The 527,355-nt window shown below is 45.1% G+C and overlaps 3 protein-coding genes and 1 long non-coding RNA gene across 11 annotated transcripts; 3 read left to right on the plus strand and 1 right to left on the minus strand.

The window, feature by feature from the left end:
• The first annotated feature begins 95,782 nt into the window (after window positions 1–95,782).
• On the plus strand, window positions 95,783–243,183 carry si:ch211-80h18.1 (uncharacterized protein LOC555593 homolog). Its single transcript, XM_056298087.1, has 20 exons — window positions 95,783–95,792; window positions 98,401–98,465; window positions 99,421–99,486; window positions 100,573–100,614; window positions 136,449–136,520; window positions 142,101–142,145; window positions 155,905–155,988; window positions 156,221–156,265; window positions 158,819–158,848; window positions 159,019–159,066; window positions 163,580–163,627; window positions 166,629–166,673; window positions 166,761–166,805; window positions 170,153–170,188; window positions 170,294–170,392; window positions 170,637–170,783; window positions 218,892–218,936; window positions 225,286–225,318; window positions 233,719–233,802; window positions 243,026–243,183. The coding sequence occupies exons 2-20, from the start codon at window positions 98,426–98,428 to the stop codon at window positions 243,181–243,183; spliced, it is 1,212 nt and encodes a 403-aa protein (XP_056154062.1). The 5' UTR covers window positions 95,783–95,792; window positions 98,401–98,425.
• A 3,342-nt stretch (window positions 243,184–246,525) lies between these two features.
• Window positions 246,526–271,990, plus strand: LOC130129174 (uncharacterized). The gene is made up of 4 exons (XR_008811963.1): window positions 246,526–246,559; window positions 246,849–246,884; window positions 252,003–252,047; window positions 271,588–271,990. It is a non-coding gene; the product is annotated as an uncharacterized LOC130129174 (long non-coding RNA).
• Window positions 271,991–284,972: 12,982 nt separating this feature from the next.
• hsf1 (heat shock transcription factor 1) lies at window positions 284,973–363,166 on the minus strand. Of its 5 annotated transcripts, none has more exons than XR_008811894.1 (15): window positions 362,320–362,782; window positions 360,713–360,821; window positions 343,322–343,458; window positions 326,906–327,030; window positions 314,461–314,536; window positions 312,999–313,060; window positions 307,418–307,514; window positions 306,554–306,687; window positions 297,820–298,007; window positions 296,869–297,019; window positions 296,362–296,467; window positions 288,491–288,544; window positions 288,328–288,385; window positions 287,234–288,190; window positions 284,973–286,814 (listed from the first exon to the last, which is right to left on the minus strand). XR_008811894.1 is itself a non-coding variant. In XM_056297816.1 (14 exons), the coding sequence occupies exons 2-14, from the start codon at window positions 360,741–360,743 to the stop codon at window positions 287,979–287,981; spliced, it is 1,431 nt and encodes a 476-aa protein (XP_056153791.1). In that variant the 5' UTR covers window positions 360,744–360,821; window positions 363,071–363,166; the 3' UTR covers window positions 284,973–287,978. The 5 variants fall into 5 exon arrangements, 3 of the variants coding, with proteins under 3 accessions (XP_056153791.1, XP_056153789.1, XP_056153790.1); XR_008811895.1 differs by having other exon boundaries at window positions 284,973–285,877; window positions 285,909–288,190; XM_056297816.1 differs by lacking the exon at window positions 362,320–362,782 and adding an exon at window positions 363,071–363,166 and having other exon boundaries at window positions 284,973–288,190.
• Window positions 361,849–457,872, plus strand: bop1 (BOP1 ribosomal biogenesis factor). Of its 4 annotated transcripts, none has more exons than XM_056297813.1 (17): window positions 361,849–362,190; window positions 363,148–363,259; window positions 363,619–363,819; window positions 372,157–372,300; window positions 394,693–394,847; window positions 400,952–401,069; window positions 404,011–404,112; window positions 410,955–411,170; window positions 415,999–416,160; window positions 418,945–419,025; window positions 419,423–419,492; window positions 433,190–433,322; window positions 435,620–435,800; window positions 441,635–441,926; window positions 448,090–448,174; window positions 450,428–450,535; window positions 457,427–457,872. In XM_056297813.1, the coding sequence occupies exons 2-17, from the start codon at window positions 363,161–363,163 to the stop codon at window positions 457,578–457,580; spliced, it is 2,301 nt and encodes a 766-aa protein (XP_056153788.1). In that variant the 5' UTR covers window positions 361,849–362,190; window positions 363,148–363,160; the 3' UTR covers window positions 457,581–457,872. The 4 variants fall into 4 exon arrangements, with proteins under 4 accessions (XP_056153788.1, XP_056153785.1, XP_056153786.1 ...); XM_056297810.1 differs by lacking the exon at window positions 361,849–362,190 and adding an exon at window positions 362,880–362,961; XM_056297811.1 differs by lacking the exon at window positions 361,849–362,190 and adding an exon at window positions 362,880–362,961 and having other exon boundaries at window positions 372,160–372,300.
• The last annotated feature ends 69,483 nt before the right edge of the window (window positions 457,873–527,355 follow it).

Raw genomic sequence — 527,355 nt, forward strand, 5'->3', positions numbered from 1 at the left:
TGTCCCCAGCTAAAGTTGTCCCCGGAAATGTCCCCGATTTCAGCATTTTATGTATGGTATTGTAGTGGTTATGGGGATACATAATTCCCCTTATTGAGCTAGTAGGAACATTGGTTTACAGCTGGTGTTTTCTCGGTTCGGGTTTACAGTGGTACACTTCCGCTGCGGGGGCTTTTGTTGTTGTTGCAATGGTGGAAGGAATAAATGGTGCACGTTGTGTAGCCGAAAGAGAAAGTTGTCACGACTCCTGCTTGAGCCCCTCTACACTGGTGACCCCGACGTTTGTCTCTTGTAGTTATCAGAGACAATCTTTCGAACGAACATGGCTGACGAAATCAACGCGGTTTCTCTCAAATTGCCAAATAACAGATGATGCTACTAAATACTACTACGTGGTATCGGCGCTCGGGTGTTGGACTGCAACTAGAGTGGTGAGTCTCCTTACAAATCCTCCGGCGGCAGACAAATACAAGGGGCTCAAAGACCACCTCTTGAAGATTTTTCAACTTTCCGACGCCGAGAGGGCCCACCGCCTCTTTTCTCTGCAAGGCTTGGGTGACAGCAAGCCATCCGAGCTCATGGACAAGATGCTGAATCTGCTGGGACCGGCGCACACACCTGATTTCGTCTTTGTCCAACTGTTTCTGCGACAACTGCCTGCTCAGGTGCGGGCCGCTTTGGCTAACACCAGCATTACCGATTGCTGCAAGCTAGCTGAAGAAGCTGACAAGTTCTTCCTGGCCAGCCAACAGCAGCACTGTGCGTCCGTGCTCACCCCTGCCCACCCCCACTCGCCACCACCTGGTGACTCCATGGTGGTCGCCGCGGCAACCCCCGGTCGGCGACAGGAACCCGGCCTGTGCTTTTACCCTGCAAAGTTCGGGGCCAGGGCGAAAAAGTGCACCTTCCCGTGCAATCTCAGCTCGTCGGTAAACGCCGAGGCCGGCGCTCACTAGTGGCCATGGGCGTCGGCGTGGAGGACAACAGGCTACTTTTCCTGCGAGACTCCATCTCGAGGCGGCGTTTCCTATGCGACACTGGGGCGCAGAGGAGTGCCGTACCTGCATCGAGTGTGGACGCCCTGTCGGGCGCTCACGGCCCTCCCATGGAAGCTGCTAACGGCAGCTCTATCTGTACGTACGGCACGAGGCACATTGACATGTGTGTTAACGGACAGCGGTTCAGCTGGGATTTTGTCACCGCCGACGTGGCATTTCCCCTCCTCGGTGCAGATTTCCTTTGTGCTCATGGGCTGCTGGTGGACGTCAGGAATCGACGCCTGATTGACGCCGTCACCTTCGCTTCACACGCGTGTGCACTCAGCGATACAGGCTCCGTCAGGCTGTCCAGCATGCTCTCCAACGAGGACGTGTTTCTCCATCTTCTCTCCGAGTTCCCTGACCTCACTCAGCCCACATTCTCGTCATCTACAACCAAACATGGGGTTGAGCACCACATCGTCACCACTGGGCCGCCGGTGCACGCCCGAGCTCGGCGCCTCGACCCGACCAAGCTCTCTGTCGCCAAGGCGGAGTTTGAGAACATGGTGCGCCTCGGCATCATCTGCCGCTCCAGCAGCCCATGGGCTTCACCCCTCCACATAGTGCCTAAGCCTGGCGGTGGGTGGCGTCCATGTGGTGAGTACCGTCGGCTCAATGACGCAACAACACCGGACCGCTACCCGGTCCCTCACATCCAAGATTTCTCCGCCCACCTGGCTGGGAAAGTGATCTTTTCCAAGGTGGACCTCGTCCGTGGATACCACCAGGTGCCCGTCCGTCCCGCTGATGTCCCCAAAACGGCTGTGACAACTCCGTTCGGACTGTTCGAGTTCCTGCGCATGCCGTTTGGGCTCAAGAATGCCGCGTAGTCCTTCCAACGCCTCATGGACTCAGTGTTGCGGGACCTGCCTTTCCTCTTTGTGTACCTGGATGACATCCTGGTCGCTAGCACCTCCGTGTCCGAGCACTTGTCCCACCTCAGAGCCCTTTTCGAGAGGCTCAGCCTGCACGGGTTGATAGTTAACCTGGCCAAATGCCAGTTTGGTCTGAGCACCATCGACTTCCTGGGCCACCGGGTCACCAAGGACGGGGCGGCCCCCCTTACATCCCCGGGGGTAGGCCGTCGCAGGCTTTCCACGCCCACACACGGCCCAGTCCCTCCGGGAGTTCATTGGCATGGTGTCCTTCTACCACCGGTTCATCCCCCGGGCTGCCGATCTCCTCCGCCCCCTATATGAGGCTCTGAAGGGCACGCCCCCAAACACGCCGTGGACTGGTCTGCAGAGAGGGACAAGGCTTTTAAGGATGTGAAGGCCGTCCTGGCTGACGCAGCGATGCTGGCACACCCTGTGTCTGGAGCGCCCATCGCCATCACGACGGATGCTTCGGACTACGCTGTCGGCGCGGTTTATGAGCAGTGGGTGAGCGGCGCGTGGTAGCCGCGTGCCTTCTTCAGCCGGCAGTTGAACCTGAGAGAGCGCAAATACAGCACCTTTGATCGTGAGCTGCTTGGCCTTTTCCTTGCTGTTACTTCGTTTCCTACTGGAGGGCCGTCAGTTCAGGGCTTTCGTCAATCACAAACCGCTGGTGTTCGCGATGGCCAAGGTGGCAGAGCCGTGGTCAGCCCGCCAGCAGCGACTGTTGGCCTACATCTCAGAGTTTACCACCGACGTGAGGCATGTCGCTGGGAAGTCCAACCCGGTCGCCGACTGTCTCTCCCGGGCCATCGCTGGTGCCGCCCATTTGGGACTCGACTACAGCCAGATGGCGGCTGACCAGGCCGCCGACCCAGGAGTGCAGGCATGCAGGACCGCCGTCACAGGGCTGCAGTTGAAGGATGTGGCTTTCGACGACACCGGCGCCACGCTCCTGTGCGACGTCTCTACGGGTCAGCCCCGCCCCGTCGTTCTGACTGCTTGGAGGCGGCGGGTCTTCGACGCAGGCCATGGGCTGTCTCACCCTGGCAGAAAGCCTTCACAGAGGTTGGTGGCGGCAAAGTTTGTCTGGCATGGACTCAAAAAGGATGTGAGGGACTGGGCTGACACCTGTGTGGAGTGCCAACGCTCCAAAGTGCTCCGGCACGTCAAAGCACCCCTGATACCTTTCACGGTACCTGAGAGGAGGTTCGACCACGTGAATGTGGACCTGGTAGGCCCCCTACCCCCCTCCCGTGGTTTCACATACCTGCTCACCATGGTCGACAGGACCACGCGATGGCCAGAGGCCGTCCCGCTTTCGTCCACGACAGCGCCTGAGGTTGCCCGAGTGTTCATCGGAACCTGGGTCGCCCGCTTTGGCACCCCATCTGACCTCTCCTCGGACAGAGGGCCGCAATTCACGTCAGCGTTCTGGGAGGAGCTCGCCGCGGGTTTAGGGGTGAGGCTCCATCGCACCACAGCGTATCACCCTCAAGTGAATGGATTGGTCGAGAGATTCCGCTGTCGACCGCTGGGTCGACAGACTGCCTTGGGTCATGCTTGGGCTCAGGACGGCCCCCAAGGAGGACCTCCAGTCCTCATCCGCCGAACTGATCTACAGCCACTTCGGGTCCCGGGGGATTTCCTTCCCACCGCCACAGCTCCCTGGTCCGCCAGCTGCCAACGGACTGCGCTGCAGGAAGAAGCCAGGGCTTTTGCACCGGTCCCCACTTCTCAGCATGGCGGCTCTCAGTCCTATGTCCCCACGGAGCTGCGGTCAGCGGGGTATGTTTTCATTCGTCACGACGCGCACCGCGGTCCCCTGCAGCCACCCTACGACGGCCCATTTCGGGTACGGGACACTGGAGATGAGCACTTTGTGGTGGAGGTTGGCAGCAGGCTGGAGCGGGTTTCTGTGGACCGCCTCAAGCCTGCTCACCTGGACTTAGACCGCCCTGTTGGTCTGGCCCTGCCCCCACGGCGGGGGCGCCCCCCGGCCCTGCCCCCCTCCCCCAGCGAACTGCCCCCTGCTTCCCCGGCCCCTCCCTTTCCCCGGTCCAGCTGTGAGGACTCTGCTGCTTTGCCTGCGGTTAACCAGCCCCCAGCTCCTGTTCAGCGGAGCCGTTGGGGCAGAGAGATCCGCCCCCCTCGCCACGCTGACTTTTCCTATTAAGGCGAATTCTGGGGGGACGTGTGTAGGGGTTATGGGGGTACATAACTCCCCTTATTGAGCTAGTAGGAACATTGGTTTACAGCTGGTGTTTTCTCGGTTCGGGTTTGCAGTGATACACTTCCGCTGCGGGGGCTTAGGTTGTTGTTGTAATGGTGGAAGGAATAAATGGTGCACGTTGTGTAGCCGAAGGAGAAAGTTGTCACGACTCCTGCTTGAGCCCCTCTACAGTATACGTCTTGATGCGCGCAGACTAGAACACAGAACAACGGTGTGTTAATGTTTCGATATTAATAATAACAAAGAAACAATGTAGCCGCTCGCCCTTCGCCTACTGTTTGGAGGCGGAGCAAGCTACGCGAGACCAGATAGATAGACGTCGTCTCTACTAATCTCTATGCGCGAGACCGGTAGCTGGTGGTCGCACTGCTGCCGATGCACTGCTGTTGCCAGGCTACTATGAAGCCCGAGCGAGCAGAGAGCGCGCGGAAATCAAAAGAGCTCTCATCATTCGTGCCATGGCTTCTATATTGTCACTGGTCCAAGGCTTGAGGATTTTCGGGGACCTGGTCCTGGCTGGAATTACTGCGTTATACGGTAAGTACGTGTGTGAAGCACTTTATGTTGTGTGGGACTGTGAGTTGGGCTAACCGTTAGCATACATGAACCATGACATCCCTCAGCTAACAGTTAACGTTAGTGCCAACATCCCTCATCCCCTCACCCTCGACACCCCTCAGCTAGTCAGTGTAGCACAAACAGTGTAACGTAAGCTAGGAGTGGCCACACACTGGCACACAGTAGGAAAAGTTACATTGGAAATAGCGACTCAGAAGTAGGCTAACGTTACCGTAACGTTACCATTCGAGTAGAAAGACTGAAGAGCTTTTGTGAGTTTGTTGGCCAGGAGTACCACAACATATTAGGGCACAGCAATGTTCGCTGGCTGTCTATGCTCCCTGCACTAGAAAGAGTGCTGAAAATGTAGGCACCACTGAAATCCCCTTTTTCTCTCTGAAGAGAAATGCCCTGTTGTCCTGCGAAGGATGTTTGAAGATCCACTGACTGAGCTGTGGCTGGCCTGCCCACGGAAACCTGACCATGTTCAGTGACACAATCAAGATGCTTGAAGGCCAGGACCGCTGTGCTGTGGAGTCTGCTGCAATTCTGAGAAACCTAGAGGCAAAATTGACTGCACGACACGACGACAACTTCATCCCAGTTCTGACCAGAGGACTCCTAAGGGAGCTTGAAGAAAATGGAGCAGTGACAAGAGACACCTTTCTAACCACATCCCGGTCATTCTTCACCACCACTGTCAACTACATATAGGCTTGGGGAAAGCACGCAGACTCTCTCTCAGACTTAAACTGTCTACTTTTAAAAAAGACACCTCAGCGTGAGGAGATTGAGAAGGCAGCCACAAGACTGAAAGAAAAGTGCCCCAGTGTCCACATCGATGAGGATACACTATTTGACGAGGTCTCTGCTCTGCATGAATTCTTGAAACGGGGGGCACTTGAAGACTGGAGAAAAGATGAGACACCTCTCTTTCAGAGATGGAGCAGTGTTCTCTCACTTTAAAGCAAACAAAATCCCACACACTAACCTGGCCAGATGTGTATCTGTTGTCCTGTGCCTACCTGGGAGTAATGCCCCAGTAGAGAGGGTGTTCTCCCTCATGAATGACATTTGGACAGACAGCAGAAATAGATTCACCATTGAGACCATCAAGGCCATGCTAATAGTGAAGAACATCAACCTCCCTTGTCAGGAGATCATGGAGATGCTAGCCAGCAACAAAGCCATCCTGAAGAAGATACATTCTTCAGAAATATGCACATTAGGTAAGGGAGAGAGAGAGAGAGAGAGAGAGAGAGAGAGAGAGAGAGAGAGAGAGAGAGAGAGAGAGAGAGAGAGAGAGAGAGAGAGAGAGACAGAAGGAGAAACATGACCTGATCCTTAATGCATTTCTATACAAAAGCTGTGAATATGTTCCTCTGATGAGTGGATTTTATCAGTGCTAGTTATAGCATGTGGGCTATTTTTATTTTAATACAGTTGCATTATGTTATTGTTGTTGTTGTTTAGTCTTTCTGATGCTGTTGCATGGTTAAATTAGTTAATGGTACATTTCAAATCCCTATTCTCTCAGTTTTGTGCTCATGTTCTCTTCTACTCTTATCCATTCCAGACTACCAGGACCACTGACTGGCTCTCCTGACAAGATAAGTGGAAGAGCAAACAGAAAAGAATATTGTGTATTCTATGTATGTGTATAATACATAACCATATTGTGTGTGTTTTTTTTAAAGGGGCACTGTCATGCTATACTATCTTAAGGCTATTTGGATTGAATGTTTAAATTATATGAGTAGGCTTGGTAAACATTGTCAGTGTAACCCTGTCCTAGAAAATTTCCATTTTCCCACGCCAAAACCAGTCCAGATGATGTAATCTGGACTGCTTTTCTCAATGACTACAATGATGAGTAGAGATTCCATTGAGGGTCCATAACTCAAAAACCTCAAATCCGATTTTCATGATTCTTTTTTTAAATATGAAACACAACATTGTAACGTTAGATTAAAATGCAGAAAACATACATACATGACTGAGTATTCTTGTTTAAATGTGAATACATTGGTCAAAATTAATGAAACTGTAATTGTCCCAGTTTTTTTTATTTCATCATGATAACATTTGATTTTTTAACCTCAAAACTGGAAATGTCCCCGGGTTTGATTTGAGAAATCTGGTAGCATATCTATTCAATATGTTGTTTTTAAAGCGTTGTTTAAACTTACTTATTGATGTACATGTAAGGTAGTAATGTAAATCCGCCACAGGGTGGCACTGTTACGCTGTATGTTCCCCTGGGAATGCCGCAAATGGCGATGTTTGTCCCTCTTGCAACACCGTACCCCTAAGTCTTGTCCCGGGCAAAAGGCTACGTTGATCACATGGTTTTTTGTTTGTCTGCCGGAAGGTGAGCAGTGTTACTGGCGGTCTGCATTATCATAAAAATATTGATTTATATCGCACATATTGTCTAACTGTTTATTCTGTGGTGTTAATAGACAAGTTTGCTTATAACCTAGTTAAAGTTTGATGTCGAACATTGTATTTGGCAAGAGAAATGTGACAAAAAGTGTTGGCTAGCCTGTTGAGCATTAGCATAGCATATAACGCAGGATGCAGTATTATTTGAGCAGATTATACATGGTTTTTTGTTTGTCTGCCGGAAGCTGTGAGTATGATGAGGCCAGCGGCCAGCTGATTGATGAGAGGTGAAGTGTAAGCGAGTGCCAGTAAAGTGTCCAGGTCTCAGCCACGATCCCACGCCTCCGCCTCCTTCCTTTTCCACGCAAACATCATACTACAACAAACACAACGCAGAGTCCCAGGGCGTGTAGGGAGAGGACGGCCGAACGCAAAGTGCGGGTTACATCATGGTGCCGTGACCCGGATCGTGGTGCTTCGAGATCCAAGGAGATACAGAGACTCGCGTCCTCGCCTTTGCTGCTGCATTGAACTGCGTTACCTTCGGTGACTGGACAGTGTGGTGGACTGAACTACTGTCATCGGCGTTGCAGCATTGGCAAGATACTCACCTCTTCAAATATCCTTTAAAGACTGTTGAAAGCTTGCTATATCCATTTGAGGACTTTTTATGATATTTTCGATAAACTTAACTGTTATTTGAGTTGTGTAAAAGTGTGCTATGTGAGATCCTGCTATAGGAACACTGTGTTTAACATTAAGCTGATATATATCATTCATAATTTTTTGGTTTTGGTTAAGGGTTGTGTATTGACCATCTGATTTTGACTCAAGTTTAATGTGAGTTTTGAGTTGATAGTGATTATTGTTTTTTGATATATTTACTGGAAAAAAGGGGAGATTTTGCATATACAGCTAAACTTATTCTGTGAACACAGTGAATCATTAATAGTCATCTGTTTTGACACCAACAGTTACACCAGTCATAGTGATTTAGAAAAAAATATATCAAAATGTTCAGTGACTATGCAGATTATCAGTCAAAGCAAGAAGGTGCCTCTGCTGCCACACTGGGTTCCCAACTGCCCCCGATACCCACAGCCAGCCACAACTGTGACACTCCAGCCCAGACACAACCCCACCTTTCAAGCAAGGGCGTAACAACCACCAGTGCTGCAAATCAACAGCAATCAGTGAGGCCAAAGCTTAACAACTACTTCACTAGCCCCACCACCACCCAACAGCTGATCCTCCCTCAAGACCACCACAGCAGTCAGCAGCCCCCATACCCAGGACTAAGTGCACCACTCACTCCACCACCCCCAATACTGTCACCTTACCCTATTCACTACTCCACTCCAGCTCATGCACCCACCTTGCCAGCCTCTAGAGCTCCAATGCAAGCACCCTCACTATGTTTTGACAGCAGCCCAGCTGCCAAACCAATCCACCAAAACAGCAGGCCAGACTACAGCCTGCCCAGTGCATCCCTTCCAGCTGTACAGATATTAGTGGAACCTAATCCCCCGGCCCAAGCCAGTGTGAACCAGCACACACACCCTTTGCCCATTCACAGCCTCTCGTGCCCCACCTCCACGGAAATGCAAACTGTACAGCGGCCGACCATGACTCACCCAGACACCCCTCCTTACCAAAGCCCTGCTGCCGAGCCTAAACCCCAGGTCTACACTGGTCCTGCATATAATCCCCCTGTGCCCCAGGCCCTCATGCCAAGCTTTCAAATGCCACCAATGATGAACATTATGAGCTACCTCTCTTCTACTGGCCAGACCCTTCAAAGTTTGCAGCATGGATCAATCCCCCAGCTGCATATGTCACAGCCTGCTGCCCTCTGCCCCCAAGAGGTGACCACCCCACTAGCAGTGCAACATGTAGACCCTAACCACACAGCCCCTGCCTCAGACCCTCGAGCTGTCATGTACCACAACACACTCCCACAACACCCATCCACCACCCCGCACATGCACCCACGTCCGTATGAGCCCCCAATGAATGCTGCCGCCAGAGCCGCAGCAAACACAACCCTTCCACCAGCTGCATATGGTGGGTTCATGCAAACTCATCAGGTAAAAAATGTCCAAATCTTCACTGGCAATCCAGACAGCAAAATACTTGTAGAAGACTGGGTTCGTGATATGCAGTACCTTCTGGAGGCAATCGAGCTCCCCACACACCTCCGCTTTTCGACTGTTGTGCGACACCTGAGCGGTGAGGCCAGGAAGCTAGTCCTGAACCTACCCCCCCACGACCAGACTCCAGAGAAGGTGTATGAGGAGCTCAGGGCTGAATACAGCGACACACAAGGCTCACTTGATCCACTAGCCGACTTCTATGAGCGCAGCCAGAGGTCCGGAGAGTCTGCCTGCTCTTATGCTATTGCTCTGGAGGTAACACTGAGAGCGGTAGAGGAAAGTCAGAGAGGGGGCAGGCAATTTCCTGATCGTGATAGTAAACTCACTCGACAGTTTCTAAGAGGGCTTATGGATGAGATGGTGTATGCAAGGATCGCACCAATGAAGCCCAGGCTTTGGAGTTTCCGGGAGCTGCAAGCAGAGCTTAGAAACCTTGCAAAAGAGACTCAGAAGTTCCAGTCACAACACAAGACAAAGAAAGCGCTCACCCAGGTGCAGGTCACATCAGAATGTGATACCAATATGAGGTCAGAGAGGTCAAAACACACTTCAGAGTGGACAGAGCTTTAAGATATGGTCAAGAAATTAGCTCTTAGCCAAGAAGAACAGGTGACCAAGTTGGCTCACCTTGAGTTGAGAATTGCTGCACCTACCCCTGCACCAGCCCCTGCACCCCCACTAAGGCCCCAACCATCTCCCAGAACAGTTACTCAGGGCTCCAGTGTTGTTTGCTACCGGTGTGGGAAGCAAGGGCATATAGCCCGAGTATGTCGAGCGGTGCTCCCAGATCCCAGTCTGCCCTGGACTCACCGACCCCAGCCTGCGACCTCCGCAGAGAGCACCACGCCCCACTCAACGCAGCATTTAAACGCCTAGAGCCTGTGGTAACTGGGGCAACCATGGGCAAGCAGCAAGACCCCCCACTGCAGGTGAGCGATACTGATGATGGAGTAGAGGACATTCCTATTGTGGGTCCCAGGAATGAGGGTGAGGTGGAAGTCAATGGATTAAAGTGCAGGGCTCTTATCGATTCCGGCTCTCAGGTAACCAGTATTACTCACGGATACTGGTGCAACCACCCTGACCTCCATGGACAGAAACTACGGCCCTCTAAAATACCCATAGCAGGTGCAGCAGGTCAGGATGTGCCTTACTCTGGTGTCCTGCGTATTAAGTTGAAAGTGCTGGGGAAAGAGTTCCAGAGAGTGCCGGCTTTTGTTGTCCCTGACTCCGAGTATCGCTCCTCCGTCCCACTGCTTGTGGGAACTAATGTCGTCCGTGCCGCCAGGAGGCACCTCCAAGCAACCTATGGGGAGCAATATCTTCAGCGGGTGAAGGAAAGCCATCCAGAGTGGTACACAGCTTTACTGGAAACTGGCGACACTGAATATACAGGAGCAGACGACATGGTGGGCCCTGCTGTGTACACTGGCCGTAAAATACGCATCCCGGGAGGGAAAGAGATGGACTTAATGTGCAAAATCAAAACTGGCCCACAAAGAAAGACATACACAGCGCTAATTGAAGGCCACGCCTCCATTCGGCTTCCTCAGGACCTTATGGTCGCCAAAGTTCTTGCAGATGTGAAGAAAGGCTGTGCTCCTGTCAGAGTGATGAACCTGTCCCAACAAACTGTCACAATCAAACCACACACACAGCTGGCCAGCGCCTTCCTGGTGGACAGTGTTGTGGATTTTTCAGCCACGGAACAGGGTTGTCATCAAAATGAGGAGAACAAAGAGACATACCGGTGTCTGCACCAAGTTGTGAGCTGTGGTGGGGTGGACATAAGTGAGGCAGCAGTGGAGAATGAGCGCCAGCGCGCCCTCCTAAAAGAGCTTGTGGAGAGGAATATGGGGGTGTTCTCACAGCACTCAATGGACTACGGCCACACAAAAACAGTGCAGCACGAAATCCCCCTGGTCGACTCAAAGCCCTTTCGACTCCCGTACCGCAAGATTCCCCCTTCACAGTGGCAGGATGTGAGGAAGTTGCTGACAGAAATGGAAACAGCAGGGGTTATCAGGCCTAGTAAGAGTCCATATGCTTCGCCAGTAGTGATTGTTACCAAGAAAGATGGATCACTAAGATTATGCATCGATTACCGAAGGCTTAACGCCTGCAGCACAAGAGATGCATTTCCACTGCCCAGAATAGAGGAGGCCCTGGAGGCTCTGGGTCAAGCAAAGTATTTCCCAACACTTGATCTCACATCTGGATACTGGCAGGTAGAGGTGGCGGAGCAGGACAAACACAAAACAGCATTCAGTACTCCCATGGGGCTGTTTGAAGCCAACAGAATGCCTTTCGGCCTTCAAAACGCTCCGTCCACCTTCCAGAGACTCATGACCTGCTGCTTTGGCGATCTGAACTTCACCCATCTCCTGATCTACCTTGATGATCTGATCATATTCTCTAAGACCTTTGATGAGCATCTGGAGAGGCTGCAGCTGGTGTTCGATCGACTGAAGGAGCATGGCTTGAAGTTGAAGCCTTCCAAATGTCAGCTTGTGAGAAAGGAGGTGCACTACTTGGGTCACCTGGTGTCTGCGGAGGGCATCAGGACAGACCCAGAGAAGATCAGCAGAGTCAAGGACTGGGCGAGGCCCACGAATCGTAAAGAGGTGCTTCAGTTCCTGGGATTCACCGGATATTACAGGCGGTTTGTGTGCAGTTACTCTACCTTGGCCGCGCCCCTGTACCGCCTTACCGCTGGTGACCCTAGAAAGAAACGGAGAGGGGGGAAGAAGAGGTTAGTGCCTGACCCGCCCTTTGTCTGGACTGATGAGTGTGAGGAGGCTTTTCAGTCACTGAGAGAAAGATTGACAACTGCTCCAGTGTTAGGCTATCCAGACTACAGCCTACCCTTTCTGCTCCAGACTGACGCCTCGGGGGAGGGGCTTGGTGCTGTATTAGCCCAAGTTCAGGACGGAGTCGAGAGAGTCATAGCTTATGGCAGCAGAGGCTTGAGCCCAGCAGAGACGAGGTATCCTGCACACAAACTAGAGTTCCTCGCTCTGAAATGGGCAGTGACCGACAAGTTCTATGACCATCTATATGGGCGCAAGTTCTCAGTCCAGACAGACAATAACCCCCTCAAGTATGTCATGTCGTCTGCAAAATTGGATGCTACAGGTCAGCGGTGGGTGTCTCGGCTGTCAGCATTTGATTTTGATGTGCAGTATCGAAGGGGACAGAATAATGCGAACGCTGATGCCCTCTCCCGGCTGTCTAACCAGGAGGTCACCCAAGTCCTGCAAACCTGCCCTCAGCTTGTATCAGCCAAAGTACAAAGGTGTGTAGAGGAACAATCTCCCCAACAACTGGAAAGCTCCGCTTCAGAGGGACCTGAGCATCAAGAACCTCTGTCACACACGCTCGGTGAATCCTATCAAGATGTGGGGATGGACTCTCTACCTGCATTGACAAAACAGGAGATTCGTGCAGGGCAAAAAGAGGATGCTGTAATCGGTCCCGTTTTGCACTTTAAAAGTGTGAACCAAAAACCGAGCCGCAGCGAGAGGATTGGTGGTGGCAGGCAGGTTTGCCTTCTCTTAAAAGAGTGGCGGAGGTTATTAGTAAGGGATGGAATAATGTATCGTCAGGTCCAAGACTGTCAAAGGGGAGTAGTAGAGCAGCTGGTACTACCAGAGAGATTTCACACATCCGTCAAGACTGCACTTCATGATGACTCAGGGCATTTAGGGTTTGAGAGAACGCTGCAGATGATAAGGGAGAGATTTTACTGGCCTAAGATGTTCCAGGAAATCAAGGCTGGGTGTGAGCAGTGTGAAAGGTGCTGCCTCAGAAAGACTCCGACTGCAGGCCTCAGGGCTCCCCTGGTCAGTATTCACAGCAGCGTTCCTATGGAACTTGTGTGTGTAGACTTTCTGACTCTGGAGAAATCAAAGGGAGGCATAGAAAATGCGCTTATTGTCACTGACCACTTCTCCCGGTACGCCCAGGCCTATCCCACTAAAGACCAAAAAGCCTGTACAGTGGCGAAGGTACTGTGGAAGAACTTTTTCTGTCGGTTTGGATTCCCAGCAAAACTACATGCAGACCAGGGGCGTAATTTTGAAAGTGCTGTGGTGAAAGATCTGTGTAAGTGTACTGGTGTCACTAAGACACACACAACCCCCTATCACCCCCAGGGTAACGGCACCACCGAAAGGTTCAACCGGACTCTCATGGACATGCTGGGGACACTAGAGCCTCACCTGAAACCCCACTGGCATGAGTATGTGGATGCAATGACACATGCGTATAACTGCACCAAACATGACTCTACTGGGTACACACCGTATTACCTAATGTTTGGTAGACATCCACGACTCCCAGTCGACCTGATTTTTGGGCTTTCTACCACCAAAGAGCCATGTGAGTATAGTGAATATGTCCAGACACTGCATGACTGTCTGTCGGAAGCTTATACTCAGGCTAACCAGGCCTCACGACATGCAAGAGGAGCAGCAGAAAAGGTACTATGATCAAAAGGCAAAGAGTCAAGGTTTCAGCCCAGGGGACAGAGTCTTGGTCAAAATATGTCATGTGGAGGGACGGCAGAAACTGGGAGACAGATGGGAGTCACGCCCATACATTGTGGTGAAGAAACAACCCAGTATACCTGTGTATGTGGTCCGAACAGAGGAGGGTGAAAAAGAGAGAGTGGTTCACCGCAACCTTCTTACACAGTGTATGTTTCTTCCGGTGGAGCGGGCTGGTGCAGCAACAAGTGCAGGAGTTGAGTCTGACATGGGGGACTGGAAGGTGGATGGCATGGAGGTAATGGGGGAGGAAGCCGAAAAAGTGAGTCAAGGGGGGGAAGAGGACTTAAATGTCAGTGACACCAACGCACTTGATGGCCCCAGCCTGAGGAGGAACCCACAGAGAACTCGACGTCCCCCAAAGAAACTGTCTTACGAGTCACAGGTGGTGAGATCAAAAGAGGAACAGCAGAAGATAGAGAGGGGCTGGACATTGTGGCAGAGGGCCATAGCAGAGAGGGTAGCAAGGCACGTATAATCCACGAAAAAACAAAAACAAACAAGTTTTATTAATGGTTTATTTACTTTGATTGCATTTACACATCTACATTTCATATGCAACTCATGGTATTAATACGTCACTTTCAGTGTGATCTGTTTTAATGTTTATGCTCATAAGTGTTATTTGTTTTGTTTTGTTTGGTCTGATGGCTGGGACGCCATCAATTAAAGAAGGGGTAGATGTAAGGTAATGTAAATCCGCCACAGGGTGGCACTGTTACGCTGTATGTTTCCCTGGGAATGCCGCAAATGGCGATGTTTGTCCCTCTTGCAACACCGTACCCCTAAGTCTTGTCCCGGGCAAAAGGCTGCGTTGATCACATGGTTTTTTGTTTGTCTGCCGGAAGGTGAGCAGTGTTACTGGCGGTCTGCATTATCATAAAAATATTGATTTATATCGCACATATTGTCTAACTGTTTATTCTGTGGTGTTAATAGACAAGTTTGCTTATAACCTAGTTAAAGTTTGATGTCGAACATTGTATTTGGCAAGAGAAATGTGACAAAAAGTGTTGGCTAGCCTGTTGAGCATTAGCATAGCATATAACGCAGGATGCAGTATTATTTGAGCAGATTATACATGGTTTTTTGTTTGTCTGCCGGAAGCTGTGAGTATGATGAGGCCAGCGGCCAGCTGATTGATGAGAGGTGAAGTGTAAGCGAGTGCCAGTAAAGTGTCCAGGTCTCAGCCACGATCCCACGCCTCCGCCTCCTTCCTTTTCCACGCAAACATCATACTACAACAAACACAACGCAGAGTCCCAGGGCGTGTAGGGAGACGACGGCCGAACGCAAAGTGCGGGTTACATACACATCTTCATTTCTTCTTTACAGTTGTTCCATAGATTGACTCCTTTGATGGATATACAATGAAGTTTTGCATTTGTCCTTGTAAGGTGGGCACTTGATAGGTATACAGTAACTTGCAAGTGTTCGGTTAAGGTACTTTTCAAAGAGGAGCAGAGGAATGAAAACACCAAAACACCTATTACGTTTTACTCAAACGGCCGGCATTTACTCTACTGTAACCTTAAACACAAAATAGAAAATGAAAAAAAAAACACAACTTTCAGAGCTCTGACGAAATAGCCCCCCCCCCCAAACTAAAAGTAAACAATGTGGATCTCCCCGGGTAGTATGTTTTTGTATTAAGTGTGGTGAGATCTCGGTGCTTATCTGCCCGACTAAACGAAGACATGTGGAGCAGAATACTTCCGGTCGCTGGCCGGATGTTCCTCTTCACGCCCTCTGCTCGTCTGCCGCGGGTCCGGTGGCGATTTGTTCAATGGAATGTCCCAAATCATCTCAAGAAAAACACCAACCAGAGAAAAGAATACATTTCTGGGAAACCCCCGCCAGAATGCACCCCCCTTCTGTGTGTTACCTGCTTAGAGGCGGGTTCTGTGGAGAACCCCTCGAACTATTTCTTTCAGTCCGTTTTGTCGTTGAGCTCGCCTTTCAACTTCAACTTACTACTCCCCGCTGTTTTCCGACTTCGCTCTTCCTCTCCCCGAGAAACGTTGCAGTAGGTTTCACTATCTGCAGCACCACTACTGCCCTCTGCTGGACTAAAATAATATGCAGGTGAAACATATAATTAAAATATACTTAGAAATGGGAAATTAGACTGTAAATAACCTAACCCTGCTTGTAGGTTATTTTTGAGTGGGTTACACCCCCCCTTAATCTGCATGCATCCTTGCATGTTGCACCCTACACTACCTCAGATGTTAAAGGTGTTAAATGACATATGTAAGGTACAGAATCAAAGGTAAGGGTTTGGGAGAAAGCTTGGTCTAACCCAGTTAAAATTGAGTGCATAACAGTGACTAATGGGTTCCCTAAAGTTGGGTAGGTCAGCTTTTGGGGAGCCGTTTTATCCCTGGATGATCTTCTTAATGGCACCTCAACCTCAGGAGCAACCTCAGTCTTCTCTGACTCTATTTGTTCTTTTACATTTCCCCTCTCCTTGGTCATCTCCATGACTCCATTTTTGGGGCTACAAAGCTCACTTAGGTCTGTGGCAGGAACTTTAGGAAGGCTTTCCTCAGCTCTTAGAATGTCAGGTACCAATGAGTGTTGGACTTGACTTGCCTTGCTGTTTCCATCATGTCCAATATTCTCAGGTTGGAACACTGGAGATTCAGGGTTTAGTGTAGACACGTCAAAGCTCGTGTTGGCTTCCTGACTCTCAGGGCCAAACTCGTTTTCCATCTGAGCATCTTTGTCATCTAAACCTTCAGTGTGAGACTTTTCCTCAAGTCTGGTTCCCTCTCGTAAAATCCCACTGTCCTGTTCAGCATCAGCTTGGGTGACTTCTGTTTCAGTCAAAGGCTGGTCATAAAGGGAATAATACTAGACGTCATCCTCCATTTCAAATGCATCCCCTTCATCTTCAACTCCATCCGCACCAGTAAGTGGTGAGTTATTAGGTTCCTGTCTGGACTTAAAGTTTTGGGGATATGCTTCTGTGATGGTGGATGGGAGAAAGCCACACGGCAAAAGCAGGTCTCTGTGTAAGACTCTTTCAGGTCCACGTGTGTGTTCTGGCACAACGACATAGACAGGGGAGTCTTGGATCTGTTTAACAACTTTGAATATGGTTTCACTCCATCGATCAGCGATTTTATGCTTCCCTCTGATGCCGACATTCCACACAAGGACTCTGTCTCCAGCTACCAGTGTGGACTCTCTTACTTTGCCATCAAACCTCCGCTTGTTCTGTAAAGCATTCTTCAGACTGTGTTCAGTCAACCAGTTCAGTAGCTAGCCGATAGCTTTCCATTAGACTCTGTCAATTTCTTGACATATTCAGAGTGGGACAGTTTACTACTTCCCTCTGGGTTCAGTCCAAAAGCTATGTCGACTGGAAGTCTCGGTTGCCGACCAAACATCAGCTGATAGGGGGAATGGCCTGTAGTATCATTTCTAGTGCAATTATATGCATGGACAAGGGGCTGCACAAAATCTGTCCACCTCACTTTGTCTCCCTCTGCAAGTGTTCCCAGCATTTCAAGGAGTGTTCTGTTGAATCGCTCAACGGGATTTCCACGTGGGTGGTAAGGCGTTGTCCTCGTCTTTTTTTATGCCAAGTAGCATACACAGGTCTTTGATCAGGGCTGATTCAAAGTCGCGACCTTGGTCGCTGTGCAACCACCCAGGGAACCAATAATGAATGGAAAAAATATTCCATAAAGCTTTTGCCACTGTTCTTGCCTTTGATCGGCTGTTGGTACCGCCACTGCATATTTAGTAAAGTGGTCCGTTATGCTCAAGATGTTCTTTGTTCCTTTTCCATCTGGCTCCAGTGAAACATAGTCCATACAGACCAACTCCATGCCTTTCTCCGTATACACCTCTCACAAGTCCTGATTTTTTCACCCACATCCATGGCCATTCAGGGCCAATAAAACCGGGCACGAACCAAATCCAGTGTTCTATCAGTACCCATGTGTCCAACAGCATCATGGAGGTTCTCTAGTGCTGTTTTCCTGTATCTTGTGGGAAGGACAAGTTGATGGAAAGGCTCACCTTGGCTTATGCGCTTTCAATATAGGACCTCATTTGAGAAGAACAACTGCTCCATTACTCTCAACATCAGCTGGACCTCTCTGTCTTCCTGACACTTTTCTCTATATGAGAGTCGCTTTCCTGCTTTGACAATATCTATTACTCGACTGATGACCGGATCTTGTCTTTGCTCACGTGTCCAGTCTTCAAGTGACATTTGTGGCAGTGTACATGACCCGAGTACATCAGCTTGGTAGAACCTTACAGGGATGGCAGAGGCCTCAATTGCTAAGCACTCAATTGGTACAGGCAGCTGGAAGTCTGGCTCTGTACCTGCTGCTGAAATGTGCTGGTGTCTCTGACACACTGCCTTCACCAACTCGGATGGGAAAACTGCTCCTCTGTCATCCTGTTGGAACTGAGCAATGAACCGCTGAATATGATTATTCTCTTCTTGGGAAGTGAAATCAGGTTGGTATTGGTCATGAGGATGTGGACACCTTGAGAGACAGTCTACATCTTGGTTCTTCTTCCCAGCTCTACACTGGATATTAAAGTCAAAGCTGGAAAGGGCAGCCAGCCAGCGGTGGCCTGCTGCATCCAGCTTGGCAGATGTCAGTACATATGTCAATGGGTTGTTGTCGGTAACAACTGTGAATTTCGCTCCATAGAGATAGTCAAAAAACTTCTCTGTGACTGCCCACTTCAGAGACAGAAATTCAAGCTTATGTGCAGGTTATCTTCGTTCACATCGGTTGAGTCCCCTGCTCGCATAGGCTATTATTCTCAATTTGCCTTCCTGCTCTTGATATAGAGCCGCACCAAGGCCATGGGTGCTCGCGTCTGTATGTACAACATAGGGTTTCTTCGGGTCTGCAAACCCAAGAATCGGAGCTGCTGTGAGCTTTTGGATGAGAGTCTTGCATGCATCTTCGCAGGCTGATGTCCATTTGTCATTGAAGGGCTTTTTGAAATCTACACTTTAGGGACATTTTGAGCTGCTGTGTGAAGAGGCCGACTTCCTCTTCTGTGGCAGGTACCCAGCTGTTAAATCATTCAGAGGCCTTGCGATTTTGGAGTAGTCCTTTATGAACCTCCTGTAATATCCGGCAAGTCCCAGAAAAGACTTAAGCTCCTTGATATTATTAGGCCTGAGCCACGTTGTAAGGGCAGCTTACTCACTAGTTGTTTTTTGTTTTTTGAATATACATATTCCTCTGAGATCGTGTTTACTTTCCCTCCTTTGGAACAACTTTTGGACACTGTTTGGTAAATGCTGATTTTTTATTCTGTACATGATTTGAATTGTTTTGAAGTCAACCAAATCCTTAAATTTTAGTGCTTTCAGTTTGATAGAGTGGGTTTGTAGGCTGTCTGTAATTGGTTTTGTTTACAATTCTTATGGCTCTTTTTTGAAGGATGAAAACTGGATCTGTGTTTGTTTTGTATGTGTTCCCCCACATTTCCATACAGTAGGCAATGTATGGAAGTATGAAGGAGCAGTACAAGGTGTATAGTGCTGGTTGATGCAGGAGGTCTTTGGCAAGTTGTCCCCACTGCAAAGTAGGTTTGTGTCTTTTGCAAATAAAATTATTTTTAGCGCTTTTGAAACCTCACATGTATTATTGATGTACAAAATAAACAACAATGGCCCCAACACTGAGCCTTGACGAACCCCACACTTAACCATCATTAATTGTGATTTATAATTATTAATTTGCACATATTGGTTCCTATTATTTAGGTAACTGGATAGCCAAGAAAGCGCTACTCCTCTGACTCCATATTTTGTAATTTTATTAATAATACGTCGTGGTCAACCATATCAAATTTTTTTTTAGAGCTAAGAATACTCCTACTGCATATTCTTTTTTTTCATAGCAGTTGTTATCTCTTCCACATAATCAATGAGTGCAGATGATGTAGTCCTATTGGTTCTAAATCCATATTGTTGTTCACACAGTACGTTATGTTTTGTGATAAAGTCATCCAACCTTGAGTAGAATATATTTTCCAGTATTTTAGAGAATTGTGGAAGCAGAGAAACAGGTCTGTAATTTGAGAGTGTGTGTCTATCGCCAGCCTTGTATATGGGTATGACTTTAGCCGTTTTCATTTTACATGGAAAAACACCAGTTTTCAGAGATTGATTGCATATACTATATGTAAGAGGTTTCACCACACACTCAATAATATTTTTAATAGTGACATTTCAATACCATTGCAGTCTGTTGACCTCTTAGTCTTAAAACTTTTGACAATGTCAGTAATTTCTTTTTCATCTGTTCCCTTTAAAAACAAAGATTCTTTTAGCTGTACATCTTTACTTGCCACGTCATTTCTACAGCCAGTGCTTGCAATCTCCCCAGCCAAACCAGGACCAACACCAACAAATAATCACTGAATTCATTAACAATTAAGGCCACATCGTTGATAGTTTTATTATTTTTGGTTAGGAAGCAATTTGGGTATTCAGTTTCCCCCTTTTTATTTTTAATAATATCATTCAATACCACCCATGTATTGTTTATGTTGTTTTTATTGTCCTCTAGTAATTTGCTGTAGTAATCCCTTCGGCTGTTTCTCATAATTTTTGTCAGTTTATCTTTATACGTCTTGTATTTGTGTTCCGATTCTTTTGTTCCCTTCTCTAAAAATTCTTCATATAATAAATCTTTCTTCTTACATGAGTTTAATAACCCCTTAGTTAACCATGGCTTTTAAGTAATTTTTTGTTTTACTACTTTCTTAACAAGAGGGCAGTTTTTTTTCATAAAGAACCGTTGTTATTGACAAAAATGTGTCATAGGCTTCGTCTACATCTTCCACATAGACTTTACTCCAGTCTTGTACCACCAGATCGTTTTTAAAAGAATTCATTGTCCCTTCTGTTTTTTGTCTAATTATTTTGTGTGTTATAACGTCCTTATTTGCCCCTGTACAGCTCTGAATGACTGCAAACACTGGCAGATGGTCACTTGTGTCATTTATTTAACCCACTTATTACTTTCCTATCAATGACATTAGTGAATATATTGTCAGTTGGTGCAGCACTGTGAGTTGTTATTCTGGTCGGGCGTGTGATTGAGGGATACAGGCTCATACTGTGCATTGAATTAATGAATTCTGCAGTGGTATTGTGTTCAAGTGGGTTTAACAAATCAATATTGAAGTCCCCACAAACAAAAAACATTTTCTTATTATTTATGTTCCCATACATCTCCAATAACGTTTCCCTAAATGCATCCATACATGATCCTGCAGTTCTGTGTACACAGCTTAGTAGTATGTTTTTTTATTTCTCTAGTTCTATTTCTACGGTAATACATTACATGATATTGTCTACTATTTGTGACATACTATTGATAGATTTACAGTTATAGTTTTTGTCAATGTATAAAGCAACCCCTCCACCTTTTTTTAAATTCCTATTCATAGAATACATCTCGTATCCCTCAATATTGACCATGGCAGTTTGCTCCTCATTAAGCCAAGTCTCAGAGATGCTGTTGCAGTGAATTGGTTCTTCAGCTGTCTTAAATAGTGTGGGATCTTTGAAAGGTTTGAATCCAGGCTCCTACTATTGAAATGTATGATTGATATTACTCCATTCATTTTTGAATTTCTGTTAAACTGTTCCTCAGTATAGTATTCACAATGGCTGCGTGTGTTGATGTAGAAATTGTTCTCAGGATCAGTATCATTCTCCATATCATGTCCTTTATGTTCAGTGAATTCAAAGGTTTTCAGTCCAACAGATTCATATTCTGAGAGCAGTACTTGTTCATTAATATCTCCAGTTGGAGATGAATGACATGTGTCAATGAGGCTTGTCATGGGTTGTAATTGTCATGGGTTTCAGAATTATGACCTTTGCTGTTCTCCCAGTGTTGTCATCTCTGATACTTGTCCAGCTCTGCAATGTCCTTGATGGCCAGCACTTTAGCTTCCTCTGGAGATCCATTCAGTTTTATGAACACTTGACAGTTTGTTGTCCATGTTGATTGAATCCTGTTTTGCTTCTTCAAGATGCGTGCTTGTCTGGTGATGTCTACGTTTTTCTTCGTCAAGTGCTCGTTGAGATACACGTTGGTGCCTTTCAGCTTCCTTCCCTGCCTTAGCAGTGCTGTTTTTTGTTTCCTGCTCACAAAGCGAATTATACTATTACGGCTGGTTTCACGTTTTTATCTTTTTGGGGAAGAGGATGACACGCCTCGATATCGCTGCTGTCCACTTTTATCTCCTTACTGTTGAAGAAGGTGATCACTTGCTGCTCGAGGGAGACCAGGTCAGGCTCGGTGGGCTCTGGATCCTTCGCTGCAGCCCTGGCGTAGGACGGAGGCCAGATTTGCAAGCCGCTAATAATCAGGTCATTCATCCTGGACTGTTGTTCCAGGTCTGCCACACGGCCCTCGACTATGGTTTTTTAAAAAAATCTTTGACGTCATTTTGTCTTGCTATATTCTAGTTCAACCACTAGGTGGAGCACAGTGTTACTTAGTAAGGAAGTCAGAACACTAGGCCAGCGAAGAGGAAGATCGTGCCCTGTATGTGTCTTTACCAAAGTAAAGATATTCCTAGTTTACCCATTACCTTGGTCTCCCTATTTCATTCTTTGAGGTTACTACATCTGGCGACGAGGTAAACGGAATCCTGGAAACACAAGCATATCCGGTGTTCCTGGACGTTTCAGCACCGGGTGCAGGTGGCTAGCTAGCTAGCGCGGGGCTGCCGCTACCCGAGACGGGACATGGCGGCGGTGGGAACGGTCGCTGCTTCTGAGAGTGAGTCGCAGTCATGGGAGGAATATGTGGAAGTCTTGGGACATTTTTTTATTGCTGATAAGATTACCGATGGAGCCATCAAAAAGTCAATTTTGCTCAGTTCCATGGGTGCCCAAACTTACAGTCTGGCGAGAAATGTCCTCAGTCCGGTGTTGCCAGGGGAGAAGTCGGTCCAGGACATTGTGGACTTGCTGAAAGCGCATTTCAACCCCAGGCCGTCCGGGATCGTGCAGCGGTTTAAATGTAATTCCAGGAACAGCCACCAGGGTGAGTCACTGACTGATGCACGATGTTGCGGCGTTGCGCAAGTTAGCTCAGGACTGCAATTACGGGGACAATCTGACGCAAATGCTAAGGGATACGCTGGTCTGTGGAGTGAATGATGACCGCATCCAGCGTAGATTATTATCTGAGACCGAGCCTACGTTTGAGAAAGCATTGACCCTTGTGTAACCCAGGTCAAGATAGCCCAGGTTAAAATAACCTACATATAATTACAGTTGAATCATAATAATTAAATAAATACTCATAATTATTCATTTTGCAAATAAATAATAAACAGTAGATAAGTAATTCATGGTATCAATAAATTCATATTCATATTGTTGGTTCAGATTGCTATTTCTTAAAACGCCGCGAGTGCAGTGCTGATTAGGCAATCAGCTGCCTTGCTCGAGAGGGAGAAAGTTCCAGAACCAGCTAGGTTTCAGAACGCCAGGAAAACGCTTGAGAGAAGCCACTAGAACGAGAGATAAAAGATTCTACCTTGAAATAGCAGTGAGCTACAATTGTTTCTTTCTTTATCCAAATTGAGTATTTTGTTTGGTTTAATCATCCTCCGGACCCTGGGTTTTGTATTGTGTCCGAGTGTCATCCAGGACTTGGCCTTTTTTTTTTTTTGGATTGGGAAGATCGCGCTTGGTGTTTCATGCCCCACGCTGGAAACAAGATGGCGAGCCACCCATAGGAGACCTGCTGGATCCATGTGGTCTGTCTGCGGCTGCAGACAGCTCATTCTCAGGACAGTACCCTACAGATTCGAGCATCTGGATTGTGGTAGGACTGAAATTTCCAGTTTGTTACTGAAAAACGCAGTTGGACTCAGTGGAGCAACAACGGACTTTCCAAAAAGGATTGATTATAGCCTGCATTGATTATTGATTTTGATTGTTGGTCTGATATTGTATTGTTAATTGCTGTATCGGCTGAGTTTATTACTCATTCATACTGTTCATGGGGTAATGCAATTGTGTGTTACTTTTGGCATTCTGATTTACTGGTTAAGTAACTTAGCTTAATGGAAATTAGAACTGAAACTTAAAGGCCTAATAGAACAAAATCGAACATAAAACAAATTAACATAATTTGTCAATTCAAACAAGCGATAACTTCAAATTAGAATTAAAAGGATCCTAAATTAGAACTAAAATATCTACCTAAAATATCTGAAACTCAAAATAGTGGTTTAATAAGGGTTAAATCATAAAACAAGAGGTTTCAAGGAATTTATCCATTCTTATTGTGTTATTGTGTAATTGTGTATGTTTCTCTGTCTATGTTTACAATTCTTTATATAAAAACAAACCGGCAGTTCACACTTTATTCCCTGGTCTGTGGTCTGCAATCATTTGATGCTAGTTATAAACTGCTCCTACGAACCTAGAACTGGTCTTAGTCAGATGTCAACATCTACAGTTCTACATAAATGGCGAGCCAGCCAGGAGTGGTTGATAGCTAAATTAAGACAATTAGACAGTAATTTGAATATTAGTCTACTTGTTCAGACCACCCAGACCTAAAATAGTAAAGTCCGGCCAAGACAAAATGGAAGTAGTAGATAGAGAGAGCATTCAAGTGCCTAACGCAGTTATTGTTAGTGGACTCACTGACACAGAGAAAGATGATGATCTAAATGATTTCTTGAGCAGATATGGGCGCATTGAAAGAACAGTTAGGGTAGATGACCCCCAATCTCCATACCACAAAAATGTAATTGTAGAGTATGCGAGTGGAACTGCAGTAAGCGCTCTTGAGCCTTCACTTCCATATGAATATGAGAGCCCAAATCAAGTCACATGCCACATTAGATCCCTATTGAGTGAGTGTTTACCGGTTGTGACCAGTTACGCCACCCAGTGCTATTTCAGTGAACTGTAAAAAGTGGCGAAACTGAGTGGCAGATCCTTTGAAGAGATCCTGCAGGAGCAGCTGTCGAGATGCAGGCAAGCCGCAGCTGCTGAAACAGAGTCAACCTTGAGTGAGCCTGCAAACGAGCCTTCCACCTCAGAGATACCAATCGAACCAGCCCAGCCCCTGAGCCACAGCAAGTAACCTACCAGGCTGGTCCAGCTAGGACAATGGAGCGGGGTGAATCCTCTGTGAGTGCCACACAGTCCAAGCCATTCATTCAGACTAGAAGAGCTGAAACCACTAGGATTTCCACAAGCGATGTTATTAATCCTCCAGAGGTGCAGCGAATGGTTGTGGAACACATAGTGAGAAGTGAAGCATCTACTTCACAGACGAATGTGTCATTCAGACTCAGAGGGTTCTCAGGCAGAAATCCATGTCCTTCTCACGAGGTAGATTATGAGACATGGTGGAACAGTGTTGAGCTCCTTCTTCAGGACCCAACTCTGTCAGATTTGCAGCGCTCAAGGAAAATCCTTGATAGTCTTGTATCACCAGCAACTGATATTGTGAAATCATTAGGGTCACAAGCCTTACCCACAGCTTACCTCGACCTATTAGATTCAGCTTTCGGCATTGTAGAAGATGGTGATGGGCTTTTTCCCAAGTTCCTCAATATACTCCAGGATGTCGGAGAGAAGCCATCCCACTACTTGCACCATCTGCAGACAGCCTTTGCCAAAGCACAGAAAAGAGGCAGTGTATCTGCTAGTGAAGCTGATAAGCATCTTTTGCGTCAGTTCTGTCGAGGATGCTGGGAAGATGTGCTGATAGCTGACCTCCAGCTTGAACGTAAGAGAGACAACCCACCTCCGTTCGCTGAGTTGCTGTTACAGATACGCATAGATGAGGATAGGCACACTGCGAAAGAAAGCCGCATGAAAAAACACCTTGGTGCATCAAAGCAAAAGGTCGGTGCACATCTCCTAACTGCAAGCTCCTTTGAAAGTGATGAGTCATCAGAGAGTGACATCACTGAACTGAAGAAACAAGTCACTGAGCTGCAAAGTAAACTCGCCCGACTAAACACAGGGAAACCGGAGTCAAAAGTCCCTTCTGGAGACAGCGCTGTCGCTGAATTGAAGAAACAGATCACTGAGCTTCACAGCCAGCCCACAAGCATGAAACCACAGAAAGAGAAAAAGGCCAAAGTGGCTAAGAGTGCAAAACATTCAACTATGCACAATGTATCTCCTCCCACTGCTGACCAGAAGCCCAGAAACAGGCCCTAGCCATGGTACTGTTTCCAGTGTGGTGAAGATGGCCACATTGCATCTGAGTGTCCCAATGATCCAAATCCATCGTTGGTAGCTGCTAAAAGGAAGCAACTAAAGGAGAAACAGTCTTAGTAGGACAGTCAAAATGGTTCAGTCCCTCCCCAGTCTTTAAACTAGGTTCAGCTCTCGTTGTGGGACAAATGAGAGCTAAACAGAGTAACAGTCCCAAAGCCAACAAAAGGTTTTCACACAAGAGATTCACCCCTGTAGAAATACCAGATGGTCTGATTGGAGCCAAGTGCACTGCTCAGGTGTTCATTGATGGACAGGCTTACAACTGCCTCCTTGATACAGGATCGCAGGTAACCACTGTATCGCAATCGTTTTATGAGAACCACCTCTCCAACTTAGACATCCATCCTTTAAATGAACTGTTAGAGGTAGAGGCTGCGAACGGTCAAACTGTACCTTATTCAGGCTTTATTGAGGTAGATATCACCTTCCCTAAAGACTGTTTCGGTTCTGAAAGCACTGTGACCACTTTCGCATGAGTTGTCCCAGACACACGGTCTAATGCCCAGTCCACACTCTTGATAGGCACCAACACCTTAGATTTAGTGTACGAAGACTGTCCCATGACAAACACAGATCTCCAAGCCCTCCCATATGGTTATAGGGTTGTCCTAAAATAACGCAGACTAGAGACGAGCAAAAAGAGAACAGCAGCATAGGGCTAGTGAGACTATCAGGAAAAGACCCTGAAGTTGTCCCTGCGGGTCAAAGCTGTGTGTTGGAAGGGTCAGTTCATGTCAACAGCCAAACTTCAGATAGGTGGATTGTAGTCGAACCCCCCTTCATCATTTCACTTACCAGGTGGCCTGTTGGTCACAAACTGTCTACTCAGTCTCCCTGATAAGTCATCAAAAAGGTTACCAGTAGTGCTGCGAAATGAAAGTAAGCATGGCATCGTCATGCCAGCAAAGAGTGTCATAGCTGAAATCCATGCTTTGCAGGAAGTAGTGTTGAGTGATCTAAACCCTACCGATACCGCACCCTCAGATAGCCTCCCAAAGTCCTCGGAGAACCTAGAGTTAAACTTTGATGGTTCTCCACTGTCAGCCGAATGGAGGAGAGAGTAGAGCAAAAGCTTAGAGCTATGCCAGAGGTGTTCGCCCAACATGATTCTGACTTTGGTCGAATAGACAAAGTGAAGCACCAGATCAAGTTAAATGATGAGACACCCTTTAAGCACAGACCTCGACCCCTGTGTCCACAAGATCTTGATGCTGTGCGGAGACACCTGCAGGAGCTGAGTGAGGCAGGAGTAATCCGGGAGTCTGAGTCGTCCTTCTTTTCACCTATAGTGGTGGTTAGGAAGAAGACCGGAGATGTGAGACTCTGTATCGATTACCGGAACCTAAACCTGCAGACCATCAAAGATGCCTACGCTCTCCCTAATCTAGAGGAGACGTTCTCAGCACTTACAGGTTCAAAGTGGTTCTCCGTATTAGACCTCAAGTCGGGGTACTATCAAATCGAGGTCGATGAGGCTGACAAAAACAAGACCGCTTTTGTATGTCCATTGGGGTTCTGGGAATTCAATAGAATGCCCCAAGGCATCACAAATGCTCCCAGCACATTTCAAAGGCTGATGGAGAAGTGCATGGGTGACATCAACCTGAAAGAAGTCCTAGTGTTTTTTGATGACCTGATAGTGTTCTCGGAAAGACTAGAAGAGCATGAAACCCGCCTTCTCCATGTACTCAACCGTCTCAAGGAATACGGACTGAAGCTGTCCGTGGAGAAATGTAAATTCTTCCAAACTTCGGCGAGGTACCTAGGACACATCGTGTCACAGAATGGCGTTGAGACCGACCCCCAGAAAGTTGAGGCCCTAAAAACCTGGCCAAGTCCAAGAAACCTCAAAGAGCTGCGCTCATTCTTAGGGTTTGTCGGTTACTACCGGCGCTTCATTGAAGGGTACTCCAAGATAGTGAAGCCACTGACCGACCTCACTGCTGGATACCCGCCCCTCAGGAAGAGCGCCAGTGGACCGAAAGAGAACAGTGGGCAGTACTTTCAGCCCAAACAGCCTTTTGGAGGAAGGTGGACAGACAGCTGTCAACAGGCTTTTGAAGCGATCATCGACAAGCTCACCACAGCTCCGGTGTTAGGGTTTGCCAACCCAAAGTTGCCATATGTATTACATACAGATGCCAGTACGACTGGGTTAAGAGCAGCCCTCTATCAAGAACAGGAAGGGGAGATGCGTGTCATCGCATTCGCCAGCCGTGGATTGTTGAAGAGCGAATCTCGCTATTCAGCTCACAAACCTGAGTTTCTGGCGCTCAAGTGGGCTGTGACAGAGAAGTTTTGTGACTATTTGTATGGAGGCTCTTTTACAGTAGTCACAGACAGCAACCCCCTAACTTATCTTCTGACCACAGTTAAGTTAGATGCAACAAGCTACTGCTGGTTGTCTGACCTGTCTACCTTCCAGTTTCAGCTTCAGTATCGAGCAGGAAGACGTAACCTCGATGCTGATGGACTTTCATGACGTCCCCATGCTGAACCTGTCAACGATCTTGTTTCCCAGAAAGAGGAGGAGAGAATTCATCAATTCATTCATCATCACCTTCCTGAGTCTGACGATTTCACTTACATCTCTCGTAACGCTGGTCTTACTAAGGTCTGTCACTGGTCTGCCCTATGCCAGGAGTCTCATTATCTGCTCACCGACTAAGGTCTGTCACTGGTCTGCCCTATGTCAGGAGTCTCATTATCTGCACACCGACTAAGGTCTGTCACTGGTCTGCCCTATGTCAGGAGTCTCATTATCTGCTCACCGACTAAGGTCTGTCACTGGTCTGCCCTATGTCAGGAGTCTCATTATCTGCTCACCGACTAAGGTCCGTCACTGGTCTGCCCTATGTCAGGAGTCCCATATCTGCTCACCGACTAAGGTCTGTCACTGGTGTGCCCTATGTCAGGAGTCTCAAACGGCCCATGTCGCATCTTTTTGCAATATACGTGTGAATAAGTTAATCGTTGTGAATCACATTTCGGTGGCCTTACACGCAGGAAATAGGGAGTGACTGGACAGGAAACGGCTTGTGTTTGTTGTAACAGGTGGCTGACGTTCAGCTCTGACTAGAAATGTAAAGCGCTTTGAGTGGCTGTTGCAGCGAGAAAAGCGCTGTATAAAAAACAGCTTGATTGATTGATTGATTGATTGATTGATTGATTGATTGATTGATAGCAGTACAAGCATGTTTTGTGAGTCGCGCACTCAGCTGGACTCAGCATGCCATAAGCAATCATCAGCTGTCAGTTGACAGCTGATGATTGCTTGCGGCATGACACATGCTTGTACTGTCTCATAAAGAATTTAATAGACTCACTGGATTATTTTGCTCCTTATTTGTTGAGCACGTGCCCTACCATTGAGTGTTTCTTGTGTGTGTATGTGTATGTACTTAGCAGTATAGTACATATCATGTTATATGTTATACATGTACTTAGTAATAGGTGTCTGACAATTGAGTGGTCCCAACTGTAACAAACGAAGCCCCTTTGTTTTCATACATGTTTAATGGATGAGTTTGGTTGTCTTGTGGTTTTCTTTTTTCTCTCTGATTTGCTTGTTTTTTGTTTTGTTTTTTGTTTGTTTTTTTGTTTTTTTTGGGTGTTTTAATGTATGGGTGTATATTTTTAAGAAAAAAAATCTATAAATAAAGTTTAAAAAATATTGAGCAGCTGAGGACCAAAAACAAAGACCAGTTGTCGGCTTTGCTCCACAAGCGCAGAATACACACAAAATACACATATGACATTAGTTTATATGTGGACAGGTAGACTGGACCAAAGTCAGCTGACTTCTTAGTTTGCTTTGGAGAACACAGAGTACCTCTGCTGAGATGTAAGTACTACATTCACCTGTACTGAGATGTAAGTACTAGATTCACCTCTACTGAGATGTAAGTACTAGATTCACCTCTGCTGAGATGTAAGTACTAGATTCACCTCTACTGAGATGTAAGTACTATATTCACCTCTACTGAGATGTAAGAACTAGATTCACCTCTACTGAGATGTAAGAACTAGATTCACCTCTACTGAGATGTAAGAACTAGATTCACCTCTACTGAGATGTAAGAACTAGATTCACCTCTACTGAGATGTAAGTACTAGATTCAACTCTACTGAAATGTAAGAACTAGATTCACCTCTACTGAGATGTAAGAACTAGATTCACCTCTACTGAGATGTAAGAACTAGATTCACCTCTACTGAGATGTAAGAACTAGATTCAACTCTACTGAGATGTAAGTACTAGATTCACCTCTACTGAAATGTAAGAACTAGATTCACATCTACTGAGATGTAAGTACTAGATTCACCTCTACTGAGATGTAAGAACTAGATTCACCTCTACTGAGATGTAAGTACTAGATTCACCTCTACTGAGATGTAAGAACTAGATTCACCTCTACTGAGATGTAAGAACTAGATTCACCTCTACTGAGATGTAAGAACTAGATTTACCTCTACTGAGATGTAAGTACTAGATTCACATCTACTGAGATGTAAGTACTAGATTCACCTCTACTGAGATGTAAGTACTAGATTCACCTCTACTGAGATGTAAGAACTAGAATCACCTCTATTGAGATGTAAGTACTAGATTCACCTCTACTGAGATGTAAGAACTAGATTCACCTCTACTGAGATTTAAGTACTAGATTCACCTCTACGGAGATGAACCTTCCATCCTACTGTCATCGTCAGACTGGAGATTCATGATTTTAATGAAGAGAAGACTGAAAGTCTCCAACAGGAGCTACCATTGTTAAACTCAGTCGATAGCAGTGGAGCGAAGGCGGCCAGTGAAGCAGGATCTCGTGTAGCAGCAGAGACTGGATGGGCTCAGCTGGGCAGAGATGGACAAAATAAAGAAGAAAGCTGAAAGATGAGAAAAGAGCGGAGAGGAAGCAGAGCTGAACAGTGGAGTGACTGGCTGGGTCTTCACAGACTATTGCTTGGCTGGCTAGGGACAGAGTGCTGGTTGTTAGGCCAGCAGGGAAAAAGAAAAAACACAGAAGTACAAGTTCTCTAGTTGCAGCACACTCACAATACGGCTCTGTCTTAATCCAGCACAGTTAATTAGTGCTGCTGAACCAGGACTGCAATATCCCCTGCTCTGGAAAGAGGAGAAGAAAGGAGAGGAGAGGAGAGGAGAGACAAGGAGAGGAGAGGAGAGGAAAGGAGAGGAAAGGAGAGAAGAGAGGAGAAAAGCGGGAAGGAGAGGAAAGAAGAGGAGAGGAAAGGAGAGAAGAGGAGAGGAGGGAAGAGAAGAGAAGAGGAGAGGAGAGGGGACAAGTGGAAAGGAGAGGAGAGAAGAGAAGAGAAGAGGAAAGGAGAGGAGAGGAGAGAAGAGAAGAGAAGAGAAGAGAAGAGAAGAGAAGAGAAGAGAAGAGAAGAGAAGAGAAGAGAAGAGAAGAGAGAAGAGAAGAGGAGAGGAGGGAAGAGAAGAGGAGAGGAGAGAAGAAGAGGAGAGAAGAAGAGGAGAGGAGAGAAGAGGAGAGGAGGGAAGAGAAGAGGAGAGGAGAGAAGAAGAGAAGAGGAGAGGAGAGGAGAGGAGGGAAGAGGAGAGGAGAGAAGAGAAGAGATGAGGAGAGGAGAGGAGAGGAGAGACTTCATACAGACAAACACAGGCAGACCATAGTGGATCGACAAATGTACTAGGACAGTGTATGTGTGTGTGCGTGCGTGTGCGTGTGTGTGTGTTTGTATGTGTGTGTGTGTGTGCGTGTGTGTGTAAGATGAAGTGATTAGCAGGCTAACTGTGCCCTCCACTGGCAGACAACACACTGTTCATCTCTCGCTCTCTCTCTCTTTCCCCCCCCTCTCTTTCCCTCTCAGTTCAGTTCAATGATGCTTTATTAGCATGACTGCCTGCATTCATTAAAATGTGGCCAAAGCAGGTGACAGTGAAATAGGTCAACAGAGAACCAAATAAATAAAAAAGAGATAAATAAACAAAATTAAATTAAATGGAAAAAGGAACAGACAGATCTGGCAGAAACATAGAACAGCACTGGAACAGCAACTGACAGTAACTGGCAGTGTTTTGGTCACTCACTGACCCTTAGGCTGTGGCATTCTGACACATATTGTGCTGCAAGGTGTGACCTTTGACGCTCCCCTAAAATAAGTGGCCGTAGAACATCTGGAATCTGGCTTTCAAATGTCTCCTGGTATTTTTCCCTTACGTTCTGGAATTTCTCACAATTTAGCAGGAAGTGCATCTCTGTCTCCTCCTCACCTGCCGTACAGTGGCCACATAATTCTTTGCTCTTTTGGTAGCCAAGATGTTGTGTGTCTGTCCTTTTCAGTGGCTGGACTGTGGTCAGTGAGCCTGTACGTGGTCAGGATGTGTCTGTGCTGACTGTCTCTGATGGTGGACAGACAGTCAGCCAGTTTGTCTTCTCTGTTTAGGGCCCCATAACATCCTCATTTGTGTTGTCATTTGGTTTGTGTGTCCCAGTGCTCCACATATGAGTTGTTGCATTGTGTGATGATGTGGTTTACTGTAGTCTGTGATTGGTTAGCGGTGCTAGTCTGAAACCCATCGATGTTAGCGGTTACGGGGTCAGTTACTTTCATAACCAGCTGGCTGAGGGGATTCTTTCTTAGCTCTTGGATTTGGAATGCTTTAAACTGCAGTGTGTGGTGGGGACTTGGTTTAAGGTGCATCCAGAAGTTAAGTGATCTGGTCTGATATTTATTATCAATGGGAAATGGCCTGATTCTTCCCTGCATGCATCTGTTGGTGTTTTTCTTTGTACGTTTAGCAATTTTTGACAGAATTCTGCATGCACGGCTTCTATTGGATGTTTGTCCCATCTAGTGTAGTCTGCTGACTGAGTGGACCCCATACTTCACTTCCATATACTGCAATGGGCAGGATGACACTTTCAAAGATTTTGGACCAGATTTTAATTGGCATGTCTGTTTTATAGAGTTTTCTTTTTATTGCATAGAAAGCTCTTGGGGCTTTCTTTTTAAGTGCATTCACTGCCAGACCAAGGCTTCCCGAGGCACTAACCCTCAGTCCCAGGTCATCATAATTTAACGTGTGCTCTAGGGCAGTGTTACCTAGAGTAAATAGTTGTCTACTTTCCTGACACCTGGGCTTCTTCTGGAAGATCATAATTTTTGAGGGAAGCCGTCCGGCTGAAGAAGGAGGCCTTTCGGACTTGGTTGGCCCAGGGATCTGCTGAAGCAGCACACAGGTACCGGGAGTGCAGAAGGGAAGCCACTGGGGCAGCTTGCAGCTGAGTGAGAAATGGCTAGGATGAGAGTCAGAACCTCCACGTCTGAGGCCATGGTTCTCTACCGTAAAATGGTGGAATGCTCCCTGTGGATGAGTTGTTGCCTCAAGTGAAGGAGTTCAAGTATCTCGGGGTCTTGTTCACGAGAGAGGGTAGGATGGATCGGGAGATTAACAGGCGGATTGGTGTAGCATCAGCAGTAATTGTACCGGATCATTGTGGTGAAGAGGGAGCTGAGCCGGAAGGCAAAGCTCTCAATTTACCAGTCAGTCTTCGTTCCAACCCTCACCTATGGTCATGAGCTTTGGATAGTGACCGAAAGGGTGAGATCGCGGATACAAGCGGCTGAAAAGAGTTTCCTCCGTAGGGTGTCTGGGCTCAGCCTTAGAGATAGGATGAGGAGCTCGGACATGCGGAGGGAGCTTGGAGTAGAGCCGCTGCTCCTTCGTGTCAAAAAGAGCCAGTTTAGGTGGTTCGGGCATCTGATTAGGATGCCTCCTGTGCGCCTTCCTTTGAAGATTTACCGGGCACAGCCAACTGAGAGGAGACCCCGGGGTAGATCCAGACCTCGCTGGAGGAACTACATGTCCAATCTGGCCTGGGAACACCTTGGGATCCCCCAGGAGGAGCTGGAGGGCATTGCTGGGCAAAGGGACGTCTGGAGTGCCCTACTTAGCTTGCTTCCACCGACCCCGGAGAAGTGGTTGATGATGAATGAATGAATGAACTACAGAGCCACCGCAGCCAATGTGTTTCCTCTGTGGCGACGTGCTTTCGAATAACAGCATGAAACAGTCCCATTTACATCGCCACCTCAGTACTAAGCATCTCTGCTGTGTGGGTAAACCCGCCGAGTTTATCCATCATAAGCTGGCTGAATTTAAGAGAAGCCAAGAAAAACTAAAGAAGGCGACATCGGTTTCACCCAAGGCTTTGGAGGCATCATATGCTGTGTCGCTACTCGTGGCTAAATCAAAAAAGCCATTTACCACAGCCGAACAGCTAATCTTGCTGGCTGCTGTCATGCTCGCAGAAACAATGATCGATAAGAAAGCAGCTGATGTCCTGAAGAAAGTGCCGTTGTCAAAGAATGCTGTGTGCCCACAGATCGGCGACATGGGAACTGACATTATTGACCAAGTGGTGGAGGAATTGAAAGAGTCGGGTACGTTCGCTTTGCAGTTGGATGAATCAACAGATGTCAGTGGGGAAGTGCAGCTGATTGCGTTTGTGCGTTACAAAACACATTGGAGACGAACGAGCACGTTCTGTTTTGCAAGAAACTCACAGGGAGAACAGCACGTTTTTAACGTCACTGGCCATTTGTTCTCCAAACACAAGCTGGACTGGAAGCCCTGCTCTCATGTGGGCACGGACGGCGCTGCGGCGATGAGCGGCAGAGTGAATGGTTTTTTAATGGCCCACATCAAAAAGGTCAACCCTAATGTTACATGGATGCACCGCATGATTCACCGAGAAGCATCAGCTAGCAAGAGAATGATCCAGAGTTACATCATGTTTTGAATGACGCCGTAAAAGTGATAAACGTCATACAGTCCAGGCCTATAAATCATAGACTGGTCCAGTCACTTGGTCAAGACGGTGGGTCAGAACATGAACAGCTACTGCTTCACACCCATGTCCGGTGGTTATCCCGAGGGAAGTCGTGACAGCGGCTGTTCGAGCTACGCAATGAAGTGAGGGAATTTCTGTTGGAGCACACGCACCCCCTGGTGGCTATGTTCGACGACGCTGACTGGGTAGCTCGGCTGGGACACCTCTCCGATATTTTCAGCAAACTCAACCAGCTGAAGCTCTCTTCAAGGGAAAGACACACATGTTCTTAGCTTGTATAACAAAGTCTGTGGATTCATGGAGAAGCTCAAGCTCTGGCAGAGCAAATGTGAAGATGGGGACAAAAGTTGTTTGCTGCAGCTGGATACATACATTGCCACTGGTGAATGTGACAGAGCTACAATTGTGAAAATAGTACACACACATTTATCCAAGCTCAAGAATGAGTTCAACTCCTACTTCCCTGATATTGTCAACAAGTCTTCCAAACTGGACTGGGTGCGTAATCCATTTGTGACGGACATGAACAGCAGCATTCTCGACAGACTGCAAGAAAACCTCATAGATATGTCCTCAGATAGGAGCCTGAAGATGAGGTATTCAAGCACACCACTGATACAGTTCTGGTGTGTTGTGCAGAAGGAGTATGCTGAATTGGGGAAACATGCCCTGAATGAACTGCTGCTCTTTGGATCCACAAACCCGTGTGAGGTGACATTCTCCGCCATGACCCACATCAAAACTAAACACAGGAACAGGCTCAACATGGAGAATAATCTGGTCACAGCTGCTGCAACAATCTCCCCCAGACTCACAAAACTGATGAGTGACAAAAAGGCTCAAGTGTCCCGTTGAGTGTCACGTTAACCAGTGAGTTTGAGCTTTGCATTTTTTTAAGTCTATAAACAATGGCTATTATAAGTAATATGATTAGTTATAATTGAATATGATTAAATTGTCATATTAATTGGGGAGATTGAGTCTTATTTTTTTATAAAGGTATAATTGAACTAATGATATTCAATTCAATTCAATTCAATTTTATTGTCATTAAAAACAATGTGCAGGCACATGTTAAAAATGAAATGAGGGGACACTACACTGAACAAGGAGCCGCAGTAGCCGCTGCGTCCAGCGCACCGCCATCTTGGATTAGACTACATAAAATACTGTATATGTTTATATAAATTATATACATTAATGATATATCCTGGTGATCACCACAATTGATTGTGTAGTAGGGGGTACTTTAGGTTGGCTTGAAATGCTTTGGGGGTACAGTACTAAAAAAAGGTTGGGAACCACTGATGTAGATATTGAACAGGGTTGGACTCAAACTGCAGCCTTATCTCACTCCTCGCTCTTGAGTGAAGTATTCTGTTTTGTTTTTATTTTTTGTTTTTTGGTCGCCAAGTTTTACTACGCACTTATTTTTCAGAAAAATAGATTTGATTATGTCAAACACTTCACCCCCTATGCCACTTTGGATGATTTTATAGTGTAAGCCATCGTGTCAGACAGAATCAAATGCTTTCTTAAAATCTATGACGCATGCATATTATTCATTTATGTATTTATTAATTTATTGTGAACATGTTGATTAATTAGGGTGTGTAGGGTGTAGATGTGATCTGTAGTGTGGTGATTTGGTAGTAAGCCAATCTGACTCTTGCTCAAGACGCTGTGTTTGGTAAGGAAGGCCTGTATTGGGACATTAAGAATACAGCAGAAGACCTTCCCCAGGTTACTGCTCACACAGATGCCTCGGTAGTTATTCGGGTCACATTTATCTCCACTCTTGTATATTGGGGATATAAGCCCCCTATCCAGGTGTCAGGAGGGCAGCCAGCTTGTAGAACCAGGTTGAACAGCTTAAGCAGGGCCTTCTGCAGCTCAAGAGAACAGTGTTTGAGCATTTCAGTCCTGATGCTGTCAGGGTCACCAGCTTCTTTTGGTTTAAGACTTTGGAGTTTGTCTGTTAGTTTTTCTAGTGAAATTTGGTAGTCAGTTGGGTTCTGGTTGTTTTTGTAGTTGATTCCAGTATTTCCAGCTTTTCATTTATGTGTGTTTGTTCAGATGAAAGGTCTTCTGACAGTATTTCTTTGGATAGGTTTTCAAAATATTTTTTCCAGATGTCTCCATTTTGAATGGCTAGTTGCTGGGATTGTTTAGAATTCAAATTGTTCCATTTTTCCCAGAACTGATTTTCATTTAAATAATCTTCAATGTCTCAGAGAGTTTTGTTGTATTGATCTTGCTTATTTTTCGTTTTAAAGTTTGTTTATATTCTTTGAGTATCTTACAGTATTTTTGTCTTAATTCAGTTTTCTATGGTTGATGGTGTTTTAGATTAGATATTTGTAGTTTCTTTCTTATGTTTCTCTCTCTCTCTCTCTCTCCCTCTCTGTCTTTCTCTCCCTCTACGTCTCTCTCTTTCTCCCTCTGTCTCTCTTCCTCCCTCTCTCCGTCTCTCTCCCCCTCTCTCTGTCTCTCCCTTCACTCTCTCTCCCTCCCTCCCTCCCCCCTCCTCTCTCTCTCTTCCTCCCTCTCTCTGTCCCCCCCCCCCCCAAATGTATTCATTGGATCAAGTTGTTGTATTCTGGAGCCAGTGTTCTGTTAAAGGTAGGAGGTGGACTCAGCCGACCTGTCTCTGTTCAGAGAGGTATAAGAGAGGGTTGTATCTTATCTGGAATGCTGTGCTCCCTGGTTATCGAACTGATTTTAATTTGGTTCAGGCAAGGTCTCTCAGGGCTAACCTTTTCAGGGAACATCACTAATACAGTTAGCTTATCAGCATATGCTGACAATATCACGGTTTTCATAACAAGTCAAAATGATCTAAAAATTCTCAAGCAGAAATTGGCCATATATGAACAAGTTTCTTCTGCAATAGACAACTGGTCAAAATCGGAGGGTTTATAACTGGGGGAGTGGAACAATAAAGAGAAGCCAACATTGCCAGCTGGGCTGCAGTGGAACACAGAAGGGATGAAATGCTTAGGTGTCTTTCTGGGCAGTGACCGCTTTCTGAGCAAAGACTGGGAGGGTTTAATTGAAAAGATCAGTGCCCGATTGTCTAGATGGACTTGGATCCAGCCTCAGTTGTCCTATTGGGGGAGAGTCTTGATTGTTAACAAGTTGATTGCCTCGATGTTCTGCCACCGGTTTACGGTTGTAGAACCTCCGGACACGCTCATAAGAGAAGTACAGAAGACGCTGGTGCGCTGGTGAACTTCATCTGGAAAGGCTTTCACAGGACCAAATCTGCTGTGTTGTCCCTACCAGTGTTAGAAAGAAGCCAGGGCCTAATTGACCTTCGCAGTTGTATCACAACTTTTCGCCTTCAAACTGTGCAGCGACTTTTATACCATTACTAACGACTTTTGGGGTGAAACAGCATCAGTGTTGCTTTGTAGGGTTATCAGTCTGAACTATGACAAGCACTTGTTCCTTTTGGATCTAGCTGGCATGATGTTCACTATGACACCCATCTATCAGTTTGTCCTTTGAACTTGGGGAACAGTCTTAAGCACCAAAAGAGACTACTCCCAGATCTATGGCAGTGTAGAGGAGGAACCACTCTTCTACACCCTGCTTATACACGGCAGGATGTTCAGCTCCGTAAGTGTACAGAGATCCCTCACAAGAGCTGGACTTACTAAGCTAGCATGTCTCAGATCAGGAAGACAGTGGAAGACGGCTGATATTTTGAGCCAAGGAACTGGTTTTAAATCTCTTTGTTTACTAGAGAGGTTGTGGGAGGAAGTGATCAGTGCACTTCCTGGCTTCTTCAGAGAGGCACTAGGAGGAGCGTGTGGAGAGGATCAGCCAGTTATGCACCCTGTTTTTCCATCTTTGTCGATCCATGCAGCAGTGGAGGAGCAGGAGGAAGTGAAGGAGGCCATTTTGTCTTTCAAAACACAAGAACTACATGATTTCTCAAATACATAAAAAAGGCCTTGTATGCAATCACTGTAAAGGTTCTCAACAGAACATCACTAGCCGCTGTACAGGAGTCGAGGTGATTGGGTGTGTTGGCAACAAGTTCATCTCCCAAAGGCAGCTGGAGGTCCCTGTCAAAACGCCCATAGAGAAACGCACTGCAGATCTACAGGGGAGGGTGGTACATGGGGCTGTGGCTACGAACAGACATATGGCACATATTGATCCTAGAGCAGGGAGTCACTGCTCTTTCTGTACTGATGAAGAAACTCTATAGCACTTACAGCTCAGATGTCCCAGGTTGAGCCCTCTTTTCTCTGTACTGCAGCAGTGGCTCAGAGGTTTAGGAGAGGTTCTCGGAGACAGTCTCTTTGTCTTTGGTCCGAGGTACATGGCAGCACAGTGCAGACGTGTCACCTTGGATGTCTGTGAATGCTCTCATTCATCCAGGTCATGGTTATCCAAAGGAATTGAATCAAGTGCAACTGGACTTGGTATATATCCGTGAAGACATTTTGCCTCTCATCCAAGAGGCTTCATCAGTTCGTGCCTTTCTGACTAGACCAAGCTAGTCTGACTGGCTGGTGATGAAACTCAGATATTTATCCTCTTTGGAGTCGTTATCAAAGCTATTGATGTCCATGGCTGTTTGTGTTCCGATGTTTAGCAACACCCATCATTATCAGAGGTATTGATATGCATGACTCTTTGTGATCCGATGTTAAGCAGTGACGGTTGTTGGGGGTGTTAGTTTCGACTTCAAGAAACTAACACCCCCAAAGACCGTCACTGCGTCGTCCAGTTGCACTCGATTCAATTCCTTTGGGTCACCTTGGATAATTTTCTGATAGGTCAGGCAAAAATGAGAATTTGGCTTAGCAGAAGAAACAAAATGAAAGGCACAGGGTCCACGGATGTTACACTCATGTTCAGGGGTCTAGTGGCTGCTCAGCTGAAAACTGAGTTCATGTTTTTCAAAATAATTTCAAACCTGGAAGAATTTGTTTCTGTTTGGGGGCATAGTATCAGTAGTAGTAGTAGTAGCAGCAGTATTAGATAGTGGGGGAGGTTTGTGTGGTCATAGTATCAGTAGTAGTAGTAGTAGTAGTAGTAATAGTAGTAGTAGCATCAGTATTAGGTAGTGGGAGAGGGTTGTCTGGTCACAGTATCCGTAGTAGTAGTAGTAGTAGTAGTAGTACTAGTAGTAGTAGTAGTAGGGGCAGGATTATACAGTGGGGGAGGTTTTTGTGGTCATAGCATCAGTGGTAGTAGTAGTAGTAGTAGTAGTAGCAGTATCAGGTAGTGAGGGAGGCTTGTGTTGTCATAGTATCAGTAGCAGTAGTAGTAGTAGTAGTAGCATCAGTATTAGGTAGTTGGGGAGGGTTGTTTGGTCACAGTATCTGGAGTAGTAGTAGTAGTAGGAGTAGTAGTGCCAGTATTATGTAGTGAGGGAGGGCTCTGTGGTCATAGTGTCAGTAGTAGTACTAGTATCAGCAGCAGTATTAGGTAGTGGGGGATGTTGGTGTGGTCATAGTATCAGTAATAGTAGTCGCAGAAGTATTGGGTAATGAGGGAGGACTGTGTGGTCATAGTATCAGTAGTAGTAGTAGTAGTAGTAGCAGTATTAGATAGTGGGGGAGGTTTGTGTGGTCATAGTATCAGTAATAGCAGCAGTATAAGGTAGTGGGGGAGGTTTGTGTGGTCATAGTATCAGTAATAGCAGCAGTATAAGGTAGTGGGGGAGGTTTGTGTGGTCATCGTATCAGTAGTAGTAGTAGTAGTAGAAGTATCAGGTAGTGGGGGAGGTTTCTGTGGTCATAGTATCAGTAGTAGTAGTAGTAGAAGTATCAGGTAGTGGGGGAGGTTTGTGTGGTCATAGTATCAGTAGTAGTAGTAGTAGCAGTATCGGGTAGTGGGTGAGGTTTGTGTGGTCATAGTATCAGTAATAGTAGCAGTATCAGGTAGTGGGGGAGGTTTGTGTGGTCATAGTATCAGTAGTAGTAGTAGTAGCAGTATCGGGTAGTGGGGGAGGTTTGTGTGGTCATAGTATCAGTAGTAGTAGTAGTAGCAGTATCAGGTAGTGGGGGAGGTTTGTGTGGTCATTATATCAGTAGTAGTAGTAGTAGTAGTAGTAGTAGTAGTAGTAGCAGCAGCAGTATTAGATAGTGGGGGAGGTTTGTGTGGTCACAGTATCAGTAGTAGTAGTAGTAGTAGCAGCAGTATAAGGTAGTGGGGGAGGGTTGTGTGGTCATTCTATCAGTAGTAGTAGTAGTAGCAGCAGTATCAGGTAGTTGGGGAGGTTTGTGTGGTCATTGTATCAGTAGTAGTAGTAGTAGTAGTAGTAGTAGTAGTAGTAGTAGCAGCAGTATTAGATAGTGGGGGAGGTTTGTGTGGTCACAGTATCAGTAGTAGTAGTAGTAGTAGTAGTAGTAGTAGTAGCAGCAGCAGTATAAGGTAGTGGGGGAGGGTTGTGTGGTTATAGTATCAATATCAGTAGTAGTAGCAGTAGTAGTAGTATGGTATTACGTAAGGGTAAATGTGGGTATCTGTCATTTCATGTGATAAGAGTGACAAGCAGTTGTGGCAAGTAGCACAAGGCCATATAACCAGGACACAACGATAGTAAAAGATAAACTTGTTCATGCCCAAAAGTAGGATAAGTGACATTCCATTATGAAAGCGTAACCATTATTATGCAGACAACAGTAGCAGCAGTAGTAACAGCATATCAAGGCAACCAATAGACTGTCAAAGGGGGACGACTGAAGACACCCTAACGTCATCCTTGTATCAATAGAGAGGCTCCTGCTCCGCCAACATGTCCTGATCAACAAGGTCCCTGATTAAAAGCAGGACAGACTGAGGCAAGTAGATTGTTCACGAGATTTGTAAATGGTATAAAGACAGGGAGGCTTTTGTCTGTTTCCAGTCACTCTGCAGACCTGACTCAGACTTTGTTGATACGTCAATAAAAGTTTTCTTTTGAAGGATCCTCGTCTCATTGAGTTTTTTGCAATGTCTCTGTATCACTGGCCACCACAGAGAAAACTTGGCGTCACGAACAGGATTGGATAAAGCAAGCTGCTTCGATGCAGGGTGGGTGGGCCCGGCCCTGGACTCCTCACAGAAAAGTGGCCACTAAGAGGTAAGCAATATTTTGCTTTATTATAAATATTTCTGTGAGGAGATTGGTGCTGAGACGGCCATTATCTGTGCCGGTAAGAGTTTCTTCTAAAAGCTTACCACATTTAACAAACAAATTAAAAAGACAAGGGTCCTTCTGCATGGGGGTTAACACGGGTAGAGAGTGAGGCCTCTATCTTCTGCATAGGGGTTAACACGGTAATCCGAGCCAGTCCGACAAGCCAGTGTGACCCACAGAAATTCCGGGACGGAGCCGGAGCCGGACCTCTGGAAAAACCAAACTTCTCTCCACGAGACAGTAGGACCTTTGAGTCAGGCTCCTTATAGATAAAACACTACTATACATGATAACACTCTAGTACACATGATAACACACTAGTACACATGATAACATACTGGTACACATGATAACACACTACTATACATGATAACACACTAGTACACATGATAACACACTACTATACATGATAACACACTAGTACACATGATAACACACTACTATACATGATAACACACTAGTACACATGATAACACACTAGTACACATGATAACACACTACTATACATGATAACACACGAGTACACATGATGACACATTACTATACATGATAAGACACTATAACACATGATAACACACTAGTACACATCATAATACACTAGTACACATGATAACACACTACTATAAATGACTACACACTAGTACACATGATAGCACACTACTACACATGAGAACACACTAGTATACATGATAATACATTAGTACACGTGATAACACACTAGTATACATAATAACACACTAGTATACATGATGACACGTTACTACACATGATAATACACTAGTACATATGATAACACACTACTATACATGATAATACACTAGTACACATGATAAAACACTAGTATACATGACTACACAGTAGTACACATGGTAACACATTACTATACATGATAAGACACTATAACACATGATAACACACTAGTACACATATTAACAAACTAGTACACATCATAATACACTAGTACACATGATAACACACTACTATACATGACTACACACTAGTACACATCATAATACACTAGTGCACATAATAACACACTAGTACACATAATAACACTAGTACACATGATAACACACTAGTACACATGATAACACACTAGTACACATGATATCACATTACTATACATGACTACACACTAGTACACATAACACAAAAGTACACAAGATAACACACGAGAACACATGATAACACACTAGTACACATTATAACACACTACTATACATGATAACACACTAGTGCACATGAGAACACACTACTATACATGATAACACACGAGTACACATGATGACACATTACTATACATGATAAGACACTATAACACATGATAACACACTAGTATACATGACTGCACACTAATACACATAATGAAACACTAGTATACATGACTACACACTAGTACACATGATAACACAGTAGTACACATGATAAAACATTAGTACACATGGCTACACACTAGTACACATGATAACACAATAGTACACATGACAACAACTATAATACATGACTACACGCTAGTACACATGATAACACATTAGTATACATGACTACACACTAGAACACATGATAACAAACTACACATGAGACGACATTACTATCCATGATAAGACACTATAACACATGATAACACACTAGTACACATATTAACACACTAGTACACATCATAATACACTAGTACACATGATAACACACTACTATACATGACTAAACACTAGTACACATGATAACACACTAGTGCACATCATAATACACTAGTACACATAATAACACACCAGTACACATAATAACACACTAGTACACATGATATCACATTACTATACATGACTACACACTAGTACACATGACTACAGACTAGTACACATGATAACACACTAGTACACATGATAACAACTAGAATACATGATAACACACTAGTACACATGATAACACACTAGTACACATGTTAACACACTAGTGCACATCATAATACACTAGTGCACATGATAACCCACTAGTCCGCATGATAACACACCAGTACACATAACACAAAAGTACACAAGATAACACACGAGAACACATGATAACACACTAGTACACATTATAACACACTACTATACATGATAACACACTACTACACATGAGAACACACTAGTATATATGATGACACATTAGTACATAGTATAACACAGTAGTACAAATGATAACACACTACTATAAATGACTACACACTAGTACACATGATAACACACTACTACACATGAGAACACACTAGTATACATGATAACACGCTAGTATATATAATAACACACTAGTACACATGATAACACACTAGTGCACATCATAATACACTAGTACACATCATAATACACTAGTACACAAGATAACACACTAGTACACATGATAACACACTAGTACACATGACTACACACTAGTACACATGATAAAACATTAGTATACATGACTACACACTAGAACACATGATAACAAACTAGTACACATGATCACAACTAGAATACACGATAATACACTAATACACATGATAACACACTAGTGCACATCATAATACACTAGTACACATCATAATACACTAGTACACATAACACAAAAGTACACAAGATAACACACGAGAAACCTGATAACACACTAGTACACATTATAACACACTACTATACATGATAACACACTAGTACACATGAGAACACACTAGTATATATGATAATACACTAGTACATATTATAACACAGTAGTACAAATGAGTACACACTAGTACACATGATAACACACTAGTATACATGACTGCACACTAATACACATAATGAAACACTAGTATACATGACTACACACTAGTACACATGATAACACAGTAGTACACATGATAAAACCCTAGTATACATGGCTACACACTAGTACACATGATAACACAATAGTACACATGACAACAACTATAATACACGACTACACGCTAGTACACATGATAAAACACTAGTACACATGAGACGACATTACTATCCATGATAAGATACTATACCACATGATAACACACTAGTACAAATATTAACACACTAGTACACATCATAATACACTAGTACACATGATAACACACTAGTATACATGATAACACACTACTATACATGATAACACACCAGTACACATATTAACACACTAGTACACATCATAATACACTAGTACACATGATAACACACTACTATAAATGACTACACACTAGTACACATGATAACATACTACTACACATGAGAACACACTAGTATACATGATCACACGCTAGTATATATAATAACACACTCGTACACATGATAACACACTAGTGCACATCATAATACAGTAGTACACATCATAATACACTAGTACACAAGATAACACACTAGTACACATGATAACACACTAGTATACATGACTGCACACTAATACACATAATGAAACACTAGTATACATGACTACACACTAGTACACATGATAACACAGTAGTACACATGATAAAACACTAGTATACATGGCTACACACTAGTACACATGATAACACACTAGTACACATGAGACGACATTACTATCCATGATAAGACACTATACCACATGATAACACACTAGTACAAATATTAACACACTAGTACACATCATAATACACTAGTACACATGATAACACACTACTACACACGAGAACACACTAGTATACATGATAACACGCTAGTATATATAATAACACACTAGTACACATGATAACACACTAGTGCACATCATAATACACTAGTACACATCATAATACACTAGTACACAAGATAACACACTAGTACACATGATAACACACTAGTACACATGACTACACACTAGTACACATGATAAAACATTAGTATACATGACTACACACTAGAACACATGATAACAAACTAGTACACATGATAACACACTAGTACACATGATAACACACTAGAACACATGATAATACACTAGTACACAAGATAACAAACTAGTACACATGATAACACACTAGTACACATGACTACACACTAGAACACATGATAACAAACTAGTACACATGATCACAACTAGAATACACGATAATACACTAATACACATGATAACACACTAGTGCACATCATAATACACTAGTACACATCATAATACACTAGTACACATAACACAAAAGTACACAAGATAACACACGAGAAACCTGATAACACACTAGTACACATTATAACACACTACTATACATGATAACACACTAGTACACATGAGAACACACTAGTATATATGATAATACACTAGTACATATTATAACACAGTAGTACAAATGAGTACACACTAGTACACATGATAACACACTAGTATACATGACTGCACACTAATACACATAATGAAACTCTAGTATACATGACTACACACTAGTACACATGATAACACAGTAGTACACATGATAAAACCCTAGTATACATGGCTACACACTAGTACACATGATCACACAATAGTACACATGACAACAACTATAATACACGACTACACGCTAGTACACATGATAACACACTAGTACACATGAGACGACATTACTATCCATGATAAGATACTATACCACATGATAACACACTAGTACAAATATTAACACACTAGTACACATCATAATACACTAGTACACATGATAACACACTACTACACATGAGAACACACTAGTATACATGATAACACACTACTATACATGATAACACACTAGTACACATATTAACACACTAGTACACATCATAATACACTAGTACACATGATAACACACTACTATAAATGACTACACACTAGTACACATGATAACACACTACTACACATGAGAACACACTAGTATACATGATAACACGCTAGTATATATAATAACACACTCGTACACATGATAACACACTAGTGCACATCATAATACACTAGTACACATCATAATACACTAGTACACAAGATAACACACTAGTACACATGATAACACACTAGTACACATGACTACACACTAGAACACATGATAACAAACTAGTACACATGATCACAACTAGAATACACGATGACACACTAATACACATAATAACACACTAGTACACATGATAACACACTAGTACACATGATAACACACTAGTACACATGATATCACATTACTATACATGACTACACACTAGTACACATAACACAAAAGTACACAAGATAACACACGAGAACACATGATAACACACTAGTACACATTATAACACACTACTATACATGATAACACACTAGTGCACATGAGAACACACTACTATACATGATAACACACGAGTACACATGATGACACATTACTATACATGATAAGACACTATAACACATGATAACACACTAGTATACATGACTGCACACTAATACACATAATGAAACACTAGTATACATGACTACACACTAGTACTCATGATAACACAGTAGTACACATGATAAAACATTAGTATACATGGCTACACACTAGTACACATGATAACACAATAGTACACATGACAACAACTATAATACATGACTACACGCTAGTACACATGATAACAAACTACACATGAGACGACATTACTATCCATGATAAGACACTATAACACATGATAACACACTAGTACACATATTAACACACTAGTACACATCATAATACACTAGTACACATGATAACACACTACTATACATGACTACACACTAGTACACATGATAACACACTAGTGCACATCATAATACACTAGTACACATAATAACACACCAGTACACATAATAACACACTAGTACACAAGATAACACACTAGTACACATGATAACACACTAGTACACATGATATCACATTACTATACATGACTACACACTAGTACACATGACTACAGACTAGTACACATGATAACACACTAGTACACATGATAACAACTAGAATACATGATAACACACTAGTACACATGATAACACACTAGTACACATGTTAACACACTAGTGCACATCATAATACACTAGTACACATGATAACCCACTAGTCCGCATGATAACACACCAGTACACATAACACAAAAGTACACAAGATAACACACGAGAACACATGATAACACACTAGTACACATTATAACACACTACTATACATGATAACACACTACTACACATGAGAACACACTAGTATATATGATGACACATTAGTACATAGTATAACACAGTAGTACAAATGATAACACACTACTATAAATGACTACACACTAGTACACATGATAACACACTACTACACATAAGAACACACTAGTATACATGATAACACGCTAGTATATATAATAACACACTAGTACACATGATAACACACTAGTGCACATCATAATACACTAGTACACATCATAATACACTAGTACACAAGATAACACACTAGTACACATGATAATACACTAGTACACATGACTACACACTAGTACACATGATAAAACATTAGTATACATGACTACACACTAGAACACATGATAACAAACTAGTACACATGGTCACAACTAGAATACACGATAATACACTAATACACATGATAACACACTAGTGCACATCATAATACACTAGTACACATCATAATACACTAGTACACATAACACAAAAGTACACAAGATAACACACGAGAAACCTGATAACACACTAGTACACATTATAACACACTACTATACATGATAACACACTAGTACATATGAGAACACACTAGTATATATGATAATACACTAGTACATATTATAACACAGTAGTACAAATGAGTACACACTAGTACACATGATAACACACTAGTATACATGACTGCACACTAATACACATAATGAAACACTAGTATACATGACTACACACTAGTACACATGATAACACAGTAGTACACATGATAAAACCCTAGTATACATGGCTACACACTAGTACACATGATAACACAATAGTACACATGACAACAACTATAATACACGACTACACGCTAGTACACATGATAACACACTAGTACACATGAGACGACATTACTATCCATGATAAGATACTATACCACGTGATAACACACTAGTACAAATATTAACACACTAGTACACATCATAATACACTAGTACACATGATAACACACTACTACACATGAGAACACACTAGTATACATGATAACACACTACTATACATGATAACACACCAGTACACATATTAACACACTAGTACACATCATAATACACTAGTACACATGATAACACACTACTATAAATGACTACACACTAGTACACATGATAACATACTACTACACATGAGAACACACTAGTATACATGATAACACGCTACTACACATGAGAACACACTAGTATACATGATAACACGCTAGTATATATAATAACACACTCGTACACATGATAACACACTAGTGCACATCATAATACACTAGTACACATCATAATACACTAGTACACAAGATAACACACTAGTACACATGATAACACACTAGTATACATGACTGCACACTAATACACATAATGAAACACTAGTATACATGACTACACACTAGTACACATGATAACACAGTAGTACACATGATAAAACACTAGTATACATGGCTACACACTAGTACACATGATAACACACTAGTACACATGAGACGACATTACTATCCATGATAAGACACTATACCACATGATAACACACTAGTACAAATATTAACACACTAGTACACATCATAATACACTAGTACACATGATAACACACTACTACACACGAGAACACACTAGTATACATGATAACACGCTAGTATATATAATAACACACTAGTACACATGATAACACACTAGTGCACATCATAATACACTAGTACACATCATAATACACTAGTACACAAGATAACACACTAGTACACATGATAACACACTAGTACACATGACTACACACTAGTACACATGATAAAACATTAGTATACATGACTACACACTAGAACACATGATAACAAACTAGTACACATGATCACAACTAGAATACACGATAATACACTAATACACATGATAACACACTAGTGCACATCATAATACACTAGTACACATCATAATACACTAGTACACATAACACAAAAGTACACAAGATAACACACGAGAAACCTGATAACACACTAGTACACATTATAACACACTACTATACATGATAACACACTAGTACACATGAGAACACACTAGTATATATGATAATACACTAGTACATATTATAACACAGTAGTACAAATGAGTACACACTAGTACACATGATAACACACTAGTATACATGACTGCACACTAATACACATAATGAAACTCTAGTATACATGACTACACACTAGTACACATGATAACACAGTAGTACACATGATAAAACCCTAGTATACATGGCTACACACTAGTACACATGATAACACAATAGTACACATGACAACAACTATAATACACGACTACACGCTAGTACACATGATAACACACTAGTACACATGAGACGACATTACTATCCATGATAAGATACTATACCACATGATAACACACTAGTACAAATATTAACACACTAGTACACATCATAATACACTAGTACACATGATAACACACTACTACACATGAGAACACACTAGTATACATGATAACACACTACTATACATGATAACACACTAGTACACATATTAACACACTAGTACACATCATAATACACTAGTACACATGATAACACACTACTATAAATGACTACACACTAGTACACATGATAACACACTACTACACATGAGAACACACTAGTATACATGATAACACGCTAGTATATATAATAACACACTCGTACACATGATAACACACTAGTGCACATCATAATACACTAGTACACATCATAATACACTAGTACACAAGATAACACACTAGTACACATGATAACACACTAGTACACATGACTACACACTAGAACACATGATAACAAACTAGTACACATGATCACAACTAGAATACACGATAAAACACTAATACACATGATAACACACTAGTGCACATCATAATACACTAGTACACATCATAATACACTAGTGCACATAACGCAAAAGTACACAAGATAACACACGAGAAACCTGATAACACACTAGTACACATTATAACACACTACTATACATGATAACACACTACTACACATGAGAACACACTAGTATATATGATGACACATTAGTACATAGTATAACACAGTAGTACAAATGATAACACACTACTATAAATGACTACACACTAGTACACATGATAACACACTACTACACATGAGAACACACTAGTATACATGATAACACGCTAGTATATATAATAACACACTAGTACACATGATAACACACTAGTGCACATCATAATACACTAGTACACATCATAATACACTAGTACACAAGATAACACACTAGTACACATGATAATACACTAGTACACATGACTACACACTAGTACACATGATAAAACATTAGTATACATGACTACACACTAGAACACATGATAACAAACTAGTACACATGATCACAACTAGAATACACGATAATACACTAATACACATGATAACACACTAGTGCACATCATAATACACTAGTACACATCATAATACACTAGTACACATAACACAAAAGTACACAAGATAACACACGAGAAACCTGATAACACACTAGTACACATTATAACACACTACTATACATGATAACACACTAGTACACATGAGAACACACTAGTATATATGATAATACACTAGTACATATTATAACACAGTAGTACAAATGAGTACACACTAGTACACATGATAACACACAAGTATACATGACTGCACACTAATACACATAATGAAACACTAGTATACATGACTACACACTAGTACACATGATAACACAGTAGTACACATGATAAAACCCTAGTATACATGGCTACACACTAGTACACATGATAACACAATAGTACACATGACAACAACTATAATACACGACTACACGCTAGTACACATGATAACACACTAGTACACATGAGACGACATTACTATCCATGATAAGATACTATACCACATGATAACACACTAGTACAAATATTAACACACTAGTACACATCATAATACACTAGTACACATGATAACACACTACTACACATGAGAACACACTAGTATACATGATAACACACTACTATACATGATAACACACCAGTACACATATTAACACACTAGTACACATCATAATACACTAGTACACATGATAACACACTACTATAAATGACTACACACTAGTACACATGATAACATACTACTACACATGAGAACACACTAGTATACATGATAACACGCTAGTATATATAATAACACACTCGTACACATGATAACACACTAGTGCACATCATAATACACTAGTACACATCATAATACACTAGTACACAAGATAACACACTAGTACACATTATAACACACTAGTATACATGACTGCACACTAATACACATAATGAAACACTAGTATACATGACTACACACTAGTACACATGATAACACAGTAGTACACATGATAAAACACTAGTATACATGGCTACACACTAGTACACATGATAACACACTAGTACACATGAGACGACATTACTATCCATGATAAGACACTATACCACATGATAACACACTAGTACAAATATTAACACACTAGTACACATCATAATACACTAGTACACATGATAACACACTACTACACACGAGAACACACTAGTATACATGATAACACGCTAGTATATATAATAACACACTAGTACACATGATAACACACTGGTGCACATCATAATACACTAGTACACATCATAATACACTAGTACACAAGATAACACACTAGTACACATGATAACACACTAGTACACATGACTACACACTAGTACACATGATAAAACATTAGTATACATGACTACACACTAGAACACATGATAACAAACTAGTACACATGATCACAACTAGAATACACGACAATACACTAATACACATGATAACACACTAGTGCACATCATAATACACTAGTACACATCATAATACACTAGTACACATAACACAAAAGTACACAAGATAACACACGAGATACCTGATAACACACTAGTACACATTATAACACACTACTATACATGATAACACACTAGTACACATGAGAACACACTAGTATATATGATAATACACTAGTACATATTATAACACAGTAGTACAAATGAGTACACACTAGTACACATGATAACACACTAGTATACATGACTGCACACTAATACACATAATGAAACTCTAGTATACATGACTACACACTAGTACACATGATAACACAGTAGTACACATGATAAAACCCTAGTATACATGGCTACACACTAGTACACATGATAACACAATAGTACACATGACAACAACTATAATACACGACTACACGCTAGTACACATGATAACACACTAGTACACATGAGACGACATTACTATCCATGATAAGATACTATACCACATGATAACACACTAGTACAAATATTAACACACTAGTACACATCATAATACACTAGTACACATGATAACACACTACTACACATGAGAACACACTAGTATACATGATAACACACTACTATACATGATAACACACTAGTACACATATTAACACACTAGTACACATCATAATACACTAGTACACATGATAACACACTACTATAAATGACTACACACTAGTACACATGATAACACACTACTACACATGAGAACACACTAGTATACATGATAACACGCTAGTATATATAATAACACACTCGTACACATGATAACACACTAGTGCACATCATAATACACTAGTACACATCATAATACACTAGTACACAAGATAACACACTAGTACACATGATAACACACTAGTACACATGACTACACACTAGAACACATGATAACAAACTAGTACACATGATCACAACTAGAATACACGATAACACACTAATACACATGATAACACACTAGTGCACATCATAATACACTAGTACACATCATAATACACTAGTGCACATAACGCAAAAGTACACAAGATAACACACGAGAAACCTGATAACACACTAGTACACATTATAACACACTACTATACATGATAACACACTAGTACACATGAGAACACACTAGTATATATGATAACACACTAGTACATATTATAACACAGTAGTGCAAATGAGTACACACTAGTACACATGATAACACACTAGTGTACATGACTGCACACTAATACACATAATGAAACACTAGTATACATGACTACACACTAGTACACATGATAACACAGTAGTACACATGATAAAACACTAGTATACATGGCTACACACTAGTACACATGATAACACAGTAGTACACATGAGACGACATTACTATCCATGATAAGACACTATACCACATGATAACACACTAGTACAAATATTAACACACTAGTACACATCATAATACACTAGTACACATGATAACACACTACTACACACGAGAACACACTAGTATACATGATAACACGCTAGTATATATAACACACTAGTACACATGATAACACACTAGTGCACATCATAATACACTAGTACACATCATAATACACTAGTACACAAGATAACACACTAGTACACATGATAACACACTAGTACACATGACTATACACTAGTACACATGATAAAACATTACAATACATGACTACACACTAGAAAACATGATAACAAACTAGTACACATGATCACAACTAGAATACACGATAATACACTAATACACATGATAACACACTAGTGCACATCATAATACACTAGTATACATCATAATACACTAGTACACATAACACAAAAGTACACAAGATAACACACGAGAAACCTGATAACACACTAGTACACATTATAACACACTACTATACATGATAACACACTAGTACACATGAGAACACACTAGTATATATGATAATACACTAGTACATATTATAACACAGTAGTACAAATGAGTACACACTAGTACACATGATAACACACTAGTATACATGACTGCACACTAATACACATAATGAAACACTAGTATACATGACTACACACTAGTACACATGATAACACAGTAGTACACATGATAAAACCCTAGTATACATGGCTACACACTAGTACACATGATAACACAATAGTACACATGACAACAACTATAATACACGACTACACGCTAGTACACATGATAACACACTAGTACACATGAGACGACATTACTATCCATGATAAGACACTATACCACATGATAACACACTAGTACAAATATTAACACACTAGTACACATCATAATACACTAGTACACATGATAACACACTACTACACATGAGAACACACTAGTATACATGATAACACACTACTATACATGATAACACACTAGTACACATATTAACACACTAGTACACATCATAATACACTAGTACACATGATAACACACTACTATAAATGACTACACACTAGTACACATGATAACACACTACTACACATGAGAACACACTAGTATACATGATAACACGCTAGTATATATAACAACACACTAGTACACATGATAACACACTAGTGCACGTCATAATACACTAGTACAAATCATAATACACTAGTACAGAAGATAACACACTAGTACACATGATAACACACTAGTACAAATGACTACACACTAGTACACATGATAAAATATTAGTATACATGACTACACACTAGAACACATGATAACAAACTAGTACACATGATCACAACTAGAATACACGATAACACACTAATACACATGATAACACACTAGTGCACATCATAATACACTAGTACACATCATAATACACTAGTACACATGATAACACAGTAGTACACGTGATAACATACTGGTACACATGATAACACACTAGTACACATGATAACATACTACTATACATGATAACACACTAGTACACATGATAACACACTACTATACATGATAACACACTGGTACACATGATAACTCACCAGTACACATGATAACACAAAAGTACACAAGATAACACACGAGAACATATGATAACACACCAGTACACATGATAACACACTAATACACATGATAGCACACTATTATACATGATAATACACTAGTATACATGATAAAACACTAGTACACATATTAACACACTAGTACACATCATAATACACTAGTACACATGATAACGCACTACTATAAATGACTACACACTAGTACACATGATAACACACTAGTGCACATCATAATACACTAGTACACATCATAATACACTAGTACACAAGATAACACACTAGTACACATGATAACACACTAGTACACATGACTACACACTAGTACACATGATAAAACATTAGTATACATGACAACACACTAGAACACATGATAACAAACTAGTACACATGATAACACACTAATACACATGATAACACACTAGTGCACAGCATAATACACTAGTACACATCATAATACACTAGTACACATGATAACACACTAGTACACATGATAACACACTAGTACAGATGATAACACACTGGTGCACATGATAACACACTACTATACATGATAACACACTAGTACACATGATAACAACTAGAATACACGATAACACACTAATACACATGATAACACACTACTATACATGATAACACACTGGTACACATGATAACACACTAGTACATATGATAACACTCCAGTACACATGATAACACACGAGAACACATGATAAAACATTAGTACACATGATAACACACCAGTACACATCATAATACACTAGTACACATGATAACACACTACTATACATGATAACACACTAGTACACATGATAACACACTAGTACACATGATAACACACTAGTATATATGATAACACACTGGTACACATGATAACACAATAGTGCACATCATAATACACAAGTACACATGATAACACAGTAGTACACATGATAACACACTACTATACATGATAACACACTAGTACACATGATAACACACTAGTATATATGATAACACACTAGTACACATCATAATACACTAGTACACATAATAACACACTAGCACAAACGATGAAACATTAGTACACATGATAACTCACCAGTACACATGATAACACAAAAGTACACAAGATAACACAGGAGAACATATGATAACACACCAGTACACATGATATCACACTAATACACATGATAGCACACTACTATACATGATAATACACTAGTATACATGATAAAACACTAGTACACATATTAACACACTAGTACACATCATAATACACTAGTACACATGATAACACCCTACTATAAATGACTACACACTAGTATACATGATAACACGCTAGTATATATAATAACACACTAGTACACATGATAACACACTAGTGCACATCATAATACACTAGTACACATGATAACTCACCAGTACACATGATAACACACTAGTGCACATCATAATACACTAGTACAGAAGATAACACACTAGTACACATGATAACACACTAGTACACATGACTACACACTAGTACACATCATAAAACATTAGTATACATGACTACATACTAAAAGACATGATAACAAACTAGTACACATGATCACAACTAGAATACACGATAACACACTAATACACATGATAACACACTAGTGCACATCATAATACACTAGTACACATCATAATACACTAGTACACATGATAACACACTAGTACACATGATAACACACTAGTACAGATGATAACACACTGGTGCAAATGATAACACACTACTATACATGATAACACACTGGTACACATGATAACACACTAGTACACATGATAAAACATTAGTACACATGATAACACACCAGTACACATCACAATACACTAGTACACATGATAACACACTGCTATACATGATAACACACTAGTATATATGATAACACACTGGTACACTTGATAACACGCTAGTGCACATCATAATACACTAGTACACATGATAACACAGTAGTACACATGATAACACACTACTATACATGATAACACACTAGTACACATGATAACACACTAGTATATATGATAACACACTAGTACACATCATAATACACTAGTACACATGATAACACACTAGTATATATGATAACACACTAGTACACATCATAATACACTGGTACACATGATAACACACTAGCACAAACGATGAAACATTAGTACACATGATAACTCACCAGTACACATGATAACACAAAAGTACACAAGATAACACACGAGAACATATGATAACACACCAGTACACATGATAACACACTAATACACATGATAGCACACTACTATAAATGATAATACACTAGTATACATGACTGCACACTAGTACACATGATAACACACTACTAAACATGATAACACACTAGTACACATGATAGAACATTAGTATACATGACTACACACTAGTACACATGATAACACATTACTATACAGGAATACACACTAGCACAAATGATAACACACTAGTACACATGATTACACACTACTATACATGATAATACACTAGTAAACATGATAACACACCAGTACACATGATAACACACTAGCACAAATGATGAAACACTAGTACACATGATAACACACTAGTACTATACAGGAATACACACTAGCACAAATGATAACACACTAGTACACATGATTACACACTAGTACACATGATAATACACTAGTATATATGATAACACACTAGTACACATCATAATACACTTGTACACATCATAATACACTAGTACACATGATAACACACTAGTACACATGATAACACACTAGCGCACATCATAATACACGAGCACACACGATAACACACGACTAAACATGATAACACACTAGTACACATGATAGAACATTAGTATACATGACTACACACTAGTACACATGATAACACATTACTATTCAGGAATACACACTAGCACAAATGATAACACACTAGTACACATGATTACACACTACTTTACATGATAATACACTAGTACACATGATAACACACTACTATACATGATAATACACTAGTACACATGATAACACACAAGATCACATGATAACACACTAGCACAAATGATGAAACACTAGTACACATGATAACACACTACTTTTATACAGGAATACACACTAGCACAAATGATAACACACTAGTACACATGATTACACACTAGTACACATGATAATACACTAGTATATATGATAACACACAAGTACACATCATAATACACTTGTACACATCATAATACAATAGTATACATGATAACACACTAGTATATATGATAACACACTAGTACACATGATAACACACTAGTACACATGATAACACACTAGTACACATGACTACACACTAGTACACATCATAAAACATTAGTATACATGACTACATACTAAAACACATGATAACAAACTAGTACACATGATCACAACTAGAATACACGATAACACACTAATACACATGATAACACACTAGTGCACATCATAATACACTAGTACACATCATAATACACTAGTACACATGATAACACACTAGTACACATGATAACACACTAGTACAGATGATAACACACTGGTGCAAACGATAACACACTACTATACATGATAACACACTAGTACACATGATAACAACTAGAATACACGATAACACGCTAATACACATGATAACACACTAGTGCACATCATAATACACTAGTACACATGATAACACACTAGTACACATGATAACACACGAGTACACATGATAACAAACTAGTACACATGATAAAATACTACTATACATGATAACACACTAGTACACATGATAACACACCACTATACATGATAACACACTGGTACACATGATAACACACTAGTACACATGATAAAACATTAGTACACATGATAACACACCAGTACACATCATAATACACTAGTACACATGATAACACACTAGTATACATGATAACACACTAGTACACATGATAACAACTAGAATACACGATAACACGCTAATACACATGATAACACACTAGTGCACATCATAATACACTAGTACACATGATAACACACTAGTACACATGATAGCACACTAGTACACATGATAACATACTACTATACATGATAACACACTAGTACACATGATAAAAAACCACTATACATGATAACACACTGGTACACATGATAACACACTAGTACACATGATAAAACATTAGTACACATGATAACACACTGGTACACATGATAACACACTAGTACACATGATAAAACATTAGTACACATGATAACACACCAGTACACATCATAATACACTAGTACACATGATAACACACTACTATACATGATAACACACTAGTACACATGATAACAACTAGAATACACGATAACCCGCTAATACACATGATAACACACTAGTGCACATCATAATACACTAGTACACATGATAACACACTAGTACACATGATAACACACTAGTACACATGATAACATACTACTATACATGATAACACACTAGTACACATGATAACACACTAGTACACATGATAAAACATTAGTACACATGATAACACACCAGTACACATCATAATACACTAGTACACATGATAACACACTACTATACATGATAACACACTAGTACACATGATAACACAATAGTATATATGATAACACACTAGTACACATCATAATACACTAGTACACATGATAACACACTAGTATATATGATAACACACTGGTACACTTGATAACACACTAGTGCACATCATAGTACACTAGTACACATGATAACACAGTAGTACACATGATAACACACTACTATACATGATAACACACTAGTACACATGATAACACACTAGTATATATGATAACACACTAGTACACATCATAATACACTAGTACACATGATAACACACTAGTATATATGATAACACACTAGTACACATCATAATACACTAGTACACATGATAACACACTAGCACAAACGATGAAACATTAGTACACATGATAACTCACCAGTACACATGATAACACAAAAGTACACAAGATAACACACGAGAACATATGATAACACACCAGTACACATGATAACACACTAATACACATGATAGCACACTACTATAAATGATAATACACTAGTATACATGACTGCACACTAGTACACATGATAACACACTACCAAACATGATAACACACTAGTACACATGATAACACACTAGTATATATGATAACACACTAGTACACATCATAATACACTGGTACACATGATAACACACTAGCACAAACGATGAAACATTAGTACACATGATAACTCACCAGTACACATGATAACACAAAAGTACACAAGATAACACACGAGAACATATGATAACACACCAGTACACATGATAACACACTAATACACATGATAGCACATTACTATAAATGATAATACACTAGTATACATGACTGCACACTAGTACACATGATAACACACTACTAAACATGATAACACACTAGTACACATGATAGAACATTAGTAGACATGACTACACACTAGTACACAAGATAACACATTACTATACAGGAATACACACTAGCACAAATGATAACACACTAGTACACGTGATTACACACTACTATACATGATAATACACTAGTAGACATGATAACACACCAGTACACATGATAACACACTAGCACAAATGATGAAACACTAGTACACATGATAACACACTAGTACACATGATAACACACTAGTACTATACAGGAATACACACTAGCACAAATGATAACACACTAGTACACATGATTACACACTAGTACACATGATAATACACTAGTATATATGATAACACACTAGTACACATCATAATACACTTGTACACATCATAATACACTAGTACACGTGGTAACACACTAGTATATATGATAACACACTAGTGATCATCATAATACACGAGTACACACGATAACACACGACTAAACATGATAACACACTAGTACACATGATAGAACATTAGTATACATGACTACACACTAGTACACATGATAACACATTACTATACAGGAATACACACTAGCACAAATGATAACACACTAGTACACATGATTACACACTACTTTACATGATAATACACTAGTACACATGATAACACACTAGTACACATGATAACACACTAGTACACATCATAATACACTAGTACACATGATAACAAACTAGTGCACATCATAACACACTAGTACACATGATAATACACTAGTACACATGATAACACACTAGTACACATGATAACAAACTAGTGCACATCATAACACACTAGTACACATGATAACTCACCAGTACACATGATAACACAAAAGTACACAAGATAACACACGAGAACACATGATAACACACCAGTACACATGATAACACACTAATACACATGATAGCACACTACTATAAATGGTAATACACTAGTGTACATGACTACACACTAGTACACATGATAACACTACTATACATGATAACACACTAGTACATATGATAACACTACAGTACACATGATAACACACGAGAACACATGATAACACACTACTATACATGATAACACACTAGTTCACATGATAACACACTAGTACACGTGACAACACACTAGCACAAATGATGAAAAACTAGTACACATGATAACACACCAGTACACATGATAACACACCAGTTCACATGATAGCACACTACTATACATGATAATACACTAGTGTACATGATTACACACTAGTACACATGATAACACACTACTATACATGATAACACACCAGTACACATGATAAAAATGTACACAAGATAACACATGAGAACAAATGATAACACATTGCTACACAAGATAACACACCAGTACACATGATAACACACTATTATACATGATAACACACTAGTTCACACGATAACACACTAGTACACGTGACAACACACTAGCACAAATGATGAAAAACTAGTACACATGATAACACACCAGTACACATGATAACACACCAGTTCACATGATAGCACACTACTATACATGATAATACACTAGTGTACATGATTACACACTAGTACACATGATAACACACTACTATACATGATAACACACCAGTACACATGATAAAAATGTACACAAGATAACACATGAGAACAAATGATAACACATTGCTACACAAGATAACACACCAGTACACATGATAACACACTATTATACATGATAACACACTAGTTCACACGATAACACACTAGTACACGTGACAACACACTAGCACAAACGATGAAAAACTAGTACACATGATAACACACCAGTACACGTGATAAAAAAGTACACAAGATAACACATGAGAACAAATGATAACACATTACTACACATGATAACACACCAGTACACATGATAACACACTAGTACACACGATAACACACTACTAAACATGATAACACACTAGTATACATGATAACACACTAGTACACATGATAAAACATTCGTATACATGACTACACACTAGTACACATGATTACACACTACTATACATGATAACAGTGTGTGTGTGTGTACATACACACAGAGTGTTGTGATGCGTCTAGTGCAGCAGTGTGTAGTTGGAGGGAAGGTGCATGTGTTCTTCCAACCCGCTTGTGTCCTTCCTGCCCTTAGCTTGCTGCCGCTGGCTAGCCTCTGTGGCGAATAGGGAAGCATGCTAGCGTGTAAGCCTTCCCTTGCCAGTACATAGCCTCTCCTTCACCAAGACTCCTGCCCTTAGCTTGCTGCCGCTGGCTAGCCTCTGTGGCCAATAGGGCAGCATCCTAGTGTGTAACCCTTCCCTTGCCAGTACATAGCCTCTCCTTCACCAAGACTCCTGCCCTTAGCTTGCTGCCGCTGGCTAGCCTCTGTGGCTAATAGGGCAGCATCCTAGTGTGTAAGCCTTCCCTTGCCAGTACATAGCCTCTCCTTCACCAAGACTCCTGCCCTTAGCTTGCTGCCGCTGGCTAGCCTCTGTGGCGAATAGGGAAGCATCCTAGTGTGTAACCCTTCCCTTGCCAGTACATAGCCTCTCCTTCACCAAGACTCCTGCCCTTAGCTTGCTGCCGCTGGCTAGCCTTTGTGGCGAATAGGGAGGCATCCTAGCGTGTAACCCTTCCCTTGCCAGTACATAGCCTCTCCTTCACCAAGACTCCTGCCAGGCCTCCCCGTGGCCACACGTGGTAACTGGGGTCTTGCGGCCCCAGGCTAACTTGGCAGGGGATCTCGGAGCAGCAGGGGGCCCCAGAGATATGGTGTGCAGGCCCACCCTGGTGGACACGCCCTGGCACCTATCAACCACTGCCCCGCCGCCTTGTGGGTGAGTCTGGAAGACATAAGGCTAAGTGAGCTCACCCCAACAGAAAAGCAAGCTGTGGCGGCACGCTTCGAGGCGGTTTCCGAAAAACTGGATTTCCGGCAGCCTCCTGCAGTTGTGTGGAGGTGCCGGTCGTCTAGGGATCCCCCTTGCCATCAGAACCATCTCCTCTACAATCAAGTCATGTGGCGTTGGGAGAAGCGCCCCACCCCCCATGCCACTTTAAAAACCATCTCTGCTGCGCAGGTATCTTCTGCTATCTGAGTCCTCAAAGGACCCACAAATAGAAGAAGATGGTCGTCATCGGGCACCATGGACAACCAGCAAGCAAGTAAGCAAACATGATAACAAACTAGTATACATGACTACACACTAGTACCCATGATAAAACCCTAGTTTACATGACTACACACTAGTACCCATGATAAAACCCTAGTATACATGACTACACACTAGTACCCATGATAAAACCCTAGTATACATGACTACACACTAGTACCCACGATAAAACCCTAGTTTACATGACTACACACTAGTACCCATGATAAACCCCTAGTATACATGACTACACACTAGTACCCGTGATAAAACCCTAGTATACATGACTACACACTAGTACACATGATAAAACCCTAGTATGAATGACCACACACTAGTACCCATGATAACACACTAGTGTATATATGACAACACACAAGTACACATGATAACACACTAGTAAAAATCAAAATACGCTAGTACACATCATAATACACTAGTACACATGATAACACACTAGCTCATATTATAACACACTAGTACACATCATAATACACTAGTACACATGATAACACTAGTATACATGACTACACACTAGTACAAATGATAAAACGCTAGTACACATGATAACACACTAGTACACATGATAACAGACTACTATACATGATAACACACTAGTACACATGACTACACACTAGTACACATGATAACACTAGTATACATGACTACACACTAGTACAAATGATAAAACGCTAGTACACATGATAACACACTAGTACACATGATAACAGACTAATATACATGATAACACACTAGTACACATGACTACACACTAGTACACATGATAAAACGCTAGTACACATGATAACACACTAGTTTACATGACTACACACTAGTACCCATGATAACAGACTACTATACATGATAACACACTAGTACACATGACTACACACTAGTACACATGATAAAACGCTAGTACACATGATAACACACTAGTATACATGACTACACACTAGTACCCATGATAAAACCCTAGTTTACATGACTACACACTAGTACCCATGATAACAGACTACTATACATGATAAAACACTAGTACACATGACTACACACTAGTACACATGATAAAACGCTAGTACACATGATAACACACTAGTACACACGATAAAACACAAGTACACATGATGACACTCTAGTACACATCATAAGACACTTACACATGACAACAAACTAGTGCACATCGTAATACACTAGTACACATGAGAACACTAGTACACATGAGAACATACTAGCACAAACGATGAAACACTAGTACACATGATAACTCACCAGCACACATGATAACACACTAATACACATGATAGCACACTACTATACATGGTAATACACTAGTGTAAATGACTACACACTAGTACACATGTGTACACTACTATACATGATAACACACTAGTACACATGATAACACACTACTATACATGATAACATACTAGTACACATGATAACACACTAGTACACATGACTACACACTAGCACACATGATAACACACTACTATACATGATAATACACTAGTACACATGATATCACACTAGTGCACGTCATAATACACTAGTACACATGATAACACACTGGTATACATAACTACACACTAGTAAACATATAACAGACTACTATACATGATAACACACTCGTACACATGATGACACACTAGTACACACGATAAAACACAAGTACACATGATGACAATCTAGTGCACATCATAATACTCTAGTACACACCATAATACACTAGTACACATGATAACACACTAGCATACATGACTGCACACTATTACACATAATAAAACACTTGTATACATGACTACACACTAGTACACATGATAACACACTAGTAGACATGGTAACACACTAGTGTACATCATAATATACTAGTACACATCATAATAGACGAATACACACGACAACACACTACTAAACATGATAACACACTAGTACACATGATAACACATTACTATACAGGAATACACACTAGTACAAATGATAACACACTAGTACACATAATTACACACTACTATACATGATAACACACTAGTATACATAACTACACACTAGTACCCATGATAAAACCCTAGTATACATGACTACACACTAGTACACATGATAACACACTAGTATATATGACAACACACTAGTAGACATGATAACACACTAGTAAACATCAAAATACGCTAGTACACATCATAATACACTAGTACACATGACAACACACTGGTACACATGATAACACACTAGTACACATGACAACACACTAGTACACATGATAAAATACTAGTATACATGATTACACACTAGTACACATGAGAACACACTAGTACACATGAGAACATACTGGTATACATGACTACACACTACTACACAGGATTAAACTCTTGTATACATGACTACACACTAGTACACATGATAACACACGAGTATATATGACAACACACTACTAGACATCATAATACACTAGTACACATGATAACACACTAGAATACATGTGTAAAAACTAGTACACATGATAAAACGCTAGTACACATTATAACACACGTGTACACATGATAACACACTCGTGTATATGATAACACACTAGTGCACATCATAATACACTAGTACACATGATAACACAATAGTATACATGAATACACACCAGTACACATGATAAAACACAAACACACATGATAACACACTAGTACACATGATAAAACACTAGTACCCATGATAACACACTAGAATACATGAAAACACACAAGTACAAATGATAACACACTAGTACAAATGATAACATACTGGTATACATGACTACACACTACTTAGTACACAAGATAAAACTCTTGTATACATGACTACCCACTAGTACACACGATAACACACTAGTATATATGACAACACACTAGTACACATCATAATACACTAGTACACATGATAACACACTAGTATACATGATAACACACTAGTACACATGATAACACACTAGTATACATGAGTACAAACTAGTACACATGATAACACACTTGTACACATGATAACACACTAGAATATATGATAACACACTAGTACAGATGATAACACACTAGTACACATGATAACATCCTGGTTTACATGACTATACAGTACAACACAAGATAAAACTCTTGTATACATGACTACACACTAGTACACATGATAACACACTAGTGCAGATGATAACACACTAGTATACATGAGTACAAACTAGTACACATGATAAAACGCCAGTACACATGATAAAACGCCAGTACACATGATAACACAATAGTACACATGATAACACACTAGTACACATGATAACACAATAGTATACATGACTACACACTAGTACAAATGACAAAACACTAGTACACATGATAACACACTAGTACACATGATAACACACTAGTGCACATGATAACACAATAGTACACATGATAACACACTAGTACACATGATAACACAATAGTATACATGATAACACACTAGAATACATGAAAACACACTAGTACACATGATAACATACTGGTATACATGACTACACACTACTACACAAGATAAAACTCTTGTATACATGACTACCCACTAGTACACATGATAACACACTAGTACACGTGATAACACACTAGTATATATGATAACACACTACTACACATCATAATACACTAGTACACATGATAACACACTAGTATACATGAGTACAAACTAGTACACATGATAAAACGCCAGTACACATGACAAAACGCCAGTACACATGATAACACACTAGTAAACTTGATAACACAATAGTACACATGATAACACACTAGTACACATGATAACACAATAGTATACATGATAACACACTAGAATACATGAAAACACACTAGTACACATGATAACACACTGGTATACATGAGTACAAAGTAGTACACATGATAAAACGCCAGTACACATGATAAAACGCCAGTACACATGATAACACAATAGTACACATGATAACACACTAGTACACATGATAACACAATAGTATACATGACTACACACTAGTACAAATGACAAAACACTAGTACACATGATAACACACTAGTACACATGATAACACACTAGTGCACATAATAACACACTAGTATACATCATAATACAGTAGTACACACGATAAAACACTAGTATACATGACTACACACTAATGTACATGATAACACTATGATAACACAGTAGTATATATGATAACACACTAGTGTAAATGATAACACACTAGTACACATGATAACACACTAGTGTAAATGATGACACACTAGTACACATGATAACACAAGAGTACACATGATAACACACTAGTACACTTGACAAAATACTAGTACACGTGTACTAGTACACGTGACAACACACTAGTACACATGACAACACTAGTATACATGATAACGCACTAGTGTACAATACAACACATTAGTATACATGATAACACACTAGTACATATTACAACACACTAGTGCACATCATAATACACTAGTACACATCAGAATACACATGACTACACACTACTACACAAGATAAAACTCTTGTATACTTGACTACACACTAGTACACATGATAACACACTAGTATACATGAGTACAAACTAGTACACATGATAAAACGCCAGTACACATGATAACACACTTGTACACATGATAACACACTAGAATATATGATAACACACTAGTACACATGACAATACGCTAGTACACATGATAACAAACTACTGCACACGATAATACACTAGTACACACTTTAATACACTAATACACATGATAACACACTAGTATACATGACTAGACACTAGTACACATGATAAAACACTTGTATACATGACTACACACTAGTACACATGATAACACACTAGTGCACATCATAATACACTAGTACACATGATAACACACTAGTGCACATCATGATACACTAGTACACACCATAATACACTAGTACCCATGACAACACACTAGTACACATGATAACAAAGTAGTATACATGACTACACACTAGTACACAGGATAAAATACTAGTACACATGATAACACACTAGTACACATGATAAAACACTTGTACCCATGATAACACACTAGAATACATGAAAACACACTAGTACACATGATAACACACTAGTACACATGATAACACACTAGTGCACATCATAATACACTAGTACACATGATAACACACTAGTACACATGATAAAACACTTGTACCCATGATAACACACTAGAATACATGAAAACACACTAGTACACATGATAACACACTAGTACACATGATAACACACTTGTACACATGATAACACACTAGAATATATGATAACACACTAGTACACATGACAATACGCTAGTACACATGATAACAAACTACTGCACACGATAATACACTAGTACACACTTTAATAAACTAATACACATGATAACACACTAGTATACATGACTAGACACTAGTACACATGATAAAACACTTGTATACATGACTACACACTAGTACACATGATAACACACTAGTACACATCATAATACACTAGTACACATGATAACAAACTAGTGCACATCATAACACACTAGTACACATGATAATACACTAGTACACATGATAACACACTAGTACACATGATAACAAACTAGTGCACATCATAACACACTAGTACACATGATAACTCACCAGTACACATGATAACACAAAAGTACACAAGATAACACACGCGAACACATGATAACACACCAGTACACATGATAACACACTAATACACATGATAGCACACTACTATAAATGGTAATACACTAGTGTACATGACTACACACTAGTACACATGATAACACTACTATACATGATAACACACTAGTACATATGATAACACTACAGTACACATGATAACACACGAGAACACATGATAACACACTACTATACATGATAACACACTAGTTCACATGATAACACACTAGTACACGTGACAACACACTAGCACAAATGATGAAAAACTAGTACACATGATAACACACCAGTACACATGATAACACACCAGTTCACATGATAGCACACTACTATACATGATAATACACTAGTGTACATGATTACACACTAGTACACATGATAACACACTACTATACATGATAACACACCAGTACACATGATAAAAATGTACACAAGATAACACATGAGAACAAATGATAACACATTACTACACAAGATAACACACCAGTACACATGATAACACACTATTATACATGATAACACACTAGTTCACACGATAACACACTAGTACACGTGACAACACACTAGCACAAACGATGAAAAACTAGTACACATGATAACACACCAGTACACGTGATAAAAAAGTACACAAGATAACACATGAGAACAAATGATAACACATTACTACACATGATAACACACCAGTACACATGATAACACACTAGTACACACGATAACACACTACTAAACATGATAACACACTAGTATACATGATAACACACTAGTACACATGATAAAACATTCGTATACATGACTACACACTAGTACACATGATTACACACTACTATACATGATAACAGTGTGTGTGTGTGTACATACACACAGAGTGTTGTGATGCGTCTAGTGCAGCAGTGTGTAGTTGGAGGGAAGGTGCATGTGTTCTTCCAACCCGCGTGTGTCCTTCCTGCCCTTAGCTTGCTGCCGCTAGCTAGCCTCTGTGGCGAATAGGGAAGCATGCTAGCGTGTAAGCCTTCCCTTGCCAGTACATAGCCTCTCCTTCACCAAGACTCCTGCCCTTAGCTTGCTGCCGCTGGCTAGCCTCTGTGGCGAATAGGGCAGCATCCTAGTGTGTAACCCTTCCCTTGCCAGTACATAGCCTCTCCTTCACCAAGACTCCTGCCCTTAGCTTGCTGCCGCTAGCTAGCCTCTGTGGCTAATAGGGAGGCATCCTAGTGTGTAAGCCTTCCCTTGCCAGTACATAGCCTCTCCTTCACCAAGACTCCTGCCCTTAGCTTGCTGCCGCTGGCTAGCCTCTGTGGCGAATAGGGAGGCATCCTAGCGTGTAAGCCTTCCCTTGCCAGTACATAGCCTCTCCTTCACCAAGACTCCTGCCCTTAGCTTGCTGCCGCTGGCTAGCCTTTGTGGCGAATAGGGAGGCATCCTAGCGTGTAACCCTTCCCTTGCCAGTACATAGCCTCTCCTTCACCAAGACTCCTGCCAGGCCTCCCCGTGGCCACACGTGGTAACTGGGGTCTTGCGGCCCCAGGCTAACTTGGCAGGGGATCTCGGAGCAGCAGGGGGCCCCAGAGATATGGTGTGCAGGCCCACCCTGGTGGACACGCCCTGGCACCTATCAACCACTGCCCCGCCGCCTTGTGGGTGAGTCTGGAAGACATAAGGCTAAGTGAGCTCACCCCAACAGAAAAGCAAGCTGTGGCGGCACGCTTCGAGGCGGTTTCCGAAAAACTGGATTTCCGGCAGCCTCCTGCAGTTGTGTGGAGGTGCCGGTCGTCTAGGGATCCCCCTTGCCATCAGAACCATCTCCTCTACAATCAAGTCATGTGGCGTTGGGAGAAGCGCCCCACCCCCCATGCCACTTTAAAAACCATCTCTGCTGCGCAGGTATCTTCTGCTATCTGAGTCCTCAAAGGACCCACAAATAGAAGAAGATGGTCGTCATCGGGCACCATGGACAACCAGCAAGCAAGTAAGCAAACATGATAACAAACTAGTATACATGACTACACACTAGTACCCATGATAAAACCCTAGTTTACATGACTACACACTAGTACCCATGATAAAACCCTAGTTTACATGACTACACACTAGTACCCATGATAAAACCCTAGTATACATGACTACACACTAGTACCCATGATAAAACCCTAGTTTACATGACTACACACTAGTACCCATGATAAAACCCTAGTATACATGACTACACACTAGTACCCATGATAAAATCCTAGTATACATGACTACACACTAGTACCCACGATAAAACCCTAGTTTACATGACTACACACTAGTACCCATGATAAACCCCTAGTATACATGACTACACACTAGTACCCGTGATAAAACCCTAGTATACATGACTACACACTAGTACACATGATAAAACCCTAGTATGCATGACCACACACTAGTACCCATGATAACACACTAGTGTATATATGACAACACACAAGTACACATGATAACACACTAGTAAAAATCAAAATACGCTAGTACACATCATAATACACTAGTACACATGATAACACACTAGCTCATATTATAACACACTAGTACACATCATAATACACTAGTACACATGATAACACTAGTATACATGACTACACACTAGTACAAATGATAAAACGCTAGTACACATGATAACACACTAGTACACATGATAACAGACTACTATACATGATAACACACTAGTACACATGACTACACACTAGTACACATGATAACACTAGTATACATGACTACACACTAGTACAAATGATAAAACGCTAGTACACATGATAACACACTAGTACACATGATAACAGACTAATATACATGATAACACACTAGTACACATGACTACACACTAGTACACATGATAAAACGCTAGTACACATGATAACACACTAGTTTACATGACTACACACTAGTACCCATGATAACAGACTACTATACATGATAACACACTAGTACACATGACTACACACTAGTACACATGATAAAACGCTAGTACACATGATAACACACTAGTATACATGACTACACACTAGTACCCATGATAAAACCCTAGTTTACATGACTACACACTAGTACCCATGATAACAGACTACTATACATGATAACACACTAGTACACATGACTACACACTAGTACACATGATAAAACGCTAGTACACATGATAACACACTAGTACACACGATAAAACACAAGTACACATGATGACACTCTAGTACACATCATAAGACACTTACACATGACAACAAACTAGTGCACATCGTAATACACTAGTACACATGAGAACACTAGTACACATGAGAACATACTAGCACAAACGATGAAACACTAGTACACATGATAACTCACCAGCACACATGATAACACACTAATACACATGATAGCACACTACTATACATGGTAATACACTAGTGTAAATGACTACACACTAGTACACATGTGTACACTACTATACATGATAACACACTAGTACACATGATAACACACTACTATACTTGATAACATACTAGTACACATGATAACACACTAGTACACATGACTACACACTAGCACACATGATAACACACTACTATACATGATAATACACTAGTACACATGATATCACACTAGTGCACGTCATAATACACTAGTACACATGATAACACACTGGTATACATAACTACACACTAGTAAACATATAACAGACTACTATACATGATAACACACTCGTACACATGATGACACACTAGTACACACGATAAAACACAAGTACACATGATGACAATCTAGTGCACATCATAATACTCTAGTACACACCATAATACACTAGTACACATGATAACACACTAGCATACATGACTGCACACTATTACACATAATAAAACACTTGTATACATGACTACACACTAGTACACATGATAACACACTAGTAGACATGGTAACACACTAGTGTACATCATAATATACTAGTACACATCATAATAGACGAATACACACGACAACACACTACTAAACATGATAACACACTAGTACACATGATAACACATTACTATACAGGAATACACACTAGTACAAATGATAACACACTAGTACACATAATTACACACTACTATACATGATAACACACTAGTATACATAACTACACACTAGTACCCATGATAAAACCCTAGTATACATGACTACACACTAGTACACATGATAACACACTAGTATATATGACAACACACTAGTAGACATGATAACACACTAGTAAACATCAAAATACGCTAGTACACATCATAATACACTAGTACACATGACAACACACTGGTACACATGATAACACACTAGTACACATGACAACACACTAGTACACATGATAAAATACTAGTATACATGATTACACACTAGTACACATGAGAACACACTAGTACACATGAGAACATACTGGTATACATGACTACACACTACTACACAGGATTAAACTCTTGTATACATGACTACACACTAGTACACATGATAACACACGAGTATATATGACAACACACTACTAGACATCATAATACACTAGTACACATGATAACACACTAGAATACATGTGTAAAAACTAGTACACATGATAAAACGCTAGTACACATTATAACACACGTGTACACATGATAACACACTCGTGTATATGATAACACACTAGTGCACATCATAATACACTAGTACACATGATAACACAATAGTATACATGAATACACACCAGTACACATGATAAAACACAAACACACATGATAACACACTAGTACACATGATAAAACACTAGTACCCATGATAACACACTAGAATACATGAAAACACACAAGTACAAATGATAACACACTAGTACAAATGATAACATACTGGTATACATGACTACACACTACTTAGTACACAAGATAAAACTCTTGTATACATGACTACCCACTAGTACACACGATAACACACTAGTATATATGACAACACACTAGTACACATCATAATACACTAGTACACATGATAACACACTAGTATACATGATAACACACTAGTACACATGATAACACACTAGTATACATGAGTACAAACTAGTACACATGATAACACACTTGTACACATGATAACACACTAGAATATATGATAACACACTAGTACAGATGATAACACACTAGTACACATGACAACATCCTGGTATACATGACTACACAGTACAACACAAGATAAAACTCTTGTATACATGACTACACACTAGTACACATGATAACACACTAGTGCAGATGATAACACACTAGTATACATGAGTACAAACTAGTACACATGATAAAACGCCAGTACACATGATAAAACGCCAGTACACATGATAACACAATAGTACACATGATAACACACTAGTACACATGATAACACAATAGTATACATGACTACACACTAGTACAAATGACAAAACACTAGTACACATGATAACACACTAGTACACATGATAACACACTAGTGCACATGATAACACAATAGTACACATGATAACACACTAGTACACATGATAACACAATAGTATACATGATAACACACTAGAATACATGAAAACACACTAGTACACATGATAACATACTGGTATACATGACTACACACTACTACACAAGATAAAACTCTTGTATACATGACTACCCACTAGTACACATGATAACACACTAGTACACGTGATAACACACTAGTATATATGATAACACACTACTACACATCATAATACACTAGTACACATGATAACACACTAGTATACATGAGTACAAACTAGTACACATGATAAAACGCCAGTACACATGACAAAACGCCAGTACACATGATAACACACTAGTAAACTTGATAACACAATAGTACACATGATAACACACTAGTACACATGATAACACAATAGTATACATGATAACACACTAGAATACATGAAAACACACTAGTACACATGATAACACACTGGTATACATGAGTACAAAGTAGTACACATGATAAAACGCCAGTACACATGATAAAACGCCAGTACACATGATAACACAATAGTACACATGATAACACACTAGTACACATTATAACACAATAGTATACATGACTACACACTAGTACAAATGACAAAACACTAGTACACATGATAACACACTAGTACACATGATAACACACTAGTGCACATAATAACACACTAGTATACATCATAATACAGTAGTACACACGATAAAACACTAGTATACATGACTACACACTAATGTACATGATAACACTATGATAACACAGTAGTATATATGATAACACACTAGTGTAAATGATAACACACTAGTACACATGATAACACACTAGTGTAAATGATGACACACTAGTACACATGATAACACAAGAGTACACATGATAACACACTAGTACACTTGACAAAATACTAGTACACGTGTACTAGTACACGTGACAACACACTAGTACACATGACAACACTAGTATACATGATAACGCACTAGTGTACAATACAACACATTAGTATACATGATAACACACTAGTACATATTACAACACACTAGTGCACATCATAATACACTAGTACACATCAGAATACACATGACTACACACTACTACACAAGATAAAACTCTTGTATACTTGACTACACACTAGTACACATGATAACACACTAGTATACATGAGTACAAACTAGTACACATGATAAAACGCCAGTACACATGATAACACACTTGTACACATGATAACACACTAGAATATATGATAACACACTAGTACACATGACAATACGCTAGTACACATGATAACAAACTACTGCACACGATAATACACTAGTACACACTTTAATACACTAATACACATGATAACACACTAGTATACATGACTAGACACTAGTACACATGATAAAACACTTGTATACATGACTACACACTAGTACACATGATAACACACTAGTGCACATCATGATACACTAGTACACACCATAATACACTAGTACCCATGACAACACACTAGTACACATGATAACAAAGTAGTATACATGACTACACACTAGTACACAGGATAAAATACTAGTACACATGATAACACACTAGTACACATGATAAAACACTAGTACCCATGATAACACACTAGAATACATGAAAACACACTAGTACACATGATAACACACTAGTACACATGATAACACACTAGTGCACATCATAATACACTAGTACACATGATAACACACTAGTATGCATGACTACATACTAGTACACATGATAACACACTACTATACATGATAATACACTAGTATACATGATAACACACTATGATAACACAGTAGTATACATGATAACACACTAGTGTAAATGATAACACACTAGTACACATGATAACACACTAGTATACATGACTACACACTAGTACACATGATAAACCACTAGTACACATGATAACACACTAGTACCCATGATAACACACTAGAATACATGAAAACACACTAGTACACATGATAACACACTGGTGTAAATGATAACACAATAGTGTACATGATAATACACTAGTACACATGACAACACACTGGTGTAAATGATAACACAGTAGTGTACATGATAATACACTAGTGTAAATTATAACACACTGGTGTAAATGATAACACAGTAGTATACATGATAACACACTGGTGTAAACGGTAACACACTAGGATACATGATAACACACTAGTGTAAACGGTAACACACTAGTATACACGATAACACACTGGTGTAAACGGTAACACACTAGTGTACATGATAACACACTGGTGTAAATGATATCACAGTAGTGTACATGATAACACACCGGTGTAAACGGTAACACACTAGCATACATGATAACACACTGGTGTAAATGATAACACAGTAGTATACATGATAACACACTGGTGTAAACGGTAACACACTAGTATACATGATAACACACCGGTGTAAACGGTAACACACTAGCATACATGATAACACAATGGTGTAAATGATAACACAGTAGTATACATGATAACACACTGGTGTAAACGGTAACACACCAGTATACATGATAACACACTGGTGTAAATGATATCACAGTAGTGTACATGATAACACACCGGTGTAAACGGTAACACACTAGTATACATGATAACACACTAGTATACATGATAACACACTGGTGTAAACGGTAACACACTAGTGTAAATGATAACACACTGGTGTAAACGGTAACACACTAGTATACATGATAACACACTGGTATAAATGATATCACAGTAGTGTACATGATAACACACTGGTGTAAATGATAACACAGTAGTGTACATGATAACACACCGGTGTAAACGGTAACACACTAGTATACATGATAACACACTGGTGTAAATGATATCACAGTAGTGTACATGATAACACACTGGTGTAAATGATAACACAGTAGTGTACATGATAACACACCGGTGTAAACGGTAACACACTAGTATACATGATAACACACTGGTGTAAATGATATCACAGTAGTGTACATCATAACACACTAGTGTGCATTTTAACTTCTTGAGTGATTCTGAATTGCTGGTTCATCTAGAATAGAGTGAGTATCATCTTTCTTGCTTAACGAGCTGCTACTAGTCTTACTGCAGCTACTTGAGTATTAGTCCTTTCTCTATACATCTGCTGTTGGGTCCTAGGGGGAACTAGTGGGATCTTATTCTAGCTGTAGCTGTGTTTCACCTAGTGTGTCCTTAAATATTTCTTGTTGCCTAGCTGTTTTGACTTAGTTATCCTTTTAGCTTATAAATATATTCCTTGGAAACTTGCTGTTTGCAGTTTTAATATTATTGTGTGAGGTTTGATAGAGTTTTACATAAGTGACCAGTTTCTGGGAAATAGGCCTATTTTCAGTGTACCTCTTTGGCCAATTGGTTGTTAAGTGGCCAGGGTGTGGCCTGCACTCCTGGCAGACAATTAGCAATCAGTTTTATTTAAATCACTGCTGCTAAGCCAAGAGCAAACAAGCTTAGGTTGAACAAAGGCAAGAGTGAACAAAGGCAAACGCGACTGTTTCAAGCCAAGACTTCGTCTAGCAAGGACTGCTGTGTTTCCTTCGCATTCCTGTCCTTTCGTCTTCCCGGGGCTGGCATAGACGTTGGGTCATTCCTAGGCGCTGTGATCCTACCAATCTCATCTATCCCACTCTCTCCACTCACGTTGAGCAAGTGGTGACGGGAGGGCTCTGGAATTGCCAGTCTGCTGTGCTGAAAGCTGAGTTTATCTCAGGCTACGCATCCTTGCTCTCCCTCAACTTTCTTGCTCTATCTGAGACCTGGATCATGCCAGAAAACACTACCACACCCGCAGCTCTGTCTGATGTGTACTCTTTCTCACACTCCCAGAGCTGGGAGGCGAGGTGATGGAACTGGCCTGCTAATCTCCCTGAAATGGAAATGCTCTCGTTTCCATTCCACAATTTTCTCCACCCTCTTTTGAATTTCATGCTGTTACTGTCTCTTATCCAGTCAAAGTCACACTCGTGGTTGTGTACCGCCCACCAGGCCCCCTTGGTGAGTTTCTGGAGGAGCTTGACACACTTGTCTCAAACTTCCCTGTTGATGACTTTGCACTTATCCTTCTCGGTGAACTCAACATCCACACTAACAAGCTAGATCCTCTTCTCTCTTTCCCCTCCTCCTTTGACCTTCACCTCTCACCCTCTCCTCCTACCCACAAGGCTGGCAACCAGCTGGACCTTATCTTTACTAGACACTGTCCTATTTCCAATTTCTCTGTTACTCCCCTCCAGCTCTGTGACCACTATTGGGGTCAACTCCCTCGGCCCCTCCCCCTACCCACATAGTTTCCACCTGTAGACACCTCCGCGCTCTCTCCACCACTGATCTTTCTTCCTCTGTTACCTCTATCCTCCCTACACCTGAACCTTTCTCTCTCCTAGCCCCTGACACTGCTACTGATCTTCTTCTCTCTACCCTCTCCTCTTTTCTGGGCAACCTCTCTCCCCTCACCTCCAGGCCTGCAAGCCCAACTCCACCTGCCCCTTGGCTGTCCGACTCAGTACGTACTGACAGGTGGAGCCTGAGAGTGGCAGAGCGCAAATGGAGAAAAGTCAAACTCCCAGAGGACCTTCTCAACTTCCAATCTCTTCTTTCCACTTTCTCCTCCTCCCTTTCTGCTGCTAAAGCTTCCTTCTATCGCTCTAAAATCCTATCCTCTGCCTCTGATCCTAAGAAACTCTCTGAAACCTTCTCTACACTTCCTCAACCCCATACCTCCTCCTCCTACTTCCTCCCTGCTCCCTGATGACTTCGCTAACTTCTTTGACAAGAACGTAAATGACATCAGATTCTCCTTTTCTCACCATCCGGTTAGCGATCCTTGCACTATCCCACCCTCTGCATCCTCCCTCAGCTCTCCACTTCCCACCCTATCCCACCTCGCTCCCCTCTCCCCCGATGAGGTTCTAAATCTCATCACATCCAGTCGCCCCACCACATGCTCCCTTGACCCGGTCCCCTCACCTCTTCTTCAGTCTATAGCACCTAAACTCCTTCCCTATCTAACCGACTTCATCAACTCCTCCCTCCAGGCAGGATGCTTTCCATCTGCCTTCAAGAATGCTCCGTGCTTGACTGGCATCTCGGAGTGGATGGCGACACACCACCTGAAGCTCAATCTGGATAAGACAGAGCTGATGTTCATCTCGGGGAAAGGTTGCCCGCACCGAGACCTGGCCATTACCTTTGACAGCACCGTGGTGATGCCAACTCGGACTGTGAGGAATCTGGGTGTGATCCTGGACGACCAACTGTCATTTGCAGCAAACGTTGCATCGGTTGCTCGCTCCTGCAGATTTCTCCTCTATAACATCAGGAGGATTCACCCATTCCTCACCGACGAGACGGCACAGGTGCTCATCCAGGCTCTGGTCATCTCCCGGCTGGACTACAGCAACTCCCTCCTTGCTGGTGCCTCGGCGTCGGCCATCAGACCTCCGGAGCTTGTTCAGAAAGCTGCAGCTCGTCTGGTGTTCAACCGCCCTAAGTTCTGCCACACACCTCCCCTTCTCATGTCCCTACACTGGCTCTCGGTAGCTGCTCGCATCCAGTTTAAATGCACTTGTAACCTCTGATGACTAGTAATTCTCCTGATTTCCTATGTTAAATGCACTTATTGTAAGTCGCTTTGGATAAAAGCGTCGGCTAAATGACTGTAATGTAATGTGGGGGAGGGTTGTGTGGTCATGGTAGTAGCAGTAGCAGCAGTATCAGGTAGTTGGGGAGGGTTTTACAGCATGGTATCAGTAGTAGTAGCAGTATGAGGTAGTGGGGAAGGGTTGTGCGGTCATGGTATCAGTAGTAGTAGTAGTAGCAGTAGTATCAGGTAGTGGGGGAGGGTTGTGTGGGCAGGGTTGGGGCAGATTACTTTGAAATGTAGTCAATTACTGAATACAAATTACATGGCAATTTTTATAATCAGTAACGTAATCCATTGTATTACAAAAATAATGCAATCTAATCTGAATACTTTTGGATTACTTTAAAATCAAACTGAAAATATTGCACCGTATACTTAAAAAATTGATGCAACATTTTGAGTTCCACAAATTTACTCTTTAAATCTCTAAACTTCAAAAACATTTTCAATGCAAATAAAATGCATTTATCATATTCTGCATTTACAAAACAAACAAAAAAAAGCATTTCTTGTTACGAGACTTGTGCAAGAGGCGTTCTTACTCAAAAATCTTTCTTCCATTTTAAATGTAAATAAAAAGGAATGAATACTCCATTATCATTATCTATAAATCTTAAAAAAATAAATTAAAACATTATCAAAACTGGCAACCTGAGAGGGGTAGTATAAACAGTAATATATTGTTTTTATACAGTAGAACATACAGCATTTAGAAATCAACTTAGCCTTACAAACAGATGCCAGTATTAACAGGTGCACTGTTATATATTTTCTTTTGTTTAAGCATAATCAAAGGCTGAAGGGATAAGTTTGCCATTGTAGCGCAAGAGGAGCACTTGTTCTAATGTTCATCTGTCAAGCAGTTCTTCTGGGGGGTAAAGATGTTGCCACCCTGGCTGAAGAGCCGTTCGACAGGTGCACTCGAGGGCAAGATGGTGTTGGATTTAAGGAAGCTCATTAAGGCAGTCCAGAGACTTTAAATACTTCCGGACTTCATCAGCAACACCGCCTTTGACATAAGAGTTTCCAGGTCCATAACTGAAGAAACCCTCATCTGACCATGTTGAAGTCGGACTGCTGTCAGACTGAGCATCATCACCTGGATCCAGGCAGGTTGCCTCTGATACCAACAATGCACGCATTTCCTCTCATTCAGCTTCTTCCAGCCACCACAAACGGAACTGTGGCATAGTTGCTGTTGCCAATTTTGCATCCTGATTGTTAAACAACTGGGCAAAGCATATGTCTATTGCTGCCAGGATGGTGCCTATGACATCAGAGAAAAAGCATGTTGCTGCTCTCTTCTCACATAACTTCTTCTTCAGAGTAAGTAGTGTGGGTATGAGCAGTCAATAGAAGCATTTATTTTCTCCTTGCAGAAGGTCCAGAGCGAAGGCGAGTGGCTTCAAGACTTCAGCATATTCTTTCAAGAAGGCAGTCTCATGGGAGTGCCTCCTGGCAATATTCAGGCGGTCACAAACCTCCCCCAGTTGTGCCTCACTTAAAGACACAATTTTTTGCACTGCATTATACTCTGAGTTCCAGCGGGTAACACATGGAACAATGAGTTTAATTTTTCCTATGTCTTCCACAGCTTCAGCAGCCAATGGTGATCGGTGGGCCTTGTTCCATAATGCTGAGCATTTGGCCATTGCACTGCAGTACACTTTGCGCGTTGGACCCTGTGTCAAAGCTTTCACAAGATCCTTGGAGGCTATCAGGTTCATTGTGTGCGATGCACATCTCTGGTGGGGTGGTAGAAATAGATGCAAGTGTTCATCTGTCTCTTCAGCAAGAACAGCATCCATATCCTGAAAATCAACTTGGTCGTCCACCTCATCGTGGTCATCACTTGCTGTTGAAAACTCTTTGAATGCTTTAACAAAATTGCTGCCATTATCTGTGACAGTAGCTTTGATTTTATTTTCAATATTGTAAGCCACGTGAATCTCATGTATCTTAGCATCAACAATGTCATATGTGTGTCTGCCTTTAATCCTTGCACAGGCAAGTGCTGCTGATTTCCTCTCCAGCTCATCGCCCTCGATCCGATGGCAAGTCATCCCAAAAAAGCTCCAATTGGAAGCTGTCCACATATCAGCTGTTGTGCACACTGCATGCACTTTTCCTAGCTTTGTTTTAAGCTCCTCTTTCATGAGTGTTTATGCCTTTTCAAGCCTAGCCATCAGTGTGTTTTGGGTCATTACAGTCTTTCCCCCACTTATGCCCTCAATTAGTTTCCTAAACGCAGGCTGTTCCAATAGAGAGAATGCCTGGACACCATCCACAATGAAACTGAAGACAAGGGAATTTACTTTGGTTTGGGAAATATTATTCACAAATTGTTCAATCCTTGCTTGTTTCGCTTCTGGCTCTCCGTGAGTTGATCTGCTCGGTCCTGAAGTCTCTGTGTGCTCTTCACAAATTCCCCAGCATGTTTTCTCTGAAAATGCATGGAAGGGAAAAACTGAAACAAAAATACAATCTTCACTCGAAAGTTATTTTCATTGTTTGATCAGAAATCATTAGAAAAAATATGCTTTATCTTATTACTTTTGAACTAATTGAAAAATTGTTCATAAGTTAGGCTACTTCTGACAGGTAGGCAATTGCCCTTATATTAAAACTCATAGCGCTTAGATAAGACAATTCATTGGCATCAGTTAGGGTTGGGGACACTTTTTACCATTCAGTAACTGAGTTGCTGTGACTGACATTCGAACTATTGTTGAGTCAAATCATCGGATGATATTACTGTTACAGCTGAGTAGGCTGTTTAGCAGGCGCTTTTGTCCCAAGCAGCTTACAAAACATTAACATCATTAACAAAACAAACAAACAAAAAAAACAAAAAAGCAGTGAAAACGCGTTTCTTCCCCCCGAAGAGTTGCACGGACAGTGTGGGCGAGCTTCACAGCGCGCTCTATAGGCTAAAGTTTCATCATTTTCCAGAGGTGGAAAGTAACGAATTACATTTACTCACGTTACTGTAATTGAGTGGTTTTTTGAGTACTTTGTAATTTTTTTAGTTTTGGAAATAGGTAATTTTACTTTTACTCAAGTACATTTTGACCCAAGTATTTTACTTCACTACCATGGAAATCCCTCCAGTTACTGAGTAAAAAAGGAAATGGGGAGGGGGGGGGGGCTAGGCCAATGGATCCCGAAAGGAAATTGCGCGGCCGCGCGCGCGCGCGGAATTCCCCCTGGAATGTTGTATCGTTGGATGATGGCTGGTGCCGAGCAAGAGATAGAGATCATGGAGGAGGTCGATGTCAACGACTGTGGTGATTGTCAAGCCGAGGCATCGGATTCCCGTGGGAGATATGCGTCGGAAAGCCAAGGAAATCCTTGGCCACATCTCGGCCAGCTCTTGGCGTTCAAACGCAAACGAGGCAATAGCTTCATAATGCAATGCAAAAGGTGCCTGCGCCGCCGGACAGAGCTATCAGCTTTTAAAACTCCCACATCAAGTCTGCGAAAGCATGTGGCGGTAAGTAGAGTATTTGTGCTTTTGCCCGTGTATCCCAAACGTTATTTACAATAAATTATTGTTTAGTTAAAACCTTCCTCTACTACTACTTTCGGCTGCTCCCGTTAGGTGGCGCCACAGCGGATCATCCGTTTCCATTTCTTCCTGTCTTCTGCGTCTTCCTCTGTCAAACCAGCCACCTGCATGTCCTCCCTCACCACGTCCATAAACCTCCTCTTTGGCCTTCCTCTTCTCCTCTTCCCTGGCAGCTCCATATTCAGCATCCTTCTCCCAATATACCCAACATCTCTCCTCCGCACATGTCAAGACCATGTCAATTTTGCCTCTCTTGCTTTGTCTCCAAAAAGTCCAACCTAAGCTGTCCCTCTCATATACTCCTTCCTAATCCTGTCCTTCTTCATCACTCACATTGACAATCTTAGCAACTTCAATGCTGCTACCTGCAGTGCCACCTCCTGTCTTTTCATCAGTGCCACTGTCTCCAAACCATATAACATAGCTGGTCTCACAGCCATCTTGTAAACCTTCCCTTTAACTCTTCCTGGTACGACTCTGTCACAAATCACTCCTGACCCTCTTCTCCACCCTGCCTGCACTCTCTTCTTCACTCCCCATTACTTTGGACAGTTGACCCCAAGTATTTAAACTCATACACCTTTGTCACCTCTACTCCTTGCATCCTCACCATTCCACTGTCCTCCCTCTCATTCATGCATAGGTATCCTACTGACTTTCATTCCTCTTCTCTCCAGTACATACCTCCGCCTCTCCAGGCTCTCCTTGACCTGCACCCTACACACCCTACAGATCACAATGTCATGCGTAAACATCACAGTCCACGCAGACTCCTGCCTGATGTTGTCCGTCAACCTGTCCATCACCATTGCAAACAAGACAGGACTCAGAGCCGATCCTTGATGTAATCCCACCTCCACCTTGAAACCATCTGTCATTCCAACCACAATCATTCCAATTACAGCATACAAGACTTTTTTTTCTTTTTGCCTCCCAATTGCATCCGGCCAATCACCCCACTCTTCCGAGCCATCCCGGTCACTGCACTCTCTTCTTCACCTCTCTTCTGCACTCCCCGTTACTTTGGACAGTTGACCCCAAGTATTTAAACTCACACGCCTTTGTCACCTCCACTCCTTGCATCCTGACCATTCCACTGTCCTCTCTCTCATTCACGCATAGGTATTCCGTCTTGCTCCTACTGACTTTCATTCCTCTTCTCTCCAGTGCATACCTCCACCTCTCCAGGCTCTCCTCAACCTGCACCCTACTCTCACTACAGATCACAATGTCAGTTAAAACCTTCCTCCATTAAGCAAAATGTGCCTTCATGATATCAGTTACTTTGGCCTAGCCTAGCATCCACTCTGATTGCTAACGTCTTAAGCGAAGTAGATGGCACTAATCACCCAACATATACCAATTGGTTTTTATGAGAGGACAATCAGAAATAATATAACAAGTGCATGATTGTAGTTGCAATCGGTCTCTTTACGAATCAGCTTAATTCCTGTATTATTGACTAGCCCCTGGGTTAGGGTTAGCTGTAGCTTAGACCACGGTAATGTGCTTTGGGTGAACAGCGATAGCCATTCAACATTACCGCTGGATTGGGAATGCAAGCTTTGCAGGCCTATGAAAATGTTCACTAAATGTGACGTTTAAAAGACAAAGGGACGGTATGATGGTTTAAAATATGGAGAGGGAGGCACTTTATATTGTAGCCTAGTAGCTAAACAGCACCCAACATTCTCAGGTTGCTGTCACAGAGTGGAGTGCATTAAGTAGGCTATAGAAACAAGTAGCCTACACTGTTATGCATCAACAAAAGTCATTTCATTTAAGAGAATACACTGCATAGATAGAATAGACTGCATTTATGGTGTAGTAATAAACTGGCTTTAGAATGTCATAGGCCTACATCCCCATGGGAAATGTATCTCTTAATTGTTATTTCTTAAATATGAGTGTGCCTAGCCTATGTTAACTATTGTGCACCTTTATTCTTCACAGAGTAAGCATCCATCAAAACTTGCTGATTTTAGTGCATGTGCACGGAAGCCAGCGCAGGAGCAAGGAGGAACAAGCAAGCAGAGCAAGCAACCAGGCAAACAGGCCAAATTAAGTGCCAGATTTGTGGTGGGTGGTGCAATCCGCGTGTCTCAAGGGACAGTTGACAGGATCCTTATCAGACTTATTTGCGAAGATCACCACCCCTTCTCCTTGGTTGAACAACCAGCATTTAAAGACTTGGTTGCAGCACTGAATCCTCAATGCAAAGTGCTCTCCAGACCCACACTTAAGAACAGAATCTCAGACGCTGCCGGTGAAATGAAGACAAAATTGATATCGCACCTTATTAATGTCAACTACGTTGCCACTACCACAGATTGTTGGTCTGCACACCAACAAAGCTATATAGGTGTCACGTGTCACTGGGTTGACGAGGAGACCTTGGAGAGGAGATCTGCTGTGCTGGCATGCAAGAGGTTAAGAGGGTCACACACCTTTGATGTACTTGCAGATGCCCTGGATGATATACACTGCGACTATAGAATACGGGGGAAAGTGGTTAGAACTACCACGGATAGTGGCTCAAACTTCGTTAAAGCATTCAGTGTTTTTGGTGAGCAGAGCCAATCTGAGGATGCAGAGTCAGATACAGACCAAGATTGTCCAGATGAATTTGATAGCAAATACCAAGACACATTCAGCATCCTAGAGCAAGATAACAGCCTTGAGTTCCAGCTTCCCACAAATCAAAGATGTGCGTACCACTTATTGAACTTGGTTGCCACAACAGATGCTGACATTGCAGAACAGAAGAACGACACCTACAAGAGGCTGTCACGTGCCGCATTTGGGAAATGCCAAGCCATGTGGAATAAGTCAGGTCGCTCACACATGGCAGCAGAAGTTGTGGAAGATAAATGTTGTCTTCAGCTCATCCGACCCAATAATACGCGATGGAGCTCAACATACATGGCTGTGGACAGAATCATACAGATTATACAAGAAAAAGGGAAGGATGCCATTAGGATTGTCTGTGAAAAATTCAAACTGAAAATGTGAGTTTTTCTTTGCATTTGAAAAGTACTGATATTTAATTAATTAGCATTTGTAACATAACATTTGTTATAATTCATGATCAATAGAAAACAGTGCTGATACCACAGTATATTTTGTTGTACTTGGCTGCAAAATCCAAATCCTTCCTGTAAGAAATTTGTTAACAGTTTTATGTGTTTTATTTATCTTGCACAGGTTGAGTTAGGCAGAAATTGCTTTCCTGACCGAGTTCTGCTCTGTGATGAGACCAGTGGTAAAGGCCTTAAACATTCTTCAGTCAGAGACCAACACACACTTGGGGTGGCTTCTCCCACTGATCTTTGAATTACGGTCAAAACTGATAAGGCAGGAAGCGTCCACCAAGATGTCTGCCACTCATCAGAGCAGTTCCGCATGGTGTCCAAAAGCTCTTTGGAGTGATGATGATGGAGGACCCTGAACTGATCTCTGCAGCAATCCTTTTACCAAAATTTAAGACTGGCTGGACTGAGAAAGCTGATATCATAGAAGCAGGTATGATTTAATTTTTTAATATCATACTGATCAATAGTTTATTTTAGTCCTGTTCATTTGTTTTCTACCAACAAATAAATGGTAATAACATTATAATACAGAAGACTATATTGTAGGTCTGTCATCTGAAGTTGTAGCTGTTTGTAGCACTATAATGGCAGATATATCATTGCTTAATTGCCAGAGATGTTGTTTGTCATTCAACAGGTCTACTCTATGTCAGACATCACCTCGACCAGATGGCTGAGACAGAGGTGGAGCACGTTGGACAAGGACGACATTCATCAGATGAAGAGGATTTCTTCTCCACGATGAAGTCCAGAAGGTCAGAGGGTACAGGGGAGTTAGAAGGCTACCTAGCCTGTGTCTCAGAATGTATGGATCTGCTGAACACTTTTCCAAATTTAAAAAAATTGTCCCTGAAACTCAACACTAGCCTGCTGGCCTCAGCCGCCTGTGAACGTCTTTTCAGCTCTGCTGGTTTGTTGTTCACAGCAACGCGAGCACGGATTAGCTCTACAAACTTTGAAAATCAACTCCTGCTCAAACTGAACAAGAGCTTTACAGTCTAATGCTGTAGTATTCGGTGGTGCAGGGTATTCTGTGGGGCAGGGCACTTTATTTCATTTCTTATATCAGCAATCAATGTGCTCATTTGTCAGTTAAGACAATTGATATGTTTTATGTTTTCTATAGAAAGGAAAAAGAGCACAGTTTATTATTAAGGAAATGCTCAACATTTTGAGTGCCCCCTATACTTGATATTGGTTTTCTTTTCTTTCCAGTGGCCTTGATTTGCAGTGTAGTGTTTGAGGTGAAGAAAAGCAGATCGTAGAATTCAGAATTTGTGCCACTTATTGTGCTTGAAAATGTTTTATGGGGTGGTCTGAACAAAGTTTGCACATTATACCTCTCGAGTTGTAAACATTATGCAGTTCATTTGTCAATTATATTTTCTATAAAAGGAAGGAAGAGCATTGTGTTACTAAGGAATTGCTCAGTTTTCTTTAAAACATTGTGAGTATCCCGGACACTTTGAGTTTGGTTTATTTAAGTTTCATGTGTCATTTAGAAAGTCTGCTTTAGTGGCTTTAATTTGCAGTATAACTGTAGCATTTGTCAGTGAAGAAAAAAGATGGCTCATAGAATTCACAACTTATGCCACTTGTACTTGAAAATGTTTTATGGGGTAGTCTGAACAAAGTTTGCACATTATACCCCCTGAAAGATCCTAATTATTATGCAGACTAAAAGTTGATTAAAACAACTATATTGGACTGGATTTGTGACTCGTTGTCCTTTTTTACACAAGGAGGAGTGACCTCCATCAAGTTGTTGAAAGTAACTAAGTAACTTTTACTCAAAGTAAATTTTAAATTAACTACTTTTTACTTTAACTCGAGTAGATTTTTAGATGGGTACATTTACTTTTACTTAAGTATAATTTCAGTAAAGTAAAGATACTTTTACTTAATTACAATATTTCAGTACTTTTTCCACCTCTGTCATTTTCTAACCTCAACTTGTCATGTGTTCAGTTTAGCTAGCCAGCTAGTTAGCTAACTACAGTGGAAATGAGTGATCAAAGGCATCCACATTCTATTTCGACAGGAAAACAATGGAAAATTGCACACAGTACAGCAGACTACAGCTAGCAACAGGAGTGCTCAGACTCCATACAATAGTACTGGGTAACACTATGCATGGCAAGGTCAATATTTTCAAAATCCAATATCTGTATTTTTTTCGGATTTACTTGGTATTGTAACATACATGGATAAGTAGACACGTTGGCCCTTGACTTAGGGTCGGACCCTTTAGTCGACTGGTTAACGTTGTCGCTTGCAGAGTGGGGGACACGGGTTCACGTCCCGGCTGTGGTGACGATCTCCCAGACTGCCCCCCGAATTCGCTACAGTATTATATGTTACCTAGTGAGCTAAGGCATAACTACGATTATTAATACTGATGCTGCAGACGCAAATGTGCTTATGAGCACTGAAATGGTTTTAAACAACATTCTTTATCAAAACACTAAACCCATCCCTTTACTAACGTTAGCTAAATGAGAGGGAAACGTACCTCCAGGTGTTTCTTCGGGTTGACGTTGATGTCTTTGCTGATGACAGCACCTGTATTTGAACTCGACATAAATATTGTTGTTGTGCACATTTTTTAACTGCAAGTGATGGTGATATTGCCAGGAATATAATGCTAGTTTTGGTGCTGATGGACCGCTGCTGCATGCACCTTCCATCTTGACTCAACGTATGAACGTAATGGTTCTGCCTGTTGCATACAAGAAACAAGCCAGGCCACTGGTTGAGTAGTGACCTTTAATGGGTATACAGACAGAGCTGCTTGGGTTCCCTCCATATTATGTCGCACCATTTAATAAGTCAATAGCATTGGTTATTATACAGTGCATCCGGAAAGTATTCACACCCCTTCACTTTCCCCACATGTTGTTATGTTACAGACTTATTCCAAAATGGATTAAATTCTTTTTTTCTCATCAATCTACACACAATACCCCATAATGACAAAGCGTAAAACGTTTTGTAGAAATGTTTGCAAATTTATTAAAAATAAAAAACTGAAATATTGCATGTACATAAGTATTCACACCCTTTGCTATGACACTCAAAATTGAACTCGGGTTCATCCTGTTTCCACAGATCATCCTTGAGATGTTTCTACATCTTGATTGGAGTCCACCTGTAGTAAATTCAATTGATCGGGCATGATTTGGAAAGGCACACACCTGTCTATATAAGGTCCCACTGTTGACAGTGCATGTCAGAGCAGAAACCAAGCCATGAAGTCAAAGGAATTGTCTGTGGACCTCCGAGACAGAATTGTATCGAGGCACAGATCTGACGAAGGGTTAAAAAAATGTCTACAGTTTTGAAGGTCTCGAAGAGCACAGTGGTCTCCATCATTCGTAAATGGAAGAAGTTTGGATCCACCAGGACTCTTCCTAGAGCTGGCCGCCCAGCCAAACTGAGCAATCGGGGGAGAAGGGCCTTGGTCAGGGAGGTGACCAAGAACCCGATGGTCACTCTGACAGAGCTCCAGCGTTCCTCTGTGGAGATGGGAGAACCTTCCAGAAGGACAACCATCTCTGCAGCACTCCACCAATCAGGCCTTTATGGTAGAGTGGCCAGACGGAAGCCTCTGCTCAGTAAAAGGCACATGACAGCCCGCTTGGAGTTTGCCAGAAAGCACCTAAAGGACTCTCAGACCATGAGAAACAAGATTCTCTGGTCTGATGAAACCAAGATTGAACTCCTTGGCCTGAATGCCAAACGTCACGTCTGGAGGAAACCAGGCACCTCTCATCCCCTTGCTAATACCATCCCTACAGTGAAGCATGGTGGTGGCAGCATCATGCTCTGGGGATGTTCTTCAGCGGCAGGAACTGGGAGACTAGTCAGGATCGAGGGAAAGATGGATGGAGCAAAGTACAGAGAGATTCTTGATGAAAACCTGCTCCAGAGCGCTCAGGACCTCAGACTGGGGCGAAGGTTTACCTTTCAACACGACAACGACCCTAAGCACACAGCCAAGACAACGAAGGAGTGGCTTCGGGACAAGTCTGTAAATGTTCTTGAGTGGCCCAGCCAGAGCCCAGACTTGAACCCCATTGGACATCTCGGGAAAGGGCTGGAAATAGCTGTGCAGCAACGCTCCCCATCTAACCTTACAGAGCTGGAGAGGATCTGCAGAGAAGAATGGGAGAAATATCCCAAATATAGGTGTGCCAAGCTTGTAGCTTCATACCCAAGAAGACTTGAGGCTGTAATCGCTGCCAAGGGTGCCTCAACCAAGTACTGAGTAAAGGGTGTGAATACTTATGGACATGCAATATTTCAGTTTTTTATTTTTAATAAATTTGCAAAAATTTCTACAAAACCCTTTTTGCTTTGTCATTATGGGGTATTGTGTGTAGATTGAGGAGAAAAAAAAGGAATTTAATCCATTTTGGAATAAGGCTGTAACATAACAACATGTGGGGAAAGTGAAGGGGTGTGAATACTTTCCGGATGCACTGTATATATATGTTTTTTTTTTTTTAAATCATGATTTTAAAATTGCCACACTTTAAAGACATAATCAAAATGTAATCAAGTAATCCTTGACAATGTAACTATAATCCAATTACACATTTTTCAATTGTGATCTGGTCTGATTATAGTTATTTTTGTAAACTGATTACATAATCCAGATTACATGTAATCCGTTACTACCCAACCCTGCCTGTGGGCATGGTATTAGTAGTAGTAGTAGTAGTAAAAGTAGTAGTAGTAGCAGCAGTATCAGGTAGTGGGGGAGGGTTGTGTGGTCATGGTATCAGTAGTAGTAGTAGTAGTAGTAGTAGCAGCAGTATCAGGTAGTTGGGGAGGGTTGTGTGGGCATGGTATATCAGTAGTAGTAGTAGTAGGAGTAGTACTAGTAGCAGCAGTATCAGGTAGTGGGGGAGGGTTGTGTGGGCATGGTATCAGTAGTAGTAGTAGTCGAAGTAGCAGCAGTATCAGGTAGTGGGGGAGGGTTGTGTGGTCATGGTATATCAGTAGTAGTAGTAGTAGTAGGAGTAGTATTAGTAGCAGCTGTATCAGGTAGTGGGGGGGGGGTTGTGTGGTCATAGTATCAGTAGTAGTAGTAGCAGCAGCAGTATCAGGTAGTGGGGAAGGGCTGTGTGGTCAAGGTAGTAGTAGCAGCGGTATCAGGTTGTGTGGGAGGGCTGTGTGGTCAAGGTATCAGTAGTAGTAGTAGCAGCAGTATCAGGTAGTGGGGGAGGGTTGTGTGGTCAAGGTAGTAGTAGCAGCAGTATCAGGTAGTGTGGGAGGGTTGTGTGGGCATGGTATCAGTAGTAGTAGTAGTAGTAGCAGCAGCAGTATCAGGTAGTGGGGGAGGTTGTGTGGTCATGGTATATCAGTAGTAGGAACAGTAGGAGTAGTACTAGTAGCAGCAGTATCAGGTAGTGGGGGAAGGTTGTGTGGTCATAGTGTCAGTAGTAGTAGTAGCAGCAGCAGTATCAGGTATTCGGGTTTCTTTAGCCAGGCTTGAGGAGCAGAACTACAGCGCCTTGTGAACATGAAGCCTCTGGTAGTTTTTGGTCTGGTTGTGTTGAAGATGACGTAGCAAGAGGATATTTTAATTTTCTTTTGGGACTTGTGTTGAGCGTTTTGTACTATGTATCCATTAGTCGAAGTAGCAGCAGTATCAGGTAGTGGGGGAGGGTTGTGTGGTCATGGTATATCAGTAGTAGTAGTAGTAGTAGGAGGAGTATTAGTAGCAGCTGTATCAGGTAGTGGGGGAGGGTTGTGTGGTCATAGTATCAGTAGTAGTAGTAGCAGCAGCAGTATCAGGTAGTGGGGAAGGGCTGTGTGGTCAAGGTAGTAGTAGCAGCGGTATCAGGTTGTGTGGGAGGGCTGTGTGGTCAAGATATCAGTAGTAGTAGTAGCAGCAGTATCAGGTAGTGGGGGAGGGTTGTGTGGTCAAGGTAGTAGTAGCAGCAGTATCAGGTAGTGTGGGAGGGTTGTGTGGGCATGGTATCAGTAGTAGTAGTAGTAGTAGCAGCAGCAGTATCAGGTAGTGGGGGAGGTTGTGTGGTCATGGTATATCAGTAGTAGGAACAGTAGGAGTAGTACTAGTAGCAGCAGTATCAGGTAGTGGGGGAAGGTTGTGTGGTCATAGTGTCAGTAGTAGTAGTAGCAGCAGCAGTATCAGGTAGTGGGGATGGGCTGTGTGGTCAAGGTAGTAGTAGCAGCAGTATCAGGTAGTGTGGGAGGGTTGTGTGGGCACGGTATCAGTAGTAGTAGTAGCAGCAGCAGTATCAGGTAGTGGGGGAGGTTGTGTGGTCATGGTATATCAGTAGTAGGAGTAGTACTAGTAGCAGCAGTATCAGGTAGTGGGGGAAGGTTGTGTGGTCATAGTGTCAGTAGTAGTAGTAGCAGCAGCAGTATCAGGTAGTGGAGATGGGCTGTGTGGTCAAGGTAGTAGTAGCAGCAGTATCAGGTAGTGGGGAAGGGTTGTGTGGGCATGGTATCCGTAGTAGTAGTAGTAGTAGTAGTAGTAGCAGCAGTATCAGGTAGTGGGGGAGGGTTGTGTGGTCATGGTATATCAGCAGTAGTAGTAGTAGTAGTACTAGTAGCAGCAGTATCAGATAGTGGGGGGGGTTGTGTGGTCATGGTATCAGTAGTAGTAGTAGTAGTAGTACTAGTAGCAGCAGTATCAGGTAGTGGGGGAGGGTTGTGTGGTCATGGTATCAGTAGTGGTTGTAGCAGTATCAGGTAGTGGGGGAGGGTTGTGTGGTCATGGTATCACTAGTAGTAGCAGCAGTATCAGGTAGTGGGGGAAGGTTGTGTGGTCATGGTATCACTAGTAGTAGTAGCAGTGTCAGGTAGTGGGGGAGGGTTGTGTGGTCATGGTATCACTAGTAGTAGTAGCAGTGTCAGGTAGTGGGGGAGGGTTGTGTGGTCATGGTATCAGTAGTAGTAGCAGCAGTATCAGGGGAGGGTTGTGTGGTCATGATATCAGTAGTAGTAGTAGTAGCAGCAGTATCAGGTAGTGGGGGAAGGTTGTGTGGTCATGGTATCAGTAGTGGTAGTAGCAGTATCAGGTAGTGGGGGAGGGTTGTGTGGTCATGGTATCAGTAGTGGTAGTAGCAGTATCAGGTAGTGGGGGAGGGTTGTGTGGTCATGGTATCAGTAGTAGTAGCAGCAGTATCAGGTAGTGGGGGAGGGTTGTGTGGTCATGGTATCAGTAGTAGTAGTAGCAGTATCAGGTAGTGGAGGAGGGTTGTGTGGTCATGCTATCACTAGTAGTAGCAGCAGTATCAGGTAGTGGGGGAGGGTTGTGTGGTCATGGTATCAGTAGTAGTAGCAGCAGTATCAGGTAGTGGGGGAAGGTTGTGTGGTCATGATATCACTAGTAGTAGTAGCAGTGTCAGGTAGTGGGGGAGGGTTGTGTGGTCATGGTATCAGTAGTAGTAGTAGCAGTATCAGGTAGTGGGGGAAGGTTGTGTGGTCATGATATCACTAGTAGTAGTAGCAGTGTCAAGTAGTGGGGGAGGGTTGTGTGGTCATGATATCAGTAGTAGTAGTAGTAGTAGCAGCAGTATCAGGTAGTGGGGGAAGGTTGTGTGGCAGGTCCAGCCCCCTCCCACTTCAGACTATAAAGTAGTTGCTGTGTGAGTTCTGGGCTTTCAGTCTCGTTCTGTCCTGTATTATTTGCTGCCTGCTGCTGGATGTGTGTTCATCAGCCACAGCCAACCAAAGATGCTACCGCGGTAAGACTTGGAGCCTACGGCTCTGCTCACCTTTACTTTGCACTCTACTCTCTAACAGAGCGTGCTAGAAAAATAACCGAGCATCGCTCAGAAACAAAACCCACACACTACTTTTATTGTTGTGTGATGTTTAAAGAAAGTGTTTTAGCATGCCTCTGTGTATTAAAGAAAGTGTTTTAGCATGCCTCTGTGTATTAAAGAAAGTGTATTAGCATGTCCCTGTGTATTAAAGAAAGTGTTTTGGCATGCCTCTGTCTATAAAAGAAAGTGTTTTAGCATGCCTCTGTGTATTAAAGAAAGTGTATTAGCATGCCTCTGTGTATTAAAGGTGTTGTAGCATGCCTCTGTATATTAGAGAGTGTATTAGCATGCCTCTGTATATTAAAGAAAATGTATTAGCATGTCCCTGTGTATTAAAGAAGATTTTGTAGCATGCCTCTGTGTATTAAAGAAAGTTTTTTAACATGTCCCTGTGTATTAAAGAGTGTATTAGCATGCCTCTGTGTATTAAAGAAGGTGTTTTAGCATGTCCCTGTGTATTAAAGAGAGTGTATTAGCATGTCCCTGTGTATTAAAGAGAGTGTAGTAGCATGTCCCTGTGTATTAGAGTGTAGTAGCATGCCTCTGTGTATTAAAGAGAGTGTATTAGCATGTCCCTGTGTATTAAAGAGAGTGTATTAGCATGTCCCTGTGTATTAAAGAGAGTGTATTAGCATGTCCCTGTGTATTAAAGAGTGTAGTAGCATGTCCCTGTGTATTAAAGAGAGTGTATTAGCATGTCCTTGTGTATTAAACAGAGTGTATTAGCATGTCCCTGTGTATTAAAGAGAGTGTAGTAGTATGTCCCTGTGTATTAAAGAGCGTATTAGCAAGTCCCTGTGTATTAAAGAGAGTGTATTAGCATGCCTCTCTGTATTAAAGAAAGTGTTTTAGCATGTTCCTGTGTATTAAAGAGAGTGTATTAGCATGCCTCTGTGTATTAAAGAAGGTGTTTTAGCATGCCTCTGTGTATTAGAGTGTATTAGCATGTCCCTGTGTATTAAAGAGTGTATTAGCATGTCCCTGTGTATTAAAGAGAGTGTAGTAGCATGTCCCTGTGTATTAAAGAGAGTGTAGTAGCATGTCCCTGTGTATTAAAGAGAGTGTATTAGCAAGTCCCTGTGTATTAAAGAAAGTGTTTTAGCATGTCCCTGTGTATTAAAGAGAGTGTATTAGCATGTCCCTGTGTATTAAAGAGAGTGCATTAGCATGTCCCTGTGTATTAAAGAGAGTGTATTAGCATGTCCCTGTGTATTAAAGAAAGTGTTTTAGCATGTCCCTTTGTATTAAAGAGAGTGTATTAGCATGCCTCTGTGTATTAAAGAATGTGTTTTAGCATGTCCCTGTGTATTAAAGAGAGTATAGTAGCATGTCCCTGTGTATTAAAGAGTATAGTAGCATGTCCCTGTGTATTAAAGAGCGTGTATTAGCATGTCCCTGTGTATTAAAGAGCGTGTATTAGCATGTCCCTGTGTATTAAAGAGAGTGTAGTAGCATGTCCCTGTGTATTAAAGAGAGTGTAGTAGCATGTCCCTGTGTATTAAAGAGTATAGTAGCATGTCCCTGTGTGTTAAAGAGAGTGTATTAGCATGTCCCTGTGTATTAAAGAGCGTGTATTAGCATGTCCCTGTGTATTAAAGAGAGTGTATTAGCATGTCCCTGTGTATTAAAGAGAGTGTAGTAGCATGTCCCTGTGTATTAAAGAGTATAGTAGCATGTCCCTGTGTATTAAAGAGAGTGTAGTAGCATGTCCCTGTGTATTAAAGAGAGTGTAGTAGCATGTCCCTGTGTAATAAAGAGAGTGTATTAGCATGTCCCTGTGTATTAAAGAGAGTATAGTAGCATGTCCCTGTGTATTAAAGACAGTGTATTAGCATGTCCCTGTGTATTAAAGAGAGTGTAGTAGCATGTCCCTGTGTATTAAAGAGAGTGTAGTAGCATGTCCCTGTGTAGTAAAGAGCGTGTAGTAGCATGTCCCTGTGTATTAAAGAGAGTGTAGTAGCATGTCCCTGTGTAGTAAAGAGCGTGTATTCGGGTTTCTTTAGCCAGGCTTGAGGAGCAGAACTACAGCGCCTTGTGAACATGAAGCCTCTGGTAGTTTTTGGTCTGGTTGTGTTGAAGATGACGTAGCAAGAGGATATTTTAATTTTCTTTTGGGACTTGTGTTGAGCCTTTTGTACTATGTATCCATTAGTCGAAGTATTTCGTTTACATGGATGCTGAAAGCAGCGTACTACATCCTGGTCCAAAGCATTCTGTGTGAAATCCTGCCCCCTAGAGACCTTTTCACATACGTGCAGCTTAGCTGCTTGGTGTTAGGATGTGGCAGACTTGCAGAACTTTTAGGGACTAGAGCTGAACGTAGACGTTTTATTTCAGTTTAAAATGTCAAATTGTACCAATTTTCTTAACAGTATAATCAAAACACATTTCTTGATCTAATGTATTGTTAATGCCTTTTGTACTGTTTTGAAACCTTTAAAATAATGGACTATTTGGTGAGAACTAAAATTCTTAGTACCCTGTTGGATATTGACTTGTGTATTATCATTTCCTCTTCCTCACACAGAAATCTTCTAATCGCTTCACTGGCTATGTTGTTGACAGCTACTGGTTCAGCTGCGCCTATGGAAGGTATGGACATCATAACTAAATACTTTGTGACATAAACAACTTTACTGCAGTTGCCATGACATGTGCTCTTCGTTATGATATGATGAAATTATGATATGATATAATGAAGTGATGAGACGGTATGATGAAGTGATGATATGATGAAGTGATGAGACAATTTGATGAAGTGATGATATGATATGATGAAGTGATGAGACGATATGATGAAGTGATGATATGAAGTGATGAGATGATATGATGAAGAGATGATATGGTGAAATGATGATATGATGAAGTGATGATATGAGGTGATGAGACGGTATGGTGAAGTGATGATATGATGAAGTGATTAGACGATTTGATGAAGTGATGATATGATATGATGAAGTGATGAGACGATATGATGAAGTGATGAAGTGATATGATATGATGAAGTGATATATGATGAAGTGATGACATGATATGAGGAAGTGATGAGACAATATGAAGTGATATATGATGAAGTGAGGATATGAAGTGATGAGATACGATGAAGTGATATGATGATGTGATGATATGATGAAATGATATGATGAAGTGATGATATGATGAAATTATATGATGAAGTGATGATATGATGAAATGATATGATGAAGTGATGAGATGATATGATGAAGTGATATGACGAAATGATATGATGAAGTGATGATATGATGAAGTGATGAGATGAGATGATGAAATGATGATATGATGGAGTGATGAGATGATATGATGAAGTGATATGATGATATGATGGAGTGATATGATATGATGAAGTGACGATATGATGATGTCATGAGATGAAGTGATGATATGATGATATTATGAAGTGATGAGATGATATGATGAATTGATGATGTGATTAGTATTAAGTGGCTGTTGGCACATGAATCTATCTGCCATGCTGAATCTTTTGTCTTTGAACAAAAGCACCTGTTAAATAGTTTTCCCTCCACAGAGAAAGAGAGAGAAGAGATTGAGGCAGTGGAGGAAGGAGAAGAAGAGCTCTCCGAGGAGGAGGAGGGTATGAAGGAAAAATGGGGGGTAGACTATAACAACAGGTGGAAAGAGAAAGATTATACAAGGAAAGCAGAGAAGAGATGAAAATGGTGAAGACAGACAGACAGGTAGACGGTAATACATGATGGATGGATGGATGGATGGATGGATGAAGAATGAGTGGAAGAGAGATGGCTGGATGATTGATAGAGGAATGGCGAGATGATATATGAAGGGTGGATGGATGGACCAAAAAATGAACAGGTGACAGTTGCATAGACAGTTAGATAATAGATGCTGAGTGTAATGGAGGGCTCAGCTGATGGGTGGAAGAGAAGAGCCCTGCTGCTGTGGTCCATGCTGGAGAGCAGAGGCTTCAGGTGAAAGCCGGCTCTGACTTTCCTTCCATTCGAAAAAGAACCACCAAATCTAAAAGCATCACATAAAATCTGCTCAGGGCAGGGCTGAAGACACGATAAGACACAATAAAACTTATTGAATTGTTCAGATAAAACAACCTTAATATCAGTTCAGGAATTATTGAGATCGAATAAATTGCTGAAGATATTTCATGACGGAGCAGCAGTAAAGAAAAAAAAGGTTAAGAAGCTTATCATTTTCCTTTTCTTTCCAGATGATGATGATTCCAAGAGTCAGGATAAGATTCTGGGTGAGAGGTTAATGACTTTCCACCTCCAGCTTCCAACCTTAACCCTACATAACCAATTATAAAATCAAAATGAAGACGGCCTTTCATTACACAAATATGTCAGCAATTAAAATGACCATTTTTAGTATTCTTGACTGAATATCCCTCTTAATACTTCTCTTAAATTGGAAATATAATTCAACATAAGAGCTGATTTTCTGTCATCTGACTTTAACTATGTGACTGAAAGTACTACTGCTTTTGTTGGAAAAATATGTTAATATTTTATGTTTCTCAAATGCCCCTATTAGTAAGATGAGCGAGTCAGTGACATGAAATCTGTGTTCATACTGGTGAAGGAAAAGATTTATATATTATATATTTTCAATTGATGGAGATCATTTTGTCCTCTTCTCTCCTCCACCCTGTCACTAACCCCCTACCTACCTTCCTCCCCTGCAGGAGGCACCATCCTCCACACCAGCACGCTGCCCAAAGGTCTGGGTAAGGAAACCAAAGTTGCTTTCAGCACTTTACTTTACTTTACGCTACGTTACTTTATTTTACGTTACTTTCAGTTACTTTACTTTACTGTACTTTGCTAGAGAACAGAGTGGCTGTGACCCTCCAGTTAGCAACACAGCTCTTTAAAGCAGGTTAACACAAACACCAGTTATGGATTACGCAGCCAGCTTCCTTTATAATGAAGCTTTGTCACAAGGCGCTTTCTCGGGCTGTCTACAGACACACAACACTTTCTCAGGCTGTCTACACAGACACACACACACACACACACGAATATATATACATCAGTCAATCCCCCAATCAATGTATTGTACATGATTAAAAAAACATATATACGCAATAAAAACAAATAAACAAAATCATTGGGAACATATAAGCGACAAATACATAAGCAACTCAAAAACACTAATCATGTTCAAATAATACTGATCATGTTAAGCTAATACTGATCATGCTCAAATAATACTGGTCATCTTCAAATAATACTGATCGTGTTCAGATAATACTGGTCATCTTCAAATAATACTGATCGTGTTCAAATAACACTGATCATGTTCAAATAATACTGATCATGCTCAAATATTACTGGTCGTGTTCAAATAATACTGATCATGTTCAGATAATACTGATCATGTTCAAATAATACTGATCATGTTCACATAATACTGATTGTGTTCACATAATACTGATTGTGTTCAAATAATACTGATCGTGTTCAAATAATACTGATCGTGTTCAAAAGGGATCAGGAGAAGTTGAGAACTTTTCTAGTCCTACCCCCTTATTCTATTCATTCATTGATAATAGAACATGAAAGTTCAATTTACAGCCATTAGTGTCCATGATGTCTATCTCAATCGACTCGAGCAAATCAAAAACAAAAACAGAAACACTGGCCACTGGTCGATCTCATAACTGTTCAATATTTTGTTTCTGAAGAGTATTTTTAGTTCATAAAGTACCACGTGTTTTCAGCTCATCACTGCAGTTATTCCACAAACCAACTCCCTCGGTTGTAACACAGTGATGTTTTGCATCTGTCCTTACTTGTAGTTTTTTGAAAATACAGGTTCCTCTCAAACTGTGTTTACTTTCTCTCAGTTGGAAAAATCCTTGGATACTAACAGGTCATTGTTGATTTATTATTCTGTACACAATTTGAACAGTTTTAAAATCAACTACATCTTTAAATTTTAGTGCTTTTAGTTTAATAAAAAGGGGATGTGTTGGTTCTCTGTGAGTGGTTTTACTTACAATTCATATAGCTCTTTTTGGAGGTTGAAGATTGGATCTGTGTTTGTTTTGTATGTCTTCTCCCAAACTTCTACACAGGAGGTGATGTATGGGAGATGAAGAAACAGTATAATGTACACTCACCGGCCACTTTATTAGGCACACCTGTCCAACTGCTCGTTAACGCAAATTTCTAATCAGCCAATCACATGGCAGCAACTCAATGCATTTAGGCATGTAGACATGGTCAAGACGATCTGCTGCAGTTCAAACCGAGCATCAGAATGGGGAAGAAAGGTGATTTAAGTGACTTTGAACGTGGCATGGTTGTTGGTGCCAGACGGGCTGGTCTGAGTATTTCAGAAACTGCTGATCTACTGGGATTTTCACGCACAACCATCTCTAGGGTTTACAGAGAATGGTCCGAAAAAGAGAAAATATCCAGTGAGCGGCAGTTCTGTGGGCGAAAATGCCTTGTTGATGCCAGAGGTCAGAGGAGAATGGCCAGACTGGTTCGAGCTGATAGAAAGGCAACAGTAACTCAAATAACCACTCATTACAACCGAGGTATGAAGAAGAGCATCTCTGAACGCACAACACGTCGAACCTTGAGGCAGATGGGCTACAGCAGCAGAAGACCACACCGGGTGCCACTCCTGTCAGCTAAGAACAGGAAACTGAGGCTACAATTCGCACAGGCTCACCAAAATTGGACAATAGAAGATTGGAAAAACGTTGCCTGGTCTGATGAGTCTCGATTCCTGCTGCGACATTCGGATGGTAGGGTCAGAATTTGGCGTCAACAACATGAAAGCATGGATCCATCCTGCCTTGTATCAACGATTCAGGCTGGTGGTGGTGGTGTAATGGTGTGGGGGATATTTTCTTGGCACACTTTGGGCCCCTTAGTACCAATTGAGCATCGTGTCAACGCCACAGCCTACCTGAGTATTGTTGCTGACCATGTCCATCCCTTTATGACCACAGTGTTCCAATCTTCTGATGGCTACTTCCAGCAGGATGACGCGCCATGTCATAAAGCTCGAATCATCTCAGACTGGTTTCTTGAACATGACAATGAGTTCACTGTACTCAAATGGCCTCCACAGTCACCAGATCTCAATCCAATAGAGCACCTTTGGGATGTGGTGGACCGGGAGATTCGCATCATGGATGTGCAGCCGACAAATCTGCAGCAACTGCGTGATGCTATCATGTCAATATGGACCAAACTCTCTGAGGAATGTTTCCAGTACCTTGTTGAATCTATGCCACGAAGGATTAAGGCAGTTCTGAAGGCAAAAGGGGATCCAACCCGGTACTAGCAAGGTGTACCTAATAAAGTGGCCAGTGAGTGTATATAGGGACGCTTGATTTAGTAGATCTTTGACTTTGTTCAGGATTACAATTGATTTGGATATTTTAGCCTTAATATAATTTACATGCAGCTTCCAACTTAATTTATTGTCTATTAATACTCTGAGAAATTTAATTAAAGAAGCTTTTTTGATTTCTACATAATGTATCATGAGTTTTTTTTTGTCTGAATTGGTAGATCGATTCCCAAAGATTATACATTTTGTTTTCCTTAAATGTATTGTTAGTTTGTTAGCCTCAAACCAACTCTTCATCCTGCTCAATTCCTTTTCCGCTGTATCCAAGAGTTGTCTCCACAGCAGAGTATGTTTGTATCTTCTGCAAATAGAATGGTTTTCATGGTTTTTGGCACTTCACATATATTGTTTATGCACAAGATGAACAACAATGGCCCTGGGGCACCCCACAACTAAACACTCGTTTTGTATTTTGACATATTAGTACCTATTCTGTAAGTCAGTGTTTCCCAACCCAGTCCTCCAGGACCCCTTATCCTGCAGATTTTCATTGTAACCCTGCATAGGTAGCCCTGCTTGTACTTACTCAACCAATCATCTCATAGCAGTTAATTATACAAGGTGTGCAAACTCTGACATAATTCATTGCTGATTGGTTGAATAACAAACAGTTGCACACAGGTTGCAAAGAAAATCTGCAGGATAGGGGGTCCTTGAGGACTTGTTTGGGAAACACTGGTGTAAGTAACCAGATAACCAGGATAGTGCTTTCCCTCTGATACCATATCTGATACCATTGCCACTGACGCTTCGGACTACGCAGTCGGTGCGGTGCATGAGCAGTGGGTAAACTGTGCTTGGCAGCTGCTTGCTTTCTTCAACCGATAGTTATTCCCCAGCGAATGGAAGTAGAACACTTACGATCGGGAGCTCCTCACCCTCTACCTTGCCAATCAACACTTCTGTTCCCTGCTGTATGTCCGCCAGACCACAAACCACTGACATTTGCCATGGCCAAGGTAGCTGAGCTGTGGTCCGCCCGCCAGCAGCAACAGGTCTCCTATATCTTGGAGTTCACCATGGACTTACAGCATGTTGCTGGCAAAATCAACCTTGTTGCCAACTGCCTCTCCAAGGCCATCGTGGGGGCCATCCACTTGAGACTTGAATACACCTGCATGGCAGCTGACCAGGCCGCCGACCCAGACGTGAGGGCTTTCAGGATGGCTGTCACAGGACTGCAGTTAGAGGATGTGGCTTTTGACGACACTGGTACCATGCTCCTGTGTGACGTCTCCACGGGTCAGCCCTGGCCTCTCATTCCCACTGGATAGAGGTGGCGTGTTTTCAACGCTGTCCATGGCCCCTCCCACCTGGGCAAAAAGCCATCTCAAAGACTTGTGGTGGCTAGGTTCATCTGACACAGGTACAAAAAAGACGTGAGAGACTGGGCTGACATCTGCATGAAGTGCCAGCGCTCTAAAGTGCACCACCAAACCAAAGCCCAGCTGGTGCAGTTTGTGGTACCTAAAAAGAGGTTCAACCATGTAAACGTGGACCTGGTGGGGCCCCTGCCCCCCTCCCATGGTTTTACTTATCTCCTCACAATGATCGACAGGACCACTCAATGGCCGGAAAGCATCCCATTGTTGTCAACGGCATCCACAGAGGTAGCCCAGGCATTCCTCCGGACCTGGGTCGCCCGGTTCAGCACCCCGTCTGACCTCTCCTCTGACCGGGGTGAAGCTGAACTGTACCACCATATGCCAACTGCAGGCGAGTGGTTTCGTCGCTCTATGAAGGATGCTCTTTAGGCCAGCCACAAGGACAGCAGCTGGGTCGACAAGCTCCCATGGGTCATGCTGGGCCTCAGGACTGCCCCTAAGCAGGACCTCCTGCCCTCACCCACTGAACTGGTTTACAGCAAGCTGCTGCGGGTCCCATGGGATTTCGTCCCCATCACTACAGCTCCCTGGTCTGCAGCCCACCAATGCACCACACTTTTGGATAATGCCAGAGTTTTCACACCGGTCCCCACTTTGCAACATAGCCTCCCACATTCTTATGTACCTGCAAGTCTCCAGTCAGCAGAATACGTTTTCATCCACCATGATGCGCACCATGGACCCCTGCAGCCTCCCTACGATGGCCCATTCCATGTCCTGGAGACTGGGAACAAGCACTTTGTTGTGGATGCCGGTTGCAAGCTGGAGCGCATTCCATGGATTGCCTCAAACTGGCTCACCTGGACTTGGACCGACCTATTGGACTAGCCCAGCCCCCGCAGTGGGGGCGCCCTTCTGCCCATCCCCCAACAATGCCCCCAAGGCTATTCCACCCTCCACCCTATCCCTACGCAGCCGCAGGGTTCCTAAAGCCCCTCCAGTGGGAGCCCCGGCCGGCCAAGCCATCCGGCCCCTGCCACGTTAACTCTTCCTGTTATGGTGAATTCTGGGGGGACGTGTGTAGTGTACACTTAATTAACTTATGGACACAATTCACCATAGCCTGTTGTTCGTATTAAATTGATTTGCTCACTTTAAGGGCTCATTGTGTAACCATGGTAATGCAGCGCCATGTTTATCTAATAACATCTAAGTGTAGCTCTGGTCAGTCTCTCTCTTTTTTTTTTAAATTTCTGATTTTTCCCTTTTTCTCCCAATTTAGTGGCCAATCACTCCCTATTTCAATTCAAACACCCACCCTCGTACTGTATGCGTTCATCTCTCCGGCCGGCAGTCTCAAAGCAGACGCCTCGCCACTTCCGTGATACGGCGAATCCAGGCCGAACCACTGCTTTTTCAGAGACGCATTCATGTAACGAACACAAGCCGACTCCGCCCCCCTCCCGAAGACAGCGTTGCCAATTATTGCTGCGTCATTGAATCCGGCCATAGCCGGATCTGACGAGACCGGGGCGCGAACCCCGGTCCCCAGTGGACAATTGCGTCGATACAAAGCCGATGCTTGGACCGCTACACCACCGCGGACAAACTCTGGTCAGTTTCGATGCGGAAAAGGCATTCAACAGAGTTGGCTGGCCTTTTCTATATAGAATGCTAGACAGGATGGGTTTTAATAACCAATTCATTAGGTACATACAATCACTATATATAGAGACCCAACCGCCAGATCAGTGGGTGGCACGGTGGCCCAGAGGTTAGCGCTGTTGCCTCACAGCAAGAGGGTCCTGGGTTCAAACCCCGGAGTTGTCCAACCTGGGTCATCCCAGGTCATCCTCTGTGTGTGGAGTTTGCATGTTCACCCCGTGTCTGCGGTTGGTTTTCTCCAGGTGTTCCGGTTTCCCCCACCATCAAAAAGACATTCATGATAGGGTTCTACTCTTGTCTGTGCCTCTGACCGAGGCATGGCAAAATTAACTGGAGTTAGTTCCCGGGCTCTGCATGGTGTCTTCCCGCTGCTCCGGTTAAATGCAGAGAAAGAATTGCCCCATGGGGGTTAATAAAAGTAGTTAAAGAAAAATAGCCACCTGACAGGCAGTTTTAACCTGTATAGAGGCTCTCATCAAGGTTACTGATTAGCCCCGCCCTCTTTGCAATATTCATAGTCTTTGGCTCAAGGAATATTGGTTGAGGCCAGAATAGAGGGAGTTACAGTAAGCTAGATGGGAGAAAATGAAACTGTGAATTAATTTTTCGATATCCTGATTTTTGCAATATTTCATAGATGACGAAAACACAATTGGATAAGTTTATTAACATGGTGATTGAAAGACATATTCTGGTCAAAGATTATACCAAGATTTTTAGCGGTACGTTTGATTCTTGAATGAAGTGGAGCAATAAACTGATCAACTGCAGTGGCAAAATTCTCAGGACCAATTAAGAGAACTTCAGTTTTGTCGGGGTTTAGATGGAGGAAATTAAGGGACATCCAGTCTTTGGTGGCAGCTAAGCAATCATGGAGGGAGGACAGTTGATTCGGGTTATTGGGTTTGGCAGAGAAATAGATCTGAGTATCATCGGCATAACAGTGGTATGACATGTCGTGAAAGTGACTAAACAAATGACCCAGAGGAAGCATGTGTAAAGAGAAGAGATTGGCCCAAGGACAGACCCCTGAGGGACTCCACACAGTAGGGGAGCTGACGAGGATACAAGTTTGTTAATAAAAACATTAAAATATCTATTAGTCAGATAAGAGCGAAACCAATTTAACACTGTACCAGAAATGCCAACCCAGTTCCCCAACCTATCAAGTAAGATGGCATGATTGATGGTATCAAAGGCAGCAGTTAAATCTAGGAGAATGAGAATAGTGTTCACTTTTCTCAGCATGCATAACAATGTCATTGGACACTCTTCGTAATGCAGTCTCAGTACTATACTTGTGACGAAAGCCGGATTGAAATTTATCAAAAATGTTATGACCCTCAGTCAGCTGCAGGATTTGATCTGCATTTTTTTTCAAGGACTTTGGGTAAGACAAAGTTTGGAAATTGGTCTATAATGCTCTACCCTAGCCAGATCAAGAGAGGGTTTTTGAGGAGGGGCTGAACACAGGCAATTTTAAAATAGCCGGGTACAGAACTGGATGTGAGTGAGCAGTTGATGATAGAGAGCAGGCTGGGACCTAAGCCATGGAGGATGGATTTCAGAATAATTATTGGAATTATATCACATGGACTAGAGGAGGGATGCATAAGGTCTACAGTATTAACAAGGAACTGTAGCGATACGGGAGCAAATTCCGACATTAAAATCGAACGGCTGAAAGAGGCGGACCGGGGGGTGGGGTGGGGGGAACAGTGGGGGTAAAATTGGACCTTAGACCAAGGGTGCCCAACTCCAGGCCTCGAGGGCCGCACTACACCTGATTTAACTAATTAGCTCACCTCTTGGACCAAGGAGGGAAAGGAATTAGTTAGATCAGGCGGTATAGTGCATGGTTGCAACAAATATCTGCAGACACTGCGGCCCTCGAGGCCTGGATTTGGGCACCCCTGCCTTAGACCATCGATCTTGTCAACAAAGAAAGACAGGAAATTTTCACAGTCATTAGCAGAACAGGTGGAAATGGTAGGAAGTGTAACCCTTCTGTAAAGTAAGTACACCTCATAACTAGGTTCGTAAGAGCAGTGGGGAGCTGAACTGTGAAATAATAGGAGCCAGACACTGAGTTAGAAAAAGATATAGAATATTGAATTTTGGTTCAATAGAAAAGATGAATGAAACATTAGTTTCAGGACAACATACAAATAACAGTTGTCTTAACAACAATGTTCTAAATCCTCAATGGCCCAGGTCCTAAACAATAAGGCCTTTTCAAATTCAAGAAAATAAAAATAAAAGTGTGTGTATTCATGTCCTCCTCCGACAATCATCACCTTAACGTGGTGGAGGGGTTTGTGTGTCCCAGTGATCCTGGGAGGTGTGTTGTTGGGGGCAATAGCCCCTGGTATGGTCTCCCAAGGCAAATTGGTCCCAGGGGAGGGGCCAGATTAAGACCAATTCCCAAAAAACCCAATGAATCTACACCAGCAAAGTTACAGCACTTCACCCGGAAAAGGGAAACCAGGGCCCCCTCCTGGAGCCAGACCTGGGAGGGGAGCTCGCCGGTGAGCGCGTGGTAGCCGGGCCTTGGCTCATGGGGCCCGGTCGGGCCCAGCCCGAAAAAACAACACGGAGCCACCACCCCGTGGACCCACCACACAAGGGGATGAGCATTTGGGTAGGGTGCAATGCAGGCCGGGCGGCAGGCAAAGGCGGGGACCGGGGCGTGCTGACCTCCGGCATCGCAGATTGGTCCTCAGGATGTGGAATGTCACCTCTCTGGCAGGGAAGGAGCCTGAGCTGGTGTGGAAGGTGGAGCGGTACCAACTAGATATAGTTGGACTCACCTCCACACATAGCATGGCCTCTGGTACCAAACACCTGGAGAGGGGCTGGACTTCTTACTTTTCCAGAGTTGGCCAAGGTGACAGGTGCTGGCCAGGTGTAGGGATACTCACAAGTCCCCGGTTGAGGGCCGCCATGTTGGAGATCTCCCTTGGGAATGAGAGGGTTGCCTCTATACGACTGCGAGCCGCTGGGATAAAGGTTGTGACTGTTGTGTGTGCTTATGCACCGAATAGCAGTTTTGGAGTATCCGGCCTTCTTGGAGTCTCTGGGTGGTGTCCTGGATAGAGCGCCGCCTCAGGACTCTATAGTTCTGCTGGGGGACTTCAACACTCACATGGGCAATGATGGAGAAACCGGGAGGGGCGTGATTGGGAGGAATGACCTCCCCGATCTGAACCTGAGCGGTGCCTTGTTATTGGACTTCTGTGTGAGTCATGGATTGGCAATACCAAACACCATGTTCAAACATAAGGTAGTTCATAAGTGTACTTGGTGCCAGAACACCTTAGGCCGAAGATCAATGATAGACTTGGTGGTCGTATCATCAGATCTGCAGCCGTATGTTTTAGACACTCGGGTGAAGAGAGGAGCACAGCTGTCAACTTATCACCACCTGGTGGTGAGTTGGATCAGATGGCGGGGAAGGCTGCCAGAAAGACCTGGCAAACCCAAACGTGTAGTAGGAGTGAACTGAGTAGGTCTGACAGAGGCCCCTGTCCGTGAGGTCTTCAACTCCCACCTCCGGAAGAAGTTCTCGTGAGGCTGGGGACATGGAGTCTGCTGAGTGGGCCATGTTCAAAACCTCTATTGTAGATGCCGCAGGCAGGAGCTGTAGTCAAAAGTTCACCTGTGCCTGTCGAGGCGGCACCCCAAGAACTCACTGGTGGACACTGATGATGAGGGACGCCGTCAGGCTGAAGAAGGAGGCCTTTCGGACTTGGTTGACCCAAGGGTCTCCTGAAGCAGCAGACAGGGGTCGGGAGGCCGGAAGGGCTGCCGCTTCGGCGGTCGCGAAAGCAAAAACTCGGGTGTGGGAGGAGTTCGGTGAGGTTATGGAGGAGGACTTTCGGTTGGCTTCGAGGAAGTTCTGGCAAACCATCGGGTGACTCAGGAAGGGGAAGCAGGGCTTGACTCAGGCTGTGTTCAGCCAGGGAGGGGAATTGTTGACCTGGACTAGGGATGTTGTCGAGCGGTGGAAAGAACACTTTGAGGAGCTCCTGAACCCGACTACCACGTCCTCAGTGGAGGAGGTAGAGTCTGAAGACTCATGGAAAGCCCCACCCATATTCCTGGCAGAGGTCTCTGAGGTAGTTAAAAAGCTCCTCGGTGGCAAGGCGCCGGGTGTGGATGAGAGTCGCCCTGAGATGCTGAAGGCTCTGGACATTGTCTGTGAATGTTCTCATTCATCCAGGTCATGGTTATCCAAAGGAAACTCAGATCTGAGTTTCATCACCAGCCAGTGAGACTAGCTTGGTCTAGTCAGAAAAGCACGAACTGATGAAGCCTCTTGGATGAGAGGTGAAACGTCTTCACGGATATATACTAAGTCCAGCGCTCGATTCAAGTCCTTTGGATAGCTCTGGACATTGTTGGGCTGTCTTGGTTAACACGCCTCTTCAGTGTCGCGTGGAGGTCGGGGACAGTACCTGTGGAGTGGCAGACTGGGGTGGTGGTTCCCATATTCAAAAAGGGGGACCGGAGGGTGTGCTCCAATTATCGGGGCATCACATTGCTCAGCCTCCCTAGGAAAGTCTACTCTAGGGTGCTCGAAAGGAGGCTCTGACCGATTGTCGAACCTCAGATCCAAGAGGAACAATGTGGATTCCGTCCTGGCGATGGGACAATGGACCAACTCTTTACCCTTGCGGAAGTGCTGAGGGGGGCATGGGAGTTTGACCAGCCAGTCTACATGTGTTTTGTGGACTTGGAGAAGGCTTACAACCGTGTACCCCGAGGCACCCTGTGGGGGGTACTGCGGGAGTATGGGGTACCGGGGCAGTTGCTGCTAGCCATCCAGTTCTCGTATAACCAAAGTGAGAGCTGTGTCCACATTCTAGGCACAAAGGCAAACACGTCTTCAGCAGGTGTCGGACTCCGCCAAGGTTGTCCCTTGTCTCCGATTCTGTTTGTGATATTCATGGACAGGATCTCAAGGCGCAGCCAAGGTGAGGAGTGTGTCCATTTTGAGAACCTCAGAATTGCATCTCTGCTCTTCGATGATGATGTGGTTTTGTTGGCTTCATCAGAACGCGACCTCCAGCGCGCACTGGGGCGGTTTGCAGCTGAGTGTGAAATGGCTGGGATGAGAGTCAGCACCTCCAAGTCTGAGGCCATGGTTCTCTACCGGAAAATGGTGGATTGCTCCCTCCGGGTTGGGAATGAGTTGTTGCCGCAAGTGAAGGAGTTCAAGTATCTCAGTCTTGTTCATGAGTGAGGGTAGGATGGAGCGGGAGATTGACAGGCGGATTGGTGCAGCATCAGCAGTAATGCGGACGTTGTACCGGACCATTGTGGCGAAGAAGGAGCTGAGCCGGTAGGCAAAGCTCTCAATTTACTAGTCATTCTTCGTTCCAATCCTCACCTATGGTCATGAGCTTTGGGTAGAGACCGAAAGGGTGAGATTGCGGATACAAGCGGCTGAAATTAGTTTCCTCCGTGAGGTGTCTGGGCTCAGCCTTAGAGATAAAAAAGTAAAACACAACTTCTTTCAAGAAAAAACGTTATCATCCCCTTTCACATCTCTGCTAAAAACCACCATCCTCCATTCACGAGAGCTAACTAGCTAGACTAGAGCTAGCAGTAACGTTCACTCACCAAGACAAATCTGAACGTGCATCAGACGATTCACAGGACATTTCGCAGAGAATACTGATCATATCTAGCAAATGATGTAGTTTTTTTCTATTATTTTAAGAGAGACACTTTTCGAAGTGAAATGTGACTCTAGCGTGGGGATGCTTCTGGATTATTTTCCCAGAAAAGAACTCTCCTCTCACAGCTCAGGAAGCAGACGTGCATTCTCAGTTGGGGCGGGGCTTCCCCAATAAACACATCTCTCACTAGTCCTAAGACATGCTCTCCTATTTAATACTCAAACAAACATTATTAACCCTTTCTTTGACTGGGTTACACCCTCCCCTCCTTAATCAACATGAGTCCCTTCATGTTCTTACATAGCTATAAATGGCTCGGGGTAAGGGTTTGCATTAAGATTTTGGTTGTCAAAGACATAAACAAGTGCTTTGTCGAACCCCTCTAATGGGGTTTGAGCAATGGAAATAAGTGGATTTCCCAGCTTTGGATACGTAAAGCTCCCAGATGCTGTTCTTGAACGCTCACATCTCCGAGGATTTTCATCAGCTTCATCACTAGGTTGAAGATTGGTTACCTCAGGTTCTGCTGAAGTGATGTCACTGGTAGTGATTCCTTCCATTGTACCATTGTCCTCTGCACTAGACAAATCGGGCATTGGAACATCATCATCTTCAACGTTGTCTGTTTCCACTTCTGTAGGAACCTCGTGAATGTTTCCACCCTCTTCAGTAGGAGATTCCTCAGGTGGGGATTTGTCAGAAGGTTCACTGACTAGTTGCTCTTCTTTTCCAGCATCTTCAGAGGATACCTCAGGTAGGTCTTTTGTAGGCTGGACAACCTCAGCAGTGGGACTTGCAGGTGAAACCTCCATCTGCGGAATGGAATTCGCTACCTCAGTTGTCTTTTCCATCATCTTGGGGATATGAAAGACTGTGGTGAATCTTCTCTCCGCAACAGGATTGGTAGCATAGAACTGAGAGTTGTCGGCTTCATCCTCTGAATCATATGATTCCTCCTCCAACAGGATAGGATTCTGCCTTGTCCAAGGCCTACGAACTGGTGTTGGCCTAACAGGTTCCTCTTTCTCTGTCTCAGACAAGAAACCACAAGGGAGTAAGAGGTCGCGATGCAGCGTCCGTGTGGGACCTTCTTGACCCTCAGGACAGACTGTGTAGATGGGTAGATCTCCTGCTCTCTTTCTCACAATATAGACTGTAGACTTCCAACGATCAGCAAGTTTATGCTTGCCACAGTGACGAATATTTCGCACTAGAACTCTGTCACCTACTTCTAAAGTGGACTCCCTCACTTGCTTGTCAAACCTCTCTTTGTTTGCTATCTTTTTGGCATTATCAATAGCAAGTTGATAGCTCTCCTCTAAGTGAGACTTCAAGTTTTTCACATACTGTGAGTACGATTTTGACGACTGGTTCCTGACTGGTAAACCAAAGGAAATATCAATAGGCAGCCTGGGCTGTCTACCAAACATAAGCTCGTATGGCGAGAAACCAGTAACTTCATTCTTTTTACAGTTATAAGCATGTGTGAGGGGTTTTACATGGTCGCGCCATTTTGACTTCTCTTTGTCATTTAGCGTGCCCAACATACCTAACAGTGTATGGTTAAAGCGCTCTACCGGATTTCCCCTGGGATGGTATGGACTTGTTCACGCCTTACGTATACCAGCTAATGCACAAAGCTCCTTGATTGTCTGAGATTCAAAGTCACGACACTGGTCACTATGGGGACGCTCTAGGAAACCGTAGTGGACTAGAAACTACTCCCAAAGGCATTTGGCAACAGTGTTGGCCTTTTGGTCCTTTGTTGGTATAGCAACAGCATACTTTGTAAAGTGGTCTGTGATCACCAGAATATGCTTGGTGTTGTGATTTTCTGGCTCCAGAGATTGGAAGTCCTGCTGGTTTGGATGTTGACCAAAGGAGCTGCCTTATCTGGTTGCCTCTTTCTTCGTACACACCTTCTACAGGTTTTGACCTTGTTTTCCACTTCAAGTGCCATCTTTGGCCAATAAAACCTCGATCTCACCAACTCAAGGGTGCATCCCACTCCCATATGACCCATGTCATTATGGAGACTTTGCAGGACTGACGGCCTTAATGCTTGGGGAAGGACAAGTTGACATACTGGCCGATTGCCGCATCAGCGTCTCCTATATAACAGGTTATCTGTTAACTCCAGACGACTCCATTCCTTCAGCATTAAGCGTAACTCATTTGATTCAGCCTTGAGACTGGCAGGAGACTGTTCTCCTGACTCCATCAGATTTATGACTTTACTGATGCTTGGATCAGCTCTTTGAAGCTTGACTAAATCTTCATCACTGTATCTAATGACTGTGATGAGACCATCTTGAAACTTCTCCTCCTCAGACATGGCTGGAATAGCCTCAGGGTGTATTGCTAGAGATTCAACTAAGCAGAGAGAAGGTGGGTTTCCACACACTGGGCTAACAATATGCTTCTGACAGGTGGCTTTAACTATTTCTGCAGAAAAAGGACTGTCTTCAGCTGGTATCAGGTGTTGAGAAACAAAATGATGAATCCTGGCACTATCCTCCTGGGAGATGCTGTCATTTGCTAGTGCATCATGGAGTCGTGGTGAAAGACCATCTACATCATGATTTTGCTTATGAGCTCGATACTTGATGTCAAAACTGAATGTAGAAAGGGCAGCTAACCAACGATAGCTTGCAGCATCCAGTTTTGCTGTTGTGAGTACATATCTCAACGGATTGTTGTCTGTTACAGCAGTGAAGGTGTTTCCATACAAGTAGTCATGGAACTTCTCTGTTTTAGCCCATTTTAAAGCTAGAAATTCCAGTTTGTGAGCTGGGTATCGAGCTTCACTGCGTGACAATCCTCTACTTGTGTAGGCAATAACACGGCTCTTTCCATCTTGTTCTTGATACAATGCCGCTCCCAATCCTGTAGTACTGGCATCCGTATGGAGGATGTATGGTAACTTTGGGTTGGCAAATCTCAGAACAGGGGATGATATCAGCCTATCTATGATAAGGTCAAATGCTTGCTGACAGGCAGATGTCCAGCATTCAGCGAAAGGCTCCTTGGAGTTGAAGTACTTGCCATAATTCTTTGTTACCCTACTTCCTTTCGGAGAGGGTGGATAACCAGCGGTGAGATTGGTAAGGGGCTTAATAATCCTCAAGTAGTTCTGCACAAACCTTCGGTAATAACTGGAGAAACCAAGAAAGGACTTGAGCTCCTTTAAGGTTTGGGACCTTGGCTATGTCTTTAGTGCTTGAACCTTCTCTGGATTGGTTTTCACTCCTTCTCTTGACACAATATGCCCCAGATAACACACTGAAGTTTGGTGGAATCGGCATTTCTCTGGGGACAACTTGAGACCATACTCTCTGAGACGGTTGAGAACATGTGTAAGCCTTTCTTCATGTTCTTCCAAGGTGTTGGAAAACACAATGATGTCATCAAGGAAAACCAGCACTTCTTTCAGGTTCATGTCTCCCATGCACTTCTCCATTAAGCGCTGGAATGTGCTTGGTGCATTTATAATACCCTGTAGCATTCGATTAAAATCCCAGAACCCTAGGGGACATACACAAGCTGTTTTCGCCTTGTCGCTCTCCTCCATTTCTATCTGGTAATAACCAGATTTCAGATCCATCACTGAAAACCACTGGGATCCAGTGAGTGCAGAAAATGATTCCTTCAGATTGGGAAGAACATAAGCATCCTTGATGGTCTGGGTGTTCAGTTTTCTGTAGTCAACACATAACTTTATGTCACCAATTTTCTTCTTGACCACCACTATTGGTGATGAGAATGGAGACTCAGATCCTCTGATTACTCCTGCATCGACAAGCGTTTGAAGATGTTTTCTGACTGCTTCATAGTCTTGTGGATGGATGGGACGTGCACGCTGTTTGAATGGCGTTTCATCTTTCAGCTTGATGTGATGCCTTACCTTTGTTGCATGAGCAAAGTCCAGGTCATGGTGAGCAAAGACATCAGAGAACGTGTTCAGCTTCTGGGTTACTCTAGTCTTCCACTCTTCAGACAGTGGAGAATCAGCAAAGTCAAACAATACATTTGAACTGTTTCCAGTTGACTGCTGACTGAAACACTTGGCTGTAGCATCTTGATTATCAGTGTTCTTTTGGATGAGCTGCTCTGGTACATTTAGCTCTGTGACAACACAGTTAGTTGGCAGACTAATATCATGGTAAGTTTCATTCCTAAGCACTACAGGGAGTTTGGTAGAGATCGGTATCTCATTTCTACCCTCCTGGTACAGATGAGATAGACTGTTGCTCCAGTAAAGCCCAGTTCTCATTATTTACAGCTTTGGTACAGACAAAACCCTCCAGGAGAACCTTTTGACTAGCTGGAAGGACTTTTGGTGTACAGCCTCTAAGCTTGACTAACCCAAGTCTACCGCTAGAGCTCTGCTTTTGCCTCAAGTGCAGCGTTTTAAGTACTTGACTGTAACCACATAATGGGGTAGTAAGCCTTTTGTCTTGACAATACTGCTCATAAAGAGTGTCAAGAGTATTTGTTCCTATGAGTAATGGTACATTACTGCTGTTAGAACGGACATCAGGTACAACCAAAGCTAAGGTTTGTATTTCGGGTTCTGTGTCGATAAACACTTTAGGAAACTTAACACTGATCTCTACATCGCCCATATATGGGACAGACTGGACATTTGCTCCCTCAGCTTCAAGAATATGGCTCACAGGATTAATAGGCTGTTCTGAGAGATGCTTGTCATAGAATGACTGGGATACAGTAATAACCTGTATCTAGCAAACAGTTGCAGTCTACAACAGACACATTGATACTTGCTATGCATTTGTCACCGATTAGATTTTTGGGGAGTTTAGCTTCATGGTCGAGACCTATTGAGTTGAGTGACACTTTGCTCTTTGCATTCGATTTGGGACAGGTTGTTTGGCTTTGAGTTTCTGTTTTTCCCTCAACAGAACCCAATTCTAGTTTAAAGTAGGGGCATTTGCTAACCCATACTTCGTTTCCCAAGCCTGTTGCTTTTCTTTGAGCTCTTTTCTCTTTGCTGCAACCAGAGTTGGATTCAGGAGACTGCTACAGGCATTAGCAATGTGACCATCTTCTCCACATTGGAAACGGTATCAAGGTCTGGACGTTTTGGCAACTGCATCCATGGTGGTTGGCAACTGCTCCTCTGACTCTTCTTGTTTTGGCTTAGATTTCTTGTTCCCTTTCTTCTTTTTGTTTTTCCCATGCTTCCCTTCTTTGGGAGTTGTTAGCGTTGCAATCTGGGCTTGAAGAGTGGCTAACTGCTGCTTGATTTCAACCACAGCTGATGAGCTTGCGTCAACTGGGGTAGATTCATCATATTCATCATCACCAGGGAAACGTGCAGCCTGTTCGTTAGACTGAGCTTTGGCCTTTGTAAGCCCCAGATGCTTCTTCATACGGCTGGATTTAGCCACTTGCTTGTCCTCCTCAGTGCGCAAGAGCAACAACAGCTCTGCAAAGGTGGGTGGTTTCTGTTTTTTCTGCTCTAGCTGAAGTGTTGAGATCAGGGTGTTGTTCCAGCATCCTCTGCAGAATTGTTTGAGGAGCTGTGTGTCTGGCGTCACTTGGAGGGATTCCTTTTTTGTTTACAACCATGTTCAAGGATGTTTGTAGCCTATGCAGGTAGTTGGAGGGTTTCTCTCCAGTATTCTGGTGGGTGTTGAGAAACTTGGCAAAAAGCTCATCTCTGTCTTTGACAGTCGCATAAGCTGAGTCAAGTACTTCCAGGTATGCACTTGGAGAAGCCTGTGGACCTAATGGTTTAACCACAGTGGCAGCTGGCGGTCAACCTCGTGGTTAGGAAGAGGTGATTTCCCTGAGAAGGGTCTCAGTTTGGACTTGTGAAACTGGGAACCTATTTCTCCGCTCTTCACAATGTGCTCTACTACTACACACTGTACTTTAGGAATGCTTAACTGATCAGGGGGTAACTGAAAAGTGTGTGTTTGTTCTCTTACCCTAGGGGAAGCTGCGGCTACAGGATCCCAGGTTTACCGCTACAGAAGCTGGGGTGAAGCTTTGCTGAATATCACAAGCAGGTGTCACTGACCGTTTATTCGGTAGTGGGTTTGGAGCTGGTTCTTCACTTGGCTCAACTTCATTACTGGAATTCTCTATACCAATAGGCTTAGTAATCCTAGCCAACTCTCCTTGCACAACCTCTTCAAACGGTTTACCACTCAGTTTGGCTACACCTTTTAGCTCTGACAGGAACGTACCAGTCACTACAGTACCTACTTGGCTACTGTAAACGTTAGATAGGGTCTGGATACGATGCACAACCTGCAGAGCACTGTCTATCATATGGTAAGCTCCTCTCAAGTTCTTCTATAGCAGTGCCGTATTGAAACACAACTATTACCTGGTTGTGATATTTGGATTCGGGATCTTTGATCTTGACTATCCTAGAAATTGACCTATAGAACTTCAGGTAGTCAAAAACTTCCTCATCTACAATAGTGTTAGACAACCCACTAACAATGAGAAAGTTGGGCACTTTGATATTCTCAGCTGCAATGATGTCCATTTTACAAGGCCGTTCACTCTAAACATATACCCAGTAGAAATAAAACCTTCAATACAAAATTTCAAAAACCGAATACAAAAATGTGTAAATCTGTCTGCTGCTCATATACTATATTCACAGTACAGTCACACACCACACCTGGCTGGCTCACCAAATTGTACCGTGTAACCCTTCTGTAGAATAGGTACACCTCATAACTGGGTTCATAAGGTATAGAATATTGAATTTTGGTTCAATGGAAAGATGAATGAAACATTAGTTTCAGGACAACATACAAATAACAGTTGTCATAACAACAATGCTCTAAATCCTCAATGACCCAGGTGCTAAACAATAAGGCCTTTTCAAATTAAAGAAAATAAAAGTGTGTGTGTATTCATGTCCTACCACACCAGAGTTTGGCAGACTAAAGATCAGTGTGTGTCTCTTCTTTCTTTCTATTTGTTTCTCCTGGTCCTTGGATGGCTCGCCAGCTCCTCGTCAGGAACACTCGATCAATCAATCAAGACAGTCAAAAGACCCAACCTGTATTTGTTAAACAGGGCTTAGTTATTTGCTACAACAAAACTAGTTATAGCTCACTCAACTCCAATATCAACATACTGTACAGTAATTCTTTCTATTCAATATGACTGTAATATAATTATTACAATTGGATATAAACATCTCTGTATACATATACTGCAATGCTGCTGTATACTACCAAATAACATTACATTAAAGATGAACCTGCTTTAAATACAGTGCTATGACTAAATTTGCATAGAACACATATTTTCATGCAACACACAGATGTTGGATAAAACACCCAAACATAACTACAGTCAGCTAGACTTGCAGTAGCCTAAACCTGCCACGCCTAGCCTGTTTTCCAGACAATGGCTCCACTAACACTGGTGCAGTGCCAGCTATATTCTAACTACATAGTAACTTAAACAAAGATTGAATATGGCTTCATCTGAATACACCATACATCAGCTATATCAGGTCGACATGCAAATGAACAATGTAAAACACAAATTCTTTCAAGAAAAAACGTTATCATCCGCCTTTCACATCTCCGCTAAAAACCACCATTCCCCATTCACGAGAGCTAGCTAGCTAGCCAGACTGGAGCTAGCAATAACGTTCACTCACCAAGACTCATCTGAACGTGCATCAGACGATTCACAGGACATTTCGCGGAGAATACTGATCATATCTAGCAGATGATGATGTTTTTTCTGTTATTTTAAGAGATAGATACACTTTTTGAAGTGAAATGTGACTCTAGTGTGGGGATCTTCTGGATTATTTTCCCGGAAAAGAACGAACTCTCACAGCACAGGAAGCAAATACATGCGTTCTCAGTTGGGGCGGGGCTTCCCCAATAAACACACCTCTCATTGGTCGCAAGATCTGCTCTCCTATTTAATACTCAAACAAACATTATTAACCCTTTCTTTGACTGGGTTACAGAAGACAGAGATTCACAAGCTGATTGATAGTACTAAACAGAAACCTCGGGTTATGTTTATTACTCTCAATCAAGTCAGAGAAGTAAGCAGCTCTCAAATCTTTAATAGTTTGATTCAATTTGGATAATAACTCCTTCATATGGAGTTGATGAACTTCAAGAGCAGTTTTTTTCCCCTCTGCGTTTGGTCTTTCGATATTCCCTTCTTTTTTGACGGATGTTTTCATTGATCCAAGGGGTTGTGTTAATAACTGGGAAATCCCTGAAAGTATATGGAGCCAAAAAAAAAAAATCAGGGGCAGTTGTACACAAATCATGTTACCAACTAACCTGGTTATTAATGTTGGCAAAGAGAGGAGGGCAGCTAGCCAGACTGGAAAAATAACTAGAAAAGATGGCTGCTGACTGCTTATTAAAGACGCGAGAGTTAATTCAATTCAATTCAATTCAATTTATTGTCATTAAAAACAATGCGCAGGCACATGTTAAAAATGAAATGAGGGCTGTGGCTTCACCAAACAGTGCAAGACAGACACAGACAAACACAGCAAATACAATATAAGATATACACACATGAAGACCAAAAGCTAAAAATAAGTTAAAAAAGAGCTGGAGTACAAAATATTTAAAAATATCTACAGACATTCAGTGGGTAGCCAGGTTCAGGTGGGCAACAGCTTGTGGGAAGAAGCTGTTTTTGAGCCTGGTAGTGTGGGCTCTGAGGCTCCTGTAGCGCCTCCCAGAGCACGGGGGGGGGGGGGAGAACAGTCCATCGTTGGGGTGGGTGGGATCTCTACTGATGCTCAGACCCCTTCGAAGACAGCGTTTGTGATAAATGTCTTTTATGGCTGGGAGCTGGGTACCGGTGATATGCTGGGCCGCCTTGACGATCCGCTGCAGAGCTTTCTGGTCTACTGAGGTGCAGTTGCCGTACCACACTGAGATGCAGATGGTCAGGATGCTCTCTATGGTGCAGTGGTAGAAGTTGGTGAGAATTTTGGGGGGTAGACGGGCGCTCCTCGGCCTCCTCAGGAAATGTGGGCGTTGTTGGGCCTTTTTCACAAGGGCCTGGGTGTTTAATGTCCACGAAAGGTCCTCGCTGATGTGGACTCCAAGGAATTTAAAGCTGGAAACACGCTCCACTTCCACCCCATTGATGTGTATGGGGGAGTGGCTGCAGCTTCTAGACCCCCTGAAGTCCACAATCAGCTCCTTCGTCTTCTGCATATTAAGGACAATATTGTTGGTAGTATACCATGATGTGAGGTGCTCAATCTCGTCTCTGTAGGCCATCTCGTCATTGTTGGTGATACAGCCAATGACTGTGGTGTCATCTGCAAATATAACTATAACATTTGAAAGGTGAGTTTGCAGGCAGTCATGGGTAAAGAGGGAGAAAAGGAGGGGGATCAGAACACAGCCTTGAGGGGCACCTGTGCTGAGGGTCAGGGTGGAGGAGGAGTGGTCACCTAACCTAACAGACTGAGGTCTGTTGGTCAGGAAGTCCAGGATCCAGTTACAGAGAGAGGGGTTGAGGCCAAGGGAGAGGAGTTTGGTTGTTAGTCTGGCGGGGATGATAGTGTTGAAGGCAGAGCTGTAATCTATAAACAGCATCCGGATGTATGTGTTGTTAAGTTCAAGGTGGGTCAGAGCAACGTGCAGGGCAGTGGCAATGGCATTCTCAGTAGACCTTTTGGGATGGTAGGCGAACTGATGTGGGTCGAATGTGGGGGGATAATGTTTTTGATGTGAGCCAGAACCAGTCTTTCAAAGCACTTCATGGCAATGGGGGTAAGTGCTATGGGTCAGTAGTCATTCAGACATGTGGATGTTGGTTTCTTGGAGACAGGAATGATAGAGGTGGTCTTAAAGCATGCTGGGACTTTAGATTGGGACAGTGAGAGGTTAAATACAGGTGTGAAGACCTCAGCCAGCTGGTCGGCACATTCCCGGTAGACCCAACCCGGTATGCCATCTGGTCCGGCAGCCTTCCGTGTGTTCACTCTGCGCAGTGATTCTCTGACCTCTGCGACTGATAGAGTGAGCACCTGGTTTTCTGGGTGGCTGGGGATTTTTGTGGCTGGGTCAGTATTGTCCTTGTCGAAGTGGGCATAGAAATGATTTAGCTTGTCTGGTAGGGAGGCATCATGGACAATGGGACCACGGTTAGAGCTTTTGTAGTCTGTGATAGACTGAATGCCTTGCCACATTCGCCGAGGATCAGAGTTATTGTGAAAGTGGTCCTCTATTCGTAGGGAATATTTATGTTTGGCTGTTCTGATGCCCTTTTTGAGGTTGGCTCTGGCTGCGCTGTAGGTCTCACAGTTACCTGACTTGAACGCTGCATCCCGGACTTTCAGCAGCTGCCGGACCTCACTGGTCATCCAGGGTTTCTGGTTTGGAAAGGTGCGGACTGATTTTTTTGTTGTGACACTCTCAGTACAGAAGTTGATGTTGGCTCGTATGGCAGATGTCTGTTCATTAATGTCTATATGGGAGCCATGGGTAGCTGAATGTGCAAAAATACTCCAGTCTGTGTTTTCAAAACAGTTCTGGAGTTCAGAGACTGCTCCTTCTGGCCGGACAGTGATTGTCTACTGCTGGCTTGACCCGTTTTATTAGGGTTTTGTAGGCTGGGACCAGGAACAGGCAGAGGTGGTCAGAATGCCCCAGATGAGGGCAGGGAGTAGCTTTGTATGAGTCCTTGATGTTTGTATAGAGATGGTCCAGGGTGTTTTGTCCCCTAGTGGGGCAGGAGACATGCTGGTGGAATTTGGGCAGTACAGCCCTGAGGTTAGCCTGATTAAAGTCACCATCTATGATAAAGGCATTGTCCGGGTGTTTGGTCTGTTGTCTGCTGATGACACATTGTAGCTGCTTAAGTGCTACCTTAGCATTAGCATGTGGGGGGGTGTATACAGCGGTGATGGTAATGGCCGTTAGCTCCCTGGGCAGGTAAAAAGGCCTGCACTGAATCATAAACAGCTGGAGATCAGCAGAGCAATGCCTTTCAACGATCTTTATATTGTTGCACCAAGAGGTATTGACATAAATACTCAAACCTCCTCCGCGGGTCTTGCCGGAGTCCGCTGTCCTGTCGGCACGGAAGGCTGTGCGGCCCGCTAGCTCGACTGCCGAGTCGCTATGTTGCTGTTGAGCCAAGTCTCCGTAAACATCAGCAGACAGCAGTTCTGCAGCCTTTTCTGAGAGGACAGCCTGAGTCTTATCTCCTCCATTTTGTTAGCTAACGACCAGACATTAGCCATGAAGATGCTGGGGAAGGAAACTTTGAAGGGAGCGCTACTTAGCTTAGCATGTAGCCCGCCACGTTTCCTCCTCTTCTGTTTACGTTGCCGACAGGGGGCAGCGTTTCCACTGCGAGGCCGGTGAGCGGATCATATCATGGGGAAATTGTCCGTGATGGTGGAGGGAAGTGAGTAATCCATTCTGAGGTTTAAAGATTCCTGACGGTTGTAGAAGAGTGCAGGACCTACACTTGTTAATAAACTTGAAACTAACGTATTGTGGCGGACACTAGGGGCTATGCCTCTCACCCAGCAGGGTTGTGGGCTGGGGGCGTGGTTTACGTTCCCGGGCTCGCCGGTGCAGGGTTGTTCCTGCTGCAGTTGGTTTTTGGAGTTGAGGAATAAACATCAAACTCGCCTTGGTCTCCTGTGTTTTTCCTCATTCCTGCCACATTGGTGACCCCGAATTGAACATGTTTGGAGCAGAAGAGGAGTGTGAATCCACTTCGGCCACGCCGCCCCAACTCTCACAGCCGGCCGTTCTCGCCGCGGCTGTGAAGCTCCCAGAGTTCTGGCAGAGTGACCCGGCCTCGTGGTTCCAGCATGTCGAGGCGCAGTTCCACCTGCGTGGAATCTCCGCGGACGACTCCAGATACTATTTGGTCGTCGCTGCGCTGGACCAGCAGTCCACACGCCGGGCCATGCAGCTGTTGCGCGCCCCTCCGCAACACGATAAATACGTCGCCCTTAAACATCTTCTGCTCCGGAGGTACAGCCTATCTACCGCAGAGAGGGCAGATAGAATCCTTTCCCTATCCGGTTTGGGCGACGGGACGGCTGTGGATCTCATGGACAATATGCTGTCGCTGCTAGGCTCGGACGAAGGCGGATTCCTTTTCCCGCACGTTTTCCTGCGCCAGCTCCCGTCTCCTGTGCGCGCGGCTTTGGCTAACTCCCCGTGTCTGGCCGCTGGTGACTGCCGAGGTTTGGCTGAGGAGGCCGATCGGGTCCTGCTGGCTACCAGACGGTTCTCTGTGCAGAGTGTGGCATCGGAGCCTCTGCAGCCGGCGTCGGAGGACGCGGACCCGGCAGTGGTGGCTGGAGTAACTGCCCGGAGACGCGCGGGAGCGGCCTCTGTTTCTTCCACCAGCGGTTCGGCGGCAAGGCGAGGCGCTGCGTCCCTCCGTGCACGTTTGAGGCGGCGGGAAACTCCAGGGCAGCGCTCAGTAGCAGCTGTGGGCGCTGGCGGACGTAGTGAGCTGTTCTTCATTAAGGACACGATGTCAGGAAGACGGTTTCTGGTGGACTCAGGCTCGCAAAAGAGCCTACTCCCTCCTGCTAAGACAGACAGGTCGGCCGAAGGCGGCGGCCCACAGTTGAGTGCAGCTAACGGTTCGTCCATTGCGACGTTTGGCACAAGGTTGGTGACTGTTTGTTTCCACGGGCGCCATTTTGAGTGGGACTTTGTAGCGGCCGCCATTACTGTTCCTATTATCGGCGCGGATGTTCTGTGTGCTAATCGTCTGCTGGTTGATGTTGCAAACCGCCGTTTAATTGATGCTGTGTCTTTCGCCACTGTTCCGTGCGAGACAGGGGGAGCCGGGCCGTTAACACACGCTAACTTTTTAGCATCAGGGGATATTTTTCAGCGTTTGCTGGCGGATTCTCCATCGGTGACTACACCTGCCTTTTCCACCGCGGTTACTAAACACGGGGTAGAACATTTCATTCCCACTCTGGGACCGCCAGTTTTGGCGCGCGCGCGGCGCCTCGACGCGGTAAAATGGGCTCCAGCTAAGGAGGAGTTCGCCATCATGGAGCGTCTGGGTATAGTGAGGCGTTCCAACAGCCCGTGGGCCTCGCCGCTTCACATGGTGCCCAAGGCGGATGGGTCGTGGCGGCCTTGCGGCGATTTTCGCCGCCTGAACAACGTCACCGCCAATGACCGCTATCCCATCCCACACATACGGGACTTTTCCATACGCCTGGCAGGTACCACTGTCTTCTCTAAGGTGGACCTGGTGCGCGGCTATCATCAGGTTCCCGTGCGCGCAGAGGACGTGCCCAAGACCGCAGTGATCACCCCGTTTGGGCTTTTTGAGTTCATGCGCATGCCTTTTGGCTTGAAGGGGGCAGCGCAAACCTTTCAGAGGCTGATGGACTCGGTGTTGCGTGACCTTGATTTCGTGTTCGTGTATCTCGACGACATATTAGTGGTCAGTCCGTCAGCTGAAGAGCACCTGGCGCACCTGAAACAGGTTTTCCGTCGTCTGGACGAACACGGCCTGATAGTCAACCCAGCCAAGTGTCAGTTTGGACTGCCGGTGATTGACTTCTTGGGTCACCGCATTTCGCCGCAAGGCGCGGTCCCGTTGCCTTCTAAGGTGCAAGCGGTGGCGGAATTTCCCCGCCCAGTCTCGGTTAAGGCATTGCAGGAATTCTTGGGCATGGTGAATTTCTATAACCGTTTCCTCCCTCGCGCTGCCCACCTCCTTCAGCTACTTTACGAAGCCCTGCGGCTTAAGAAGGCTAACGACCCTGTCGACTGGACTCCCGAACAGGTCCAGGCCTTTGACGGAGCTAAGTGCGCCCTGGCTAACGCTGCCCTCCTCGCCCATCCCACACCCACGGCGTCCATAGCCTTAACAACCGATGCGTCTGACATAGCCGTGGGGGCTGTGGTTGAACAGCGTGTGGCGAATGCGTGGCAGCCACTCGCATTTTTTAGCCGCAAACTGCGAGATAGCGAGCGCAAGTACAGCGTTTTTGACCGGGAGTTGCTGGCACTGCACCTTGCAACCCGGCATTTCCGCTTCCTGCTGGAGGCTCTCCCATTCACGGCTTATGTGGATCATAAGCCGCTGACTTCTGTCATGTCCAAGGTGACTGAGCCGTGGTCTGCTCGTCAACAGCGCCACCTAGCGGCGATCTCCGAGCTCACAACGGACATTCAGCATGTGGCCGGGAAGTCCAACCCTGTTGCTGATTGTCTGTCGCGTGTGCTTGTGTGTCCTGTGCACCTCGGTGTGGATTTCTCCGCTATGGTTGCCGACCAGCCCAGCGACCCGGACGTCCTTGCCCTTAGGTCAACGCGTACTGGTCTCAAGCTAGAGGACGCCATGATGCAGGAAGGCAGTCCTGCCCTCCTCTGCGATGTCTCCACCGGCCGTCCCCGCCCCGTTGTGCCAGTGGCCTGGCGCCGTCGAGTTTTCGATTCGATTCACTCCCTCTCGCACCCTGGAGTTCGGGCGTCGGTGAAGTTGGTCGGTTCCAAGTTCGTCTGGCCTGGCCTCCGCAAGGACGTCAAGGGGTGGGCAGCTGCATGTGTAGCGTGCCGGCGCGCTAAGGTCCACCAGCACACTAAATCGCCCCTCGAACCGTTTCCGATCCCGGCCAGACGTTTCGACCACGTGCATGTGGACCTGGTGGGCCCTCTACCTTCTTCACAGGGTTTTACTCACCTGCTCACAATGGTAGATCGGACCACCAGGTGGCCAGAGGCTGTCCCTCTATCCTCCACAACATCCTCGGATGTTGCACGCGCTTTTCTTTCCTCCTGGGTCGCCCGTTTCGGCACTCCGTCAGATATCACCTCAGACAGGGGCCCCCAGTTCGTGTCAGAGCTCTGGTCGGCACTTGCGCGATCCTTGGGTGTGCAGGTACACCGCACTACCGCGTACCACCCGCAGGCTAACGGCTTGTGTGAACGTTTTCACCGGTCGCTCAAGGCAGCGCTGCGCTCTCTGATGGTAACTGTGTGAATCGTTTACCTTGGGTTATGCTCGGGTTGCGTTCGGCTCCTAAGGAGGACCTCGACGCGTCACCCGCTGAGCTGGTGCTCGGTCAGCCGCTCCGCGTCCCTGGGGAATGTTTGCCTGGGAGTTCCGCTCCTCGACCCCGTCCGGCCGTTTATCCTTGTTTGTCCGACAGCACTCGGGTTCCAGGCCCCGTTCACCACTGTTTCCCGCGGTCGTTCGTGCCTGCGGAGCTCATGTCGGCTCGTTTTGTTTTTGTACGGCATGATGCTCACCGCTCGCCCCTCCAACCCCCATACGATGGCCCATTTCGGGTTCTTGAGACGGGTCCTAAGGGTTTTGAGCTAGATATGGGTGGACGTAGGGAGCGTGTCACGCTTGATAGGCTTAAACCGGCGCACAGGGTGGCGGGCGAAGTTGTGTTTCCGGCCCAGGTTCCCCGTCGGGGTCGTCCTCCTTCCAGGACCCCGGCAGTGTCTTCACGGGTTCAGCGTTCTGCTTCTCAGCCGGCATTGGACTGTGTTTCACCTACTGTTTCGGCTGAGGGACGGCGCAGCCGTTATGGCAGGCTGCTTAAGCCTCCAGTGAGACACTGATTTTCTGTCCAGGAGTCCCTTCTGGGTGTTCGGGGGGGGGGGGCTGTGTGGCGGACACTAGGGGCTATGCCTCTCACCCAGCAGGACTGGGAGCTGGGGGCGTAGTTTACGTTCCCGGGCTCGCCGGTGCAGGGTTGTTCCTGCTGCAGTTGGTTTTTGGAGTTGAGGAATAAACATCAAACTCGCCTTGGTCTCCTGTGTTTTTCCTCATTCCTGCCACAGTATAAATAACAAAGAAAACACGACACTGAACAGGGAACCACAGTAGCCGCTGCGTCCAGCGCGCCGCCATCTTGGAGAACAGTTAAGTATACATTTCTGGGGTAGTGTCGTAGGTGGTAAAGAAGCATCAAAGGTAATACATTTATGGACAGAGACAAAATCGATCTTATTCAGGGAATTAAGAGACATGTTCAGGGTGAAAACTAAATCAAGGCTGTGCCCACGGTTGTGTGGGACCAGTGGCATGCTGCACAAGATTAAAAGATTTAGAAATGTTTAAAAAATCGATGACAAATGTGTTAAAAGGATTATCAATATAGATGTTAAAATCACCAACTATAATGGCCCTATCAAATGTAAGAACAAGAGAGGACAATAGCTCAGAGAATTCATTAAGAAAACCTGTAGATGAATTGGGGGGTCGATAAATAATTATACAGCAAATTGGGTTGTCACACACAATTTTAAAAGTTAATACTTCGAAACAATAGAAAAATCAGAAGTAAAAGTAACACAAGTGTAATGGTTCTTAAAGGCAGCTAACTATACCCCACCACGACCTGTTAACCAGGGTGCATTCAGAACATTATAGCTGGGTGGGCAGAGCTCCACTAGAGGGCAGCACTCCCCAGATTTAAGCCATGTCTCAGTAAGAAATAGAAAGTCAAGGTTGAGGGAAGTAATTAAATCATTGAGAATAACAGACTTATTTGACATGGACTGGGCACTTATAAAGAGCAAAAACAATTGGAACAAGGGGCTTAGTTGGACTGGAATCACTACAGCAGACTTATCAAATGATCTGGCCTGACAGTTGGAGACACATAGTGCAAAGGGTAGTGGGTATTACATCGTGGCCTTATCCTAACAGGAATATTGTTAAGAGCCATGGGATGAGAGAGGACTCACCTTTAGAAGAGCTGGATTACACAGGGCAACAGGTGATAATGAACTGGAGACGACATGTTTTATGTAACAAAGGTATTTTTTATCTATATCTATGGAACTAACCTGGGGGATTGTGTGGCGTGTAAATAGTCATTCAAGATACAAGATAACAAGAAAATAGAAACAAGAAAAACAGAAACAAATAAATATAAAGGATAAAATAAGAAATAGAAATAAAAATAAAATATATAAATATATGGGCACCATGCTGGAGCATAGTGCACATAACACCCAATCTATACTGCACTACCACATCACAAAACAAACAGCACAAACAAAACCCGACATCGTAAAACAAGTTGAAGGGCCAGTCCAATGACCATTAACTCTGAGTGTCTGACACTCTGAGGGAGGAGTTGTAATGTGTGATGACCACAGGCAGGAATGACCTTCTGTGGTGCTCTGGTGCATTTCAGCAGAACGAGTCTATCACTAAAAGTACTCCTGTGCCTGACCAGCATGTCATGGAGTGGGTGGGAGACATTGTCCATGATGGCACATTACTTCAACAGCATCCTCCTCTCAGAAACCGCCACCGGAGAATCCAGTTCCACCCCCACAATGTCACCGGCCTTGCGGATCAGCTTGTTGAGCATGTTTGCATCCACTACCCTCAACCTGCTGCCCCAACACACAACAGCAAACAGGAGAGCACTGGCCACCACAAAAAGTAGAGACGGCTCTGTCCCTTCTTGTAGTGTTCTTAGCCCAGTCCAGTTTATTGTCTGTATACACCCCCAGGTACTTGTAGTATTCCACAGTGTTCACACTATCCCCCTGGATGGAAACATCAATCAAAAACCTGCTTGCGGATGTGAACACAGCCTCACACAATATCTCGACTGCCATCATAACAAAGATCAACAAATTTGTAAATGCCACTGCAACCGTAATCCTGGAGATTCTTGGGTGCAGGTTTAAGAACACAGGTCGCCAACGGTACCATCCATGGAAGAGAATGCTGGAAGCCAAGATCAAAGCAGCATGGAGAGATGTTAGCCAGTTAATATAGGTGCTGAAAGGTGTGATGAAAGACAGGCCCTGTTTGAAGAAGTACAGCAAGATGTCAATAAGTGAGGCCCTGGAAACTGCCAAACAAACACTATACAAAGCTCTGCCTGCCAGGCTGAAGAGATGCACTAGCGAAGCAGAAGCCAAAAGAGTAAATGGCCTGTTCCTCAAAGAACCATCCAACACATGTGCTTTATGCTGTGTTTATCGCAGCTACACAGCAACAAAGGAACAACATCAGAACCCACTCAGAGCAGAGACTGAGAGACATTGTAAGGCTATCCAGTGTTCTTTGCTGTTCTGATCCAGACTCTCTGGCCCAGTTCAAGTATCGGCAACTCCTTTGCTCTGTGTCTTGCTCCATAAGCTTTCTTTTGGTTCTCTTTCATCCTCTCATGTCTTTCCTTTTAAAAGCTTGGAGGTCTGGTCATTTTGGTCTGAGTGTTCGAGGAGGGACTGGAACTGTAGACCTCAATCTTCTCCCCATCAGCAGTTCTGCTGGTGAGACTCCGTGAGCTAACAGGGTTGTTCTGTAAGCCAAGAGAGCTTTCTGATGATCTTGATTCTTGCTCAGTATCTGTTTTACTGTTCTCACCGCTCTCTCTGCCTCACCATTGCTCTGTGGATATCTGGGGCTACTAGTGATATGCGCAAAGTCATATTCTTGAGTGAATGCTGTAAACTCGGAAGAGGCGAACTGTGGCCCATTGTCTGTCACTAGTACCTCAGGAATGCCAAATCTGGTAAAGATGACTTTCAACCTCTCCACCATGGTAGCAGTTGTGAGCGTCGGCTGGTTGGCTACTTCAATATATCTTGAGAAGTAATCAATTACAACTAAGTAGTGGCCCTTTCCCCACTGAAAGATGTCTGCAGCTACTCTCTGCCATGGTCTTGCAGGTAATTGTGTTGTCATCAGATGCTCTGTTCGATAACTGGAAAACTGACGGCACCTGTCACATCTTTCCACCAGCTCTCTGATATATTTTGTCAACCCAGGTCACCAAATGGACTGCTGTGCCCTGGCAATGCACTGCGTCATGCCCTGGTGTCCATGGTGGATTCTTTCAAGCATCTCTGCGCATGGGTGATGGAATAAGGATTCATTCCCCCTTTAGTAGGATACCATCTGCTATGTGCATGTCTGCTCTGTATGACCAGTATGGCAGGATATTCTCAGAGACTGTTTTCCTGAGCATTGGCCAACCCTTGTCTGTGTACACGCTGAGTTGTCTTATAGTTGCATCTCTGTTCTGCATTTCTCTGATCTGCTCTATTTTAGTTTTTGTTGCTGGAATGTGCCCCATGACATAATCAATGTAGACTTTACACTCCCTTTCTAGTGTGTCACACTCCTTCATGCTGTCTGGTCCAAGTGGAGCTTGTGACAATGCATCAGCTGCCATTAGCTGTTTCCCTGGAACATGAATGATTCGGTACATGAACCTCATCATCCTCAGCCTGAATCTGAGTATTCTTGGAGGTAAGTCATCAAATGATCGGCAGCTTAACAAGGAGATCAGAGGCTTGTGGTCTGTACGCACAGTGAAGTCCAACCCCAGGAGATAGGCGCTCAGTCGCTCGCATGCCCAGGTCACAGCGAGTGCCTCTTTCTCGATCTGTTCATATTGAGTTTCAGTGGTCGTCAGACTTCTGGAAATGTACACTATTGGTCTGTATTCTCCATCTGGCTTTCGCTGCATTAGCACTCCTCCAAGGCCATATGACGATGCACCTGCAGACACAAGAGTTTCTCTTTTTGAACTATACTGCGTTAAGACAGTTGGTGAGCTGAGCTCCTTCTTTACTTCCTCAAGGGCCATCTCTTGCTGCATGTCCTATGTCCACGTGCTGTCATTTTTCAAGAGGTCTCTCAAAGGCTTTGTGAGACTGGGCAGGTGAGGGGAAAACTTGCCGACGTTGTTCACCATCCCCATAAAGCGTCTCACTCCTTCAACATTGTGAGGTTCTGGCATGTTGATTAATGGCTTTAATTTTGTCTGGGTCGGCCTCAATTCCTTGAGCACTAATTTTATGTCCCAGAAACTTCACTTCATTCACCCCAAACTCACATTTCTCATTTAGAGTCAGACGTGTACTCTCAAACCTTCGGAGGACTTCACACAACCTTTCATCATGTTCTGTCTGGTCTTTGCCAAACACCAAGATGTCATCTGCATGGCACAGTGTTCCTGGTGTGCCTGCACCGATCTGTGAGATTCTCAGCTGAAAGTGTTCAGGCGCTGAGGAAATCCCAAAGGGTAGCCGCTTAAAACAATACCTGCTGAAAGGTGTAATGAATGTCGTCAAGGGCTCAGAGTCTTTATGTAAGGGTATTTGCCAAAATCCTGATGTAGCATCCAGTTTGTAAAACACTACTGCTCCATCTAGCTTTGCAAGTGTGTCATCCACAGCTGGGAGTATGTGTCTCTCTCGATGCACACTTTCATTCAGTCTTGTTAGGTCTACGCAGAACCTAATGTTTTCATTGGGTTTTGGCACGACCACCATTCCTGCACACCACTTGGTGGGCCCTTGAATTTGTCAGATGACTCGCATGTTTTCCATCCTATGACATTCTGAATTCACTTTGTCCAGAAGGGGTAGCGCTATATGTCGAGGAGCTGACAGTGCATATGGTGTTGCCCCCTCTGCTAACTCGAACTTATAGCTACCTTGCAACTTTCCTAAGCCTGAGAATACCTTTGGGAACATTGTTTTGAATTTGTTTCCCACAGCATGGACTGCTGCAACCACTAAATCCTTCATTACATATACTTCCTGCTCTGTTTTCTTTTTGCCCTTTTTCAGAATTGCTTTGAACGTGCCCAGTACAGTGAATGGGTGGTTGTTGGGACCGCTTATCATTCACTGTGCATTGTGGACATTACTGCCTCTGGCGTTTGAGTACATGGATTCTGGTATGGCTGTGAACGCCACTCCTGTATCTAACTTAAAATTAATCAATTCTACGTTCATCTGTATATCCTGTTTCCAGATACTGTCTTGTTTCCGACTTTGAATTGTTCCCATGAATGCACATTCTGCTGTTTCACCTCTTTCTTCAATTGCCTCCACTCTCTGTACTGTCCTACACACTGCTGCATAATGGCCTTTCTTTTTGCATTTTCTACACTCTGCCTCTCTAGCTGGACACTGCTTCCATGTATGCTGAGGGCTTCTCCCACATCTTTTGCTGCTTTCGGTTCTCTGTGCAATGTGGGTTTTCTGCGGTGTCGCCGCCATCTTAAATTTCCCTGGTTTTTTTTGCAGCTATCGCATCCACATTTACTTCTGTTGTTTCAGCATTTTCTCGTCTAATCAGTGGTTGCTGTTTCTTGACTTCTGCATTTTGTCTGACTTGTGTTATTGTTTTGGCCAAAGTGAGATTTGGATCTAACTGTCATTTTTCGGACAGTTTTGCATCTCTGATCATTTCTTCAAGCAGAACGCCATATTGACAATGCTCCGCCAGCTTGTAAACATCAGTGATCAAGTTTTCTGCTGATCCGCCTGGCTGTTGATATCTGCTATTAAATGTGGCCCTCTCACATATTACATTGTTTTTTCCAATAAAATGCTCACCCAAGGCTTTACACACATCTTCACACGTCTTCTTTTGATCGCCAGACAAAGTCAGTGTGTTCAAAATGTCGTCACTTTTCTCCCCCACGATATTCAGCAGCGAATTGATGTGGCATGCCTCACTCCTTTCTGCTGGCCCTGGAGCCATTCTAAATCGCCCGAAGCCTCGTCGCCATTGAGTCCAGCTGCTTGGCTCGTCAAAACTGAAGCTTCCCGGGGGTGGTATCGACAATATCTGGTCCATTGTCTCTTTTTATCTCTCCTCTCTCCCTATCGAAGGCGAGTCAATGAGCTAGCAGGCTCACTTAGCTTAGGTGCACTGGCTACTGTAGGCAAATCCGGTCTTTTTTTCGACCTTATAAGTAGTTTCTTTCTTCTACTTATGGATTCGTCTCGCCAAACTTCTGACACCATGTATAATGTTCTGTATTGAACCTTGGTTTTAATATCACGACGACACGGGCAATTCTGTAGAATCACACTTACGGTTTTTCTCTTCTTCCCCAGTTACTTTCGTATCACTTATTGTCTTGACCTAAAGTCTAGCGCCCCCTACAGGCTTGACGTTCCACTACAGTTGAAATACCAGATGACAGGATAACAGATATACAGGAGAGTTACAAGGACCTGGTATTCCACTGGCAAATGGAAACAATGAGGAGGCAGCAAGGAGGTCCGTTACAGCCAAATACCTCCAGAGATGGAGACAGATCCTGTGGATCCAGCTCAATAGGAAAAATAAGACCCCAGCATGACTGCAAAAGCAATGTAAAAAAAACAAAACAAACAGCAACAAAAAAACCTCTCAGGGTTGATGATTTAATTCCCACCAATAAAATTGTATTATTCCCACTTCTGGTGTTTGGATGTATCGATAAAATTAAAAAATGATTTCTTTTAACTTTTCAAACCAGGCAAGAAGTGTGGACCCATGCTATGAAAGATGTATCTGTAATTGAACCAAATCTACTCAGTTTAAATGTTTACATCGTACCCATGTAACGCCTGCTCTCAAAAACAAGATGGGTGCTAATGTGGCTTCGCTCTGCTGTAAGTGGAACTCAGATTGGCAATTACATTCACTGTTGTTGCTCATGTGTGAAGCGACAAAGGTACTGGTCTGGTGTTGCGGCTAGTATTGTGGATGAACTGCGTGTTATTTTTGGTGCTCCGGTAGCGTTAGATCCCCGGTGACTCCTTCTTGGTCTGCCGATAGTCCTATTATAAATATCAAACAAGCGGCTGTTCATTCTATTGACTTCTGCCGCTAGGAAGAATATTTTCTCTTTTGGATCAAGGACGTTGCCCCAACAAGAAAGTGGGGGCACAATCTTATAACGGAGTGTATTCCCAATGGGTACATCTCATGTGTGCTTCACCCCTCACTGGACGCCTTCTATAAAATTTTGGACACTTAATTAGAACATACTGGACCTTTGCTGTCATCGTCCGTATTACAAGGGTTTCCTCAACCGGCCTGGCTTGTTCCTGCACCTTTTCTATTGCAAAACCAGTTTTCCTGTGACCTTGGCATCTTGCTATGTGTTTTTTATTTATTTGACGTTGCCGTTCTCCGTTGTAGGGGGTGGTGAGGGTTGGGGTGGAGATAATGCCCACTATTTTTAATTTTTACTTCTACTCTTACTAATTTTGTCATGTCGTGTCTGAGCTGTGGTGTTCTGTAATGTATACGAACATGTAATAAAGATATTCTAAAAAATTTTTTTTTTCAAACCAAAGTCTGATTCCATAAAGCAAGTAACTATGAGTTGAATAACTTTACTTGTTAAAACATTTTTACTTCCTTTACAAAGTCTTTACAAAGTGTGATTTCATAAACCAAGTAACTATGAGCTGAACAATTTTACTTGTTAAAACATTTTTACTTCCTTTACAAAGTCTTTACAAAGTCTCATTCCATAAAGCAGGTAACTATGAGCTGAACAATTTTACTTGTTAAAACATTTTTACTTCCTTTTCAAAGTCTTTACAAAGTCTGATTCCATAAACCAAGTAACTATGAGCTGAACAATTTTACTTGTTAAAACATTTTTACTTCCTTTACAAAGTCTTTACAAAGTCTGGTTCCATAAAGCAAGTAACTATGAGCTGAACAACTTAACTTGTTAAAACAGTTTTACTTCCTTTTCAAAGTCTTTACAAAGTCTGATTCCATAAAGCAAGTAACTATGAGCTGAACAATTTTACTTGTTAAATTTTTTTTACTTCCTTTACAAAGTCTTCACAAAGTCTGATTCCATAAAGCAGGTAACTATGAGCTGAACAATTTTACCTCTTAAAACATTTTTACTTCCTTTTCCAAGTCTTTACAAAGTCTTTACAAAGTCTGATTTCATAAAGCAAGTAATTATGAGCTGAACAACTTTACTCATTAAAACATTTTTACTTCCTTTCCAAAGTCTTTACAAAGTCTGATTCCATAAAGCAAGTAACTATGAGCTGAACAATTTTACTTGTTAAAAATTTTTTACTTCCTTTTCCAAGTCTTTACAAAGTCTGATTCCATAAAGCAAGTAACTATGAGCTGAACAACTTTACTGGTTAAAACATTTTTACTTTCTTTACAAAGTCTTTACAAAGTCTGATTCCATAAACCAAGTAACTATGACCTGAACAATTGTACTTGTTAAAACATTTTTACTTCCTTTACAAAGTCTTTACAAAGTCTGATTCCATAAACCAAGTAACTATGAGCTGAACAACTTAACTTGTTAAAACATTTTTACTTTCTTTACAAAGTCTTTACAAAGTCTGATTCCATAAACCAAGTAACTATGACCTGAACAATTTTACTTGTTAAAACATTTTTACTTCCTTTACAAAGTCTTTACAAAGTCTGATTCCATAAACCAAGTAACTATGACCTGAACAACTTAACTTGTTAAAACAGTTTTACTTCCTTTTCAAAGTCTTTACAAAGTCTGATTCCATAAACCAAGTAACTATGAGCTGAACAACTTTACTCGTTAAAACATTTTTACTTCCTTTACAAAGTCTGATTTCATAAAGCAAGTAAGTATGAGCTGAACAACTTTACTTGTTGAAACAGTTTTACTTCCTTTACAAAGTCTTTACAAAGTCTGGTTCCATAAACCAAGTAACTATGAGCTTAGCAAATGTACTTGTTAAAACAGTTTTACTTCCTTTCAGCTTCCATTGGTCCTTTCTTCTCACATGGATCAAACGGTGGAGCTGAGCGGACCACAGCAGCTATCTCTTCAGGTAAAAAACCTAAACACAAACATAAAACTCTCTCTCCAGGTAAAAAAGACACCAGTGAAAACCTAAACACAGACACAAAACTATCTCTCCAGGTAAAAAGACACTAGTAAAAAGTTTAACATAAACACAAAACTATCTTTCCAGGTAAAAAGACAGCAGTAAAAAACTTTAACACAAACACAAAACTATCTCTCCAGGTACAAAGACACCAGTAAAAACTTTAACACAAACACAAAATTATCTGTCCAGGTAAAAAAGACAACAGTAAAAACCTAAATACAAACACAAAACTTAAATTCTCCTGAAGGTTTCTTTAACTTTGGCTATATGCCTAATTCTGATGTGATAAAAACCAAAAGTGTGTCTTCATAAGCTCCAAGTAAAATCAATAAACATATTACTGAACTATTATTAATACTCTGGGCAAAAAAGTTTGATACCTCATGTCTTTAAATAATTGTAATATTCCACACTCGAAAACCAACATTCTGAGTTCACATAATTACTACATACTGTACAGAAAAGACCCTGATCATAATCCTCATCATCTTCTTCTTCTTCTTCTTCTTCTTTTTCTTTCGGCTTGTTTCCTGTTTCTCAGTGGTCACTGCAGTGGATTTTTGCCCTCCATAGCTTTCTGTCTGATGCGTCCTTCTTCTGCTGTCCAACTCTCCTCATCCTCCTCTATCTGGTCTAGCCAACTTTTCCTTGGTCTTACTCTTTTTCTTTTGCCAGGTATTTCCAGGTCCAATACCTTCTTTCCTATATAGTCCATGCCTCCCCTCTGTACATGTCCAAACCATGTCAATCTTGTCTCTCTCAACTTCTCTTCCATTCCTCTGATCTTGAACGTAACTCTTACTTCTTCATTTCTCTTCCGGTCTTTTCTAGTCACTCCCAAGGAGCAACGCAGCATGTTCATCTATGCTACCTGTAATGTAGATTCTAGCCTCTCTGTTGTTGTCACTGCTTCCAAACCATAGAGCATGGCAGACCTTACCATTGATTTGTATACCTTGCCCTTTACCCTCAACGGCATTCTTTTGTCACAAAGCACTCCAGCTACCTTTCTCCATGACCCAGATGGTGTCCTTTTCTTGACTTCCTTCTTACCAATGCCTTCTGTCTGTATTGTCGATCCTAAGTACTTGAATTCATTAACTTCTGGTTCTGGGACATCATCTCCTCCTAAGGTCAATCCTGGACTTTCTACTTATTTATACACAGGTACTCAGTCTTTGTTTTGCTGATTTTTAGTCCTTTAATTTTAGCGCTTCTCTCCAATCTTCAAGATCTCTCTCCAAACTTTCCTTGTCCTTGTTTGCTGGCACAATGTCATCAGCAAACATCATGCTCCATGGTGGCTCTTTCTTAAGATGTTCTGTGAGGTTGTCCATCAGTATCACAAACAGGAAAGGGCTCAACGCCGATCCTTGATGCAGTCCTACCTTTACCTCAAACTAGCTTGTTGTTCCCACTGCACATCTAACTATGGTCTTACAGTCGCTGTAGATGTCCTGAATTATGCTGATGTAATTTTCTGCCACTCCCTTTGCTCTCAGGCAATACTACAACTCCTCTCTTGGTACTCTGTCATATGCCTTCTCCAAATTAATAAATACACAGTGCAATTCTTTCTGTCCTTCAATGTGTTTTTCAACTAAGGTCCTGAGTAAAAATATAGCATCTGTGGTACTTCTTCCAGGCATGAATCCAAATTATTCTTTCTCTATAGTCACTTCCTCCCTAAGTCTCACTTCAGTCGCTCTCTCCCATAACTTCATTGTATGTCCCATCAATTTTATCCCTCTGTGGTTGTTGCAACTTTGAGCATCACCCTTTTTTCGTAAATTGGTCCCACTATGCTCTTTCTCCATTCATCTGGCATTTTCCCAGTATGCATTGTGTTGTTGAAGGGTCTAGTCAGGAACTCTATGCCAGTATCACCTAAGTATTTCCAGACTTGTACTGGTATATTGTCTGGTCCAACAGCTTTTCCATTTTTCATTTGTTGCAATGCCTTTAACCCCTCATCCCTTCTAGTCTTTGCCATGTCCATTTCCCATGTCCCATTGCTTGGTGGTTCATCTGTCCTTCTTCTTCTGTTATTCTTTTCATTCATTTGGTGACTGAAATAATCCCTCCATCCCTGTAAAATGTCCTCATCTTCTGACATAACTCTTCCACCTGTGTCTTTGGTTAATTTTACTTGTTCAATATCCTTGCTTGCTCTGTCTATGTTTGGCTATTATATATATAGCTCATTAGCTCCTTCCTTTGTATCTAGTCTTTTGTACAGCTGCCCATATGCTCAAGCCCTTGCTATATCGACCCCTCTCTTAGTTTCTTTCTTAGCATTCTTGTATTCATTCTTGTTTTGCTCATTCTCGTTTTGCTCATTCTCATTCTCAACATTTTCTTCTTCATGAAGGAAGAACGAAGAAGAGACCCTGATGATTTTGAGAAAAAATATGTATTTTGGTTCCTTGTGTGTTTGACAGACAGAGCAGCAGTTCAGGAAGAGCAGAGGAGCTCCTCAGTTCATTTCTGTCAGGCTAGAAGTAATGGTATCGGCTTGTTTTCAGCAAAAGTAAAATGGGAAAATAAATGTGGAATAACAATCGTACTGTCATGTTTTGCTTTTCAAATCCCGCAAGACAACAAGCAGCTATAATGAACAATTGCACAAACAGGGTTTATGTTTTCTTACTGGTAAAAACACTAACTCAACAAATAATCTTCCCAGCCATGTTGCCTGGGAGTAGTTCCACGCTAAGAATAGAAGATTTCATGAAAATAAAAAAAACATCTATAAACTTTTTCATCAAAAATATAGATCTGCAGAAATAGGTAGGCCAGTAGGCATATTGGCTGATTAAACAAATGACTTTTTATTCTCATTTCATCATTTCGCTGCTGTAGTCTGCCACATGATGCACCACAGTCCACTCTTCATCAATATTTTCTATTTTCAATTTTCTGTGTTGGAGTAGCTGTAAGCACTGTTCCTTTATGTTCCATTTCTTTTAGGTTGATATTTGTGGAATTAGGCTACATTCTTTTTTTAAATATGCAGGCGAGTCAAACTGTGTCTTCATTTTGATTTTTTTTTTTTTTGAATGGTAAAGAATTTTTCATCAACATGTATAAAGTCACTGCGCATTAGCTATATTCCTTGCTGTATAGAGCATACTAGCTGCAGATAGCATGACAAGCATTTTTCCAACACTGGACACATTTGCCGACACCACATTTTCCCAGTGGAACATCTGGATGAACAAATGCTTTTATCAGCTTCACAAACCTTACCGAGTAAAAGACAGACTAATTCATTTGCTGACCCATGATCTATCTTCATGCTGAACCTGTCTAAACAACTGACTGACAAATTAAATTAACTGACCGTGACCGTGACCCTAACCATAACCATAACCTGTCTAAACAACTGACTGACAAATTAAATTAACTAACCCTAAATCTGTCTAAACAACTGACTGACAAAATAAATTAACTAACCCTAACCCTGGCCCCAACACTAAACCTAACCTGTCTTAACAACTGACTGACAAATTAAATGAACTAAACCTAACCCTAACACCTAACCCTGACCCTAAACCTGACCCTAACCTTAACCTTAACCCTAACCCTGACCCTAACCCTAAAGCTAAACCTAACTCTAAACAACTGACTGTCAAATTATATGAACTAAATCTAACCCTAACCCTGACCCTAACCTTAACCCTAACAGTGACCCTAACCCTAAGCAATGATCTATGTTCATGCTAAGCCTGTTTAACCAACTGACTGTCAAATTAAATTAATTAACCCTAACCCTGATCCTGACCCTGACCCTAACCCTAACCCTAACCCTGACCCTAACCTTAACCCTAACCGTGACCCTAACCCTAACCAATGATCTATCATCATGCTAAGCCTGTCTAATCAACTGACTGACAAATTAAATTAACTAACCCTAACCTTAACCCTAACCCTAACCTTAACCCTGAACCTGACCCTAACCCTGACCCTAACCAATGATTTACCTTCATGCTAAACCTGTCTAAACAACTGACTGACAAATTAAATTAACTTACCCTGACCCTTACCCTGAACCTAACCCTAACCCTTACCCAAAACCTGAACCTGTCTAAACAACTGACTGACAAATTAACTTAACTAACCCTAACCCTGACCCTAACCCTGACCATGAATCTGTCTAAACAACTGACTGTCAAATTAAATGAACTAACCCTAACCCTAACCTTAACCCTGAAACTGACCCTAACCCTGACCCTAACCAATGATTTACCTTCATGCTAAACCTGTCTAAACAACTGACTGACAAATTAAATTAACTTACCCTGACCCTTACCTTGAACCTAACCCTAACCCTTACCCAAAACCTGAACCTGTCTAAACAACTGACTGACAAATTAACTTAACTAACCCTAACCCTGACCCTAACCCTGACCATGAATCTGTCTAAACAACTGACTGTCAAATTAAATGAACTAACCCTAACCCTGACCCTAACCCTGAATCTGTCTAAACAACTGACTGACAAATTAACTTAACTAAACCTAACCCTGACACTAACCCTAACGCTAAACCTAACCTGTCTTACCAACTAACTGACAAATGAAATGAACTAGCCCGTACCCTAACCCCTAACCCTAACCCTAGCCCTAAACCTGTCTAAACAACTGCCTGACAAATTAAATTAACTAACTCTAACCTTGACCCTAACCCTAACCAAAAATCTAACTTCATTCTAAGCCTGTCTAACCAACTGACTGACAAATTAAATTAACTAACCCTAACTCTGACCCTGACCCTAACCTGTCTAAACAACTGACTGACAAATTAAATTAACTAACCCTAACCTTAACCCTAACCCTGACCCTAACCAATGATCTTTCTTCATGCTAAACCTGTCTAAAAAACGGACTGACAAATTAAATTAACTAACCCTAACCCTGACCCTGACCCTGACCATAACCCTAACCCTAACCCTGTCTAAACGACTGATTGACAAATTAAATTAATGAACCCTAACCCTGACCCTGACCCTAATCCTTACCCTAACCTGTCTAAACAACTGACTGACAAATTAAATGAACTAACCCTAACCCTGACCCTAACCAATGATCTATCTTCATGCTAAGCCTTTCTAAACAACTGACTGACAAATTAAATTGACTAACCCTAACCCTAACCCTGACCCTGACCCTGACCCTAACCCTGACCCTAACCAATGATTTATTTTCATGCTAAACCTGTCTAAACAACTGACTGACAAATTAACTTAACTATCCCCAACCCTAACCCTAACCCTAACCCTGTCTAAACAACTGACTGACAAATTACATTAACTTAGGCTAACCCTAACACTAAATCTGTCTAAACAACTGACTGACAAATTAAATTAAATTAACTAAGGCTAACCCTAACCCTAGCCCCAGCCCTAAACTTGTCTAAACAACTGACTGCCAAATTAAATTAACTAACCCTAACCCTAACCCAGAACCTGCTGAATGATGAGCTTTTCTTTCACTCATTCGAATTTCTCGTCTGCAACAGATGGAAGAGAAGGCAATCCTGATGTGTCAGTCATCAGTTCTCCAGGTATGTAGGCGTATTAATATCCGGATATTATATCGGTGATTTTATATCATTCAGAATATATCTAATACAGTATACTCTCTTACATAGTCTTACCATGTCATAGTATATGGGCACATAAAGTCATGCTAGCACCAGAGCAAGATACAGGTAACAAAGAAGTGTGTTAGGCATTGAATTTACTTTTGCAGCACTTTGAGATGTTAATCAAAAGTTTGGATAAATGAAATGTGTTATTGTTACAGATTGTTGATGAAAAGTTTGGATAAATGAAATGTGTTGTTACAGTTCAGAATGATCAGAGCAGGGCTCGCTTTTTACTGTTGTCTGCTGGTTTTGATTGCCGGATTGTAAATTGTGAACTGATTAAATAATTTCAGCCAATCCTTGAAAACTAGCTAAACTTACAACCCAAATTATTTCACTCAGCCTGTGTGGCAAGACTGTTGCCAGTGGAAGGCTCAGAAATGGAAGATAGACGTGGCTGAGCAAAACACATGGTTTTTATTTTCAAGTCTTTTTACAATGGTCAAGTGTCTGTCACTTCTCACGCTGCATGGGTCACTGGTCATGGGCTGGTGGCCAGCAGTGCTGAAGCCTCTGTTCCTTGGCTCCTTCTCATTTCCTCTGTATCGTGTTCACCTTTGTTTGCTTTGGTCCGTGAGTCCAGGACCCAGCCTCACCACAGAATATAAAGCATGGCCTGTCAACTGAGCACACCTGAGGCCGATCACTTAATCATCATCACATCTGCCCTCCCGTGACCCATGCCCCCCCTCTCTCTCCACTTGCCACAGAGGCAAAACCACATCCCAGTACCACATCCTGTAAAACATATCTGCCTGTCTGTATGCCATTCTCCTGGTAAACCAGTCCCTTCATCACCACTGTGCCTCAGTCTCTTTGTCCTTGCTATTGGGTCCAAATCTCAGCCTAAGTTCTGACAGTACAAACTGGCCACATAATGGACCCAGCAGACACAGATCAACACAGCCAAGTTGTAGGTGAAAAGGAAGCCACGGTTGGCCACCATGGGCAAGCTCAATCATCAAGGGATGTCATTATCTCTCTGAACATCCACTTGAATCTGTCAGTCATGGAAGAACTCCAAAACCTGGCTGTAAACATCCACGTCACCTATCACATCATCAGTTTCTAACACAGCCTTGCCTGTTGCCGTTTATTCCCAGCCCACCACCTCAGCAGCACAGTCAGCAAGAGAGCCCCTCTTCTCTCCATCTGAGCTCCTTCCTGGCTCAGTGCTGAAAACTGAAAGCTCCGCACCACCACACAACAACACTCCTTGCCAGAAAGGCTCATGCTTGGGCTATAGGCTCCTCTTGGCTTGTCCAATCATGTTTTTTATTCAGCTCTATTCAACAAATCTGTCCTGAAGAGAACAAAACCTGAACGATGTTTGGTTTCCGTGTGGTCAGAGGAGTCTATTCAGTGTCTCAAGGACTGTTACAGTTGCACAGACTGGGATTCATTTAAAGATGTTTGATCCAGTTTGGATAAGCTTACTGAGACTGTCTCTGCATATATACATTTTTGTGAAGATTTGTAGTTTCTGGTGACCATTCCACTGCTGTCGACAATCCATTATCTGCACACCGACTAAGGTCTGTCACCGGTCTGCCCTATGTCAGGAGTCTCAAACGGCCCATGTCACAGCTTTTTGTAATACAAGTGTGAATAAGTTAATCGCTGTAAATCACATTTCGGTGGCCTTACGCATATGAAATGGGGAGCGACTGGATAGGAAACGGCTTGTGTTTGCTGTAACAGGTGTCTGAAATTCAGATTTGACCAGAAATGTAAAGCTCTTTGAGTGGCTGTTGCAGCGAGAAAAGCGCTGTATAAAATGCAACTTGATTGACTGGTTGATTGAAGACTTCGTAATCTCCAAGAAATCAATTTCAGTGTCCAAATCTGTTAAAAACACACTTATCCAGAGGAATATTAGTTTTTACCGGGGGGGGGGGGTAACCAACACAGGGAATTACAGAAGCAAATTAAGAATGAACTTAAACTTGCTAAATTTAAATATGAGGACTGTTGTGGCAGTTATTTAATTCCACTCTGACATTAAATGAGGAGCGAGACAAAATCTCTTACAGCATTGTCACACTTTTAATATGTTCAGTGAACAGATTGACAAGCCCAGAGGCTTGACTGCATGCCCTGATCTCAGAGCACACTCCCTTCATGCCATGCAGCACCAACCCTTCATAGCATGCAGCACCAACCCTTCATAGCATGCAGCACCAACCCTTCATGCCATGCAGCACCAACCCTTCATAGCATGCAGCACCAACCCTTCATAGCATGCAGCACCAACCCTTCATAGCATGCAGCACCAACCCTTCATAGCATGCAGCACCAGCATGCCTATTCACAGAAGGTTGAATCAGTTCATGTGGACACACGTTTATTGACAGATACATGTCGTCATCATCTAACTGACCTCTTCAGTCTCAACTGACTGCAGGTCTCCCCACCCTTATACACCCTTATACTATCTTATACACCCTTATACTACCTTATACACCCTTATACACCCTTATACTAACCCATACACCCTTATACACCCTTATACACCCTTATACTACCTTAAACACCCATATACACCCTTATACTGTCTTATACACCTTAATACACCCTTATATTACCTTATACACCCTTATACTACCTTATAGACCCTTATACTACCTTATAGACCCGTATACTACCTTATACACCCTTATACTACGTTATACAGCCTTATACATCGTTATACTACCTTATACACCCTTATACACCCAAATACACCCTTATACTACCTTATACTACCTTATGCACTCTTATCCTACCTTATACACCCTTATACTACCTTATACTACCTTATGCACTCTTATTCTACCTTATACACCCTTATACTACCTTATACACCCGTATACTACCTTATACACCCTTATACTACCTTATACACCTTATACACCCTTATGCTACCTTATACACCCTAATACTACCTTATACGTCCTTATACTACCTTATACACCCTTGTAGTACCTTATACGCCCTTATACTACCTTATATACCCCTATACACCCTTATACATCCTTGTATTACCTTATACTACCTTATAATAATAATAAATTAAACTTGTATAGCGCTTTTCTAAAACTCAAAGTGGCTTTACAATAAACGGGGTGAAACAAGACGACAGATAAACACAACAGACGTACAGGGGTGGATGGGAAGGGGGGCTACGAGAGGGAGAAGCGGCAGCCACACACGACGCCAGCAGTACTCTCCCACTTGGACAGATACAAAAGGGCAAGAAAAACACACATCATAAATCACAGATGAAGCCTGAAGACGTGAGTCCCGACCAATGACCTGAATTTGGGCAGCCCGCAGCAGTGTCCGATGTGCTTGGGGAGGGAGTTGGGGAGGGAGTTGAGGGAGGGGGCAGGTTGAGCACTCAGTCCTCAGCCTACCCCAGACCAGGGGTGGATGAGCGGATGGGGGGGGGGGCAGGAGAAGGCAATGGAGAAAAGCTGTGTCTTGAGACGGGATCGGAAGAGTGGGAGGGATTCTGAGTCTCTAATGATTTGGGGGAGTGAGTTCCAGACCCTGGGAGCTGCTCTGGAGAAGGCTCGGTCACCAAAGCCGTGGAGGTTGGACCTGGGGTAGAGAGAAGGGAGGCTGAGGTGGATCTGAGGGACTGAGAGAGTTGGTAGGGGTAGAGGAGATCGGTGAGGTATGGGGGAGCAAGTTTGTGAAGGGCTTTATAAGTAAGATATACTAACTTATACTACCCTATACACCCTTATACACCTTTATACTACCTTATACACCCTTACACATCCGTATACACCCTTATACACCTTTATACTACCTTATACTACCTTATACTACCTTATTCCCCCTTATACACCCTTATACACCTTTATACTACCTTATACACCCTTATACACCTTTATACTACCTTATACTACCTTATACTACCTTATTCCCCCTTATACACCGTTATACACCTTTATACTACCTTATACACCCCTATACAGTGTCTAACAACCGAAAACAACCACCAGTTTTATATGCACATACCGGTGTGACCATTAACTAGAGTTACAATGGTCATGTGTACTATTCACAGAGGATTGGGGAATAGTTGCAATCACAGCATTGTAAGATGGTGACAGACGTACTCTTAGAACCCCCCCCCCCCCGGTTCAGGTGTAGACTGTGGAGTCGTTGCCTGACGTGTTAGCTCTCCTGTGTTGTGTCATCCTCTTGGCCAGTGTCTGTTTAGTTTCCCCAATGTACAAGTCACGGCAATCCTCCTGACACTTAACAGCTACACTATATGGCTCTGTTTGTGCCGGGGGACCTGATCCTTGAGGTGAACCAACTTCTGGCGCAATGTGTTTTGGGGTTCGAAAGGTCTCAGCTTTTCCGACACTCCCGCCACATACAGAATCACCACTGGTTTACACTTAGGCAGTTGTTGTCCTTCTCCCGTCTTCAATCAGCTGGTGCACTGTTTGGGATCTTCCTGGCTTTGACAAATGCCCAGTTAGGATAACCACACTTAACCAGTGCCTGTTTAATGTTGAATTTCTCCCCTTCCTTGACCTCTGTGTCGGTGGGGATGCTGTCAGCTCGGTGGTCCAGCGTCCTGATGACTCCTAGTTTGTGCTCCAGTGGATGATGAGAGTCAAACTTTAAGTACTGATCAGTATGTATTGGTTAACGGTAAACATCAGCAATCAAATGCCCATCACCAACTGCAGTTTCACAGTGTAAGAAGGCTACCCTGTCATGTTCCACATCCTCCCTGGTGAACTTGATGTGGTGTCGACAGAGTTAATGTGGTCGGTGAATTGTGGTACATCCTGAGTTTTAACTTTAATCCAGGTGTCTTCCATAAATCTGAACCAATGGCTAGTTGGTGTCCCTGGACAGGAAATTAGAGCCTCTTTTCCACTTCCGCCATATACAAGTTGGCCACTACAGGTGAGACTGGGCGACCCATAGCAAACCCATACCTCTGCCTATAGTACTGCCCCCTGTATGTGAAGTACGTGGACTGAGGACATAGTTTCAGGAGCAGACACACTTGGTCGGTGTTAAGGGTGGTCCTATTGCTAAGCATTTGTTTAACAGCACGGAGCTGATCATTGGACATAGCTCTGGTCGCACCTTCTAAAGTGTGGCCCAGATAGAACACCTTTTGCTGTACACATGGCAGCTGTTTGTTAAGATTATGGCCCTTCTCAGCCAATCAGTTAGGACGGTGAGGGAGTCAGCTTCGCACTGGTCTTAGTGGGGCTACAAATTAACGGATCATTGACATATTGGGTAATGGTGCCAGGAATGCTGGCGTCAGGCATATCTTGTTTGACTACACGATTGAAAATGGAGGGAGAGACGTTTGCAATGTTCTTGTGGTAATCTGGTGCATGTGTATTGCCGCCCTTCATAGGAGAAAGAAAAAAAGGTGTCTGGAATCTGGGTGTAGTGGTATGCTGAAAAATACTGAGCATAAATCTATGACTGTGTAGCACTTGGTGTCACCTGCAATATTGGACAAGGTAGTGTGTGGTTCAGTACTCTGTGTCTACATTAACTGCCCTGTGTCACGGTTGTAGCAGAGAGGAGGGCCCAAGTGCAGACGGTGGAGGCAAACAGTGGGTGAGTGTGAGACGACCCGACAAAGCGCCAGAGCAACTAAGGGGCATATATACCCAGGGGAGGCCAATCAGGGAGATTGGGCACAGGTGCGCGGGAACCGGTCAGCCAATCGCAGACAGGGGAGGCCGAGTGAAGCCGAGCAATCCGCGTCATTCAGGACCCCGGGCGCAGGTGGATTAACGCACCAATCGGGGGATGGGAGAGCCATGATCACAGACCATGACAGGACTCCCCTCTCAAGGGGCGGATTCCAGACGTCCCAAAAGTAAAGGGCCCAGAGTACCAGCAGGACAGACAGAAGGCCCAGGGGGAGGACGAATGGGGCCAGGGATCTCAGGCAGGCGGCCCAAGGGCTGGAACCGATCGAGAGGGCGACCAGGGCGCAGGGCATCTCCAGCGGACGACGCCAACAGTACCACCGTGCCTGGAGGGCTGCTGAGCAAACGGACTTCGGAGGCGGCGGGATGGCCGCTGGGCAAACTGAGCTCGGAGGCGGCGGGACGGCCGCGGGGGGAGACGGACCTCGGAGGCGGCGTGGCAGCCACTGTCAGAGCTACCAGGTGTAGGACCCAAAAGCAGAACGTGAGACAGAATGGGGGAAAAGCCAAAGGGGCACGTTTATTGTTTTGCAGGGACAGGGCTCTCCTACAGGCGGTGGGCTTAGCAGGGTTGTGGTTCTCCTACAGGTGGTGGGCTTAGCAGGGTCGTGGTCCAGGCAATATTAGGGAGGTCGAATAGTAGCGGTTCAACGATCTAGCATAGTCTGGAGAACAGACCAGCTTCTTATCCTGGCCGAGATGGGTTTATTGGCCTGATTGGAGATGCCGGTCAGGTGTGAGCTCTAGGTAAGATCGATGAACCAGATGAGCTAGGTAAGGCAGTGGGAGCGGCCTGACGAGGCAGGGATGTGATAGGGCCCCCAGGCGCTTCCTGGCGACCCACCAGGACAGGCACGATGGAAGTTCCAGATGGGTCAACGATGAGGCTCCAAGGTCGGCTAGGAACAGGTAGGGGGGTGTAGGAGATCAGAGGCGAGTAGACTTGCTTCGAGCACAACCCCTGCAGGCCTGGACGTAGTCGTGAGTGTCTGTAGACAAGGTGGGCCACCACAACTGGTGCTTAAGCAGTGTCAGGGTATGGTTGGTTCTGGGGTGACAGGCAAACTGGGAGATTTGAGCCCACTGGAGAACCTGGGTACAGACCTGGTCAGGCACAAAAAGACGGTTAGAAGGGCCGTTACCTGGGTCGGGTTGAGGCCTCTGGGCGTCCCTCAAGTCCTTCAACCTCCTAGGTGAGCGTGCCCACCACACATGCAGGAGGGAGTATGGGCGCTGGTTCGGCTGTGTCCTGCTCCAGCGGGGCGAACTGAACTTGCAGGCAGCGGGGCGGCCGCTGGGCAAACTGAACTCGCAGGCGGTGGGGCGGCCGCGGGGCAAACAGACTTCAGGGGCGCCTTGGTCAGATCAGGGGGTTCGGAGGGAGCAGCAACGCCCTCAGCAGAGCTGAAGTGAGGCAGGTTCTGTGACAGTAAGGGCTCCAGGCTGAGATGGGATTAGTCGACCAGTCTATGTGGGAGTTGTGACGTCTCAACCACGTCTTGCCTAGCACCAGGGGGCTCTGAGGAGAGGAAATTACTAGGAAGGACATGGTTTTTCCTCTGTGGTTACCGGACAGGATAACACTAAGGGGTTCAGTGACATGGGTGATGGTAGCAAATAAACCACCACTAAGGTCATGGATAGCTATGGGTGTGTCTCGGGGTAGAGTGGAGATGCCTGCTTGACTAACTACACTGGCATCCATAAAACAGTCATCAGCTCCGAAGACCACCAGGTCTCATAAAAGGAGAGATGGTTGGTTGTGGATGAGAACTGCTTCTAAATGCATATGCCTTTGGGAGAAGCTCTACTCACCAACATTCATGGGTGAGCTTGTTCCTTTTGGGCGAACGGGACATGCAATGTGGGTATGGCCTGCCTGGCCGCAGTAGAAACACAAGTGTTCATTAGTGCAACGGATGCGTTCATCAGCGGTTAGTCAAGCTCTAACCAGTTGCATGGGTTCATCCGCGAGAGGCGTGACAGGGGTAGCCAGCGAGCATGGTGGGGCTTAGTCATGAGCTGGTCAGGTTGGTGTTGGCTAGAGGGGCCTGGGGCACGCAACCTCCTCTCAACCCCCTCGCTTTCCCCTGCTCTCTGGAACGGTCATCGAGTCGAATAGCCAGAGAGACAGAATGGGGGGGAAAGCCAAAGGGGCATGTTTATTGTTTTGCAGGGACAGGGCTCTCGGACAGTCAAGGGAAGTGGTGTCGTCTCTGACTAGTTCATCCTTTAGTGGCTCAGATAACCCCGTGTGGAAAGCGGTTTGCAAGGATATGTCGAAAGAACACTTAACTGAATTCCGCACAGAACAGTTCGTAAGACCCAAAACAGGCTTCTATAGCTCTCCACACGGCTTCGAACCACTGAAGCGGAGGACCAGAGAGAAGACTGGAGATGAAGGCTATCCTTTCATTGTCGTCAGAATACATGCTTGGTAAGTGATTGAAAATGAAATCACATTGCATGAGAAAAGTTCCACAAGTAGCCGGGTCTCCATCATAGGGTTTGGGGATGCTAGGTTCTCGCCTGGGCTGTACAGGGGTGTGAATAGGTTCTGGGGCACGGACTGGGGCCTGTGCCGGGTTTTGGGGTAGTAGCGGGGTTAGTTGAGCCATAAAACTGCTGAATTGCTGGGTTAAAGCCTGTAGGCCTTGGTCTGTTAGGGCCACTTGAGTGGTGAGGGTTTACATGCTGGCAGAGAGGGCTTGCATAGAGGTGGAAGCATCCTGGAGGGCAGCGTCGTGTCTCTCGACCAGGGTTCCTTGGCCAGCTATGGCAGCATTTAATGCCTCAACATCCACTGGGTCCATGTTGGCCAGATCGTTCTGTCAGGGCTACCAGGTGTAGGACCCAAAAGCAGAATGGGGGGAAAGCCAAAGGGGCATATTTATTGTTTTGCAGGGACAGGGCTCTCGGACAGATGGTGGGCTTAGCAGGGGCGTGGTTCTTGTACAGGCGGTGGGCTTGGCAGGTTCGTGGTTCTCGTACAGGCGTGGTCCAGACAATGGCATGGAGGTCAAACTAGAGGCAGAGGGAACAGGGGTTAGGGCTCTCGGACAGGCGGTGGGCTTAGCAGGTTCGTGGTTCTCGTACAGAGGCTGGTCTTGGTCCAGGCTATGGCAGGGAGGTCAAATAGTAAATGTTCAACAATCTTGCATCATCTAAACAGACCAGCTTCTTATCCTGGCCGAGATAGGTTGATTGGCCTGACTGCTAGTCAAGTGAGAGCGGCCTGACGAGGGCGGGGCTGATGAGGCAGGGATGTGACAGCCGCGGGGGAAACGGACCTCGGAGGGGGAACAGGTTTCGGAGGTGGCAGGGCAGCCGCTCGTGGAGCAGGTTTCAGAGATGGCAGGGCAGAAGCTCATGTAGCAGGCTTCTGAGGCAGCCGCTGATGAAGCAGGCTTCGGAGGTGGTCCAGCAGCCGCTCATGGAGCAGGTCCCAGAGGCGCACCGGGGACACTGGGCAGTTGAAGCTCAGGGATGCTGGGCAGCCGAGGCTTGGGGACGCTGGGCTGGTAAGCCCAACTGGTCGGCGGAATTGGTCGGCCGAACAGGAACCCGCAGACCGAGTCGGCCGGCGACTTGTAATCAGACAGGACGTCGGCCGGCCGTCGAGGAATATAGAACTGGCGGAGAATCCGGGAACTTCCCCTGGCCAGGCAGATTCCCCGGAGTGGGTCCAGGGCTGTAGCTAGCTTGGCACCACCCATCAACCAGGGGTTTACCGGCCGGTAGCTAGCGGGTTCAGTTCCCGCAGACCGGGAGACAGGCAGCCTGTGGAAGGAGTCGGCCAGTGACTGGTAGTTGGTCAGGACGTCGGCCGACTGGATAACCCCCAGCTGGAGGCCATTCACACCAGACACCGCCTCGGCCTACGATGTCTCCGGTACCTTAAACCATCCGCTGGGTCCATACTTGGGTCGGGTCGTACTGTCACAGTTGTAGCAGAGGGGAGGACCCAAGTGCAGCCGGTGGAGGCAAACTGGTTCCGGCAATTCCTTTATTAAACGGAAACAAAAACAGCAGGTACCAATAGGGAGGAGGGCTAACAAACAGGACGAGGAAAAACCTACAAAACAGCAGGATAACAACACCAGGAATGGACACGGGGAAAGATCACAAAGACGAGGCACTCTGGCAACACGAAAGTCTCTGAGTCTCAGTGGGTGAGTGTGAGATGCCCCGACAAAGCGCTAGAGCAACCAAGGGGCATATATACCCAGGGGAGGCCAATCAGGGAGATTGGGCGCAGGTGGGCAGGTGAAGCCGAGCAATCCGGGTAATTCAGAACCCCGTGTGCAGGTGGATTAACGCACCAATCGGGATGGGAGAGCCATGATCACAGACCATGACACCCTGAGGTCATGGACTAATCACCGTTTGTTGGAACTTCGTTTTCTTACAGGAAAAACCAGTGTGTTGTATTGGCTAAATGTTGGGACTAGTATCCCTACTTTTAGTCGAGTTTCTAATCGGGCTTTATTCCCTCAACGGCTTCTGTGGAAAAAAGGGTACTGTCTCTGCCTAGGTTGTTAACGGTGGTGCCAACAGACAGGGGACTTGAATGCACGAATCAAGACAGGTAGAATAAACGTTTTGTTTCTCTCTGTTTAGGATTCCTGAGCTATTTGCCAGCCATCTTTCGAGGCTAACTTGAACACTTAATATTTAGATGCTATATGAGCATATTTATGACAAGTTACCTCACACTTAAATTATATAAATGTTTGATAAGAGGAGCGCATGTGGAGACGTCCTCACACTGCCATGACAACCGGAAGTAACCAGTCACTGAGAATCTTATAAGATTTATTGCAGCAGTATATAGTCATACAACAGCAACAAACCGAGCTGTCTTGAGAGCAGACTGACTTTTGTAAGGTTAGTCCCTTGCTTTTATATACTGGTAAATCCCCTCTTGCATACTTGATGTCCTCCCCGTGTGCATGCGTCACTTATTCCTTCCCATATCTTGGAATATGCTGATATTGTTAATATTTGATAACGCTCTGCCTTGGGAGCTCATGATAGCCTTGGTGTAAGGAGGTTCTGTGCACAAGTGGTTTGTAACAGTTGTTTTACAATGTCTTGGTGACAGCCTGTGCTGTCTCCATTTGGTAAAACTTCTTAGGAGCATGAGAAAAGGTGCTCTTGGAATGTGTTGCTGTTTCCAATATTAAAGAACGCTGTTTCGTGATAAACCTTGTGTTAAAAGTTTCTGCATACCAGTGTTTTCATATCAGATGTTTTTCAATGTCTTACTACCAGGCTGTCCCTTGTTCCATTTGGTGAACTCATTAATGCATAACTGAGAATATATTGATGCATGCTCAAATCACAGACAACTTCATTGCTTCCTCCAACAGCTGATTGTCTGTAAAAATGGCAGGTGGCTCAGGGACGGATTCTGAGAGACCGATAAGGGACTCCAGGAGGCAGGTCCCAGGGTCACTGGCCATAGGCAGGCTGGGATAGCTAGGCAACTGAAACTGAAAGAAGTTGTCCATGTGCTCGTAGTCCTTGAGGGAGTTGTAGAGTGAGCTGGGCCCCAGGCAAAGGAAGCCATCAAAGAATTCAAGGTCTGACTCTGAGGAGATGCTTGGGTCCATGTTGTAACTCGCTGAGCGCTCGATGGAAGGGAAAGGCGTGTGTGGCACACTGCCACTGTGAAACAGGGTGTTGCCTTGGTTGGCGTTCTCATCCAAAGTTCCGAGATGGCCCTGGCCCATTTTTCAGTGTAATGGTCTACAGAGTCCAGCAGGGCGGCGTCAATACTGTTGTTCTTATCTGGGAAATCCACCACACCGGAGCTTCTGAGCACTGCCCTTGGCGTGTAGACTTTGTATACCAGCATTGATAATCAGGGCTTGAATGACATCAGAGTCAAGAACCTTTACCTTCTGCCACTCTTCTCCTCAGCCTTTAAACGTCTCTAGGGAACCATCATCTTTACTAAGCTCAACCTGCAAAATGCCTATTACCTGGTTTGTATTCATAAGGGAGATGAATGGAAAACAGCTTTTAACACCTACGGTGGCCACAATGAGTACCCAGTGAATGCTCCAGTGGTGTTCCAGGCCATCGTCAGTAACACTCTCTGAGACATGCTGAACAGGTTTGTCTTTGTCTGGATGATTCTGCCACGTTCTCCAATTGCTGCTGGAGAATCAGTTGTTCATGAAAACCAAGAAGGGTGAATTCCATGCATTCACAAACTCCGTCCTGGGATTTATAGTCTCTGCCAGTAGTGAGCAGATGGATATAATCAAGGTGAAAAGGGTGGTAGACTGGCCTCAGCCCTCCACCTTGAAGCAAATGCCGTTTCCTGGGATTCAAGCAACCCTTCATCTATGCTGCAATCCTGATTCACTTTGATACATTTTGTCAGTTCATTGTTCATTCGAAGTTCCTATGAAGACCAGAGGCTTCAGCCTGTCTTCCATCGCAGGCTTTTGCTGGCATATAGGAACTAAGACATCAACAGCAGGGAACCACTCACCATCAAGCTGGCTTTGGAGAAGTGGAGTCATTGGCTGGATGTAGCCAAGCAGCTGTTTCTTGTGTGGACAAATAAAAGAACTTGCAATATATCTGAATAGCCAGGTACCTGCACTCCTGACAGGCCAGGTGGTCTGTTTTTCAACAGCTTTAACGTCACTCTGAATTACCACCCTGGTTCGAAGAACTGTAAAATAAATAGTGTCTCCCATCTGTTCAGCTCTGCTGATGAAGCCTACGACCCAGAGCCCATCCTGCCTGCTTCCTGTTCTGTTGCGGCTGTGACATGGGACACTGAGAACATTGTCCGCTATGCCAAACATCAACAGTCCCATCTTGGAAATGGCCCCACAAACTCTCCTCGACTTTGCCCAATCCCAAATACTACAATAGGTCTATTACGCCATCCTCACCTCATTCCGGTTTCTGCTGCACACTCTCTTTACTGCACTAATGCTTCTGGTAACAATTTGTGCTCCATTTGTGCCAATAACAAGATCCCCAGCAAGCCCATTCCAGTTTCCTGCAAACCTTGCCTGTTCCACACTGGTCCCTGGTCCCACATCTAATTGGCCATTGTCACCAGTTTCTCCCCTTCACATCACATTTTTGGAGAGCATTCTGTTCTCTCATCAATTCATCTACCAGTCTGCCTTCTGGTTTTCACCCCCTAAACCAACAGCAAGACAAAATGAGACAACCAGTACCTGGAGACCCCCTGCAATGCCTCACTTCCACCAGACCTACCACCTAGAGTGAGCTTTTGGTCTGGGTGGAGTATTCCAATAGCACCCTTCCCATCTTGCCAATGGTTTCTCACCTATCAATTGCACCCAGGGATTCCTGCCCCTGTTGTTCCCTAAACTGGAGGAAGAGGTCAATGTGCCTTTTGCCTGGGAGTTCATCCACCATTTTTATTGAACCTGGAGGAAGATGTGCTTAGTCCTCCCTCACACTGCCTCCAAGTACTGGCAGCAGGCAGACTATCATCAGACTCCAGCGCCATTTTACCGCCCTGGGCAGAGGGTGTGGCTCTTCACTCAGGACGTTCCCCTCAGAGTGGAGTCTTGCAGGCTGTCCTCTCGATTCATTGTTCCCTTCCGTATCACAACATTCAATTTCCCTGCTGTCTGCCTCCGGCTTCTCTGCACATTATGTATTCACACATTCCACATCTCCCGAATCAAGTCTGTTTTTTTTAGTTCTCGCCAGCCTATTTACCACTACTGCTCTGCTTCTGTCTATGTGTCCTTACTATTGGGTAAAACTCTAAGCCTTAATCTGACAATTCTCGCTGTAGCCACTAAAAATACTCTATGCTATACTACAGGAGATATCCTTTATTTACCTACTATATAATATGTGCTCTATATGCTATATGCTCTACATACAGTGTCCTACATGTGTCCATATCATTTGTGGACTATATCCTTTTTTTTCCCTTTTTTTTTAACTGTGTCTATTGTGTACACATCTAGCGGTTGCTGGTCTTCCAGTGGATTCTGCAGGATCATCAGGGGGTAGCCCAGGTGTCCAGAGTCAGCAGAAGTTGGAACCTTCAGGTAGCAGGGAATTGGATATATGATCACAATAAATATCATGCATATCTAAAAGTGTTAACTATGAAAAGGAAATACTTGAAGAAATCAAGTCAAATCATAGAGACGGAATTTTCCTTTGATTTAAACCAGACTAAAATACAAGTGTGTCTTAAACTGGTGGCAAAAGAAAACATTGGGATTTTAAAGTAGATTGTATAAATTTGCCCTGCTCTGATTTATGCTCATGCTTAAGGTGAACTGACCGCGGCTGGCTCCTCATCCCAGTCTGAACTGACAGGTAGAGTAAAAAATCAACTTTTTCTTTTCATTAACAGAAAAGACTGCAGCAATGAGCAACTAGGACCTGAACGAACAATCCTTATCCACTTAATATGTATAAACAGTGACTAAGCCAAACTAGTATCTTATCAAACCAATCTAACCACTACAACAATTGTACACGGATCAATACAACATTGATACAATAATGAATGACTGAAATCTGTAGATTTTTTGACTTTCAAATCTTATGATGTGCACCTAGAATGAGTGATGTAGACACATAGAGCAGCAAAGTAATGTTGCACTGACCTCTTCAGCAAAGATTTTTCCATTGGCACGTGTGGAAAATCCTTATTGTCATAATTGTGGTGTGGCTAGCAGTCCGAACTAGTAGCTATTTTAAACCTGAAGAGGCCAGTACAACTCTGCTTTTTTGGCAGTGTTTATATACTCTTTAAGCCAGGTCCCCAAGATCTACCCAAGCTGTACAAGGTGGAAGGAGTACTTGAGGGGCTGATGAATGAAGAAAATGAGAGAGGGAGAAGGTTGGATGATGTGGGGATAGTGAATCAGGAAGTGTGGTGGATTAGCAAGGAGGAAGTGAGGGCAGCCATGAAGAGGATGAAGAGTGGAAAGGCAGTTGGTCCTGATGACATACCTGTGGAGGCATGGAGGTGTTTAGGAGAGATGGCAGTGGAGTTTTTAACTAGATTGTTTAACACAATCTTGGAAAGTGAGAGGATGCCTGAGAAGCGGAGAAGAAGCATACTGGTACTGATTTTCAAGAACAAGGGTGATGTGCAGAACTGTAGCAACTACAGAGGTATAAAGTTGATCAGCCACAGCATGAAGATATGGGAAAGAGCAATAGAAGCTAGGTTAAGAGGAGAGGTGATGATCAGCAGCAGCAGTATGGTTTCATGCCAGGAAAGAGCACCACAGATGTGACGTTTGCTTTGAGAATGTTGATGGAGAAGTATAGAGGAGGCCAGAAGGAGTTGCATTGTGTCTTTGTGGATTTAGAGAAAGCATGGGACAGGGTGCCGAGAGAGGAGGTGTGGTATTGTATGAGGAAGTCAGGAGTGGCAGAGAAGTATGTAGGAGTGGTGCAGGATATGTATGAGGGAAGTGTGACAATGGTGAGGTGTGCGGTTGGAATGACAGATGGGTTCAAGGTGGAGGTGGGATTACATCAAGGATCAGCTCTGAGCCCTTTCTTGTTTGCAGTGGTGATGGACAGGTTGACGGACAAGATCAGGCAGGAGTCTCTGTGTACTATGATGTTTGCAGATGACATTGTGATCTGTAGCAAGAGTAGGGTGCAGGTTGAAGAGAGCCTGGAGAAGTGGGGGTATGCACTGGAGAGAAAAGGAATGAAAGTCAGTAGGAGCACGACGGACTATATAGTATGTGTGAATTAGAGGGAGGACAATGGAATGGTGAGGATGCAAGGAGTAGAGGTGATAAAGGTGGATGAGTTTAAATACTTGAGGTCAACTGTCCAAAGTAACGGGGAGTGCAGGAGAGAGGTGAAGAAGACAGTGCAGGCAGGGTGGAGTGGGTGGAGAAGAAAGTCAGGAGTGATTTGTGACAGAAGGGTACCAGCAAGAGTTAAAGGGAAGGTTTACGAGATGGTAGTGAGACCAGTTATGTTGTATGGTTTGGAGACAGTGGCACTGATGAGAAGACAGGAGACGGAGCTGGAGGTGGCAGAGTTGAAGATGCTAAGATTTTCATTGGGAGTGATGACGAAGGACAGGATTAGGGATGAGTATATTAGAGGGACAGCTCAGGGGTGACGGTTTGGAGACAAAGCAAGAGAGGCAAGATTGAGATGGTCTTGACATGTGTGGAGGAGAGATGCTGGGTATGTTGGGAGAAGGATGCTGAATATGAAGCTGCTAGGGAAGAGGAAAAGAGGAAGGCCAAAGAGGAGATTTATGGATGTGGTGAGGGAGGACATGCAGGTGGCTGGTGTGACAGAGGAAAATGCAGAAGACAGGAAGAGATGGAAATGGATGATCCGCTGTGGTTACCCCTGACGGGAGTAGCTCGAAGTAGTAGTAGCAGCAGCAGCTGTAGATTACCAGATTCTCACCCAGGGACATGGAACCAACTGTGTTCCCCGTTACCAAGCTGGAGACATTGCAGGGGTTCATACTGTGAAGTCAGCCGTTTGATACTGATGTATCAGTTTGTTGTACCAACCAAGCAACCTTGATAACCAGGATTAGAGGAGAATGTGATCCTACCCTACTGGCAAATCTGAGGTCGACTCCAGTAAAACAACTTCTTCCCAAAACATGGACAAACTGGAACTGCTGATGGAAGTTGTACTTAGCGAACATGGAGACCTCTTTCTGACTGATTATGTAAATTGCAGTTGATTGAATGAGTGATTGCATCTAAGTACGAACATCTTCCCCATCTTAGTCTACTATATACACTGATCAGACACTCAATCTTTTCCTATATTATCTGTAATACAACATAATAATCACACCACTAACCACATCTAGTGTTTCCTGTGAACTGTAAATGATTTTGTTCAATACGTATATTTTTGCAGGTTATGATGCACCTGAAACAGAGATCAATGGTAAATATTGTTTTGTTTTGTTTTTACTGACTTACACCGTTCTTCTCAAACTTCATCAATAGATCCACTATGTGTACTGACAGACAATGTTTTACAAGGTTTGACAAAGCTGTTTTCATGAGAAATTTGTTTTATTAAGGTGGTGAAATGATTTTCTTTGTCTCTCACAGGTAACGGACAGAAGCTGTTGAATGTGGGTGGAGCTCATGACCAGACAGGTGAGCTGCAATAAAGGTGGGCTATGGAAAAGAAATGATGCTATGCTGGATAAAGCAAACTGGGGCCTGGGGGTCTAAGAAACAGGTGACAGTGGATGTGGACAGACAGACAGTGTGTGATTCACCCTTCTTTGATTACAATACCTTCTTGTCTGATTGCTCACAAGTTCTTCTTAAGCTGTAAGTGAAGGTTTCACATCCTTACACATATTTCCACATCCCTGTAAACGCAAATCCAAATATCCATATAAATGCAATAATGTTTGACAATGCAACTTTTCTTGACATGAGCAATTTCTGTGGCTGTGGCTATCAGTCCCGCAAATTCTATCAGCACTTTTTGTACGAATCTTAGTGGTCTGCCAGGTAGTGTTAAGCAGGCTGCTAGGAATCTTGGGGTAATATTCGATGCTAACCTCGGTGTTGATAATCATATTACATTACATTACAGTCAATTAGCCGATGCTTTTATCCAAAGCGACTTACAATAAGTGCATTTAACATAGGAAATCAGGAGAACTACTAGTCATCAGAGGTCATAAGTGCATCTAAACAAGCATCTAAGAGCAAAACCAGTGCTAAAGTAAAAGCGCAAGAAAGAGATTTTTTTTAAATGAGTGAATACAATAAGTGCTAAGAACAAGTAACACCAAAAGATGGGCAGCGACTCCACTGTCCTGACATCAGTGGGGAGTTCATTCCACCACTGTGGGGACAGGACAGAAAAGAGCCGTGACCGGGTTGATCAGCAGCAAGGGCCTCTGAGCGACGGGGCAACCAGGCGTCCCGAGGCAGCAGAGCGAAGTGGTCAGGCGGGGGTGTAGGGCTTGACCATGGCCTACCCCCCCCCTCCCTGGGTTCCCGGACTAATGGCCCTCTCCATCTTGACGACCCCCCCCCCCACCTGTAACACAGTGTGCTTCATGGTTGACCATGTCAGAAGACAGTTGATGAGACTTCACACAAGCAAGGCAGCAGGCCCGGATGGTGTTAGCCCCAGAGTGCTCAAAGCCTGTGCCCCCCAGTTATGTGGAGTGCTTTACCATGTCTTCAACATGAGCCTTAGACTTCAAAGGGTCCCTGTGCTGTGGAAGACGTCCTGCCTGATTCCTGTGCCGAAAACATCACATCCCAGGGACTCCAAGGACTACAGACGGGTAGCATTGACTTCACACGTCATGAAGATTCTGGAAAGACTCATCCTGGAGCAGCTTTGGCCCACGGTCAACCCACACTTAGACCCCCTCCAGTTTACCTACCAACCCCGACTGGGAGTTGAGGATGCCACCATTTTCCTGCTTAACCTGCCTAAGCCCACCTTGATAAGCCAGCAAGCACTGTGAGGGTCATGTTCTTTGACTTTTCCAGTGCCTTCAACACCATCCGGCCGGCTCTACTGGGTGAGAAGCTGACAGCAATGCAGGTAGATGCCCCCCTTGTGTCATGGATTGTTGACCACAGTATGTGTGCTTGCAACACTGTGTGTCAGACAGAGTGGTCAGCAACACCGGGGCTCTGCAGGAGACAGTCCTGTCTGCCTTCCTTTTCACCCTCTACACCATGGACTTCAACTACCACACAGAGTCCTGCCATCTTCAGAAGTTCTCTGATGACTCTGCTATAGTCAGATGCATCAATAAGGGTAAGGAGGCTGAGTACAGGGGCTGTGGTGGGAAACTTTGTCACATGGTGTGAGCAGAACAATCTGAAGCTCAACGGGACTAACACAAAGGAACTGGTTGTTGATCTGAGGAGGGACATGACACCAGTGACCGCTGTCTCCATCCAGGGGGATCAGTGTGGACACTGTGGAATACTACAAGTACCTGGGGGTGTATATAGATAATAAACTGGACTGGGCTAAAAACACTGGTGCCCTCTACAAGAAGGGATAGAGCTGTGTCTACTTTTTGAGGAGGCTTAGGTCCTTCAAAATCTGTCAGACAATGCTCAGGATGTGGTATGAGTCTGTAGTGGCCAGTGCTCTCCTGTTTGCTGTTGTGTGTTGGGGCAGCAGGTTGAGGGTAGTGGATGCAAACAGGCTCAATAAACATCCGCAAGGCCGGTGATGTTGTGGGGGTGGAACTGGATTCTCTGGCAGCGCTTTCTGAGAGGAGGATGCTGTTGAAGTTATGTGCCATCATGGACAATGTCTCCCACCCACTCCATGACATGCTGGTCAGGCACAGGAGTACTTTTAGTGATAGACTCGTTCTGCCAAAAAGCACCACAGAGCACCACAGGAGGTCATTCCTGCCTGTGGCCATCAAACTTTACAACTCCTTCCTCAGACTCCGACTGTCAGACATTCTGAGTTAATGGTCACTGGACTGGCCCTGTCAGGTTTTGTTTGTGCGCTTGTTGTGTGCTGCGGTAGTGCAGTATAGATAGGGTGTTATGTGCACCATGCTTGCTGATATATTTTGTTCTTATTTCTATTTGTTATTTTATCTTTTATTTCTGTTTTTCTTGTTTCTATTTGTTTCTATTTTCTTATCTAATATCTCGTTAGTTAGGGGTCGCCACAGCGGATCATTCTTTTCCATTTCTTCCTGTCTTCTTTTCTTTCTGTCATTTCTTTCTGTCTTCTTTATTTTTATTATTATTCAATTTCTTTATTATTATTATTATTATTATAAAATGTGGTCAGACCACATTTTATAATAATAATAATAGTGATAAGTGCTATATTACATAGGTGCCTTTCATGACACTCAAGTCACCTCACTTCAAACACAACAAAAAAAAGCAGTAAACACATTAGTGCAATCGACAATAAAACACAAGGGGTCTGAGTGGCGTAGCGGTCGATTCCGTTGCCTACCAACACCGGGATCGCCGGTTCGAATCCCCATGTTACACCCGGGTTGGTCGGGCGTCCCTACAGACACAACTGGCCGTGTCCGCGGGTGGGAAGCCGGATGTGGGTATGTGTCCTGGTCGCTGCAGTAGCGCCTCCTCTGGTCGGTCAGGGCGCCTGTTCGGGGGGAGGGGGAACTGGGGAAGTAGCGTGATCCTCCCATGCGCTATGTCCCCCTGGTGAAACTCCCCACTGTCAGGTGAAAAGAAGCGGCTGGTGACTCCACATGTATGGGAGGAGGCATGTGGTAGTCTGCAGCCCTCCCCGGATCAGCAGAGGGGGTGGAGCAGAGACCGGGACGGCTCGGAAGAGTGGGGTAATTGGCCAAGTACAGTTGGGGAGAAAAAGGGTGAAAAAAACCCAAAAAGACAAAAACATGTCAAGCATTGAAACAAATCTCAAACCGGCGCGCAAACCTCGCCAGTCGGACGCCTGATGGCGTCATCACAAGATGGCGCCGTATGAGGACGTCTCGTTTCGTGCTTGCTTTTTTATTCTGTTCTGTTGGGTTGCTGTTGAGTCACTGTTGTTGCTGCAGTGTTGAGGAGCCGAAACTCTACAGTGGTACTCTCTTGTACTTATATCGAGACGCAACAAAAACAGAATCTTGAATCGTCGTAAGAACTGCAGTCTGGCGCGTATAAATTGCCTTGTGACGTCACCGCCTCTTTTTAAGTTCCTGGTGTAGGGGTTATGGGGCTACATAACTCCCCTTATTGAGCTGGTAGGAACGTTGGTTTACAGCTGCTGTTTTCTCGGTTCGGGTACACAGTGACGCACTTCCGCTGCGCGGGTTTTTTGTGTTGTTGTAATGGTGGAAGGAATAAATGGTGCACGTTGTGTAGCCGAAAGAGAAAGTTGTCACGACTCCTGCTTGAGCTCCTCTACACTGTCCTCAACTGTTTCCCGCCTCCTTGATTACCCTCACCTGTGTCTAATTACTCACCTGCCCCTGATTTTGTCATTAGTCTAGAACCTCTGCCCGAACCCATGTTCAGTAAGCGTTTACTCTACCTGCCTTGTGTGAGTCGGGCGTTCGAGTCCCATGACCGTTGGCGTCACTGTTACAATATTAACAAACAACGCTTTAAAAGAAGCCTGGGGTTGGCCATTCTGACAACGGTTTGCTCTTGTGGCGTCTGTTTCATCATACTTATTAAATGGAAGAAATGGCAAGATCCACGGAGGTGAAACTTGAACCCACTCCTCCATAAGTAAAGACACAAACATACATCCATATGAACATATAGACATGAAACCCCTGCATCAGCAAAGACCAGTATCACGAAGCCGTGTGTGCATTTAATAGACCTGGCATGTCGTGCTCTCTGGTGAACTGCAGGATGAAATAACATTTCAATGTTGAACTGCTGCGAACTTCCGGAACCTTGTAGAGTCTCTTGGATGGATATACTGCTACTCTGGTTGTTACATATGGGCTGCCTTATATTACCATCTCAGTGTCTCCCTATTGTGTTCCCTTTGGAAGACCTGCTCCAGTCAAGTTGTGTTTTTAATGTCAGTAACTGTTACAGCAGACAGGCTTTGGTCCACGCTAATCAATACCAGGGCTTTAGGGTTTCAAGAGACAATACATGTCTAATGTAATGTAGCAAAGACCGACTCATTCCACGCCACGGTCTTCTCTCCTAGGAGTCCTGGAGCCTTTGGGGGGAGTAATTTCTCACCTGGACTATACAGGTGAGTGTCCAGGTGAGGCTGGTCGTGTTAATTGTCACCCTCCTGTTTCCTCAACTAGTCGCTGTCTAACTATATAATATAGCAGATTTTATACATAAAAATGCAGGGTGCTTTACATGAAAGAAGATACGAAATACATAAAATGTATACTGTGCATGGACATGTACACAGAATATACATCAGAATCGGGTTTATTGGGCATGCAGGTTTGCACTACATGGGCTTTGACTGCGGTTTTGTGGCTCTCTGTGTACTTAAAATAGATTAACAACACTGCAACAAAACAATCTTCACATCTATACACCAGAATTGACTTTTACAGGCAAGATAAGAGCAATGAAGTGCAATGGTGCAGAAAATATATCAGAGATGTTGAAATAGATGTTGCAGATTCATGCCTGAGGTAGATGGACATGGCAGAGTGTACCAGTATACATACAATGTACAGTATAGTATATACAGTATGTACAGTACAGTATATACAACATGGCTGGATTTATTTGACAGTGTTAAGCGTTCATTTGAATGACAGCCCACAGAAAGAAACTGTTTTTATATCTTTTTGTTTTGAGGTACAGTGCTCTGTAGTGCTACCAGAGGGGAGGAGTTAGAACAGGTTGTGACCAGGGTGTGATGGGTCTGCAGTGATGTTGTCTGCCGGTTTCCTGAGTCTGGACATGTATAAGTCCTGAATGGAGGGCAAGCTGGCACCAATGATTTTCTCTGCAGAACTAACCGTCCGTTGCAGCCTGTCCCTGTCCTGTTTGGTGGTTGAGCCAAACCAGACAGTGATGGATGTGCAGAGGACAGACTGGATTATGGCAGTGTAGAACTGAATAAACAGTTCATGAGGCAGATTGAATTTCTTGAGCTGGTGGAGAAAGTACATCCTCTGTTGGGCCTTTTTGATGATTGTGTCTATGTTGGATGCCCACCTTAGGTCCTGGGAGATTGTGGAACCCAGAAATCTGTAGTTTTTCACTGCAGACACTGTGCTACTGAGTATGGTGGGGGGGGGCAGTGTTGGGGGGCTTCTCCTGAAGTCCACTGTAATCTCTACTCTTTTCAGCATGTTCAGCTGCAAGTTGTTATGGCTGCACCTGAGGGCCAGCTGATCAACCTCCCATCTATATGCAGACTCGTCCCCATCCCGGATAAAGCCAATGATGGTTCTATCACCCACAAACTTCAGGAGTTCAACAGACGGGTCAGCTGAGGTTCAGTCATTTGTGTCAAGGGAGAAGAGTAGAGGGGAGAGCACACATCCCTGGGGGGCACCAGTGCTGATTGTCTGGGTGCTGGATGTGATTTCCCCAGCCGCACCAGCTGCCTCCTGTCTGTCAGGAAGTTTTTAATCCACTGGCAAATGGGGGCTGGTACAGTGAGCTGGATGAGTTTGGAGTGGAGGATATCTGGGACGATGGTGTTGAACGCTGAGCTGAAGTACACAAACAGGACCCTTGCATATGTCCCTGGGGAGTCGAGGTGTTGGAAGATGTAGTACAATCCCATGGTGATTGCATCCTCCACTGATCTATTTGCTCAGTGGACAAACTGCAGGGGGTCAAGCAGGGGGCCTGTGATTTCCTTCTGGTGGGCCAACACCAGTATCTCGAAGGATTTCATGACCACAGACATTAGGGCAATGGGCCTGTAGTCATTTAATCCTGTGATATGGGGTTTCTTGGGGACCGGGATGATAGTGGAGCTGTTGAAGTAGGAGGGGGCTTCACACAGCTCCAGTGATCTGGTGAAGATGGAGGCCAGCTGGTCAGCAAAGACTTTCAGACAGGAGGGTGAAATTCCATCCGGGCCTGGTGCCTTCCTGATCTTCTGTCTCTGGAAGAGCTGGCACACATCCTCAACACAGATCCTGAGTGCAGGAGGGGGTTGGGGGAGTGGCTGGTAGCGAGTGCAGTTGGTTGTGTGTTGTGGCTGGAGAGGGGGAAGGGTGTGCAAATTTGTTTTTCAAGCCTGCAGTAAAACCCAGCTGTAAAACATTAAGCATTGCAAAACAGTAAAACATTCTACAAAATATGTATAAAGCTAAATCACACGGGTAAAGAATGGCCCTGTGTGCAGAAGGTACATATAAACCCAAACCAAACATAGCAGGAAAATATCCAGTACCTTTAAAACAAACAAACACTAATACTACTACTTTTGGCTGCTCCCGTTAGGGGGCGCCACAGCAGATCATCCGTTTCCATGTCTTCCTGTCTTCTGCGTCTTCCTTTGTCACACCAGCCACCTGCATGTCTTCCCTCACCACATCCATAAACCTCCTCTTTGGCCTTCCTCTTTCGTGGCAGCTCCATATTCAGCATCCTTCTCCCAATATACCCAGCATCTCTCCTCCACACATGTCCACACCATCTCAATATTGTCTCTCTTGCTTTGTCTCCAAACCATCCAACTTGAGCTGTCCCTCTAATATAATCATTCCTAATTCTGTCCTTCTTCGTTACTCCCAGTGAAAATCTTATCATCTTCAACTCTGCCACCTCCAGCTCCACCTCCTGTCTTTTCGTCAGTGCCACTGTCTCCAAAGCATATAAAAACAAACAACAGAACCTCATAGTCTTTTGGATTGTATTTATCTATCAAATATCATTGTTCTTTCCAACTTTCTTGTTCAACTTCCCCTTCACCTCATCCCTCCATCCATGTAACTAATATTTGATGTGAATCAGCCCAGGTCATCTCCGAGTCGGTGTTTACTCAGCCCTGCTTGCCCTTGGCTGAGTTCTCCTCTGAGCTCGGTAGCAGTAGTACAGACTGCTACTATATGGTTGTCCTTCATCTCCTCTGCACAGCTTCATCTTCAGTCAGTGGGTGTTCAACGAGCAGGAGAACTCCCTCTCATCCCTCTTTCACCTCCTTATTTCCTTCTTCTCCTTTGTTCATCTCATGTCCTCCTTTCTTCTCTGTCTCTCCAGCCATACTACTGCCTTTCATCTTTTTCTCTTTCACCTGCTCACCCCATTCTGCTCTCTTCCAGGAGTCAGTGACCAGTCAAATCATGACTTCCTCCTTGGTCTCATGGGTGAGTTTCATCCGCTGCCATGTTTCCATGTCTGGTTAGCTGAAAATGATGCAGGCAGTCTGACATTTTGTCTCTGCATGTTTTCAGGTGGAGTCGATCCGTTTGGAAAAGATGTCCATGCTCACATTACAGGTCTGTGACTTAACCAGAAATCAGCCTCAAGAGGAGCTTAATTAAGTTATTCTCATAAAAGTCTGTCATCTGTGTTCAAGTCAATGTACTTTACTGTGAAACTCAGGATTGGTGAAAAAAAGTTCAAATCTGCAATATCCGCAAATGATTTGTTGGACTGTTTTTGTCAAATTTCAATGATAGTGAAAGTTGCTTTCCCTTACCTCACAAAGCCAGAAAAATCTGGCATGCTCAGTTTCTTCTGTGCCACATGTAGTCATGTAACATAGATCTATCTATAGCCAGATATAGTCTGTAAGGCATGCACTGAGAGTCCAATGAGCCTGGCACCTGGAAGCCGAACAGCCAAGATAATGACAAGTACCAACAGTTTCATCATCATCATCATCATCCAAGAATTTAACAAGTCATTCGCTAACGTTTTTCTATTTGCCGCTGCCTTTGTCTGAAATATTAGCTTTGTGCTCTGTAAAGTACCTTTTCTATGTAACTGTGCCTTAAAAAGACAGGACAAGCATGCACAGACATGCTCACCACCTACATGGACTGACTGCACAGACATGCATGCTCACCACCTACATGGGCTTACTACACAGACATGATCACCAGCTACATGGACTGACTGCACAGACATGATCACCAGCTACATGGACTGACTGCACAGACATGCTCACCACCTACATGGACTGACTGCACAGACATGATCACCAGCTACATGGACTGACTGCACAGACATGCTCACCAGCTACATGGACTGACTGCACAGACATGCTCACCAGCTACATGGACTGACTGCACAGACATGATCGCCCACTACATGGACTGACTGCACGGACATGCTCACCAGCTACATGGACTGACTGCACAGACATGCTCACCAGCTACATGGACTGACTGCACAGACATGCTCACCAGCTACATGGACTGACTGCACAGACATGCTCACCAGCTACATGGACTGACTGTACAGACATGCTCACCAGCTACATGGACTGACTACACAGACATGCTCACCAGCTACATGGACTGACTACACAGACATGCTCACCACCTACATGGACTGACTGCACAGACATGATCACCAGCTACATGGACTGACTGCACAGACATGCTCACCAGCTACATGGACTGACTGCACAGACATGCTCACCAGCTACATGGACTGACTGCACAGACATGATCGCCCACTACATGGACTGACTGCACAGACATGCTCACCAGCTACATGGACTGACTGCACAGACATGCTCACCAGCTACATGGACTGACTGCACAGACATGCTCACCAGCTACATGGACTGACTGCACAGACATGCTCACCAGCTACATGGACTGACTGTACAGACATGCTCACCAGCTACATGGACTGACTGCACAGACATGCATGATCGCCCGCTACATGGACTGACTACACAGACATGCTCACCAGCTACATGGACTGACTGCACAGACATGCTCACCAGCTACATGGACTGACTACACAGACATGATCACCAGCTACATGGACTGACTGCACAGACATGCTCACCAGCTACATGGACTGACTGCACAGACATGCTCACCAGCTACATGGACTGACTGCACAGACATGATCGCCCACTACATGGACTGACTGCACAGACATGCTCACCAGCTACATGGACTGACTGCACAGACATGCTCACCAGCTACATGGACTGACTGCACAGACATGCTCACCAGCTACATGGACTGACTGCACAGACATGCTCACCAGCTACATGGACTGACTGTACAGACATGCTCACCAGCTACATGGACTGACTGTACAGACATGCTCACCAGCTACATGGACTGACTGCACAGACATGCATGATCGCCCGCTACATGGACTGACTACACAGACATGCTCACCAGCTACATGGACTGACTGCACAGACATGCTCGCCCGGTACATGGACTGACTTCACAGACATGCATGATCGCCCGCTACATGGACTGACTACACAGACATGCTCACCAGCTACATGGACTGACTGCACGGACATGCGTGCTCACCACCTACATGGACTGACTGCACAGACATGCTCACCAGCTACATGGACTGACTGCACAGACATGCATGATCGCCCGCTACATAGACTGACTACACAGACATGCTCACCAGCTACATGGACTGACTGCACAGACATGATCACCAGCTACATGGACTGACTACACAGACATGATCACCCGCTACATGGACTGACTACACAGACATGCTCACCAGCTACATGAACTGACTACACAGACATGATCACCCGCTACATGGACTGACTACACAGACATGCTCACCAGCTACATGAACTGACTACACAGACATGATCACCAGCTACATGGACTGACTGCACAGACATGCTCACCAGCTACATGAACTGACTACACAGACATGATCACCAGCTACATGGACTGACTGCACAGACATGCTCACCAGCTACATAGACTGACTGCACAGACATGCTCACCAGCTACATGGACTGACTACACAGACATGATCGCCCGCTACATAGACTGACTACACAGACATGCTCACCAGCTACATGGACTGACTGTACAGACATGCTCACCCGCTACATGGACTGACTGCACAGACATGCTCACCAGCTACATGGACTGACTGTACAGACATGCTCACCCGCTACATGGACTGACTGCACAGACATGCTCACCAGCTACATGGACTGACTGCACAGACATGCTCACCAGCTACATGGACTGACTGCACAGACATGATCGCCCACTACATGGACTGACTGCACAGACATGCTCACCAGCTACATGGACTGACTGCACAGACATGCTCGTTTGTTTGCTGGCAGACCTGTATGTTTGGAAATGAAACGCTCCAGTTTTACAAATCAGGTCATTTACAGCTTCGACTGTGTAAGACTGATCCAATCGCCTGCAAAGTCATGTTGGCCCTGCCCACTGACGACACCCAAACATGTCTACTGAGTCTTGCGACGCCACAATGAGCGAAGCAGTTTGTGGGCTGGCTTTGCAAGACTATTTCTCCCTGCCAATCCTTACAAAATAAAGGGGGAAAGTGTGTAGACCTTGAAGATACAGCGCACAATCTGGCCTTGGACCAGATCAAACTGTAAAACTCTAGCACTCCGAGATAGCCTCTGCAGTTCGTGTACAGGCACACATAGCCCTGCTACGCTGAGATCAGAGTTATTCTGCCTCTGAATTAATATTTGCTATTCATCTGTTTCAACTGTACAATCAAATAAAAGATCCAGAAGGTGAGTGATGGTCTTCATTTCCTGTTTAAAAAAAAGTTATTCCTTAGTTAGTTGAAATATTGTATTGCTGAAATTTTCCCAATGTTTCATTTTTGTCTCTAGAGCACAAAGGGGTGCCTTCTCACCTAGATCCCACAGGTCTGGTTTCACCCCAACCCACCACAATAATACTAATGATTTGCACTACGTTCCCTCATGCTGCCATGTCACTGTCTGGTGAAACGTAGATATGTTGTCTTCCAGTAAAGAGTTTAGTTCCTGGACTCGAGTTGGCTTCTTCAGACCTTGTTTTGATTCCAGGGCATCTGTTGAGTAGCAGCACAGATCCAGACTCAACTCCAGGTACCCACACGAAAGTCCTCATCCACCTGTTCTCTACTTGTTTATAATGATGGAATTTGTCAGCACAACTTTAGCCAAACATGACGTGACCTGTCACCTCTGAAGCCATGCACTACATTCAGTACTGTACTGTGTTGGCTGTCAGTAAACATGGTTGTCTGTCTGTCCATCTGTCTGTCCATCTGCCCTAAGCTTTGATTAAAGAACACCTCATGTTTACTTTTATCTGCTTTGCTTTCCTCAGAGCCAGCAGGTCCAGCACATCACACTGACCTCAGCTCCAGCCATTCAGGACTGGATCAGACCTTTCTAAGCTCAGGACCTGACCAGTCATCTCTCAGTTCTGTCTCAGGGTTCAGCCCAGCTCCATCCTCTTCAGCAGGACAAGCAGGTTGGTGGGGGAACATTTTCTGGTTCCTTTATTTGGAGTGGCACTGAAAACAGTTTTGCTGGGTATGAAAAGCTTGAGCTCCAGAACCTGTCATGTTTAAAGGATAAGCACTTTCTTTAAAACCCGGCACTTATTTTTGTAGTTTTTGTCAACGTGCATATTTGTTATGATACTTGACTCGAAGGGTTTATTTCGTAGAGTTTGGACACAGAACCGCTGCTGGACAGCCTTACAACGTCACCTTACGGGACAACCGAACACGAGCAGTAAGACATTTCAGAAACTCAAGATTCAAACCAAATATCCATGTATTTGGAAGTGAAAACAAACTGCAAGTTTAAAGTGATTGGCTGAAATGTCCAGTATAATGAATGGTGGCTGACACTGCTGATCTACTTCCTGGTTCAGCTGAAAGGAATGAGCAGCCTGTACTTACCGTACGTAGTAGTAACATCCACAAATTACCAAGCCAGCACAACAGACAGAGAACTGCCAGATAATGGACACAGTGTGACTGACACACAGGGGGGTGTTGTTTAAAGGACAGGTTTAAGACTCGTGTTCAGTCGTCCCATAAGACACCACTGTAAAGCTGAGTCCAGTGGTGGTCCTGTGTCCAAACTCTACAGAATGAAGCCGGTAAGTAAATATCATAACTGATATGTACCATGGTAAAAACTGAGAAAAGGAACCGATTATAAAAAACGGAATTATCCTTTTATCAATTTTACTGACCCTCATATATAAACCAACCAGGTAAATACATACTGCTGCTGTAAGCACAACAATAATATTGAGTATACAATAATATAATGTAGGTTTCCATTGAAATAATAATAATAATAGTAATAATTAATATTAATTATAATCTATTACTACTACTTTTGGCTGCTCCCGTTAGGGGGCGCCACAGTGGATCACCCATTTCCATCTCTTCCTGTCCTCTGCATCTTCCCCTGTCACACCAGCCACCTGCATTTCCTCTCTCACCACAACCATAAACCTCCTCTTTGGCCTTCCTCTTCTCCTCTTCCCTGGCAGCTCCATATTCAGCATCCTTCTCCCAATATACCCAGCATCTCTCCTCCACACATGTCCAAACCATCTCAACCTTGCCTCTCTTGCTTTGTCTCCAAACTGTCCAACATGAGCTGTCCCTCTAATATACTCATTCCTAATCCTGTCCTTCTTCATCACTCCCAGTGAAAATCTTATCATCTTCAACTCTGCCACCTCCAGCTCCGCCTCCTGTCTTTTCATCAGTGCTACTGTCTCCAAACCATATAACATAGCTGGTCTCACTACCATCTTGTAAACCTTCCCTTTAACTCTTGCTGGTACCCTTCTGTCACAAATTACTCTTCTCCATCAACTCCACCCTGCCTGCACTCTCTTCTTCACCTCTCTCCTGCACTCCCCGTTATTTTGAACAGTTGACCCCAAGCATTTAAACACCTTCATCACCGCTACTCCTTGCATCCTCACCATTCTGCTGTCCTCCATCTAATTCACACATAGGTATTCCGTCTTGCTCCTACTGACTTTCATTCCTCTTCTCTCCAGTGCATACCTCCACCTCTCCAGGCTCTCCTCAACCTGCACCCTACTCTCGCTACAGATCACAGTGTCATCCAGGAACATCATAGTCCACGGAGACTCCTGCCTGATCTCGTCCATCAACGTGTCCATCACCATTGCAAACAAGAAAGGGCTCAGACCTGATCCTTGATGTAATCCCACCTCTACCTTGAACCCATCTGTCATTCCAACCACACACCTCACCACTGTCACACCTCCCTCATACATATCCTGCACCACTCCTACATACTTCTCTGCAACTCCTGACTTCCTCATACAAACCACACCTCCTCTCTCGGCACCCTGTTGTATGCTTTCTCTAAATCTACAAAGACACAATGTGACTCCTTCTGGCCTTCTCTATACTTCTCCATCAACATTCTCAAAGCAAACATCGCATCTGTGGTGCTCTTTCCTGGCATGAAACCATACTGCTGCTGCTGATCACCACCTCCCCTCTTAACCTAGCTTCTATTGCTCTTTCCCATATCTTCATGCTGTGGCTGATCAACTTTATACCTCTGTAGTTGTTACAGTTCTACACATTGCCCTTGTTCTTGAAAATCGGTACCAGTATGCTTCCTGTCCACTCCTCAGGCATCCTCTCACTTTCCAAGATTGTGTGACACAATCTAGTTAAAAACCCCACTGCCATCTCTCCTAAACATCTCCATGCCTCCACAGGTATGTCATCAGGACTAACTGCCTGATTCACTATCCCCACATCATCCAACCTTCTCTCTCTCTCATTTTCTTCATTCATCAGCCCCTCAAAGTACTCCTTCCACCTTCTCAGCACACTCTCCTCGCTTGTCAACATTTCTATCTCTATCCTTGATCGCCCTAACCTGCTACATATCCTTCCCAGCTCGGTCCCTCTGTCTAGCCAATTGGTACAAGTCCTTTTCTCCTTCCTTAGTGTCTAACCTCTCATACAACTCACCATACACCTTTTCCTTTCACTTCACCATCTCTGTTGTTGCTTTACACTGAATCTCCTTCTGCTCCTTTTGTACTTTATTCATCTCTGACTTTCCAACTTCTTCTTTGCCAACCTCTTCCTCTATATAATTTGCTGTACTTCCTTATTCCACCACCAAGTCTCCTTGTCTTCCTTCCTCTGTCCTGATGACACACCAAGTACCTTCCTAGCTGTCTCCCTCACTATTTCTGCAGTGGTTGTCCAGCCATCTGGCAACTCTTCACTACCACCCAGTGCCTGTCTTAACTCCTGCCTGAACTTCACACAGCAGTCTTCCTTCTTCAACTTCCACCATTTGATCTTCAGCTCTGCCTTCACTCGCTTCCTCTTCTTGGTCTCCAAAGTCATCCTACAGACCACCATCCGATGCTGCCTAGCTACGTTCTCCCCTGTCACCACCTTGCAGTCTCCAATCCCTTTTAGATGGCGCCTTCTACATAAGATATAGTCCACCTGTGGGCACTTTCCTCCACTCTTGTATGTCACCCTGTGTTCCTCCCTCTTCTTGAAATGTATATTCACCGCAGCCATTTCCATCCTTTTCACAAAATCCACCATACCTACCCATCACCTCCTCATCACCTCTTTTCACTTCACCAACATGTCCATTGAAGTCTGCTCCAATTACCACTCTCTCCTCCTTGGGTACCCTCTCCACCACGTCATCCAACTCACTCCAGAAATTTTCTTTCTCTTCCATCTCACACCCAACTTGCGGGGCATATGCGGTGATAACATTCAGCAGTACACCTTCGATTTCCAGCTTCATACTCATCACTCTGTCAAACATTCTGTTCACCTCCAGCACACTCTTGACATACTCTTCCTTAAGAATGACCCCTACCCCATTACTCCTCCCATTCACACCACGGTAGAAGAGTTTGAACCCACCTCCGATACTCCTGACTTTACTCCCCTTCCACCTGGTCTCTTGCACACACAGTATACCTACCTTTTTTCTATCCTTCATATCAACCAGCTCTCTCCCTTTACCAGTCATAGTGCCAACATTCAAAGTTCCGACTCTCACCGCCACACTCCTACCCTTCCTCTTCTCCCGCAGCCTCTGGACATGCCTTCCCCCTCTCCTTCTCCTTTGCACAACAGTAGCATAGTTTCCAGCGGCACCCTGCTGGTTAACAGTACTGGTGGCGGTCGTTGGTAACCTGAGCCTCGACCGATGCGGTATGTAAATCTTATTTATTATCCACATATGTGATTTGGCAAAGATTTTATGCTGGATGCCCTTCCTGACACAACCCTCCCCATTTATCTGGGCTTGAGACCGGCACTAAGAATGCACTGGCTTGTGCATCCTCAGTGGCTGGTTTTATTAATATTAATAATAATAATAATAATAATAATTACTACTACTACTTACGGCTGCTCCCGTTAGGGGGCGCCACAGCAGATCATCTGTTTCCATCTCTTCCTGTCCTCTGCATCTCCCTCTGTCACACCAGCCGCCTGCAAGTCCTCCCTCACTACATCCATAAACCTCCTCTTTGGCCTTCCTCTTTTCCTCTTCTCTGGCAGCTCCATATTAATAATAATGATATTAATAATCATAAATATATTTATATAACACTTTTCTAAAACAATGTTACAAAGTGCTTTACAAAAGAAACAAAATCAAACAAGGCAAAAATGAGATAAGACCAAAGCACATAAGCCAAGAGGAGATAACAACAATAAACGAATAAGACCAAATAGGTAGGAATAAAAATAAAAACAGTATAATTAAAAAGAAATATCAAACATTTGCAATGTCTTTCACAAAGACAAACTTTTTTTTTATTACCCCCCCCCCCTTCTCCTTTTTCTTCCCAATTGTATCCGGCCAATTACCTGACTCTTCCGAGCCGTCCCGAACTCTGCTCCGGGGAGGGCTGCAGACTACCACATGCTTCCTCTGAAACATGTGGAGTCATCAGCCGCTTCTTTTCACCTGACAGTTAGGAGTTTCACCAGGGGAACGTAGCGCGTGGGAGGATCATGCTATTCCCCTCAGCCCCCCCCCCCGAATAGGTGCCCCGACCGACCAGAGGAGGCGCTAGTGCAGTGACCAGGACACATACCGACATCCAGCTTCCCACCCGCAGATACGGTCAACTGTGTCTGTAGGAACGCCTGATCGAGCCGGAGGTAACACGGGGATTCAAACCGGCGATCCCTGTATTGGTAGGCAATGGAATAGACCGCCATGCTACCCGGATGCCTTAAACAGAACTGTTTTAAGAAGGGATTTAAAAGAAGCTAGAGACTTAGTTTGTCTGATTTCAATAGGAAGAGAGTTCCATATTGTGGGAGGTCTAACAGCAAATGTGACAAACTGACCCAGCAATCACCAGCAGGGCTCCATCTGTGGATCTTAATGGTCGGGAGGGCGTATACAAGGTCAATAAATAAGAAATGTATGTAGGAGCAAGACCGTTTGAGGGCTTAAGAATGAGCAATACATTTTCAAAATCAATTCAAAATCTAACGGAGCCAGTGTAGGGAGGCAAGAACAGGAGTGATATGGTCATGCCTTTGTCCCAGTATTGAGTCAAGCAGCAGCATTTTGTACCAACTGCAGATGGTCGAGGGAGCCCTGGCTGATACCCAAGAAAAGTGCACTGTAATTATCAAGCTGAGAATAGATAAAACCATGTACAACTTTTTTCAGATTGGCTATTGATAAAAATGACCTAATTTTAGAGATTACCTTGAGCTGAAGAAAGCATGACTGAACAGCATGTTTGATTGATTATCAACACCGGGGTTAGCATCGAATATTACTCCAATATTCCTAGCAGCCTGCTTAAGACTATTTGACAGACCATCAAGATTAGTACCGAAAAGGCTGATGGAATTTGGGGGACCAAACAGAATGACCTCAGACTTGTAATCATTAAATTTGAAAAAATTTTCGGACATCAAAGATTTATATCAGAGAGGTAAATTGGGAGATTTGCCAGGCTGCTAGGATCTGTGGGTTTTAGTGGCGTGTATAACTGAGTGTCGCCAGCATAAAAATGGTAGAACACACGATTTTGAATAACCTGGCCAAGAGGCAGCATGTATATAGAAAACAGAAGGGGGCAACGAACTGAACCTTGAGGGACACCACAACTCAACTGAGCCATCGAGAAAGTAGTTACCCAGAACAACAGAAAAAGTTCTGTTGGAGAGGTATGGGCATAATAAACTAAGAGCTGAGCCCTTGATGCCCACCCAAGTCTCTAAGCAATGTAAGAGGATACTGTGATTGACTGTGTGAAAGGTAGCACTTAAGTCTAAAAGAACTAAAATTGAGCAGTCACCTCTGTCAGCAGTCAGCAGTAGGTCATTGGTAACCTTAACTAGAGCTGTCTCAGTAATATGAAATGCTTTAAAACCAGGCTGGAAACTGTGAAAAACTATTAGTGTTCATGAAAGATATAAGCTGATCACCCAGCTGATCTTGTCCTTTCCTCCCTCTGACACACAAGTAGAAGCACGCATTGCTGTGTGCTTGACTGACATCTCGGAGTGGATGGTGACACACCACCTGAAGCTCAATCTGGACAAGATAGAGCTGATGTTCCATCTGGGGAAAGGTTGCCCGCACCGAGACCTGGCCATCACCATTGACAACACCATGGTGATGCCAACTTGGACTGTGAGGAATCTGGGTGTGATTCTGGATGACCAACTGTCATTTGCTGCAAATGTTGCATCAGTTGCTCACTCCTGCAGATTTCTCCTCTATAACATCAGGAGAATTTGCCCATTCCTCACCGACGAGACGGCACAGGTGCTCATCTCCTGGCTGGACTATGGCAACTCCCTCCTTGCTGGCGCCCTGGCGTCGGCCATCAGACCTCTGGAGCTTGTTCGGAAAGCTGCAGCTCGTCTGGTGTTCAACCACCCAAAGTTCTCCCACACAACTCCCCTTCTCATGTCCCTACACTGGCTCCCAGTAACTGCTCGGATCCAGTTTAAGACTCTGGTGCTAGCCTACAGGGCAGTGAAAGGAACAGCTCCTTCCTATCTCCAGGCCATGGTCAAGCCCTACACCCCTGCCTGACCACTTTGCTCTGCTGCCTCGGGACGCCTGGTTGCCCTGTCGCTCAGAGGCCCCTGCTGCCAATCGACCCGGTCACGGCTCTTTTCAGTCCTGGCCCCACAGTGGTGGAATGAACTCCCCACTGATGTCAGGACAGCAGAGTCACTGCCCATCTTTTGGCACAGGTTGAAAACTCACCTCTTTAAGAACTACTACCCTGTTACTTGTTCTTAGCACTTATTGTATTCACTCAATAAAAAAAATCTATTTCTTGCACTTTTACTTTAGCACTGGATTTGCTCTTATATGCTTGTTTAGATGCACTTATGACCTCTGATGACTAGTAGTTCTCCTGATTTCCTACATTAAATGATGCACTTATTGTAAGTCGCTTTGGATAAAAGCGTCGGCTAAATGACTGTAATGTCATGTCATGACATGTAATATCAACTGAGATTAAATTACTCTCTCCCGAACCTTAGATAAAAAAAGGCAATTTGGAGATTGGCCTGTAGTTACTTAAGGACAGAGATCCAAATTAGGTTTCTTTAGCAATGGGTGAACAATGACATGCTTAAAACTGTCTGGAAAAAAATGAGAGGCCAGAGAATTATTAAGAATTTGCAGAATAACAGGGCTAACGGTGGATTTTATACTTATCTGTTGTATTCGCTTTTTATTGTCTACCCTGCTTTGTTTTTATTTTATGCTGTTTGATACAGTGCTGCTTGTTTTTTACTGTGTTTTGTAAGGTGTCCTTGAGTGCTCTGAAAGGCGCCCACAAATAAAATGTGTTATTATTATTATTAAAACACCTCCTTGAGCAGCTTAGTGGGAATGATGCAGAAGGAGGAGTTCATATAGTAGTCTGTACTCCCAACACTGAAATTGTAATGGGTTGAAACTGGGTAAAAGAAGCAGCATTAACATGGGGTATGGAATGAATGCAAGGGCTAGGCTGGATTTGGGACCTGATATTCTCCACCTTCTTTACAAAATGAGTAAGGAATTTTTTGGACAGTTCATCATCAGGCTCAAAAAAGAAGTGGAGGGACCAATAATGACAGAGTCATTTACCCTAAAGAGAACGTTGGGGTTTTGGTTATTTCTAGATATCAATTCAGAGAGTAAGCTGATCTTGCATCCTTAACTGCTATCCAGTAAATTCATATTTGGTTTTTAAGGGTGTTATGTGCTATTTCGTACTTGCTGACCTTTCATTGTCCACATTTTCTACAGAGTCTGTTAAGGGCTCATGTGTGATCGTTCAGCCAGGGGAGATGATTTGATTTTTGTTTCCTAGTTTTAAACAGTACAATTTGTTCAACAATGGATAGGCACTGATCAACAGTGCATCTGAATTGACAGGAAATATAGTGGAAGTAAAGGATGATGAATTAAAAGCATCACAGAATTTAACTGCAGAACCAGGGTTGAGAATGCGAGTGTTTTAGGATCGTAACTAGGAATAGAGCTGTAGTGGAAAATAACATCTTTACAGTCAGTTACAAGCAAACCCACCAGGTTAAGACACTCGAGAGGGAAACCAGACGAGAGTACTTGGTCTGAGATGTGACCTCTGGAATTTATGGCCCCTTTAACAGACTGAATGAGGTCAAAAGAGTCTATATACAGTGCCTTCCCCACATGTTGTTATGCTACAGCCTTATTCCAAAATGGATTAAATTCCTTTTTTTTCTCATCAATCTACATACAATACCCCATAATGACAAAGTGAAAAAGGTTTTGTAGAAATGTTTGCAAATTTATTAAAAATAAAAAACTGAAATATTGCATGTACATAAGTATTCACACTCTTTACTCAGTACTTGGTTGAGGCACCCTTGGCAGCGATTACAGCCTCAAGTCTTCTTGGGTACGAAGCTACAAGCTTGGCACACCTATATTTGGGGTATGTCTCCCATTCTTCTCTGCAGATCCTCTCGAGCTCTGTAAGGTTAGATGGGGAGCGTCGCTGCACAGCTATTTTCAGGTCTTTCCAGAGATGTTCAATGGGGTTCAAGTCTGGGCTCTGGCTGGGCCACTCAAGGACATTTACAGACTTGTCCCGAAGCCACTCCTTCGTTGTCTTAGCTGTGTGCTTAGGGTCGTCGTCGTGTTAAAAGGTAAACCTTCGCCCCAGTCTGAGGTCCTGAGCGCTCTGGAGCAGGTTTACACCAAGGATCTCTCTGTACTTTGCTCCATTCATCTTTCCCTCGATCCTGACTAGTCTCCCAGTTCCTGCCGCTGAAGAACATCCCCACAGCATGATGCTGCCACCACCATGCTTCACTGTAGGGATGGTATTAGCAAGGGGATGAGAGGTGCCTGGTTTCCTCCAGACGTGACGTTTGGCATTCAGGCCAAGGAGTTCAATCTTGGTTTCATCAGACCAGAGAATCTTGTTTCTCATGGTCTGAGAGTCCTTTAGGTGCTTTCTGGCAAACTCCAAGCGGGCTGTCATGTGCCTTTTACTGAGCAGAGGCTTCCGTCTGGCCACTCTACCATAAAGGCCTGATTGGTGGAGTGCTGCAGAGATGGTTGTCCTTCTGGAAGGTTCTCCCATCTCCACAGAGGAACGCTGGAGCTCTGTCAGAGTGACCGTTGGGTTCTTGGTCACCTCCCCGACCAAGGCCCTTCTCCCCGGATTGCTCAGTTTGGCTGGGCGGCCAGCTCTAGGAAGAGTCCTGGTGGTCCAAACTTCTTCCATTTACGAATGATGGAGACCACTGTGCTCTTCGGGACCTTCAAAGCTGTAGAAATTTTTTTGTACCCTTCCCCAGATCTGTGCCTCGATACAATCCTGTCTCGGAGGTCCACAGACAATTCCTTTGACTTCATGGCTTGGTTTCTGCTCTGACATGCACTGTCAACAGTGGGACCTTATATACAGACGTGTGCCTTTCCAAATCATGTCCGATCAATTGAATTTACTACAGGTGGACTCCAATCAAGATGTAGAAACATCTCAAGGATGATCAGTGGAAACAGGATGAACCTGAGCTCAATTTTGAGTGTCATAGCAAAGGGTGTGAATACTTATGTACATGCAATATTTCAGTTTTTTATTTTTAATAAATTTGCAAACATTTCTACAAAACCTTTTTGACTTTGTCATTATGGGATATTGTGTGTAGATTGATGAGAAAAAAAAGGAATTTAATCCATTTTGGAATAAGGCTGTAACATAACAAAATGTGGGGAAAGTGAAGGGGTGTGAATACTTTCCGGATGCACTGTTTATATATATATATATATATATATATATATATATATAAAGTTAGCACAAAAAGTAAGTAAATTTGTGTTTGGTAGATGATGTCTTTGTTGTAACAATGCTTCTTGGCAATAAATATTATATCAGGCACCTGATTGTCAGCACCTGGGGTACTAGAAGCTCAAAACAAGAGTCAACAGCAGCAGCAAAATAAGCTGTTTGGCATTGGCAGAGAAGACTTGGCAAATGTTTCATGGGCACAACCCACATTCTCAACTCTGCTGCTCATCCCACAAATGCATGTTCCTTACAAATGTGGCACCATTTAAAAGGGAAATAAACAGGCTTTCAAACGGTATAAGATTTATTGCCATGAAGCATTGTTACAACAAAGAAATAATCTACCAAACACAAATTTCCTTACTTTTTGTGCTAAGTATATATATGTATATATGTGTATATATATGTATATGTATATATATATATATATATATATATATATATATATAGTATACATAAGATCTAAAAAATGTGAGGTGAGGGAATGGGAAGGACAATATACGTGGCTATTAAAATCACCAAGAATAAGCACGCTGTCATATGTAGGCATGACAATGGGTAGAAGCTCAGAAAATTCAGAAATAAAACTAACATTTTGATTTGATTTACTTTCATGACCCTTGTGGGGAAATGCTGCTCTGCATTTAACCATCCTAGCTGTGTAGCTAGGAGCAGTGGGCAGCCACCGTGCAGCACCCGGGGACCAACTCCAGTTCATGTTGCCATGCTTCGGTCAGGGGCACAGACAGGACTTTAACCCTAAGATGTAGGTCTTTTTGATGGAGGGGAAACCGGAGCACCCAGAGAAAATCCACTGCAGATACGGGGAGAACATGCAAACTCCTCACAGAGGATGACCTGGGATGACCCCAAGGTTAACCCCGGGGCTCAAACCCAGGTCCTTCTTGCTGTGAGGTGATAGCGCTAACCATTGGGCAACTGTGCCACCCTTAATTAGGGGGCCTGTAAATTAAGATGCAGAGTAAAGGGGGAGGGACAGTGATTAAGAAACTTAAATCCCCAAAGAAGACAAAATTACCAAAAACAGGATAGCAATTAAAGCCTAACTTCTAAAATAAAACAGCTAGGCTACCCCCTCTTCCAGAGGGCCAGAGAATATGAAAATATGCTAAATGAAGGGGCCTGTCCAAATCAGGAAACAATGCCCCCTGGGGACAGCCATGTCTCAATAAGCATAAAAAATGTCCAGATTAATGTCCAAAAAATCATTAATGATATAGGACTTATTACCCAGAGATCTCACATTCAAGAGGCTGCCATTGTTTGGTGTCAAAGCAGTGTGACAAGCAATGGGAACACAGCAAATAGGATGCAAATTGAGGATATTTGCTACAGATATTGGGTTTTTCTTTTTTCTTCTCTTAGATATGTCATGTGGATGAGAGGCCAGGTGCCGAATTATAGTTCAGTTCCAATTCAAATGGCTTTATTGGCATGACGTAACAATGTACATATTGCCAAATATGTACATTGCCAAATACCTAATAATAGTCTGTATGGGGAAAACTCCCAGTGAGAGGGTTAATGACATATGAGGCCAGATATTCAGCATCCTTCTCCCAATACATCCATCATCTCTCCTCCGCACATGTCAAGACCATGTCAATTTTGCCTCTCTTGCTTTGTCTCCAAAAAGTCCAACCTAAGCTGTCCCTCTCATATACTCCTTCCTAATCCTGTCCTTCTTCATCACTCACATTGACAATCTTAGCAACTTCAATGCTGCTACCTGCAGTGCCACCTCCTGTCTTTTCATCAGTGCCACCGTCTTCAAACCATATACCATAGTTGGTCTCACAACCATCTTGTAAACCTTCCCTATAACTCTTGCTGGTACCCTTCTTTCGCAAATCACTCCTGACACTCTTCTCCACCCACTCCACCCTGCCTGCACTCTCTTCTTCACCTCTCTCCTGCACTCCCCGTTACTTTGGACAGTTGACCCCAAGTATTTAAGCTCATACGCCTTCGTCACCTCTACTCCTTGCATCCTCAACATTCTGCTGTCCTCCCTCTCATTCACGCATAGCTTTCTCCTATTTCTGCAGTGGTTGCCCAGCCATCCAGCAACTCTTCACTACCACCCAGTGCCTGTCTTAACTCCTGCCTGAACTCCACACAACAGTCTTCCTTCTTCAACTTCCACCATTTGATCTTCGGCTGTGTCTTCACTCACTTCCTCTTCTTGGTCTCCAAAGTCATCCTACAGACCACCATCCAATGCTGCCTAGCTACGTTCTCCCCTGTCACCACCTTGCAGTCTTCAATCCCTTTCAGATCGCGCCTTCTACATAAGATATAGTCCACCTGTGTCCACTTTCCTCCACTCTTGTATGTCACCCTGTGTTTCTCCCTCTTCTTGAAATATGTATTCACCGCAGCCATTTCCATCCTTTTCACAAAATCGACCACCACAATCTGTCCCTCCACATTTCTCTCATTGACACCATACCTACCCATCACCTCCTCGTCACCTCTGTTCCCTTCACCAACATGTCCATTGAAGTCTGTGCCAATCACCATTCTCTCCTCCTTTGGTACCCTCTCCACCACGTCATCCAACTCACTCCAGAATTTTTATTTCTCGTGCATCTTACACCCAACTTGCGGGGCATATGTGCTGATAACATTCAGCAATACACCTTTGATTTCTAGCTTCATACTCATCACTCTGTCTGACACTCACTTCATCCCCCAGCACACTCTTGACATACTCTTCCTTCAGAATTACCCCTACCCCATTTCTCCTCCCGTTCACGCCATGGTAGAAGAGTTTGAACCTGGGTGTCTGGGTAGCATAGTGATCTAGTCCATTGCCTACCAACATGCGGATCACTGGCTCAAATCCTCATGTTACCTCTGGCTTTGTCAGGCATCCCTACGAACACAATTTTCTGTGTAGTGAGATAATTGGTGAACTACAATTGGGGAGAAAAAAAGGGGGGGGGGGAATCCCCCCCAAAAAAGAAGAGTTTGAACCCACCGCCAATGCTCCTGGCCTTACTCCCCTTCCACCTGGTCTCATGCACACACAGTATATCTACCTTTCTTCTATCCATCATATCAGCCAGCTCTCTCCCTTTACCAGTCATAGTGCCAACATTCAAAGTTCAGACTCTCACCTCCACACTCCTACCCTTTCTCCTCTCCCGCTGCCTCTGGACATGACTTCCCCCTCGCCTTCTCCTTCACCCAACTGTAGCATAGTTTCCACCGGCACCCTGCTGGCCAACAGTACTGGTGGCATTCATTGGAAACCCGGGCCTCGACCGATCCGGTATGGTAATCTGATTTGATTTGGCCATGGTTTTATGCCAGATGCTATTCCTGATGCAACCCTCCCCATTTCCGGGTTTGGGACTGGCACAAAGAATGCAATGGCTTGTGCATCCTCAGTGGCTGGGTTGATAATAATAATTAATAACAATAAGTAATAATAATATAGCCCTCACACATTTTGTATGCAAAATATCTGCTTGACAATAACTGAGGAATCAGTTATGCTTCTGAAGTCCTTCCTGAAAAAGTTTGTCCTCATCTAAATAGAGGGACTGAGCATAGAGGTTATTGTCCATTGTTGTATACTGTCTGTTTTTCATTGATTGAATGTGAAACCATCTGAAGCTGCCAATTTTATTCGGGGTATACTGATAAACTTGACTTACTTGACATACTGACTTGGACAGTAAAAAAAAGGATTCCGGACTGGCATGAATTGGTTAATTTCTGGCAATTAGTAATGGGTAGACTGGAGTGTGCATTTTAACTTCTGGAGTGATTCTGAATTGCTGGTTCATCTAGAATAGAGTAAGTATCATCTTTCCTGCTTAACAAGTTGCTATTAGTCCTATTCCAGCTGCTTGAGTATTAGTCCTTTTCTCTATACAGCAGCTGCTGGTTCCTAGTAGGATCTTATTCTAGCTTTAGCTGTCTTATACTATTTACTTACTTGTCTTATTTACTTAGCTGTAGCTGTTTTTCACCTAGTGTGTTCTTAAATATTTCTTGTTGCCTAGCTGCTCTGACTTAGTTATCCTTTTAGCTTATAAATATACTCCTTGGTAACTTGCTGTTTGCAGTTTTAATAGTATTGTGTGAGGTTTGATAGAGTTTTACATAAGTGACCAGTTTCTGGGCAATATGCCTATTTTCAGTGTCCTCTTTGGCCAGTTGGGTGTTAAGTGGCCAGGGTGTGGCCTGCACTCCTGGCAGACAATTAGCAATTAGTGTTCTTTAAATCACTGCTGCGACTTGGAAGCATCAGGCAAACAAGCCAAGAGCAGACAGGTCTAGTTTGAACAAAGGCTAGAGTGAACAAAGGCAAGCGTGACTTTTTCAAGCCAAGACTTCGTCAAACAAGGACTGCTCTTTTTAGATCCGGTCAGTCATCTGTATTTTGTGTTCCTAGTATAGACTGTGTTTCCTTCGCATTCCTGTCCTTTCCTCTTCCCGGGGCTGGCATAGATGTCGGGTCACTCCGAGGTGCTGTGACCCTACCAATCTCATCTATCCCACTCTCTCCACTCACAGTGAGTAAGTGGTGACAGGAGGGCTCTGGAGTTGCCAGTCTGCGGTGCTGAAAGCAGAGTTTATTTCAGGCTACGCATCCTTGCTGTCCCTCAACTTTCTTGCTCTAACTGAGACCTGGATCATGCCAGAAAACACTACCACACCCGCAGCTCTGTCTGATGTGTACTCTTTTTCTCACACTCCCAGAGCTGGGAGGCGGGGTGGTGGAACTGGCCTGCTAATCTCCCTGAAATGGAAATACTCTCTTGTTTCCATTCCACAATTTTCTCCACCCTCTTTTGAATGTCATGCTGTTACTGTCTCTTATCCAGTCAAAGTCACCATCGTGGTTGTGTACTGCCCACCAGGCCCCCTTGGTGAGTTCCTGGAGGAGCTTGACACACTTGTCTCGCACTTCCTTGTTGATGACTCTGCACTTATCCTTCTCAGTGACTTCAACATCCACACTAACGAGCTAGATCCTCTTCTCTCTTTCCTCTCCTCCTTTGACCTTCACCTCTCCTCCTACCCACAAGGCCGGCAACCAGCTGGACCTTATCTTTACTAGACACTGTCCTATTTCCAATCTCTCTGTTACTCCCTCCAGCTCTCTGACCACTATTTCATGTCCTACTCTCTCTCCCTCTCTTCACCCCCCTCAACCCCTCCCTCTTCCCACATGGTTTCCATCCGTAGACACCTCCGCTCTCTTTCTGCCACTGATCTTTCTTCCTCTGTTACCTCTATCCTCCCTACACCTGAATCTTTCTCTCTCCTAGCCCCTGACACTGCTACTGACCTTCTCTCTACCCTCTCCTCTTCTCTGGACAATCTCTGTCCCCTCACCTCCAGGCCTGCACGCCCAACTCCACCTGCCCCTTGGCTGACCGATTCAGTACGTACTGACAGACAGAGCCTGAGAGCGGCAGAGCGCAAACGGAGAAAATGCAAACTCCCAGAGGACCTTCTCAACTTCCAATCTCTTCTTTCCCCTTTCTCCTCCTTCCTTTCCACTGCTAAGGCTGCCTTCTATCGCTCTAAAATCCTATCCTCTGCCTCTAATCCTAAGAAACTCTTTGAAACCTTCTCCACACTTCTTCAACCCCCACCTCCTCCTCCTACTTCCTCCCTTCTCCCTGATGATTTCGCCAACTTCTTTGACAAGAAGGTAAATGACATCAGATCCTCCTTTTCTCACCACCTGGTTAGTGCTGCTTGCACTATCCCACCCTCTGCACCCTCCCTCACCTCTCCCCCGACAAGGTCCTAAACCTCATCACATCCAGTTGCCCCACCACATGCTCCCTTGACCCGGTCCCCTCCCCTGTTCTTCAGTCTATAGCACCTGAACTCCTTCCCTTTCTAACCCACCTCATCAACACCTCCCTCCAGGCAGGATGCTTTCCATCTGCCTTCAAGACTGCTAGAGTCACCCCCCTTCTCAAGAAACCATCACTTAACCCCTCTAACGTCAAAAACTACAGACCAGTTTCCCTTCTACCCTTTCTATCCAAAACTTTCAAACGTGCTGTCTTTAACCAACTTTCTTTGTACCTCCACCATAACAACCTGCTGGACCCCAACCAGTTTGGGTTCAGGGTGGGTCACTCGACAGAGACGGCCCTCTTTGCAGTGACAGAATCGCTGCAATCTGCGAGAGCAAACCCTCTCTCCTCTGTCCTGATACTCCTGGACCTGTCAGCTGCGTTCGACACAGTGAACCACCAGATCCTCCTCTCTACCCTCGTGGGGCTGGGTGTCACAGGCTCTGCACTCTCAATGTTTGCATCCTACCTGAGGGGTCACTCCTACCAGGTGACATGGAGGGGATCTGTGTCGGAGCCTCACAGACTGACTACAGGCATTCCACAGGGTTTGGTTTCTGGGTCCTCCCCTTTTCTCCCTCTACACGACATCCCTGGGTTCTGTTATTCGCTCACATGACTTCCCTTACCGTGGTTATGCCGATGACACCCAGCTGATCTCTTTCTTTCCTCCCTCTGATACACAAGTAGAGACACGCATTGCTGCGTGCTTCACTGAGATCTTGGAGTGGATGGCGACAGATCACCTGAAGCTCAATCTGTACAAGACAGAGTGGATGTTCCTCCCGGGGAAAAGGTTGCCCACACCGAGACCTGGCCATCACCATTGACAACACCGTGGTGATGCCAACTCGGACTGTGAGGAATCTGGGTGTGATCCTGGATGACCAACTGTCGTTTGCTGCAAACGTTGCATCAATTGTTCGCTCCTGCAGATTTCTCCTCCATAACATCAGGAGTATTCGCCCATTCCTCACTGACGAGATGGCACAGGTGCTCATCCAGGCTCTGGTCATCTCCCGGCTGGACTACAGCAACTCCCTCCTTGCTGGCGCCCTGGTGTTGGCCATCAGACCTCTGGAGCTTGTTCAGAAAGCTGCAGCTCGTCTGGTGTTCAACCACCCCAAGTTCTCCCACACAACCCCCCTTCTCATGTCCCTACACTGGCTCCCAGTAGCTATTCGGATCCAGTTTAAGACTCTGATGTTAGCCTACAGGGCAGTGAAAAGAACAGCTCCTTCCTATCTCCAGGCCATGTTCAAGCCCTACACCCCCGTCCGACCACTTCGCTCTGCTGCCTCGGGACGCCTGGTTGCCCCGTCGCTCAGAGGCCCCTTCTGCCAATCAACCCGGTCAAGGCTCTTTTCTGTCCTGGCCCCACAGTGGTGGAATGAACTCCTCACTGATGTCAGGACAGCTGAGTCACTGCCCATCTTTCGGCGCAGGTTGAAAACTCACCTCTCCCAAGAATTACTATCCTGTTACTTGTTCTTAGCACTTATTGTATTCACTCATTAAAAAAATATATCTTTCTTGCGCTTTTACTTTAGCATTGCTTTTGCTTTTAGATGCACTTATGACCTCTGATGACTAGAAGTTCTCCTGATTTCCTACATTAAATGCACGGTAACACTTTAGTATGGGGAACGTAGTCACCATTAATTAGGTGCTTATTAGCAACATATTTGCTCTTAATTGGTCATTATTACATACTCATTAATGCCTTATTCTGCATGGCCTTATTATACAACCAGTAAGCCATTAGCTATGAGTTTTCCCTCTATAACCTCAGAATTATTGCTTATTAGTAGTACCATCTCAATATGCTTTGCTTAGTATGGACTTTATAAGGTGGTAGTACCACAAGAAGAGTTATTCTCCCTTACTAACACTTAATGAATATGGTCTGTTCTTACATAACAAAACACAAAACTACAAGTGTTGATAGTGTTAAATTACTGTAAATTAAGTTTTTGTTACTTAGAATATGTACCCCATACTAAAGTGACATCTTGATCATTACTAATTCATTAGTAATTAAGTTTTTTATGTTCCCCATACTAAAGTGTTATCAAATGCACTTATTGTAAGTTGCTTTGGATAAAAGCGTCGGCTAAATGACTGTAATGTAATGTAGACTTTGTGATCTGTAGTGACAGTAGGGTGCAGGTTGAGGAGAGCCTGGAGAGGTGGAGGTATGCACTGGAGAGAAGAGGAATGAAAGTCAGTAGGAGCAAGACGGAATACCTATGGGTGATTGAGAGGGAGGACAGTGGAATGGTGAGGTCGCTAGGAGTAGAGGTGATGAAGGTGTATGAGTTAAATACATGAGGTCAACTTTCTAAAGTAATGGGGAGTGCAGAATAGAGGTGAAGAAGAGAGTTCATGCAGGCTGGAGTGGGTGGAGAAGAGTGTCACGAGTGATTTGCGACAGAAAGGTACCAGCAAGAGTTAAAGGGAAGGTTGACAGGATGGTAGTGAGACCAGCTATGTTATATGGTTTGCAGACAGTGGCACTGACGAAAAGACAGGAGGCAGAGCTGGAGGTGGCAGAGATGAAGATGCTAAGATTGTCAATAGGAGTGATGAAGCAGGACAGGATTAGGAACGAGTATATTAGAGGGACAGCTCAAATTGGACGGTTTGGGGACAAAGCAAGAGAGGCAAGATTGAGATTGTTTGGAAATGTGTGGAGGAAGAAGAGATCCTGGGTATATTGGGAGAAGGATGCTGAATATGGAGCTGCCAGGGAAGAGGAGAAGAGGAAGGCCAAAGAGGAGGTTTATGGATGTGGTGAGAGAAGACATGCAGGTGGCTGGTGTGACAGAGGAAGATGCAGAGGACAGGAAGAAATGGAAATGGAAGATCCGCTGTGGCAACCCCTAACGGGAGCAACCGAATATAGTAGTAGTAGTGGTAGTAATAGATTAAAGGGTAGACCCCTGAGTTCCTCGCATTTTGTGCGTTTTTCATCTCATGCATTAGAATGACCAACTGTTTAATGTTACAAGTCAACTTTATTTGTATAGCCCATTATCACAATTTACATGTGCATCCATGGCTTTACAGCAACACAACATCCTGTCCTTTCCAGCCTATTTGGATGGTGTCATTCCTTCAGGATTTCCCTGTTTATTGTATTACAGATAGGGTTCACTCAGCAGATTCAAATGGTGAATATGTTATTTACAACTATTTATACACTCAGGAAACTCTGGAAGGGATGGTTTGACTTATTGTTATTATTATTATTATACAAATTTCCTTTAACTTCATGCCATAACACAACATAATACCTGGGCCCATTCCTTATTATTATATATGATTATTATTATTATTATTATCATCATCATCATCGTCATCATCATTATTATTATTATCATCACCATCATTATTATCATTATTATCATCATTATTATTATTATTATCATCATCATTAAAGGATTTGAATATCTTTTCTGCTATTTATCAATGAGAGAAGTGGAGAGAAGACTTGTCTCCTTTACTTATTTCTTTTGGGGGTTTTACAGGAAATGGGCGCAAAATTTCGCTGACAAACATAAATGGAGGTAGGCACCCTACTCCATACTGTATCTCTTCCTCAAGTCCTGCTGGGTGCTCCTCACCAGCCCTCCTACATTTCACATTTCCAGCACATCTCACGTCCATCATCACTAAGTTCCTACATGTTCACATTTCAAGCACGTCCATCATCACTGTGATCCCGCATGTTCACATTTCCAGCACGTCTCACATCCATCATCACTGTGATCCTACATGTTCACAATTCCAGCACATCTCACGTCAATAATCACTGTGATCCTACATGTTCAAATTTCCAGCACATCTCACGTCCATCATCACTATGACTCTACATGTTCACATTACCAGCACGTCTCAACTCCATCATCACTGTGATCCCGCATGTTCACATTTCCAGCACGTCTCACATCCATCATCACTGTAATCCTACATGTTCACATTTCCAGCACATCTCAACTCCATCATCACTGTGATCCCGCATGTTTACATTTCCAGCACATCTCACGTCCATCATCACTGTGATCCTACAAGTTCACATTTCCAGCACGTCTCACGTCCATCATCACTGTGATCCTACATGTTCTCATTTCCAGTTGGTCTCACGTCCAACATCACTGTGATTCTACATGTTCACATTTCCAGCAGATCTCACGTCCATCATCACTGTGATTCTACATGTTCACATTTCCAGCAGATCTCACGTCCATCATCACTGTGATCCTACATGTTCACATTTCCAGCTCGTCTCACATCCATCATCACTGTGATCCTACATGTTCACATTTCCAGCACGTCTCACGTCCATCATCACTGTGATCCTACATGTTCTCATTTCCAGCACGTCTCACGTCCATCATCACTGTGATTCTATATGTTCACATTTCCAGCACGTCCATCATCACTTTGATCCTATATGTTCACATTTCCAGCACGTCTCACATCCATCATCACTGTGATCCTACATGTTCACATTTCCAGCACGTCTCACGTCCGTCATCACTGTGATCCTACGTTCTCATTTCCAGCACGTCTCATGTCCATCATCACTGTGATACCACGTTCACATTTCCAGCACGTCTCACGTCTATCATCACTGTGATCCTATATGTTCACATATCTAGCATGCCTCTCGTCCATCATCACTGTGATCCAGCACGTCTCACGTCCATCATCACTGTAAACCTACATGTTCACATTTCCAGCACGTCTCACATCCATCATCACTGTGATCCTACGTTCTCATTTCCAGCACATCTCACGTCCATCATCACTATGAGACTACATGTTCACATTTCCAGCACGTCTCACAGCCATCATCACTATGATCCTACATGTTCACATTTCCAGCATGTCTCACGTCCATCATCAATGTGATCCTACATGTTCACATTTCCAGCACGTCTCACATCCATCATCACTGTGATCCTACATGTTCACATTTCCAGTACGTCTCACGTCGATCATCACTGTGATCCTACGTTCTCATTTCCAGCACGTCTCATGTCCATCATCACTGTGATACTACATGTTCACATTTCCAGCACGTCTCACGTCTATCATCACTGTGATCCTATATGTTCACATATCTAGCATGCCTCCCGTCCATCATCACTGTGATCCAGCACGTCTCACGTCCATCATCACTGTGATCCTACATGTTCTCATTTCCAGTACGTCTCACGTCCATCATCAATGTGATCCTACATGTTCACATTTCCAGCACATCCCACATCCATCATCACTGTTATCCTACATGTTCACATTTCCAGCACATCTCACGTCCATCATCACTGTGATCCTACATGTTCACATTTCCAGCATCTCTCACATCCATCATCCCTGTGATCCTACATGTTCACATTTCCAGTTGGTCTCACATCCATCATCACTGTGGTTCTACATGTTCACATTTCCAGCACATCTCACGTCCATCATCACTGTGATCCTACGTGTTCACATTTCCAGCATGTCTCAAATCCATCATCACTGTGATCCTACATGTTCACATTTCCAGCACGTCTCACGTCCATCATCACTGTGATCCTACATGTTCTCATTTCCAGCACGTCTCACGTCCATCATCACTTTGATCCTACATGTTCACATTTCCAGCACGTCTCACGTCCATCATCACTGTGATTCTATATGTTCACATTTCCAGCACGTCTATCATCATGGTGATCCTATATGTTCACATTTCCAGCATGTCTCACGTCCATCATCACTTTGATCCTACATGTTCTCATTTCCAGCACGTCTCACGTCCATCATCACTTTGATCCTACATGTTCTCATTTCCAGCACGTCTCACGTCCATCATCACTTTGATCCTACATGTTCACATTTCCAGCACGTCTCACGTCCATCATCACTTTGATCCTACATGTTCACATTTCCAGTACATCTCACGTCCATCATCAATGTGATCCTACATGCTCACATTTCCAGCACATCTCACATCCATCATCACTATGATCCTACATGTTCATATTTCCAGCACGTGTCCCTTCCACCATCACTACTCTCCTACATGTTCACATTTCCAGCACCTCTCACATCCATCATCACTATGATCCTACATTTTCATATTTCCAGCACGTCTCACATAAATCATCACTGTGATCCTACATGTTCACATTTGCAGCACGTCCATCATCACTGTAATTCTACGTTCGCATTTACAGCACGTCTAACGTCCATTATCACTGTGATCCTACATGTTCACATTTCCAGCACGTCTCACATCCATCATCACTGTGATCCTACATGTTAACATTTCCAGCACGTCTCACGTCCATCATCACTGTGATCCTACATGTTCACATTTCCAGCACGTCTCATGTCCAACATCACTGTGATCCTACATGTTCACATTTCCAGCACGTCTCACGTTCATCATCATTATGATCCTACATGTTCACATTTCCGGCACGTCCCTCATCATTGTGATATTACATGTTCACATTTCCAGCAAGTGTCACATCCATCATCACGATGATCCTACATGTTCCCATTTCCACCACGTCTCACGTCCATCATCATTATGATCCTACATGTTAACATTTCTAGCACGTCTCACGTACATCATCACTATGATCCTACATGTTCACATTTCCATTAAGTCTCACATCCATCATCACGATGATCCTACATGTTCTCATTTCCACCAAATGTCACGTCCATCATCATTATGATCCTGCATGTTAACATTTCTAGCACGTCTCACATCCATCATCACTATGATCTTACACGTTCACATTTCCAGCATGTCCTACATGTTCACGTCCATCATCACTGTGGTCACAGCAGGTTTTCCGGCTTGCTGTGTGTAGGGAGAAGATGAACGTCTAGAAACTTAAGCGTATTTGCAGTGTTGACCTGACTTGGTGCCACGCTACATAGCAGCAGAACAGTGTTGGCTAGATTACTGGAACATTAACCATGAACAAAATGCATTCAGCAGTGCAGTTAGTGGGCTTCTGAAAATACTGATCTATTTCTTCAAGACATCATTGCAGGAATGACATTTCTTCATGACACGGTAGATGTGGTAAAGACACTGTGAGCTATGAAGCTTGATAATAATCCACATTATGATTCATTTTAAGTCATTATGAACCAATAACAATCATTATGAATCATTATGAATTTGAATGAATCATTATGAATCATTCACTGAGCTCCAATATAACTTTTGCAGGAATTCCACCTGATGTAACTGATGTCCTGACAGGTAGAGAACTTCTCAAATTATCATACGGATATGATATATATATAGACTGACCGACTGTGTGTGATCCAGTAATCCCCAAACCTTTTTGTGGTATTGTTTCCTCCTCTTAGGGCCATCAGAGTCTCAGACAGCAATAGACACAGGTAAAGTAACATTACACAGGTAAAGCAACATTACACAGGTAAAGTAATTAACATTACACAGGTAAAGCCAACATTACACAGGTAAAGTAGTTAACATTACACAGGTAAAGTAGGTAACATTACACAGGTAAAATAGTAAACATTAAACAGGTAAAGTAACATTACACAGGTAAAGTCAACATTACACAGGTAAAGCAACATTACACAGGTAAAGTAATTAACATTACACAGGTAAAGCCAACATTACACAGATAAAGTAGTTAACATTACACAGGTAAAGTAACATTACACAGGTAAAATATAACATTACACAGGTAAAGCCAACATTACACAGGTAAAGTAACATTACACAGGTAAAGTAGTCAACATTACACAGGTAAAGTAACATTACACAGGTAAAGTAGTCAACATTACACAGGTAAAGTAACATTACACAGGTAAAGTAAACATTACACAGATAAAGTAACATTACACAGGTAAAATAGTTAACATTACACAGGTAAAGTAACATTACACAGGTAAAATATAACATTACACAGGTAAAGCCAACATTACACAGGTAAAGTAACATTACACAGGTAAAGTAACATTACACAGGTAAAGTAGTCGACATTACACAGGTAAAGTAACATTACACAGGTAAAGTAGTCAACATTACACAGGTAAAGTAACATTACACAGGTAAAGTAAACATTACACAGGTAAAGTAACATTACACAGGTAAAATAGTAAACATTAAACAGGTAAAGTAACATTACACAGGTAAAGCCAACATTACACTGGTAAAGCCAACATTACACAGGTAAAGTAACATTACACAGGTAAAGTAGTCAACATTACATATGTAAAGTAGTCAACAGTACACAGGAAAAGTAACATTACACAGGTAAAGTAGTCAACATTAAACAGGTAAGGTAACATTACACGGTAAAGTAACATTACACAGGTAAAATAGTAAACATTAAACAGGTAAAGTAACATTACACAGGTAAAGCCAACATTACACTGGTAAAGCCAACATTACACAGGTAAAGCCAACATTACACTGGTAAAGCCAACATTACACAGGTAAAGCCAACATTACACAGGTAAAATAGTCAACATTACACATGTAAAGTAGTCAACAGTACACAGGAAAAGTAACATTACACAGGTAAAGTAGTCAACATTAAACAGGTAAGGTAACATTACACGGTAAAGTAACATTACACACGTAAAATAGTAAACATTAAACAGGTAAAGTAACATTACACAGGTAAAGCCAACATTACACTGGTAAAGCCAACATTACACTGGTAAAGCCAACATTACACTGGTAAAGCCAACATTACACAGGTAAAGCCAACATTACACTGGTAAAGCCAACATTACACAGGTAAAGCCAACATTACACAGGTAAAGCCAACATTACACTGGTAAAGCCAACATTACACAGGTAAAGCCAACATTACACTGGTAAAGCCAACATTACACAGGTAAAGCCAACATTACACAGGTAAAGTAGTCAACATTACACATGTAAAGTAGTCAACAGTACACAGGAAAAGTAACATTACACAGGTAAAGTAGTCAACATTAAACAGGTAAAGTAACATTACATAGTAAAGTAACATTACAACATTACAGAGGGAAAACTTTCACATCGCAATAACATTAAGCTGGACTGGTCTGAGGAACAAGTATGATCTGGATTTCTTCAGCCATGTGACCTACACCATGTGTGACTTACACCATGTGTGTGACTTCGAGGGGCTTGGTGTCACAGGCTCTGCACTCTCAATGTTTGCAACCTACCTGATGGGTCGCTCCTACCAGGTGACATGGAGGGGATGTGTGTTGGAGCCTCGCAGACTGACTGCAGGCGTTCCACAGGGTTCGGTTCTGGGTCCTCCCCTTTTCTCCCTGTACACGATATCCCTGGATTCTGTTATTCGCTCGCATGACTTCTCTTACCATTGTTATGCCGATGACACCCAGCTGATCTTGTCCTTCCCTCCCTCTGACACACAAGTAGAGACACACATTGCTGTGTGATTGACTGACATCTCAGAGTGGATGGCGACACACAGCCTGAAGCTCAATCTGGACAAGACAGAGCTGATGTTCCTCCCGGGGAAAGGTTGCCCACACCGAGACCTGACCATCACCATTGACAACACCATGGTGACGCCAACTCAGACTGTGAGGAATCTGGGTGTGATCCTGGACGACCAACTGTCGTTTGCTGAAAACCTTGCATCGATTGCTTGCTCCTGCAGATTTCTCCTCTATAACATCAGGAGGATTCGCCCATTCCTCACCGATGAGATGGCACAGGTGCTCATCCAGGCTCTTGTCATCTCCCGGCTGGACTACGGTAACTCCCTCCTTGCTGGCGCCCCGGCATCAGCCATTAGACCTCCGGAGCTTGTTCAGAAAGCCGCAGCTCGTCTGGTGTTCAACCAAACTAAGTTCTCTCACACAACTTCCCTTCTCATGTCCCTACACTGGCTCCCAGTAGCTGCTCGCATCCAGTTTAAGACTCTGGTGCTAGCCTACAGGGCAGTGAAAGGAACAGCTCCTTCCTATATCCACGCCATGGTCAAGCCCTACACCCACGCCTGACCACTTCACTGTGCTGCCTCGGGACGCCCGGTTGCCCCGTCGCTCAGAGGCCCCTGCTGCCGATTGACCCGGTCCCGGCTCTTTTCTGTCCTGGCCCCACAGTGGTGGAATGAACTCCACACTGATGTCAGGACAGCGGAGTCGCTGCCCATCTTTCGGTGCAGGTTGAAAACTCACCTCTTTAAGAACTACTACAGTGTTACTTGTTCTTAGCACATATAGTATTCATTCATTAAAAAAAAATCTCTTTCTTGCACTTTTACTTTAGCAGTGACTTTGCTCTTAGATGCTTGTTTAGATGCACTTTTGACCTCTGATGACTAGTAGTTCTCCTGATCTCCTACGTTAAATGATGCACTTATTGTAAGTCACTTTGGATAAAAACATCGGTTAAATTACTTCAATGTCATGTAATGTCATGTCATGTAATGGTATCAGTCACACACAAAGTGTAAGTCACACACACGGTGTAAGTCACACACGTGGTGTAAGTCACACACAAGATGTAAATCACACACACGGTGTAAGTCACACACGTGGTGTAAGTCACACACAAGATGTAAATCACACACAAGGTGTAAGTCACACACGTGGTGTAAGTCACACACATGGTGTAAGTCAAACAAAAAGTGTAAGTCACACACACACTGTAAGTCACACACGTGGTGTAAGTCACACACAAAGTGTTAGTCACACACAAGATGTAAATCACACACGTGGTGTAAGTCACACCTGCGTCTTCTTGAGTCTCCCAGGAGACTGAAGAAGCCTAGCCTCCAAGAACAACAGTCGGTCACTAACGGCTCCAACGACTCTCATGACCAATGAACAATGAAGTCGAAACTAACACCCCCAACGACCGTCGCTGCTAAACAAATGCAAATCAATAGCTCCGATGGCGACGGGCGCGGCCGGACATTGGAGCACAGGAGAGCCACTCATATCTATGGCTCTGTTAGCGACAGGCGTTGGTAAACATCGGATCACAAAGAGCCACGCGTATCAATAGCTCTGACAACGACTCCTAGAGGATAAATTCTGAGTCTCATCACCAGCCAGTCAGACTAGCTTGGTCTAGTCAGAAAGGCACGAACTGGGGAAGCCTCTTGGATGAGAGGCGAAACGTCTTCACGGATATATACCAAGTCCAGTTGCACTTGATTCAACTCCTTTGGATCATAAGGTTTTCTACCTCGCATCATGTAACCTTTCACTTACATGGTTACTCTCCAAACATAAACTTTGCAAACTTAATCAACTTAATTTTTATTGCGGGTTTCGTCATCACATCTGCTACCATCTGGTCTGTTGGCCAATACTCCAGACTTATTTTTCCAGCATTCACAGTTGACCTTAAAAGTGATACTTTATGTCAACGTGCTTACATCTCTGTCTGCTTACAGGATTCTTTGCCAACACTACTGCACCTTGGTTATCCTCATAGACCTTAGGTGGTGCGTACTGACATCTGTCAATACCTTCTAGTAGTTGTACTAGTTATATACACTCGTGTAGTTGCGGCTAACGCCATATACTCTGCCTCACAAGTGGACAGTGCAACAGTGGGCTGCTTTTTAGTTTTCCATGAAACCAAAGGACCATTTTCATTTAGGCGTATACAATAACCAGTTGTACTGCATCTGTCAGTTACGTCAGCTGCCCAATCTGCATCACTGTACGTTTGTAGCCACAGTTTCTCATCGTCACATTTCCTGTAACACAACTCTTTGTCAATTGTGCCTTTCAGATATCTCAGTACATGTTTTACAGTAATCCACTGCTCTTCTGTTTGCTCAGTAAAGTACTGTGACAGTTTACTTACTGTAAACCTTAGATCGGCTCTCATACATTTAATCAGAAAGATTAGGCTACCTACTATCTCGTATTTTCTGGCATCGCTCAACATTTCTGCATCATTAGTGTAGTTCAGTTTTTGTTCACAGGGTGTAGCATCCCCGCCGAATGATGGTCAACATTTCAACTGATGATTTTTCATTTATTTAAAAACTCCAAACCACCGTAAGAGCTAGATATAAAGCACAAACAGAAATACATTAACTACATAGCCATGTAGCTTCAACCGTTAGCCTAGCTTAACATTAGCTCACATCTGTTAACAGATACTCAACTTAGAAGAGCTATGAAGTTCCTTAAGGTTTCAAACTTACATCAAAGCACAAAAACACACAATACAATACAAAGAACACTAACCTTGTGCCTCTTCGGAGGGTCCTAATACAATAAAAATTCGACTTAATGAGATTTCATTTCACCGTTAATGTACCTTCTTTCGTTCGCGATAGGAAATACTAAGAATCAATTCGTACTTTCAGAATAAAAGTCCCTCAAAGCAAACAAAACAGGAAATACTTTGATACATATTTAAAACATTAGACCTGCAATAATATGAATAAGTGGTTGTTCAACAGGGAAATCTCTTAAGAATTAAACTTAGAATTAGTTTAGCAACACTCCCACCAACATTATGAGTGTTTCATTAAACAACATGAACTACGAATAATTTTCACAGAAAGAATGACAATGTTTCATTAAAGTCATGAGCTTAAGAAGTCTCTAACAACAGGACTAGCTTCTGCACTGGGCGCTCCAATATGGAAAGCTTACCCAGACGCTCACGCTTCTTGCTCAGTCTCTTGTCTCCTATTGAGATTTTTACTCTTCTTATGAGTCCATCCTTACCCTTGACAGTCTCTATGACCCTTGCAAGTCTCAACTCACCTCTAGATGACAGTTCATCAATGTCCATTACAACATCACCCACTTGCAGATTTCTCCTCGGCGAGTGCCATCTCTGTCTTGTCATTATACTGTGAAGATATTCTCATTTCCAGCGGCTCCAGAACTGTTCCGCCAGATACCGCACACATCGCCATCTCTTTGCTCCGCATAAGTCTTCTCTGGGGAATGTGCCAGGCAGAGGCAGTGCTAGGCTGGACTTCATTTGGATTAGGTGATTGGGGGTTGTAACAGCCAGAGTCTGGTAAATGTGGTATTACTGCAATACTGAATACCGCCACAAGGCAGTGCCTCCTTTTGTTTTGGTGTGTTGTACTAAGAGCTGAGCGTTGTACACACAGAGCAGCCACGTTACATGCTCCCACCGACATCCACAAAGAGGACTCTCATCAGTAACGAGTTTGTGCAGGTTATGCTAGTATCTATGTTCCACTGCTCATGTATGATTAGTGAATTTAGTGCCATGGAGACCTGGCATTGTATGGTCGATGTTAAGTACTGTAGAATAAAGTTGCCATGTGGAAATCCCACTTCGTTGTCTGTCAACTCTCTGAGCTAACCAGCTATCCCGGAGCCCCTGCTAATGCGGCCGGCCTTCTCCACCTACACCAGCTTCACGTTGCAGGGTGAGGGGTTCCAGGCTGTCTGGACTGAGCAAGTTATCCACCGTGAGAGGCCCGCTGTTGACTATAGCCATGGCTTCATAGAACAGTGTCCGTAGTGCAGAGTCATTGAGTCTGTTGGGGGAAAGTGATAGTGTAGAGTTCAGGACACTCCTGACCGTCTTGATCTGGCGCTCCCACACGCCACCTGCATGGCTAGAGTGCGGTGCATTCATGACAAAGTCACACTGCCTGTATCCGCTTGTGCTTGCGTCAGAAAATTGGTGCAATTCTGTTTCAATGACTTCTCCAAAATCGACAGGTATGTAATATCAAGCTACATATATCTTCTCTAGGTTGGCAAAGTCATGTTACCAACTCTCCCACCATAGCCTCAACATTTCTGGTAGGGGTTCATCCAAGCCACAATCTTGACAGCACATTTCTTGCAGAATCTTCTTCCCAGTAAGGGCATATGGCGCAAGGAAGCCAAGACGGTCAAATATTGATGCGACAGTAGCCAATATGCCTGTACGTGTCCCTGATTGGTTTGTCAAAGTGTTGTTGAATCTGAAACTATCCCTGTCTATGCTTCAGTGAATCCCTAGAGCTCGCTCTACTGGTGTGTCAGAGAAAGTAAAATCCTTTGTCTTGGCACCTGTCGCCCACTCTGATGGGGGTATACTCTGTAGGACAGCATGGTTGTTTGAGACAAATTTGTGGAGACGGAAACCACCCTTGGCGCATATTTCTCTTGCCTCCTGTGCCAACTGAATGGCCTTTTCCACGGTATCCGTACTTGTGACTCCATCGTCCACGTAAAAGTCTCTTTCCATAAACTGCGATCCTACTGGGTATGAGAGTCTGTTTTCATTGGCTAGGTACTTCAGCGCATAATTCGCGCAGCCAGGGGACGACACTGCACCGAAAAGATGGGACTTTCATTCGGTAATTCTGGGGTTGTGTGCTTGGATCTCCATCTTTCCACCATAGGAAACATAAGTAATTGTGATCTTGGCCTGGCACATGGAACTGATGAAACATTTTTTCTATATCACACATAAGAGCTACAGGATGCCATCTGAACCGTTGGAGGACACCGGTGAGGTTGTTTATAATGTCTGGCCCTGGAAGAAGTTCATTAAGGCTTTTGCCTCCACACTTCGCAGAGCAGTCGAATACAACATGCAGCTTGTCAGGCTTTTTAGGGTGGTATATGCCATGATGAGGGATGTACCATCGTTTGCCTGTTATTCCATCTTCTCGCACTTCTTCAACATCACCTCTCTCTATGATTACCTTCATGTATGTCGTGTAGTACTTCTTATATTTCTCATCTCTGTTAAACTTCCAGCGTAAATGGCTGAGTCTGATTTCAGCAAGTTTTCTGTTATCAGGTAAGTGTGGCCGTTGTAAGGATGGCATAGGGCTCGCTGTCTTTTCCGGCCAATACCTGTTTGGGTGTTAATGCTCTGGCACAGTTGAACCCAATTAAGAGCCCAACATCACAGGTGAGGGGTGGCACTTTATCAGCGATTGCTGTTAAATGAGGCCATCTTCTTGCAGTTTCATGAGTGGGTATATGATCACGGTTCCCTGGCATACAGTATTTTGTATATGCAGAAGGAAGATCAATGTGGATGCATGAATTGTAACCTCTCACCCTGAGTCCAGATACCCTTTCACGCTTCATGATCATGCTCTCTCCAAGCATAGTGGTAAGTTTCAGCTTCACAGGTTGGGTATTTGCTTGTAATTCATTGCTCACCTCATTGTCGATGAATGTGCTGTCACTTTGAGTGTCCAATAATGCATAAACAAGCTGCTCTTCTGATGGGTCAGTGGCCATGGACACCCACACAGGAACGATCATAGAAGTGCTGCATGACTGACCCCCTCTGTTGACATTGAGCGCCATTGCTGCCGTGGTTTCATCTGGAGTGGTTGAAGCTGAGTTCACAGTGGATACAGGACCTTCTCTACATTCACACCCTCTGTAGTTCTCATCATGGAGACAGATGGGGTGTCTTCCCTTGCATACATCACAAGCGTGGCGGTGACGACATTCCTTGGCACTGTGACCTGGTTTCAGACACCTATAACAAAGCTTATTTTCTTTTACATACGTTCGTCGATCATTTAAGGACTTTTCTGTGAAGTCTGGGCACTTGGGTAGTTGATGTTTGACATTTTTGCACCACATGCATGGAGGTCTTGATTTTCCATCGCTTGATATTGATTTGTCACCATTTACAGCAGTTTGGATGCTGAGGACATTGGCTTTGTTTCCCTTGGATTCCTTTGTGCTTCTTCTGTCCTAGCATGAATTATATGAGTGAAGAGCATGTAGGGAAGTAACTGGGTTGCATGCTATCTCTGCTTCGAGGGTGACAAAGTTAGCAATGTCTTGGAAGGTGAGAAACTCTTTACCGTCCATAAGTGCCACTGTGACCTGATGATTCCAACGGGATGCCAGCCAATCTGGAACTTTATGCATTAGCTTTTGGTTTTCTTCAAAGTCATTTAATATTTCTAGGCCCTTCACATCAGGCGTGGCTTGTAGACAGGCATTCAGGAAATCAGCAAATGTTCTTAAGCCTTCTGCATCTTTCGGCTGTATTTTCGGCCATTTTGACAGCTTGCCTCTGAAAGCTCGTTGTATGATAAAAGGCTGACCATAGCGTTGGTTGAGCTTATTCCATGCATCTCTATATGCCTCATCATCGTCTCTATAAGAAGTGCCTTCAAGGCATTTAAGAGCAGGGCCACTGATGTATTTCTTTAAGTAACAGAGCTTATCGGCCGAGGAAATACTAATTTCGTCAATACGAGACTTGAATGAGGCTTTCCATTTGATGTAGTGAACTGGATGGTCTATGAGTGCATTGAAATCAAGCTGCCTGTTATTCTGTTGTATGGGCTGACTAACACTTTGCTGCTTGAGTTCTCCGTTATAGATCTCCAGTCTAGCACGAACATCCTCCATGTCCTTTTCTGCTTGTAGACGCTCTAATTCAGATCGCTGTATGTCTAGCTCCTTTCTATGTTGTTCTTCCATCATTCTTATTTTTTCTCCCTGCTTTCTTTCTTCTTGCATTATTTTGTATTGTGCTTCTTTTGCAGTAAGCTCTGCAGCTGCCTCAGCCCTTTTTGCAGCTATGCTCATGGATTCAGAGTGCTGATTAGCTCCTGACTAAGAGGTAGTATCATATATGGAGTGAGCATAGTCATGGGCTCATAGCTGACGAAGACGGCGCCTTTTGAGCTCTTCATCAAACTCGCCATCTATCGCTGATAGGCATTCAAAGACTATTTTCACAATGTCTTTACTTAGAGCCTCGCATGCATCAATTTTGCGTCTAAGTTCAGTGGATGGTGTAACTCGCTCTCTTATTTCATCATACATTTTCATAACTTCATTCGTTCCTTTTTCGATGGTGTCTGCCATAGTAGCCAATTCACGTTCTGATATGTCTTTCTTTAAATTTTCTTTGGATGCTCTGATTTGACTGTTCCATTGTTCATACAGGCTAAGCAGTCTTTTTTTCCTTTTTACTTAGTTCCTCCCTTTGGTGAGCTAGCATTTTCTCCGTGGGCTTGGGAGGACGTTCTGAACGTCGTGGTCAAGTTAGCTCATCATTACCCATTTCATGCGGAAGCTCACCTAGTCGGTTTTCCGTGCTTTCATTTATCTCCTTTAATTCCTGCCTAAACACGTCTTCACATTCCCCTTGGTGCAGTAAACTTCTACTTTCTTGTATTGCCGTTTGTAGCTTATTTATCTGTTCCGTACTGTCATCCATTTTGCGTGTAGCTGTATGCTATCCTTTCCGTCTCCCTTGGCCATCACACAACGTGCTGCAACTCACTGCGCTTTGTGCGCCGCGCCGTGTCGCGCCAGCCTTGGATGACATAGGCAGCGTGATGTAGCAGGGGCAGGTTAAGCTCTTACTGTAGCATCCCCACCAAATGATGGTCAACACTTCAACTGATGATTTTTCATTTATTTAAAAACTCCAAACCACCGTAAGAGCTAGATATAAAGTACAAACAGAAATACATTAACTACATAGCCATGTAGCTTCAGGCGTTAGCCTAGCTTAACATTAGCTCTCATCTGTTAACCGATACTCAACTTAGAGGAGCTAAGTCTGGTTGTTCCAGGAAAATCTCGCAATCTATTGGTGCATGTAGGTAGGCAGTTTTGACATCCATCTGATGTAAAATCAGGTTTTCCTGCACTGCTTTTTGCATCAATACTCTGATAGTGGTCAAGTTAGCAGCAGGAGAAAATGTCTCCTCATAGTCTATACCCATCTTTTGACTGTATCCCTTAGCTACATATCGTGCCTTGTATTTGTCAGAGCGATTGCATTTCATCATCCATTGCATTAATCCATTCCTTTGAGTTAGTTGAGGTTACCACTTCCCTGAATGTTAGCGGTACATTACACATCAGTCTGTAACAGTAATCTATGTTCGTCAGTACCTGATCATCACTCTCCTCATCAGATACATATTCACTTAAATAACCTGGTTTCTTCCTCCCTCTAAAAGGGTATCGTGTAGGCTCATGGCTGGGCTCACCCGTCTGTGTTTTGCTGTTCACCTCAGACCAAGTTACTGGGACCTGGCTCTGAGTACATCCTGGACTAACATCAGTATTTTGCCTGGTCTTTCTAGCCCTATTCTGCACCTCGAAGTCATCGTCATCAGGCATCATGTCAGTCTGTGTCTGCTGCTCTGGAATTGTTTTTGTCACAAACTTAACCAGTCTGTGCTTCTGCACTTTCCCATTGTCAGGATAATAGACCATGTAGGCTTGGCTATTCTTGTCGTACCCGACAAAGATTCCTTTCTCACACTGTCTAGTTTTCTCTTGTCATGTTTATCGGCATAACACGCTGACCCAAACCTTTGCATCCTAGAAATGTTAGACCGTTTTCCTGTCAACATTAAGTAAGGCATCTGTTTTGTGCGATTGCAAAATCATCTGTTCCTCACTACAGCTGCTGTTTGCACTGCATAGGTCCATAACACTTTTGGCAACTCGCTCTCTATTAGCATACACCTTGCCATGTCAAACAGGGTTTGCCAGTTTCACTCAGCTGTACCATTCTGATGTGATGAGTATGGTGCTGAGGTCTCATGCCTAATTGCATTTCTGCTGAGCAGTGCCTGGTAATTCTTTCCCATGAATTCTGTACCATTATCAGATCTGATACATTTAATTTTCCCGTATGGGGCTGTGTCACCAAGAAACTTCTCTGTTGCTTGCACTGTGTCACTCTTATTCTTTAGAAAGTACACGAACACTGCACTGGAATACTCATCAGTGAATGATAACGCAAACCTATACCCGTCTCTGGACTCTGGGTCTATTGGTCCCGCTAGATCTGTGTGTACCAACTCTAGAGCTGCTTTGGCTCTCACATCAGGCTACCTATTCCTAGTTTGGATATATTTTCCCTGAGTGCACACTTCGCAATGTAGGGTAGGTTTGTCTACTTTGCCCTTGATTATCATACCATCAACAACATTTTGTAATTTCTGAATACCATCGTAATGACGGTGCCCTAGAATCTCATGCCATGTCTGCATATCAAAACACGCTTTACATTGGTCATCACATTCATCGCTTACTGTGTGCAAGTAGTATAGTCTGTTATGCTCGTGAATGTGGAATTGTGTACCGTCTCTGTCTCGTAGACCGTCCTTTCCTCCCCTGAAGATTACGGTCGCTCCGCTGGCAGAGCGGAGTACGCCCGTCTCAGCGTCGTGTTGTGACGTCGCCCTCTGCGTCTCCTCTGCGCTCTGCGATTCCGTGGCTCCTTGTGCCATCAGCCAACTCCACGCTGTGTGTCTCGGCCTGGAACCTGTCGTTGAAGTTCTTGAGCTTTGCTATATCCGTGATGATATGTGAAGTTGCTCCCGTGTCCACCATCAGACCTCTCATCTTGACACCGCGCCCTGGCTGGTCCCCGTCTCTCGTCAGGAATGCATCCACCTTCTTGCTCGCCTCCTCGGACACTTGTCGCGCGTCGTCCCGCCGCTGTCTCCGTCTGCAGATTGCGTCCCGATGTGTGGTGCTTTTGCACCGACAACACACCACTGCTTGCGTTGACATGTCCTGGCATTGTGTCCTTTAAGGCCACATCTGAAGCACACTATGTCCGCACTCGCGGCTCGCCGATCACCAGCAGGCGCCAGAGCGGGTCTCGCACTCGGCTGCACTCGCGCCTTCATGACGTTTTGGTCGGGTGCTGTTGTGCGCATGTTCCCAGTGTCCTCGTGGCTCCGTAGTTTCGTTTTGAATTGGGCAAAAGACCTCGTCACATCACTTTGCGTGACATGAATGGCGAACGGTTTGAATGCTTCTGGTAGTCCCTTCAAAATCATTGCTACTAGCAGCCCATCACTCAGTATCACACCAGCGTTTCTCCATGCGGTGCGGGCTGTCTCTGCGCGGAGAACGTATTCAGTCACACGCTCACTGCTCCACTGCTGAAGTGACGTCCGTTCCGTATACAGGCTGAAGTGACGTCAGTTCCGTATACATGCTGAAGTGACGTCAGTTCCGTATACAGGCTAATGATCCGCGGCTTCCCTTTCCCTGCATAATAGTCTCTCAGCATTTTCAGCGCTTCTCGCCCATCGTCCGCTGCTTCCCGCATTACCAGCGACACACTTCTATCATCCAGAAACCGGATTAGCTCCGCGTAGACCTCTCGGCCTTTTCCGCTCCATCTGCTGCCCGTCCATCATCGTCGGTAGGTTCGTTTAAAATAGTGTCCTTTAGCCCTTGTAACCCAAGATGCCCCAAAAAAATGTCGTCTCCCTCAGTTCATAGTTATTTTCATCTCCGTCAAACACTAGTCGAGACCAACGGCTGCTCGATCTTCCCATCCCGGGTCTCCCGTCCCTGCTGTTTGACTCGGCGACCCTCCTGGTCATGGTGCTAGCATGCTAGCCCACACACGCGGTACGTTGCGGTATGTCTCTCGGGGGCAAATCGCTTGATAACTACCTCTGGGTAACTCTGGGCCCAGAACCTGCTGTCAGAGTTGAACTGTTAAGCGATTCTGGCGTGCAGACCCAGTGCTAGACAGAAGTAAATGTTAACTTTACAGTGTGGTGGACACGTATTGGGGACAGAATTCAACCCAGGAACTAAGGGTTAAGTCATGGTTGCCCTGGCAGGTTAACGCAGGGTTAAGTTATGGTTGTCCAGCCAGTTTTCTGATTATTCTTGCCACCTCCGCTCAGTCGAGCTGTGGTTTGGTTGCTCTCTGATTTACCGTGGATTAAAGAAAGTTGCCTACACGGCTAAAGTGTGAACCTACGGTCTTCTCCGTTCCTTCGGCTCTACACTGGTGACCCCGACGTCGGTTTTCGGATAAGTTTTCTGAAACCACACACATTATGGCTACGAACGCCGTTGCAATTAAACTGCCGGAGTTTTGGGAGTCTTCCGCGGCTACATGGTTCGCGCAGGCTGAGGCACAGTTCGCGCTCAGAGACATAACAGCAGACGAGACCAGGTACTACTACGTATTGGCAGCGCTGGGGTGCGCTACGGCTTCCAGGATAAGCGGTTTCATAACCAACCCACCGGCCGATGGTAAATACGCCGCACTTAAACATCTCCTCCTTGAAACTTTTGAACTGTCAACAACGGAGAGAGCACGTCGCCTCTTCGCAATTCAGGGCTTGGGAGATGGCAAACCATCGGAGCTAATGAGCAGGATGTTAAACCTACTGGGTCAAGAAAAGCCATGTTTCCTGTTTATGGAGCTGTTTCTGCGCAACATGCCGCCCCACGTCCAGACTGCGCTCGCTAACTCCACCATCACTGATCCCCGTGAGCTGGCAAAGGAGGCTGACCGATTCTTCGTCGCTACACAACGTTCCTCCCATGCCGGGGTGCTGGCTCCTACCTTCACTGGCCCCCCGCCGACATCGCGGGCGTGGCCCGACGGTGGCGCCACAGCATCAGACCGCTACAAGCCCTCTGGACTCTGTATGTACCACGCTCGATTTGGTGCGAAAGCTAAACGGTGCCGTTCCCCCTGCAACTACAGGCCGACGGGAAACGAGAGGGCCAACACTCAGTAGTGGCCATGAGTGTTGGCGATACGAGCAGGCTACTCTTCATCCTCGACACCATCTCCGGTCGGCGATTTCTTTGTGACACGGGCGCACAGAGAAGCGTGCTCCCTGCTACTGACGTCGACATCATGGGCGGGGAGCGGGGCCCCCAGTTGGCGACGGCTGACGGCAGCCCTATCCACACCTACGGCGTGCGGTCTGTAGAACTGTGTTTTGGTGGACAACGTTTCACGTGGGAGTTCGTCATGGCCAATGTAACGCTTCCCCTCCTCGGAGCTGATTTTTTGTGCGCTTACGGTTTGCTAGTGGACATTCAGAACAGCCGTCTGGTCGATGCCTTAACCTTCTCCTCCTTCGCATGTACGCGGAGGGAAGCGGCCTATGCAGGTCTAGCCAACTCTCTCTCAGAGGCAGACAAGTTCACCCGCCTCCTCGCTGAGTTCCCTGACCTCACCCAGCCTACCTTCTCTGCACCCACCGCTAAGCATGGGGTGGAGCATCACATTGCTACGAAGGGGCCCCCGGTCTACACCAGAGCCAGGCGTCTCGACCCCGCCAAACTCGCCATTGCCAAGTCTGAGTTCGAGCACCTGGAACGCATGGGGATCATCCGCCGCTCTGACAGCCCGTGGGCGTCCCCACTCCACATCGTCGCTAAGCCTGATGGAGGTTGGCGCCCATGCGGGGACTACCGCCGACTAAATGACGCCACCACGCCCGACCGCTATCCTGTCCCGCATATCCAGGACTTTTCTGCAAACCTGTCTGGCAAATGCGTCTTCTCAAAAGTCGACCTGGTCCGTGGTTATCATCAAGTTCCCGTGCACCCCTCAGACATCCCCAAGACAGCGGTGACTACCCCATTCGGCCTATTTGAATTCCTACGAATGCCATTTGGACTCAAAAACGCGGCCCAGTCCTTTCAGCGGCTGATGGATTCAGTGCTCCGTGGCCTTCCTTTCCTCTTCGTCTATTTGGACGACATACTCATCGCCAGCGCCTCCAAGGAAGAACACCTGTCCCATCTTCATGCCCTCTTCACACGCCTCAGCCAGCATGGGCTGATCGTCAACCCGGCGAAGTGCCGGTTCGGGCTGACAGCCATTGATTTCCTCGGGCATCGCATCACTGGGGACGGGGCAGTCCCCCTGCCCTCAAAGGTGGAAGCGGTGGCGGCCTTTCCGCGCCCCCAAACAGCTCGTGCGCTCAGGGAGTTCATCGGGATGGTGACATTCTACCACCGCTTCATTCCCCGAGCCGCCTTTATCATCCGGCCACTGTACGAGGCGCTGAAAGGCATGTCCCCCAACCAGGCGGTCGACTGGACAGCAGAGCGGGACCGTGCGTTCACCGAGACTAAAGCTGCGCTCTCCCAGGCTACCCTGCTAGCGCATCCTTCACCTACAGCGCCTATTTCCATAACCACGGATGCATCGGACTATGCTGTTGGTGCGGTTCACGAACAGTGGGTGGGGGGGGCTTGGCAGCCTTTGGCCTTTTTCAGTCGCCAGCTTACACCCCGAGAGCGCAAGTATAGTACTTTTGACAGGGAACTCCTCGGTCTCTGGCTCGCTGTCCGGCATTTCCGTTTCCTGCTAGAGGGCCGCGAGTTTACTGCGTACGTGGACCACAAGCCCCTCACGTTTGCCATGTCCAAGACGGCCGAGCCATGGTCCGCTCGCCAGCAGCGACAACTCTCCTACATTTCGGAATTCACTACCGACATCCAGCACGTCGCTGGTAAGTCTAACCAGGTAGCTGACTGCCTCTCTAGGGCAGTGATTGGAGCGGTCCACCTAGGCCTTGACTATGCACAGATGGCCGTTGACCAGGCCACGGACCCGAGCATCCTCCGTCTCCGGGCCTCCGACACGGGGCTCCGCCTGCAGGACGTTCCTTTCAGCGACACAGGTGCCACCCTCCTGTGTGACGTCTCCACAGGACAGCCCAGGCCCATCGTCCCGTACAGCTGGAGACGCCCCGTATTTGAAGCTGTGCACGGCCTCTCTCATCCAGGCGGTAAGCCATCCGTGCGCCTGACCTCTGCTAAGTTTGTGTGGGAGGGACTTAAGAGAGACGTGAAAGCGTGGGCCGACTCGTGTGTTGCCTGTCAGCGGGCTAAGATACACCGCCACATTAAGGCGCCCCTGGAACGCTTCGCAGTGCCGGAGAGACGATTTGACCATGTCCACGTCGACCTGGTTGGTCCCCTACCCCCCTCCCATGGGTTCACCTACCTCTTCACTGTGGTGGACAGGACTACGCGCTGGCCTGAAGCTGTTCCCCTGGCATCCACGACGTCTGCTGATGTGGCCCGGGCTTTTATTGGGTCGTGGGTCTCACGTTTCGGTACGCCTTCCGACCTTTCATCTGACCGCGGGCCACAGTTTACCTCAGAGCTATGGAGTGCTGTGGGTGAGGCTCTGGGCGTCAAGCTTCATCGCACTACCGCCTACCACCCTCAGGCGAACGGCCTATGTGAGCGCTTCCACCGGTCCATGAAGGCTGCGCTTCGGGCTACTCTCAAGGACTGCAACTGGGTCGACAAGCTCCCATGGGTCATGCTGGGCCTGCGGACCGCCCCGAAGGAAGACCTACAAGCCTCCTCTGCGGAGCTGGTGTACGGCACGCCGCTGCGAGTCCCAGGCGATTTCATGCCCAATGCAACGCGTCCCTGGTCAGCTGTGGACCAACGAGCCTCCTTGCTGGACGGGGTCAGAGCTTTCACACCCGTCCCTACCGCCCAACACGGCTCGCCGGTGTCCCAGGTGCCCCCAGGTCTGCAGTCAGCGGACTACGTGTTCATCCGTCACGACGCACACCGCCCCCCTCTGCAACCCCCTTATGACGGCCCCTTCCGCGTCCTGGAACGGGGAACTAAGCACCTGGTGGTGGATTTTGGGGGCACGGCCGAGCATGTTTCAGTGGACCGAGTTAAACCCGCACACCTGGACTTGACGCAGCCGTTGGAGTTAGCCCAACCTCCTCGTCGCGGTCGTCCCCCGGCTCCGCCTCCTCCCCCCGTGGAGGCCCGAGCTGCCTCTTCTGCTCCTCAGGCCGACCTCCACAGGCCCGCGTCAATGCCTCCCAGAGACACTCCGGCCCCTGTTATCCGGAGCCGCCGCGGACGGCCTGTTGTCCCCCCGCGCCTGCCTGACTTCGATTACTAGGGCGAATTCTGGGGGGGCTCATGTGGTGGACACGTATTGGGGACAGAATTCAACCCAGGAACTAAGGGTTAAGTCATGGTTGCCCTGGCAGGTTAACGCAGGGTTAAGTTATGGTTGTCCAGCCAGTTTTCTGATTATTCTTGCCACCTCCGCTCAGTCGAGCTGTGGTTTGGTTGCTCTCTGATTTACCGTGGATTAAAGAAAGTTGCCTACACGGCTAAAGTGTGAACCTACGGTCTTCTCCGTTCCTTCGGCTCTACAACAGAGGAATAAATACACACACAGTAGGGCGTCAGTTCTTCTCTTACTGGAATCAACGTAGAAAGAGAAACTTTACTGACAGGTGCACTGTTATATACGCACAGACCATGTGTCAATCTCGGCGCATTTCATTGGCTGCCATCATTGTCCATCACACAGTACACGTATGTACTCACGTCTGCCAATGTGTTAATACAAAAATATAGGTTTACTTCTACAATTGAGAGCACACATTTCATATATGTCAACACAAAGCGACTTACAATAAGTGCATCATTTAACGTGGGAAATCAGGAGAACTACTAGTCATCAGAGGTCACAAGTGCATCTGAACAAGCATCTAAGAGCAAAACCAGAGCTTAAGTAAAACCGTAAGACAGAGGGTTTTTTTTTCTAATGAGTGAATACAATAAGTGCCAAGAACAAGTAACAGGGTAGTAGTTCTTGAAGAGGTGAGTTTTCAACCTGCACCGAAAGATGGGCAGCGACTCCGCTGTCCTGACATTAGTGGGGAGTTCAGTCCACCACTGTGGGGCCAGGACACAACAGAGCCGGGACCAGGTCGATCGACAGCAGGGCCCTCTGAGCGACGGGGCAACCAGGCGTCCCGAGGCAGCAGAGCCAAGTGGTCGGGGGGGGTGTAGGGCTTGACCATGGCCTGGAGATAGGAAGGAGCTGTTCCTTTCACTGCCCTGTAGGCTAGAACCAGAGTCTTAAACGGGATGTGAGCAGCTACTGGGAGCCAGTGTAGGGACATGAGAAGGGGAGTTGTGTGGGAGAACTTAGAGCGGTTGAACACCAGATGAGCTGCAGCTTTCTGAACAAGCTCCAGAGGCCTGATGGCCGCCGCCGGGGGCACCAGCAAATTATCAAGTCTGTCCTTCTTCAAGGTCTCCACGGTGACGGTGATTGCCACCACGAAACTGCTTGGCATCCTCCATCCTCCTCATCACTTTTATTATATATATATATATATATGTGTGTGTGTGTGTGTGTGTGTGTTTATATATATATATAATATATGTATATATATATATATAGTGTGTGTGTATATATATGTGTGTGTGTGTATATATATATATATACACTCACTGGCCACTTTATTAGGCACACCTGTCCAACTGTTCGTTAACGCAAATTTCTAATCAGCCAATCACATGGCAGCAACTCAATGCATTTAGGCATGTAGACATCGTCAAGACGATCTGCTGCAGTTCAAACCGAGCATCAGAATGGGGAAGAAAGGTGATTTAAGTGACTTTGAACGTGGCATGGTTGGTTGGTGCCAGACGGGCTGGTCTGAGTATTTCAGAAACTGCTGAACTACTGGGATTTTCACGCACAACCATCTCTAGGGTTTACAGAGAATGGTCCGAAAAAGAGAAAGTATCCAGTGAGCGGCAGTTCTGCGGGCAAAAATACCTTGTTGATGCCAGAGGTCAGAGGAGAATGGCCAGACTGGTTCGAGCTGATAGAAAGGCAACAGTAACTCAAATAACCACTCATTACAACCGAGGTATGCAGAAGAGCATCTCTGAACGCACAACACGTCGAACCTTGAGGCAGATGGGCTACAGCAGCAGAAGACCACACCGGGTGCCACTCCCGTCAGCTAAGAACAGGAAACTGAGGCTACAATTCGCACAGGCTCACCAAAATTGGACAATATAAGATTAGAAAAACGTTGCCTGGTCTGATGAGTCTCGATTTCTGCTGCGACATTCGGATGGTAGGGTCAGAATTTGGCGTCAACAACATGAAAGCATGGATCCATCCTGCCTTGTATCAACGGTTCAGGCTGGTGGTGGTGGTGTAATGGTGTAGGGGATATTTTCTTGGCACACTTTGGGCCCCTTAGTACCAATTGAGCATCGTGTCAACGCCACAGCCTACCTGAGTATTGTTGCTGGCCATTTCCATCCCTTTATGACCACAGTGTTCCCATCTTCTGATGGCTACTTCCAACAGGATAACGCGCCATGTCATAAAGCTCGAATCATCTCAGACTGGTTTCTTGAACATGACAATGAGTTCACTGTACTCAAATGGCCTCCACAGTCACCAGATCTCAATCCAATAGAGCACCTTTGGGATGTGGTGGACCGGGAGATTCGCATCATGGATGTGCAGCCGACAAATCTGCAGCAACTGCGTGATGCTATCATGTCAATATGGACTAAACTCTCTGAGGAATGTTTCCAGTACCTTGTTGAATCTATGCCACGAAGGATTAAGGCAGTTCTGAAGGCAAAAGGGGGTCCAACCCGGTACTAGCAAGGTGTACCTAATAAAGTGGCCAGTGAGTGTATATTGTTTGTGTGTGTGTGTGTGTGTATATATATGTGTGTGTGTGTGTGTGTGTGTGTGTATATATATATATATATGTGTGTGTGTGTGTGTGTGTATATATGTGTGTATGTGTGTGTTTGTGTGTGTGAATATATATATATCTATATATATATGTATGTATTATAATTTCATATCCGGTTTCAATGTTAAGCCTTTTCTCACTCCGATGTGTTACTAATGGTTTTTCTTGTCTCTTCACCCGTGCATGTAAATGGTGTCATGTGAGTCTCCCCTGTGTGCATGTGCAGTCTGTCCTTTTGTCAGGTCTACATGGTGATGGTGGTCACGTGGCTCAGATCCTGGGCTGTTCTGGTGGCACCTGGACACTGCTTGGCATTCTCCTCATCATATTCTTCATATATCTTATAATTCCATGATCCTTCTGTTATTTGTCCTCTGTCATTGGATGAAAGAATGAAAGCCACTTCATCTGACATTGTATTCTTAAAACGAATTGTATTCTTACAATGAATTGGTCTTCTGCATGTAACCCATCCTATCGTATAGGAGCGCTGCAGCACCCAGGGACCAACTCTAGTTCTTCTTTCCATTTCCCTTGCTCAGGGGCACAGGCAGGAGTATTAACCCTAACATGCATGCCTTTTAATGGTGGGAGGAAACCGGAGCACCCGGAGGAAACCCACACAGACACGGGAAGAACATGCAAACGCCACACAGAAAGGACCTGGGATATCCTGGGGTTTGAACCCAGGACCTTCTTGCTGTGAGGCAACGGTGCTGACCACTGTGCCACCCTTGTATTGTGTAAATTGTGTAAACACAACATCATTGCATATTGTGCGTCTTGGGAGAGAGATCCTCCTCTTTTGCTCTCCCTGAGGTTTCTTCCTGTTTCTTCTCCCAGTTAAAGGTTTTTAGGCAATTGTTCCTTATCCCATGTGAGGGTCTAAGGACAGGATGTTGTGTTGCTGTAAGGCGCACTGAGGCACATTTGTAATTTGTGATACTGGGCTATACAAATAAATTTGACGCATTACGTAAATACCACACTGTAAATAGCCCCCTCTGGTCGAAATGTGTGACCTACATGTCTACCATGTACTCTACTTTTTAAACCACATGTGCAACACAAATGTACCATTGTAAATACACATACAACTGCAGTATACTGGTTACAAACGATTGCTGTTATTGTTGTGGTTGTAACATAGGTATATATTATAGTACATATGTACTTGTGAGGTGGATGGCAGGTGAATATATAGTGTATACTTTTGGTACATAAGATAATATAGTGTAATATATCAGGAGTATATAGCATTGTATATGGCCATGATGGGTTGTGGAGTTGTGGTATGGTATATTGCCCATACATATTCTTATGTATGGGCAATATTGTATATAAGCAATATGGTATAATATATGGGCACAGGTTGTTGATTACCCAACCCTAACAAAACTCTATAGTAGCGACATACCTGTTGTGCAGACATGCTGGTCTCCAGTGTGCTGTTGTGTAGACGTGCTGGTCTCCAGTGTGCTGTTGTGCAGACGTGCTGGTCTCCAGTGTGCTGTTGTGCAGACGTGCTGGTCTCCAGTGTGCTGTTGTGCAGACATGCTGGTCTCCAGTGTGCTGTTGTGTAGACGTGCTGGTCTCCAGTGTGCTGTTGTATAGACATGCTGGTCTCCAGTGTGCTGTTGTATAGACATGCTGGTCTCCAGTGTGCTGTTGTACAGACGTGCTGGTCTCCACTTTGCTGTTGTGTAGACGTGCTGGTCTCCAGTGTGCTATTGTGCAGACATGCTGGTCTCCAGTGTGCTGTTGTGTAGACGTGCTGGTCTCCAGTGTGCTGTTGTGTAGACGTGCTGGTCTCCAGTGTGCCGTTGTACAGACGTGCTGGTTTCCAGTGTGCTGTTGTATAGACATGCTGGTCTCCAGTGTGCTGTTGTGCAGACGTGCTGGTCTCCACTGTGCTGTTGTGTAGACGTGCTGGTCTCCAGTGTGCTATTGTGCAGACATGCTGGTCTCCAGTGTGCTGTTGTGCAGACGTGCTGGTCTCCAGTGTGCTGTTGTGCAGACGTACTGGTCTCCAGCGTGCTGTTCAGTAGACGTGCTGGTCTCCAGCGTGCTGTTGTGTAGACGTGCTGGTCTCCAGTGTGCCATTGTACAGACGTGCTGGTCTCCACTGTGCTATTGTGCAGACATGCTGGTCTCCAGTGTGCTGTTGTACAGACGTGCTGGTCTCCAGTGTGCTGTTGTATAGACATGCTGGTCTCCAGTGTGCTGTTGTACAGACGTGCTGGTCTCCAGTGTGCTGTTGTACAGACGTGCTGGTCTCCAGTGTGCTGCTGTATAGACATGCTGGTCTCCAGTGTGCTGCTGTATAGACATGCTGGTCTCCAGTGTGCTGTTGTATAGACATGCTGGTCTCCAGTGTGCTGTTGTACAGACATGCTGGTCTCCAGTGTGCTGTTGTATAGACATGCTGGTCTCCAGTGTGCTGTTGTGTAGACGTGCTGGTCTCCAGTGTGCTGTTGTATAGACATGCTGGTCTCCAGTGTGCTGTTGTACAGATGTGCTGGTCTCCACTGTGCTGTTGTGTAGACGTGCTGGTCTCCAGTGTGCTGTTGTACAGATGTGCTGGTCTCCACTGTGCTGTTGTATAGACATGCTGGTCTCCAGTGTGCTGTTGTATAGACATGCTGGTCTCCAGTGTGCTGTTGTATAGACATGCTGGTCTCCAGTGTGCTGTTGTACAGACGTGCTGGTCTCCACTGTGCTGTTGTGTAGACGTGCTGGTCTCCAGTGTGCTGTTGTGCAGACATGCTGGTCTCCACTGTGCTGTTGTGCAGACGTGCTGGTCTCCAGTGTGCTGTTGTGTAGACGTGCTGGTCTCCAGTGTGCCGTTGTGTAGACGTGCTGGTCTCCAGTGTGCTGTTGTGTAGACGTGCTGGTCTCCAGTGTGCCATTGTACAGACGTGCTGGTCTCCAGTGTGCCGTTGTGCAGACATGCTGGTCTCCAGTGTGCTGTTGTGCAGACGTGCTGGTCTCCAGTGTGCCGTTGTGCAGACGTGCTGGTCTCCAGTGTGCCGTTGAATAGACATGCTGGTCTCCAGTGTGCTGTTGTGCAGATGTGCTGGTCTCCAGTGTGCTGTTGTGCAGACATGCTGGTCTCCAGTGTGCTGTTGTGCAGACGTGCTGGTCTCCAGTGTGCCTTTGTGTAGACATGCTGGTCTCCAGTGTGCTGTTGTGCAGACATGCTGGTCTCCACTGTGCTGTTGTGCAGACGTGCTGGTCTCCACTGTGCTGTTGTGTAGACGTGCTGGTCTCCAGTGTGCTGTTGTGTAGACGTGCTGGTCTCCAGTGTGCCGTTGTGCAGACGTGCTGGTCTCCAGTGTGCCTTTGTGTAGACATGCTGGTCTCCAGTGTGCTGTTGTGCAGACATGCTGGTCTCCACTGTGCTGTTGTGCAGACATGCTGGTCTCCAGTGTGCCGTTGTGTAGACGTACTGGTCTCCAGTGTGCCATTGTACAGACGTGCTGGTCTCCAGTGTGCCGTTGTGCAGACGTGCTGGTCTCCACTGTGCCGTTGTGCAGACGTGCTGGTCTCCAGTGTGCCGTTGTGCAGACGTGCTGGTCTCCAGTGTGCTGTTGTGTAGACGTGCTGGTCTCCAGTGTGCTGTTGTGTAGACGTGCTGGTCTCCAGTGTGCCTTTGTTCAGACGTGCTGGTCTCCACTGTGCTGTTGTGTAGACATGCTGGTCTCCAGTGTGCTGTTGTGCAGATGTGCTGGTCTTCAGTGTGCTGTTGTGCAGATGTGCTGGTCTCCAGTGTGCTGTTGTACAGACGTGCTGGTCTCCAGTGTGCTGTTGTGCAGATGTGCTGGTCTCCAGTGTGCCTTTGTGCAGTTGCTGGTCTCCACTGTGCTGTTGTGTAGACATGCTGGTCTCCAGTGTGCTGTTGTGGAGACGTGTTGGTCTCCAGTGTGCTGTTGTGTAGACGTGTTGGTCTCCAGTGTGCCGTTGTGCAGATGTGCTGGTCTCCAATGTGCTGTTTTTCTTCCATTTATTTCTTTTGGTTTTCTTTTTAGTTTTTGTGTGTGAGTGATGTATTCAAGTGCTAGAAGCTGCTGTGAACCGGAGTCAAATTACTCATGTACTTTAAGCGTCTGGGTGGTGTAGCAGTCTATTCTGTTGCCTACCAACATGGGGATCGCTGGTTTGAATCCCTGTGTTGCCTCCAGCTTGGTTGGACATCCCTACAGTCACAATTGGCTGTGTCTGTGGGTGGGAAGCTGGATGTGGGTATGTGTCCTGGTCACTGCACTGGCGCCTCCTCTGGTCGGTCAGTCGCGGAGCCTGTTTGGGGGGGAGGGAGAACTGGGGGGAATAGCATGATCCTCCCACGTGCTACATCCACCTGGTGAAACTCCTCACTGTCAGGTGAAAAGAAGCGGCTGGTGACTCCACATGTATCGGAGGAGGTGTGTCCAAGGTTGGACTACCCCTGGGTTCGAGCCCCGGGGTAGTCCAACCTTGGTGGGTCATCCCGGTTCTTCCTGTGTGTGGAGTTTTCATGTTCTCCCCATGTCTGCGTGGGTTTCCTCCGGGGGCTCCGGTTTCCTCCCACAGTTCAAAGACATGTAGGTCAGGTGAATTGGCAGTACTAAATTGTTCCTAGGAATGGTGTGCATCCTAGAGTTATGTACATCCTGGAGCTTAACGGCAGCGAATTATGTACATCCTGGAGCTTAACGGCAGAGTACGTGCTGTGAAAACAGTTCTTCTGGAATGACTGAATTAAACATGTTTTCCTCTATGGAGACGCAGCAGCAAAGAGGAGAGAGAAGTGATGGAGGAGATTGACGGAGGACTAGAGGAGAGACATACAAGAGACAGATGAGCAATAGAAGGGGACAAAATGGTGAAAGCAACTTTAGAAAAAAAAATCCAATGGAAGTGCAAAGAAAAGCTGTTTCTAAAACTGCACCATAAAAGATGATGGTGAAGGTCAAGTTAAACCTCAACTCCAAACTTGAACCCTCACCACGAAATTTCCTTTTTCAGGGAATACAACAGCTGTAATTTATGGTGTATCTTTTTTAAATAATGTATTTACATTTATAAATAACTTCTCTAATTCTGTCTTCTTTCAGCCATCAGAGAACATCACACCCCCAGCCCTTACCCCGATGTTACAGGTGGGGAACAGATTTAAGCACTTCACTCTATTTATTCAGTCACAATGTAGAGATGTTTCACTCAAGAGCTCACAGGTACAGATTTTGGTTTTACACAAAACTAGTTTGACATTTATTTTCCTCCTAAATTCTGACCATTCACTACGCTAACACTAATTCTCCAACATTAATTTATTCTTCTACAATCTACCTTCATCTACTGCTCACCATCTACTAGCTATCTGCTATAAGAACACCTCTTATCTCTTATCACAGAAGGTTGAATCAGTCCATCTGGACACAACGTTTATGGACAGATACGTTTCATTGGTTAGGCGGCACATTGGTGCAGTGGTTAGCGCGGTCGTCTCACAGCAAGAAGGTCCTGGATTCGAGCCCCGGAGTAGTCCAAACTTGGGGGTCGTCCTGGGTCGTCCTCTGTGTGGTGTTTGCATGTTCTCCCAAAGGCTGCGTGGGTTTCCTCCGGGTGCTCCGGTTTCCTACCACAGTCCAAAAGACATGGAGGTCAGGTGAATCGGCTGTACTAAATTGTCTTTAGGTGTGAATGTGTGTGAATGGGGGGGGGTCTGTGTGATGGCCTGGCGGCATGTCCAGGGTGTCTCCCCGCCTGCCGCCTAATGACTGCTGGAATAGGCTCCAGCATCTCGTGACCCCGAGAGCAGGATAAGCGGTTCAGATAATGGATGGATGTTTCATCACTCATCTAACTGACCTCTTCAGTCTCAACTGCACCCCTTATAAACAATACAGTAGCATAACCACCCAAACAAACGACCAGTTTCATATGCAAATATGGGGCGTGACCATTAACAAGTTTTTCAATGGCCATGTGTACTATTCACAGAGGATTGGGGAATGTGAATAGTACACATGCTCAATGGTCACGCCCATATTTGCATATGAAACATCGTTGGTTTGGGTCGTTATGCCACTGTATTGTTTATAAGAGTGGGGATCCCTGCAGTCACTGTATTTTTATAAGGGTAGGATACCTGCAGTCAGTTGAGAGTGAAGAGGTCACATAGATGATGATGAAACGTATCTGTCAATAAACGTTGTGTCCACATGAACTGATTCAACCTTCTGTGATTCTCTTACCGAGATTATTGAACATGCATCAAGACTGTTATCTTTTAATGAGAAAACCTCTCTAATCTCTTAATGACAACAACATCATATCTTATCCCTTATCCCTTAAACATAACGTCTCTTACCTTTTAATATAAAAGCCTCTCTTATCACTTAATAACCACCCTTATGTCACGTATCAGGAAAGAACCCAAAAGCAGACGGGACAACCAGGTAAGGGAAGAATCAAGTCTTTATTGAAGTGACCGATCTCGGGGGTAGAGCAGGAGTTGGCTCAGTGGCAGGTAGACAGGCAGGCAGAAGTCCATGAAAGGCGACGTTCCAGCGAAGACTGGTCCACAGTGGAGGCTTTTTAAGGGTGATGGCGATCACTTTGATGTCAAGGGAGAGCGGCGACTGCTTTGATGGCCAGCTGGCGTACAGGGGTGAGGGGGGGGTCAGCAGGTGTCAGGGGCGATCGCTTTGATGTCAAGGGCGAGAGGCTGTGACAGTACCCCCCCCCCTCCGAGGGGCGCCACCGGGCGACCTACCAGACCCGTCAGGGTGCGTCCTGTGGAAATCCCGGATGAGGTTTGCATCCAGGACCAGGCGACGAGGGACCCAACACTTCTCCTCCGGGCCATATCCCTCCCAGTCCACGAGATACTGCAGGCCGCGACCACGGCGACGAGAGTCCAGGAGATGACGAACGGTGTAAGCCGGATTATCGTTGATCATACAAGGAGGTGGGGGTGGGGGGGCCGGAGGAACTAGAGGGCTGGTAGAGACAGGTTTGAGGCAGGACACATGGAAGGAAGGGTGAACCCGGAGAGTGCGGGGCAGCTTCAGACGGACCACAGAGGGGTTAATGACTTTGACAATGGGAAAGGGACCAATATACCTGGAGGACAGTTTCTTAGCGTCCGATTTCAAGGGTAGATCCTTGGTAGAGAGCCATAGCTGGTCACCGGAGTAGTCCGGAGCAGGGGTGCGATGACGATCCGCCAAGCATTGGTAACAGCCAGAGGTCCTGAGCAGTGCAGCACGGGCTCGCCGCCAGGTCTGACGGCACCGACGGACATGGGCCTGGACAGACGGAACCGAAATGTCTACCTCTTGAGAAGGAAAAAGGGGAGGCTGATAGCCGTAAAGGCATTGAAAAGGGGACAACCCAGTAGCAGACGGTGGCAGGGTGTGATGAGCATATTCTACCCAGGGAAGTTGTGAGGACCAAGAGGATGGGTTGGCAGACACCAGACAGCGGAGAACCATCTCCAATGCCTGGTTGGCCCTCTCGGCCTGGCCGTTGGTCTGAGGATGGAACCCCAATGACAGGCTGACGGTGGCACCGATGGCAGAGCAGAAAGCCTTCCAGACAGCAGAAGTGAACTGGGGGCCACGGTCAGACACTATATCACGGGGAAGACCGTGGACCCGGAAAACCTCCCTGACCAGCAGATCCGCAGTCTCTCGGGCCGAAGGCAGTTTAGAAAGGGGCAAAAAGTGAGCAAATTTACTGAAGCGATCAACGACAATCAGTACAACTGTGTTACCGTTGGAGGCGGGCAGACCAGAGACGAAATCCAAGGACAGATGCGACCAGGGACGGTGTGGAACAGGCAGGGGGCGCAGCAGACCGGCACTGGCCCGAGTGGAGGGCTTATTCTGGGCACAAACAGGACAGGCAGAAACAAAAGACCCAGTATCCTCCGTCATGGAAGGCCACCAGAACCGCCTACGGAGGAAGGCTAGGGTACGGGTTACTCCAGGATGGCAGGTAAGTTTGGAAGAGTGAGCCCACTGCAACACACTAGATTTAACAGCATCTGGAACAAACAAGTGCCCGGGGGGACCGTTACCTGGGTCCGGCTGAGTCTGTTGTGCTGCCATGACCTCCCTTTCAATGTTCCAGGTGACAGCCGCAACCACACAGGTAGAGGGAACGATGGTGTCAGGTTGGAGCTTGGGCTCAGACTCCTCCCCATGCACACGAGACAGAGCATCGGGCTTGGCATTCCTGGAGCCAGGGCTTGACATCTGATGGGACAGACTGAGGCAGAGCAGACTGGAGGCATATGGCATGACAGACGGGACTCCAACTTGAAATTCTGGCCGATGACCAATCAATATGGGGACTATGCTTAACCAGCCAGGGATGACCAAGTATAATGGGAGCAAATGGAGAATTGATAACAAAAAAACTTAACTCCTCTTAATGGTTTCTCGACAACAGGAGGCGCACAGGCTCGGTCTTAGAGGTTATCCGTGCCAGGAGACGTCCATCCAGGGCATTAGCTTCAAGAGGCTGGTCCAGACTCACAGTGGCAAGACCTAACTGCTTCACAACACTTGCATCCAAAAAGCTTTCATCAGCTCCAGAGTCAATTAAAGCCAAAAGTTTAGTGGACTGACCTTTAAAACTGATGGTAGCTTGCAACTGGGTACGTGGACGAGGAGACAGAGGGCAGACAGTTGGGCTCACGAGGATCCTCCCCCTCCCTCGTGAGCCTGCTAGTTTGACGGACAGTGAGGGCAGGAGGCGAGAAAGTGGCCAGGCTGACCACAATACAAGCAGCTGTTCTCGGTGATGCGGCGTTGACGCTCCTCCGGGTTGAGCCGGAAGCGGCCGAGTTGCATCGGCTCCGAAGTTGGGGAAGAGTCATGCCTCGGGCTTTCTCGGAGGACGGCAACCTCAGTCGAGCGAGCTCGGCCCCCAGAGTTTGGAGGTGTGGCCCGTGGAAAGTTGTAGTGACCAGGAAAGCGGCGCGTCCTCTCTCTCCTCCACTCCCGGAGACGGTTGTCCACACGAATGGCCAGGGTAACCAATTCCTCCAACCCTCCAGGCTCGGGGTAGGAAACCAATTCGTCCTTTATGGATTCGCTTAGACCGTTGGAAAACCCGGCCTGGAGGGACTCGTTGTTCCATCCGCTCTCCGCTGATAGCGTATGGAACTCAACTGAGTAGTCAGCGACGCTGCGGGAACCCTGGCGGAGAGAGATCAGTCTTTTTGACGCATCCTTTCCCCGCACGGGATGATCAAAAACCTGGCGAAAAGCAGTGGTGAACTCAGCGTAGGATGAGGAAGTGGAGGCCCGCATTTCCCACACCGCAGTAGCCCAATCCAGAGCGCTTCCCCGGAGAAGACCCATGATGTAAGCGACTTTGGCTCCATCTGTGGAATATGACTGGGGCTGCTGGTTAAACACAATCTCACACTGCATCAAAAAAGGGCGACAAAGTCCAAAATCTCCATCATACTTATCAGGCGGGGCAACCCATGGTTCCTTAGCCGAAGTTGATTGTGCTGGGGGTGGCGGAGCTGGAGAGGTGGATCCCGGGCTAGCGGAGGCACTAAGTCGGGTCTGGATTCCGGAGATCTTTGAGCGTCAGCCATCTCCTGTAGCACCTGACTGTGCTGGCCGAGGACCGATTCCTGGTTGGCTACAGCCTGGCAGACCGTGGCCAGGCCTGTGGTGGAATGGTCTGCTGGGTCCATAGAGGCTGGAACGTACTGTCACGTATCAGGAAAGAACCCAAAAGCAGACGGGACAACCAGGTAAGGGAAGAATCAAGTCTTTATTGAAGTGACCGATCTCGGGGGTAGAGCAGGAGTTGGCTCAGTGGCAGGTAGACAGGCAGGCAGAAGTCCATGAAAGGTGACGTTCCAGCGGAGACTGGTCCACAGTGGAGGCTTTTTAAGGGTGATGGCGATTGCTTTGATGTCAAGGGAGAGCAGCGGTTGCTTTGATGGCCAGCTGGTGTACCGGGGTGAAGGGGGGGGGGGGTCAGCAGGTGTCAGGGGCGATCGCTTGATGTCAAGGGCGAGAGGCTGTGACACCTTATCTCTTAATAACTGCTCTTATCTCTTAATAACCACTCTTATCTCTTAATAACTGCTCTTATCTCTTAATAACCACTCTTATCTCTTAATAACTGCTCTTATCTCTTAATAACCACTCTTATCTCTTAATAACTGCTCTTATCTCTTAATAACTGCTCTTTTATTTCTTAATAACCACTCATCTCTTTTATCTCTTAATAACATCTCTTATCTCTTTTATCTCTTAATAACCACACTTATAATTTTATTCCTCAATAACCTCTCTTATCTCTCTAGTCTCTTAATAACCTCACTTATCTCTCAATAACCTCACTTATCTCTTAATAACATCTCTTATCTCTTAATTACAACTCTTATCTCTTAGTAGCTACTCTTATCTCTTAATAACCTCTCTGATCACTTAATAAACTCTCTTATCTCTTAATAACCACTCTTATCTCTTAATTACCTCTTTCCTCTTTTATGTCTTAATAACCTCCTATCTCTTTTATCACTTAATAAGCTCACTTATCTCTTCATTACCACTCTTATCTCTTATTAACCATTCTTATCTCTTAATAACCATCCTTATCTCTTTTATCTCTTAATAACCACTTTTATCTATTTTATATCTTAATAACCTCTCATCACTTTTACCTCTTAATAACCACTCTTATCTCTTTTATCGCTTAATAATATCCTATCTCTTTTATCTCCTAATAACCAATCTGATCTCTTAATAACCACTCTTATTTCTTTTATCTCTAGCCACTCTTATCTCTTTTATCTCTTAATAACCTGTCATCACTTTTCTCTCCTAATAACCTTTTATCTCCTTTATCTCTTAACACCTCTTACCTCTTTTACAGTTCATAACCTCCTATCTCTTTTATCTCATAATAACCTCTCTTGTCTCTTAATAACCTTTCTTATGTCTGAATAACCTCTCTTACCTCATAGTAACCCCTCTTATCTCTTAATAACCTCTCTTGTCTCTCTTAATAACCTTTCTTATGTCTGAATAACCTCTCTTATCTCTTAATAACCACTCTTATCTCTCTTACCTCTTCACAACCTCTATTATCTCTTAATAACCTCTATTATCACTTAATAACCACTCTTGTCTCTTAATAACAATAACCTCATGTATGATGACAACAGACAGAGCAGAGTAAGAGAGCAAACAACACACCTGCCAAATTTAACAGAAAGACACACTGACAGACTGTTTACTGACTGACTGTTTAACAAGAGTCAATGACTGTTAAGGAAGACACAATAACCTGACTATTTACTGAATGGTTACTGAGACATGTACTGACTACACAGTAAGACAGGCAGACATAAATAGACGGACACAGACAGACACAGACAGACAGACAGACAGACAGACAGACAGACAGACAGACAGACAGATAAATACAGCGTACTAACCTCGTGTTTATTCCATTTGGTTTCAGCTTTGTGGCCTGGACTGAGGCGTGATGTCACAGGTAAGATTGTTTATGGGGTGTTCACACACTGACCCTGGTGAGCCACACATGGAAAGCACCAGGGTGACTTTTAATGACTAATAGCTCAACAGCAAAGTTTTCATCAACTATTTTTCAATATACCACATAGAAGTATTTTTATTCATTCTGTTTGTTATACGTTGACTCTAAACTCAAACTCAGGCTACACAAGGTTGAATCAGTTCATCTGGACACAACGTCTATTTACAGATACGTGGCATCATCATCTAAGTGACCTCTTCAGTCTCACTTACTGCAAGTACCTCAACCCTTATAAACAATACACCGACTGCAGCTGTCCCCACCCTTATAAACAATACACTGACTGCAGCTGTCCCCACCCTTATAAACAATACACTGACTGCAGCTGTCCCCACCCTTATAAACAATACACTGACTGCAGGTGTTCCACCCTTATAAACAATACACTGACTGCAGGTACCCCACCCTTATAAACAATACACTGACTGCAGGTATCCCATCCTTATAAACAATACACTGACTGCAGGTACCCCACCCTTATAAACAATACAGTGACTGCAGGTACCCCACCCTTATAAACAATACAGTGACTGCAGGTACCCCCCCTTATAAACAATACACTGACTGCAGGGATCCCACCCTTATAAACAACACACTGACTGCAGCTGTCCCCACCCTTATAAACAATACACTGACTGCAGGTACCCCACCCTTATAAACAATACAGTGGCATAACGACCCAACCAACAACCGGGTTCATATGCAAATATGGGTGTGACTATTAACTAGAGTTACAATGGTCATGTTTTCTGTTCACAGAGGATTTTGGAATGTTTGCAATCACAGCACTGTAAGATGGTGACAGATGTACTGTTAGACCCCCCCCCCCCCCCTTGGTCCCAGGATGGTCCTTCCCTCTTCGCATAGTTGGCCTCTTTAGCCCCTTTTCCACTACATGGTACCGGCTCAACTCAACTCAACTCAACTTCTGTGTCATTTTCCATTACCGTAACAGTACCTCCTCGGTGTACCCGCTCCAGTTTTTTTGGAAAGTCGACAAAGGTGGTACCAGAAAAGTGGTAACAGTTACCAAAATGCTTGTACTTTCCAGTAATGGAAAACGGGAAAAAGGTGAGTCGAGTTGAGCCGGTACCATGTAGTGGAAAAGGAGCATTTGACTCCCCCGTTCAAACAAGCATTCCTCCCTATCAAGGATGTGCACATCCTCATCCTTGAAAGAGTGGCCACTGGCCTGTAGATGGTGTAGACTGTGGAGTCCCGGCCTGTAGATGGTGTAGACTGTGGAGTCCAGGCCTGTAGATGGTGTAGACTTTGGAGTCCTGGCCTGACGTGTTAGCTCTCCTGTGTTGTGTGATCCTCTTCGCCAGCATCTGTTTAGTTTCCCCAATGTACAAGTCACGGCAACCCTCTTGGCACTGAACAGCGTACACTATATTGCCCTGTTTGTGCCGGGGGACCTGATTCTTGGAGTGGACCCACTTCTGGTGCAGTGTGTTTTGGGGTTTGAAAGCAACTGAGACGTGGTGTTTGGAAAATACGTGTCTCAGCTTTTCCGACACTCCCGCCACATACAGAATCACCACTGGTTTACATTAGACAGCTGTTGTCCTTGTCCTCTCTTCGATCAGCTGGTGCACTGTTTGGGATCTTCCTGGCTTTGACAAACGCCCAGTTAGGATACCCACACTTAACCAGGACCTGTTTAATGTGGGATTTCTCCCCCGGCTGCTGTGTTGGTGGGGACGTTGTCAGCTCGGTGGTCCAGCATCCTGATGACTCCTAGTTTGTACTGCAGTGGATGATGAGAGTCAAACCTTAAGTACTGATCAGTATGTGTGGGTTTACGGTAAACATCAACAATCAAATGTCCCCCATCACCACCTGCAGTTTCCCAGTGTAAGAAGGCTACCCTGTCATGTTCCTCATCCTCCCTGGTGAACTTGATGTGGTGTCCACAGAGTTCATGTGGTCGGTGAAATGAGGTACATCCTGAGATTTATTTCTAACCCAGGTGTCATCCACAAATCTGAATCAATGGCTTGGTGGTTTCCCTGGACAGGACATCAGAGCCTCCATTCCACTTCCTCCATATACAAGTGGGCCACTACAGGTGAGACTGGGGAACCCATAGCACACCCATGCCTCTGCCTATAGTACTGCCCCCTGTGTGTGAAGTTCATGGACTGAAGACACAGCTTCAGGAGCAGACACACTTGGTCAGTATTAAGGGTGGTCCTATTGCTAAGGGTGGGATCATTTTGTAATTTTCTTGCCGACTACCTCCACTGCTTCATCAACAGGGACACACGTGAACATACATTCCAGATGTGGGAAGATGGCGGCGCAAATACAGGTTTTCAGGGGCTTCACCCAGTACTGAATATGCAGTCTTTGTCCATGTCCATGTCTGTAGTTTGTGTCATCGTGTCAAGTTTTTATTTTGATCTTTGATATATTTTTTTTCGTTTAATGGCTGGGAGAGCTCGTTGGATCGGCTGAGAGAGCTTGATCTGCTGCGTCCTGTGGGCCCAGGGTCATGGCCCTGCTTAGAGCTGTGCCCAAGTTAACACCGAGGCGGTCTGGCAGCTGGGCAGTGTTTTTGTCTGTGTCTGTGTGGAGTGAGGGGAGGTGTGTCGAGGGTGTCTGGCTGGGAGAGCTGGCGTTGGATCGGCTGACAGAGTCAAAGGACCACGTCCCTGCCTGGAGCTGCACCCGAAGAGGAAGCACCGAGGGCAGTCTGACAGGACGTGGAAGCAGTGTAGGCTAAGCTAACTGCTAGCTCATGCAGACCGGCAGTTCCGACAGTCATCCTGGCTGGTGTTCGTTCTCTTGGACAGTGGAATTTTTGGACTCTGTTGCACTGAATGTGGTATGTTGTTAACTGTTTGTGTGTGTGTTTTTTGTTTTGTTTTGTTTTGTTTTTTGTTCTCTCTGTTTTGCATGTTTTTGGTGGTGTCATTTTTGGAAATTTTGGATCATACTAATCATACTAACAATAGGCCATAATGGCATTGTATGATTAACTCAGTGACCTATAACATCTCTATGTTTCTGGCATCTATTCTGAACCCGTTGGTAGGCAGTAATGAACATCACATTCACAACACTATGGGTGTTGTGGATAAGGTGAGGGACATCATCATGGAGGAGGATGAAAAAATGGTCTCTTATGATGTTAAGTCTCTCTTCATATGTTTTCCTGTTGATGAAGCAGTGGAGGTAGCCTGTATGAATTTACAAAACGACCCTACCCTTAGCAATAGGACCACCCTTAACACTGACAAAGTGTGTCTGCTCCTAAAGCTGTGTCCTCAGTCCACGTACTTCACATACAGGGGGCAGTACTATATGCAGAGGCATGGGTGTGCTATGGGTTCCCCAGTCTCACCTGTCGTGGCCAACTTGTATATGGAGGAAGTGGAAAAGAGGCTCTGATGTCCTGTCCAGGGACACCACCTAGCCATTGGTTGAGATTGTGGATGACACCTGGGTTAGAATTAAATCTCAGGATGTACCACATTTCACCGACCACATGAACTCTGTGGACACCACATCAAGTTCACCAGGGAGGATGAGGAACATGACAGGGTAGCCTTCTTACACTGTGAAACTGCAGTTGGTGATGGGGGACATTTGATTGTTGATGTTTACCTTAAACCAACACATACTGATCAGTACTTAAGGTCTGACTCTCATCATCCACTGCAGTACAAACTAGGAGTCATCAGGACACTGGACCACTGAGCTGACAACGTCCCCACCAACACAGCAGCCGGGGAAGGGGGAAAAAATCCCACATTAAACAGGCCCTGGTTAAGTGTGGTTATCCTAACTGGGCGTTTGTCAAAACCAGGAAGATCCCAAACAGTGCACCAGCCAATCGAAGAGAGGAGAAGGACAACAGCTGTCTAAGTGTAAACCAGTGGTGATTCTGTATGTGGCGGGAGTGTTGGAAAAGCTGAGACGTGTATTTTCCAAACACCACGTCTCATTTGCTTTCAAACCCCAAAACACACTGCACCAGAAGTTGGTCCACCCCAACGATCGGGTCCCCCAGCACAAACAGAGCAATATAGTGTAGCTGTTAAGTGCCAGGAGGGTTGCCGTGACTTGTACATTGGGGAAACTAAACAGATGCTGGCCAAGAGGATCACACAACACAGGAGAGCTAACACGTCAGGCAACGAATCCACAGTCTACACTAGGGGTGCCCAACTCCAGGGCTCGAGGGCCGCAGTGTCTGCAAGTATTTATTGCAACTATGCACTATACCACCTGATTTAACTAATTCCTTTCCCTCCTTGGTCCAGGAGGTGAGCTAATTAGTTAAATCAGATGGTGTAGTGCATGGTTGGAACAAATACCCGCAGACACTACGGCCCTCGAGGCCTGGAGTTGGGCACCACTGGTCTACACCATCTACAGGCCAGTGTCCACTCTTTCAGGGATGAGGATGTGCACATCCTTGATAGGGAGGAACGCTGGTTTGAATGCGGAGTCAAAGAGCCCATCTGCGTTAAGAGGGAATGACCATCCCTGAACCGTGTGGGGGGGGCTAAGAGTACATCTGTCACCATCTTACAATGCTGTGATTGCAAACATTCCCAAATCCTCTGTGAATAGTACACATGACCATTATAACTCTAGTTAATGGTCACACCCATCTGTGCATATAAAACTGGTGGTTGTTTTGGGTCGTTATGCCACTGTATTGTTAATAAGGGTGGGGACACATGCAGTCACTGTATTGTTTATAAGGGTGGGGATACCTGCAGTCACTGTATTGTTAATAAGGATGGGGACACCTGCAGTCACTGTATTGTTTATAAGGGTGGGGTACCTGCAGTCAGTTGAGACTGAAGAGGTCACTTAGATGATGATGACACGTATCTCAGTAAACATTGTGTCCAGAATAACTGACTCAACCTTCTGTGATGTTCTTACCTGGATTATTAAGCATCAATTCAAACTCAGACCGCATGGTCTCCCATGCAGGAATGAAACACAAACCACATTATGTGAGCTCCTTGCTATAATGCATCCTTAACCTCAATGACAAGCTGCCAGCTTGTCAAATTGAGTAGGGTTTTCAGAAATGAAAACACCAATCAAATACTGAGGAGTTAATAAACATATTAAATGAATGTTCTCACAACTGTTTATATCACATAACACACATTAGAGAGCAACTATTATAACATGGGATTTAGGCAAAAAAACAACAACAAACAAATGAGGAATAAAAGTAAAGGGACTTAAATACAAGTTGGTAAAAATATGATCAGTAAATGATAAGGTAAGGTCAGAGTCTAAAAGTGTAACAGTGAGAATTTTAGCATCAAATGTGTTGACAGGACAGAATCAGTCCAAAAGGCAGTCAACTGTCAAGCAGCGGCAGGAGAAATAAGGAAATGGGGCTTAGAGATCTGCACACAGCAACCAGTACGAGTTCAGACAACCAGTACGAGTTCAGACGAGTACAAGTAAAGACAACCAGTACGAGTTCAGACCACCAGTGCAAGTTCAGACAACCAGTACGAGTTAAGACAGCCAGTACAAGTTAAGACAACCTGTACGAATTCAGACAACCAGTACGAGTTTAGACAACCAGTGCGAGTTAAGACAACCAGTACGAGTTCAGACGAGTACGAGTTAAGACAACCAGTACGAGTTCAGACAACCAGTATGAGTTCAGACAACCAGTATGAGTTCAGACAACCAGTACGAGTTTAGACAACCAGTACGAGTTCAGACGAGTACGAGTTAAGACAACCAGTACGAGTTCAGACAACCAGTACAAGTTCAGACAACAAGTATGAGTTCAGACAAAAGGAAAACTACTGTCGGATAAATGCACAGGCATCAGAGCAGAGAGGAGTCTCCCAAAACAAAGCACGGTGAGAGAGCGTCTGAGGCAATGTGTTAACTCCCCTGCAGGGGGTGAACCACTGTTAATAAAACATCAATGACACAAACATGAATACTTTATATTAGCTGATCTGTGCTTCAGAGTCAAATATCAAAACAAAAACCATCTAAGATACAACAAGGCCAAATAAAATGGAACATAATTTCCTGGATTCAGAGTCATGTGATCAATTGGACAAGATGACAGCCCAAGTTTTTGGCACCTAGCCCAGCTTCTACAAATTGTGGATAAGCTAAGTGCTATCCAGACTGAACTAGCCACACTGATGGCAGGTCTGGGCATCATCAGGTCCGACGTTAATATGCTGAAAAGCACTGTTGAGAGTAATTCCAGTACGCTGGATAGCCAAGACAAAGCTCTTCAGGCAACGAAACTCAAGTTAGTGGACATAAGAGGACAGGAAAAGAAGGTGTAACATTCATGTCACCAGCCTGGAAGGGGGCTCTAAGTTCTAATGCTATTCAGTTTTTTGCACATTCTGTACCCAAATGGTCCCGTTCTCGGTGGCCTCCATATCGAGATTATGAGAGCACATCTACAATGACAACACAAGTAAACGAAGAGTTAACTGCACCCTAGCTTTCAATGTGCTTGGCTATCCAACCTGCCAGGCCATTCTATGTGCTGCCAGACAAGACCCTCTCTCCATTAATGGTTGGAGAATTTGCTTCTTTCCTGACTACAGCAATTATTTTTTATTTTATTTCTTACAGCAATAGGGTGTGATGGTGCACATATGTTTATATATTTTGTTCTTATTTCTATTTCTTATTTTAATCTTTTATTTCTATTTGGTTTTTGTTTTTCTTGTTTCTAGTTATTTCTATTTTCTTGTTACCTTGTATCTTGTTAGTTTTTCGTTTTTTCTATGCTAGAGTGTGAGTGTCTGCAATAGGACCCAATTTCCCCTCGGGGATCAATAAAGTATTCTGATTCACTGTTAAAACTCCGCCAAGTTGCACCTTGACCCCATCACAGCAAAAATGGTCCGCATATAATCGTGAGTTTTGGGGTATTGTGTGGTCTGTGAGGCATTTCAAGCATTTCGTCTCAGATACCGTGTTGAATCACTGACCATAAGCCGCTGCTGAATCTGAAGAGAACACCAATTGACAGTGACCCAACGGGTAGACACGCACAATGGATAATGGAGCTTGATGTGTATGACTACACCATCATTCACAGGGGAGGAAAACCGCGTGATATTGCAGATGCCGAATCGAAAGAATTCGGTGTATAATGCACTTCTAGTACTAGGGCAACAGTGACATCTACTGGTGAGAACTCAGATAACGCCACAACAGTTCCAGATACCTGCCCCACACTTTCAATTGATCTGGATGTGTTATGGAGACAACAGCAAGCAAATGACTCCCTCCGGATTGTAATTGTCTGGAAAGAAGAACACAAACACCGGCCACATCGTGAAAAGTTGAAGCACTCATCTGCAACAGTGAGGAAACTCTGGCATGAATTCCCCAGAGTTCTCATTCAAGTCGGCGTACTCTGAAGAAAATTCAAATCATACTGCACACACCTGTCTATCAAGTGGTGCACCCTCCCTAGTGGACATTTGGCAGCTGATCGCACTTTTGCCTTTCTGACTAGACCAAGCTAGTCTGACTGGCTGCTGATGAGACTCAGTATTTATTCTCTAGGAGTCGTTGTCAGAGCTATTGATATGCGTGGCTCTTTGTGATCAGATGTTTACCAACGCCCATCGCTAACAGAGCCATAGATATGCGTGGCTCTTTTGTGTACCGATATTATGGCCTCGCCCGTCGTTATCGGAGCTATTGATATGTGTGGGGTTAGGGTTAGGGTTGGTAAACATCTGATCACAAAGAGCCACGCATATCAATAGCTCTGACAACGACTCCTAGAGAATAAATACTGAGTCTCATCACCAGCCAGTCAGACTAGCTTAGTCTAGTCAGAAAGGCACGAACTGAGGAAGCCTCTTGGATGAGAGGCGAAACGTCTTCACGGATATATACCAAGTCCAGTTGAACTTGATTCAACTCCTTTGGATAACCATGACCTGGGTGAATGAGAACATTCACAGACATGTTATTGGCCATACACGTCCCGGGATACTCAGATGTTTTGCACAGTTTTCTGATGAACTCCGTAAGAAAGACTCCCTCTTGACCAGCTTCATGGATGTGGTTTCTGGGCAGTCCAAATGGATTGCCTCTCTCAGTGCAACCATCCAAGACTATGACGTGTGAGACAAGTGTTTGGGGTGTGGGGCAGCAAAAAACAAAACAAAAACCTTTTTCATTTAGGACAAGTTTACATCCCATATTTGGCATCAGAAGAGCCTTTTACAAATGACGATTCTGGCAGTGTAATTACCACAAGTCTCATGACCATAAAGATACACGTGACCATTACATGTCACATGATCAGTAGGAGTCATGACACTGTCTTCTGTTGTTCAACAGGAGCTGAAGACTCGTCTCATGTCCTGCTCCATACCGAGTCTCCAGACCACAGCAGCTTCACACACAGCCTCACGCTGCACTCAGGTAGGACTGTGTGTGCTTGTGTGCGTCAACTCACTATAGAGACATAACTTGCATTAATGCTGAATGGAGGGTGTAGCTGTTCATTTGGACTTTTTTCCTGGAACTAGAGTAAGGTCCACCGATCAAGTATTGTCACACTCTAGTCAGCTCAACCAATCAACAGTAATTAACCTTTTTGTAGAGCACAACCTCAATTACATGGATTGTTCAAATGGCATGGCAGCAATTACATGGTACAAGTCTTTAAACTAAACTAGTTCAGAGGGTGAAAAAAAGGTTGAAAAAGAACAGAACCAGATAAGCTCCCACAGCTTTACCAACATGACAACCCAGTCAGACGGTCATTGACAGCAGCTCTTTAAATTCTTTTTGCAAAATAAAATTATAGTTTACAGATTATAGGTGTAATGGAACCTGCCACCTTCTCCTCTGTAGGTCCAAGTTGTTTTAGAAGGAATGTCACTTGTTCACTAGTGTTAACAGTTTACCTTCATGTCTTTACAGCTTACAGTCTGTATAACTAGCCAGGGGTAATGCACTTCACAGTCATACTGACCAGGGATTAAATACTTTGACTGAGAAAGTAACAGGATAGTATCACAGTAGCTAATGACGGGTTAATTGAAGGGATGTAGTAGTAAATAAAAAGGTGGTTAAACTGCATTTATGTGTATTTACCCTCCATTACACCCCTAATTAATCATAGTTACCACACTGTTGTCCTTTGTTGCCATGCTGTGTCGTGTAAACTGCATACTGACTTCTCAGACCGGATCATCTGGTTTTATAAAATGAATCCAACTGACATGTCACAGGTCTATGAGAGACACTAAGGCATTGTCATCGGTGTACTGCAGCTCTATGATGATGTGGTGGTGGTTTTACCTTTAGTCCTGAATCTGCTAATATTCAGAAGATTCCCATCAGTTCTACACATGATTTTGACTCCCTGAAGCAGATTGGGACCTGTGAGGTGGAGGCTGGTCGCAGTGAAGACAGAGAACAGGGTTGGGCAATGACACAGCCTTGTTTAACTCCTGTGTGGACCTTGAAGGATTCTTGTCTCGTCTCCATAACTGCTGATTACTCTAGCTGACACATTATCATAAGGTAGTCATAGTACTCTGATATTTTCTGACAGAACTAGCCAGAGGGCCTGGCGGTTTACGGAATCAAAAGCTTTGGTTAAATTTATGAAGGCCATGTACAATGGTTGAATCTGTTCCTGGGCTTTTTTTTAGAGTTGGCGAGCAATAAAAATCCTGTCCATGATGCCTTTGTTAGGACGAAAACCGCTCTGGGATTCTGGCAGAATTTCCTTTGATATTGGGGGGAGTCTGTTGACCAAGACCCGAGCCAGGGCTTTGCCTGTGGTAGAAAGGAAGGAAATGCCACGGTAGTATCTGCACTCAGCTTTGTGCCCTTTCTTAAAGATAGAAACAATGAGTGTGTCCCTAAGTTGCACAGGGATTTCCTTTTCTCCATATTTTAAGTAGCAGGGCATGGGTATGTCTGAGGAGTGTAGGTCCACCTGCCCTCAGTACTTCTGCCGGTATTTCATCAGGACCAGCAGCCTTGTTGATTTTCATCTTCCTGATGGTATACTGGGTGGCACGGTGTCGCAGTGGGTTCAAGCCACGGGGTAGTCCAACCTTGGGGGTCATCCTCTGTGTGGAGTTTGCATGTTCTCTCCGTGTCTGCGTGGGTTTCCTCTGGGTACTCCAGTTTCCTCCCACAGCCCAAAGACATGTAGGTCAGGTGAATCGGCCATACTAAATTATCCCTAGGTGTGAATGTGTGTGTGTCGGCCCTGCGATAGACTGGCGACCTGTCCAGCAGTTTGGATAATGGATGGATGATGGTATACTGGACTTCCCTTAGACTAGGTGGCGCTGCCATCTCCTCCTTTTCGGGTTGTTGAGGAAGTTGTTGGAGGGCATCCATCTCAGGGCTAGAGTCCCAGTTTAAAAGGTCCTGGTAGTGCTCTTTCCACCTCTCTTTGATTGAGTCGTTGTCTGTTAGCAGTGTGTGCCCATCTTTGGAGCAAAGGGGGGTGACACGGGGGTGGCTGGGACCATATACTGCTTTAATACCATCGAAGAAGCCTCTGGTATCCCCAGCATCTGCAAGGTGCTGGCTCTCAAGAGCCTTCTTTGTCCACCACTGATTCTTCAATTCCCTGACCCGGCTTTAGACAGCTGACTTTGATCTTGCATGGGCAGCTCATTTATTTTGGCAGTTGATATAATTCTGCCTGATGGTAAAGGCTTGCCTCTTGATGTTGCTTAACCATTGGATTTCCAGGTCATTCTCATAAAACCAATCTTGGTGGTTCTTCATCTTGGGTCCAAGAATGGCTTTACAGATGTCAGTGATTGCAGTCCTGAGCATATACCAGTGGCGTTCAATATAATGTGGATACTGCTTTGGCATTGATGTAATGAGCATGGCCTGGAACTGTTGATGAGAGGAGGTATCAGTAAGTCTTTCGAGGTTGAGCTTTGGCCGGCTCTGCTTTTTCTGCACACTTCTTTTCTGGTGAAGTTGGATGGACAGGATGGAGTGGATAAGGCGGTGGTTAGTCCAGCAGTCATATGTATTGATCATCACCCTGTTGTGAAGTACCTTGCGTCGGTCTCTTTGACAGACGATAATGTTGTCAATGAGGTGCCAAATGTTAGAACAAGGGTGCCTCCAGGTTGTTTAAATTTGTTCTGGTGGAACAGTGTTTTGGTGAAGTTTAGGCTGTGTTCTGAGCATGTTCTTAACAGCAGGATGCCGTTGGGAGTTTGTCAAAGAAGGTTGAATCAGTTCATCTGGACACAACGTTTATTAACAGAAATGTTTCGTCACTCAACTAAGTGACTTCTTCAGTCTAAACTGACTGCAGGTATCCCCACCCCTTATAAACAATACAATAAGGGGTGGGGATACCTGTAGTCAGTTTAGACCAGGGGTGCCGGAACTTTTTCCCTTGGAGGACCAAAACTGAAACTTAGTGGTGGGCCATGGGCCAAAAGCAAACACCTATTTATTGTATTGTACCATTAACATGCATGTTAAGATCCAAGTTCCATTAATTTAATATTCTTTTAGCATTTACATGAATTAAATAAGTTAAATAACAATATAACATTACATGTTTCAGTCACAATACAATTTTATTTTTTGTAAGGTGCTTTCATTACATCACATCTTGTAATGTAATGCAAGCCTTGCCAGGGCAAAAGGCTTGTTTGCAGTGGTGATGGACAGGTTGATGGACAAGATCAGACAGGAGTCTCCATGGACGATGATGTTCGCGGATGACATTGGGATCTGTAGCGAGAGTAGAGTGCAGGATGAGGAGAGCCTGGAGAGGTGGAGGTACGCACTGGAGAGAAGAGGAATGAAAGTTAGCAGGAGCAAGACGGAATACCTATGCATGAATGAGAGGGAGGACAGTGGAATGGTGAGGATGCAAGGAGTAGAGGTGATAAAGGCATGTGAGTTTAAATACTTGGGGTCAACTGTCCAAAGTAACGGGGAGTGCAGAAGAGCAGTGAAGAAGAGAGTGCAGGCAGGGTAGAGTTGGTGGAAAACAGTGTCGGGAGTGATTTGTGACAGAAGGGTACCAGCAAGAGTTAAAGGGAAGGTTTACAAGATGTTTGTGAGACCAGCTATGTCATATAGCTTCTCATCAGTGGCACTGATGAGAAGACAGGAGGTGGCGCTGGAGGTGGCAGAGGTGAAGATGATAAGATTTTCATTGGGAGTGACGAAGGACAGGATTAGGAACGAGTATATTAGAGGGCCCGCTCAAGTTAGACTGTTTGGAGACAAAACAAGAGAGGCAAGATTGAGATGGCTTGGACATGTGTGGAGGAGAGATGCTGGGTATATTGGGAGAAGGATGCTGAATATGGAGCTGCCAGGGAAGAGGAAAAGAGGAAGGCCAAAGAGGAGGTTTATGGATGTGGTGAGGGAAGACATACAGGTGGCTGGCGTGACAGAGAAAGATGCAGAAGACAGGAAGAAATGGAAAAGGATGATCTGCTGTGGAGACCCTAATGGGAGCAGCCAAAAGTATTAGTAGTAGTAGTAGCTTTCATTAAATCACATTTAATTTTTTCATTATATTTTAATTTAATTCAAGTGCAGGTAACTCAATTTCAAACAATCAGAACCAGAAGTAAACATAACATAATTTGGTGCTTAACTTCAGTCATCCAGTGCATGACCAACTGCAATATCAGAGAGCACCACTAGTGAGACACATGCAGCTGGTCCTTGCCTTTTACAAGTCGGTCAATGTTAGGCTGCAGCTGACTCACTGACAGGGTGAGGATACTCTGCGAGTGAGTGTCAGTAAGTGAACTTCTGAGCCTAGTCTTGTTCAGGCTCATGAGACTGAAAGTCTGTTCACAGATGTAGATGCTATCAAAAAGGGAGAGCATCACTTCGGTATGTTTCCTTATCTCTGGATACCTGTCTGCTGGGACACATTTGTAGAAGTCCTGCAGATGGAGAGAGTTGAACTTATTTTTGAGCTCTGAGTCACACTGAAACTCAATTACTTCCATCTGAAGTTCATCACTGACTGAGTCCACAATGATGCTGAAGGGCTGGGAAAACAATCCCAAGTCAGCTGCACTGTCCCTGAAGTCCTCAAAGTGTCTGTCAAACACCTAGGCTAGGTTGCTGAGAAGTGTAGCATACTCAGACAGACTCTCTCCCACCATGTCTACCTCTCTGAGGCTGGGAAAGTGTGCCAAGTTCCCCTGCCTGCCACCCAAACACTGCTGGAATAGGCTCTAGCATCCCCACGACCCTGAGAGCAGGATAAGCAGGTCACATAATGGATGGATGGATGGATGGATGGGTAGAGAAAGAGAGGAGGTAGAGAGAGAGAGAGAGAGATGTAGGTAGAGAGATAGATGTAGGTAGGCAGAGAGATAGATGTAGGTTGGTAAAGAGAGAGATAGGTATGTAGATTGGTAGGAAGGTAAAGAGAGAAGTAGATAGGTAGGTAGAGAGGGTAGGTAGGTAAAGAGAGAGGTAGGTAGAGAGAGGAGTAGGTAGGTAAAGAGAGAGGTAGATGGGTAGGTTGGTACGTAGGTAAAGAGAGAGGTAGGTAGAGAGAGGTAGGTAAAGAGAGAGGAATAGGTAGGTAAAGAGCGAGGTAGATAGAGAGAGAGGTGGGTAAAGAGAGGTAGGTAAAAAGAGAGAGGTAAAGAGAGAGAGAGAGGTAGGTAAAGAGATTGGTAGGTAGAGAGATGTAGGTAGAGAGAGAGAGGTAGGTAAAGAGAGAGGAATAGGTAGGTAAAGAGCAAAGTAGGTGGAGAGGTAGGTAGAGAGAGAGGTGGGTAAAGAGAGGTAGGTAGAGAGAGAGATAGGTAACGAGAGAGAGAGGTAAAGAGAGAGAGAGGTAGGTAAAGAGATTGGTAGGTAGAGAGAGTTGGGTAGAGAGAGAGAGGTAAAAGAAAAAGCATGCAGGGCAATGTATGCATTAAAAACCAAATTATTAAACATTAAGATTCCAGTTAGGGTTTGGACAAAAATATTTGATGATGTTATTTTACCCATAGCTTTGTATGGAAGTGAGGTCTGGGGCCCGCTCAGTGGATTGGAGCATGGCTCATGGGACAAACACCCGATAGAGGCCCTCTACACTGAATTCTGCAGGAAAAAATTAAATGTTCAAAGGAAGATATCAAATAACGCCTGCCGAGCAGAACTGGGGCGTTCCCCACTACTGTTAAACATCCAAAAACGGGCCATAACATTTTGAATGCATCTAAATTCAAGCCCAAAAGACCCCCTTCCATTCAAGGCATTAAAAATCCAAGAGCTGAACCCTGAAAACAGTCCCCTCAGTCAGCTGATGGGGAAGCTAACCAACCAGGCTCCCATCAGCACTGCCTCAAAACACGGCAGAATATCACAAATCATGAATCAGTCAAAAGATCTGTATTTGGAACATTGGAGAAATGAAACTAAAACCCAGAGTAGACTAAACTGTTATTTGACCCTAAACAGAGAATATAGACTGGCCGAGTACCTCCACTCTGTCAGAGATACGAAGCAGAGACAGATCCTGACCACATACAGGCTTAGTGACCACCAGCTGGCTATAGAAACAGGAAGACACAGACCAACATGGCTACCCAGAGAGGAGTGTATATGTGGTCACTGCTGGACAGTGGAGGTAGAAACAGAGATGCACCTCCTCCTCCACTGTGAGAAGTTCTCTTCAGTAAGAGACTTCCACTTCGGGGAAATAGCCAAGAAAACACCAAGCTTCCTACTGTTAAGCCCAGAGGAGAACCTGGCAGTTCTCCTGGTGAAGGAACAGCAGCTCCTCTGGCAGCTAAACACGTATCTGCTGCCCCAGCCTGCAGGCCTCACAACCACTGTGAGACCCCCAAGATACTACACTGCTCAAAAAATAAAGGGAACACATAAGCAATGCAATGTAGCTCCAAGTCAATCACACTTTTGAGATATCAACCTGTCCAGTTAGGAAGCAACACTGATTTGTGAATCAATTTCACCTGTTGGTAAATTGTCTAATTTCCACCCGGTGGAAATTAGACAATTTGCAAGACAACCCCTATAAAAGGAATGAATTTGCAGGTGGTGGCCACAGACCATTTGCCTGTCCTCATCTTTTCTGGCCGATCTTTGGTTAGTTTTTCATTTTGCTAGTGCCCTCACCACTAGAGGTGGCATGAGGCGGTATCTGCAACCTACAGAAGTTGCTCAGGTAGTGCAGCTCATCCAGGATGGCACATCAATGCGTGCTGTGGCAAGAAGATTTGATGTGTCTCCCAGCACAGTGTCCAGAGCATGGAGGAGGTACCAGGAGACAGGCCAGTACACCAGGAGACGTGGAGGGGGCCGCAGGAGGACAACAACCCCGCAGCAGGACCGCTATCTGGTCCTTTGTGCAAGGAGGAACAGGAAGAGCACTGCCGGAGCCCTACAAAACGACCTTCAACAGGCCACTAATGTGCAGGTTTCTGCTCAAACAGTGAGAAACAGAATGCATGAGGATGGTATGAGGGCCCGACGTCCACAATTGGGGCCTGTGCTCACAGCCCAACACCGTGCAGCCCGATTGACCTTTGCCAGAGAACATCTTGGTTGGCAGATTCGCCATTGGCGCCCTGTGCTCTTCACAGATGAGAGCAGGTTCACACTGAACACATGTGACAGACGTGAGAGAGTCTGGAGACGCTGTGGAGAACGTTCTGCTGCCTGCAACATCCTCCAGCATGACTGGTTTGGCGGTGGGTCAGTGATGGTCTGGGGAGGCATATCCTTGGAGGGCCGCCCAGACCTCTACGTGCTAGCCAGAGGTACCATGACTGCCATTAGGTACCGGGATGAGATCCTCAGACCCATTGTCAGACCATATGCTGGTGCAGTGGGCCCTGGGTTCCTGCTCATGCATGACAATGCTCGTCCTCATGTGGCCAGTGTGTGTCAGCAGTTCCTGTATGTCGAGGGCATTGATGCTATGGACTGGCCTGCACGTTCCCCAGACCTGAATCCAATCGAGCACCTCTGGGACATCATGTCTCGTACCATCCGCCAACGCGATGTCGCACCACAGACTGTCCAGGAGTTGACCGATGCCCTGATCCAGGTCTGGGAGGAGCTCCCTCAGGAGACCATCCGTCGTCTCATCAGGAGCATGCCCAGACGTTGTAGGGAGTGCATACAGGCACGTGGAGGCCACACACACTACTGAGCCTCATTTTGAATCGTCTTGAAGAATTTCCACAGACGTTGGATCAGCCTATGTTCTCATTTTCCACTTTGATTTTGAGTATGATTCTGAATCCAGACCTTAATGGGCTAATGATTTTGATTTCCATTGATCATTCTTAGGTTATTTTGCTCTAAACACATTCCTCTGTCTAATAAATAAAGATTTTCAGCTGAAATATTTCATTCATCGAGGTCTATATTGTGTTTTTAGGTGTTCCCTTTATTTTTTTGAGCAGTGTATATGCTGCTGCTGAGTCACTGCATTCAACCGTGTGGCATTTGTTGCACTGTACTGTATGGCAGTGAGGGAAAAAGGGGTCGACTGCTTAGGTGGGCAAAGATATGGAGCATGCTCATGTGATGACTCCTATGTATTAATGTGTGATGTAATGCGAATTTGATATGTGTTTAATATGTGATGTAATGTTTTAGTCTTTTGCAAACTGCTTTGGCAATGGCATATTTTCTGTTCATGCCAATAAAGCTATTTGAGATTGAGATTGAGATTGAAAGGCACGGAAAGAGAGAGGTAGATAAAGAGAGAGGTAGGTAGGTAGAGATAGAGGTAAGTAGAGAGAGGTAGGTAAAGAGATAGGTAAAGAGAGATGTAAGTAAAGAGAGAGGTAAGTAGGTAGAGAGAGAGGGGTACGTAAAGAGAGGTAAGTAACGAGAGAGTTAGGCAAAGAGAGAGGTAGGTAAAGAGAGAGGTAGGTAGGTAGAGAGAGAGGGGTACGTAAAGAGAGGTAAGTAACGAGAGCGTTAGGCAAAGAGAGAGGTAGGTAGACGTAGGTAAAGAGAGAGGTAGGTAGAGAGAGAGGGGTACGTAAAGAGAGGTAAGTAATGAGAGAGTTAGGCAAAGAGAGAGGTAGGTAAAGAGAGAGGTAGGTAGAGACGTAGGTAAAGAGAGAGGTAGGTAGGTAGAGAGAGGTAGACGTAGGTAAAGAGAGGTAGGTAGAGAGAGAGGGGTACGTAAAGAGAGGTAAGTAATGAGAGAGTTAGGCAAAGAGAGAGGTAGGTAAAGAGAGAGGTAGGTAGGTAGAGAGAGGTAGGTAGGTAGAGAGAGGTAGGTAAAGAGGGGAGGTAGGTAAAGAGAGAGGTTGGTAGAGAGAGGAGGTAAGTAAAGAGAGAGGTAGGTAAAGAGAACAGTAGGTAGGTAGAGGTAGGTAGGTAAAGAGATTGGACAAAGAGAGGTAGGTAAAGACAGAGGTCAGTAAAGACAGGTAGGTAAAGAGGGGAGGTAGGTAAAGTGGGCATAAAGACAAAAAAGATGTTAAGAGGAGGGGACTGTTTAATTAAATTAATGCATCTAAATAAGACATTTTCAAATAACTGCATCTCTGATGTATTGTGAATTAAAGATGGCCAGAACTGATATTACTGAAAATAAATATATGCTATTATCAAGTACATTATCATCATGATGACAGGTGCAAGCTCTGCTTATTCACCTGCTGTCAGATGTCCACAGAGCAGCTGAAGTTTCCCCCTGCAGGCTTTGACATGGTCAAACAGATGTGTGATGATCTGCTGCCTTCCCTGAAGCTGAACATTCAGCACACTGAGCAGGTCTGTGATGTCCACCAGAAAAGCCAGGTCAGAGAGCCGTTTCTCATCGAGGGTACTTGAGTATTACTGTCCTTACTGGCGAGAACAACTCCGATTGCATGACGCAGATGAAAAGATCTCTTCAGGACTTTTCCGTGGCTCAGCCACCTAACCTCCTGGTGGTGCAGCACATCACCATACTGTGCATCCATCTCCTCTAACAGAGCCTTGAACTGGTGTGTGAAAGGGCATTGGAGCGTATGTGGTTGACTATTTTAATAATGTCGCGCATCACATCTCTCAGCCCAGTGGATTTGGCACACAACTGTTCTTGGTGTAGGAAGCGGTGGTATTTTGCCACCTTAACTCCACATTCACCCACCTTTTGGGATACCAGATTTTCTCCCAAGCATGGCAGGGGCTCCCATCTGTTGTAATCCCAGCCATTCTCTCTCAGGCTAAACCGTTCTTCTCCAGCACTCTAAACAGCCGCTAACAACTCCCCAACTTTCGTGGTACTGCTTAGTGTCTTGAGGCCAGCCAGGTCTTGTATGTCCAAGTTTTCACTGACTCCCTGCAAAAACACCAAAAGCTGTGCTGAATCTGAAATATCAGTGCTCTCGTCACATGCAACTGAAAAGGCAGCAAATTCAGCAGCTTTTGCCTTAATTCGCTCGCTGATGTCCTGAGACATGTCGTCAGTGCGCCGTGTTCTTGTATTCCGTGACAAGCTGATCTGGGAGAACAACCTTGCCTGAGAGGGACACATCGATTCAGCAGCCGAAGACAGGCACTGTTTGACAAACTCCCCAGGGGCAAATGATCTTCTGCTTTTAGCAATCAGTGCTGCAGTTTCATAGCTGGCCCGTGTTGCGCTCTCCTGACCTGCCACGGGCCAGATGAGAGTGCCTTGCTGTGAGACACGTTTAGCTAGCAGCTCGCTGGTCTGTAGCTTTCATGCGTCGCCACGGTACTTTGAAAAAGATGCTGCATGTTTAGCATTGTAGTGTCAGTGGACATTGTACTCCTTCATTACAGCAACAGGTTGCTTGCATATAAGACAGACTGCCTTGGAATTCACTTCTGTAATGAAGAAGTCTTCCCGCCAGCTTTGTTTGAAATGCCTTTTAATGGTGTGCCACTATCTCTGTCTCTCCATTTTTCTGTTACTCTCGTCTCAATCACACCAAACTGACTTCCTTAGCAAAGTGTCACTGCCCACCATGCTCAGATTATGACAGATAATTATTATTAACTGGGGATCCAACATATTGAACATATTTACCTATTTACTTCACAAAAATAAAATGGCAAAAACAGTGATTTCTATTCTGATCTTTGATAAATTTATTTTCTTTTTAACTTTATATTTTTTTTATTTTTTTTTTACTAGAAACATCTGGCAGGTCAAATAGAACATTGTGCGTGGGCCCCACTTTGGGCAGCCCAGGTTGAGACAGAAGAGGTCACTTAGTTGAGTGACAAAACGTATCTGTCAATAAACGTTGTGTCCAGATGAACTGATTCAACCTTCTTTGATTTTCTTACCTGGATTATTGAGCATGCATCAAGACATTGGAGTTTGTTTCCAACTCCTTCCTTGCCAGTTATGCCTCTCCACAAGCTGTAATTTTGTCCCACTCTAGCATTGAAATTTCAAAGCAGAATTAGCTTATCCTCCTTGGGGACTTTGGTGAGGACATTGTCCAGGTCGGCATAGAAGTTCTCCTTTACTTCATCTTGTGAGTCAAGTGTTGGAGCATTTGCACTGATGACAGTGATGCTTTGGTTATTTACAAGCGTCAGTCATATTGTCATCAGGTGTTCATTGATGCTCAGAGGAAGCTCAGCGGGGTGGCAAATGAGGCTGTATTTGATGGCAAAGCCCACACTGTGACTCCTCGGCTCATCAGCTGTTTTTCCTTTGCAGAAAAAAGTGTAACCACCCTTCTCCTCTTTCAGCTGCTCTTGGTCACCCAGTCGGGTTTCGGAGAGAGCACTAATATCCTCTCTTGTGTTGTATTATCTCTCAGATGTACGTTGCTCTGGATAAAAGTGTCTACTAAATGAAATCGTAACAGTGTAACATCAACCTGGAATGTTCTCAGCACTCCGGCGATGATGGCAGGACACCATTCAGGTCGATTGCTGGACTGATTGTCCATGAGGGTTCGTATGTTCCAGGCTGCAAAATTTACGAGTTTATGTTTCTGACTGCATGGTGGTAATCCCTCTGGATGTGGTGGTCCAGACAGGAGGGATGAGGCAGACTACATTTAGGGCACCTTTTTTAGCCCCCTGCCCAACTGGGGTGAGCAGAGCAGATCCTAAATAGGGCTGCTCAGTCGTGGGTCCAGCAGTCAAGAAGCCCCTCTGCCTCAGTCCCAGAACTTAGCGACTGATCATACACCCACTGCCAGGTTGTGGCTGGGGGCTGCCAGACTTAACTGTCCTGCTCCCATCACCTCTTCCTGATCGCCACAGGGCTTTGACCCTGATGTTTATGGGTTGATCCTAGCGGGAGAACACCGGCGCATGACAACTTTTTACATGGAGAGGCTGATGCGCCTGCAGCCAACACATGGTCCTTGGCAGGGGGTGGCCAGAGTCCAATGGCATGAAGAACCAATATGATTGGGGACCACCCTCTGTTGCAGCCTTCATCCACCTTCACTGGCTTCGTGACCTGGAGACATCTTCACCAGTGCCGCTTTTGATGTCTTTATTGGATCGCACTTCGTCTGGAATCTCCCTCTTGACTTAGCCGCCTTGGGTGACCCTACCAGGAGCCAAGCTCCAGACGGCATAGCTCTTGGGATCATTAGTACACGCAAGCTTCTCCACCACAGGTGGCGATCCAGGAGAAGAAAGCTCAAACTACACTCCACGTCACATAGCCCTGTCAGTCAAAGCAAAATATTGGAAAAACTGTGGTTATTAACACACAACTAGCCCATGGTTTTACCAGAATTACATTCATAACAATATGATTATAACATGACTTCATATTGTTGTTAGTCCGGCATCTAATTTGCTTTTGTGCCTGCTGCCCAGTGACTGCTGGGATAGGCTCCAGCGTCCTGCGACCCTAATTAGGATAAGTGGCTTGGATAATGGATGGATATTTTAGATTGTGGGTAACATTTAGGATGTTCGGCGTGTGTGTGTGTGTGTGTGTGTGTGTGTGTGTGTGTGTGTGTGTGTGTGTGTGTGTGTGTGTGTGTGTGTGTGTGTGCTCATTCCGCACACCAATCTTTTGATTTTCCAAACTTTCAGGAGCTTCAGATGGTGCATTCTCGCAGACAGACGCAGTTACTATGGTAACAGATAGAAGTAAGGACACAGGTAAAAGAAACAACAGATGAAAAAGCTATACAATGATCATGCAGTGACTATTGTTTACACAATGACTTTATGGGTTTGACAGCCAATCCACACAGAACTCCTCTGGATTCAGGTAAGAGACTTTGGCATGAATATCAATACATTGATTACTGTAGGCTCATGTCACTGCAGTGACCGTTAAATGATGTCATTATGTCATGATTCTGTCACAGGATGCTGTGTCATGTCATCAACATTCCTGTCACTAATGCAGCTATGAACTTACGTGCTTGGCTCTGATGATGATAATGATGGTGTGTGTGTGTGTGTGTGTGTGTGTGTGTGTGTGTGTGTGTGTGTGTGTGTGTGTGTGTGTGTGTGTGTGTGTGTGTGTGCGCACGCGCACCCTTATGTCCTCACAGGTCTTCCTGCTATGACAGATCACACACAGATGGCTGGTAAGCTTTATGGAAGTTTCTCAAACTCCCAATATGAAATAACCACTCACCTTTAATCAGGGACATGTTTGTCCTGTACTTTACTTGGGACACGTTCATCCTGTACTTTAATCTGGGACACATTCATACTGTACTTTAATCTGGGACACGTTCACACTGTACTTTAATCTGGGACACGTTCCTACTGTACTTTAATCAGGGACACGTTCATACTGTACTTTAATCAGGGACACGTTCCTACTGTACTTTAACCAGGGACACGATCACACTGTACTTTAATCTGGAACACGTTCATCCTGTACTTTAATCTGGGACACGTTCCTACTGTACTTTAATCAGGGACATGTTCATACTGTACTTTAATCTGGGACACATACCTACTGTACTTTAATCAGGGACATGTTCATACTGTACTTTAATCAGGGACACGTTCCTACTGTACTTTAATCTGGGACACATTCATCCTGTACTTTAACTAGGGACACGTTCACACTGTACTTTAATCTGGAACACGTTCATCCTGTACTTTAATCTGGGACATGTTCCTACTGTACTTTAATCTGGGACACGTCCATCCTGTACTTTAATCTGGGACACATTCCTACTGTACTTTAATCAGGGACACGTTCATACTGTACTTTAATCAGGGACACGTTCCTACTGTACTTTAATCTGGGACATGTTCATACTGTACTTTAATCAGGGACACGTTCCTACTGTACTTTAATATGGGACATGTTCATACTGTACTTTAATCAGGGACACATTCATCCTGTACTTTAACCAGGGACACGTTCACACTGTACTTTAATCTGGGACACTTTAATCTGGGACATGTTCATACTGTACTTTAATCAGGGACACATTCATCCTGTACTTTAACCAGGGACACGTTCACACTGTACTTTAATCTGGGAAACGTTCATCCTGTACTTTAATCTGGGACACGTTCCTACTGTACTTTAATCAGGGACACATTCATCCTCTACTTTAATCTGGGACACATTCCTACTGTACTTTAATCAGGGACACGTTCATACTGTACTTTAATCAGGGACACGTTCCTACTGCACTTTAATCTGGGGCATGTTCATACTGTACTTTAATCTGGGACACATTCATCCTGTACTTTAACCAGGGACACGTTCACACTGTACTTTAATCTGGGACACGTTCCTACTGTACTTTAATCAGGGACACATTCATCCTGTACTTTAACCAGGGACACGTTCACACTGTACTTTAATCTGGGACACTTTAATCTGGGACATGTTCATACTGTACTTTAATCAGGGACACATTCATCCTGTACTTTAACCAGGGACACGTTCACACTGTACTTTAATCTGGGAAACGTTCATCCTGTACTTTAATCTGGGACACGTTCCTACTGTACTTTAATCAGGGACACATTCATCCTCTACTTTAATCTGGGACACATTCCTACTGTACTTTAATCAGGGACACGTTCATACTGTACTTTAATCAGGGACACGTTCCTACTGCACTTTAATCTGGGGCATGTTCATACTGTACTTTAATCTGGGACACATTCATCCTGTACTTTAACCAGGGACACGTTCACACTGTACTTTAATCTGGGACACGTTCCTACTGTACTTTAATCAGGGACACGTTCCTACTGTACTTTAATCAGGGACATGTTCATCCTGTACTTTAATCAGGGATATGTTCATCCTGTACTTTATGCTGGGACACCTGCCTACTGTACTTTAATCAGGGACATGTTCATCCTGTACTTTAATCTGGGACACATTCCTACTGTACTTTAATCAGGGACACGTTCATACTGTACTTTAATCTGGGACACGTTCCTACTGTATTTTAATCAGGGACACGTTCATCCTGTACTTTAATCTGGGACACGTTCCTACTGTACTTTAGTCAGGGACACGTTCCTACTCTACTTTTATCTGAGACACGTTCATACTGTACTTTAATCTGGGACAAGCACTTACATGGACTCAGTCTCGCCAAGGCCAGAATGAGCCCAGAGCATTAATTACATGATTTTTTTATAGACAAACCACCTTCATATCAGGATGGAATACGGTTTTCTGCTGACACCAGACAAACGGTGCAGTTCCTTTTATCTGCTGGTGCAAGGTACTCCCTCTGCCATGGGAAGGCCACGTACTAACCATCCTTGTTCTGTGAGAAAAGGCACTTCTTGTCTCAGTACCAAGGTTACAGCAGAACCTGTGTAAGTTTGTATTTTTCCATTACATTCCCCCCCCTTTGAGCATGTCATGCTCACAAAATATAAAAATATTTAAAAACATACTAAAATATAACAATATAAAAAAATACAACAATTAAAAATACACGTAAGGTATTACCTCAGCAAGGTATTACCTCAGTGTTACCTCCTTGGTCGCAGCTCCAGGCAGGGCCGTGGTCCCTGGGCCCACAATATGCAGCAGACCAAGCTCTCCCAGCCGATCCAGCGCCAGCTCTCCCAGCCATCAAACGAAGCCAAAACTTAAACACAGATGTTGACAAGGACACTGCATGGATGGTACTGGGGGAGGCCACTGCAAATGTGAATTCACGCCACCATCTTCATTTTTCATCGCCATCTTTCAGCCACAAGTGCCTCCTTCCCTGGTGTGTCAGTGAGAATAGCAATTTTTCTTGGTGTTTTTTTTTTGGTTGGTGGGCTAGTTTTCTTGGACCAGCTTTTGTGTATGGCCAATTGTCTTCTGGAGTTGATTGATGGGTGGATCTGGCATTACTAGGCAAGGGTGAGGTGGTGCTAATGGGAAGGGCTGGGTTAGTGCTAGGGCCTGGCAAGACTGGGTTGGTGCTGGGGCCTGGAAGTGCTGGGTTGGTGCTGGGGCCTGGAAGGGCTGGGTCCTGAAAGGGGCGTTCTGAGACATAGGATGATGCAAATTCTGTCTCCAAGAACACATCCCTGTTGTAAGGTTGAATCCTTGTCGCCTGAAAGCTGGCCTGAATATTCAGTGGGGTTGGAGCCAGAGGATGTGCAATTGCCACAATCCCAGGGATTGTGATTGTTTTCAGACACTGAGTTTTAGTTGCCTCTTCAGTGGCCCATAAACTGTTCTGTCCAAAGGTTGCAGCCTATGTCAGCAGTGGGGTGGGAAGGAGAGCATAATTATGCCATTTTCTTTGGCAAAACGTAGTCCATCAATGGAAAGATGGGAGCTGTGGTTGTCCAGAAGGAGTAAATATGGCTTTTCCTTTGAACAATTGGCATGTTCAACAAAATTGATTGAGGAAATCCACAAAGAGTGTTTCCTTCAGCCAGCCAGAAGGGGTTTGCTGCCCCTTTGCTGCCAGGGGGTCCATTGTTGAGGAAGTGATCACGGAAGTTCACCCAAGGGAATATGAAGTAGGGGGGAATATTGTTCACTGTTGCTGAGACTGCACATGCTAGCATCACTAGGGTAGCCCTTTCACCAGATGTTAGTGACCCTACCTGTTTAAACCCGCACCTGGCCACCAATTGGTCTGGTTTCTTCACAGTTGTCACACCAGTTTCATCCATATTCCAGATGTCCCCTGGTCCGAGTGAATGTCAGCCTAATACCTTCTCCAGATTGTTAAAGAAAGCCTTGACATTCTCCTTATTAAAGGCACTTGCCCTGGCAAGGCTAGTTGCCTCTGACTTTCTGAGAGAAATTGTGGGGTGCTGCTTTAAGAAGCATGTAAACCACTAGCTGCTGGCTTTTTCTTTTTCAGCCCAGGCTGGTGGAAACTGCAGCTCCGGTGCCACTGCAAATTCATATGCTAGCTTTCTCACCTCAGTTGGTGACAAACCAAAATAGATGTCAACTAATCTCATAAGGTACTGCTCAAGCTGCAGCTCCAAGTCTGGGCTAAAAACCTGCTGTGGAGATGTATACCCAACCATCATAGTTGGGATGGCTGTCTGACTTTCTGTTTCAGCTGCGGTGACTATCTTACCAGTGTATGGTAGTTAATGTTATAATCCTTCGCTGTACTTCCTGACTGATTTATTTGCCAACTTCACCTGCCTCACTGCCCTTAGCATCACATCAGGTGGTGTGCTGTCATTTTCAGTTTTTCTTTTATAATTCCTGACCATCTCTTCTCCCTTCCTTCTTTCCTGCCTTCATTTTTTTCTTTAAAAACACATTCACAAAATTCTAAATTACACATGACAACAGTTGAAAAGCAGACTCTCTGTGCCTATGTATACTGGCAACTTGTCTCTGAGATTTTAGAGCAAGTTGTCACATGTGATAACTTACCCCAAAATTACTGAGACAAGTTGCCCCAAACTGCCATGTTTGCTAATGTTTGCTATATCTTAAAGTTAGCTTAAAGCAGGACATTTGCAAAAGTATAACAAGACACTTTATTCTCTCCTCTACCAAGTACAAATGTATAATTTTGAAGATTTTTAACTAGAAGATTACTACAAAAAAATGTCAAGTTAACTTTTTTTAACTTTAGAATGTGAAAAATTGTATATCAGTGCTCACCTTAGTTAACAGTGTGCTTTGCTTTTCTCAGACAGGATATGACATCATACCAAGTAGATGCACAAAACTAGTATTCGACTTTTATGTAGCGTCCTCTGATGGTGAAAATATTAACGATGTGAAAACTTACCCATGTGATAAGAAGCCCCGGTCTCCCCTACCTTTAATCTTAGATTTGACACTTCATCCCAAAATATGTCATCAGAATGATGACATCCACATGTGTTGCTTTATCAGAGGTTTCACGGGAGAATTGATGATAATGGATAAAATGGAGTTGCAACTTTTCAAATATTTCAACTGAGCAAGACAATAGATAATGCTCCATCTATAGATTCCGTGCGAAGTTGCACCACCACATATTGTGGGTCCCATCCTACTTTGTGCCTAGTTAAAAAACTGTTTCTTTTTATCATCATTATCAACTAGCCACACATAGAATAGTAATTATACAATCGGGAGAGCGTTCCAATCCCATGGAAACTATATGCGAAAAATCAATCCACTCCAAACATTATGAGGAACTTTGGACTGAAGACTAATGTGATGTTGTGAAAATTAAAGTTTCCATCAGGTGCTGAAGGGTTCCTCTTTGTCTTCTCTTGGCCCTGCTTGTTCTTTCCAGGCTCGGCCACTGAACAGTACAACACATCTGGTCAGAGTCCTCAAGGTATGTAATAACTATAGCTCTCCTACTAACCATAATCTTCTCCTTAAGTCTTCAAACAAACCTAACTCTTTTTTAACTCTCACGATTGGTCCATTATACCTCTCTCACAACAAACTATAATCTCATTTCATTCATCATCAGCCGCTTCTCTAGGGTTGAGTTGCGTTGGCAGCAAGCTAAGTAGGGCACTCCAGACATCCCTCTCCCCAGCAACGCCCTCTGGCTCCTCCTGGGTGGTCCCAAGGTGTTCCCAGGCTAGACTGGACATGTAATCCCTCCAGCGAGTTCTGGGTCTATCCCGGGGTCTCCTCCCAGATGGATGTGCCCGGAAAGCCTCCAAAGGAAGGTGCCCAGGAGGCATGCTAATCAAATGCCTAAACCACCTCAACTGGCTCCTTTCAACTTGAAGGAGCAGCGACTCTACTCCGAGCTCCCTCCGGATGTCCGAGTTTCTCATCCTATCTCTAAGGCTGAGCCCAGACACCCTACGGAGGAAACTCATTTCAGCCGCTTGTATCGATGATCTCACTCTTTCAGTCACTACCCAAAGCTCATGACCATAGGTGAGGGTTGGAACGAAGATTGACTGGTAAATTGAGAGCTTTGCCTTCCGGCTCAGCTCCCTCTTCACCACAACTGTCCAGTACAACATCCGAATTACTGCTGATGCTGCACCAATCCGCCTGTCAATTTCCCGCTCCATCCTACCCTCACACGTGAACAAGACCCCGAAATATTTGAGCTCCTTCACCTGAGGCAACAACTCATCGCCAACCCAGAGGGAGCAATCCACCATTTTCCGGTAGAAAACCATGGCTTCAGACTTGGAGGTGCTGACTCTCATCCCAGCCATTTCACACTCAGCTGTAAAACGCCCCAGTGCATGCTGGAGGTCGCATTCTGATGAAGCCAAAAAAACCAAATGCAATTCTGAGGTTCCCAAAACAGACACACACCTCGCCTTGGCTACGCCTTGACAGCCTGTCCATGAATATCACAAACAGAATCGGAGACAAGGGACAACCTTGGCGGAGTCCAACATCCACCGAAAATGTGTTTGACTTTGTGCCGAGAATGTGGACACAGCTCTCACTTTGGTTATACAAGGACCGGATACTCCCACAGTAACCTCCACAAGGTGCTCCGGAATACATGGTCATAAGCCTTCTCCAAGTCCCCAAAACACATGTAGATTGGCTGATCAAACTCCCATGCCTCCCTCAGCACTTCTGCAAGGGTAAAGAGTTGGTCCGTTGTTCCACAGCCAGGATGGAATCAAACTATAAACTATCAAACTATAATCCTGGCTTTTTATTTGGAAAACCTTTTGTTATGAAATGGTCTGGGGCCCAAAATCCTCGGAAGTCCATCCTGGTAGTGATACGGGTACTGATACAGCCTACAGCTGGCGCTGTTGACATTGCATGTAAGGATGTGAAGCAATAAAGTGGGAGCTTTTTGGAAATGGCATACAAGGTGTCTGGTGCAGTCAATACATGGTGTCAGGACTAAATTCGAAAAATGTAACGTTGAATAGCAGTCGTCCACCTGGTGAGTTAAAATTAACAAGAAATGTTCATGAGAACTGGAAAGCCTTCAGGCAAAGCTTTGAGCTTTATTTGTTGGCGATTGAACTGCATGAAAGAAATGATCAGCGGAAGATAGCTCTATTGTTAACCATGGCTGGCCGTGCCACTCTGGATATGTAAAAGTTCCGTCTTTTCAGAGGATGAAAGGGATCAGTTTCCTGCAGTACTGGGCAAGTATGAGGACTATTGTACACCCAGAAAAATGAACCAAATTAATGATATGTCTTCAGGAACAGAATGCAAAAAGAGACTAAATCAATAGAGCAATATGTGACAGACCTGTGTCTAAAGAGTCAGTCCTGTAACTTTGGCACACTGTATGATTCCATGATAAGAGATCGGATAGTATTAGCAGTGCAGGACAAGAGAGTAAGGTTGCTTTTACTAAAAGAAATAGAAGTTACTTTTGAAAAGGCCGTTAGAATTTGCCAGGCATCCGGAAACACAAAGATACAGCTCAAGTCCTTTGACAATGACAGTGAACCAGATGTTGTTGATGCAGTGCAAAAACACATGAAAAGGACTGATAAATGGCAGCCACAGAAACCCAAATGGAAACAACAGGGCAAACACAATGAAAGATGTGGGAGTAGACACGCTCCAAACAAGTGCCTAGCATATGGCAAAGACTGTCTGAAGTGTGTGTGTGTGTGTGTGTGTGTGTGTGTGTGTGTGTGTGTTGGGGGGTCACTTTGCCAGGGCCTGTTTCACAAGGAAAAAGGTGCATGTTATGAGGCAGGCAAAAGAGGCAAGTGACAGTGAGGACGAAGACTCACTGTACCGAGACGGGCCTAGGAGACATTGATCGCAACAATAATCTACACATAAGCGACTTTGGGTACCCTGTTCAAATGGATCGGTCACCTCTCATTACAAACAAATCCACTGGAGACAGTGTACGGTTTCACGATTAATGAGAGGTACTGTAACAATGTCGTGAGCTGGGAGAAAATTTGCACCCCCGAACTTGAGCTGCTATCCATCTCACTTTGCCCATTCTACCTGCCGAGGGAGTTTCCCCTGCTCTTCTTCCCCCTGGTTTGCATTTATCCGTGGGCGACCATCTCTTCAGCCACTCAGCCGATCACAAGAGGTGACCAACAGACTGTAAGCTCTTTCACCTGACACGCCAAAATTTATTTTAGGAGATTTCAATCAGTGCCAGGTACATGCCACTGAAAACATATGAACAGTATGTCACCTGTGCAACTACTAAGAACTCCACTATTGACCTGTGCTATGGCTCAGTGCCTGGCACTTTCAGATCTCTGCCTAGGCCGCCCTTTGAAGCATCCTACCACAATAGTGTACTTCTTCTGCCAATGTACAAGCCCATCTGTAAACGATGAGAGCAGTTAGTAAAAACAGTGAAATGCTGGATGGAAAACAGCATTGCCAGCTTACAAGCTTGCTTTGATTGTACAGATTGGGATGTCTTCTATAGTTCCTGTTGTGACTTAAATGAACTGGCACAAACTGTTTCTTCCCACAGATCCTTCTGTGTGGACTCCAATAGTCCCTGTAAAAACATTACTCCATCCATTATCTTAACCGCTTATCCTGCTCTCAGGGTCGCTGGAGCCTATTCCAGCAGTCATTAGGCGGCAGGTGAGGAGACACCCTGGACACCCCCCTCACACACACACCCCCCTAGGGACAATTTAGTATGGCCGATTCACCTGACTTACATGTCTTTGGACTGTGGGAGGAAACCAGAGCTCCTGGAGGAAACCCATGCAGACACGGGGAGAACATGCAAACTCCACACAGAGGACGACCGGGATGACCCACCAAGGTTGGGCTACCCCGGGGATTGAACCCAGGACCTTCTGGCTGTGAGGCAACCGCGCTAACCACTGTGCCACTGTGCCACCCTAAAAACATTACTCTCTTCCCTAATACCAAACCATGGGTTACTAAAGACCTTAAAAATGTCATAAACAAAAAGAAATGCATTTTTTTATACAGGGACTAGCCAAAGAATTAAGGAATGAGCTAAGAAAAGCGTAAGGATATGATGGAAAATAAGTATAGCAGCAGTGATCTGTGGGCAGCTTGGAGGGGAATTAAATCTATGTCTTCAATCACTCAGAGAAACAGTGACAGGAGACCTCTTAAAACTGGGGGAATAAATGATACCGATCTCCCAAACATTTTTATATTTAAATTATATATATAAAAGTCATTGATATATAAATGACTTTTATACCCGCTTTGAAAAACACAACTTTTCTGAAAACATCTCTGGCCTGAGAGTCTCTCTCTTCTGACTGTGATAGTGTCATCAGTCAGGAATATGTTAGAAATATTTTAAAATGGGTAAACATCAGGAAGGCCCCTGGTCCAGATCACATTTGTGGGCGCACATTGCGATACTGTGCTGACCAGCTTAGCAGTGTCCTCCAGATGTCACTTGATTGTAACCAAATGGTGGTGGCAAGAAGGTCCTGGGTTCAAACCTCGGGGTTGTCCAACCTTGGCGGGGGAGAGGGGGTCATCCCAGGTTGTCCTCTGTGTGGAGGTTGCACGTTCTTCCCGTGTCTGTGGTGGGTTTTCTCCGGGTGCTCCGGTTCCCCCCACCATCAAGAAGACATGCCTGCTAGGGTTAATACTCCTATCTGTGTCCCTGACCGAGACATGGCAAGACGAGCTGGAGTTGGTCCCCATGTGTTGCACGGCGGCTCCCACTGCTCCTCGCTACACAGCTAGGATGGGTTAAATGCAGAGAAAAAATTGCCCCATTGGGATTAATAAAAGCAGTAAGAAAAAAAATCCCTGCTATCTGGAAATCTTCTACTGTGATACCTATCCCAAAGAACACCAATCCTTGGCAACTTAATGATTTTAGACCAGTTGCACCATCATTAATATTGAAAATCTTTGAGAAAATTGTCAAAAACCTTGTTTTGTTAACTGTGGTTCGAAAAATGCACCTACTGCAACTTACTTACCAGGCAGAGAGAGGTGTGGAGGATGCCAAACTTTTTATACTTAATAACCTGTATAAGCACTTGGAAAAGCCACAAGCCCATACCAGGCTTTTCTTTGCTGACTTGTCATCAGTATTCAATACAATGCAGCCGCATCTTTTAAGAGATAGGTTGCTATGTGATTATAATTTGCCTCACCTGCTTGTATTATGGATCTTGGACTTTTTGACTGACAGAGAGCATCTGTAAATGGCTGTCTCTCAGGCTCTTTAGCTATATCCACAGGCTCACCACAAGGATGCGTGCTTTGACTTTTTATTATGTACACTGATGGATGCAGGAGCAATCAGGAGTGCAGGTATTTGGTCAAATTTTCCGACGACACTGCATTGCTGACCCTTCTCCAAGGTTCAGAATCAGTCCATGGGGAATGTTATCACTGACTTTATTTCTTGGTATGATAGCAACTTCTTGGACTTAAATGTTTCTAAAACCAGGGAACTGATTATTGATTTTAGACGTAACAGAGATGCAGCCAAAGAGTGCATCATACATAATGAAAGTGTGGAAATGGTTACATCATACAAATATTTGGGCACTATCACCGATGAGCACCTTAAATTTGATGTGAACACTGAGGCTATTGTGACACGGGGCAACAAGAATTCACCTTCTCTGCAAACTAAATTCCTTTTCTGTCAGTCCTGTCATCCTCTGTTGTCTTTATCAATCTTTTACTGAGAGTCTCCAGAGTGTTTCTTTTATCTGCTGGTTTCACAGCCTCACAGTAAAAGACAGAAACTGCCTGAACAGCATTGTTAAAATATGTTCTAAGATCACCAAAGTGAAACAAAGAGATCTGAATTCTTTTTGCAACCAACAAATCCTCCAGAAAGCAACAAGTATTTTGGCTTCTTCTGGACATATTCTAGCAAGTGAATTTTCTCTGTTGCCACCAGGGCGTCATTATGTTTTACTTGGTTGTAAAACTAACCATTATTCTAAATCATTCATACTTGCTGCAACTCAATTATTAAATTCTCCTTAGTGTTTTTTTATCAGATTGTTTTATTGTCTTTATCAACTTTATCTTATTGTGTTTCTTATTGTGTACTTTTATAGATTTTATTCCACATTTAGCTCCCTGGGGTGTTATTATTTATTGTTTGTGTTATTTTTTTGTTTGCATGTTACTGTGTTTTGTGTTCACAAGCTTCTCCAAACAAATTGCCCCTAGCAGGATTAATACAGTTGTTTGTATTGTATTGTATTGTATTGTATTGTATTGTATTGTACATGGAGGTAGTGAAAATTACTGATATGGATGGCAACAAGGATGACTAGATACCACACTTGGGTGTCAATGATGTAGCAGTCCCAATTAAAGTTGACACTGGCGCATGGGTAAATATCGTGCCAGTGAAATAATTCAAGAAAATTAACATAAAGCCCAAGTTGCAACCTAAGAAAATGAACTTAAGAGCATTTAACAACCAACCAATTCCATCAAAAGGTGTGTTCAGAGCCACTCTTTCAGGAAAAGGGTGCTCCTTTAGTGTACTGTTTGTCCCTGTTGAGGAGGACAGCCTATCTTGGGTCTAAGAGCAAGCGAAAGGCTAGAGTCCATTTCAATGATAATGCTCTAGTGACCCCTAGGGGCACTACTGAAAAACATATGGACACAGGTACAGGATCCACCGCTAAGATGATGAAAAGTACAAGGATGTGTTCTAGAGTGTCGGCTGTCTACCAAACCAGTACAAAATACAGTTGAAAGATAATGCTGACCAAGTTATACATGCAGCAAGAAAGGTGCCAGTGGCTCTGAAAGAAAGACTGAGAAAAGAACTGAAATCCCCGATAGACAAAGAGATAGTAAGAAAAGTGAAAGAACCTACAGAATGGGTCAATTCCCTTGTCATTTTGAAGAAAAAGAACGGAGACTTGAGACTCTGCATCGATCCCAGATATCTGAACAAATGGATTAAAATAGAGCATTTCAGTCTGCTAACAAAGTAAGACATCACAAGTGCAATGACAGAAGCATGCTTCTTTTCCAAACCGGATGCATCGTCAGGGTTTTACCAAATTGAGCTGGATGAGAGCAGCATAAAATTGTACATATTAAACACGCCTTTTGGCAGGCATTGCTTTTTTCGTATGCCTTTTGGAATTGTCTCGGCTCCTGAGGTTTTTCACAGGACAGTACCGCAACTGTTCGATGGTAAGAAAGGTGTGGGTGTTTTTCTGGATGATGTGGTCATTTGGGGAACTACAAAGACAGCATGATGAGAGAAGAAAGCCATTTTCTTTTTGTCACCGTACAGTTGTTTGGTTACAATGAAATTTGTCTTCTGCATGTAACCCATCCAAATGTATAGCAGCAGTGGGCAGCTGCAGCGCCTGAGGACCAACTCCAGTTCTTCTTTCTATTGCCTTGCTCAGGGACACAAGACAGGAGTACTAACCCTAACATGCATGTCTTTTTGATGGTGGGAGGAAACCGGCGCACCCGTAGGAAACCCACACAGACACGGGGAGAAAATGTAGCTCCACACAAAAAGGACCTGGGAAGGCCTGGCGTTCGAACCAAGGACCTTCTTGCTATGAGGCAACAGTGCTAACCACTGGGCCACCATGCTGCAGTGACTGAAAAAGGTGTTGGCACAAGTAGCACAAAAATCAGGGCTGAAGCTGTGAAATTACCTACCTGGGGGACAAATTATCCACAGCAGGGATACAGCTAGACCCTGAAAAGATAAGGGCAATTACAGACATGCCATCACCCAAAGACAAAACTGAGCTGCAACGAGAACTAGGCTTAGTTAACTAGATGGGAAGTTTCCTTCCAAATCTATCAGCTAACACAAGAGCATTGCACAGCTTGCTGGAACGTGGAACCGAATGGTCGTAAGACCATGAACACGACTGAGTGGGAAATGTTCAAGAACATTCTGGTTAAAAATCCAGTGTTGAAATTCTATGACCCAGCACAACCAGTGAAAATGTCCACCAATGCTTCAAAAGATGGACTAGGAGCAGTTTTGCTTCAACAACACGGCTCAGCATGGTTCCCAGTGGCCTACGCATCCCGTACGATGACTAAAGCAGAGTGTAACTATGCACAAATTGAGAAGGAGGCATTGGGAACAGTCTTTGGATATGAGAAGTTCCATGAATACATCTACGGATGAGAGGTGGCATTAGAGACTGATCACAAATCACAGACTGCGATCTCAACAAAGGCACTTGGAGATGTGCCACCATGCATTCAACGCTTAATAGTCCATCTCCAGAAGTACATTCTGAAATTTGAGTTCACTCCTTGTAATGGCAGACACTCTCAGCAGAACATCCTTGAGCAACACGGGCCCAAGTAGTATTGAACGTGATGTACAGATACATGTGGACTGCATACAAAAGCACCTGCCTGTGTCTAAGGAGAAATGGAGACAGGTTGCTAAAGCAACAGCAAATGACCATGAGCTGCAGGTCATGATGGAGAAAATTCACCTACCAGGAGACCAGAGGCTGATCAGTCCATACCAGAACTTCAAAGAGGAACTGTCAGTGGTCAGTGGAGTTCTCATGTAAATGGATTGTCATACCTAACTCCTTGCACTGACAAATGCCAAAACTCCACATGAGGGACATTTAGGCATTGAAAATTGCAAGAGACATGCAAGAGCTCTGATATTTTGACCGCATATGAACAAAGACATTGAGTTTCTTGTGCAGAACTGAGAGACATATCAACAGCACAGGTACCAGCAACCAAAGGAGCCTCTTATGGGCCACAGCAAACCCGTTGAACCATGGAGAAAAGTCGGAATATATTTGTTCCAGCTGGGAGGAAGAGACTACCTTATCATCAAGGACTACCAGTCTAACTATCCAGAGTGTGCTTTGCTGTCTGATACAACAGCGAAACAGGTGATAATACACATCAAGGCCATCTTGGTGATACACGGAATCCCAGTGACTGTGGTGAGTGATAATGGACCACAGTTCAGCAGCCAGGAGTTAAGAGATTTTGCAGACACATATAGCTTTGAACATGTAACATCAAGCCCACTGTTTCCATAGTCAAACAGCTTGGCTGAAAAAGGAGTGCAAATCGTAAAATTACTGTTAAAGAAAGCAGCAGACACTAGATGAGATTCCTATTTAGCTCTGCTAAATTAAAGAGCATCACCACCTGAGTGTGGAAAATCTCCAGCTGAAGTCCTCATGAACAGAAAGCTGAAAACCTGGCTGCCTTCAGCAGAATACTTGCTTGAGAGGAGGGATGGACACTCTCTAAAGCAAAACAGACAGAGCCAAGCCTACAATAGGACCTCCAAACCATTATGTCCGCTGGGGCAGAAATGTTGTAAGAAGACGTGGTATGATAGGCTAGCAGCAAGCCCTCAAAAAGGGCTTTAGTTTTCGAGATACCCCTACCCGAGTTAGAACAAAACACAACCATGTTTTTTCATATCCCATATGTGTCCCATTAATGAAATGGATGGTTGTGGAACTTTATTTTTGTGGGAAATAAGTTTTTTGGGCTATTCTTTAGACCTTCCCTAATATCTGAAAAAGAGCCAAATTAGTCCAGTCCGGATAGGGGTGAGGTGACAAAAAAGCCTATAATTTCATAATGCTCACTCGGAATTTCCTCAGATTTGCTGTGGTATGAAGTAGGTATCTGCCCAACATAACCAGAGAGTAATTTTTTTATTTATACATAAATAAATACTGATATAAGCTCATATAAACATAGCTTTAACTTGGGCGTAAATTGCCTTTTTGTGGATAGGACAAGAGCACTCCTTAACCTTTCTCTTATTCATTGGGAAAACATAGATTCCCATGGGATATACTGGTACTGGTTGGCCTCGGGTGCTATTGAATGGTTGTGTGGGTATATATTTTGTTTTTTTATTGCAAACAAGGTGAATTAAGACCTACACCTTCTCTGGAACCAAACAAATTAGATGATTACAAAATGCTCATATTTGGAGAGGGAAAGGCCAGGTGCTGTAGGCTGCACCAAACAGTCAGAATGTGAGCAACCCAATAAAGCTTAACTAAATTACAAACATAAAGATCTAAGGTGTAGGTAGAATAACTTTTATTGAAATAATCCATTTAAATCAGAACCAAGAACAAGAACATACCATACAAAAATAGAACAGATAAAATAAAGTGTGTGTGTGGGGGGGGGGGGGGTGAGTGAGTGTGAGTGAGTGTGAATGAGTGTGGAGCAAATGCTACTTCTCCAGCCTGATGCGGCCCCTAAAGTATCTCCCAGTGCCTCAGTCTGGCGGCCCCTAGCTCATATTCTCCGTGTCCTAGGCTGACGTCCACTCCCCTCGTGCCCGGGTGGCCTTCTTCCCCTCACTCCTTGATTGTTCTCCTTTTGAAGCTTCCATGTTTCCGTGTCTTTGCCTGGTCCTTTTTGCTCCATGCATTTTGTGATCCCCAGCTTTCTCCAGTATTTTAGTCCCTCTGGTTCCTCTGTGCTTCTGTTCCTTGTTCCGCAATGCTCCAGTCTTCCTGTGTGTGTAAGTCTGGCTTGTCTTATTGACAAGTCTTTGTTTGTTTCCCTTTGTTTGTTGGTTGTCCATTTGTCCTCTCCCCTAGTTCAAGTATTCCCCATTGTGTTAGTTTGCTCCTTCATTGGTGTTCGGTATATTCAATTTCCTCCCCCCTGGACACTAGAAGCCTTTTGGTTCATTGTTTTGTTCTTTGTATTCTCCCCACGCCATCTAGTGTATGATTGTTCAGTTGAGTTAGTTTCTTATGTTCAGCTGTTCCCCTTGTCTCTCTGTGTGTGTCTTTGTGACTCCTTGTTACAAACCCGAGTTTCATGATTGGGTGAAGTGTGCTTTAGATATTGAATTGTCAAATATCAGGTTCTTCAGACACATCTGGGGATACATTTTGACATTCTGCACAGCAAGTACAGAACTCTGTACAGGGAAGGCCAACAGAGAGGCACTGGCATTTTCCAGTCTGTCCACAATTTGCATCAGTGCAACATAAGTGTGCAATGTCTCTAACCTCTGTCGGTGCCGGGAGTTTCTTAAAGAGGACGGGTTTAAGGACTCCATCACTGACAGTCCATCCTCTGCCGATTGGACTCCATAGGATAGGTTTGGGGAGGTGACTGTGGCACCATATTCCGGTCTGGAACATCACTCTCTGTACATGTTGTTCGAATGCATCCTCTGTTGGTGGGAGATTTCCAGAGGCTGCATCTGTTGTCGACGCAGTGATGTAGCGAAGTTCATCCAGGTTAGTGCACATTCTTCCATTTTCTTTTTTCTTATTCCCATACAGGAGAAGCACATACTCTCTTGCTACTGGCAAAGACTCCTCCAAGCATCCAGAGAGTCCAAAATGAGCCATGTCTTTGAGCTCACTGAGATGTGTCTTGAGTTTGTTGAATGCTGTTGTCTTGCCTATTCTATACAAATTGCTCATTGTGTCACAGCCAGTGAGCGCATGGCATGCTGGAGGACAGCTGGACATGTCTTTTCTGAGTTTGTCTGCTATGGTGTTGATGGGGACATACCTCTCTCTCATTCCATGCCCTGCATGCATGTAGACTTGAGATCATCCAACCACGCCTTTGCTTGCATAATACACCAGCAGTACTTCTACATCTGTGTCATCACACCTCACAATGATGGAAGAACATGAATCGGCAAGATGTATGGCATGTAAGACCATTTTCGTATCAGCCTCCTCCTGATCACTGTTAAGTGATGTGAGAGTGCTGACTCCTGCTCTGCTTATGCTCCTCACCTCCTCTCCTTTCTCAAATCCACCCACCAGGGTGATGGAGCCATCTGATTGGATCCTCTGTGGGCCTGTAGAGATGATGTAACTGCTCACAAAGATACACAGTGCCGTCTTGTTTCCACTGCTCCTCAGGTACCTTCTGTAGTTCGGAGCATTTGCGTTACCTGTGATCACATGTGTGGGCCCATCAGTTGCTCCTCTCCTTTGTCTCTCCAGGATCTTTATTGACTGTGGGTTGTCATATCTGTCAAAGACTATGACGACACATTTTATCTCTTGCTTCTTTAGAAGAGACAAGATCTTCTTGAGGATGCATTCAGCAAGGCCACTAAAAGTCAGGAAAGCTGAATCAGGAAGACTTCGGAGCAGAGCCATGCCATCAATGATATAGGCCGATTTTGCTGTGATCTCAGGCAGCTCTTGCATCACCTCCACTACAGACTCCAGTTTCTTTGCTAGGTCAGCTTTTGTGGTTTTCCTCCTCTCTCTATCATCATAGAAGAGAGAGAGGGTGGAACAGCAGCCAACTCGTGAGACATTACATTTTCCAATGACACGTCTCTTTGTTTTGATACGGCCAGGAGTCTCCTGAAGAGCACATCTGAATCCATTTGAAGCTTCGTAGATTTACTGGTTGCAATGCATGTTTTCATATCAGTGAATGTTGCCAGTTTGTGTCTTTTCTCTGGGTTCCAGAAACTTGTTGGTTTTTCACTCTTTAGTCGTTCCTCTATGAAGGCTGTATTTACCTTTTCTCCATATTCCATAAAGCTTGAGAGATCTTTTGTCACTTTTTGTGATGCTACTTGTCCACTTGCAATGTTAATTAGCTCATCGGGAATTTTCTCCAAATCAAAAGGGTTCTGCCTGTCTTGTACATTATCTGTGCTATTTCCCTCTTATCCCTGTCCATGCGGGCCGCTCCATGCTCTTTGTGGGATTTTGGTGTACCTGTATGTGTGTCTCCATCGCAAAGCTCTATCATTGCATTGCGGTACTCACTGGTGACATGTCTTGTGATGAGCCATCTTTTCAGAGCTCCTTTTCGTAGGGTGAAGCCGACAATGCCTCCTTGACTCTTTCCTTCTCTGTTGATAGTTTGTTCAAGTGCTTGATCAGTGGCCACACAGTTGAAGATTCTGTTGTCTGAGCGCCGCACAACAAACCCTCCCTCTCTCAGGAATCTATAGGATTCTGGTTGGCTTTTTTCGAGAGCTTTCATCTCAGCTATGTACACTGGCATGCACTTTGCATAGTTCATCCTGCCAGCGGCCATGGTATTGCTTCAGACATGCAGTTGAGATGAAGTTCAAAGTTATCCTCACGCTCTGAACGCAGCATTCTAAGTAAGGTTGGTTGTGCTGGAGTAATTTGCTCTGCATGACTTGTGGTATGACACTTTAAATTTGAAGGAGAGTAGGTCACTTGAGTGGAGAGACAGTCTCTTGTGAACCTCGTCATTTCGTTCCTGGGCAATTTTCAATATTGTTTTTAGTCCTTCCATTTTGGGGTTCTTAATATATGGATTTTTTTTATCATCTTGCAGAGCTTCTCCACATATCAGGCATAGCTTTTCATTTAGTGCCAGTGTTTGGCTTGTTGACTGTGCTGGCTCTGTTGGTTCCATAAGTGCACAGCTGGACTCAGACACAGCTGGTGAATATGGAAAACACAGTTAACATATTTGCCATACAGACACGTACAAACACACGTACACGTACACGTACACACACACACGTCCACGTACACACACACACACACACTGTCAAGAGTTAGCTTTGTGCATAATTGCCATTAGCACTGTGCAGTGGTATGCTAGCTAGCTAAAGGGATAGTAAGCTGGCTAAGCTAGCTAAAATAATAATCATTCTTTCAACGCAAAACATGTTATACTCAATTTAAGAATATAAAAATGAATTAGACATTTGTGTTACCTGATCTGTCATTAGACTGGTGGTGATGGCTTCTTCTTTCTTTTTTTATTTCTGCCACATAACATTGACAATCCTCTGGATGAGGCAGTTTAAACATGGCAGTTGGACTTTAACAAACAAGGTAAAAAACAAGGAGGCACACCAAAGAGCAATCAATCCATGTTTGAAAGTGTGAATGGCATGTGGTGCTGGATTTTGTTCATTACCCTATTGACTTCAGAGGGTGATATGGATTGCATATCCCAAATTAACACTAAACAATGAATATATCTCTTTCAGGAAGGGATAGCTTATGGTAAATGAAAAGGATATTGACTTCCAAAACCTTTTGATTTTGTTCAAATTAAAAGGTTTTGTGTTATTCACCATGAAATATAATTTACTTATGCTTTCCGCCTATTCATCACTGTGTTTAAAGGTCAACAGTACATAATTAAAACAAATTATCAACATAAATTCAGGTAATCCATGTGCACAAGATACCTGACTACTCTCACACAAAACTATAGGTGGATCAGAGCTTCCTTTGGAAAACTAGACTGCACATTGCAACCCTTGCGCCCGCAGAAAGCTCTTTATTGGCTCTATGGGGTGCATCACTTCTTCAGTTGATTTCACTAATTTCCCACAAAAATAAAGTTGCACAACAGTGCATTTCTGGAATGGGAGACCCTGAAGATAAAAAGAAAACATTGTTGTGTTTTTTGTCCTAACTTGGGTAGTGGTACAGTACATCAAAGTCTGAGGGCCCCTCCTGCTAGCTAGACTAACAATTTCTGCCTACACCAAAGTCCTGTTTGCAGGAAAATATTCTAGTATTTCTTTGGAAAAATTACATTTTAACTGGTTGGTGTTGTTGGACAGTTACTTGAGTCAAACCACAGCAAATTTGATGCAAATTTGAGTGAGCATTATGAAATTATGGGCTTTTTTGTCACCTCACCCCTATCCGGACTGGCCTAATTTGGCTCTTTTTCAGATATTAGGGTAAGGATAAAGAATAGCCCAAAAAAATTATTTCCCACAAAAATAAAGTTCCACAACCATCCATTTCATTAATGGGACACATATGGGATATGAAAAAACATGGTTGTGTTTTGTTCTAACTCGGGTAGGGGTACCTCAAAATCTGAGGGCCCCTCCTGCTAGACTATGAGTCAGATGGGATGGAAAATGGGAACCTATTGCCAAGGTAATCAAAGACACAACACCAATATCCTATGAGGTGCTTACTGAGTATGGAAACACACTATGAAGGAACCACCATCACCTTCTGAAGGTGCCAGACATCACAGTTGCAGAGCACAACCCACCCAGCTCCACGCTGTCACAGCAAGTGGGACAGACAATTCACCTTTCCCACAGAAAAGAAAGCACTATGTTAAGTATAAGGGACATTTATTTTCAATGTTACAACTGTTTACTAAGGTCATGCCTAATGCACATGAACAGTTGGTTCTGGGTTAAAAAAAAGAAGATGTAATGACACAGCCTACAGATGTAATGATACAGCCTACAGATAGCACTGTTTGCATTGCATGTAAGGATGTGATGCAATAAAGTGAGAGTTTGGAAATGGCATACATGGTGTCTGATTCAGTCAATACAGGTACAGCACAGTAATCTTCCTAGGTATTGGCACAACATTTTCATGGAATAATTTTAATGGCCAAATATTCCTCCCTACTCTACTGCCCTGTAACTGCAGTGTGGAGCAGCTGATGTCTAATAATAGCAAAAACAAACTGCACGTTGTGCAAATACAGGCGAATAACCTCAGTAACCATAGAACTCTAAGTCTAGCCTTAAAGCTTATCTTAACTCTAACAAAATAACTCTTGACACTGCCGTCCGGGTGGCGTGGCAGTCTATTCCGTTGCCTACCAACATGAGGGTTGCTGATTCGAATCCCTGTGTTACCTCCGGCCGGCTTTGTCAGGCATCCCTACAGACACAATTGGGGGAGGGAAGCCGGATGTGGGTATGTGTCCTGGTCGTTGCACTAGCGCCTCCTTTGGTCGGTTGGGGCACCTGTTCGGGTGGGAACGGGGAACTGGGGTGCTACGTCCCCCTGGTGAAACTCCTCACTACTACTACTACTTTCGGCTGCTCCCGTTAGGGGTCGCCACAGCGGCTCATCCGTTTCCATTTCTTCCTGTCTTCTGCGTCTTCCTCTGTCACACCAGCCACCTGCATGTCTTCCCTCACCACATCCATAAACCTCCTCTTTGGCCTTCCTCTTCTCCTCTTCCCTGGCAGCTCCATATTCAGCATCCTTCTCCCAATATACCCAACATCTCTCCTCCACACTTGTCCAAGCCATCTCAATCTTGCCTCTCTTGCTTTGTCTCCAAACCGTCCAACCTGAGCGGTCCCTCTAATATACTCGTTCCTAATCGTGTCCTTCTTCGTTACTCCCAGTGAAAATCTTATCATCTTCAACTGTGCCACCTCCAGCTCCACCTCCTGTCTTTTCATCAGTGCCACTGTCTCCAAACCATATAACATAGCTGGTCTCACAACCATCTTGTAAACTTTCCCTTTAACTCTTGCTGGTACCCTTCTGTCGCAAATCACTCCTGACACACTTCTCCACCCACTCCAACCTGCCTGCACTCTCTTCTTCACCTCTCTACTGCACTCCCCGTTACTTTGGATAGTTGACCCCAAGTATTTAAACTCAAATGCCTTTGTCACCTCCACTCCTTGCATCCTCACCATTCCACTGTCCTCTCTCTCATTCATGCATAGGTATTCTGTCTTGCTCCTACTGACTTTCATTCCTCTTCTCTCCAGTGCATACCTCCACCTCTCCAGGCTCTCCTCAACCTGCACTCTACTCTCGCTACAGATCACAATGTCATCCGCGAACATCATCGTCCATGGAGACTCCTGCCTGATCTTGTCCGTCAACCTGTCCATCACCATTGCAAACAAGAAAGGGCTCAGAGCCGATCCTTGATGTAATCCCACCTCCACCTTGAACCCATCTGTCATTCCAACCGCACACCTCACCATTGTCACACTTCCCTCATACGTATCCTGCACCACTCCTACATACTTCTCTGCAACTCCTGACTTCCTCATACAATACCACACCTCCTCTCTCGGCACTCTGTCATAAGCTTTCTCTAAATCTACAAAGACACAATGCAACTCTTTCTGGCCTTCTCTATACTTCTCAATCAACATTCTCAAAGCAAACATCGCATCTGTGGTGCTCTTTCGTGGCATGAACCCAAACTGCTGCTCGCTGATCATCACCTCTCCTCTTAACCTAGCTTCTATTACTCTTTCCCAAATCTTCATGCTGTGGCTGATCAACTTTATACCTCTGTAGTTGTTACAGTTCTGCACATCGCCCTTGTTCTTGAAAATTGGTACCAGTATGCTTCTTCTCCACTCCTCAGGCATCCTCTCACTTTCCAGAATTGTGTTAAACAATCTAGTTAAAAACCCCACTGCCATCTCTCCTAAACATCTCCATGCCTCCACAGGTATGTCATCAGGACCAACTGCCTTTCCACTCTTCATCCTCTTCATAGCTGCCCTCACTTCCTCCTTGCTAATCCGCTGAACTTCCTGATTCACTATCCCTACATCATCCAGCCTTCTCTCTCTCTCTCTCATTTTCTTCATTTATCAACCCCTCAAAGTACTCCTTCCACCTTCTCAGCACACTCTCCTCGCTTGTCAGCACATTTCCATCTCTATTCTTGATCGCCCTAACTTGCTGCACATCCTTTGCAGCTTGGTCCCTCTGTCAAGCCAATCGGTACAAGTCCTTTTCTCCTTCCTTAGTGTCTAATCTGTCATACAACTCACCATACGCCTTTTCCTTTGCCTTTGCCACCTCTCTCTTTGCTTTACGCTGCATCTCCTTGTACTCCTGTCTACTTTCTTCATCGCTCTTACTATCCCACTTCTTCTTTGCCAACCTTTTCCTCTGTATAATTTGCTGTACTTCCTCATTCCACCACCAATTCTCCTTGTCTTCCTTCCTCTGTCCTGATGACACACCAAGTACCTTCCTAGCTGTCTCCCTCACTATTTCTGCAGTGGTTGTCCAGCCATCTGGCAACTCTTCACTACCACCCAGTGCCTGTCTTAACTCCTGCCTGAGCTCCACACAACAGTAATCCTTCTTCAACTTCCACCATTTGATCTTCGGCTGTGTCTTCACTCGCTTCCTCTTCTTGGTCTCCAAAGTCATCCTACAGACCACCATCCGATGCTGCCTAGCTACGTTCTCCCCTGTCACCACCTTGCAGTCTCCAATCCCTTTTAGATGGCGCCTTCTACATAAGATATAGTCCACCTGTGTGCACTTTCCTCCACTCTTGTATGTCACCCTGTGTTCCTCCCTCTTCTCGAAATATGTATTCACCACAGCCATTTCCATCCTTTTCACAAAATCGACCACCATCTGTCCTTCCACATTTCTCTTCTTGACTCCATACCTTCCCATCACCTCCTCATCACCTCTGTTCCCTTCACCAACATGTCTATTGAAGTCCACTCCAATCACCACTCTCTCCTCCTTGGGTACCCTCTCCACCATGTCGTCCAACTCACTCCAGAATTCTTCTTTTTCATCCATCTCACACCCAACTTGTGGGGCATATGCGCTGATAACATTCAGCAATAAACCTTCAATTTCCAGCTTCATACTCATCACTCTGTCTGACACTCTCTTCACCTCCAGCACGCTCTTGACATACTCTTCCTTCAGAATTACCCCTACCCCATTATTCCTCCCATTCACACCATGGTAGAAGAGTTTGAACCCACCTCCGATACTCCTGACCTTACTCCCCTTCGACCTGGTCTCTTGCACACATAGTATGCCTACCTTTCTTCTTTCCATCATGTCAGCCAGCTCTCTCCCTTTACCAGTCATAGTGCCAACATTCAAAGTTCCAACTCTCACCTCCACATGCCTACCCTTCCTCCTCTCTAGCTGCCTCTGGACATGCTTTCTCCCTCTCCTTCTCCTTCGCCCAACAGTAGCATAGTTTCCACCAACTACCTGCTGGTTAACAGTACCGGTGGCGGTCGTTGGTAACCCGGGCCTCGACCGATCCGGTATGTAAGTCTTATTTATGATCCGCATATTTGATTTGGCAAAGATTTTACGCCAGATGCCCTTCCTGACGCAACCCTCCCCATTTGTCCGGGCTTGGGACCGGCACTAAGGATGCACTGGATTGTGCATCCTCAGTGGCTGGGTTGGTGAAACTCCTCACTGTCAGGTAAAAAGAAGCGGCTGGTGACTCCACATGTATTGGAGGAGATGTGTGGTAATCTGCAGCCCTGCCCAGATCAGCAAAGGTGGTGGAGCAGCGACCAGGACGGCTCAAAAAAATAGGGTAATTGGCCGGGTACATTTGGGGAGAAAAGGGGGGGGGGGAGTCACACAAAAAAACTCTTAACAACCTCTAAGTCTCAATACAAACACTAAGCCACTTATTTTCTAGTCCAGTCATTATGGTCTTTCCAACCATATAATGAAAGCAGTATTTCTAGACTTTGTCCACGTTTTGGGCAGATATTGACAGCATTACATTATAGAAGAGTGATTTCAAATAACCACTTTTATACACTTGGTCTGGTTGGACTGTGTGGGCCAACAAGTAATGAATTGGTACAGTTTGGAGTAATTCACCAAGAGAGAGGATGGCTCAGTTATATGGTCATATATATCAACACGGATATAGGGGAAAAGTTTTAAAGCATTGCAGTACAGGCCTGTTTCGTGCATCTCGCACTCACCAGCTGCTAACGTTTTTTTTCACAAAGAATCATACCGTTACGTTGTCCAGCATCACGCCCCTAATGTCGGTTGGACAGCGACCAATCAGATGGGGAAACATTCAAATTATAACAGCCAATGGGTCGGGTACTTATGATGCACAGCAACCAATGGAGGGGTAGAACACATTACAACCAATGGGACTGGGGTTTGATTTGAAAAGCATTTAGGGGCCAGGGCACTGTTGAAATGGCCTACATTAAAAATATAACAAGGTAACATGTGAATTATATATTGGGGTGGTGTTGGGGCACAGTTGGGAGGACAGGTAGTTTAAAAAAAACATATTTAAAAAACCCATATTTAAAAAACTATGCTATTTTGAATATGGGTTTTTTAAATATGTTTTTTTAACTACCTGTTGATATTCCGCTCCTCATTGGTCGAGCACTCAACCCCATATATATATCAAGTGGTAAAACAGACATCACTGTGACAAGTATGAATTTAATGAGCACAGTCTGATGAAGTTTGTCTTCTTAGGTGCAGAAAATGTGGAACTGGAGGATACCTGCTGATTTCCATATCAAGCCACATGTTAAATTCCTACGCTACCGATTCCAGTGTACCAGCCAATCAGCATGGCCGAAGAGATCAGATCCAGACCACTAGCAATAGGCCCCATCCACTAGTGACTGATCGTTGTTGCAGTGGTTTTTGAACTATTTAGAGGCAGAATTTCTACACACTTTTTAGACAACTTGAAATTGTCAGTGTTGGTTTTTGTTTTCGAGAAGATACTTGGCTTCTAAGAGGTCCTTGACTGCTGTGTGAAAACTATTTGTTGTATAAAAATTCAACAGCTGTGTTCAACCTCTGTTAAAGTTTATTGATGTTGACTGTGCTCTATTTTCTAGGGTTAGAAAATGTGAGAACTTCATTGCTCTGTCAGGATTTGTAAATTGCAAAATGCATTTGGTTTTATAGTAATCTTTAGCATTAAAAGTAACATATTCTAAACGTCAAACTGAAACTGTCTTTTATTGAATGTGCTCTGTGCCAGGCTACTGAACAAATAACACCTGTCCATGAAGGAAGTTCAGCAGTCATATCTTGTCTCAGCCACCAACACTGAGCCTGTTAGACTGAAGCCTTAGGCCGAAGCCCAGAGTTAGCTTGCTAATTCACATCCTCTTGTCTGGGCTCAAACCTGGTTTATCGGTCTCACAACAGCATTGCTGCATAGCTAACCTTTTCCAGAGCCAGTTGTTCAAGCTTTCAGATCCAAACACCCCTGATGGCTAATCACGTCTCTGGAAAAATGGCATCATTAATCCCAAAGGATCCTGTGGACATGGAAACACATCTAATAAACCACGCTGTTGGCAGGTCAAGGGTGTTAGCTACCAGAGTCTGCATTCCCTGATGCCCTGTTATATCAGAGATACAGTCTCCAGAGGGAACCTTCTGGGCTCTTTTATTGTTTATGTGATTGATCAAAGCCACGTCAGTAATGTTTTGGCTTAATGGACAGTGATGAGTTCAGAATTAGAACAATATCTGTTTTATAAACTATTCAGTTTGCACAGAAAAAGAATTTGACTTGGTTAGTTCTAACATGAAACACCGAAGACAAAAAAAATCTGTTATACTATCAGCAATCCTCTTTCGTTGTACAATATCAGTGTGTATATACACTCACTGGCCACTTTATTAAGTACACCTTGCTAGTACCGGGTTGGACCCCCTTTTGCCTTCAGAACTGCCTTAATCCTTCGTGGCATAGATTCAACAAGGTACTGGAAACATTCCTCAGAGAGTTTGGTCCATATTGACATGATAGCGTCACGCAGTTGCTGCAGATTTGTCGGCTGCACATCCATGATGTGAATCTCCCGGTCCACCACATCCCAAAGGTGCTCTATTGGATTGAGATCTGGTGACTGTGGAGGCCATTTGAGTACAGTGAACTCATTGTGATGTTCAAGAAACCAGTCTGAGATGATTCGAGCTTTATGACATGGCGCGTTATCCTGCTGGAAGTAGCCATCAGAAGATGGGAACACTGTGGTCATAAAGGGATGGACATGGTCAGCAACAATACTCAGGTAGGCTGTGGCGTTGACACGATGCTCAATTGGTACTAGGAGGCCCAAAGTGTGCCAAGAAAATATCCCCCACACCATTACACCACCACCACCAGCCTGAACCGTTGATACAAGGCAGGATGGATCCATGCTTTCATGTTGTTGACGCCAAATTCTGACCCTACCATCCGAATGTCGCAGCAGGAATCGAGACTCATCAGACCAGGCAACGTTTTTAAAATCTTCTATTGTCCAATTTTGGTGAGCCTGTGCGAATTGTAGCCTCAGTTTCCTGTTCTTAGCTGACAGGAGTGGCACCTGGTGTGGTCTTCTGCTGCTGTAGCCCATCCGCCTCAAGGTTCGACGTGTTGTGCGTTCAGAGATGCTCTTCTGCATACTACCTCGGTTGTAATGAGTGGTTATTTGAGTTACTGTTGCCTTTCTGTCAGCTCGAACCAGTCTGGCCATTCTCCTCTGACCTCTGGCATCAACAAGGCATTTTCGCTCACAGAACTGCCGCTCACTGGATATTTTCTCTTTTTTGGACCATTCTCTGTAAACCCTAGAGATGGTTGTGTGTCCATCCCTTTATGACCACAGTGTTCCCATCTTCTGATGGCTACTTCCAGCAGGATAACGCGCCATGTCATAAAGCTCGAATCATCTCAGACTGGTTTCTTGAACATCACAATGAGTTCACTGTACTCAAATGGCCTCCACAGTCACCAGATCTCAATCTAATAGAGCACCTTTGGGATGTGGTGGACCGGGAGATTCGCATCATGGATGTGCAGCCGACAAATCTGTAGCCACTGCGTGATGCTATCATGTCAATATGGACCAAACTCTCTGAGGAATGTTTCCAGTACCTTGTTGAATCTATGCCACGAAGGATTAAGGCAGTTCTGAAGGCAAAAGGGGGTCCAACCCGGTACTAGCAAGGTGTACTTAATAAAGTGGCCAGTGAGTGTATGTCTGCAACTGCTGGTCAATTCATTGCTGTTATTCAATGTGGACATTTGTGGTTTGCAGATGATAAAATATTGTTCAGTTAGACATAGATTGCACATTTTACTACTGGTTGAATATGCTTTGTTCTTTGAGAGGATTTTCCAGGTGTTTGAATAATGTTTCTGTCCGCCAATGACCAAATATAAGGGCTTAAAGATGTGACATTCTTTAAACGGTTGTTTCTAAAGCTACACGTGTGCATTAAACGTCTTTTTGAACGTTCCCTCTGTTAGACCCATGTATGTCTCTATTTTGCCGTTGTCCTCTCCCATCACCGTAGCTTGGTAGGTAACTTCTTTTGTCTGGCATTTTCTCTCGAGGGGGCGTGAGTCGTTCACACGGCAGTTGCAGTAGGGGGAGTCCAGTTGTGATGAAGGTGTCGTTGATTTGTTGATGATTCTTGTGTTGTGGGACGATATTGTTTGTTGAATGTTAGACATGCAGCTGCAACTAATGTTCATGGTGTTCCTGTTGAATATCTTCCTCAGTTGATAGTCCGGGGTAAAGCACTTATCCAAAAAAATGCTTTTTTTACCACAATGGAAACCCATGGCAGAAACAAGGTAGTAGTAAATGTGATGTAACCATGGGCAGCTTCGACAGGCCAGAAACTTGTGAACTAGTTGGCATATATTTGTTGTCTCAGCTACAGGACCTGGACATCAATGTTGGACTCTATAGGCATGATGGGCTAGCAATTTGTAGCAAAACACCAAGAGAGGTCGAGCAAATTAAGAAAACAATCTGCAAAGTATTCTCAAACAATGGGCTAAAAATCACTATTGAAGCAAACAAAAAACAAAAGGACTTTCTGGACATCTAAATGGACCTTAGGAACGGCACATACAAGCCGTACATGAAGCCCACCAACATGCTGCAGTATGTCCATAGAGAAAGCAACCACCCACTCCATCTTGAAGAACATCCCAGAAAGCATTAACAGAAGACTCTCAAAATGATCATCTTCAATGAAGCTGCACCTCCTTACCAAGATGCATTACAAAAAAGCAGCTCAAGCACAACCCACCATTACACACTGACTGCCAGCAAACCAACAAATGTAGCAGAAGATGAAACATCATCTGGTACAACCACCCTACAGTGATACCGTGGCCACAAACATCGGTAAGCAGTTTTTTTTTTTTACTTTTGGCTAAGTGCTTTACCCCGGACCATCAACAGAGGAATATGTTCAATAGAAACACCATCAACATTAGTTACAGCTGCATACCTAACATTTAACACATGATATCGCCCCACAACACAAGAATCATCAAAAATCAACAGCACCTTCATCACAACCGGACACCCCCAACTGCAACTGCCGTGTGAACAACTCACACCCCCTCGAGGGGAAATGCCAGACGAGAGGAGTTATCTACCAAGCTACAGTGATGAGAGAGGACAAAGGCATAATAGAGACATACGTGGGTCTAACACAGGGAACGTTCAAAAAGATGTTTAATGCACACGTGTAGCTTTAGAAACAACCATTTAAAGAATGTCACATGTTTAAGCCCTTATATTTGGTCATTGGTGGACAGAAACATTAATTATTCAACCACCTGGAAAATCCTCTCAAAGAACAAAGCTTAATCAACCAATAGTAAAATGTGTAAGCTATGTCTAACTGAACAATATTTTATAATCTGCAAACCACAAATGGCCACATTGAATAACAGCAATGAACTGGCCAGCAGTTGCAGACATAGATATAAGCACCTATTTTGTAATTTTCAATAAATCATGACAATAGACAAATACCCCACCCCCCATTGAACCGTTAGCGATCACGTGTTGTCACACCTCTCCCTTCCCCATTGAGCGTTGTGCACTTGATGTGCATGACGAGGCAGTAAATGGTGTGTTCTTTCACGTGTAGCTTTATTGACAGCTGATGATTGTTTATGGCATGAAACAGGCTTGTACTGTCTCATAAAGAATTTACTTGACTCACTGGATTGTTTTGCTCCTTATTTGTTGAGCACTTTCCCTACCGTTGAGTGTGTCTTTGAACAAAGTTTTATATACAGTTAAGGACCAAATTATTAGCCCCCAAGGAACTATGGAACATTTCCCTAAAATTCTGCCCAAAGAATGCATCATTCATAAAACTTTACATAGTAAAACATTCATCAATGTTAAGGCCCCTATTTGGTACATTTTATAATGTAAAATAAATCTTCAGGTTTGCTTTATACCAAATGTAGTGAAAACTGAGGTGGCCAAAATTATTAGCCACCATGGGATTTTTTGCTTTCAAAACAAACCTGACCAATCAATCAGCTTTCAAACCACGCCTGACCAATCAATCAGCTTTCAAACCACACCTGAGCAATCAATCAGCATTGAACTTTACTTAAGGGACTCTAATTAACAGGGCTAGTGGCACTTGAACCCTTGATTGAGAGGGACTACTCTTAAATTCTTGGTAAGAAGTAATTTCATCATGCCAAAAAGTAAAGAAACCAGTCTGGAACTCAGAAAGAAGACAGCGGATGCTCATCTTAAGGAGGAAGGCTATACTGCCATTTCCAAGCGTTTCACAGTGTCTAGAACAGCTGTATGTTGCATCATTGCAAAGCACAAGGAGACAAATTCTGTTAGAAACAAACCTGGGTGTGGTCGAAAGTGCAAGATTTAAAAAACTTTGGAGAGGGAAATAGTCAGAGATGTCAACAACAATCCCTGGATCTCTGCCAAGATGATTGGTGCTGAACTGGCCTTTTCTGGACTTAATGTTTCAAGGAAGACTGTTGTGAGGGCTCTTCATCATGGAGGGCTTCGAGGTCATCATCCAAGAAAAACTCCATTGCTCACACAGCGGCACATCAGAGCCAGACTGAAGTTTGCCCGTGAACATCTGAAACATGGGCATGAGTTTTGGAAGTCTGTCCTTTGGTCTGATGAGACTAAACTTCAGCTGTTTGGGCACATGGATTTTGCTTTTGTTTGGTGAAGGAAGGGAGAGGCCTTCAACCCTAAAAACACAGTTGACACAGTTAAACATGGTGGTGGGAGCATAATGCTGTGAGGCTGTTTTGCTGCTTCAGGCACAGGGAACCTTGTTCGGGGGCACAGGATCATGAAGAAAGAAGATTATGTTGACATTTGTTTTTTGTTTGTTTATTTCAAACGTTAAATTTTTTTAAATGTATAATAAAAGAAAACAAAAGAGAAAAATCAAAACAAGCAAGCAATATCATCATCAAACATTTGTTTTAAATCTCAGCAGTTCGAAAAGGAGTAGGCAGAAGTTAAAAATAACTTTTCTAGTCCTACCCCCTTTTTCTATTTTAGTATTTCAACAGTGAACTGTGTGATTTAAATGAAAACTCAATCGTCTACTACCAGTGACCATGGCGTCTATCTAGTAAACCATACAAAGATCATTCTTTCAACACAACAAGAACAAAGTAAGTGCAGAGCAACATCAAAACAACTCAACTCACAAGATGTCCCAGCTCCATCCCATATCTGCTCAACATATTATTTTTAGAGTCTTTTAAATGTGATTATTGATTCACATCTTTTCATTTCATCACTGCAGCTGTTCCATATCTTGACACCTTTGGTTGTGACACAATGATATTTTGCATTTGTCCTTACTGGGTTGTGTTTAAACGTACATATTCCTCTCAGGTCATAATTACTTTCCCTCAACTGGAACAACCCCTGGATACTGCTGGGTACTTTATGATTTAACACTTTGTACATGATTTGAGCAGTTTTAAAGCCCACCAGATCTTTGAATTTTAGTGTTTTTAGTTTGATAAAGAGTTGGTTTGTTGGTTCTCTGCAGTTGGCTTTGTTTACTATCGTTAATGCTCTTTTTTGAATAATAAAGATTGAATCTGTGTTGGTTTTATGTGTTCCCCCACACTTCCACACAGTAGGTGATGTACGGAAGTATGAGGGAACAGTACAAGGTGTAAAGTGAAGCTTGATTTAGAAGATCTTTGACTTTGAATAGTATTGCAATTGATTTGGATACTTTGGCCTTGGTATAATTTATATGTGGTTTCCAACATAATTATTTTCCACTATTACCCCAAGAAATTTAATTTCAGTCACTCTTTCTATTTCTACATTGTTAATTATGAGTTTCTTGATTGAGTTAATTTTACGGTTACCAAAGATTATAAATTTTGTTTTACTCAAATTCAATGTTAGCATCAAACCACGTCTTTAACTTCATCAGTTCCTTTTCCAGGAGTTGATCCAGATGATCCCCACAGTAAAATAAATTTGTGTCATCAGCAAATCAAATGGCTTTCAGAGATTCAGACCCTTCACAAATATTGTTTTATACTACAGAATAAAAAGTAAGGGTCCAGTAGGTGAGACTTGACGTTTTGTAATATTGATATCTGTCTTTTAGATAGCTGGTTAACCAGGAGAGTGCGGTTCCCCTAATTCCATATGATTGTAGTTTTTTCAGTAATAATTCATGGTCTACGGTGTCAAATGCTTTTTTTTTTTAGATCCAGAAATACCCCTATTGCATATTTTTTGTTTTCTATTGCCACTGTTATTTCATCTACAAATGCTATGAGTGCAAATGAAGTTGTTCTGTTTGCTCTAAAACCATATTGCTGCTCATACAGTACATTATGTTTTGTAATGAAGTCATGTATTCTTGAAAAGTATATTTTTTCTAGTATTTTTGAGAACTGTGGAAGCAAGGAAACAGGTCTGTAATTTGAAAGGATGTGTTTATCACCAGACTTATAGATTGGTATAACTTTGGCTGTTTTAATTTTGTTTGGAAAAACACCGGTTTGTAGGGATTGGTTACAGATGTGAGACAAAGGTTTTGCAATGCATTCAATGGGGTCCTCCCTATAGTCCCCGGGTCCTATGTTCCCCGCTTTGTATGAGACCGGGGAATATCGGACCTTTTTGTATACAGAGGGCCCTATATTCCCCACTTTTCCCCAAAAGGGTCCTATGTTCCCCGTTTTGTATGTGCAGGGAAACATGGGACCTTTCTATAAAGGTCCTATGTTCCCCGGTCAGCAGGTTGGATGCTGTTTGGCGCAAAAAGTGCATTTTCAATAATGCATTATCTAGGGCAGATTATTAAGAAGACAATGAATCATACGATTTCTATTTTTATATCACAAAAACGAATTCACAAAGTCCAGGTTGGCTAAAGTATGTGGAAACTTTCGACACTAAACCAATGTCAACTTATTAGGCTATAGCCTATATTTGGGCGCATAACCCACCCGGTAGTTCTCTGATATTTATGCGTGAAATGTGTCACTTATCGATGAAAATGCGCCTCGCCGAGTAGGTGAGCTGGCTCGTCTGTGTCTGAATGTAATATAGTAAGCCTATGCTCCTTGGGCAGTTGTACCCGGGCGTAGCTCAGTCGGTAGAGCTCTCGCCTATGGATCGCAAGGTTGTGAGTTCGATCCCGGGTGCCGCCAACTCAGCGTATGAGTAGCACATAGTGCGAGAAGTGCTGGGAGCTGAAGATAGGTGTTGTGTTCAGTCCTCAGCAGTCCATCTCCCAGAGGTCTAGTGCATTGTACCAGGGATAGTAGGCTCCTGCGTAAGCTGGCTGATACCGACAATAGGCCAATTCCGACCCACTTCTTCTATGTTCCCTAGAAAGCCGTCGTTCCCATCATAACCACACCAGCTTATTGGGAAAAGCATCTGACAGATATTAGATAGAAACCATCTGCTCAGTAAGGCCCTTTAAGCATCATAATTGTAATGATAATAATAATAATAATAATAATAATAACATAATAATAATAATAGCCTAATAATAATAATGATGATGATGTGGATGATGATGATGATGATGATGATGATAATAATAACAATATAGCCTTATATTAGAAATGCAAAAAATTGGATAATTGAAATATTTATAATTATAAAGTAGGCTAATATAGCATGGTAATAACAATAAAATAATAACAATATCTGCCTGGTCTCTTAAGATTCTAAGATGCTGTATGCTACAGAAATAACGGGACATAGGCCTAGGCTAATGAATATGCCTTTTTGACAAAATAGAATGAAAGGCTAATCAACAACGCTAAAGCTGAATCACAAAACACATATTGCTCGAAAAATAATTTATAAATAGCCAAATGCACACATGATTTCGAGTTACGAAATATTTAAGACTTGTCGTGGATGTGTGGTCATCTGCACGCAAGTTTCCTGGCGTTCTAAACCACATGATCAAAATTCACCAATGTCTAAACCGCCCGCCAACTTGCAACAGTTTGTAACAATCGGTTGTTATCGGTGATAACTCATGGACTCACTGTCATGTGCTTACTAGCCTACAAGAAGACAAACAATGGCGATAGTTATGGATGGTGATCGAGGGGGCAAAGTGTTGGTACATGAGAACTTCAGATATCAGAAGCACCGCACCAATCAAGACACCATGAGATGGAGGTGCTGGAGGTGGAACTGTAGAGTGCCACTGATCACAAATAGATTTGAAGTGGAGGACGTGGATGCTAACATTATTGTGCACGATGTTGGGGAACACGTGCATCCCCCTGACGGAAAAATGGTGCACCGTGCAGAATTCCGACAGGGGGTGGTTGCAGAAGTTGCGAAGGAGCCAACAGTCCCAATCAGAAGGATCTATAATGCGCAAAGGGTCCGGCAGCGTCGGCAACGTCAAATCCAGGGTTTTAGCCCCTCTTTGTTGAGTAGCCTAATGGACTAGGACTACTCATTTTGCTTTTTTGAAGAAGAAAAAAGCCTTAACGTTAGGCTAGTTAGGCCTTGGAGATTTTTGTTTTAGACCATGCCTTTTCTGGGGGGCTTCTGCCATAGACCAACCCTTTTTCAGCCAAGCTTTTACTAGAAGCATTTTGTTATTAATAGCCTATTATCAGTGTTACTATTGATAGTATTATGCCTGTAATTGTTATTTTGTATTAGGCCTCTTTTATAATTAGGCTATTATTATTATTATCATCATTATTATTATTATTATTATTATTAGGTTGTTGTTATTATTATTATTATTATTGATATTATTATCATTATTATTATTATTAAAGAAGAACATCAAAGGATGTAAGGTAGCACTCATCAAATGAAAAAAAAGACACAATTCTCTATTTTACCATTTCATTGTTTGGCATCAGTCATTAACTTGGCCGGGTGGTCTTCTTCAGAAACCTTAATTACTGATGCCAAACAATAAAATGGTGAAATAGAGGACTGCCTCTGTAAAGAATAACATTAGTATGAGTAGAGAATAGAATAACATTAGTATGACTAGAAAAAAGAGACAAGAGATAACATTAGTATGACTAGAGAGAAGAGACAAGTGATAACATTAGTATGACTAGAGAAAAGAGACAAGAGATAACATTGGTATGACTAGAGAGAAGAGAATAGAATAACATTAGTATGACTAGAGAGGAGACAAGAGATAACATTGGTATGACTAGAGAGACGAGAATAGAATAACATTAGTATGACTAGAGAGAAGAGAATAGAATAACATTAGCATGACTAGGGAGAAGAGACAAGAGATAACATTAGTATGAATAGAGAGAAGAGACAAGAGATAACATTAGTGTGACTATAGAGAAGAGACAAGAGAAAACGTTAGTATGACTAGAGAGAAGAGACAAGAGATAACATTGGTATGACTAGAGAGAATAGAATAACATTAGTATGACAAGAGATAACATTTGTCTGACTAGAGAGAAGAGATAACATTAGTATGACTAGAGAGAAGAGAATAGATTAACATTAGTATGACTAAAGAGAAGAGAGAAGAGAATAACATTAGAATGACTAGAGAAGAGACAAGAGATAACATTGGTATGACTAGAGAGAAGAGAATAACATTACTATGACAAGAGATAACATTAGTATGACTAGAGAGAAGAGATAACATTAGTATGACTAGAGAGAAGAGAATAGAATAACATTAGTATGAGTAGAGAGAAGAGAGAAGAGAATGACATTAGTATGACTAGAGAGAAGAGATAACATTGGTATGACTAGAGAGAAGAGAATAGAATAACATTAGTATGACTAAAGAGAAGAGAATAGAATAATATTAGTAAGAGTAGACAAGAGACAAGAGATAACATTAGCATGGCTAGAGAGAAGAGAATAGAATAACATTAGTATGACTAGAGAGAAGAGACAAGAGATAACATTAGTATTAATAGAGAGAAGAGACAAGAGATAAAATTAGTGTGACTAGAGAGAAGAGAATAGAATAACATTAGTATGACTAGAGAGAAGAGACAAGAGATAACATTGGTATGACTAGAGAGAATAGAATAACATTAGTATGACAAGAGATAACATTTGTATGACTAGAGAGAAGAGATAACATTAGTATGACTAGAGAGAAGAGAATAGAATAACATTAGTATGATTAAAGAGAAGAGAATAGAATAATATTAGTAAGAGTAGACAAGAGACAAGAGATAACATTAGTGTGACTAGAGAGAAGAGACAAGTGATAACATTAGTATGACTAGAGAGAAGAGACAAGAGATAACATTAGCATGACTAGAGAGAAGAGAATAGAATAACATTAGTATGACTAGAGAGAAGAGACAAGAGATAACATTAGTATTAATAGAGAGAAGAGACAAGAGATAACATTAGTGTGACTAGAGAGAAGAAACAAGAGAAAACGTTAGTATGACTAGAGAGAAGAGACAAGAGATAACATTAGTATGACTAGAGAGAAGAGACAAGAGATAACATTAGTATGACTAGAGAGAAGAGACAAGAGATAACATTAGTATGACTAGAGAGAAGAGAATAGAATAACATTAGTATGACTAGAGAGAAGAGACAAGATATAACATTGGTATGACTAGAGAGAAAAGAATAGAATAAGATTAGTATGACTAGACAGAAGAGACAAGAGACATTAGTATGACTAGAGAAGAGAATAAAATAACATTAGTATGACTAGAGAGAAGAGATAACATTAGTATGACTAGAGAGAAGAGATAACATTAGTATGATTAGAAAGAATAGAACATTAGCATGACTAGAGAGAAGAGAGTAGAATAACATTAGTATGACTAGAGAGAAGAGAATAGAATAACATTAGTATGAGTAGAGACAAGAGATAACATTAGTATGACTAGAGATAAGAGATAACATTAGTATGACTAGAGAGAAGAGACAAGAGATAACATTAGTATTAATAGAGAGAAGAGAGAAGAGATAACATTAGTGTGACTAGAGAGAAGAGACAAGCGATAACATTAGTATGACTAGAGAGAAGAGATAACATTAGTATGACTAGAGAGAATAGAATAGAATAACATTAGTATGACTAGAGAGAAGAGAATAGAATAACATTAGTATGACTAGAGAGAAGAGACAAGAGATAACATTAGTATGACTAGAGAGAATAGAATAGAATACCGTTAGTATGACTAGAGAGAATAGAATAGAATAACATTAGTATGACTAGAGAGAAGAGAATAGAATAACATTAGTATAACTAGAGAAGAGACAAGAGATAACATTGGTATGACTAGAGAGAAGAGAATAGAATAACATTAGTATGACTAGAGAGAAGAAAATAGAATAACATTAGTATGACTAAAGAGAATAGAATAACATTAGTATGAGTAGAGAGAGGAGACAAGAGAAAACATTAGTATGACTGGAGAGAAGAGAATAGAATAACATTAGTATGACTAGAGTGAAGAGACAAGAGATACATTAGTATGAATAGAGAGAAGAGACAGATAACATCAGTGTGTCTAGAGAGAAGAGAATAGAATAACATTAGTAAGACTAGAGAGAAGAGAATAGAATAACATTAGTATGACTAGAGAATAGAATAACATTAGTATGACTAGAGAGAAGAGACAAGAGATACATTAGTATGAATAGAGAGAATAGACAAGGGATAACATTAGTATGACTAGAGAGAGGAGACAAGAGAAAACGTTAGTATGACTAGAGAGAAGAGAATAGAATAACATTAGTATGACAAGAGAGAAGAGAATAGAATAACATTTGTATGACTAGAGAAGAGAATAGAATAACATTAGTATGACTAGAGAGGAGAATAGAATAACATTAGTATGACTAGAGAGAAGAGATAACATTAGTATGACTAGAGAGAAGAGACAAGAGATAACATTAGTCTGACTAGAGAGAAGAGAATAGAATAAGATTAGTATGACTCGAGAGAAGAGAATAGAAATCATTAGTATGACTAGAGAAGAGAATAGAATAACATTAGTATGACTAGAGAGAAGAGACAAGAGATACATTAGTATGAATAGAGAGAAGAGACAAGAGATAACATTAGTATGACTAGAGAGAAGAGACAAGAGAAAACGTTAGTATGACTAGAGAGAAGAGAATAGAATAACATTAGTATGACTAGAGAGACGAGATAACATTAGTATGACTAGAGAGAAGAGACAAGAGATAACATTAGTTTGACTAGAGAGAAGAGAATAGAATAACATTAGTACCACTAGAGAGAAGAGAATAGAATAACATTAGTATGAGTAGAGAGAAGAGAGAAGTGATGCTGAGAGGCAACCTGGTGCTTTCTGGATGGTTCAGGTGTGTCATAATTGATAATACTAGGAAGGGCTCACCCTTTGCGCCACCTTGATGAAGAGTAAAGCGGTTTGTAATGTTCTAGTAATTTTTCTATCAATTTTCAATTTTGTAAGGAATTTTAATACGTTACTAGTGTGATTTGGATTCTACCGTCAGAGGCTTTTTTTTAAAGTCCTACTCAAGAAAAACTTGCAAGTAGCCCTTCCTAGTGTCTTCCAGCTCCATGGTTTGATCTGGAATGGCAGGGAACCTTGTTTTCCATTGTAAAAGCTGTTTATTATCACTGACACACAAGCTGCAACAGTAATAATATAATAATAGCAGAACACACATCTTGGGGAAAACACAGCAGGTGACGTTTTGGAGTTCAACACTCAACAAAAGGTGTAAAGAAGAAACTCAAAATAGAAGACGCACCATCAGCATAACTGATCTGGGAACAGCTCACTGTTCCATGATGTCAGTAGAATATGACATCACCTTCTAATAAAAGCAACAAGATTTATATTCATTACTTATTTATATTTACTGACCTCTTAATATGAAGAACATCTATTTCTAACAAAAGCAATAACATGTCTAATAAAACTGAAGTAAGCCAAGAGAAAATAAGACTTTAGGGACCAGTTTTAAATACATGCCGATACAATTTTATCGCGAGTTATTTTTTTACACTGAACATTTACAGCGTAAACAAATGTTGTAATAGTTTTTATTAGTGATTATATTTAGTATAGCAAAACACAAATCTCCAAATCCTGCAGACTCTAATAGTATTTGATGTGGATGGTTGATGTTTTCCATCTTCATCACAGGAGCCAGATGAGGAAGAGGAACACAGGTAGTGATGAGTTTGAAGAAGTGAAGGTGTTGTGTCACATCAGATATGACAGAACAAGCTGGTAGAAGACCTTCACCAACACAGAGTCCTACATCAATAAGTACAACTCAGGTTCTACCAGGTCTTATGGTGGGTTCTGACCCAATAGCCCCACTGATTCTCATTCACTCTGAATGGAGCTCAGCACTCACCTCACCACCACCTACACAGACACACACTGCTCCAGTAACACCTACATAGGACACACACTGCTCCAGTAACACCTACATAGGACACACACCGGTCCAGTAACACCGACATAGGACACACACTGGTCCAGTAACACCTACATAGGGCACACACTGGTCCAGTAACACCTACATAGGGCACACACTGGTCCAGTAACACCTACATAGGACACACACTGGTCCAGTAAAACAGGAGTTTCGGGACTGTAGTTTTCAGAGTTTTCATGTTGCTGGACATTTGTACTTGGTAGCGATCATTTCAACATTTCACAAACATAATTTCATTGTCTAGACTAAATCCTCTGAAATCAAAAGAAAGTATAAAGAACACAAAGACATTTTCAAATAAGATGATCAACAGATTCAAACCACAACAGACACCAAGTCAGATGAGTCCTGACCTGCTAAGCCTCGTTAGGACTGCACTGGCAAATCATTCCTGATTTACTAAATGCTGCTGCTTGGTTGAAACAAAACTAACTTGACTGATTCATTTATTTTGGGGTTACTTGTGTTATGACTTTAACTTTTAACAAATAAAATGGAGTTAGAAACTAGGTTTCCCCTGCCATTGCTGTGTCTGTATTCAAACCCGTGAAAGCCATCAATCCCCTTCCCAGCCTTGTTTGGTTTTGCATTATGCAGGACACAATGAGAGAGTTAACATGTCTCTAAACTTAACATGTCTAAACACATGTGGGGTCTATAAAGGTGAAATCCAGCTCTATAGATCTGGTGTAGGTATCTAAGCAGGTAACTATAGCCTTTCACCAACAGGCAAAGCAAAAAAAAATACAACTTTCTCTTCCTGTGTAGAGTCAGCATGATGACCCCAGGACTCATAAAACATTCAAACATGTCATTTTAAAATCCCATAGCTGTCCTTTAGTCTCATTCACAGCTGAAGAGGTTAGATCCAACCTTGCGCCTCAAGCCTTCAGGTTCTGGCATCAGGCTTCCAGCCCTGAGTCTCTGATTGTCAGTGTCCTGGCTTTAAGAGGGTCTTTACCCTCTGACTTCTGCAAGATTGTTTTGCTAGATGAGCAGAAAAACAAAGGATTGGTTTTTGTCATTAGTAGAGAAAATGAGACAGGATGAAATAAATACCTGTCGACAGCGACCACCGCCTGCCAGCTCAGGACATATATCTACTGTATGTTTTTCAACTCTTGTTCCGAATCTTTTGTGTGTACCAAGATAGCTGACACAGTTGGTACCTAAAATGTAGTTTATGCTTGACTTTTTTTCTTCAGCTAACCTCTGTCATAACCCCAACCTTCAACAAAGGTGTGTTATCTAACGTCTCCAAAGCTTCTTTGCACATGTGGGATTCTGATGAGACTCGACTTGGTGCTTTTACTGTACGATACATACTAACTATTCATCTGTTGGTCACTGAAAAGAAATGGCTTGACAAGTAATACATTTTTCCCATCAGAAGTGACTTAACATACCTTTATGTGTAGAATCAACAGGCAGTTTTTCATGTGACTCTTGGTACTGAATTTGAGTAGGACAATAAACAAGGACCATAACAGGATGCTTTCAGAGAGATGGAATCAATGGAATGCTGTGATATGGGAAATCACCAGAAGAGATCAATGCTAGCATATGAGAACCAAGTTTCAAAGTTTTTGAATAACCTCAGTACTTGAATTGTTGGCAAGACTTACTTCCAGTGAACTCACTACCTCACAGATTCTAAAAAGAAAGCTTCACTTTTTATCAAGGTAAGGACAACAGCATTGGCAAAGTCAGATTGTACTTCGATTTTCAGTGTGAGCGATATAGTCAGGTGCACATCTTGTCTTCACTGAGCATCACCATTATCCCTTCAGTGAACTATCGTCCAAAGAATCCTGGAAAACTGAAACAGTTCATCAACTTATTCAATTTTTATGGGATTTCTACACTTGGATTATTGAGCATGCATTGAGAGATCTTCCAATGACAGTTGGCAAAAATGCCTGTGACACATGTTGAATACTGGTGGTTATGGCAGAAGTTTGTCAGAAAAAGAGACATGTAGTTTACAATATACTAGGAGAAGTGTACAGACAGAGTCAATCCAGGTTGTATTTTGGGCTCCATGTTAACAGTAAACTACTACAGCTCCAAGGCTACAGCAATCTAGAGTCAGTCTACAGGATGTAGTAGAGGTCTTCTGTCAGTCTACAGGCTGAAATAGAACTTTGGTCATTAGATTAGCTTGGCTTGTTGCGCTGTTGCAGTTGGGGGATCCGGGGTCATGAGCAGAGATGTGGTGAGGTCCTCATTGGGGGGGGGGTCTGTGTTGAAATAAGAATCCCCCTCCAACTCCAGTAGCGTAGGCAGGTCTGCTTCGCCTTCCCCTGAGCTGATTGGTTCAGTCATCAACACAGGCGTGGCCATGTACTGCACCAGCTGCTTCCCTGGACCAAAGAAAAATGACAATGGGGGGGTCAACAAGCGACCAGAGAACCAATAGTAAGCATAACAACAATTCATCTATCTATATCTTTCCATACCATTTTTCCCTGAAAGATGGTCTTGTGTGTGGGTTTGTTACCTGCGTTGGTACAGTTGTTGATGCTCTCTGTTGCTTTAGGAATCTCTGGGGACAGCAGCTAGGAGGAGACAGTGACATTAGTTCTACTACTCTATTGCATGAAGGACAAGACTTATATGTCATGTTGACGGATGACAAGGTTTCTTATTCTGTTTGAACTCACAGTGTCCAAGTTGTCCAGATCAAGGTCTCCACTAGGTACAGAGGTACTGAAAAACTGATCATGGGAACACAGTTAATATCACACTCTCTCTCTCTCTCTCTCTCTAGCTCTCTCACTCACTCACTCACTCACTCACTCACTCACTCACTCACTCACTCACTCACTCACTCACTCACTCACTCACTCACTCACTCACTCACACACACACACACACACACACACACACACACACACACACACACACACACACACACACACACACACACACACACACACATACACACTAAGGATTTATCTAGTAGCTGGTATGACCAAACGTACAAGCAGCACAACATTTAGTGGACAAAGTGAGCATACTTGGTTTCTGAAGGGCTGTTTCAAAGTCAGGAGATTGTGTTTTAGCACTGCCAGTTTATATTTCTAGATCCAGTTTGCATAGTGGAGTAGAAGGGTAATGACTGGGTGGACATTGGTGAAGCAAAGTGGCCATAGCATGAGTCATGAAGCCAACACAGGAGTGGCAGCAGAAGAAGTTCTGCTATTGGCCCTTGACATTTCGATCACAGTGCAAGCACAGCACCCTGTTCTGACCCCATGATATCGTCTTGATGGTATGACTACTTTAAGATTCACCACAATGGGGCAGAATAGAAGTAAAATCAGCAACTGGGGGAGAAAAAAAAACGTTGAAAAAATGCACAGTCTATAAAACTTTACTGAGAAGTTTGGTTGTAGTGTCAGTGCCTTGAATGGGGGTGGCCAGGGTGCCTGAGTTGTATTACAACCAAACAGCAGAGGGCAAAACTCAACTGCTTCTGCTGCCCTTTGTGTATTGGCTTCAAAATTCACCTGAGGTTTGGGCTGCTTGGGTTCAGCCCCCTTTTGACCTGCAGGACAGCCTGGATTCAACAAAGTGTCTGAAATGTTGCACAGAGATCTTGGTCCAAACTTCATAGAATCACACAGAAGCTCCTGTTCCTCTGTCTCAAATGTGTGCTGTTGGGTCAAGATGTAGGGACTGTGCGGGTCAAGTCTAGTCAAGTCATATATTTTTGTGTAGCTCTAAATCACAGTTAAGTCTCACATGTCTTTACATTCATATTAATTCTGCAACAGTTACAAAAAGTAAACGACGATGCAAAGCACCTCCTTTCCTTAGACTGTCAACTCACAGAAAACCTTTTCAGGAAAAAAGCGAAGTCCCCTTCTGGATGGATAGGTGTGCAGTAGGTGCCAAGGTCCCGATTAAAAATACTGATGGCAAATAAAGCCAAATACATCCATTGAAATTTCAAGTACCCTCCCAAGGACAATATCAACCATTGATCATTGGACTGAAGTGTCTGTCATGTTCTAGGACCCAGCTTGAGATGACCTGCTGCATTATCCTACGAGAAGGAGACACTGGAAAACAGGTTTACTGGGGCCACAAACGGATGCATATGGTCAGCAATGGTGCTCAGGTGTGCTGTGTTATTCAGTTAATGCTCAACTGCTATTAAGAGGCCTACTGTGTGCCAAGACAACATTACCCACAGCACCAGGAACATGGGTCTATGAATTCATACTGTTCAGGCCAAATTCTGACCCTATCATCTGCATGTCACAGCAGAAGTTGAAATTTGTTGAACCAGGTGACATATTTCCAGTCTTCAATTTTCCATGTGGTCTTCAAGGTTTGACACAATGAGCATTCAGAAATACTGTGAAGGTAATTTGTCTAATTTGTCATATATGACATTTGCTTACTTTTAATTTTTGACCATGATTAACTTTAGTTTACATTGCTTAGATAGATGCTCAAAGTTCTTAAAGAGATACCTTCATGCTGTTTCTGAGCACATTGTTAACACGGGTGGTTTGAATTACAACCGAATGGTAGGAGTGGTTTTATGATTTCATAGCTACTGCCTACTGAAATTCAGGGTGGTTGTGTGGGTGTGGCTGGGTGGGCTAAACACGGTGGCTAAACCACTTGCTGCTTGCTATAGAAAAATGAGAAATTCACTGGTGACAGCACCCTTCCTGCTCTGTTGTCACTTTACAGAAAAGAAAAGAAAAAGGCGAGCGACAAGGCCACCGACAGCAGCTTTGAGGTTAAGGATGTGGAAGATGATTTTCTTTCTTGTTGGAACTTGACTATTCGCCTCACGAATATGTTGCTCAGCCAATACAGCCGTATTCCTTCGAGCCAAAAGGGTGCGTCTCCGCTTTTATAGCGTCCCGCTATGGACACGCTCCCTATGCTAATGGTAATTCATGACGCGGCAAGTTATCACATTTTTGCCAACTGGAAATCAGTTACTCGACTGCCGAGATATCTCGTCCGGCCATAAATGTGATTTTAGGTCTACCATTTGTCTCATTGATCACATCCACACTCCTTACATCGATTAACAACAGGAAAAGTCGGATTTTGATGCAAGTATCTCTTTAACAGAACAAAGCTAGTGTTACGAAGTGTCTTCTCCATGTGAAATAATGAAGGCCTACTGTTAACTGCTAGCTGACAGTAGAGAAGTGTATGAGTAACTCACTGAGTGTAGCAGGTCTGCACACAGTAAGTGTATGAGCAACTCACTGAGCGTAGCAAGTCTGCACACAGTCAGCATCATCGGTACTCACTCGGGGTCGAGTATGACTGTCCTCCTTCTTGGTCCTTGTGGGTCTTCAGGTGGGCGAAGAGGCCGATCCTGGAGCCGCATATTTTGGTGCAGTGTGGGCAGGGGTGGGCGGTGGTAATCGTGGGATTGGTTTGGGCCTTTTTGGTAGAAACTCCCTCCTTTCTGAGTCTGCGCTTGTTTTCTGCAGCACGTTGGAGATCATTATCATAAAGTGCAGCTCCTTCCCGGACAAGTTGCTGTCCTCTCAGGTCTTAGGGTCTATGTGGCATTTTTTGATGTTCGTTTGGATGTTATCCTTATACCTTTTCTTTTGACCACCCGGGGCATGTTGTCCTGTGAGAAGCTGGGAGTATAGGACTTGTTTTGGAAGGCGAGAGTCAGGCATACGGATGACATGGCCAGTCCATCTGAGCTGGTGTTGGGCGATGGTGACAGTGATAGTGGGAATGTTAGCCTCCTCCAGGACCCTGGTGTTGGTGCGTCTATCTTCCCAGGTGATCTTGAGGATTTTTCGAAGGCACCTCTGATGATGTGCCTCTAGTGCCTTCAGGTGCCTGCTGTATGTGGTCCAGGATTCTGATCCATACAGTAGGGTGAGCAACACTACCGCTTTGTAGACCAGAATTTTCATTCTGGCCTGGAGGTCGCGGTTTTCAAAGACCCTTTTCCTCAGTCTTGAGAAAACCCCACTGGCACAACTGAGGCAGTGGTGTATTTCCTCATCAATATTAGCTTTGGAGGATAAGAGGCTTCCGAGGTATGTTAAGTGGTCCACATTTTCCAGTCTGGTTTTGTCAACATAGATAGTTGGGGGTGGAGCAGGGTTATTTGTGTTGGGTGGTGGCCGGTAGAGGATCTGGGTCTTTCTTATGTTACGGGCCAGACCAAGCTGCTTGTATGCCTTCGCAAAAGCATCCAGAATGCATTGTAGGTCCTCTTCTGAATGGGCCACAAGGGCATTGTCATCGGCCTACTGCAGCTCCATGATGGACAGTGTAGCAAGTCTGCACACAGTAAGTGTATGAGCAACTCACTGAGTGTAGCAAGTCTGCACACAGTAAGTGTATGAGTAACTCACTGAGTGTAGCAAGTCTGCACACAGTAAGTGTATGAGCAACTCACTGAGTGTAGCAAGTCTGCACACAGTAAGTGTATGAGCAACTCACTGAGTGTTGCAAGTCTGCACACAGTAAGTGTATGAGCAACTCACAGTGTAGCAAGTCTGCACACAGTAAGTGGAGAAATGGCCTTAGTGGGATGTGAGCTGGACAACATGAGATAAGGAGGGGAAGAACACATAACTGCCCTATAGGTGAGACTGTACTGAACTGATCTTAAGTATCTATTGTGCGTCTGTTCATGAGCATATGAAAGTGTGACAATACTGTAACAGATTTTTGTCAGATTATGTCAGAGTGGAATTAAACAGTTGCCACGACAGATACTCTTTGGCACACCACTGCTGTTTTGAGCTAAAGGAAAATGGAAAGACTTGTTCAAGCTAACAGAATTAGCTTGAACAAGTCTTTCCATTCTCCTTTATTTTCTCTCTTTAACAAGGTGTTTTCATCCACAAAACTGCCGCTGACTGGATCTTTTTTTGTGTGAAACACTATGATGTGTAAACTGTGGACATGGAAGTGAGATGCTGTAACCACCATGTCACACAACAAAAATCATACCACCTCCAACTTTTTTTTTTTTAAATCAGGCATCTTGCTCATTTCTTCCTTTGGAGGTTTTCCGGGCACGTCCAACCGGGAGGAGACCCCGGGGTAGACCCAGAACTCGCTGGAGGGACTACAAGTCCAATCTGGCCTAGGAACACCTTCGGATCACCCAGGACGAGCTGGAAGGCGTTGCTGGGGAGAGGGACGTCTGGAGTGCCCTACTTAGCTTGCTGCCACTGCGACCCAACCCCGGAGGAATGGCTGATGATTAGATCTTGCTCATTTAAATACTTAGTCCAAGAGTAAATTAACCTCTCCATCCTGTCTGCAGGCTTTATATATTGAGACATGGAAAATGTCTGGAGGTGCTGGCTGTTTTAATGGGCAGGTGGACTAAACAAAGTTACTACTACATATATAATATATACACTGTGATAGCTCACCTAGAAGGAAGTCATTGGGAATAGTCCTGAACTTCCAATACTACCATGCCTACCTCTAGCAGACCTGGAGGAGAGCAGCTGAGGGCTACGCCCTATTAACCACTAGCTACAGCTAGTCTGCAAATTAGTCTACACAAGTCAAAACCACCAGAATTTTGGGGTGAGAGGGAGTAGAGTGGGGGAAGGAACGTGAGTATAGCTTGCTGAAAAAGGAGATGTTTTTGACCATATTCTGTGACAGAGGCATTGATGGAACAGTGACCCCAGCAACCAGATGATGGATTGAGAAGACAACCATGGACACGGACAACAGATGAACGGCAAAGACAGCTTGGTACCTTGTTTCCCTCTTGCGTCTCACTCCCTCTCTTTTCTGTCTTCCAGAGCAACCGCTGTTGAGTCTCCTGGCGCACCATAAAGAAGGACCCCAACCAGGAAGAGCCTCGGTTTGAGTCATCCCCACTCCCTGCTTCTGCGTATTTGAGTTCTGCAACTCTAGTTTGTCCCCATCTAGTGTTTTTCCCAGAGCGGAAGCCCACATATGGTGGAGAATGCAGGCACTATGACTTGTCGCAACTGCCCAAAAGAGAAATGGAAGCAGCCCTTGCAGAACTTTTAAAGAACCAAGCCACCCTGACCACAGCTGTGGAACAACTTTCCTAGCAGGGCCAATGCTCCCAAGATAGAACCCCCACACTATGAGGTACTGACTAAAGTGACAGTGGAGGATGATGCAGAGGCCCACCTGGAGATATTTGAGAGGACTGAAGACCATGCAGGGTGGCCACAGGCAGAGTGGGGAGGGATCTTAGCCCCATTCTTGACCGGAGAAGCTCCGTAAGCCTGTCAGGACCTCACCCCCATGCAGGCCAGTACTTGCCACATCCTGAAGACCACCATCCTCTCCAGGCATGGATACAGTCTGCCAGCTGGGCACAAAGGTTTCATTCATGGAGGTATGACCTAACCCAGGCCACCTGTGCTCAGATAGCATCCCTCTGCCGCCTAACACGAAGTTGGCTGATGGAGGGGGGTGGGCCTTCAGCAGTGAAGCCAGTGGTGTTGGACCGATGCATCTGAACCCTACCACCTGACGTCAAGAAGTATGCTGTCCAAACTAGTCCCTAGGGGGTAAATCAACTGGTGAGCCTTCTGGAAAATCATCAGGCAACCATGGAGATGATGCAGCCTGCCAGATAAGAATGGGTGAAAGGGAGGGGCATCGCAGGCCGACATGTGGGAACAACAGCCCTCAGCCCACTGTTCTGTGATCCAGCATATGGACCAGATGCAACAGTGCATGACATATGTCTGGCCAATGGTGAAACACATACAAAAGGCCCAGGAGGCAGTGGCACCAGCAGCCATAATCCTGAACGCACCATGTGTACATTTTTTTATGATTTTGTTTTTTTGTTTTTTTTGATGCAAATACATTTGAAGGCTGATGATAGGTGTTAACATCACTGGCTAATAGCGCACGTTGCGTACACGATTATGGCTGCCAGCGCCACTGCAGGAGGGGCAGGCGCGGATATCTATGAGGGGCCTGGATCTGAGAATTCTGGTCCCTTCACTGAGTGTAAAGTCCTAGTGATATGGCAGGGGCCATATGAGGTGATTGGGGGTGGGGGAATGGGACCGGTGAACTACAGATAAGACCACCAGGGTGGTGCAAGACCCAACAAATATATATGTGAACCGCACGAAGAAGTAGTACGACCCGGACACAGGCTCCGCAGCAACCCTAATGGCCCAAAATCTAAACCTAACATCGGAGCCTATTCCTGTGGGCTACCAACTCTCAGCAAATCAAAACAAGACCTGAGGGAGTTGAAGGGGCAATTCCGAGCTATGTTCTCCAACCAGCCAGGTAGGACCACAGTAATAATTCCCTCATGTGTCTCATTCCCTTTCCTTTCTGTCTTCCAGAGCGACCCCTGTTGAGTCTCCCAGTGCACAATGAAGAAGGATCCCAACTAGGAAAAACCCCAGTTTGCTTCAGCCCCACTGTTTAATTAAGTATTTTTCACCTGGTGCATGCTCAATAATCCAGGTAAGAAAATCAAAGAAAGTTGAATCAGTTCATCTGGACACAACGTTTATTGACAAATGTTTCATCACTCATCTAAGTGACCTCTTCAGTCTCAACTGACTGCAGGTATCCCACCTTTATAAACAATACAGTGCCTAACTACCAGTTGGTTGGGGAGTCAAAGAGGCCATCTACGTTAAGAGGGAATGACCATCCGTGAACCGAGGGGGGGGGGGGGGGGGTTAAGAGTACATCTGTCACCATCTCCCAATGCTGTGATTGCAACTATTCCCAAATCCTCTGAATAGTACACATGGCCTTCACAACGCTAGTTAATGGTCACACCCATATTTGCATATGAAACTGATCGTTAGTTTGGGTGGTTATACCACTGTATTGTTTATAAGGGTGGGGTACCTGCAGTCAGTGTATTGTTTATAAGGGTGGTGGTACCTGCAGTCAGTGTATTGTTTATAAGGGTGGGGATACCTGCAGTCAGTGTATTGTTTATAAGGGTGGCGGTACCTGCAGTCAGTGTACTGTTTATAAGGGTGGGGGTACCTGCAGTCACTGTATTGTTTATAAGGGTGGGGGTACCCGCAGTCAGTGTATTGTTTATAAGGGTGGGGTACCTGCAGTCAGTGTATTGTTTATAAGGGTGGGGATACCTGCAGTCAGTGTACTATTTATAAGGGTGGCGGTACCTGCAGTCAGTGTACTGTTTATAAGGGTGGGGGTACCTGCAGTCAGTGTACTGTTTATAAGAGTGGGGGTACCTTCAGTCAGTGTATTGTTTATAAGGGTGGGGTACCCGCAGTCAGTGTATTGTTTATAAGGGTGGGGGTACCTGCAGTCAGTGTATTATTTATAAGGGTGGAGATACCTGCAGTCAGTTGAGAGTGAAGAGGTCACTTAGATGATGATGAAACGTATCTGTCAATAAATGTTGTGTCCACATGAACTGATTCAACCTTCTGTGATAAGTGTATTTGAGTTCTGCAACCCTAATTTGTCCCTGTCTAGCGTTTTTCCCAGACTGAGACAGACAGACAGACACACACACACACACACACACACATATACAGACACACACACACACCTCAAAAAGAGGGGAGGAGTCGAAGCTGATGGCCTGGGCATTTAGAAGGTTCTGGAGGTTTTCTAGACCATTGTCTATGTTGTCAAGATGATCCGTCAACTTAGCCCTGAAGACACACAGACACAAACATACAGACACGCACACATTAACTTTTTCAAAATAAAATTTGATGATTTGCCCATTCAAAACAAAGCATTCACTCCATAAAAAGTCAAGTCTTTGGACAAAGTTTAGCAAATGATACTCTAAACACACAGTTCTGACACAGCAACCAGAGGGGGAACTAAAACCTGAACTGTTAAGGAAAGCTACAACACAGTCAACATTTGACTACAAATGGGGAGGAGGGCAGTAAATCATTTACTTTGTTTTGATCATTACCACAAGACAGCCTCATATAATGAACTATTACACAAAGCACCCTGAAGATAAATGTTCCCCTTGTGTTAACACAGCGTCACTGTTTGCCACGCACCACTAACCTGAACCACACTAAAACACACTTACTTGTCAATGCAAGCTACGCTCAGACACGTCTGGTCAGCTTTTGCTGCGCTGGGGCTGAAGTGAGGGGCTGGAGCAGAGGGATTCAATTGGTTAGTTGTGATGGTGGGGAGGGGCCCAATGTTGGTGGAGCCTCTACTGATGACTGGACTGACTACAGGAAAGACATGGGCAGAAAGACCACATGAGCATAAACAGGAGTCTGCAGAAAATGACAACTGTCAAGACTCCCCTACAAAAACACCCATTACTGAAAATTAAACTGACCTGTACAGGATAATAACCTCCTTTTACTTGAAGTCGTAATAACACCCTCTTAAGAAGAGTCACTAAATGGCGAGGCAGATTACTATTACTGAAAATTAAACTGACCTATACACGATGATAACCTCCTTTTATCTGAAATCGTAATAACGCCCTCTTAAGAAGAGTCACTAAATGGCGAGGCACATTACTATTACTGAAAATTAAACTGACCTGTACAGGATAATAACCTCCTTTTATCTGACATGGTAATAACGCCCCCTTAAGAAGAGTCACTAAATGGCGAGGCACATTACTATTACTAAAAATTAAACTGACCTGTACATGATAATAACCTCCTTTTACTTGAAGTCGTAATAACGCCCTCTTAAGAAGAGTCACTAAATGGCGAGGCACATTACTATTACTGAAAATTAAACTGACCTTTACAGGATAATAACCTCCTTTTACGTGAAGTCATAATAACGCCCTCTTAAGAAGAGTCACTAAATGGTGAGGCACATTACTATTACTGAAAATTAAACTGACCTTTACAGGATAATAACCTCCTTTTACTTGAAGTTGTAATAACACCCTCTTAAGAAGAGTCACTAAATGGCGAGGCACAGAAGAAACGCCACGGTCAACTCTGCCTGGTTAGTAAGTGTAAGACTGGCTGTAAAGGGCTAAGGGGAGGAGTCAGTTTTCTACCTGATATGGGATTGGCTGCAAATGGATTGTGGTTCGGAACGGCCTCATTTTCCTGCAATATGGAGTTGAAGAAGGTAGTTGGAGACAGGGGTGTGTCAACAGGTGTAAGCCCTCCTTCCAACACAGGACACATCTCCTCCACTTCAGGACTGTTAGGCTCCTCTTTGACATGGACCACTGGGCTCTCACTGCAACATGAAACAGATGACAAGCTCATTCTGTACCTACAGTGTAGGCAGAAATCATAGTGTGGGTGGGCACAGAGAAAATCAGGTGGGCCTAGTCTGTCCAAGACCAATCATGCTTAATAGGTTCTGAAACGCATATAATAATAATAATAATAACCATTACATTTAGACAGTACTTTTCTAGACACCCAAAGCACTTCACATTGAAGGGGGTAACTCACTTCAACCACCACCAATGTGCAGCACCACCTGAGTGATGCATGGCAGTCATTTTGTGCCAGAATGCTCACCACACATCAACTTGAGGTGGAGAGGGAAGAATCACTGAGCCAATTACATGGGGGATGATTAGGTGGCCAGATGGAGAGAGCTAGGTTGGGAATTTTGCCAGGACACTGGGGGACCCGATACTCATTGTGATAAGTGCCATGGGATCTCTAATGACCACAGTGAATCAGGACCTCAGTTTAACGTCTTATCTGAAAGATGGTATCTCCTACAGCACAGTGTCCCAGTCAGTGTTGTATACTGCCGTATATTGTACTGATTGTAAAGCCCTTCGGGACTACCCTGTGATTTTGGGCTATATAAATAAACATGACTTGACTGCACTGGGATTTGATATTTGTTGTTTTTATTAGGACCACAGGGAAGACTTCCCCCTACTGGCCCACCAACACCACTTCCAGCAGCAACTCAGTTTTGACAGGAGGTCTCCAATCCAAGTACTAGCCAAGCCCATGCCTGCTTAGCTTCCATCATTTGGCAGAGCCAGGGTACATGTTGGTATGACTGCCAACAACATGTTAACCAAAATAGGCCATTAAAACTATACTTGCCTGAATGCAACAAAGTTTATTCATACAAGAATTATACATCATCAGAGATCATTTTACAGGCACCAAGATGAATATTAACAGCATCTCATAGCCTGGCACGGCGGCAGCCACAAACACACACACACACACACACACACACACACACACACACACACACACACACACACACACACACACACACACACAGTCAGTCAGCTTCCCAATAAAAGTTTTGTATTATTGGTCAATGGTCCTGTTATTTTACCATCACTTACATACAACATATGTGAGGTAGGGCTGTCAAAATTGGCCAAAAATTATGTTTGATTATCTCATCATCAGCCGCTTCTCCAGGGTCGGGTTGCGGTGGCAGCAAGCTAAGTAGGGCACTCCAGACATCCCTCTCCCCAGCAACGCCCTCCAGCTCCTCCGAGGGGATCCCATGGCGTTTTCAGGCCAGATTGGACATGTAGTCCCTCCAGTGAGTTCTAGGTCTACCCCAGAGTCTCCTCCTAGTTGGACATGCCTGGAAAACCTCCAAAAGAAGGTGCCCAGGAGGCATCCTAATCAGATGCCCGAACCACCTCAACTGGCTCCTTCTGACGCAAAGGAGCAGCGGCTCTACTCCGAGCTCCCTCCGGATGTCCAAGCTCCTCACCCTATCTCTAAGGCTGAGCCCAGACACCCTACAGAGGAAACTAATTTCAGCTGCTTGTATCTGCGATCTCACCCTTTCAGTAACTACTCAAAGCTCATGACCGTAGGTGAGGGTTGGAACGAAAATTGACTAGTAAATTGAGAGCTTTGCCTACCGGCTCAGCTCCCGCTTCACAACTGTCCGGTACAACATCCGCATTACTGCGGATGCTGCACCAATTTGCCTGTCAATCTGCTGCTCCATCCTACCATCACTTGTGAACAAGACCCCGAGATACTTGAACTCCTTCACTTGAGGCAACAACTCGTCCCCAACCCGTAGGGAGCAATCCACCATTTTCCGGTAGAGAACCATGGCCTCAGACTTGAAGGTGCTGACTCTCATCCCGGCCATTTCACACTCAGCTGCAAACCGCCCCAGTCCGCGCTGGAGGTCGCGTTCTGATGAAGCCAACAAAACCACATCCTCTGCGAAGAGCAGAGATGCAATTCTGAGGTTCCCAAAACGGACACACTCCTCACCTTGGCTGCGCCATGAGATCCTGTCAATGAATATCACAAACAGAATCGGAGACAAGGGACAACCTTGGCAGAGTCCGACACCCACCGAAAACGTGTTTGACTTTGTGCCGAGAATGTGGACACAGCTCTCACTTTGGTTATACAAGGACCGGATGCTTGAGGAGGTTTATGGATGTGGTGAGGGAGGACATGCAGGTGGCTGGTTTGACAGAGGGAGATGCTGAGGACAGAAAGAAATAGAAATAGATGATCTGCTGTGGCGACCCCTAACGGGAGCAGCCGAAAGTCGTAGTAGTAGTAGTAGTAGTGTGAAAGAGTGCCACCTAGTGGACGACTGGCGCCACATTTGCACAGAGCCTCTGGGAGACATGGGAAACTACTGAGCAGAATTTCTTGTTAATAGGACTGGTTGTTCCAAGATATGCAACGCTTCCTGTTTTCACTGCAACCTAGAGAAAGGTGCTCTTTTATAACTTTTTGATCATCAAAACTATTTTAATAACTTTTGATCATATGGGTTGACAGACTAGTTATGAAGTCATTTGAAAACCTGATACAGTAAGTACTACTGGGCAGAACTGAACATATCTACTTGACACTCTACAATTTGCATATTGAAACAACATCGGGGTGCAGGACACTCTATTCAACTTCACATACAAGCGGAGCATAGTAAACACCATGCTAGTTTGTTGTTTGTGGAGTTTTCATCTGCTTTCAACACCATAGAGCCCCACCTGCTGGTGCAGAAGATCACAGAGTGCTTTGGGTTGGACTCTTAACTTTGTGGGCTGGATTTTGGATGTCCTCACCAACAGGATTCAGTGAGAGTAAATTAACAACTCTCTGGACTGTCTATAACATCAACTTGCTCCCCCCAAGACTGTGTCCTGTCTCCTCTCTTATATACTATTATGTACACCAATGACTGTCATGGTGAGTTTGATAGCCATCACACTGTGAGGTTTGCTGATGATACAGTTATCGTGAGCCTGCTGAACAATGCTGAAATGTGTCATGGTCCTGCTTCAAACTATTTTCTGAAAGGTGCAAAGAAGCCTTTTTATAACGAAATGTGACAAAAACCAAGGACATGCATTGATTTCCGATGTCCCCATCCAACTCCTGCAAACAATATAATTAACATACAAGATTTGAGATTTTTGAGTCTTCCAAGTATTAGGGCATTATAATTGACAAAAAGATTACCTTTGATAGGAATACAGATATGCTGATTATGAAATGCCAGCAGCATCTTTTATGTCTGAGGAAGCTAGCCAAGTGCCAGGCTGACAGATCCCTGATGACACTGTTTTATAATTCTTTTATTGGTATGCATCTCTCAACCTCAAACAGAAAAACTCATTAACAAGGGTGACGAAATTCAGCAGTACAACAATTGGCGCTGAGCATTAAAGTCTTATCTGAACTGTATAACAAACAGTTGTTAAAGACAGCAGAATCCATTATATGTGACAGTACCCACCTCCTGCACTTATGTCGGTGAATGTTCTCATTCATCCAGGTCATGGTTTTCCAAAGGAGTTGAATCAAGTGCAACTGGACTTGGTATATATCCGTGAAGACGTTTTGCCTCTCATCCAAGAGGCTTCCTCAGTTCGTGCCTTTCTTACTGAGCGTCATCAGAACTTTGCAACGCAGAGCTGACAATGTGCCCAGCAGCACTCAGGCCCAACGAGAAGAACGCAAACACCTGAGGGGAGCTTTAAAAACCTGCGGCTACCCCAGTTGGACCATTGTGAAAACTGCAACCCATTCCAGAAAGACCAACCAGGTGAGCGACGCGGAGAAAAGAAACAGAAGGAATAGCACAGTCATCCCGTATGTTTCTGGGGTCTCCGAAAAACTCAGGAGAATTTTCAACAAACACCGCATCCCGGTATACTTCAAACCCAGCAACACACTCCGACAAAGACTGGTTCATCCCAAAGACCGTGTACCACACACCCGGAAAAGCAATCTGGTGTATGCCGTACAATGCAATGAGGATTGCACTGACCTATACATAGGAGAAACCAAACAACCACTACACAAACGGATGGCCCAACACAGAAGGCAACACTCCTCAGGACAAGACTCAGCAGTCTATCTACACCTAAAGGAGAAGACACACTCCTTCCAGGACAGCAACGTACACATTTTGGACAGAGAAGATAGATGGTTTGAAAGAGGGGTGAAGGAAGCCATCTATGCGAAACTGGAAAAACCATCCCTCAACAGAGGAGGAGGTCTGCGACACCACCTATCTCCCACTTACAATGCCGTCCTTTCATCTCTACCCAGGAGACTCAAGAAGCCTAGCCTCCAAGAACAACAGTCGGTCACTAACGGCTCCAACGACTCATGACCACTGAACAATGAAGTCGAAACTAACACCCCCAACGACCGTCGCTGCTAAACAAATGCAAATCAATAGCTCTGATGGCGACGGGCCCGGCTGGACATCGGAGCACAGGAGAGCCACGCATATCAATAGCTCCGATAACGATAGGCGTGGCCATAACATCGGTACACAAAAGAGCCACTTATATCAATAGCTCTGACAACGACTCCAAGAGGATAAATTCTGAGTCTCATCACCAGCCAGTCAGACTAGCTTGGTCTAGTCAGAAAGGCATGAACTGAGGAAGCCTCTTGGATGAGAGGCGAATCGTCTTCACGTATGTATACCAAGTCCAGTTGCACTTGATTCAATTCCTTTGGAACTCCTGCACTTAGTTTTGGCTGCTGGCTGTCTGAGGTAGAAACTTAAATACTAACATATAAATTCTCTTTCATACCCTCTGCCATTTCCCAGCTCAACTCTGTAAAGTACAGGTAGCATCAACACATCTCCAGCCATGCCTGTTGTACCTCATATGTTCAATGTATACTCCTGTATTTATACATGGTTTTTTATTTATGTGTGGTTATGCATGTTTGATCGTTATCTTGGACCTCGGAGCCAAATAATAAAATTAAATATAGCCGCAAGCAGCGATTAACAGGGTCCAGGCAGTATTGCAGCTGCTTATTGTAGCGCCCCCATGTGTCCGGTCTGTTTAATATTTGGTACATGGCTTCTATGTGCCACAAAGAATAAGCCTGTCAAGTTTCATGAAGATCGACCATTCACACTAGCAAATATTAGCTACTGAATTTTGATTGGCTGTTTAGTGGCCAATTTGGTAATCCAGCCAATCGGCACTTTAGGCAATGTAGTCAAATGGGTCCAAGTATAAGTATAACAAATTTCACATTTTTAGCTCAAGCGGTTTTTGAGATTATTGACATGTGTCAGTTGTAGCGCCCCCTATACACGAAATGTCAAAAAAATTGGTGTGCTTCCAAAGAATTTTGTGGCGATTGTGTGTTTCGTTACGTTTGGACAATCATTTCACTATAGGCAATAGAATCACTATGGACCACATCTTAAATTTTGATTGACATGTAACTTCGAAATCGAATGACATGTCAAAATTCTTTCGACAACTTTTTATCAGGATTGCCTGGAGATGACGCATACCAAATTTTATGCGAATCGGATAAACAGTCTCAAATAAGTTCATTTTACTTTCACTTTTTTTTTTAAATGGCGGGGAAATTGGGCAGGCGTAAATTTGGCGGGAATGTGTGCGTTAGATTCAGGAGCTTACAGGGAATTAGAGGAAAAAAATAATTTCTCAAAAATTCCATAGAGTCCGAGATATGACCCAAACCGTAAATGTGATGTTGTAGCGCCCCCTACAGGTGTGCCAATGTAATATCTCTTCTGTGAGATCGTTAACAGGTCTGGAACTTACCTACCAAGTTTGGTATCTGGTCAACGTATAGTTTTTGCTGCCCAGACACTTTTAGGGAAGAATTCTGCAGAAACAACAATAACTAGACCTGCAAGCAGGTATTAACGGGGTCCAAGCCCCCCATGTAAGTCGGATCTGGCTGTCTGTAGGAGCCACGCTAGTTGAACTGTTTGATTATTAGATGGATGCAAGTCTCAGTCTTAAAGAGCGACGGTGGTTGTAAAGCTGTCCGTCAAGATGGTGTATGAGTATGGTTGTGAATATAGCGTACAACTATTGATATATGAAGTAAACAAAGGATTATTGATGAAACTGGAACAGTTTATTAACATCGTGTGGGTTGGGGCTCAAAGAAAAACAAAATATTTGTCTAAAAGAATATAATGACATTTACGGATAACGTGGGGAAAAATTAGTAGTCTTAGGCTATAGTATATACTTTTCAACAATATTGAGTGTTAAGTATTGAATAATAAAAGTCGAAGAGCATGTAGTATATTTTTTAGGAGAAGTACAATTCTAGTGTTCTCTCACATGGACACAAATCTCAGCCTGACAGGAGCGAAGAGGTTGTCTTCCACTAACTTCAGAGTGTTTCTTGGCAGTCTTGCAGTGAGTTATTCAATAAAGTGTGAGAAATGTAGCCAGGTGTAAACCTTGTTCCGAGGTTCAGTGAACTTATTTGTATCTTGATTAAAACTTTTGAAGTGGGAGTATGAGTATATAATGAAGCATGAGTATGTTGCATCTGAGTTTAACATCTATGCAGTGAATGAGACTATCACTTGTGGAGATTACCCGCAATATCAGATTAGCTTCACCAGCCTTGGGTCACTGTTTACCCAGGGCCAGAGTCTCCAACATAGAGGATAATCTTAGGGTGCTGGTATCTCGGAGAGAGAATCAGAGAACCCAGGCACACAGCACCACTACTTTCAGCAACATTGTTATTCATGTTGGCACCAATAATGCTAGGATGAGGCAATCAGAGACCACAAGGGGGGGGGGGCGGCACGGTGGCACAGTGTTTAGAACTGTCGCCTCATTGCAAGAAGGTCTTGGGTTCAAACCCCGGGGTAGTCCAACCTTGGGGTCATCCCAGGTTGTCCTCTGTGAGGAGTTTGCATGTTCTCCCCATGTCTGCAGTAGGTTTTCTCTGGGTGCTCCAGTTTCCCTCACCATCAAAAAGACATGCATCTTAGGGTTAATACTAATAATACTAATACTAATAATAATAATAGGGTTAATAAGGTCTGTGCCCTTGACCGAGGCATGGCAAGATAAACTGGAGTTGGTCCTCGGGCACTGCACGGCGGCTGCCCACTGCTCCTAGCTACACAGCTAGGACAGGTTAAATGCAGAGCATAATTTCCCTACGGGGATCATTAAAGTATATCATCATCAAAAGCCAGCCTAGTCAGAATGCTTGAGTTGCCCAGAAAGATGTGTCAGGATCGATTAATTGTCTCTAGTCCCTTACCCCTGAGGGGTAATGATGAGATGTACAGTAGGCTCACCTCAATGACCCATGGGCTGGCTCATTACTGTAAGGAGCAGAGATTCAGTTTTATTAACAACCGGCCTTCTTTCTGCGGACCGCTTTTACCTGCTGAAAGCAGACGGCATTCAACCTACTGGGGACAGTTCATTGTCCCAGTATTGGTGAATTATCTAATTTCATTTTTTTTTTTCAATTTCAATTTTATTTGTACAGCCCAATATCACAAATTACAAATTTGCCTCAGTGGGCTTAACAGCAACACAACATCCTGTCCTTAGACCCTCTCATCGGATAAGGAACAACTCCCTAAAAAAACCTTTAACAGGGAGAAAAAATAGGAAGAAACCTCAGGGAGAGCAACAGAGGAGGGATCTCTCTCCCAAGTGCAAGGGTTCTAAGCAAGGGTTCTTGAAATTACCAATATCTAGGCTGACGAAGGAGCTCAAAAGTGCAAAGATGCAAAGGCTGGAGATATGCTGGACAGAGACTAAAGACCTAACAGTGAAAATTAAAGCACCAAATGTATCAAAAGGACGGAATCACTTCGACACGTGGTTAGCACTCAGGCAGAGGGATATTGTAGGGTAGGTGCAACTAGAAAGGGGAACGGGGGGGGGGGGCAATCTATGATATGCAACCATCTCCCTAAAATCTTAGTTGGTGATATGTATGTGAGCATCATGCATGAGTTGTCCCTCTTCTGTTCTGACTAAACACTCTGCGGAATTTTTTTAAGAAAACAGTGAAACAGGTAAGCTACTATTCACTGTGTGATGCAATGTGGTGGATCAGTACATGAGGTGGATCAGTACATGAGATGGATAAGTACAATGTGGTGGATCAGTACATGAGGTGGATCAGTACAATGTGGTGGATCAGTACAATGTGGTGGATCAGTACATGAGGTGGATCAGTACATGAGGTGGATCAGTACAATGTGGTGGATCAGTACATGAGGTGGATCAGTACATGAGGTGGATCAGTACAATGTGGTGGATCAGTACATGGGTGGATCAGTACAATGTGGCGGATCAGTACATGAGGTGGATCAGTACATGAGGTGGATAAGTACATGAGGTGGATCAGTATAATGTGGTGGATCAGTACAATGTGGTGAATCAGTACATGAGGTGGATCAGTACAATGAGGTGGATCAGTACATGAGGTGGATCAGTAAATGAGGTGGATTAGTACATGAATGATGACGGGTTGGGGGTTTCTGTTTGTGGCTGACTGATCTCCTACCCTGCATCTGTCCAGTCACTGCTGATCTCTATGGAGCTGCACGTGGCCAAATCTGTGACATCAGAGATGATGGGGCCGGACTTCAGAGGGCTGTCAGCTGGGTACAGGCTGGCTGGAGACAAACCTGCTGAGGCCTGCACGCACGCACGCGCACACACACGCACGCGCGCGCACACACACACGCGCACGCACGCATGCACGCACGCACACACGCACACACACACACACAAACGACACCAATGAAGAGGTTTGCTGTGACAGTATCTACATATATAATACTAGCTATAAAAGACTACATATACACGCACACACACACACAGACATACACACACACACACACACGACATCAATAAAGAGGTTTGCTGTGACAGTATCTACATATATAATACTAGCTATAGAAGACTACAGATACATGCGCGCACACACACACACACACACACACACACACACACACACACGACACCAATAGAGGTTTGCTGTGACAGTTTCTACATATATAATACTAGCTATAAAAGACTACAGATACATGCACAAACACAAACACACACAACACCAATAGAGGTTTGTTGTGACAGTATCTACATACGTATATAATACTAGCTATAAAAGACTACAGATACAGACACATGCACACACACACAAACACACACACACACACACACACACACACACACACACACACACACACACACACACACACACACACACACGATACCAATAAAGAGATTTGCTGTGACAGTTCTACATATATAATACTAGCTATAAAAGACTACAGATACATGCACACACACACACACACACACACACACACACACACACACACACACACACGGTACCACATTTCCTTAGTCCTGTCGGACTTACAGGTATTGCTGGAGAGGCCTGCAGGGGTTCAAGAGAGAATTGACGACTGTATTTGGGCATGGAGTGGGCGGAACTAGAGTCATTCAGCATCAGGGGGCTACAGAGACACAAACAACAAGGAATACACAAGATGAAGCTTCCTCACGTCGCTCACGCTCATCCCTCTGTGAGTGATTACTAACAAGAGCACAAACACAAAAGCGGTCTTAAAGTACCTGAAAATGAGCAAATATGTCAAAACTGTCCATGGCAGTGTGATCGACTGTCTGAACGCTCTCTTCTTCATGTGTGTGTGTCCTTGTAGATAAATCTTTATTCAGTGTGTGTCCTTCTAGATAATGTTTTGTGTACTGTGTGTGTCCTTGTAGACACAGCTCTCTGTGCAGTGTGAGTGTCCTTGTAGACATAGCTCTGTGAAGTGTGAGTGTGTGTGTCCTTGTAGACACAGCTCCCTGTGCAGTGTGTGTGTGTCCTTGTAGACACAGCTCTCTGTACAGTGTATGTGTGTGTGTCCTTGTAGACACAGCTCTGTGCAGTGTGTGTGTGTGTGTGTGTGTGTGTGTGTGTGTCCTTATAGACACAGCCCTCTTTGTAGTGTGGGTGTGTATGTAAAACGTACTGCACCCTGCATGTGTTGAGGTGTTTCTCCTTCTGGACGCTGATAAATGACACTTAAATGAGAATACTACAGTGTAAATACTGTGAACAGGTTGTTCTTAACAGAATAAATACTGTTAAGTGTGAATACTTTCCAGAGTATATTTTGCAGAGTATAAACTGTGTTGAGGAGGATGAAAGAAAGGAGACCAGACCACTTCTCCTTTTGACCACACAGCCGTGGGGTCCTTTATTTCCTCCAACTAATTCTAAGTGAACAGTTCATCATCTTCAAACCTCAATCTCATGTCTATCCACAATTCCCCTTGCTAACCCCCGCCCACCGTCTTAAAGGCACCGTCTGTGGCCTGCATGGTGAATATCTAACCTGCAAGTAGGTCACTACATTGTAATGTAAATACTATTAAGTGTGAATACAGTAAAAATTGTTTGTGGAGTTTTGAGGTGCTTTTGTCGCCGTGGTATGAACATGGTAATAATATCAAAATGCTTACTAGTATTGGACTGAAATTGAAAAACACTATTGTGTAAACCCTTGTAGCATAGTAGTCTATGGTCATAAAATAACATGGTTATAGCACATCAGGATAGTATGGTATACCAGGAAAGTAGTACCATGGGATGGTAGTATATTAGCATGGTAGTAAGGTAATAATATAATAGTGGTAGCATATGAGTAGGGCCCTACCAAATTCACGGTACATTTCGCTCAATTTCACGGACCTAGTTTCTCGAAAATCACAGATTTCACGGAATCTATAAGAAAAATGCGACATTTCACGGCAATTATTAAATTACACTTTTTATTCCCACAGGGCCTGAATAGCCCAGCCTACTGTACACAGCATAACCGTACTGGTGGTTTAATGTAAGCACTGAGCATCCTGCGATGGTGCTTGGCTTCATGCTCTGTCTCTGCGATGAAAATACTTGTCCATGTTTTGACACGGCCCTCTCCGCGTCCAAAGAGTTCGTCGGGATTAACAGACAGCGCCACGCTACTTTAGCAAGATGTGGTAGCCTAGATTCGGAGGATTTCCAAAAAGCTAGCGCTAGTAAAGTTGTGTCCACCTCTTGTGCGATGTGTTTGTAGTTCGGCAATTCCAGCCTACAGTTTTTGTCAAATCCAGGAATGTCCGTGCTGAGTGAGTTTAAATCCACCGTCAAAATAAGTATTTGTGCAGGGTCAAAAATGCGCACTGCTTTCAGGAATTCGGCCGCTGGTTGTTTAAATCTACTTTGCGTAATGTTCTCGTTTGACTCGTCTCCGAACGACCTTGTGGTTCTTTTTCGGCAGCCCTCTTTTTGTTTCACTTTCCAAGTGACGCTGAATCGTTGCTCGTCGACTGTGATCTAACGAGATATTACAACTCGTACAAAATAATTTCCCGCCATCAGCGTGTAAAATATGTTTTCCAAACTCAATTACTCTGTCGTCTGCAGTCGTGTTTTTTGAGGCTTTAGATTTCGACATCTTCAGTACGTTAGGGCCTAAGCTAACATGCTGGCGACAGCTAACTCAAACTATGCTAGTAACAACAATGATCATTGCGACCACCCCGGATGCTCATTTAACCAATCAATGTCTTAGACACGTGAATGCTTTTATTCGCGCATCCAAAATGTCAATCATGTCAGCACAGTATTTTCTCAAACTGGTTGCGCACTTAAATTCTGCATTTCACTGCATTTCACGGCAAATGGTCAATTACACGGGAAGAGGCTGATTTCACGGTCCGTGACGCGATTTTCACGGCCGTGAATTTGGTAGGGCCCTACATATGAGTATAATAGTATGGTGTATTAGAAAAGTAGTATACAATGGATGAGCGGGATAGTGTTGAAGTGTGGTAGAATGATATATTAGCATGGTTTAGTAAGAGAGTAATATGGTCTAGTAGTATTTTAGGTGACATATTAGTATCGTTATATGGAAGAGGAGTATAGTAGTAATAGTAGTATGGCTTAATACAGTATTATGAGAGCACTATCGAGTCGACTCATTGCAGTGGTAACACCCTTGATTTGGTTTTATCTAAAGGGATAGCTGTTTCTGATCTGAATGTCTTAACAACCACATCTGCTGTGTCAGATCATTTTCTCATCAAATTTGAAGCATTATTGGCCTGTCCAGTCAGTGTCGGCACAGATGTAATTGCCACTCACCACATTGGTCCCTCCACTGTAACTGCATTTGGCCAGCAGCTGCTTTAAGTATTGGCTCCTTTCACTGTGGTAACTGACTCTGTTGAAAATCTCACTAGTGACATAAATCTCTAGTCTCCTCGATTCAGTTGCACCTCTCACTACCAGAGCTAGGCGACTAAAGAAGCCTAAACCCTGGTTTAACGATGAGACACGTGCTCTTAAGCGGGCTTGCAGGAGACTGGAACGCAAATGGTAGAAATCAAAATTGGAAGTTTTTTACCTATCGTGGCATAAGTGTTTATTGAAATACAAACATGCTTTAGCTGCTGCGAAAGAAGCGAATTTCTCTCACTTAATCAATATTAATAAACATAATCCTAGATTTCTCTACACTAAATTTACTAAAAAGCAGCCATCTAATTAGCTGCTCACTATTTACGGCCCATGAGTTTCCAGACTTTTTCTGCAATAACGTTGATGAGACCATAAACATTAGTTCTTCAACTCCAGCTACTCCTGCAGATCCTGTCTTACCAAATTCATATCTATACAATGAGCCACTGACAGTCCCAGTTATTACAGCTTTTGAGACTAGCTCTCTTGGTACTTTGACTAAGCTCGCGTCAGCTTCTAAACTACTTGCCTACGATTTACCAGCAAAACTTTTTAAAGACCTCTGGCCTTTCCTGGGACCTACAATGCTAGATATTGTTAATTTATCACTTACTACTGGCACTGCTCCCAGCAGTTTTAAGACAGCTGTGGTACTTTAAAAAAAACTGCAACTCGATCCTGGGTCTCTTAACTATCGACCAGTCTCTAATCTTCCATTCTTTTCTAAAGTACTAGAGAGAGTTGTGTATCAACAACTTTCAACCCATACAGAAGAAAACTATCTATATGAACCTTTTCAATCGGCCTTCAGGGCCTGTCACTCCACTGAAACTGGTCTGACCAGAGTGGTGAATGGTCTACTAGCTATGGCCTCTGACTCCACCTCTGTGCTTCTACTACTGAACCTCAGTGCAGCCTTTGACACCACTGATCACTGTATACTATTAGACAGAATAAATTGTAATTTTGGTGTCTCTGGCTTAGCTCTCTCTTGGCTTAAGTCCTACTTACCTGGAAGAACACACTGTGTCTGCTATAATAATATTACGTCAAAATTACTCTGATGTTAAATATGGCATACCTCAGGGCATGGTTCTTGGCCCTCTACTTTTCTCTTTATATTTCACCTCTTGGCCAAATTATACACAGTCATGGAATAAATTTCCATTGCTACACAGATGATACTCAGTTGTGTGTGCCTATAAGGGCTGATGATCAAATAACTAATTTAGAGGCCTGCTTGACTGCTCTGAAAAATTGGATGTCACTGAATTTCCTGGGATAAAACTGAGATGCTGGTCGTTGGCCCTGCTAGACACAGACACCAATTTGATCAAGTAACAATAACAATCGACAACTTTGTTATTTCACTAAGGGTGGCAGCCAACAATCTTGGTGTAACATTTGATCCCAGACTTTCCTTTGATAATCATGTTAAAGAAATCACCAAGACTGCCTTTTTCACTTAGGTAACAGCTAAAATTCGGTCTTTCCTGCCCATGGCTGACACAGAGACTCTAATACATGCATTTATTTCATCCAGACTTGATTACTGTAATGTTCTGTTTTCAGGTCTGCCATGTGCTAGTACTAGTACTAAAAGTCTTCAGATGGTTCAGAATGCTGCTGCTAGAATCCTAACTAAAACTAGGAAATTTGACCACATTACACCAATTCTTGCCTCCCTTCATGGGCTTTCTATCCATGTTGGATCAGACTTCAAGGTGTTTCTGCTGACTTATAAAATCCTAAATGGGCTTGCCCCATCTTACCTGTCTGATCTCCTTAAACCGTACATTCCATCTCGAGCTCTTCGCTCTCAAAATACAGGGCTCCTGTGTTTACCCAAAGTTAGAAAGACGTCAGCTGGTAGCAGGGCCTTTTCCTATCGGACCCCGTTCTTATGGAATAACCTGCCTGCTGTCATCAGACAATCAAGAGTCTGTTGAGTCCTTGAAATCCAAACTTAAAACTCATCTTTTTGCCTTAGCTTACAATTAGTGGCCTTTAATTTGAGTACTTCATGACCTGTACTGCATGATGGGTCGGTGTCTGTCTCAATGAATTTACCGAGCACTGTTCTGCTGACGAGATTATAGAGTATAGATTATTGGCTATTGCAAACTGTTCTCTTCTTTCTCATGTCTTTTCTCTCTCTCTGAATGATGTCATCGCCTTTCTCTTTTCCTGTGTATGTAAATGGTGTGATGTGTGTCTCCTGTGTGCATGTGTAATCTGTCCTCCTGCCAGGTGACAATGGTCATCACCTGGACACTGCTTGGCATTCCCCTCAATACTCACATATGTATATTATATATATAAATATTATAAATCCATATAATTTTGTTATCATGTTTCAATGTTGGCTTCTCCCTGTTAAAGGGATTTGTTTCTTATCCAATACAAGGGTCTAAGGACAGGATGAGTTATTCCTGTAAAGCCCACTGAGGCAAATTTGTAATTTGTGATAATGGACTATACAAATAAAACTGACTTGACTATCATGGTATACAATATGGTATTAATGTTTTCTTTAGTATAGTACTATGGTGCAGCAGTAAAATAACATGGTATAATAGCATGGAATAGTAAAATAGCAGTAGTAGTAGTAGCAGAATAGCAGTAATACAGGACAATACTCATTCTAGAATGGTGATGTGAATAATAATAACAACCATAACAATAATAACAATAGACTTGCATCTTTCTCTTCATTCCAAGAACTCTGTTGGACTGAACCAGGGATACCAAGAACTGGATCAACTAGAGGAGAGGGAGAAACAGAGATAGATATGTTACATGCGCGTGCACGCACGCACACACACACACACACACACACACACACACACACACACACAAGGGTACACAGTGTGAGAGAGACAGACAGACAGATTAGAGTAATAAGTAAGGCTGACTGTAAACCCTTAACCTAACCCTGTAAACAGTACTTCCTAATGGATAATGGACTCCCCAGAATCAACTTTGAATCAGAATCAACTTTAGTGACCAAGTTTGCTTATGCATACAAGCAATTTGACTTTGGTTTACAGCAGCTTCTAGTACTTGCATATATCACTTACACAAATAGTGTCTTGATGCATGCTCAATAATCCAGGTAAGAAAATCACAGAAGGATGAATCAGTTCATCTGGATACACGTTTATTGAGAGAAACGTTTCATCATCATCTATGTGACCTCTTCAGTATCAACTGACTGCAAGTATCCCACCCTTATACACAATACAGTGGCATAACAACCCAAAACGACCAGTTTCATATGCAAATTGCCGTGAGCATTAACTAGAGTTTCATAGGCCACGTGTACTGAAGAGGGAATGACCATCCCTGAACCGGGGGGGGGGGGGGGGGGGGGTATAGGAATATATCTGTCACCGTCTTAAAATGCTGTAATTGCAAACATTCCCAAATCCTCTGTGAGTAGTATGCATGGCCATTGAAACTACGGTCACACCCATATTTGCATATGACACTGGTGGTTGGTTTGGGTGGTTATGCCACTGTATTGTCTATATTGTTTATAAGGGTGTGATACCTGCAGTCAGTGTATTGTTTATAAGGTTAGGATACCTGCAGTCAGTGTATTGTTAATAAGGGTGGGATACCTGCAGTCAGTGTATTGTTTATAACGGTGGGATACCTGCAGTCAGTGTATTGTTTATAAGGGTGGGATACTTGCAGTCAGTGTATTGTTAATAAGGGTGGGATACCTGCAGTCAGTGTATTGTTTATAACGGTGGGATACCTGCAGTCAGTGTATTGTTTATAAGGGTGGGATACCTGCAGTCAGTGTATTGTTAATAAGGGTTGGATATCTGCAGTCACTGTATTGTTTATAACGGTGGGATACCTGCAGTCAGTGTATTGTTAATAAGGGTGGGATACCTGCAGTCACTGTATTGTTTATAACGGTGCGATACCTGCAGTCAGTGTATTGTTTATAAGGGTGTGATACCCGCAGTCACTGTATTGTTTATAAGGGTGGGGGACACCTGCAGTCAGGTGAGACTGAAGAGGTCACTTAGATGATGAAACGTTTCTCTCAATAAATGTTGTGTCCACATGAACTCATTCAACCTTCTGTGATTTTCTTACCTGGATTATTGAGCATCAAGACAGCCAATATACTGGCTTATTTTTTTTACCTTGTTGACAACCTTCTGCTGTTGGGCATGTTTCTGTCTCAGACTGGCAACCTCTCTCCAGAGAGCCTCATTCTCACTGACAGAGAGAGAGAGAGAAAGAGAGAGACAGACGGACAGACGGACAGACAGACAGACAGACAGACAGAGAGACAGAGAGTGAGAAACACCACAGTGTATCAACAGTGGTTGAGGCCAGTCACTGGTTGTGTGTCAGTTTTAAAGGTAAAATAAACTGGCAAGGCTCCATGAAACATGTAGTGATGCAGCTGGTGCACTCTCTTGTGCCCATGTTGACTTACAGATAGTAGAAACGGAATGCTTGTATGATGTTGTCATATTTGCTATTTTTTGTTTGTGGTGATCTGATTTTGTAGGGTAGTTGGTATTAAAACTGGCAGCATGCGGGCACCCCGCTGGCTCATGTGGTAGAGTGTTCACCACATATACGTAAGTATAAAGCTGAGTCCTTACTGCAGCGGCCTGGGTTCAAATCCAGCCCGGGCCCTTTGCTGCATGTCATCCCCTCTCTCTCCCCTGCCTTCCTTGTTTTTCTACTATCGCTGTCAAATAATGGCAGAAAATGCGAGAGAAAAAAAAAACTGGCAGCATGCATAGTGTTGAAGTGCCGCTTGATCTACTTTTCAGACAGCTATGGTCTGCATGCATATCAAGTATGTCGTTGTGGCACTTGCATGGTCCGGTAAGATTACATTACATTACATTACAGTCATTTAGCCGACGCTTTTATCCAAAGCGACTCACAATAAGTGCATTTAACGTAGGAGATCAGGAGAACTACTAGTCATCAGAGGTCAAAAGTGCATCTAAACAAGCATCTAAGAGCAAAGCCACTGCTAAAGTAAAAGTACGAGATTTTTTTTTTTTAATGAGTGAATACAATAAGTGCTAAGAACAAATAACAGGGTAGTAGTTCTTAAAGAGGAGAGTTTTCAACCTGCGCCAAAAGATGGGCAGCGACTCCGCTGTCCTGACATCAGTGGGGAGTTCATTCCACCACTGTGGGGCCAGGACAGAAAAGAGCTGTGACCGGGTCGATCGGCAGCAAGGGCCTCTGAGCGACGGGGCAACCAGGCGTCCCGAGGCAGCAGAGTGAAGTGGTCAGGCAGGGGGGTAGGGCTTGACCATGGCCTGGAGATAGGAAGGCGCTGTTCCTTTCACTGCCCTGTAGGCTAACACCAGAGTCTTAAACTGGATGCGAGCAGCTACTGGGAGCCAGTGTAGGGACATGAGAAGGGGAGTTGTGTGGGAGAACTTAGGGCGGTTGAACACCAGACGAGCTGCAGCTTTCTGAACAAGGTCCAGAGGTCTGATGGCTGACGCTGGGGTGCCAGCAAGGAGAGTTACCATAGTCCAGCCGGGAGAGGACCAGACCCTGGATGAGCACCTGTGCCATCTCATTGGTGAGGAATGGGCGAATCCTCCTGATGTTATAGAGGAGAAATCTGCAGGAGCGAGCAACCGATGCAACGTTTGCAGCAAATGACAGTTGGTCGTCCAGGATCATACCCAGATTCCTCACAGTCCAATTTGGCGTCACCACGGTGTTGTCAATGGTGATGGCCAGGTCTCAGTGCGGGCAACCTTTCCCTGGGAGGAACATCAGCTCTGTCTTGTCCAGATTGAGTTTCAGGTGGTGTGTCGCCATCCACTCCGAGATGTCAGTCAAGCACGCAGCAAAGTGTGTCTCTACTTGTGTGTCAGAGGGAGGAAAGGGGAACCCATGGGTGGATGAGTGACTAGCCGTGGGAGAGCTTTTGTCTGTGTATGTGCAAGTGTATTTGTGTTGTTTGCTTTATGTATTGTATTCTCTGTATATTTGTGTTAAGGACCCCCTTGAAAATGAGACGGTTCATCTCAAGGGGTTTATCCTTCTAATTAGGGGTGTGAAGCAGCTTAATTAACTCAGATAGAAGAAATAGTGTCCACACCCCAATGATATACCTGAAACTGAGAGAGAGAAGAACCTCATTGATGTGGTCTGTGATCTGTATAGCGCTCCTCATCGACAGACTGTGTTTTTAAGTGGTTTTAATCCTTGGTGTTTTTTTTTTTAGATCGCATCTCATCATCAGCCACTTCTCCGGGGTCGGGTCACGGTGGCAGCAAGCTAAGTAGGGCACTCCAGAATGTCCCTCTCCCCAGCAATGCCCTCCAGCGCCTCCTGGGGGATCCCAAGGCGTTCCCAGGCCAGACTGGACATGTAGTCCCTCCAGTGAGTTCTGGGTCTACCCCGGGGTCTCCTCCCACTTGAGCATGCAAAGGAAGGCACCCAGGACGCATCCTAATCAGATACCTGAACCACCCCAACTGGCTCCTTTTGATGCGAAGGAGCGGCGGCTATACTCCGAGCTCCCACCAGATGTCCGAGCTCCTCACCCCATCTCTAAGGCTGAGCCCCGACACCCAACGGAGGAAACTCATTTCAGCTGCTTGTATTCGCGATCTCACCCTTTCGGTCACTACCCAAAGCTCATGACCATAGGTGAGGGTAGGAACAAAGATTGACTGGTAAATTGAGAGCTTTGCCTTCCGGCTCAGCTCCTTTGCCACAATGGTCTGGTACAATGTCTACAGTACTGCTGATGCTACACCAATACACCTATCAATATCCCGCTCCATCCTACCCTCACCCATGAACAAGACCTCAAGATACTTGAACTCCTTCACTTGAGGCAACAACTCACCCCCAATCCAGAAGGAGCAAGCCACCATTTTCCGGTAGAGAACCATGGCCTCAGACTTGGAGGTACTGACTCTCATCCCGGCCATTTCCCACTCAGCTGCAAACTGCCCCAGTGCGCACTGGAGGCCACGTTCTAATGAAGCCAACAAAACCACATAATCTGCGAAGAGCAGATGCAATTCTGAAGTTCCCAAAATGGACACACTCCTCACCTTGGCTGCACCTTGAGATCCTGTTCATGAATATCACAAACAGAATCGGAGACAAGGGACAACCTTGGCGGAGTCCAACACCCACCGAAAACGTGTTTGACTTTGTGCCAAGAATGTGGGCTCAGCTCTCACTTTAGTTATACAAGGACCTGATGGCTTGAAGCAACTGCCCCAGTATCCCATATTCCTGCAGAACCCCCCACAGAGTGTTGCGGGGTACACAGTCGTAAGCCTTCTCCAAGTCCACAAAACACATGTAGACTGGCTGGTCAAACTCCCATGCCTCCCTCAGCACTTCTGCAAGGGTAAAGAGTTGGTCCGTTGTTCCGTGGCCAGGACAGAATCCGCACTGTTCCTCCTGGCTCCGAGGTTCAACAATCAGTCGAAGCCTCCTTTCGAGCACCCTAGAGTAGAATTTCCCAGCAAGGCTGAGCAATGTGATACCCCGATAATTGGAGCACACACTCCGGTCCCCTTTTTTAAGTAAGGGAACCACCACCCCCGTCTGCCACTCCACAGGTACTGTCCCCGACCTCCACGGGACACTGAAGAGGCGTATCAGCCAAGACAGCCCAACAACATCCAGAGCCTTCAGCATCTCAGGGAGAATCTCATCCACACCCGGCACCTTGCCACCAAGCAGCTTCTTAACTACCTCAGAGACCTCTGCCAGGGAATGGGTGACGTTTGACCCGGACTGGGGATGTTGTCAGGCGGTGGAAAGAACACTTTGAGGAGCTCCTGAACCCAGCTAACACATCCTCAGTGGAGGAGGTAGAGTCTGAAGACTCAGGGGAAGCCCCACCTGTATCTCCGGCAGTTTTTAAAAATTTTTTTTTATAAGGCTTAGTTTGTAATAAACAGGTTGTTGAGCCTTCAACCACTATTGTTGTCAATGTCTCTGTGCTGGAGAGCCATGGCTATGGCGGTACTTTGCCGCAAATGCATTATGGTGACCAAGGCAAGTATACAAGTCTGTGACCCATTTTGAGTGTTTTTTTGAACACAATGGGATCTTATGGTTTTCTTAAAGGGAGTAGAATGTGGCATCTGATTGATGGAAAATACTTGCGAGAATGAATGGGGGAATGAATTATTTGTCGACTTTTGCTTTTCACAGAATTTGTAGACAATGTGAGAAAAAATGCACCAGTGCTATCCTTTCATCAACAGCTTTATACGTGAACAGGTTTATCAGACATTGACCAATAGGGATATTTTCGGTTGGGTGAACGTTGGCGAAATTAGCCACCACTGCCTGCTGGATCTCTGCTAATTTTTGCTCTGTCGTTGACTCTACTGTTCCTTTAGCCAAATGAACAGCAGCCCATTCTGCTTACAATTTAAGAAACGTTTGCTTGTTTTCATTTTGTTTTTTATCTGACAATCCCGTGTGTTTTTGGCTACCAATTGTTTTATACCTGGCTACTGGTCTCCTCGCCTCCCCCAGCGACTGTCATTCTACTTCAGAGCCTACGTTTGGTACAACACCGGCAATAATGTGGATGAATTGGCTGTTCATATGGATTATTTTCATCTGGACTACTTTAACTTTGATACTCCATCCAGTAACACCGCTACTTCAATACACATTAGCGGAACTGTTTCGACTACGACCCCAGCTCTCTGAGCCACCACCAGCACTGCAACTTCACCGAGATACAGTTCGTAATTTTCGTCGGAAATACATTCACCGTGGATCCTGCCAGGGCTTTGCTGACACAAAACCAATCCATTCCTTCTGGTCTTCCTTTCCTTGTCCCTCAAGAAAATCCCGACGGACTGTTGACCACAGAGCACTAGCTAACCTAGCCAAGTCGGCTAGCATCAAAACCGGAAAAAATAACCTCTCCATTGGGTTATTTAACATTCACTCGCTAACCAACAAGGGACTCCTACTTCATGATCTACTGAATGATTGTAAGTTTGATTTTCTGTGCTTGACTGAGACGTGGCAACAACCAAATGACTTCTCACAGTTTAATCAAACTATTCCTCCTAGGTTTGTGTACACCTGCAAATCCTGTGACATTGGCAGGGGGGTGGTGTCGCGATACTTTACAGTGAAAAGTGGAAAGTGTCTTCCATAACTGTGCCTGTGCATGTTTCATTTGAGTCCATTGCCCTACAAATCAATGGGCCAAATCCTACCACACTAACCACTGTTTATCGACCACCGAAGCCCAATAACAATTTCTTATATGAACTTTCTGTTTTTCTAACCTTTTTAATGTTCTTTATCCCGCAATGTAATATTGCTGGGTGATTTTAATATACTCATGGACAATGTCCACAATACTCTCACAAGGGATTTTACATCATGCCTGGACAGTTTTGGATTACAGCAATATATTGATTTTCCTACGCAGGACACATACTTGATCTGATTTGCTGCTCTGGTGTAACTCCTCTTAACTGCCATGCATCTGATTTGCCCATTTCCGACCACAAGTTAGTGTCTTGCGATGTTAATTTAACAGTATCCAAAACAGATTTGTCACGCTCCATCTCGTTCCGTAACATTAAGAATATTGATTTATCTACTCTCACTAGTGAAATTGATAACCTCGCCAACAAAGAGAATTTATCCACCCCAGATGAACTGGTCTCTCATTACGATGGCATTTATAGTATTGATCCAAGATGGCGGCGCGCTGGACACAGCAGCTACTGTGGTTCCCTGTTCAGTGTCATGTTTTCTTTGTTATTTTTCGTTAGTTTTAAGTTTATTTACAAGTGTAGGTCTTGCGCTCTTCTACAACCGTCAGGAACTTTTAAACCTCAGAACGGATTACTCACTTCCCTCCACCATCACGGACAATTTCCCCATCGATATTATCCGCTCACCGGTCTCGCAGTGGAAACGCTGCCCCCGTCGGCAACGTAAACAAAAGAGGGGGAAATGTGGCGGGCTACATGCTAAGCTAAGTAGCGCTCCCTTCAAAGTTTCCCTCCCCAGCATCTTCATGGCTAATGTCCGATCGTTAGCTAACAAAATGGACGAGATAAGACTCAGGCTGTCCTCTCATAAAAGAATGCAGAACTGCTGTCTGCTGATGTTTAAGGACACTTGGCTCAACAGCAACATAGCTGACTCGGCAGTCGAGCTAGCGGGCTGCACAGCCTTCCGTGCCGACAGGACAGCGGACTCCAGCAAGATCCGTGGAGGAGGTTTGAGTATTTATGTCAATAACTCTTGGTGCAACAATATAAAGATCGTCGAAAGGCATTGCTCTGCTGATCTCAAGCTCCTTATGATTCAGTGCAGGCCTTTTTACCTGCCCAGGGAGCCAACGGCCATTACCTTCGCCGCTGTATACATTCCCCCACATGCTAATGCTAAGGAAGCACTTAAGCAGCTAAAATGTGCCATCAGCAGACAACAGACCAAACACCCGGACAATGCCTTTATCATAGGTGGTGACTTTAATCAGGCTAACCTCAGGGTTGTACTGCCCAAATTCCATCAGCATGTCTCCTGCCCCACTAGGGGACAAAACACCCTGGACCATCTCTATACAAACATCAAGGACGCATACAAAGCTACTCCTTGCCCTCATCTGGGGCATTCTGACCACCTCTGCCTGTTCCTGGTCCCAGCCTACAAACCCCTAATGAAACGGGTCAAGCCAGCAGTAAAGACAATCACTGTCCGTCCAGATGGAGCAGTCTCTGAACTCCAGAACTGTTTTGAAAACACAGACTGGAGTATTTTTGCACATTCAGCTACCCATGGCTCCCATATAGACATTAATGAAAAGACATCTGCCATACTAGCCTACATTAACTTTTGCACTGAGAGTGGCACAACAAAAAAATCAGTCCGCACCTTTCCAAACCAGAAACCCTGGATGACCAGTGAGGTCCGGCCCGCTGCTCAAAGTCCGGGATGCAGCGTTCAAGTCAGGTAACTGTGAGGCCTATTGCGCAGCCAGATCCAACCTCAAAAAGGGCATCAGAACAGCCAAACATAAATATTCCCTGAGAATAGAGGACCATTTTCACAATAACTCTGATCCTCGGCGAATGTGGCAAGGTATTCAGTCTATCACAGACTACAAAAGCTCTAATCGCGGTCCCACTGTCCATGATGCCTCCCTGCCAGACAAGCTAAATCATTTCTATGCCCGCTTCGACAAGGACAATACTGACCCAGCCACAAAAATCCCCAGCCACCCAGAAAACCAGGTGCTCACTCTATCAGTCGCAGAGGTCAGAGAATCACTGCGCAGAGTGAACACACGGATGGCTGCCGGACCAGACGGCATACCGGGAATGTGCCGACCAGCTGGCTGAGGTCTTCACACCTGTATTTAACCTCTCACTGTCCAAATCTAAAGTCCCGGCATGCTTTAAGACCACCTCTATCATTCCTGTCTCCAAGAAACTAACATCCACATGTCTGAATGACTACCGACCCATAGCACTCACCCCCATTGCAATGAAGTGCTTCGAAAGACTGGTTCTGGCTCACATCAAAAACATTTTCCCCCCCACTTTCGACCCACATCAGTTCGCCTACTGTCCCAAAAGGTCTATTGAGGATGCCATTGTCACTGCCCTGCACGTTGCTCTGACCCACCTTGAACTTAACAACACATACATCCGGATGCTGTTTATAGATTACAGCTCTGCCTTCAACACCATCATCCCCGCCAAACTAACCACCAAACTCCTCTCCCTTTGCCTCAACCCCTCCCTCTGTAACTGGATCCCGGACTTCTTGACCAACAGACCGCAATCTGTTAGGTTAGGTGACCACTCCTCCTCCACCCTGACCCTCAGCACAGGTGCCCCTCAAGGCTGTGTTCTGAGCCCCCTCCTTTTCTCCCTCTTTACCCACGACTGCCTGCCAACTCACCCTTCAAATGTTATAGTTATGTTTGCAGATGACACCACAGTCATTGGCCGTATCACCAACAATGACGAGATGGCCTACAGAGATGAGATTGAGCACCTCACATCATGGTGTACTACCAACAATCTTGTCCTTAATGTGCAGAAGACAAAGGAGCTGATTGTGGACTTCAGGAGGTCTAGAAGCTGCAGCCACTCCCCCATTCACATCAATGGGGTGGAAGTGGAGCGTGTTTCCAACTTTAAATTCCTTGGAGTCCACAACAGCGAGGACCTTTCGTGGACATTAAACACCCAGGCCCTTGTGAAAAAGGCCCAACAATGCCTGCATTTCCTGAGGAGGCTGAGGAGCGCCCGTCTACCCCCCAAAATTCTCACCAACTTCTACCACTGCACCATAGAGAGCATCCTGACCATCTGCATCTCAGTGTGGTATGGCAACTGCACCTAAGTAGACCAGAAAGCTCTGCAGCGGATCGTCAAGGTGACCCAGCATATCACCGGTACCCAACTCCCAGCCATAGAAGACATTTATCACAAACGCTGCCTTCGAAGGGGTCTGAGCATCAGCAGAGATCCCACCCACCCCAACCATGGACTGTTCTCCCCCCTGCGCTCTGGGAGGCGCTACAGGAGCCTCAGAGCCCGCACTACCAAGCTCAAAAACAGCTTCTTTCCACAAGCTGTTGCCCACCAGAACCTGGCTACCCACTGAATGTCTGTAGATATTTTTAAATATTTTGTACTCCAGCTCTCTTTTAACTTATTTTTAGCTTTTGGTCTTCATGTGTGTATATCTTATATTGTGTTTGCTGTGTTTGTCTGTGCCTGTCTTGCACTGTTTGGTGAAGCCACAGCCCTCATTTCATTTTTAACATGTGCCTGCACATTGTTTTTAATGACAATAAATTGAATTGAATTGAATTTTAAACAATCTTGCTCCTTTAAAAACCCGCTGTTTCCTTTACCCACTCTGCCCCTTGGTTTACAACTGCACTGCAGAAACTCGGGAGAATTTTCAACAAACACCGCATCCCGGTATACTTCAAATCCAGCAACACACTCCGACAAAGACTGGTTCATCCCAAAGACCGTGTACCACACACCCAAAAAAGCAATCTGGTGTATGCTGTACAATGCAATGAGGATTGCACTGACCTATACATAGGAGAAACCAAACAACCACTACACAAACGGATGGCCCAACACAGAAGGCCAAAATCCTCGGGACAAGACTCAGCAGTCTATCTACACCTAAAGGAGAAGACACACTCCTTCGAGGACAGCAACGTACACATTTTGGACAGAGAAGACAGATGGTTTGAAAGAGGGGTGAAGGAAGCCATCTATGCGAAACTGGAAAAACCATCCCTCAACAGAAGAGGAGGTCTGCGACACCACCTATCTCCCACTTACAATGCCGTCCTTTCATCCCTACCCAGGAGACTCAAGAGGCCTAGCCTCCAAGAACAACAGTCAGTCACTAACGGCTCCAACGACTCATGACCACTGAACAATGAAGTCGAAACTAACACCCCCAACGACCGTCGCTGCTAAACAAATGCAAATCAATAGCTCCGATGGCGATGGGCGTGGCTGGATATCGGAGCACAGGAGAGCTACGCATATCAATAGCGCCGATAACGACGGGTGCGTCCAAATATTGGTACACAAAAGAGCCACTCATATCTATGGCTCTATTAGCGACGGGCATTGGTAAACATCGGGACACAAAGAGCCACGCATATCAATAGCTCTGACAACGACTCCAAAGAGGATAAATTCTGAGTTTCATCACCAGCCAGTCAGACTAGCTTGGTCTACTCAGAAAGGCACGAACTGAGGAAGCCTCTTGGATGAGAGGCAAAACGTCTTCACGGATATATACCAAGTCCAGTTGCACTTGATTCAACTTTGGATAACCATGACCTGGATGAATGAGAACACTCACAGACCTGGTGAAGACCCCAACAATTTGAATAATTTTCCCCCAATCTCAAATTTACCATTTCTTTCTAAAACACTTGAGAGAACAGTCGCATCTCAGGTACACGCTCACTTGACTAACAAAAATCTGTTTGAACAATTCCAGTCTGGTTTTCGCTCCATGCACAGTATGGAGACAGCACTGGTGAAAATCACTAATGATCTTTTGATGGCAGCTGACTCTGGGCTCTTAACCATACTTGTCCTCCTTGATCTGAGTGCAGCCTTTGATACCATCTCACACAACATCCTCCTAGAAAGATTAGCTTCCATTGGAATAACTGGCACCCCCCCTTGACTGGTTTAGATCAGATCTCTCTGGCCGCACTCAGTTTGTCCAACTTAAAAATTTGAGATCTCAGTCCTTTCTTGTTACTACAGGTGTTCCCCAGGGCTCTGTATTGGGACCCCTCCTATTCATTATTCCCCTCCTATTTATTATTTACCTACTACCTCTTGGCCACATTTTCAGGAAATTTGGCATTCAATTTCACTGCTACGCAGATGACACCCAGCTTTATCTATCCACCACACCTACCTCCACTCTTCCGCCCACTTCCCTTTCTGACTGCTTACTAGAAATTAAATCCTGGTTTTCATACCACTTCCTTAAACTTAATAGTGGTAAAACTGAGGTCCTTTTAGTTGGCACTCAATCTACTTTGGACAAAACTGATAGTTTTTCTCTTACTATTGACAATTCTATAGTTCCCCCATCACCTCAGGTTAAGAGACTGGGTGTCATCCTGGACAACACATTGTTGATGTAACATTGTTATCTTTTGAAGCCCACATCAACAATGTTACTTGGTCTGTATACTTTCACCTACACGATATTAATCTTCTTCGGCCACCACCTACACCTAAAATGACAGCTATACTCATACACTGGTTACATTCCGTAGCGACTACTATAATTCTATCCTCTTTGGTCTTCCCCTCAAGCGTCTTTATAAGCTTCAATTGGTCCAGAATTCAGTTGCCCATATCATTACCAGAACTCCTTCCATAGATCATATCACTCCTGTTCTTCAGCAACTCCATTGGCTTCCTGTTATATACCGTACTGACTTCAAGATTCTGCTCCTCACCTTTAAGGCCCTTAATAACTTAGCTCCTTCATATCTTTCCGAACTCCTTCATATCCGCACGCCCTTCCGCCCTCTCAGATCCTCTTCTGCTCTCCAACTCACTACACCATCGGCCCGCTTGACTACCATGGGGACTAGAGCCTTCAGTCGTTCTGTCCCCCGCCTATGGAACTCTCTCCCACAAGAAATTCGCAACATTGACTCTCTTTCAACCTTCAAATCCCATCTCAAAACGTACCTTTTCAAACTGGCATATTCAGTCTGATCCACGCTTCATTGAGTTTTGCGCAGATGTTGATCTGTTGTGTTAACTTTTTATTGTCTACCCTGCTTCATTTTGATTTTACACTGTCTGATACAGTGCTGCTGGCTTTTTTTTACTGTGTTCTATAAGGTGTCCTTGAGTGTTTTGAAAGGCGCCCACAAATAAAATGCATTATTATTATTATTATTATTATATTTTAAGTCTCACCATAATAGCTACCCTGTTGTAACAGAACACCCCACCACTAATGACCCAAAAACAACTAAGCATCTCATAACAGATATAGAGACAAGTGCTATAGTCTGTCTGACAGTACCTAAATCTGTCTGTCAGTTTCTGTCTATCTGACTGTCAGTCTCTCTGTGTGACAGTCTGTCTGTCTGACAGTCTCTGTCAGTTTAACAGTCGGCTTGCCTGACAATCTTGGTCAGTGTGTCTGTCAGTCTCTCAGTTTGTCTGTATGTCTACCTGTGACTCTGTCTGTCTCTGTCTAGCCATGTATCCACCCAACTGTCATGAGAATTTTAAGCAAACCTTTCTAAATTACAAAATATAGAATGTAAAGTAGGTGCGTTTCAATCAATTTGGTTGATACGCAAAATATGCAACACAAAATGAGTTGTGTCAGATATGTGGCGGTAATGCTCTGATATGCTAGACGCCAACTCTATAATCACCACCAAAGAAGTTGTCAGAAAGAAAAAAAAAAGAAAAGAAAAATGAATAGGTCTCTGTGAATTGTTTACAATCGGCCAACTTTGTAGAGTTCTTACATGTCAGCTAGTGATGTCCATAATCCATGCGTTATGGATGGATTCATAATCCATAATGTTTCAGCTGTCATCCATTCATGGATGACCTGGTATGACAAACATTATGGATATGAGTTCTTCTTTTGATAAATTGGTTGCGCTGTTCATCAGATCCAATTTTTTTCAAAAATGTGCAACATGCGTTTCCATCCCCCATTTAGTACAAACTCTATTGACCAAGTAAAAATCTCCACAAGCGAGTGTAAAAAATGTTTTGCGACACTGAGAATGTTTTATTGAGACCTGTCGCTTCCATACAGCTTTTCTAACGTGAGGCTTCATAATGCACACAAAATGCGTTGATGGGAATGTCGTCTGTCTGAGAGTCTGTCAGTTCAGAAGCCTGCCTGCCTATTTTGATGTCACAGTCGGACAACTTCAGTCAGTCTGTCTCCGTGTGAATCAGTCTGTCACTCAGTCACTTCCTGTAAGTCTCCCTGCCAGTCTGTTGGACAGTCCCTCCACTGGTCGGTCTGTTTCTCTTTCACTATGTCACATCTTCCTGTCTTTGTCTTAACTGTTTCATTGCAGTGATTTTGGAGTCCATGGTTTCTTGTTTTCCTTTCATGATCTGGACGTCGCTGAGTAACTTTGACACCTCCTCTGGGGACATCTTGAGCTCTTCCTGTTTCACTGCAGACACCTGGACAGAAAGGACACACATTTCCATTTGTACAGTAAAAATGTGCTGATCAGGCACACCAGGACAGATCTTTCCATGGCAGTTCATAAAGGAAAAGCTCTTGTTATTGAGTTGAAGTTCACAGCTATCTGGCACCATGCTACATCCAGACTTTTTTTTACATTTGTACACCCCACCTGCTCTCCCCACTCCTCTGAGGCTGGCTTTATTCCCACCATCCACACAACTAACTGTCACTTTTGTAGTGATGGGTCTTTTACTCATGCAACAACTAGTCTGTCTGTAGCTTTTCCTGGCGTGTGTGTGTGTTTGTGGGGGGGGGGGGGATCCAAAGGTAGAACAGTTAAAATAGAAGAAATGTAAAGTCAAAGATCACAGAAAGTTGAATCAGTCCTTACCTGGATTATTTAGCATGCATAAAGACATAAAGTTAAAAAAAAGAAAGAAAGAGAGAGTTAAAGACAACGTCTCTGAGCAACCGAGGACACAATTTTCCAAATGAAAAAGTAATAAAATGAAGAAAAAAAAATACTTATGCATGTCATGCCACCCATTTCTGTCATAATGAGGGGTTCACTTCCTAATTGTTCCTTCTAGCAGTTTCTCCAAGTTAATAACCTTTTTCCTGAAAAACATTTATCTGTGGAGTTTTACCCCAATCAATCGTTACTGAGCACATTAAAGAAAATATAAGCAATAAAAACAAGCAAACAAATCTTCAGCAACATATAAGCAATAAGCAACTCAAAGAATACGCATCATGTTCAAAAGGGGTAAGAAGAAGTTGAGAACTTCTCTAATCCAACCCCCTTACACTAGTCATGACTGCATGAGGCACGGATAACAGAGAATAACTGATAACAGAAACAGAAGGTTAAATGTACAGTCATCAGTGTCCGTGATGTCTGTCGTAACTTCTACCTCTAAAAAGGACCCCTCAACAATTTCATGCTCCAAGATCAACTTTATATTGGCCAGGCAAAAACAATACTTACATACAGAGGATTACACCAACCATCTTGTCTATCTTGAAAACAGCATCTCCTAAAAACAGCTCCCCCTAGTGGGAGTATGGCTATATTATCATTATCCTACCTTATTTTGTAATGATCACATTCCAACACTTCTCCCCTTTTAAATTCCCACATTCCCTAAATGTAAATGAACTTGGAAAACAATAACTGGTGTCTTTAGCCTGCGTACACCTAAAACATATACTAGTGTCTCTGCAACAGTTTAACAACACAAGCACCTGAAAAGTATGACAGATTCAACATTCAGGCTAACAAAAACCATCCATTCACAAGTCCAGTCTGTCTGAAGGTTTGCGAGTACACTGTGATCTGTGCAATACCCCCGGTGACCCAGCAGGCACCACTGGTGAGGGTGTTTTGGGTGGATCTGGTGTTGGGGCTATGAGAGGGGTCTGTGTGTCAGTGTGAGTCTGTCCATCCTCCTCAGAGGATAGACACCTCTACCTGTGTCTCTCTCCCTGGCATAGTCATTGGCAGACCTGCTCCCACAGTAGTCTCTCTTGCCACTGGCCACTCAGTGGGAACTGTCTCTGAGCCTAAATCATGACGCATGCGCACATGGTCCTGATGTCTACGGAAAACACGTCCATCAGTCAACATAGGAGACTGGACCACTCCATCTAATAACCCCAGGTAGCCATTGCTGGTTGTTATTACTGCTCAAGTTTCTCACATAAACATTGTCATCCGATTTCAACTGTCTCTCTTGTGCATGGTGATCATGTCCCTCCTTCTGCTTTTCCTGCTGTCTCTCCACTTTTTCCTTAATGTCCGGGTGCAGCAGGTCCAATCTCGACTTGGGCCTACATCCCATCAGCATCTCTGCTGGAGTACATGCAGTTGTAGTCTGTGGCATGAGGCGGTATTTATACATGAAATGTGAAAGCCATGTGCTAAGAGAGTCCCCTGTCATCCCCTTCAGGCCTTCCTTCACAGTCTGCACAGATCGTTCAGCCAAACCATTTGAGGCTGGGTGGAAAGGAGCTGTCCGAATACCATTCTGTTGCATGAACTCACTGAACAGCTCACTGGTGAACACTGGGCCATTATCAATAGCACCAAATCCCCTCACAATCCACCCCTCTCTCACATCGACTCCTGTCTGTCTGCAATTAAAGTCTGGATGCAGCAAAACCTTCAACAGTAACAAAACTGAACTCCTCTTCATTGGCTCCAAGTCCACTCTCAGCTAAATCAACAACCTTGCACTCACCATCGATGGCACTACTGTCTCCCCTTCCTCCCAGCCACGCAACTTTGGTGTGATCCTTGATCCCCCCCCCTCCCTTGAGCCACATATCCACCAAATGGTCAAATCCTCCTTCTACCACCTTCGCAACATTGCAAAAATAAGATCCTCTCTCACACACCCTGCTGCTGAGATACTGATCCATGCCTTCATCTCCTCCTGCCTTGATTACTGCAACTCACTCCTCTATGGCATCAGTTCTAGCTCTATCAAGAGACTCCAATGGGGCCAGAACGCATCCGTCCGACTTTTAACTTTCACCAAATCCTGGCACCACATCACCCCAGTCCTAAAAGACCTCCACTGGCTACCCATCTCCCACCAGATCAATTACAAAATCCTGGTTCTTATAAAACCCTTCACAAACTAGCTCCCCCATACCTCACTGACCTCTTCTCCCCCATCAACCCTCTCGGTCCCTCAGATCCACCTCAGCCTCCCTTCTCTCTACCCCCAGGTCCAACCTCCACGGCTTTGGTGACCGAGCCTTCTCCAGGGCAGCTCCCAGGCTCTGGAACTCACTCCCCCAAATCATTAGAGAATCCCTCCCACTCTTCCAATACCGTCTCAAGACACACCTTTTCTCCATTGCCTTCTCGTGCCACCCCCGTCCTCTTGTCCACCACTGGTCTGGGGTAGTTTGGGGACTGAGTGCTCGACCTGCCCCCTCCCTCAACTCCCTCTCCAACTCCCTCCCCAAGCGCATCGGACACTGCTGCGAGCTGCCCACATTTTGGTCATTGGTCGGGCTCACCTCAGACTTCATCTGTGAGTTATGTGATTTATGATGTTTGTTTTTCTTTCCCTTTTGTATCTGTCCAAGTCGGACAGTACTGCTGGCGTCATGTGTGGCTGCTGCTTCTCCTTCTCATAGCCCCCCTTCCCATCCACCCCTGTATGTCTGTGTTGTGTTTATCTGTTGACTTGTCTCACCCCGTTTATTGTAAAGCGACTTTGAGTATTAGAAAAGTGCTATATAAGTTTGATTTCATTATTATTAATATTATTATTATTATCCTGGCTGAGGCTAGTGGTGGGATACATCTGGTCTCACTGAACAGGCTCATCAGGGGTTTATGGTCCGTATAAATTGTAATGCACATCCATAGACGTACTGATGAAAGCGTTTCACAGCAAAAACAATATCCTGACATTCTTTGTCTAACTGTGAATATCCCTTCTCAGTTGCCATCAGGGTACGTGAAGCAAAACCGATACGCTTCTCTGATCCTCCATTACATGTGAGAGGACAGCCTCTGTAGGGGGAGGCGTCACATGAAAGGGCAAGCTCATGAAAGGGTAATCTCCTTGTCTGTGTCGTAGTGAACAAGCAGATTTGCTGAGTAAAGGAGATCCTCCACTTCCTTGAAAGCTTCCTCCTGCTCTTCACCCCACTGGCGCTTGGTGTCATTGTGAAGCAGCTTGTACAGCAGGGCCAAAACCTTTGAAGGGTCAGGAAGGAACTTGCTGTAATAATTCACTAGGCCCAAAAATGATCTAAGTTCATGGACGCGCTTGGGGCTTAGAGTCTCCTTGATAGCTCTCACTTTGTCTTCCACTGATCAGAGCCCCTCAGCTGTGATCTTGTGTCCCAGGTAGGTCACACCCGGTGCCAGGAACACACACTTACTGCGTTTCAATCACAGCCCTGTGACTGACAGCCCCTTCAGCATCTGTTCTAAGTTTACCAGATGCTCCTCCTCTGTGGCCCCTCCATGACCAAAATATCATCAAGATACACTGCTATGTGCAGAATCCCCCTGCAACAAAGTGTCTACTGTCTTTTGGAAAATGGCAGGACTGGATGCCACCCCAAACACCAGGCAATTGTATTTGAATAATCCCTTGTAAGTGTTGATTGTGAAATACTATTTTGAATCCTCATCGAGCAGCAGCTGTTGGTAAGTGTGGCTCATTTCCAGCTTTGTGAATAGCCTACCCCCCCGACAGGGTCGCAAACAGGTTATCCACCCATGGCAATGGGTAGTCCTCCATCTTCCATCTTAGAGACCTGATTCCCCATAAGCTTGTATTCCCCATATATCCTTGCTGTTTTGTCTTCCTTCAAAACTGGAACAATGGGAGCCGCCCACCTTGAAAACTGGACAGGCTCAATGATGCCCTGCCTCTGTAAACATTCCAGCTCCTCCTCGAAGTTACCTTTCATGGCATAGGTCACTAACCTGGGCTTGAAAAACCGTGGTGTAGCCTCAGGGTCGCCACTGAGTTTCACTGTTATGCCCTTCAGTGTGCCCAGCTCGTCCCTAAAAACATCAATGTACTGCTGCAGAATGTCCTCGGTCGTGTGTGCATACTTAATTTCATGCCAGCTGAGTCAGATTGTGAGAAGCCAAGCGTGGCCCAAAAGACTGGGACCCCTGCCGTTAGCTATCACCAGCCTAGCTTTTGCCTTCTGACCTTCAGCTGTAATGTCCACATACAGCACCCCTAAATGAAGTATGGACACCCCACATAGGTCCTGAGTTTGAGCTTTGATGGGCTGATGGGAGGCAGGTTAGACCCCCATGTCCTCCTGTAGGTCATCTCACTGATGACCGATGCAGTGGCCCCTGAATCAATCTCAAACTTAATGTCCTGCCCACTGACAGTGGCACAATAGGGTTCAGGTGGTGCCTCATCTGTTTCCACTCCAAACATGTTGTAGACACACGCTGCGTCTTCTTCTGCTTCTTCTCGTGGTGTGTGGCTACCTGAGCCTGCTGAGCTTTTCCCTACCCAGGCTTACCCTTTGAACTCCTGCACTTTTTAGTTAAGTGCCCCTTTTTGCTACAAGCATAGCAGACAGTGTCTTTGAATTTGCAATCATTTGCATAGTATGTCCTTCCACACCAAACACATTCCACCCACTTCGAATGTTTACCAGTCTCTTTCCTGACCTGGTGCACTGTTGCCATCTGTGAGCCCCCCATTTCCCTTCTGGGTATCTTTGGCATTATTGGCAGCCAACACCATACCCTGGGAAGAAATCTCAAGGGCTTTCTTGAAAGTCAACGGTGGAGTTTCCCCCAGCAGGCAGCATTGTATGGCGTCATTACCCCCCCTTTTTTTCTCCCCAATTTACCCCACTCTTACGGGCCATCCAAGTTGCTGCTCCACACCCTCTGCCGATCCAGGGAGGGCTGCAGACTACCACATGCCTCCTCCGATACATGTGGAGTCGTCCGCCACTACTTTTCACCTGACGGTGAGGAGTTTCACCAAGGGGACGGAGCGCATGGGAGGATCACGCTATTCCCCCCAGTTACCCCCCCCCGAACAAGCACCTGACCGACCAGAGGAGGCGCTAGTGCAGCGACCAGGACACACACCCACATCCGGCTTCCCACCCGCAGACACAGCCAATTGTGTCTGTAGGGATGCCCGACCAAGCTGAAGGTAACACGGGGATTCGAATCGGAGATGCCCATGTTGGTAGGCAACAGAATAGACCACTACGCTACCTGGACACCCCTAGTATGGCGTCATCATTAATGCCATACCAATCTGTCTCGGAGCATGTCATCCAACACTGCCCTGAAAACACAATGCTCTGACAGTCACCTCAGCTTGGCTACAAAGTTGGCTACAGACTGACCTGGCTTCCTGAAAAGACTGAAATTCATACTGTTGGGACTATCACCGAAGCTTTCGGATTGTGGTGGTTCCCCACAAGCTTGACCAGTTCATGGTAAGGGATTTCCCCGGTTTCCACGGTGTGGCTAAGTTTCTTATCAGCTTGCAAGTCTTTGCCCCGCACATACTTGGTAGAGTAGAGCGTCGCTAAAAAAAAAAAAAATAGAGCGCCGCTTAGCCTCCTCATTAATTCCATTAGCAAGGAAAAAGTGTCCCAACCTTTCCTCATACTCTGTCCGTTCCTCATTGCCCTCCACAAATTCACTGATAATCCCAAATGTAGCCATCTGATTGCAAGGCTCCTCTGAAGTCACCAGTGTACTGTTCCTCTTGTCCCTGCGTGGCTCCTCCGGAGCTGCCTAGCTAGCTAGCACACTGTAGCCTAGCTCAAGCTGTCTGACTTTCTGTCAGTTTGGAGGAATCTGATGACGACTGTGTAGTTCAGTGTCTTTATTTCAACGGTGACGGTTACAATCATACAGTAGCTAGCTCCACAGTAGTGACTCGTCTGAGTGCTAAACATAGACTGACGATTATGTGGCTCCCCTGTGTCCTCATGCGTCAGATGGACCAATGAGCTTGCAGCTAACTTAACAGCCAATAGGAGTGCTTGTATCACATCCTTATAGCCAAACGGGCTATTATATTCTAGAGCAGTGTTTCTCAACCGGGGGTCCGCGAGCCCCTAGTGGTCCGTGGTGTAATTGCAAGGGGTCCGTGAAAATAAAATATCTTTAAAAAAAAGATCCTATGACATTTATAGAAATAGGATTGTTTTACTCAAATGTGACTGAGACCTTTATCTACCTAAACTATAAAGGGTAACAGGACTTTTTTCTCTAATTACATGTTTCACAAGTGTAATTTATTGTATTTTAATAAGAGATCTCGCTCCCGTTTGCATTGTTAAAAGTTACTGCATAAAAATTCTGTTTTGTTACATATATCTGAAAGTTACTGAATACATATTCTGTTTTGTTACACATATCTGAAAGTTACTGCATAAGAATTCTGTTTTGTTAACTATATCTAAGTTACAACTGAAAGCTCTTATTTTTGCCCCAAAGAGTGAATAAATGCTATAATGCAATTTAAAATGCAGTTTCTACTGTTTCTATCAAATTGCAACCCCCCTCCCCAGAGGTCAGGTGGAGGGGTCCTCAGGGTAGATCAAAAATACACAGGGGGTCCAGGACCCCAAAAAGGTTGAGAACCTCTGTTCTAGAGAATATTACATCCCCCTTCTTAAGAAATTGAAATCAAACATTAGACTCCCAACATTAGTAGCACATGTCCTATATCAAACATATGAACAATCCGGACGAAAGAAAACACAATTTATAGTAATCACTGATAGAGTCAATACTCTTAATAAAACAGGTAATATCATTCATTCAATATTACTGTATGCATATTAAACTACGGTAAGTAATCAAACACTTCACAAGAACATTTTACAATTTTTTTTTTTTTTTTTTTAGATAAGGGCAGCGATCCGCCTACACCCTTGTACATTACAGGTCAAGAACCTCTCTGGGCTTCACTGCTCGTCCATACCTTGTCTGGTAGGGGACAGTCTCTGAGGCTGTCTCAGCCGCTGCATGTGAGATGTGTGGGGTGTTGTGAATTGTGAGTTGACCATATTTCTCGTCAGTGCCTGTGTTGGTGTGAGTGTCAGTGTGTGTTTCTTTTGTGTCCAGGAGGTGACGTCTGTTTCGTCTGTACTCCTGTCCTTCAGCTGTGCGGACGTGGTAGGATCTGTTGATATCCGCTGGCTGGATGACAACTGCTGGTTTCCAACAGCCATGCTCCTGGAGTCTGATACGTTGTCCTTCGTGCAGCTGTGACATCGGCTTCGCTGACCTGTCGTAGTACCTTTTCTGCTGCAGCTGACGTTGGACTCTCCTGGCGTGCGCGTCTCTGTGACTGACGACCTTAGGCTGAAGCTGCTGGTGTGTGTTGGGTAGAATTGAGCGTAGACGACGACTCATGAGCAGCTGGGCTGGTGATCTGAAGCTGTCGACAGGTGTGTTCCGATACTCAAGCAGACTCAGGTAGGGGTCTCTCTGGTCAGCTTTGGCCTTTTCCATCAGCAACTTGGCGATCTGTACTGTTTTTTCGGCAAGGCCGTTGCTTTGGGGATAATGCGGACTGGTAGTCGTGTGGGTGAACTCCCAAGTCTTCGCGAAGGTCTCAAACTCCATACTTGAGTACTGAGGTCCATTATCCGAAATAACAGTCTCAGGTACGCCGTGTCTGGCGAAGGTTGCCTTCAGCTTGCGTATCACAGCTGAGGATGTTGTGCTGTGTAGCTTGTCGAGTTCAAAGTATCTGCTGTAATAATCCACTGTGACGATATAATTGTCATGATTCCAGGTGAACAAGTCAGTAGCGACTACTTGCCATGGCCTGTCCGGGATCTTGTGGCTGATCATGGGCTCTTTAGTGTTTGACAGTCTGTAGGTGAGACAGGTGGGGCACTGTCCAACCATCTCCTCGATCTGCTTGTTCATACCAGGCCAGAACACTATGTCACGGGCTCTCTGCTTGCATTTCTCCATGCCCCTGTGTCCTGTGTGTATCCGGGATAACATCTCTGCGCGGAGCGAGGTAGGTATGATGATTTTCTCGCCTTCAAACAAAATGTTATTCATCTCTGACAGTTCATCTCGGTGGTTCCAGTATTCTGCAACTCTCTGAGGGCATCTTCCCCTCTCCTCAGGCCATCCTTCTCTGATTATCTCTCTCAGCATTGTGAGCTGTGTGTCTGCGGCAGTCGCAGCTCTGATCTCTGTCAGTTTCGTGTCACTGACTGGCAGGCCACTGTACACTGTATGTACCTGCATGTCCATGCCTTCTCTGAGGCTGTCATCTTGGTCTGTGAGTGACTTGCGGGACAGCGTGTCTGCCACGTGGATCTCCTTGCCTGGTCTATGCACGATGGTGAAGTCATACCGCTGTAGCTGGAGGATCATCCGCTGTAGTCTCGGAGGCGCTGCTGCGAGTGGTTTTCTCATAATGGACTCAAGCGGTTTGTGGTCGCTCTCCACGATGACATGATGACCATAGATGTATTGGTGAAAACGCTTGCATCCGAACAGAATAGCATATAGCTCTTTCTCTATTTGTGCGTAATTGACTTCACTGTCATTTAGCGATTTGGATGCATATCCGATGGGCTTTTCTTCCTGTAGCAGGACTGCACCTAGTCCGTACTTCGATGTGTCGACTTGTAGTCTGAGCTCTTTACCAGGGTCATAGTAGGCTAAGACTGGTCCTGGTTCACGTGTCACCACTTCTTTCATCTTCCTGAAAGCTTCGTCATGCTGTGCATCCCATCTGAATTCACTTGACTCCTTCAGCAGGTGACGCATGGGTGCGTTGATGTCTGAGAGCATCGGGGCAAACTTGGACAGATAGTTAACCATACCGAGGATTGTCTCCAACTCACCCTTGTCCTTGGGTGGCTCCATGTCTCTCACAGCTGCAATCTTGGCTGGGTCAGGCTTGACCCCATCCTTTGTGATGCGATGCCCAAAATAGCGCAGATCGTGCTCCTCTCCGGGTTGAGTTTCACTCCTCGCTCTCTGGAGTGCTGCAACATGGCTCGGAGATTGCTGTCGTGCTCCTTCTTGCTCTTTCCATATACGAGGACATCATCCACTATGGCTGTGACTCCATGTAGACCTTCATAGGTCTCATCAACCTTCCGTTGAAACTCGTCCTGGGCGGAGATCAACCCAAAAGGTAGACGAAGGAAACGGTATCTTCCGAACACCGTGTTGAATGTTGTCAACTTGGACGACTCTTCTGCGAGTTTTATCGCCCAGTACCCTGAGCGAGCATCCATGACACTGAAATAGCAGGCCCCTGCCAGTTTGGAGGTGATGTCGTCGAGGGTAGGTAGAGGATAATGAGGTCGTTTCACAGCCTTGTTCAGGTCCTTCGGGTCGAGGCACACTCTGAGCTTTCCTGTGCGTGGCTTAACATCGGAACACAAAAGAGCCACGCATATCAATACCCCTGATAACGACAGGCATTGCTTTACATCGGAACACAAAAAGCCTTGGACATCAATAGCTCTGATAACGACGGGCGTGGCTTAAGATCAGAACACAAAAGAGCCACGCATATCAAAACCTCTGATAACTATAGGCGTTGCTAAACTTCGGAACACAAAGAGCCATGGACATCGATAGCTCTGATAACGACTCCAAGTGGATAAATATCTGAGTTTCATCACCAGCCAGTCAGACTAGCTTGGTCTAGTCAGAAAGGCACGAACTGATGAAGCCTCTTGGACGAGAGGCGAAACGTCTTCACGGATATATACCAAGTCCAGTTGCACTCGATTCAATTCCTTTGGATCTACAGTGTAAAGTGTTTTTTTTTTTGTCCAGAAATACCCCTAATGCATATTCTTTGTTTTCTATTGCCTTTATAATTTCTTTGACAAATTCTATCAGTGCAAATGAGGTTGTCCTGTTAGCTATAATATACTGTTGTTCATACAGTACATTGTTTTGTGATAAAATCATCTATTCTTGTACAAAATATTTATTCCAATATTTTAGAGAACTGTGGAAGCAGGGAAACAGGTCTGTAGTTTCAGAGTATGTGTTTGTCTCCAAATTTATACAGTGCCTTGCAAAAGCATTCAACCCCCTTGACAATTATGACTAATTTCTGGATTTTTTTTCTTTTTTCTGAATTCATTTCTGATTTTTCCCTTTTCCCCCAATTTAGTGGCCAAACGATCCCTATTTTAATTCAAACACCCACCCTCGTACTGCATGCATTCGCCAAATGCATCTCTCCGGCTGGCAGTCTCGAAGGAGACGCCTCGCCACTTTTGTGACGAGGCGAATCCAGGCCGAACCACTGCTTTTTCCGACACACACAGAGACGCATTCATGTGACGAACACAAGCCGACTCCGCCCCTCTCCTAAAGACAGCGTTGCCAATTATCGCTGCTTCATCAAGTCCGGCCTTAGTCGGATCTGACGAGACCGAGGCGCGAACCCCGGTCCGCAGTGGGCAACTGCATCGACACAAAGCCGATGCTTAGACCGCTACACCACCGCGGACTACACTAATTTCTGGATTATAAAAGATACTCGCACATCTGTTCCTGAACAATATTATTATTGTGAACCCATAAGCTCTAACAGCATGTTCCCAAAGCCAAAATAAGTTATGTTTCGCTGACTTTTATTAATAAATTAAAAACTAAAATATAGTGCTTGCATAAATATTCAACCCTGTGTGCTCTGAAAGCTCCAAGTTTACACACAGGTTAACACAATTGGACATAATTAGTGTGCACCTGTAAGATATTAAAGTAACAGTCTGGTTTATGGGTATAAAAGCACTCTGTGTAAAGCTCATTAGCCAGGCATGAACGCCATCAGAAAATGAAGACAAAGGAGCAGAATACTGAAGAGACAAAGTGATTAAAATGCAGAAGGCAGGGAAGGGGTACAAAACAATATCCAAGTGTTTGGATGTCCCACAGAACACTGTTGGATCTGTTGTCCAAAAGTGGAAGCTGTATCACACCACTCAGACACTTTGTAGGACAGGCCATCTCTCAAAACTAAGTATCTGAGCAAGACATGGGCTGGTGAGGAAAGCCACAGATGATCCTGCAGTCACTTTGAAGGAGCTCCAGAGGTCAGTGGCTGAAACTGCAGTAAATGTGCATGAGTCAACCATATCACGGCTCTCCATAAATCTGGCCTGTATGGGAGGGTGGCAAGAAAGAAGCCGTAGCTCAAAACTATGCATATAAAAGCACATTTGGAGTTTGCTACCAAGCATTAGAGAGGCCTAGTTAGGATGTGGGTAAAGGTTTTGTGGTCAGATGAGATGAAAGTTGAGCTTTTAGGCCAAACTCAAAGTGTTATATGTGGCGCAAACCTAACACTGCTCATGCCCTAAAAAACACCCTCCCTACAGTGAAGCATGGTGGTGGCAGCATAATGCTATGGGTTTGCTTTTCATCTGCAGGCACTGGAGACCTTGTTCACATTGAGGGAAGAATGGATGGAGCTAAACACAGGAAATATTGGAAGAAAACCTGTTGCAGTCTGCCATAAAACTGAAGCTTGGGAGAAGGTTCACCTTCCAGCAGGACAATGATCCTAAGCACAAGGCTAAAGCAACAATGGCATGGCTCAGCAGCAAAAAGCAGAATGTTTTGGAGTTGCCAAGCCAAAGTCCGGACCTCAACCCCATTGAAAATCTGTGGCATAGACTGAAAATCGCAGTCCAGAGGCATCATCCCACCAACCTGCAAGACCTGTAAAAATTCTGCCCAAAAGAATGGGCAAACATTACTCCAGAAGAATGTGCAAAGCTTGTACATACTTACCCCAAGAGAATCATGGCTGTTACTGCAGAAAAAGGGTACTCTACACAGTATTAATATGTGGGGGTTGAATACTTATGCAAGGACTATATTTTAGTTTTTATTTTATTTACAAACAGTCAGCGAAACATAACATTTTGGCTGTGGGAACAGGCTGTTAGAGCTTATGGGTTCACAAAAATAATACTGTTCAGGAACAGATGTGTATCTTTTATAATCCAGAAATTAGTGATGACTGTCAAGAACCCAGCCACTGGGATGCACAAGCCAGTGCATTCTTAGTGCCGGTCCCAAGCCCAGACAAATGAGGAGGGTTGCGTCAGGAAGGGCATCCGGCATAAAATCTTTGCCAAATCAAATACGTGGATCATAAATAAGATTTCCATACCGGATCGGTCGAGGCCCGGGTTACCAACGACTGCCACCGGTACTGTTAACCAGCACGGTGCCGGTGGAAACTATGCTACTGTTGGGCGAAGGAGAAGGAGAGGGGTAAGGCATGTCCAGAGGCAGCTAGAGAGGAGGAAAGGTAGGCGTGTAGAGGTGAGAGTCGGAACTTTGAATGTCGGCACTATGACTGGTAAAGGGAGAGAGCTGGCTGATATGATGGAAAGAAGAAAGGTAGGCAAACTGTGTGTGCAAGAGTCCAGGTGGAAGGGGAGTAAGGCCAGGAGTATTGGAGGTGGGTTCAAACTCTTCTACCACGGTGCAAATGGGAGAAGAAATGGGGTAGGGGTAATTCTGAAGGAAGAGTGTGTCAAGAGTGTGCTGGAGGTGAAGAGAGTGTCAGACAGAGTGATGAGTATGAAGTTGGAAATCGAAGGTGTATTGCTGAATGTTATCAGTGCATATGCCCCACAAGTTGGGTGTGAGATGGACGGAAAAGAAGAATTCTGGAGTGAGTTGGACGACGTGGTGGAAAGGGTACCCAAGGAGGAGAGAGTGGTGATTGGAGTGGACTTCAATGGACATGTTGGTGAAGGGAACAGAGGTGATGAGGAGGTGATGGGAAGGTATGGAGTCAAGGAGAGAAAAGTGGAAGGACAGATGGTGGGTCGATTTTGTGAAAAGGATGGAAATGGCCGTGGTGAATACATATTTCAAGAAGAGGGAGGAACACCGGGTGACGTACAAGAGTGGAGGAAAGTGCACACAGGTGGACTATATCTTATGTAGAAGGCGCGATCTGAAAGGGATTGGAGACTGCAAGGTGGTGATAGGGGAGAACGTAGTAGCTAGGCAGCATCGGATGGTGGTCTGTAGGATGACTTTGGAGACCAAGAAGAGGAAGAGAGTGAAGACACAGCCGAAAATCAAATGGTGGAAGTTGAAGAAGGAAGACTGTTGTGTGGAGTTCAGGCAGGAGTTAAGACAGGCACTAAGTGGTAGTGAAGAGTTGCCAGATGGCTGGGCAACCACTGCAGAAATAGTGAAGGAGACAGCTAGGAAGGTACTTGGTGTGTCATCAGGACAGAGGAAGGAAGACAAGGAGACTTGGTGGTGGAATGAGGAAGTACAGCAAAGTATACAGAGGAAGAGGTTGGCAAAGAAGTGGGATAGTCAGAGAGATGAAGAAAGTAGACAGGAGTACAAGGAGATGCAGCGTAAAGCTAAGATAGAGGTGGCAAAGGCAAAGGAAAAGGCGTATGGTGAGTTGCATGACAGGTTAGACACTAAGGAAGGAGAAAAGGACTTGTACCGATTGGCTAGACAGAGGAACCGAGCTGTAGAGGATGTGCAGCAAGTTAGGGCAATCAAGGATAGAGATCGAAATGTGCTGACAAGCGAGGAGAGTGTGCTGAGAAGGTGGACAGAGTACGTCGAGGGGCTGATGAATGAAGAAAATGAGAGAGAGAGAAGGTTGGATGATGTAGGGATAGTGAATCAGGAAGTTCAGTGGATTAGCAATGAAGTGGATGAAGAGTGGAAAGGCAGTTGGTCCTGATGACATACCTGTGGAGGTATGGCGATGTTTAGGAGAGATGGCACTGGGGTTTTTAACTAGATTGTGTCACACAATCTTAGAAAGTGAGAGGATGCCTGAGGAGTGGAGAAGAGGCATACTGGTACCGATTTTCAAGAACAAGGTTGATGTGCAGAACTGTAGCAACTACACAGGTATAAAGTTGATCAGCCACATCAGGAAGATTTGGGAAAGAGTAATAGAAGCTAGTTAAGAGGAGAGGTGACGATCAGCGAGCAGCAGTATGGTTTCATGCCATGAAAGAGCACCACGGATGTGATGTTTGCTTTGAGAATGTTGATTGAGAAGTATAGAGAAGGCCAGAAAGAGTGGCATTGTGTCTTTGTAGATTTTGAGAAAGCATATGACAGGGTGCCAAGAGAGGAGGTGTGGTATTGTATGAGGAAGTCGGGAGTTGTAGAGAAGTATGTAGGAGTGGTGCAGGATATGTATGAAGGAAGTGTGACAATGGTGAGGTTTGCGGTTGGAATGACAGATGAGTTCAAGGTGGAGGTGGGATTACATCAAGGATCGGCTGTGAGCCCTTTCTTGTTTGCAATGGTGATGGACAGGTTGACAGACAAGATCAGGCAGGAGTCTCCATGGACAATGATGTTCGCGGATGACATTGTGATCTGTAGCGAGAGTAGGGTGCAGGTTGAGGGGAGCCTGGAGAGGTGGAGGTATGCACTGGAGAGAAGAGGAATGAAAGTCAGTAGGAGCAAGACGGAATACCTATGGGTGAATGAGAGGGAGGACAGTGGAATGGTGAGGATGCAAGGAGTGGAGGTGACGAAGGCATATGAGTTTAAATACTTGGGGTCAACTATCCAAAGTAACGGGGAGTGCAGTAGAGAGGTGAAGAAGAGAGTGTAGGCAGGGTGGAGTGGGTGGAGAAGAGTGTCAGGAGTGATTTGCGACAGAAGGGTACCAGCAAGAGTTAAAGGGAAGGTTTACAAGATGGTTGTGAGACCAGCTATGTTATATGGTTTGGAGACAGTGGCACTGATGAAAAGACAGGAGGTGGAGCTGGAGGTGGCAGAGTTGAAGATGCTAAGAATTTCACTGGGAGTAACGAAGAAGGACAGGATTAGGAACAATTATATTAGAGGGACAGCTCAGGTTGGACGGTCTGGAGACAAAGCAAGAGAGGCAAGATTGAGATGGCTTGGACATGTGTGGAGGAGAGATGCTGGGTATATTGGGAGAAGGATGCTGAATATGGAGCTGCCAGGGAAGAGGAGAAGAGGAAGGCCAAAGAGGAGATTTATGGATGTGGTGAGGGAAGACATGCAGGTGGCTGGTGTGACAGAGGAAGACGCAGAAGACAGGAAGAAATGGAAACGGATGATCCGCTGTGGCAACCCCTAACGGGAGCAGCCGAAAGTAGTAGTAGTAGTGATGACTGTCAAGGGGGTTGAATACTTTTGCAAGGCAGTATATTGGTATGACTTACAAACTGGTTTGTAAGGACTGGTTACAGATATGTGTCAGGGGTTTTGCTATACATTTGATAATATTTTAACTGCAGACAGGTATACCATTCCAGTCTGTGGACTTCTTGCTGTTGAGTTTTTTTTTGTTTTTTAAGTGTCAATTTCTTTTTCGTCAGTCCTTCTCATAAGTATTGTTTCTTTAACATTTATATCTTTACTTTCTACACCATCACTACTACCAGTCTTTGCAATCTCTCCTGCCAAACCAGGACCGACACTGGCAAAGAATTTATTTAACTCATCTGCAGCTGAGGCCGTATCAGTAGGGGTTGTGTTGTTTTGTTGTGTTGTGTTGTGTTGCTAATTCATCTGAATGGGGTCTGAAAGGGTCTGCAGAAAGAGAAAGGTTGTCCATTTCGGTTTCCTGACTTAGTGAGATTCTCAATATCAGGCCATAGCTAACAGGTTATGACAGTTTATCTGCCCACCTGACACCCAAGCCCCAATGTACTCAGGTCATTCAAGACACGAGTTTGTGTAGCCATATCTAAAATCTTAACAATTAAATTTAAAACACTGATAACGAGTGTGATGCAGGTACATACAGTGGTGACCTTGCGTTTGATATTCTCCAGCAGGTGCTCCTGTCCCCTGATGAAAAAGGGATGTTGAAACTCTGTATCATCCTTCTCTGGCTTCACCAGCCCACCATGCTCAATGTGCACCACCTTTCGGAAGCCATCTGACAGAAAACAACAATATAAATAAATACAACAGTGTGGCAAAGTGAGGGTTGGGCGGTATGATGGTATATACCTTATGATGGTAGAAATTTGATTACTGTTTCCACCATGTTAGCCTTTCTCTTTAGGGCATTTCTCAATACTAAGTACTGCAAGTAAAAACTCATGTTCCCGAGAAGTGCTTGACAATTTGAAATTGGAGTACAAAACTCACAAGATTGCAGCACTTAGAATACTCAGTGTAGTATGACATGTGAGGGACTTGCTGATACTGTGCAATACCCTGAGCTAGCAGGGCTTTCTAGCTCTAAAAAAGTCACAGCAAATTTTTAAATTGGCATCGCTTTTCCAAAAGGGCAAAATATTTGAAAACTACAGAATCAGAATCAGAATCATGTTTATTGGCAATGTAGGTTTGCACAAACATGGAATTTGACTCCAGTTTCGTGGCTCTCTCAATGACATAGAATAACAATACTACAATGCAAAAATCTTCAAATATATACACAAGGACTGACTTATACAGGTGAAATAAGAGGCGATAAAGTGCAGTGGTTCAAAAACTATATCAGAGATGCTGAAATAGATGTTAGCAGATTACTTACATACATATCTGAGGAAGATGGATATTTATTTTATTTTATTACTTTATTGATCCCCATAGGGGAATTCTTCCTCTGCATTTAACCATCCTAGCTGTGTAGCTAGTAGCAGTGGGCAGCTGCCGTGCAGCGCCCGGGACCAACTCCAGTTTGTCTTGCCATGCCTCGGTCAGGGGCACAGACAGGAGTATTAACCCTAACATGCATGTCTTTTTGATGGTGAGGGAAACCGGAGCATCTGGCGGAAACCCACGCAGACACGGGGAGAACATGCAAACTCCACACAGAAAGGACCTCGGAGGACCCCCAAATGTTGGACAACCCCGGGGTTCGAACCTAGGACCTTCTTGCTGTGAGGCGACAGCACTAACCACTGTGCCACTGTGCCGCCCATGTATGACAGAGCGTACCAGTATACATACAATGTACAGTACAGTACATACAACATGGGTGGATTTATTGACAGTGTTAAACATTCATTTGAATGACAACCCACGGAAAGAAACTGTTTTTATATCTGGTTGTTTTGGGGTACAGTGCTCGGTAGCACCTACCAGAGGGGTGAAGTTGGAGGAGGTTGTGACCAGGGTGTGATGGGTCTGCAGTGATGTTGCCTGCCCATTTCCTGAGTCTGGATGTGTATAGGTCCTGAATGGAGGGCAAGCTGGCACCAATAATTTTCTCTGCAGACCTAACTGTCTGTTGTAGTCTGTCCCTGTCCTGTTTGGTGGCCGAACCAAACCAGACAGTGATGGATGTGCAGAGGACAGACTGGATTATTGCAGTGTAGAACTGAATCAACAGAGGCAGGTTGAATTTCTTGAGCTGGCAGAGAAAGTACATCCTCTGCTGGGCCTTTTTGATGATTGTGTCTATGTTGGACGCCCACCTTAGGTCCTGAGAGATTGTGGAACACAGAAATCAGCAGGTTTCCACTGTAGCGACCAAGCTGTTGAGTATGGTGAGGGGGGGAGTGTCGGGGGGGCTCCTCCTGAAGTCCACTGTCATCTCCACAGTTGTGTGTTCAGCTCCAGGTTGTTATGGCTGCATCAGAGGGCCAGCTGATCTACCTCATTTCTATACGCAGACTCGTCACCATCCCGGATAAGGCCAATGATGGTTGCGTTATCCGCAAACTTCGGGAGTTTAACAGACGGGTCACCTGAGGTTCAACATTTCTGTCAAGGGAGAAGAGTAGAGGGGAGGGCACACATCCTTGGGGGGGCGCCAGTGCTGACTGTCCTGGTGCTGGATGTGAAATTCCTCAGCCTCGCCAGCTGCCTCCTGTCTGTCAGGAAGTTTTCCACTGGCAGATGGGGGCTGGTACAGTGAGCTGGGTGAGCTTGGAGTGGAGGCTATTTGGACCGATGGTGTTGAATGCTGAGCTGAAGTCCACAAACAGAACCCTTGCGTATGTCCCTGGGGAGTCAAGGTGTTGGTAGATGTAGTGCAATCCCATGCTGATTGCAACACCCACTGACCTGTATACTCGATAGGCAAAATGCAGGGGGCCTGTGAGTTCCTTCGGGTGGGCCAACACCAGTCTCCTGAATTATTTCATGACCACAGACGTTCGGGCAACAGGTCTATAGTCATTTAATCCTGTGATACAGGGTTTCTTAGGGACCGGGATTATAGTGGAGCTCTTGAAGCAGGATGGGACTTCACACAGCTCCAGTGATCTGCTGAAGATCACTGTGACAACGGGGACCAGCTGGTAAGCACAGATTTTACAACAGGAGGATGACACGCCATCAGGGCCTGGTACCTTCCTGGTCTTCTGTCTCTGGAAGAGCTGGCACATGTCCCCAACACATATCTTGAGTGCAGGTGGGATTTTGGTAGGGAGGGGAGAGTGGCTGGTAGCGAGTGCAGTTGGTTGTGTATTGTCGTCGGAGAAGGGGTGTGAAAGTTTGATTTTCAAACCTGCAGGAAAACTCATTTAGGTTGTCAGCCAGTTGATGGTTCCCTGCAGTGTGGGGGGGGGTGGTCTCCTGTAGTTGGCAATGGCTTTCAAACCTCTCCAGACTGATGATGTGTTGTTGGCAGAAAACCTGTTTTTAAACTTTTTAGAGTAGCACCTGTTTGCCCCTCTGATCACCTTTGTGAGTGTCTTTCTGGCTTTGTTATACCGGATCCTATCTCCACTCCTGTAGGCTTCATTTTTGGCCTGACGAAGCTGCCTGAGTTTAGCTGAGAACCATGGCTTCTTGTTGTTAAAGGTACAGAAGGTTTTGGTGGGCACAAACATGTCCTCAAAAAGCTGATGTAAGATGTCACAGTGTCACTAAGTTCGTCCAGGTTTGTAGATGCGACCTTAGACACTCTCGTTTTGACTCAATGGTCCATTTCCTCAGTTTTAACCACAGGCTTTGCAGACTTTAGTTTCTGCCTGTAGGATGGGATAAGATGAATCAAACATTTCCTCCAGCAATGCTCTGAAAAGGTGATGTTGCAGACTAGCACTCTCATGAATAAAACTTACCAGTCTCGTCACAGTTTTATTTATTTATATATATACACTACCGTTCAAAAGTTTGGGATCACCCAAACAATTTTGTGTTTTCCATGAAAAGTCACACTTATTCACCACCATATGTTGTGAAATGAATAGAAAATAGAGTCAAGACATTGACAAGGTTAGAAATAATGATTTGTATTTGTACTACCCCCTTCAGAGGACAGCACAAACAGGCTCTAACCAGAGTAGAAAAAGAAGTGGGAGGCCGCGTTGCACAACGGAGCAAGAAGATAAGTACATTAGAGTCTCTAGTTTGAGAAACAGACGCCTCACAGGTCCCCAACTGGCATCTTCATTAAATAGTACCTGTTAGAGCCTGTTTGTGCTGTCCTCTGAAGGGAGTAGTACACACCGGTGTAGGAAATCTTCAATTTCTTAGCAATTTCTCGCATGGAATAGCCTTCATTTCTAAGAACAAGAATAGACTGTCGAGTTTCAGATGAAAGTTCTCTTTTTCTGGCCATTTTGAGCGTTTAATTGACCCCACAAATGTGATGCTCCAGAAACTCAATCTGCTCAAAGAAGTGCCCATCCAACCAATCCAACTTGTGGGAGCTGCTTCTGGAAGCGTGGGGTGCAATTTCTCCAGATTACCTCAACAAATTAACAGCTAGAATGCCAAAGGTCTGCAATGCTGTAATTGCTGCAAATGGAGGATTCTTTGACGAAAGCAAAGTTTGATGTAAAAAAAATCTTATTTCAAATACAAATCATTATTTCTAACCTTGTCAATGTCTTGACTCTATTTTCTATTCATTTCACAACATATGGTGGTGAATAAGTGTGACTTTTCATGGAAAACACGAAATTGTTTGGGTGATCCCAAACTTTTGAACGGTAGTGTATATATATATATATATATATATATATATATATATATATATATAAATTATATATTTTTGTGGCAGGAATGAGGAAAAACACATGAGACCAAGGCGAGTTTGATGTTTATTCCTCAACTCCAAAAACCAACTGCAGCAGGAACAACCCTGCCCCGGCAAGCCCGGGAACGTAAACCACGCCCCCAGCTCACAGTCCTGCTGGATGAGAGGCATAGCCCCTAGTGTCCGCCACACAGCCCCCCCCCCCGAACACCCAGAAGGGACTCCTGGAAAGAAACTTAGTGTCTCACTGGAGGCTTAAGCAGCCTGCCATAACGGCTGCGCCATCCCTCAGCCGAAACAGTAGGTGAAACACAGTCCAAAGCCGGCTGAGAAGCAGAACGCTGAACCCGTGAAGACACTGCCGGGGTCCTGGAAGGAGGACGACCCCGACGGGGAACCTGGGCCGGAAACACAACTTCGCCTGCCACCCTGTGCGCCGGTTTAAGCCTATCAAGCGTGACACGCTCCCTACGCCCACCCATATCTAGCACAAAACCCTTAGGACCCGTCTCAAGAACCCGAAATGGGTCATCGTATGGGGGTTGGAGGGGCGAGCGGTGAGCATCATGCCGTACAAAAACAAAACGAGCCGACATGAGCTCCGCAGGCACGAACGACCGCGGAAAACAGTGGTGAACGGGGCCTGGAACGCGAGTGCTGTCGGACAAAAAAGGATAAACGGCCGGACGGGGTCGAGGAGCGGAACTCCCAGGCAAAAATTCCCCAGGTACGCGGAGTGGCTGACCGAGCACCAGCTCAGCGGGTGACGCGTTGAGGTCCTCCTTAGGAGCTGAACGCAACCCGAGCATAACCCAAGGTAAACGATCCACCCAGTTACCATCCGAGAGCGCAGCGCGCAGTGCCGCCTTGAGCGACCGGTGAAAACGTTCACACAACCCGTTAGCCTGAGGGTGATACGCGGTAGTGCGGTGTACCTGCACACCCAAGGATCGCGCAAGTTCCGACCAGAGCTCTGACACGAACTGGGGGCCCCTGTCTGAGGTGATATCTGACGGAGTGCCGAAACGGGCGACCCAGGAGGAAAGAAAAGCGCGTGCAACATCCGAGGATGTTGTGGAGGATAGAGGGACAGCCTCTGGCCACCTGGTGGTCCGATCTACCATTGTGAGCAGGTGCGTAAAACCCTGTGAAGAAGGTAGAGGGCCCACCAGGTCCACATGCACGTGGTCGAAACGTCTGGCCGGGATCGGAAACGGCTCGAGGGGCGATTTAGTGTGCTGGTGGACCTTAGCGCGCTGGCACGCTACACATGCAGCTGCCCACCCCTTGACGTCCTTGTGGAGGCCAGGCCAGACGAACTTGGAACCGACCAACTTCACCGATGCCCGAACTCCAGGGTGCGAGAGGGAGTGAATCGAATCGAAAACTCGACGGCGCCAGGCCACTGGAACAACGGGGCGGGGACGGCCGGTGGAGACATCGCAGAGGAGGGCAGGACTGCCTTCCTGCATCACAGCGTCCTCTAGCTTGAGACCGGTACGCGTTGACCTAAGGGCAAGGACGTCCGGGTCACTGGGCTGGTCGGCAGCCATAGCGGAGAAATCCACACCGAGGTGCACAGGACACACGAGCACACGCGACAGACAATCAGCAACAGGGTTGGACTTCCCGGCCACATGCTGAATGTCTGTTGTGAACTCGGAGATCGCCGCTAGGTGGCGCTGTTGACGAGCAGACCACGGCTCAGTCACCTTGGACATGACAGAAGTCAGCGGCTTATGATCCACATAAGCCGTGAATGGGAGAGCCTCCAGCAGGAAGCGGAAATGCCGGGTTGCAAGGTGCAGTGCCAGCAACTCCCGGTCAAAAACGCTGTACTTGCGCTCGCTATCTCGCAGTTTGCGGCTAAAAAATGCGAGTGGCTGCCACGCATTCGCCACACGCTGTTCAACCACAGCCCCCATGGCTATGTCAGACGCATCGGTTGTTAAAGCTATGGACGCCGTGGGTGTGGGATGGGCGAGGAGGGCAGCGTTAGCCAGGGCGCACTTAGCTCCGTCAAAGGCCTGGACCTGTTCGGGAGTCCAGTCGACAGGGTCGTTAGCCTTCTTAAGCCGCAGGGCTTCGTAAAGTGGCTGAAGAAGGTGGGCAGCGCGAGGGAGGAAACGGTTATAGAAATTCACCATTCCCAAGAATTCCTGCAATGCCTTAACAGAGACCGGGCGGGGAAATTCCGCCACCGCTTGCACCTTAGAAGGCAACGGGACTGCGCCTTGCAGCGAAATGCGGTGACCCAAGAAGTCAATCACCGGCAGTCCAAACTGACACTTGGCCGGGTTGACTATCAGGCCGTGTTCGTCCAGACGACGGAAAACCTGTTTCAGGTGCGCCAGGTGCTCGTCAGCTGACGGACTGGCCACTAATATGTCGTCGAGATAAACGAACACGAAATCAAGGTCACGCAACACCGAGTCCATCAGCCTCTGAAAGGTTTGCGCTGCCCCCTTCAAGCCAAAAGGTATGCGCATGAATTCGAAAAGCCCAAACGGGGTGATCACTGCGGTCTTGGGCACGTCCTCTGCGCGCACGGGAACCTGATGATAGCCGCGCACCAGGTCCACCTTAGAGAAAATAGTGGTACCTGCCAGGCGTATGGAAAAGTCCTGTATGTGTGGGATGGGATAGCGGTCATTGGCGGTGACGTTATTCAGGCGGCGAAAATCACCGCAAGGCCGCCACGACCCATCCGCCTTGGGCACCATGTGAAGCGGCGAGGCCCACGGGCTGTTGGAATGCCTCACTATACCCAGACGCTCCATGATGGCGAACTCCTCCTTGGCTGTAGCCAATTTTACCGCGTCGAGGCACCGCGCGCGCGCAAAAACTGGCGGTCCCAGAGTGGGAATGAAATGTTCTACCCCGTGTTCAGTAACCGCGGTGGAAAAGGCAGGCGTAGCCACCGATGGAAAATCCGCCAGCAAGCGCTGAAAAACATCCCCTAATGCTAAAAAGTTAGCGTGTGTTAACGGCCCGGCTCCCCTTGTCTCGCACGGAACAGTGGCAAAAGACACAGCATCAATTAAACGGCGGTTTAAAACATCAACCAGCAGACCATTAGCACACAGAAAATCCGCGCCGATAATAGGAACAGTAATGGCGGCCACTACAAAGTCCCACTCAAAATGGCGCCCGTGGAAGCAAACAGTCACCAACCTTGTGCCAAACGTCGCAATGGACGAACCGTTAGCTGCACTTAACTGTGGGCCGCCGCCTTCGGCCGACCTGTCTGTCTTAGCAGGAGGGAGTAGGCTCTTTTGCGAGCCTGAGTCCACCAGAAACCGTCTTCCTGACATCGTGTCCTTAATGAAGAGCAGCTCACTACGTCCGCCAGCGCCCACAGCTGCTACTGAGCGCTGGCCCTGGAGTTTCCCGCCGTCTCAAACGTGCACGGAGGGACGCAGCGCCTCGCCTTGCCGCCGAACCGCTGGTGGAAGAAACAGAGGCCTCTCCCGCGCCGTCTCCAGGCAGTCACTCCAGCCACCACTGCCGGGTCCGCGTCCTCCGACGTCGGCTGCAGAGGCTCCGATGCCACACTCTGCACAGAGAACCGTCTGGTAGCCAGCAGGACCCGATCGGCTTCCTCAGCCAAACCTCGGCAGTCACCAGCGGCCAGACACGGGGAGTTAGCCAAAGCCGCGTGCACAGGAGACGGGAGCTGGCGCAAGAAAACGTGCGGGAAAAGGAACCCACCTTCGTCTGAGCCTAGCAGCGACAGCATATTGTCCATGAGATCCACAGCCGTCCCGTCGCCCAAACTGGATAGGGAAAGGATTCTATCTGCCCTCTCTGCGGCAGATAGGCTGTACCTCCGGAGCAGAAGATGTTTGAGGGCGACGTATTTATCGTGTTGCGGAGGGGCACGCAACAGCTGCATGGCCCGGCGTGTGGACTGCTGATCCAGCGCAGCGACGACCAGATAGTATCTGGAGTCGTCCGCGGAGATTCCACGAAGGTGGAACAGCGCCTCGACATGCTGGAACCACGAGGCCGGGTCGCTCTGCCAGAACTCTGGGAGCTTCACAGCCGCGGCGAGAACGGCCGGCTGAGAGAGTTGGGGCGGCGTGGCCGAAGTGGATTCACACACATCTTCTGCTCCAAACATGTTCAATTCGGGGTCACCAATGTGGCAGGAATGAGGAAAAACACATGAGACCAAGGCGAGTTTGATGTTTATTCCTCAACTCCAAAAACCAACTGCAGCAGGAACAACCCTGCCCCGGCGAGCCCGGGAACGTAAACCACGCCCCCAGCTCACAGTCCTGCTGGGTGAGAGGCATAGCCCCTAGTGTCCGCCACAATATATATATATATATACACACGTTATTAACCCCGAAGGGGAAATTCTGCTCTGCATTTAACCATCCTAGCTGTGTAGCCAGGAGCAGTGAACAGCCACTGTGCAGCACCCGGGGACCAACTCCAGTTCGTCTTGCCATGCCTCGGTCAGGGACACAGACAGGAGTATTAACCCTAACATGCATGTCTTTTTGATGGTGGGAAAGTATCGATCGTCTTTCATTTCCCCACACAGTTCAGCGCACAACACTGATTTGTGAATAATGCAATGAAATGCTAAGAGTGCTGGGTTAACAGTGTCAAGCTGCTTACCAATTCCTTGTGTTATCCCACCATTGACGGATCCCCATCGGTGACAACGGACACAATTTTCTCACATCCAAGCCACTCTTCTCCAAGAACTGTGTTAATTCATTAAAGATGACTGCCCCAGTTGTGCGCCCAGGCAGAGGAAGCAAACAAAGTAGCTCTTCCCAAAAGGTCTTCCCATCAAAACATCTTGTGAACAGATTGCTGTTCCATATCGGGTCGGTCACAAGACGAGTCCATGGCTAGTGATATGGCTTCTGCTTTCTTCAAATCAGTGAGTAGATTGGAAAACCACTCCTCTGCTAAAAGTTCTACTCTTCTTGTTGCTGTGTTAGCTGACAATGGCACCTGCTTTAATACCTCCACAACTGTTTTCTTGTTTTTCTCATCATGACTTAAAACTTCACCAACCATATCAGTTGCAGAAGTTTGAATCAACTCAGCATCAGTGAACGGCTTCTTAACTTTAGCAAGGCTCCATGAAACAAGCAGTGATGCAGCTGTTGCACTCTCTTGTGCCCATGTTGATTTATAGATAGTAGAAACAGGTGCAATGCAGGCTGGGCAGCAAGCAAAGGCAGGGATTAAAGCTGTGGGATATGACCAAAACCTCTTATCACGATATAAATCATTCATAATGATGGAAACTATGCTACTTTTGGACGGAGGCGAAGGAGAGGGGGAAGGCATGTGCAGAGGCAGCTAGAGAGGAAGAAAGGTAGGAGTGTGGAGGTGAGAGTCTGAACGTTGAATGTTGGCACTATGACTGGTAAAGGGAGAGAGGTGGCTGATATAATGGAGAGAAGAAAGGTAGGTATGCTGTGTGTGCAAGAGAGCAGGTGGAAGGAGAGTGAGGCCAGGAGTATCGGAGGTGGGTTCAAACTCTTCTAACATGGTGCGGATGGGAGGAGAAATGGGGTAGGGGTAATTCTGAAGGAAGAGTGTGTTAACAGTGTGTTGAGGGGGGAAGAGAGTGTCAGACAGAGTGATGAGTATGAAGTTGGAAAATCAAAGGTGTTATTGATGAATGTTATCAGCGCATATGCCCCATAAGTTGGGTGTGAGATGGAAGAGAAAGAAGATTTCTGGAGTGAGTTAGATGAAGTGGTGGAGAGGATACCCATGGAGGAGAAAGTGGTGATTGGAGCAGACTTCAATGGGCACGTTGGTAAAGGGAACAAATGTGATGAGGAGGTGATGGGTAGGTATGACGTGAAGGAGAGGAATGTGGAAGGACAGATGGTGGTGGGTTTTGCAAAAAGGATGGAAATGACTGTGGTGAATACATATTTCAAGAAGAGGGAGGACCACAGGTTGACGTACAAGAGTGGAGGAAAGTGCACACAGGTAGAATATATCTTATGTAGAAGGCAAGATCTGAAAGATATTGGAGACTGCAAGGTGGTGACAGGGGAAAATGTAGCTAGGTAGCATCGGATGGTGGTCTGTAGGATGACTTTGGATTCCAAAAAGAGGAAGAAAGTGAAGGCAGAGCCAAAGATCAAATGGTGGAAGTTGAAGAAGAAAGACTGTTGTATGAAGTTCAGGGAGGAGTTAAAACAGGCAATGGCTGGTAGTGAAGAGTTGCCGGATGGGTGGGCAACCACTGCAGAAATAGTGAGGGAGACAGCTAGGAAGGTACTTGGTGTGTCATCTGGACAGAAGAAGGAAGATAAGGAGACTTGGTGGTGGAATGAGGAAGTACAGCAAATTATACAGAGGAAGAGGTTGGCAAAGAAGAAGTGGGATAGTCAGAGAGATGAAGAAAGTAGACAGGAGTACAAGGAGATGCAGCGTAAAGTGAAGAGAGAGGTAGCAAAGGCATATGGTGAGTTGTATGAGAGGTTAGACACTAAGGAAGGAGAAAAGGACTTGATTGGCTAGACATAGGGACCGAGCTGCAAAGGATGTGCAGCAGGTTAGGGTAGAGATGGAAATGTGCTGACAAGTGAGGAGAATGTGTTGAAAAGGTGGAAGGAGTACTTTGAGGGGCTGATGAATGAAGAAAATGAGAGAGAGAGAAGGTTGGATGGTGTGGGGATAGTGAATCAGGAAGTGTGGTGGATTAGCAAGGAGGAGGTGAGGGCAGCTGTGAAGAGGATGAAGAGTGGAAAGGCAGTTGGTCTGGATGACATACCTGTGGAGGCATGGAGATGTTTAAGAGAGATGGCAGTGGAGTTTTTAACTAGATTGTTTAACACAATCTTGGAAAGTGAGAGGATGCCTGAGAAGTGGAGAAGAAGTATACTGGTACCGATTTTCAAGAATAAGGGCGATGTGCAGAACTGTAGTAACTACAGAGGTATAAAGTTGATCTGCCACAGCATGAAGATATGGGAAAGAGTAATAGAAGCTAGGTTAAGAGGAGAGGTGATGATCAGCGAGCAGCAGTATGGTTTCATGCCATGAAAGAGCACCACATATTTGATGTTTGCTTTGAGAATGCTGATGGAGAAGTATAAAGAATGTCAGAAGGAGTTATATTGTGTCTTGTGTCTTTGTGGATTTAGAGAAAGCATATGACAGGGTGCCGAGAGAGGAGGTGTGGTATTGTAGGAGAAAGTCGGGAGTGGCAGAGAAGTATGTAGGAGTGGTGCAGGATATGTATGAGGGCAGTGTGGCAGTGTTGAGGTATGCGGTTGGAATGACAGATGGGTTCAAGGTGGAGGTGGGATTACATCAAGGATCAGCTCTTGGCCCTTTCTTGTGTGCAATGGTGATGGACAGGTTGACGGATGAGATCGGGCAGGAGTCTCCATGGACTATGATGTTCGCAGATGACACTGTAATCTGTAGTGAGAGTAGGGTGCAGGTTGATGAGAGCCTGGAGAGGTGGAGGTATGCAATGGAGAGAAGAGGAATGAAAGCCAGCAGGAGCAAGATGGAATACATATGCATGAATGAGAGGGAGGACAGCGGTACGGTGAGGATGCAAGGAGTAGAGGTGATGAAGGTGTACGAGTTTAAATACTTGGGGTCAACTGTTCAAAGTAACATGGAGTACAGAAGAGAGGTGAAGAAGAGAGTGCAGGCAGAGTGGCGTGGGTGGAGAAGAGTGTCAGGAGTGATTTGTGACAGAAGAGTACCAGCAAGAGTTAAAGGGAAGGTTTACAAGATGGTAGTGAGACCAGCTATGTTATATGGTTTGGAGACAGTGGCACTGATGAAAAGACAGGAGGTGGAGCTGGAGGTGGCAGAGTCCAAGATGTTGAGATTTTCATTGGAAGTGATGAAGAAGGACAGGATTTGGAATGAGTATATTAGAGGGGCAGCTCAGGTTGGAGGGTTTGGAGATAAAGCAAGAGAGGCAAGATTGGGATGGTTTGGACATGTGTGGAGGAGAGATGCTGGGTATATTGGGAGTAGGATACTGAATATGGAGCTGCCAGGGAACAGGAAAAGAGGAAGGCCAAGAGGAGGTTTATGGATGTGGTGAGGGAGGACATGCAGGTGGCTGGCATGACAGAGGGCAGGAAGAGATGGAAATGTAGTAGTAGCAGTAGCGGTAGTAGTTATATATGGAAGAGGTAGAACACAGGGCCCTGAACTCCTTCAGAGGAACACCCCCGAGCCACTGGTTCAGATATGTGGACGACACATGGGTCAAAATCCAAACACAAGAGGTGCAAGCGTTTACCAAACACATCAACTCAGTGGACAAGAACATTAAGTTCACAAGGGAAGATGTAAAGAACAACAGTTTGCCCTTCTTGGACTGTGACGTCCACATTGGGGAAGACAGGAGCCTCCACATTGGGGTTTACAGGAAACCTACACACACAGACCAATATCTACTTTTCGACTCACACCACCCTCTGGAACACAAACTGAGCGTCATCAGAACTTTGCAACACAGAGCTGACAATGTGCCCAGCAGCACTCAGGCCCAACAAGAAGAACACAAACACCTGAGGGTAGCTTTAAAAACCTGCGGCTACCCCAGTTGGACCTTTGTGAAAACTGCAACACGTTCCAGAAAGACCAACCAGGTGAGCGACGAGGAGAAAAGAAACAGAAGGAATAGCACAGTCATCCCGTATGTTTCTGGGGTCTCCGAAAAACTCAGGAGAATTTTCAACAAACACCGCATCCCGGTATACTTCAAACCCAGCAACACACTCCGACAAAGACTGGTTCATCCCAAAGACCGTGTACCACACACCCGGAAAAGCAATCTGGTGTATGCTGTACAATGCAATAAGGATTGCACTGACCTATACATAGGAGAAACCAAACAACCACTACACAAACGGATGGCCCAACACAGAAGGCCAAACTCCTCAGGACAAGACTCAGCAGTCTATCTACACCTAAAGGAGAAGACACACTCCTTCCAGGACAGCAACGTACACATTTTGGACAGAGAAGATAGATGGTTTGAAAGAGGGGTGAAGGAAGCCATCTATGCGAAACTGGAAAAACCATCCCTCAACAGAGGAGGAGGTCTGCAACACCACCTATCTCCCACTTACAATGCCGTCCTTTCATCTCTACCCAGGAGACTCAAGAAGCCTAGCCTCCAAGAACAACAGTTGGTCACTAACGGCTCCAACGACTCTCATGACCACTGAATAATGAAGTCGAAACTAACACCCCCAACGACCATCGCTGCTAAACAAATGCAAATCAATAGCTCCGCTGGCGACGGGCACGGCTGGATATCAGAGCACAGGAGAGCCACGCATATCAATAGCTCCGATAACGACGGGCGCGGGCAAACATCGGTACACAAAAGAGCCACTCATATCTATGGCTCTGTTAGCGACAGGCGTTGGTAAACATCGGGACACAAAGAGCCATGGACATCTATAGCTCTGGTGAGTCTCATCACCACCCAGTCAGACTATCTTGGTCTAGTCAGAAAGGCACGAACTGAGGAAGCCTCTTGAAGGAGAGGCGAAACGTCTTCACGGATATATACCAAGTCTAGTTGCACTTGATTCAACTCCTTTGGATAACCATGACCTGGATGAATGAGAACATTCACAGACATAGTAGTAGTAGTGTAATTGCCAGTATTATGTATACATGCTTACCTCCAGTGTCCTGCTGTTGCTTCATTTATTCCTTCTGGGTTTTTTTTTCATGATTTTGGTTTGTTTTTCTTTTTTTCTCTTTTTCTGTGTGAGTGATGTCTGCAAGTGCTAGAAGCTGCTGTATACTGGAGTCAAATTCAAATTCCTCGTGTGCATGCACATGAAGAATTTCAAAGTTGATTCTGATCAAATCACTAGAAGTGTCTTTTTCCACCAAAAAAAAACATAGCTCGTCTCTGCCCATCACTCTCCTTCTCTGATGCTAAAACCTTGATCCATGCCTTCATCCCATCCAGAATTGACCAATGCAACAGCATTCTCTACGGCTCGTCATCCAAAGTCCTAAACAAACTCTAGTACATCCAGAACTCTGCTGGCTGCCTGCTCACCCACTCCCGTTCCCATGACCACATCGACACTGTCCTCCAGAACCTCCACTGGCTCCTTGTCCCACAACAGATCCAATTCAAAGCCCTTCTCCTCACTCACAAATCCCTCCATAACCAAGCCCTCTCCTACCTCACTGACCTGCTCCACTACCATACTCCTTCCCACAGCATTCGCTCTTCTGACATCAAACTCCTGTCTCCACTACACAGGACCATGCATCGGACCTGGGGCGACACGACAGAGCTTCCATTGCTGTCCCCTCCCTCTGGAATTCTCTCCCCAAACACATCAGAGACTGCACCAATCTGTCCATATTCAAATCACCAATAAAAACTCACCTCTTCAGAATTGCTTTTAATGTGTGATTAATGTTGTTTATTTATGCTTTTGGTGTGTTGCTTTTATGTTTATTTTACTTTATCATATGTAAAGCATCTGAGTATTTTGAAAAACGCTGTATAAATAAAATTAACTATTCTTCTTCTTCTTCTTCTTCTTATTATTATTATTATTATATGCCATTACTGTGATATAAACCTATAAACCTACCTATGCTGTGATAAAAAATCTGTCCATATGGCTAGGTGGAGTGGGTGTAGAGCAGCTGCACTGATTTTGGTGAAGGCATTTGAAATGGTGTCCACATCCAGAAATGGTGTCCACACCGCAGCCCTGGCTGGCGTTCATTCTCTGGACAGTCATGCTGGCTGGCGTTTGTTCTCTTGGACAGTCACGCTGGCTGGTGTTCATCCTCTGGACAGCCATGCTGGCTGGCGTTCGTTCTCTGGACAGTCATGCTGGCTGGCGTTCGTTCTCTGGACAGTCATGCTGGCTGGTGTTCGTTCAATGTACAGTCATGCCGGCTGGCGTTCGTTGTCTGGACAGTCATGCCGGCTGGCGTTCGTTCTCTGGACAGTCATGCTGGCTGGTGTTCGTTCTCTGGACAGTCATGCTGGCTGGTGTTCACTCTCTGGACAGTCATGCTGGCTGGCGTTCGTTCTCTGGACAGTCATGCTGGCTGGCGTTCGTTCTCTGGACAGTCATGCTGGCTGGCGTTTGTTCTCTGGACAGTCATGCTGGCTGGCGTTCATTCTCTGGACAGTCATGCTGGCTGGCGTTCGTTCTCTTGGGCAGTCATGCTGGCTGGCGTTTGTTCTCTTGGGCAGTCATGCTGGCTGGCGTTCGTTCTCTGGACAGTCATGCTGGCTGGCGTTCGTTCTCTGGATAGTGGAATTTTTGGACTGTGTTGCACTGAGTGGACTGTGTTGTTACCTGTGTTTTATTTTTGCTTTGTTCTCTCTGTTTTTGCATGTTTTTGGTGGTGTCATTTTTGGAAATTTTGGATATGTTTTTATCTTTTGCGTTGCACTGCTGTGGGCTGGGTGGAACAAAATTTTGTTTCTTTTGTGTACGCAAATACATGATAGAAATGACAATAAATTGTTCTCTATTCTTGATCCCATACTAAGACACACCAGATACTCAGAGAAAGAAGAAATGCAGAGATGTTGACCCAAGCAGCTATTGCTATAAACGACAGGCTGTGTGGCTATTCTTATTTATTTTGTCTGGTGCTTTTAAGCATTTACTCGAATAAACAAGCTGTGGCATCTCAACATCCATCTTTGTCCACACATCTGTGCCAGAGAGCTCTGGCTGTGGCAAAGACTTGCCACAAATAGTAATATCAACAATATCACCCAAGCCTCAACAGGGACTCTACCAAGATTCTCCAGCTATAGAGATGATAAAAGTACCTACGGGTCCAACAGCTAGTTCATTACAGTACACAAGACTGAAAATCCGAGTTCAAAACAAGTTAAAAGCAACATGGCTACAGTTTTTAAAATGAGAGAGAGCTTCCATGTCTCCTCCCCTCTTTCTGTCCTTGGTGTCTGTTTGTGGAATTGCGGCTGGGGATGTAACCCTTTTTGAGCCAATCTGACTGACTCAGAACAGGCACGGCAGCGCCACTCCACCACAGTTTGATTATCAATCATGTCTTATTGATTTTCAGATAATGTAAGACTTTTAATCTTTGCTTTCATTCAAATATGGATTTTTGGGTACTCTTTACACCTTTAATACTAGTAAAAATTTTAACACAGGCATCCAGGTTGCGTGGAGGTCTATTCCATTGCCTACCAACACAGGGATCGCCGATTTGAATCCCTGTGTTACCTCCTGCTCGGGCGTCCCTACAGACACAATTGGCCATGTATGCGGGTGGGAAACCAGATGTGGATATGTGTCCTGGTCACTGCACTAGCATCTCCTCTGGACGGTCGGGGCACCTGTTCGGGGGGCAGGGGGAACTGAGAGGAATAGCTACGTCCCCCTGGTGAAACTCCTCACTGTCAGGTGAAAAGAAGCGGCTGGTGACTCCACATGTATCGGAGGAAGCATGTGGTAGTCTGCAGCCCTCCCTGGATCAGCAAAAGAGGGTGGAGCAGCGACCAGGATGGCTTTGAGAGTGGGGCAATTAGCCAAGTGCAATTGGGGAGAAAAAGGGGGAAGAAATCAAAAACAAACTAAAATAAAATAAAATTAACACAATTCCTCTGAATAATTCTGACACACTTGATAATTACAGGCCCTGATCACCAAACCAGTTTCTCCATATTACAAATTAAGTGTAAATCAAGTGCCTCTTCAACTATATAACTTGAAATAAACAAACACAAACATAAATCTGTTTACAGGCAGCTTGGAGATTAACATACTTTTAAGAGGACTGTCATGATAAAACACTTTACTTTCAGAGCTGATGGATGTAATATAACAAGAGAAGGACACGGACAGCAATCACTTAGGGAAGCAAAATTCTTTCACGACACATAAGAACACACTGATGTCAGCTGGAAATAAACCTTAATTAGAATAAATCTGGGTAAAGGATGCATATTAATGTCAAGTGATAAAAAGATAATGGCCATCTTAACTGTGCACACCACACACACACAGGTTCTGATTTCTGCAAGGGTCTCACATCAATATTTGATATGGTGTCCCTGGGCCGTCATTTCTCCAACACAATCATGTGTGGGTCAGCCAAGATGGATTTATCAAATGTTGAGCTTAGAAGAGCCGTCTTGCAGAGATCAGGTTATGCACACACGCGTGCATGTGCACACGCACACACACACACACACATACACAACCTTGCAAGGTCACTGGTTGGAATAGTGACTTACACATATTGAGCTGCCGGATGAAGCTGGCCATGTTGTTATGTTTAAAAAACTTGGGCAAGACTTCTTTAGAGAACCTTCCCTGGTCAAACACATGGAAACTGGTCCCATTCTGGAAAGAAGAAAACACACGATCAGACTGTAGGCCATCAACTAGCACTAACATCCAGTGCAACTTCAAATAATTTTCATGTCTTCTCAAGGACAGCTCACACACACTGACTTATAAAAACATTTGACATAAAGACAGACACTACCAATTGTGGAATGGACATAACTCTGTGCACTTCACTTTGCAGCAGTTCATGTGTAATTAGACTTTCATATGCAGGGTGAGAGATTTTGGATTGTGGATCTTTTCCCCATGACGCAATGTTTCCGCAATAGCTGCTGACAGGGCAGAGGTGGCCCGGACAGCTGGCAGTGACCTACCCTTCCAAACAAACCGTTTGATATAAAGTATGCTTGGACTTCAGTTTTGTATTATCTATTGAATAGTTATGACATCTGTCCATCTTAAATCACTCTAATTTCTGTTAATGTGCTTACTTGAGAATAAAACATATTCTCATAAGTTAGTGAAACATCTGCATCAGTCAGGCAGTATCCAATGTTCTGACCTCATTATAGAGGTCAACACAGTAGTGAATAGTCTACTACATAAACCTTCTCAGTAGTCTGGATCAGAATCAGAATACTTTATCCATCCCCCGAGTGGAAATATTTGACTGATGGTGCTGAATGCACTAAGATCACTTGTCAGGGATGGGGCTTTGGTTAGAGATCTTACTGCCTAAATATTGCTACTGCACTGCTTACAGTTCCCATCCTGCACCAGCTTCATGACCCATATTAATGTCAAAAGAAAATATGCAAAGTGAAAATTTGTATTTGAATTCAACAGTATTGCCATTAATGACCACTGTACCGACCATTAACCAATAACAGTCCAGCAATTCTTTCTATTGCTACCATTACACAAAAGTCCAGCTACCTAGTGATGTGCTTCCACGGCTACCCCCCCCCCCCCCCCCCGTGGCTAGACGGAAAGCCAATGCCTTTACGAGTCAGATCCGAGCTAATTATCCGAGGGACTTACGACCTGGAGGCCCAGCAGACGTCAGCTCAGATTCCACTAGGCGGCCTCAGATCCCACAAGGCGGCGGCAGCCTAGTTAATGCTTTGAGTTTAATGTAAAAACTGTGAGGGCATTATTATAAAGCCTAACAACTGATCCAGACCCAAATAGAATGCACGCAGTTAAGTGACACGGTCGCATCCAGTACTGACTAGCCAGTCAAACTGCTCCATCTATCGGCAATGTATTAATCATACCAAGCACATTCTTCTATCTTAAGTTATGATGTTCCCTTTGGAAAAAAATTAAGTGATCCTATTTTATTCTGTTTCCCTGATGACCACCCTCCACACTTCACCGAGTTAGAGCGCCACAGGCAGGGGAGCAAGAGCCAAAGACAAAGGTAAAGGGCTCCACGAGAGTCTGCTTTTTTTTAGCCAACATTAATTAATTACTATTAATAAGCTAACTTTAAAATCGAATCCCCAGCCTTGGCATGTAAACTACCGTTGCTAGCTGGTTAGCTACTTACTGGGCTCCAGCAGATCAGAGGGTCCGTCTCTGGATCCTCTACTAAAGTCCAAAGTTTGGTGAGAAAAGCGGGGACATTACCACTGCTTACTACCACTCCTCCAGAGCCACCCCCATGAAACTCCATCGTAAAAATCAGAACAAAAATAAAGATAAATCAGAGTCGATCAGAAAAGAGAAACTAGAGACAAAAAGGGAAAAAAGATACTTTTGAGTCAAATGTTATTAATTTCCACCAACGTAGTCCACTCCCAAAATAGCAAGCGCCAAACTTCGTCACAGAAAAACAAAACGTAACGGGAAAAGATTTTAACTGCACAGGTCCCAGTATCGACTCTGTGTTCTACACAAGGCACATCAGATGCCAAACAACCGAGATCAACCAATGTGCGAGTTTATTCATCTAAAACAGTTTGGAGTGGAAATTTCCTCCGAGTCTACGAACTGCGTAGGCCAATGTCGGAGCGTGGCCGCCGTCGCATTATGATGACGTCAGCACAAACATAAAAGTTAAAACTCCCGAGATATCTAAAAGAAAAAAACATTTTGTTTATATTATTCAAAATTAATCTTAAGATATCCAACATAACGGGCAAATATGGGTTAATTGCAAACTAATTATGTTAAGCAGCAACGATCACAGGTGTGTAAATTTTTCAGGTAGAACATTGTTTCGTACCTTCGTTATAACGCTATATCTAGCATATTAAAGGAAGATAATTTACTCTTTCTCAATATATACCAGTACTTACGGCGTATACGTATGAACCTTAACCTTTGAACCTTGATCCTCCCGGTTTCCCACGTGGTCTGCTGTGTATCGTGTCAGCCGTGTAAGCAGCATGCCGACTAGCAAAGAGGATGAGAAGCGAGTTGACGGAACAATGAGAAAGGCAAAGGACAAGAGTGTGAAGAGGAGTGCGGAGGAGGAAGACGAAAAGGTTTGCTGTGTTTACGACTTTCTCCAGGTTTAAAAAGCCCTGGTTAGCCCGTTAGCTGCCGTCGCTATCAGCATGCTGGGACGGAGACGGATTAACTGTGGTGTATTGTATTACTAGCATAAAACACGTGTTTTGCGCCGTGCTACTTTCTAGTTTGGCGCTGTCTAATATTAGCTGTCTGATGAACCTTCCCTTGTTTTTGTTGTTGTTGTTTGTTTTTATTTTTGCCAGTTTCTGGTGTCACGTTGCATACACGTAATGAACGCAGAATGCTTTATTAAAGAGAAGAAAAAGTGTATACACTCTGTATGTGATATGGTGCGACAGCCCAGAAAATAAACCAGTTATTCTCCCCTCAGCTCTTCACGAACAAGCTCCCTGCCGATGAAGAAGAGAGTGAAGATTTGTCAGACAGCGAGGAGAGTGTGTTCTCTGGACTAGAGGACTCTGGGAGCGAAAGTGAAGAGGAAGAGGGAGGAGATGGAACAGATGATGATGATGACGATAGACCGCTGAAAAACAGGGATGAGACTGGACCAGAGGAGAGTGGCAAAGATGAGGTAAAAAAAAAACTCAAGATATTAGCATAGAGATCTGACTGTTCTCTCTCTATCTCTCTATCCCTCTTGCTCTCTCTCTCTCTGTCAGGGTCTTTGCTTTTTCTCTCTCTGTCTCCTTTCTCATTCAGCTTTCTGTCTGCCCATCTCTCTCCCTGTCTACCAACATTGTTGCCGCATTGTACACTTGCCTTCATCAAAACATGCATGTTAGGGTTAATACCCCTGTCTGTGTCCCTGACCGAGACATGGCAAGAAGAACTGGAGTTGGTCCCTGGGTGCTGCACAGCGGCTGCCCACTGCTCATAGCTACACAGCTAGCATGGGTTAAATGCAGAGCATAATTTCCCCAAGGGGATCCATAAAGTATTTCAAAATAATAACAAAAAAAATAAAATACAGCAGTCCTCCCATCATTGTGAAAGCGTAGGAACTGGGATTAAGCAGACAATTCATGTTTCATCAGAGAAGTCATCCTTCAGTGTCAGCCCACTGTAACTGCATTTTCTAGAATTTAGCTAAGCATTCAGAATCTGTGTGGTTGTCAACTATCAGCCCCATCTGTGTTGAAGTATCTAGATACCCCTTTTTCCACTAAGGCAGTTCGAGGGCTGATTCGGAGCCAGTGCCTAATCTCAAACCAGTTCTTAGTGTTTCGACAGCTAAAGAACCGGCTCTTGGCCAGGAAAACGGGTTCCAGAGCAACACTAATTCTTTAGTGGGCAAGAAGAAAGAACTGCTTATGTCAGGGGCTGGAGGCGGGCAGCAACAATCACTTCTGCCGAATGATGCATGCACTCAGTAATGACACTTCAAATCAAAGTTGATAGGAATCAAATGGTTTTATCAGCTTTATTTGATTGACTTTGACAGAGTGAATTTGACACCTGGCATTCATTTTTATGCATTTACAAACCTCATTTTAGTATTACTATCTCAAATCCTATGCTTAAAAACTCATCAACAAAGAACACTGAAGAGTTTGCCCTAGACATATTGAGAGATTAATCAAGGAAACCTTTTAAATTTCAAACAGGTCAAATTTCACAGGTTCCGTTAATTTTATAATGCACATTTGTGTTATTATATTTAAACAAACCATCTGTCAACAGGGAAATAAAAGCCTCTTGTCTACAGACTGGTCTCTTGAGAGAGCTCCAGCCAGCTCACAAGTAGGGTCTGTGAGCGTGACTGGCCGGCTGGTCGTCAGCCCACAGCAGCGGGGTCTGTGAACGTGACCTGCTAGCTGGTAGCCAGTTTGTGGAGCTTCTTAACTCCGAAAACAGAGCAAATTTTGATTTTCCATCAAATTTTTTTTAACTGCCAATATTCAAAATCTATACAGTTGATTTCTCACCTCAAAAATTCTCAGACATGAATTTAATGAGGAAATAGCTTACAAAAATTGTAAAATAAAAAAAAAAAAAAAAGAAATCTACACAATTTCTTGCCTCATCTTGCCGGTAAAGCAGAGACGTATATAGATGTATACAACGACATAATGATGTGGCTCTCTACCCACCTCTAGTCCGCGAAAAAGCAAACCAGTTTTTAGAAGGTTCACAAGTTAAACCAACTGCATACCGGCACTGGCACCAGAGCAAGAATTAGGTTAATGTTGGGGAAAAGGGGTTATGCGTCATGCCTTCTCTTGTAAGTCTTTCCCTACCATTGTTGTACTTGACTAACCTAGTTGAGTGATAAGATTAAGAAGTGATAGTAGCTTTTAGATGGACTCCCCTGGTCATTCTATTTGAAGGACAGAGTAGGTGTTCATAATTTTTTTCATATCTCTGTTTCTGTCACCAACTGTCCTTGTCTATATGTCATTATGTCCATCTGTAAATCTTGCTGTTTTTTTTTACTTATCTGTCTTTCTCTCTCAGTCCATCTCTCCTTTAGTCATAGGTGATTGTCTCTCTCTATATAGATATCTATATATGTCTCTATGTATATCTTTATTTTCACTTATCTCTGACTGGCCATCTATTCTTTACTCATTACTCATAGGTGAGTGTTCACGTAACTTAAGAACCATCAACAAAAGGTTAATTTTTCGATTCGTCATCATTGCATGGTTCCTCAAATGACACAGAGGAGTGTGCAATGGTATTATGGAAGAGTTTCGCAGAACATGAACTCTTATCAGGCTCAGTAGAAGGTGTGGAATCAAAGTCAGATGGCTCACTGTTGTCACCTTGTGGACATTTCTCCATGTTACACCTTACATTTTGGCTGGACCAGACCAGCGGGCCAGCCCTACAAACGTCTGTCACTGAACATGTTTAGAGCGACTGAGAAAACAAGTTATACGATTGGGCCACTGAATCAGGTGACTGACATCACTGACGTTACACGGTTGGTCAGCCGACCAATGACATCACTGGTAAACACAGAAGTGGGAGTTTCCCTATTTGCTGTTGCTCTTTCAGAAAGAATCGGCGTAGCAGTTCTAGCTCATTCCACATTTATCGCACGCTAACAAACGGAACGTATTGCTGCTCATGGATACTAATGAAACGCTGAGAACGGAATAGTTTGCTGCTCTTTCCACATCTGGTTACACACTGTAATAGTCCAGCATAGAGCAGAATATGTGAGAAAACCGCTGCACATACGCCGAGAGGCATGAGGGAGAGTGCAGTTAAAGCACCCCAAATAACAATCCCCCTGACAAAACAGTCAATACAGAGTGAGTCTTGGAAAAGCAAAAGACATCCGCAGATAGAAACAGCTGAAAGAGGAGATGAGTTAACAGATTTAGAATGGTTATAAATACAGTTCAGTTAAACTAAGTTGTCTTTCAAATTAAACATCACAAGACATGAGTGGATAGTATTGTTCTTGCAACTGCATTTATAGCATTTTTTTCTTCTTCTTTTTTTTTTTTTTACTCGAACATAGCTTAGCCATGTCATGCGATTTGTTATTTCAGTACACTTTAACCAGTGTTACTGGGACCGCTGTAGAAAATTGCAGATGAACATTTGATATCTAGGAATTCACATTGTAGACACTACCACTGACTATTCCTGCAACAAGTTGGCCAAAATTTTGAGCATTGACCATACACGGTCCAGCCCTGTGCTAGGTTTTGACCTAGTCTTGTTTGCCTGTAGGAGGACAGTAGGGATGCAATGGTACATGGTAGGTTGACGACCTGTTCTGTATGCCCTCTTTGGTTCAATACGCACACGTAAACTGCGGTATTATGATATGCCTGTCAATTTCCTATAATTTCTAAAACTTGCTTATTGTGATTCAGACTACACGCACCTTGTACATTCAGATCCACATAACATCTCTGGAGCCTATGAGAATCTCCTTGGAGCCTATCAGAATCTTCTTGGAGCCTATCAGAATGTCTCTGGAGCCTATCAGAATGTCCCTAGAGCCTATCAGAATCTCACTGAAGCCTATCAGAATCTCTCTTGGAGCCGATCATAATTCAATTCAATTAATTTCAATTCAATTTTATTGTCATTAAAAACAATGTGCAGGCACATGTTAAAAATGAAATGAGCGCTGTGGCTTCACCAAACAGTGCAAGACAGACACAGACAAACACAGCACACACAATATAAGATATACACACATGAAGACCAAAAGCTAAAAATAAGTTAAAAGAGAGCTGGAGTACAAAATATTTAAAAATATCTACAGACATTCAGTGGGTGGCCAGGTTCAGGTGCGCAACAGCTTGTGGAAAGAAGCTGTTTTTGAGCCTGGTAGTGCAGGCTCTGAGGCTCCTGTAGCGCCTCCCAGAGCACGGGGGGGGGGGGGGGAAGAACAGTCCATGGTTGGGGTGGGTGGGATCTCTGCTGATGCTCAGACCCCTTAGAAGGCAGCGTTTGTGATAAATGTCTTTTATGGCGGGGAGCTGGGTATCGGTGATATGCTGGGCCGCCTTGACGATCCGCTGCAGAGCTTTCTGGTCTACTGAGGTGCAGTTGCCGTACCACACTGAGATGCAGATGGTCAGGATGCTCTCTATGGTGCAGTGGTAGAAGTTGGTGAGAATTTTGGGGGGTAGACGGGCGCTCCTCAGCCTCCTCAGGAAATGCGGGCGTTGTTGGGCCTTTTTCACAAGGGCCTGGGTGTTTAATGTCCACGAAAGGTCCTCGCTGATGTGGACTCCGAGGAATTTAAAGCTGGACACACGCCCCACTTCCACCCCATTGATGTGTATGAGGGAGTGGCTGCAGCTTCTAGACCTCCTGAAGTCCACAATCAGCTCCTTTGTCTTCTGCACATTAAGGACAAGATTGTTGGTAGCACACCATGATGTGAGGTGCTCAATCTCGTCTCTGTAGGCCATCTCGTCATTGTTGGTGATACGGCCAATGACTGTGGTGTCATCTGCAAACTTAACTGTAACATTTGAGGGGTGAGTTGGCAGGCAGTCGTGGGTGAAGAGGGAGAAAAAGAGGGGGCTCAGAACACAGCCTTGAGGGGCACCTGTGCTGAGGGTCAGGGTGGAGGAGGAGTGGTCACCTAACCTAACAGACTGAGGTCTATTGGTCAGGAAGTCCGGGATCCAGTTACAGAGGGAGGGGTTGAGGCCAAGGGAGAGGAGTTTGGTGGTTAGTTTGGCGGGGATGATAGTGTTGAAGGCAGAGCTGTAATCTATAAACAGCATCCGGATGTATATGTGTTGTTAAGTTCAAGGTGGGTCAGAGCAAAGTGCAGGGCAGTGGCAATGGCATCCTCAGTAGACCTTTTGGGACAGTAGGCGAACTGATGTGGGTCGAATGTGGGGGGATAATGTTTTTGATGTGAGCCAGAACCAGTCTTTCAAAGCACTTCATGGCAATGGGGGTGAGTGCTATGGGTCGGTAGTCATTCAGACATGTGGATGTTGGTTTCTTGGAGACAGGAATGATAGAGGTGGTTTTAAAGCATGCCGGGACTTTAGATTGGGACAGTGAGAGGTTAAATACAGGTGTGAAGACCTCAGCCAGCTGGTCGGCACATTTCCGGTAGACCCAACCCGGTATGCCGTCTGGTCCGGCAGCCATCCGTGTGTTCACTCTGCGCAGTGATTCTCTGACCTCTGCGACTGATAGAGTGAGCACCTGGTTTTCTGGGTGGCTGGGGATTTTTGTGGCTGGGTCAGTATTGTCCTTGTCGAAGCGGGCATAGAAATGATTTAGCTTGTCTGGCAGGGAGGCATCATGGACAGTGGGACCGCGATTAGAGCTTTTGTAGTCTGTGATAGACTGAATACCTTGCCACATTCGCCGAGGATCAGAGTTATTGTGAAAATGGTCCTCTATTCTCAGGGAATATTTATGTTTGGCTGTTCTGGTACCCTTTTTGAGGTTGGCTCTGGCTGCACTGTAGGCCTCACAGTTACCTGACTTAAATGCTGCATCCCGGACTTTCAGCAGCTGCCGGACCTCACTGCTCATCCAGGGTTTCTGGTTTGGAAAGGTGTGGACCGATTTTTTTGTTGCGACACTCTCAGTACAAAAGTTAATGTAGGCTAGTATGGCAGATGTCTGTTCATTAATGTCTATATGGGAGCCATGGGTAGCTGAATGTGCAAAAATACTCCAGTCTGTGTTTTCAAAACAGTCCTGGAGTTCAGAGACTGCTCCTTCTGGTCGGACAGTGATTGTCTTAACTGCTGGCTTGACCCGTTTTATTAGGGGTTTGTAGGCTGGGACCAGGAACAGGCAGAGGTGGTCAGAATGCCCCAGATGAGGGCAAGGAGTAGCTTTGTATGAGTCCTTGATGTTTGTATAGAGATGGTCCGGGGTGCTTTGTCCCCTAGTGGGGCAGGAGACATGCTGATGGAATTTGGGCACTACAGCCCTGAGGTTAGCCTGATTAAAGTCACCACCTATGATAAAGGCATTGTCCGGGTGTTTGGTCTGTTGTCTGCTGATGGCACATTGTAGCTGCTTAAGTGCTACCTTAGCATTAGCATGTGGGGGGATGTATACAGTGGCGATGGTGAATACAGTGGATTCAGATATTTAGCCTCTTTGGAGTCGTTATCAGAGCTATTGATGTCAATGGCTCTTTTGTGTTCCGATGTTTAGCAATGACAGTCATTGGAGGTGTTAGTTTCGACTTCGTTAGTGCTCCATTCAGTGGTCATGAGTCGTTGGAGCCGTTAGTGACCGACTGTTGTTCTTGGAGGCTGATAACGACTCCAAAGAGGCTAAATATCTGAGTTTCATCACCAGCCAGTCAGACTAGCTTGGTCTAGTCAGAAAGGCACGAACTGATGAAGCCTCTTGGATGAGAGGCGAAACGTCTTCACGGATATATAACCAAGTCCAGTTGCACTTGATTCAATTCCTTTGGATAACTATGACCTGGATGAATGAGAACATTCACAGACATTGGCAGCCGTATTTTGTGGTGACCGACTGGATTTCATCACCTGATGAAAAAAGCTGAACTGTGTTACAGTGTCCACTCTCACACACATTTCAGCAGCACAGTAAGTCCAAAACTTTAAGAAACACCACAGAGAGGAATTCAAAATGAATTGATACAGACACTCTATCTAGAATCTTGAAGGAATAGAAATCTGATATAAGATACCAGCTTGATGTTGTACTTTATGCACTTTTTACATGAATAGTGCCTATACAAGCATGTAGCCTGTTTATTTTAAATGGAGAAGGCAAAGTACCTACAGGTTGTCAAAGATAAGCACTTTTAATTTTAATGCTTTTCTCCCCTTGACTTAACACAGCTGAGACAGAAACGGGCCTCGACAGTCATGCTGTCGTTTTTCTGAATGGAAAGTTTTATTTCTCGGTAGGCAAAACAAAATTCATTGTTGAAAGGGTAATTTAAAAAAAAAAATTAAATATAGATACCGAAACTGTACTGTTACCATGGCCCAAAAACTGTGATACATACCGAACCGTGGGCCCACTGTACCATTGCATCCCTAGAGGACAGGCACACACACACACACACACCCAAATACACCGATCAGCCAAAACATTAAAACCACCTGCCTTATATTGTGTAGATTCCCTTCGTGCTGCCAAAAGAGCTCTGAGCTGTCGAGGCATGGACTCCACAAGACCTCTGAAGGTGTTCTCTGGTATCTGGCACCAAGACGTTAGCAGCAGATCATTTAAGTCCTGTAAGTTAAGAGGTGGGGTCTCCATAGATCAGACTTGTTTTTCCAGCACATCCCACAGGTGCTCGATTGGATTGAGATCTGGGGAATTTGGATGCCAAGGCAACACCTTGAACTCTGTCATGTTCCTCAAACCATTCCTGAACAATGTGTGCAGCATGGCAGGATGCATTATCCTGCTGAAAGAGGCTACTGCCATCAGGGAATACCGTTGTCATGAAGGGGTGTACTTGGTCTGCATCAATGTTAGGTAGGTGGTACGTGTCAAAATAACATCCATATGAATGCCATGACCCAAGGGTTCCCAGCAGAACATTGCCCAGAGCATCACACTGCCTCTTCCGGCTTGCCGTCTTGCCGGCTTGCCATTGCATCCTGGTGCCATCTCTTCCCCAGGTAAATGATGCACACGTACCCAGCCATCCACATGATGTAAAAGAAAATGCGCTTCATCAGACCAGGCCACCTTCTTCCCACTGCTCCATGGTCCAGTTCTGATGATTGTGTGCCCATTTTAGGCACTTTAGGCGGTGGACTGGGGTCACCATGGGCACTGGTCAGTCTGCTGTTTCGCAGCCCCAGATGCAGAGAGCTGCAGTGCACTGTGTTTCTGACACCTCTCTATCATAGGCCACATTAACTTTTTCAGTAATTTGAGCCCAAGTAGCTCTTCTGTGGGACTGGACCTGATGGGCTAGCCTTGACCACTTAGCCTGTCTGTGGTTTGAATGTTTTGGCTGATTGGTGTATATACATTCATTCAGCCCTGCATTAACTGGATCTGAGATGGGTAACGTAGTTGTAGCTTAGTAGCTGTAGAAGGGATCAGTGTCCTTGTTTAAGAGCACTTCAGTAGGGTGGATGTCCACTGACACAAGAACAGGCCTCGTTGGTGACTCGTCACTTGAACCAGCAGATAGTTTGTGTAGCAGGGAGTCACTCAGCCCAGCAGAGAAGAGAAAAGGTGGTGTCAAGAGACAGGTGGAGCAGCAGACAAAGCAGCATGGTGATGTGTGAAATCATTTCTTTACATGCACTTCCGTGAGCCTTTACATCTATTACTCTTTCCTGTCAAACTGCAGATTCCTTACATTGTTTTCTGGCTCATGTCATGTTCTGGATGAAACCTTTATATTCATATTTGTGAATTTTTTTTTATTGTGTTGAAGGGTTTTGTAAACTAGTTTGAAACTCATTTTTGTATTCTAACACTGATGCCTTTCCTTCAGCAGGACATCCAAGCCGTCTGCAGCAGGAAAAAGAGGCGAGAAAAGACCTCTCCATCCTCCTCACTACAAGAGAAGAGGGAGCTGATGGAGGGAGAGGAGGGAATCCAGGAGGAGGAATATGAGCACGACACCTCAGATGAGGAGGTAAAGACAACATACCCTGATCTGAAGCAGCTTCAGTGGGGCACTTGGGAGTTAAACTGATGGCACTGGTTAAGGTCCACATGCTACTGTATAAAGCTAATACAGTGTGCATTTTCAGATGTTGTGTGCGTGGTTGCTCAGAAGAACCTCTCTTTGTTCCAGTACACACTTAACAGTGCATGGACAGTCTTCCATAGGCTCCCACTGGCTCCAAGCAGCCCGCTGTTGTGCCGAGTCGTCTGATGTTGAAGGTGTCGGCATTTTAACTGAACCATTCCATTACAAATTAGCCCCAAACTTCAGCCATTATCCTGCTAAAACAAAACTCAACAACATATCAGCTGGTGAACACATATCTTTTTTATGTAGACTAGAAATGTTTTCCAAAGGAACGCGTTATACTCCCTCTTGTTATGTATGCTCAGTAATGTACAGGCTGCATGAGATGTATATACTCCATGTTGTTACTTTTCCTGTCTCCGTCTTCTGACTACCTTCGCCGGAAGATACAGGGGAACCTAATTTATTTCGGATCCAGGGCCGAAGTTCGCTGGCGCTGTCCGTCACTGCCTGGTGCTAGCTAGCTAAACTCCGGAGTACAACCCAACACAGTTCAATAGTTCACTTCGTCTGAAAATGTGTTTCTCTTTGGAAACACATTTAATCCTTCTTCACAGCTGCACAAAACGTTGACATAGGTCCAATATATCACAGTTCTAGTAATAATATTTCCTTTCACTTGTGCGGAGCTCCCAATACCATTTGCGCCACACAACAACAACAACAACTTCCTCATTCACCCCTCCCTATCAACCAATCAGAGTCCGACCCCAGATCTTGCTCTTAAAGCGGTAAACCCTCATTTACCAACACTACCCCCACTATGGATGGCATTACACATAATTCCACTCCAACACAGATACAGCTATCTATCATACATTTCTTAGACAGATCACAGAGCCATATAAATACACTTCAATTGTCCTTGTTTCCCCTTTTTGTCTCTTCTAAGGCACCATGCAGAGAGGTAGACTGAGTAACAGTCCATTTGAACAGTCCATTAGGCCATAGGAATCGTTCTGCATCCCTGTGCATCTCCCTTTGGGTGTAAGTCTGTTAGTGGTGGTGGGTAGTGCATTTGCTTCCTCTGTACTGATTCTTTGGGTACTCTGTAAGGGAGGCATGTTAGTCAACCAACGACACAGATCACACTTATTGTGATCACAAACAGGTCATTGCATACTGTATAACTCAACTATCCTGGCATTCAACGGAAACCCCAAAAAATAAGACACTTCTCAATTCTAACCGGAATTATAAGTGCAAATATCTGACCAACATTTCTGTTTCACCTTTCAACTCACAACATTTTTTCACCAGGTATTAATACTTCAACTGTTTACGTTTCCCCCTAAATAGAACATCAATAATAACTGAACAACAGTGCAAACATGCACAACAAAGTGATGACAACAAGTCATTGCAAGCATTTTTTTTCTTGTGTGCGTGCAAGCAACACTGTTTTTTTTCTGTTTTTTTTTTTTCTCAACAATTCAGTTCAATGAGCCACCACTCTCCATATTTGTTAGGAGCCCTCCTACTCCTGTTAGGCCTCGTAGGTGTTTGTCTCAACCCACAATCTGAAACAGTCCCTTCTTGACTCCGCGGCAATGCACTACCCTCACTGGCATGAACTTCCCCACTGCTTGGGGGGAGCACATCCATGTGGAGAGAAGCTGGTGAAGGAGGGGCCGGACTGGAAAGGTCTTCAACAACCAGCTCGGTTAGTTGCTGGCTGTCAGGCTCTCCACCCGCTTTGTCAGAGAACAGGCTGGACAACCCTGGGTCAGAGTCGACGATGTCAGTGTCCATGTCGGGAGATGGGACCTCAACTGGGTTCCAGACTTGTGCGTGTTTGAAGGCCCAGCTGTTATCCATCGGAGTACGGGACCTGAAGGGTTTCAACTTGTCGTGGTGTACCACCGTCCTGGGCCCTTTCTGAATGCGATACACCAGGTCATCCAGTTGTCCCACAATTAAGTATGGCCCATCATATGAAGGCAGGAACTTCCTCACTTTGTTTTGAACTCTTTGCTTTCCTTTAACCAGATACCAGACAGCATCACCTATGCTGTATGCGGTGCGGCAGATAGCCTTGTCGTACTGTTTCCTCGCCCGTGTGACAGCTTGACCAAGGGCCTCCCTAGCGTTCTGATGAGAGAGTTGTAGTCGCTGGCGAAGCTGAGTGACATACTGCGGAGTGTCCTCTGCACTGTCCGAGTCTGGAGGCAGGCCGGTGACGAGGTCAATGGGTTCCGTCACTTCCTTTCCACACAGCATCATGTTAGGAGTGAACCCAGTCGAGCTGTGTTGTGTCGCTCTGTAGGCCATGACCGCATAGGGAAGCATGAGTTCCCAGTCCCAATGGCAACGCTCGCTGTGGTGGCCAAGATCTTTTGAAGCATGGCATTAAACCGTTCAACCTGGCCATCAGACTGTGGCCTGAAGGGTGTGGTACGGGTCTTCTCGATACCAAGAGTCTCACACGTCTCCTGAAAAACCTCAGATTCAAAATTTGTGCCTTGGTCGCTGTGGAGGGTGTATGGCGCTCCATACCGACACACCCACTCAGAGGTAAACACCACGGCCACTGTCACAGCCTGCTGATCTGGCAAGGGATATGCCTCCACTCACTTACTAAAGTAGTCTTGCACTACTAACACGTATCGGTTGTGGCGTTCAGTCTCATTTAGTGGGCCCATGATGTCTAGGGCAACCTGCTCCATAGGTGTCCCCACCCTCACAGTTCCCATGGGGCCTTGAGGTGTTTTGGCTGGCCTGGCCTTTGCAGCACAACTTATACAAGTACGACACCAGAGAGTAACATCTTCTCCATCGTGCATCTGCTTCAGCACGTCTGACTGAAATGCACGGGGCAGCACAATCTGCGGGTAGAACAGGCCATCATCGTTGAAGTAGAAGCGTCTCACCAGGATGCCATCCCTTAAGTATAGTCGTTTCCACTGGCTCCAGTAGGTCTTCGTGGCTGGGCTGTGTGGTGAAACCTCCACGTTGAGTACATAGCCGCGTGGAGTGGCTCCGCCACCGTAGCAAAATCCCTAATAAACCGCCTATAATAGGATGCTAGTCCAACAAACTGATGGACCTCAGTGACAGAGGTTGGAGTCGGCCATTGCTGCACTTTCAGGACTTTTTGTGGGTCAGTGGCAACGCCATTCTCAGACACGATGTGCCCCAAGTAGGCGACTGGATGCTGGAAGAGGCAACATTTGGCAGGCTTCAGCTTCAGATTGGCCTGGCGCAGCCGGTCAAACACTTCTCCAAGGCGTTGTAGCATCTCTGGGACATCCCTGCCAAGGACTATGATGTCATCTAAATACACAAGGCAGGTCTCCCATTGCATGCCTGCCAGGACACGGTCCATTAGTCGCTGTAATGTTGCCGGTGCATTGCATAGGCCAAAAGGCATCACATTCCATTTGAAAAGACCCTTCCTGGTGCAGAAGGCGGCTGCCCTGCGTGCTCTAGGAGTCAGTTCGACTTGCCAATAGCCCGAGGCGAGATCCAAGGTGCTGAACCACTTTACTCTGGACAGGGTGTCGAGTGTGTCCTGTATCCATGGCAGCGGGTAAGCATCCTTTACAGTGCAGTCATTTAGAGCACGATAATCCACACAAAGGCGGAAGGCCCCATCCTTTCTGCGGACCATGACAATGGGCGATGCCCAGCTGCTGTGGCTGCGGCGGACGAAACCAGCCTCGAGGCCTTGCTGTAGCAGCATCTTCTTGTTTTTCTGTGGCCATTCGTCGGGGCTGTTGTTTCACTGGAGCGCCAGGCCGGGTTTCGATGTCATGTTGGACCAAACTGGTACGGCCCAAGTCGGTGGGTCCTCTGGAGAAAACATCCCCGTAGCACTGCAACAGCTGACCTAGCTGACATCGCTCCTCAACGTTGAGCTCATTTGAACTCTGAGCATACAGGGTTTGGAGATGGTCAGGTATCCTGGGAAGCTCCATAGTGGGTGGATCGTGCTCGATGTCAGTGGTAGAGTTTTGTACTGCCTCGGCCGATTTGTACTGCCACCACCCCCTTCCTTATGGTGACAGCAGTGTTCCCAGGGTTGTACATTCTGATGGGGATGTGCTTCATGGACCCAGCCTCAACCAGGGCCCGTGCCACCAGCACGTGTGCTTCTCCACGGAGCCTTTGGTGGGACTCATCATCACGCTTCCCTGTACATGTCTGCGGAAATGTATGTTTCCTGGTACTATGTACTCCTGTCCAGGCTCCAAAACAGTAGTGAGGGCTATCCTCGCGACTTGCACCCTGGGTTGATTGTTGGGGTCGAAGTAGGCTACCTGCTCGCCGAACAGCACAATCTTACGTTGGCCAAAATGCAAACGTGCGCGTGCCTGCTCTAGGAATGGGCTACCGAGGATGGCCTCTGTGTCAGCTACATCAGCGACAATGAAGTTGACGCTCACTGTTCGATTAGCAACTTGGCTGGGCAGGTGGGCTTCACCAAGTACTGGAACTTTCTCCGGTCCAATGCCCTGCAGCGACTGCGCGATCGACTGTTCGAGCGGGGGTCGGATCTCCGGGTCGAGAGCATTGTAATGACGCTCAGGAATAACATTTCTCCTTGCACCAGTATCTAAAAGAGCACACACCTCAAGGCTATGGATTAGTACATGAATGCTCATCTCTTGGCCCTGAGCTCTAAGATGCAACACATTGGATGAGTGTAAGTTCCTTGTGGCCTGGGGCACCGGGGCTGTTTGAACCATATTTGGCTGTCTTGGTGAGGGGCAGCTTCGTTTCATATGCCCTATGCCGGAACAATTATGGCAGCGGATTTCATCCCAGTTGATACTTTTACGACCACCTTTTTGTCTGTTTGGCTGAGAACGAGAATTGGAGGGTTTAGGCCTCTCATCAGGTGTGACTATGACGGCCACGCTACTCTTAAGCTCTTCCTCCTCATATTCACGCACTGTAGCTGTTCTAGGCCTCCGCTTGGTCATATTACGGGCCCCTGTTAGCATAAGCTGGGTTACATTCTCTGCTGCTCTTTTCATGGTTGCATACCGATGGGCAATTTCATATGCCTGGGCCAGAGTACTGGGCCGCTCTTCTAACAGCTTTTGTACAATGCCAGCGTCCCCCATAGCATTTGTGAACACTTCTACCGCAATGGCATCTTGTTCTTGCTCCGTTCTGTTAGCATACACGATTGATACCTTTTCATATATGTCATCTCTCAAAGCATATAGGGCCTCACCTGGTTTACAGACCCGTTGCCTCAACTCGATGCCCACTACAGCAGCATGCTCTGATGTGGGACCATAGGCGGCCTCCAGCTCCTCCACAGTACGGCTGTAATCCCATCTAGCAGACCGGGGGTTCCGGTGGACCACGGCACCAGCAGCACCTACTAGACAGAATTTTAGCTGGATAGCCTTGGTGGTTTCTGACCAATGGTTAGCTATAGCACAGCTCTTAAAACGGTACATGAACTCTCTCCATGCGGTGGTACCATCATATTGGCCAGGCCGCAGTGTGGGGACGCGCTCACGTCTGTCCAAGTCATCCTCACTTTCTGGGGAGGGGTCACGGCGCACACCTGTGCGGCGTATGCGGGACCTGCCATACCTAGGTGGAGATTGCTCATGTTCATACGGTGGTGTTGCGTCAAAATCTGTCGGTTGCACATTCACACGGCGGTTACTCCCAACGGGCAACCCTGGGGTGAATGGCTGGGGAGAGAGCTCAGGACATGAAGTAAATGGATTATGATGCATTGGTGTGCTTTCAGCATATCCCACGGGCTGTTCAGACACAAACGGGTTGTTGTTGGGTGTTGCCACAAAAGCTACAGTTTGGGGATATACCCAGGCATTGGGTTGGCCCCCTGACACCAGTCCATTTCCTTCTGGATAGATATGGCTATAACTATCCTGCATGTCAGTTCCACTGTCCCTGACCATCCCATCCCATGTCAGAAATGGATTTGTGCTTGAAACTGGTAGTGTATAGTCTGGCATGAAAGGATTGGTCTGCTGACCATTATGATCCATGAATGGATGAATTAAGGAGTTAGTCTCCTGATAATTACTTTCACTTTCAGTCACATTGCTGCCGCGGGCTGCCGCCATTTTGTGATTAGCTGTCTTCTTTATAACAGTTGCTTCTTCAGAAATAGCATATATTTTCCTTAGAGTTCACTCACCGATGCAGACCGAATTTATCCCGGACGAGCCCCCAGTGTTACTTTTCCTGTCTCCGTCTTCTGACTACCTTCGCCGGAAGATACAGGGGAACCGAATTTATTTTGGATCCAGGGCCGAAGTTCGCTGGCGCTGTCCGTCACTGCCTGGTGCTAGCTAGCTAAACTCCGGAGTACAACCCAACACAGTTCAATAGTTCACTTCATCTGAAAATGGCGAGGACACCGTCTTCTCTCTTTGGAAACACATTTAATCCTTCTTCACAGCTGCACAAAACATTGACATAGGTCCAATATATCACAGTTCTAGTAATAATATTTCCTTTCACTTGCGTGGAGCTCCCAATACCGTTCGCGCCACACAACAACAACTTCCTCATTCACCCCTCCCTACCAACCAATCAGAGTCCGACCCCAGATCTTGCTCTTAAAGCGGTAAACCCTTATTTACCAACAATGTACAGGCTGCATGAGATGTATATACTCCATGTACAGGCTGCGTGAGATATGTACACTCAGTGTACAGGCTGCATGAGATGTGTACACTCAGTGTCCTGGCTGCATGAGATGCAGCTGGTTGCCGGCTTTGTGGGTAGGAGGAGAGGGTGAGAGGTGAAGGTCAAAGGAGGAGAGGAAAGAGAGAAGAGGATCTAGCTTGTCAGTGTGGATGTTGAAGTCACAGAGAAGGATAAGTGCAGAGTCATCAACAGGGAAGTGCGAAACAAGTGAGTCAAGTTCCTCCAGAAACTCACCAAGGGGGCCTGGTGGGCGGTACACAACCACGATGGGTATGACTTGTTATATATGGGTATGACTGGATAAGAGACAGGAACAGCATGAAATTCAAAATAGGGCGGAGAAAATTAAGGAATGGAAACAAGAGTATTTCCATTTTAGGGAGATTAGCAGGCCAGTACCACCACCTCGCCTCCCAGCTCTGGGAGTATGAGAAAAAGAGTACACATCAGACAGAGCTGCAGGTGTGGTAGTGTTTTCTGGCATGACCCAGGTCTCAGTTAGAGCAAGACAGATGAGGAAGAGCAAGGATGCATAGCCTGAGATAAACTCAGCTTTCGGCACCGCAGACTGGCAATTCCAGAGCCCTCCCATCACCACTTGCTCAACGTGAGTAGAGAGAGTGGGATAGAGGAGATTGGTAGGGTCACAGGCTCTGCACACTCAATGGTTGCATCCTACCTGACTGGTCGCTCCTACCAGGTGACATGGAGGGGATCTGTGTCGGAGCCTCGCAGTCTGACTACAGGCGTTCCACAAGGTTCAGTTCTGGGTCCTCTCCTTTTCTCTTTGTACACGACATCCCTGTGTTCTGTTAATGCTTGCATGACTTCTCTTACCATTGTTATGCCGATGATACCCAGCTGATCTTGTCCTTTGCTCCCTCTGACACACAAGTAAAGACAAGTATTGCTGCATGCTTGACTGACATTTCGGAGTGGATAGCGACACACCACCTGAAGCTCAATCTGGACAAGACAGAGCTGACGTTCCTCCCAGGGAAAAGTTGCCCGCACCGTGACCTGGCCATCACCATTGACAACACCGTGGTGATGCCAACTCGGACTGTGAGGAATCTGGGTGTGATCCTGGACGACCAACTGTCGTTTGCTGCAAACGTTGCATCGGTTGCTCACTCCTGCAGATTTCTCCTCTATAACATCAGGAGGATTTGCCCATTCCTCACCGACGCGATGGCACAGGTGCTCATCCAGGCTCTGGTCATCTCCCGGCTGGACTATGGCAACTCCCTCCTTGCTGGTGCCCCGGTGTCGGCCATCGGACCTCTAGAGCTTGTTCAGAAAGCTGCAGCTCATCTGGTGTTCAACAGCCCTAAGTTCTCCCACACAACTCCCTTTCTCATGTCCCTACACTGGCTCCCAGTAACTGCTTGCACCCAGTTTAAGACTCTGGTGCTAGCCTACAGGGCAGTGAAAGGAACAGCTCCTTCCTATCTCCAGGCCATGGTCAAGCCCTACACCCCCAACCCGACCACTTCGCTCTGGTGCCTCGGGACACCTGGTTGCCCTGTCGCTCAGAGGCCCCTGCTGCCAATTGACCCGGTCACGGCTCTTTTCAGGAGTATAGAGGCGTTTCAGTAGTGTTGAGGAATTTCAATAGTGTTTAGGTGTTTCAGTAGTGTTGAGGTGTTTCAGTAGTAATGAGCTGTTTTAGTAGTATTGAGGTGTTTTAGTATTATTGAGGTGTTTCAGTAGTATCGAGGTGTTTCAATTCAATTCAATTTTATTGTCATTAAAAACAATGTGCAGGCACATGTTAAAAATGAAATGAGGGCTGTGGCTTCACCAAAGAGTGCAAGACAGACACAGACAAACACAGCAAACACAATATAAGATATACGCACATGAAGACCAAACCTAAAAATAAGTTAAAAGAGAGCTGGAGTACAAAATATTTAAAAATATCTACAGACATTCAGTGGGTAGCCAGGTTCAGGTGGGCAACAGCTTGTGGAAAGAAGCTGTTTTTGAGCCTGGTAGTGCGGGCTCTGAGGCTCCTGTAGTGCCTCCCAGAGTGCAGGGGGGAGAACAGTCCATGGTTGGGGTGGGTGGGATCTCTGCTGATGCTCAGAACCCTTCGAAGGCAGCGTTTGTGATAAATGTCTTTTATGGCTGGGAGCTGGGTACCGGTGATAAGCTGGGCCGCCTTGACAATCCGCTGCAGAGCTTTCTGGTCTACTGAGGTGCAGTTGCCGTACCACGCTGAGATGCAGATGGTCAGGATGCTCTCTATGATGCAGTGGTAAAGTTGGTGAGAATTTTGGGGGGTAGACGGGCGCTCCTCAGGAAATGCAGGCGTTGTTGGGCCTTTTTCACAAGGGCCTGGGTGTTTAATGTCCACGAAAGGTCCTCGCTGATGTGGACTCCGAGAAATTTAAAGCTGGACACACGCCCCACTTCCACCCCATTGATGTGTATGAGGGAGTGGCTGCAGCTTCTAGACCTCCTAAAGTCCACAATCAGCTCCTTTGTCTTCTGCACATTAAGGACAAGATTGTTGGTAGCACACCATGATGTGAGGTGCTCAATCTCGTCTCTGTAGGCCATCTCGTCATTGTTGGTGATACGGCCAATGACTGTGGTGTCATCTGCAAACTTAACTATAACATTTGAAGGGTGAGTTGGCAGGCAGTCGTGGGTAAAGAGGGAGAAAAGGAGGGGGCTCAGAACACAACCTTGAGGGGCACCTGTGCTGAGGGTCAGGGTGGAGGAGGAGTGGTCACCTAACGTAACAGATTGTGGTCTGTTGGTCAGGAAGTCCAGGATCCAGTTACAGAGGGAGGGGTTGAGGCCAAGGGAGAGGAGTTTGGTGGTTAGTTTGGCGGGGATGATAGTGTTGAAGGCAGAGCTGTAATCTATAAACAGCATCCGGATGTATGTGTTGTTAAGTTCAAGGTGGGTCGGAGCAACGTGCAGGGCAGTGGCAATGGCATCCTCAGTAGACCTTTTGGGACGGTAGGCGAACTGATGTGGGTCGAATGTGGGGGGGATAATGTTTTTGATGTGAGCCAGAACCAGTCTTTCAAAGCACTTCATTGCAATGGGGGTGAATGCTATGGGTCGGTAGTCATTCAGACATGTGGATGTTGGTTTCTTGGAGACAGGAATGATAGAGGTGGTCTTAAAGCATGCCGGGACTTTAGATTGGGACAGTGAGAGGTTAAATACAAGTGTGAAGACCTCAGCCAGCTGGTCGGCACATTCCCGGTAGACCCAACCCGGTATGCCGTCTGGTCCGGCTGCCTTCCGTGTGTTCACTCTGCGCAGTGATTCTCTGACCTCTGCAACTGATTGAGTGAGCACCTGGTTTTCTGGGTGGCTGGGGATTTTTGTGGCTGGGTCAGTATTGTCCTTGTCGAAGCGGGCATAGAAATGATTTAGCTCGTCTGGCAGGGAGGCGTCATGGACAGTGGGACCGTGATTAGAGCTTTTGTAGTCTGTGATAGACAGAATGCCTTGTCACATTCGCCGAGGATCAGAGTTATTATGAAAGTGGTCCTCTATTCGTAGGGAATATTTATGTTTGGCTGTTCTGGTACCCTTTTGAGGTTGGCTCTGGCTGCACTGTAGGCCTCACAGTTACCTGACTTAAATGCTGCATCCCGGACTTTCAGCAGCTGCCGGACCTCACTGCTCATCCAGGGTTTCTGGTTTGGAAAGTTGTGGACCGATTTTTTTTGTTGTGACACTCTCAGTACAAAAGTTAATGTAGGCTAGTGTGGCAGATGTCTGTTCATTAATGTCCATATGGGAGTCATGGGTAGCTGAATGTGCAAAAATACTCCAGTCTGTGTTTTCAAAACATTCCTGGAGTTCATAGACTGCTCCTTCTGGCTGGACAGTGATTGTCTTAACTGCTGGCTTGACCTGTTTTATTAGGGGTTTGTAGGCTGGGACCAGGAACAGGCAGAGGTGGTCAGAATGCCCCAGATGAGGGCATGGAGTAGCTTTGTATGAGTCCTTGATGTTTGTATAGAGATGGTCCGGGGTGTTTTGTCCTCTAGTGGGGCAGGAGACATGCTAATGGAATTTGGGCAATACAGCCCTGAGGTTAGCCTGATTAAAGTCACCACCTATGATAAAGGCATTGTCCGGGTGTTTGGTCTGTTGTCTGCTGATGGCACATTGTAGCTGCTTAAGTGCTTCCTTAGCATTAGCATGTGGGGGGATGTATACAGTGGTGATGGTAATGGCCGTTAGCTCCCTGGGCAGATAAAAAGGCCTGCACTGAATCATAAGGAGCTCGAGATCAGCAGAACAATGCCTTTCAACGATCTTTATATTGTTGCACCAAGAGTTATTGATAAATACTAGGGCTGCAACTAACGATTATTTTGGTAGTCGACTAATCTGTCGATTATTTTTTCGATTAGTCGACTAATCTAACGATTATTTCTTTCACACCCTCCATCTCTGCTTCCTGAGGGCGCGGATCCTCCTCCGGGCTCCAGTGCACGTTTTACCTCACATGCTTAAGTCTGCACACTTGTGAATGTCGCCCTGTGTCTCTCTGCCTTAACATAACATGATCCCATAGCGAATTAAAATAATGACTCATGAAACATTTGAATTTGGAACTTGTTTTGGAGCTACTTGTTTAATCAAATGCATCATCAATCATAATGAAAACTAAATAAATACATTAAATAATACAAATGAAAGTAAATGCATTATCAATCATAATAAAAACAAAATAAATAAATTAAATAATACAAATTAAAGTGCAAGTCAAAACGTAAAGATAATGTGCAAATAATGTTTTAAAAGTAACTCAAAATAGCAGCCTCTGCCCCAGCACCGCGGTTCTGATGGGGCTGTTAACCTGGTCCAGGAGGGGGACGTGGATCCACTCACTAGGCTCCACCATCTCCAACAGGAGGGGAGAATGAGTCAGCTCAGACAGACCTGTAGGTCTTTTGTTTGCTGTGTGTGAGTGAGAGGAGCTGTGTGTGTGTATATGTGTGTCTTACTCTGATCTCCTGCAGTTCATAAACACTTTAAATTGCACTGCAGGAACGTGAGCATGTCGACGTGCTCTGGAGTGAGGCTGGCTCTCTTCTTTGAGGCGATGTTCCCAGCTGCTGAGAAGAGACGCTCAGAGGGAGTAGAAGTAGCTGGAATACACAAAAACGATTTGGCTTGTGATGCAAGGGTTGGATACTTTGCCTCATTCAATTTCCACCAAGACAGGGGACTTTCTGTCTTTGAGAGGGGCTGCTCTCCGAAGTACATCAGCACTTCATTACTGATCGCTTGGTTGCGCGCATCCTGTTCATCATTGGTCTCACTGTCACTGTCTGTTGAGTCACATCCAAGCAGTGAATCGAGAGCTGAAACAGACCTATTTGTAGTTCCCTCAGCTGAGTCTGTGGCATCCTTGTCAGCTGATGCTGCTGTGGCTTCTTCATTCCCACTGGAGTGCTGGTTATTCACAGTACGCCCATCCTTGGACTGTAGGGCCAGAGCTTGTACTTTATTCTGAACACTGAACCTCTCCTCCGGTGTCAGGAATTTCAGTTTTCGAAATCGTGGGTCTAGTGCAGCTGCAATGATCTGTTTGCTTGGGTCATCATCTGTGATGGTGACCTCTCTTGACCAGCATGCAGTGGTCTCCTCTGAAGCAGCCGCCTGGAAGGCCTGCACAGAAGCTGTATCATAGGCAGTGTGGGTGGACTTCAAAAGCCCTCTGACTAGTGGAGGCAGGGCGGGGGCTGTCACATAGCTTTCACCACTCAAGTAGACAGTGGCACATTCAAAGGCCTGGAGAGCTTTGGCCAGTTCATCTAGCAGGGTCCACTGATCAGCTTTGAGGTCTAGGTATTGTTTCCCTCTCTGTGTTACTGCCGGGTCAGACAGAGTCACAGTCAGTGGCCATCTGTGTTCCAGCATGCGAGTCACCATATAATAGGTGCTGTTCCACCTGGTAGAGACATCTTGGACAAGTTTGTGTTCCGGGGTCCCCATCTGTTTCTGCTTTGTCTTAAGCTTGCTTGAAGCCAGTTCGCTCCTTTTAAAGTGCTCGACGAGACACGTCGCTGCTCCCAGTGCTTTACTGATCTGAGGGTGTTTCAGTGCACGATTGATCACCAACTGTAAAGTGTGGCCTGCACAGCGGATAGACACCCACCCATGTTTTTCCTGCAAGATGTTTGCAGCCAGTAAGACATTGGAGCCATTGTCATGAACAACTGCCACAATCTTGCTTGGAAGGATCTCAAACCTTTCCACAGCCTGCTCAAGCCATGCAGCAATGTTGGGTCCAGTGTGCCGTTCTTCGAGTGGCATGGTTGTAAGGCAGAAGCTAGTGAGCTCCCAGTCATCACTTATAAAGTGACAGGTGATGCCAAGATATGCCTCTGTCGCGACACTGGTCCAGGCATCAGTTGTCAGGGCAATCTTGTTCTTGGTTGCTTTAAGAGCATCTTTAACCTTACCAAAAGTAGCTTCATACTTTCCCTCCATAAGCTTAGTAAAATGAGTTCTGGAAGGTAAGGTGTAACCTGGATGGAATGTGGCGACCATCTGCTTAAATCCCCCATCTTCAACCATGGATATTGGTCTCATGTCATTGACGAGCATGTTGAGGATGCTCTCTGTTAAGACTCCAGCCATTTGAGGGGTGCATGAGCCTCTCTTCAGGATGAACTCATCCACACGCCTTTGCTTAGTACTAAAATAGAAAGAGAACAAAACAGAAAGCTGTATTAATTATCATCACAATTTGTAGGCTATGGTATCAGTTTATCTTAGTGTACTGACTAATACCAATTAAACCATTTAAATGAATAAATATCTTACAACTGAATTATTGATATGCTCCAACCCAGTCTAACTAGCTAACGCTACGACAAGCTACAGCTGATTAGAGCGCACTGGGAAAGCTAGTTGACTGTCTAGGCTACAGACAGCTCACGTTAGTACCGTGTCGTGTTTTTGCAGACTGCAGATTGACTAGCTAAGTAAGATAGCTAGCTAATGTTAGATGGTGCTAACGTTCCCCGTCTCTGCAGTCTTGCCTGCGCTTTAGCCCAAAAAGTTCAATTTTTTTCAACTGAAAAAAAAAAGAAACCTAGAGCCCATAGCGCAGTAAGTTACTGCAGAGTCAGTGAATGTTAGAACTCGTTAACATTTAGCTAACGTTAGCAATCTTAACTTAGCTAGTTAATACTCCAGTCTGCAAAAACACGACACTCGGTGATAAATGACGGAGCTAAACAACTCTAAGCTGTAGTGTGCTACGCTACAAGCTTGGTGCTGTTTAGCTAATGTTACATACAGCTCGTTGGTGGATACGCAGAATCCACATAACTGAAATAGCGTTCGCTTAGCAAGCATCACCCTTGAGACGTTCTGTTTTCCAACATGTAACTTAAGCTAACGTAAACATTACGATACTGTGGCTAACTAGCTAAACTTACCCATGATCCGAAGTAGCAATCATCGTGGCTCCAGGGTGCTTGCGTTTCAAATGCTCGTGCTTCGCCGTAGTGCTGCTGTGGAATGCCAATTCGGCTTTGCATATTCTGCATTTAACTGACTTCTTTGGCTTGTCATCTGTGAAATACTCCCAGACTTTTGATAGTCTCGGTCTCGCTGGTTTTTGCTCTTCATTAGCCTCATTCGCTGTCCTTTCCGCCATCGTTCATACGCTTTCTTCTTCTCTTCGTCGTTCATGCAAAATGCAGTTATATCAGACGATGGAAACGATACTGCCCCCAGCACTTCCTATAGGGCATTGCAGTTACAAATGAACATTTGTGCGGTTGTGAGTTAACGTTACTGGCTCTGATTGTTTTTATACGACGCGTCGAAGCTAAAATTCTGCGTCGACGAGTTTTTATGATCGACGTCGTCGATTATGTCGACTAATCGTTGCAGCCCTAATAAATACTCAAACCTCCTCCGCGGATCTTGCCGGAGTCCACTGTCCTGTTGGCACAGAAGGCTGTGCGGCCCGCTAGCTCGACTGCCTAGTCGGCTATGTTGCTGTTGAGCCAAGTCTCCGTAAACATCAGCAGACAGCAGTTCTGCAGCCTTTTCTGAGAGGACAGCCTGAGTCTTATCTCATGCATTTTGTTAGCTAACGATCGGACATTAGCCATGAAGATGCTGGGGAGGGAAACTTTGAAGGGAGCGCTACTTAGCTTAGCATGTAGCCCGCCACGTTTCCCCCTCTTTTGTTTACGTTGCCGACGGGGGGCAGCATTTCCACTGCGAGGCCGGTGAGTGGATAATATCGATGGGGAAATTGTCCGTGATGATGGAGGGAAGTGAGTAATCCATTCTGAGGTTTAACAGTTGCTGACGGTTGTAGAAGAGTGCATGACCTACACTTGTCAATAAACTTAAAACTAACGTATAAATAACAAAGAAAACACAACACTGAACAGGGAACCACAGTAGCCGCTGCGTCCAGCGCGCCGACATCTTGAAGTCTTTAGTAGCGTTCAGTAGTCTTCCATCTTCAGTAGTGTTGAGGCGTTTCAGTAGTGTTGAAGCTTTTCAGTAGTATTGCATTGTTTCAGTAGTAATGAGGTGTTTCAGTAGTTTTGTGGTGTTTCAGCAGTATTGAGATGTTTCGGTAGTATTGAGGTTTTCAGTAGTGTTGAGGTGTTTCATTAGTAATGAGGCGTTTCTGCAGTATTGAGGTGTTTCAGTAGTGTTTAGGTGTTTTTCTGTAGTATTGAGCTCTTCGCAAATTGTTGAGACATTTCAGTAGTGTTGAGGCGTTTCAGTAGTATTGAGGTGTTACAGTAGTGTTGACGTGTTTCAGTAGTATTGAGGTGTTTCAGTCGTGTTGAGATGTTTCAGTAGTATTGAGGTGTTTCTTTAGTATTGAGGAGTTTCAGTAGTATTGAGGCGTTTCAGTAGTGTTGAGGCATTTCAGTAGTGTTGAGGTGTTTCAGTAGTAATGAGGTGTTTCAGAAGTAATGAGCTGTTTTAGTAGTATTGACGTGTTTTAGTATTATTGAGGTGTTTCAGTAGTGTTGAGGTGTTTCAGTAGTGTTGAAGCGTTTCAGTAGTGTTGAAGCTTTTCAGTAGTATTGCGTTGTTTCAGTAGTAATGAGGTGTTTCAGTAGTTTTGCAGAGTTTCAGCAGTATTGAGATGTTTCGTTAGTATTGAGGTGTTTCAGTAGTGTTGAGGTGTTTCAGTAGTATTGGGGTGTTTCAGTAATAATGAGGTTTTTCAGTCGTGTTGAGGTGTTTCATTAGTAATGAGGCGTTTCTGCAGTATTGAGGTGTTTCAGTAGTGTTGAGGTGTTTTTCTGTAGTATTGAGCTGTTGGCAAATTGTTGAGACATTTTAGTAGTAATGAGGCATTTCAGTAGTGTTGAGGCGTTTTAATAGTGTTGAGGCATTTCAGTAGTGTTGAGGCATTTCAGTAGTAATGAGGTGTTTCAATAGTATTGAGGTGTTTCAATAGTGTTGAGGTGTTTCAATAGTGTTTAGGCGTTTTAGTAGTGTCGATAACAGGAACCTTGGCCCGCTGGATCGTGCATCAGCGTCAGACAAAGAGGAGCTTACTGTCCGTCTGGCTCTCATTAATGCTAGATTGCTAGCCAATAAGACATTGCTGCTAAATTATTTTTTTACCTCTCGGGAATTGGATTTTATGTTTTTTATGTTTCTGGCTTCATGCTGGTGAGTTCACCCCATTTTCTGAATTTCTTCCCTCTAACTGTTTATTCATCAGCTTGCCTCGGACCATTGGCAAAGGTGGAGGTCTAGCTTCTGTATTTAAATCCAGCGTCCACTGCTGACAGACTCCGTCTGACAGCTTCTCCAGCTTCGAGCTGCAACTTTTTGAAATAAAGTGTAATTGTCCCGTGCTGTGCGCAGTGGTTTACTGTCCACCAAAATTCAATAAGGACTTCATTTGGGAATTCACAGACTTTGTGGCGGGGACTATAGTGAACTACGACAGTTTCTTAATTGTCGGTGAATTTAATATCCATGTCTGTTGTGAATCCAGACCTCTGGTCAAAGACTTTTTGAATCTTATTGACTCTTTTAATCTCACTCAATTGGTGACTGGTCCGACGCATGAGAAGGGTCACACACTAGACCTTGTGTTGGCCTTTTTTTTAAGTGTATGCATCACTGAAATATGTTATACATGTAGATCGGACCATTTGCCTGTGTTATTTACTGTGACGTTACCTTGTTCTCAGGTTAAATCGCGTGCCCTGGCACGCTCCCTGCACACAATTAACCCCTTGACAGCATCTCAGTTTTCTGTTGCTTTTAAAGATTCTATGCTTCACACCCTGAATAACTCTTGTAATCTCAGTGCCGATGACATTACCACTCTTTTTAACTCTACCCGCACTGACATACTGGACTTGGTTGCTCCTGTTAGAACCAAATGCCCTAAACCAGTGACAGAGCCATGGCTCAATGACACCACCTGCGCTGTTAGACGCACATGTAGACGTGCTGAGAGAAAGTGGAAGAAAGACAAACTTCATGTCTCCTTAGGAATTCTAAGAGACTGCTTATCAGAGTACCAGAGAGCTGTTAAATCTGCAAAAACACAGTTTCTATCGAACCTTGTGTCCAACAATTGTCATAGGCCTCAGGTTCTTTTTAATACTATTAACTCTCTTATAAATCCATGCGAGTCTCCTTGCATCGTGCCAATGCCCAGCCTCTGTGAAGAATTTCTTAAAGTTTTTACAGATAGGATCTCTGCTATTAGGGCCTCACCATCCTCTTCGGCCTCAGATCCTGCTATTTATTCTATGTGCCCAGCTGTCTTAGAGCAGTTTGAGCCCATGCCCCCCTCCTTTATATCTGAGGTAGTTAACTTCCTACAGTCACTCTTCTGTTAGGAATCTTGGGGTGATGTTTGACAGCTCTTTTAACTTTGACAAACAAATAAACTCAGTGATCAAAACAAGTTTTTTCAATTACGACTTCTGGGAAAAGTAAATGACTATCTCCCTCCAAATGATCTTGAAAGGGTAATTCATGCATTTATTACCTCTCGTTTAGATTATTGTAACTCATTGTATGTTGGCGTAGCTCAGTCGTCGCTTCGTCGCCTGCAGCTTGTACAAAATGCAATTGCTTGCCTGCTGACAGGAAAGAAGCGACGTGATCACATACCGCCTGTACTGGCCTCCTTTCATTGGCTTCCTGTCTGTTTTAGGATCCAGTTTAACATTTTATTACTTGTTTTCAAGTCTTTAAATGGGCTGGCACCATCTTATTATCTGACTTAATACATTATCATACACCAGTCAGAGCACTCAGGTCAGCAAACCAGATGCTCTTACATGTTCTGAGATCCAGGCTTAAGAATAGGGGTGACAGAGCCTTTGCAGTTGCTGCCCCTGATCTCTGGAACAACTTACCAGTACACATAAGATCAGCTCAGACCCTAGAGACTTTTAAATCTTGGTTAAAGACCTACCTCTTCTCACTGGCATTCGATTCAAGTTGAGTTTGACACCGTGATTTTATTGTGGAAATATACTTTTACTGTTGTGTTTTAATGTTTAACTTTTAATCTTTTTTATTTTACTATGCCTTTTTTACATATATTTTTATATTTATTTGTGTTACTTATTTTATATTGTATTTTAAGCTTGTGTGGCACTCTGGTTCAACTGTGGTTGTTTTAAATGTGCTATATAAATAAACTTGACTTGACTTGAATTGATTATCTAACTGGTTGGTGGAAATATGAAGTCTTTCCCCCTGCATTACTGACCCTATCAGGCCAAGCGTAAGAGGCCCCTCCAAGTCATCTCTGTTGGACTTACTTTAACAAGTAGAAAAAAAACCATGATGGGCTGTGGGGTTTTGAGCGAAGTTGTAGTGATCATTGTCCAATAGCTTGTATTAGAAATAGCAGGATGAAGAAATATGTCCTTGTATGGTGATTAGAGGGGACTTAAACATTTTGATGAGCATGCCTTGAACGACCTTTTTTCATATCTTTATTTCAGATCCCATGAGTCACTGCCTTAGCAGTGACTGTTCTTCCTGGGCTCTAACAGTACAATAGTTTATTTACAAGTCAACAAGCAAAATAGAACATATGCCCATATAACAGCAATAACCAGAAACTTCACACAAAACTAAACTCATCAAACAGCTCTGAGCACTGCACGGCATTCTCTGTACCCATCATACCCAGTTACACAAGAACAAAAACAATTCCCGTAAGTGAGGAAAAAAAGATTAAGTAATATAATTAAAATAAAGCAGACATAGTAACTCATAACAGAATATAGTCAGCAGACATAAAAATGGACCTAATCTTTCATTTCAAAATATTTTTACTGAATTTTTACCAAAAAAATAACAGCGTTGGGCACATACACTCACCGGCCACTTTATTGGGCACACCTGTCCAACTGCTCGTTAACGCAAATTTCTAATCAGCCAATCACATGGCAGCAACTCAATGCATTTAGGCATGTAGACATGGTCAAGACGATCTGCTGCAGTTCAAACCGAGCATCAGAATTGGGAAGAAAGGTGATTTAAGTGACTTTGAACGTGGCATGATTGTTGGTGCCAGACGGGCTGGTCTGAGTATTTCAGAAACTGCTGATCTACTGGGATTCTCACGCACAACCATCTCTAGGGTTTACAGAGAATGGTCCGAAAAAGAGAAAATATCCAGTGAGCGGCAGTTTTGTGGGCGAAAATGCCTTGTTGATGCCAGAGGTCAGAGGAGAATGGCCAGACTGGTTCGAGCTGATAGAAAGGCAACAGTAACTCAAATAACCACTCATTACAACCGAGGTATGCAGAAGAGCATCTCTGAATGCGCAACACGTCGAACCTTGAGGCAGATGGGCTACAGCAGCAGAAGACCACACCGGGTGCCACTCCTGTCAGCTAAGAACAGGAAACTGAGGCTACAATTCGCACAGGCTCACCAAAATTGGACAATAGAAGATTGGAAAAACATTGCCTGGTCTGATGAGTCTCGATTTCTGCTGCGACATTCGGATGGTAGGGTCAGAATTTGGCGTCAACAACATGAAAGCATGGATCCATCCTGCCTTGTATCAATGGTTCAGGCTGGTGGTGGTGGTGTAATGGTGTGGGGGATATTTTCTTGGCACACTTTGGGCCCCTTAGTACCAATTGAGCATCGTGTCAATGCCACAGCCTACCTGAGTATTGTTGCTGACCATGTCCATCCCTTTATGACCACAGTGTTCCCATCTTCTGATGGCTACTTCCAGGCAGGATAACGCGCCATGTCATAAAGCTCGAATCATCTCAGACTGGTTTCTTGAACATGACAATGAGTTCACTTTACTCAAATGGCCTCCACAGTCACCAGATCTCAATCCAATAGAGCACCTTTGGGATGTGGTGGACCGGGAGATTCGCATCATGGATGTGCAGCCGACAAATCCGCAGCAACTGCGTGATGCTATCATGTCAATATGGACCAAACTCTCAGGAATGTTTCCAGTACCTTGTTGAATCTATGCCACGAAGGATTAAGGCAGTTCTGAAGGCAAAAGGGGGTCCAACCCGGTACTAGCAAGGTGTACCTAATAAAGTGGCCAGTGAGTGTATATTCCACGGTGCTACACATCCATGTCCAGAGCAAGCAAAAACACACAAAAACCCTGTGGCAGTGACAGTGATAACAGTGATATAGTAAAACGGCCCCCGTCCCCCCACCCCCATGATTATCTGGAGTAATTCTAAGGTACAGTGTCCATGAGAAAGGAAGTAAATAATGCAGATATTTACGTGGAGTTAGGTATGGTTTTTCATGTTAGGAGCCGAGGTAAAATGAATATCATGCTTATATTGTTTGGGTGTTATGAAAATATGTTAAAAAGGGTTCCCAGGTTTTATAAAATGTTTCCTCTGAGCCACTGACTGAGAATCACAGCATCCTAATGCGAGACAGGACATTACGTCTGGAAGCCACTGACTAAACATGGGCGGAGCAGCATCCTTCCATTTGAGCAAAATTGCATGTCTGGCCAAGAGCAAAGCAAAGGCCACCATGCGGCGCTCTGCAGATGTCAGATGAGAGTCATCTCCATCAGTAATATATAATATATATGACTATATTAAATATATAATAGTGAAAATAGACCTCATCTAAAACAATCTTTATGCAGTACATCTTCTCTCAGCTTCTTCTTTAATCCAGCTCTGCTGGTGGTTGAAATCAGATGTTTTGGAAGTCCATTCCAGTAGGTAGTTGCCTTGTACATTACAGTCTTTTTTAAGGCATCAGTTCTGGGTTGAGGCAAGGTGAAGTGACCCCTCCCGTCACATCTGGTGCCATAGTGGTGACCATCACTAGTAAGCAACAGCTGAGAGAAGAGGCAAGTAGGTTAGCATAGCATATAAATGTTTTTCATAAATAGAGTCAGGCTACAAGCTGGTCTCTCATTGACTCTCATCCATGACAGTTTTTTATGCAATCTTTCAACACTTTTCTTACTGATGCAATGCAGCGCAAGTCTCGCAGCTCTATTTTTGGTAAGCTGGACCTGAAATATCACTTTTGAAAAGGGATATTCATGATATTGATAAAATCCCAGATGTTGAATTAGTTCTTGAGCATTTTTGTAAGTCTGGTAACACAGTAGCTGATAAGCAGGCACCTTTTCAAAAATGTAGAATACAGAATAGCTCAAGTCCCTGGTTCTCAGCAGAAATCTCCTTTTTACTTAGAAGTAAACTGAGTACATCTGTCGCCATGTTGCAATGTTGTGATTGAAGCTATTCCCTGGTCCTCTGAATAGGACACATGGCCAGTGTAACTAGTTAATGGTCACGCCCACATTTGCATATGAAACTGATCATTGGTTTCGGTCATTGTATCACTGTATTGTTTATAAGGGTGGGGGTACCTGCAGTCACTGTATTGTTTGTAAGGGTGGGGACAACTGCAGTCACTGTATTGTTTATAAGGGTGGGGACACCTGGAGTCACTGTATTGTTTATAAGGGTGGGGATACCTGCAGTCACTGTATTGTTTATAAGGGTGGGGGTACCTGCAGTCACTGTATTGTTTATAAGGGTGGGGGTACCTGCAGTCAGTTGAGACTGAAGAGGTCACTTATGCCCTCGTCCACTGCATGGTACCGGCTCAGCTCGACTCTACTCTATTCGACTCTACTCGCTTTACTTTTTGGGATTTCGTTTTCCACTGCAGATAGTATCCCCTCACAGCGAAGCCCGCTGGTCATTTGGGGGGGGTGTTGACTATTTTATTTATATTTAAATAAATATACATATATTTATGTTTAAATTTTGTTTAATTTATTTATAGTGGTATTTTCATGTCACCTCTTAGTATTGGCTCACCTCACTTGGACCCTCGACGGAGGTGGTACCAAAAAAAGTGCCTGGTACCAGGTTACTATTCCTAACTTTTGCCCAATGGAAAACTGAAAAAAAGCAAGTAGGGTTGAGTTGAGCTGGTACCATGCAGTGGAAAAGGGACATGAGTGATGAAAGTTATCTGTCAGTAAACGTCTGATTCACCTGTCTAGGATTTCTTCACCTGGATTGTTGAGCATGTGTCAAGACGTTCTCTAATGTAGTGTAAATCTAGTCAACCGAGTTGTGTCCTCTAATGTGTCTCTGTGGTATCTTGTGTTGTAGGACATCAGAAACACTGTTGGGAACATTCCCATGGAGTGGTACAGGGATTACCCTCACATTGGCTACAACCTGGACGGAAAGAAGATTTACAAGCCAATCAGAAACAAGGATGAACTAGACAACTTCCTGGATAAAATGGAGAACCCTGATTACTGGTAAGGAGGGACTAGCTAATAGACTATCATAATTTGAGTAGTGTAAGTAAGCAGGCAGTGCTTGCCAGTTAATTTTAGCAAATAAGCTAGCAATGTTGCCTCCATACAGTAGGTTTTAACTGTGGGACTGTCATTAAGTTTGTAGAGGCCATTGATTTATACGAGAATGCTTAGAATGAGGGAAGTACTGATAGCTCTTTTTATTGCCACTGCCAATTCTTAGCACAGATCTCTAAATGGAAATTTCACCGATGGTTTTATCTACGTGTAACCACCACTAATGAGTAATGTAGTCTATTAAAACAAAGTCCTCACTGTGTAATGTATCGATGGAGAAAAGGTTGATGTTCTCCTGTTCACGGAGTCTTTCCCACAGCCCCCACACATACCAGAATACATTGCAGGTAATCCTCTGTATCATCATCCATAAAATCATCTGTGCTAGTTAGGGCTGCCCCCAATTAGTCGAACAAATGTTAGATGATGACAAGAGTCTCAGTCGACCAAGTTTTCATTGGTTGGGTGTCTGGGTAGTGTAGCAGTCTATTCCATTGCCTACCAACAAGGGGATCACTTGAGCGGTCCCTCTAATATAATCGTTCCTAATCCTGTCCTTCTTCGTCACTGCCAGTGAAAATCTTAGCATCTTCAACTCTGCCACCTCCAGCCCCACCTCCTGTCTTTTCGTCAGTGCCACTGTCTCCAAACCATATGACATAGCTGGTCTCACAACCATCTTGTAAACCTTCCCTTTAACTCTTGCTGGTACCCTTCTGTCACAAATCACTCCTGACACTCCTCTCCACCCACTCCACCCTGCCTGCACTCTCTTCTTCACCTCTGTCCTGCACTCCCCGTGACTTTGGACTTTTGACCCCAAGTATTTAAACTCATATGCCTTTGTCACCTCCATTCCTTGCATGCTGACCATTCCACTGTCCTCCTTCTCATTCACACATAGGTACTCCATCTTGCTCCTACTGACTTTCATTCCTCTTCTCTCCAGTGCATACCTCCACCTCTCCAGGCTCTCCTCAACCTGCACCCTACTTTCGCTACAGATCACAATGTCATCTGCGAACATCATCGTCCATGGCGACTCCTGCCTGATCTTGTCCGTCAACCTGTCCATCACCATTGCAAACAAGAAAGGGCTCAGAGCCGATCCTTGATGTAATCCCACCGCCACCTTGAACCCATCTGTCATTCCAACCGCACACCTCATCATTGTCACACTTCCCTCATACATATCCTGCACCACTCCTACATACTTCTCTGCAACTCCCGCTATTTCTGCAGTGGTTGCCCAGCCATCTGGCAACTCTTCACTACCACCCAGTGCCTGTCTTAACTCCTCCCTGAACTCCACACAACAGTCTTCCTTCTTCAACTTCCACCATTTGATCTTTGGCTCTGCCATCACTCACTTCCTCTTCTTGGTCTCAAGAGACATCCTACAGACCACCATCCGATGCTGCCTAGCTACGTTGTCCCCTATCACCACCTTGCAGTCTCCAATCCCTTTTAGATCCTGCCTTCTACATAAGATATAGTCCACCTGTGTGCACTTTCCTCCACTCTTGTACGTCACCCTGTGTTCTTCCCTCTTCTTGAAATATGTATTCACCACAGCCATTTCCATCCTTTTCGCAAAATCCACCACCATCTGTCCTTCCACATTTCTCCCCTTGACACCATACCTACACATCACCTCATCATCACCTCTGTTCCCTTCACCAACATGTCCATTGAAGTCTGCTCCAATCACCACTCTCTCCTCCTTGGGTACCCTCTCCACCACGTCATCCAACTCACTCCAGATTTCTTCTTTCTCATCCATCTCACACCCAACTTATGGGGCATATGCACTGCTAACATTCAGCAATACACCTTCGACTTCCAGCTTCATACTCATCACTCTGTCTGGCTCTCTCTTCACCTCCAGCACACTCTTGACATACTCTTCTTTCAGATTTACCCCTACCCCATTTCTCCTCCCATTCTCACCATGGTAGAAGAGTTTGAACCCACCTCTTATACTCCTGACCTTACTCCCCTTCCACCTGGTCTCTTGCACACACAGTTTGCCTACCTTTCTTCTTTCTATCATGTCAGCCAGCTCTCTCCCTTTACCAGTCATAGTGCCAACATTCAAAGTTCCGACTCTCACTTCCACACTCCTACCTTTCCTCCTCTCTAGCTGCTTCTGGACATGCCTTCCCCCTCTCCTTCTCCTTCGCCCAACAGTAGCATAGTTTCCACCAGCACCATGCTGGTTAACAGTACCGGTGGCGGTCGTTGGTAACCCGGGCCTCGACCGATCCGGTATGGAAATCTTATTTATGATCTGCATATTTGATTCGGCAAAGATATGCCGGATGCCCTTCCTGACGCAACCTTCCTCATTTGTCTGGGCTTGAGACCAGCACTAAGAATGCACTGGCTTGTGCATCCTCAGTGGCTAGGTTCCCAAAAAAACCTCATTTAAATAATGAAATTAATATCATAAGCATGTGATGACTAGTCGACTAATGGCTTGAACTAATGACTACTAGCCGACTGGGAAAATCTCTGGGGGGGCAGCCTTAGCACTAGTGGTGTGTGACGTCATTTACTCCATCAGAAACATAGCTTAGTCGAAAGTAAGAGGGTGAATTTTTTTTAAGATTGTGGTTAGAGTAGATCAGAGTATAGAAACCCTGCTAGGATGTAGTTTTTCTGGCCACCAAGTGACATATGATGATGGAGAAAATTTCTGTTTCACTGCCGGCAAGAGATGCAGAAATGATCAGGAACAACTGCAGGTGTTTTTCACGTTATCCCTTTCGCAAATAGACAGAGATTAGGTTGAAATTCTGTGAATTTTCCCTATTTGGTGATTCTACTTCTTTTGAGTACCTCAGTTTTATATTGAAGGGTGCTCCCAAAATTCTATTTTTAACCATTTAAAGACCTCCCATATATTGTGTTAATTTTATTAGTGATTTTACTGAAGTACTATCAGCTGTTATTATTGATTACAACTTCTTTATCATAACAGGGGATTTTAACATTCATATAGATAATAACATGGACAATAATGCCAAAGATCTCTTTGCCCTACTTGACACTTTTGGTCTCTCGCAACATGTGAAAGAGCCCATGCACACTTGTGGCCATGTTCTAGATTTGGTTCTCTCTGAAGGTCTCGTCGTTCCATCTGTTATTGTTTAGGACTTGGCCCTTTCTGATCACTGCTGTGTCTTTGTTGACTTACTGATCGTACCGGATGTTCAAACTAGCTCTGTATCTGTTAAGAAGAGGTTTGTAAATGAGAGTACTAGTGCTAAGTTCATGGAGACAATAACTGTCACAAACCATGAATTCAGAGTCAGTTGATGTTCTCCTGGATAATTTTAACTTGAACATTTTGAATGCCATGGATGTTGTTGCAGCGGTAAAAGTCAAGAAAACTGAGTAAAAAGAAGACAGCTTGGAGAAATACCATGATGGTAAAAACCCTGAAAAGAGAATGCAGGAAAGCCAAACACAAATGGAGGAAATCTAAACTTCAAATCCACTACGACTTGTATAAACAAAGCTTTTCTAATTTTAACTATGACTTATACAAGGCTAGACAGCTACATTTTTCTAACTTGCTGAACGGAAACATTAATAATACCTGCACTCTATTTGCCATGTTTGACAAGCTTACAAACCCCACAAAACAGATAGCCCCAGAACTCCTCTCCACAGAGAAATGTAATGAATTTACTTCTTGTTTTGGTAAAATAATTAAAACTATTAGACAGACCATCAACGCCACACAGTCAAGCAATAAAACTATAGTCTCTATGACCACCTAGAAATAATCTGGTCATTATGTCACAATTTAATACAACTGAATCAAGAAACTAGCGGAAACAGTTTGGCATCTTAAATCATCATGACACACTGCCGTCTGATTTTTTTTTTAAACTATTTTTAACTCTGTAAAACCCAAGTTACATCAAATAGTTATTAGCTCACTGCTATCAGGCACTTTCCCAAAGTCACCAAAAATAGCTGCCATTAAGGCACTCCTAACAAAGAGAACTCTGGATACCTCTGTGTTAAATAACTATAGACCAGTTTCAAGTCTTCCTTTTATAGCTAAGCTCTTCGAGAAAGTTGTTTTTAATCAACTCAGCAATTTTTTTGAACTCAAATGGTCATTTTGACAAATATCAATCAGATTTCCAACCTAACCACGACACTGAAACAGCTCTTATAAAAGTGTTAAATGACATATGATGGAATAATGACAGGTAAAATATCCATTCTGGTTTTGATCTCAGTGCAGCATTTGACACTGTACATCACAGAATACTGTTGGACAGGCTGAAAACATTGGGTAGGACTTAATGGAGCAGTCCTTAATTGGTTCAGGTCTTATTTAGAAGACTGAAGTTACTTCGTTACCATTGGCAGTTATGAATCTGATAGAGCGGCTATGACATGCGGAATCCTCCAGGGATCAGTTCTCGAACCTCTCCTGTTTAATCTGTACATACTGCCTTTAGGCCAAATTCTTCAGAGCAACAACATGGTTTACCATAGTTATGATGATAATCAGATATATTTGGCTCTCTCACCTGATGATCTCAGCCCAGTAGACTCACTGCGTCACTGTTTGGAGCAGATAAATAACTGGTTGAGCCAAAACTTCAATTAAATAAGGAAAAAACAGGTTATTGTGTTTGGCAACAAAGAGGACTATTATAAATGAACAGCTCAAGTCTTGAGCTCTAAAAACCAAAGACCAAGTTAGAAATCTTGGCTTTTTAATAGACTCAGATCTCACGCTCACCAGCCATATCAAAGCAATCACTAAAACAGCCTTCTATCACCTTAAATATATAACCAGAATCAAGGGTTTGGTATCCCAAAATGTCCAAGAGAAGATCATCCATGCTTTAATGTCCAGTAGAATTGATTACTGTAGCAGTCTCTTAACTGGTCTTCCCAAAAAGACCATTAAACAGCTGCAGCTTATTCAGAATCCTGCTGCTAGAGTTTTAACCAGGACCAAGAGAACAGAGCACATTACTCCATTCCTGAAATATGTACCTTTCAGTTAGTTACAGAATAGATTTTTAAATGCTGCTACTTGTCTACAAATCACTGAATGGTGTAGGCTCAGAATACGTTACTGACATGCTTGAAGAGTATAAACCAGGTAGGGCTCTGAGATCCATGGACACAGGTCAGTTAGTTCAGCCCAGAGTCCAAACCAAACATGGTGAAGCAGCATTCAGCTGTTATGCTGCATGCAACTGGAATAAACTAGCAGAAGATAGATAGATGTACCCCAAATATAGCAATTTTTAAATCTAGGTTAAAAACACTTCTTTTTTTCTTGTGCCTATGATTGAGCATTAAACTTGCACCTCATTCCTACTGTTCTTTAATTCTGGAAGTAGAGCTGTAGTCACTCCTGGCAGGGAAGTGACTGTTTTTATTCTATTTTTTTTCTTTTTATAGGTCCTGTTTTTAATTATATTACTCTTTTTAATTACTATTCCAAGGTACATTTTATGTACTTTGTACTCGTCTAATTATATTTTGTAAATGATTGTTCCCGTTTGTTTTTATTTTAATGAATTTTATATGGTTGTTCCTTTTGTTTTGGTTTGTGTAAAGCTCACTGAATTCCCCTGTGTACGAAGTATGCTATATAGATTAACTTGCTTGCTTGCTCACTTTAAGTATCGGCCACTCGTGAGTACCGATCCAAACTAATATTTTTGCAGAACAGTGCACACTAGACAATTAATTTGGGGTAAAAGACAAAGTAATTGAGACCGAATGACTTGCTCCCCTTCATTTAGTACAGGCTTCCATGTGCCAATAATGCAGTAAATCATGGCTTTTGATATTGGATTTTAGTCTTGGGTAAAATCTGTGATGCTGATACTCACCTGGTAGTAGCTCGATATTGGTCCCTCCCACTTAGAACGCAAACAAGGCATTTTTAGGCCAAATGAGGGAGATGTGTCTCATGAATAGAGGGTAAAGGTGGGTTTATTTCAGCAAGAACCTCCATTCATTCTGTTTTTACTTCTGTCTGCCCGTCCATCTTGTAGGCGTACAGTACAGGACAAGCAGACAGGAATGGACATTGTCCTTTCAGATGAACAGGTGGACTTGGTCAATCGGCTTCAGAGAGGTCAGTTTGGGGAAGTCACCTTCAATGAATACCAGGTTTGTTTTAAATTGTATGCATAAATATTCTTCTTGCTTTCTTGAATAAAAAGTAGAGGTAAATTATTGTTCTTTTTAAATTGTTCTTTTTCTAAAAGATTTAAATACTGGACCCTTCAAAAAAATGAAATACTTCTATACAATAGGATGCTCCTCTACTATAGGGTGCTGCTATACCATAGGATGCTGCTATACATAGGATGCTACTGTACGATAGGATACTGCTATACAATAGGATGCTCCTATACAATAGGATACTGCTATACAATTGGATGTTGCTATACAATAGGATATGCTCCTCTACAGTAGGATACTGCTATACAATAGGATGCTCCTATACAATAGGATACTGCTATACAATAGGATGATCCTATACAATAGGATGCTGCTGTACAATAGGATGCTGCTATACTATAGAATGCTGCTGTACAGTAGGATTCTCCTCTATAATAGGATGCTGCTATACAACAGGATACTGCTATACAATAGGATGCTGCTATATATAGGATGCTACTATACAATAGGATACTTCTATACAATAGGATACTCCTCTACAGTAGGATACTGCTATACAATAGGATGCTCCTATACAATAGGATACTGCTATACAATGGGATACTGCTATACAATAGGATGCTCCTCTATAATAGGATACTGCTATACAATAGGATGCTGCTATACATAGGATGCTACTATACAATAGGATGCTACTATACAATAGGATACTGCTATACAATAGGATGCTCCTCTACAGTAGGATACTGCTTTACAATAGGATGCTCCTATACAATAGGATACTGCTATACAATGGGATACCGCTATACAATAGGATGCTCCTCTACGATAGGAAGCTGCTATACCATAGGATGCTGCTGTACAATAGGATGTTGCTATACAGTAGGAAACTGCTATACAATAGGATTCTCCTCTACAATAGGAAGCTGCTATACAATAGGATACTGCTATACAATAGGATGCTACTATACAATAGGATGCTACTATACAATAGGATACTGCTATACAAAAGGATGCTCCTCTACAATAGGATGCTGCTATACAATAGGATGCCACTATACAATAGGATGCTACTATACAATAGGATACTGCTATACAATAGGATGCTGCTATACAATTGGATGCTGCTATACAACAGGATATGCTCCTCTACAGTAGGATACTGCTATACAATAGGATGCTCCTATACAATAGGATACTGCTATACAATAGGATGCTCCTATACAATAGGATGCTGCTGTACAATAGGATTCTCCTCTACAATAGTATGCTGCTATACAACAGGATACTGCTATACAATAGGATGCTGCTATACATAGGATGCTACTATACAATAGGATACTTCTATACAATAGGATGTTCCTCTACAATAGGATACTGCTATACAATAGGATGCTCCTCTACAATAGGATACTGCTATACAATGGGATACTGCTATACAATAGGATGCTGCTATACATAGGATGCTACTATACAATAGGATACTTCTATACAATAGGATACTCCTCTACAGTAGGATACTGCTATACAATAGGATGCTCCTATACAATAGGATACTGCTATACAATGGGATACCGCTATACAATAGGATGCTCCTCTACAATAGGAAGCTGCTATACCATAGGATACTGCTATACAATAGGATGCTGCTATACAATAGGATGCTACTATACAATAGGATACTGCTATACAATAGGATGCTGCTATACAATAGGATGCTGCTGTACAATAGGATTCTCCTCTACAATAGAATGCTGCTGTACAACAGGATACTGCTATACAATAGGATGCTGCTATACATAGGATGCTACTATACAATAGGATACTTCTATACAATAGGATGCTCCTCTACAGTAGGATACTGCTATACAATAGGATGCTCCTATACAATAGGATACTGCTATACAATGGGATACCGCTATACAATAGGATGCTCCTCTACAATAGGAAGCTGCTATACCATAGGATACTGCTATACAATAGGATGCTGCTATACATAGGATGCTACTATACAATAGGATGCTACTATACAATAGGATACTGCTATACAATGGGATGCTCCTCTACAATAGGATGCTGCTATACAATAGGATGCTGCTATACTATAGGATGCTGCTGTACAATAGGATTCTCCTCTACAATAGAATGCTGCTGTACAACAGGATACTGCTATACAATAGGATGCTGCTATACATAGGATGCTACTATACAATAGGATACTTCTATACAATAGGATGCTCCTCTACAGTAGGATACTGCTATACAATAGGATGCTCCTATACAATGGGATACCGCTATACAATAGGATGCTCCTCTACAATAGGAAGCTGCTATACCATAGGATGCTGCTGTACAATAGGATGTTGCTATACAGTAGGAAACTGCTATACAATAGGATTCTCCTCTACAACAGGAAGCTGCTATACAATAGGATACTGCTATACAATAGGATGCGACTATACAATAGGATACTGCTATACAATAGGATGCTCCTCTACAATAGGATGCTGCTATACAATAGGATACTGTTATACAAAAGGATGGTTACATGCAGAGAACACATTTATTATAACCTGTGCTATGACAACATATAGTGGCTTTCTTCTTTCTAGTGTAGATGGTGTGTAATGTAGTGTTGTGTAGATGGTGTGTGTAATGTTGTGTAGATGGTGTGTAATGTAGTGTTGTTTAGATGGTGTGTAATGTGCAGATGGTATGTAATGTTTTAGTGATGTGTAGATGGTGTGTAATGTAGTGTTGTGTAGATGGTGTGTGTATTGTTGTGTAGATGGTGTGTAATGTAGTGTTGTTTAGATGGTGTGTAATGTATTGCAGATGGTATGTAATGTTTTAGTGTGGTGTAGATGGTGTATAATGTTGTGTAGATGGTGTGTAATGTTGTGTCATGGTACTTTCTCCCCTCCAGCCGTCAGTGGAGTTTTTCAGCAGTGAGTTGATGATCCATCCTGTTACCAATAGACCGCAGGACAAACGAAGCTTCATCCCATCTCTCATGGAGAAGGAAAAGGTAACACACACACGTACGCATTCACATACACACTCACATACACACACACGTACCCACTCACGTACACAGTCATAGACTAGAGCTGTCAGTTCCATCAGTACATGTGAGCTCCTGAGTGAGGTGGTGTAGTGCTTATAGCATGAACCACCTTGTGATGGGGGAACATTAGCAGATATTTGGCGGTACTGTGCTAGTACTGTGTGTGTATTCTGTGCTGGTACTGTGTATGTACTATGCTGGTACTGTGTGTGTACTGTGCTGGTACTGTGTGTGGAATCCTTAAGTAAAGTACGCTCAAGGGTTCCACACAATCAATGTGTCTGTACTAAAAAATGACTTTGGATGTTATTCATTTCCAGCTCTCCAAGTACAAACTCTGGTTCTGGAGGGGTTAGTAAGAGTTAGGGTTAGGGTTATTAGTGAGGCGTTAGGGTTAGTATAAACTCACAGCATCGCTTCATGTAGAATGACCAGTCAATTTGTATAGCCCAAATCACAAATTACAAATTTTTTTTGTATAGCCCAGTATCACAAATTACAATTTTTTTTGTATAGACCAATATCACAAATTACAAATTTATTTGTATAGCCCAGTATTACAAATTACAAATGTGCCTCAGGGGCTTTACAGCAACACAACATCCTGCCATTAGACCCTCACATGGAATAAGGAAACAACTCCCTAAAAACCTTTAACAGGCAGAAGAAACAGGAAGAAACCTCAGGGAGAAAGCTCAGGGAAAGCAACAGAGGAGGATCTCTCTCCCAAGACAAGACGCACAACGTGCACTGATGTTGCGTTTACACAATTTACACAAGTTGCATTAGTCAGTCTTGATGGGATTTGGTATTTAGGCTCGATGTAGCCCAGTAGCTCTGGAAAACCCTCGCACAGACCATCCTGATGAGCCAGATGTCTTTCTGCACCCCTGAACAGATTCTCTGAGTTCTCTACTCAGACCGCCGCGCATCACATCTTCTGCCTGCTAACATGGAGGCCAAAGTTTGTTGTCCGCCATCACCCGATGCTTGTGGATGTTTGTTTCACAAGTGGTATTGCATTGTGCTTGTAGTACTGGTATATTTCAGTACTGCATTACATATTTTACAAATAACCTCGTCCTTTTGGTCGAAATGATCCCACATAGTGCTTCTTTTGCTTGCTTCATTTTGCTCGGGCACAGCGAAATATGATTGTAGGCACGTATGGTTGGTTGCACGTGTTGACACGCCCCCATGAGCTGATTGGTATGTATGCCTATTTTTCTATTTCTATGCAGCAAACTTTTAATTAGCTTTAAAAAAAAGAGGATCATATACATACATACATACATACACACACACACACACATATATATATATATACACACACACATACACACACATATATACACATATATACACACACACACATATATATATACACACACACACACACATACATATACATACATATATATATACATATACACGCACACACACACATATATATATATATATATACATACATACATACATACATATATACATATATATGCACACACACACATATATACATATATACACATATATATAAACTTAGCACAAAAAGTAAGGACATTTGTGTTTGGTAGATTATTTCTTTGTTGTAACAATGCTTCTTCGCAATAAATCTTATATCAGGCACCTGATTGTCAGCACCTGGGGTACCAGAAACTCAAAACAAGAGTCAACAGCAGCAGCAAAATAAGCTGTTTGGCATTGGCAGAGAAGATTTGGCAAATTTTTCATGGGCGCAACCCACATACTCAGCTCTGCTGCTCATACCACAAATGCATTTTCCTTACCAATGTGGCACCATTTAAAAGGGAAATAAACAGGCTTTCCAATGGTATAAGATTTATTTCCAAGAAGCATTGTTACAACAAACAAATAATCTACCAAACAAAAATCTCCTTACTTTTTGTGCTGAGTATATATATATATATATATATATATATATATATATATATATATATATTTTTTTTTTTTTTTTTTAATCGTTTAACTGGTAGTATTAATCAGTCAAAATTCTTATTATCGGTTAACGGTTAAACAGTTAATTATGAACATCCCAACAAGGAGCTCAGTCTTAGATAGGTAAAGCTGAAGGTGGCATTCTTTCGTCCATGTGGAGATATCAGCAAGGCATGACGATATCTGTGCCGAGACTGTGAGGTCATCTGGCGGGAATGATAGGAAGCTGGGTATCGTCAGCATAGCAATGGTATGAGAAACCATGGGAGCACCACCAAGTGACAAGGTGTCTATTAAGAAGGGGGGGATGGGGCCGAGTCGCCGGATGGTTTGCCAAAACCATCCAGCAACTCAGGAAGGGGAAGCAGGGCTTGACTCAAGTTGTGTTCAGCCGGGTAGGGGAACTGTTGACCCGGACTGGGGATGTTGTCAAGCAGTGGAAAGAACACTTTGAGGAGCTCCTGAACCCGACTAACATGTCCTCAGTGGAGGAGGTAGAGTCTGAAGACTCAGGGGAAGCCCCACCCATATCCCTGGCAGAGGTCTCTGAGGTAGTTAAGAAGCTCCTCGGTGGCAAGGTGCCGGGTGTGGATGAGATTCTCCCTGAGATGCTGAAGGCTCTGGACATTGTTGGGCTGTCTTGGTTGACACACCTCTTCATTGTCGCGTGGAGGTCGGGGACAGTACCTGTGCAGTGGCAGACTGGGGTGGTGGTTCCCATATTCAAAAAGGGGGACCGGAGGGTGTGCTTCAATTATCAGGGCATCACATTGCTTAGCCTCCCTGAGAAAGTCTACTCTAGGGTGCTCGAAAGGAGGCTCCGACCGATTGTCGAACCTCAGATCCATGAGGAACAACGTGGACTCCGTCCTGGCGGTGGAACAACGGACCAACTCTTTACCCTTGCGGAAGTGCTGAGGGGGGCATGAGAGTTTGACCAGCCAGTCTACATGTGTTTTGTGGACTTGGAGAAGGCTTACTACCGTGTACCCTGGGGCACTCTGTGGGGGCTACTGCGGGAGTATGGGGTACCAAGGCAGTTGCTACCAGAGTTGTAAAAACTAGGTCCAGAAAGTAAATGTCCAAACCGTGTATTTGCTCCAACTATGTTACCAAACCAGCTAATTTCATCAGCTAGTTTTTCCAACCTAGTTGAGGAGTGGTGTTGACTAGAATCTGCTTGTGTAGTGCATGGGTGCAGCAAATACATGGTTTGGACTTTTACTTTCTGGACCTTGTTTTTATACCTCTGGAAGCCATCCGGTCCTTGTAAGCCATCCGGTCCAAAGTAAGAGCTGTGTCCGCATTCTTGGCACAAAGTCAAACACGTTTTCGGTGGGTGTCGGACTCCGCCAAGGTTGTCCCTTGTCTCCAATTCTGTTTGTGATATTCATGGACAGGATCTCAAGGCACAGCCAAGGTGGGGAGTGTGTCCGTTTCGGGAACCTCAGAAATGCATCTCTGCTCTTCACAGATGATGTGGTTTTATTGGCTTCATCTGAATGTGACCTCCGGCGCACACTGGGGCGGTTTGCAGCTGAGTGTGAAATGGCCCGGATGAGAGTCAGCACCTCCAAGGCTGAGACCATGGTTCTCTACCGGAAAATGGTGGATGCTCCCTCTGGGCTGAGGATGAGTTGTTGCCTCAAGTGAAGGAGTTCAAGTATCTTGGGGTCTTGTTCATGAGTGAGGGTAGGATGGAGTGGGAGATTGACATGCGGATTGGTGCAGCATCAGCAGTAATGTGGACGTTGTACTGGACCGTTGTGGCGAAGAAGGAGCTGAGCCGGAAGGCAAAGCTCTCAATTTACCAGTCAATCTTCTTTCCAATCCTCACCTATGGTCATGAGCTTTGGGTAGTGACCGAAAGGGTGAGATTGCGGATACAAGCGGCTGAAATTAGTTTCCTCTGTAAGATGTCTGGGCTCAGCCTTAGAGATAGGGTGAGGAGCTCGGACATCCGGAGGGAGCTTGGAGTAGAGCCGCAGCTCCTTCGCATCGAAAGGAGCCAGTTGAGATGGTTTGGGCATCTGATTAGGATGCCTTCTGGGCGCCTTCTTTTGGAGGTTTACCGCGCACGTCCAACTGTTAGGAGACTCCGGGGTAGACCTAGAACTCGCTGGAGGGACTACATGTCCAATCTGGCCTGGGAACGCCTTGGGATTCCCCAGGAGGAGCTGGAGGGTGTTGCTGTGGAGAGGGATTTCTGGAGTGCCCTACTTAGCTTGCCGCCACTGCGACCCAACCCGGAAAAGCAGTTGAAGATGAGATGGGGCGGGGCTGAGTGGGTTTTATCTACCTTCCAGGCAGCCCATGGTTTCCATTCATTTCAGTCGGGTATTAAAATCAACTTCCAGAGAAGTGTCTGTATGCATGCACAAATAATCCAGTTGTAGAAATCACAGAAAAGTTGAATCAGTTCATTTGGACACCGAAGTTTAGTTTTCCCACCAAACCTGGTGCCCAGAACTGATTCACTCACACAAGGTTGAGTCAGTTCATCTGGACACAACCTTCACTGACAGATATGTGTCATCATCATCATCTAAGTCAGTGATTCCCAACCCTGGGGTCCGTGTACCCCTTGGGTGGGTGCCTGAGAGCTCAGGGGGTGCATGAGGCTTTGTCTGCTCTGAGGGGGGCACCAAAGATCACAGGGGGTGCATAAGGCTTTTCTGCTCTGAGGTTGTCAAGTCCATCCATCCATTTTCCGAACTGCTTATCCTACTCTCAGGGTTGCAAGGATGCTGGAGCAGCCTATTCCAGCAGTCATTGGGCGGCAGGCGAGGAGACACCCTGGACAGGCTGCCAGACTATCACACAGGGCCGACATACACACGCATACCCACACACATTCATACCTAGAGACAATTCAGTACGGCCGATTCACCTGACCTACATGTCTTTGGACTGTGGGAGGAAACCGAAGCCCCCGGAGGACAACCCACGCAGACACGGGGCGAACATGCAAACTCCACACAGGATGACCCGGGACGACCCCCAAAGTTGGACTACCCCGGGGCTCAAAACCAGGACCTCCTTGCTGTGAGGTGACCGCGCTAACCACATAGTCACTGTGCCAGCCGAGGTTGTCAAGTGCACATATTAAATAACCCTCCTGGCACTTAACAGCTACACTATATTGCTCTGTTTGTGCCGGGGGACCCAATCCTTGGGGTGGACCAACTTCTGGTGCAGTGTGTTTTGGGGTTTGAAAGCAGCTGAGACGTAGTGTTTGGAAAATACACGTCTCAACTTTTCCAACACTCCTGCCACATACAGAATCACCACTGGTTTACACTTAGACAGCTGTTGTCCTTCTCCTCTCTTCGATTGGCTGGTGCACTGCTCGGGCATCTTCCTGGCTTTGACAGATGCCCAGTTAGGATAACCACACTTAACCAGGGCCTGTTTAATGTGGGATTTCTCCTTCCCCAGCCACTGTGTTGTTGGGGATGTTGTCAGCTCAGTGGTCCAGCGTCCTGATGACTCCTAGTTTGTGCTGCAGTGGATGATGAGAGTCAAACCTTAAGTACTGATCAGTATGTGCTGGTTTACGGTAAACATCAACTATCAAATGTCCCCCATCACCAACTGCAGTTTCACAGTGTAAGAAGGCTACCGGGTCATGTTCCACATCCTCCCTGGTGCACTTGATGTCCTGTCCACAGAGTTAAAGTGGTCGGTGAAATGTGGTACGTCCTGAGATTTGATTAACCCAGGTGTCATCCACAAATCTGAACCAATGGCTACGTGGTGTCCCTGGACAGGACATCGGAGCCTCTTTTCCACTTCATCCATATAGAAGTTGGCCACTACAGGTGAGACTGGGGGGACCCATAGCACACCCATGCCTCTGCCTATAGTACTACCCCCTGTATGGGAAGTACATGGACTGAAGACACAGCTTCAGGAGCAGACACACTTGGTCAGTGTTAAGAGTGGACCTATTGCCAAGGGTGGGGTCATTTTGTAATTTCGTATCGACCACCTCCACTGCTTCATCAACAGGAACACACGTGAAGAGAACTGATTAAACTTATCTGGGGTTCCAGACAGATGCGTTGTCCATCTCAGTGAACATTTAGTCAGGTTTATTTTTTGCCAAAGTTGCATTGTTGTTGTGAGGTAATATAGCTGAAAGTGTGAATGACTGGAGAAGTTTTCTGGATGGTGCTTTAAACTAAACTGGAAAAATATTTCATGAGTGCAGTGAACTAATGTCCTTTATTATGTGTCTGCTGAAATGATCTTGAATATTTTATGTGAATTTAAGATATTACAGTGACATTGGGTGATATATATGTGTTTATATATGTATATAATTACATATATTGTAATTATATACATATCGCTATTACAGTGCGTTATGTGAATTTAAGTTATTACAGTGGCATTGGGTGATATGGAAAATATGTCTATCAAGGGAAATTTTACTTGCAATCTAGTGATCTTACATATTCAAAAATAACATTAAAGATGTCCAGTTGAGGTTCATTACATTCAGTTGTTTGGTAATATAAGGTATTATAATATCAAAAACTAAGGCTAGTTTTCAAACAATACTCCCTCAAATATTTCATACCTCCTTTTGAGAGACATTTTTGAAAATAGATTCTTATCAAATATCTTGTCAACAAAATGTTGTATCCCAATATGACGATATCCGAATATCATGCCAGTACAATACTATTGAAAGACAATAAGAGAATATTGAATTATTGCCTACCCTGTATTCCTGTGTTAACGTTATAACACTCAAAAATATGCCATCTGAATATGCACATAAATTATCCACTGTTTACCTAACATTTTTAACTTAGTGGTAAATGTGCCCCCCCCCCCAGGTGTCTAAACTGGTTCATGCTATAAAAATGGGATGGATTAAGCCCAGGCAGGCGAAAGTGGACAATAGAGGGCAGTATTATGATCTCTGGGCGACCGAAGACCCCAATGCCATACTGGGGCGACACAAAATGCACATCCCTGCTCCCAAGATGAGACTTCCTGGACACGAGGAGTCTTATAACCCTCCACCAGAGTATCTGCCCTCTGAGGAGGAGGTAAGAAGCTGTGTTTAAAGTAGACACATTAACAGAGCTCTGCCTTTGACTCCTGTCTGCTTTTCTCTGTCTCATTGTCTTTATCTGTCTGTCTGTCCATCTCTGTCTCTCTGCCTCTTTCTCCTCTTTCTATCTGTATCTCCATGTCTTTCTCCTCTGTCTATCTGTATCTCCATGCCTTTCTCCTCTGTCTATCTGTCCGTCCACCTCTTCCTCCTCTGTCTATCTGTATTTCCATGTGTTTCTCTTCTGTCTGTCTGTCTCTCCTCCTCTTTGTACTCTATCTGCATCTCCATGTCTTTCTCCTCTGTCTATATGTCTGTCTGCCTCTTTCTACTCTGTCTATCTGTATCTCCATCTTTTTCCTCTGTCTATCTGTCTGTCTGCCTATTTCTCCTCTGTCTATCTGCATCTCCATGTCTTTTTCCTCTGTCTATCTCTCCACCTCTTTCTACTCTGTCTCTCCGCTTCTTTCTCCTCTATCTATCTCTGTCCACCTTTCTCCTCTGTCTATCTGCATCTCCATGTCTTTCTCCTCTGTCTATCTGTATCTCCATGTCTTTCTCCTCTGTCTCTCTGTCTCTGTACTCTGTCTATCTGCATCTCCATGTCTTTCTCCTATCTGTCTCTCCGCCTCTTATTACTGTTTATCTGTATCTCCATGTCTTTCTCCTCTGTCTCTCTGCCTCTTTTTCCTCTGTCTATCTCTCTCCGCCTCTTTCTCCTCTGTCTATCTGCGTCTCCATGTCTTTCTCCTCTGTCTGTCTGTCTGTCCGCCTCTTTCTTCTCTGTCTATCTGTATCTCCACGTCTATGTGTATCTCCATGTTGTTCTCCTCTGTCTGTCTGTGTCTCCGTGTCTGTCTGTATCTCCATGTCATTCTCCTCTGTTTATCTGTGTCGCCATGTCTGTCTGTATCTCCATGTCCATCTGCCTGTCCATGTCTGTGTCTCCATGTCCATCTGCCTCTCCATGTCTGTATCTCCATGTCTATCTGTATCACCATGTCCATCTGCATCTCTATGTCTGTGTATTGCCATGTCTATCTGTATCTCCAAGTCTGTCTGTATATCCATGTCTGTCTGTATCTCCATGTCGTTCTCCTCTGTCTGTCTGTATCTCCATGTCCATCTGCCTGTCCATGTCTGTGTCTCCATGTCCATCTGCCTCTCCATGTCTATATCTCCATGTCTATCTGTATCTCCATGTCTGTATCTCCATGTCCATCTGCATCTCCATGTCTGTGTGTATTGCCATGTCTGTGTGTATCTCCATGTCTATCTGTATCTCCATGTCTGTGTGTATCTCCATGTCTTTCTGTATCTCCATGCCTGTCTGTATCTCCATGTCTGTCTACATCTCCATCTCCATGTCTGTCTGTATCTCCATGTCCATCTGCATCTCCATGTCTGTGTGTATCGCCATGTCTGTGTGTATCTCCATATCTGTCTGTATCTCCATGTCTATCTATATCTCCATGTCTGTCTGCATCTCCATGTCTGTATCTCCACGTCCATCTGCATCTCCATGTCTGTGTGTATCTCCGTGTCTATCTGTATCTCCATGTCCATCTGCATCACCATGTCTGTGTGTATCGCCATGTCTGTGTATCTCCATATCTGTATGTATCTCCATGTCTATCTGTATCTCCATGTCTGTGTGTATCTCCATGTACATCTGCATCGCCATGACCTGTTTGCATGCCTGCTTAAAACTTCCATTTTGTGTTTTTACTGTTTTGAGTCTGTTGTTTTGTTAGTTGTTTTTGTTTGTATGGACGTTCCAAATGAAGGAAAACAATTAAATGTGTTGCAGTACAGTATTTTAAACCATGTTTTAACTAAATTTAAGGAACAGTTACATGTCGTGGTGTGTACCTTTACCATGAAGTAAAAGTACACATGGCGTGGTACGCCCCCAGTAACCACATTTTTGTTTTCACATGCTGGTATTCTTTCACATCTGCCTTGTTACTTTGCTAGGAATTGGAGAGTTTGTACAGTGGATAGAAAAAGTCTACACAACTCTGTTAAAACAGCAGATTTTTGTGATTTAAACAAATGAAACCAAGATCAATTGTGTCATAACTGTTTCCACCTTTCATGTGACATCACAAGCTAAAAAACAAGATCAGTCATGTCAGAACTGTTTCCACCTTTTATGTGACATCACAAGCTAAAAACGAAGTGAAATCTTTTATGATTTAAACAAATGAAACCAAGATCAATCGTGTCAGAACTGTTTCCACCTTTCATATGACATCACAAGCTAAAAACAAGATCAATCGTGTCAGAACTGTTTCCACCTTTCATGTGACATTACAAGCTAAAAACAAAGTGAAATCTTTTATGATTTAAACAAATGAAACCAAGATCAATCGTGTCAGAACTGTTTCTATCTTTCATATGACATCACAAGCTAAAAACAAGATCAATCGTGTCAGAACTGTTTCTACCTTTCATGTGACATCACAAGCTAAAAACAAAGTGAAATCTTTTATGGAGAAAAACAAATACGCTGGTTGCACAAGTGTGTGTACACACCCCTAGAACAGTATGTACTGAATCACCTTGTGGTTATTGTACAGCACTCAGTCTTCATGTAGCAGTCTGTCAGCTGGCACATCTTGACTCGGCAGGATTTTCCCACTCTTTCTTATAAAAAGATTCGAGATCCGTCACATTGCAAGAGCATCTGCTGTGCACCGCCCCAGGGTCCCCACGGATCCTGAGCAAGTCTTAAACGGTGTTGAATTCCTTTTGTTTTTGGCTCGACCGGCCAAACAGCCCTACAGTGGTGCCAGCAGTGCAGACAGGACTGTTATTAATGTTTTTTACTTTCTATCTTGAAATTAAGAGTGACAACAACAGATCCTGTCTCTGGATTTTTTTTTTTTTATTATTAAAAAATATGTTCAGGATGTATTTTTGGCTGCATTCACTCACTAACGTTACCCTACGCCAGCCAACACTCAAGCCATTTGACGCAAACCCATGTGGACGCTGATGAATGGTGTTAAGGTCTGTGTGTCACTGCATGGTCAACACTTCTGCAGTGTTGGATTTAGCTACCGGTATCTTGTGCGTTCGCAAGCAAATAAGTAGCCTAGAAATGACAGCTGAACTAGCTGAGCGCTACTTCAGCTGTTAATGCCACCTGAAGACTGACCTCAGGAATGTGATGTGTGAAGAACGACTGAGTGGCTTATTGGCGTTCATTCGGAGGCAGTTCTACAAGAGTGACACAACAGGAAGACGAAGAATGAAAGTCAAATACTATTTCGTTTTATTTTCTCATCTGGCTTTTCAGATTTTTGTCGCAGCTGAGTTTGGTCTTGCTGTTGCATATTGTTGTTACTATCTTTAGGTCTAACTTATAATTACGATTTACTTTTAATTTAGCACTGGTGGTGGTCGTTGGTAACCCAGACCTCGACCGCTCTGGTATGGAAATCTGATTTTGATCAACATATTTGATTTAGCAAAAACCAAGCCATTCAACATACATAAGCCAGTGCATTTTTAGTGTGGGTCCCAAGCTCGGATGAATAGGGAGGATTGTATGTAGATCCGAAGTCAGATTTCCATACCGGATCGGTCATCTTCAGCGTTCTAGCAGACGCCTGCAGGTTTTGCACCAAAATCATCAGCTGGCATTTGGAGCTACTTGTGATTCCCTCCACCTTGACTGAATCCCCAGTTCCAGCTGAAGAAAAGCAGCCTCACTCAAAGCCTGATGCTGCCACCACCATGCTTCACCGTAGATAAGGTGTTCATCGGGTGATATGCTGTGTTGGTTTTGCACCAAACATGCCTTTTGGAATTATGGCCAAAAAGTTCAACCCTGGTGTCATCAGACCCATTTTCCACATGGTTTTAGGAGATTGGATGTATCTTTTTGCAAAATTAAGCCGGGCTTGAATGCTTTTCCCCCCCATGTGAAGAGGCTTCCATCCTGCCACCCTAAACCATAGCCCAGACACATGAAGAATGCGGGAGATTGTCGTCACATGTAGGGAGCAGCTGGTACTCACCAGAAATTTCCGAGGCTGCTTTAATGTTGCTGTAGGCCTCTTGACATCCTCCCTGACCAGTTGTCTCCTCGTCTATCCCTCATCACTTTTGGAGGGATGTCCTGTTCTTGGTATGTCACTGTTGTTCTACAGTTTCTCCACCTGTTGGTGATGGTCCTCACTGTGCTCTGTGGTATATCTGATGCCTTGGTAATTCTTCTGTACCCCTCTCCTGACCCATGCCTTTCAGCAATGAGACCCCGTTGATGCGTTGTAAGCTCTATGTGGACCATGACTTTTGTAGTTGGATGCAACCAAGAAGATGTCAGGAAAGTCCTACAGGATCAGCTGAACTTATTTGGGTTAATCACAGTCACGTTAATTGCTGGCAGGTGTATACTGACTGCTATTTAACATGCATGTGAATGTGATGGGTCAGTTCTGAACACAGCCACATCCACAGTTATAAAAGGGTGTGCACACTTATGTCACCAGGTTATTTTAAGTTTTGTATTTTTCCCTTAAAATGTTTCTAATTGTTTTTCACTTTATTTTTGTAGGTTGCAATTTTTAAAAAAAAGTGGAAAAAGTTTTGATGATTTATCTTGGTTTCATTTTTTTACATCACAAAAACCTGCCATTTTAACAGGGGTGTGTAGACTTTATATCCACTGTACTTGGTAAAGATCTGTCTCTGCTTTCTATTTCTGACAGTAGATATTCAGTTAATTCATATTACCCCTCACACACACACACACACACACACACACACTCACTCTCTCTCTTTCTCTCTCTCCATCTGTGTGTTTCTGTCAGCGTCTTGCCTGGGAGCAGCAGGATCCAGAAGACAGAAAGTTGTCTTTACTGCCAAGGAAATACTCCTGTTTGCGTTCTGTTCCTGCCTTCCCCAGGTTCATCCATGAACGCTTCGAACGCTGCCTGGATCTCTACCTTTGTCCCCGTCAGAGGAAGATGAGGGTACCACACTTGCATAGCCATACACACACACACACACACACACACACACATACATCTACCTGTGCCCCCTGCTAGAGGAACAAGAAGGTTTTTTTCCAAAGAGAATACATATCCATGTGGTATAGGTAGGTACATGACTGAGAAGTAATGTGTACAGAGAATTAGAATCTGCACACTGCCTGTCAAGCTCTAATAAAGATTTGTAGACCATTCATGACCACAGATATGCAGGTGAACAAGCTCTAATAAAGGCTTTTAGTCCATTAGTGACCACAGATATACAGGTGAACAAGCTCTAATAAAGATTTGTAGTCCATTAGTGACCACAGATATGCAGGTGAACAAGCTCTAATAAAGATTTGTAGTCCATTCATGACCACTGATATGCAGGTGAACGAGCTCTAATAAATATTTGTAGTCCATTCATGACCACAGATATGGAGGTGAACGAGCTCGAATAAAGATTTGTAGTCCATTAGTGACCACAGATATGCAGGTGAACAAGCGCTGATAAAGATTTGTAGTCCATTCATGACCACAGATATGCAGGTGAACAAGGCATAGTGATCATGTTCTTGGCTTTCCGGGCAGTTCAAGTAATGACCCCTGCTCACCGGTACACTCATATGTGCAAAGTTGAAAGTATCTTTATTGTCCCTTACAGGGAAATTGGTTTGCAGCCGGGATATACTAAAATGTACAAAACATACAAAAACATGCAAAACAGCAAAGTACTGATGGACAAAAAAACAAAAAAAGAATAGGACTTAATGGGCAAAGAGATTTAAAGGAGTTCATTCAGCATCAAGGTCAAACTGCATGCAGTCTGTGCAGATAAGCACTCTGCAGACAACAGTAAAATACTATCGACCATTTATAAACTGAATGGCAGCAGGAACAAAGGAAACCTTAAATCTTAGTCCTCATACTGGGCACGCTCAGCTGATTACCTAAGGAATTCAGCTGCCTGTATCATTCCCAGAACTCCTTCCATAGATCATATTACTCCTGTTCTTCAGCAACTCCATTGGCTCCCTGTTTAATACCATATTGACTTCAAGATCCTGCTCCTCACCTTTAAGGCCCTTAATAATCTAGCTCCTTCGTATCTTTCTGAACGCCTTCATATCCAAATGCCCTCCCGCACTCTCAGATCCTCTTCTCTTCTCCAACTCACTACACCATGGGCTCGCTTGACGACCATGGGGACTAGAGCCTTCAGTCATTCTGCCCCCCGCCTATGGAACTCTCTCCCACAAGACATTCACAACACTGACTCTCTTTCAACCTTCAAGTCCCATCTCAAAACGCACCTTTTCAAACTGGCATATTCAGTCTGATCCACACTTCATTGAGTTTTGAGCAGATGATGATTTTATACTTATCTGTTGTATTAACTTTTATTTCTGCCCTGCTTTGTTTTGATTTGATGATGTCTGATACAGTGCTGCTTGTTTTTTTACTGTGTTCTGTAAGGTGGCCTTGAGTGCTCTGAAAGGCGCCCACAAATAAAACTTATTGTCATTATTATTATTATGGCTGTATGGCACTTCACATGTGTTGCTTGTTATATGACTATTTAGCACTTCACATGTGTTCCTTCTTATAATAATAATAATAATACATTTTATTTGTGGGCGCCTTTCAGAGCACTCATTGACACCTTACAGAACACAGTTAAAAAAACAAAACAAGCAGCACTGTATCAGACAGCATAAGAACAAAACAAAGCAGGGTAGACAATAAAAAGTTAATACAAGAGATAAAATCATCATCAGCACAAAACTCAATGAGGAGTGGATCGGACTGAATATGCCAGTTTGAAAAGGTGCATTTTGAGATGGGATTTGAAGGTTGAAAGAGAGTCAATGTTGTCAATGTCTTGTGGGAGAGAGTTCCATAGGTGGGGGGCAGAATGACTGAAGGCTCTAGACCCCATGGCAGTTAAGCGGGCCAATGGTGTAGTGAGTTGGAGAGCGGAAGATCTGGGAGTGCGGGAGGGCATTTGGATATGAAGGAGTTCAGTTCTGTCCAAGATGACACCCAGACTCTTAACCTGAGGTGATGAAGGAACTATAGAATTGTCAATAGTTAGAGAAAAACTATCAGGTTTAGCCAAAGTAGATTTAGTGCCTACTAGGAGGACCTCAGTTTTATCACTATTAATTTTGAGGAAATGGTATGAAAACCAGGATTTAATTTCTAGTAAGCAGTCAGAAAGGGAAGTGGGTGGAAGAGTGGAGGTAGGTTTGGTGGATAGATAAAGCTGGGTGTCATCCGCATAGCAGTGAAATTGAATGCCAGATTTCCTGAAAATGTGGCCAAGAGGTAGTAGGTAAATAATAAATAGGAGGGGTCTCAATACAGAGCCCTGGGGAACACCGGTAGCAACAGGAAAGGACTGAGATCTCAAATTTTTAAGTTGGACAAACTGAGTGTGGCCAGAGAGCTATGATCTAAACCAGTCAAGGGGGGTGCATATATAGCACTCTAGGATGCCAGATGGTAGCATGTGAATGTTTCTGCTAATTGCTCACTCTCTTGTGGGTTGCTTTGGATAACAGTGTCTACCAAATGAGTAAATGTAATATTGTACAATAGTAAGAAAACACCATGCATTACAATCCTATTAGAATATAATGCAAATAATCATCTATCCCTTTCCCTGCCAAACACACATACACAAACCTCAAAATAACTGTTTACACATCATTGACGTGATGACTGGTTCATCAGTTATGATCAGTGACATGTTTGTTTCCTTGTTCCTCTCTCTCTCTCTAGGTTAATGTGAATCCAGAGGATTTGATACCAAAACTTCCAAAACCCAAAGACCTGCAACCCTTCCCAACCACACAGTCACTGGTACACATATGTACTTATACACATAGACACACACTTGCATTACGCATACATTTATTACACACATACACACATGTACATACATTACACAAACACACACACATTATACATGCATTACTGCATACGTAGACACACTTGACAATGATATAAATCCTACACTCATATTTTACTGTTTTTGAATCTTTTTTGGATGCATATATGTCCACGGGTATTATTATATTGGTGTGTTTTGTACTTGAGTGTTTGTCTTTGTGTGTATGTTTGTATTATTATCTGTATTAATGTATATGAGTGTGTGTGTGTGTGTGTGTGTGTGTGTGTATTTGGTTGTACTGACTTTTCTGTGTGTCTGCTTTTGTTTGTGTATTTATGTGTTTGGGTGTATTTTATGTGTCTGTAGGTGTATCGAGGTCATAGCGGTCTGATACGCTCCATCAGCATCTCCCCTACTGGACAGTGGCTGGTCTCAGGTCAGTCTGTCTGTCTCTTTGTCTGTGGTTGTCAGACAGAGAGAGACACACAAACATAAATGGATAGACCGTTGTGTTAAAATAATCATAAGTGTGTTTATATGATGTCTTACAAATATTTCTTACGTTTTTGATGATACAAATTTGAAAATTTGAATTTTATCAAGTCAGTCAAGAACTCTGAAACTGGACTTTAATTGAGAAACTGAGACAAGTTGAGACAGAGAGAGAGGGAGACAGAGGAGAGATCGAGTATTTCAGTAGTTACGTTTGGTGAGTCTCCACCTGTGGCCAGACACACACCAATGCATCTGCATTCCTCAGTTGAGTTTTTTTTCTTTTCTTTTCTTTTTTTTGGGGGGGGGGTGATGATTTTTTGGTTTTATTTATTTGCACGTATAAAACAATGCAGAAAAACACAACTAAAGAAAAATATAGCCACAAGTGGCAATTCCAGGGTTCAAGCAGACACAGACCATTAGAAGTTTAAAGCTTCAACAGTTTATCCAGGTAAGAAAATCACATGAGGTTGAATCCGTTCATCTGGACACAATGTTTATTGACAGATATGTGTCATCATCATCTAAGTGACCTCTTCAGTCTCAGCTGACTGCAGGTACCCCACCCTTATAAACAATACAGTGACTGCTGGTGTCCCCACCCTTATAGACAATATAGTGACTGCAGGTATTCCACCCTTATAAACAATACACTGACTGCAGGTATCCCACCCTTATAAACAATACTGTGACTGCAGGGATCCCACCCTTATAAACAATACACTGACTGCAGGTATCCCACCCTTATAAACAATACACTGACTGCAGGTATCCCACCCTTAAAAAAAAATACACTGACTGCAGGTATCCCACCCTTATAAACAATACACTGACTGCAGGTACCCCACCCTTATAAACAATACACTGACTGCAGGTATCCCACCCTTATAAACAGTATACTGACTCCAGGCATCCCACCCTTATAAACAATATACTGACTGCAGGTATCCCACACTTATAAACAATACAGTGGCATAATGACCCAAACCAACCACCAGTTTCATATGCAGATATAAGTGTGACCATTAACTGGAGTTAGAATGGCCATGTGTACTATTCACAGAGCATTGGGGAATGTTTGCAATCACAGCATTGTAAGATGTATACACTGTATACACTGATGTACTCTTAGCCCCCTCCCCAGTTCAGGGATTGTCATTCCTTCTTAACATAGATGGCCTCTTTGACTCCCTGTTCAAACCAGCATTCCTCCCTATCAAAGATGTGCACATCCTCGTCCCTGAAAGAGTGACCACTGGCCTGTAGATTGTTTAGATTGTGGAGTCCTGGTCTGTAGATGGTGTAGACTGTGGAGTCCTGGTCTGTAGATGGTGTAGACTGTGGAGTCCTGGTCTGTAGATGGTGTAGACTGTGGAGTCCTGGTCTGACGTGTTAGCTCTCCTGTGTTGGGTCATCCTCTTGGCCAGCGTCTGTTTAGTTTCCCCAATGTACAAGTCACGGCAACCCTCCTGGCACTTAACATCTACACTATATTGCTCGGTTTGTGCTGGGGGACCTGATCTTTGGAGTGGACCAATTTCTGGTGCAGCGTGTTTTGGGTTTTGAAAGCAACTGAGATATGATGTTTGGAAAATACACATCTCAGATTTTCTGACACTCTCACCACATACAGAATCACCACTGGTTTACACTTAGACAGCTGTTGTCCTTCTCCTGTCTTCAGCCAGCTGGTGCACTGTTTGGCGTCTTCCTGGCTTGGAAAAACACCCAGTTAGGGTAACCACACTTAACCAGGGCCTGTTTAATGTAGGATTTCTCCCCTTCCCTGGCTGCTGTGTCAGTGGGGATGCTGTCAGCTCGGTGGTACAGCGTCCTGATGACTCCTAGTTTGTGCTCCAGTGGATGATGAGAGTCAAACCTTAAGTACTGATCAGTATGTGTTGGTTTCAGAATCAGTAACACTTTATTTGTCGTTTCATTTCATGTACTTGTGTACATGAAATGAAACATAATTTCCCCCAGCCCACAGCAGTACAACACAGACAAAAACATATCAAAAAAATACAAGAACACATCTATCCAAACTAACACATATATCTGAAATAAATAAATCACTGTCCAGGAGAACGAACACCAGCCAGGGTGACTGTTGGAACTTCCAGTCTGCATGGGCTAGCAGTTAGCTTAGCCTGCCCCACTTCCGCATCCTGTCAGATCACCCTCGGTGTTTCCTCTTCGGGCGCAGCTCTGGTCAGGACCATGGTCCTTGGGCCCACAGGATGCAGTGGACCAGGCTCTCCGAGCTGATCCAAATCGGACTTCTTGGTGTAGGAGTTATGACTTTTCAAATTTCAAAATTTTGATCTTTAATTATAGTGCCCCCGTCAGACCGATTGGGGTCATATTTCAATTCAGTTCAATGTATTGTCATTAAAATCAATGTGCAGGCACATGTTAAAAATGAAATGAGGGCGGTGGCTTCACCAAACAGTGCAAGACAGACACAGGCAAACAGTGTAAGATATACACACATGAAGACCAAAAGCTAAAAATAAGTTAAAAAAGAGCAAGAGTACAAAATGTTTAAAAATATCTACAGACATTCAGTGGGTAGCCAGGTTCAGGTGGGCAACAGCTTGTGGAAAGAAGCTGTTTTGAGGCTGGTAGTGTGGGCTCTGAGGCTCCTGTAGCGCCTTCCAGAGCGCAGGGGGGAGAACAGTCCATAATTAGGCTGGGTGGGATCTCTGCTGATGCTGAGAAACCTTCGAAGGCAGCGTTTGTGATAAATGTCTTTTATGGCTGGGAGCTGGGTACCGGTGATATGCTGGGCCGCCTCGACGACCCGCTGCAGAGCTTTCTGTTCTGCTGAGGTGCAGTTGCCGTACCACACTGAGATGCAGCTGGTCAGGATGCTCTTTATGGTGCAGTGGTAAAAGTTGGTGAGAATTTTGAGGGATAGACGGGTGCTCCTCAGGAAATGCAGGCATTGTTGGGCCTTTTTCACAAGGGCCTGGGTGTTTAATGTCCAGGAAGGTTCCTCGCTGATGTGGACTTTAAAGCTGGAAACTCGCTCCTCTTCTACCCCATTGATGTGTATGGGGGAGTGGCTGCAGCTTCTAGACCTCCTGAAGTCCACAATCAGCTCCTTCATTTTCAGGATAAGACTGTTGGTAGTACACCATGATGTGAGTTTTCTGAATCTAGTCCTTGTAGGCTGTCTCATCATTGTTGGTGATACGGCCAATGACTGTGGTGTCATCTGCAAACTTAACTATAACATTTGAAGGGTGAGTTGGCAGGCAGTCGTGGGTAAAGAGGGAGAAAAGGAGGAGGCTCAGACCACAGCCTTGAGGGGCACCTGTGCTGAGGGTCAGGGTGGAGGAGGTGTAGTCACCTAACCTAACAGACTGAGGTCTGTTGGTCAGTAAGTCCAGGGTCCAGTTACAGAGGGAGGGGTTGAGGCCAAGGGAGAGGAGTTTGGTGGTTAGTTTGGCAGGGATGATAGTGTTGAAGGCAGAGCTATAATCTGTAAACAGTATCCGGATGTGGTATGTGTTGTTAAGTTCAAGGTGGGTCAGAGCAAAGTGCAGGGCAGTGGCAATGGCATCCTCAGTAGACCTTTTGGGATGGTAGGCAAACTGATGTGGGTCGAATGTGGGGGGGGGATAATGTTTTTGATGTGAGCAAGAACCAGTCTCTCAAAGCACTTCATGGCAATGGGGGTGAGTGCTATGGGTCGGTAGTCATTCAGACATGTGGATGTTGGTTTCTTGGAGACAGGAATGATAGAGGTGGTCTTAAAGCATGCTGGGACTATGAATTGGGAGAGTGAGAGGTTAAATATAGTTGTGAAGACCTCAGCCAGCTGGTCGGCACATTCCCGGATGACCCAACCCGGTATGCCATCCGGTCCGGCAGCCTTCCGTGTGTTCACTCTGCGGAGTGATTCTCTGACCTCTGCGATCAATAGAGTGAGTACCTGGTTTTTGAGTGGCTGGGGATTTTTGTGGCTGGGTCAGTATTGTCCTTGTCGAAGTGGGCATAGAAATGATTTAGCTTGTCTGGCAGGGAGGCATCATGGACAGTGGGACCGCTATTGGAGCTTTTGTAGTCAGTGATAGACTGAATGCCTTGCCACATTCGCCGGGGATTGGAGTTATTGTGAAAGTGGTCCTCTATTCATATGGAATATTTATTTTTGGCTGTTCTGATGCCCTTTTTGAGGTTGGATCTGGCTGCGCTGTAGGCCTCACAGTTACCTGACTTGAACGTTGCATCCCGGACTTTCAGCAGCTGCCGGACCTCACTGGTCATCCATTCGTGGGCAGCATTTGCACACAACCTCTTATCAATGGACAAAGTCTCCTGTCTACCATTTACCATCTCGACAATCTGCACAAACGCCTCAATAAGCATTATGAGCAAATGCAAAAGTCATATAATCCACAAAAGTAAACAGGCAAACATAAAATAAATAAGCAAACAAAGTAAGCACCATAAATCAAGCAAACACATAAATAAAATTATGTTCCGATAGTGTGTGTGCACACATATTGAGTGTTCTGCCCTGCTACTAAATGTGGCAATTCTACAGAACCGATTTTGTAAAATGTAAAGCTTACAAAGGTGAGTGGGATAAGTAGCTCCCAAAATGATATTGCAGTATATGAGATAAGGATAAATTAGGCCATAATAAAGAGTTAATAAACACTTCTGATGAACCAAACTTTGAATTTTGCCAGTGATGCCAACAGATTTGGATATTTTATTGCAAACAAACCAAATATGATTCTTCCAACTTAGGGTTTCATCAGTCAGGACTACAAGGAAACCTGCGGATGATACCTGGGTAACTTGTTTATTTCCAATGGAGCAACAAGAATTAGATGTACATTTTTTTTTAAAGTAAATACGATAAAATTTGATTTTTGATACTGAGAGATAATTTGTTTCATTGAAACCATTTGGAAATACTTCCTAAATCAGAGTTAGCTTTTGCCACAAGTACAGAGAAATTAGTATTTGAGAGAAATACATTGGTATCATCAGCAAAAAGTACTTGGAACATGGAGGATGATGCTGCAGCCAGGCCGTTGATATAGATAAGGGATAGGAGTGGTCCTAGAATAGATCCCGGTGGGACCCCGCATGTTATAGTGGCCCTGTCAGATGTCCATCCATTAATGTTAAACTGCTGTCGATTATGAATATAATCGTTAAACCATTTAAAAGTGATTCCAGTAAAACCATAGTATAACACTTTTTGGAGTATGATGTCACGATTGTCAAAAACTTTAAATAAGTCAAGGAATATTCCTAAAGCAGTTTCATTGTTATTTGAAGTAGTGTGAAGTTTGTCAACCAGGTGAAGCACAGCTATTTCTGTGGAATATTTTTTCCTAAATCCATACAGTATGTTCCACTGTATGGATTCCTACAGTATGTTCCACTCCTGTAGATTTTTCATCATTCTACTGTAATCAGACTTCTCCAAAGTCTTTGAAAAACATGGACGGACATAAATAGGACAGTAGTTGCTAAATGAGCTTCAGTCTCTCGTTTTAAACACAGGAACTACTCTAGCAATGTTAAGATCATTTGGTATTATTCCAATTTCTATAAATTTTATTAATATATAGGTCAATGGCCTGATAATTGAGGAACTAATTTTGGTGATCAGACATGACCGGACCTCATCATGACTAGCTGCTGAATTTCTCATATTGGCAATGATGTCCATAATGACAATCAGAAATATCCTTCTCAGTAGGAGGATCAAAGCTCAGGAGATGATAGCAACTTTTCAGGAACCCAGATGGGGACCCAACAATAGGACTTATTATCTCTGATAGAACTGAACCAATATGGTTGAAAGTTTGTGAACCCTTTAGAATTTTCTATATTTCTGCATGAATATGACCGAAAACATCATCAGAGTAGATAAAGAGAACCCAATTTGGTCATTTATTTATTGAGGAAAATTATCCAATATTACATACCTGTGAGTGGCGAAAGTATGTGAACCTTTGATTTCAGTATGTGGTCTGACCCCCCCCCCTTGTGCAGCAATAACTGCAACTAAACATTTCTGGTTGATCAGTCCTGCACATCGGCTTGGAGGAATTTTAGCCCATTCCTCCATACAGAACAGCTTCAACTCTGGGATGTCGGTGGATTTCCTCACATGAACTGCTCACTTCAGATCCTTCCACAACATTTCGATTGGATTATGGTCAGGACTTTGACTTGGCCATTCCAAAACATTACCTTTATTCTTCTTTAACAATTCTTTGGTAGAACAACTTATGTACTTAGGGTTGTTGTCTTGCTGCATGACCCACGTTCTCTTGAGATTCTGTTCACAGACAGATGTCCTGACATTTTCCTTAAGAATTCGCTGGTATAATTCAGAATTCATTGTTCCATCAATGATGGCAAGCCGTCCTGGCCCAGATGCAGCAAAACAGGCCCAAACCATGATTCTGCCACCTCCACCATGTTTCACAGATGGGATAAGGTTCTTATGCCGGAATGCAGCGTTTTTCTTTCTCCAAACATAACGCTTCTCATTTAAACCAAAAAGTTCTATATTGGTCTCATCCGTCCACAAAACATTTTTCCAATAGCCTCCTGGCTTGTCCATGTGATCTTTAGCAAACTACAGACAGGCAGCAATGTTCTTTTTGGAGAGCAGTGGCTTTCTGCTTGCAACCCTGCCATGCACACCATTGTTGTTCAGTGTTCTCCTGATGGTGGACTCATGAACATTAACATTAGCCAACGTGAGAGAGGCCTTTAGTTGCTTAGAAGTTACCCTGGGTTCCTTTGTGACCTGGCCAACTAGTACACGCCTTGCTCTTGGAGTGATCTTTGATGGTCGACCACTCCTGGGGAGGGTAACAATGGTCTTGAATTTCCTCTATTTGTACACAATCTGTCTGACTGTGGATTGGTGGAGTCCAAACTCTTTAGAGATGGTTTTGTAACCTTTTCCAGCCTGATGAGCATCAAGTCAAGTCAAGTTTATTTATATCGCACATTTAAAAAAACCACAGTTGAACCAGAGTGCTGCACAAGCTCAAAATACAATATAAAATAAGTAACACATATAAATATAAAAATACATGTAAAAGTAAAATAAAGGAATTAAAGTGTAAACAATAAAACACAAGAGTAAAAGTATATTTCCACAATAAAATCAAGGTGTCTAGCTCAACTTGAATTGAATGCCAGCGAGAAGAGGTAGGTCTTTAACCAAGATTTAAAAGTCTCTAGGGTCTGAGCTGATCTTATGTGTACTGGTAAGTTGTTCCAGAGATCAGGGGCAGCAACTGCAAAGGCTCTGTCACCCCTATTCTTAAGCCTGGATCTTGGAACATGTAAGAGCCTCTGGTTTGCTGACCTGAGTGCTCTGACTGGTGTATGATAATATGTTAGCTCAGATAAATAAGATGGTGCCAGCCCATTTAAAGACTTGAAAACAAGTAATACAATCTTAAACTGGATCCTAAAACAGACAAATAGCCAATGAAGGGAGGCCAGTACAGGCCGTTATGTGATCACGTCGCTTCTGTCCTGTCAGCAGGCGAGCAGCTGCATTTTGTACAAGCTGCAGGCGACGAAGCGACGACTGAGCTATGCCAACATACAATGAGTTACAATAATCTAGACTAGAGGTAATAAACGCATGAATTACCCTTTCAAGATCATTTGGACGGTGATAGGCCTTTACTTTTCCCAGAAGTCGTAGTTGAAAAAAACTTGTTTTGACTACTGAGCTTATTTGTTTGTCAAAGTTAAAAGAGCTGTCAAAAATCACCCCAAGATTCCTAACAGAAGAGTGACTGTAGGAAGCCAAAGGGCCAAGAGCACTATCATAACCATCCAGCAGATCAGGCTGTCCATATACAATAATTTCAGTCTTATTTTGATTTAATTTCAGGAAATTCAACTACACTTTTTCTGTGGTCCTCAGAAATCTGTTTTGTTCTTGCCATGATACACTTCCACAAACATGTGTTGTGAAGATCAGACTTTGATAGATCCCTGTTCTAACCTCCTGAGACCTGAGCTTTTGTTTGGCATGCATTTTTAAATTACCCTGGCTATTTGGGGTTAGTAGGACCTGATTAATATAAAAACTAAGAAGTAGTTTCCACAAAAAATATGTCCTTATATGAGGACATCAAGACTTAATTTACTATAAAACAAAGTCACCATTGTGTAACAAAGTATAAAACTGTTTATTTCCATGCCTGAAAATTGCAAACAGTGCAAAACATCTCCATATTCCATATTCCTAACGCTGATATGGATTCTCTTCTGTGTGTATTCTTTTGACTAAGTCATTCTTACATCAAAAGCTGTTTTCTCATTCCTAACACTGATATGGATTCTCTCCCATGTAGATTCTTTTGACTAACTAAATCATTCTTACTTCAAAACACTTTTTCACATTCCTCACACTCATGTGTGGATTCTTTTGACTCTTACGCTTGTCCTTTTTGTTATTAGGAACAGCCTGTCACACCTATTTGCCTGTGTGAAATGCTGCAAAACAGTTGTGTTCAGTTTGCAAGCAGAGGAACACGTTGCATGTCACACACTGGACATGAGATTTCCCAGAGCAGCCTTTTTCTCTGCAACACACTGGGTTTTTCAGGTGACCATCTCCGGAAGATGTACAGCAGAAGTTGTGCGGACTGAGACAAGGGGTATTGGAGTGACCTGACATTTGTGGCCTTCTTGCGAAGGGTGTGTATCCTCTCCCTGTACATGTTCGACATCAGTGTCGTGCTTGGTCAAGTATGCCTGAGCCATTGTCATGCGAAAATCATGGAACTACATCACATCCTTTCTTGATGTACCACGTTCACAGTTGTCTTGGCAATGCAATAGCCAGCTATTGGCTAAAGCGAGATCAGTGAAGTGCATCAGCATCCAAATTTTCCACTTCCTGGTTCAGATGCTCATTCACTGGTAACTGATCATCCTGTCATTCAAGTCAACCCCACCCATCTTGGAGTTGTACTTGCACACAATGCTTGGTCGTGTGACAGCCACATATCACCTCTCTTTCTTGCACCATCGCTTGCAGGTGTCTAATGGCTCTTCAGTATGAACAACGGAACGCATCAAAACTGGTTTGTTGTGTCATACCACTTCATAACACATAGCTTCCCATCTTCCCTGGTAACTGATGCTAAGGCACCTCTTCCTTGCTTTTTCATGGTTTTGTCACTTGGTAGCATCTGCAGTGCTTTGGTGGCCTGCTTCTTCATTACTGTACCAGTGAGGTACACCTGCTTCTCCAGCATTCCATCCACAGCTTTCGTGGTTGTGAAGAACCGATCACAGTGTACTTTTGTACCAAGAGGCAGAGTTTTAGCCAGTCGTTCGATGACCAAGGCTCCCAAACCCAGTCCCTCCACTTCCTGAACCTGTGAGTTCTGTGTGGTTGCCCCTTGATAGACTTCAAAGTCCAGAATGATGCCATCCGCTGAAATCAGCACAAAATTCTTCATGCTAACTGGATTGGGCTTTAGTGGCACATACTGTCGAAATGGACAAGCTCCTGTAAATGGGATCATCTGTTCATCGATTGACACACATTCCGGTCGAGCCTGAAGCAAGCAGCCATTGAGAATGTGATCCATGAAAAGCCTCATCTTCCAGTATCTGACAGATACTGGAAGACGAATGTCTTCTGAAATGTCATAATTGATGACTACTTCTGGATATTGTCGGAGTTTGAAAAATTTGTCACAAGTGATTTTGTCGATAATGGCAGGGATTCAGAGGGCATTGGACCAGAACAGCCTCACATGTAGGTAAGGCACGCAAGACATCAAAATTGATGCTCCAAAAAAATTATAACTCTCATCAACTGAAGTGTTGAGAGATGTACCACTGGTAGCTAGTGACATAGCATTTGTGCAGTCAGCAGTGAGCTTCATCAACTCTGTGTCAATGTACTACTCCACATAGTCCAGTGGCTACCAATCTTCTCGCCTTTCATCTTGAGCCTCAAACTGAACTAACTCTGGAGTAAATGCACTACGCTTCCAGCAATCTTCACGTCCAACATTGCTAGGTTTTGGCCTGGTTTGAGATGCATGTGGACACTTACGTTTACGCCCACGTCTTCTGGATCTCTGCACATGTTTAGATGCATGTGGATGGAGTTGTGGTTCACCAACACTATCATCACTGCTCTGCTGATCAGATCTATCATCACTGCTTCGCTGACCAGCTTCTGGTATATCAGGTGGAATATAATCTCCATCAATTGCAGGATCATCACCATCAGACAAATCCTTCACCTCAGAGTTGTCTCCTACTATTGCATTCAGCAATCTTTCTGCTTTTGACAGAGTAATGTGCCCTGAAAATGAATCGCATAAGAATAAAAACTAAAAATCAATGTAGACTAATTTGTACCACAAGCAGTAACTATTTATACTCTTGCCAACTGTTGGTTTCTTCCCAAATCTTCCCAAGCTGTTTCCTTACTTTCACACAGGTTTAGTTTGCATGAATGAAGTCCCAATGTCCTCATACGAGTACTTCTAGATTAGCAGTGCCGTAGCTAACATTATATCCTCATATGAGTACTTCAAGTTTAGCAGCGTCGTAGCATATTGCTATTGCTAAAATTTGTCAAAATTGTATTCCATTTCAAGCTACATACTTTAATAAGCATAAATACACAAGTTTCACCCATATAATTTGATGAGGATTTGTACCTTGTCCACTTTTGTGTCGGGATTTGCCATAGAAACAAGTGGTTGAGATCACGGCCATCTTGTCTTCTTGTTTTTTTGTGTATTGTGCTTCTGTGACCACTAGATGACAGAGGAAGTGTCCCCGGATGAGGACAACGGGTCTTAAGTTCAGCAGAATGAAGTATTATGGTGCAGGGAAACCAAAATGTAATGTCCCCATATGAGGACGCTGGGTCTCACGAAAACAGGGTGCCCACTCACAACTGGTTGTCATCCCATTGGTTGAAAACACCTGACTCTAATTTCACCTTCAAATTAACTGCTAATCCTAAAGGTCCACGTACGTTTGCCACTCACAGCTTTGTAATATTGGATCATTTTCTTCAAATAAATGACCAAGTATAATATTTTGGCTCATTTGTTTAATTGGGTTCTCTTTATCTACTTTTAGGACTTGTGGTCATATTTATGCAGAAATATAGAACAGTCTAAAGGGTTCACAAACTTTCAAGCACCACTGTACTCTGTTTTCATCTGCAAACTGGGACAGAAGAGTGACTGAAGCCTTTTTCCTGTTTAAGACCTGATGTTATTTTGATGCTATTTGAAGCCTCATCAAACCTGTTAGTGAAATATTTTTTCTTTGCAATTCTAATGAAGTGGTTGTATTTGTTTCTATACTTCTTATAACTGGCATATTCATATGGGGATTGATTTCTGATACATTTCTTACGCAATCTTATTTTGGTAGTGCTAACTTATGGTGACTTTATTTCTTTATTTCAGATCCCATGAGTCACTGCCTCAGCAGTGACGATTCTTCCTGGGCTCTAACAGTACAATAGTTAATTTACAAGTCAATAAGCACAAACAGAACATATGTCAATATAACAGCAATAACCAGAAACTTCACACAAAAGTAAACTCATCAAACAGCTTTGAGCACTGCACGGCATTCTCTGTACCCATCATACCCAGTTAGACAAAAACAAAAACAATTCCCGTAAGTGAGAAAAAAAGATTAAGTAATTAAAATAAAGCAGACATAACTCATAACAGAATACAGTAAAATTAACCTAATCTAAAACAATCTCTTTCTGTATTACATCTTTTCTCAGAGACCTGGTGTAAACCAGGGTTTTTTGAATGTACTGACTTTTTTTTTGTATTTTTTGTATACATACTGACTAGGGGGAGAGACCTGTAAAACACAGAATTAAATGAAGTTCTAAATGACTGATAGGCAAATTCAGCATCATCATGAGTATTACACATTTCCCCATGGAACATCATCAGCTTCTCAGATTGGTCGATGTTTCTTTTGTTGACACTCCAAACCTTCAACATTTCTGTTTCCTGCCATTTAACTGTGGAGATTGTAGTGACAGGAAATATTGGAAATGATCAGATATATGAGAGCAAAGGACACCAGACCTCCATACATTACTAAAAGAGCTGGTAAATATATTATCAAGGGTTGCAGAAGAACAAGTTGACCTTGTAGGTTTAGTGATGAAGGGGTACATGAAATTTACATACAATGTATTCAGAAGGTCTGTAGTGAGTGAATGAGACTCACTGTTAAACAGATTAATGTTAAAGTCACCTAGATGGAAACATACTTTACCTTCTTTGTTAATTTTGCATAAGACACAAGGAAGACTAGAATTAAAATGTCCAATGTTTGTGTCAGGAGGCTTGTAAATGATCACACTTTTACCATCAAAAATACCTCAAGAGGGTATTTCAAGGAGCAGTGATTCCACATCATTACACTCAGAATTGAGAGTAAGGTCATGTCTATGATCATCTTGAAATTCATTGTGTAAATATATAGATACAGCTCTGCCAGGCCTTGCCGTCCTACCGTGATGCAGAGCATGAGGAGGAACGCCACAGAGACATGTGGACTCATCAGTCAGCCAAGGTTCTGCTACAACATAACATTTATGATTAAGTGAAGACAAGAAGTGACAAAGTAGATCCTGATTTTTGGAGAGACTATGAACATTTAAATGAAAAGTGGAGAACTGCTTTGTTTGGGGCTTTGAAATATCAAGTAGTGGACTATTTGACCTGTTTATACTGAAAGAGTCACAGGGGAAAGATTCTGAGATGAAATAACTAAAAAACATTTGAATCGGGATCAAAAGGCTCCATAAACTCAGTGTCACCACAGGAGTTTCAATTGAAAGGGTTTGAAGAACATGTTTGGCAACAGTCATCGTCCTATAATCACAATAATCGCAGTGAATCTCAGTATCATAAGGAAATATGGAGACATACCGAGAGCAAGTCCAACAGCTCCATTCATTCCTTCATGTGTTCTGGTAGGTGTGCATCTCCAGCAGTAACACTTTGTACAGCAGGAACAATACACAGTTCGGTTTGCGTTATGTTGTGGCCGTGATAACAGAGAGCTGGAGTCTATCATGGACTTGCTCATGGGCAGATTTCCATACTGAGATGCATTTTAGAATTAGGTATGATACTGTGTGTCTCATGTTAAGAAGACAGAGATTCACTGTTCCTAACCCTAACCCTAACCCTAACCCAGGCCTTTGTGCAGGTTTCTGAGATAATAATAATAATAATAATTTGATAGTGGCTGTACAATGAGTTTTTCATACCACAGGTAGGCAATTTTCCCCCCGCTCCCAGTAGCCCTCATGGCTGGAAGAAGTTTGATTCACTTCTGTCAAACAACTTCATGAAAATCCTCATTAGTGAAAATATCTGTGCCTCTCGGGACTTTGGCTTTGTTAAGGACCTCCAGTTTGTCCATATACTGCAGAAACTACATCCCAGGACATCTGGTTTAGTTCTGATATAGCTGTATGTCCCACCAGAGTACAAAATCAACTCTGTTAACATCTGCTCTGTGTGTGTGTGTGTGTGTGTGTGTGTGTGTGTGTGTGTGTGTGTGTGTGTGTGGTTTTTCTTTGTGTGTTAGGTTCCGATGATGGTACGGTAAGGTTCTGGGAGGTGTGTTCTGCTCGTTGTCTTAAGGTGGTGCAGGTGGGAGGAGCAGTGAGGAGCGTCGCGTGGAACCCAAACTCTGCTGTCTGTCTGCTGGCTGTCGCCTTGTAAGAATGTGTCTGTCATCCTGTAAAGATCTGGCTGTCTGTCTAGTGGCTGTCGCTCTGTAAACATCTGTTGATCTGTCACACTTCCAACACAATCACCTGATTACAATTATTTGAGCTGACTGCAATCCATCCATCCATTATCCAAATCGCTTATCCTGTTCTCAGGGTCGCGGGATGCTGGAGCCTATCCCGGCAGTCATTGGGCGGCAGGCGGGGAGGCACCCTGGACAGGCCACCAGGCCATCATTTTGTATAATCGTTAAGAGTTCATAATCATTCAATCATTCATTTCCATCTAAATGTAAAGAGAATTTAAGCAGCATTACACATGAACTCAAACATGTCATTATTTACAGTGGAGAGTTTTCCGTATGTAACAGTGAGTTGGACATGGATGCCATCATTTAGTTTTCCATATGTAACAGTGAGTTGGACATGGATGCCATCATTTAGTTTTCCATATGTAACAGTGAGTTGGACATGGATGTCATCATTTAGTTTTCCATATGTAACAGTGAGTTGGACATGGATGTCATCATTTAGTTTTCCATATGTAACAGTGAGTTGGACATGGATGTCATCATGTAGTTTTCCATATGTAACAGTGAGTTGGACATGGTTGTCATCATTTAGTTTTCCATATGTAACAGTGAGTTGGACATGGATGTCATTATTTACAGTGGAGAGTTTTCCATATGTAACAGTGAGTTGGACATGGACAGTGATGGATTGGGACAAAATTAGGCTGTGGCATTTGGTCCCGACCGGCCCATTTTCCGGGGGGTTGCATATTTTTTAATGCAAATATCACGCACACTTGATCGGCACCAGCAGCACGCAGCGCACCTACAGGCTTTGTTAACTAAATAGTACACACACTGAAGCAGGCCATAAAACGTTCAGATGACCATCTCAGAATAAAACAGAATGGCACTGAGTGGAATACGTGTAAAGAAAAGGAGGTTATGCTCGCATATTTTTGCCAATGCAAATGATGCTCAAATTTAGAATACTCCACAGTCGGCACCAACAGCTAACTATACCGGCTTCCACATTAATGATATATCCCATAAAGTTCATTTATATTAATAACAGCAAGCAATCAAGCAAGACAATGCAGGCGCTCTTCTAGGCCTTTATAATAAATGCATCTCTCACACACACACACACACACACACACACACACACACACACACACACACACACACACACACACTCACTCACTCACTCACTCACACGGCACACACACACAGACAGGTGAATGGCATGGTGGCCAAACCCATGGATGGAATTAAAAAAGAATAGGCTATATAATAAATGCATCTGTCTCACACACTCACTCGCTCGCTCACACACACACACACATGCATGCATGCACACACACAGACATGCTGACATGGCGACCAACCCCATGGATGGAATTGAAAAAGAATATGACCTACCTTAGGTAGTCAGAAGTCATCATATCAGTGCACTTTTCTCTGCTACCCTGTCGATGATGCAATCCGTGTCCAACGACATCAGAATGTCTTTATCTGTAGCCATATGCATGAAGGCTTCTAAATGATCCTGTGATGCCATACTCCTCCGTCTGTTCTTTATAAATTTTAGAGTTGAGAAACTTCGCTCGCAAGCAAGTAGAAATGTGTAACCAAGTCCAGTAAGATGGAATGCATCAGTCAGCAGACCATATCGACACAGTACTTGATAACAACAAATGGGACATTTCTTACAAGATGAGCAGGTCTTATTTATTACATCCCATTGTTCATCCGGTGGGTCATGGTCATCTGTCGGGACTGTCGGCTCATTTCCATCTTTGGCTTCCTCTGTGCTCACCCTGACCACATACACATCTAACACTGACAACTTCAACTTCAACTTATCCCAGTGGGTAGCCAGATTCTGTAGCTCTGTTTGCAAGGCCTCGGTAGTAGCCCTGTTGTCATATTTGTGCAGCTCTTTGCTCAGCTCGTCTAGTCCTGATGCAGGGAGGCCTTTCTCTCTTCTTTCTGGGAAGTTGTGTAACAGGGTCACGTGAGCACACAAAGCCATACCTCTGTTGCTACCTTCTGTTTCAGAGCACCAGAAGGTGGCAGAAAAGAGTGACAGGATATTTTTCATGTCAGTTGAGGAACTTTATTTTGACAATGTAATGAATCACAGACATCTACTGCGTTTCGGTCCAGTTGGTATCGGTTGTATGGGAACTGGTGCCATTGTCGTACCAAGTTTAAATATCCAATCCTAAACTGTGATAGTAATGCTCTCTCTCTCTCTCTCTCTCTGTCTAGTGACAGTGTGGTTGTCATAGTAACTCCTTCTCTAGGAGATAAGGTGGTGCTGAGTTCTACAGAGAAGCTCCTCCTGTCCTATCAACCTCCTGATGAGAAAGGGGAGGAGCCTGTTACCTGGAGCCTAGCTGAGGGGGAGGAGTTTAACCAGGGGATCCATCTTAAAATTCAACATCCCAAGGTAAGAACAGACACACATGGGTTATTCTCAATCACGTGACTTCTTCATTGACAAGGAACAGCTCTGCCATGTTGGAGGACAGCTAGACCTCAGCAACTCCTGTTTACACTGAAGTTCTCATTGTCCATCCGTGTTTACAAGACTGACATTTTAAGCGAAAATCAGACAAACATACGGAACTAAAACATCACAGTTGTAATCCACTCTTCGAAAAACAGTTCACAAAATAAGTTTTTACAAAGTTCTGGCCTAACGGCGCAAAGGATCAGATTCAATTTGAGGATTTTCGGCTGTTAGGCCAGTCTCATGCAATTCCGCGATGGCTTCGATCAAGGATTATGTGCAAGCTTTAGATGGAAAAACCAAGGACAGATATATGGAAGAACTCGCTTGTCGATATGTTAGACTGATATGTTAACAAGTTTACAAAACAAAAGCAGTTTCTCTCCCTCTTGTACTAATTGTATTCAAACCATGTAATTTTAAGATTTAGCTTATAACTGCTGATGATGATTGACACACAATTGAAAAATGTCTAATAAAATTGAAATGTCTTTATTTTTAAATGCTTTTGTTTCTTTAAGAAGTATATTGTAACAGTTTTATACAATGAATAATATATAACTTGCAAGTTGTATCAGTCTGAAGGAACTACGGAGTCACACACATTTGTCAATGCACAAGAAACCATGGCAATTTTATCCACTGTTGTCATACCAGCACTATCCTTATTACTGAGGTAGTCCGTTGGTAAAATTCCTTATAAAATTGTAAATTTTGTCATTACAGTTTCTATTTGCCTGTGGAATACCCAGGTACTTGTAACTGTCATGTGTCTATTATCCTGCCATCTGGTAATTCGTCCCCATCAGTCCTCACCACCTTTCCTCTTTTTGCCAGCATTTGACCACACTTGTCCAGTCTGAATTACATCCCGATGTCATTGCTGTAGATCCTGGTGAGGTGGATCAGCGAGTCAATGTCAGAATAAGAATCAGAATGTCTCACTGGCATACAGCTTGATGTCATCCATGTATAGGAGGTGGCTGATGGTAACACCATTTCCGAACCTGTATCCATATCCACTCTTTGTTATGATCTGACTGAAGGGGTTCAGGCCTATGCAGAACAGTGGGGATAGTGCACCATCTTGGTATATGCCACATTTTATGGTTACCTGTGTGATTGTCTTTGAGTTTTGCCTCCAGTGTTGTTTCCACAGCTGCATTTAGTTCTTGATGAAGGCTATTAGTGTCCTGTTGGCTTTGTGTAGTGCCAAGCACTCCAGTAACCATGTGTGGAGCATTGAATCCTAGGCTTTCTTGTAGTCAATCAAGGCTGTGCTCAGGTTGGTCTGTCTGGTCTTAGAGTCTTAGATGACTGCTCTTTCAACCAGTAGCTGATGCTTGACCCTCTGATGTTGTTCCTAATTCCCTTTGGAGTTTTGCTCATGTATTGACTCGTGCCTATTCAGCTGGACTGCTATGATGCCTGAAAGGATCTTCCATGTTTTGGAGAGGCAGGTTATCGGCTGGTAGTTTGAAGGTGCTGTACCTTGTGGGGATCCTTCATGATCAGTATTGTTCTCCCCTGTGTTAGACAGTCAGGGTGAGACCCTGATGTTAGTAGCTGGGTCATCTGTGTCCTCGGGCGTTCATGGAGTGCCGTTAGCTTCTTTGGCCAGTAAGCGTGAATCATGTCAGGGCCTGGTGGAGTCCAACTCTTCATGCTTGAGACTTGTCGTTGGATGTCGGCCACTGTGATGGTAACTTGTTTTTGTTCAGGGATAATGCTGTGGTCTTTTCTTAGGCCCACCAGCCACCGGGCATTACTGTTGTGGGATGCCTCCTTTTCTTATATATCCTTCCAGTATCACTCAGTCTCTGCTCTGGGTGGGTCTGATGTTGTTCCCTTGTTACTCTGCAGCTGGGAGTACACTTTGGATGGTTCTTTGAGGAACAGGCCATTTACTCTTTTGGCTTCTGCTTCTCTAGTGTATTGCTTCAGCCTGGCAGCCAGAGCTGTGAGCCTTTGTTTGGCAGACGGGGGGGGGTTACATGACGTTATGAACTTGGTGAGCGTGGTTGTATATCTCTCATTAACAGACAATGTGTTTGTGAAGAAAGTGAGTTATATGTTGTTTATGTGGGATAAGTGTTGTATGTAGCTCATATTATGTGCTATATAGCGTCTGTGACCTACGTTTGTCATCTGAGCTGTTTAATGATACCGTATGTTATATTGCACTGTGTTTAAGAGTGTACGTATGTTGAATGCTAGTTCATCGCATCGTCTCATCTCATCATCAGCCGCTTCTCCAGGGTCAGGTCGTGGTGGCAGCAAGCTAAGTAGGGTACTCCAGACATCCCTCTCCCCAGCAACGCCCTCCAGCTCCTCCTGGGGGATCCGAAGATGTTCACAGGCCAGATTGGACGTGTAGTCCCTCCAGCGAGTTCTGGGTCTACCCCGGGGTCTCCTCCCAGTTGGACGTGTCCTGAAAACCTCCAAAGGAAGGCATCCTAATCACATGCCCGAACCACCTCAACTGGCTCCTTTCGACGCGAAGGAGCTGCGGCTCTACTCCAAGCTCCCTCCGGATGTCCGAGCTCCTCATCTTATCTCCAAGGCTGAGCCCAGACACCTGACGGAGGAAATGCATTTCAGCCACTTGTATCCATGATCTCACCCTTTCGGTCACTACCCAAAGCTCATGACCATAGCTGAGGGTTGGAATTAAGATTGGCTTTTAAATTTAGAGCTTTGCCTTCTGGTTCAGCTCCCTCTTCACCACAACGGTCTGGTACAACGTCCGCATTACTTCTGATGCTACACCAATCCGCCTGTCAATCTCTCACTCCATCCTACCCTCACTCGTGAACAAAACCCTAGAATACTTGAACCCCTTCACTTGAGGCAACAACTCATCCCCGCCCAGAGGGAGCAGTCCACCATTTTTCGGTAGAGAACCGTGGCCTCAGACTTGGAAGTGCTGACTCTCATCCTGGCTCTTTCACCCTCAGCTGCAAACCAAAGTGCGCTGGAGGTCGCGTTCTGATGAAGCTAACAAAACCAAATCATCTGCGAAAAGCATGGATGCAATTCTGAGGTTCCCAAATGGACACACTCCTCACCTTGGCTGCGCCTTGAGATCCTATCCATGAATATCACAAACAGAATCAGAGACAAGGGACAACCTTGGCAGAGTACAACATCCACCGAAAATGTGTTTGATTTTGTGCTGAGAATGCGAACACAGCTCTCACTTTGGTTATACAAGGACCGGATGGCTTGTAGCAACTGCCCCTGTACCCCATACCCGCAGTACCCCCCACAGAGTGCCCTGGGGTACATGGTTGTAAGCCTTCTCTAAGTCCACAAAGCACATGTAGACTGGCTGGTCAAACTCCCATGTTCCCCTTAGCTCTTCTGAAAGGGTAAAGAGTTGGTCCGTTGTTCCATGGCCAGGACGGAATCCGCATTGTTCCTCCTGGATCCAAGGTTCGACAATCGGTTGGAGCCTCCTTTCCAGCACCCTAGAGTAAACTTTCCCAGGGAGGCTTAGCTTTGTGATGCCCCGATAATTGGAGCACACCCTCCGGACCCCTTTTTTAAATATGAGAATCACCACCCCAGTTTGCCAATCCACAGCTGCTGTCCCCAACCTCCACGTGATACTGAAGAGGCGTGTCAACCAAGACAGCCCAAAAATGTCCAGAGCCTTCAGCATCTCAGGACGAATCTCATCCACACCCGGCGCCTTGCCACTGAGGAGCTTCTTAACTATCTCAGAGACCTTTGCCAGGTGCCAGGGATATGGGTGGGGCTCTCCCCGAGTGTTCAGACTCTACCTCCTCCACTGAGGGCATGTTAGCCGATTCAGGAGTTCCTCAAAGTGTTTTTTCTACCGCCTGACAATATCCCCAGTCCTGGTCAGCAGTTCCCCTCCCCGGCTGAACACAGCCTGAATCAAGTCCTGCTTCCCCTTCCTGAGTCACCGGGTGGTTTGCCAGAACTTCCTTGAGGCCAACCGAAAGTCCTCCTCCATAGCCTCGCCGAACTCTTCCTACACCCGAGTGTTTGCTTCTGCGACCACCGAAGCCGCAGCCCTTCTGGCCTCCCAGTACCAGTCTGCTGCTTCAAGAGACTTAACCACTATCTAAACTTAACCACTACCGAAACTTAACCATTACCTAAACTTAATCACTACCTAAACTTAACCATTACCTAAACTTAACTGCAATCTTTTTGTTGTTGTTGTTGTTGTTGAACCTTGGAACTTTTTATGCCCGCTTTGACAAGGACAATACTGACCCAGCCACAAAAATCCCCAGCCACCCAGAAAACCAGGTGCTCACTCTATTAATCGCAGAGGTCAGAGAATCACTGCACAGAGTGAACACACGGAAGGCTGCCGGACCAGACGGCATACCAGGTTGGGTCCTCCGGGAATGTGCCGACCAGCTGGCTGAGGTCTTCACAACTATATTCAACCTCTCACTGTCCCAATCCATAGTCCCGGCATGCTTTAAGACCACTTCTATCATTTCTGTCCCCAAGAAACCAACATCCATATGTCTGAATGACTACCGACCCAAAGCCCTCACCCCCATTGCCATGAAGTGCTTTGAGAGACTGGTTCTGGCTCACATCAAAAAAATTACCCCCCCCCCCACATACACACACATTCGATCCACATCAGTTCGCCTACCGCCCCAAAAGGTCTACTGAGGATGTCATTGCCACTGCCCTGCACTTTGCTCTGACCCACCTTGAACTTAACAACACATACATCCGGATGCTGTTTATAGATTACAGCTCTGCCTTCAACACTATCATCCCCGCCAAACTAACCACCAAACTCCTCTCCCTTGGCCTCAACCCCTCCCTCTGTAACTGGACCCAGGACTTCCTGACCAACAGACCTCAGTCTGTTAGGTTAGGTGACCACACCTCCTCCACCCTGACCCTCAGCACAGGTGCCCCTCAAGGCTGTGTTCTGAGCCCCCTCCTTTTCTTCCTCTTTACCCACAACTGCTTGCCAACTCACCCTTCAAATGTTATAGTTAAGTTTGCAGATGATGCCACAGTCATTGGCCGTATCACCAGCAATGACGAGACAGCCTACAAGGACGAGATTCAGCACCTCACATCATGGTGTACTACCAACAATCTTGTCCTCAATGTGCAGAAGACGAAGGAGCTGATTGTGGACTTCAGGAGGTCGAGAAGCTGCAGCCACTCCCCGATACACATCAATGGAGTGGAAGTGGAGCTTGTTTCCAGCTTTAAATTCCTTGGAGTCTGTTGCCCACCTGAACCTGGCTACCCACTGAATGTCTGCAGATATTTTTAAATATTTTGTACTCTTGCTCTTTTTTAACTTATTTTAGCTTTTGGTCTACATGTGTGTATATCTTATACTGTGTTTGCTGTGTTTGTCTGTGTCTGTCTTCCACTGTTTGGTGAAGCCACAGCCCTCATTTCATTTTTAACATGTGCCTGCACAATGTTTTTAATGACAATATATTGAATTGAATTGAATTTTTTACTTCAGTTTTTTATGTGATAATATACGACTTTGCCTGTTGTCTGAGAGAAACTTTTGGATGTACACTTGCAGACACACACACACACACACACACACACACACATACTCATACGTTAACTACATACACAAACATACACACTTATGTATATGTATATCCATGCATACAAAAATACCCACACACATGAAACATAAAAAACAAGGTAAACGGTCTATTGTGTCTTGAAAGGAGGTGCACAAGGTGATGATAGTAGAATGACACTAAGATAGCATTCTTGTGTTTCTGTAGGCCGTACATCAAGTGACCTGGCATGCCAAAGGAGACTATTTAGCCTCTGTCATGCCTGATACCTCAAGCCACTTGCAGGTATTAATCCATCAGCTCAGCAAGAGGCAGAGCCAAAACCCCTTCAGGCGTAATAAGGGCCTGGTGCAGTCTGTGTCCTTCCACCCTGTTCGACCCTATTTCTTTGTGGCAACTCAGCGCTCCGTCAGAGTCTACAACCTCATAAAACAGGAGCTGACCAAGAAACTGCTGGCCAACTCCAAATGGATTTCTAGCATGGCTATCCACCCAGGAGGTTGGTATTATAAGATAAGACAGACAAAAAATGCAATTACCTAATTAACCATGGGCCAATTCTTAAGAGATCTCAAGAATGGTCATCCCCTTTAAAAGTAAATACTTATTTAACAAATTAATGCGCTAAATACTGCAGACCCCAGTATGTCTATCCAGCCTGGAGGTATTTTCTTTCTAAAACATTAGCTGATTTGTCTTGATGCATGCTCAATAATCCAGGTTTATGTTTATGTTTATTTAGATTCCCATTAGCTGTTACCCAAAGCAACAGCTACTCTTCCTGAGGTCCACATTAAAAACATCTTACAACAACATCCATGTATACACATGCTTTCACATGCATGCTTACATAAATGAACACAATTGCATCACTAAATTAACAGGTAAGGAAATCACAGAAAGTTGAGTCAGTTCATCTGGACACGTTTATTGAGAGAAATGTTTCATTACTCATCCAAATGACCTCTTCAGTCTTCATTCTGGGGAGGTCACTCTAAGAGGTAAACGTGTCCAGATGAACCGATTCAACTTTCTGTGATTAGTTGATCAGTCTTCTGAAGGTTAAAATCAGGCCCTACCCAATTTCCCCTGGGGGATGAATAAAGTATTTCTGATTCTGATTCTATTCACTCCTGGCATTAACATGCGTCCTAGGAGATCCGATCACAAGTGGACAAGTACGTCAGTTCACTCACACCTGGCATTAGAATGTGTCTTGAGTGACCACTTGTGATCGGATCTCACATCCCTGTTCTATTTGCAAAGGAACTCATACATCACGTAAATAAGCAAGTAAATAAACACGTACAGAAACGCAAAGAGAGATGAGTCGAAGCAACAGACATTCAACAAAATGAGACATCCTTGCTCACTTAAGCCTAATTTTAATACACTATCAATTACTTATGACGTATTTCACATCTGTAAGTTATTACCGTCAATTATTCTACCAAATTACAAAATTTGAAGCACTCTTAAAGAAATACAATAAAGCATCCCATATCGCGACTGCACTTATTTTATTTCCATTCCACTTTGTTGCGAAGCACAAAGGGCTGTTAAAAAGTATTGAATGAATAAGTTATTATTTTGATGATGATGATATGTAGATCTGTCTGAAAGCCTTCAGACCCCTGATGTGATATATTGCATTTAATATAAAAAAAGGACTGGTTGTTAACATCCCTAGTGTTTGCACTGCAACAGTTTCGGTGGGAAATAAACTTGAGATGGCTGCCAAGGTGACATTGCCACCACCAGGACACATCGTCAGTTGTGTACCTCAGCATCACAGGGTGTTTCGGCCTCTTATCACAAGACACCCTCCGCTGAGGCAGACCCACCACAGGTTGATCGGTCCTGGGTGTGAGTCCTGTGGTTAGCTGTTCACCCTGGCAGCCCAGACGGCGTCTCTCCTTTTGATCCAGATCCAGTGGCTAGTCCTCTCAGCGTTGTCAGCTAGCTCTTTGATCGCTCTCCTGTGGGCCTGCCCCCTGACTCCTAGTTCCCTCAGGAGTTTGCCTGTGGAGCTGGAAACTAAGCCCCTACAACCCTCCTCCACAGGGCGCACCTTCACCTTCCAGCCTCTGTCCTCTGCTTCCGCTGCTAGGTTGGCATACCGCAGCTTCTTACGCTCGAACGCTTCATCGACTGCATCCTCCCAGGGGACTGTCAGCTTGATGATGTAAGCAAGCTGGCAAGAATTGAACCAGAGGACGAGGTCTGGTCACAAAGTGGTTGTTTCAATCTGTGTCGGGAAGATGAGCTTCTGGCCCAAGTCCACCCGCATTTCCCCAATCCCTGGCTGAATTTAGTGAGCCTAAGTCGGGAAGTGAAGGGTTAGCCTTCAGTTTATCCAACCCTTCACTTCCCGACTTAATAGTCTATTGTGGGTAAACACGGAAATCATTGTTGGCAGTGAAAAACTTGAGGAAGTCACATCTTTCAAATATCTTGGATCTGTGATTAATGAAGACAGACGATTGGAAAAAGACATTAGGAGCAGAATCGCCATTGCAACAAGCGCAATGACCAAGCTCAACATGATCTGGAAAGATAAAAAACTTAGAATGAAGTCAAAAATGCAACTGCTCCGCACCATCATAATAGCAACTCTTCTATACAGTGCAGAATCCTGGACCCCAACAAAAACTATGGAGAAAAAAATACAAGCCTCTGAATCTCTCTAGGCTCTCCTCAACCTGCACCCTACTCTCACTACAGATCACAATGTCACCCACAATCGTCATAGTCCACAGAGACTCCTGCCTGATCTTGTCCATCAACCTGTCCATCATCATTGCAAACAAGAAAGGGCTCAGAGCTGATCTTTGATGTAATCCCACCTTCACCTTGAACCCATCTGTCATTCCAACCACACACCTCACCACTGTTGCACTCCCCTCATGCATATCCCGCACCACTCCTCCATATTTCTCTGCCACTCCCGACTTCCTCATACAACACCACACCTCCTCTCTCGGCACCCTGTCGTATGCTTTCTCTAAATCCACAGACACAATGTAACTCCTTCCGGCCTTCTCTATACTTCTCCATCAACACTCTCAAAGCAAACATCACATCTGTGGTGCTCTTTCGTGGCATGAAACCATACTGCTGCTCGCTGATCATCACCTCTCCTCTTAACCTAGCTTCTATTACTCTTTCCCATATCGTCATGCTGTGGCTGATCAACTTTATACCTCTGTAGTTGCTACAGTTCTGCACATCGCCCTTGTTCTTGAAAATCGGTACCAGTATGCTTCTTCTCCACTCCTCAGGCATCCTCTCACTTTCCAAGATTGTGTTAAACAATCTAGTTAAAAAACTTCACTTCCATCTCTCCTAAACATCTCCATGCCTCCACAGGTATGTCATCAGGACCAACTGCCTTTCTTTCCACTGTTCATCCTCTTCATAGCTACCCTCACTTCCTCCTTGCTAATCCACTGCACTTCCTGATTCACTATTCCCACATCATCCAACCTTCTCTCTCTCATTTTCTTCATTCATCAGCCCCTCAAAGTATGCCTTCCGCCTTCTCAACACACTCTCTTCATTTGTCAGCACATTTCCATCTCTATCCTTGATCGCCCTAACCTGCTGCACGTCCTTCCCAGCTCGGTCCCTCTGTCTAGCCAATCGGTACAAGTCCTTTTCTCCTTCCTTGGTGTCTAACCTGTCAAACAACTCACCATACGCCTTTGCCTTTGCTACCTCTCTCATCTATTTACGCTGCATCTCCTTGTACTCCTGTCTACTTTCTTCATCTCTCTGACTATCCCACTTCTTCTTTGCCAGCCTCTTCCTCTGTATACTTTGCTGTATGTCCTCATTCCGCCACCAAGTCTCAATGTCTTCCGTCCTCTGCCCAGATGACACACCAAGTACCTTCCTAGTTGTCTCCCTCACTATTTCTGCAGTGGTTGCTCCGCCATCCGGCACTTCTTCACTACCACCCAGGGCCTATTTTAACTCCTCCCTGAACTCCACATAACAGTTTTCCTTCTTCAACTTCCACCATTTTATCTTTGGCTCTGCGTTCACTCTCTTCCTCTTCTTGGTCTCCAAAGTCATCCTACAGACCACCATCCGATGCTGCCTAGCTACGTTTCCCGTCACCACATTGCAGTCTCCAATCCCTTTTTAGATCACGCCTCCTACATAAGATATAGTCCACCTGTGTGCACTTCCCTCTGCTCTTGTACGTCACCCTGTCTTCCTCCCTCTTCTTGAAATATGTATTCACCATAGCCATTTCCATCCTTTTCGCAAAATCCACCACCAACTGTCCTTCCACATTTCTCTCCTTGACACCATACCACCCATCATCTCCTCATCTTTTCTGTTCCCTTCATCAACGTGCCCATTGAAGTCCGCTCCAATCACCACTCTCTCCTCCTTGGGTACCCTCTCCACCACTTCATCCAACTCACTCCAGAATTTGTCTTTCTCTTCCCTTTCTCATCCAACTTGCTGGGCATATGTGCTGATAACATTCATCATCATACCTTTGATTTCCAGCTTCATACTCATCACTCTGTCTGACACTCTCTTCACCTCCAACACACTTGACATACTCTTCCTTCAGAATTAGCCCTACCCCATTTCTCCTCCCATCTGCACCATGGTAGAGGAGTTGAATCCACCACCGATGTTCCTGGCCTTACTCCCCTTCCACCTGGTCTCTTGCACACACAATATACCTTCCTTCTCTCCATCATATCAACCAGCCCTCTCCCTTTACCAGTCATAGTGCCAACATTCAAAGTTCCGACTCTCACCTTCACACTCCTACCCTTCCTCCTCTCCCGCTGCCTCTGGACATGCCTTCCCCTTCTCCTTCATCAAGCTGTAGCAGTTTCCATTGTCACCCTGCTGGCCAACAGTACTGGTGGCGGTTGTTGGTTACCCAGGCCTCGACCAGTCCGGTATGGAAATCAGGTTTGTGATCTGCATATTTGATTTGGCAAAGTTTTAATGCTGGATGCCCTTTCTGACGCAGCCCTCCTCATTTATCCAGTCTTGGAACAAGCACTAAATATCCGCTGGCTTGTTCATCCTCAGTGGCTGGGTTCAATATCTGACTGCTAGAGTTTGTAATTCTCAATTTGAACCCTGTCCGGCTTGACCTGGTCACATCTGTTCAGGCTCAGATTATTTAATTATTCCAGTGGGTTAAAGAGGGTTGGGCTCTGCGCTGCGGTGGATAAATAAACTTGAACCTGAAGTTGAACTTGAATGTGCAAACAGGCGGGGGCTCTTCCACAGTTGTGGGTGTGATGTGTGTCAGAAATTACAGACAAGGTAAAAAAAGAAAACTTTTCCCAAAGAAGGGTTAGGGTTAGGTAGACAGCCTGTTTTTTTGTATTCACTAAACTGATGTTTTATAACCTTTCGGTTTGCCTTTTCTTCATCATCGCTGACAGTCCAGCTGCGCTTGGCAGAATCACGCAAGATATTCTTTCTATCTGATATTTTTATTGCTTACGCAGAGGATGTCAGTTGAGTAGGCAGTCCTTCAATGTTTCCTCGGACACATTCACGTACACACTACTAAAAGTATGTGGCCATATGAAGCCCAGACCAACTCTGAATGTGGTGTGAGTGATCAGATCTCAATGCGTCCTTGTACTGCTCCCTCAATGTTGTAAACTTCTCAGAAGTTATGGAACAAAGATGAGCAGCAAGCCAAACTCGAAGTCAGGGGAATTTAATGACGTCTTGCCATTAACTATAGTGAAACAACGACGACGACGAGTGAAACTGTAGAGAAGAAAATAAAATACAATTTTGAGCACCTACGCTAAATATAAAAATATACATAGGTGTAAAATATCTGCATATAGATATACCGTTATCTATCAAAAGTAACCTGAATTACAGTAAAACTGTATGAAATCTCTATGGCTTACTAGCTAAAACATCTATTTCTGCAGCTAACGTATAGCTATTTACCTAATATCTGTAGCTAACACAAAACTATCATAGTAATATCCAGTATTGCTAACACAATGCAACTCAGTTATGTAGCTAACACATCCAAATGAATAGCTAGCACACAATACTGCTTAGCTTATAGACCCCGTTTTTTCTAAGCTAACAAAACTACCCTATAAAATATTCAAACTACACAATATACACCTACAAACGTTACCAAAGATGTACACTATTATTTAGACTTACAGTCATTACTTTCTGATGGCATTAAACAGAATGATGAGCGAAGATTGAGACATGCAACAACTTTTTCTACTTTCTTTCAGCGTATCAGACTGAGATCGTTTAACAACGGAACTACTGTAACTGCACTTCCTGTTTCATTCTTCTTCTTGTGCAGGTGGCGCTAAATCACATCAAAACAATAGCATGCAGCCACCCAGTGGTTGAAAGTGGTATTACATCAAAATAAACTGCGCAGGCAGAACAGTCCGCAATGCATCTTGGGTGCATTCACATTTCTACTTCCAGCTGTCCACTTGTGATCAGATCACCCAAGATGCATTTTAATGCCAGGTGTGAACAGGGCCTCTGTTAAACAGATAAGTTACACCAATATTAATCACTACATAAATACTTCATGCAGTTTATATCCAGGACTGTCAGGGTTAGGATTGTCTTTATGTGTCTATCAGATAGTGACCTCTTCCGGTTGTGTTCAGGTGACAATGTCATTTGTGGAAGTTATGACTGCAGGCTGTCCTGGTTTGACCTGGACCTCTCTACCACACCCTACAAGATGTTAAGGTAAGACATTAAATGTGAGATTAAACAGTCTCGACCCTTAACCCTAAATTTTATTTTACCTAACCAACCACACTGAAATTGGAACCCTCATTCCCTCTCTCAAGCACCCTGAAATTCCAATTCCACAGGCTTTTAGCCAGGTCCCAAAAGGCTGACTGTTTTTTTCTCTCAAAAAACAAGTGAAGCTATCTAACTACCTTTCACCACCAATACAAACAGACACAGGTTGATACTACAGAAAATTTCTTTTGATACAACAGACACAGAAAAACAGACCGACAACAGGCGCAAGTTTATGGTAAAGACATATAGCTCAACCACAGGCAGTGCCTCCCTTGCCATAGCTATTAGTGAGTGGTCCACACACCTGACCTGAGCACCCACCCTCTACTACAATCTACCACGACACTGGCAAAGCAATTGCACCCCACCAACACTTTTACCTCATATAGGCATACCTTTAGATAGTACAGCATGTCCAGCCATAGCACTCAAAACCATTCAAAAAGCCCCCTGTCTTTTGAGTATGTCAACACACAACAGTTTCCTGTTCCGCACACAGCTATATGGCAGCCAATTTTCCTGTTTGTGCAATATTGTACTATTATTACAGAGTTGAATCAGTTCAACAGGACACGACGTTTATTAAGAGAAAGGTTTCACCACTCATCTAAGTGACCTCTTCAGTCTCAACTGAAGCCACACCGGCAGCCATACCAACATGTACCCTGGCTCTGCCAAATGACGGTAGCTAATATATAAGCAGGCATGGGCTTGGCTAGTACTTGGATGGGAGACCTCCCGGGAAAACTGAGTTGCTGCCGCAAGTGGTGTTGGGGGGGCAGTCTTCCCTCTGGTCCTAATGAAAACAACAAATATCAATGCCCCGGAGCAGTAATGGGGACACTGTGCTGTAGGAGACGCTGTCCTTCGGATGAGACGTTAAACCGAGGTCCTGACTCACTGTGGTCATTAAAGATCCCATGGCACTTATCACAAAGAGTAGGGGGTTCCCCGGTGTCCTGGCAAAATTCCCAACCTGTCTCTCTCCATCTGGCCACCTGAACATCCCCCCATGTAATTGTCTCAGTGATTCCTCCCTCTCCACCTCAAGCTGATGTGTGGTGAGCATTCTGGCACAAAATGACTGCCATGCATCACTCAGGTGGTACTGCACATTGGTGGTGGTTGAAGTGAGTTACCCCCTTCAATGTGAAGCCTTTGTGGGTGTCTAGAAAAGTGCGATATAAATGTAATTATTATTATTAACTGACTGCTGGTATCCCCACTCTTATAAACAAAACTTCTGCTTCCAGTGTGGGAAGATGGCGGCGCAAATTCATGTTCTCAGCGGCCTCACCCACTACCAGTGTGGGAAGATGGCAGCGTGAATTCAAATTTGCAGCGGCCTCACCCAGTACTGTCGATACAGTGTCTTTGTCCACGTCTGCGTCTAAATTTTTGTCTTCGTTTGTTGGCTGGGAGAGCTGGCGCTGGATCAGCTGGGAGAGCTTAGTCTGCTGCGCTGTGGGCACAGGGACTGTGGCCTTGTCTGGAGCTGCAACCGAGGAGGTAACACCGAGGGCGGTCTGACAGGAAGCAGAAGTGGGGCAGGCTAGGCTAACTGCTAGCCCACGCAGACCGGTACTTCCGATAACACCGAGGGCGGTCTGGCGGTGGCCTCACCTGGCGTCGACTGTGGTGTTTCTGATGTCGTCGTGAGGAGTGCGGGGAGGTGTGTCGAGGGTGTCTGGCTGAGAGAGCTGGCACTAGATCGGCTGTGAGAGCTTGGTCTGCTTCGTCTGGTTGCCACAGGGACCACGGCCCGTGCGTGGAGCTGCGCCCGAGGTGGAAACGCGGAGGGCGGTCTGACAGGATGTGTAATCGGGGCAGGTTAGGTTAACTGCTAGCCCATGCAGGCCGGCGGTTCTGACAGTCATCCTGGCTGGCGTTTGTTGGACAGTGATTTTTTTTTTTATATATATATTTGTTCGTTTGAATGTGTGTGTTCTTGTAGTTCTTAAGTGTCTCTGTGTGTTGCTCTGCTGTGGGCTGGGGAACCAGCATTTCTCCATATCCCCCACTCGACATCCACCCTCAGGGCAACATGAACACTGCAGGAGTTTTACTTTGCTAATGGGGGGTAGTTGTTAGGGTGGATCACGTGACTAGAAAGTGTGTGTTGAGAATGAAGAGGAGGTTTGTGTATTTGTTTTAATTTGTGTTTTTGTTCCTTCCCCTCTCTTCAACCAGGCACCATAAGAAAGCTGTAAGGGGCGTTGCTTATCATAAGACCTACCCCTTGTTTGCCTCGGGCTCTGATGATGGATCTGTGATAGTCTGCCATGGGACAGTGTACAAGTATGAGACACACACACACACACACACACACACACACACACACACACACACATACACAGGAAGTGGTCACGTAGATTCAGAAGGATGGACTTGTTGAGCAGTCTGCAGCTTGTGTCAGTGTTATCAGGTTGTTTTGCGGCCGCTGCAGTTGGATACGCTGCCGCCGTGTGACATGTGACGCGCTGCTGCCATGTGACGCGCTGCTGCCATGTGACAAGCTGCTGCCATGTGACATGTGACAAGCTGCTGCCATGTGACATGTGACGCGCTGCTGCCATGTGACAAGCTGCTGCCGCCGTGTGACATGTGACGCGCTGCCACCGTGTGACAAGCTGCTGCCGCCGTGTGACATGTGACGCGCTGCTGCAATGTGACAAGCTGCTGCCGCCGTTTGACATGTGACGCGCTGCTGCAATGTGACAAGCTGCTGCCGCCGTTTGACATGTGACGCGCTGCCACCGTGTGACACACTGCCGCTGTGTGACACACTGCTGCCGTGTGACACACTGCCGCTGTGTGACACACTGCCACCGTGTGACACACTGCCGCTGTGTGACACACTGCCGCTGTGTGACACACTGCCGCTGTGTGACACACTGCCGCCGTGTGACACACTGCCGCTGTGTGACACACTGCTGCCGTGTGACACACTGCTGCCGTGTGACGCGCTGCTGCCATGTGACACGTAAAGCGCCGCTGCCGTGTGACACGTAAAGCGCCGCTGCCGTGTGACACGTAAAGCGCCGCTGCCGTGTGACACGTAAAGCGCCGCTGCCGTGTGACACACTGCTGCCGTGTGACACACTGCTGCTGTGTGACACACTGCTGCCGTGTGACACACTGCTGCCGTGTGACACGTAAAGCGCTGCTGCCGTGTGACACACTGCTGCTGTGTGACACACTGCTGCTGTGTGACACGTAAAGCGCTGCTGCCGTGTGACACACTGCTGCCGTGTGACACACTGCTGCTGTGTGACACACTGCTGCCGTGTGACACACTGCTGCCGTGTGACACGTAAAGCGCTGCTGCCGTGTGACACGTAAAGCGCTGCTGCCGTGTGACACGTAAAGCGCTGCTGCCGTGTGACACGTAAAGCGCTGCTGCCGTGTGACACGTAAAGCGCTGCTGCCGTGTGACACGTAAAGCGCTGCTGCTGTGTGACACGTAAAGCGCCGCTGCCGTGTGACACGTAAAGCGCCGCTGCCGTGTGACACGTAAAGCGCCGCTGCCGTGTGACACACTGCTGCCGTGTGACACACTGCTGCCGTGTGACACGTAAAGCGCTGCTGCTGTGTGACACGTAAAGCGCCGCTGCCGTGTGACACGTAAAGCGCCGCTGCCGTGTGACACGTAAAGCGCCGCTGCCGTGTGACACACTGCTGCCGTGTGACACACTGCTGCCGTGTGACACGTAAAGCGCTGCTGCTGTGTGACACGTAAAGCGCCGCTGCTGTGTGACATGTAAAGCGCTGCTGCCGTGTGACACACTGCCGCCGTGTGACACGTAAAGCGCTGCTGCCGTGTGACACGTAAAGCGCTGCCGCCGTGTGACACGTAAAGCGCTGCTGCCGTGTGACGCCCGTTTACATGTAAATTATCGATTAATTTCAAATCAGACTGAATTTCAAAATGCTCACACCAAACTTCTCCTCACTGCTGCCAGCAGGAGGTGTTGTAACACTGCATGTGTTGAACTTGACTGACTGTACGTAAGTCAGAGCTCGGCTCCTGAGGCTTTGGGGGTTGTGTGTGTCTGTGTGTTATTGTGTATTAGTGGGGAATGAGAGCATATTTTAATGTTTAAAAATTCTTTGAAAAGAGTTATTAAGTTGGCGTTGAATAAAATGTGAATGTCTTCATGTAGGTCATTACATATGCATAATAAATGTACATACATTTACATTCACACAGCCAGTTGGCTCCTGCACACAAGTAAATAAATCAATCAATCAATAAAGCAAATAAATAATGTGTACACGAGAGAACCCAAGATAAGCACATTGGTGTGTTAGACCCTAGCCAAACTTCCAAATAAAAATTCGACTGTGAAGGCGTCGGGGTGGCGTGGCGGTCTATTCTGTTGTCTGCCAACACGGGGATCGCCAGTTCAGATCCCCGTGTTACCTCCGGCTTGGTTGGGTGTCCCTACAGAGACAATTGGCCCTGTCTGCGAGGGGAAAGCCGGGTATGGGTATGTGTCCTGGTTGCTGCACTAGCCCCTCCTCTGCTCAGTCAGGGCTCCTGTTTGGGGGGAGGGGGAGCTGGGGGGATAGTGTGATCCTCCCATGCGCTACGTCCCCCTGGTGAAACTCCTCACTGTCAGGTGAAAAGATATGGCTGGTGACTCCACATGTATGGGAGGAGACATGTGGTAGTCTGCAGCCCTCCCTGGATCAGCAGAGGAGGTGGAGCAGCGACCGGGACGGCTCGAAAGAGTGGGATGATTGGCCAGGTACAATTGGGAAGAAAAATAATAATAATAAAGTTTGTAAGGTAGGGTCTAGTTACATCCATGATGTGTGATAAAGCTGTTGTTTATTGTCCCAGAAGGTGTCCACCCCGGGACATTCCCACCATATGTGTGTGTATGTTCTGATCTCATCTTGTGAACTTGGAAACATACAGGGCTTGGGGTCGATTTAAGTTGGCAGTGTTTTCTTGGTGATAAATAAAAGTCATGAGTTCTTCATAATTTAGTAGCTGATGGCTGTAATACATGAAGTGAGTGGAATATTATTCCGAACGCTCCTCTGGTCTGTGTTGTGTTCATAGCTTTTAAGCTTTATGCCCCATACAGTCACTGTACCCAATGAACAACTCATTTGTTGTAGGGTTTTTTGTACAAATTTGACACTAAGCCCCTGCCAGTGTTTACAGCCTGTTATTATTCCTACAAGTGGTGAATAGGTAATGACTGAGTCCAAGGAATCCCGACTGTAAATAAAAATAGAAAGATGACCCACGTAAATTAAATTTGTCTCTCAGGTCTTGGAAGGACCTTAATCCATCTTGGTAGTAGATATCTGAGAGGGTGTGAATACCACAGTTTCTCCACTGTGGGAATTGTATGGGATTTCCACCTATTTGTATGAAGTTACTCTTGAATATTGGTGTATCTATGTGCCATGTTGTTTCCCATTGGCCTAATTATTCAAAATGTTGCCACGTATAAACTGAATGGCCTAGTTGGTCCGGATTGAGTGCTACAATACTTTTGTGATAAACCAGAAAAAAAATCATCGTTAAAAGTATGTGGTGATATGTGTTTTTCTTATTGGACCCAAAGTGTCTTTAACTTCTCTTCAAACCATTATGTTGATGGACGGAGCATAGAATAATACAATCCTCCTGATCTGTTATCATGCTGGAGTACTGTAGTTCTAATCCTCGGCTTTTGTTCTTTCCATATCAGGGAGGCATTTGCAAAATACTGCTATAAAAAATAACCCTGGGCAGTGGGTTTATTTTTACAGTAGAGATGTGAGGGCTAATGATATTGTCAACTTTGACTATCTATCTAAATCCTCTAAACCTAACTTGTTTTCTCAGTCCCATTACTTGTTTGATCAAAATATTTATCAGAATATACACTTACCAAAATAATCAAGAGTTGCAACCCTTCTATCACTGTTTGTGTCGGTGTTTGTATCAGTGTTTGTGTCAGTGTTTGCGTCGGTGTTTGTGTTGATGTTTATATCACTGTTTGTATCGGTGTTTGCGTCGGTGTTTGTGTCAGTGTTTGTATCAGTGTGTGTGTCGGTGTTTGTGTCAGTGTTTGTATCACTGTTTGTGTCGGTGTTTGTATCGATGTTTTTGTCGGTGTTTGTATCGATGTTTGTGTCGGTGTTTGTATTGCTGTTTGTATCAGTGTTCGTATCGCTGTTTGTGTCGCTGTTTGTATCAGTGTTTGTATCGCTGTTTGTATCAGTGTTTGTATCGGTGTTTGTGTCGATGTTTGTGTCAGTGTTTGTCTCAGTGTTTGTGTTGGTGTTTGTATTAGTGTTTGTGTCGGTGTTTGTATCGGTGTTTGTATCGGTGTTTGTATCGATGTTTGTGTCGGTGTTTGTATTGCTGTTTGTATCAGTGTTCATATCGCTGTTTGTGTCGCTGTTTGTATCAGTGTTTGTATCGCTGTTTGTATCAGTGTTTGTATCGGTGTTTGTGTCGATGTTTGTGTCAGTGTTTGTCTCAGTGTTTGTGTTGGTGTTTGTATTAGTGTTTGTGTCGGTGTTTGTATCGGTGTTTGTGTCAGTGTTTGTACCGGTGTTTGTGTCGGTGTTTGTAACAGTGTTTGTGTCAGTGTTTGTATCGGTGTTTGTATCGATGTTTGTATCACTGTTTTTGTTGGTGTTTGTGTCACTGTTTGTATCGTGTTTGTATCGGTGTTTGTGTCACTGTTTGTATTAGTGTTTGTATCACTGTTTGTGTCGGTGTTTGTATCACTGTTTGTGTCAGTGTTTGTATCAGTGTTTATCACTGTTTGTATCACTGTTTGTGTCGGTGTTTGTATCGTTGTTTGTGTCGGTGTTTATCACTGTTTGTATCAGTGTTTGTGTCGGTGTTTTTGTCAGTGGTTGTATCAGTGTTTGTGTTGGTGATTGTGTCACTGTTTGTGTCTGTGTTTTTATCGGTGTTTGTATCGGTGTTTGTATTGCTGTTTGGATCAGTGTTCATATCGCTGTTTGTGTCGCTGTTTGTATCAGTGTTTGTATCGCTGTTTGTATCGGTGTTTGTGTCGATGTTTGTGTCTGTGTTTGTATCAGTGTTTGTGTCAGTGTTTGTATCAGTGTTTGTCTCAGTGTTTGTGTTGGTGTTTGTATTAGTGTTTGTGTCGGTGTTTGTATCAATGTTTGTATCGGTGTTTGTATTGGTGTTTGTGTCACTGTTTGTATCACTGTTTGTGTCGGTGTTTGTATCACTATTTGTGTCAGTGTTTGTATCAGTGTTTATCACTGTTTGTATCACTGTTTGTGTCGGTGTTTGTATCACTGTTTGTGTCGGTGTTTATCAGTGTTTGTCGGTGTTTTTGTCAGTGTTTGTGTCAGTGTTTGTGTCACTGTTTGTGTCTGTGTTTGTATCGGTGTTTTGTTAGTGTTTGTATCGCTGTTTGTGTCGGTGTTTGTATCAGTGTTTGTGTCACTGTTTGTGTCGGTGTTTGTATTGCTGTTTGTGTTGGTGTTTGTGTAACTGTTTGTATCGCTGTTTGTGTCACTGTTGGTATTGGTGTTTGTATTGATGTTTGTATCACTGTTTGTGTCGGTGTTTGTGTCAGTGTTTGTCTCAGTGTTTGTGTTGGTGTTTGTGTAACTGTTTGTATCGCTGTTTGTGTCACTGTTGGTATCGGTGTTTGTATTGATGTTTGTATCCCTGTTTGTGTCGGTGTTTGTCTCAGTGTTTGTGTCGGTGTTTATATCGGTGTTTGTATCACTGTTTGTATCACTGTTTGTGTCGGTGTTTGTGTCACTGTTGGTATCGGTGTTTGTATCACTGTTTGTGTCACTGTTTGTATTAGTATTTGTATCACTGTTTATGTTGGTGTTTATGTCACTTTTTGTATCGGTGTTTGTATCACCGTTTGTGTCGGTGTTTGTATCACCATTTGTGTCGGTGTTTGTATCACCATTTGTGTCGGTGTTTGTATCAGTGTTTATCACTGTTTGGATCAGTGTTTGTGTCAGTGTTTGTATCGGTGGTTGTGTCACTTTGTATCGGTGTTTGTGTTGGTGTTTGTATCACTGTTTGTATCAGTGTTTGTGTCCGTGTTTGTATCGTTGGTTGTGTCACTGTTTGTATCAGTGTTTGTCTCAGTGTTTGTGTTGGTGTTTGTGTAACTGTTTGTATCGCTGTTTGTGTCACTGTTGGTATCGGTGTTTGTATTGATGTTTGTATCACTGTTTGTGTCGGTGTTTATATCACTGTTTGTATCACTGTTTGTGTCGGTGTTTGTGTCACTGTTGGTATCGGTGTTTGTGTCTCTGTTTGTGTCACTGTTTGTATTAGTATTTGTATCACTGTTTATGTTGGTGTTTATGTCACTTTTTGTATCGGTGTTTGTATCACCGTTTGTGTCGGTGTTTGTATCACCGTTTGTGTCGGTGTTTGTGTCGGTGTTTGTATCACCGTTTGTGTCGGTGTTTGTATCACCGTTTGTGTCGGTGTTTGTGTCGGTGTTTGTATCACCGTTTGTGTCGGTGTTTGTATCAGTGTTTATCACTGTTTGTATCAGTGTTTGTGTCAGTGTTTGTGTCGTTGGTTGTGTCACTTTGTATCGGTGTTTGTGTTGGTGTTTGTATCACTGTTTGTATCAGTGTTTGTATCAGTGTTTGTATCGTTGGTTGTGTCCCTTTGTATCGGTGTTTGTGTTGGTGTTTGTATCAGTGTTTGTATCAGTGTTTGTATCGGTGTTTGTATCACTGTTTGTATCACTGTTTGTATCAGTGTTTGTATCGTTGGTTGTGTCACTTTGTATCGGTGTTTGTGTTGGTGTTTGTATCGGTGTTTGTGTCAGTGTGTGCGTCAGTGTGTGCGTCGGTGTGTGTGAGTGTTCCCTATGTGTCGTCTTGATGTACATTCTTGTTTGCATCCTTAACTCCTTTATCATTATTTCCTTCTTTCTTTTTGAAAAAGAAAAAAATCAGTATTTTGGTCTTTTTATATTCACTACAAGGACTCAAGTCTCGCAGTTCTGCTCGAGCAGGTCCAGATTCTGGAGGAATCGGAGTTTAATGTGTGTGTCATGTAGTGAGTCCAGGGCTGAACCACTTCTCCAACTTTGGCCGGTTGAGCTTGAGCAGAGATTTTTTCTTTTTTGACAGTTTTGATGCTTAACTTATTTCCAGTGTACAAACATATAAACCTCTCTCTCTCCTCCTTCCCTCCCCCCACCCCAGTGACCTGTTACAGAACCCCCTTATTGTTCCGGTGAAGGTTCTGAAGGGTCATGTATTGACCCAAGACCTTGGCGTTTTAGATGTGACCTTTCACCCCACCCAGCCTTGGCTCTTCTCATCTGGTGCTGATGCTACAATAAGGCTCTTCACTTAAAAACCTGCCCAGCAACCCGTGTCACACTTGGCACCCATGTCCTTCTTCACACAGAAGCCCCGGTGACCCCAGTGTCCTTCTTCATACAGAAGCCCCGGTGACCCCAGTGGCCAGTTGCATCACAGAAGAACATAGCAACCATGTGTTAATGATCCAAATGATACAGAAATAAAATACATGTGTAATTGCTAGCTAATGATTCTGCTTCTTACCTTACATTGTCTTTACTGGCCAGCTGTCTGTTCTATCTAGGGTTTGTGTTCATTTTTTAATTAAATTGCTGTTTTCTGAAGACCAGTGACAGATGTTTTATTAGTGTGTATATTTTGCTGATGTTTTTCAAGTCATTTGCAGAAAGGTGTGAGAGGATGTACAGTGGCTGTAAAAAGTTTATACAACCTGTTAAAATGGCAGGTTTTTGTGATGTAAAAAATTCCAATCAAGATAAATCATGCCAGAACTTTTTCCACTCACTAGAATGTCCAAGGTGGTCATTTTGACTGTTTTGGATTTTCAGTTTCATAACTTTTATGTTTATTTATGTTTATTTGGAGCCCCATTAGCTGTTACACAAGGCAACAGCTACTCTTCCTGGGGTCCACTAACCCTAACCCTAACCCTAACCCAACAACATCCATGTATACACATGCTTTCACATGCATGTATGCATACATAAATAAACACAGTTGTGTGGCAGGATGAGGAAAAACACAGGAGACAAAGGCGAGTTTGAACTTTATTCCTCAGCTCCAAAACCAAACTGAAACAGGAACAACCTTGCACCAGAGAGCCCAGGAACGTAAACCACGCCCCCAACGTAAACCACGCCCCCAGCTCGCAGCCCTGCTGGGTGAGAGGCATAGCCCCTAGTGGCCGCCACAATTGCATCATTAAATTCAATTCATCCCCCACTCCATACCACCCACCTCAATTAAACCAGCATTATTATTTTTCTAATAATAATAGCGGTTCAATTTATTATTATATCAATTAAACCAGCATTATTGCCCCATCGCTCAGAGGCCCCTGCTGCAGGTGGACCCGGTCCCGGCTCTGTTGTGTCCTGGCCCCACAGTGGTGGACTGAACTCTCCACTGATGTCAGGACAGCGGAGTCGCTGCCCATCTTTCAGAGCAGGTTGAAAACTCACCTCTTCAAGAACTACTACCCTGTTACTTGCCCTTAGCACTTATTGTATTCACTCATTTAAAAAAAAGAAAAAAATTTCTTTCTTGCGCTTTTACTGTGGCACTGGTTTTGCTCTGAGATGCTTGTTTAGATGCACTTGTGACCTCTGATGACTAGTAGTTGTCCTGATCTCCCACGTTAAATGATGCACTTATTGTAAGTCGCTTTGGATAAAAGCGTCGGCTAAATGACTGGAATGTCATGTCATGTCATGTATTAGAGAAGCCAAACGTATAACCCCCCCCCCCACACACACACACACACTTACAGTAGCATCGATCACAGGCTGCTCCTACCAACTGCTTTGAGCTACATATTTCAGAATAAAAATATAAAAAGTTATGTATTAGACATTTTATACATTGTGTATGTCTGTACCCAAAAACAACCTCTTAATTTGCTTTTTAAAACTCTCTTGTTGCCTGAGTAATAACGTATGGCAACCTATTCCGCTGTGAAATGGCCCTATACATAGCAGTTATTTTCATTGCATTTGTTCTGGGTTGAGGAATTGTAACATGGCCCCTGCTAACTTGTCTTGTTCCATGTTCATGTCTGTCCTGGGAAAAAGTTATCCTTGAGTACAGGCAGTAGGGTTGTTTTGACAGAACTATATTCCTGAGTAACGTTAGAACGTGCTCATCTGTCTTCTACTCTCAACCAGGCAAGATCACGGTGCATTTGGTCTATACCTTTTCTCATTGAACACCTGAGTGCAAGACGTGCTGCTCTATTCTGCCCTATCTGAAGCTTGTTTGGCTCCTGTTTTGCTGCACTTGACCAGATTGCTGGGCAGTAGTTAAGGTATGACAAAACCAAGGTTTGTATAACCTGTAAGATGGTAGTTGGTGTAAGGAAAGAGGAGTATCTTCTTATCATAGATATTCCTCTCCCCATTTTTCCAATTATTTTGTCTGTGAGTCTACCACGATAGTTGTTCATCAAGAATGACTCCTAGAAATTTAGCCTCAGTAACTTGTTCTATGGAGCTGCCCTTGATAGACATGCTTAATTGGTTCTGACTTCTTAATGCATGGTTTGAGCCAAGAACAATACATTTCGTCTTTGATACATTCAAAACTAGATTGTTTTTGGTTACGCAGTCCAAAATTAATTTCATATCATTTTCCAATAGAACAGTTAACTCATCCACACTGTTTGATGACATATACACTGTGGAATCATCGGCAAACATAGCTAAGCTAGCATTACACAAAACAGGTGGTATATCATTGGTAAAAATAGAGTAGAGCAATGGGCCCAATCAACTTCCCTGAGGAACACCACACTGTACTGTCCTTACAGTAGAAAAACTACCGTTAAAGTAAACAGTTTGTGTTCTGTTTGATAAGTATAAGGGTCAATTTATTAAAGCCGTAAGCAGCAAGTTTCATCAAAAGCATATCGTGGTCTATTAAATCAAACGCAGCACTAAAATCAAGTAGCACAGCACCCACAATCCTTTCCCTGTGTCTATATCCCTCAGCCAATGATCAGTCATCTGCATTAAAGCAGTACTTGTGGAGTGATCCTTTTTGTAGGCATGCTGAAATTCAGAGTTAAGTTTATTAGCAGAAAAGTAAGGTAAAACCTGGTCAAACACAACACTTTCTATAAGCTTGCTTAGCACCGGAAGAATGCTGATAGGATGCCTATTAGCACCTGTAAACATATCCTTCTTGTTTTTGGGTAAAGGAATAACTTTTGAAACTTTCCATGCCAATGGATATACACCCTTCTTTAAACTTAGGTTCAAAATATGGCATATGGGTAAGACAATAGGGCCAGAAACTATTCCTAGGAGTTTCCCATCCAGGTTATCTAATCCTAACTTTGTGGGGGCAAAAAAAGATGCAGACCTGCCGCTCCCTGAAATCTACTAAAACTGCATATATTTGCATTAAAACGAGTTTTAGATCAATTGCACAAAAAGTCATAAGATCTACCTAAAACGACCATGAGCGGTGAAATGACCGCTCGTAATTTGCGCGTGATGGTGTGCGTCGTGTCAGTATTTATGAGGTGTGTTGGTCGCATCATTTCCTTGGTGAAGTTCGTTCCTCTGTCCTAGAAACACACTAGTGTCCTCCAGTGCAGACAAATAGTCTAAACTTGATGTGTGACTATGTCCAACATGTCTGGGTACACACGCACCGTGACTACCAACGAGGCGTTGCAGTATTTACAAGCGTTGGACAGCGACCATTTTAAATTGTTTGAAATTTAGTATTAAAGATGTTAAAATGTAAATTGTGATGTCAGTTGGTTTCTTAACAGACATGCTAACATATGTAATGCATTAATATCTCAGTTGGCTATCTATCTTGACACAATATAGAGTTTAAAAACAGTGGCGGTCGAAATGACCGCCCACTGTCGTTCTAGTAGTTTTTAAGTCCGGTCGTTGTTTGGGACTGTTTCAATATTTATTTTCAGTTCACGTTTTACAGGCCTTGTTACGTTTGTTAGATTAGCAGTATGTGTTTTCCATTTTGTTTTCCAGGTAATATTTTCACTTTTTCAAGTTTGCTATTCAAGTTCGACCATGTCTGTATGAAGTTTAACTTGTTTAAAAATAGAAGTGTAACAACTACGGATGACTAAACTGGATGGCCCTTGGATAACGAGTGGGACCCTTTAGTCGACTGGTTAACGTAGTCGCCCTTGGAGCGGGTGACACGGGCTCGCGCCCCGGCTGCGGCGGTTCCCAGCTGTCCCACGGATTAGTTACAGTATTATAGTTGTTAAAATGTTAATTTTGGTGTCAGTCGTTTCCTAACAGACATACTAACACATGCAATCCATTAATATCTCAAATTGGGTATTTATCTTGACACAATGTAGAGTTTAAAAACCAGCCGTCATTTTGACCGCCCATGTTCGTTTTAGGTAGGAGTGAAATCCTGGTCGTTCTTGTGTGAAATTGCAACCTTCAAAAATAAAGTGAAAAACAATTAGAAACGTTTTAGGGGAAAAAAATTCAAAACTTAAAATAACCTTGTGACAAGTGTGCACACCCTTTTATAGTAACTGGGGATGTGGCTGTGTTCAGAACTGACCCATCACATTCACACGCATGTTAAATAGCAGTCAGTATACACCTGCCAGCAATTAACGTGACTGTGATGAACCCAAATAAGTTCAGCTGATCCTGTAGGACTTTCCTGACATCTTCTTGGTTGCATCCAACTGCAAAAGTCATGGTCCACATAGAGCTTACAACGCATCAACGGGGTCTCATTGCTGAAAGGCATGGGTCAGGAGAGGGGTACCGAAGAATTTCCAAGGCATCAGATATTCCACGGAGCACAGTTGAGGACCATCACCAACAGGTGGAGAAACTGTAGAAGAACAGTGACATACCAAGAACAGGACGTCCCTCCAAAAGTGATGAGGGACAGGCGAGGAGACAACTGGTCCGGGAGGATGTCAAGAGGCCTACGGCAACATTTAAGCAGCCTCAGGAATATCTGGTGAGTACCGGTTGCTCCCTACATGTGACGACAATCTCCCGCATTCTTCATGTGTCTGGGCTATGGCGTAGGGTGGCAGGATGGAAGCCTCTTCACGTGGGGGGAAAAAACAAACATTAAGCCCAGCTAAATTTTGGAAAAAGATACATCCAATCCCCTAAAACCATGTGGAAAATGTGTTATGATCTGAAGACACCAAGATCGAACTATTTGACTAAAACTCCTAAAGGTCTTGATGCATGCTCAATAATCCAGGTAAGAAAATCACACAAGGTTGAATCAGTTCATGTGGACACAACGTTTATTGACAGATACGTTTCATCATCATCTAAGTGACCTCTTCACTCTCAATTGACTGCAGGTATCCCATCCTTATAAACAATACAGTGGTCTAACGACCGAAACCAACGATCAGTTTTATATGCAAATATGGGTGTGACCATTAACTAGAGTTCCATGGCCAGGTGTACTATTCACAGAGGATTTGGGATAGTTGCAATCACAGCACTGAAAGATCAATCAATCAAGTTGCCTTTTTATAGCGCTTTTCTAGCTACAACAGCCACTCAGAACGCTTTACAATTAATTAATTCACGCACACGCGCGCGCACACACGTACTCAATTAAAAGTTTTGTCAAGGTTACCGTCTGAACAGCGATCCATATTGTCCACTGCAGCTATATTTCTCATCTGTCCACAGATGGCCCTCATCATCCTCTCTACAGTGCAGCATAAGTACCAGTATAGACCCAAACACGTCTGTCTGAAAAATAAACATGCTGTCAGTATGTGACAGAACAATACATATGTGATGGTGACATGGTGGTTCATTTCATGTTGATGTACAGTGTCTGCCCAGGATTCAACAGTGTGCATGAAGCAAGTGACCCAAAAAAATAGTCTTGATGATGTCATATGTTCACGTTCTCTCCAAAACTAGTCTTGATGATGTCACATGTTCACGTTCTCTCCAGAACTACTCTTGATGATGTCATATGTTCATGTGCTCTCCAGAACTAGTCTTGATGATGTCATATGTTCACGTTCTCTCCAAAACTAGTCTTGATGATGTCACATGTTCACGTTCTCTCCAAAACTAGTCTTGATGATGTCATATGTTCATGTGCTCTCCAGAACTAGTCTTGATGATGTCATATGTTCATGTGCTCTCCAGAACTAGTCTTGATGATGTCATATGTTCACGTTCTCTCCAAAACTAGTCTTGATGATGTCACATGTTCATGTTCTCTCCAGAACTAGTCTTGATGATGTCATATGTTCACATTCTTCCCGCTGGAATGGAAGGCTCTACAAAGGAAAGGATATGAGTTTAAGTTACCAACCCCGTGTCTGTAAGCCATGACAGATATTGAGCTATTATTCTGTATATCTTATTACCTTTGACCTAAATGTAGCCAGTCCCCATCACTTCTCCAGCACAATCAGTCTCCATAAGGAGACAGCAGGGAGACGTGCATTGAAGCGGGGCTCAACACAAGATGCCTTTAAAAAAATTGCAGCATGAAGGAATCATCTCATTCATTTCTTATGAGCTATTTGGCAGAAAAAAAGACCAATAAAGAATTGGGAGCTGTCTTAAAATAGTGCAGTACAGAAACAAACAACCACTATCACATAATTTATTGTCCAAATTGGCTTACAAAAGTTACGTTCTTGTTAACATGATTCCTTCACTGGCCTTGGTCAATGATACGTCAGTCATTAACTGTGTTCACATATAGTCAAGTCCATTTTATTTGCATAGCCCAATATGACCATTTGAAAATGTGCCTCATTCTGGCCTTAGACTCTCATATCGGATAAGGAACAACTCCCTCAAAGAAAAACCTTTAACAGGGCGAAAAAAACCTCAGGGAGAGCAACAGAGGAGGGATCGCTCTCCCAAAATGGACAACGTGTAATGATGTTGTGTCTACACAATTTACACAATACAACATTGAACGAGGATAACAGAATTATAATGGAATTGTAAAATTTCAAGAGAACAGGTCAATAAGAGAACAGATTGCAATAGTCAATAATCTATACTCTATAATCTCGTCAGCAGAACAGTGGTTGGTAAATTCATTGAGACAGACACCGATCCACCATGCAGCACAGGTCATGAAATACTCAATTCAAAGGCCACTAATTTTTGGCTAAGGCAAAAAGATGAGTTTTAAATTTGGATTTAAAGGACTCAACAGACTCTGATTGTCCGATGGCAGCAGGCAGGTTATTCCACAAGAACGAGGCCCGATAGGAAAAGGCCCTGCCTGCCACCAGCTGACTTCTTTTTAACTTTGGGTATTACAGGTGTTACGGGTCTTAGATGGCACGTTACTGCCATCTGTTGGAAATTAGGTGGTGCTGCTTTGTCGGCTGTGTATCGTTGTACGGGCGGCGAATTTCGGAAATGTTGGATGACAGGGGAAGGCTCATTAACATTCATAAAAGGAGCGTTGCCTGATTGGCCGGTGAGTGGCGCGGGAAGAGGCCTGTGAAGCGTTGCTGCTCGCTCTTGTCAAGACATCCTGAGGAGATGAGCGTAAGGTAAGCAGCGTTAATACATTAACTTTTGTTAACGTACATTTATACGAATACAACTTTTGCAGGTGTTAAGACCTTAATGATTATGAACTGATACGTTATAGAAAAACATTCATATAACGTTAACAGGAATAGAGAAGACATACGTTCTACATCAGCTATGACCAACACAGTCAATTCTGGCTCCTATTGGCACTGTATCCAAAGGAGTTGAATCAAGTGCAACTGGACTTGGTATGTATCCGTGAAGACGTTTCGCCTCTCATCCAAGAGGCTTCTGTTGCAAGTGTAGGTGCATATGAATAACAGACAGAGTCGGGCTGTGTCACTTAGTAACATGTATTCACCGGCTGTGCCCATAACAGAACTGAGGCATGTTACACAGGGCAAGTATACATCCATCAGTGCCCCCAGGGGGAGCTGTTGGCTGCATAACATTACCCTACAACATCTCCCTTCCTTTCGTAGAATACAATACTAAGTAATATAATGGATAGTATTAGCCATTAGAACATTAGTGCTCATATCCCAATATTAAAGTAGTGCATTGGAAATAGTGCATCAAGAAGGAACAGCAAGTCAATATCAACCAAAACCTCTGCAGAACAATAACGACAAAATGGTAGCATCAGAACATCCACAAGACCACTGAATAAGAACATTAGAAGTGAACATCAGTTTTTGTTTCGTTTTTTTTTTTTTTAATGTCCACAGTCCAGTGTGTGTGTGTGTCAATCTCAGTACAGTGTATGACCTAGAGGTCAAGTCTTTCTGGAGGCTTAATCTGCCTCCCGCTCCGGGAGAAGGCCCGGCCCTGTAACTCACGGCATGGTGTGGTCACAGCCTGTGGGGGAGATGGCGGCGACCTCGGGGCTGACGACCTTGGAGACATTACAGGGCTGCTGACGACTTCCTCCATGCTGCCCCCGCCCACATGGCCCCCTTCAGCTGCACACGCGCCCACAGGCTGCTCCGGTGGCCGTTCTGTGTGGGCTGACGGCTGTGGAGGGGCAACCTCCGCTGGTCGGAGATCAACCCTGTTGCGACGGTACGTGGTTCCCTCCACGTTGACGAGATAGGACCGCGGTCCCACCTGCTGCAGGCAGACACCTCTCCTCCATCGGCCCGTCCTGTCACCCGGGATTGGTTTCATCCTGACAGGCTGGCCGACGTTTAGCTCTGGCAGATCCCTCGCAGTTCTGTCATACGTCAACTTCGCTGCCTGATGCTTCACCCTCAGCTTGTCTGTGACCCCAGTGATGATCTGAGGTGCTAGCAGCTGGTCGGCCACAGGGAGAAGAGTTCTCAGCCTCCGTGACATCAGCCGTTGTGCTGGGCTGCCACGCATGTCCTCAGTGGGCGTGTTTCTCCAGTGTAGAAAAGCCTTCCGGGGGTCCTCGTCGGCCCGGTCTGCTTTTCTGCATAGGTCTTTCACAATCTTCACTGCAGACTCTGCTTTGCCGTTAGCTTTTGGGTGTCTCGGGGAGGACATGACATGTTCGAAGCCCCACTCTCTCGCAAACGCCCGAAACTCTCCACAATCAAACTGACCTCCGCAGTGGGAAATGACCCGGTCAGGGATACCGTACCGTGCAAACTGCGCCTTGCACCTTCGGATGGTCGTTTCTGCCGACAGGTCTGGGAGTAGATCAATCTCCCAGAAGTCTGAATAGTGATCCACCATGAGCAGGAAGTCCTGCCTTGCGTAGCTGAACAAGTCCATGCTCACCAGCTGCCAGGGACGTGTGGGGAGCGGGTGTGACATCATAGTCTCTTTTTGTTGCTCGTGCGCATACTCGTTACACACTGAGCACTGCTGCACATAGTCTTTGATTTCCCCCTGTACATTTGGCCAGTAGAGAGTATCCCGGGCCTGTCTATAACAAGCCTCACCCCCCACGTGGTTGTAGTGGATCCGTATCAGCATCTCAGGACGCATAGCTTTCGGAATGATGACACGCTGGCTCCTTAAAAGCACATCGTCCTGTGCGCTTATTTCATCTCTGATGGCCCAGTATTCTCTGACGGCTATGGGGTTCTCCTCTTTGTGTTCTGGCCATCCCTCCAGCACGACCGACTTGAGTGTTTGAAGACACACATCCTCCTCTGTGTGTTTTCGAATCTGTGCGAGGCGTTGGCTGGTGACGTTTAGATAGTCTGCCTGCTGAATGGCTGCCATGTCGTACTGCACCTGTTGCATGCTGCAGACCATTTCACGTCTGTACTGAGTGTCTGTTCTCCGTGGCGGGGTGGTGGCTCTGCTGAGCATGTCACTTATGTACATTTCAGGGCCTGGCTTGTACATCACCGTGAGGCAGTAGTTCTGAAGTGTGAGGAGCATGTTTTGAAGGCGCTTTGGTGCACTGAGAAGGGGCTTAGTGAAGATTAACACCAGCGGGCGGTGGTCGGTCTCCAAAGTCACATCACCCTCCCATATAGGTAGTAGTGGAAGCGTTGACAAGTGAATACGATGCTCAGGCACTCCTTCTCAATCTGTGCATAGTTTTGCTCCATCGGGTTCAGCGCGCGGGAGGCGAACGCGACCGGCTGTCCCCCCTGAAGCAGGCAGCAGCCCAAACCGGTCTGACTGGAGTCGCTCTGTATGGTGACTGGCTTGCTGACATCATAGTAACGTAGTACTGGCACCGCCGTGACCAGCGTCTTGATTTCCTTCATAGCAGCATCATGTTTGGGCAACCAGTGCCACAGCACACCTTTGTCCAGCAACCTTCTCAGCGGTTCACACACCTCTGACAAGCGGGGCATAAACCTCGATAAATAGTTAACGAAGCCGACACACCGCTGAACGCCTTTTGCATCCGTGGGGTTTGGCATGTCCAGGACTGCCCTGACCTTCTCGGGATCAGCTTTGAGGCCCTCCACCGACAGTATGTGGCCGTGGAAGCGGACCTCCCTCACACGAAACTGTAGCTTTTTTATGCTCAGCCTCAGCTTCACTTCCCTGCATCTGTCCATCAGAGCAATGAGGTTTGCGTCGTGGTTGCGAACGGCCTCCTCCTCCGTGTCCCCACAGCCGACTATGAGGATGTCATCGGCTATGGGCTCGATTCCTTTCAAACCGGCCAGCAGCTCATGTTGTTTCCTCTGGTACAGCTCTGGTGCGACTGACACGCCAAAAGGGAGCTTCAGCCATCGCTTTCTACCCCACGGCGTCCAGAACGTTGTCATCAGGCTGCTCTCCTCATCAAGGCGACACTGCAAGAATGCGTCGCGCGCATCCACCAGGGTGAAGACACGTGCCTTAGGCAGCTTGTACAGCACGTCATCTAAAGTGGGCATGAGGTAATGGGACCTTTTCAGGGCTCGGTTAAGTGGCTTGGGGTCGATGCAAAGCCTCAATTTGTCTGGCTTCTTCACTATGACCAGATTGCTAATCCAGTCTGTGGGCTGAGTGACTGTGGTTAAGTGTCCATCCTTTTCATATTGGTCCAGCTGTGCCTTAACAGCTGCCTTGAGGGCCACCGGGACATTTCTTGGTGCGCACTGGACAGGGGCCACAGTGCTATCCAACTCGAAGTGAACATCACCCGGCAGCGACTCGACTGGGCTGGTGAACACGTCATTGTAAGTGTTAATGAGACAGCCTTTGGTTAGCTCACCTGTCTTGCAGTGCTCCACTTTATTCAGCTCTTCGGGAATGGTGAAGCGTATCAAGCCAAGTCTCTCGCATGTCTCCCCTGAAAGCAAGGGCTTCTGGCTGGTGCGCACGACCTCAAAGTCCAGTCTGTGCGTCTTGCCCCTGATGACACACTGTGTGCTGTACACGCCCATTGAGCTCATCCACTCACTGTTGTAGAGTCTCAGCCTGGTGAGACTTTTCTGAAGAGGCACTCTAGGCGCCAGTCTCATCTTGTCTTTCAAGCTCATCACGTTGCAGGTGGCTCCAGAGTCAAGCTGGCACCTCTGGACCCCTCTGTGCAGTGGCAGGTTTACAAACCACTTTTTCCTTTGAGCGTTCACAGCCCCCACGCTCTCAGCCGTGTACACATCCCTCTCATCGCGGTCGCTGTCCTCCGGGTCCCCTAGCGGCGGGTCATCCACAGCGTTCAACTGACGTGCTTGCTGGCCTCTTTTCATGCATACTTTGGCAAAGTGATTAGCAGTGCCACACAAGCGACATGACTTTCCAAATGCGGGGCACAGGTCTCGCCCCCGTCTGTGCGGTGTGCCACAGTACTTGCATTCACCTGTGCCTCTGTGTGGCTGTGCAGATGTGTTGGTGGGCTCGGATGGCCTGCTGGTAGGTCTCCGTCCTGGTCGCTGTCCATGTGCTACATTGATGCTCTCCGCAGTCACAGAGCTGCTAAGTGACATGGATTTTAACTTATTGTCCAACACCTCCGCTGCACGGCAAATGTCAATAGCTCCCTCCAACTTAAGCTCCTTTTCCCTTAGCATGCGTCGTCTGGCGCCCTCATCAGTTGTTCCAAGAACAAGCCTGTCCCTTATAAGCTCGTCTCTTATAGCTCCATATTCACACGTGGCAGCCTTTTCTCTCAGTCTCGTGACAAAAGCATCCACAGGTTCTCCTTCCTCTTGTTTAAGGTTGCCAAAAACATACCTCTCAAAGATGACGTTTTTGGTAGGTGTGAAGTATTATTCCCCCTGTTTGTCGAGTATCGCTCCAGCATCTTTCTGCTCTTCCGCTGTGAGTCCCAGGTTGTGCAGGTAAACATGGAGGCTTTCCTTCCCCATTAGCCTCCGGAGCGTCGCTGCCTGCACCGGCTTCTCTGCCTTGTCGATCCCGGTCGCAAGCACATAATCCTCAAACTCTGATGGAAAGCTAGCCCAGTTGCTGTGAAGAGCCCCAGTCATCTTCATGGGCTCCGGCGGCGGAATATTGGAAGCCATCGTCTTGGCTCGATGCTAATGCTAGCAGGCTAACTGAAACTTCTAGCTACGCTTAGTAAAAAAAATAAACGCTCGCTGTTCAAGCAACAGGCAACGTAAGACTCACGTTGGGTTCCAATACAGCTTCTGACACCATGTTGCAAGTGTAGGTGCATATGAATAACAGACAGAGTCGGGCTGTGTCGCTTAGTAACGTGTATTCACCGGCTGTGCCCATAACAGAACTGAGGCATGTTACACAGGGCAAGTATACATCCATCAGTGCCCCCAGGGGGAGCTGTTGGCTGCATAACATTACCCTACAACAGCTTCCTCAGTTCCTGCCTTTCTGACTAGACCAAGCTGGTCTGACTGGCTGCTGATGAGACTCGGAATTTATCCTCTAGGTGTCGTTGTCAGAGCCATAGGCATGAGTGGCTCTTTTGTGTGTTAGCGACGGGCGTTGGTAAACATCGGGACACAAAAGAGCCACGCATATCTATGGCTCTGACAACGACAGACTAAAGTGCCCGACCCGTTAGCCAAAGGCTACCGAGCCTATGCATCCGTGATCGTTACATTCCCCGACCGGACCGTCGGGGCGCGAACCCATGACTCCCGCACCCTGGGCCACTACGTTAACCAGCCGACAAAAGGGTCCGACCCCTTAGCCAAGGGCTACCATGTCTGCTTATTCGTGCTCATTACACTATCAACCTCTTCGGGAAACGCTTCTGATGGTCCTTCACGATCTCACCATCCCACTTCTGACACCAATGTAGCGAAAGTGGGTTCGCGCTCGCGGTGCGGAATACAAGAGTTCGCGTCCCGGCTGTGACGGTCCGGCCGGGCTGCCCCCCCGAATTCGCTACATTGGTGTGAGAAGTGGGATCCCCTGCTGTGACGGTCCGGCCGGGGACGCCCTTGGTGTGGAATACACGAGTTCGCGCCCCATCTGTAACTACATACACTCAGTGTAAGCTTGTAAAACCAAATCAACAATAGCAGACACACAAGTACTTTTATTCTTTATGTCATCTTGGACTTGTTGTCACAAATAAGCGTCGACCTCGCTTGTTTGCGTTTCATTCATACATCCTGTATATCCGCTTAATCCCTTTCTGGCCACAACACAGCTTTAATCTCTCCCTGCAGGAACGGGGCGAGAGAAAACAGAAATGAAAGGGAATCCTCTGGAAGGTCAGCAGCTCACCAGTCACACAGCCTCTCTCTTTCAGTCCTGTGGGCACGTGGAGTCTGAGTCAGCATGCATGCATTTGTTTGAACCGTTTGGGGGATTAAATATACCCATTTGTATGATGATAGTTATGAATTGTAGAAGAAAACTGCAGCATTCCAAACTTGTTAAAACGGTAACGACTAGATGTACTGTCAAGTGATCCATATAGGAAGTGAAACTGATGACCACATCGTCTTTTGTCCATTGGAAGAGGTCGCCGCTCATTCCAACATGGCTGCTTTTTCCACCAAGGACAATGAAAAATAAAAGTTGCCTGGTTGATGCTCAGGATGATTTGATGGATCACTTGCATCAGTTCCTTCAGTTGTATCTGGCCAATTACCCCACTCTTCCGAGCCATCCCGGTCTCGGCTCCACCTCCTCTGCTGATCCGGGGAGGGCTGCAGACTACCACATGCCTCCTCCCATACATGAGGAGTCACCAGCCGCTTCTTTTCACCTGACAGTGAGGAGTTTCCCCAGGGGGACGTAGCGCGTGGGAGGATCACGCTATTCCCCCCAGTTCTCCTTCTCCACCCCCCAAACAGGCTCCGCGACCGACCGACCAGAGGAGGCGCCAGTGCAGCGACCAGGACACATACCCACATCCGGCTTCCCACCCGCAGACATGAGCAATTGTGTCTGTAGGGACGCCCGACCAAGAAGGACGTAACACGGGGATTCGAACCAGCGATTCCCGTGTTGGTAGGCAACGGAATAGACCGATATGCTACCCAGATGCCTGCGGCCTTACGTTTTTTACCATCATACTCTAGCTGCAACAAGAGCAGCACTTTCTGCTGTTCAGACGTGAGACTACTACCTACGGATGGCTGGAGAAGTGGACCAGGCCTCTTCTCTGTCTTACTTAACAAGATGGGAGGGCAATTCATATTTGATGCTTGATTACTTTTAATCCTTCGCCATGACCTTAGATTGCTTAGATAGATGCTTGAAGTCCATGTGTAGTAGAACAAAGGTAGTCTTATAAAGTGTCTTCTCCAGGTGCTCAAATAAGGGCCTATTGTTAATTGTTGGCTGTATGGGAGACTCACTGAGTGTATCAAGTGTGTACACACCAATTTCAGAAGTGGCCTTGGGGGATGAGAGTTGGAAGACATGAGATAAGGAGGGGAAGAACAGACAACTGCGCTATAAGAGACTGTACTCTATTGATCGGTGCGCATTCAAGCACCTGGGCTTGGATGCATCTGTTCATGACCATATATTAAAATCGTGTGACAATACTGTAAGAGATTTTTGTCACGTTCCTCATTTCTGTCAGAGGGGAATTCAATAATTGCCACAACACAAGACCTTCCAATCCAACTGGGACTTCATTGCGGCCTTAACAGCGTCTCTACTTTGCCTTCTATCACCAACATCCAACGAATAATAATGTGCTATTTTAAGCAATTGGTCCTAATAAATGCACCGCTCTATATACGCCACTGAGCGACTACGGACAAACTCACCAATATCCGCCATTTTGGAAAGAAACTTGTGCACATTTATCCAAGGAAAAAATGGGGAAAACGTGCACAAAACGAAATCCAGAACTCCCCCTCTAACTGCCTAACCATGAAACTATTCAACTCTCCCCTATCTTCAGGTGCTTCTGCGTCTGGGCTCTTTAAGCTTTAAACATTAAGCCCATAGCCCGTGGGCACAGTGTACAATATACCCACCAGCAACAAGCTCCCCTCACTACACACGCTCAAATAGCGCCCAAACAAGTAATTCAACTCAGGACTATACAGCCAAACCAAAGAAAGGCCAATTCACTTACCAGCCCTGCTTCCAAACAAGCTCAGGAGGGTGAAAGGGACCAAACAGCGATATCAATTAACCAACAAATTACCAAAATACAACATATTGCCCGAATTCAAGAAAATAATTACCACCTAATTAATTAATGTAAAGGACGAGTCCCTATCTTACAACTCCTGGCTTTACAGGGGGCAACTAAAAATGGGAACAAATCAAAGCCATTCAATAAATCAAAATATTTATTACAAAATAAAGAATAAAGTCAACACAATAAAGTATGGATATGTGTCAGTAAATCAGTGGTGTAAGGTAGTGCATGTGTCCATGTTGTCAAGTGTAAAAACAAACCAACAAACAAAAGTGAACCGGCGCGGCAGTGAGAGAGCGCGGGCTGAAAGCTGGATGCAGCTTTATGCTGTACCACAAACAACCCTAACCCTAAACCTAAAGATAAATGTCAAGAGGCGTTTGAGCACACTAAAGCACAGCTTGTAGCCACACCAGTGCTTACACATTATGATCCTAAACTGCCTGTAATTTAGGCATGTGATGCTTCGCCTTACGGCATAGGTGCCATGATTTCACATCAGTTTCCAGACAACAGTGAGAAACCTATAGCCTCAGTGAGAAACCTATAGCCTATGTGTCTAGGACACTCACTAAAACAGAAGTCAACTATTCTCAGATAGAGAAAGGAGCACTTAGTATCATCTTTGGGGTGACCAAGTTTAATGACTACCTGTATGAACGAAGGTTTACTCCGCTTACAGACCACAACCCACTCCCAAAGATACTAGGGCCCAAGACTGGAGTGCCTACATTGGCAGCAGCTAGGCTGCAGAGGTGGTCATTAATTTTAGCAACATACCAGTATGACATAGGTTACAAGCCATCCTTACAACATGCAAATGCGGATGCATTATTGCGTTTACCACTACAGACTCAAGAGGCAGACTCAGATTATAGTTCTGTGTTTAGGGTCTCATTCTTGGATAAAGTGCCAGTGTCCTCACAAGAGATTGCAAAACAGACAAAGACTGATGCAGTACTACAGAGAATGAAGCACTTCACATTGAATGGTTGGCCAAAGCATTTGAATGAAGATGAGTTAAGGCCATACTTCATAAGAAACACTGAACTGACTGTTGAATCTGACTGTGTGATGTGGGGTTTCCGGGTAATAATACCAGAGGTGTTAAGACCACAGATGTTATGTGAATTGCATGAATATCACCAGGGAATGGTAAAGATGAAGGCATTAGCCCATAGTCACTTTTGGTGGCCAAAACTTTGATTCTGACATAGAGTTACTGGTAAACAGTTGCCAGACATGCCGGTTAAACAGACACCAACCTACCACAGCTCCTGTTCACAACTGGACCGTCCTTGGCAGAGGATACACATAGATTATGCTCAGAAGGGAAAGTTCAACTTCCTAGTGGTCACTGATAGCTATTCACGTTGGCCAGAAGTAGCTTTGATGAGTAGCACTACATCTGAAAAGACCATAGAAGGTTTGAGGGGATACTTTGCCACTTGGGGTCTTCCAGACGAACTTGTGTATGATAATGGACCACCATTTGTATCTGCTGAGTTTGAAACATTCCTGAAAAACAATGGGGTGAAACACATTAAGAGTTCTCCTCACCACCCAGCTTCTAATGGGGCTGCAGAGCGTTTGGTGCAGAACCTGAAAACAGCTCTTGGAAAGGGAAAGAGTGGCAATATGATGTTGCAGCACTGCATACACAACTTCCTATTCTGTTATAGGAGGACACCACAGTCTACTACAGGGAACACATCTGCATAATTGTTTCTCAGACGTCAATTCAAAACCAGGTTGTCTCTCACCAAACCTAATTTTGCAGAATCCATGCAACAGAGACAGGACAGTCAACAGTCCAAGCAAGCACATAAGTTGGCACAAGTCAGACACTTCCTACCAAGACAGAAGGTGTTGGTTAGAAACCACAGGGGAGGGGAAGGTGTTAAATGGGTGCCTGGGTGCATTGTAAAGGCACTTGGTCCTGTCACATATCTTGTGAAAGTGTATGGAAAGGTGTACAAGAGACCTGTCAATCAAATGATCAATACTGAGATTGAGAACTGTAATGTGTCAGATGATCTGATGATGATCTGAGGGTTGTTCCACATGTATGACATGCATGTGTAGCAACGCCTGTAGACGTCCCAGAATCCACTGAGAGGGTTGTGCAGCAAGGATCCAGTGAGACTGCTCCCTCTTCAGTTGCAGAGGGTGTCCAGCAGAGGCCGTAGCAGCAGGTGAAGCCGCCTGATAGATTAAATCTGTGAGAACCCAGTTGTTGTTATAACAATGTCATGTTGAAAAGATGGAAAATGAAATGTTGTTGTACTGTAAATGTACTGGGTTCAGATTTCAAGGGAGGAGTGTAGTGTATGGAGATACACACGAAAGCAAATGTTTTTATTTGCAGTAATATGTATTTTATGTTTGACCTCTGACCCTCGATGTCTATTGGTTGTATATGCTGTATGAATGTACGCGCGCCCTTGGAAGAAGACAGAGCACGAGGGTCACTCATGTGTTTTCCTGCCTGCTTAACGCAGTGGTTTTGTAATGTTACTACGGTCTAGCAAATAAAAGAGGAAGACCAAGATACACCTCGACTGTTGTCTAATTCAGTTATCCTGGAGATACACGACATCAGCAGTACATGATCATTGTGGTCTGCAACTGTCACAACACATCCAAAGCAACATTTCAGACTGCCGTGACCCGCTCCAGGTCCTAGCTCATGTTTTATGAGTGTTTCATCTTCCCAGTGTTTCCTGTTTTATTTTGGTATTAACGTTTGTCTCTCGTTTTCAGTTGCCACATCCTGTCAAGTTTCCCTTCTGTGTGATTACCGGCCCCGCATTAATGTGTCGCACCGGTGTGTCATTGTCTCCCCCATGTGGCTATTCCAGCCATGCGTTTCTCCCCCATGCTGCCAGTCCGTCTTCACCCCGTGACACCGTTACCCGAACGTGACACCGCTGCCTGGGCTCACTTGCTGCCGTGTACCGACCCTTTTGCCCCGTTAACCCTATTTGCCCCGTTAACCCTTTTGCCCCGTTAACCCTATTTGCCCCGCTAACCCTATTTGCCCCGCTAACCCTATTTGGAACTTTTACCGCCCGTGTCAGTCTGCTTTGTGGGTCCTTCGTCTTTTTTTCCCTTCCTTCCTTGTATCTGTGTCGATATTCCGCATCTCATTATTTGAGCACTTATTACACCATTGACGGTTTCGGGGGGGGGGAAAGCTATATACTGTAGCGGATTCGGGGGACAAGGAAGCCACAGTAACTGCCGCGGCCGGGAAGCGAACCAGTACTGCCCGCACCGCAGGAGACATCGCTACCCACTCGACTAAAGGCTCAGACCCGCGTGCCAGCGGCCAGCGTGTCTTCCTATGCTTGCACGTTACAATATATATATATATATATATATATATATATATATATATATATATATATATATATACACACACACACACACACACATACATACATACACACACACACACACACACACCCACACACATAGGTTGTGTGTGTAGGGGGGGAAAGCTTTTTAATACATAGCAGTACAAACTTGTTTCGTGCGTGGCGCACTCATCAGCTGCTAATGCGATTCAACAAAGAAAACTCAGTACACGTTGCCCCTCATCACGCCCCTAATTTCGGTGGACAGCAACCAATGAGAGGAGAAAAAATCTAAACTATAACAACCAATGTGGTAGGTAGTTACGATGCACAGCAACCAATGGTGGGGTAGAAAACATTACAGCCAATGGGATAAGGGAGGGGGGCTTGTTTCGAAAAAGCACTTAAAGGACCAGGTCACTGCTGAAATAGCCTACATTTAAAATATAATGAGGTAATTTATGTAAATCATATAGTGGGGTGATGTTGGGGCATAGTTGGGAGGACAGGCAGTTAAAATATAAAAAAAAAACATCTAATAAATGTCACGTGTATCGTCTAATGGGGGGGGGTAATAAAGACATTTTACTTATAGTAACAAAGAAGATTTGTTTTTAGGTGTCTACAGCTGGTGACCAATTCGTTTCTATTATTCAAGGTGGACATATCAGGTCTGCAAATCATACAATACTTTTCTGCCAAGCACAGGTCACATCTTTTACCGCTAATTGATTATGCATTTCTCTTTGTAAGGAGTTTCCATGAGACAGAGTAACTGATATTCTTGTCTACCAATGACCACATGTGGCGGCTTAAGGCCGCCGCATGTCTTGCGTGCTCATGTCTGAAGCTACTCATATTGGCGTTAAACCTCATTTTAAAAGGGTCCTCTGTTAGTCCCACTTAAGTGTCCACATTGCAGTTGTCTTCTCTTGTCACCGATGCCTGGTAGATGACTCCCTCTATCTGGCATTTTCCTTCTAGAGGACACAATTGCTTAACACGGCAGTTGCAGTTGGAGGTGCTTGGTTGTGGTGAGGGGGTGTGTGTCTTGGCCATGGTGCTTGTGTTGTGGGAGGAATAACCTGCTGAACATCTGGCCTGCAGCTGTAGCTCATTTTGACTGTGTTCCTGTTGAATATGTTTCTCAATAGATGGTCTGGGGCAAAGCCCTAGAAAGAGAGAGTTGCGTCAATGAGGGGTCAGAACGCGAGAGGGTCACGTGGTTCATGTAGCCGCCGAATAGTTCCAAACGAAGCTTGGCGGGTCATTTAAATGAACTGCTTAGCCGCGATTTCTGCTAACTACTAACCAATATTTTCAGATTTTTACATTTATATATTGATATAGCTATATTCCAACGTGACACATATTCTATGCGCATGTGTAGGAATTGACGAGCTACCACGCTTTAAATTACATCCTTAATTTCATTCAAACGTGCTTGTAAAATGGTCATCATTAAAATGTCAACTGTAGCTTCTTACCTGTAAATTAACCTTTGATTAATGCGAGAAACATACCTTCGCCATAGAAATCCTATTGCCCCGGGTCGCACTGTTTGGAACTATCCGGGGCTCCCATGATCCGCCATTGCTGTTAAATAATTGGCCCATTGGCGTCTACGGAGTTGACGCAACTCTCTCTTTCTAGGGCTCTGGTCTGGGGTAAAGCACTCATCAAAAAGCTTGAAAAAGAGTTCCCCAATATACGCCCATTTCAGGCCGCGGCCATATTGGATTTTAAAAAAACCAAGTGGTGGGAATTTAGCCACGCCCCCTTCTTACTCAATCGGAAATCAAAATGCAGCCGGGGCCAGCAGCAAACATGGTTTGGACTACCAACCTTCATAACGCCTACTGTCATTTACCACAATATGAAAACTAAGCTGGATCTTTTCTTTTTCGAGTACTTTCTGCCTCTCCTGTGCCAGTGAGGGGAGACACACACACAGGGCTGTATTCAAAGAAGCTGTTTAATCACAATAAAATAAAAAATAAGATACATTTCATTTTTATACCGTACATTCAATATTTATACATTAGATCGTCCCATCTACAATATTTTCATTCTTTGTCCTTTAACTTTAATAAAACTGTTGGTTCATTTTAAACTAAAATATGTTCGGTCAACTGTCATTCTGTTGTAGCAATAAACTGGAACTGGCTACCAACTCAAATCATCAATTGTTTACTAAACTAAGATAGTGATTGCTCATCTCAAGGTGTGGGCTAAAAAATGGGATTGTACTGAAATGAAGTTAAATATGTTTCAATCTATCTAAGGTCTGTGTGCACTATTTTCTTGTCAGCTGAATTTAACAAAGGTTTAAAACAGTGGTCCCTGAAAATGTGTTAGGAGAGCACACACAGTCCACAGTTGGTTGACTGTTCCACTTAGTGAAAGGGGTATGACTCCATCAAAAATGTGGTACTCCTTTATGCGTCTTATTGACCGTTCGACGTGTATTCTCAAGCCAGCAATACTCTGTGTGTCTGTGAGCTCATCACAGCTAAACTGTCCACTTGGGCCTAAAAATGCAGGGATGACAAGATTTACATCTATTTCATCGAGCAGGTCTTTGATAAGGAAGCCCTTATCGGCCATGACCTCATCACCTGACTCTAAGAGGTCCAGAACACCTGACCTCTTAGTTATCTCCTTATCAGAAATACATCCTGTGTATAGATTACTTACCAGGCTAACTGACCCTGAGGGAGTGATCCCAATTAGGGATTTTAGTGTAGTGCTACTTGCCATGCTGGTTAAACAACTGACTAATCAAAAGAATATTGTTGTCAAACCACTGTTTGAAAAAGATAGATTTGTTTTTATACAGCAAATATCTATTATTCCAAATAAAAAACCTGTGAGGAGAAAAGTTGTGTTTGTAAATTAGACACCATGCCAGTAACATTTTTTTGTGGAATGAAGAAAGTTTGAGGGGAATTTTGTCAATGTTATACTTACATAGCAGCAAAAAATGTAAGACCACCAATTGAAGAAAAGACAAAATGGGGAATGAAATTCCAAAGAGAAGATAGACATATAAGGTAACGTCTGATCCAATTTATTTTAAAGGTGTAATTTAGTGTGGAAAAGTCTAAAAAATTAAGGCCACCATTATTGTATTCGCTCATCAGAACAGATTTCCTAAGATAATGGGTGCGGTTTTTCCATACAAAATCAAATAATATTTTATCTATTGTTTTGCATATATGACTATCTATACCTAATGGCAGTGCAGCATATGTTAATCTTGATATTCCTTCAGCCTTTGAGAGGAGAATTCGGCCCCTTAAAGATAAATCACGTAAGAGCCACAGATTGAATTTTTGTTTAGTTTTGTTAATTATTGGATTGAAGTTAGTGTTACATCTTTGGGATTCATTTTTATCTATAATGATACCTAAATAAGTAACCGAATTTTTAACTTGAATATTGGAAATTGAATCAACACAACAATTTTTGATAGCTAATAATTCACATTTTTTAAGATTTAAATGAAGGCCCGAAGCTTTAGTAAATTGTTCTATAATATTAATAGCTAAAGGTACTTGGGAGCTGTCTTTTAGAAATAAAGTGGTGTCATCCGCTACTTGACTAATTACAATAGTTCTATCAGCAATAGAAACACCTTTCAGATTACTGTAATTTATGTAATTTATTTGTTTTACTTTATACAACCCCCTGGCGTATTTATGTTAATGTTTATGATAATATATGTATTAATGTTGTATACATTTGATAATGTGACTATTGTTGATTGACATTGTTGTATACTATTTTTGTACACTTTTGTTAATAGAGTTCGAAAAAAAAGTAGTTAGCGGAAGTTAACGTAACACATGACCATAACGCGGCGCAGGAGTTAGCGGAAGTTAACGTAACACATGACCATAACACGGCGCAGGAGTTAGCGGAAGTTAACGTAACACATGACCATAACGCGGCGCAGGAGATAGCGGAAGTGGAGACGTCGATATGCGAGACATAACAAGGGCATTTGCTCTCACACCACTGGTACATTACCTGTTTCAAAGCATCGCATTACAAATCCAAAGTTATCAAGCAGTACATGATCATTGTGGTCTGCAACTGTCACAACCCATCCAAAGCAACATTTCAGACTGTCGTGACCCGCTCTGCTCCACATCCTAGCTCATGTTTTATGCGTTTCTCATCTTTCCCAGTGTTTCCTGTTTTATTTTGGTATTCATGTTTGTCTGTCGTTTTCAGATGCCACTTCCTGTCAAGTTTCCCTCCTGTGTGATTACCGGCCCCGCCCTAATGTGTTGCACCTGTTTGTCATTGTCTCCATGTGTGTATTTAAGCCATGCGTTTCTCCCTCATGCTGCAGTTCGTCTTTACCGTTGTGTAAGCGTGACGTCTCTGCTTGAGCTGACTGGGTGCCGTGTACCGACCTTTATGTCCGGTTAAACCTTTTTGGAACTTTCACTACCTGTGTCAGTCTGCTTTTTGGGTCCTTCGTCATTGTGAGCCTGCGAAGTGGCCACAATATGGACTCCGCAGACTCGGACCCGGTTCGTACTGCTTTGCAAGCTAGGACCAGCGACCGCAATGCTAGAAGCGACGTGTAACTAGGACGCTACGTCGCCGCGTGACCCTGGTGAGTTTTCATGTTTTTCTGCCAAATGCCTAACGTTAATGATTATTTCTTACACGTAATGCACTTAGTGCTGTACAACAAACCATTTGACTTGCTGTTTTATTGCTTGTGCAGTAGGGGTGTATATGTAGTGATCATGAGTAGACTCGCAAGCCGGTGGTCGTTACATATACCAATACCTGCAAATATTGCACTCTACCACCATCCCCGAGAGATGCACCCGGGTCTTCTGTGGTCGTGGAAAAAAACATTTCAGTAGTGTCGGGGCCTGGAGCTCGTTTCCGGGTTGGCCGCGAAATTTCTCGTGACGTAAGGCTGGTTAGGGTCCTGTGATAGACTGGCGGCCTGGCCGGTGTGTCTCCACGGCTGCCGCTCAATGACTGCTGGGATAGGTTCCATCATCCCCGCGACCCTGACAGTAGGACAAGCGGTTTGGATCATGCATGGATGGATGAGGCCGGTTCGACTTGGATAGGTTCCATCATCCCTGATGTTGTAGACCCAGTTGTGTGTTAATATTGGTGTACAGGCTGTCAACGTCTATTGTGAATAAATACGCGTTGGCGGGGACGGCCATGGAGCGGATGATTTCCAGGAAGTGGTATGTGTCTTTAACGTAGCTGGGGTGTCGGGTGGAGAGAGGGCCCAAGAAGTGGTCGATGTATTGGCTAATGTGGTAGGTGGCGCTATTGCAGTCAGACTATAGGGCGGCCGGGAGGAACCTCAAAGGGAACGGTCCAAGTTTGTGGATTTTTGGTAGGAGATAAAAATAGCGGGGTCGTGGGTTCTGTGGTCCAAATAGATAGTGTTTTTGTTTGGCCGAAATGTATTTTTTGTTATGTAGCGATTGAATAATGGTCCGGATTTGGGTCTGGGGTTGTATTGTATCGTCCAGGGGTCTATAGTAGGTGGTGTTGTTTAGTTGTCTGTTCGCCTCCAGTGAGTATTGTTGTCTGTCCATGATTACAATTTTGCTGCCTTTGTCTGCCGGTTTGATAATGATGTTGGGGTGATGGATTAGTTGTTTGAGCGCTGCGCGTTCGGCCCCCGGTAGGTTGTCTGGGACATCCGCCGGGGGACGGTAGCGGCGTAGAGTCAGTCTATCTTGGAGGATGAGGTGTTGTGTTTCCGGGTCTAGGGTGGTGTTGTCCGGTTCCCAGGTGGACGGGTGGCTGAATTGTTTGTGTTGTCGTTGTTGTTGGGAGTCGGGATGGAAATAATTTTTGAGTTTTATTCGTCTGTGGTAATTGTGTAGGTCCCTTTGAAGTTGCTCCCAGTCAAAGTTGGTGGGATGAAGGTGAGCCCCCTCTCCAAGAGATGGCGTTGTGGTGTGGTGGGAGTGAACAATGTTGCCAGATTACAGATTTGTGATTCTGAATTCCAGACCAGGTCCCGATTGCGGTGTGTCCGGTCGTGGTTCTGGGGTATGCTCGTCCCGTGCCCGGTTAGGCTTCAGGCCGACGTTAAATTTAATTGTTTGCACCAATGTTGGAAGATATTGCGGGCTGTGGACGCTGTCCAGTGGAGGTTATCTTTTTCCGTGGTGAAGGTGTCAAGTGGGATTTCTGCCAGGAAGGGGAGGTGTGTGGCTATGGTGTTAATGATTTTCAAATTGTCCTGGTGGGTTGGCGGGAGCCGTGAGGAGTAATTTATAATGGGGAAGTAGATGTCTGCATTTGGGAAGGTGATTTTGGCCCGTCTGTAAAGTGCTCTGAGCTGTTTTATGGAGGTTTGTTTTGCGTCCCGGTCCCTGTTGTTGAGGCCAATTGAGAATACCGCGATTTTGGTGTCCGGGTAAATCGGTGCCTTTTCGTATACTTTCAGAAAAGTATACAGCGTGGCTCCCGGATAACTGTCGAGTTGTATGTCGGGGTTGTGGTGAGGGGGGATCCTATTGATGTTTGAGTCACCAAGGATAATGATGGGTCTACGGGGTTTAAAATTCCAGGCTGTTATTTTATGATGCGCTCTCGCTATGTGGCAGGTGGGTCTGAATGGAGATTGGCGGAGGGGGGGTGTGCCCAGCACCCGGGTAAACGGTGTGGTAGGGGATGGCGGGTGTGTGGGGAGCTGATTGTCTATTTCTGGTGTCGCGGACCGGGGTGGTCAGGCAGCAAGGCCCCACCATCTTGTTGGGTGGAGGGTTCAGAATGGGCTCTTGTTGCGGCCATATCGACCTTCTGAGTCCCGCTCATCATGGTTGTTTCACCCTGTGTTTTTTTTGAGATGGCTGGGAGAGGTTTGCTGCCCAACCGAGCCGGTCCGCCCGGCGGGGAGATCTGTGGGGGATAGAGAGGGGAAGAATTGAGTCCTCCGTCGTTACGGCCACGTTAGACTCCCTGAGGGGTCCGTCCAAGGTGGTAGTCGCAAAGTCCGGGGTGGTGTGTGGTGGTGTTACTGTCTGGAGTGGCGCATGGACCTGAGCGTGGCTGTCCCGCAGGGCGGTCAGTGGTTTTAGCGGTCCGCTACGGGGTTGGGTGTTGGGGTTACTTGGGGTGTTGTGTGTGTTGTGATGGGTAGTGGGACTGAGGAGGGCTGTGACGACTTTTTTGGCTGGTCTGCTGTTTGGCAGGTTGCCGTCGTCTGTGTGAGTGGTGAGTGTCGGTTTGTTGGGGCAATTGATGTGGGGCGGGCGATTTCTTCGGAGAGGGAAGTGCGTGGACCTAGGTAAAGTGAAAGTTTGTATGGGGCCCTTGCCCTCAGTAGGGGTGGAAAGTCTTCTTCTGTCCCCCCTTGGATGAGTGGCCGAGATTGTGTATTTGCGGTGAGTGTGCGATGAGCGCGGGGAGGAGGGGGGGGGCAGGGTTGTGGGTCGGCTGGTGTGCGATTGTGTGGGTGAATGTCTAAGATGTGTTCTACTGTGTGAATGGTGTCCTGTTTGAGTTTTTGGCCATATTTCTTCCTAGCCCAACCAATAGCAATCCGGAGGGCTAAGGCATCTTTGGGTGTGTCAGTGAAGGTTGCCATAGTGGCCCGGTAATGTTCCTGTAAAATGGCCATGTTTTCCATCCAGGTGATGGTGTTTTCTGCCACTCTGTTGTGTGGGAGCTGCCGGTTTGATGAAGGCCGTGAGTTTGTTGACTTGTCTCATCATACCGGGGGGAAATGTTTTCGTGGCTATGGCCTCATCTATGACACGTTTGTGGTATGTGGCCTGAATGAGCCTATAATACCGTTTGCTGTTGTGTCTAGTTTCTGGGGTCGATGGTTGGGTGGGTCTGTAGGTGAGTGGTTGCCGAGATTGTGTGCGTGTGTAAGGGTGTCTGGTCTGTATGTGGGACGATATGTGCGTGTACGCGCGCATGTCGTGATCTATATGTTGGGTGTGTGGTGATTGACATGTGTGGTCGTGGATGGAAGGCGTGTGCATGTGTTCTGTGTGTTGGCTGTCCGTTCATACCTGTTAACTCCAATGCGTCGGTCTGCTCCTGAAAAAAAGAAGAATTAGACTGGTGGCGGGCTCCTACCTCAGCACGTGTCGGCCCGGTCGCCGTCCCGGGCCTGGCCGCCGCCGAAATCACGTCCCCCGGCTTTCGTCGAAGCCTCCGACCGCGCGGATGTCTCCGGGCGAGCGGCTCAGCACGTCTCGGGCCGGGCGAGTGGCCGAGGAAAAGAGTCCTCCACCGTCGTTTTAAAATTAATTATGTTGCGGGTCTGAGAGCTAATTATCCGATCAAAGAAGTGGGAGCACAACTTCAATCGGACAATTTTTTTTTAAAAAAGGAGCGACACCAGAGCGCATTGAAGTTAAAACACCCAACGTTTCGCAACTAGTCGTTGCTTCATCAGGGGTGAACCGCCCGAACGGACAAGCCAAGGTGTATATATAGTGTGTGTGGACGCGGGAGCCCCCTCCCCCTTCCGGGACCAACGCGTCCAATCAGCCCGGCCGCAATACCGCCGCGCCAACCTCACACGCCACTTCGTATTTTGAATCTCGACGGGGCAGGAGATGCAGCCCCCCGACTGGCCATCGATCCCGGAAGGATAGAGGGGCAAACTAGATATGTGTGCCAGCGAATTCCCACGCCCATGTGGTGTGGCGGGTAGCGCGCCCGCCCGCCAGCCCAGCGGCCCGCGATCGAGTCCCGCAGGCGGCAGCAACGGAGCGCCACCCCCACCCACCTATCAATTAAATATTATAATTATTTTTTTCGTGTGTGTGTGGGGTAGAATGGAGTGGGGAAAGAGGGTGAATACAGAAGGAATCTGATATGGCGAGAGAATGTGGGGGTAGTTTCTACGTAGGGTTTCCGGATTATCTGAGTTGCAGGGGGAGTCCAGATCCGTGGCACTGGCTGGATTAGGGTTGGGGTTTGGGGTGTCGGTAATTGACTTCATGTGCACTGGCCTACGGTGTCTGAACTAGTCCCCCCCCAATGGATAAAGATGGTTGTTGGCGGATGCATGGACATGAGCAAACAGGGGCCGGCGTAATTAACCGTCATCATTGAGGCCTCCCGGTGCGGTCGTCCGGAGCTTGTGGATCCACTGTTTTTCAGCTCTCTTCCTCTGCCCCACGGTCCAGTGATCGTTGTTTTCAAGGCCAGAGATGATGAGGTGGGAGGAGGAGTGCGTTTGGAAGTGTGTGATTAGGGGGGTACGAAGTTTGCCTTCCCTGATGTTGTGAGAGTCGTGTATGTGTCGGGTTTCCCCAATGTAGTGTTTGTCGCAGAGGGTGCATGTGGTGATGTAAACGACGTTTGTGGTGTTGACGGAGAATGAGCCCAAGGTGGGCATAGCTGTGTTGGTGTGTGGGTTGTGGATGTATTTTCTGTTTCTGTAGTGGTGTGCATATTGTAATTGGGGTGTGGGTCTGTGATCGGAGAATTGGGATTTGACCAGTATGTTGTGGAGGCTCTTGTTTTTTCTGTAAGCGGATATGATGTTGTTGTTGTGGAAAGCCGGGTGCTGAGACTGTAAACTGGAGAAATTGTTCTTTATGGCATGGTGGAGACCGGTTATTTTGTGTGAAAAGGTGGAGATGAGAGGTATGAAGTGTCGCGGCGGGGTATGGTTGAGGTGTGAGCTAATTGTGGCGGTGTGTTGTGGGCCCGAGCTGCCTCTCGCTACAGGGGGGTTGGGATACAGACCGTCATTGGGGAAGGGGGAAGAGTTAGGTTCAGGATAAGAACCGGGGGTAGGGTCATGGTTAAGGTTATGGTTAGGGTCGGGGTTAGGGTTAGGGTTGGGGTTATGGTTAGGGTTAAGATCAGGATAAGGGTGGGAGGGGATGTCGGGGCTGGGGTTTAGAGGATCCAGGCCTTGGTTCAGGTAGGGGGAAGAGGGTGGAGGCAGCTCGGATCTGGGAACCTGGGTTGGCGGGGGCTGGGGCCGATGGGGGGGTGAGCGAATGGGAACGGGAGGAGCCAAGGTGTTGCTTTTAATGGTGCGGAGGAAGCGTTTGGAGTAGCCTCGTTTACGGAGGCTTTTGAACAGAATGTGGGTGGCTGAGTGGAAATCTGAGATGTCTGAGCAAATGCGATGGAAACGGATGAGTTGTGATTTGACTATGCCTTTGAACGTGTGTCTTGGATGGTAACTATATTTGTGTAATAGTGAGTGTGTGTCCGTTGGTTTGAAATAAACTTTGGTCTGGAGTGTTTTCTGTGTGGTGTTGAGTGGCCTGAAATAGACTGTGGTGTCCAGGAAGTTGATTTGTTCCGATTCTATGGTGTGTTTGATTTTGATGGGGGGTTAGGGTTAGGGGTGGGTTGGGGTTTGGGGTGTCGGTAATTGACTTCATGTGCACTGGCCTACGGTGTCTGAACTAGTCCCCCCAATGGATAAAGATGGTTAGGGTTGGGGTTGGGTTAGGGTTGGGGTTTGGGGTGTCGGTAATTGACTTTATTTGCACTGGCCTACGGTGTCTGAACTAGTCCCCCCAATGGATAAAGATGGTTGTTGGCGGGTGCATGGACATGAGCAAACAGGGGCCGGCGTAATTAAACGTCATCATTGAGGCCTCCCGGTGCGGTCGTCCGGAGCTTGTGGATCCACTGTTTTTCCGCTCTCTTCCTCTGCCCCACGGTCCAGTGATCGTTGTTTTCAAGGCCAGAGATGATGAGGTGGGAGGAGGGGTGCGTTTGGAAGTGTGTGATTAGGGGGGTACGAAGTTTGCCTACCATGATGTTGTGAGAGTCGTGTATGTATCGAGTGTCGGGTTTCCCCAATGTAGTGTTTGTCGCAGAGGGTGCATGTGATGATGTAAACGACGTTTGTGGTGTTGACGGAGAATGAGCCCAAGGTGGGCATAGCTGTGTTGGTGTGTGGGTTGTGGATGTATTTTCTGTTTCTGTAGTGGTGTGCATATTGTAATTGGGGTGTGGGTCTGTGATCGGAGAATTGTGATTTGACCAGTATGTTGTGGAGGCTCTTGTTTTTTCTGTAAGCGGATATGATTTTATTGTTGTGGAAAGCCGGGTGCTGGGACTGGAGACTGGAGAAACTGTTCTTAATGGCATGGTGGAGACCGGTTATTTTGTGTGAAAAGGTGGAGATGAGAGGTATGAAGTGCCGCGGCGGGGTAGGGTTGAGGTGTGAACTAATTGTGGCGGTGTGTTGTGGGCCCGAGCTGCCTCTCGCTACAGGGGGGTTGGGATGCAGGCCTTCATTGGGGAAGGGGGAAGAGTTAGGTTCAGGATAAGGACCGGGGGTAGGGTCATGGTTAAGTTTAGGGTTAGGGTCGTGGTTAGGGTTAGGGTCGGGGTTAGGGTTAGGGGGTTAGGGTCGGGGTTAGGGTTAGGGGGTTAGGGTTAGGGGGTTAGGGTTAGGGGTTAGGGGTTAGGGTTAGGGTTAAGGGGTTAGGGTTAAGGGGTTAGGGTTAAGGGGTTAGGGGGTTAGGGTTAAGGGGTTAGGGGGTTAGGGTTAAGGGGTTAGGGGGTTAGGGTTAGGGTTAGGGAGGGGGGGGGGGTTGGGTTAGGGTTGGGGTTTGGGGTGTCGGTAATTGACTTTATTTGCACTGGCCTACGGTGTCTGAACTAGTCCCCCCAATGGATAAAGATGGTTGTTGGCGGATGCATGGACATGAGCAAACAGGGGCCGGCGTAATTAAACGTCATCATTGAGGCCTCCCGGTGCGGTCGTCCGGAGCTTGTGGATCCACTGTTTTTCCGCTCTCTTCCTCTGCCCCACGGTCCAGTGATCGTTGTTTTCAAGGCCAGAGATGATGAGGTGGGAGGAGGGGTGCGTTTGGAAGTGTGTGATTAGGGGGGTACGAAGTTTGCCTGCCATGATGTTGTGTATGTGTTGTGAGAGTCGTGTATGTATCGAGTGTCGGGTTTCCCCAATGTAGTGTTTGTCGCAGAGGGTGCATGTGATGATGTAAACGACGTTTGTGGTGTTGACGGAGAATGAGCCCAAGGTGGGCATAGCTGTGTTGGTGTGTGGGTTGTGGATGTATTTTCTGTTTCTGTAGTGGTGTGCATATTGTAATTGGGGTGTGGGTCTGTGATCGGAGAATTGTGATTTGACCAGTATGTTGTGGAGGCTCTTGTTTTTTCTGTAAGCGGATATGATTTTATTGTTGTGGAAAGCCGGGTGCTGGGACTGTAGACTGGAGAAACTGTTCTTTATGGCATGGTGGAGACCGGTTATTTTGTGTGAAAAGGTGGAGATGAGAGGTATGAAGTGCCGCGGCGGGGTAGGGTTGAGGTGTGAACTAATTGTGGCGGTGTGTTGTGGGCCCGAGCTGCCTCTCGCTACAGGGGGGTTGGGATGCAGGCCTTCATTGGGGAAGGGGGAAGAGTTAGGTTCAGGATAAGGACCGGGGGTAGGGTCATGGTTAAGGTTATGGTTAGGGTTGGGTTAGGGTTGGGGTTTGGGGTGTCGGTAATTGACTTTATTTGCACTGGCCTACGGTGTCTGAACTAGTCCCCCCAATGGATAAAGATGGTTGTTGGCGGATGCATGGACATGAGCAAACAGGGGCCGGCGTAATTAAACGTCATCATTGAGGCCTCCCGGTGCGGTCGTCCGGAGCTTGTGGATCCACTGTTTTTCCGCTCTCTTCCTCTGCCCCACGGTCCAGTGATCGTTGTTTTCAAGGCCAGAGATGATGAGGTGGGAGGAGGGGTGCGTTTGGAAGTGTGTGATTAGGGGGGTACGAAGTTTGCCTAACATGATGTTGTGTATGTGTTGTGAGAGTCGTGTATGTATCGAGTGTCGGGTTTCCCCAATGTAGTGTTTGTCGCAGAGGGTGCATGTGATGATGTAAACGACGTTTGTGGTGTTGACGGAGAATGAGCCCAAGGTGGGCATAGCTGTGTTGGTGTGTGGGTTGTGGATGTATTTTCTGTTTCTGTAGTGGTGTGCATATTGTAATTGGGGTGTGGGTCTGTGATCGGAGAATTGTGATTTGACCAGTATGTTGTGGAGGCTCTTGTTTTTTCTGTAAGCGGATATGATTTTATTGTTGTGGAAAGCCGGGTGCTGGGACTGTAGACTGGAGAAACTGTTCTTTATGGCATGGTGGAGACCGGTTATTTTGTGTGAAAAGGTGGAGATGAGAGGTATGAAGTGCCGCGGCGGGGTAGGGTTGAGGTGTGAACTAATTGTGGCGGTGTGTTGTGGGCCCGAGCTGCCTCTCGCTACAGGGGGGTTGGGATGCAGGCCTTCATTGGGGAAGGGGGAAGAGTTAGGTTCAGGATAAGGACCGGGGGTAGGGTCATGGTTAAGTTTAGGGTTAGGATTAGGGTTGGGGTTATGGTTAGGGTTGGGGTTATGGTTAGGGTTATGGTTAGGATAAGGATGGGGTTGGGGGTGGTTAAGATCAGGATAAGGGTGGGAGGGGGTGTCAGGGCTGGGGTTTAGAGGATCCCGGCCTTGGTTCAGGTAGGGGGAAGAGGGTGGAGGCAGCTCGGATCTGGGAACCTGGGTTGGCGGGGGCTGGGGCCGATGGGGGGGTGATGAGCGAATGGGAACGGGAGGAGCCAAGGTGTTGCTTTTAATGGTGCGGAGGAAGCGTTTGGAGTAGCCTCGTTTACGGAGGCTTTTGAACAGAATGTGGGTGGCTGAGTGGAAATCTGAGATGTCTGAGCAAATGCGATGGAAACGGATGAGTTGTGATTTGACTATGCCTTTGAACGTGTGTCTTGGATGGTAACTATATTTGTGTAATAGTGAGTGTGTGTCCGTTGGTTTGAAATAAACTTTGGTCTGGAGTGTTTTCTGTGTGGAGTCGAGTGGCCTGAAATAGACTGTGGTGTCCAGGAAGTTGATTTGTTCCGATTCTATGGTGTGTTTGATTTTGATGGAGGGGTGATGATTATTGAGAATGTGGATAAAGTCTGAGAATTGTGCCAGGTCGTGTGGCCAGATTCCGAAAATGTCGTCTAAAAACCGAAGGTAGAGGGTGGGTTTTAGGGGGCATTTGTCCAAGGCCTCTCGCTCCCATTCACTCATGTAGAGGTTGGCATAGGATGGTGCGAATCTCTGGCCCATGGCCGTCCCGGTCACCTGGAGATAATATTGATTATTGAATAGGAAGTCGTTGTTTTTCAGGCACAACTCTAGGAGTTGAAGGATTTCCGCATCCGGTCGTGTGTCGTCCGGGTTGCGAGAAAAAACGGATGAGATGACTTGTAAACCCAGTTGTGTGTTAATATTGGTATACAGGCTATCAACGTCAATTGTGAATAAATACGCGTTGGCGGGGACGGCCATGGAGCGGATGATTTCCAGGAAGTGGTATGTGTCTTTAATGTAGCTGGGGTGTCGGGTGGAGAGAGGGCCCAAGAAGTGGTCGATGTATTGGCTAATGTGGTAGGTGGCGCTATTGCAGTCCGAGACTATAGGGCGGCCGGGAGGAACCTCAAAGGGAACGGTCCAAGTTTGTGGCTCTTTGTGGATTTTTGGTAGGAGATAAAAATAGCGGGGTCGTGGGTTCTGTGGTCCGAATAGATAGTGTTTTTGTTTGGCCGAAATGTATTTTTTGTTATGTAGCGATTGAATAATGGACCGGATTTGAATTTGGGTCTGGGGTTGTATTGTATCGTCCAGGGGTCTATAGTAGGTGGTGTTGTTTAGCTGTCTGTTCGCCTCCAGTGAGTATTGTTGTCTGTCCATGATTACAATTTTGCTGCCTTTGTCTGCCGGTTTGATAATGATGTTGGGGTGATGGATTAGTTGTTTGAGCGCTGCGCGTTCGGCCCCCGGTAGGTTGTCTGGGACATCCGCCGGGGGACGGTAGCGGCGTAGAGTCAGTCTATCTTGGAGGATGAGGTGTTGTGTTTCCGGGTCTAGGGTGGTCTTGTCCGGTTCCCAGGTGGACGGGTGGCTGAATTGTTTGTGTTGTCGTTGTTGTTGGGAGTCGGGATGGAAATAATTTTTGAGTTTTAATCGTCTGTGGTAATTGTGTAGGTCCCTTTGAAGTTGCTCCCAGTCAAAGTTGGTGGGGCGTGGGATGAAGGTGAGCCCCCTCTCCAGGAGATGGCGTTGTGGTGTGGTGGGAGTGAACAATGTTGCCAGATTACAGATTTGTGATTCTGAATTCCAGACCAGGTCCCGATTGCGGTGTGTGTCCGGTCGTGGTTCTGGGGTGTGCTCGTCCCGTGCCCGGTTAGGCTTCAGGCCGACGTTAAATTTAATTGTTTGCACCAATGTTGGAAGATATTGCGGGCTGTGGACGCTGTCCAGTGGAGGTTATCTTTTTCCGTGGTGAAGGTGTCATGTGGGATTTCTGCCAGGAAGGGGAGGTGTGTGGCTATGGTGTTAATGATTTTCAAATTGTCCTGGTGGGTTGGCGGGAGCCGTGAGGAGTAATTTATAATGGGGAAGTAAGTGTCTGCATTTGGGAAGGTGATTTTGGCCTGTCTATAAAGTGCTCTGAGCTGTTTTATGGAGGTTTGTTTTGCGTCCCGGTCCCTGTTGTTGAGGCCAATTGAGAATACCGCGATTTTGGTGTCCGGGTAAATCGGTGCCTTTTCGCATACTTTCAGAAAAGTATACAGCGTGGCTCCCGGATAACTGTCGAGTTGTATTTCGGGGTTGTGGTGAGGGGGGATCCTATTGATGTTTGAATCACCAAGGATAATGATGGGTCTACGGGGTTTAAAATGCCAGGCTGTTATTTTAAGGTGCGCTCTCGCTATGTGGCAGGTGGGTCTGAATGGAGATTGGCGGAGGGGGGGTGTGCCCAGCACCCGGGCAAACGGTGTGGTAGGGGATGGCGGGTGTGTGGGGAGCCGATTGTCTATTTCTGGTGTCGCGGCCCGCGGACCGGGGTGGCCAGGCAGCAAGGCCCCACCATCTTGTTGGGTGGAGGGTTCAGAATGGGCTCTTGTTGCGGCCATATCGACCTTCTGCGTCCCGCTCATCATGGTTGTTTCACCCTTTTCACCCTGCGTTTTTTTGAGATGGCTGGGAGAGGTTTGCTGCCCAACCGAGCCGGTCCGCCCGCCGGGGAGATCTGTGGGGGATAGAGAGAGGGGAAGAATTGAGTCCACCGTCGTTACGGCCACGTTAGACTCCCTGAGGGGTCCGTCCAAGGTGGTGGTCGCAAAGTCCGGGGTGGTGTGTGGTGGTGTTACTGCCCGGAGTGGCGCATGGACCTGAGCGTGGCTGTCCCGCAGGGCGGTCAGTGGTTTTAGCGGTCCGCTACGGGGTTGGGTGGTGGGTGTTGGGGTTACTTGGGGTGTTGTGTGTGTTGTGATGGGTAGTGGGACTGAGGAGGGCTGTGACGACTTTTTTGGCTGGTCTGCTGTTTGGCAGGTTGCCGTCGTCTGTGTGAGTGGTGAGTGTCGGTTCGTTGGGGCAATTGATGTGGGGCGGGCGATTTCTTCGGAGAGGGAAGTGCGTGGACCTAGGTAAAGTGAATATAGTTTGTATGGGGCCCTTGCCCTCGGTAGGGGTGGAAAGTCTTCTTCTGTCCCCCCTTGGATGAGTGGCCGAGATTGTGTATTTGCGGTGAGTGTGTGATGAGCGCGGGGAGGGGGAGGAGGAGGAGGGGGAGGAGGGGGGGGGCAGGGTTGTGGGTCGGCTGGTGTGCGATTGTGTGGGTGAATGTCTAAGATGTGTTCTACTGTGTGAATGGTGTCCTGTTTGAGTTTTTGGCCATATTTCTTCCTAGCCCAACCAATAGCAATCCGGAGGGCTAAGGCATCTTTGGGTGTGTCAGTGAAGGTTGCCATAGTGGCCCGGTAATGTTCCTGTAAAATGGCCATGTTGTTTTCCATCCAGGTGATGGTGTTTTCTGCCACTCTGTTGTGTGTGTGTTGTGTGGGAGCTGCCGGTTTGATGAAGGCCGTGAGTTTGTTAACTTGTCTCATCATACCGGGGGGAAATGTTTTCGTGGCTATGGCCTCATCTATGACACGTTTGTGGTATGTGGCCTGAATGAGCCTATAATACCGTTTGCTGTTGTGTCTAGTTTCTGGGGTCGACGGCTGGATGGGTCTGTAGGTGAGTGGCTGGCGAGATTGTGTGCGTGTGCAAGGGTATCCGGTCCGCATGTGAGGCGGTGTGTGCGTGTGCGCGTGTACGCGCGCATGTCGTGATCTATGTGTTGGGTGTGTGGCGATGGACATGTGTGGTCGTGGATGGAAGTCGCGTGCGTGTGCTCTGTGTGTTGGCTGTCCGTTCATACCTGTTAACTCCAATGCGTCGGTCCGCTCCTGAAAAAAAGAAGAATTAGACTGGTGGCGGGCTCTTACCTCAGCACGCGTCGGCCCGGCGCCCCGGCCGCCGCCCCGGGCCCGGCCGCCGTCGAAACCACGTCCCCCGGCCTTCGACGAAGTCTCCGACCGCGCGGACGCCTCCGGGCGAGCGGCCCAGCACGCCCCGGGCCGGGCGAGCGGCCGCGGAAAAGAGTCCTCAGCACGCGTCGGCCCGGTGTCCCGGTCGCCGCCCCGGGCCCGGCCGCCGCCGAAACCACGTCCCCCGGCCCCCGCCGAAGTCCCCGACCACGCGGACGCCTCCGGGCGAGCGGCCCAGCACGCCCCGGGCCGGACAAGCGGCCGAGGAAAAGAGTCCCCCACCGCCGTTTTGAAATTAATAATGTTGCGAGAGCCAATCATCCGATCAAAGTGGGAGCACAACTCTAATCGGAAAATTTTTTTTAGGGTTAGGGTTAGGGTTAGGGTTAGGGTTAGGGTTGGGGTTTGGGGTGTCGGTAATTGACTTTATTTGCACTGGCCTACGGTGTCTGAACTAGTCCCCCCAATGGATAAAGATGGTTGTTGGCGGATGCATGGACATGAGCAAACAGGGGCCGGCGTAATTAAACGTCATCATTGAGGCCTCCCGGTGCGGTCGTCCGGAGCTTGTGGATCCACTGTTTTTCCGCTCTCTTCCTCTGCCCCACGGTCCAGTGATCGTTGTTTTCAAGGCCAGAGATGATGAGGTGGGAGGAGGGGTGCGTTTGGAAGTGTGTGATTAGGGGGGTACGAAGTTTGCCTACCATGATGTTGTGTATGTGTTGTGAGAGTCGTGTATGTATCGAGTGTCGGGTTTCCCCAATGTAGTGTTTGTCGCAGAGGGTGCATGTGATGATGTAAACGACGTTTGTGGTGTTGACGGAGAATGAGCCCAAGGTGGGCATAGCTGTGTTGGTGTGTGGGTTGTGGATGTATTTTCTGTTTCTGTAGTGGTGTGCATATTGTAATTGGGGTGTGGGTCTGTGATCGGAGAATTGTGATGTGACCAGTATGTTGTGGAGGCTAGGGTTAGGGTTAGGGTTAGGGTTAGGGTTAGGGGTTAGGGTTAGGGGTTAGGGTTAGGGTTAGGGTCAGGGTTTAGGGTCAGAGTCAGGGTCAGGGTCAGGGGTTAGGGTTAGGGTTAGGGGTTAGGGTTAGGGGTTAGGGTTAGGGTTAGGGTTAGGGTTGGGGTTTGGGGTGTCGGTAATTGACTTTATTTGCACTGGCCTACGGTGTCTGAACTAGTCCCCCCAATGGATAAAGATGGTTGTTGGCGGATGCATGGACATGAGCAAACAGGGGCCGGCGTAATTAAACGTCATCATTGAGGCCTCCCGGTGCGGTCGTCCGGAGCTTGTGGATCCACTGTTTTTCCGCTCTCTTCCTCTGCCCCACGGTCCAGTGATCGTTGTTTTCAAGGCCAGAGATGATGAGGTGGGAGGAGGGGTGCGTTTGGAAGTGTGTGATTAGGGGGGTACGAAGTTTGCCTACCATGATGTTGTGTATGTGTTGCGAGAGTCGTGTATGTATCGAGTGTCGGGTTTCCCCAATGTAGTGTTTGTCGCAGAGGGTGCATGTGATGATGTAAACGACGTTTGTGGTGTTGACGGAGAATGAGCCCAAGGTGGGCATAGCTGTGTTGGTGTGTGGGTTGTGGATGTATTTTCTGTTTCTGTAGTGGTGTGCATATTGTAATTGGGGTGTGGGTCTGTGATCGGAGAATTGTGATTTGACCAGTATGTTGTGGAGGCTCTTGTTTTTTCTGTAAGCGGATATGATTTTATTGTTGTGGAAAGCCGGGTGCTGGGACTGTAGACTGGAGAAACTGTTCTTTATGGCATGGTGGAGACCGGTTATTTTGTGTGAAAAGGTGGAGATGAGAGGTATGAAGTGCCGCGGCGGGGTAGGGTTGAGGTGTGAACTAATTGTGGCGGTGTGTTGTGGGCCCGAGCTGCCTCTCGCTACAGGGGGGTTGGGATGCAGGCCTTCATTGGGGAAGGGGGAAGAGTTAGGTTCAGGATAAGGACCGGGGGTAGGGTCATGGTTAAGTTTAGGGTTAGGATTAGGGTTGGGGTTATGGTTAGGGTTGGGGTTATGGTTAGGGTTATGGTTAGGGTTGGGGTTATGGTTAGGGTTATGGTTAGGATAAGGATGGGGTTGGGGGTGGTTAAGATCAGGATAAGGGTGGGAGGGGGTGTCAGGGCTGGGGTTTAGAGGATCCCGGCCTTGGTTCAGGTAGGGGGAAGAGTGTGGAGGCAGCTCGGATCTGGGAACCTGGGTTGGCGGGGGCTGGGGCCGATGGGGGGGTGATGAGCGAATGGGAACGGGAGGAGCCAAGGTGTTGCTTTTAATGGTGCGGAGGAAGCGTTTGGAGTAGCCTCGTTTACGGAGGCTTTTGAACAGAATGTGGGTGGCTGAGTGGAAATCTGAGATGTCTGAGCAAATGCGATGGAAACGGATGAGTTGTGATTTGACTATGCCTTTGAACGTGTGTCTTGGATGGTAACTATATTTGTGTAATAGTGAGTGTGTGTCCGTTGGTTTGAAATAAACTTTGGTCTGGAGTGTTTTGTGTGGAGTCGAGTGGCGTGAAATAGACTGTGGTGTCCAGGAAGTTGATTTGTTCCGATTCTATGGTGTGTTTGATTTTGATGGAGGGGTGATGATTATTGAGAATGTGGATAAAGTCTGAGAATTGTGCCAGGTCGTGTGGCCAGATTCCGAAAATGTCGTCTAAAAACCGAAGGTAGAGGGTGGGTTTTAGGGGGCATTTGTCCAAGGCCTCTCGCTCCCATTCACTCATGTAGAGGTTGGCGTAGGATGGTGCGAATCTCTGGCCCATGGCCGTCCCGGTCACCTGGAGATAATATTGATTATTGAATAGGAAGTCGTTGTTTTTCAGGCACAACTCTAGGAGTTGAAGGATTTCCGCATCCGGTCGTGTGTCGTCCGGGTTGCGAGAAAAAACGGATGAGATGACTTGTAAACCCAGTTGTGTGTTAATATTGGTATACAGGCTATCAACGTCAATTGTGAATAAATACGCGTTGGCGGGGACGGCCATGGAGCGGATGATTTCCAGGAAGTGGTATGTGTCTTTAATGTAGCTGGGGTGTCGGGTGGAGAGAGGGCCCAAGAAGTGGTCGATGTATTGGCTAATGTGGTAGGTGGCGCTATTGCAGTCCGAGACTATAGGGCGGCCGGGAGGAACCTCAAAGGGAACGGTCCAAGTTTGTGGCTCTTTGTGGATTTTTGGTAGGAGATAAAAATAGCGGGGTCGTGGGTTCTGTGGTCCGAATAGATAGTGTTTTTGTTTGGCCGAAATGTATTTTTTGTTATGTAGCGATTGAATAATGGTCCGGATTTGAATTTGGGTCTGGGGTTGTATTGTATCGTCCAGGGGTCTATAGTAGGTGGTGTTGTTTAGCTGTCTGTTCGCCTCCAGTGAGTATTGTTGTCTGTCCATGATTACAATTTTGCTGCCTTTGTCTGCCGGTTTGATAATGATGTTGGGGTGATGGATTAGTTGTTTGAGCGCTGCGCGTTCGGCCCCCGGTAGGTTGTCTGGGACATCCGCCGGGGGACGATAGCGGCGTAGAGTCAGTCTATCTTGGAGGATGAGGTGTTGTGTTTCCGGGTCTAGGGTGGTGTTGTCCGGTTCCCAGGTGGACGGGTGGCTGAATTGTTTGTGTTGTCGTTGTTGTTGGGAGTCGGGATGGAAATAATTTTTGAGTTTTAATCGTCTGTGGTAATTGTGTAGGTCCCTTTGAAGTTGCTCCCAGTCAAAGTTGGTGGGGCGTGGGATGAAGGTGAGCCCCCTCTCCAGGAGATGGCGTTGTGGTGTGGTGGGAGTGAACAATGTTGCCAGATTACAGATTTGTGATTCTGAATTCCAGACCAGGTCCCGATTGCGGTGTGTGTCCGGTCGTGGTTCTGGGGTGTGCTCGTCCCGTGCCCGGTTAGGCTTCAGGCCGACGTTAAATTTAATTGTTTGCACCAATGTTGGAAGATATTGCGGGCTGTGGACGCTGTCCAGTGGAGGTTATCTTTTTCCGTGGTGAAGGTGTCATGTGGGATTTCTGCCAGGAAGGGGAGGTGTGTGGCTATGGTGTTGTTAATGATTTTCAAATTGTCCCGGTGGGTTGGCGGCAGCCGTGAGGAGTAATTTATAATGGGGAAGTAAATGTCTGCATTTGGGAAGGTGATTTTGGCCTGTCTATAAAGTGCTCTGAGCTGTTTTATGGAGGTTTGTTTTGCGTCCCGGTCCCTGTTGTTGAGGCCAATTGAGAATACCGCGATTTTGGTGTCCGGGTAAATCGGTGCCTTTTCGCATACTTTCAGAAAAGTATACAGCGTGGCTCCCGGATAACTGTCGAGTTGTATTTCGGGGTTGTGGTGAGGGGGGATCCTATTGATGTTTGAATCACCAAGGATAATGATGGGTCTACGGGGTTTAAAATGCCAGGCTGTTATTTTAAGGTGCGCTCTCGCTATGTGGCAGGTGGGTCTGAATGGAGATTGGCGGAGGGGGGGTGTGCCCAGCACCCGGGCAAACGGTGTGGTAGGGGATGGCGGGTGTGTGGGGAGCCGATTGTCTATTTCTGGTGTCGCGGCCCGCGGACCGGGGTGGCCAGGCAGCAAGGCCCCACCATCTTGTTGGGTGGAGGGTTCAGAATGGGCTCTTGTTGCGGCCATATCGACCTTCTGCGTCCCGCTCATCATGGTTGTTTCACCCTTTTCACCCTGCGTTTTTTTGAGATGGCTGGGAGAGGTTTGCTGCCCAACCGAGCCGGTCCGCCCGCCGGGGAGATCTGTGGGGGATAGAGAGAGGGGAAGAATTGAGTCCACCGTCGTTACGGCCACGTTAGACTCCCTGAGGGGTCCGTCCAAGGTGGTGGTCGCAAAGTCCGGGGTGGTGTGTGGTGGTGTTACTGCCCGGAGTGGCGCATGGACCTGAGCGTGGCTGTCCCGCAGGGCGGTCAGTGGTTTTAGCGGTCCGCTACGGGGTTGGGTGGTGGGTGTTGGGGTTACTTGGGGTGTTGTGTGTGTTGTGATGGGTAGTGGGACTGAGGAGGGCTGTGACGACTTTTTTGGCTGGTCTGCTGTTTGGCAGGTTGCCGTCGTCTGTGTGAGTGGTGAGTGTCGGTTCGTTGGGGCAATTGATGTGGGGCGGGCGATTTCTTCGGAGAGGGAAGTGCGTGGACCTAGGTAAAGTGAATATAGTTTGTATGGGGCCCTTGCCCTCGGTAGGGGTGGAAAGTCTTCTTCTGTCCCCCCTTGGATGAGTGGCCGAGATTGTGTATTTGCGGTGAGTGTGTGATGAGCGCGGGGAGGGGGAGGAGGAGGAGGGGGAGGAGGGGGGGGGCAGGGTTGTGGGTCGGCTGGTGTGCGATTGTGTGGGTGAATGTCTAAGATGTGTTCTACTGTGTGAATGGTGTCCTGTTTGAGTTTTTGGCCATATTTCTTCCTAGCCCAACCAATAGCAATCCGGAGGGCTAAGGCATCTTTGGGTGTGTCAGTGAAGGTTGCCATAGTGGCCCGGTAATGTTCCTGTAAAATGGCCATGTTGTTTTCCATCCAGGTGATGGTGTTTTCTGCCACTCTGTTGTGTGTGTGTTGTGTGGGAGCTGCCGGTTTGATGAAGGCCGTGAGTTTGTTAACTTGTCTCATCATACCGGGGGGAAATGTTTTCGTGGCTATGGCCTCATCTATGACACGTTTGTGGTATGTGGCCTGAATGAGCCTATAATACCGTTTGCTGTTGTGTCTAGTTTCTGGGGTCGACGGCTGGATGGGTCTGTAGGTGAGTGGCTGCCGAGATTGTGTGCGTGTGCAAGGGTATCCGGTCCGCATGTGAGGCGGTGTGTGCGTGTGCGCGTGTACGCGCGCATGTCGTGATCTATGTGTTGGGTGTGTGGCGATGGACATGTGTGGTCGTGGATGGAAGTCGCGTGCGTGTGCTCTGTGTGTTGGCTGTCCGTTCATACCTGTTAACTCCAATGCGTCGGTCCGCTCCTGAAAAAAAGAAGAATTAGACTGGTGGCGGGCTCCTACCTCAGCACGCGTCGGCCCGGCGTCCCGGCCGCCGCCCCGGGCCCGGCCGCCGTCGAAACCACGTCCCCCGGCCTTCGACGAAGTCTCCGACCGCGCGGACGCCTCCGGGCGAGCGGCCCAGCACGCCCCGGGCCGGGCGAGCGGCCGCGGAAAAGAGTCCTCAGCACGCGTCGGCCCGGTGTCCCGGTCGCCGCCCCGGGCCCGGCCGCCGCCGAAACCACGTCCCCCGGCCCCCGCCGAAGTCCCTGACCACGCGGACGCCTCCGGGCGAGCGGCCCAGCACGCCCCGGGCCGGACAAGCGGCCGAGGAAAAGAGTCCCCCACCGCCGTTTTGAAATTAATAATGTTGCGAGAGCCAATCATCCGATCAAAGAAGTGGGAGCACAACTCTAATCGGAAAATTTTTTTCAAAAAAAAGAAGCGATACCCGAGCGCATTGGAGTTCAAACACCCAACGTTTCGCAACTAGACGTTGCTTCATCAGAGGTGAACAGGGTTAGGGTTAGGGTTAGGGTTAGGGGTTAGGGTTAGGGTTAGGGGTTAGGGTTAGGGTTAGGGTTAGGGGGGGGTTAGGGTTAGGGTTAGGGTTAGGGTTAGGGGTTAGGGTTAGGGTTAGGGTTAGGGTGGGTTAGGGTTGGGTTAGGGTTGGGGTTTGGGGTGTCGGTAATTGACTTTATTTGCACTGGCCTACGGTGTCTGAACTAGTCCCCCCAATGGATAAAGATGGTTGTTGGCGGGTGCATGGACATGAGCAAACAGGGGCCGGCGTAATTAAACGTCATCATTGAGGCCTCCCGGTGCGGTCGTCCGGAGCTTGTGGATCCACTGTTTTTCCGCTCTCTTCCTCTGCCCCCCGGTCCAGTGATCGTTGTTTTCAAGGCCAGAGATGATGAGGTGGGAGGAGGGGTGCGTTTGGAAGTGTGTGATTAGGGGGGTACGAAGTTTGCCTACCATGATGTTGTGTATGTGTTGTGAGAGTCGTGTATGTATCGAGTGTCGGGTTTCCCCAATGTAGTGTTTGTCGCAGAGGGTGCATGTGATGATGTAAACGACGTTTGTGGTGTTGACGGAGAATGAGCCCAAGGTGGGCATAGCTGTGTTGGTGTGTGGGTTGTGGATGTATTTTCTGTTTCTGTAGTGGTGTGCATATTGTAATTGGGGTGTGGGTCTGTGATCGGAGAATTGGGATTTGACCAGTATGTTGTGGAGGCTCTTGTTTTTTCTGTAAGCGGATATGATTTTATTGTTGTGGAAAGCCGGGTGCTGGGACTGCAGACTGGAGAAACTGTTCTTTATGGCCTGGTGGAGACCGGTTATTTTGTGTGAAAAGGTGGAGATGAGAGGTATGAAGTGCCGCGGCGGGGTAGGGTTGAGGTGTGAACTAATTGTGGCGGTGTGTTGTGGGCCCGAGCTGCCTCTCGCTACAGGGGGGTTGGGATGCAGGCCTTCATTGGGGAAGGGGGAAGAGTTAGGTTCAGGATAAGGACCGGGGGTAGGGTCATGGTTAAGTTTAGGGTTAGGGTCGTGGTTAGGGTTAGGGTTAGGGTTGGGGCTATGATTAGGGTTGGGGTTATGGTTAGGGTTAGGGTTGGGGTTAGGGTTGGGGTTATGGTTAGGGTTGGGGTTAGGGTTGGGGTTAGGGTTAGGATAAGGATGGGGTTGGGGGTGGTTAAGATCAGGATAAGGGTGGGAGGGGGTGTCAGGGCTGGGGTTTAGAGGATCCAGGCCTTGGTTCAGGTAGGGGGAAGAGGGTGGAGGCAGCTCGGATCTGGGAACCTGGGTTGGCGGGGGCTGGGGCCGATGGGGGGGTGAGCGAATGGGAACGGGAGGAGCCAAGGTGTTGTTTTTATTTTTAATGGTGCGGAGGAAGCGTTTGGAGTAGCCTCGTTTACGGAGGCTTTTGAACAGAATCTGGGTGGCTGAGTGGAAGTCTGAGATGTCTGAGCAAATGCGACGGAAACGGATGAGTTGTGATTTGACTATGCCTATGAACGTGTGTCTTGGATGGTAACTATTTTTGTGTAATAGTGAGTGTGTGTCCGTTGGTTTGAAATAAACTTTGGTCTGGAGTGTTTTCTGCGTGGTGTTGAGTGGCCTGAAATAGACTGTGGTGTCCAGGAAGTTGATTTGTTCCGATTCTATGGTGTGTTTGATTTTGATGGAGGGGTGATGATTATTGAGAATGTGGATGAAGTCTGAGAATTGTGCCAGGTCGTGTGGCCAGATTCCGAAAATGTCGTCTAAAAACCGAAGGTAGAGGGTGGGTTTTAGGGGGCATTTGTCCAAGGCCTCTCGCTCCCATTCACTCATGTAGAGGTTGGCATAGGATGGTGCGAATCTCTGGCCCATGGCCGTCCCGGTCACCTGGAGATAATATTGGTTGTTGAATAGGAAGTCGTTGTTTTTCAGGCACAATTCTAGGAGTTGAAGGATTTCTGCATCCGGTCGTGTGTCGTCCGGGTTGCGAGAAAAAACGGATGAGATGACTTGTAAACCCAGTTGTGTGTTAATATTGGTATACAGGCTATCCACGTCAATTGTGAATACATACGCGTTGGCGGGGACGGCCATGGAGCGGATGATTTCCAGGAAGTGGTATGTGTCTTTAATGTAGCTGGGGTGTCGGGTGGAGAGAGGGCCCAAGAAGTGGTCGATGTATTGGCTAATGTGGTAGGTGGCGCTATTGCAGTCCGAGACTATAGGGCGGCCGGGAGGAACCTCAAAGGGAACGGTCCAAGTTTGTGGCTCTTTGTGGATTTTTGGTAGGAGATAAAAATAGCGGGGTCGTGGGTTCTGTGGTCCGAATAGATAGTGTTTTTGTTTGGCCGAAATGTATTTTTTGTTATGTAGCGACTGAATAATGGTCCGGATTTGAATTTGGGTCTGGGGTTGTATTGTATCGTCCAGGGGTCTATAGTAGGTGGTGTTGTTTAGCTGTCTGTTCGCCTCCAGTGAGTATTGTTGTCTGTCCATGATTACAATTTTGCTGCCTTTGTCTGCCGGTTTGATAATGATGTTGGGGTGATGGATTAGTTGTTTGAGCGCTGCGCGTTCGGCCCCCGGTAGGTTGTCTGGGACATCCGCCGGGGGACGGTAGCGGCGTAGAGTCAGTCTATCTTGGAGGATGAGGTGTTGTGTTTCCGGGTCTAGGGTGGTCTTGTCCGGTTCCCAGGTGGACGGGTGGCTGAATTGTTTGTGTTGTCGTTGTTGTTGGGAGTCGGGATGGAAATAATTTTTGAGTTTTATTCGTCTGTGGTAATTGTGTAGGTCCCTATGAAGTTGCTCCCAGTCAAAGTTGGTGGGACGTGGGATGAAGGTGAGCCCCCTCTCCAAGAGATGGCGTTGTGGTGTGGTGGGAGTGAACAATGTTGCCAGATTACAAATTTGTGATTCTGAATTCCAGACCAGGTCCCGATTGCGGTGTGTGTCCGGTCGTGGGTATGCTGGGGTGTGCTCGTCCCGTGCCCGGTTAGGCTTCAGGCCGACGTTAAATTTAATTGTTTGCACCAATGTTGGAAGATATTGCGGGCTGTGGACGCTGTCCAGTGGAGGTTATCTTTTTCCGTGGTGAAGGTGTCATGTGGGATTTCTGCCAGGAAGGGGAGGTGTGTGGCTATGGTGTTGTTAATGATTTTCAAATTGTCCTGGTGGGTTGGCGGGAGCCGTGAGGAGTAATTTATAATGGGGAAGTAAATGTCTGCATTTGGGAAGGTGATTTTGGCCTGTCTGTAAAGTGCTCTGAGCTGTTTTATGGAGGTTTGTTTTGCGTCCCGGTCCCTGTTGTTGAGGCCAATTGAGAATACCGCGATTTTGGTGTTCGGGTAAATCGGTGCCTTTTCGCATACTTTCAGAAAAGTATACAGCGTGGCTCCCGGATAACTGTCGAGTTGTATGTCGGGGTTGTGGTGAGGGGGGATCCTATTGATGTTTGAATCACCCAGGATAATGATGGGTCTACGGGGTTTAAAATTCCAGGCTGTTATTTTAAGGTGCGCTCTCGCTATGTGGTAGGTGGGTCTGAATGGAGATTGGCGGAGGGGGGGTGTGCCCAGCGCCCGGGCAAACGGTGTGGTAGGGGATAGCGGGTGTGTGGGGAGCCGATTGTCTATTTCTGGTGTCGCGGCCCGCGGACCGGGGTGGCCAGGCAGCGAGGCCCCACCATCTTGTTGGGTGGAGGGTTCAGAATGGGCTCTTGTTGCGGCCATATCGACCTTCTGCGTCCCGCTCATCATGGTTGTTTCACCCTTTTCACCCTGTGTTTTTTTGAGATGGCTGGGAGAGGTTTGCTGCCCAACCGAGCCGGTCCGCCCGCCGGGGAGATCTGTGGGGGATAGAGAGAGGGGAAGAATTGAGTCCTCCGTCGTTACGGCCACGTTAGACTCCCTGAGGGGTCCGTCCAAGGTGGTAGTCGCAAAGTCCGGGGTGGTGTGTGGTGGTGTTACTGTCTGGGGTGGCGCATGGACCTGAGCGTGGCTGTCCCGCAGGGCGGTCAGTGGTTTTAGCGGTCCGCTACGGGGTTGGGTGGTGGGTGTTGGGGTTACTTGGGGTGTTGTGATGGGTAGTGGGACTGAGGAGGGCTGTGACGACTTTTTTGGCTGGTCTGCTGTTTGGCAGGTTGCCGTCGTCTGTGTGAGTGGTGAGTGTCGGTTTGTTGGGGCAATTGATGTGGGGCGGGCGATTTCTTCGGAGAGGGAAGCGCGTGGACCTAGGTAAAGTGAATATAGTTTGTATGGGGCCCTTGCCCTCGGTAGGGGTGGAAAGTCTTCTTCTGTCCCCCCTTGGATGAGTGGCCGAGATTGTGTATTTGCGGTGAGTGTGTGATGAGCGCGGGGAGGGGGAGGAGGAGGAGGGGGAGGAGGGGGGGGGCAGGGTTGTGGGTCGGCTGGTGTGCGATTGTGTGGGTGAATGTCTAAGATGTGTTCTACTGTGTGAATGGTGTCCTGTTTGAGTTTTTGGCCATATTTCTTCCTAGCCCAACCAATAGCAATCCGGAGGGCTAAGGCATCTTTGGGTGTGTCAGTGAAGGTTGCCATAGTGGCCCGGTAATGTTCCTGTAAAATGGCCATGTTGTTTTCCATCCAGGAGATGGTGTTTTCTGCCACTCTGTTGTGTGTGTGTTGTGTGGGAGCTGCCGGTTTGATGAAGGCCGTGAGTTTGTTAACTTGTCTCATCATACCGGGGGGAAATGTTTTCGTGGCTATGGCCTCATCTATGACACGTTTGTGGTATGTGGCCTGAATGAGCCTATAATACCGTTTGCTGTTGTGTCTAGTTTCTGGGGTCGACGGCTGGATGGGTCTGTAGGTGAGTGGCTGCCGAGATTGTGTGCGTGTGCAAGGGTATCCGGTCCGCATGTGAGGCGGTGTGTGCGTGTGCGCGTGTACGCGCGCATGTCGTGATCTATGTGTTGGGTGTGTGGCGATGGACATGTGTGGTCGTGGATGGAAGTCGCGTGCGTGTGCTCTGTGTGTTGGCTGTCCGTTCATACCTGTTAACTCCAATGCGTCGGTCCGCTCCTGAAAAAAAGAAGAATTAGACTGGTGGCGGGCTCCCACCTCAGTACGCGCCGGCCCGGCGCCCCGGCCGCCGCCCCGGGCCCGGCCGCCGCCGAAACCACGTCCCCCGGCTTTCGTCGAAGTCTCCGACCGCGTGGACGTCTCCGGGCGAGCGGCCCAGCACGCCCCGGGCCGGGCGCGCGGCCGAGGAAAAGAGTCCCCCACCGCCGTTTTGAAATTAATAATGTTGCGACAGCCAATCATCCGATCAAAGAAGTGGGAGCACAACTCTAATCGGAAAATTCCTTTTTAAAAAAAGAAGCGATACCCGAGCGCATTGGAGTTCAAACACCCAACGTTTCGCAACTAGACGTTGCTTCATCAGAGGTGAACAGGCAGAGAGGACAAGCCAAGGTGTATATATAGTGTGTGTGGACGCGGGAGCCCCCTCCCCCTTCCGGGACAAACGCGTCCAATCAGCCCGGCGGCAACACCGCTGCGCCAACCCCATACGCCACTTCGTATTTTGAATCTCGGCGGGGCAGGAGACGCAGCCCCCTGATTGGTCATTGATCCCGGAAGGACAGAGGGGCAAAGTAACTATGTGTAGCTATGTGTGTGAGCAAACTCCCACGCCCATGTGGTGTGGCGGACAGCGCGCCCGCCCGTCAGCCCAGCGGGCCGCGATCGAGTCCCGCAGGCGGCAGAAAACGGAGCGCCACCCCCACCCACCCATCAACCAAACACCATAATCACCATTAATCTATTTTTTTATTTTATTATTTTTTTTATTTTTTTATTTATTTTTTCCGTGTGTGTGTGTGTGTGTGTGTGTGTGTGTGTGTGTGTGTGTGTGTGGGGTGGAATGGAGTGGGGAAAGAGGGTGAATACAGAAGGAATCTGATATGGTGAGAGAATGTGGAGGTCGTTTTTACGTAGGGTTTCCGGATTATCTGAGTTGCAGGGGGGAGTCCAGATCCGTGGCACTGGCTGGATTAGGGTTGGGTTAGGGTTGGGGTTTGGGGTGTCGGTAATTGACTTTATTTGCACTGGCCTACGGTGTCTGAACTAGTCCCCCCAATGGATAAAGATGGTTGTTGGCGGGTGCATGGACATGAGCAAACAGGGGCCGGCGTAATTAAACGTCATCATTGAGGCCTCCCGGTGCGGTCGTCCGGAGCTTGTGGATCCACTGTTTTTCCGCTCTCTTCCTCTGCCCCCCGGTCCAGTGATCGTTGTTTTCAAGGCCAGAGATGATGAGGTGGGAGGAGGGGTGCGTTTGGAAGTGTGTGATTAGGGGGGTACGAAGTTTGCCTACCATGATGTTGTGTATGTGTTGTGAGAGTCGTGTATGTATCGAGTGTCGGGTTTCCCCAATGTAGTGTTTGTCGCAGAGGGTGCATGTGATGATGTAAACGACGTTTGTGGTGTTGACGGAGAATGAGCCCAAGGTGGGCATAGCTGTGTTGGTGTGTGGGTTGTGGATGTATTTTCTGTTTCTGTAGTGGTGTGCATATTGTAATTGGGGTGTGGGTCTGTGATCGGAGAATTGGGATTTGACCAGTATGTTGTGGAGGCTCTTGTTTTTTCTGTAAGCGGATATGATTTTATTGTTGTGGAAAGCCGGGTGCTGGGACTGCAGACTGGAGAAACTGTTCTTTATGGCCTGGTGGAGACCGGTTATTTTGTGTGAAAAGGTGGAGATGAGAGGTATGAAGTGCCGCGGCGGGGTAGGGTTGAGGTGTGAACTAATTGTGGCGGTGTGTTGTGGGCCCGAGCTGCCTCTCGCTACAGGGGGGTTGGGATGCAGGCCTTCATTGGGGAAGGGGGAAGAGTTAGGTTCAGGATAAGGACCGGGGGTAGGGTCATGGTTAAGTTTAGGGTTAGGATTAGGGTTGGGGTTATGGTTAGGGTTGGGGTTATGGTTAGGGTTATGGTTAGGGTTGGGGTTATGGTTAGGGTTATGGTTAGGATAAGGATGGGGTTGGGGGTGGTTAAGATCAGGATGAGGGTGGGAGGGGGTGTCAGGGCTGGGGTTTAGAGGATCCCGGCCTTGGTTCAGGTAGGGGGAAGAGGGTGGAGGCAGCTCGGATCTGGGAACCTGGGTTGGCGGGGGCTGGGGCCGATGGGGGGGTGATGAGCGAATGGGAACGGGAGGAGCCAAGGTGTTGCTTTTAATGGTGCGGAGGAAGCGTTTGGAGTAGCCTCGTTTACGGAGGCTTTTGAACAGAATGTGGGTGGCTGAGTGGAAATCTGAGATGTCTGAGCAAATGCGATGGAAACGGATGAGTTGTGATTTGACTATGCCTTTGAACGTGTGTCTTGGATGGTAACTATATTTGTGTAATAGTGAGTGTGTGTCCGTTGGTTTGAAATAAACTTTGGTCTGGAGTGTTTTCTGTGTGGAGTCGAGTGGCGTGAAATAGACTGTGGTGTCCAGGAAGTTGATTTGTTCCGATTCTATGGTGTGTTTGATTTTGATGGAGGGGTGATGATTATTGAGAATGTGGATAAAGTCTGAGAATTGTGCCAGGTCGTGTGGCCAGATTCCGAAAATGTCGTCTAAAAACCGAAGGTAGAGGGTGGGTTTTAGGGGGCATTTGTCCAAGGCCTCTCGCTCCCATTCACTCATGTAGAGGTTGGCGTAGGATGGTGCGAATCTCTGGCCCATGGCCGTCCCGGTCACCTGGAGATAATATTGATTATTGAATAGGAAGTCGTTGTTTTTCAGGCACAACTCTAGGAGTTGAAGGATTTCCGCATCCGGTCGTGTGTCGTCCGGGTTGCGAGAAAAAACGGATGAGATGACTTGTAAACCCAGTTGTGTGTTAATATTGGTATACAGGCTATCAACGTCAATTGTGAATAAATACGCGTTGGCGGGGACGGCCATGGAGCGGATGATTTCCAGGAAGTGGTATGTGTCTTTAATGTAGCTGGGGTGTCGGGTGGAGAGAGGGCCCAAGAAGTGGTCGATGTATTGGCTAATGTGGTAGGTGGCGCTATTGCAGTCCGAGACTATAGGGCGGCCGGGAGGAACCTCAAAGGGAACGGTCCAAGTTTGTGGCTCTTTGTGGATTTTTGGTAGGAGATAAAAATAGCGGGGTCGTGGGTTCTGTGGTCCGAATAGATAGTGTTTTTGTTTGGCCGAAATGTATTTTTTGTTATGTAGCGACTGAATAATGGTCCGGATTTGAATTTGGGTCTGGGGTTGTATTGTATCGTCCAGGGGTCTATAGTAGGTGGTGTTGTTTAGCTGTCTGTTCGCCTCCAGTGAGTATTGTTGTCTGTCCATGATTACAATTTTGCTGCCTTTGTCTGCCGGTTTGATAATGATGTTGGGGTGATGGATTAGTTGTTTGAGCGCTGCGCGTTCGGCCCCCGGTAGGTTGTCTGGGACATCCGCCGGGGGACGATAGCGGCGTAGAGTCAGTCTATCTTGGAGGATGAGGTGTTGTGTTTCCGGGTCTAGGGTGGTGTTGTCCGGTTCCCAGGTGGACGGGTGGCTGAATTGTTTGTGTTGTCGTTGTTGTTGGGAGTCGGGATGGAAATAATTTTTGAGTTTTAATCGTCTGTGGTAATTGTGTAGGTCCCTTTGAAGTTGCTCCCAGTCAAAGTTGGTGGGGCGTGGGATGAAGGTGAGCCCCCTCTCCAGGAGATGGCGTTGTGGTGTGGTGGGAGTGAACAATGTTGCCAGATTACAGATTTGTGATTCTGAATTCCAGACCAGGTCCCGATTGCGGTGTGTGTCCGGTCGTGGTTCTGGGGTGTGCTCGTCCCGTGCCCGGTTAGGCTTCAGGCCGACGTTAAATTTAATTGTTTGCACCAATGTTGGAAGATATTGCGGGCTGTGGACGCTGTCCAGTGGAGGTTATCTTTTTCCGTGGTGAAGGTGTCATGTGGGATTTCTGCCAGGAAGGGGAGGTGTGTGGCTATGGTGTTGTTAATGATTTTCAAATTGTCCCGGTGGGTTGGCGGGAGCCGTGAGGAGTAATTTATAATGGGGAAGTAAATGTCTGCATTTGGGAAGGTGATTTTGGCCTGTCTATAAAGTGCTCTGAGCTGTTTTATGGAGGTTTGTTTTGCGTCCCGGTCCCTGTTGTTGAGGCCAATTGAGAATACCGCGATTTTGGTGTCCGGGTAAATCGGTGCCTTTTCGCATACTTTCAGAAAAGTATACAGCGTGGCTCCCGGATAACTGTCGAGTTGTATTTCGGGGTTGTGGTGAGGGGGGATCCTATTGATGTTTGAATCACCAAGGATAATGATGGGTCTACGGGGTTTAAAATGCCAGGCTGTTATTTTAAGGTGCGCTCTCGCTATGTGGCAGGTGGGTCTGAATGGAGATTGGCGGAGGGGGGGTGTGCCCAGCACCCGGGCAAACGGTGTGGTAGGGGATGGCGGGTGTGTGGGGAGCCGATTGTCTATTTCTGGTGTCGCGGCCCGCGGACCGGGGTGGCCAGGCAGCAAGGCCCCACCATCTTGTTGGGTGGAGGGTTCAGAATGGGCTCTTGTTGCGGCCATATCGACCTTCTGCGTCCCGCTCATCATGGTTGTTTCACCCTTTTCACCCTGCGTTTTTTTGAGATGGCTGGGAGAGGTTTGCTGCCCAACCGAGCCGGTCCGCCCGCCGGGGAGATCTGTGGGGGATAGAGAGAGGGGAAGAATTGAGTCCACCGTCGTTACGGCCACGTTAGACTCCCTGAGGGGTCCGTCCAAGGTGGTGGTCGCAAAGTCCGGGGTGGTGTGTGGTGGTGTTACTGCCCGGAGTGGCGCATGGACCTGAGCGTGGCTGTCCCGCAGGGCGGTCAGTGGTTTTAGCGGTCCGCTACGGGGTTGGGTGGTGGGTGTTGGGGTTACTTGGGGTGTTGTGTGTGTTGTGATGGGTAGTGGGACTGAGGAGGGCTGTGACGACTTTTTTGGCTGGTCTGCTGTTTGGCAGGTTGCCGTCGTCTGTGTGAGTGGTGAGTGTCGGTTCGTTGGGGCAATTGATGTGGGGCGGGCGATTTCTTCGGAGAGGGAAGTGCGTGGACCTAGGTAAAGTGAATATAGTTTGTATGGGGCCCTTGCCCTCGGTAGGGGTGGAAAGTCTTCTTCTGTCCCCCCTTGGATGAGTGGCCGAGATTGTGTATTTGCGGTGAGTGTGTGATGAGCGCGGGGAGGGGGAGGAGGAGGAGGAGGGGGAGGAGGGGGGGGGCAGGGTTGTGGGTCGGCTGGTGTGCGATTGTGTGGGTGAATGTCTAAGATGTGTTCTACTGTGTGAATGGTGTCCTGTTTGAGTTTTTGGCCATATTTCTTCCTAGCCCAACCAATAGCAATCCGGAGGGCTAAGGCATCTTTGGGTGTGTCAGTGAAGGTTGCCATAGTGGCCCGGTAATGTTCCTGTAAAATGGCCATGTTGTTTTCCATCCAGGTGATGGTGTTTTCTGCCACTCTGTTGTGTGTGTGTTGTGTGGGAGCTGCCGGTTTGATGAAGGCCGTGAGTTTGTTAACTTGTCTCATCATACCGGGGGGAAATGTTTTCGTGGCTATGGCCTCATCTATGACACGTTTGTGGTATGTGGCCTGAATGAGCCTATAATACCGTTTGCTGTTGTGTCTAGTTTCTGGGGTCGACGGCTGGATGGGTCTGTAGGTGAGTGGCTGCCGAGATTGTGTGCGTGTGCAAGGGTATCCGGTCCGCATGTGAGGCGGTGTGTGCGTGTGCGCGTGTACGCGCGCATGTCGTGATCTATGTGTTGGGTGTGTGGCGATGGACATGTGTGGTCGTGGATGGAAGTCGCGTGCGTGTGCTCTGTGTGTTGGCTGTCCGTTCATACCTGTTAACTCCAATGCGTCGGTCCGCTCCTGAAAAAAAGAAGAATTAGACTGGTGGCGGGCTCCCACCTCAGTACGCGCCGGCCCGGCGCCCCGGCCGCCGCCCCGGGCCCGGCCGCCGCCGAAACCACGTCCCCCGGCTTTCGTCGAAGTCTCCGACCGCGTGGACGTCTCCGGGCGAGCGGCCCAGCACGCCCCGGGCCGGGCGCGCGGCCGAGGAAAAGAGTCCCCCACCGCCGTTTTGAAATTAATAATGTTGCGACAGCCAATCATCCGATCAAAGAAGTGGGAGCACAACTCTAATCGGAAAATTCCTTTTTAAAAAAAGAAGCGATACCCGAGCGCATTGGAGTTCAAACACCCAACGTTTCGCAACTAGACGTTGCTTCATCAGAGGTGAACAGGCAGAGAGGACAAGCCAAGGTGTATATATAGTGTGTGTGGACGCGGGAGCCCCCTCCCCCTTCCGGGACAAACGCGTCCAATCAGCCCGGCGGCAACACCGCTGCGCCAACCCCATACGCCACTTCGTATTTTGAATCTCGGCGGGGCAGGAGACGCAGCCCCCTGATTGGTCATTGATCCCGGAAGGACAGAGGGGCAAAGTAACTATGTGTAGCTATGTGTGTGAGCAAACTCCCACGCCCATGTGGTGTGGCGGACAGCGCGCCCGCCCGTCAGCCCAGCGGGCCGCGATCGAGTCCCGCAGGCGGCAGAAAACGGAGCGCCACCCCCACCCACCCATCAACCAAACACCATAATCACCATTAATCTATTTTTTTATTTTATTATTTTTTTTATTTTTTTATTTATTTTTTCCGTGTGTGTGTGTGTGTGTGTGTGTGTGTGTGTGTGGGGTGGAATGGAGTGGGGAAAGAGGGTGAATACAGAAGGAATCTGATATGGTGAGAGAATGTGGAGGTCGTTTTTACGTAGGGTTTCCGGATTATCTGAGTTGCAGGGGGGAGTCCAGATCCGTGGCACTGGCTGGATTAGGGTTGGGTTAGGGTTGGGGTTTGGGGTGTCGGTAATTGACTTTATTTGCACTGGCCTACGGTGTCTGAACTAGTCCCCCCAATGGATAAAGATGGTTGTTGGCGGGTGCATGGACATGAGCAAACAGGGGCCGGCGTAATTAAACGTCATCATTGAGGCCTCCCGGTGCGGTCGTCCGGAGCTTGTGGATCCACTGTTTTTCCGCTCTCTTCCTCTGCCCCCCGGTCCAGTGATCGTTGTTTTCAAGGCCAGAGATGATGAGGTGGGAGGAGGGGTGCGTTTGGAAGTGTGTGATTAGGGGGGTACGAAGTTTGCCTACCATGATGTTGTGTATGTGTTGTGAGAGTCGTGTATGTATCGAGTGTCGGGTTTCCCCAATGTAGTGTTTGTCGCAGAGGGTGCATGTGATGATGTAAACGACGTTTGTGGTGTTGACGGAGAATGAGCCCAAGGTGGGCATAGCTGTGTTGGTGTGTGGGTTGTGGATGTATTTTCTGTTTCTGTAGTGGTGTGCATATTGTAATTGGGGTGTGGGTCTGTGATCGGAGAATTGGGATTTGACCAGTATGTTGTGGAGGCTCTTGTTTTTTCTGTAAGCGGATATGATTTTATTGTTGTGGAAAGCCGGGTGCTGGGACTGCAGACTGGAGAAACTGTTCTTTATGGCCTGGTGGAGACCGGTTATTTTGTGTGAAAAGGTGGAGATGAGAGGTATGAAGTGCCGCGGCGGGGTAGGGTTGAGGTGTGAACTAATTGTGGCGGTGTGTTGTGGGCCCGAGCTGCCTCTCGCTACAGGGGGGTTGGGATGCAGGCCTTCATTGGGGAAGGGGGAAGAGTTAGGTTCAGGATAAGGACCGGGGGTAGGGTCATGGTTAAGTTTAGGGTTAGGGTCGTGGTTAGGGTTAGGGTTAGGGTTGGGGCTATGATTAGGGTTGGGGTTATGGTTAGGGTTAGGGTTGGGGTTAGGGTTGGGGTTATGGTTAGGGTTGGGGTTAGGGTTGGGGTTAGGGTTAGGATAAGGATGGGGTTGGGGGTGGTTAAGATCAGGATAAGGGTGGGAGGGGGTGTCAGGGCTGGGGTTTAGAGGATCCAGGCCTTGGTTCAGGTAGGGGGAAGAGGGTGGAGGCAGCTCGGATCTGGGAACCTGGGTTGGCGGGGGCTGGGGCCGATGGGGGGGTGAGCGAATGGGAACGGGAGGAGCCAAGGTGTTGTTTTTATTTTTAATGGTGCGGAGGAAGCGTTTGGAGTAGCCTCGTTTACGGAGGCTTTTGAACAGAATCTGGGTGGCTGAGTGGAAGTCTGAGATGTCTGAGCAAATGCGACGGAAACGGATGAGTTGTGATTTGACTATGCCTATGAACGTGTGTCTTGGATGGTAACTATTTTTGTGTAATAGTGAGTGTGTGTCCGTTGGTTTGAAATAAACTTTGGTCTGGAGTGTTTTCTGCGTGGTGTTGAGTGGCCTGAAATAGACTGTGGTGTCCAGGAAGTTGATTTGTTCCGATTCTATGGTGTGTTTGATTTTGATGGAGGGGTGATGATTATTGAGAATGTGGATGAAGTCTGAGAATTGTGCCAGGTCGTGTGGCCAGATTCCGAAAATGTCGTCTAAAAACCGAAGGTAGAGGGTGGGTTTTAGGGGGCATTTGTCCAAGGCCTCTCGCTCCCATTCACTCATGTAGAGGTTGGCATAGGATGGTGCGAATCTCTGGCCCATGGCCGTCCCGGTCACCTGGAGATAATATTGGTTGTTGAATAGGAAGTCGTTGTTTTTCAGGCACAATTCTAGGAGTTGAAGGATTTCTGCATCCGGTCGTGTGTCGTCCGGGTTGCGAGAAAAAACGGATGAGATGACTTGTAAACCCAGTTGTGTGTTAATATTGGTATACAGGCTATCCACGTCAATTGTGAATACATACGCGTTGGCGGGGACGGCCATGGAGCGGATGATTTCCAGGAAGTGGTATGTGTCTTTAATGTAGCTGGGGTGTCGGGTGGAGAGAGGGCCCAAGAAGTGGTCGATGTATTGGCTAATGTGGTAGGTGGCGCTATTGCAGTCCGAGACTATAGGGCGGCCGGGAGGAACCTCAAAGGGAACGGTCCAAGTTTGTGGCTCTTTGTGGATTTTTGGTAGGAGATAAAAATAGCGGGGTCGTGGGTTCTGTGGTCCGAATAGATAGTGTTTTTGTTTGGCCGAAATGTATTTTTTGTTATGTAGCGACTGAATAATGGTCCGGATTTGAATTTGGGTCTGGGGTTGTATTGTATCGTCCAGGGGTCTATAGTAGGTGGTGTTGTTTAGCTGTCTGTTCGCCTCCAGTGAGTATTGTTGTCTGTCCATGATTACAATTTTGCTGCCTTTGTCTGCCGGTTTGATAATGATGTTGGGGTGATGGATTAGTTGTTTGAGCGCTGCGCGTTCGGCCCCCGGTAGGTTGTCTGGGACATCCGCCGGGGGACGGTAGCGGCGTAGAGTCAGTCTATCTTGGAGGATGAGGTGTTGTGTTTCCGGGTCTAGGGTGGTCTTGTCCGGTTCCCAGGTGGACGGGTGGCTGAATTGTTTGTGTTGTCGTTGTTGTTGGGAGTCGGGATGGAAATAATTTTTGAGTTTTATTCGTCTGTGGTAATTGTGTAGGTCCCTATGAAGTTGCTCCCAGTCAAAGTTGGTGGGACGTGGGATGAAGGTGAGCCCCCTCTCCAAGAGATGGCGTTGTGGTGTGGTGGGAGTGAACAATGTTGCCAGATTACAAATTTGTGATTCTGAATTCCAGACCAGGTCCCGATTGCGGTGTGTGTCCGGTCGTGGGTATGCTGGGGTGTGCTCGTCCCGTGCCCGGTTAGGCTTCAGGCCGACGTTAAATTTAATTGTTTGCACCAATGTTGGAAGATATTGCGGGCTGTGGACGCTGTCCAGTGGAGGTTATCTTTTTCCGTGGTGAAGGTGTCATGTGGGATTTCTGCCAGGAAGGGGAGGTGTGTGGCTATGGTGTTGTTAATGATTTTCAAATTGTCCTGGTGGGTTGGCGGGAGCCGTGAGGAGTAATTTATAATGGGGAAGTAAATGTCTGCATTTGGGAAGGTGATTTTGGCCTGTCTGTAAAGTGCTCTGAGCTGTTTTATGGAGGTTTGTTTTGCGTCCCGGTCCCTGTTGTTGAGGCCAATTGAGAATACCGCGATTTTGGTGTTCGGGTAAATCGGTGCCTTTTCGCATACTTTCAGAAAAGTATACAGCGTGGCTCCCGGATAACTGTCGAGTTGTATGTCGGGGTTGTGGTGAGGGGGGATCCTATTGATGTTTGAATCACCCAGGATAATGATGGGTCTACGGGGTTTAAAATTCCAGGCTGTTATTTTAAGGTGCGCTCTCGCTATGTGGTAGGTGGGTCTGAATGGAGATTGGCGGAGGGGGGGTGTGCCCAGCGCCCGGGCAAACGGTGTGGTAGGGGATAGCGGGTGTGTGGGGAGCCGATTGTCTATTTCTGGTGTCGCGGCCCGCGGACCGGGGTGGCCAGGCAGCGAGGCCCCACCATCTTGTTGGGTGGAGGGTTCAGAATGGGCTCTTGTTGCGGCCATATCGACCTTCTGCGTCCCGCTCATCATGGTTGTTTCACCCTTTTCACCCTGTGTTTTTTTGAGATGGCTGGGAGAGGTTTGCTGCCCAACCGAGCCGGTCCGCCCGCCGGGGAGATCTGTGGGGGATAGAGAGAGGGGAAGAATTGAGTCCTCCGTCGTTACGGCCACGTTAGACTCCCTGAGGGGTCCGTCCAAGGTGGTAGTCGCAAAGTCCGGGGTGGTGTGTGGTGGTGTTACTGTCTGGGGTGGCGCATGGACCTGAGCGTGGCTGTCCCGCAGGGCGGTCAGTGGTTTTAGCGGTCCGCTACGGGGTTGGGTGGTGGGTGTTGGGGTTACTTGGGGTGTTGTGATGGGTAGTGGGACTGAGGAGGGCTGTGACGACTTTTTTGGCTGGTCTGCTGTTTGGCAGGTTGCCGTCGTCTGTGTGAGTGGTGAGTGTCGGTTTGTTGGGGCAATTGATGTGGGGCGGGCGATTTCTTCGGAGAGGGAAGCGCGTGGACCTAGGTAAAGTGAATATAGTTTGTATGGGGCCCTTGCCCTCGGTAGGGGTGGAAAGTCTTCTTCTGTCCCCCCTTGGATGAGTGGCCGAGATTGTGTATTTGCGGTGAGTGTGTGATGAGCGCGGGGAGGGGGAGGAGGAGGAGGGGGAGGAGGGGGGGGGCAGGGTTGTGGGTCGGCTGGTGTGCGATTGTGTGGGTGAATGTCTAAGATGTGTTCTACTGTGTGAATGGTGTCCTGTTTGAGTTTTTGGCCATATTTCTTCCTAGCCCAACCAATAGCAATCCGGAGGGCTAAGGCATCTTTGGGTGTGTCAGTGAAGGTTGCCATAGTGGCCCGGTAATGTTCCTGTAAAATGGCCATGTTGTTTTCCATCCAGGAGATGGTGTTTTCTGCCACTCTGTTGTGTGTGTGTTGTGTGGGAGCTGCCGGTTTGATGAAGGCCGTGAGTTTGTTAACTTGTCTCATCATACCGGGGGGAAATGTTTTCGTGGCTATGGCCTCATCTATGACACGTTTGTGGTATGTGGCCTGAATGAGCCTATAATACCGTTTGCTGTTGTGTCTAGTTTCTGGGGTCGACGGCTGGATGGGTCTGTAGGTGAGTGGCTGCCGAGATTGTGTGCGTGTGCAAGGGTATCCGGTCCGCATGTGAGGCGGTGTGTGCGTGTGCGCGTGTACGCGCGCATGTCGTGATCTATGTGTTGGGTGTGTGGCGATGGACATGTGTGGTCGTGGATGGAAGTCGCGTGCGTGTGCTCTGTGTGTTGGCTGTCCGTTCATACCTGTTAACTCCAATGCGTCGGTCCGCTCCTGAAAAAAAGAAGAATTAGACTGGTGGCGGGCTCCCACCTCAGTACGCGCCGGCCCGGCGCCCCGGCCGCCGCCCCGGGCCCGGCCGCCGCCGAAACCACGTCCCCCGGCTTTCGTCGAAGTCTCCGACCGCGTGGACGTCTCCGGGCGAGCGGCCCAGCACGCCCCGGGCCGGGCGCGCGGCCGAGGAAAAGAGTCCCCCACCGCCGTTTTGAAATTAATAATGTTGCGACAGCCAATCATCCGATCAAAGAAGTGGGAGCACAACTCTAATCGGAAAATTCCTTTTTAAAAAAAGAAGCGATACCCGAGCGCATTGGAGTTCAAACACCCAACGTTTCGCAACTAGACGTTGCTTCATCAGAGGTGAACAGGCAGAGAGGACAAGCCAAGGTGTATATATAGTGTGTGTGGACGCGGGAGCCCCCTCCCCCTTCCGGGACAAACGCGTCCAATCAGCCCGGCGGCAACACCGCTGCGCCAACCCCATACGCCACTTCGTATTTTGAATCTCGGCGGGGCAGGAGACGCAGCCCCCTGATTGGTCATTGATCCCGGAAGGACAGAGGGGCAAAGTAACTATGTGTAGCTATGTGTGTGAGCAAACTCCCACGCCCATGTGGTGTGGCGGACAGCGCGCCCGCCCGTCAGCCCAGCGGGCCGCGATCGAGTCCCGCAGGCGGCAGAAAACGGAGCGCCACCCCCACCCACCCATCAACCAAACACCATAATCACCATTAATCTATTTTTTTATTTTATTATTTTTTTTTTATTTTTTTATTTATTTTTTCCGTGTGTGTGTGTGTGTGTGTGTGTGTGTGTGTGTGTGTGTGTGTGGGGTGGAATGGAGTGGGGAAAGAGGGTGAATACAGAAGGAATCTGATATGGTGAGAGAATGTGGAGGTCGTTTTTACGTAGGGTTTCCGGATTATCTGAGTTGCAGGGGGGAGTCCAGATCCGTGGCACTGGCTGGATTAGGGTTGGGTTAGGGTTGGGGTTTGGGGTGTCGGTAATTGACTTTATTTGCACTGGCCTACGGTGTCTGAACTAGTCCCCCCAATGGATAAAGATGGTTGTTGGCGGGTGCATGGACATGAGCAAACAGGGGCCGGCGTAATTAAACGTCATCATTGAGGCCTCCCGGTGCGGTCGTCCGGAGCTTGTGGATCCACTGTTTTTCCGCTCTCTTCCTCTGCCCCCCGGTCCAGTGATCGTTGTTTTCAAGGCCAGAGATGATGAGGTGGGAGGAGGGGTGCGTTTGGAAGTGTGTGATTAGGGGGGTACGAAGTTTGCCTACCATGATGTTGTGTATGTGTTGTGAGAGTCGTGTATGTATCGAGTGTCGGGTTTCCCCAATGTAGTGTTTGTCGCAGAGGGTGCATGTGATGATGTAAACGACGTTTGTGGTGTTGACGGAGAATGAGCCCAAGGTGGGCATAGCTGTGTTGGTGTGTGGGTTGTGGATGTATTTTCTGTTTCTGTAGTGGTGTGCATATTGTAATTGGGGTGTGGGTCTGTGATCGGAGAATTGGGATTTGACCAGTATGTTGTGGAGGCTCTTGTTTTTTCTGTAAGCGGATATGATTTTATTGTTGTGGAAAGCCGGGTGCTGGGACTGCAGACTGGAGAAACTGTTCTTTATGGCCTGGTGGAGACCGGTTATTTTGTGTGAAAAGGTGGAGATGAGAGGTATGAAGTGCCGCGGCGGGGTAGGGTTGAGGTGTGAACTAATTGTGGCGGTGTGTTGTGGGCCCGAGCTGCCTCTCGCTACAGGGGGGTTGGGATGCAGGCCTTCATTGGGGAAGGGGGAAGAGTTAGGTTCAGGATAAGGACCGGGGGTAGGGTCATGGTTAAGTTTAGGGTTAGGGTCGTGGTTAGGGTTAGGGTTAGGGTTGGGGCTATGATTAGGGTTGGGGTTATGGTTAGGGTTAGGGTTGGGGTTAGGGTTGGGGTTATGGTTAGGGTTGGGGTTAGGGTTGGGGTTAGGGTTAGGATAAGGATGGGGTTGGGGGTGGTTAAGATCAGGATAAGGGTGGGAGGGGGTGTCAGGGCTGGGGTTTAGAGGATCCAGGCCTTGGTTCAGGTAGGGGGAAGAGGGTGGAGGCAGCTCGGATCTGGGAACCTGGGTTGGCGGGGGCTGGGGCCGATGGGGGGGTGAGCGAATGGGAACGGGAGGAGCCAAGGTGTTGTTTTTATTTTTAATGGTGCGGAGGAAGCGTTTGGAGTAGCCTCGTTTACGGAGGCTTTTGAACAGAATCTGGGTGGCTGAGTGGAAGTCTGAGATGTCTGAGCAAATGCGACGGAAACGGATGAGTTGTGATTTGACTATGCCTATGAACGTGTGTCTTGGATGGTAACTATTTTTGTGTAATAGTGAGTGTGTGTCCGTTGGTTTGAAATAAACTTTGGTCTGGAGTGTTTTCTGCGTGGTGTTGAGTGGCCTGAAATAGACTGTGGTGTCCAGGAAGTTGATTTGTTCCGATTCTATGGTGTGTTTGATTTTGATGGAGGGGTGATGATTATTGAGAATGTGGATGAAGTCTGAGAATTGTGCCAGGTCGTGTGGCCAGATTCCGAAAATGTCGTCTAAAAACCGAAGGTAGAGGGTGGGTTTTAGGGGGCATTTGTCCAAGGCCTCTCGCTCCCATTCACTCATGTAGAGGTTGGCATAGGATGGTGCGAATCTCTGGCCCATGGCCGTCCCGGTCACCTGGAGATAATATTGGTTGTTGAATAGGAAGTCGTTGTTTTTCAGGCACAATTCTAGGAGTTGAAGGATTTCTGCATCCGGTCGTGTGTCGTCCGGGTTGCGAGAAAAAACGGATGAGATGACTTGTAAACCCAGTTGTGTGTTAATATTGGTATACAGGCTATCCACGTCAATTGTGAATACATACGCGTTGGCGGGGACGGCCATGGAGCGGATGATTTCCAGGAAGTGGTATGTGTCTTTAATGTAGCTGGGGTGTCGGGTGGAGAGAGGGCCCAAGAAGTGGTCGATGTATTGGCTAATGTGGTAGGTGGCGCTATTGCAGTCCGAGACTATAGGGCGGCCGGGAGGAACCTCAAAGGGAACGGTCCAAGTTTGTGGCTCTTTGTGGATTTTTGGTAGGAGATAAAAATAGCGGGGTCGTGGGTTCTGTGGTCCGAATAGATAGTGTTTTTGTTTGGCCGAAATGTATTTTTTGTTATGTAGCGACTGAATAATGGTCCGGATTTGAATTTGGGTCTGGGGTTGTATTGTATCGTCCAGGGGTCTATAGTAGGTGGTGTTGTTTAGCTGTCTGTTCGCCTCCAGTGAGTATTGTTGTCTGTCCATGATTACAATTTTGCTGCCTTTGTCTGCCGGTTTGATAATGATGTTGGGGTGATGGATTAGTTGTTTGAGCGCTGCGCGTTCGGCCCCCGGTAGGTTGTCTGGGACATCCGCCGGGGGACGGTAGCGGCGTAGAGTCAGTCTATCTTGGAGGATGAGGTGTTGTGTTTCCGGGTCTAGGGTGGTCTTGTCCGGTTCCCAGGTGGACGGGTGGCTGAATTGTTTGTGTTGTCGTTGTTGTTGGGAGTCGGGATGGAAATAATTTTTGAGTTTTATTCGTCTGTGGTAATTGTGTAGGTCCCTATGAAGTTGCTCCCAGTCAAAGTTGGTGGGACGTGGGATGAAGGTGAGCCCCCTCTCCAAGAGATGGCGTTGTGGTGTGGTGGGAGTGAACAATGTTGCCAGATTACAAATTTGTGATTCTGAATTCCAGACCAGGTCCCGATTGCGGTGTGTGTCCGGTCGTGGGTATGCTGGGGTGTGCTCGTCCCGTGCCCGGTTAGGCTTCAGGCCGACGTTAAATTTAATTGTTTGCACCAATGTTGGAAGATATTGCGGGCTGTGGACGCTGTCCAGTGGAGGTTATCTTTTTCCGTGGTGAAGGTGTCATGTGGGATTTCTGCCAGGAAGGGGAGGTGTGTGGCTATGGTGTTGTTAATGATTTTCAAATTGTCCTGGTGGGTTGGCGGGAGCCGTGAGGAGTAATTTATAATGGGGAAGTAAATGTCTGCATTTGGGAAGGTGATTTTGGCCTGTCTGTAAAGTGCTCTGAGCTGTTTTATGGAGGTTTGTTTTGCGTCCCGGTCCCTGTTGTTGAGGCCAATTGAGAATACCGCGATTTTGGTGTTCGGGTAAATCGGTGCCTTTTCGCATACTTTCAGAAAAGTATACAGCGTGGCTCCCGGATAACTGTCGAGTTGTATGTCGGGGTTGTGGTGAGGGGGGATCCTATTGATGTTTGAATCACCCAGGATAATGATGGGTCTACGGGGTTTAAAATTCCAGGCTGTTATTTTAAGGTGCGCTCTCGCTATGTGGTAGGTGGGTCTGAATGGAGATTGGCGGAGGGGGGGTGTGCCCAGCGCCCGGGCAAACGGTGTGGTAGGGGATAGCGGGTGTGTGGGGAGCCGATTGTCTATTTCTGGTGTCGCGGCCCGCGGACCGGGGTGGCCAGGCAGCGAGGCCCCACCATCTTGTTGGGTGGAGGGTTCAGAATGGGCTCTTGTTGCGGCCATATCGACCTTCTGCGTCCCGCTCATCATGGTTGTTTCACCCTTTTCACCCTGTGTTTTTTTGAGATGGCTGGGAGAGGTTTGCTGCCCAACCGAGCCGGTCCGCCCGCCGGGGAGATCTGTGGGGGATAGAGAGAGGGGAAGAATTGAGTCCTCCGTCGTTACGGCCACGTTAGACTCCCTGAGGGGTCCGTCCAAGGTGGTAGTCGCAAAGTCCGGGGTGGTGTGTGGTGGTGTTACTGTCTGGGGTGGCGCATGGACCTGAGCGTGGCTGTCCCGCAGGGCGGTCAGTGGTTTTAGCGGTCCGCTACGGGGTTGGGTGGTGGGTGTTGGGGTTACTTGGGGTGTTGTGATGGGTAGTGGGACTGAGGAGGGCTGTGACGACTTTTTTGGCTGGTCTGCTGTTTGGCAGGTTGCCGTCGTCTGTGTGAGTGGTGAGTGTCGGTTTGTTGGGGCAATTGATGTGGGGCGGGCGATTTCTTCGGAGAGGGAAGCGCGTGGACCTAGGTAAAGTGAATATAGTTTGTATGGGGCCCTTGCCCTCGGTAGGGGTGGAAAGTCTTCTTCTGTCCCCCCTTGGATGAGTGGCCGAGATTGTGTATTTGCGGTGAGTGTGTGATGAGCGCGGGGAGGGGGAGGAGGAGGAGGGGGAGGAGGGGGGGGGCAGGGTTGTGGGTCGGCTGGTGTGCGATTGTGTGGGTGAATGTCTAAGATGTGTTCTACTGTGTGAATGGTGTCCTGTTTGAGTTTTTGGCCATATTTCTTCCTAGCCCAACCAATAGCAATCCGGAGGGCTAAGGCATCTTTGGGTGTGTCAGTGAAGGTTGCCATAGTGGCCCGGTAATGTTCCTGTAAAATGGCCATGTTGTTTTCCATCCAGGAGATGGTGTTTTCTGCCACTCTGTTGTGTGTGTGTTGTGTGGGAGCTGCCGGTTTGATGAAGGCCGTGAGTTTGTTAACTTGTCTCATCATACCGGGGGGAAATGTTTTCGTGGCTATGGCCTCATCTATGACACGTTTGTGGTATGTGGCCTGAATGAGCCTATAATACCGTTTGCTGTTGTGTCTAGTTTCTGGGGTCGACGGCTGGATGGGTCTGTAGGTGAGTGGCTGCCGAGATTGTGTGCGTGTGCAAGGGTATCCGGTCCGCATGTGAGGCGGTGTGTGCGTGTGCGCGTGTACGCGCGCATGTCGTGATCTATGTGTTGGGTGTGTGGCGATGGACATGTGTGGTCGTGGATGGAAGTCGCGTGCGTGTGCTCTGTGTGTTGGCTGTCCGTTCATACCTGTTAACTCCAATGCGTCGGTCCGCTCCTGAAAAAAAGAAGAATTAGACTGGTGGCGGGCTCCCACCTCAGTACGCGCCGGCCCGGCGCCCCGGCCGCCGCCCCGGGCCCGGCCGCCGCCGAAACCACGTCCCCCGGCTTTCGTCGAAGTCTCCGACCGCGTGGACGTCTCCGGGCGAGCGGCCCAGCACGCCCCGGGCCGGGCGCGCGGCCGAGGAAAAGAGTCCCCCACCGCCGTTTTGAAATTAATAATGTTGCGACAGCCAATCATCCGATCAAAGAAGTGGGAGCACAACTCTAATCGGAAAATTCCTTTTTAAAAAAAGAAGCGATACCCGAGCGCATTGGAGTTCAAACACCCAACGTTTCGCAACTAGACGTTGCTTCATCAGAGGTGAACAGGCAGAGAGGACAAGCCAAGGTGTATATATAGTGTGTGTGGACGCGGGAGCCCCCTCCCCCTTCCGGGACAAACGCGTCCAATCAGCCCGGCGGCAACACCGCTGCGCCAACCCCATACGCCACTTCGTATTTTGAATCTCGGCGGGGCAGGAGACGCAGCCCCCTGATTGGTCATTGATCCCGGAAGGACAGAGGGGCAAAGTAACTATGTGTAGCTATGTGTGTGAGCAAACTCCCACGCCCATGTGGTGTGGCGGACAGCGCGCCCGCCCGTCAGCCCAGCGGGCCGCGATCGAGTCCCGCAGGCGGCAGAAAACGGAGCGCCACCCCCACCCACCCATCAACCAAACACCATAATCACCATTAATCTATTTTTTTATTTTATTATTTTTTTTTTATTTTTTTATTTATTTTTTCCGTGTGTGTGTGTGTGTGTGTGTGTGTGTGTGTGTGTGTGTGTGTGGGGTGGAATGGAGTGGGGAAAGAGGGTGAATACAGAAGGAATCTGATATGGTGAGAGAATGTGGAGGTCGTTTTTACGTAGGGTTTCCGGATTATCTGAGTTGCAGGGGGGAGTCCAGATCCGTGGCACTGGCTGGATTAGGGTTGGGTTAGGGTTGGGGTTTGGGGTGTCGGTAATTGACTTTATTTGCACTGGCCTACGGTGTCTGAACTAGTCCCCCCAATGGATAAAGATGGTTGTTGGCGGGTGCATGGACATGAGCAAACAGGGGCCGGCGTAATTAAACGTCATCATTGAGGCCTCCCGGTGCGGTCGTCCGGAGCTTGTGGATCCACTGTTTTTCCGCTCTCTTCCTCTGCCCCCCGGTCCAGTGATCGTTGTTTTCAAGGCCAGAGATGATGAGGTGGGAGGAGGGGTGCGTTTGGAAGTGTGTGATTAGGGGGGTACGAAGTTTGCCTACCATGATGTTGTGTATGTGTTGTGAGAGTCGTGTATGTATCGAGTGTCGGGTTTCCCCAATGTAGTGTTTGTCGCAGAGGGTGCATGTGATGATGTAAACGACGTTTGTGGTGTTGACGGAGAATGAGCCCAAGGTGGGCATAGCTGTGTTGGTGTGTGGGTTGTGGATGTATTTTCTGTTTCTGTAGTGGTGTGCATATTGTAATTGGGGTGTGGGTCTGTGATCGGAGAATTGGGATTTGACCAGTATGTTGTGGAGGCTCTTGTTTTTTCTGTAAGCGGATATGATTTTATTGTTGTGGAAAGCCGGGTGCTGGGACTGCAGACTGGAGAAACTGTTCTTTATGGCCTGGTGGAGACCGGTTATTTTGTGTGAAAAGGTGGAGATGAGAGGTATGAAGTGCCGCGGCGGGGTAGGGTTGAGGTGTGAACTAATTGTGGCGGTGTGTTGTGGGCCCGAGCTGCCTCTCGCTACAGGGGGGTTGGGATGCAGGCCTTCATTGGGGAAGGGGGAAGAGTTAGGTTCAGGATAAGGACCGGGGGTAGGGTCATGGTTAAGTTTAGGGTTAGGGTCGTGGTTAGGGTTAGGGTTAGGGTTGGGGCTATGATTAGGGTTGGGGTTATGGTTAGGGTTAGGGTTGGGGTTAGGGTTGGGGTTATGGTTAGGGTTGGGGTTAGGGTTGGGGTTAGGGTTAGGATAAGGATGGGGTTGGGGGTGGTTAAGATCAGGATAAGGGTGGGAGGGGGTGTCAGGGCTGGGGTTTAGAGGATCCAGGCCTTGGTTCAGGTAGGGGGAAGAGGGTGGAGGCAGCTCGGATCTGGGAACCTGGGTTGGCGGGGGCTGGGGCCGATGGGGGGGTGAGCGAATGGGAACGGGAGGAGCCAAGGTGTTGTTTTTATTTTTAATGGTGCGGAGGAAGCGTTTGGAGTAGCCTCGTTTACGGAGGCTTTTGAACAGAATCTGGGTGGCTGAGTGGAAGTCTGAGATGTCTGAGCAAATGCGACGGAAACGGATGAGTTGTGATTTGACTATGCCTATGAACGTGTGTCTTGGATGGTAACTATTTTTGTGTAATAGTGAGTGTGTGTCCGTTGGTTTGAAATAAACTTTGGTCTGGAGTGTTTTCTGCGTGGTGTTGAGTGGCCTGAAATAGACTGTGGTGTCCAGGAAGTTGATTTGTTCCGATTCTATGGTGTGTTTGATTTTGATGGAGGGGTGATGATTATTGAGAATGTGGATGAAGTCTGAGAATTGTGCCAGGTCGTGTGGCCAGATTCCGAAAATGTCGTCTAAAAACCGAAGGTAGAGGGTGGGTTTTAGGGGGCATTTGTCCAAGGCCTCTCGCTCCCATTCACTCATGTAGAGGTTGGCATAGGATGGTGCGAATCTCTGGCCCATGGCCGTCCCGGTCACCTGGAGATAATATTGGTTGTTGAATAGGAAGTCGTTGTTTTTCAGGCACAATTCTAGGAGTTGAAGGATTTCTGCATCCGGTCGTGTGTCGTCCGGGTTGCGAGAAAAAACGGATGAGATGACTTGTAAACCCAGTTGTGTGTTAATATTGGTATACAGGCTATCCACGTCAATTGTGAATACATACGCGTTGGCGGGGACGGCCATGGAGCGGATGATTTCCAGGAAGTGGTATGTGTCTTTAATGTAGCTGGGGTGTCGGGTGGAGAGAGGGCCCAAGAAGTGGTCGATGTATTGGCTAATGTGGTAGGTGGCGCTATTGCAGTCCGAGACTATAGGGCGGCCGGGAGGAACCTCAAAGGGAACGGTCCAAGTTTGTGGCTCTTTGTGGATTTTTGGTAGGAGATAAAAATAGCGGGGTCGTGGGTTCTGTGGTCCGAATAGATAGTGTTTTTGTTTGGCCGAAATGTATTTTTTGTTATGTAGCGACTGAATAATGGTCCGGATTTGAATTTGGGTCTGGGGTTGTATTGTATCGTCCAGGGGTCTATAGTAGGTGGTGTTGTTTAGCTGTCTGTTCGCCTCCAGTGAGTATTGTTGTCTGTCCATGATTACAATTTTGCTGCCTTTGTCTGCCGGTTTGATAATGATGTTGGGGTGATGGATTAGTTGTTTGAGCGCTGCGCGTTCGGCCCCCGGTAGGTTGTCTGGGACATCCGCCGGGGGACGGTAGCGGCGTAGAGTCAGTCTATCTTGGAGGATGAGGTGTTGTGTTTCCGGGTCTAGGGTGGTCTTGTCCGGTTCCCAGGTGGACGGGTGGCTGAATTGTTTGTGTTGTCGTTGTTGTTGGGAGTCGGGATGGAAATAATTTTTGAGTTTTATTCGTCTGTGGTAATTGTGTAGGTCCCTATGAAGTTGCTCCCAGTCAAAGTTGGTGGGACGTGGGATGAAGGTGAGCCCCCTCTCCAAGAGATGGCGTTGTGGTGTGGTGGGAGTGAACAATGTTGCCAGATTACAAATTTGTGATTCTGAATTCCAGACCAGGTCCCGATTGCGGTGTGTGTCCGGTCGTGGGTATGCTGGGGTGTGCTCGTCCCGTGCCCGGTTAGGCTTCAGGCCGACGTTAAATTTAATTGTTTGCACCAATGTTGGAAGATATTGCGGGCTGTGGACGCTGTCCAGTGGAGGTTATCTTTTTCCGTGGTGAAGGTGTCATGTGGGATTTCTGCCAGGAAGGGGAGGTGTGTGGCTATGGTGTTGTTAATGATTTTCAAATTGTCCTGGTGGGTTGGCGGGAGCCGTGAGGAGTAATTTATAATGGGGAAGTAAATGTCTGCATTTGGGAAGGTGATTTTGGCCTGTCTGTAAAGTGCTCTGAGCTGTTTTATGGAGGTTTGTTTTGCGTCCCGGTCCCTGTTGTTGAGGCCAATTGAGAATACCGCGATTTTGGTGTTCGGGTAAATCGGTGCCTTTTCGCATACTTTCAGAAAAGTATACAGCGTGGCTCCCGGATAACTGTCGAGTTGTATGTCGGGGTTGTGGTGAGGGGGGATCCTATTGATGTTTGAATCACCCAGGATAATGATGGGTCTACGGGGTTTAAAATTCCAGGCTGTTATTTTAAGGTGCGCTCTCGCTATGTGGTAGGTGGGTCTGAATGGAGATTGGCGGAGGGGGGGTGTGCCCAGCGCCCGGGCAAACGGTGTGGTAGGGGATAGCGGGTGTGTGGGGAGCCGATTGTCTATTTCTGGTGTCGCGGCCCGCGGACCGGGGTGGCCAGGCAGCGAGGCCCCACCATCTTGTTGGGTGGAGGGTTCAGAATGGGCTCTTGTTGCGGCCATATCGACCTTCTGCGTCCCGCTCATCATGGTTGTTTCACCCTTTTCACCCTGTGTTTTTTTGAGATGGCTGGGAGAGGTTTGCTGCCCAACCGAGCCGGTCCGCCCGCCGGGGAGATCTGTGGGGGATAGAGAGAGGGGAAGAATTGAGTCCTCCGTCGTTACGGCCACGTTAGACTCCCTGAGGGGTCCGTCCAAGGTGGTAGTCGCAAAGTCCGGGGTGGTGTGTGGTGGTGTTACTGTCTGGGGTGGCGCATGGACCTGAGCGTGGCTGTCCCGCAGGGCGGTCAGTGGTTTTAGCGGTCCGCTACGGGGTTGGGTGGTGGGTGTTGGGGTT

Source organism: Lampris incognitus, chromosome 18 (genome assembly GCF_029633865.1).
Source record: "Lampris incognitus isolate fLamInc1 chromosome 18, fLamInc1.hap2, whole genome shotgun sequence".
NCBI lineage: Eukaryota > Metazoa > Chordata > Actinopteri > Lampriformes > Lampridae > Lampris > Lampris incognitus.

Coding starts and splice junctions, on each gene's coding strand:
- bop1 (XM_056297810.1), top strand. CDS start 362,939: ATGTTAAGCAGCAACGATCACAG. Junction 363,260..363,618: donor CGGAGGAGGAAGACGAAAAG/GTTTGCTGTGTT, acceptor TTCTCCCCTCAG/CTCTTCACGAACAAGCTCCC. Junction 394,848..400,951: donor ATGGAGAACCCTGATTACTG/GTAAGGAGGGAC, acceptor TCCATCTTGTAG/GCGTACAGTACAGGACAAGC.
- si:ch211-80h18.1 (XM_056298087.1), top strand. CDS start 98,426: ATGTTGTTGACAGCTACTGGTTCAGCTGCGCCTATGGAAG. Junction 155,989..156,220: donor GCAGAAGTTGGAACCTTCAG/GTAGCAGGGAAT, acceptor CTCATGCTTAAG/GTGAACTGACCGCGGCTGGC. Junction 158,849..159,018: donor ACCTGAAACAGAGATCAATG/GTAAATATTGTT, acceptor TGTCTCTCACAG/GTAACGGACAGAAGCTGTTG.
- hsf1 (XM_056297814.1), bottom strand. CDS start 362,445: ATGGAGTTTCATGGGGGTGGCTCTGGAGGAGTGGTAGTAAGCAGTGGT. Junction 313,061..314,460: donor AGCAGAAGGTTGTCAACAAG/GTAAAAAAAATA, acceptor CCTCTCCTCTAG/TTGATCCAGTTCTTGGTATC. Junction 306,688..307,417: donor AGGCCTCTCCAGCAATACCT/GTAAGTCCGACA, acceptor GCGTGCGTGCAG/GCCTCAGCAGGTTTGTCTCC.